Raw genomic sequence first — 461,192 nt, 5'->3', positions numbered from 1 at the left:
GAAACTGGGCTGTGGAAAAGTGAAATCATACTTCCCCAGCTATTTTAGTTCCTGAGCATGCCAACACTTACCACCTTTGGATCCCTATCACCGGCCTGTAACAACTGCTATCACGTTTAGAGTGGTTACTCCGTGCCATTTGCTGGACCGGCTTCACACAACAGGCCTGCAAGGCAGGACTATTGTTATTACTCCCATTTCCCAGATAAGCAAACTGAGCTCAGAAGCAAGGCTGCAGGACTGTACAACTCTAAGAGATTTCATTCACATTGGATTCCACGAGCATGGAGGCTCTACGGTGCTCCCGGGCATTGTGCAACCCTGTGGACCTGGGTGGGGGAGGAGGTGTCAGCAAGCAGAACCCAAACTTGTTTGACTTTGTCATATCTTTTGACTGCCTCTCTCACACTGGGCAGAGGGACATCCATGCATGAGACGCAGTCAGGAAAGAACATGGTGAACCCTTGGTGTCATTCTGGAATATTCCTTCCATGTATCCCCTCTACTTTTCTTTTCCATTCTCCACAAGGCCCTAAGTGGTAGACTAAGGTGGCGTGAGGGGTGGCGGCATGCCAGCTGATAATCAAACAGGAGGGGCTTCCAAGATGGCAACTAGGAAAATCCTGAACGTACCTCTTCCCACGGACACAAGTCGACGGCCACATAGGCAACGATTCCCTCTGCACAACTGAACACTAGCTGAGCAGCTGCTTCACGTGGCAAACGAGAGCCACACTGACCCAGTCGAGGCGAGGGAGGCTGAGCCGCTGTCTCGCCAAAAGCCCCACTCCCCACGCGGCAGCACGCAGGTGGGAAAAACAAAGCCTGGAGGGTCTCCCTGAGGAGGGAGGAGTTTGTGCCCTACAACAGTCGCCACAACTTTCGAGGCCTGCACCTGAGAGATGAGCCCCCGGACGCCTGGCTTTGAAAACCTACAGGGCCCGGTCCCCCAGGGGAGAAGGGCTGCCGCGCGCCAGCTGGCGCCGGCTCTTAAAGGGCCCGGCGCGGAGGAACCTCCTGGAAGGCCCGCGGCCTTTCCCTCTGAGATTCATTGGCTCATCTTCCGGCACGGGCCTGGGGAGGGGGGCGGGCCGGGCGAGGTCCTCTCCAAGGATGCAGTTGCTGGCGGCGCCATTTGTTCGCCCTCCCTCTACCTGACTCAAGGCCCGGGGCCATTTCGTCTTTCCTCGGAGCCTGCAGCCTTCACGCCCAGCAGGCGGGAGCCGCGCCCAGGCTCTCCCTCTCCTGCTCCCGCAGCACCGGTGTCTCCCCGAGGGGAGCTTTTGCACGAGCCCGGTGCCCCCGGGGTTTCACAGCTGCCACCCAGGGCACACCCCTTGACCACCGGGCTCTGGAGGCCAGGGCACTTGCGTTCCCGGGCCCCACGGGCATGTAACAGAGAGACAGCTCTTGGCCGGCTGCCCCGCTCAAGGCACTGTGTACCCCGCAGGCTGAAACCCAGCAGGCTTTCCGAGAAAGGGCCCTCTTGGCTTGTCCCTCGGGCCCAAGGGCCAGGCTTCAGGTCGGCCTTACGGAGGTGCTGGTGGGGAATTTGGGCCAGGGGATGCCACCTCGGCAATTTCCCTCTGCCTCCCTGCAGCTTGCAGGTACCCCCAGAAAGGAGCTTAGACACTGGTCGCGCACCCTGATTTTCCCAACTATCACCTGGTCTAGTGGCCAACAGGACTACATTTGTCCCACGGGATTGTGGATATCTGAACACTTTCACAGCTGCTGTCTGAGGGTCTGGCCTCCAGTCAGCCTGAATCTAGGTGCTGAGATGCTCCTTGGGGACACTGAAAGGTCTGTGTACACCCTCAACTACCTTCCAGACTGGGAGAGGTGGCTGTTTCATCTAATTCATAGAAATGAACTCAGAGAGTCCAGCAAAATGAGGAAACGGAGGAACAGGTTCCAAATAAAAAGAACAAGATAAAACCTCAGGGAAAAACACCTTAATCAAAGAGAGTTAAGAAAATAAAGCAGAAGAGCCAAGAGGGTCTTTTCCCCCCTTTCCCTCCAGTTAACTCTGATTTGACTCATGCACGTCACCAGTTCATCCCACAGAAGCACCCTGAGGCATCCTTCGGGACCCCTCGGTCCCAATAAATATCTTCAGGTGGTCCTATGGTCCCCTTTACTCTTGGTTCCTTGTGGCTTGGGATCCAGTAGGCAGACATCCACTCGGGCAGAACCCAGTTGCTCCTACGGTAGAGGTGGGAGTGGAAGGGTGAGCGGATGACGAGGAGGCATATTCCTCCATAACCTAGAACCCCATCAGTTAGCAAGGTGAGAGAGAGACACTTCCACGTTTCCTCACAACTCGGACAAGAGTGTTTGAAAGCGGAGAAGGTAGATGGAGGTTCTCCCTGGACACCTTGATCCGGGGGGACTTGATCTGCAGTACCTCCGACTGCGTGTTCCAGTGTCTCTCCCGGCTTTTATTTTGTGTCTCTGGACTTTTGCTTGGGTTGCCCTCCTTGCTCACACTATCTTTTCCCCCCTCTCTGACTTGGCTACCTATCCTTCAAGCCTCAGGCATCTTCCACTCAAACAACTCGCTCCATTCCACATTTTCCTTGCCCCCAACATGCTTTTCCTACGAGCTCCCATAGCAACCTATATACTTCTCCTTCTCTGTTCTTGGGTTTGCTTCTCCAACAACTTGAAGGCTAATTCTTCTTTATTTTGCTCCCAGCAGATTGTTTGGCCTTCAGCAGGCAGTCCACCGGCTACCGAATAAACGAGCTGAGTGAAGGTTTCGAGACGCAAGTAAGTCGAAAGCTGACCTTAGGAAACCTTAGTCCAGCCTTGTAATTAGCCAGCGCCAGGCATTCGACTTCTCTCTTCACGGTTTTTGGCTGTGCAGACACGGCACGATCTGCCAGAGGACTGGCACCCGGCTTAGCAATTATTTTGAAAGATTATTTAATGATTTAATAATAGCTAGCACATATTGACAGCTAGGCCCCGGGCTCTGTTTTAAGCGCGTTGCATATATTAATCATTCACGTCTCACAGTTCTGTAAGGTAATCATCCGTCCTCTGTAGGTGAGGACACAGAGACCTGGAGAGGTGAAGTGACACACCAAGGATACACGGCAAGTGGAAGATCAGGCTCCAAACTCCACGCGCTCTGCCGCTGTGCCTCTCGCTGAGAAAGACAGAGATGGCTGAACACTGAGAACCTCAGGTTGCTTCTGAGTTTGAAAGGTGGTCCGAGGTCACAGGAAGGAATACACACCCCTTTTACTCCTTTATCTGTCATCCCAGGATTTAGTCATACTCACCTTTTCCGCCTTGCCTAACTCTACGCGCCGTCATAGCGTACATACACCACGACCGCGACCGCTTCTGCAGCAAGTGTTCTCGCCCTTCTCTGAATGAACAGGGCTCCAGTCGTGAGCCGGCTGCGGCGTGGTTCAGGGCTCCAGCAATGAGGCAGTCCTGAGGGAGTGCAGGGTAGCCTGGGCTCGAAGGGAGGCGGCACATAAATTCCTGCAGCCTGCAAAGGACAGGGCAAAAGCATTGCTGGTCTTTCCACGACCCATCTCTGAAGGGAGGAATGTTTCCTCGAAGCTCTTCAGTTGGTGGGAAAAGTAGATCCTTTAGAGGAAACTTATTTATGATGCTGGAGAAATAGGGTGGTCTCCTAGGATTGGTGAATTGCTGTCGGAGCCACAGAGTGACCCCTGTTGAGACCTGAGCCCAGTGCATAGTGAGGACCAAGTGAAAAGAAAGAAGTTATCAAGAAAGCTTTTCAACTTAGCTTCAGGGGACAAGCCATAATCTTAAATAAGACAATTACCAAGAGGAACCTAGAGACTGTAGATATCTCACAAGACGCTCAGGCTTCCCCAGGGTAGCTACATGAAGACCCAAAGTTTGCAAGGCTTGAAAATCAACCGAGCACATGTATTTTTAAAGAACTGTGTGGGGCTTCTGAACATCTATTTATATTTTCACATACGGATATTTCCATATCCAATGTCAGGGGAAGAGGGAGGATATTTATAGTTATCAGAGCAAGGATTTAGACTGAAATATCAGTATGTTCCTTATTCAAGGGATACAGGATTCTGGACGAGGCTTTGTTGGAGAGAGCGGGGGAAGACAGGTTTTTCTCTTTAGATGCCTTTAGGAATGGAAGATGCATCTCATAATTTCGGAGTTCGGCTTGAAGGTGAGGGGATCGACTAAAATTTTAATAAGCTATATCCATTCTTGAAGATTAGTCTCATAACTTGTTCTTATGATTGTGACCAGAATGGCCAGAAGCAGCCAGAGTCAGGAAGAGTATCCCCAACAAAGGCTCTTTTTAAAACTATGACTTGACTTGCCTACGGAAAATAGAAAGTAGGTATTCAACTGGCCAAGTAATGGAATCTGGGTGAAATTTCTTCCCTTCCTATCGCAGCCCCCTCCTGGTAAGTGTCGCAGTTCTGGGTGAATTTAGTACTCTTTTGTTTTCACTTTTAGTAGCGGGAGATAGGGTTTGTGTGTGAAATATCTACTTTACTATGGTCTTACACAACGTTCAAATTTCAAAATAGTGAGGCGAAAGATATTTTTTGACTCAGAGCAAAACATATACAATTATTCCTGGAGAACAACGTGAAAACATTTCCTGGTTTATTTTCTTACAGAGAGACCCATATTACTCTGAAGGCAGGATGTGCCACTTTTCCCTTGTGAGAAAGGACACACAGTCAGCAAGCTTCACCCAGACGGTGGTTTTTGTCCTTAAAGAACTGCAGGGCAGAGGTCCTCCTCGTGAGTGGTAGTTATTCTTGCTCCCAGGTCCTGTGGAGACAGGGCCAGCTGAGAGACCGGGCACTAATGAAGCCTCACTATTTACATCAAAATGGACTGGCTGGGGCTCTGCCTCTGGGCTGTGGTGAAGAATGACGCTCAACTGTGGTTTGAAAACCAGCCAGCATTAGGACCAAGAAATTGAGTCTGCAAAGCCTGTGGCCCAGGTCCTAAGAGTCCAGACTGTGTCCGTAGCAGACTTGTTGCCCAGTTGGAACAGGTGCCCAGACAGGACATGTTGGTTGCATGGTGACCATAACAGATCACCACCGGGAGTGAGCCCTGAGACTTCCGAAACAGAAACTAGCATGTAAAAGCGAGCCAAGGAAAGGCCTTTCCCACATCTTCCTCTGCTTTTTGGGGTCCTGAGGCCACTCTCCCTAATCTGCTGCTGTGGTTGGGAAAGTTTGCCCATCAAGAATATCACTCTTTCCATCCAGATTGCTGCTTCTAGATCTTAAAAAATGCATTTCCAAAACCAGATGATCCAGTAGAAAATGCAATATGGAATTTTACTCTAGAGTCATAACAACTTTGAAAATATTTCTGCTTATTCAAGTGAATTTCTCCAAAAATCTGAAATTAGGTGTGATAAGTTAACGATTAGACAAACAGAACTGCTTTCAATAATTTAATTGGACTCATGCCCAAAAAATGAACTTGCATGAAATATTAAATATTACTCTTAAAGCAATTTGGACACAGTCACACGAACATCAGGAAAAGAAAAAAAAATTCTCCACAAAATGCCAGTGTTTTGTTTTGTCTGGAAAAATTACGATAACACAATTAGAGGTAAACAATATTTTCTTCAGCTCCATCTCCAGTTTCCCCATCTTGTCTGGTCAGTGTCTGTAGATTTAGCTTTGCTTCTGCCATAAATGTCTGCAGCTGAGAGCCATGTGGATTGGAGTCATGGGGGGTTGGGAACTCAGTCTGAGAGATGTCCAAATCTGCAAAAGACAGCACAGGTCAGGAGAATCAGCTTGAGGCCTGCAGAGCAGGGGATTCTATGACTCATAGCTCTCTAAAAACCTGGGAAATGCAGGGCCCATATAGTCAGCCACAGAGAGAATCATGGAGTCCAATGAGAAAGGAACAAATGTAATTAAATCAAAGAATTTAATCAATATATCATTAAGATGCGTTTGGCAGTGTGTACAAATGTCTCCTATGGCTAAAAATAACCTTTACAAAATAATCCCAGTGAGGTGTCAAATGAATAAAGACCTGTCACCATTTGTGGGCAGGTAAAACATTGCTCCTGCTGAAAAAGGGTGCCGACTTATTTTTAGAAACCGGTTCAAGGTCTTAGAAATAGAGTATATACTGTAGCTATGTGCAGTGAACTATATGCATCTGCACAGCACCTTCCCTCAGAATATCTCAAAGTCAAGGATTGACCTCAAGACCAAATAATATAGCCGGGATTGTATTGATGTGGGCAAGGGGCAGGAAGAATGGAGCTGAAGGATGGAGACCCTCCAGCTTCACCATTATGCAAATCTGTTAAGACTATACAAATCACTTAGCAGGAGTAGCCAGGTTCCTAGGGAAAACTGTTCCAGTATCAACTATGGCTGTTTTTTTTTTTTTTTTTTTTTTTGGTTACCTAGCAACAGCAGGGCATAGTCTATTCTCCCTTTTTCTGGTAAAACCCTCTAATACATGGTTTAAGGGAAGATGAAAAGAGGTTCACATTTGAAGAAAAGAACGGCTTTTGCTGCAAACTATTTTCTTTTCCCTTGTTCTACTGACCACCCTTCCTGAGGCTCAGCTAAATGGAAAAACTACAAACAACTGGGTTCAGTCAGAGCAAAAAGCAGAATATGTGTGGAAACCCAGCTGGGAAAGATGTATATGGCTAGAGCCCACCGGCTCCTTGGTCAGTCATTAACAAGAAGCATGATAATCATTGCCACATTTTATTCAAGGACTCTTATTATTTAGGTGGATACACATAACTGGTAGCATTCTAATGACCAAAAGAATGCTTGTAACTTCTGCTCTCCTGACAAGGATGTTTAGCTGTCAGAGAAGGCAGCAAGCAAGACCTGGCAGGGATGAGGAGTAAAATGTCCTCACATTGCTCCATCTTCGGGCATGTGGCGCCCTTTGCTACATCTTCTTTCATCACTTCTTCCAGTAAGAGGCCGGGCCACTGGGAGGGGGACAGCCAGAGCCACAGAAAGCAAACATAGGTCACCTGGAGGAGCTGACTTGTGCCTCTGGAGCAGAGGAGGGTGCCAGGGGGAAGAGAGAGTGGGAGGAGGTAAGGCTGTACTCCACAGCTCTGCCCAAGCTCTCGATGCCCATGGAGCACAAAGAAGAAATTCATTTACATTTGGGTGACTTGATTTTACTAACCCTGATTCCAAATCCTATACTTCTATTACTGGGAACTCACTAACTACTGAAAATGTAACTACTGAAGATGCTTCTAACTAACATTCTCTGCCTTCTCTGGGCACAAGAACTCTTCTGGGTCTTTTACCACCATCACTCTTTAAGCCTCAAAATGTTGTAACCCACATTTTACAGTTTGGGAAACTGAGGCTCAGCCTACTTAAATTCCTTGCCCAACATCATGCAAATAAGAACTAATCTAGATCTGAACTCAGAGGACCATTGTCACTTGCTCATCTGATCAAGATTCTCAAGATTCCCATTTCTCATGGGGATGGAAAGGGCTTGACCGTCTTTGCTAAATTAAGAGACCTTGAATATTTAATACTTATCCTCCCTAAGTACCACATTTTGAAGAGTCACTTAGCAAAAACGAAATTAGCAAAAGAAAGACATTCCAAGCTCCTAAAAATGGACACAATTATTATAAAATTGCGAGCCTCCCTCATTTAATCAGGTAAACAGGAACCACCACCCCCGGCAATGATTTCTCTGTGAGGGCAAGATAGATCAACCTAAAATGCCCTCTGTTATTTTATCACATTTGGAGACAAAGCATACCTATCTGTGGTCACAACAGACATTCATGTTTTCAACTGTTTTCCCCAGCCATTGAATGAATAAAGCCATTTAACCTCTAACAACAAATGTTCTGTTTCACTACTTGTGTTTAGTATTACACAACCTAAAACACACACACAGCTCAGAACTTCCAACTAGCAGAAGCTGGAAGATTGGAGCACGGTTCATGTGAGCCACTCCAGGACTGCCTCCTAGCCAACAGAAGGTCCAGCCAGGCTGTAAGAAATACCACATGGAGAATGAACAACCATCCATTGAATGAGGTGGTTGAGAGGTGATTGGTGACAAACGTGGCCGTGCCAGGCACGGTGGAAGCCCTTAATCCATGTAAGTTTCCTTCCTCTGGGGGTGTGAAACATGTAACAGAGAACCCAAAATACTGGTGAGTCTAGATCTGGCAAGTCCTCTTAATGGTTTCAAGAGAAGGCATGCTCAAAAAGAGTCAAAGAACTGAGTGTATATCAGAATTCTTTGGATTTTTTTTTTTTAAGATTTTATTTATTTATTTGACAGAGAGCACAAGCAGGGGAAGCTGCAGAGGGCAGGGAAGAAGTAGGCACCCTGCAGGGCAGAAAGCCCGATGCAGGGCTCGATCCCAGGACCCCGGGATCATGACCTGTGCCAAAGGCAGACACTTAACTGACTGAGCCACCCAGGTGCCCCCAGAATTCTTTTATCTTAAGTTAAACTGTAGGCTCTAGTTCAGAAAGATAGAGAACCAAGAATAAATGGGGGGTGTAGTTTTTAATCTTCTCCTGTGTGTAAGGGAGTATAGAGGTTTAATGAGAACTTTTTCAGATAAGAATAAAAATACAGAAGAACATCTCTAGGTGAGAAACAGCTTGTTAGACCCTAAAGTGAGACTCATGTTGTTATCCCAGATGGATGAATGGAGGTTGTTGTGGTTGTATATCACCTGAAGGGGAACTCAATTTCCTTCTTCCGTGTTCTTCCTTGGTTTCCACCTTAACTATTTAGGTAAAGTCAGACAACCTTCTTTGAAATTAGAAACTGTTCCATGACTTCTGATTTTATTATTCCATTTCAACCCTGAAAGAACTCCAGCACAGCAACTATATACTTCTCAAGGTCAGCCACCTTTTTCCACACTTTTTCACACTAGAGAATATGATCATTATATGGAACCCTAAACTGAAAAAAACATTTGTTAAAATAAAACCTCACTGACTCAGAAGGCAGAATTCTTGAGGAATAAAAATCATCCAATTTTGTGATCAAAATCCCTATAAATTGTTGGACATAAATATAGAATACCTCATTTTTTAATAAACAAATAATTTAACAGAAACATAACTTAGTCATAAAGCAAATGCTATTATAACGAAACAAAACTTCAAACTACAAGGAAACTTTCAATCTAGTGTCTGAATACAACTTTTCCTCTTACTTGACCTAAAAGATACAATTTGATCTTTGCCATACTTCAAGGAAACTAAGCAGAAGGAACACTGTTAACCTTAAAATAAAGACAAATAAGTTGAAACACATAGAAAACCCCAAGGCCTGGCTGAACCAAATAGAGAAATAAAGTCTTGGTGCAGGGTTTTCTACTTAACTGAACTTTTTTTTTCACACTCTACAACTTCATCTTTAAGAAGAAATTTCCTTAGACCCACTGTGGGGTCTAAGTCAGTCTGCTAATGAAGTTTTCAAAAATTCTAAGTATCCACGCTTTGACTGGTACTATTCTCTTTCTCCTGTGAGTAGGGGGTAGGAAGCACCCATGCTACCAAGGGACATGCACTGCACCATGCACGGATATCCACAGGCCATACAGTTGCCTAAATTTCCCTGTTTTAAGCCCTTAGTTGCAACCTGTTGGTTGACATTTGCATTTATCATTTTCACAATTTGCTCACCTGCTGTTGGAATTTTAGACTGTCAAGGAAGAGGATCTGGGGTGTAGGGTGGCTTACAATCATAGAAATCAGCTCCTGAAAAGCTTACACTAGCAAGAAGCAAAATCAGCCCTCCCTCCATTGGCTTATCACCATTATAATTATTTTGAGCCAACTGGATAATTGGTTTAAGACCAGACTATAAGCTCAAGGTGTACAGTGCAACCATGTGCCATATTAAAAACGAATGAAGGTCCCCCTAAGCTGAGAAGTGAATGCAATCTGTAAACCACAAGGTAAAATGTAACCTTGGGCAAGTCATTTCTCTGCTTTGTTCATGAAGCTTCAGTTTATGAAGGGTTTAAATGAAATCACCATTCTGGCCTCTTGAACTCTTCTACTGAGAATTTATACATCTGTGTTTTGGCTTAGTGATTCACCAAGTAATAATTTGAGGGAACAACAAATGAATGTATTTTTTAACCGCTTTATGGTCAAGAAATGCAAATTTATTACCTTAAGTTGCATCTAAGATAATGTTTTTAAGGTAATTTCTAGACATATGTCCCACCCCTCTACCTTCATTCTTCCTTAACAACACCTATCCGATTGAGCCCACATCGAGTACTCAAAGGACAGTATTTGGAAAGCTACCTAATGAGAAGATAATGTCCACAGTCAAAACCTGCACTTGATCTTCCCTTCAACGAATAGCAAACTTAAGGGTAACTTGTCATAAAGTTTGTGACAAGTCAAAAAGGGTTGTCTATCATTTTAAAATAATTAATGTAATATTTGCCTTTTCAGGATTTTCTGTATGGAAAGGCATTTTAAATCATGATAAATTTGAAGCTTTATTTAAATTTAAAAGCACCAGTGTAGCTTTCATCTTAATATCAACTGTGGACGTCTAGAATTTAACTCAACAGTATGGCCAGTGGCCAGGCACCAGCAGTCCAGGGCTACAAAAAGCACATTGAGTCTACTGTTGAGATCGTTGATGATGCCTTGCTCAGCCTCCGTGTCTTGTCCCATCCCATTCTCCCAAACAAAACTCACAAAACAGAGCTTCGTGTTTTCTGGGTCTTGGCTCTGTTCTTGTTTATTTTAATGAAGTGTTCTGACTTGTGCTTCTTATTACCGTATCCCTTGTGCATATTCCTAAAATCAAAATTCACACTTCCCTAGAATAACTCCACCTCAAAAATTTTTTTGATTAATGTTCCAAGTCTGCAAAATAAGTTGTATTCCCTATTTAAGGATCGATTTATGCTTATACTGTGAAACATTTAAAAAATCATTTCCTGATGGCATTACTGGCAATCACTAATTTTTCTCAGGAGCCTTAGTGCACAGCATTTTCCTTCTAATGGAAAACACTTATTGTGCAGAGCTTGAGGTATCTTCAGAGCAAAGAAAAATTGGTCTATGTCACAAATTTTGTCCAACTCCACTTTCTATAGTGAGCCACAAACAGGATGTGAGCCTCTGGCATGAAAACAAACCCGGAGTTGGTATCTGAAGCCAATGATCTCAATTACTGTTATGATTCCTTTACTACTCCTCAAGTACCAAAACTGCACCTGAACTAAAATAACAGTGCCCTGGGGGGAGTGTGCATGCACGGTGCGGGGTGCAGGAAGAAATTTGTAACATATAAAAGCAAACTGGTGAAAGTTTTTCAAATTGTGACTGTTACAGCTGGACTTTATTTTCTTATCAGTAATTAACATACTTGGAATCATCTGTGAGTTATATGGGTGACACAAGAAACGAAGCAATTGGAGTGATTGATACAATGAAGAGATTATATTAATATAAGACATGTTATGATACATCAAGCCTGTTACCTGAACTTCGAACTTCGCTTTGCTCTCACTCTCCTTTCTCCCTATAAGGTGGCAACATTAAGGACTCATGCCTTTCACATTAGCAAGCCCCACAGCAGGATGGGGCAAGGGCTTCTACCTTCCCCTCTTCTTTAGGAGGCATTCTTCTTTAGGAGGCATAAACAGGATACTAATAGGTATTAATGATAAAAGAATACAGTGGTCAGGTAAGTTGCAACTCTGGGTAAATCAAGTTTCTTAAGAGATTCCTTAGAACCTTAACAGGCTCCGAGAGGGGATCTTTAAAGAGGAAGTGGCATCCCCCAAACTCAGGGAGACTTCTCTCCCAGGGTGCTCGGCAGTGCCGTGTTCCATGTGATATACTTTGGGAAATGGTACACTGGAGAAAGATAAATATATTATAGACTAAGAAAGAGACAGTCAATGACCACTATCCCAGAATAAATCAGGGGCAGGAAGCTGAAAATAAATGAGATTTTCCAAATTCAGAAACTCCTAACCCTGTGTATAATGTCCGAGGGTGGGCCCAGGCAATAATCATCAATGGCTGCTAAAAGTTAATAGGAGAAAGGCGGATAGGGAACCTTATAATGAATGGATCAAGGTGACAATATCTGAACCCACAGATCAATTGATAATCATAAAAAGAGAAACGGATATGGTAAGCCTCATGATAGGATGCAAGAGGAAACGTATACTTTACAATATAGGAAATCTATCTTTTACATGTCAGAAAAGCCTCTATCTAGTCAAACATCAAACACCTATTCCCAACTATCCAGTTTACAGGAAATACAGGGGTAAAATAATATGTTAAGTAACATTACAGAAAATCAGTCAGCAAAATTCAGAATATAGGACATTTTTTTTAAAAAATATTTTTCCAGGAAAAAAATCTTTTCAAATAAACAGCTTAGTCTTTTCAAAAATTTAAAAACTTTTTTTAAAAGGGGGCAGAGAAACTTCAGATCAAAAGAGATTTAAAGGATATACAAGCCAAATGCAATATATGAAATTATTTGGATCCCAGTTCAAACTAAACCAAGGGAAAAAAACTGAGAGAAATTCAAGTACTAACAGTATGATTTTAAGTAAAAATTGTTACATTTTTAGGTGTAATAATGATATTGTGGTGATGTTTAAAAAAAAACCACTCTTTGTCTTTTAAAGAAAGATAAAGTATTTTGAGATGAAATCATAAGATGTCTTGGATTTGCTTTATGATAACCCAGTGTGAGAGAGAGAAAAGAGCATTGATGAACCAAGAGTGGCTTGTCTGTGTGTTGGCCATCATTAAAGCTGAGAGTTCATCAAACAATTCTACTTTTGTGTACATTTGAAATGTTCCATGATACATTTTTAAAAGTCCATAGCTTAACATATATTTGGACTATAAAATTATAAAGGGTTCTCTGTTATTCCAACAGTGTAGCTTCTGTACATCTGCTATAAAGGGAACAATGTGGCAATAAATTAGAATCTCCTCTGGATGCAGAGTATGTTTTGATCAATTTTAATGCAACCATATGACAGGTCATTGGCAAGTGTGTGTGTGTATAAGTTTATATCTATTCAGAATGATACACAATTTATATGACTCTATTCCATAAAATAGATGAGGTTCATCTGAGTTTATAGCTGCCCATAAAAAATGACACAGATTCAAACATGGTCCTTTGCTTTTGCCTAGAAAATCTTATATTTCCTAAGTGAACTATAATTCAGAATAGATCTTTTATACCCTGGGTTTATTTGTGGATAGCAAGGAAATGATAAGTTTCTCTTGGAATTTAGATTCCTAACCTTTAGCCTTTTGAGTTTACCTAAAACGAAAAAGTACATTTAAGAAATAGAAAATAAATGCATTTAGTATATCAAAGTAAATTTCAGTTTTAATAGTAGGTATAAATATATATTGTCAAAGGAATTAGTGAATATATGATTCAAAAATTTTATCTACTCAAATTACAGTCCTGAGAATCATCAATTTGGAATTCTTATGTGTAGAAAGTAGCTTAAATTTTCCTTTAGTCTAATCCTTGTCTTCTCAGCAGAATCAAACTGAGTGTGTAGTCAAGGTAGAAGTGCATTATAGGGCTCCTCTCCTTAAGCCACCAATATTATTTGACCTTCAGCCAAACATTCACAATTCAACTGTCACACCAATCCACAATGCTAAGTGTATTACGGAACATGAATGGGAGAGCCTAATACAAATACAGACACAAACCTAACTTGAAAACAGAAGTCAGGAACACAGGGGGGCACCTGGGTGGCAACAGTCGGGTAAGTCCCCAACTCTTGCTTTCGACTCAGGTCGTGATCTCAGCACAGAGTCCGCTTTACATTCTTGCTCCTTCTTCCCCTCCCACACCATGCTCGCTCTCTCTCTCTCAAATAAATAAATCTTTAAAAAAACCCCTCAAGAACACAGGAAGCTGAAGAAAACTTCCAAAAGCATAATTCTTATCTTCAAAAAATTACTGAAAAGACTTTCAACTACAAAACAGAAACACGATTCCATAAACCATCAACTTTAAGAGAACAAATTTCTTGAAATTAAGGATGTGCTAGCTGATTAAAAAAAAAAAAATCAAGAGCACCTGGGCGGCTCAGTCAATTGAGCCTCTGACTCTTGTTTTCAGCTGGGGTTGTGATCTCAGGGTTAATGGCATCAAGCCCCCGCATTGGGCTCCATGCTCAGTGGGGGTTCTGCTTGAAGAGTCCCTCCCTCTGCCCCTCTCCCTACTCATTCTCACACTCTCTCAAATTAAATAAATCCTAAAATAAAATTTTAAAAAATCAACGGGCTAGTAGGAGGTTAAGGACAAGAAAATGTCCCAGAAAGTGGAACAAAAACATGAAAAAATGGAAATAGAAAAAGCAGAAATATCAGAGGACCCAAGGGATCCAACTTATAACCAGAAATAGTTCCAGTAAGATAATAGTGAAGAGAAGCAGATTTTTTAAGGAAAATTTCCCAGAATTGAAGGAAATATCTCTAGATTGAAAGATCTTAATGAATAACCAGCAAAAATGGCTTTAACAAAAGACCACCCTAAGGCATATAATACAATTCATCCAAGAACAGATAGAGAGAGAATTCTAAAGGCTTCCAATAATTGAGAACAGGTCACAAAAGATTAGAAATAAAAATGGCATCAGACTTCTCAATAGCAACCCTGAGAAGAAGAATCAAATGCTTCAAAATTCTGAAAGAGAATAATTTTCCACCAAAAATTCTAAGCCTAGATATCTTACAAAAACCAAGTATAAAATAGCAAAAATAAATGGAATGAAAAATACCTTTCAAATTAGTTAACTGGGAAAAGCATGCTTTCACGACACCTTTTCTTAGAAAGTTTGGAGCTCGGCTCCACCAAATAAAGGAGTAGGTCATAAAAGATAAAGAATAGGACTGAGGACATAGGATCCATCACAGGAGGGATGTGAAGGGTGCCCCAGGTGACACCTGCAGAGCAGGCCTGGGCCAAAAAGGACCTCCTGCAACAGGAAGACAGAGGGTCCTGGAAGGGAAATTTCAAGGAAGGAAATTGAAGCTGACAGATATTGGATGTGTTGAGTGTACACTAATATTGGTCAGTTCCTGAGAGGTATCAGAGCTTTGGAGGAAGACAGAGTGGAAGGTAGGAAAAAAGTAAGCAGACGAAAAAGGCAGATGGTTAAAAACTCAGTAAGATAGAACAGAATAGTCAAAACCAACGTTATTTTAAGTAGTTTCTGCACATGAGGTTGATTTTTCTCCATCTTGAAAGAGCTCAGCTCTCACAAATATCCTTTTCCAATCTTAAAGTATCCACATGTAACTGTAAACATGATTTCTCTGAAAACTGTATCTGAAAGTATAAAACATCCTGAACCCATTTGAAAAGAATTAATGTACCTACATAAATGAGACTGAACACTTGAAATTCCAAAATCTGCTGTTAGGAAAAACACCTTTATAAATAGTCGATTCACCAACAAGGAAACCTAAAAGGAAATAAATACAAAAAGATACTAAATCTCACTAGTCTCACTCTAAATCTCACAAAAATCACATTAGGGAAGTACAAACGAAAGAAAGTGAGTTACTATTTCATACCCATGATATTGGCAAAATTTAAGAGACTAACGAGACTGAGTGTTGGGGAAGTTCTGGAAAAACTGGAACTCTCATATATTGCTGCTAAGAATTATGTAACTTTGGAGAGAAAACAGTAATACCCAGCAAAACCAAAGACATCCCTACCACTTTTAGATGTTATCATGTAAATAAACTCTTATTCATTTGCACAAGGAGAATGCATAAAAGGTTGTTTACTGAGAATCATTTCCAAGAGGAAAAAAATTGGCAACATCCTAACTGCTCATTAGTAGGGTAATGAACATGCTGGTATTTATTCCTATAAGAGAATAGTATACAACAGTTTAAAATGAATTATTTGAGCTACCTGTATGAATATGCACTTAGTGAAAAAACCAGCTGCAAAAAGGCATACACATTATGTATTTATATAGAATAACAAAAATATGTTATTTATGCATACATGTATATATATAGTGATAGCATAAAAACATACTATAGAAAGGATATGCACCAATTGTAGGATATTGTTAGCTCTAAATAGGAAAAAAAAGGAAAAATAAAAAGGTACATTATATCTAACATTCTAAAAAAAAAAAGGCGAAGAGATATCTGGAGCAAATATGGCAATGGTTAACATTTGTTACATGCACATTTTTTCCTATACTTTTCTGTAAGTTTGAAATTTTTCATAATTAAAACTTTTATAATAAAAAAATGCATTAAAATACACAGCAACCAATTACAATATGTAGTCTTTATTTGGATTCTGAATCAAAAAAAACAAATTAGAAAAAGCACACATACACGCACACATACACCCACACACGAAACAATTGGGAATTTAAATACTGACTATATGTTGATACTAGGGAATTTTTGTTAATTTTTCCCTTGGTGTGATAATAGTTTTAAAAGGGGAGCCTTATCTTTTAGAGATATATACTGAAATATTACGGATCAATAAATGTTGACACATGATTTTTAGATACCTCTTCAAAATAATACTGGGTGTGTTGGGGGTGAAGCTGCTGGATGAAACATGACTGGCCATATGTTCCTAAGTTGTTCCAGTTGGGTAACAGTCACTGTGTGGTTGTCATACTCTTGTTTCATTATGTACGTGTTTGAAATTGTCCACAATACATTCAAACAGACAAAAAAATGTCAAGCTCAACGTTTAAATCAAAATTAAGATATACAAATTCTGGAGTCCCTGTTAAGAAACAGGAACAACTGTTTAAGAGTGCCCTGAATTAAATGGCATGTAGGTCTCCAGCTCAGGGACACAGCCTGATTTTCATGGCTCTGAAGTCCTCTACAAGATATAAAGACCACAGATTCCTAAGTACCCCATGCCAATTAAGCTGACTTTCTGGAAACTGTCTGCTTCATGACCCTACCCACACTGAAAGAGTTATGCCTCTCATTTTGCTGAGAGAAGTGAATTCATTTTTCTGCCGGGTGAATAATGCAGGAACTCAGGAATTTTAATGCTGCATTTACTTCTTACTGACTCAGGTGAGGGAAAAGCATCTGTTAAAATTCTTGAGCATACAAGATCCAGTGTTTCTTATTAAAACAGAAGAAGGCAGGGCACCTGGGTGGCTCAGATGGTTAAGCGTGTGCCTTCGGCTCAGGTCATGATCCCAGGGTCCTGGGATCGAGTCCCGCATCCGGCTCCCTGCTCCTTGGGAGCCTGCTTCTCCCTCTGCTTCTCTCTCTCTCTCTCTCTCCCCGTCTCTCATGAATAAATAAATAAAATCTTAAAAAAAGATAAAACAGACGAGGCAAGCAATTAAATCAAATACATCTAAGCTAACTAGTTCTAACTACTTCTTAATATAATTGGACTTGAAAAAAATTGGTATCCAATTTTTTAAAGGTCTACAAATGAGTGTATGTTTCTTCTTGATCAACTACAAAATTACACAATGTCACACAACTTACATGCCTTTTCTGTTCTGAGAAATTGGTATTTACAGTTTTCATAGCAACATAAAATTTTTTTCTTTTTAGAAATGAGAAACATTATTTTTGTAATTCTATTTGTTTAAAATAACATTTGCCAAGAAACCAAACTCCAAAATGTATTTTCCAACTGCAGCTTTGAGCTTATGCCACTCAAAAATGATTATAATTTTAAAAGTTCAACATAATATATAGAAAAAATGTTTTGTTCAATGCAGATTTTCACACCCTTGGCATTCTTTTCACATTTATTTGTTATCAGAGTAAAGATAACTATATTACATTTCTGGAAATTAAACTTAAATTTTTTTAGAAATTGTACGGTTAGAGAAGGCAGTTTGCCGAACAGAGACAAAATAAGGATTTTACCAAAACAGCAATCAAAAGAAAACATATGTATCAGAGGATTAACTGCTCTATTCATTGGAGCCATCTCCCTCTAAAGGAAATTATTTTTTAATTGTCTTATGGCTACTAATGTCATATGAAGCTACTCTAGCTGTTAGTATTTGTGCTTGTTGACATATGACCTGTGACTAACACTGGAGCCTAAAGAAAGCAAACTTCCCTTTCATAATCTTCCAGGTGACATGAATCCCCAAGTGTGCACTATATCCTCCTCCTTCTGGATAGAACTCTTTCTTCTCTAAACAACTCTTCTCAAGAAGGAGTCAGAACATTACCATATAAGTTCTCTTTGGTGGAGTGAGCCACCAAGAGCAAGGATCATGAAGAGTAGCCTCAGCTACTCCCTTAGTAACCAGCAGCCCTCATTCCTTACAGACATCTGAGGGCCACTAAGCACACCATCCTGAGAATGCCTATTACCACATAGTTGGAAGACACAGACACAGATAACTATAATAAAGGCAAGGCATACTGCTCAAAGGCTGATGAATACAGTCCACAGCTGAACACCACCTCACGGACCCTCCAGAGAGTGAACTTCCAGGTTTGGTGGCCAGGACTTCAGAGAGGATACAACATCTTCACTGAGCCTTGAAGGCTGACCAGGATGTCAAGAGAGAGAGATGGCCTCACATGGAAGTGTTCCAGATGGAATTTGCAACTCTTGCAAAGGGGAGAAAATGTTAGATGCTATTAAAAAAAAAAAAAAAGGAGAGCTGTCAGGTTTGGCTGAACTCTGAGTTTGTGCAGATGAATCCAGGCAGGGGGATGTGCTGAAAGAGTAGCCTATGGAGGGTCTTGCATGGAAGGGTTAGCAGTTCTTACGTGAGGAGTGAGCATGGCAGCTACAGTCATCCAGACCCTTGTATGGTTCCCCATCAATCTACATACTTGGCTTTACCTACACATACTGCCCCCCCTGCAGTGACACTGTATTCCCCTAGGTTTGCCTACCCGGACTGAAACCACATTTAAGTCAATCAAATTTCCATTCCTTTGATGGACATTTTTTGTCAGTTAGTAGAGAGGGTGTCAGAATGAAAACTGATTTGAGGGGCGCCTGGGTGGCTCAGTCAGTTCAGCATCTGCCTTCAGCTCAGGTCCTGGGATCAAGCCCCACATTGGGCTCCCTGCTCAGCGGGGAGTCTGCTTCTCCTTCTCCTCTGCCTCTGCCCCTCCCTGCTTGTGCTCTTTCTCTCTCTCTCAGATAAATAAAATCTTAAAAAAAAAAAAAGAATGAAAACTGGTTTGAGCTTATTATCCATTTGTTCTTCACTCAGCAAGCACCCAGTGCTTAGTGTGTGCTCTGCACTGGGCCGACCATGAAGGAAAGCAAGTTGAACAAGATCTTGACTCAGCACCCAGGAGGTCTATAGTATGTAGAGCCACTGTGAAAATTTTCAGTTTCTTAGAAGTTAAACAAGTACCTATTCTAGAAACAATTCTACTCCTAGGTATTTATACAAGTAGAATGAAAACATAATTCACCAAAAAAAACCCAAAACCTTGTGAAGGAATGTTCACAGCAGCTTTATTCACAGTAGCCAAAAATGAGAAATAAGCCAGGTGTCCATCAACAGAAGAATAGGGAACTGTGGTAAATTCATCAATGCAAGATGACTCGGTAGTAGAAGGGAACCAACTACAGATTCATGCAATGCCATGGATGAATCTCAAAACCATGCTGAGTAAAAAAAAACTGAACACAAGAAGGTACATAGTGTCTGATTCCATTCCATTCCATTCCATTCCAGAATTAAGCAAATTAACCTACAATGATGGAAAGCAGAGGAGTAGTTGCTTCTGGGGGTAGGGATTGGTTGGAAAGGAGTAGAAGGGAGCTTTCTGGAGTGATGGAAATTTCTGTGCCTTGATATTCTTTTCACCAAACAGATTGAAGAGAGTTAATAGGGGAGCATTTCACTGTATTGTGAATTATAACTCAAACAAAACAAACTATATAAAGCATCCTAGAGTCTAAAGGGAAAACAAATGCAAAATATTGTAGAAAGGAACAAAAGGGTATACTGGACACATAGGATTACACAAGAGAGATTCCTAACCCAGACAAAGAAGGTTTGGAAAGACATCTAGAATTAAGTGACCCTGGAGCTCAGTCTCGAACCAGGAGTAAGAGTTAACCAAGATGGAAGAAAAGGGTAGGAGAGAAGATATTCCTGACAGAGGATGTAGACGTACAAAGGGGGTGGCGGTGTCTGGAGACAGGATGGAGGAGAAGGAAAGGCAGCTAAGAAGTTAAAGGCCAGACCTGGCCCCCAGGCCCAATCACATAACCTCCTGTTCTTCTTCAGGGAGGAACCCTCTCAGCGCATGGCACCTTGGAAAAGGCCCAAGGAAGCGAACCCAGAAAATCTCTAAGAAGACTGGACACAAACCCTTATCCACAGGCCCAAGTGCTGACCTGGGGGGTAAACAAACTCTATCTTAAATTCACGTTGGATTTGGTTTTCAAAAGACAACCCATATGGTGAATCATGTTGGGATATGTCACTTGGATTTCAACCATTCCCAAGGGAGAAAAAATGTATTTGAAGGGTGTGCCATAGGCAACGAATTTATTTCAACATCCACTTACATCAAGTGTTCGCTCCACTATATTTCAAGGAACAGTAGCCCCTGCAAGATGCTGGTCTGGACAGGAGGATGCTGTGGTTAAATACCAGGATTTGGGAAGAGCCACTTTTGGGTACACATGAGCACAATAAAAGTTTTTGAAAAAGGTGGGTAATTGCAAAAGCAGCATTTCCCAATATTGTTATTATGAGACCTGTCCATCATGTAACACCTAGTGACAGCCAGTAGACTTGTGGAACATGTTTTGAGACGGGCCTTCTTAGGTAAAACCCAAATGAGATGTAAGTCTTTCAGGCCACCAGAGCCATTGCCTGGAAGCAGTCCAGGGGCTCAAGTCTTCAAATGCACTTCCTCATGATTTATAGCTTTCTTAACGCAAGGTATAGTAACAAGTGATAACTCTGTCTATGGAGTACCTCCAAAGTTCCAGCTATTTTATGCTTTGTCTTATGTAATCCTCTTACCACCTCTGAAGCGGATACTATCAAAAGTCTAGTTTTATACACAAGGAAGCAAACACACCAAGTAATCTTAAATACGTGCTTAAAATTGCATAGGCAATAAATGACAGAGCTGGAATATGAACCGAGGCATAATTTACAACCCTTCTATCTTAACCACCATGCCAGTCAGCCATCTCCACTGTATATTAACTCAGTGCATTCCTTTGTGCCTTCATTTGTTCGTGTCTCCATGCATGAAAATCCCTCACTTAAAAATGAAGTGCTGATAAATTCATGTCAAGTTCATTACATTGGAAAATACATTTTTAGTCTACGTTTGCTGAAACTGGGTTTAGGAGATGGGAGAAGGTGGATCCTTTATCTTCTCACTTTTGATTATCAGGAGAACACCCTATCACCTACTTTTATCTCAGGAATGTATCTGGTCTTGGTCATTCTGGCCAAAAATGGTATTGCCAAACAGGTTTCAGCCCTAGTGGCTTTTCTGGGTCAGGGTTGATTCAGTCATTGAATTAAGCCCTTCATGAAACACATTTTCTGGAATTTTCGTGAACCATAGATTCTCAAAGCTGGCCAATGGACTCTGTATTAAAAAAGAAAAGAAAAGAAAAGAATTATCTCTAAAAAAAACTAAAAAATCACCACCAATAAACCATCCCCAGATAAACTTGTAGAAGTACTTTAAGAAAATAAGTATTTTACCTTTAAGCCCCCCTTGACTTATAAAAAGAAGAATTTAATTGTGTCCCTATGTGGGGTGGTGGGTGTGAATATCTTAACTAGTAGATAAGAGATTGAATCTGACAAACGTATCTGCAACATCTACATAGCAATAGATCTGTATCTCTTATCTGACAAGTATTTTAATTTACTAGCAGCACGTTGTGCTAAAAACCTCCCATACTCTCACCAGGGGGAAGGACAACTTCTTGTAGTAGGGTAATTTTAATAAGATTTTTCCCAATACTTCCTTCGCTCTCAGGCTCACAGAGTTCAATTTCAGGCTTTCTCCCTCAAGTTCATTAAGGCATCTTGGACAGAGGAAGCTCACAAAAGACAAATTTAAGTTTCTGATCTTTCACAATGCTTTACCCTCAGGCTACTTGATCAGCATTAAATAAAAAAAATTTTTAATGTATAAAGATAGTTCGGTGGAATACCCTAAAAGAAAGCTAACCAGCCACTTCCCCAACCCCTTTCAGTACTGCTGCTTTCTCCTTTCAAGGGGGATGTGATTCCAGTCTGTGGTCCCCAGAGGGACATCAGTGCGCAACTGCACTTTTTCACACTGGAGCCTGAATGCAAAATATGGCCTCATTACTACATGCCGACTAACAGACCATCACATTTTGGCCAAAATGTTTCTTACATTTTCTCCATCTGATCTATGTGCCAATGAAGAGGAGTTTGCATATGCAAAACTCTGTGAGCGTATTTTAGAGCTCATGCTGAACAGAAGCGTCAAGCATCTAAAAATATAGGATGAGCTCTACTTGTGTATAATCTATCATGCCAATCTGGATAATTTAACAAATAATCAAAAATAGTACAGCTTTGGGAGGAATAAATTTGTCAGGAGTCGTAAGTTTAACCTACTCATGGGAAGTAATATAGCTCTGAAAACTTTAGTTTCTTAAAAGAGGGTTCACTTTTAATCAGCTGGGATATACATTAAGCTTCCATATTCTTGTTATAAGAACATCCTCAAAACATAACCATATGGAAGCAAGTAAAGACAACACAATATACATACATCCAAGAGTTTAGGCTTATATAATTTTAAGAATGTTTAATAGTTCCATATTTACCATGCTAAAATAAGAAAAAAAAAAAAAAAAAAACCAGCAGAGCTAAACAGTTAACTGCAAGGGCACATCTGAAATGACAAGAATATAAGCTTAAGATCTTAACATACAGATTCCAGAAGCTTCTGGCAGTCAAGTATGTGAATTCTCTGACTTGTAATATCACACCATCCCATCTCCTGCCATCTGCCTCTAGCAAATGTCAGTGTATTCCCAGGATGGAAACAAAAAGCTTCCTTTCTGAGTCATTCCTACAAAGACTTCAAAAATACGGCCTACTGCAGTTGAGCATTATTGCCTTGAATTCAGGATAAAATACAAAACCATAGCCTCCTTCAGTAATTCAGAAGAATCAAGAATTCCCCCATCTAAATGACTAGTGTCTAAATTGAATGATGCGGGCGCCTGGGTGGCTCAGTTGGTTGGGCGACTGCCTTCGGCTCAGGTCATGATCCTGGAGTCCCAGAATCGAGTCCCGCATCGGGCTCCCTGCTCAGTAGGGAGTCTGCTTCTCCCTCTGACCCTCCCCCTTCTCATGTGCTCTCTCTCTCTCTCTCTCATTCTCGCTCTCTCAAATAAATAAAATCTTTAAAAAAAAATAAAATAAAATAAATTGAATGATGCACTTACAGACTCCTATACTGACAGCCCAGTGAAAGGCCAAACCATTTTTGAGAAATGGGAACTAGAGAACTCAGAAGCTACAAGAAAGTACTAAGGCTTCCAAGGACATTAGAAAACAGAATGTTAAAAACACCTCCCCATTTGGGGTTTTTCATGAAGAGGTCTTCGAGCATGCAATTTCTGTTTTCTGTTGCTGGTGGATTTATGAGACTCTCAGAATGCAATGCCCTTTTTGCAGTGTTACAACATTCTATATGATTAATTGATTGCAAATCACTGCAGAGGGTGCCAAGATCACTGGTAGGAAGCAGGTCATTAAATAAAATTAAAACTCGGCCAATGTTTTGCTTGTAAACATTATTTCCAAAGCCTTACAGCACCATTCCTTACAAAATGGCCTCAATTCACCAGAGAAGCAGAGTGTCCTATATTTTTGGCCGATGGTCCAAATATTCTATACTTAATCCAAACATCCAGCATGTTATATTTTAGGAAGAAAAAAGCTGTAGTGTAATGAAATTTGCAAAGAGAGCTATGGAAAAGAGTCATCATGAAAATAATTAAATTTGCACAGCCTTACTGTGAAATTGTTCTGTGAAAGGCCCAGAGTCCTATCCTGCATAACTGGAAACTTTACAAGATTACATTTTTCCTTAGGTAAATCTTCAAACCAAGCATTAATGTTTCAAATTAAACTGAATTAATATGTCATCCAGAAAGAGAATGGAGACCTTGGCCCCTTATCCAAGGAAACTCAACAGTGATTTATCATGGCAAATTAACATCTCCACAGATTAAAACTTGTGCCCAGTTTTTTGTTTTTTTTTTTTTATTATCTGGCTCAAATCTGTGCAAAGCAACACGGCAAGACTTCTCCCCCTCAGCCAGTTGTGTCTGGGAATTGACCAGCTGAGAATATAAAGGTGCCTTCCAGTTAGTGTAAAGCAAAGGGATATATTTCTTAAGGTGCCACCACACTTAATTTTAAGATTGTTATCATCAATATGTGATCTTTCAGGCAGTATTTTAAGTCTGACAAGTTAGAAAGTCATGCCAGGGAAATTGGTTCACATTCTAGGAATATATTTAACTAAACAAATAGCGTTTGTTTTGCCTGGGGAAATACACTAGACTGTTAAATAGGATTTAGCAAAAGAAAAAGGGTTTAAGAAATTATTTCATTGATGTTGAGCTAACTGCCCATGTTTAATTTACTGGTGTTCGAGCTACTATATGGTTAAAAAAGAAATACCCCAGTGAACAGATAGGTTGGCTAAGTTACTGATAAAATAGATAAATGCTAAGTTGTTTATGTGCCATCTTCCTAAAATGATAGTGATGGGTTCATTTTTACTTGTTTAGAATAAATTAAAACATTTTATGAAGAACACCTTTTAACTTTTTAAAGTTTTCATTTGCCATACAAGGCTATATGGGGCTATACATAATGTTCTAAATGGAAAAATAAATCACACACAGAGATGCTCTCTCGAGTTGTACAAAGAGTACCTGTACCAATCTGTTAAATAGGACTATACATCAGTAAACAAAATTATTTCAACATTAATAAGGAAGAAAAGTTGATAACTGAATCCAGTTACGTATTAAAGGCAAACAATCTTACAGTTACTCTGACATTTTAAGAATGCCATTTAACATATGCCCATCTTACAGGTTTTGGGAAACTCAGTGGATCCAGTGAGCTAGCCTCCTCTAGCCCGCATGCGTTAACCACCATCACACCCCATGTAACTCTGTCTTTTCTCAACCTTTTCCCATGCCTCAGTCAAGTCAAGCATTGTGGCTCAAGCTCACAGGTGCTGTCATTTCTGCTAAAGAGTATGGACCTTGACTCCTTTATTTACGTCATAAATATTTATCAAATGTTCATTTTATGCCAAACAGTGTGCTTGGTGCTTCTGAGAGAGCAATTAACAAAGGAGACACATGCAGCTCCCCACCCCCGTGAAGCCTATTCTGTACTGGGGCAGGCAGACATTACATAAATTGTTACACAGGTAATTAATTCAAATTATGGTAAGTGCTAATAAGAGGTACTTCCTGGCAATTCTGAACCTTGATTTTTATCAGTCTATCCAGTACTAATAAGAACAAATTGATTCGAGTAACCAAACTCAAAAGGAGATTGAGGTCATAAACCAGAGCACAATTTTTAAATTTCAGAGTAAGGAATGGTTCAAACCAAAATACTGTTGGCCATACTCAACATTTTCTTTCTAGTTGAAATCCTACTCAGGGAACTCAAGTACAATTATAAGATTTCCTGGGGATATATTGACATAATGCAACCATTTACATAATGTAACCAGTAAGGGTTGGAAGTTCCATAGGTATGGAAGCTCTATATGCTGAACTGAGATGTTGAGTCTTGTTGCCAGAATATTTCTTACCTTTGGTTCTGGAAACATAGTTGACTGATGTAAATTGTTCCTCTACGGAGAGGAACAAAGGGAAGCTAAAGGCTGTGCTACCGAATGCCATTTAACATGCCTCCCAGGACAGTTGGGGCACAACCAACACCCCCTCTCCGACCAATAAAAAAAGGGAGTTCTGCTTTATATTAGATTTCCATTCTGAGTTAAAAAAATATTTTCCCAATTTAGCTTTTTTTCTAAATCTAAATCTTACCAGCTTTAGTGGCATTCAGGAGACGCTTACATCTTTATCAGTACACCACCCCTGAATCACAATCAGAATTAATTACTTCCAGAAGGTAGGAAGGAAGCAAATATTCCCCGGATCCCAGGACATGCCAGGCACTTTTCCCCCCTTTAGTTCTGTTAACACTTCCTTCCAAATTGTATAGATGGGGAATTAAGGCTTAGGAATCATGCAGCCTTAGAAGCCAGAGTTAGTGTTTGAACTGAGGTTCTCGAACATCAAGCCCAGCACTCCAGGTTGGCAGTACAGGGATACAGGGCAGGCTGGCTGCTTTGGAATCACCTAAGGAGAATGTTCGATACACAAATGTATAGGCTCCAGCCATGTCCTACCAAATGAGAATCTCTGAACAGAGGAGTTCATACTTTCATTGCATTTTTCCAGAAACCCTGAGGTGTAGCCAGCTACAGTAACCAGGGTTCCAGCAACCAATCCCACCCATGACACCTTACGTCTCTTCAGCCTCACCGTTAGACAGTAGCCCTCCATGACACAATCACAGGAGTTTGAATCTGGAGTCGGGGGTGGGGGAGGGTCCCTCCAAGTTTTAAGCCACTGACCTTAAAAACTCCACCCATTCAACGTTATTTTTCTAAATTCATCATTTTGCAGAGACTAAACAAAAAGTAAAAGAGAAAAGTTGCCTTACTTGAAAAACCCAGTGACACTAACTGTCATCTCACAAGATTGCTATAAAGAAAAAATGAGACCATGAATGCAAATGTGTTTTTAAATGGCATGAAGTACCATACACTATTTCATTATTAATTCAACCCAAAGTGAGCTGGGATAAAATTTCCAAACCAGGAGGAATATAACTTTCTCTCAATTTAAGTGGATTAAAAAAAAACAAACAAAAAACAAAAACAAAACAAAAAACACTCGTTTTTACAAATAAACTTTTACCATAACACAGCCAATCTCATTCTTTACACATTGTCTCTGCCTACTTTTGAGGTATAATGGCAGAGCTGACCATACGCGACCAAGACCTGATAGCCTTGGAAAGATGAAAACATTCACTATGTGGTCCTTTAAGAAAAAGTTTGCTACCCACTGAGCAAGATGAACATGTTCTTCTCAGGCAGACATAAATTAACAGTCCTCAGCTGAACACTTCACATTTTATTTTTTTTTAAGATTTTATTTATCTGTGAGAGAGAGAATGAGAGAAAGAGAGCATGAGAGGGAAGAAGGTCAGAGGGAGAAGCAGACTCCCTGCTGAGCAGGGAGCCCAATGTGGGACTTGATCCCGGGACTCCAGGTTCATGACCTGAGCCGAAGGCAGTCACTTAACCAACTGAGCCACCCAGGTGCCCAGAACACTACACATTTTAAGCAAGCCCTACAAAATGGAACCTCCATCGCAGGATGGACATAGGGGTGAGAAAGGAGTCCTAGATTCTGATCTGTGGAAGACGCTTCCTTTCCCAGTTTTGGATCACTGTCTCATGAATCAAGGCGACTGATAGGAACATGCTTTATCTTTCAGGTATGTTTGGTACACAAACAGTTAGAACTTCTCTTTCAAACCCAACCCTTAATCACTTTAAAATTAAAGTCATACGATGGGTGCCCGGGTGGCTCAGTCAGTTAAGCGTCTGTCTTTGGCTCAGGTCATGAGCCTGGAGTCCTGGGATCGAGTCCCGCATCGGGTTCCCTGCTCAGCGGGGAGCCTGCTTCTCCTTCTCCCCCACTTGTACTCTCTAGCTCTCTCTGTATCTCTCCAATAAATAAATAAAATCTTAAAAAAAAAAAAAAGAATAAAGCCACACGATACTAGAAAAGCCAAACATGTAGTTCATAGACCACATACGTATATGTATATTTACATATATATTTACATGAGTGTATATATTTTTTCTTGTTTTAAGCTAAGGACGACCCAAGGCCAGACCTAACCTCTGGAATCATTCATACTGAATGGACTCTCACTTCAGCAGCTTGTTGAAACCAAATTGGAACCCAGGGTGGGAATGAACAGGCAGCCACATGGCTGGCTGCCTGCCTCTGAATCCACCCACCTGCTGGTTTTACTCTCCTGCTGTGTACTGGGCTCTATGCACTAAGGCGGGATGGCCCTGGCCCAGTTGGCTCACACAGCCAACCTGCCCCCAGAGAACTGTGCAATCAGGAAGCTGGCAGTTAGCACCGGGGGCTCACCAGGCCCTACAAGCAAATGGCATGTTTCCCTTTCCTGGTACAAAATCTGCAAAAGGCAAAAGTCAATCATCTATACTTGTCAGTGAGATAGATTAAAATTAAGCCTCTGAGCCCAATTCTTTATAGTCTTGCCATGACGTGGATTACTGAGAGCAAGTAATAACCATGATTTCCTTAAAAATGTTCCCAAAGTGATAGTCAAAATTCCAAAGGAAAAAGAGTTGCCCAGTAACTTCCCAATAGATGTATCTGGACAAAAAGTTGATGTCATAACGAATGTTCTCAACCCTTCAGTTTTTAGTTCACTTAAACAACTCAAAATAAAGGCATCTAATATCCCTCCCATTCAGAGAGAGCTCAAAGTTCCCAAAGCTCCTTCATTAGGGCGTAGGTTTGGAAATATGGTCTAATGAATCTACAGACTCAATATTTTCTGCCCCACGCTCTATGTGTTGACATACAGGATTGATAACATAACAATAAGCAGATATAGATTATTTATCACAATTTTACAAGTTCAACTCACTTCCCTAACCAAGTAAAAAAGACTCGCAATGTAGTTATATTACAGTTCAACTTTAGTATATTAAAAAAAATTTAAAGCTTTCATGATACCTAAAAATACTGCAATGAGAAAAATAATCATTTTATCCTGTGTTAAGGGCTAAACTTTTTCCCCCGCCAAATTCATATAATCAACTCCTAACCCCCATTACCTCGAGATGTATTTGGAGATAAAGCCTTCAAAGAGGTAATTACGTGCGGTCACCAGGATGGACGCTAAACCAATATGAATGGTGTCCTTGTAAGAAGAGGATGTTAGGACACAGACAAGCAGGGGAAGGGGGGGGGCAGTGAGAAGACACAGGGAGAAGACAATCATCTACAAACCAAGGAGAGAGGCCCTCAGCAAAACCAACCCTGCCAATACCTTGATCTCAGACTTTCAGCTTCCAGAACTGTGAGGAAATAATTTTCTGTTGTGTAAGCCTCCCAGTCTGTGGTCCTGTATTATGGCAGCCCCGGGAAACTAACACATCCCTCTTTTCAAATATATTTTGTCCTTGAAGTTTATGGTATCCAATGCCAGTTTGACTTTTGTGAGAAATTGCCGGAGGTCTTTGCCAAGACTTCTTTCCACACAGATTACACAAATAAGACGCCCATTTCTGAATTATGGAATACTTTAAAAACATTAGAAATTATCATATAGTCACTTCCTTAAAACTGTTACTTAAATACTAACTATAGCATGGGTTCTTATTGGGAAATTTTCTATTTTCTTTCCATACGTAAAAAACATGTCAATGAAAGTTTAACACAGATGTCTGTATTTAAAAAAAAAAATTGCCAAGATGAAATATTCTGAATACAATGCTTTGAATTTTGACAATATTTTGATGGGCACCAAATCCTAATATGTACTAAAGGGAAACACTCAACACTCTTTTGGAATCCAAATTTAATAAAATTATTCTTCTGCCAATAGCTACATGATTAACACATAAAACTTGGCTCTTCCTGTAAATTTTATCATATGTATGGCAAAACCATAATGCTTTAACTACACTGAAGAGGAACTTTTTAGGCAACCTTCAAAAACTGAGGTACAGACAAAAATATAGCTGAAAAGGGAGACTAAGAAGATTTCAGACTAATTTCCATACCATAAAGCGTTTTGTCTGATGTTTAAAGAAAAGGTCGCATATACACTAATAGATGCACTGTATAAATAGTCCTAGAATTCCAAAGCTAAGAGGGGGAAAAAAATCACAAAAATAAAGTATTTGTTTTGCCATAAAGAAGAGTAATTAAACTGAGCATTTCACGGGTCCAGTTACATAGTCATTGTCCTACAGGCACTATACAGTGTAAGGAACTTCACATTTTGGGTAGTCTTGTAGTCTTCTTGAAGTCTGTGTCCCTCAGAGGAGTATTGATTACGTTCTTAAAACAACCCCCTCTTCCACTAAAAATAAAATCAAACACCAGTTTGGATTTAATGCTCAAATACCCAAGACGTGTGTTCAGGAAACAACTTCCAAAAGTGGAGAGTAGACTTCTTTAAAGTGCTACTTTAAATAATATTTACAAGTAACATGGCGTGATTATTAGGGGACATTAGAGAAACAAACCCCATTTAAGAAAATGTGCCTATTGGAAAAAAAGTGAAGCTAAAGGGTATTTAGGTTATCTGAAGATGCTCAGTATCCATGTGAGCAATGGCCACCATAGTCCCAAATATTGAGAAATATCTTCCAAATGGTAATACTAAAAAAGACAGGAAGGGGAAGAAAACAACAATGACAACAATAATAACAACTGGCCCTTAATTGTGAACATCCTGCTGGGCATCAAGCAACATTTATTTCACTTCTATGCCAACTTCTACAGAAAGTACAATTCCAAAGAGCTTTCTAGAAATCAACCACATGCAGCGTCCTGGTGAAGAGTGAGGGCTCCGGAGCCAGTCCTCCTAGGCTCCGTCTGTGGCTCTACCACTGACTAGCTGTGGGACCTTGGACAAGTCACTGAACCTCTCCATACCTCAGTTTCCCCACTCAGATGGAGAGAAGAACAGAGCTGTCCCCGTGGATTGTTGCATGAATGCGTTTCTCCCTGGAGAACTACAGCACAGGGCTTGAAATTTGGTGTCCCCTAATTGTCAGCGGTGATGGCCGTGGTAGAGTAAAGCAAAATCCAGTTACAACCCGAGAACAATAAAAATGGCTGGTGAAGTTGGACTGAACAAACCAATGAAAAGTCTACCCTCCGTGACATCCAAACACATTCAAGAATCTAATTTACACACAATTTTTTTCCGTCTAGTGCCTCACAGCACACACTGCATTCTAGAGATTCACATGTCCACTGATCCTATGCCCACAGCACTGGACCAGACAAATAAACGAACCATTCTTGAAGGAGTTGTCCTCACACAGCTGAACCTTAGGGCCTACAGATAAAATCTTCAGCACAGCATTCACTCAACATGGCTAAATGCACATTTCCCAAAAACACCAGCCAAGAACATCAGAGGCAAATTTGGTTGAGTATTTGTGAGAGCCACGGGTCCTCAGGAGTGGTGGCTGAGTGGCCGCTAGCCCAAAGACGCAGCGGCGGACTGTGACAGGGAGCGTGGACACGGCACGGTCCTGAATTCCAGCACCTGGACCGCCACTGTCTCGGCCTGCATGCGCAGGGCCGCCTTCCGCCAGGGCGGCACCCCCCTCCCCCGCCAGCACGAGTTGGGGGCACGGGCGGAGTCTGGCCAAGACCACCAGCAGTAGCTTATTTTGTGCTACTTTCAATGTTAAAAGCTGTGAAAGCATCAGCATGGCTTGAACAGTTGTATCTGGCCCCGGCCACCCTCCTAAGAACGTATATCCAATTTTCATGCCACTTCTCTATCACCTCCTAATCTCCTTCTATTCTCTCCTCCAGAAACTGCTTATTCTGTTTCAAGTAAACAAATATAAACAGGGTTTTCTAACCAGTTGCAAAACTCCAGTGCCTAACAGCACACACTGCATTCTGATCTGATCCCTACTTACACACACCAGGATGTTCCTGAGAGACTCAGGCCAAAGTTAATTTTCTTCTCTTCTGCCAATGTCCTTGGTGTCCTTGGCCTCCACTGGACACACAATAGCTGAAGCATAAGTACATTTTCTCAGCATTTCCCTTGACTAGCTTTAATTCCTTACATGTGGTGAGACTGGTTTTGGATATAATCATTGTTTATTTCCTTAGTACATTTTCTATCTCCTGCAAGTATGCTGCCAAATGTTTAAAAGCTTTATACTTAGAAGCACAAGTCAACAGAAGAAGATGGGAGATACACAAAAAGAGAGAGATGCTCCTTTTAAACAAAAGCTGAATGTGGTTTAACTCAAACTGAGTTTTTGAATTCTACCAAAGCCAGGATGCAAAACCACCCTGACAAAAACATAGAAAACACCATAAATAGCGACTTAATGAATCAACACAGCAAAGCAACATTTACCTAGAAAAAGCCTTCTGCAATGTGGTCTCCATAGCACTAAAGTTGCAAGATAATAAAGGGGCTACATTCTCTAAATTCTACCTGTTTTAAAAAAAATCTTAATGAACCATTCCATTTTTTTTTAATTTAAGGAATATTTGAAATGATGCTTTGAGGAGTGACTTCATTCTCTCCCAGATGCTGACAAGAAATAAGAATGTTACAGCAGTGACTAAGTAATGCAAAGAATTATCCACTACAAAGAATTCACATCTTTTAGATTAGTAATATATCAACTCTCAGGCAGTGTCAGAATTATTACTCTCTGATTCGGAGTAGCTGAGTACCCTCAAAACTTTCTGTTGCTGAAAAATCATCCAACTGACATACGAAGAATATACATGAAGCATGGCAACAAATCTGCGTCAAGTTCTGAAGATCTCTATACTATTGCTTGTTTTATGTTTCTGAAAGATTTTGCTGTCAGTGATTTATTTCACATCCATGTGGCCAGCCATTTGTTTATTCTATTGCATGCCATCTGTTTTTTGGTAGAGAGGTTTCAAGTTCTTCTCATTCCCTACTTCATATCCCACAGAAAACAATTTATAATAGACATAGATTTAAATCACTTGGATTCATGTGGCATTGGTAACTCGAGCTGCCTTTCATTTATACTTGGCAAATGCTTTAATGGGATTAGCAAATTGTGTTATTATGTGGTACTTAGGAAGATACAACACTTTTTTTTTTTTTAACAATGACAAATGATGTTAACGGTTTCATTCTGGGATGTTTAATAGCAGGAGAGATTTTGCTAACATTAAAGGAAATTGCCCTGATAGACAATAAAGTCGTACCACAAACCCTGTCTCTATCTTTTATTTCTGAGAACCAAAGAGTATACATATCGGGATGTGGTAGAGTCTACAGTGACGAATGACTTTCCCTTACAAGTGAAGCATCTTGGTATTTATCACGTAAGCCACAGATCTGAAAACCTGTCTGGTTCTTACATCTTGGTGGCACCCTCACAGCTGTCTAACCATGTTCCAACTTTTCTAGAAGATGGCCCCAGACTTCACCAAAGAGAAGTTTATGCCACAAACTCCAGCTCATCAAAACCAATTCATTCCCCTTCTAGGACTCACTTTGATTTGCTCTGAAGAAGAGCCAACCATTCAGAGAAACAGCTTCTTGTTGAAACCATACAGATGATGTTTAAAGTGTTAATTACCATTTTTACAAGAATCCTTGCTGCTTGGGTGGAGAGGGGGTATCTGATGACAGGACCCAGCGGCTGTCCACAGTTCATGGTTGACATCCAAGGGCTGACAAACGTCCAACTGGAGCTCTACTTGATTTTCACTAGTCCTTACCAAATCAGAATTAGCTATATTCTGGGGATAAGTGGCATCCTGGACACCTGATAGAGTCGAATTGTTGTAAGAGTTAAGCGACATTTGTACTAAAGCTTCATTAACGAAGAATGAGTTTTCATGACACAAACTCTCAGATCGATTAAGTTCCATTACCTGTGTAAGAAAATACAAAAAAATACAATAATTTCTCCAATAATTTGTACACGTTTTATAAAGTATGTCTTTCTAATAGTTTTAGTAATGAAGATGTTTAATAAGAGTCTGATACCCATCCCCTTTTACTGAGCTAGTTCCAAAACTTCAAGTCACTGGGTCTAGCCTACCTTTAAAAACAAAACAAAAGCAAAAAAACCCAAAAAAACCTAGCAGTCGTGCCCTCTACCACTGAAGTGTTTCCACTTTGAGAGCAGCATTTTTATTTTTGCTGAAAAAAATGTTGAAAATATATGCATGAGGTATTTGCTATAAATGTAATTTAGCCAAGTCGAAAGGAAAATCAGATGCAACACAGACCTTTCTTATCATCAAGTTTTACGACTTTATGCACTATCAGTAAAAAGCATTTCTGTGCTCAGAGTGCAGCAAAGTAAACTCCTGGGGGGAAAATGGAACTGGTGAACCTGAGTAGAAGGGGTACCAATCGAACACAATCTTCAGAAAGGTTTTAATATCCCTCCCAGCCACTAATTAGTATACACACATTAACTGTATTACTTAACAGACTAGTATTATACTTGCTAAATTCAGTACCTATAGATTCACATTAAAAGCTAATTGATCTGCTAAAAGGTATACCTATACGAAACTCTGAAGGCTAGATCAAGCAAAGGGGTCCTTCAAGTCCAGAAAAGGCAGCATGCTCCCAGCAAGCAGGGCTCCAGGACAAACTTTGCCTTACTGGAGGACTCCTTTCTGTGTTTCTCCCCTGGGGTAAGAGCACCACAGAGTACAATGAGCCCTCCATCCAACAGGAGCTAGGTCTTCCAAATTTCCCTATTGCGAATCAAGACGCATACGTGTGGCCTCGATAGGTTCCCAGTTTCTGCTACCCACATATTAACTCTTGGGGGCTCTTAACACAGCGGCAAAAGGACAGGCATCTGGTCAGTGTCCCCGGAGTGACCATGACTAAACCCATCTCTGAGAGGCTGCCTTCTACTCGGCTTCCACAAGCATGGAAGATCCGTACCTCTGTGCTTCTTGGAGCAAACGCTGCGGGAAGGCTACTCTGCCGACCGTGTTTCCAACCACACAGCAGGCTCTGCTGGCCCCGCATCCTCTCCCTTTCCCTCTCCACCAGGCGCTGGCCCTCCCTCAGCCGCTCCAGGTTCTGCTGGTACTCCTGGAGCTGCTGGTCCAGCTCCCCGCGGTTCCTGAGCAGCAGCCCCTCCTGTGACTGGCACTCGGCCTCCCGCTCCTGCAGCCGGCCGGCCCTGGCCTCCTGTTCCCGCTGCTGCTGGTCGCACTGGCGGAGCCAGCGCCGCTGGTCCTGCTGCAACTGGTATTGCAGCTTGTGGATGTCGGCCAGCCCCTCCCGCTGCTTCTCCAGGTTGCGGAACTTCTCCTGGTCCTGGAAGGGGCTCCCTCGGAAGGACGCGCCGGCGGAGAGTCTCTCCTGCTGCGGGAGAAGCAGCCTGTGGACCCGGATGTGGCTATCCTGGATGGTCAAGGCGGCCTGTGAGAGCAGGGCAGGGGCAAACAGTCACGGCCTCCACGTGTGTGTTTGTGCTCTGGGTTGCAGCGACCTCTGAACACAAAAAGCACGACCCCATTCTTTCCTCTTAATATTTCTGTCCCTTTTCTAAGTTATCTCCCCAGGCTGACCTTGGCATTGCCAAGAGGCTTATCCCACATTTCCTAGCAGGATGGCTTGGGAATTAATATCCAAAAGAAGAAGAAGAAAAAAAAAGGCACAAAAGCCATACTCATCCCCACTTTTGGAAATGTGGTTTTGTTGCCGGTTGTTGGGTAATATTGAAGCAAGTCTTGTGAATAAGAATTCAGTACGCAAATTCACAAGACTGCATTCCTGTTCTATGTCTCATTCTCCTAGGGCTCTCCACTCAATAATTCATGAGAATTTAAGATTCTATATAAACCTGGTAGTATCCTTTATTTGAGTCCCAAACCAGAAATTACTTAAGCTATATTACATACATGAAAACATAAAAATAAAAGTCAACCACTTGGAGACTTTTGGTAAATAACCTTTTTATAATGTAATGCCCAAGGATAGCCGTTAATTTAATCTTGAGGAGCTACGTAAGTGGTAAAGCTATCTCGTTACTGTTATTTCTTTGTATTATAGCAGGAAGGTCAGACATAAAGTCTTAAGCTGAAATTCATTTGTTTAATAGATTGCTAACAGGAGGCTGGAATGATTAAGGGAACATAGATACTCTAAAGCCCAGAGGATATTACCAACCAGATTAAAAAAACATTTGGAGTTGCAGTATCTGCCTATGAAAAGTTTGGCAGCATCACAGGAAATAATTGCCAAGATTTGGAAGGATTCCACAAAACCAAAAAAAAAAAAAAAGAAAGAAAGAAAAAAAAAATCTCTGTGAATGCCCTTGGAAGCTTTTAATTTTCTAAGCTTCCATTTAAAGCACAAAGAAGCACAAAAGGGACAAATTGAAAATGGCCACACACTGGGTATGTATGTGTGTTTTAACTCGTTATGAGAAATTATTACTCTCCCAGGAATAAATTCACATTTTTCTTTTCTAAGAATTTTCAAAACTGTCCATGTAACAGATGCCGGGAACATGGGGATTTGACTCGTAGTTCTTTGTTAGATCAACAGTTCCCTATACTTCTGAAGGTTAAAGAACTCAAGGAAATTTTAAATTGGTACTTGTCTTGGAATAAGATTCAAAAAATGTATTTGCTGGAGCCTTTCGAAATAAAATTCATGTTTTTAAATTTGAAAACTTACTTCAAAAATTCCAAAACTCACATGAATATTTAAGGTCTTTTAGAAGTTATTAAAAAGAGAACAATTATTATCATTGAAAATAGGCACTAATTATCTTTAAATGTGAAATAATTCGCACATAAATAACTGTTCAGGACTCTGCTGACTTGGCTAGAGCAAATGGTAGGCTGCACATTTATTAATTCTAATACATTTCAAGGGCATCAGTATAGCAAAACAAACAAAAATCCAGCATTTTGTACATCAAAATTACCACGGGAAAAGACAACACTCATGAACAGTTCACAATAGGCTAAGTAAGCGCCACCAGGTAGCATTCTTCATGTCTACCTAACATTTGAGATGAGACCACTCTCTTCTCTCACATAGAGGTGGACTCTGAAGACTGGATATTCATTTTCACACACCTGATACTTAAATTTAGGAAAGACAACAGCACTTGCTTTTCAAATTTAGGAAAATTCCCAATTTGCTCTCTCAACTTTTGTCTTCTTTCCACCTTCCCCATATACCTCATCTCTAACTCTGCTCTCCTAACTGAGGGATCAAATTTCATTTGCATCTGATTTGAAAATGCATATGTAAAAAGTTCAATCATGCATAAGAGATTCAGCTTCAAAAGAGATGAGTACCCCATGAACAGACATCTTCCAGAGCCCACATCCTCAGACCCCCTCAAAAGCCGTGGTTAAGAGAATCCACTGTAGAATTTGATACCTCCCTTCAATCTAATGTGGTGCAAAAATTAGGTCATTTAGGTGAGCTTTTCTGAACCCTGAATCCACAAAGTGTGGCATTCAACATTGAAAAGAAGAGAGATGACCTGTGAATGTTTTCATCAGGCAACACAAGCTAGGATACTCAATGTTTTCATCTCCCAAAAGTTAATGAACTATGCTCAAACTATATTCATTTCTCAGTTAAAATGTAAAAGAAGGAATGTTTTTTCTATGATAAATCAACTCTAAGAACATCTATCCCAGGCCAGCATGTTTAATGCCAGACCCCAAAGGTATTCCGTTAGATCTTGCACAAGGATGCTATTGTCACAATTTCCAGAAGTAAGACAAAGTAAAAGGCAAGAAAATCAAATTGATGTAAGTATTGAAGAATAGCCATAATATCATTACTTTCAAATTTTAGCTTTCTATCTGGCATAGTCCAAAGAATAGAACTGTTAAACAAAAACATCTTCCTTTAATCCTAAAATAAGAGATGACAAACAGCATGTTCTCCAACAAAAGGACTAATTACTGCAAAAGTGACAATTCTCTCCAATTTTGTTCATAAATAGGAAATTTTAATTTATCAGTCCTGGTACACGGGTAAGAAACTTGTCAGAGTGATTCAAATATCTGATGAAAGAATATATGGATAAGTATAGAAATATAGTTAAGAGGAGACTATCACTGTCATATATTCAAATATAATCCAAAACTTTAATTATTAAGATAGGGGTACTAGAGCAATAGGCAGATGATCAATAAGACGTAAAAGAAAGAAGTCTTGATGCAAAGTATAAATAAGAAAACATCAAATGCAGCATGACTCTACATTGTTTTCTGGCAAAAACTTAAAGTCAGACTTAATTTTAATCTTCTTTTAATATTCAACAGGTCTAAGATAAGAAGTATGAATGGCTAATAAACCAGGGGCAGTGGGGAGGAGTTTAGTTTCAACAGTAACCAAAGAAATGAAAATTAAGGTAATCAGATACCTTGATCTATTTTCAAATTGAGGAGGAGAGAGGGATGTTGACCAGTTTGATTATTTGGGTAGTATCTATTAAAAACCTAAAAAAAAATAATTCTAGCCATTTATCCTAAGGAAACACTCAGATATATTTAAGGAGATTAGAGTACAAGAATATCTAACAGACTCAATAGAGAACTGTAGCTATGAAGAATTCCACAGACTTGAATATTATACAGCCACCAAAAATTGTGCTACAGAATAATAGCTGAACACATAGAAAGATACATCTTATAGTAGAGTATATAGAAAATGATTCTAAAAAACTGGAGGGAGGAGCACCCGGGTGGCTCAGGAGGTTAAGCATCCAACTCTTGATTTCAGCTCAGGTCCTGATCTCAGGGTCATGTGATCGAGCCCCACGTCAGGCTCTGCGCTTGGTGTGGAGTCTGCTTGAGAATCTCTCCCTCTCCTTTCGCCCCTCCCCCTACTCAAGCTCTCTCTAAAATAAATAAAATCTTGGGGGAAAAAAAAAAACCGGCGGGATCCATACAAACATGACAATAGTAATTCTCTCTGTATAATCACAAGCCATTTTATTTACTTACATCCTCAAATTTTCAACTAATTTATATTTAACACTAACATTAAAAGGCTTTTAATCCATATATTGAACAATTGGATGTATCTGGCCTCTCTTGTGCACGAACTAAGGGATCATCCAACCCTGTAATCCTAAATGCAAGCACAATTTTTATGCCTGTCTCTCTGTGAAAGACAGTGAGCCATTTGATGGTAGGCTTTGTGGTCCATCTGCCTTTGTATGCTCAGCCCTTAGCACAGTGCCCAGCACAGAGAGAGCACTCAATAAATGTTGGGTGGATGAACACACAAAAGGATGAAGGAACTCATGAATTATTTAACTGCTGCAAAGGCCCAGGTCCACAGGAGAAAGTGAAAGAAGTTTAGGTGCGAATTTAAGTTTTCACCAGAAAATGTGAAGTCATGCTACACTCACCTAAGAGTTTCACTGTAAACTTCAAGCCAGATCATAGTCATCCATATTTTTTAAAGATATGAATTGTTTTATGGTTTCAGAGAAGAACGGTATAAAAAGTAGGAGTGTTGCCCCATGATTACAAAACCAGGTGAAGTTACATGAGAAACCGGGGGAGTTACACTTTGGGAATTAGGCATTCTTTTAAGATCATTCACCACCTCTCAACTGTTCTAATTTTTGATGTCTGGGAATCATCTAATAAAATGAACTGCTTTAAGAGAAACATCCCCAAGGTCAAAGATGAGAGGAGCACAGTTACCTGAAGGCTATAGAGGAGCTGGGTTAAATTCTGTATTGCTTGTATAATCTGGAAGAGAAAATCCTAAGTGTCACATTCTTGAAAAAGCGCTCATTATCCAAAAATAAAGAGAGGATGATAATATATTTCAGGTGTGTAGAGCTCACCTCTGACTGTGAAGAAACCGGGAAGCTTCTGTATTCCACCTAAAATACGTAAAAAATAAGGAAATGAATAATTGCTCTTCTTCTGAAAAGCTGCACTTAGTGTTCCAAAATGTACGTCCTCAGGTAAATCATTTCACTCACTCTAAACTCTTCTATAGTGACCTTCTTTCTTGCCGGAAATCAAAGCCTACAGATTTAAATAACCACTTGATGAGAGCCCCATCTGTGCAAACTCTGCATTTGAGATGCATGGCAACTTTTCACCCAAACATCCCTTTTAAAAACAACAACGGATGACAGTAAGGAAGCTCTGCACTCTCTCAGTAAGTGACAATATTTACCTTGTGGAAACCACACCGTCAACTGAGCTCTCTGTGCCCAGACTGAAGTTGGCCCCCAGGCCAGTCTGGCTCCCTGCATCCTGGAGGCCAGATTTGGAAGCTCGAGAACATCATGCCTGAGTTCTAGCTCCCCGTCTCCATGTTTAAGACTCACAAGGCCAAAATGGCCAGTGGTTGGCAGAGGAAACCCAGACCCAGGGGTGGCCCAAGGGTCAGCACTTAGCTGGCCTGCTCCAGATCCTACTGTGAGTTCACTGGAAGCATCTGTGATTGCCTTAGGAAAAGCACTCTCAGCAGAGGCCTTGAGTGGGGTTGGAGACCATCTGCTCCTGGGGGATGGTGGGGTCTATGTTTCATTCTTTGTCTCCCTAATGCAGACATTAGAGACACATGTGGACAGTGAGGATTTCCAGTTTCCAGAACTGAACTGAACATTTGTCTATTCATTTATTGCCTGTCTTCCTTCCACTAGGATATATAAGCCAACGAGTAGCAGGACTTCTTATGTGTATTCAATGCTGTATTTACAAATTTAACAATGATGCCCAGCTTCTAATGGACGCTCACACTCCATTCTATAAATAAATATCGTGCACCCGTGGAGTGTACTCCACTCCTCGTGCTATGGGAGATCACCAGATTCCCTGCCTTCCTAGAGCCTACAGTCCCCTGAACGTTGCTTGCTCTTATCTGGGCAGCTTTAAATTGAAGCCACGAGAAATGGTCAGCTGTTGTAATGTTCTCAGGTAACTCCGGACTTGTTAAATTCGATGAGTTCAGGCTGGTGAAGCTTTGAGATCTCAAGACAGCAGATCCTTTCTTCCTGTCCCTCTTCCCCATACTGCCCATAAAAGATTTCTTTACTGAACAGAACCTCTAAGACAGGAAGGATGAAGGATGGAAAAAGACATGAAGTTTAGAGTCTTTAGACCTGTGCCCAGAACCACCCCCCTCCCAACCACACTGGGCTAAGAACCCCCATTCTCTAGTGAGTTCTAGAGCTCTCTCTGCTCTTCTGGTTCTGTCCCTGCTGTACAGTCCTTACCTTTGTAATAGGAAAATCCTACGCTACAGAATTTTTATACTCTATACAAATTAGAAACACAGAAATGAGTTGAATTATGCTATATGCAGTTACTTATTCCCAAGAACGGCTAAGTTTGGTACCAGACAGAAATGTTAAAGGTCCTATTTTTCATGGAGCTGGTCTGCCACCTTGTGGTGCATGCCATAATTACAGCTGGTGATTGACACACCAGGTATTTTTCCTTCTGCAGCACTTTTTAAAATTCTTTCAGAAAAAAAAATTTTTTTAACCTTACCTGATTACAGAAGCTAATTTACAAAATATCCATCACACACTTTTTTTAAAGTTTGATTTCAGGTGATCCTACCCTATTTGTCAGTTCATTTTCTCAAATGCCTTATTAAAATTCTTCCAGATAGGTTCACCCAACGAGGGACCTACACAACCTCATTTCACTTACCTGTGACTGAATCATGGAAGGAAAAAACCCCGTAGCGGTGGGAGCCACCACGATTTCCGTTCAAGAAAAAAAAACTCTTACTGACTAACCAGCCCTTCCCTTCTCCCCCTCCCTTCCTCCAGAACAAATGCAGTTAGAAGCAACAGACTGAAAAGTGAAGTCCGCACTGAAAAGGAGGAAAAAAGTAGGAACGTTTTAAGAAGAAATAAGTCAGAAAGCTTACAGAGTAAGCAGAATAAAATATTGCATTCCTGTTTTCATTTTGGCCTATGAAGTTTTTTTTTTAAAAAAATACTAAATCACAGCCATATCTGCTATGGATTTTTAAAAATCTTTGGACCTGGTGTCTCAGTCATATGTAATATATACAAAAATACATAATATATAAATTATTGCATAACTATATGAGGCATGTCATTTTTCCACATTAGCATATACTGGTATCTGGTAATGCACCTAATTTCATTTTAGATGAACTCTTGAGCCCCAGACAACCCCAGGGAGGGCAACTAGCCACCTCCCAGAATCATATTCTTATTCCCAATTTCTGACATCCCAGGTTCATTGGAAGTAAAGAGTAAGTTTCCTGCATTTAGTTTTTCAATGAGTGTCACAACCTACGTGTAAAACTATGTCAAAAAGAAAAAAAAAGGCATTTGGAACCCCTTTGCCCCAAGCAAAAATTGGTCAGGTTGATTAAAAGTCTCACAAAAAAAGTAGGTGATCATGTGGGTGGAGAGGGAAACAATCTGAAATGAGAGGAAGATAAAAGAAAGTGAAAGCAGCAACAGGGGTCCAAGTCATTGGACCCACGTTATTTCTGCCACTTGAGCGCCACCTGGTGGCCCTAGGGACACCACCGGATGCCACGACCGCCTCGTGGCCAAGCGCTAAGTAGAGCTAGTGACAAGCTAGAGCTTTGCAGGGAGGAAAGCAGAAGCGAGACCAGAAGGAAGAGTGCGCAGACACACAAACATTCGAGTTTTAAATCCTTTTAATTAATAACTTTGAAATCGTTTCTTTGTTTACACCTGCATGATATAGGCCGAGCAAGAACATTTTGAGAAAATTTAGGTTAGAGAGGTTAGAGTGTGGAAATTGAGAACAATTGAGGAAAACACTTGCATACCACTCACTGCCACGGACAGACCAGGACCTGAGGTTATGCTACTACACAAAGTAACGGGTGCCATTTACTAACGAATCAGTTCACAATACCTTCTCCCCTGCATCAGAGACCGCCAAGCCGGTTCCCACACCCTGGGTGCCAGGGTCCACATCCCAACAGCCTCTTCCTCCTGTCCCTTCTGTGACTAGTGCTGGAAGCACACCAGTGAGACAGAAACAGAAAGGACATCATCAAACATCAGCCAGCGCACGGGGTTCTCGCGTACACAGCTGACGCGCGTTTCAAAATAAGAAACACAAAAACACACACATTACATACCCTCATTCGAGGGGCCAAAACAGTGCAAAGCACAGAGTCCCTGCCCTCAGGGAGCTTACATGCTAAGAGATACCAAACTGACAAATGGCATCAATTACCACCCATCTCTTAAGTTTTCGTTCTTGCAGAGAGGTGCTCATGTGATGTTGGTGATACCGAGAGGGTGCGTTCTACATCTCACTTGTGCTTACTAGGAAAAAGCCACCACAGAGAAGGAAATTGAAAACTGGCACAGTACAACGAAAGCAGGGGCTGGTCGACCCAGGTCTGAGGAGACAGCTTGGTGATAGGCTCCTTGGTGGCCCATGTAAGAGCAGCAGACCATAAACAAGGTTTACAAGGAGGAATCCAACAATGGGAGGGAGACATCTTTCTAAGCAGGGTCAAGATGGCTAATACTTCATGAGCTCACAGTCGTACAAATAGGAACCTGTCCCTGTCTCCAAATAACTTTTTAAAAACAATTTCCAAGTGTTTTTTTTCTCACAATACTTGCTTATACTCTAGACTCACAACTGTAAATACTGTATATTTAACCTATGAAACAGAAATATTTCTAAATCCAGAAATATTCTTAAGAAACACAGATTTCACTCCATCCATTAAATCTCTGCTGGGGCGATTTTATTTCTTTGCCCCTGTGAACTCAGTTAAAACTTACACTATGCTCACCTTACACTGACTTAAAGTAGACTTTCACACACACAGACTTACACTGGAACCATGTCCAAACGGGGCCCTGGCGAAATACTCACTTTGTGACACACAGTGCCATCTTGAAACTTTATTACTGAGAGAGGAAATACTTTTTCTCCTTCTCTAAATGAAAGTCCTCCAGGACTCCAAAAGCTACCTCTATTACAAAGAATTTTTTGTTTAAGTGGAAACTGCTTCAAATTATATCAGCTAAAAATTAAGTTCATTTTGCCCAAGGCGGTCAAATGCTTTTCACTCATAGTGAAGGGACATTTTATAGAAATTTATCTGCCACTCAAAAAATGGTTTCACTACTGGGCATTATACTTACTTCTTAGAGAGATACCCAAGGCATTACCAAAGAATTAGCCATTCTTTCCCTCTCCCTCTCCCTCCTCCCTACTGCATGGCAATAAGGACCATCAAATGGGCAAGAAGCTGATGGTGAGACAAGTAAGCAGGTTCCTCTGTTCCTTATTCAGTTTCAGATCTCCAGAATTCTCTAAGGAGTAGATTATATTCATCCATCTGATTAGGTATATTGAGGACTAAAAAATAGAAGGCCTTGCTTGGTCTATGACTTCAGATCATCATGGGCTTGACTTAGAAGGACCCAGTCCTGAAAGTTCAACAAAGAACTGACCCAGTCAGTGACAGGTCCTCATTTAGGAATAGTATTTTGCGCCCACCAACCTTATAAAGAGAATCCAATTCTTGTAGCACCAGGCTCCAATCCAGCCCAGAAACAAAGAGGTCTTCGAGGGGGGTACAGAACCCTACCAACCTGCCCCTGTCCCTTCCCTACATGAATCCTGGTATCAGGGCACTGTAAACAGCCTCTCGACGGTTTTCACAGATGCCACGGGTGTCCCTGGGCCCTGTCCCCAGTCATGGGAGATACGGGTACAGACAGGGAAAACCTTCGTTGCCTGATCTCGAGGGAGGGAAGGTGCAGCCTCGTGCTCTGAGCAGCTGCGGGAGCTGCGTGGAGCCTCCCCAGCTGTCCCCAGGGTGAGGCTGAGAGCAAAAGATCGCTCCATGTATTTTTAGATGGAGCTCCCTCAATGGCATAATGAGTTTCTTCTTTTAGAAGGAAATCACCCAGGGCAGTACAACTCCCCTGATGAATCTGGGCTGTGTCAAAATGAAAAACATATGTGCATTTTCTGAAAATAGAAATGCAGGACTGGATCAAGCAAAATTTGAGAGGACAAAATAATTATTAGTGCTGATCTCAAAAAAAGTCCAGAGTTTTAAAACGGTACTGCCTCCATGTATTTTAATTAACCCAGGGATGTTGTTAAAGAAATTCAGAGACAATTTAATCCTCCACAATCTCTAGCTATTAATGGGGGCACATTTTGTCTTGTGCATAATGAGGCCTGGTGGAAATAAGGTTTTCATCACCCAAATACAATGAGAAATACGTTCTTTATATAAGCTCTTAACTCAGACACCTGTAGGGAATGACAGGGAATTCCGCTCACACATATAACAGCATCATTAGGCTCTGAGAAATCACCTAATTCTCTACACATTTTTCTGTATGTAAAATATATTGAAACAGTGCCTTTAATGAATGAATCCTGACCTGAACTGAAGCATACGGTGACAAAGATCAAGGATTTTTTGGCACTTCTGCCCTTAACCATACCACCAAACCGTGTGTCTGTGGGAATGTGTTAGATTCTAGCTTTCTGGGTTACGTTTGCTCAGTGGATGCCTCAGAGATTAAGTCTAAGGACTTGTTCTTCTGTGAACTGCAGGGATCCATTTTCAAAAAAAAAAAACAAAGTTTAAAAGTTATTTCACAACCATATTCCAAATTGTATTCCATAAATCTTATCAAAACTGAGACAGGGTCAGGTTTGGAGAAGGTAACAAAGCTGGCTTGGGTAAGAGACCAACACAACCCACCAACTATTCTTGAAATCCTTGTCCTCGGAACAGCAGTGTCATTATCATATGTAAGTTAGGCTAGCATACTGATTCTCAGATTTTCTCCAATTTAAAAAATACATTGTCTCCTCCAAAGAGGGACAGAGTCATTGCCTTCATTTCATCTGACCACTGTATGTTCCAGAGATTGTGCTCAGGCTCACTGCAGAGGCCTGAACTTTCACTTACAAGCTGGAGACGATCCTGGCTCTTCGGGGGCCCTGTGCATATCCATCAAGGCAGATTCTCCAGAACCTTCCCCGGATGACTGACAGGCATCGCCCATTTGTGAGGCCTTCACTGCAACTTGGAGGCTCTCAGCTTAGAAGAAAGAAGAAAGAATACAAAATTTAAAAACCAAATATACATAGTTTAATCTAGATCAAAGGTTAGTAAACTCTCTCTGGCCTGTGTCCGGTTTTATAAGGCCCAGGAGCTAAAAATGGTTTTTACATTTTAAAGAGTTGTTAAAATATACACACAGGCACCCACACATGCACAAAGAAGAATGTGTCCCAGAAATTGTATGTGGCCTGCAAAGCCTGAAATATTTACTATCTGGCTCTTTAGAGAAAAATGTTTGCCAACCTGCAATCTAGACCAATACTTTAAACATCATTTTATGAAAGAAAATTAATAAAAAGATGTACTGTATAAAAAAAATCTCAAATTTAACTTTCAGTACATTGGTCTGCTGAAAAACTTTCTGTAATTCAATTAATTTAAATATGATTTTAGGCATAAAGATTTTAAAACGTACTGCTCAGAAATATTAGCTATTCTTCGAAAGAGAATTTCCCCAACTGTGCCTTAAAAAATATAGATTCCCAATCCTTACCTACACCTACTAGATCACATTCTCCAAGGGAAAAGACAAGGAATTTGCATTTAAACAAGCACCAAAGGCCACTCTTAGGATCTGGTAAGATTGGTAAACACCACACCAAGAAAGTTGTGTTTTTATTTACAATAAATGCATTCAATGTGGAATGACATAATTTTGAGGGCCCTACAAATATTTCTAAAACATTATGTCCACTGTTTGAATCTAGCCAATACTCATTGAGCACCTACTCTGTTCCAGGGGATCCCTGGGCATCTGTAACTAATCAGGGGAGTCTGCAGACTGGAGGAGGAAAACACAACATACACGTAACTATACACATGGGAGCACGTGATCAGGGTTAAGTTCGGTCCTCCAGTTCTCAGAGCATCATAAAATGCTCCAGCTGTACCATGGAGCAAGACAGTTACATTCGCCAGTGGGACTAGGAAAAAGTTCTTAAAGGAGATGAAAGGTGAGCGGAATCTTGAAGGATGAATGGGATTCAAGACATAGAGACAGAAGAGGAGAAAGGAAAGCAGAAAAGCAGTCCAGTAGAGCAAGGACCCAGGGAGACCATTCAAGGTGCGTTACTCAACTATTTATTTTTTTCCCTAAACATAATGACCTCACCCTGATTAAGAATTCCTGCTAGATCTCTGAGTCCTGATCATCAATGACTCTGGGTGGATCAGGTTGTACCTTAATTGCTCCGTGTTCTCTTGAGCAGCTGGGTCCCCTGCTGGTCCCCAGTACTGACATCACATGATGGGCCAGAGGAATTAAAGCAGAGGGATGTAAACTGGGCACCGATGACAGTTTTGAGGGCGGGGGAGTAGGGTGGGGAGGGAGTGAAAGCCACTGGCTAAAATGGAGAGGGGGGTGACTTACTCAACAGAGATATTATCAAGGCCAGTGAGAAGGTCACTGGTTCTCATCAACCCATTCAGAAGTACTTCTAGCTTTATTTCTAAAATATACCTTGCACCCGTCCACTTCCCTCTACTTCCATTGCCAACATTCCTGGGTCCAGACCAAAGCCCCAACACCCCCATCAGTGTGCGTAACTGCCAACCACCCATCTCCAGGCAAACTGGTCTCCGTCCACTCTGCTCTATTCTCCAGACCTAGGATGGGGCCACACCCATGGTTAACAGCACCCATAACTTTCCATCAATTTTGGAATAAAATCTCTATCTTTTTAACCAGAGCCTGCAAAGACCTCTCTCTGCCCACACACACAGCCTCACCTCACACGCTTCCTTGACTGTTGCCACCCCACCTTCCTTCTTCCCTTGAGCATGCCAGGCTCACTCCACAGACAAGGGCATCGTACTCACTTTCTCCCTGGAATAGTCCCCCCCTGGATCCCCAGACAGCTGGCTTCTTCTCATCTTTCAATTCTCATCTGAAAAACCATCTATCTCCCCAGAGAGGTTTTCCCTGACTTCTCTAAAGCAAAGCCTTCACCTCAGCCCAATCTTATTTTCTTGTGACCTTTGTGAAATTATTTTGTTTCCTTGCGTATTGTCAGTCTTCCTCCACTGTAAGTTTTTATTTCCCTCTTTTTTTTTTCATTTAAGTGCAATTGACACACAATGTTACATTTGTTTCAGGTGTACAAGGTAGTGATTTCACAAGTCTATACATTACGCTGTGCTCACCACGCGTGTGTAGCTACCATCTGTCACCATGCAATGTTATATGGTATCATGAACTATATTCCCTATGCTGTACCTTTTATCCTGGTGACTTATTCATTCCATAACTGGCAGCCTGTACTCCATTACAAGTTATAAAAAGTATTAACTCTTTCCTTAGCACCAACAGCAGAGCACAGGGTAGATGCTCAATTAATACTGAATGAATGAATGAAAATGAATGATTCCACCAGTGGACCCCACGTCAGACATCCTCTATGCCCTTCTTAAGACCTCGGTTTCCTTATCAAATAAAGATCATAGAATGCCATGATTTCTAAACTTTCCTCCAGAGCTGATGTTCCAAGATTCTGAGCCTGAGCTTGGCAAACTTTGTCTACAAGGGCCCAAGATCGTAAATAGTTTAGGCTCTGTGGGTCACCTGGTCTCATTGCAGCTATTCACCCTCACCAGTGTTGCAAGAAAGCAGCCACACATAATAGGTAGACAAGCGGGGGTGGCTGTGTTGCAATAAAACTGTATTCACAAAAACAGGTGGTAGGACACATTTAGTCCATGGTCTGGAATCTACAAAACCTTGTCTGCATTCCCTGCCACTCTCTCAGGTGGTGGCTGTTTTCTCTCTCAAACCCATTGGCCCTACTGTCACTTCGAAACTATTATTCCTACCACCCCAACCCCTCTTTTCCCTTTAATTTCGTGCCATCAGATGACACCACTCACTACCCCTCCTTGTTGCCATCCATCTACAGATTCCTTGAACAACTTAGCATCTGGTGCAAGTTCTCTCCCTTCCCCGAATGCTACTCCTGTCAAATTCTCAGGAATTGCCATTTTTATGAACCTAGTCCTTCCAATACCTTGGCCACGTGTCTACTTGACTTCCTCATTTCCCCAATAATCTTATCCTTCACCCTACCTCAGCCACCAACTCCCAAGGTTGTACCCTAAACTTTATTATTACCAATATTTGCACTTTGCCCCCTTATATAGTCCATTCTCCACACAGCGGTCAGAGGGCTCCTTTTAGAACACACATGATGTCACTCTGCTACTCAAACCCTATAATACTTCCCACAGTGACCCTCAGAATGAAAGCCAAGCTCCTTACTCACCTCAGTCAGGTCCATGTAATGTGAGTGGTAGTTGGCTCTGACTCATCTGCCACTCCACACCCCTCCCTTCACGCTACCTGCAAGGTCCTCCTTGCTATTCCTCGAGCTTGGCATGCACCTGCCTGGGAACCTTTGCATCTTCTGTTCTCTGTGTCTAGAACATTTTTTTTGTTATGTTAATCACCATACATTACATCATTCGTTTTTGATGTAGTGTTCCATGATTCATTGTTTGTGTATAACACCCAGTGCTCCACGCAGAACGTGCCCTCTTTAATACCCATCACCGGGCTCACCCATCCCCCACCCCCCTCCCCTCTAGAACCCTCAGTTTGTTTTTCAGAGTCCATCGTCTCTCATGGTTCGTCTCCCCCTCCGACTTACTCCCCTTCATTCTTCCCCTCCTGCTATCTCCCTTTTTTTTTTTCTTAACGTATGTTGCGTTGTTTCAGAAGTACAGATCTGTGATTCAACAGTCTTGCACAATTCACAGCGCTCACCATAGCACATACCCTCCCCAATGTCTATTACCCAGACACCCCATCCCTCCCACCCCCCACCACTCCAGCAACACTCAGGTTGTTTCCTGAGATTAAGAATCCCTCATATCAGTGAGGTCATGTGGCTGGAACATTCTTTCCCCAGATATCTACTTGGTTTTTTCACTTCCCTGTATCTGCTTACACATCACCTTATCAAAGAGGCCTTTCCTTGTTACCCTAACTCAAATACAACCTCCCCACTCTATCCCTCTCTTCATTCCCTATCCTGTTTATCATTTGTTTTTGGTTTTGTTTTTTAAAGATTTTACAGAGAGAGAGAGAGAGAGAGAGAGAGAGAGAGCGCGCACACACAAGCGTGTGGTGGGGAGGGGTGGAGGGAGAAGGAGAGAATCGCAAGCAGACTCCCTGCTGAGCAGGGAGCCCAACCCGGGGCTCGATCTCAGGACCCTGAGATCATGACCTGAGCCAAAATCAAGAGTCAGATGTTTAACCGACTGAGCCACCCTGGTGCCCCTGTTTCTTTTTTTAAGTAGGGTTCAGACTTTATTAAAATCTTCACTGAAGCAACTGTCCTCCTCTATGGTTTTCCAAATAAAATGTCTTTATTGTTTTTTTTATTGAAATATAATTAACATAGTTATATTAGTTTCAGGCATACAATATAGTGATTCAACAATTCTATGTATTACTCCAGGCTCATCATGATAAGTGTACTCTTAATCCCCATCACCTATTTCACCCAAACCCCCACCCACCTCCCCTCTGGCAACCAACCATTTGTTCTCTGTATTTAAGAGTCCTTTTTGGGTTTTTCTCTTTTTTGATTTGTTCATTTGTTTCCTAAATTCCATATATGAGTGAAATCATATGGTATTTGTCTTTCTCTGTCTGATTTATTTCACTTAGCGTTACACCCTCTAGGTCCATCCATGTTGTTGCAAATGGCCAGATCTCATTCCTTTTTATGGCTGAGTGAGATTCTACTGTATATGTACACCACTTCTTCTTTATCCATTCATCTATTGAGGGACACTTTGTCTTCATAGTACTTGACACAACCTGACACATCTATTTCCTTTTATTTTGCAATTTCTGGAATATGAATTGTAGCACAGTTGGAACACTGTCTTATTTTGCTATATCCTGAGCACTAAAACCACAAGGTATGGCACACAGGAGGTACTCAAACATTTTCTGAACTTGTTAAACCAAACAGTTTTGGAAGCAACTTACCTTCTTTCAGTGCTGCTGCTAGTAATGAGGCTGCCTGGGGAGGCTCTCCTGGGTCAGGTTTAATGAGGAGGTGGGGCTCTAGATGCACATCCTCAAATCCACTCAATTCTCCAAGTTCAGCATAGATATGCAGCTTCTCCTCCAAATATGTGCAAATTTGTTGGTCTTGGTTACTGAGTATTTCTATGAAATAGTATTTACCATGGAAGGTTATCAGATGAATACAGCAACTATATGAAAATCCAAGCTCTAAGATAAAGATGTTCCTCATCAGCAAGCAGTATGGTCTCACAGGTCAAGTACAAGTTATTGGGGGGGCCAGAACCAGGTTCAAATCCTAATTATTCCACTTAGTTACTATAGCCCCAGCAAAGGACTTAACAACTCTGAGCTTCCATTGTCTTTTCTGAACATTTACTGTACTCAGATGTTCGTTTCCTTTCCCATGCCCCTAATTCCAGAAAAACTTGCACAACTATTCGTTGTTCAGGCTGTTTTCTATTAAGACTAAACACTAAGCTCAGGAATGAAAATTGAGGTGGCACTGTTCATGATGACTGATACCCACAAGGGAAAACAATGTAAAAGCCCGAAGCTACTCAGGCTTCAGCCCATCTTGGTTAAAACCAAACCTACTAGTTTATGTTTTTGTTTCTAAACATCCAATTTCTTTGACCAACTTTTCACGCATCATTTTTCTCCGATTCCAACACAACACATGATTCCTCCAGTTTAAAGGGACCTCAACCAGCATCTAATCCAGGGGTTCTCAGTCTGCTCCAGTATCACCTGAAAGAGTTTTAAATACTGACATCCACAACCACCTTCCATAGATTCTGAGTGAAGTGGTTGAGCATAGGGCCCAGGCATCAGAATTTTTACAAAACTCCCAAGTAATTCTGATGTCCAGCCAGAGATGAGACTCACTGAGCTAATCTAATTGCCTTAGTTCAAGGACTTGGAAACTGATGACCAGAGTTAATGGGTTCCTTGTCCAAAGTCACACCACTGCGACCTGACAGGGCCGGGACCCAAAATGACACCACTGGACAATGACTCCAATGCACAGCTACACCACACTGCCCACAGCCCTTGTTTTGTATATATTATGTGCCTATTTTTTTTGAAAATTTGTTATGTATTTTAAATCACTAAGGAGGAAGGTGGGGGGGGCACAACCTCCCACTCATGACACATGGGCTTTCCCAGCATCCAAGGAGAACAGCACAGCCAGGGGATCAGAGATGTCTGCATGGTACCTTGACATTGCTGAATTTTGGCCACTCTTGCTTCAGCTTTCCGCCTCTCTTCATCAGATTCGCTTGTCCTTCCCCCTTCTTCTTCTGGGCAACTTTAAGAGACAATAGTCAAGACAGACAACTGAAACCAAATCCAAATATCTTTAGGTTCATTAGAAAGACACGGGGACTTGGCGGCGGCATTATTCATAGAAGAGAAATTCAGCATAAAGAGAATTGTTCATGCCCTCTAGCCAAGGTATCTGGTTTTCCTGAGTATACAAAGGACATTGCACAATATGACATAGCTCTCAGAGTCAGAAGTACAGCATGACTCAAAAATTCCGACAAACACATATACACAAACATACACTCAAGTACACATGTACCCACACCCCCACACCCGACACTCAACACTAGCATTAGGTCCAACTAAAATACTAAGTTTTGCTCTCTACTACATGTGGGTACTTCTTAATGGGACGGACAGAGGAGAGGGAGTTGGAGGGGTTGGAGGGTTCAGAGGGTAGGGTGCCAGGTTGGGTGTGGTGCAGTAGAGGTGGAAGAATTTTATAAAACATCATTCAAGATCGATCTAATCAAATTACCATGAAGAATGATCACCCTCACCCCGTCTCATTTATAAAAACTTATAAAACCACAAGTAATGAGAAGTAAATTGACTTAGAACACTTAGATCCTCCAATCAAAAAATGTTTATTGAATGATTCTTCAGAATTAGCCACAAAGAGAAACAAAAGGCAAAGCCCCTGCCCTCAAGGAGCTTCCAATCTAATAAACATATATACACAGAAAAGGTAATAGCTACAAGGTGGTTTATGACAAGCACCGAGTCAACGCTTTAGAGAGCAGATGATAAAGAATTTCAGGTAAGGAAGAGACCACTGGAACTGAAGAGGTCTTCGTGAAGGAGGGAAGCCAGGAGCTGCACCAAAGATGAGCAGGAGTCACACAAGTAGAGGGGAGGTAGGGCTTTGCATGCAGGGAGGTGCAGAGAACAAAGCTGCAGGTGAGAGGCTATCAGAGGCGGGTGCAGGGGGCGGGGAGCAGACCCGTCTGGCTGAAGCAAAGTGTTCATGCAGAGGAAACATGGTTAGAATACTCTCCCAGTTGAACAAGTGCATTCCCTAGAGTGTGGACAGAAGGAAATGTTACCTTTCTACTGCCTGTTGGATTCGTCTCATCCAGTTATTTCGTTCCTCCTTGGAGTTGGTATGAATTTCATACATCTCAGGACCAGCAGATGAAGCACTGATTAGAAACATGCCTCTTTCCTCATTAGCAACTTCTCTAGCAATAAGCTTCTGAAGGGAAATAACTGATGGCTTCTGATCCTACATAAAATAGGAAGATGTTCAGGTAAAACAGCATCCTACCAAAACCAAACGTCTCACCAAACACACTGGCTAAGGAACACAAGAGTATTAGGTAAATCATTTCACTTCAACCTCTCAAAAGGACTCTGAAAGTTGCTAAGATCTCCAATGGAAAGGGCACGGTGAAGAGAGGATGGAGAAAAAGGATACAGGAGAATGTTTGTCCTTAAGAATGAGTGGCTTAAAAGGACAACTTTTAAAAAGAACAATCAGAGCAGTAAGAATATCAAAATGCCATAGTCCGGGGCTTGGGGGCTTTTCTAGAAGGGCATGGGATAGAAAATAACATCTCAAACATCACAAGGAGACTGAGAGGGGTGTGAGACCTAAGAGACCATCGGATTTAGCAGGATTTAGGGCAGACTGTGAAAATGACAGAGAGGAGGGGGGGCATGACCTCAGCTTCCCTGAGCGTAACGAGCGTCTTCTGCTACCGTAGGACAGAGCACAGTGACTGAACTTCTGTGGTTCTGCCTGTGAACGCCTCTTCTTCCCACCACATGAGCCTCTGGTGGGCAGGAAGGGCTCTGATTCATCTGTGTATGCCTAGCACATTGCTTTGCATAGAGTAGGCTTTCAATAAATGTCTGTAGAAATGGATTTAGTGTAATTCCATCAGAGCAGACCAGGAAGAAAAGCTAACATCCGGCATACAAGCCCTGACTAAATCGCCTCTTCTACGCACGTTTACTGCCATCTTTCAAGGTCCCATTCTAAGCACTGGGGATTCAATGATGAGTAAGAGAATACTACTAATTTCGGTTGGGATCCATAGTTGAAATCATAACCAAAAGAAGGCCTGCAGGAGATAAACAGTTTGGGGGGCTAAGTATGAAGAATTTTCTTTGGTTTGTGGCTTTCATCACTGTTTAAGAGTCAGTAGCAGTGCGTGGTTTGGCTTCTCCTTCTTGGACTGAGTGATCCCTGGACCCAGAACACGCCACGACATCCCGCATGGCTGACTCCTTAGTGCTAATCTGTCTGCTTGCCCAGCATCACACAGCTATGCCACATCTAAGTTGTGTGCAGGGGTACCTAGAATACCTCTTCAGCCCATTCTTCTCCGAGCAGCAAAAAACAAAAACCAAAAAACGACAAGTTTTTGAATACTGCCCTCTCTAATTAGGGCGAGCCCCTGAGCACTATTAATATCCTTCATTCAGTCATGGATATACTATCCAAGACCTCATTTGCTTTCCTTCCTCAGCTTACAAGGTAAATGGCCTCTGTAATATAAAAGGCAGAGTAGGTTTAAATTGCTTCAGACATTAGCAAGGATGAAATTATCTGAACCAGTTGGCTAGTGCTGCAGAAGGAGGGGAGGTGGTAAGGTCAGATATTTTTTAACTGAAAAAGAGATAAGCAGGTAGAAAGTAGCATTAATTAAATCACCATCAGATGAGGAGACAACAGGGGCATGTCCATCATTATTCATATTAATCACACAAGAACACTAGAGATGATCAAGAGTTTAAATTAAACTTCTAGGAATGGAAGCAACGGGTCTACCTTAGAAACAGATGTTAAAAAGTGGTCATGCCAAGGCCTAACCCAGCCTGCAGGGGTGTTTGCTTGTGCCACAGTATTTTAAAAACAGATTTCTTTTTAACAGTCACCAACATTTAAAAACTGGGGGATTTCTCCTTTAAAAAAAAAAAACAACAACAAACCAGTAGATGTAGGGGTTCTGGGAAAAAGCAGACTGGCAATCCTGGGCCCATGTACTCATGGGAACACCCGGGCTGTCGCTGAGTAATCCCTGCCCTCCAGGGGACAGGCCATGTTCTTACCAGGTCACTATAGTCTCTAGCACTCACTATGGGATCCTGGATCCCGAGCACACTCCCAGTTCCCTCCTATATGTTTCCTGCCAAACCCTTGAGGCAGGCTGACAGCTTCTGCCCCGGGGGAAGAGGAAAAGGAGCTGCTACATTCAGCCCTGTTGTACATTAACCCCGTCTCCATTCGGGATTCCGCGGAGTGGCCGAGTCTTCTAGTAATGCCATTCAAAGTCCTACTGTGATCGCTTCCTGTCTTGAACGTGAACGTGCACATCTCCATGTTCCCTTGTCTTTTTTTATTGTTCATTTAGAAATTACCTTCTCTAATGTTTAAGAGATCCTCCCAGACTCAGTAATCCAGGATTTAATGAATTTATCTATTTTTTTCCTATTCATTTCATAGATTTGGGTCCTACTCCCATTTCTAGCTGAGTCCTCTTTCAAAGCAAAATTCTCTTGTAGGGACTCCATTTTTCTGCGGCTCGTCTTCTGGCCATGTCCAAATTCATCACGTCTTTTGGAACATGTAGCAAGTTAAGCATTTCCTAAAGAGGTTTTTCTTTCTTTCTTTTTTTTTTTTTTTTTTCTAAAGAGGTTTTTCTAACAGCACGAAGAGCAGAGAAACTTACCTGTGGGTATTAGCATCAAGCTAGCTTTCTCCAATGCCAAGGTGAGAACCAGGAAATCCAGACATTTGTATGACCCTAGCTAATACAGCAATTCCCTCAAGCAATTCCCTCGAGCTAATATAGCAATTCCCTCAACAGAGCGTAAATAAGATATTTATGACTGGAGGGCTGTGCTAACTAAATGTCTATGATGCAACTCAAATGCATATGCCTGCACAGTACAGTGCCCTTGAGTCCTTAAGGATAATGCTTTCTATTTTGCTCCCTGACATGGAGAAGGGCTTGGCTGGCTTTTATGAAAGCTGCTGTGTATCAGGCTAGCAACTCCATGAAACAGTATCCACACCATCTTACTGTTGTCCAGAGCCCAACCCCTCCTCCTGAGAGGAGCAAAGCTGCGGCTGCCTTTGTTCTGGCATTTGGTGGACTGCACTCCTAACATCCCACTTAATTGCAAGCGTAGTCTAAGGCAGGCACAGATAACTCTGGAAGAGGTCACATAGGAGGGACAGATCCATATTTCAAGTAGTAACTATAAAGTGAGCATCACACCTTCCTCTCAATCCATATGCTCTGTTGTCCTAGAAAATAAGATAGTTGTCTTTCTGCTGTGTCTAAAATCTTTGACCCATCAGCAGGTCATCTTGGCCTGTATTAACACCCAAGAAGGCACAACTGGTTTCTCTTTCAGCTCTCTGGTTTTGACCAAACGTTTGTTTCTATAAAGGTGTGGTGTGAATTTGTTTTCTCTTCTAGCATGGTCCTCGCCTCCCACAGGACAAACAAAATGGTTCCACCTTCCTACTTACTTTCTCTCTATTCACAGCATCTCAGATAATAGCACAGAGAGACTGCTTGACAAATCAGTGGCTTGTCATGAAATCTGCAATATATAATATATACAATTCAAATGTATCAGAGCCACAGGGCTTGTCTAAGGCCTCTTGCTATCCTCTGGAGCAGCTTTGTGAAGCAATCTCTGACCTTTATACAACCTGGCATCAGTGTGCTGATGAAACCAACATGCTTAACAAGGTGAAGAAGCCTACTGGGCCAACCTGACAAGCACAGGTGGACAGGTGAGGCACTCCACCGACCTCTTCCTCCCCCAAATCCACCCGTGGGCAGGCATGCTTCTCTGTTTTCTCTGAACTGGCGTAACGAAAACTTCATTAAGCTCTGAAGGTGCTAAAACCAGTTGGAATTGATAACATCTACTAGTGGTTCCCAAATGTCCAATCTGCCAATGGATGATAAATAAGAACCATTTCAGAGAGCCACCATTATAATGCCCACATTGGTACTGCATCTTGGATTCTTTCCTTTAACAGGGCCTAATGCTCCATGAGGCTGACGAAGTTAATTGATGACATCTTCCTTCTTTAAGTGAGTCATTTTGGACCGCAAGATGCTGGGTAAAAAATGTTATAAAACACTGGTTTTACTTCTAGTCTAACTCTATGCCAGCCATGAGATTAATGTAACACACTATAAAGATAAATTTTACATGAATAATCTTAGTAATTAGTAGTCATTATAGTAGAAACAAAATCTCCTTTAAACTTTAGATACCACAATGATGTTCTCTTGTTTGGCAGAAGGAATATCATGATAGTTATGAATGGGGCTAGCTACAGGTAGAGCAGGGAAGGACCAATGGAAACAGAACAAGATCCTGGAAAAGACCTGCTGTTCCCAGCATTAAACATTTGAGTGGCTGGGAAGGCATGGTCAGGAAGCGGGTGGGAGAGATCTGGAAGATATACCAAGATGGCCAGAGGACAGCGAGTCACTTGAGGGACTTCGGCAAGCACTGTCCACCAACCAGTCCCAAGGTACTTCAGTATCTTTACATTAACAATTGACAATTAAATTAGCAATTAACAACTGAATTAGCTGACTACCACTCCTGGCTATAGATCAACACTTTTCACACTTGCTAAACCAAATGAGAAGCTTCTTACTGAACACTGCAATCACCAATACTAATGGAAATATAAGGGGTATACTCTTGCCAATGGCTACTTAATTTCACAAGGACTTTCAGGCATTCTTCAAAGATATGTGGGACTCAACTATTTAAAATATGCATCACGTGGCCGTATACTTACAACAGCAGCAAAGATATATTTCTGATCTTTTTCTTGTAAAAAGAGCAGCACGTCAGTTAGAAGTAGAGCCAGGATATCTTCAAAGAAAAGATATTACTAGTATTAATGAAGTAAACCACAGTTCAAACGCCTTTATCAAATATTCTGATTTTATGGTGGAAACTTAAATCAATTTATTAAAAATAAGAAGACTCAGATTTAGTCTAATTATGGAACTTTTATAAAAATGTCTGTATTTATGATAGCCAAAGAGAAACTCTACTCTTAAACACAGATTAGCTGTGTTTAAGCATGCATGTTTGTGTTACTCTAGGTTATCACTAAATCTCCAGCAACATTTAATACTGGAGCTTTCAAAATGGAAAAGAAATATCCAACAAACAAAGGTTCTAATAGAATGGAGCAAACACTTACCTTTAGAAAAAGAACCTTAATCATAACGTTAGAGGGCAGCTTCTGCCTTGAATTATGTACACAAATCTGTTGAATCATTCCATCTAGACCTGAGCAGCGTTTGCGATCCAATACGGCACCCCCAAATTGTTCACAGGAACCCATCTCTACTAGCCAACTAAACATTCTAACAGAGTTAGCAAACTGCTGATGTGATGAAATGGACCAAGGGCAGAGGACTTGTAGCACTGGGGTCTACAGACTGCTTAATAATTTAGCTTGGTTAATGTTCTAACTGCGGTTCATGTTTAATTGCAACATTGCTGATCAACAAATCCCATTTCAGTCATTAGCCGCAAACACCATGAAAGTTACCTTGGAGTTACCTTGGAGTAACTAGTTACCTTGGAGTAACTAAAACAACCTCTCCCTCTCACTTAATCTGAGGAAGTTATTAAGATACATTAAAAACAGGGAGAGCAGACTGGTGGTTCTTAATCCTGGCTGCACAGCAGACTCACGTGGGGGCCTTTAAGCATCCCTATGCTTGGTGTTCATCCCCAGACCAATAAAATCAGAATCTCTGGGAGAAGACTTGAACATCGGTAATTTTTTTAAGCTCCCAAGGTGATTCTATAGTGTGTGATCAGAGCTGAGAAAGCCTGGATCAACCAAGATGCTACCTACCGAATCAGTCCTTTAGAACTGAATAAATGGTTTTAGACTCTTAACTAGATTAACAGAGTCAGTTTAATGCCAGTTAATGCCAAAAAGTAGCACTGAGGAAGAGTTTGTACCACTGCGAGCATGTATATTTCTGCATCTTATTACTCAGTAAGAAATTCAACATTCGGAGCTCATTTCTCCCCTCACGGGTGTGACAGCCCCCAGCTGGCTTGGCACATAGACTCTAGGTGTGTAGGCGTACTGCCTCATTCTCAACACACTACATTTGCCAGAGTGATATTTCCGTGCCAACAATTAGCAGAATTCTCAGCTCCTTTGACTCCAATATCCCAAATTGCAAATTCATAAAATGTATATGAAGGTTTTCACTTGGGGCAGTAAAGATTTGTAGCATTTGCCTATTGAAGTTCACGACTTGATTCTTTCCCACTTCCCCAGGGGTTGTGTGTGTGCCTGCCATCTCCGAACCACTCTTCTTTTGAAAATCTGTCCTGTTAAATGAGTAACGTATGTCAAAGGAGGAGAAATAATACCTTTGAATCGACCCGTAGCAGTTTTCCAGTAAACAAGGCCATCATGTAAGAGAGTCCTTTCTTTACTTATCAGTGCTTGCTTCCTAAACACATGGCCATTTTTGAGCTTTGTGTAGGTTTTGTTTTCGATCTTATTTAGGATCTCAAGCCATTTTTGATTTTTCTCATACTCGCTGACTTTTAAATCCACTGCTGCAATCATGTCTTTAATTAAGCACAGGGCTTTGCACAAGTCTTTATGTTCTTCACTTCTTTCTGCATGGGAAAAAGAAAGAACACTATAGAATAAGCCAGAGTGCTGAGGAAGAATTTTTTTTTTAGGTTTAAATGCAATTAAAGTCATACAAAGAGCAAAAATCACACAACAAAAATGTTGGATTAGGTTCAAATACCTTATTATCACTCTGCGTCCTTTCTCCCCAAAAAGAACTATTACAAGATTTAATTATAAAAGATTTATTTATCAGATATGCTTGAGATGAAATACTATCAGTAACATGTCCAAGTTCTAAAGACAGGTCTGACCTTCCCCAAGAGTAGGGAATATGTTATATACTAACCTAGGCTTTCCTTCCACCTTCTCAGACACAGGTAATCAAGTGATCTCTTCACTGAATTTCTTAGAACTCAGCGAAGCTGCAGGCCGAAATGAGGGTCCTCTCATGAAAGGGAGATGCAGGGGGACTTGGACTCATTTGCCTTCCTGGGTCCCACCCTCCATAAAAAATATTCAAAATGGTATTTCAACATTTTTTCAACCTAAAAAAATGGGACAAGGCACTGTGCCTAGGGGGTCAGCCATACTCATGCCAACAGTAGACAATCATCGATTCCAGTGGTTACTCTAAAACACTGGCCATCTGCGCTATTAAAGAGGGCACGTTCTGCATGGAGCACTGGGTGTTATACGCAAACAATGAATCATGGAACACTACATCAAAAACTAATGATGTACTGTATGGTGATTAACATAATAAAAAAATACAGGAAAACAATCAAAATAAAACACTGGCCATCTGCTCGTATCTTTCAATTATCCTTTTTTTTTAAGATTTTATTTATTTATTTTGAGAGAAAGAGACAGCAGCGAGAGAGGGAACACAAGCAGGGGGAATGGGAGAGGGAGAAGCAGGCTTCCCACGGAGCAGGGAGCCCGATGCGGGGCTTGATCCCAGGACCCTGGGACCATGACCTGAGCCGAAGGCAGACACTTAACGACTGAGCCACCAACGCGCCCCCTCTCTCAATTATCTTAAGAAAAAGCTCTGGAGGAGTTTCTGGAACAACCTCCTAGAACTCCAGATGACACTGAATTTAACTACCGTCTTATTGAATGATAAGGAACACCTAGTTCATGTTTATCGAGGCAAACCAAAGAGAAAGTTTCAAGAGGTCAGAAGGTGCCAGAAGGAGAGAAGAAAAGAAAAACTGGCAGAGAAAACAAACCCTATGGCAGCAGAAATCAACACACAGAAACAGCAGTCAAGTGAGATGAGAACAAGTCCTCAAACAGTCTGAACATTTCCAGGTTCTCAGTGTCCTACATGCAGGGAGGTTGTTCCAGAAAATCAAGGAACAGATCCTGACAGGGATCTTTCACAAGGAAGATACATTCTTTCTCACTGTCTCTGAAAGTATCCTCTTTCCTACACTTACCAACCCGCAAAAGATTCTCCTTTCCAAAGAGCCTATTTCATAAATAGGAAAAGAGGAGTAAAGATAATCAAAGTTGGGTTACAATGTAACTTGGGGTGAGACCAAGAAAAGGCTCAGTCTTTTGACCATCAGGGACAAATTACTGTCTTGTAATGGCAGGCTACCCTAAGTGATGCAACATTGGCCTCACCTGGGAGTCTTGCTAGGGACCTTGGGTTGCACCTCACACCTCAGTGAAGCAGAATCTGCATGGAAGCAAGATCTGCAGGAGAGGAGTATGTCTAACGAAGTTTGAGAAGCACCGCCATAACTGAGTCACATAAACCAATGCTCCCAGGAGCCAGAGAGCAAGAATGGACCACTGGTAAGACCTGACCTAAAGAAGCAGTGTCCATTCACTCAGCCATCATGACAGCTATACCTGGAAAGCCCTAAGTCATGCTGATCATTTCTGACATGCAGTAGTTAATGATCGTTATTCTGCCTACTAGGAATTTGGCATGGGACAATTATTAGAGTAGCAGTAGCTGACTTAACACAATCTGGCAGATTTTAGTCTTTGAGGTATTGTATTTAACTCTACCCTTAAGACAATATGAACATCGTACAAACTGAAAGCCTTAATTTTGTTTTCATTACTTTGCTGAGAACAACATTTATGAGGCTTTTCTCTTCATATTGTGCTGGTATTTTCTTTTATGTTGAATTATAGGGAGCACTAAAAATGCAGGAACAGAGGTTACCATTCCTGCCTGAACTTAGTTCTTAATGTGACTGAAAAAAGGAAACACTAATTCATGCATTTCTACATGCCTAGACCGCTTCCCCCAAAAAAGATGTTAGAGGTTGACTTTTTAGAGGCGGCATTTAAGATCTCATTACCCCTTTCATTACGTCCAAGTCAACTGGTCATAACGAAGGTAATAAAAACAGCTCCCACTTAGTGAGTCCTTTGTTTACACCAGGCTCTGCACTGGGCATTTTATGCAACGATCTCATTTAATCCTCACAACAATTCCCTGAGGATTATTAGTCTCACTTAGTAATGGAGAAAACCGAGGATCCTTTAACGAATGTGCCCAACAAATGAGCTGCAAAACCGAGTATATGCAATGGCAATGCAAGTTCACACGATTCTAAACCCAGGCCCTTGTTAACCAAACACACCACCATCCGACAAATAATTTACTCAAGATCAATAAGCTAGCTGGAGGAACAGGCATTTTTATTCATTCGTTCATTGCACTGGCATGTTCTTATTTACTGATAGACTCTTCTGTACCAGTCACTGCACCAGGCATTCAAGATCCAGTTGTGAACCAGACAGACACGGGCCTTCTCGATCCTTTAAGGAGCTTACGGTTCAGCCATGTGCATTATTAGCTTCCTAAAAGATGCCTAGATGTTACCCCTGGAACTTGATGAACTGACAGAGGGAAAAACAGCTCCCTCAAAAATCATTCTCAATCTAATAATTCACGGCTTGGAAGATGTGACATCTGGTGAGAGGATCCATGGGGTCGGTTTCATCGGACTACTGATAAGCTAACAGGAAGATCGGGAAGCAGAGGTATTAAGAAGATCTGGATACAGGGAAGAGGTAGGTTCTGGAAACTGAAGAAGTGATAGGCAGGTTCAAAGTACGAAGAACGCTGCCTGGCTTAGGCTGCCTGGAGCAATTCAGACTACTGCCCAAGCGACATCATAAAAGGTATCTTCTCAAAAAGGATCCAAATCCTAAGGCTCTAAAAGTTTTTCCCTAATCAACAATCTTCATAAATCACAGGCCACAAGCATTTGTATCTGTTGATGACACCTCAGCTATGTTTAAGATTAATGCAAGAGGCAAATGTTTATCCCAGAAGCTATGACTCACCCTTTGTGTACTGCAAAATCCTTTCCACCAGGACAGGGTATTTTGTGATGCGCTGAGTGACTAGCAGAATGCATTCTGGAATTCCTCGGCGTCGAGCCAGAAGATTACTATTTCGAAGCTTAAAAAAATATATATACATTTTTATGTACACAAACTGTATTTTCTTTTTAGGTCTGAGTTTAATAATACAAAGAATCTGCCATTGTATTGTTCTATTCAGATACAACGTAATATGCATTATCATTAATTAAAACTTGATTCATTGTCGGGGCGCCTGGGTGGCTCAGTCGGTTAAGCGACTGCCTTCGGTTCAGGTCATGATCCTGGAGTCCTGGGATCGAGCCCCACATCAGGCTCCCTGCTTAGCGGAGACCCTGCTTCTCCCTCTCCCTCTACCGGCTGCTCCCCCTGCTTGTGCCCTCTCTCTGTCAAATACATAAAGAAAATCTTTTAAAAAATAAAATAAAATAAAACTTGATTCATTGTCATTAAATTGTACACTTTGTCATTAATCTCTCAATAATCTCACTCTCAAAATTAAGAAGTTTCAAGTTACACTGATATATTTGCAGTTAATTCCAAAAGTAAGCAAGTTTCACTAAGTGTTAAGATTTATGAGAGCAAAAGTTCTGGCAAATATTCACAAATCAAAGTCACATTTTGAGTGTGAGTTTGCAATTAACTGTTGGTTTTTCTAACCAGTCTTCCTCTACATTTGTTATTATTCATCACAGCACTTACAGTTCCCTCTAATCAAGTCAATTTTTTTCCTAAAAATTTCATAGTATTCTTTAAGTTTTCAAGTTCTCAATACTCAGGTATGTGGTGTGGGGGAGGGGGAGTATCTCCTAACATTCTCAAAATAAAAGAAAAAATGTACAATCCAAGGAACTCTAAAGGACAAATTTCTTCAACACATAAGCTGGAACACCAAAAAATAAATAAAGGGATGGGGCACAATCAAATTAAAAGAGATTTAAAAGATACAACTCTGATACACAATATGTAAACTTTAGTCAGATTCTGATTTAAGCAATCCAATTTCCTTTCATTTTTTAGGGAAATCTGAATACTGACCAGCTGTCTGAAGATATTAAAGAATAATTCTTAATTGTGCTAATGTCAATGTAATTTTTAAAAGATGCATTGTTTAGAAATACATATTACATACATGTGAAATTACATGATGTTCTGGATTTGCTTCAAATTAATCCAGGGGGTGGGGTGGATTCTGTGTTTTCACTAAGGTTCTTCTGATTTATTACTTCTCAGGACATAAAACGACAACCCAGGATATTACAAAGGTGCTCAGAAGGTTGGAGGACACTTTACAAATATAAGATACAAAAGGAAATTACTTGGGAGAAATATTTTACCAAGACAGAAAAAGAGATTTTCCATCTTTGCCACAAGCCTATCTCTTTCTTTTCCTTCCTCTGAAAATCAGCACCTCGATGTGAAACTTGTTAAGGTCATGTAACAAGAAAGCATGGACAATTTCCCCGTGCCGGCTTACCACTTTGCGATAGTTTAAAAATACTTACCTTAATAAAATTCTGAAACTTTTTATTTTGCTGGAGTTCTTTAAAGAGGCTAACAGCTTCTTTGTGATGGCTGCAGAATTCTCCATATATTTTCTTCATTTGATTTGCATTTTCTTCTGAAAACTGAGAATGACATTTCAATGATGGTTTATAAATTTAATTAGTTCTAAACCCTGAAGAGAACATGCAATTTTCATATATTTCAATATATTTTTGGCAAATAAAGAATAAACATAAAATTTCTGAACACAATCCCTTCTTTTCCCCAGACACTTTTTAAATTAAACTAAGAAGTTGCCAAGAGGTAAGGGGAAGACATCAACCTATTGGGGTTATACTCTATTGGACTAATTCAATTATCACATAGCCAAATGAAAAACATTTGTTACCTTTTATTCTTTTTTAGGTGTTTGTGCAACTTTATCATTTCAACTTATTGTTTTATTACCTTTCTAGACTGAAGAAAAGCTATGTTGCAACATTTGGGGGTGCTCAAGGTTTGACCTCTCATGGGTTGACATTTACATTTGGTGAACTGACCATGTCCATGGACTCAGTCCTCAATTTGGAATTTGATTTTTGTCAATACATCACAAAAGGAAAGTCAGGTAAAAGGGAAAGATGAATAATCGGAATGCCAATTTATTGACTAATGGACCAAAGTAGAGATATGGGCTGGATATTTCAATAAGCTTGACTTGTGGAAACATCTCTGTAGAAACTTCTAGATGGGAACCAAATCAGATTAATAAGGTGGTATGGAGGACACAAACTGAATTACTTGAATGTCAATGTTTTACCCTCTGCCACATTCAATCTTATCGCAACAGAAACTAAAACACAGCCACCCTGCCCCTGACAAGTACTTCAACTTTACAACCCCATCTCTGATCTTTTCATCTTTGCTTACAGTTTCATCTATGCTGGGGGCAAGTATGTCTCAAGAGCTGATTCTTAAATTACCTCTGATTGCTAAAAACAAGACAAAAACCAAAACAAACAAAAACTTAGATACTAATCTAACAAAGTATACACAGGCCTTCTATGCTGACAACTATATAATGCAGGTGAAAAAAAAAATCAAAGATGTAAATCAAAGGAGAGATATATCACGTTCATAGATTGGAAGACCCAACATGGTAAAGATGTCAATTTTCCCAAACTGATCTACAGGTTTAACGCAATCCTCCTCAGAATCTCAACAAGTTTTTTCTTAAAAATACATACAGACAAGATTATTATACAATTTAGATGGAAAGATAAAAGAATAGCTAAAAAACATTTTGAAAAAAATAAAGTAGAAGGACTCAGTCTACTCAATTTCAAGATTTATTATAAAGCTACAATAATTAAGACTGTGTGAAAGGACAGACACATAGATTAGCGAAACAGAGTAGGAGCCCAAAATGCCCAGTGGATTTTTGACAGAGGAGCAAAAACAATTCAGTGGAGCAAGGATGGTACTTCCGACAAATGGCATTGGGGCATTAGACATCCATAGATCAAAAACAAAAAGTGAATCTTGACATGTGGCTCAGATCTTAAACAAAAATTAACTCAAAATGGATCACAGACTTAAATGTAAAACATAAAACTGTAAAACTTTTACAAAAATACATAGGAGAAAATCTTTTGAGATCTCAGGCTAAACAAAAAGTTGTTAGACTTGAAACCAAAACCATGACCTTTAAAAGGAAAAACTGAAAGAATGGACTTCATCAAACTTAGAGAATAAGAGAACAAGTTACAGACTTAAGAAAATGTTTGCAAATCACATAGCTGACAAAGGACTAGGATCTAGAATATATAAAGAAATTTCACTATTCAACAGTAAGAAAACAAACGATCCAATTAGAAAATGGTCAAAAGACATGAGCCAACCTTTTATCAGAGAGGATATACAGATGGCAAATAAGCACATGAAAGATGCGGGACATCATCAGATATGGGAGAATTATAATTTACATCACAGTGAGTTATCCGTATATGTCTTTCAGAATAGCTAAAATGAAAAATAGTGACAATGCCAAATGCTGGTGAGGATGCAGAGAAACTGGATTACTTGTAACTGTTGATGAGGATGTAAAATCATACAACCACTCTGGAAAATAGTTGGCAGTCTCTCACAAAATTAAGCATGCAACTACCATACAATCCAGAAATTAAGACACCCACATATTTATCCCAGAGAAATGAAATACACACACACACACACACACACACACACACACACACACACCTTTAAGCATATTTGTATCAATGAACTTAACTCCTCCATTTGTAGTAAATAAACCAACAGCTGAACTCTATTATTGTGTGCTACACAGTGAAATGGATTCAAAATCGGTCTTTTGGAGAAGATGGCATTTGGTATTTATCAAGAGGAAGTCAAACTAAGCTAACTAGGGATGCCTCTCCATGCCTTTCTCCAAGTGCTCCAAGGGACTGCAAAACATGGCATTCAAGCAAATTCCCTAGTTTTTTGTTCCTAAGTGACCCATTCATTCAATAAATATTTATGGGACCAAGCACTGTTCTAAGTGAAATTAGTTTGATGAATTATTAAATGAAATTCATTAAATGAAATTCATTAAATTAATGAATACATTAGTAATCAAATCAACAAGAATCCCTGCTTTACTGGGACTTACAAACTAGTGATGATAAAAAGCTTCCCCAGGTGTCACTACAGAGGTCTCAAGAAATCATATGCCTAACTCATTGTTCAGAGAGCAGATTTTGATTCAAACCTCAGTTAGGCTACTTAGGAGATAAGTGAACTTGAGAAAACCATTACCTCCTCCATGGCCCGGTTTCTGTATTCATACAATGGGAAAGATAATATCTACCTCATATAGAGAGTTGTGAAGGGAAAGGAGGTAGTATACATACAAGTACCCTGGAAAGTGCTCGCTCTATGAGGGTCACTGAATACATGTTATTTAACTTCTCTATTAGCATCTATATCACAGAAAACCCCTTGCAAAGGGATCAGAAGGCCAATACGAATTGTCAAAATTTTGTTTTCTCTTTTCTATTAGAAGAGTAGCACAGTCCATTCTCATGATGCTTCAAACATCCCAGGCACCTAAAAAGTGCCTCCTTTCAGTGACATTTACTGTGTTGTCCCCCAGGCAGGAACACTAAGGCTTTAATGATAACAGATCTTCCTCCCTCTTCCTAAGATGAACCAACATCCATCTTGGCGATAGTGGCATGACTACCACGGTTCCACGGGGGGAGCCCTGTTATCACAGAGCCACCACATCAAGAAGTCTACGCAGAATTTTCATAAGAGATTTAGATATGACCGTGACTTCCTGGTGGAGAGAGGGATGGGGATCATCCCACCAGGTCCTGAGACTCAACAGAAGTCAGTCACTGGCTGGTAAAGCTCTCAGCCACCAGGCACACAAAGGGGTATCGAACAGAAGAAAACCAACCAATCCCATCTGGCAGTAATGGTAAAACAATTGCAGTTCTTCATAAGCTTTTAACATTGTAGAGAGTCAGCAAACCTTTAGGTTTTTGAGGTTTGGGCCCTTAAACCTCCCTTACCTGCTGCACTAGAATATCTCCAATTCGGTTGATGATGAAATTCCTGTCATCACCAGCACAGGACTCCTGCCTTCGCTCCTTCATACTATAAAAGAAATGCCTATGGATTTCAAGTAACTCATCTAAGCAGGGGAAGATTTTATCCACGGTGCTGTGATCAAGCTGCAGCTCCTCCTTCATGCCTTTCCTGAAGATCTCAGACATGATGAGCAGGGTCTGGATATGATGCATCTCTGTTTGCATCAGCTCTGAAACAAACATGCAGAAAGAAGCTTGGACAACGAAGTACTCCAGTGACCTACATTAGCGGCTGAACACTGAATGTTATACAAATTAAAAAAAAAAAAAAAAGGAATGTTTATGAACAATGATATTCTTCCGCTATAAAAGTCAGCATTGATTCCAATTTCTCCAGAAGAAAACAAAGTGTGATGATCAAGGGACATTGTGGATAAAGTGAAAAAACAGCCCACAGAATGGGAGAGAGTCAGATCCTTCTTCAAGGCCTCCATGCTTGCTGTTCCAGCTGCCTGAGATGTTTTCTTCCCCAATCCACCTAGCTCCTTCTTATAAAGTCATCCAGGTCTCTTCGAATATTTCTTGTCTCTTAAGTCTCCTCCCCTGTATACCCTAACATTTCATAGCCCTCGTCCCCCTGTTTGATATGTATTTTTCTTTTCAGCACTTACCACCACCTACAACCTATTATGTATTCTACACATATCCTGGACTACACTGTAGGTTGTGTCCTCTGTCTTCCTACAGCAAAGTGAGTTCATGAGAGCAGAAAATCTGTACATTTTGCTCGCTGTTATTTCCCTGGTTTCCAGACTTAATGCCTGGCATACAACAGGTGCTAATATTTGTTGGAAAGTATACAGTATTTTATTTCTCAGAACCAAGATAAGTAGATGTTCTTATCCGTACTTCTAGATGAATAAACTGTGTCAAAAGGTTGTACATAACTTGCTCTAAACCTCAAAGCAAGTAATGAGGCTTCTTTGAAAGAAGAAAGGGAGGAGGGCAGTGGGCCAGCCTAGGGAGAGAGATCAGACTTCTTATGTGGGTAGAGTCAATAGACAGAAACTAGGGGAGAGGAACTTCAGATCTTAGCACAGATTAGTAGATTTAAAATGCAATGTCTATGGAAAGAGTTTCTAGAAAATGGAGGTGTTCAAGAAAAATGTGTATGATCAGGTTGCCGGGCTATGGCACTGATGATTCAAATACTACAAGGAACATGGAATCAGATGTTTTCCAATGACCTTACTTGGTTTTCAAATATCAATTTTTAATAAAGTGTGGCTGCCAATGACGCTAATTACTAAACTTCTATAGAAAAAGTAATGCTGGCATTTCCAGTAAAAGGACTGAAAAAAAATTTTTTAATGCAAGAAAAATATCTCAGAAGGGACTTGCATCCAGAGTATAAAAACAAGTGTTACAACTCAACAGTAAAAAGACAAAATGAACAAAAAAACCCACTTCAATGGGGGAAAAGATTTGAACAGATGTTTCTCCAAAGAGATCTACGAATGACCAATGAGTACATGGAAAGATGCTTAACATCATTAGCCCTCAGGAAAATGCAAATCAAAACGAAAATTCACACACACTAGGCTAACTGGAATAAAACAGGTGGACAATAAAGAAGTGTTGGTAGGGATGTGGAGAAAGCAAAATCCTCAGTATATCACTGGTAGGTGGGTAAAATGGTGCAGCTGCTTTGGAAAACAGTCTGACAGTTCTTCCCATGGGTTGAATATAAAGTTACTATGTGACCCCAAAAGTGGCAATAGTCCAAAATGACCATCCACTGATAAAATGACCATTAAATGATAATTAAATAAAACATAGGATATTTACAGTAAAATAATTTACAGCCATAAAAAAGAATGAAGTATTGATATACAACACAGATGAACCTTGAAAACAATACGCTAAGCGCAAGAAGCCGCCGTATATCGTACAACTCTATTTATGCCAAATACCCAGAGGAGGAAAATCCAGTGGGACAAGCAGATGAATGGCTGCTGGGGCTAGCGGGAGAGAACACAGAGAGTGAATGCTAAGGGCACAGGGTTTCTTTCTGGAGGAATGCAGATGCTCTGGAATTAGATGGTTGATGGTTGTACAACTTCATGAACATACTAAAAACTACTAAACTCTACACTGTGATAGAGTAAATTTTATGGTATATGAATTCTATCTCAATTATAAAAATGCATCAAGAGAGGAAATAATTCATGATTTGTGGGAGAACCATAAGTACAATTCTAGATTAGTATTTTGGACTCAGATATTAGGAAGACTCTAAAATATTAGCCATGGAGGGTAAACAAATCTCAATTTAGCTTTATTATTTTATCATAAACAAAAATCTCTTTGACCCACTAACTTCAAGTTATTCTTTCCTACCATGTTTTTCGCACCTACTCTGTACTAGAAGCACTTATTCATATGATTCATTTAATCCTTTTATCTAATTATCCATTATGACCCAAAACATAGTAATGATTTTTCTCATCCTTTAAAGAAAGACAACGAAGGGGCGCCTGGGTGGCTCAGTTGGTTAAGTATCTGCCTTCGGCTCAGGTCATGATCTCAGGGTCCTGGGATCGAGCCCCATGTGGGGTTCCCTGCTCAGCGGAGAGTCTGCTTCTCTCCCTCTCCCTCTGCCGCTGCCCCTGCTTGTGCTCATTCTGTCAAATAAATAAGATCTTAAAAAAAAAAAATAAAGACAATGAAGAGAAGAGTGAAGAATTTCCTTTGGAATACAAGGCCCTCTAACCCCAAAGGCCATGCTGTGAACTGCACAACATGATAATTCATCCCAAATGGGTTAGATTATTTTTAATATATGAAATCAAGAAGTAAGTGAAGAACAATTACAGTATAATACAAACTACATGAGAAATAAAAGGGACGGCGTCTTCCCACCTATACAGCCCTGGACAGATTTCAAACCAGGCTTGTACATCATCCCATATGACCTGCCTAACCACCAACGTGAGAAGGTGAGAAGGAATCCTTGTCACCATGGACTTTGTGGCCCATACCTGCAAACAAAGAACTAGTAAAAACTAAGAGTGAGTCCCATCTTTCAAGTAGGGTACCTTCTTGGAAGCACTTCTGAGGATCTACTTTGCATTTTAAAATTGTTTCAACTTCATTTTTCTCTAACCAGTTGATAATTTAACTTCCCCTAATTCAGACTGCCTCTCTCCCAATAGTGGGAAATAGTAAAATCTCAGAGTTGAAATTCACACTTAGGAATGCAGAACACAGGCCCACATTGCTCTGATCCAGGTGTTGCCCATCCCACTGCAGTCTACATGAAGGGTACCTGATGGTGCATGCAGGCAAGCTGCAGAGCTATGTACCCAGCAGCGCTGTCTGCCCTACATTAAAATATGTGAAAACTTACAGTGATTCTCAGAAGAAGTATAAGCCATGTGTAAGTAAACTTGAAAAGGATCTGAGAAATAAAATTCGCTTTGTATCACGTACATACAACGCTTCAATTAAGCCTCACATTTTAAACGTGAATATCATTATCCACATTTTAAAGACAGAGAAACTAAGATCCAGGTGAATTAAACCATTTGTCTGAGATCAAGTAACTGGAAAGGACTGAGATTTGAACCCACGTCTGTATGACGGCAAATTCCATGCTCTTTCCCCTATACCACCCTGCTTCAAGCCCAAGAGCATATTTTAAATGCTTACCGAAAATGACATCTTGTCTTTTGATGACATCTTTCTCCTGCTTACTGCAAAATGAGGGATCCACCACCAGACTCCAAGATTCTGCTTCCAACTCCTGGGCGTCACTGCTGAGGTCACTCCACAGAGAAGAATCCACGACATCTAGCGTGCGGGTGGAACACAAAAGCCAGAAGTGGAATAACACAAAACAAAGGCCTTTCCAAGTACCCATGTCTACAGATTCATCACACAAAATAAACCTGCTTTGAACACAAAAACAGCTAAGCCAAAATACTGTTGATGTGGGGCAGAAACATCTAGAAACCAAACTGGTGAAAGGATCCAAATCAAGGCAGCTTGCAAGAAAACAAAGAATCATTAAAAGAGTGATGGTGTGTATGTCTAAAAAAAAAAAAAAAAAAAGACATTTAAAGATTCTTCTGTTTTGGCGTGGTCTATTTTAGTTCTTTTATTTTTGGTAAGTTTTTGAGTCCATAATGTGCTTACAGAATCTTGAACACACACTACCTTTTGCCCCAGGTTACTCTGCACTCTTTACTCAAATCTGAGTTTTGTACTTGTCCACCTGATTTGCTCTTGACTTGGCTCGCTGTCCTTAATATAAACAAGAAAGCAGGGTACAAGGGCTCAAGTCACAGGTGAGTACAGATTTTTTGACAGAATTTGATATCACACACACATACTCCTTCCAGGAAAACTAAATCCTATTTGTCCAAACAGCACTCCTGAGAGAGAGTCCAGCCCAGAGGAGTCAGCATGAGAGGACAATGGATTGAAAGACTCAAGTTTAAAATAAAAGCAATCGATTCCGGGGGAAGAGTCCACCCCTCACCTTACTGCTCTCCTTTTCTCTGGTCCTCCTTCACTTATTGATACAGCTTGGATACAACACGCAGTCCACCAGATTAAATCCTATCCTACAAAATATGCTTTTTAAAAAATGCTTTTATTCCCCTAGAAGTAGGGGGCAACAGATGGGGATAAGTATCTCAGAAATCTAGGCAAGCCCAGTCTTAACTAAGTGAAGTACGTATTTTTAATATATGATCCTTACTCCAATTCATCAGTTCTAAAACCTTATAAACAGTAAAAAGCACACGATGTATCTCATTCTCTTATTTTCATGCCACATGTCTATTTCATATATCATACATCCTTGACCACTACCTGGGAGTATTCACTGAGGCTAAATTTTCATTTATCAAAAGAACCTATACCAAAAAGACACCATGAAACAGAATTCTTTAAAACACACACACACACACACATATAATATGTTTGATCCTTCAGAAAATATTCCTTCTGGCAATTCCTCCCAGAAACAAAAGTGTCTTCTCCTCACCTTCCACTAAGAAGGACTCCGTGGAGGGAGAAGAGCCCATGGACTGTAGCAGCTCATCGGAATGAGACCTGCTTCTCCAGGTGTTCCCGTCACTCTCACACTCCAGGGTTGGCCCCGACCTTCTGAAGCCGGAGGGAAGGAGGGAGACGAGTCAGTTCCAGCAGTGGCTCGGAGACGTGAAGGCTCAGAGTGGTTTCTCATCTTACCTTTCCAAGGCAGTGCCCGGAACACTTCTAGACAAAGGATGGGCCTGTGTGGAAGCTTCTTTTCTCCCGGTGGGCAATCCAATAGGCATGGAGGAAGAAGGGTGCAACCAGGGACCAGGTTGTGGGATGTCTCGCAATGAAGAGTCTAGAAATAAGAGATGGGCACTTCATGCGGTTTTCACAGAGGGCAGTAATTACAAGGAGTCACTCAAAAGCCAAGGAGCGAAACACTGGAATGGCGGCTGCTAATATGTCGCATACCCAGCCTTGACACCAGTCTCCTTGCCGCCTCCTGACATCTGCTTCAAATGTCCCTTCCATTTCACACCCTCCCAATACCCATGCAGCAGGCCTGCTTCAGCACAGCCACTTGGAGACTGTGGGCGGCTGGGATTACACAAACAAGAAGATGGAATGGGGAAACACTGAGAGAGCTTTCCCATAAACCACTGCTTGTACTCCTTCCAGCCAGCTTTAAATAGATGCAAGGTGTTATTAGTACTATTAGTAGAAGGCATATTGTATGTTTCAACAATCATACACACATACACACAGAACCATGTCAGTGGACTGGAATGATGCTGGGGAGTCTGTTCTTTAGGGGGTGAGAACTTCAGGCAAATGAAACCTGCAAGTCAAGCTGAGCTCTTCTCTCTCACATACTGAAAACTAAAGGGTGCTTCAATACCTTTCTGGTTTCTTCCAAACTTCTTCTCAACACTTTCTTCTAAATCGTTACGGGCATATATGCTCTTATACTTGAGGTGTACCATACATGACCCTCAGGAAATGTTTCAATCCTACAGTATCAGAGATAGAGCACACACCTTCTCAAGCAGAAGAGAATCAACACTTACATGGAACCCCGGGATATTACAGAGGATTTTATACATGTATGATTTGGTTTGATTTTCATGACTCCCAGAGAAGGAATTTTATCAATTATAAGGTCCTTTTATTTTCATGCCGAACCTTATGAAATTGACAAGCACCTCCCAACTACAATCAAAGGGACTTCTGTCCAGGCAGGGGTGTAAACGAAGTCACAGTTGTGACTCTCTGCACTAGCTCAACCTGTTCAACATCACACCCAATCGCATAGCACCATGAATCTGCATACTGTATTGTCCTGTGATTCAAGTGGTTTTGGAAACACTGGTCACACTGTTAGAGCATTCAAATGAAAAGTGACCACAAACTTAAAAATGCCTTCCACATGGCAAGCAATGCCACATTTGAGGCAGAACAAATTGCAAAGTCTCTCACAACAAACGGGAGGATTTTGAAACTTAGGAGATGATGGTCCCTGGTTCTTGCATGCAATGTAAACTACTGTCAAAAGCTTCCAATTAGTGCAAAGAAGAATTGTTTCATATGAAGCAATATGTAATTCAAGGAAAAACAGAAGCACCAAGTTTAACAGTAGATGAGAAAAACACCAGGTTGCCTTGAAATATCACTGTCATCCTAAAGGAGCTGATGAGATCACAGCCTCAAGCCCAGCTAATAAGCAGGACCAGGTCACTATGATAATGGACATCAGGGACTGTAGACTCCAAACTTCAGGATTTTGTCCCTAACTCTGATTCTGAAGAAGCATGTGATAGGTATTTGTGTAGTTAAGTATGTGTTAGTGCTGGGAAAACAAAGTTATGGACACTTCATGTCGTGTTCTCTTTTCCCCCAAAGGTTGTTATTAAATCAGTAGTGTATATTACACTAGATCATGTCTTAGAATTGAGGCAATATCCTAACACATCCCCCCTTATAGTCCTCTTAAAATAAAATATCATATAGTACATCTAGCACAAAAGCTATTAGACTGGCATAGAATTTTATACCATTCTTGACCTCCTTGTGTAAGCAAATATTACACTAATCATGTGTTAGGAAAGAAGAAATATTTGGACAAAGGAGAAAACAAAAGGAGTAGGTATTTCACATTGGAAAAAAAGTATGGTATGTATGAAATTGCCATTTCCACGTCACTTACTTCCAAGGATGGTCTGCGGTTTGTTCTTGTTGTATTTCTCTTGGAATTTCTGGTAAAGAACATTAGAAACACGTAAAATGAGATTAAATTCCATCTGACTACAAAAATGTCCACCCAGTTACATAGGATTCTTATCGATATCATTTTTGTTATCTTATTTCAAACAAAGAAATATTTAAAGCAAAAGGCATTAAATGCACTGAAGAGGAAAATGGCATGATAATGAGATGTGCAAGCTGTAAAGAAGGCGTGCCTCATGAACACATATCATGAATATCCCAGCTCTGTTACAAGTCTTTGGGGAACCAGAAATCTCCATCTCATGGGTCCAGACCGCAGCTGAGAGAGGAGCCCCTATCAGCACTGCCTTTCTCCTACTTGTTCTTCCTACTCTTGGCTACCCCTTCTGCCTACCGGCCACAACACCCTGAGGTATTGAAACATCACCCATAACTACGTGACCAGACACAAGATCTGTTTCAATTGGCACAGAAGTTGGAGACTCCAAGGTTCCCTCTGAAGCGTCATCATGCTCACTCGCATACATTTTGGACGTGACTTTAGCGTGGGAAAGAAAGGAAGAGATGTGACCAGATGCATCCATTTTCTCAAGCCCCCTCCCAATCTCAGAGACCATTCCTTTATTCCAGGGGACCTCACAGTGTGGTCCCAGGACAGCAGTACCACCTGGGAACTTGTTAGAAATACAAATTCCTGGACCCCACCCAGATCCTACTGGGTCAGCAAATATGAAAATGGGGCCCAGAAATCTAGTTTTCCCAGGTCCTCCAGGTAATGTTGCTATTTGCTGATGTTTGAGAATTACCACTCTAGGCTTCATATACATACACTTGAGGTCCACACTGGTAAACCAAGCAGTTCTCAGTGGAAAGACTAACCCACTTATACCTTATAACACAGGCGGCCATGTTTGAGCTTTTCCTATTTCCAAAGGTGGATAGTTCAGGAAACAACTATGCACCCTGAACATGTGTGTTTTTTTTTTTTTAATCACTATAATGATCACTTTAAAAACAAATATAGACAGTAATAAAAGAATAAAACCTAAACAGATAACAGAAAGCAACAAAGCTACATATGCATAGGTAAAAACAAATGACAGATTACCTTGGTACACGGAGGGGCGGCGTCCTTACAACCCTTGTGGACGTTTGCATTACAGTCTGAAAGACAAAAATGAGGAAGACAGCACTGTGCTTTTACTGGTCATCATAAAAGTAGCACACAAAAATATTTAGAAAACATAAGGAAAAATATCTAGATCACATGCAGTCCCACCCTTGAGCACAAGCACATGGTTAATATTTTCATTTCCTTGGAGAGATTTTCCCCCTTCTGCACAGAGTCTTACCAATTACGAAACCTGCAATCATGCATGATAGACACTTCTGTGTCTGCCTGAGAACTCATTTACTACTATATGCCCTGCCCTGCAAGGGATTTCTGATATCTGGCTGGTGGCAACTGCCCATTCCCGCACCAGGGAGAATGCCTTGCAAGACGGAAAGAAAGAAAACAAACTCATAACAATGCTGAAAAAAGTCCTGTCAGGCTCCAGGAGGAATTCCTGCTAACTTCAGATAGCCACATTAAAAGAGACAAGTTGGCCGCTTGCTTGTCTTCCTCTACACAACACGTGGCCTCAATTTCACTAAAAGAATGGAAGAGTTTGCCTGCTCCTTTCTGCCCCCGGCTCAGAGATCCAGGCTGTCTTCACAGAAAGCCGCCCCTGTGCGTGGGGACTGCTTTTTGCCGGGCTGTTGTCTTTCTGCCCTCGATCCCCACCAGCCTCCACACCGCCGGCCATGCTGCTCTCGTCTCACCCACCTCCACACAGTAAAGGGGGGAGCCTGCAGCTTATCACAATTTTCATCAGAAAGAATCCTTCCTCGTGGGTAGAAGGTCCCATTTAGGTCGATCCCAGCCGCAGTGGCAAAGTGCCTATAACCCACTGAGAAGCTAACTCAACTTCATCCCGCTGTAGGTCTACAGAGGCATTTTAGCCAATACCTCAATGGCTAATGAGCAGAGGTCAGGATTATCCACGTGCTGGTCCTGCTGGCAAATGTGGAAATCAGACTGCTCTCTCCTCATTGCAGAACAAGTGAATGAAAGGAAAAGGGGAAGAAGTAGAAACTATGAGATAACACAAAGTTAGACAGAAAAGTCACAGGAAAAGAAAGCCACTGATGATTATTAACTCTAGAAACAGAGAGGAAAAACTTAGATATTTGAAATGTATTTTCCTTCAGAGACACAAAATAGACATAAAATAGGACCAAAAGGCCACAAAGGGAGTAGAGGACCTGATATTAGGCCAGCACGATAAGAGGGAGATGGAGCTTTGGGGGACAAGAAAGCAGAACGTGGACCCAACGGAGAAAAATCAATTTAACCAAAATATCAAAGCAGCACTGGGAAATTAAACTTGAAAGATTCCCCCCTGAATGTAGAGAAAAAGGAGGGTATAATTATAAAGTAGAAGATGTCCTACAAAAAAAGGTAACAGAGATCACACTTCTCCAAGGAAGAAATCAGAAAAATTACATCAGAAGCAATAGTCAAAGCTACAATGGACAAAACTTTTATCGAACTAAAAAAGAACTACAAAAGGCAAATCAAAAGGTCTCCCTGTTTTCTAGGAGTTAAACGACACCTATTCTGTAGACATGTTCTGACGGTATCTGTATGACTGAAAAATTTAAAGTTCTCAAGCATCTAGGCAGAACAGGTTACCAACAAAGAAATAAGGTCAGACAAGCCCCCAAACTTTTCTATTGTAATATTCAATGCCCAAAATTCATGGACCAATGTTGACAGGATGTTTGTGGGAAAGATATTGGCCTAGGAATTTATTCAGCCAGATAACTCTTTTTTGTGTGTGAAAGAAGGAAGAAAAGATATACTACCTCCTTAGAGACACAGGTTTCAGAAAACAGATCAGTCCAATAACTCTTTTGGAAAAAATGATTTACCTGAAATCCTACTCAAGACTATTATGAGCAGAATCAAAGTTAAGAGTTCAAGAATCAATCAGCTTTATTTTAAAAAAGAAAAACAAAGAGAAGAAAGCAATAAAACCAGCTAAAGAATCATATCCAAAAAATTTTTGTAAGCAGAGATAGAGAAATGAATACAAATATCAAATTCTTGAAACGGAACACTATTTTTCAAAGATTAAACATACAACATAAAAATAGTAATTTAATAGCTTAGTATACCAATAGATTCTAGGGAAAAAAAGGGTAAATATAGGAGAAATTTAAGAATATTCACGTATAGGGGCACCTGGGTGGCTCAGTTGGTTAAGCGACTGCCTTCGGCTCAGGTCATGATCCTGGAGTCCCGGGATCGAGTCCCACATCGGGCTCCCTGCTCAGCAGGGAGTCTGCTTCTCCCTCTGACCCTCTTCCCTCTTGTGCTATCTCTCATTCTCTCTCTCTCAAATAAATAAATAAATAAAATCTTTAAAAAAAAAAAAGAATATTCACGTATAAGCCTTAAAAGTTACCACTAGTTGATACTACAAGAGCTTATCTTGCCAAGTCCCTGAGAACATAAAAACCAACAACGCATGGTATAAATAGCTAAATCAGACATCAAGGAAAAGAGCAAAGAACTATAAAAGATAGGTGACAGCTGTAAAATTAAATGTAAATAAGAAAAAAAGTCTTGTTATAAAATAGTATCTCTCAGTTACAGATTAACTACAGGTAAATTAAAGACATATGCCCCAAATTAAAAACACAGAAATTAAAAAAAAATAATAAAAACACAGAAATAGGGAAAAATACAAAGAAAAGGAAAGCAAGAGGAATGTTAATTTTAGAGAAGGTAAAAATCAATGCCAAAGGCAATGAATGAAGGGTAATTTTATGTTTACGAAAGCTAAATCTGCAATTAAGCTGTGATTTGTGAACTTCTGTGCACCCAGTAATGTAACATCTAAATATAAGCAGGGAAATCTATCTATAAACAAAAATAATTTTATAGAAATATAGTATTTATAAAAAACTAGAAACTCAGATTTTAACAAAGAAGAATACGAACACCAGAATTTTGAATACCTATATTACGTTTTGTTTTCTATCATGTTAAGATTAGAAATAGTAACCTTCATAATTAAAAACAAAAATACACGCATAAAATAGGATTTACCAGTAACAGCTGAGTTTACATGTCAAAATCTGCCCCATGTAAAAAAGCTTAATAACCAAAGTTTAAACCCGCAACACTCCTCTTCTTAAAAACTATGAATCTTAAAACTTTTTTAAAAACTGTGCGTTAAAGAGGAAACTTTACATATACTCATACCGATGCTAGAATGTAAGACAATAATCTAAGATGTGGACAGTGTTGGGGTGCCTGGGTAGCGCAGTTAATCGTCTGACTGCTGATTTCTGCTCAGATTATGATCTCAGGGTTGTGGGATTGAACCCACACAGCCAAAAAAAAGATGTGGACAGTGTTACATGCAAAAGAATGCCACCGACCACATTATTTGTTGTGGAAAAAAATGAGAAAAAGTTAAACGTACACTAAGTAAGGAGTAATTAAACACATTTCATATCAAATAAAACATGAGCATAAATAGCTAACGAGAATGAACTCCATTAAAATATGAATAGCCATCTTCTCTAGTTAGTAAGATTTGGGATAATTTTAAATTTCTCCTTAAGCCTTTTATCTTTTATGAGTCCTATTGCATTTAAAAAAAATGACTTTTTTTTTAAAGATTTTATTTATTTATTTGTCAGAGAGAGAGCACAAGCAGGGGGAGCGAAGCAACAGGCAGAGCAGAGGGAGAAGCAGGCTCCCCACTGAGCAAGGAGTCTGATGTGGGACTCGATATCAGGACCCCGGGACCACGCCCTGAGCCAAAGGCAGCCGCTTAACCAACTGTCCCAGTAATGACTTTCTTAAAAGCCAAATACATCCTCCATATTTTCAGCCATTTCTGCCTTCCACTCAAACTTCCATGGCCATCCACTTGACCAACTTTTCTGTGAACCAACATGTTCTGTGCTACACTACAGTTTACCTTTCAGTGAGCCCACCTCCCTCCCTGCGAACCCCTGCCCCAGTTTTCTGTCTGTCGTTAACTACACAGAAGTGCCCAAGGGCTGGGCTTTGTGATAGCTGCTGCAGGGGATACAGAAGCATCACTGTATCATTTTAGTCCTTGATTTTAGGGCTCTATTTTAGTAGTTAAATATCAAGAGGTTGTCCATAATCCAGTATGAAATGGAAGAGGATAAAGAGATCATACATGTGGTGCACAAAAATTCTGGACACAGTGGTCAGGGAAGACCTCCCAAGATGAGGTAAGAAATCAAGACAGATGCAGAAGAGTTGGGAGAAATGAAGAGGAGGGAGATCATCAGAAGCAAAGGGTCAGAGACGGGAGAACACACTCAGTGGGAGGGAAGGACAACATGCCTGGCAAGGCCTCTGGCTGTAAACCAAGGCTGAAGAGGGAACCAACTGTAGGACCATTTGGCACAGAGGGCACCTAACGCATCTCTCTGCAAAGTGTGGGCTTAGTCCAGGAAACAGAGAGAGAAAGGTCCTTAAGTGGATGTGGGGAGATGACAGCAGTGTTTGACAAAGACTAACGTGGTACAAGTACTTATTCAGAATAAAGGAAGTGAAGGAGTGAATGGTGCTGAGTCGGGGGGCGGACAACAGGGAAGAGGGATAAGCATGCCCAAGGTGTGAGCTTGCACCATTAACACAGAAGGAAGGACAGCCCTTTGGCATGTGGATGGTGAGGCTGGTTTTTGCCTTGTTGGTCTGGGAGACCAGAAGTCTCTGGGAGATGCTGGCCACAGATAGGGTTGCTCTGAGTCACTGTGTGAGCCAAGCACAGGGTGGTCAGGAGAGGGCTGAGAACGTGTTATCTGAACAGACCTGAAGGAGGGGAGGGGGCCATCAGTCCCCCTGGCTGATCTGAGGGAGGAGCATTGCAGGCAGAAGGAAGAGCCAGGAAAGGCCTTCTGGCGGTAGCATGTCCGACCCATTGAGAGAACAGCAAAGATGCCAGAGCGGCTGGAGCAGGGGGAGGAAGGGGCAGAGGACAGAGGGGGAGACAACAGGGGCTCGCACCCACTCTCGGGGCTTCTGCCGTCCTCGGGGGTTGACAGGAAGCCCTGGAAGATCTGGAACACGGGGATCTGTGCCTTCACAAGCTCACTCGGCTGATATTTTGAGAACAGATGCTTTTAGAACTGTGCCATTTGTGCTAAAAGTACAAGGAAACCAGTTAGAAAGCTATTGAAATGGTGGCTTTAGCCCAGGGTGATAGCAGCAACAGTGTGAAAGGTGGCTGGCTTTTGCACATGTTGGGAAGACTGAGCCAAGGGGAGTTCTGAAGGACTCCACGTGGGATGTGAGAGAGAAAGAGGCGTAAAGAAAGACCCCAAGCTCTTTGCCATGAGTATGTGACTGGCGTGCTTGAGCTGCCATGAACAGAGAGGATCAGCCTGCATGTGGGCACAGGGGTGGGAAAGCAGAGCTCCACTTTGGACATGCAACTTTTGAGAAGCTGTTTAGATGCCCCAGTGGAGACATCAAGTAGGCAGTGAGATATGCAGGTCTGCGGTTCTGGGCGCTGTCACTTATGGACAACAAGCACCGACTCTAACCATCACGGGTCACTGCTCGGTGAGCTGTCAAATCACACATGCAGCGCTACAGTTAGGGTTTGTGTAAAGATGCTTAACAACGGCCCTACTCTCCAGGGGCCTGGGTGGTACAGTCAGTTGAGCATCTGACTCTTAGTTTCGGATCAGGTCATGATTTCAGGGTCATAAGATTGAGCCCCACATCGAGCTCCATGCTCAGCACAGAGTTGGCTTAAGACTCTCCCTCTCCCTCTCCCTCTGTCCCTTACTCCCACTAAAATAAATAAATAAATCTTTAAAAAAGCATAAAACAAAGAACAATGGCCCTACTTTCACAGAGCTTACTGTCTGGGGATGCAAAATGCAAAGACAGCACACGCTGGGCCCAAGAACTTACTGGAACACTGGAATGACTCCTTCCCCAGGAGCGTTTTATCACAAACCGAACACTGTAGAACCCCAGAGAATGTTCCAGGGACAAACTGATGGCGGCTCAGTTTCTCTTTGTCTTTGACATCCTTGCTTTTTGTCTTCAGATACAACAGCAACAGCCAAGTGGGGAGAAATGAGAAAAGACAAATGCTGAGAGCCAAAGTACTTACGGAAGCCATACAGAGTCTCTACATTTTCTGTCTGAAGGTAAGGACTGCACGCGGAGGAGTGCAGGAATGCCAGAAGGAATCATGGGCAGCCTACCGTGTCTCATAACAAATGTAGAGGTCTCCGAGTACGTGTGTACAAAAATCTAAGATCAGTGACTTTAAAGGGCAAGTGGAAACCATACTAACTGCCGAAAAACAGAACCAGCTACATTTTAAACACAGTGGGCACAGAACTTTCATTACCTTAGATTTATTCCGAGGGCTTGTCATCCTATTCATGAGGAAGCTGAAAGTTCGGCTCACTTTGTATTTTTCAGACTCTGACTTGGCAGGTATAATGTATTTATCCCATTCTTCTTCCTGAATTCTACAAAAAAGAATCTGTTACCATGGCTTACCAGGACTTAAAGAGGGAATAAAAAAACAACATATATAATACACACACACACACACACACACACACACATATATATGCACACACACGTGTGTGTATATACACTTTTTTCCTCAGATTTTAATGGTTATTCTAAAGATAAAGATACAAGTTACTAAAAATGTATCTTTTTTTTGAGGAAGAAGGAATTTGTTTATTGAGGGTAAGAGGGTGCAAGCAATATAAAAATCAAAAGCTTATCTGATTTTTCTTTCTCTGCTTCTCAAATGGGGGTTGGATTTTATTTGTACATTTTCTGAGGGTCCCGATCTGCTCATGGAATCCTTTATACAGGGGGAAGCTGTGGGACAGATTCCTAAAGAGACCCTTCGGGAGAACTCTCATTGGGCGGGCGGGAGTGTTGCTCATGTTGCCTACTTCTTTCCCTTCTGCTTCATGTGTATTACAAAATAGTCATTGCATGCGATGGTGAGCCCAGCAATTAGCAAGAAGAAGCTCTGGAAGCCCACTTTGCCGTCTCGGCACTGGTCCAGGTCCTTCATTATTTTGTCCACGGCCAGAGGGTCTTTTTGATTTTCCAAAAATCCAGGGAACTCCTTTTCCATGAGTACTCTCAGGTCCTCCTTTGTTAAGTAGCCTTCATCCCCAGCAAACTTGTGAAACATGAACATCATGGTTTCCATGGCATGTTCCATTTGAGATGGCATTTTGGTGAGGTCTGTTGAAACCTTGGCCTGAGGCGCGGCGGGGACAATTGGCTGGCTGGGACACACGGCCAGTCTACTAAAAATGTATCTTATAGATGGATAACAGATGGATGGATGATAAAGCAACCATCTCACAATGTTATCAATTATAAAGTCTAAGTGGTAGACATGGGTATTCAGCATATAATTCCTTCAACTCTTCTGTAAACTTTAAATTTTTCATAATAAAATACTAGAGAAATAAAGGAAAACTTAGAATTTTACTCTGCAAACACTCATCTCCCTATTTACTATGCCAACAGAAATTTCCAAGGGCACAGAGAAGGAAAATAACCAGTAATAGGAAACTGGATTTTATTTATTTTTGGAACACAGAGATAATACTCAGAAGATACACATTTCCTTTGATAACACAGCCTGAGAAACAGGCTGCCTGGCTCTTGGTTCAGTCTTTCCCACTCAACCAGGCTATTTGCAATCTGAGACTCCCTAGGTTGTAAAAGAGAGAAGGCTGTTGAGACTTCCCCACAATAAAAGGCAAGCTAAAGATAATGGTATCAAATCTGTGAACACACTGAACATTTATTTTCCCCTAAGCCATATAATCATTCTTTAGAAAAAAACAAGTCCTATCTATGACAAGTTCTATTTCCTCTGAAACTTTCTGATAGCCTTATATTTCTAACATTATCACAAAAAGACAGAGAGAGACAAAAAGAAAGAGAGAGAGAATATATTAAAGATCAACCAAATATCATGTAAAACCAAGTAACACTTCTGTGGAACATTCTATAACCAAAGTCTCTTCCACTTCCCAAACTTCTCATTCATCCACATTAGATGAATAACATTCATCTCTGGGATATACTTTTCAAAAGCTATCATATTACTGATAAGCACCAAAATATATGATCACATTTTGTGACAATGAGTCCAATGACAAATCCTAGGACTTCAGTTTTTTTCATCTGATTAATGATAGGTTTAGACTTACAATTATTTCTAAGGCCCCTTCCCACACTTAAATATAATATGTACTTACCCGATACATATAAAATGGAATTTTAATTTAGTTATTTATATTAGATATAGATTATTAATATAATTATTTGTGTAAAATAATCGAGAGTTCAAACCTATGAATGCATTTAGAAAAGATGATAAATGGCTTCAGAAGTGCCTCTTGGTCATGCAGATCTAAAGGCACAGGCAGGACAGTGTATGTCCTGCTAACTCAAATTCAGTATGATAAGTGAAAGTGGGTTTGCTACCTAGGGAAAACAGCTCAAAAAGCCGGAAAGGAAAGAGGACAGATGGAACTGAAGGTACCCTATGACTACTCAGAGTCACAAAAGGAGCTTATATACTTTGTTATTTCCTGTCTAGTTCCACAACCACCTCCTTAGATAACTGACTGGTTAATATATTTATAAATTTCCATACCTCTTGTTTCTTAAGCATCCTAATTTGCAAAACTCATGACGTATTATTCAACAGCCTCGCTTTTGGAATGGAGGGGAAAAACAAATTTGAGACCTTAGAAAGAATGGTCTCTGGAACACCTTCTGTGACCCCACCAAGTGCCTTCTAATGTCTATGTCAAGAACAGTCTGGTGAGGAGACCTCAGTCACAGAATTAAAGAATGCTAAGAAGTCCTCCCCGCTACCTACCTCCCAGCAGAAACACAACTCTACTCTCTTAAAGATCTTTAAAAAAAAAAAAAAAAAAAAGATTTATTTATTTGAGAGAGAGCACTAGTGAGCATGAGCATGAGAGTGCGAGTGGGGGTAGGGGCAAAGGGTGAGGATCTCAAGCTGACGCCCCACTAAGCACAGAAACTGACTGGGGACTCGATCTCATGACCCTGAGGATCATGACCTGAGCCAAAAATCAAGAGTTGAAGCCTTAACCCACTGAGCCACCCAGGTGCCCCTCTACTGTCTTAAATAAAAGAAAATTCTGTTTATCCAACTCTTTTCCCAATCCCCTATGCTACAGAAGACCATATTAAAAACAACGTTTCAGTTTTGATCTAAAACCTTTAAGTGGATCACAATTTTCCTATATCCTATATATTACTACAAAATGATATAAAATCACACCATTTAACTCTTTAAACTTAAAGGCTGAGAAAACCTGAGACATGACCAAGTAAACAAAAAAATACTGAAACACTCAATATTAAAAACTAAGAATGGTCATCCCACATGGTAGAAATGTGAATATTATGGACATGATCCACTGTCACATTACGAAAATGAATAACATAGTATAACCTCTGGGCAAATGTAGAAGGCTGGTTGATTCCATGTTTCAAATCTAACAATACTATATTCATCTATGTTACAATAAGTTACGTTAAGGAAGAACTAAGAAGGGAAAAATTGCCAACTAATTTCACAACAGATTTTAAAAAGCTTTTCAATTTATAAGAATCTGGAAAAAAAATTCATTCTTTTCAAATCCGAGAACAAGATACCTAAACTCTATCATCAATTTGATGACCAATGAAATCATCTTCAAAATAGTTTTACAAACCCCATTCCTCAGAGATTCTCATGGCATTACCTTTTCAGTGAAGATTTTAAGTATCTTAAGAATATGGATCCTTCTCATCTTAATCTTTAAACCTATAATATCTATAACTTATTTTTCAGAGAACTGAATATCTAAGTATTAAAAGGAATTCTCAATATCCAAACTGAAAATAGACAAATGAGACTTTTCTGGACATTCAGATGCTCATTTTTTAAAAAATAAATCAAGTAACAAATGTAATACATTTAAGACAGATAATGTCGATAAAAAACAGTCACGCCATATAATTGTTAAGAAGTTGGTACACCCTGTAAAAAACATTTTTTTAATTTAAAAAAGAAGTTGATACACCCTGAAACCAATACCACAATGTATGTTAACTAGAATTTAAGTGAAAACTTAAAACAAAGAATTATATACTTATAATGAAAGTATTAAACTGTATTTGTCAGCTACTGTATAAACTAACATTTTTGGAGAATTAAATACTACTATATTTTGTACTTAAAAAGAAATGATAGAGATGAAGTGTCTGTTCCTACAGAAAAGATCCTACAAAGTCTGGAGTGATCCCCCTTTTACCTGTCTGCATTCTTTCCCAGAAACTAAGTGATTAATATAAATAAGAGAATTCCAAAGAAGGCAGAGCCCTCAAGTTCAACATGACTAGCGCAAAGCATTAGCAATGGCCAGGGATCCTACTAGAACACCCAATAAGGTATTGTGCACAGACTAAATGAAATGAAAGATCTACTCTACAAGATACACCGGGGATATGACTGAGAAAGTCAGATGCTTTCAGGATGTAGACCAACACAGGCTAAAGAAGAGAAAAAACAGAAGTGACAAAATAAGAAATAAGAAAGGAATACTCCTTACACATACCATCCAAGTTAAAATATTTTGTAGGCTAATATTTAACCAATTACGACACTGGCTTTTTCAGTCTTAAGTCCCTCTCCTAATGGAGAAAAAATATTTTTGATTGAAAAAAAAATCTTTACATTAATCCATTACTTCTCCAATAGTTAAAAAGATAACAGGGAGAAGACTGTTAACCAAAATGATAACCGAGATGATGATCAAATTGCACAACTGAGTAAACTGCCTACATGAGTACCCAATGTACCCAGTGTAAATGTAAAGACACACAATAGGTCAGTTATTGCTGCTTTTGCTATCATCACTGTCCCCATCATGGCCATGTCCTCTTCATCATCATCCTATCAATAAAGGGTATCCTTAGTCTTCCTATTTGTATCACTTGAAAATTTCTATTCTGGTCTCAAACAAAATACGAATGAATGAACAAATGGAGGCTTTTTCTAAGTGATACTTTTTTTTTTTTTAAGGAATTAAAGATTTATTTATTTTTAGAGAGAGAGAGTGGGGAAAGTGGGGGGGAGAGAATCTTAAGCAGACTCCCCACTGAGCACGGAAACTGACCTGGGGCCTGATCCACATGACCCTGAGATCATGACCTGAGTCAAAATCAAAAGTCAGAGGCTTAACCGAATGAGCCACCTGGGCGCCCCTTTTTTTATCTAAAATTTAAAACAAAACAGTCCGTCTTGATATATATTAAAAAGTTCCAAAGTTTTAGCATTATTATGACCCACATTAAAGCCCTTTTCACTCTTTTTCACATTGTCTCCTCAAGCCAAACATTTATGTCATTTCTGGCACTGGTTTTGCTTATAACCCCAGGACTATTTCACAGTGTGACTTATGAGCAGTTACTCAAGACCAGTAGAACTCAACAATCCTGCCTGCTTGCTGGTCAGCTTCCCAAGCCTGACTCCAGCAACAGTTTTGCCTTCTGGGGAAAAGAGAAGCTGAGGTTTCAAGCTTTCAGATCTGCCTGTCAACCAGAAAACTGTGAATGCTTAAAATACTTTCTCTATCACTTATTCTTTCTTTCAAAGTTAACCAAACACTCTAGGCAATATTCCATAAGGAGATATAGCAGAGGTAGTTACGTACTTTCTACATTGGATCAACCGGGGGCCTGTTCCCATAGCAAGTCTTCTTGTCATGGCAGGCAGACGCAGCAAGAACCTAATGCCTTTCTAAAGCAGGTGATCCTCACCCTGTTGCTCTCATTGGTCCAGAACATTGGAGGTGTTTGTCTTTGAAAATAACCCAAAAGAGAATACTCTGTCCCCAGTCCTGAGACCTGCACATCTGGAGACTCACAGAGCAGGCTGTCATACGGATCACAGAGGGAGCAAAGCATTCAGGCAGGCTCATTACACAGAAACCTCTCACAAACTATTGAACAGATCTCAAGATTCATGTGCAAATATTTCCAAAGATGGCAAGCAGACCCTCAGGAAAACTGGAACAGTTAAAATACCTTTTTTCTCTTGGTGGTTCCGGTAAGCTGTAAGCTCTTTGCTCTACAAGACACAGAACAATAAAATGAAAACTGAGGCAGACAAACTAGCAGTCATGTGTTAGTCTAAAATGCACACGCTCAACCGTATTTTATCATTATTCACACCAGCAGTTAGAAAATAATGAGAAAACAAGTCATTTTATGTAAGCAGGGCATTGCTCTGGGTATCTTTATCATCGTCCCTAGTTTGGAGAGAACGGGAGGAGGCCACTATGTGGCAACATTTAATGACTTTATGAAGTTGGCATCAGCAGGAGGCAGCAAACATTTTCAGCATTGCAGAAAATTAGTTCTGTCATTTTGGATATTTCTCATTAGAGCTTTCATCCATTACTTGTAATACTAATTCATTCCCTAACATACAGAATCAATCCATATGTTAGCTGCCTTTTAGAGAAGCTCAAAAGAAAAGTCTTGAAGGCCAGCATAAAGAAGAGTCCATTTTAATATAGCTGCAATGCCTTCATAAAATCCTAGGAGCAGCCACTTCAGAGATGTGCTTTGTGGTAGGAAAGGGAGAATCACTTTCCCTCCTGGACCTGGGGGTAAGGGAGATGGGAGATAGAAGAACAGTCTCAGGCAAGAAGCTGAGCACCATCTTGTTTCCAGAAGTGGAGTGCTCATCAGAGCAGAGACACTGATATAGACAATGAGAGAGAACTGAAGGACACTGTAGAGCACATCATCTACAGAGCAGGGACAATTCCTTTACCACCATAGTCCAGAAGAGTGAAGAGGCAAAACCAGTTTGCAAAGGAAAGTGCATCAGATACATAAGGAGGAAAACTAATTAACACATATCCCCTGAAATGTGTAAATATCAATGTTCAATCTAATACTACCTTGTATGTAACAAAAAATCTGCTTTGAAGAATTTGAAGGATTTTATTGCCATAAATATTAAATATTCCTCAAATTAATTCATGAGCAGAAATCATTATGCTTATTGTAAACATGCTGAGATGCCAAGAGATTAAGCCCCATATCCAAGATAATCAAGCTAATAAACTAATGGAACCAGCCTCAGGCAACTGGACAAAGTCTAATAGGATTCCATCTAACAGTGCACAACGATTTTCAGAAGCACATTCACTTCACTCCTCAAATTCTTAAAAGTAAAACACTTTTGTCCTTCTTGATGAGGTTATAATTATTGAGAATATTCCTGTCTATCTAAACACACAATGTACCAGGGGAAATTACAGGATAGGATTTTGTTTTGTATATACAAGTATTAAATAATGTTGCCACATCATCGCACCCTTGGCACCCCAAAAAAACATGAGAAATGATAATAAGTAACCTCTTGGAAAGGACAAAGATGAGAAAACATCACAAATAAGAATAAAGAGGGATAAAACACTATCCTATTTTGTATATCTACTTTATAGCTCATATATAGGAGCTTCCAACTGGGGTGAAAGGAGACTTGGATTCTGTTCAAATAGAGAAAATTTTTAGCACTATTCCAAACACATCGGGAAGGAACTTAAAGTAATGTAAATGTCAATTTAACTTTGATTAATCTAAATGAACTAAACAATGAAACGTCACATCTTTGAACTAGTCAAGCTTTCACTCTTGTGCTTTGATCACACCTACAAACACACACACAGAGTTAAAACTATTCCCTCTTCTTTAAGAGCTAATTTATTCTTCATATACCTATGGTTTACCCATTGGAATCTTTGTGCATTTATTATGTAGCTTCAACCTACATTGCCTATTTGTGATTCTTACCTTCTGGAGACGGAACTTCATTGAAATAGCCCTATTTTTAAATATACTGTCTAAAGGTAAGATTTTATTAACAGAAAAGCCAAAGGAATTGATGTCAGTTTTTTTATTCTAACTCAAATGCAAAGATTTAAGGATTGTATGTAAAGCAGATATCCTTCCTTATTCATTAAAGAATTCATAAATCAGGGCTTTTTTCCCCATAAACAATCAATTTCCTCTCAGTCATCTGGTCAACAACTTCAAACTTCTGAACTGACTTTATTTTTTTTTTTTTTTGGTCTGAGTTTGTTTGTTTTTTTTTTTATGTTATGTTAATCACCATACAAGACATCATTAGTTTTTGATGTGGTGATCCACAGTCCATTGTTTGCGTATAACACCCAGTGCTCCATGCAGTACGTGCCCTCCTTAATACCCACCACCAGGCTAACCCATCCCCCCTCCCCCCTTCCCTCTAGAACCCTGTTTGTTTCTCAGAGTCCATCGTCTCTCACGGTTCATCTCTGACTTTAAAAACTAGTCACACTACAGATATAATGGCAAGCTACCATTTTGCACACTACAAAGACTTAGAAACATTTTCTAAATAGTTAAATTATGAAGTTAGTTCCCTATCTAGGACCATCAGTGAAAAGATGTCAAGGTGCCATTAAAGGAATCCTAACCTAAACCAAGGTTAAGGAGACCTGGAGATCCCAGAAAGACTCATGATATATCTATATATCTATCTATACATTAAAAAAAAAAAAACCAGGGCGAGTTTAATCCATCTTTTTCCTGTCCTCTCAAGGTGGCTGTATCTTTTCTTTCTCTTAGTCCTTTTCTTCATTCCACGTTCCAAAAATTTAAATCATGTTTACTTGCTTTCTCCTCTTCCAGCAAGGATTCCCAGAAAGAAAAAGGAAAACAACAACAACAACACAAAACCTAGCACTTGTTTTGTGCTCTATGTATCTTCATTCAACAAATAATTACTGAACACCTCCCATATGTAAGTCATTGTTTTAGGATGGCAGTTCCAACCATAAAGATTCTGTTGTCAGTATTGCTTCACATGGCATAAAAATGTCAACAACAATGTAATGAAGAATAAGTAAAAAAAGAAGAGAAAAAAACTTGTGAAATAAATTCTATTTTAAATATTCTATAATAGGAAACCACAAATACTTGGGCACATCTTGCTTTCTGAGTCTTTTAAGACTCTTAAGGATAATAGGCAAGTGAAGCATTAATATATTAACAAACATTTTATTATCATGCTTTATATTACATATGGACATGAATACTACCAAATATGTCTTTAAATATAATTACTACAAAATATATTATGTACAGAAATACCTTTGTTTCAAAATAAAGTAAAAAATTGGAATTGTGGCTGAAAGGAGATACAAGGGCAGCTCTGAGTTGCCCATAATTATTCTGTTTATTAATCTGAATTCAGTTTTGAAAATCTGTCAAGCTGTAGGTTTATGATGTGCACACTTTCTAAAAGTATATAAATTAAACTTCTATTGTATCAAAGTTTTAGTTCTGGTTGTTTACATTGCCCCAAAGAATGCTGAGATACATTTACTGATGTTTCAACTCTTTGCTTTTACTGCAATTCTCTCAAGTCCCTTGCTAAATACAGAAAGGGAACAAATCTATTTTGCTATGCTTTGTTTTAGTTAGATTTCAGCAATTTACACATAGGGCAAAGTAATTTTTTATGATTTCCTGAAAATCCTCTAAAGCTCTCATAATGATGAACCTAGAATAAATTCTCATTTCCACTGTCCTTGAGGAAAACACTTCGTTCAAAAAATAAAGCAACAGAGAGGTATGTACATATGTGTATTTTCATCAAAATGAAATCTATATCTTGACTAATATCCAATGAGAAAAGGATTTTGCTAAGCCTAGAAAAATCAATTATGAAAATGAAATTGAAAATTGCCTGCTACTTTTGTGTATTTTATATACTTTTGCTAACTGAAAATCTGCCCTGGAATAGAATGCTCTCAAGACCAAATGGTAAAGAATGCTTACCTTCACTAGAATTGCACACTGTAAAATCACGCACCAACCGAGCTTTTCCTAAAGAAATTTTGGGTGATGAGCAGGAGTAAGAACGTGAGCGGACTCCAGAAAACAAGGATTCCTAAAAGAAATCATACGAAAGTTTTTTTAAAAAATTCTACAGAGGACTTGAAAGTATATGTTCACCACAAATGTTATTGAAACAGCATCTCTGTAAAAAGAGTTAATGTGAATCTTACTGATGTAACCTCATTTTTTGTTTTTCTTCGCCTACCACAACTTTTAAAATTTTACTGTCTTTTCAATACATTAGTAAACTTGAGCTTCCTGCCCCATATATACTTTAAAATGCAATTATGACATTCTAATCAAGTTGGTTGAAAGTGAAAAATTATGTCAAATGATTTTTTCTCTGCATATTCAACAATGAGTCACTTTTTTTCACCTCTGTTATCAGGCAGGGGTGTTTTTTTTGGGGGGGGGGTTGGTATTTTACACTGTAGTATCCAAGCAAAATTCCATATTAATTGATAGCTTTTTATTTCATAATTATTAGAAGTTAGAAGAATTGCCACTTACAAGAGTTTTTTTAACATCCAAACAGCTATTTAAATTTATAATGTTAGCTGCAGCCTCTCAGGAAGAATGCATCAGGTCAATGTACAATTCCTCCCAGTCTGTGCCCACCTTTCAAAAAGCTTTCCATATAGCACTTCCTGAGATGGTATCTGAATTTCACTGATTTATGTACCTTTAATTTTTTTAAGTGACCTATATTTTTGTTACTGTTTTCACAATTATAGACTGTTTCTATCATTATATTTGCAACATATGTGACAATGTAAGATGGCAAGATAAAACATGGTTATCTGACATGTTCTGGAAAATTTAAATGAGTATGCAACAGAACACCAATAAAGCCATTTATGGTACCCGACTCTCGTCCAATAGGGACCTAGTGGCCTTTCGACTGATCCCATTCATCTGTTTTTAAGATATCACTTAGAGATAAAATAAAGTCATGCAAAATTTGTTACTGAAATTAAGCCATTAGCAACTATCCTTCACAAGCACTGGTAGCTTCTATTCTCCCTAAGTGAAAACATAGTTTCCCTAAGTCCACTGGTTTAGTTAACAAGCCTGGAGGAAAGCTGAAACAGAAGCCTGCCCCCATCACAAAGGGCCTTTGGCCTTGGCTCCTGAATGTCTGATTAAGGAGGGCCCGCTGGTTCTAGACATCAGACAGCTTGAGCTGTCCTATACCCTTAATGGTGACTAGTCACAGAGTGCCAGAGCCAAATGTCACCCCCTGCATTTAAGTCATGTATAGTAATTATTTTTCATAACCATGGAACTTTGAAAATTAGCCAGAATTCTTTGGCAAAAAGTTACACAGGGCAATTACAGAGGCAAGGCAAGATACATTTTATAGGACGGAGTCTTACTGAAAGTGAACAGCATGAACTGATTCACAAAGACTGAATTACTTTTCCTTCCAAGTAATGAGAACTTTTTCACAATTCCATTCAAAATGCAAAGAAGTATCTACATTAACAACCATACCCATTTCTTATCATCCAGAAATACCACATGACATTCAGGTTCAAAATATCATGACTACTCTCCAGGCCTCAGAGCTGAGGGGAAGGATTCAGGAACTGCAGTCAGAAGGCCTGGATTGAGTACTCAATCTATCACCAAGCGGGGGCAACCTGGACGAGACATCTCATCTCTCCAAAACCTCATTTACTCAAAAATTAAAAGTAATACTTATATCCCAGCTAAGAGAAAATTATAAATTTCGTATTATGTCTAACTCATGTTTTAAATACTGCAGAGTACACTACAAAAATAAAGCATTATCATAACCACCAGATATTCACAGTAAGAGAAATTTGGACACAGCACACATTGTTTTATGGGAGTAAACTTAATTTAAAAAGAAAACAAGTGGACAATAGAAATCGAAAAGGAAGAAAACACATGTGCAAACACAAAAAGGCTTTGTCTTCAAGGTTGGAAGAGTTCATTATTTAAAAAAAAAAACAAAAACAAACAAACAAAAAACAACCATAACTAAACTGTAATGTGAAAAACGTATATGAGAGAAAAGTCCTCTCCTATGGAAAAACTGACAAAGTTTATGGTGTCCCACATTAGTTCGTGTAGCCAGAAATGCTCAACAAATATCACCTTTGCCTGTAATATTACTTACCTTATCATCTGAGCCAAGTAAAAATGTACTTGAGCAAACAAGATCTCTCCCTCTGCTGAAGGGATGCTGGCAGAAATCATTATATAAAACAGCAAAATTTTCCAAGTATGTGAAAGATTGTATGTACTGATGGTGAATTAACGAAACATAAACCCACCATTTTAAGGACTATATAAATTAAACAGAGTGGGAGAGATTAAAAAGACAATCAGACAGCTCATGAGTTTCCAAAAAAAAAAAAAAGTTCACACATGTGAATGAAACATAATTTGCCCTTTGGATAGAGGTGGACTGCTTTAGATAACATAGCTTCCTAAGCTTACAATAAACAAAATTAATACTAATAAGAATACCTTCAACTGCAGGTTACTTGATAAAGAAAGGGACTCTGTCCTGGAGATACTAAAATCTGGTTCAGTGGTGGTCTCAAAAGAGTCCAGTTCATCCCCACTAGGAATCCCAGTTCTTGAGGAACTCTGAGACACTGGAGTGTAGCAAATGTGTGACCGCTCAGAATGCCCTTCCCCTTCACTGTCGGCATCCAGGGCATCGAGGCTAGAACTAAAGCACAGAGGAAGTAAATAAATAATCACGTAAGCCAACAGACTGACCGACAGACTTGCTGGTTTCTATTTCTCTCCATTCAAATTCTCTCCTTGGCAGAAGGTGCAACGGATACTCATTTAAAACATTTCTAACAAAATTTCTATCTAAGAGATTTTCAATTTTATCCTCCCCCCACCCAAATCTCCTCCTTTTTAAATAAAATGTTATGTTTCCCCAAACGAACATTTCCACCTAGCAGAAACCATTGCGAGTACTCTAAGAAACAAAACCTGGTGCAAGCTAGTACTATCCTATTTGTTTTATAAATGTAATTACTACAGGCCCTAAGTAGTTACCCTTCGAATATTAAAACTGTGCAAGAAACAGAACCCCACGGTTGTTTGAGAGGCCTCTGGGGGATGGCAAGTGAAACTATGCAGCAGGGGACTAGAAAGCTTGGGCAGTGAGACATGTTCAAGGACAGACTGCAAAGGTCTCACGTCCGAGTTGATGGCAAGACCTGAGTCAACATGAGTCAAGTGGGCTCCCAAATGTGTCATGTTAGATTATCATTTTTAGAGATTTTAGCTGAGCAATCCACCTCAGAAACAGGTAGTACTTCTGCTCAACGACCGCTGTTCTTTCCTAATTTAACTTTAATAACCACTAAATTAAAAGGAAAGAATGTGACCTTCCACATTCCTGGCTCATTCCGTAACATTTACATTTTAAACCACTCAAATTCTAAGGCCAAGAGCGTCCACGGGCATGTGAATGCTGGATGCATTTTTAAATGTATTTTTCTTTCATTGTTGCAGTTCTGGAGTTAAAATTTTAATAACACCACAATGAAACCATCTTGATTATGAAATATGATGCAGAAAGTGAAACTCTGAATTAATCCACTGTGGTTATTTTTCTTAAAAATCCATAAGCTATTTAGTGCCCACTGAATATCCATGTAATAAATTATGACACTTGCCAAAGAGACTATAATACACATGTCTCTAATACCAACACTTAGGTTACTCTTGAATCCTGAACTATTGCATGGGCCTTCTGGGGTACCAGCAAACACAGAAGTGAAGGCCACAACTGGCATCACTGAGGATTTCCAAAGTAGGGTCCTTTCTCCTTTCAGAACCCATTGAAAGACTTAACCTTGGCACTGAGCAGAGAACAAACTAGAGGTGGACCTCACACTTTAATTCAACACATGAATGTTGAAGTCCATAAAAGTATTTCTCATAAAAAAACAAAGCTTAGTGTGAAGAAATACCTTCTGGCAAATGCTGGTGCTCTGAATGTTACAGCAATATAATTAGAGATATACTAAGGTGCTATGTAGTTTCCTTAATTCAACGATAGTCTGAGAGTAGACAGAGCCCTTAGGGGTGGGGGGGGGGTGGTTGTTAAAGGTCTGCTGATGCCTTGTGCCTCTGTAGTTCTCTTTCAGCTTGTGATCTTGTGATGTGTCTTTTAACTTTATTAATACAAATAAATTTTAGTTCAAATGGCTGGCTGCCTGCCATCATATTCTAACTTAACAAAAGTCTTTCCAGTTATATACAGCACTTCTCCATCATTGTGAGTACATGCTAGAAGTATCAGGGATTATTTTATCTTGCACACTATACATTAAAACATTTCTTTAAAAAAAAAAAGATTTTATTTTTAAGTAATCTCTACACCCAAGGTTGGGCTCGAACTCACAAACCTGAGATCAAGAATCACAAGTTCTACCAACTGAGCCAGCGAGACACCCCTAAAACATTTCTTTTTCTACTAATTTAAATTGGGCTACTATTTTTCCTCACTAAGTTATTAAGGTAAGCTATTTGTTATCATAAATCATATTCTTCAGGATTACCTCTCAGTTCTCATTTTACAATACCACTTTTCAAGATCCCATTAGTGAAACATGAAATCCATTGTAGGTTGTGACCATATTTTTCTTTTAAAATAGTGTAGAATAGAAAATATAAGAATTCATTCCACATGTTATTTCATAAAACATTTATTTAAATTTTTTGTGTATTTATGTGATGGGGTGTCATGGTGTGATAAGCATTTCTTACTATGAATGTTGGTAAAACAAAAAAGGTTTTCAAAATATAAGTTTTAGAATGAAATAAACTCTTCTATCATCTCATTTTCTTCTTCTTGTTACGCAGTTTAAAATAAATGTTGCTTTGCTCATATTCCCCTTGTAGCTTCTCAAAACATCAAAGTTTCAGTAACATACGGTTATGTATTGTGCATATTTTACTTTCACCAAAATGTTTTAAACCTTAGAAAATTTAGGGTTTAGGTCTCTGTGTTAACCTCAGTTTTTATTGTGTGCCCCCAAATTTCTCCTTCATGAGAAGTTCCCAGCCTCTCAGCCCCTCAGCCTCTTCATGGTACATTTCACTTTGAGTTCATTATCAATCATGTTACATGCTCTGAGCCTGACACCCACTGAAGGAAGAGTCCTGCTGCCATCCCAGGGCCAAAATGGGGCTTTCTTGGATCATAAGTCCTTTGTCCTCATTCCTACATTTTTTTGGAGGAGACAGAACATCTTTATTAGATAATGCCAAATTATTTTCCAAAGTTATTACACAATTTTCACTCCTATCAACTGTATATAAGTGTTTCTATTGTATACACTTGCACCAAAATATGGTAACTTTAAAATATTTGCCTACCAAGTGTACACTGTTATTTCATCGTGGTTTTCCTCTATTATATCTTACTTTCAAGTCAAGGAATATAGGAATCTGAAAGGGGGCAATATTTTGATGTAGAGATAAAAGTGGTGGGGACAATAAGATATAATAAAATACAATTTCACAAGTCCAGCTACAAGGTTCTTTGATCTTCTACACTTCTCCTCTAGAATATAGCACCTTACCTTCTTTTCTTCAGATGACTTTGTTCCTTTTCAAATCCATGATGACCAAAGGAAAGATTAAAATTGGAAGCATATGAACTAGATGGTGACGGGAAGGACTGCTGAGCTTCAGTATTTGAGGTCACTTCCTTGTTCTCACTTAGTGGGTACTTTCCATGGCTGGTTTCAGCAGCAATGATATGCTTGCAGTTCTGAGGTCCCAGAGTAGAACCCATGGATTCAGGGCAGGCGTTTGTAGTGATTCCTTCTATATTAATGTAGTTAATATCCAAATCACCAACCTGGTAGTTGAACGAAAAATATTTGCTGAGCAAAAGCAGGAGAGATTGGCTGAACTGAGAATAAAATTTTCCCAACTGAACAAGCTTCCACCTTTTTTACCTTGTTTTGTTTGTTCTTGTTTTGTTTTATGTAAGCAGAGAATCCTTTCATGATGTTTTTGGTCACTTGGCTGCTATCCCACCATTCACAAAAGGAAGAAGACCAAGTGAGTGTTTTATAAAGTTGTTCTTTACTATGAAACCAAAAATGGACTATGCTTTTAAGATTGTGTGAGCCACTGACTCAAAGGGGGATATATTTTAAATACTTGAGCAAAAACTAAGGAGTAGGCAGGTTTATTTAGAAAGTAGTTTATAGGAATCTGGATAACCAAGGTAGTGGTGGTCACATAAACCTGACTCTCAAAAAAACAAAACAAACTACAAACTAAAATAAGAATAAAACTACCTAAGATGAATGGACTTAACTAGAAAACCCCAAACGTCTAATTATCTGTAAATAATAAAATTAACACCAAATCTCAGCAAGCAACCTGTTATACTGCTGCCATAAGCCTATGTACAGAATATAAGAGGTCTGGAAAATTCTACACAGCAGAGAAAAGAGGGAGCTAATGGAGGGCCTAAGACCAACCTAAAAGCAGCACTGGAATCTGAATTTCATAGCCTACACCTATGAAAAACAATCCTTGATTTAAGGAAGGGGCTTAAAAATATCAGTGATCTGAGGTGGCAGTCATCAAAGGCATCACTTCTGAGGGAGAAGACAGCAACAAGAAAAAGGATGACACTGTCTGGTGACAGGGTAGCAAAGGGAGAAAGAAGCAAAAGGGGAAAATGTAGAGTCCTAAATCTTCATCATCCTAATAATTTACTATGACAAAAACAATCAAGGAATGCCCAAACCAGTGCATGAGAGTCAGCTGAGTAACAGGAGATGTATAGACACTCAAACTCTCTTCCTGCAAGACGGTTAATACTTTAAAAAGAAGATAGTAATTTTACTGAAAACAAACTTGGTAAATCAAAGATAAGTAATGGGACAAATTATTTTCCTGTGCCTCATGATACAATGCACTGAGAAGGACACAACATCACTTCTGTAATAATCCTGCTTACCAGACATAGCCTGAATCCAATCATGAGGAATTATCAAACAAACCAAAATTGAAGGACATTCTGACAAAAACAAACAAAATCCTGGTCTGTATTCTTCAAAACTATTCACTCCATAAAAGACAAATACTAAGGAACTCTTGCAAATTATAAGAGACTCAAGAGATAGGACAACTAAATTTTCTCTTGCTACAAAGAACATTGGGATGATTGGCTAAAATTGAGCAAGGTCTGCAGACATTTACTACTATATTAATGGTGATTTCCTGATTTGGGTAACTATAGATGCTTAGTAAGAGGATGACCAAGTTTTTTTAGGAAATATACACCATGAAAGACTGAGGGATAAAAAGGCACCAAATTTTCAATTTGCATGAAATGGTTAATATTATATACTGAGTTTCATCATTTGCATGTACAGAAACATACTATTCAGAGTATAGTTAAGCAAAAATGTGATAAAATATTAACATTTGGGGAATTTTTATAAAGAACATACATGTATGCTTTGTACTGAATTATACAGGCTTGAAATGATGTCCAAATAAAATGAATTTTTTTTCAAAGTAGTTTATATGACAGAGTAATTTTCAAAGTAGTTTCTACCACATATATTTCCTCATTAGGTAGGTTGATAACTGAGAATTCATTGGAAACAGCATCACAAACAAGCTACCAATTTTTTTACAGTTCTGTGCCAGGTTGAGGCAGAAGAAGGAAATGAGACAAGAGTCTTCTCAGATACTGATAGCGATTATTTTAAATATGCAGAATTTGGACTCATTATCATCCTTGCTATTCAAATAGACATAGAAAGTAAAAGAAATCCTATAACTATACTACACGGACAGAGTGAACTTCGTGATTTGTATCCATACTTTTAGTTTTATTTCTGTTTTCATTGCACAAATTCAGCAATCCTCTACTACATTTCGGTTTATCAGTTAGGCTGTTTGAGTTCTCTTGAAATGCATGTTTCATGTTATTAAAGCAATACTTATCTCAAGATATTCTGAAACAGAAATTATATTCTAACCTCATCTTTGGTTTGGGAAGTTTTGCAAGTTTAATGTATCTTACAGCACAGTTTTCCCCCATGTAATACTGAAGCATGTACAGTTTTAGCTACTTGAGGTAAGTGAAATATTTGCAGTATTCACTGAGGCTTAGAGCATAGAGATAAGGACTCAAGTAGTTCACTTAAATGCTGAGAAAATAGAGCAACCATTAGAATCAGAATGTGGCTAGAGCACACCAAACACGACTGCCCTGTATCTCCAAAGAATGTCCCCAAAACTCCCTATTTGTCCTAACCTCTGCTTCATCCTAGATTTCTATAAGTAGGGCTGACATTCAGCTACTTTATGCCAAAAAAACTATACCAGGTATTTACAGCTGATGTCCATTCTGACTGCTCCCTCTGTCATCCTGAATATCAGCCCAATCTATACCTTTTATACTATGCATTTGATGTAACAATGTTTGGAACAGAAAAGGAAAAAAAACCAAGATATTTGACTCAAAGGGTGAAATTGAGATCTACTAGACAGAAAAGTTTATATCACAGAAAACATCTCTAAGTGACAGGGTACAATATATGCATAATAACAACAACAAAAAGGGTAAATTTCTTTATTGCTCAGTAAGCATATATATGGTGCATCTTATATGGGGATTAGGTTTGGAAGTCTGTGGAGAAGGCAAAAAATTATGCTTTGTTAAAATTACCCTTGAAAATCTCTAAAATCAACCATAAAATCATATGCAGAGCATAGAAATCTTCAGATCTAAAACTATGTTTTAATTTTTATAAATATTAAAATTTGAGAATTGCTGAGCTAGAGAAAATAAAGGATAAATCCATATATCGACGCACATGCAAACCACAAGCCCCTGTGAGATCTAACTCACAAACCTCTGTCAGAGACTGGGTACAGCATTCTAAAGGGTTCCAACTTCCCTGTAGTATAACAACATTCTCTTTTTTTTTTTAAACATCATTCTCTTTTAATATTAAAGCTCTATAATCTTAGTATATGTTAATAGGTGTGTTACAAGGATTAAAGAAGTAATGTATATGACAGCATTATATGGGGCTGGCATCAAGCTCTTGCTCATAACTGTTTGCTGAATTTGAATACAAATATTACTTAATCAGGTCATATACACAGTTGTGTTTTGTTTTGTTTTGCTGAAAAGCTGTAGAGAAGATACTAGCTTCCCAATTGTCACTTCCTATTTCGGCTCCATGCAAGAGCTCTCACACTCTTCTCACTTGACATTGTCTCAAGACCCCTCCCTACAGTTCTTCTTGGTGGGGTAACAAGTGCTGTGCATGAAAGGAAAACCTAAGTTAAGTGCTCATATGATGAAGCTCCACTGGAGCATCACCAGGGCCACACTTAGGCTGAAATTTTCAGAGCAACACAATGATGACTATAATTCTCATTTACTCAGGTTTTGGAAAGAGAGCAAGATCCCTCTTGTAACGCCCGTCACGCCTTACCTGATCTATCACCATACAGTTAGCATAAACTTCATCACCTCCATTCAGCACACCAGAGAGTCGGCCTGCAGCAAAGAATGTTGGGGGATGCTTGGATTTTTTGAAGACATCAAAAGAGTGATCTAGAGGAAAAATGACAACAGGACAGAAAAAAAGTAAATGTAATTTATTTTACAGTCAAACTTTACCTTTTTTTTTTTTATTTAGATTTTATTTGTTATTTGAGAGAGAGAGAGACAGAGCAAGAGAAAGAAAGAACAAGCAGGGGGCAGAGGGAGAGGGAGAAGCAGACCCCCCACTGAGCAGGGAGACCAACATGGGGCTCCATCCCAGGACCCTGAGAACATGAGCTGAGCTGAAGGCAGACACTTAACCCACTGAGCCACCTAGGCACCCCAAACTTTACCTTCTTAATCAAACAGTTAAAAAAAATGCCTGAATTTTTTAAATGTGTTCACATATTAATATCTATGTGCATGTATTTTCTGTTCTACATTCAAACCTTCTCAGTTATCTAAAACCTAAAGAATAGTTATAGATAGTGTGTGCCCATTTCAAGCACTATTTTTCCAATCATAAGAGATTTTTTATAAAATCATTAGCTTTTTTTTTTTTTTAATTTGAGAGACAGCATGTGAGAGAGAGAGCACAAGCAGGAGGGAAGGGCAGAGGGAGAGGGAGAAGCAGACTCCCCACTGAGCAAGAAGTCCAATGCAGGGCTCGATCCCAGAACCCTGGGATCATGTCCTGAACCGAAGGCAGATGCTTAACCAATTGAGCCACCCAGGCACCCAAAAAATCATTCGATTTCTGCTTTCAATTTCTAATAGATAAAACTAGAGTTCATTTTACTTTATCAATAACTTGGAAGCATTTGTGATTGTACTACAAGTTCATTTTACTTTATCAATAACTCGGAAGCATTTGTGATTGTACTACAAGCCTCAAGGCCACTGCAGTGTTCAGGCTCCATACCCTTTACTAACGGACCAAAGACAGTACGCAGTCTAGGAGTTCTGAATGAATACGCATACTCTTATAGAGATTGTTGCTTCTTTTTTAATTATCGAAATGTTTTTGTTTCCGTGTTCTCGGCTTTGCTACAAATAGATGAGGTTGCTCAAAGTTGAGTTCCAAAGAGTTGAGGTGCTACTGTATTTGTAGGGAACAGGAAGTTGAAGGCAGTAAAACACAGTGGAGCCAGAATGCCTCATTTGCTCAGACTTTGGCTCACTACCTTTACAGAGTTTCCTCATCTATAAAAGCAGATTTTCATGATGCTTTCCCTGTCGTGGGGTATGAGAGTTAAATGAGTTCAAACAGGGAAAGCACTAAATACATGCCTAGCATTTAGCAAGAGCTCAATAAATATTGTCAGTGTTACTACATTTTGTTATTAACAGTTATTTCAGGCATGTTCAATGTGAGGTTACTGATACTAAGAATATGGTGTTACCATCAGTATTATTAATACTATCTTAGTGTTATAGTAATAGTAAATTATCAGTGTCTGTAAATGACTTTAGTAGGGTGGATTCAAAGGTGTACTTGTAGCAGATGTCATCCTCCCTGACATTCCAGCATATGTTCTCAAGGGGACACAAAAGGAATAGTGTTGCCCCTGTGCTATCAAAAATAGCCCTAATCTCACCACCCGTCCTATGTCATAGCATAAAAGCCAGGTAAGCCCATGGGAGTGAATCAGAAAATGAAAAAAGATTAGTAACTGTTGGGCTGATGTACTTCTGCTGGAAGACATTATAAAAGTTACAAAAATATATCAACTGTATGAACCAAATGGCATCAGTTTCAGATTCTGTATTTTAACCTACCTGCTGACCAGAGAACACCAAAATAAGATTTCATCGAGCTTCTCAAGTAAATATACAGTGTAAATGGAAACCATTTTCTTATATCCATAATGTCTTCTTTTATCAATTTATATAGCTAGCACTATGACAAAGTCCACAAATACTTCACAAGTATTACCTTTATGATCAATTACTATACACTTTCATTGTAATTACACAAAGTAAAAGCACGTTCCAAAGATTATAAATCAAGAACCTGACAAAATGCTTTCAACATGTTCTGAAGAAAATACGTGCTTAAATGTCATTTTATAGAATGTTTGAAAAACAGTCATGAATAACTCAACATGGCCCTCTGAAGCATAATTAATCTAGTTTAAGTGCTCTACAATGTTTTTTTTTTAAGATTTTATGTATTTGAGAGAGAGCATGAGCAAAAGAGAGTGCGCACAAGCAGGGGGGAAGGGCAGAGGGAGAGAAAGAAGCAGATGCCCCGCTGAGCAGGGAGCCTGATGTGGGGCTAGATCCCAGGACCCTGGGATCATGACCTGAGCCAAAGGCAGATGCTTAACCGACTGAGCCACCCAGGCACCCAAACTGCTCTATGATGTTTTAAGTTTACACACTATAACATCTGCCATCACAATTGGTAACTTTGGCTAAGCTGGGGTTTAATTTATTTTCTGTGTAATTTGATCACAATGATGTAATTTGTTAACAAAGATGGGTCCTTAATCCCTTATCTCCAATTCTGAAATCTAGAAAGCTCTGAAAATCTCAACTTTTCTTCATAAATTTGGTTCATAAACATATTTGGTGCAAAATTTGACCTGAACCACACGAGGCCATGTCTAGTTTTTATTTACCTCACCTGGTGTGAATATTCATACATTTTGCTGTAGAAATACTACCACACTGGATGATGGCATTGCCAGTCATATCATATTATAAGCACTATCCCAAAAAGATCTGAAAATTCTAAATTCCGAAACAAATCTAGTCCCAATAGTTTCAAGCAAGAGACTGGATATCTATGTTATTACAGCAGATATTAGATCAATATTTCCCAAGATTTTATCATTCCTCTGCCAAATTCACAATTTTGCCATATCTACTTACTACCTGCATTATATTCTCTAGTACTTGTTTTTAGATTGACCCACCCTTTTTTCTTTAAATAAAATGAATTTTAAAAGAAATACCTTATCCTCACTATAAACAGAAAGTCAGTATTCCCTGTCAAAACTGGAAGAGAATTATACAGACTAAACCAATGAAACCACCTTCTGACTGAATATAGTTGCCAATCAAAGCTGAGAGTCTACAAGGGCTGCTTGTTCACTGTCACGAAAGGAGATTTGGAAAGACTGGAGAGATGTTAAAGATGCAGGGGGGTGTGAAATGAACTTTCTCCTTGAATCAACAGAAAGATCAAGAATAAAAAGAAAAGGAAATACCTGCCTTACTGCGCGATTCAATGTCAATGAGCATTAGGTCGGGAAACCAGCTTCAAGATCGACAGTGCCCAGAAGAATTTACCCTACACTTTGGGAAAATTGCCTAGACCATGTCATCATCCTGTCACTTAGGTAATGACTCCACTGAGACAATTCATCTTGTTGGCAGGGGGGACATTACTGTACAAAATCACAAGACAGTGGTGACAATGGAAAAATCTCTGTCTCCTCTCTAGATCTCTCATCCGTAATCTACCACGTAAGATTTTCTGGGTCACTCAGTGCAACAATTTATAAGATTGGTCCAAAAGTCTTTTTCAGTAGAACTCTAGAGCATTCATAGCCTCCTCTTGCCAAAGGATACCAAAGGGTAATCAGATCTGCAAGTGAACACAGATGAACAAACCAGAAGATGACAGCCTTCAAAGACCTCCACTCCTTTATTAACTTCAACACTAGTCATTGCAGTTAATGGGCTTCCAATCAGCAGAATGAGATTTATTACAGGAAGAAAAATAAGTCTTCAAGAATACTTTCAAATAATCACCAGCTACATATATTAAAGTGGTTAATTTATCTTTGTCTCCATCGTTCAAAGAAAAAGAAAAAAGAAATTCAAAGAAAAAGCTACAATGGCTTCTTTTAAAAAAAACTAATCTTATCAAGATTTAAGATATATTTCATTACTTCCACTTTAGTAGCAATTAAGTGAAAAATAATTGCCAAAAAAAAAAGAATCCTTCAGGTCCTTTCTCAATAAGCATATACAGATAACATGCAATAAGAAAATCAGCTCTCTGTCTTAAATGATGCTGTTTTTAAGACAGTTTTCCCTAGCAAAAAGTTAACTTTACAGTTCTGTTGATGACATTTATTTTTAATATGTGGTAGACCCATATTTCAAAGGCAGTACAAAAGGAACCAAAACTCAACTGCCATCCAAATGGCTGAAAATTTTAAATCAGTGAAGAACAATGCATTGCGGTCATTAAGAGCTAGGGCCCTGGGCTGCTTGAATTCTAAGCCCTACTTCACCAGCTATTCGCTGTGTGACCTTGGGCAAGTTACTTAACCTCTCTACACCTCCATTTCCTGATCCATAAAATAGGGAAGATAACATATTTCATAGGATTATCGCAAGGATTAAGCTATTTAATATTTTAAGTGCTTGGACATCATGTGACACAAAGTAAGCCCTACAACACACTTGCTATTATCATACTAGTAAATGAGGCTGTCTAATTTTGATACTTCACCGTAGTTTTGCTGCTTTTATCAAATGATTTCTACCCTGGTTAGAACTTTACATGTTTCAAACCAACCCTAGGAAAGTGGAATGCATAAAACATTCCATGGGCTACATGAAGAGCTTTTAAAATAGAACTCTCTTATTTCAGACCTAGCTCACATTAGGACATTTTATAAAGTCCATCCTGGAAATGGTAACCGAAAAACAAAGTCAAACTGCCCATAAAATTTACCTCCAGCAACTCGAGGATGAGATCTCACGAAATGGGAGCGATTATAACAGAACCAACAAAGAATAAAGTCAGACAATCAGAGACAGTGTTTCCCAAGAACAAAGGGAAGATTTGAGAAACGAGGATGTTCCAACATGATCAAGTGGCCTCGGGCCAGGTTCTCACTGCAGAGTGAGTGCCTAGAGGATAAACAGCAGCTCCAGGGGATCCCCAGATCTCCTCTCTCCCATTATGCTCATTGCTCTGTAATGTGATCTAAGGAACTCTACAGGGACTCCCTGAAGCAGAAATCTGCACTTCTTTGCTATACTAGATGCTTCGGTCTGGTGACAGGAGAGACAACTGAGAGTAAACGTATTTCACCCACAGAAAGAAGGAGAACTAGTGAGGGGGAGAGGGAAAAGCAGCTGCAAGTACCTCCCTTTTTTTCCAACATTCACAACTACCCCCAAATGGGCAGGAAGCAGTTAATAGCACCGCTCAGCCTAGGGCCTCTGCAACCTGAGTTCTGGTGAAATCCAACCCTCCCTCCCAAAGCTAAGGGCCTTGCAGCTTCAGGAAAATGTGGTCTATTTGCTTGGTTATGTAAGAGACCCACATCCAGACATAAACCAACCCGGCTAGGACAGCCTTTTGCAAACCTGCTGCTGACCTGGTTTGGCCCGCTCTGGGTGCCAAGCTCGTGCCTGCCAAAGTCAGGGGAGGGCCTCTCAGTCCACCTATCTCTTTACAATGGCAGGGCAGCTTGGTTTGTTTCTTTCATTCATTCATTCAACTGTGCTTTAAGCCTAGCAGGCTATGAATACAGAAGAAGGATTTATGGAGAATGACTAACCACCACAAGATGGGTCGAGAATATTTTAGAGTTCAGTTCCTGGCACTCCACAGAAATTGTGCCCATCACAACCTAGGGGTCAGTTCTCCCCACTAACTGTATGTGACCTAGGGCAGCATTTGATACTGCAGATGGCTCCCTTTTCCCCTTTGCCTCCAGGACACCTCTCTCTCTCTCTCTCTCTCTCTCTCTCTGTGTCTGGCCTTTCCTTCTCAGTCTCTGTCACCCTCTCAATTTTAATACAGGTTGCAGTGCTCCGGGATCAATCCTCAAATGTCCCTCTTTCTCTCTCCCTCCCTCTCCCCACATTCCCTGGATGTCTAACAGCCCGGTGTCTTGTACCATTGTATGATGATGACTCCCACAGTTTTATATCCAACCCAGACCTCCCCCCTGAATCACAACCATCTCCTTAACATCTCCACAGAGTTGTCTAGCAGCCACGAACGCAAAACACAACTCTTGATTTTCTCCCTTCTGCAGATGCTCCTCCCCGTCAACAGCAACTCTGTCTCTCCCTGGACTGACCTTGACTGTTCTCTTTTACAACCAAACGAATCCACAATCTGACCTTTTCTTACACCTCCACCCACTGCCATGCCAGGGCAAGCCACCACCATCTCCTGCTCAGGCTACGGCAAGACCACTGTCCCCTAACTGACCTCCCTGCTGTCGCTTCTTTGCCCTTGATAACCCATCGTCCACAACATATATAAGGCAATCGTGTTACAAAGAAAATCAAATCACGTCTTGCCTTTGCAAAATTCTCCAGTGGCTGCCCCTCTCATTTTGAGTAAAAGCCAAACTTTACCACAACCTACAGTGTTTTACTAAAATGGTTCTGGGACGCACTTTTAACATGAGTAGTGTGTGTTTGAGGAAGGTGTTTCCCCACACATCCAAGCAATTCTGACACCAACTGGGTGTCCTACAATTCAACTCAATTCTGACACTACCCAGAGATAACATCAGATTCCACAGATTAAGGGTTTAATCCTACAAGACTACCCACCCCCACGTGGATGCCGGTCACAAATCCAGGTCATTACCTGTATTTCTGACCAGTTGGCTATAAATTGGTAGAGACCAATTGCCATGACCCCCTCTCCTTAGGTTTGATTCATTTGCTTGATAGGTTCAGATATTCAGAGTAAGGTTTTACCAATTAAATTACTGATTTATTTTTAGAGGATATAACTCAGAAACAGCTAGATGTAAGAGATCCATAGGACAAGGTATGAGGTGCTTCCATGCTCTCTCAGAGTACAACGCTTTCCTGATACCTCCTCCTGTTCCCCATCCAAAAGCTCTCTGAACCCTGTCCTCTTGGTTTCATTATATACATACGATTGATTAAATCTTCAGCCATTGGTGACTGAACTCAAACTTTAGCCCCTCTCCCCTCCCCAGAAGCGTGGGTGGGTAAGACTGAAAGTTCCAACTCTCTATTCACATGGCCAGTTCTCCTGGCAACCAGCCCCCAATTCTGAAGTCCAAAAGTCACCTCATTAACATAACAAGAGACACCTTTATCATACTCATTACATAGGACCTTCCAAGAGTTTTAGGGAACCCTATACCAGAAACAGGAGAAAGACCAAATATGTATTTCTTATTATAAATCACAATGTCATACTTACATAACCTGCCCCACATCCACCCTCACTCAACCTCTCTGAAGCCTGCCAACTACTCTACTCCAGCCTCACTGGTCTTGCCGTTCTATGCCTCAGGCCATTTGCACTTACAGTTCTCTCCACCAGGATTGTTCTTCCCCTGGACATCCTGATGCTTTGCTTCCTCACTTTCTTCAGCGCTCTACTCAAATGTCATCTTACCAAACAACCTCTCCCACGCCATTAGATATATAAAATAGCACCTTACCTCCAAGACCTGCTTTATTTTCCCTTACGCCATAGATCATCACCTAGCATCATATGTCTTTACTGTATATTGTGTTACCTTCTACTAAAATGTAAACTCCATCAGAACAGCGACTTTGAATACTTTGTCTACTATATCCCCAGGGCCTAGAGCCATGTCAGGTACATAAAAGATTCTCACTAAATACTACCTGAAGGAGTGAATACTTTCTCATCAAGAACAGAAACCTTGTACAGGGTAAAACTGAGACTATTCCCTTCTGGTTTGACAAATTTCCTCAGATTCTGGAAGTTTTCTTGTGAGTTGCCCAGCTGTTCTTGCTCTACTACTGGTTGTGAAGAAAATATTGCTTTCTTATGCAACATATTTCTGTGTTTTGCGTTATTTCTTATTTCTCATTCATCCATTCATTCTCTTTTCCAACATGTACTGTGTGACTACTGACTACCAGCCACCATGCTACTTGCTGGGCCCTGCCCAGGTTCCTCAGCCTCCATCTATGACTCTTAAAAATATCCTTAAGCACAGTCCTTGTAGACCACTTCCCCAGGAGGTCCCCTGACAGGTCTCTAAACAGCCAGCAGGCTGTCCTCTGAGCTCTTCCTGGCTGTTGCCTCCCTGTGTAGTCCTGTGTGATCTACCGCACTCCAGAGACAGAAGTTTCATTTTGTTCCTCCTGGTAGGACAAGTAACTTCCTGGTTGGGGTCTGAGCTAAAAACAGCTTCTTCTGTCCTGCGGAACAACGCGGGTGCCCGGCACTTCTGTGCAACACCACCCAACATGCCCCGGGGCAGAAGGAGCCCAAGAATGCCTCTTTCATCTCCTTATTTAAAAAAACCAAGGGATCACTCTTTTACTAACGGAATAATGAGACAACCAGGCAGATTTGCAAGGTAAAGGTACTGGAAGATCAGGTAAAAATAAAAAATAAAAATAAAAATGGAGAGAAAAAAAATTCTAGGTACTGCAAGAGAGTCAGCATCTAACACCTGTTCCCTATCAGGTCATTCATTATCCGAGGTAACACCACTGTTTGAGCCAACAGTGATACAGTGCTTACTCTGAACCAGACACTACATGATTTCCATTTATTAGCTCATATGATCCTCAGAACAATCTTCTGAGGCAGTACTATTTAGTACTTCCATTTTGCAGAGCAGGAAACTGTGGTGCTATTTAAGTAACTTCCCCAAGGTCCCTTAACTTAGTCAATGGCTTCCCTACAAAAGCACTCTGCTAGCCGGTTCAAAGTATTTATTTTAATAATTGAGCTTACTGAGTATCCCGTTTGAACTAAAGAAAACGGCATCTGAGCAATGTCTGGTATTTTCCCATCAGGAAGTTTCATTATTGTGCTACGCTGTGACTTGTGCCTACTTGTGTTGGTTCACTTCCTGGGCCCATGCTCTCTGCCTGTGGAGATTTGCGGCTGGAATAGGACAGTTGTGAGTCTGGCTGAGAACACATTCATACAACAGTGAAAACATGATCTCGTTTTGTTTAGCCACACAACACACAAGATAACAAAGACGGGACAGAAAAACTGAGATGTTAGCTACTACCTTCCAGGTGATGGAATACAGGTGGTATTTAATTTCAACTCTGTGTTTTCTAGATTTCTAACCACCACCATTTTTACATGTAAAACAAAAGAAGAAACAGGTTGTGTCTTCAAAATGTGCCTCCCATGTGAAAGAACAGCTGTGGAATCTCAGGCAAAATACCAGGTAATCAGTAAATCAACCGTATCAGATAATACCTGTGTAGACGCATTAGCTGGAAATGTTTTATGCAAGAGTATAAAGCCCTACTCTGCAAGCCCTACTCTCCCCAACCACATGAGGCATTATCAGGTCATCTTGCAGACACAAAAGCTGAGGCCCAACGAGAGTGATTAACCCACTGATGTTACTAAGTGTTAGAACCAGAACACAGTGCTGACAGAAACAGCCTTTCTCACTGCAGCACACTATCGCCAAATTCCCAAATTCCAAGGGAACTTTTGCTAAATTCTGAAACTTAAGGATAGTCCTTTCTGCCAATGGTGTTGGTGTGCTCCAGGAGAATGAAAAAAAAAAAAAAAAACCTCACCCTCACAAGTGAAAAGGAACGTTTTCAGGGATAAACTGTCATTTATCTCCTTGCTTATTCTTCCTCTAAGTTTCTCGTACGATTTTCCTGATATTAGTCTTGGCCTGGAACATCTCTTGGCCTCACTCTTCAGAGTTGGACTTGAGGTTATAGAGAAGATCCATCCAAATTCCAAAATTATCCCCAGCCCAGGAATTTCCTGTGGGTCATGTGTAAACTGAAGTTACTCTGAAGATTTAAGTGTACACCAAGACATGTCTGAGAGAATCCAGGGAACCTCTGTCTCCCAAAATAGAATGCTTCTAACATGGACCCAAATGCCTAATTCACCCTCAGAACTTGTCTCACCCTCCTGCGATCCTGTACAAGGAAAAGGAGCCCTGGGGTGAGATCAGGCCTCTCGACCAGTTCTGTTAACAGTAACAGCTGAGGACAGAAGTGAAGGGATTCCAGAAGTGTTGAGGTGAAAGCTGTTTTTCCAGCTCTAACTCTCTCCCTCGGAACAGCAGCTTAAAACCCCTTCTCAATAACAAGTTACAACTTGGTACTCTAAAATCAGATTCTAAAAGAAGCCCTATTCTGCTGTTTTGAAAGACCTAATTATCAAAATTATCCAAGAAGAAAACAAGCCTTTTCCCTCATAATACACCGGAGGCACAGGGGGAGGTGGGGAGAAGGGAGAGAGCAAGGAAACATCGTCCTTGGAGAACGACAGTTTTCTCCCACATCTTCCCAAGTTCTCATTCCTAATTACAGTAGCACAAAGTAGCCTTCGAGACAACACAGGTTTATGTGTGCAAAAGGACTCCCAAATATGTAAGCAAATGTTTCCCTCCTTTGCTTCCCCCAAGCTGTCAAGATGTTTAGTCCTGTGTTGTATATAGAAATGTAGTGATTAGACTTAATTAGCAATTCCTTTCCTTTATTTTTTTTAAGATTTTATTTATTTATTTGAGAGAGACTGAGAGAATGAGTGGGAGGAGGGGCAGAGGGAGAAGCAGGCTCCCTGCTGAGCAGGGAGCCTGACACGGGACTCAATTCCAAGACCCTGGGATCGAGACCTGAGCCGAAGGCAGACGCTTAACCAACTGAGCCACCTAGGCGCCCTCCTTCTTTTCAATTATTTTTTTATTAATATTTTTTAAAGTAATCTCTATGCCCAACGTGGGGCTCAAACTCATGGCTTGGAGATCAAGAGTTGCACGCTCTGACTGAGCCAGCCAGGTGCCCCAGCAATTCCCCTCCTCCTTGATGCCGCTCTCTAAGGCCTCTATCAAATTAGTTTACAGAGGGAAACAATGAGCAAACTGAAGGGGGGAAAATGGCACATTCTACAAACACCAGGATAGAAGTGAAAAATCTCAAAGAAACTGGCGGGACTTTGACATGACCATTTTGGTGACCGTAGACAAAAAAATATATAAACTGGTAAGGAAGATGTTCCTGAAGGTTGTCATCACAAGGAACCCTATGAATAATTCATATCCTGCAGAATCTTCTAGGAAAACACGAGCACATAAAAATGATTGTATCCAGGGTGCCTGGGTGGCTCAGTTGGTTGGGCGACTGCCTTCGGCTCGGGTCATGGTCCCAGAGTCCCGGGATCAAGTCCTGCATCGGGATCCCTGCTCGGCGAGGAGCCTCCTTCTCCCTCTGACCCTCTCCCCTCTCATGTACTCTCTCTCTCATTCTCACTCTCTCAAATAAATAAATCTTTAAAAAAAAAAAAAGTGTATCCAGTTCAAAAGTCACAAGGAGCTCCCATTCTCCAGCACCCATTTGTAGAGCTATGTGTTTTTACCCCCACCCCTTAATATCCTAAAAAGTAACCAGTTCTACTATCGACAAGGAACCGTGAAAGGTTTCATTTTGAGGGATAATTGACATTAGTTTCAGGTGAGCAACAATGATTTGTATATATTGCAAAATGATCACAGTAAGTCTTGTTAACATCCCTCATCCTTGTGATGAGAACTTTTAAGATCTACTCTCTTACCAACTTTCAAATAACTCTCACTTATTTTTTTTGTGTCCTCAACAAGAGCATGTGGAAGGAAGGAAGGAATGATGAAAGCCAAGCAATGCCTGGCGTTCCTCCAAATTGTTCTTGGTTTCTCCTGGTTGGGAAAGTCTCCTGAATCCTGTTCCATTATCCTGAGCAATCCTGGGCACCTGTGTGTAGGTTAGTATGACTGAGAGCTGGATAGGACACCGGTTATAATTCTTAACCAGGGTTTTTATTGGTAGGGACAACAGAGATCAAAGAAATGAGACATGTGGTTTCCCTGCCTGGGGGAAACAATGTGATAGGCCAGAGCTACTCTGAAGGTAGGTGGGCTTTTTGTGATTCCATGTGGGGCTCTGTAGGAGACCACCTAGCAGGCTGTCCCACAGCATCACGAGGAAAAACCACAGGGAACAATTAGTAGGAGAGTAAGTTCAGGCGGCAGGGTGAGAAGGGCCAGCTTCCCAGGGCTGCTCCCAGTTGCTTAAGTGGTGAGAATGGGTCCCTAAGATCCCACAGGCCTGTGAGAAGAGTAATAATGATGGAGCAGAGTACTTGTGGCCTGCCATGGAGCTCACCGTGGCACCAAGGGAAGGACCCTGTAGCAGATATTTTTAGAGAAGCGCCTGAGCCAGCGGTCTGGGACATAGGTTCCGAGTTTTCTATAGTATAAGAAGGGTGAGGCCAAGTCAGTGAAGGAGAAATCACCAGGAGAAATTCAGACGAAGACCAGGGAGAGGATCCATTTGCCAGATGTGGATCACAGATGTCGTAACACCCTAAAACAAAATATTCATGCCTCAGGGAAGAGCCCAGGCCAACAGATCTGCCACAGACACCAGGAGGACCCACAGGACACTCAAAGATGAGGCCCCCTCCTATCCACCACCAACTGCGCCCTACCCTCACTAGAAAATCACATTCCATACCAGCTTGGCCAGAAAGAGGAGGAACACGAAGACACTGAAGAAACTGGATATTTTACTGAAAGAGACTGAACAGTTACCGAAAATAATGGTTTTTATTATTGCATCAGACCAAGCTTAATGCATTAAGACTAAAATAAACCCTTTCCCCTCCCCACTGCCTGGAGTATAGGACTTTGTAAGAAAGAGCGGATCTATTACAGACAAAATAAAAAAATAAAGGCAAAATAAAAACTATATGAGTGTAGTGTGAGTAAATTTGTACCACAATACACTTAACAATATTTACTGCCTGCTTTCTGTTATCCAGGGAGTAGAGGTGTGAAAATAGGTCATCTAGGCTCTGTCCTCAAAGAATTTAGTGTCTTAGGGTAAAACACTCAATATTAGCTGTGATGCACTAACGAGGCCACCATTATAAAAACATGCAAAAGCCAGAGAGGCACAAAGGATAGAATGATGAACTCAGGTGCACACCTCTGTTTACTGCGGTATTTACAACAGCCAAACTATGGAAGCAGCCCAAGTGTCCACTGACTGATGAATGGATAAAGAAGATGTGGTATATTTATACAATGGAGTATTATTTAGCCATAAAATGACTGAAATCTTGCCATTTGAAACATGGATGGAGCTAGAGAGCATAATCCTCAGCTAAATAAGTCTGTCAGAGCAAGACAAATACCATGTGATCTCACTCATATGTGGAATTTAAGAAACAAATGAGCAAAGGAACAAAAAAGAGAGATAAATCAAGAAACAGACTCCTAACTATAGAGAACAAACTGATGGTTAGCAGAGGGTAGGTGTGGGAGGATGGGAGAAATAGGGGATGGGGATTAAAGAGTACATTTATCATGATAAAAAAAATAATTTTTTTTTTTTTTTAAGGAAAAGAATGATGAACTCAGGGCATTCAGGGAAGTCTTGCAGAAAACAAACAAATAAACAAACAAACACCTTCAAGCTTCATCTTACAGGACAAGCTGGAGACTTCTAGTCAAAAGTGGGAGCAATATGCACCTGAATTTGCTAAAATAAAAATAAAAGGGGGAGAGAGAAGACTCACTGAAAGCATGTGAGGACATGTCACAGAACCACAGGAATTTAACACCCAAGCCTTGAGAGGGAGGCACCTGGGCAGCAACAGGACCTCAGGGAACAGATCGAGGGCCCAGAATCTAGCAGGACCCTACCACACAAGTGCTTCTCTCTTTACATGTTTGCAGCATTTCCTCCTACCACAGACTGCTTTCTCCCAGCGAATGGCTTCCCCTCCCACTTTCTGGCACCGCCACTCATGAAGGGAGACATGTCCTTCCAAACTCCAGTCTCAAGAATCCCAAGGCAGGACTCTGATTGGCCAAGGAGGGATGCTGTGATTGGCCCCAGCCGGAGTGGGATGCCCAGCCCACGGTACCCAAGAAGGCAAGGTCGCGTGAGAAGGTGGCAGCATCATTCGGACCTATGGCCAGAGCAGCAGACGGGCCCCCCTCTAAACAATCTGAAAGCTGTTCAGCAAAGGGCAGGAGGATAGTAGGCAGACGACAATAATCATCTAGGCCGATGCAGTATTTGGCATCTCTCTACATTTCCATAACACCGTGAGTCAACAGTCTATGAGCCTGGGCTATTTTCCATCACTTTGATACACTCTGTGTATGTCTAACTCTGCCCATCTGCTTGGAGGGAACCACCTGCCTATTCAAACCCTACCAGTTCACCACAGGCTATTAAAATGACATCTCTTTCAAACTGACATTCCTCGCTTCACCTTGAACTTCAACAGTAATTTTTCCTAACTTCTCCTATGGGATTCATCATTTTCTGGCTTAATATATCTGAATAAACAATTACTGGTTCTTGCCCCAAACTGGAGTGGTAGGGAAGAGCCCCTGAACATGGGATAACTAGAATAGTGCCTTCCTTCCATTACAGGGATTAATGCAGGAATACATCTTGCCCAGGCATTTAAGCTAGCAAAAAAAAAAAAAAAAAAAAAAAATCGGTTTCACATATCTGGCCAAGTATTTGTTGAACTCAAGGAGCCCCAAGGGGTATGTAGCTATGTTGTTTGGCAAGGGCCTTGTAGTCTGCCTCCTTTCCTCTGTGGACCAAGGTAGACTTCCCAGGCAGAGTCAGAAACCAGAACTGCCCTGTTCTCAAAGTAAACACTATCTTCATTGTGAGCCAACAAAATCTTAGCAGGTATGTCACCTTTAAGAAAATGTTTCTCTTCCTCAATAAGGATTTTTGTAGTGGTTTATTCCCCCTACGGTGTTCAGGCATCCTTTGGGGGAATTCTAGAACTGAATACACACATGTACATGGAAGTCTACATATGTGTCCAATGAAACTTCATGAAAGAAAGAAGGGAAACCATGGAAGAGAACAAGTAAGGCCACGAAATAAAAGTAACTCACCTTTGAAAATTATCATTCAACCTTCCGAGATGTCAGCATACTTTAAATACTCACTGTGTCAGGGGATTATTTTTCAGACTATGTACCTGCCCTCCTCAATGAGCTTACAGGAAAGGCCAAAACAGTGGTCTGATGATTCTCATCTCCATTCCCAGCAAACTCAATCCCTCTAACTTGATCTTTCTGAGACAAACCTGTGAACTTTCCAAAACATACTGAAAACTCTCCCATCCCATCCTTTCTCAATTCATCTTGCCTCTTCCTCTCCTCAGCCTACTACCCAGAGAAGCACACATCTGTCCATCTCTTCCTACCCAAGCGATGATGTGTGGCAGGACTATATACTTAGGTATATGGATCTATCAAGACAGAGAAATGGCTCTATCACTTTACTCCTCCAGAATTTTCACCGCCACCTCTTTTCCCAGTCAAAGATTCACAAGAGAGGGAAGAAGCTAGGATGGTGAGACAAAATGGCACCTTTCGAACATAGGTAGCTACCCATGAAGTTCATTATGCCTTCCCTCTACGAAGAGGTGGTGCAACAACCTGGGAAGAACAAAACCTCTCAGGTCAACATCCTGGTTGTAGGACTTGCTCTTCATCTATTGGCCTTTATCTTGGACTACTCATGTCCCTACTCTTGGGCCTCAGAGCCCCCAACTAACAAATGAAGGTGACGACCACATCTATCTAACATACACATCTTTTACAAGCTAACTCATATGAAAAACACCTTATCTGGATGTCACTCGCTTACTCATTCTCCTTCCTTACTCCACCCTGGTAACTGTTCCTTGATTTCCTGGCATGGCCATAGGAGTCACTTTATAACCCGCTGAGCTTCAGTTGCCTTGCTTAGAAGACAGAGGAAGTATCTATCTTACAGAGTTATTTTGAGAATCAGATATCCTATATGTAAAGTGCCTACCACAGCTTGGTAAACAGTGACTATGATGATTAATAAAGCACCACAAAACTCTCATTTTGACTACAGCTACACAAGATGTGGTACTACCTAAGCTCTCCCAGGTTATGAAGTTTTCTGTGAGGCCAAGCCTCCTCCATCAAATACAGACTGGTTTTGCACCAGCACACGGGGGAAAGGCTCTCTTCCACACTCTCATCAGAGAGGCACAGGATGTGAGCTGGAGCAGGCGAGAGCCACAGAAGTTGCCTAAGTGGATGAATGGCACTGGGTCGTGATGATTTATATTAAAGAATGCATTTTGAAGACTGAAGACTAATTATGGTTAATTGAGGTAAGGTCCAACCCCTGCACTTTTGAATCTTTGATTTACAAACATTAATTTTCTTGGTTCAATCTCCTACTGAAACCAACAAAACAAAAGTCCAGGCATTCCTGGAGTCTCTGAAGCAGAACCGTCATGGATGCTAGCCCACCCCAATCATTAACCACAAGGCTCCCAGTACAGCCTGTCCTGAGGCTGCCCATGGAATGACAAGGGGCAACTTTTGAGAATCCCAGGATATTTCTGAGGCAGCTTGGTTTTAAATGCTTTCACCCTCTGCTTATATCACATTCCCTTCTAGACATGGTCACTTCCAAAGGCACTGTTTCTAAGTTAATCCTTTTCTCTTCCATTCTGACAGCACGGGGATAAGAAAGCACTAGATTCACTTTTTAGTTGACGTAAGTATTGGTAGGTTTCTGCTTAATCTAGTTTTCCCCTTTTTGCCAAACCCTCTCTATTTTCACATCTCTTTAAACAAGCCAGCATTGTGTACATGTACATGTGTCTATCAAAGAGCAGTGATGATAAAGACAGGATGGGGTATTAAAAGAGAATACTAACAAGGGGGATCAGGACAAAGAAAGCATATTGTGAATAAAAGAGAGTATTTCCAACAAAATATGAGAGGCAGAAAATCCAAGCCCTCAAAACCTCCTCCCTGACTTCCCGAGCGACCAGAACTTACCAGTACTAATTAGAAGAATGAACGAGAAATACAATCCACCTTAGTTTTAAAGACTGACAAAAATCATTAGATCATCCTACAAGAGACTGGAGATCACAGTTCCGGCACAAACAGGCGACTGGGCTGAAAAAATCCAGTTTCTTGGTGTTTCTTCCACTATATAGAGGTGACATGTCTGGATCTTGTAAGACGTGGGATCCATTCTTAGTGCTAACATCCCTATAAGCAGGGACAGTATCTGTCTGGTTCACCACTTCGCCCCACCTTCCAGGACCATGCCTGCCATCCTGGAAATGCCTGTTGAACACATGACTACTTCTCCATCCACTTCACCTCTTCTGACACATCACACCCATCCGTAAAATGAGGTAGGTGGACCAGGTCATCCCTAAGGCCTACAGTTCTGGGACTCTGTCTAGCCAACAGTGCAGTGTGACCAAACCCACTGTTCACAACTGGCCATCATCGTCTAGTGACAAATGCAAACAGGGAACGCAGAGAATTCCCAACTCTCTGCTACCAACGTTATTTCCACTTGTCGTTTATTAGCTGCAATAATTATTTTCAAATCCCAAGTACTTGCTTTCACTTGAATTGAGTTTAATTTAAGCATAGCTATGTTATGACTTCTGGCTGTAGCTCAAACTGGCTGTGCTCCAATTTTGGATTTCAAAGGAGAGTGGGATTAACACACTCCCTACAACTCCACTGGACTCTCGAGCTCCTCCACTGGTCTCCTAATCATTAATCCCACATCTCCCCAATTTGTTAGGCTATGCAGGACCCCAGCTACATAGGCATCCGGTCAGTCGGCCAGGCACAAAACCATATGAAGGTCATTCCCCAAACTGAAATGAGTTAGAATGAACACAGAGATTTCATAGTCTTACAGAACAGCAAGTTGCCCTCAAGCAGTCCTCACCACACCAGAATATTCACCCCAAAGAATTAATGAAATAGTGTATCTCCCCACTTTAAAAATTTAGAAGTTTTTAAAAATCTTATTTGGAAATAATTTCAAACTTCCAGGAAAGATAGAAGAATGGCACAAAGAACACCAAGACATCATCTTAACATTTTGACTCCATTTTCTGTATGTGTCTGAGCGTGCTTTTACATGCCTATGCTTGAGCTCTCTCTTACATAAAGTTTTTCCTCCTGAACCATTTAATGGTAAAGCTGCATTTATCATGGTCCCTTCCCCCAAAAAAGAAATTAAGTTTAAAACGGCAGCAACAGAAGGATGGCTGGGTGGCTCAGTCAGTTAAGCGTCTTGCCTTCAGCTCAGATTGTGATCCCAGGGTCCTGGGATCTAGTCCAGCATTGGGCTCCCTGCTCATGGGGAGTCTGCTTCTCCCTCTCTTCCCAGCTCGTGCTCTCTCTTTGCTATCTCTCTCTCTCTAAAATAAATAAATAAAATCTTAAAAAAAAATACACACACAACAACAGAAAAGTGGAATGTACAACATTTTTAAGTCCCCAGTAATAGAATTTCAAGGATGGCAGCTGAGCAGCATAGGGAATTTGTTCAGGCTGAGGCTTTCTACCAGCACTGGATGTGTAACCAATCTTATTCCTGGGGGTGGCCTTGATACTAGACAAAGAGCACGCACGCACACACACACACACACACACACACACACACACACACACACACACATTCCTGGGGGTGGCCTTGATACTAGACAAAGAGCACGCGCACACACACACACACACACACACACACACACACACACACACACACACACACACACACACACACACCCCTCTATTTTACTTTAGAAGGAAAAAAGGTCCTTGAGGCAAACCAGGTATGTTGACAACTGCCAGCCTCCATTTTGCTCATCAAAAAGCAGGGGGTAATTCAATAGGTCATTCTGTTCTGGCGAATAGAGAATTCTGCTCTGTAAGGATAAAGCTAGAGACAGCGCACTTTCAGAAACATCCCTTCTGCCTTGAAGCTCATGAAAAGGTTCCCTTCTCCTTCAATTAAAAACATAACCACATACTCCCCACACATGATAAGGGACAGATGGGTCACTAACTTTCTTGTTTTGGTAAACTTCAGAAGGCAACAATGGCCACCTGCTGAGGCCAGCTGAGGAGAGGGCAGTGGAGACTGAGGACACCTCCCCTGTACCCTAACACCAACTCGTCCCTTGATTTCCCTGGATGTCAAGAATGACTTGCAAGGGGGAATGAGTGGCATAACACACTACATTATTAATCATGCTACAAATAAATGACTTTTTCCTTTGGCAGTAAAGTGTTCTGCCTACTTGGTAATTACTAATAAACTTTTTAATATATAACTAGATCCCCTGGAGATACACAGGCTTTCTTGTTTAAATTATTTTCTTAAAATCCCTTCCTTGGAGCAACTATAAAATCAATAGTCCAAAATGGAACATTCTTCTTTGGTAAAGAATTAAAGAAAAAAAAACACCTGCTTGAAAACACAAAAGCAGCAGAGAGGGGGTATCAAATATGTACATAGTTCTTTAAGTCAACAGGACTCTCTATTGTCAAGGTAACTCCAAGGTAACTCTGATCAAGTGAATCTGCAACATTTCCCTTGTACTGAACTCCCCCCCCCCTTTATTTTTTTAAAGAAAACTGCACATGTACAATAAAGCACAAAGGCAGAGTCAAAGTGAAAGGAACCGAAGAACAAGTAGGTTTACCTCCGAAGCCTCTCTGGAAAGAAATTTTAGAGTGAGAGTTTTATACAAACATGTGTAAACTTGCACTTCATCAGAAAACAGTCTGGCAAAGCAACAAGGAAAAGAAAGGTAAGAACACAAGGCTCCCTGGCTTGGAGGGAAATAAAATAAAAGATTCCAGGATCTACCTTGCTTGGATGCCCTCCGTCGAATCTTCATTTTGGGGAAGGAAGGCCATGAGTAGTTAAAAGGGGAGTCCGAGTCAGAATCCATCTTTTTGTTTTGCCTCAATCAACAGATTCAACATGAGAGACTTAGGAAGAACTCGGGCGTCCCCAGCCAGGAGGCAAGTCTCCCGAGTCTCCCCGGGTGATGTCAAAGGAAGGAATGGGGCTGGGTGAAAAGCTCCCGCACACAGGGAGGGAGAGGCCATAAATGTTTTGCTTCCTTCAGGCGTCCAGGCATGTAGACGGAGAAGGAGGCTGTAAATATTAAAGCCAAACTAGGGAAGAGAAAAGAGAGAGAGAGAGAGAGAGGCAGCTGAGAGTTGCACTGGTAGATCACAGTCCAGTTATTCAAAAGGTCACTGAGAGCATATGAATCATTAACTCCCCTCTTCTCGTGGCTGGAAATGGAAACGAAGAAGGAAGGTAACTGTGAACTCAAAGAGAGCTGCCTGGGGTTCAAGAAAAGCCTCCAAACGCGGGCACATATTTTGTTCTGGAACTAGAGGATCGCTCTCAGAAAAGCCACCCTGCACAGTGACATCAAGGCTGAGGTTTCCAAGTCTGGACAACCAGAAAGCTCAGGACACTGGCAAGTAAAAGCCAGCATATGCAGGGCAGGGAGTTTTCCAGAGCAATCCATTTTTATACCACTGACAGTATCGGCAGCTCTTCGGATTCTAGGGTCAAAACAGCTCTTATAATTCCTTTAACAATCTAGTCTCGCCATCCTTTTAAAGCTAAAGTGGTGGGAAGCTTTAAGTGTTAGAGATAATTGTGCTCATTAAATATGTGAAAAGTCATCTACTCCTGTTCAGCACAACTGGGGCATTTTGCTTCAACTGTCACCAAGTTTGGCTGCCAATCATAAGGATTTGGGCATCCTCAGAGCTGCAGTCCCTCTCAACAGAGCTAGTGATGAAGTTACCACAAACCAAGAATCCTTACTTGGTCCCTGGTCCCCGTAAACAACCCTCTGGTAATTAACATTCAGTAGAAGCCCATGACCACCTCCCACTGACCGGGGACACTATTACTTCCCTGCTCTCCACAGGCACAAAGATACATGTGCCCCACAGAAGCTCAAGCACAGCAGTCATGATCTGGGGCAGAAGAAAGCACACCCCAAGTCTCAGAGGGGAGTCTCTTCTAAGCATTTACTTGGTACTATCAATAGCAGGAAACGGTGTGTTTTCTTTTGTGAGGTCATCGGACACCCAAATAAACGAAGGCTGTGGAAACAATATGAAGGTCTGTATGACTCTGCAGATCTGAAGCACAGCAATGTGCCTTAATTAACATTCCTCTTTACTCCAGGGGCGCCTGGGTGGCTCAGTCGGTTAAGCAACTGTCTTTGGCTCAGGCTGTGATCTCTGGGTCCTGGGATCTTCTGGCTCTCTGCTCAGTGGGGAGTCTGCTTCTCCCTGTCCCTCTGCCCCTCCTCCCGCTTGTGCTCGCTTGCTTTCTCTCAAATAAATAAAATATATTTTTAAAGATTTATTTATTTATTTGACAGAAAAAGAGAGCACAAGCAGGGGGAGCAGCAGGGAGAGGGAGAAGCAGGCTCCCGCTGAGCAGAGAGCCTGACGTGGGGCTCCATCCCAGGACCCTAGGATCTTGACCTGAGCCGAAGGCAGATGCTTAACTGACTAAGCCACCCAGGTGCCCCTCAAATAAATAAAATCTTAAAAAAAAATTTCTCTTTACTCCAAGTATTTCCCAAACTGTTGGCTTTATCATGCCACGCTGTGTCAGAAGACATGCGTAACCTGCTCCCTAATAGCCAACCCTGTCTGATTGGGTGGGGAGTGGGTGAGAGGTCCAGATAGAACTGGAGCAAGGGGAGAAACCACTTAATTACAAATTCAAATCAAAATTAGAATTACATGAATCACTCCTGTGTTTTTACATGGTTTGCCACACAAATAAAACATACAAATAACAAAATGCAACTAGGAGACCGTTGTAAGCACTACAGTCAAAATAAACATTAGTATATGTCCTACTTTGTGACCTTTGATTTGAAAAATAATTACATATTTTTCTTAATTAGATGCAATTTTAAGAATAAATTATTCTCAATCCTTACATCAGGTAAGAGAGTTTAAGTGCACCTGGATCTTTCATAAGAAAATAGTCTTGAAGATGAGTGTTTCCATTCATTCTCAGTTTTACAGCTTAAGAAAGGGCCAGAGACACTGTAGGTGTGTGATCAATGAATGAACGATTTACACTTACTAGTCTTAACCTATGGATGGAAAAGCTTTACATGTCATCTGTAAATGTTATTTAACATCCTGATTGAAAATATGTATTTCAAAAAAATTTTTTTAACTCAAGAATAGGTGATACACAATGTTGTATTAGGTTCGGGTGTACAGAGTGATTCAACAACTCTGCATGTTATGCTCAGTAGAGCTATCATCTGTCACCATACAATGTTATTACAGTACCACTGACTATATTCCCTATGTAGCTTTGCAAGAGTTCCTGCAGCTTTGTGTCAAGTGTTTAAAAATATATTTGTATTTTATTCATCACAATAGTAACTTTTTTGAAAAAATAGAAGAGCAGGACTTGTGAGTCAACAAAGCTCACTGTCCTCCAAGGCTCCAGGAAATACTTGGGGTGTACATAGATCCATGGACCCTCGGCTGCCTCAGAGAGGTCTGTAGACTAAAGAAAGGGAACCTCCACCTGTTTAGACAGCCATCAAATTAAAATTTAAGTGTTGAATCAGGAGATAATATTACCGTTCTCATTTTTCGTGTATGTTTAAGTTTTAGAGCCACGTAACCAGGATAAATCCCAGGTGAACAAACTACTAGAGCTATTCCTCTCTTGACCATGAGTGATACATGAGAAGAAAGTCAGGACAATCCCAAGAGAAATGTGAAAAAAAAATCCTTGTAAAACACATCTCTAGTAGTTGGGGTGCCAAGTAGATTCATCTTTATCTAGTTCTCCCCAAATCACAGGCCTTATTGACCAATTATCAATTGATTATTGACATGAAAATTATTGACAACAAAAAAGAACTACCAAAAAAATACAGGTGAGAAGCTCAACAAGACTTTCTATTCTTATTTGCTTTATTTACCAACATATTTTAAAAACGAAATGATTGCCACTGACAGCTATATAGCATTCAGTCAACACATAAAGTGAAGTAGAAAATATTGTTTGCACACCTCTATTTTTAGGACAGCTCATTTTATTGCCCACCAAAGACTTTCCCTAAATGTGGGTCATTTATCTTCCTTGTTTTCTAGAGTAATTCACTTTTCCCCCCATTATACCAGTATGATTGCATTTAAATTAATTCAAGATGTTATTTACATCTCATTCATATTCAATGGATTAATTTCTTTGCTTTCCCTGGCTGATTCCAACTGCAGTTGGCAGAATTCAAGGACATATTCCCAAGGCCACTTTCTCATCAGGATATTCTACAACTATTACAATGCAAGAGTGTGAATGATTTCATCAGCCTTATTGTGCCTCCTTTAATTAGAAAATCCTTAGAAAATTACCTCCAGGGGCGCTGGGGTGGCTCAGTCATTAAGCGTCTGCCTTCGGCTCAGGTCATGATCCCAGGGTCCTGGATCAAGACACACATCGGGCTCCCTGCTCAGTGGGAAGCCTGCTTCTCCCTCTCCCACTCCCCCTACTTGTGTTCCCTCTCTCACTGTGTCTCTCTCTGTCAAATAAATAAAATCTTAAAAAAGAAAGAAAATTACCTCCTTAAGGCTACAATCATTCAGGGCAGATGCTGTTGCCTTGAAGCTTCAGCTGTGGGGAAGACCCACGTGGAAGGGAAGCTTCCCTTGATTCTCCTCATGTCATGACAACACATCACCCACTTTTCAACCTTGGTGAAATTAATCTTTCTTAGAAGGGTATTTATATTTTGATTTGAATTACAGTATTTATAGTTTTCTTATCCTCCAGGGAGACCCAAAATGCCTTGAGTGCAAGAACCGTGTCACACTCATATTTTTATGGAGCCATAAGCTAAAAAGGAAAATTGTGGGGTTTTGGAGTCATATATCTGGGCTTGGAGAGTGGTTTTGTCACTCAATTACTTAGTGTCACTCATACTTTCTGATCCTCAGTTGTCTCACATAAATGGGGTCATAACATCCATACTACAGAGAGTTGTAAGGATCAAATGAGGTCATAAAGGTAAAGAACTTAATGTAAGTTTTCTTTTTTTTAAATTTTATTGTGTTATGTTAGTTCACCATACAATACATCATTAGTTTTTAATGTAAGTTTTCATTAAGTTTTAGCTTAACTATTAAATAAAGACAAAGTTTCCCTTTCACTGTATTCTCTTGTACATTATAGACACTGAAGTAACCCCAGGTTTACCTCAGGAGTAATGGCTTGATTTTCTGAACTGAGACATGGAAATGTGCAAAGAAGTTCCAAGACAATCATACTAAGACTGAAAGAGGTGGAGGATTTGTTTTGTTTCTCTGTTCTATTGTTTAGAAACCAGAGACCACAGATTTTAACACTGCTAGACACCATTCTTGGAAAAAGTCACTAAAAAAACACAGGCAAGAGGAGACAAGACGCCTAAACACCATGACAAGCCTATCCTGACTCACTTCAGCCTGAACAGTGGCAACATAATGTAGCCTTGGGTGAAAATCAGAGATGGTCAGAATCTTCCTCAAAATCCCTTAGGAGGCCCCATGTCATCTCCTGGAGTTCAACACAAGCAGTTCTTCTTTGTTGGAGAACATTGTGACTTTGGTTATGCACCAAGCGAAATGCTCGGCTCTGACTGAGATACCATGCTATACAGAAAATAAGGATTTTTTAAAGCACAGCTCATACCCATGTGCTAAAGGTGTGCTCATTCTGAGAACAGTGGGAACAGCACCTTCACATCTCCACTGTCACACTCACTCAGAGACACGGCGTCGTGAGTACAGTCATCCCGAGGTCTGAATGATTATTTTTCTCCCGACTTCCCCATTCTCTTTTTGCAACAGAGCCCACAGAATTGATCTCACATAAAACGGACATAACTCGGGAACACGGGACAACCACTGCTGTCATGCACCGGACTTTTAGGGGGCCACCATTTCCTAATGCCACCTTCCTTTAATGTCAGAATACTTTTTGTTTCTTATCTACCTTTATTATCTTGGTTTATTTGAATAAAAACCCTACATGCACTTTCAGAGGTTTTTATATTACCCTACTACCTAAGGGGAGAAACTGGATATAGCCTAAACGTCCATCAAAATATTACTTGTATTATGACATATCCACGCGTAGTGTGAGAAGAAAATATCCAAAACACGAAGGACAGGAAAGTAGATTTCCAAACAAAGCAACATATTCAAGAATTACATTGTCAAGGTTTCTACCAGCGATTATAATAGCTACAAGTATCAGTTTCTATTCAGATGATACTCTTAAGAAAAAAAAAGACTCCTCCTGGATCTGTTTTAAACCTTGAAATCCTTGGCATAACCTCAAAGAAAAGTAGAACAAACTGGCTCGATGTTTCTGAACAATGAATTAGGAGAAATTTTGACTCTGTCGGAGAAAGGCAGCTTTGAATACTGAATGTGAGGGGTTCTAGAAATGGGAGAAGAAAGAAGATGAGCCAGGAAGGTGAAAAGAGCAAGGGTGGAGGGACAGTCACATGTCTTGTCATAGCCTTGGGAGAAAGAGATTCTTCTTAGTAGGAAGAGCCACGGCAATTAGGGAGAGCAACATCTACATTTTAGGTTTTTTCTGCTAATGTTCCAATTCCCATTTTCCCAAACCTTTCCAAAAAAGTCTCTTACGTGCCACAAACTTATTTACAAACTTACTTTTTTTTAAATCAATTTGAACATTCAAAGTTCAACTAATTGTTCTATGGGCTTGTATACGGTCATTCACATGCATATAAGTGAACTAGGAGATATAAAATGAGCAAAAAATTTAGTTTTAATGTAAACTCAAATCTATCAATTCCACAGTACTGAAGCTAAAATTCCCACAAAATGTAATGGATAATCTTAGTTTTAAATAAAGGGTGGCTGGGAGCGGAGCAAGATGGCGGAGGAGTAGAAGACCTGGATTTCGTCTGGTCTCAGGAATTCAGCTGAATAGGGATCAAACCATTCTGAACACCTATGAACTCAACAGGAGATCGAAGAGGAGAGTAGCAACAACGCTCTGAACAGAGAAGCGACCACTTACTGGAAGGTAGGACGTGCGGAGAAGTGAATCCGAGGCAATATTCGGGAGGATAGACGGTGGGGGAGGGGGCCTCCGTCAGCCGCTTCTGACAAGTGATAGAGCCGCGGAGCACAAAATCGGAACTTTTAGAAGTCGGCTCCACTGAGGGATGTCGCTGCAGTGGCTAAGTGGGGGGTGGAACCCTCGCGGGACAGTGTGGTCTCAGGACCCTCGGGGTCACAGAAAGACCAGGGGTGCCTGAGTGCGGCAGAGCTCCCAGGTATTGGAGCGGGGAAGCCGGCTGCAGAGACGGAGCCGAGGCGCGGGCTCTCAGGTCGGGGTGGCCATAAACTGTGATCCGCGGCCCAGTCGGGCCACTGCTCCTCCAGCAGGGACCCAACAAGCGGCAGAGCCAGGGAAACTCCCCTTCCTCCCCCCGGAGAAGCGGTGCGGGAGCACACTGCAGGGATCTGCTGGGTTTGGAGACTCCACACGGGGTCGGGTGCCAGAGATAGAAATGCTCGGTCACAGGCCAGGTGAGCACGGAGTGTGGTCGGAGACCGGGGAGACGGGAGTGACTGACTGCTTTTCTCTGGGGGCGCACTGAGGAGCGGAGCCCCGAGTTCTTGCCTCCTCTGGGGCACAGATCGGGAGGCCGCCATTTTCACTGTCGTCCTCCAAAGCCGTAGGGAAAGCTTGCAGGGAACAAAAGCTCCTGAGAGCAAACCTGAGCAGCTTGCTTAGCCCAGACCGACAAGGGCGGGGCAATTCCACCTCCAGCAAAGACATTTGGGAACCATGGCAACAGGCCCCTCCCCCAGAAGATCAGCATGAACAGCCAGCAAGCCAAGACCAAGTTTACCGATCAAGGAGAACGGGAGAACTCCAGCGCTAGGGGAATACTGCACATAGAATTCATGGCTTCTTTTACCATGATTCATTAGTTTTTCAAAGTTAATTTTTTAACTGTTTTTTTCATTTCTCTTTTTCCCTTTTTCAACCACCATCTTATCAATCCCTTTTTTTATTTTTCATTTTTAGAGTCATATTTTATTCCTTCATAGTAGTTACCCTTATTTTTGGCATATATATATAAGTTGTTCTCTCTTTAAAAATTTGAGATACAGTTTCTTCTAAAAGATCAAAATATACCCTAAATCACTAGTGTATGGCTTTGTTCTAGTCTCCTGCCTGATCACATTCTCTCCTTTTTTTTTAAATCTTCTTCTTTCTTTTTTCAAACAACTTCTTATCTTATCAAGTCCTTTTATAAAATCTTTTATAACTTTCATCTTTACAGTCATCTTCCATCCCTTCATTGTATCAACCCTTATTTTGTACATATATAAGTCTTTCTTCCTTTAAAATTTTAGGAGGCACTTTTTTCTAACAGACCAAAATACACCCAAAATCTAGTGTGTGGCACTGATCTATGCACTAGCCTGATCATATTTGATCATATTCGGGTTTTTTTTGTATTGTTCTGTTTTTGTTTTTCATCTTTTTCTTTTTTTTCTTTCTTTCTTTTCTCTTTCTTTTTTCTTTCTTTTCCCCTGGTTTCAGGTCTTTTCTGATTTGTATAGAGTATATTTGCTGGGGACGTGGTTAACCTGTTAGCATTTTGTTCTCTCATTCATCTATTCTCTGGACAAAATGACAAGATGAAAAAAATCACCTCAGCAAAAAGAACAAGAGATAGTACTGTCAGCCAGGGACCTACTCAATGCGGACATTAGTACAATGTCGGACCTATAGTTCAGAATCATGAGGTTAAAGATACTAGCTGGGCTTGAAAAAAGCGTGGAAGTTATTAGAGAAACCCTTCCTGGAGAAATAAAAGAACTAAAATCTAACCAAGTCGAAATCAAAAAGGCTATTAATGAGGTGCAATCAAAAATGGGGGCACTAACTGCTAGGATAAATGAGGCAGGAGAGAGAATCAGCGATATAGAAGACCAAATGATGGAAAATAAAGAGGCTGAGAAAAAGAGAGATAAACAACTACAGGACCACGAGGGCAGAATTCAAGAGATAAGCAATATGATAAGACGAAACAACATTAGAATAATTGGGATCCCAGAAGAAGAAGAAAGAGAGAGAGGGGCAGAAGGTATATTGGAGCAAATAATAGCAGAGAACTTCCCTAATGTGAGGAAGGAAACAGGCATCAAAATCCAGGAGGCACAGAGAACCCCTCTCAAAATCAATAAAAATAGGTCAACACCCCGACATCTAATAGTAAAACTTACGAGTTTCAGAGACAAAGAGAAAATCCTGAAAGCAGCTCGGGAGAAGAGATATGTAACCTACAATGGTAAAAATATTAGATTGGCAACAGACCTATCCACAGAGACCTGGCAGGCCAGAAAGGACTGGCATGATATCTTCAGAGCACTAAACGAGAAAAATATGCACCAAGAATACTATATCCAGCTAGGCTATCATTGAAAATAGAAGGAGAGATAAAAAGCTTCCAGAACAAACAAAAACTAAAGGAATTTGCAAACACAAAACCAGCCCTCCAAGAAATATTGAAAGGGGTCCTCTAAGCAAAGAGAGAGACAAAAAACAGCACAGATCAAAAGGAACAGAGACAATATACAGTTAACAGTCATCTTAGAGGCAATACAATGGCACTAAATTCATACCTTTCAATAGTTACCCTGAATGTAAATGGGCTCAATGCCCCAATCAAAAGACACAGGCTATCAGATTGGATTAAAAAACAAGACCCATCCATATGCTGTCTGCAAGAGACTCATTTTAGACCCAAAGACACCCCCAGATTGAAAGTGAAGGGGTGGAAAACCATTTGCCATGCTAATGGACACCAAAAGAAAGCTGGGGTGGCAATCCTTATATCAGACAAATGAGATTTTAAACCAAAGACTGTAATAAGAGATGAGGAAGGACACTATACCCTACTTAAAGGGTCTATCCAACAAGAAGATCTAACAATTGTAAATATCTATGCTCCGAACATGGGAGCAGCCAATTATATAAGGCAATTAATAACAAAAGCAAAGAAACACATCAACAGCAATACAATAATAGTGGGGGACTTTAACACCCCCCTGACTGAAATGGACAGATCATCTAAGCAAAAGATCAACAAGGAAATAAAGACTTTAAATGACACACTGGACCAAATGGACTTCACAGACATATTCAGAACATTCCATCCCAAAGCAACGGAATACACAGTCTTCTCTATTGCCCATGGAACATTCTCCAGAATTGATCACATCCTAGGTCACAAATCAGGTCTCAACTGGTACCAAAAGATTGGGATCATTCCCTGCATATTTTCAGACCACAATGCTTTGAAACTAGAACTCAATCACAAGAGGAAAGTCGGAAAGAACTCAAATACATGGAGGCTAAAGAGCATCCTACTAAAGAATGAATGGGTCAACCAGGAAATTAAAGAAGAATTAAAAAAATTCATGGAAACCAATGAAAATGAAAACACAACTGTTCAAAATCTTTGGGATACAGCAAAGGCAGTCCTGAGAGGAAAGTCTATAGCAATACAAGCCTTTCTCAAGAAACAAGAAAGGTCTCAAATACACAACCTAACCCTACACTAAAGGAGCTAGAGAAAGAACAGCAAATAAAGCCTAAACCCAGCAGGAGAAGAGAAATAATAAAGATCAGAGCAGAAATCAATGAAATAGAAACCAAAAGAACAGTAGAACAGATCAACGAAACTAGGAGCTGGTTCTTTGAAAGAATTAACAAGATTGATAAACCCCTGGCCAGACTGATCAAAAAGAAAAGAGAAATGACCCAAATCAACAAAATCATGAATGAAAGAGGAGAGATCACAACCGACACCAAAGAAATACAAACAATTATAAGAACATATTATGAGCAACTCTATGCCAGCAAATTAGATAACCTGGAAGCAAATGGGTGCATTCCTAGAGATGTATCAACTACAAAATTGAGCCAGGAAGAAATAGAAAACCTGAACAGACCTATAACCACTAAGGAAATTGAAGCAGTCATCAAAAATCTCCCAAGAAACAAAAGCCCAGGGCCAGATGGCTTCCCAGGGGAATTCTATCAGACATTTAAAGAATTAATACCTATTCTCCTGAAACTGTTCCAAAAATAGAAATGGAAGGAAAACTTCCAAACTCATTTTATGAGGCCACCATTACCTTGATCCCAAAACCAGACAAAGACCCCATCAAAAAGGAGAACTACAGACCAATATCCTTGATGAACATGGATGCAAAAATTCTCACCAAAATACTAGCCAATAGGGTCCAACAGTACATTAAAAGGATTATTCACCATGACCAAGTGGGATTTATCCCTGGGCTACAAGGCTGATTCAACATCCGCAAATCAATCAACGTGATACAATACATTAACAAAAGAACAAGAATCATATGATCCTCTCAATAGATGCAGAAAAAGCATTTGACAAAGTACAGCATCCTTTCTTGATCAAAACTCTTCAGAGTATAGGGATAGAGGGTACATACCTCATAAAAGCCATCTATGAAAAAACCTACAGCGAATATCATTCTCAATGATATTCAGAAACGCGGTCAGAAACGCGGCAGGGATGTCCACTCTCACCACTGCTATTCAACATAGTATTAGAAGTCCTAGCCACAGCAATCAGAAAACAAAAAGAAATCAAAGGCATCCAAATCGGCAAAGAGGAAGTCAAACTCTCACTCTTTGCAGATGATATGATACTGTATATGGAAAACCCAAAAGACTCCACCCCAAAACTGCTAGAACTCATACAGGAATTCAGTCAAGTAGCAGGCTATAAAATCAATGCACAGAAATCAGTGGCATTCCTATACACCAACAACAAGACAGAAGAGAGAGAAATCAAGGAGTCGATCCCATTTACAATTGCACCCAAAACCATAAGATACCTAGGAATAAATTTAACCAAAGAGGCAAAGGATCTGTACTCAGAAAACTATAAAATACTCAGGAAAGAAATTGAAGAAGACACAAAGAAATGGAAAAACGTTCCATGCTCATGGATTGGAAGAACAAACATTGTGAAAATGTCAATGCTACCTAGAGCAATCTACACATTCAATGCAATCCCCATCCAAATACCATCCACTTTTCTCAAAGAAATGGAAAAAGTAATCCTAAAATTTGTATGGAAGCGGAAGAGACCCCAAATAGCCAGAGGAATGTTGAAAAAGAAAAGCAAAGCTGGCGGCATCACAATTCTGGACTTCCAGCTCTATTACAAAGCTGTCATCATCAAGGCAGTATGGTACTGGCACAAAAACACACACATAGATCAACAGAACAGAATAGAGAGCCCAGAAATGGACCCTCAACTCTATGGTCAACTCATCTTTGACTAAGCAGGAAAGAATGTCCAATGGAAAAAAGACAGTCTCTTCAACAAATGGTGTTGGGAAAATTGGACAGCCACATGCAGAAGAATGAAACTGGATCATTTCCTTACACCACACACAAAAATAGACTCCAAATGGTTGAAAGACCTAAACGTGAGACAGGAGTCTATCCAAATCCTAAAGGAGAACACAGGTAGCAACCTCTTCGACCTCAGCCGCAACAACTTCTTCCTAGAAACATCGCCAAAAGCAAGGGAAGGGCAAAAATGAACTATTGGGATTTCATCAAGATAAAAAGCTTTTGCACAGCAAAAGAAACAGTCCACAAAACCAAAAGACAACCGACAGAATGGGAGAAAATATTTGCAAATGACATATCAGATAAAGGACTAGTATCCAAAATCCATAAAGAACTTATCAAACTCAACACCCAAAGAACAAATAATCCAATCAAGAAATGGGCAGAAGACATGAACAGACATTTTTCCAAAGAAGACATCCAAATGGCCAACAGACACTTGAAAAACTCAAGTTTTGAGTTGAGCGATGCTCAACATCGCTCGGAATCAGGGAAATCCAAATCAAAACCTCAATGAGATACCACCTCACACCCGTCAGAATGGCTAAAATTAACAAGTCAGGAAACAACAGATGTTGGCGGGGATGCGGAGGAAGGGGAACCCTCCTACACTGTTGGTGGGAATGCAAGCTGGTGCAACCACTCTGGAAAACAGTACGGAGGTTCTTTAAACAGTTGAAAATAGAGCTACCATACGATCCAGCAATTGCACTACTGGGTATTTACCACAAAGATACAAATGTAGGGATCCGAAGGGGTACATGCACCCCAATGTTTATAGCAGCAATGTCCACAATAGCCAAACTGTGGAAAGAGCCAAGATGTCCATCGACAGATGAATGGATAAAGAAGATGTGGTATATATACACAATGGAATATTATGCAGCCATCAGAAGGAATGAGATCTTGCCATTTGCAACGACGTGGATGGAACTGGAGGGTGTTATGCTGAGTGAAATAAGTCAATCAGAGAAAGACATGTATCATATGACCTCACTGATATGAGGAATTCTTAATCTCAGGAAACAAACTGAGTGTTGCTGAGTGGTGGGGGGTGGGAGGGATGGGGTGGCTGGGTGATAGACATTGGGGAGGGTATGTGCTATGGTGAGCACTGTGAATTGTGCAAGACTGTTGAATCACAGATCTGTACTTCTGAAACAAATAATGCAAGATATGTTAAGAAAAAAGAAAAAGAAGAAGATAGCAGGAGGGGAAGAATGAAAGGGAGTAAGTCGGAGGGGGAGAGGAACCATGAGAGACGATGGACTCTGAAAAACAAACTGAGGGTTCTAGAGGGGAGGGGGGTAGGGGGATGGGTTAGCCTGGTGATGGGTATTAAGGAGGGCACATTCTGCATGGAGCACTGGGTGTTATGCACAAACAATGAATCATGGAACACTACATCAAGAACTAATGATGTAATGTATGGTGATTAACATAACAAAAAGGAAGGAAGGAAGGAAGGAAGGAAGGAAGAAAGGGTAGCTGATCTTGAATATGCTACTAGAGTACTAGCTCTGACAAAGCTAATTAGACATTAAAAGATGATATGCTGGAACTAATTTTAATTTTTCATAAACAAATAGTGTCTCTTTGGAGTTAATAGGTTCCCAAGAGGCAACCCCAGTGAGAGGCTCCCATGTGCACCTGAGGGTAAGCGCGTCTACCCAGTTAGATCACAGAAATCTTATTGGCAGACAAATCTCTAGAGCATGGATGAAACCCAGCTAGCTTACTCAAAGTCTTCTACTCAAGTTCTGGAAAACTTTAACTTTACTCTGTGATTTTTTTTTTGTTATTTTAATTATTATAAAGAACCACATTTACTACTAGATCTCCTGTTCAATTTGCAATGGTACCACTTCTCTATACTTTAGCTCATACACATCCTTCCACAGAATCTCATACTATGAAGAATAAATTCTATTGGCTTTCTTGCTCATGCCTGAAGTAAGGGGCCATATTTCATACCAATGTCTTCTCAATTAGCCACTCTAAAAGTTAAACCAACTTGTCCAAATGAATTGTAAGCTTTCATGCCAGGGAATATAAGCATTAACTGCCCTGAAGTCCCTTCCAAGGGATTAACCACTGGTACTCAAAAAAGAGCAAGCCTAAACTCACATAAGCACACTTGCCCACTGCAATGAAGCCCAGAGCCCAGGGATTCCTCTGTGAGAGCAATTCCTTCATTAAATGTCTGGACACACTGGTATACTCAAGGATTTCAGCACAAGAAAAGGGGAAGAAATCTGTGGCTGGAATTTTAACTTTCCATGTAAAAATTTTAAATATTATTTCCACAACATATTTCCTATTTTTCATTTGTTTCATGTTTTATAAATTAGTAGTTTCCTTAATATTTATTTTTGTTTGAATTTTATAATCATTTGACTTAAACATCAAAATAGAATCTTTAGGGATGGAGCCTATGTGATTTACTCATTCACTAATAAGCTAGTTTATGTGGAGTTGAGGTCTTATTCTGGAGAATGAAAATTTAGAATTCATATATAATGAGGAAATGATGGTCTCTTTAACCAACAGTGTTGGGAAAACTAGACAGCCACATGCAAAGAATGAAACTGGACCACTTTTCTTTCACCATACACATACACAAAAAAAACTCAAAGTGGGTTAAAGACCTAACTATGAGACCTGAAGCCACAAAAACCTGAAAAGAGCACAGGCAGTAATCTCTCTGACATCAGCCATGGCAACAATTTTCTAGATATGTCTCCTGAGGCAAGGGAAATAAAAGCAAACTACTGGGACTACAAAACAAAAAAATTTCTGCACAGTGAAGGAAACCTCAACAAAACTAAAAGGCAACTTATGGAATTAGAGAAGATATTTGCAAATGACATATCCAATAAAGAGTTAGCTAACCTAAAAAATATAAAGAATGGATACAACTTAATACCCAAAAAACAAATAACCCAATTAAAAAATGAGAAGACATGAACAGACATTTCTCCAAAGAAGGCATATGGCCAACAGACACATGAAAAGATGGTCAATATCACTCATCATCAGGGAAATGCAAATCAAAACCACAGTGAGTTATGACCTCACACCCATCAGAATGGCTAAAATCGAAAACACAAGAAACAACAAATGCTGGCGAGGTTGTGGAGAAAAAGGAACCCTTGTTCACTGCTGGCAGAAATGCAACCTGGTGCAGCCGCTCTGGAAAAGTATGCCTGTTCCTCAAAAAATTAAAAATCAAACTACACTACAACTGAGCAATCACACTGGTATTTAACCCCAAAATACAGAAACACTAATTCAAAGGGATACACGCACCCTGATGTTTATAGTAGCATTATCTACACAGCCAAAGTGTGGAAGCAGCCCAAATGTCTATTGATTGATGAACAGATCAAGAAGATGTGGTATGTATATACAATGGAATATTGTCCAGCCATAAAAAAGAATGAAATTTTGCCATTTGCAACAACATGGATGGAGCTAAAGAGTATAATGCTAAACAAAATAAGTCAGAGAAAGACAAATACCATATGATCTCAGTCATATGTGGAATCTAAGAAACAAAAGAAGCAAAAAACAAAACAAACAACCAAAGGAAAAAAGAGAAAGAGAGAAACCAAGAAACAGACTCTTAACTATAGAGAACTGTTGGTTACCAGAGGGGAGGTGGGTGGAGGAATGGGTGAAATAGGGGATGGGGATTAAAGAGTACACTTATCATGATGAAAAAAAAAATTTAAATTCAGAGAAAAAACTACCCTTTTTCTCCTCCCTCAGTTACATTTCAGAAATTAAGTTGGTTTGTTGAATGAAAGCAGAAGGCAGTTTGGCTTGTACCACGGGTACAAATATCAGGCATCCTTGTAAAGCCCTTATGACATTAGTGTAAACCCAGTTCACTTCCTCTCCATCTGTGTCCCTGGAAATGTACAGGTACATTTATGTCATTAAATGACTCTGAAAGCAAGTGACAATCACTGGATTTTCTCTCAGTAGTTTTTTTCCAAAGTTTTTACATTTCCCACGTATCTATGATATTGATGATGATACTCATTCAAAGTCTGCAAACCCAATACAAATTGGCTTCCATTCATTGCTTTTGCCATCTATTGCAATACAAGTAGAACCACATTTCCCCAACTCTAAGAAGATGGAAACCCCAGGAAGTCAGGGGTGATTTCAGCAAAGCAGAGCTCCCTCAAGGAAGTACATCATGGTTCTCAACCTTGGGCCACACTGAGAATCACCTGGGGAACTTTAAGAACTCTAAGTGTGGGCTTCACTCCAGACCAGTTAAATCAGATTTCTCTGGGAATGGACACAGGTTTCAGTATTATTAAAGCTCCAAGGGTAATCCCAATGTGCAGGCTAAGTTTAGAACCATAGGTTGAGTGCCTATACAACTCTTAACCTTAACTCACTTTTATTTTGCGTTTTTTACATTTGTGAGCTAATAATAGGCAAAGCATAAGACTCATGGTTTCATCAGACAGTAGATTTGGGAATCCAGTTTAACACAGTGTTTGTGTATGTGTTTTTTAATCAGAAGAAAAGCAATATAATATTATATACCTCCAGTAAGGCTTTAGTTTCTTCATGTGCTCTAGTTTATAGTATATATTAACCTAAAAATCCCACAATTCTTTAATTCATGGGATAGAATTCTGCCAATAAATATTCTAATTGTCTAATTTAAAGAAAAATGCTTTATTCACATTCCACAAGAAAAATATGTCCAAACAATGAAGCCACAAATAGAACACTTATAGTAAAGGACCCAAACAGAGCTTGTAATATTCAGAATTCCAGTAAGTCAGTAATTTCTTCTACCAAAAACAATGTTTAAAACCTCAACAAGTGTAGTAAGAAAATTTCACTGAAGTCAACAGAAGGAATACGAGTCCATTTTTACAAATAACTTTGCATTTTCAGTGGTCTTGGGTTATGTCTCCATTCCTAGCCCCAGTTCCTTTATTTCAAAATCCAATCACTGATAAGCTTTGGTTTGTGGTAAAGAAATGAAAACTGGCTCCCCCCACCACCACCACCACAAAGGAATCCACAGAAGATTCTGTAGCCTGGGGCATAGAGAAAGATCTGCCAAAAATCAGACTTCAAAACTTCTTTTTTAGAAGGTTGAGAGCTCTGCTAAGTTTCCTTCTCCCTGACACTTTTTTAGATATTCCTTCATGTTTAACATTCTTGATATCTCAACATAGATACACATGTGTTATTAAATAACAGCCAACAGAGGGCCCACTTCCTCTGACATGGGTCCCAGATATTTTTTTTTTTAAGATTTTATTTATTTATTTGTCAGAGAGAGAGAGAGAGAGAGAGCACAAGCAGGGGGAAAGGCAGGCAGATGGAGAAGCAGGCTCCTTGCTCAGGAAAGAACCTGATGCAGGAATCGACCCAGGATCACGGGACCATGACCTGAGCTGAAGGCAGATGCTTAACTGACTGAGCCACCCAGGCATCCCATGGGTCCTAGATCTTAAGATTCCCTGCTGTTTGGAATCATCTCAAAACTGTTCCCACAAACAACTTAAAAGTGCTGTTTTATATGCTTGTATAACTTAGCGTCATTAATTTCATTTCTAAACTTTTAGTTAATATAAGAGAACAAAGATTAACCCGGTTAGCCCTACTTATTTGGTGCTTTATGCCAAACCATCAGGATTCACTACACAGTCTCCATGCACCTTACCACTGAAATCCATGGGCTTGGACCTCTCCCAGATAGACCCACAAATGGGGATCCCAAAAAACAAGTTTGTACTACACCAAACATTCTGCTCTAGAGGGGCTGATCCTCTGGATCTTCCAATGATTTCCATCCAGCTTCCGTTTACTAAAAATATTTTTCCCTAAGCTTCCTATGTAGCACCTTTGTTTCTCCTTCTGGGTCTTTTCTGTAGTCCTGAGAGTCTGTGCTGTCTAGGTTAAGCAATTTGAAACACTTTGTTTCCTACTGAACATTTCTGTCTATTTCTGCTTCCTTCTCATGATTGGTCTGGATCAATTTTTTTGGGTATCAGGTCAGGTTTCTTTCCACACCAGCTTTGGCTTATCTCTCTCCTGGGTACCCACACCTCCCAGCCCCAACACATACTAACTAAAAGATTAAAAGGTTTCCTTTTTCTCATGTTACCTATAAGTAACCAACAGTAATAGCAATGAAGTGACCCAAAATACTGAAGAATAATTGGGATTTGAACCTCAGCATATACTGAAAATCAGGTCACTCTATAAAATCAAACAATACATATTATAAAAAGAAGAGCTTTTCTTCTCACTGATAAATACTGACTGGCAAAATCTAAGACATTTTCCCCTTCTTCTTAGAAAAGTAACCCCTATTTTTTGTAGAAAAATGTACAGAATCATTTTAAGCTACCTACTAACACAGAACTTACTTATGGCATATAATGTTAAATGAATAAAACAGGGCACAAAATTCAATTGTTTACATGATCACAACTATGTTAAAAATAGATGCACCTAAAAATACTGGTAGGAATACAGCTAAGTTTAATAGCAGCTGCTTTGGGTGAGCAAAATATAGGGTTGTTTCTCTCTTTTCCTAAAGGTTCTAAAATTCCCAATTTTTCTACTGTGAGCATTTATTGCTTCCACAATTTAAAAATATTATTTTTGGGGCGCCTGGGTGGCTCAGGTATTGAGCGTCTGCCTTTGGCTCAGGTCATGATCCCAGGGTCTTGGGATCAAGCCCTGCATCGGGCTCCCTGCTCAGCAGGAAGCCTGCTTCTCCTCTCCCTCTCCCCCTGCTTGTGTTCCCTCTCTCGCTGTCTCTCTCTCTCTCTGTCAACTAAATAAAATCTTTAAAAATTTTAAAATTAAAATTAAAAAATTTTTAAAATAAAAATATTATTTTTTCCAAAAGCCTTATTTTGACATGATATTCTATATGAAATCTTCTCTGGTACACTCTCTGCCAGCCAGACCCGGGGTAGTAAATGCAGCCTTCCTTCCTGCCCAGAGCTTTAAGGTACTGGGACTTCTCAAGCATAGAACCATGATGCCAACCAATTCCATCACCACCTCCCCTAATGTCTCTACCTCCCTATCTTGTCCCTTGAGGAAAGTTAAAACATGCTCACATGGTTCTTGTTTTAACCAATCTGTCTCACCAATCCTTCATTTTTTCTATTCAAATAGTTCTACAATGTACAGCTGTAGGTAGATAACTCTCAAGCCATCTTTAGTCCAATGCAGGACATGGCTGATAAATTATTGCAGGAAAAGCAACATCAGTGTGAATGTCACTAAATCTGGTCTGACATACACAACTTCACTCACACTCTGGAGTATCACTTGCTAAGAAAGCAGGAGTGTCACCTTCCAGGAGCTTCTGTAATTCACCTGCCACATTGGCACTCTTGATTTGCAGTCCTCCAGGACAAACTTAACTTTTAACTGAAAATCTTCATTTCTAATGAGGCACACAGTTCTATTTTTTTTCAAATTCAACCCTTTAAAAGTAGAGTTCACAAGACAGCAACGTATCAGCCATTTGCAACTTGGCTGATGCAATGATGGTTTATGCATCTTCATTTGCAGGTGGGATTCCAAGAAGGCAGCTGAAGCTCACCATCCCTCCAAATTCTCACAGCTGTCCCCTTGCTCGTGCTTGATGTTCACTTCCCTTCTCCTTGGCACAGCATTTGCTGGGGCCCACTACTGAGCTTCTATTTCTTAATCCTACTGAGTCCTGCAGACTTGAGCCAAACAGACTCTCTCTCCCTTCTTAATTTCTCTACTGACCCATCTCAACAGAGCCATCACTCCTGAACATCCCCTTACTACTCACTGAGGTGGTTCAGAGGCACTGGCATGGATGAGCTTACCAGCTATTACCCACCCAAGACATCATCTCTGCAATCAACAGTCCTTTTCAGTGTATGAACTAATGGCCAGTAGGATTCTTGATGCTCTGATGATCAACAATACAAAGGGAACTTCTGGGGCAATAAAAACTAAAGTTGTAAGTTAATTCCTCAGCCACACTAGTCATACATCACACACACAATAGAACTATGTGGCTACTATTCATGTTGAATAGTACAGATATAAAACATGTCCATCATCACAGCAAGTTCTACTGTAACAGCACCGATGTAGTTTATGAGAGCATGCTAAACTAACATCATACCATTCTGAATAATACAAATCAGCAAAGAAATAAACCTCAATCCCATATTTATCAGTATGTCCTAGGAGACTGAGCAGAATGTAAGTACATATAAAATAACACAACAGTTTGGAAGTGGCCTTGTGGAAAAGCTGTTTCAATTTCCAGACTCCAGCTTATCATCCAACTATTGCTCACTGCTTCCTGTCCCCTTCTGTCCCAGAAGGTTCTTTTAAAATCTATTACCATTTTCTTTGCATAAAGTCAGGTAAGTTTTTTCAATCCTAAAAGTTTAAATGAAGAAAAAAGCCAATGTTAGCACAAGGAATAATCATTTGTGGCCATTTTCACTGGGGATTAAAGTCATACAAGTTTGTCTCAAATCATTTATTACGATCCTCCTCAGACACAATGATGTTACTGACAAAACACACCGATTAGGTCAGGCTACTATATTCTCCTTACCACGGGGCTTCTTACCCAGCAAATGTACTGGTTTGAGAATGGAGTTTTTAAAAGTGAAAATTAAGATCATCCTATGTAATACTTGTAACAGCCGACATTCCTCCCCCTCCAGCAATTTGTCTTAGTAAACATTCTTCAAAGCTAACATTCCTGGGAGCATGATGTAATTTGTAGATGAGACATCCTGTATGCTCGAGCAGCAGGTATGCTCCTGGGTTTAATGGCCTCCAAGAGTCATTTAAACTGAGATGTTTGCTTCCATTTCCCCTTCCTCTTCCCCTCTTCTGGAAGTACATTATCACCCTTACCTTATATAGCAGAAATATTCAAGGTGTGCGGATTGCTTGGCAGAGTCTAAGTTTCTGTTCCAGTTTCAGTGGTAGTACCCCATCCGAAGAGATCGGACAAACACCACTGGCTTGGAGCCAAGCTACGGGCAGCACAGCCAACGGCCGCTGATGATCGTGCTTTCTCCTCACCGTGCTTTATTCTTCATGACTCGCCCCCCACCGCTGTCACTGTTCTGCCCATACCTGCCAAACGTGCCAACAACACTCCACTGGCCTCCAGCGAGACCCCTGCACCGCGAGGCTCCAGGCCTGGCCCCCTCACTACTGAACTCACCCTGGGCATCATCTCCGTCCTCCCCCTTCCACCTCAGCCTGAGCACTCCTCTACCACTGCTAATACCACCCCACTCCTGGCAACACCTGGCACCTAGCTCTGTGCCGGGGCTTTCCACTTAGCCCCAGAGGTCTGCACAGACCACCCAGGGGCCCATAGGAGACATCAGCTGATGGCCCAGGTTACGTATGTCCTCCAGCCTCCAACAGCTTCCTCAGACTCAAACTCAAAGGGGAACTCTAGGACCCAGATTAGCCCTCAAGAACTAGCAAGCGGCCAGAGAGACCTGGGGACGTGCCCTAGGATGATGTGGACTAGAATCTGTAGGTAGATGAGAATGTCCAGTCGTGGGGAAAAACTACCTTCACTGTGCCATCAGATCTCCTGGTGCCCAGACAACGTCTGGTCCTTCCTCAGGCTCGCTGGCTCAGCTCCAAGGGCCCCGCAACTGGGCATCAAAATGGGACGGTGGTAAGCCTGGGGTTCCAGGGCCAGGCAGAATGGAGTTAGGAGTCTCAGTCCCACCACGGGCTGTCTGCCAGGGGCCTCAGTCACTTCACCTGAAACTGAAGTTGGTGCCTACCTCAGAGAAGTTACGAGGTAACTAACACAGGATCAGTCCTAAGCCAGAGTCTGGCTCAGAGCTCAACTGCTCAGGCAAAGCCTTCATTGCTTTGTCTTGGTTTGTTTTTCAAAAGATTGTAAGTGGAGGCTCAACCCCAGAACTCAAAGTATTGTAACTGCTGCAGCAATAAAAATGTATCTGCATCAGTTTCGAAAACTAGACAAAGCTCCCAGGAAGGAAGGTTTTATTTTAAAATTTATTTTCTTCTGGTCCTCTCTATACCCAGGACTGGCATACTCTTAGGAGTACAGGGGAAAGCGCTATTTTGGAACATACCCGAATCTAGACTGTCCTGGTCTTCATGGTCATTCGGTTGAACCACCAGGTTTTCCACACACTGGAAAAGATAAGGTCAGGCAGGGTTTTGACAAAAATTACTTATGTGCCCCAATTCTGTTGATTTTTATCAACTCAGAAAAAGCCACCTCAGAAACTATCACTGAAGACATGTTACATGTCTCGCCACACATCAACAAAACTAGTCTTGTACTTACTCAGTGTTATTTAGGAGCTACAGAAAGGGAAGGACCCACCCCACGCGGAAGCCCTCCCTAGGTCCTTTCTTCCCAGGACGTCTCCCGAGCATACTCTTGCAGTCACATTGCTGGCAAACATTTGTAGCTACCCATCTTTAAGGAAAAACTTGGTTTTGGAAAATGTATATGTCTTGCATATACAACTGCAACCCAGAAAGACAGCCAGCTTTGGTCATGAAGAGTAGAGACTGAAAATGCAATAAAGCCAACTGAATTTCAAGTTATTCTAAATGTGACATGGGGGACACCCCTGGAGGTTTGTTTTTGGTATTTGGGGGGGGCATAAATTTGTTATTACCACTAGATCTTCACTTCTACTTCAGCTCTGGGGAAAAGTGCAAAAAAGAAAGAGGGGCAGAGAGTCATTACCTTTACATCCTCCTTCTCAGGTGATGATCGGCTGGTCGCCAAATTCTTAATCTCTGCAAAAGGAATGATCCTCATCAGGATCTGCTGATAGGAGCTTTCATTAAAAAAAAAAAAAGAAAGAAAGAAAGAAAGCAAGAAAAACCGAAAAGCAGGCAACAAATATAAACAAATTGCCCCAGGAGCTGTCTGTGCAGAGCTAGCCTAGGTTAGGCTTCTTAAAAATCAACTCTCCACAGAGTATGTGATGGCCCAACTGCTACACTCCGGTAATATTTGTGTGGACCAAGAGGTAAACAAGCCCAGGACCTCTTGCAGGAAATCCTGAGGGAAAAAAAAAAAAAAAATCATTAAATCAACAAATGCCCCTGATTCAGAAGGCAGGCTGCTCACAGAACGAAGGCTCTTCAAAATAGCCAAGATTCGAAGGACATGACTAGTACCTACCTGAGGATATCCCACATGTCTAGCTCCTCAAATACCACAGATTTCATGTTTCAAAAGGGCATAATTCATTCCAGATGAAGTTCTGCCTTTCCTTGGGCATCCTTGAAAGGCTGTAACACCAGCACAACCCTTGGGCTCCTACCACAGATGGTGCCAGGCTGAGCACGGACAGGCCCCAGGCACGCTGGGTACCCTTTTTCTGAATAAACCTTTCCTGGAAATATTAGTGGTTAGGATGTTCTAAGTTAAACAGGAAGGTTCATTTAAGGGGTATTTTCCTCTGGGTCTTGACTGGTTCTCTTCCCACTCAGTTGCCCGTAAACAAGAGCCACTATTGTTAATATATAACCACCAAAAGCAGACTTGGGCCTGGGGAAAATAAGCACTGGACACTCCTAGCAAGGGCAGGTAGTTAAGAAACTTTAGCAACAATGGTAGGAATATACACTATTGTGGGCCCATGGCCTCCTCTGGACCCTCTCAGCTGCCCTGCCTGATGCCAATTCTGGGGAAACCCCACTAGTTTACCTAGACAGTCCCTGCTCCACTTTGCCAGCCCATTAACTGAAGTCACCAGAGGCTTCACACCTCCAGGTGGATTTATTCAAGCTCCTCTTATTGCCAGGCACCGAAGCTAGGAGGTTCATTCATGTTCTTGCTTAGAAAAAGTATAAGGTACTTTCCTGACAAATCAGAGTCAGGCAAGGATAGAGCAGTCAACTCTCTCACCGTCCTGATGGGCTTTTTAAAATGTGCATAATAGAAACTTTGCATTTACTAACAATTAATGAGATATTTATACTCCACAGTAGTTTACTGCTCTTGAATCCATAATCCCTCTTAGCCCCATAGTTTAAAATGAAACGATAATAGCTTCAGTTTCACGTGGTCATGTCAACTGACATCAACAGGGATTAAGGATACGCGGACATCCAGCCTGGGCGGCTTTTGCTCTCTGGCACCCCCCACCTACCTTTAAATGCACACCCCACACAGGGCCTCCAGGTGGCAGCATAGTAACATCTGCTCAACAACAGGGTCAGCACTAGGAATGCCAAAATGAACCGACTTCTCCCTTCAAAAGCTGGCTGCTCAAGTGCCCAAATTCAAAACCCTAACATAAAGCTTTCTGCCCCAGTGCACAGATGCAGAAAGTGATGGGTGTAAAAGTTGGCTAGGTGGGGGAAAGAGCACCATTTGGTGAAGAAAGGGAGGGTAATGAGAACCCAAGTTTCAATAGACACTTCTGCCTAGACATCAAGAGAGTCGCACACATTTTTATTTTGCTATTATTTGCTAATATATTTTGCAATATTTTGCCCTATTTGCTAGGGCAGCTGATGAAAAGGAATAGCACGCATCTTGTTCAAGATCGTGCTAATGCAGAAGGCCACAGCATCTGAGAAAACCCAGCTTGCAGTAACAGAAGCTGGGTCATCATGGTAAGTGTGTTCAGATTCCAGCTTCTTGCCACTCTCAAAATTTCACTGTTTGCATACTGTCAGCCTACAGTTTTCCTTATTATCTACTGCATTTTTCTTTTGTTTTGGGTATAGTCTAATTAATGCCACTACCACAAACTATATTAAGAGAGACAAGTGTTTGTAAAATTTGTACTTCATCAGTTTAAAAATAGCTTTCAAAGTTATAAAATCTTTATGCAAACATTATTAAAAATAGTTGTGACCGTGTATAGATTCAGGATAATAATGTATCTTTAATTAATCTGGGACAATACACAGCTACATCCTAGAGCTTTTAAAGAATTTGGCATTCATTCAACCGGAATTTAATCAAATTGCTCTAGGAGAGTTTCTGCTAAATGACCAGGATGCTTTTACATTCACTCCACTGTAACACCAATGGCATAGTGCAATCAAACCACACATTGCCATAGCAACCTGCAGCAGATAATGGTATCAGTAACTTTTAAACGCCTATTAATCTTGCCTGCATGGCCCACCCAGAAGGATTATCCCCTCTAAATCCGATTTACCAAACTTAATAAACATGTTTTCTTATTGCCAAACTATAATGGAATAATAAATAATCTCTAATATTCATGTTCACCAGCGACACTGTACCAGCAAACAGGGTTTTCAAACAACAGGGTTAGGCAGCTCTAAGATGACTACCAGTGTTTTGTTAAGAAACAAATTAGCCTAATAGATCTCAACTCTGTGTTAAGTCTTACTGCCCCCTTTTGAAAAATGGGACCACAGAGGCTACACTTAAGCAAAGCAAAAGCTTACACTGAAAATACAGGACGATCAGTATTCTCCTTTAACTACCCTTTGCTGTATCATCTGACTCCTCCCAGGAAGGAGGCAAAAAAAAAAAAAATCATGATCAGAGCCAGCCAGACAACTACTGCTGCTTCATTCTTGGTTCAGGTTCAACTGTCCACAATCAAGTTCACAACTGGGTTAGATTGGCAGGGCATCATCACAAGTACAACTGAAAAACGAGGGTCATGCTCTCAGCTCACGCTGCCTCCCCCACAAAGGAGAGTGGTGCAGAGTCTTTGAATGGATCCTTTTCTCTCAACAGACTGAGTTCTGGGAAGGCTGGGTCCAAATTGATTTTGGCCCAACCCTTGAATCCCCAGTGCCAAGCGAGTGCCTGGCATATTAAAGGCATTGAATAAATGCTTCTCTCCTCCACCTCAATCTGGTGGCCCAAAATAGCTGATGAGATGTACTGGATCATTAGGCAAGCTCTAGGTCAGGACAGGGAAGGGAAAGTTGTTCACTTTTTTTGAAATACTAATTGAAACGCTTTGAATACCAGCACTGTTTATCATAACTTTTGAACTGCCAGATTGAGCAGACAGATGAATGCTTTTCCCTTTGCTTCCTCCCACCCCTCTAGCTGAGCCCCAAAACCACCCTTTCCTTTGCAGTTATGCACTGGTGTTTCCCTTCTAACAACTTTGCTTCAATTTATCACTTCAGTGTTTTATCCTAGTGTGTATGCCCAATTCACAAATCCCAGGGAACTAAAATGACAGAGGGAACAAATTTGAGAAACTCTCCTACTCTTAACTCACAGACTATCTTAATACTGTGCCCTTTTGTTTCAGTATCCCAATTACTCCATTTTTTCCTAAAAGTGGGGATACTGGTAAAAACTACCTTTTGGACTTCCCAGTATAAATATGGATTGGGAGAAAAGATAAGGCAATTATCTATAAAAATATGAGCATAAGCCCCATTAGTCTGTGAGCCCCAACAGTCCATTCAAGTGAACAAGCATTGTGGGGTCCCTGCTGAGCCACAGGATCAGCCAGGGAAAAGACGTCAAGGTGAAAGAAGAAATTCCTACCCTAAAGCAACTCCAAATGTATTATTTACAATATAATTTTCATATTTGCGCTCTACATCCTTTCAAAAAGAATTTGAAATCTTTTTTTACATACTTTAAATTACTTGTGACACTTTTTTGAGCCACAAAAAATAATTAAGAAAAAGCAAAAGAAAACCACTGTTAATGTTTTAGAATATACTTCTTCTCTACATGCATGTTTTTAACAGCTTTAAGGTATAATATCATACTAATTACCCATTTTAAGTGTACAATTCAATTATTTTGACAGAGTCAATGTTTTGCAATCATTAGCACAGGTTGAGAACATTTTCATTACCCCCAATAAGAAACCCTGTACCCATTAGCACTCACTACCCATTTCTCCCTAACTACCCCCCCCAACCCCGAAGGCAACCACCAATCTTCATTCTGTCTTAATGGATTTGTCTGTTCTGGATATTTCACATAAATGGCATCGCACAATATATGGTCTTTTGTATGGGGATTCTCTCACAGAATGTAATATTTTTAAGGTTCGTTCATGTTGTAATCTATCAGTAGTACATCCCTTTTTATTGCCAAATGCCATTCCACTATATGGATGGACCACATTTTGTATATCCACTCCTGATGGGCATCTAGGTTGCTCCCGCCTTTTGGCAGGTACGAATAATGCTGCTATGAACACTAGCATACATGTTATTATGGAGATGGAGGTTTTCATTCTATCTAGGAGTGTCATTACTGGGTCATACAGTAACTATGCTTAATATGTTTTTATAATATCATTTTGGGTTTGTTTTGTTTTGTTTACATCTCCAGTATGCATCTGCCCACTCCCCATAAAGTCTCAAACAGTGAAGAACTTACTCATGGGGGAGAAAAAAAGATATGCTCAGCCCAAAACTTTGGTTGCAACTTTCACATAAGCAGAAGCTCTCTATCATGACATCTCACACTGAGGTCATGATGTAATTTGCCTGATTTATTCAACTGCTTAAATAAAATGAGGCAAGTCATACTTGAAAGATATAAACAACATTCAATTTTGTCTTTTGAATACTTTTCTGTCCCTCTGACTTCCCACTTAGATTCTGTTTCAACTCAGGAAAGAAACTCTTTAGCTATATTTTCAACATAAGCTTATTTCAAGTGTATTAGACTCCTGATACAATCAGGCTCCGTTAATGCTAGTCCTTGCCTCTACCCAGCTCATCTGATCCAGCTGGAACCAGTATCCACAGCCCGTCTGAACAGAGTCTGTTACATCTAGGTGAGTTCTGAAGAATCTGAGATTCTTTCCAGCTCAAACTGAGATTCTTCTGATAAACTGGGGAGGCAAGGAGGAGAATTTTTCTTCACGTGTGAGAAAATACCAGTATTATAATAATAAATAAAATGAGTATCATAAATTAACTTGATATCCTATGTTTATCCTTGGCCCTTTGATGATGAAACTCGCTCTCTCCTGTGGGCAGGAGGAGAAAGTAGATTGGCAAAGTCAGCCTCTCAAGGAAGCACAGGAAAAGCTGAGCTGCTCTGTAAGATGAAATGAACAATTACAAATCACTTCCCAGGGCTGGAAAGTACATTCCCTTGGTATGATCTGTATTGTCTCAAAAATGCCAAAATACTTGACATTCAGGTGAACAACGCTGATCAAGTCCTTGGATGGATACTCCATACTGGGGTTAAGATTAGAACTCTGTGCCCAACTCAGTAACCATCCCCACAGAACAGCCTAATTGCTGTCCTGAAATCCCCAACACCTCAAGTCCCAGCCATCCTGGTGTAAATGACCTGAATCTTGACAGACATTGAAACCATATTCAACACTTCTTAAAAAAGCATTCAGTTACAGTATTTAAAATGAAGAATCTTGGAAAGGAAATCTTGCATCGATAAAAGCCCTCTTGTTTTCCCAATAACTCACAGGAGATACTCAAAGAAGGAGAATCCCCCACCCACCCACCCAACTCCCTCTTCACATTTCACTCACCCAGAGCACACAGAGAAGGGCTGCATCCTCATCTAAAGAACGTTCAAACAAAACAATCTGCTCACCTCGTTACTGTGACAGGAAGAGCCTCGTCTTGGTATCCCAACACATGCATGATTACCACTAAATCCAGCCTAGCACATGTTACAACTTGGACTTATAATAAGCTAGCTTTGCTATGATGCTTCCCAATGGCTAAGCATCGAAGGTCAGATACTAGTCCAGAGGCTCTATCTGTATTTTTTCATGTAAGCCTCACTATGAAGTATTAAATGATACGCCCAACTCCACCATTTTGCAAAAAAGGAAACACAGCTGAATAACCTGCCCGATGTTCAGAAGCCAGATCATGGCAGAGCTGAGGTTTTAGCAGAGTCTGCCTATAGCTGCTGTGTGTCATCGAGACACGCCTGTACACGTGGGTCATAAATTTTCCTTGTAAGAACTTTATGAGACAGGTCAGCCATGTGGAAGAAAGCTCATTTCAAGGCAATGATTCCAATTTTGCACTTCACCATCACACAAATGCTGGAGAGGACTCTCCACCAGCAGCCCCAAGACCACATAGCTAAGCGTGCTATTATCGAAGGGTGGTGGGTAGTCTACAGTGTGAGAGGTAAGAGAATGCACCTGCCTGACCTTCTGACTGCCTGGGCAAGCTGCCTCACCTCAGACAAGTTACGTGATCTCTCTGTGCTGCCATAAAATTGGGAAAACACACTCCTGACACCCAGAAGTGTTCCTCTCAGTGACCACTGGCAAGTGCACGCCATGAATGTCCCAACTTTGCTCAGCTCACAATTGCATTCCCAGCATCTAGAATGGTGCCTGGCATCCCACAAATACTGGAGGGCAGTTATAGAACAGTAAATTCCTTGAGATCAGGGTTTTTCCCTTTGCTTTTTTTGTTACAGCTATGTCACCAGTGCTTAGAACCCTGCCTGTCAGCAAGTGAGCACTCAAACATTCACTGAATGGGTGAGTTGATGAACCTGCAGGGTTCTCAACTGCATGCCTAGGCTGTGCCTTGTGCCTGGATCCACAGACTCTCCCACCTTTCTCACGGGGCTCATGAAGAGGAAGCCTCTCTGCCCTGTGGGAAACTCCCACTTCAGCCCTGCAGAAAAGGATTCTGCCCCCTGTCTTGTGTGACTACAAGTCATGCTCCAGAGCCAACTCCCCATTTCCTTGTTAATGAAAATGTGGAACATAATTAATGCAGAGAAACCAAAAAAAAAAATAAGGGACTATTAACACAGAAGCTGAGACAGCAAATCACATAGGGTTTTGGTTTGGTTTGGTTTTTAACTACAGAAGAATATAAAACAAAATGGAGTCATGTAATGGTCAGGGGTATTGCGGTGGTTCTGTTTGTTTTATGGCCCCAGAGACTCTATCTAGGCAGTTGTCAGCCTCCCAAACAACATCATAAAGTGCAGCAGGGTGTGTGGCGAGGCATGGGTGTTCTTAATATTCATGACGACCATAAGGAGTTTTACAAACACCTCCCACGCCCAGCTCCGGTATGAGCATTACACATTCCTGTACTAATGGATGGCGAGGACCCAGGTGATGGTGAAAAGGAAGGAAAGGTCAGGAGCGGTAGAGATGAGGAAGAGCCGCATCCCCCGTGTTCCTTCCCCAGACCACCTCCACGACATGGTCTAAGAACCATTAAAAGGGGATTCTTGCACGAACCATTTAGAGAACTATTACATAATGTGGCACAGGAGTCATGACTGCAAGACTTAACCAGAAGCTGAAAAACATGAAATGTACTCTCAATTTCCACCAGGAATGGGGGTCTCATAGACTGCATTTTTAACTTATTTGGTCAAAGAATCCTTATTTTTCAAAGCATCTCCCAAGATTGGGGTTTTGAACAATGCTCTTCAGGAAATCCTAGAATAGGAAATCAAATAGGAACAAAGAAGGCAAGGGACAAAAGAGTCGGCTGGTGGATTAATACTAATAATTAGCTTATTCATTTGAGCAAATTAAAAATGAGAAGACTTTTTGGCCATTTCGTTCACTTGGAGTAACTTCCCATCATTCTGGGAGTATGATTACAGTTACGAAACTATGGAAACATAATTGGCTCGCAGACAATAATGACACCATTTATCACACTAACGGGGACAGTAAAGCCCATCTCCAGGATAACGCTCTCATCTTTTAATCTATGGCAGCTGCAGATACAAGCTTAGGGCCTCCCACTCCACTCACTGCCCCTGGAGGAACACAAAAACATGATCTCTTAAAAATCTTCTAGTAGGTCACAAAGGGAAAGTTCCCCTTTGGGGTTTAAAGAAGAAGGAGGGGGAAGCAGACTTTGACATTCAAAATGCTTTGTTTTTCCAGTTGAGTTGCCTACAGCTTTATGAATGGACAAAAACGGAGCAGTTCCACTTTAGTTGAATACTGCCCTCTGCTGGAACCTGCGAACAGTTTCTAATATGTGCCCCAAGAATATACAAATCAAAGCATTGCCTAGAAGGTCTATACAGTACATTACACACTAATGATTTGAAGTTAGAGCACTTGAGTTTCTATCTTTTGCTTACTGCTCGCATGACCACAGGTGTATTACCTTGGCTGCTCTTAGACCCATCAAACTCAACCCATCTAAAATGGGGTACAATTTTTGTCATGATCCTGCTTCCTATAAGGTCTAACCCAGTTAGGAACACACAAGGACTGGAGGAATCGCCCTTCTCCCTCACCATTGACACCCACCTGACATCTTCCACCTTCAGGGCAGTACCCATCTGTCCCCACCTCTCCACAATCATTACACTGCTGTGGTGCAAACCGTCTTCTGTATTACTTATAGCAATGCCTCCCCCATCCCCCCCAACCCCCGCTGAACCCTCCAATGCACTCTCCAAATCCTCACAGCGACCTTTTGAAAGTAATAATCTAACCTAATTTGCTTCAAATTAGTTGTCAGGGTGGAGTTCCAATTCCTTGCCTTGTGTACAAGCCAGGTCAATATGCCTCCCTCTCAAGCCTGTGTTACTAACAACACACACATGCCCTCCCCACCCACACACACACACACCCCACACCCCCCTAATCAACAGGACTACAAAATGATCTGCATTTCCCTCAATTCATCATGTGATTCAGAACTCTGAATTGCATACATTTCCTTGTCTGGAATTTCTTTCCCTCCATTTGATCACAGCTCCAGGGTCACCTCTTCCAGGAAGCTTTCCCTGACCACTCCACCACAAGCCATAGATTTCTCACAGCATTATTTGCAGATGACTCCTATTGCACTTATCATAATGTGCTGCGGCAGCTTATTTTTCTGCCCCAACCCCAACTGTAGCCCCTTAAGGGCAAGAATTTAAACACTTATTCAGACCCTACTTTGTTCTAAATTAAAGGTGAATTAGAAGGGAAGAAAATACACAAGTAAAAATTACAAGAAAAAAAGCAAGGATGAGAGCTTCATAAATAAGGGTCACACAAAAATGCAGTTAGCAGTATACTACACATTTCCAGGCCAGAAACTTAGCACCAAGTTTTTGTTTTTGTCAACCAGCTACAAGAAAAATACCTTGTAAGTTATAGGTAGAGCAATAAAAGCGAGCCAAATGTTCAGGAGAAGCCAGTATTCCTGACATGAAACCAGAAAGAGGTTCCTCCTACAGGTCTTCAGGAGAAAGCATAAAGCAACCCACGGCCTCCTTAGGCAGGCAGGACCTGCTGCCCGCTCAGAGCCTCCAGCACATCATCTACAGAACACAGATGTGAAGGCAACTCCACGGGGGCCCAAGCAGGTCCAGCTTGAACAGCAAGCCCAGCTGCTGAGCTTAACCCAGGAGCGTGTGCGCTTAACCCAGGAGCGTGTGCAATATGGATGGGCCTCACAGACTTCCAACAACTTGCTACAAACCTTCCTTATCCAAGACTACTTTTTAACAAACATGGGGGCCAAGAGTTTAAGACTTTACTACCTGACAAATAAGTGAAATGCAACTCAGTCTATGTTGCCAAATACAAGCAGAACCAAAACTATTCACCAGCAGTCAACTTTGGTGGCTTCCGGGCAAGGGTCTTATCCTATCTTTTCTCCCTAACCCCAGCATCCAGCATGGTGGTTCTCAGCCCTATCAGACTACTGTCCCTTTGCACATAACAGATGTTTTGTAATGTCCCTTCACTCTCCTGAAATTGGATAATGTAACCATGCCTTATTATGGATAACCTTATCCTCACGCATAATTTCAAAAAATAAAAAATATTCTAAAATATAAAGGAAAAGGAAAGAATTGATAATCAGATAATATGTATTTCAATATATAAATCGTTTGCCCTACCTTACAAGACATAATGACGAAGTCAGATTCCTACAACTACTAAGATTTGGGATAAAAACGAAAAACAAAACATGAAATCAGAATCTGTTCAAGAAGTCAGGACTATTTAAGAAAAAAGGTAAGAATGCTCCCCAGAATCAAAACTTGTGTCGATCACGAAGACTTGCTAACAGATCGACTTATTTGCATATGGAAAAAGGGGGGGAAAAACCTGAAATGAAATGAAGTAGAAGCATGTATGCCCAGATAAACTGCCACACTGGAGAAAATAAAGAAGAGTATAAGATTCCTGCAGGTGCATTATTTTTTTAAAGATTTTTTTAAATTTACTTATTTGGCAGAGAGAGAGAACACAAGCAGGGGGAGTGGCAGGCAGAGGGAGAAGCAGGCTCCCTGCAGAGCAGGGAGCCTGATGCAGGACTCGATCCCAGGACCCTGGGATCATGCCCTGAGCCGAAGGCAGATGCTTAACCAACTGAGCCACCCAGGTGCCCCTCAATAATGCATTATTAAGAATATACCTCTTGCTGTGGACTCCCACAGGTAGATACATAGGACTGTCAACAGCTGTGCGGGACAACCTGGATTGGGTATGACTGTCTGCACCCTGAGGTGCAGAGATTCCTGTACCCTGAGGAACATCCAGCATCCCCTGCCTTCAGCCCTGCATGCCAGTGGTCATCTCCATCCCCTTTAAGACTGACTAGCCCAGGGCAGAGCAGGGCTCCACAAAGGTGGAACAAGCTGAGAGACCAGGGACTGATGAAGGACAGCCTAGAAGGAACACATCAAACTTGAACATGAGGAGAATACACTGAATCAGGAGAGTACCCTTAAGCTCAGGATGGTGGCAGAAGCTGGCCCAGGGCCTGGCCAAGAGCACTCCGTAAATGCTAATTGAATAAAAAGTGAAAGTGGATTACATTGTTTGACACTGTCAGAGGAACCAGCGTCCTTGTGTCCAACAACCCTGATCCTGTCTGTGAGGCCCTCGGTCCCTGCTACGCTTCACTACCTACTTCAACCACCAGTTAACTTGTTAGTCCTGAGCACTTTCTGGGTTCCTCAGTGCGGGGAAGGAGCTTGGGTACCTTCTTCAGTTTCTGCAGCACTGGATGGCATGTCTTGTCTTTCCTCTGGCCTGGCTTCTTGATCTTCAAGAACCTAAGGGGGAAAAAAAAAATCAATGAAAGCATCGGAGGCTTCAGATATGCAACAAGGAGATGGAAATCACAAACATGGGTCTGGGAGCTGGGACAGGCCAGACAGTCTGGAGAGGTCTGGAAAGACAGGGCAGGTGAAGCTGCTTGGAGTACACTCAGGCAGCACTCCAGGAAGAGGAAGAGACACTGGGGGAACCAAGAGGCATGGGTGGCAAACCTCCCTGCCACGAATCTTCTACTTTCCCACATCACAACCAGAAGGTCCTCAGGAACATAATGCATGAACCAAAAAGGGGACAGAAGAACAGAAAATCTTGAAACTGTAAACAAGAGGCATTGTTTCTGCAGGTGCCCATCCTGAGAAACCCCTCCCCATGCCATGGAACACAGGGGTCCGGGGGGGCAGGACCCCCATCACAGGGAGGACCCAGGATGTGCATGGGCCTTGCTCTGCAAGCCAGCGTATGCTGGTGCAGGCTGCCCTGGCTGAGAGCAAGCTGGGGGCCTCAGAGAAAAAGTACCCTCCTGGAGCTCTCTGCATTTTCTTTTCAAATGGTTACTGCCCGGCCGGTGAACGATGAAGAGCCACAGAATTATATATTGATGTGCCAAACGGTGAAACAGCCCAAGACGGCATCCGCACATGTTCCTAAACAAGCACCTGGGCACACTTGGGCATGCAGCCCAGCAAATGGCCCAGACCCCTGAACCCTCATGGGCATGTTATTAATTAAACTCATTGTATCAAGCGCCTTGCTCTTGACCATTTCAGAACAACATCCTGAGGCCAGATAACAAGTGACAAAAAACCATGAAAGTATACACAGTTAACCAAACCATAAAAAGGGGCAAGAAACAAGAAGTGCCCACTCACCTACCCTCTGTAGCTGTTAACTCCCACCCGCCTTACCCCCAAGAGGAAGTATTGTCTCTTCGAGGACCCATCATGGAATTACAGGATTACAGGGTGGAATAGACCAGGTACGTCCTGGGAGACGCTAAGGAAGATGGGAGCCTGAGTGCCTAGAGTCCTAAGAGGTCTCACCACGCAGGCTTAAGGCCCAACAGAAGCGGCCCACGTGATTACCTGGGGTCAGCAGTAACCCTGACACCCTAGTCTTTTGGGGAGGGTAACTGCCCAGGCTACCTGAAAAGGGCATCAGGGAATGCTGCTTCCTGATTACAAAACAAAAATGAAATAGGAAAATACTTTTTTTTTGTAAATGGGGTGTATTAAAACAATTTTTATTCCTTTTTTTAAAAAAGATTTTACTTATTTATTTGACAGAGAGAGTGAGTGAGAGAGGAAACACAAGCAGGGGGAGTGGGAGAGGGAGAAGCAGGCTCCCCGCGGAGCAGGGAGCCCGACACAGGGCTGGATCCCAGGACCCTGGGATCATGACCTGAGCTGAAGGCAGACGCTTAACCGACTGAGCCACCCAGGCGCCCCAAAACAATTTTTATTCTTTTGAGTAAATTTGGATGCGATTGTAGGACACTTAAATTTCCTAGTTGCCTTATTAATTTTAGCCAAGTTCTAGAACTAAATTCTCAACATTCTGATTAACAGGAAAACCTGTTACGAGGAGAGAACTAAAACAAGATTGAAAAATGTAGCTAAGGGGATGTCTGGGTGGCTCAGTTGGTTAAGCATCTGCCTTCCAGCTCAGGTCATGATCCCGGGGTCCTGGGATCGAGTCCCGTATTGGTTCCTTGCTCTACAGGGAGCCTGCTTCTCCCTCTGTCAGCTCTGCCAGCCACCCCCCCTGCTTGTGCTCTCTCTCTGACAAATAAATAAATAAAATCTTAAAAAAAAAAAAAAGGTGCTATCCTCCAAAACACAGTTCCCAAAATAATGAATTTCCAGTCTGTACTCTCAAGGAGTATGAGTTATTATATACCAGAATGAAGAGACACACACACCTTGAGGAGAAAGGCTCTGTCCCAAAAGTATTTCCTGAAGAGTTTAATATCTGCCTCCAACAAATGCTCGGCTGTGTGGTTCAGCGTTAGGGTCAGTGTCTCTGATGAGTGAATATACTTGAGGAAAGCTTGTTCGCTGAGCTGCACTCGGGAGAAGCCTGGAGAATGTCTGCCCTGGAAACTGAAATGTCACAAATCAAAACCACTGGCAGTTTCGAAGACATCAACCCCAAGATCCCACTACCCTCACTGCCCCCATTATTACCAATCCAACTGGCAAAACGATCCATGAAAGTCATGTACTGACAATAAGTATGTAAGATCATGTAAACAGATGCTAATAAAGCCACCTTCTTCTGCCTAGACAAGATGCCAGTTGAGAAGCTATTCACATACACTACATACTTTACCATTATTTGTAGAACTAATGAAACTACTGACTTTTAAACATAGTATTTTACCTCAATATTTGATTCTCTTTTTAATTCAAAAAGATGCCTCTTGCTTTAACGGGGTCACATGTGGTAGAACAAATTAGCTGGCAGCCAACAGCTTATTAGGTGATTACAGTGGAAAACAGATATGATCTCCAGGGAGCACAGTGAGGTTTGGATGTTACAAACAAGTGGGATATTCATAGCACACTGGTCCACTGTTGTAAATCATTTTGTCATGCAAATTAAAACATGCATACATTTGATCTTGTTGTATTCTTGAAAACATCCATAAACAAAGAAACAACATTCCCAAACTAAATTCTTAAAAATAAACTTACTTTCTGTTCTGTTTTGGCCAACAACAATTGCACGTTTATTAGCTATATGTAGGCTTCACAGTTAGTATAATATTCTGGATGGTTCCCAAGGTCATGCAATTGCAACAGTGAAGGAGCATCAGGAGGAAAATGCTAGTGCTTCCAGAGAGCAGCCCACCTCAGCATGTTGTCTCAACCCCACGACTGCATCCAGATTCTTCACTTCACAGAGCTAGCTCTATGGCTCTTTCCTCTTCTTACATGACCCCATTTGATTAATGAATGTACACTTCACGAATATATAACATACTTTTAGTCAAATAAATGCTATCTCCATTGATTGGAACAATAGAGAGAGATCCTTGTACTCTTAAGATTTGGGGCATCTCCCCACACTCCTGATATTAATTACTAGAATCTTCTAGAAAACAACTCCCCATGCTAACATGCCACTGAAATAAATGGACTCTGAGCCTGAGCCAAAAGACGGTTATTAATTTAGAAAATGGAAGCTTCACCATATACTCAGAATTTAGCTGACAGTCTACTTCTAATACCATCCATGAATAGATCTGTTAGCTGTGCAAACTTTTAAGGCACATATTATCATCTTCCAGTCCTAGTATAAAGGTACTAAGGTACTATGTTTATTACTAAGGTACCAAGCTACCCAAGATGAAGTCAGCCAGGACTTTGATCTAACAATGAACCATCCACAATGACTACGTCAATGAGTAACATCGGCCTTGGCGTTTTGGGCAAAGCAAGTGGGGTCATGTTAGAGCCAAGAAAAAGATAATTCCTTCTGATGGGCTTTTCCCTTGGTTGGTGGTCATGTGACCAAAGTAGAAGAAAAACAGAAAGTTCTAACTTCTACTCCAATATCCATTTATGTACCATAAAACCATAAATTAATTACATTGAGTTTCATGAGTCAAACAAGAAAAACCAGTCCATCAAGACACACCATATAATAATACTCTGATGATATTTAATATTTATGTAGTACTTTGTAATTTTCAAGGTACTTTCTCATTTATTTTTAACACCTGTTAAGTCAAGGAAATCTATATATGAATCACCTTTTCATAAGAATGACGAATCTGAACCATTCTAAGTAATAAACCACACATTCCTCATTCATTAAAAATGCTGATAATCATCATGAACATAGAAACTTTACAGTTCCTTTATTATTTCCTTTACATTATTTCACTAGATCCTAATAACCACATCGTATCTTAGGGTTTGTCTGTTATTGATTCAACAAAAATTTATATTCTTTCAATGAGTGTTATAGGCTGAAACTGTACTAGAAATATTGCAGTAGGTAAACAAATACTTTCAGCCCTCAAGTGATACAGGATGGAGACCTAGGTAACAAATGATGACTATATTTAAAATGATAAATTATGATTGATATTGTGAATTAGTAATTTTAATCACCATATTGTAAATTAATCATAATCATTAAAGACCCTAACATGGATGGCTTTCTGAAGCACTCTTATTTAAGGTGGCACCTGAAATATAAGTAGGGGTTAGGGTAGTATTTCCCAACATTTTTCTTCCCGACAGTCCCCTACGAAGCCCTTCAAGACATTTTTTTCCCTAACTCCCCCTCCACGAAATGCTGATACCAAATATATCTGTATAATCTGCTCATGTACTCTGTACTTTATACATGAAAACTAATGGTAAAACAGAAACCAACATTAACTTGTGGTCTGGTTATTTCAATTCTTCCACAGTACTTGGAACACTTTATAGGAACAGATCAAGAGTGAATCAATCTATCAAGTAGCCAAACTCACTGTGTGATGTCTTCAACCAGCTTGGAGTGTCCGGCTCGTAAAGCTAAATCTAATGGTGTGGCACCTTCTTTGTTGCATAAAGACAAAGCCTGAACTCCCCCAGGGAGGCACAACAGGAAATGAGAGAGCTTAGGTAAGCCCCATCTCATAGCCAGGTGTAGAAGAGACTCTCTGCATAAAGAAACTGAAAATAAAAACAAACTGTATTAATTCCTTCATTTACAAACTTTGTCTTATATGTTTTATCTATAATACCATAGATTTAGAAACAATAAGAATGTCAGAACTGGAAGGAGCCATCAAAAGCATCTAATCCAAACACCTTATTTTAAGTAGGTGTTTAACGTGGGGTTTGAACTCACAACCCCGAGATCAAGACCTGAACTGAGTGAGATCAAGGGACGGACACTCAAATGATGGAGCCACCCAGGTGCCCCTGTTTTACTGCTGTGGACACGCTGAGTGATTTGTCCAAATGTAGGTAGCCAGGAGGTGCTGGAGCCGGGTCTACCCATCGCTGGTACAGTGCTCTTTCTACTCACTACAGCACACATTCACATCGCCTTTCACTTGTGCAGTGAAGCCGGCCCGGAAAAACAAGCACTAGGAGCACACCATCCTTTAGAAACACATCCAGCTGCCCTTGAAGGACATGCTGCTACTTCAGGAGGGCAGTCTCTCAGAGGCCACAATCATAAGCAAGTGCCTGTTTCCCTTCTTTAGCTGCAGAGGTGCTCCTCTCCTGATGAGAAGCTAGGGCAAAAATGGGTTTCCCGGCACCTGGGTGGCTCAGTTGGTTAAGCGACTGCCTTTGGCTCAGGTCATGATCCTGGAGTCCCTGGATCGAGTCCCACATCGGGCTCCCTGCTCAGCGGGGAGTCTGCTTCTCCCTCTGACCTCCCCACCTCATGTGCTCTTTCTCCCTCTCATTCTCTCTCAAATAAATAAATCTAAAAAAAAAAAAAAGTTATTTAAAAAAAAAAGAAAGAAATGGGTTTCCCATGTCCAGAAAACTTGAGACCATGGTCATTCTCCAACTTCACGGAGGTGCTCTAGTGCATCTATTAGATTCCTTGGATTATTTCAGGGCTGGCAAACCCCCTTAGTGCTTTGCTTCAACAACTCAGCTTGGGCCTCTTCACATGGCCCTTGGTTAATCTGTGTATCTGAGTTTTCACAGTGGTGTTTGCAACTTTTACATTATGGACTTTATCATTGTAGAGGCTGAGGGGTTTTATTATTCTCAACACCTAACATTGTATCTGACAAACTGAAGTCATCCAGTATTTGTGGAGTTGAATGGCAACTGTTAAAATATCCATTATTTGTGTATGTTCAAATTGCCTTATTTGCACATAGCTTGTACAACTGTATTTCTAATACAATACTCAGTGCCTGGAACACAGCTGGCTCATGATAAATATTACACTGGAAATATGGAAAAGAATAAATTTGTTTACATTAAAAAAAGGTGGGTCCATGAACTCCCTAGACATCAAGACATACCTTAAAACAAATCTTACCTTCACAAACTAAACCTGAAAATCCTAACACTCAAGATCTGCTGGAATGCATGCAGTGAGAATGTGAATTGCATATACCCTCAAGTTAAATAATGTTATTGGCTGCAGCTGTAATGGGAAAGATGTCTAGAGCACACAATATTGCACTGTAGGAAAAGCCAGAGGGGAGAGACCCCTTCCGTCTTCTACCCCAATATAGTGCCCGGCACATGTATGTGTCTAAAAATACCTGCATATTGAATGAATGAATGAATGAATGAATATATATATATATGACCAAGGGGGCTCTTCCCCTGATAAGTACCCATGAAAGTGAGCTTTAGGGATATGACTGCAGCTGCTATTTGGAGCATCTGTCATTCTTAGTTCCATCTCTGATACCTCGACTAAAATCTGTGAACAAAAGCTACTTACTCTCTCAGAGTTTGGACACTGAGGACAAAAACTAACTACTTCTCCACACAGTTGGCAGTCTGCATTAACTTTACTTTTCCACTGTCTTCATTAACATAACTTCACTACTCCAGGAGACGCTACCCAGGGCAAATGATAGTCTGTTCTTCATTCCTTCAAGACCCATCAATTTTTCTGTAAAAAGCACCCTTTTAAGCCCTAAAACCAATCTTTACTATACCATGATCCTTATCCAATCCTAATCCAACTCCCTGCATTACGCATGACCCATCCTCTGCGTTAGAAGACCATCATTAAACCAACCTTCAGGTTCTCAGTAAATTCCAACCTTGCCCGCTCCAGGAAGAGGCTGCTGAGGCTCCATGGAGGCGGTCTCCCTTACTGGGCTAGGCAGTTAACTCAGCTTTGTCTCACCAGCAGACTGTGGGGATGCTATTTGGGGAGCCAGCATCCAACAACACTCTAATTTGAAACAATCAGAAGGAAATACTCCACTGCACAAACGCAGAAGAAAATTGCTTAGCTTACATTTTTAGTGGTTTATACTATTTTTTTATCCAGATCAAGAACGTGAAGTCTTATATTTCAAATATGTAAATAAGCCCTCTCAGTGAAATACCACCAACTTCACTGTGCATTTGCTCCATCACCTGTCTGTGTGACACAGCACAGACCCCCTGCCCCCCATCACATGACATCTGATAATGCCAAAACATCTAAAAACAAAGCAGTGCACACCTGCCAGGTATCTGTTTAATATACCTGATATCGTCAAAAGGCTATTGAAGAACTTATCTTTATTCTACCCTTTAAGTTTTTGACCTTTAAACTCATTTTATTAGAAGGTAGGGTTTTCATTCTTAACAGGCATGTTTGAGAACATTTCCATTTTCTTTTCCTTCTTAAATAATAACGAGGAAGGGACTGGTTAGGATCAGGTAACAAAACAAACACAAATGCACAAGTACGCTCCTCAACATGTATTTCAGCATGAGATCATAACCAGCCACCCTTGAATGGAATTTCAAAGTCACAGATCCTAATCTCAATCTGGGAAGAAATACTGCATGGTTATATGGGATACAATTCTCCTCCAAGACGAAGACCAAAAGGGAACAGCTAAACATACTGCATTCCCTTTTGAAAGAAAACCATTGGTCAAGGCAAGTAGAGCATCAACAATTCAAATGGAATGCCTTACACTGCTTGGGGCAGTGCCCCACATACCCTTGACTTTGGGTAGGAGTTCACTCTATTCAACCTGGTTGACCGTGGCAGGGAGGGGGGGCAGAAGTTGCTTCCTCTTCTGGAACACTTTCCAGGCCTGTTCTGCTAGTCCAACCCCCCATTCCCTCCTTGGGCTCCAATCTCACATCTAGTTCACAGGAGAGCACAGCAAACTTGCGAGAAAGAACGGCTCACTGCTGAAACTGTCCCTCTTTCCCTCCCTTCCAATCTACCCACCTCCTGGGAAGGTGGGAAGGCAAGGGGAGAAAGGATCTTCTGATGTTTGAAGGAAACAAATAAGACGCTGACCAAGATGTTTTGAGAGAGAGTCTTCTCACTCAGTACGAAAGTTCGGAGCCCAGAATCAGGCAAATAGCCTGAAATAGGAAACACCATGACATATATAAATAATTCTGCTTGTTATAGAGTTTCAGATTCTTAACAGTGGTCAGGAAAACAAGCTGTGAAAAGGGGTTATACAATCTGGCAGAAGTGGGGGGCGGTGTTTAAAATGTATTTTTAACCAAATAAATATGTCTCTTCCTGTGTGGCTAATGCCAGGAGTTATGCAAACTAATGTTACTAAAACAGAATTACTTGTAATTGTCCTAATGGCAAACATTAGAAGGTATGACCTGTCACATCCCGCGAGCAAAATCACCCAGACATGAAGAGGAAGTGAGTAGACTGTGCCAGTCAATCAGCATTTCCCATCATGGCACAGAGGGAGGCTCATCGGACCCAGACAGGGAAGGAGGCTCAAAGCCCATGCCTCTTATTCTGCCACACCTCAGTTTCTGTCCCTGGAAAACAAGGCAGTCACATCAAAGACCCAAGGTCCTGAGAGTATTCATCCCAGCCCTAACTTACTGAGGATCAAGGATCCATGAAATACAGCGCACACCAAGGACCTCCCATAGTGTTCGAGCACAGGACCCGAAACAGCTGGTGCAGCTGTTGCTAAAGGAAAATGATTTTATACACTGTTCAGTCCAAATTCAGGATCATCATAGCTTCACAAGGTCTGGAGATAGCAGAAGATTGAAAAATAAATTATCAAGTCCTCAGGAACTCACAGTCACTGCTACAGGAAATGTAAATCGGCATAACCACTTTGGAAAATACATTGCCATCATCGAATAAATTTGAAAAAACTGAAGTCTTCACTGATTGAGCATTTCCATTCCTACACAGAAATCCTAGTGAGCACTATGCTTTGTATGCTGCAGCAAGCACACATAAAAATGTAAAATTGTCCAAAAACAGAAGTGATCTCAACATCCACCAACAATAGAATAAACTGCAGTATAATCACCTCATATCCTAACAACAATAAAAATTACAGACTTGGGGCGCCTGGGTGGCTCAGTCGTTAAGTGTCTGCCTTCAGCTCAGGTCATGATCCCACGGTCCTGGAATCGAGCCCCACATCGGGCTCCCTGCTCCGCGGGAAGCCTGCTTCTCCCTCTCCCACTCCCCCTGCATGTGTTCCCTCTCTTGCTGTGTCTATCTCTGTCAAATAAATAAATAAAATCTTTTTTAAAAAAATTACAGACTAATATAGAAAAAAACTAAGAAATATAATGTTGTTGCAGAAAAGTCACAAAAGAGTACACGGAATGTTTTGATTAATATGAAATTTTACAAAGTGAACAACTAAGGCATACTATTTAAGAATACATAGGGATTGGCGGAGCAAGATGGCGGAGGAGTAGAAGACCTAGATTTCATCTGGTCTCAGGAATTCAGCTGAATAGGGATGAAACCATTCTGAACACCTACGAACGCAACAGGAGATCAAAGAGGAGAGTAGCAACAACTATCTGAACAGAGAAGCGACCACTTACTGGAAGGTAGGACGTGCGGAGAAGTGAATCCGAGGCGATATTCGGGAGGATAGACGGCGGGGGAGGGGCCTCCGTCGGCCGCTTCTGGCAAGTGCTAGAGCCGCGGAGCACAAAATCGGAACTTTTAGAAGCCAGCTCCGCTGAGGGACGGCGCTCCAGTGGCTAAGCGGGGGTGGAACCCTCGCGGGACAGTGGGGTCTCAGGACCCTTGGGGTCACAGAAAGACCGGGGGTGCCTGAGTGCGGCAGAGCTCCCAGGTATCGGAGCGGGGAAGCCGGCTGCAGAGACGGAGCCGAGGTACGGGCTCTCAGCTCGGGGTGGCCATAAACTGTGATCCGCGGCCCAGTCGGGCCACTGCTCCTCCAGCAGGGACCCAACAAGCGGCAGATCCGGGGAGACTCCCCTTCCTTCCCGGGGAGGAGCGGCGCGGGAACGCACCGCAGGGATCTGCTGGGTTTGGAGACTCCACACGGGGTTGGGTGCCAGAGATACAAACGCTCGGTCACAGGCCGGGTGAGCACGGAGTGCGGCCGGAGACCGGGGACAAGGGAGTGACTGCTTTTCCCTGGGGGCGCACTGAGGAGCGGGGCCCCGAGTTCTCAGCTCCTCCGGGTGGAGATTGGGAGGCCACCATTTTTGCCCTGGTCCTCCAAGGCTGTACGGAGAGCTTGCAGGGAACAAAAGCTCCTGAGATCAAACCCCAGCAGCTTGCTTAGGCCGGACCAACAAGGGCGCGGCAATTCAGCCTCCGGCAAAGACATTTGGAAACCACAGCAACAGGCCCCTCCCCCAGAAGATCAGCATGAACAGCCAGCAAGCCAAGACCAAGTTTATTGATCAAGGAGAACGGGAGAACTCCAGCGCTAGGGGAATACTGCACATAGAATTCATGGCTTTTTTTTACCATGATTCATTAGTTCATCAAAGTTAATTTTTGTTAACTGGTTTTTTTTTTTCTTTTTCCCTTTTTCAACCAACATCTTATCAATCTCTTTTTAAAAAAAAAAAACAAAACATTTTTTATTTTTCATTTTTAGAGTCATATTTTATCCCTTCAGAGTAGTTACCCTTATTTTTGGCATATATATATAAGTTGTTCTCTCTTTAAAAATTTGAGATACAGTTTCTTCTAACAGATAGAAATATACCCTAAATCACTAGTGTATGGTTCTGTTCTAGTCTCCTGCCTGATCACATTCTCTCCCTTTTTTCTTTTTTTTTTAAATCTTCTTTCTTTTTTCAAACAACTTCTTATCAAGTCCTTTTATAAAATCTTTTATAATTTTCATCTTTACAGTCATCTTCTATCCCTTCATTGTATCAACCCTTATTTTGTACATATATGTCTTTCTTCCTTTAAAATTTTAGGAGGCACTTTTTTCTAACAGACCAAAATACGCCCAAAATCTAGTGTGTGGCACTGATCTATGCACTAGCCTGATCATATTTGATCACATTCTGCTTTTTTTGTATTGTTCTGTTTTTGTTTTTATCTTTTTTTTTCTTTTTCTCTTTCTTTTTTCTTTCTTTCCCTTTCTTTTCCCCTGGTTTCAGGTCTCTTCTGATTTGTATACAGTATATTTGCTGAGGACGTTGTAAACCTGTTAGCATTTTGTTCTCTCATTCATCTATTCTCCTCTGGACAAAATGACAAGACGAAAAAAATCGCCTCAGCAAAAAGAACAAGAGGTAGTACCGTCAGCCAGGGACCTACTCAATACGGACATTAGTACGATGTCGGACCTATAGTTCAGAATCATGACGTTAAAGATACTAGCTGGGCTTGAAAAAAGCGTGGAAGTTATTAGAGAAACCCTTTCTGGAGAAATAAAAGAACTAAAATCTAACCAAGTCGAAATCAAAAAGGCTATTGATGAGGTGCAATCAAAAATGGGGGCACTAACTGCTAGGATAAATGAGGCAGGAGAGAGAATCAGTGATATAGAAGACCAAATGATGGAAAATAAAGAGGCTGAGAAAAAGAGGGAGAAACAACTACAGGATCACGAGGGCAGAATTCGAGAGATAAGTGATTCAATAAGACGAAACAACATTAGAATAATTGGGATCCCAGAAGAAGAAGAAAGAGAGAGAGGGGCAGAAGGTATATTGGAGCAAATAATAGCAGAGAACTTCCCTAATGTGAGGAAGGAAACAGGCATCAAAATCCAGGAGGCACAGAGAACCCCTCTCAAAATCAATAAAAATAGGTAAACACCCCGACATCTAATAGTAAAACTTACGAGTCTCAGAGACAAAGAGAAAATCCTGAAAGCAGCTCGGGAGAAGAGATATGTAACCTACAATGGTAAAAATATTAGATTGGCAACAGACCTATAAACAGAGACCTGGCAGGCCAGAAAGGACTGGCAAGATATCTTCAGAGCACTAAACGAGAAAAATATGCAGACAAGAATACTATATCCAGCTAGGCTGTCATTGAAAATAGAAGGAGAGATAAAAAGCTTCCAGAACAAACAAAAACTAAAGGAATTTGCAAACACGAAACCAGCCCTCCAAGAAATATTGAAAGGGGTCCTCTAAGCAAAGAGAGAGCCTAAAAGCAGCAAAGATTGGAAAGGAACACAGACAACATACAGTAACAGTCACCTTACAGGCAATATAATGGCACTAAATTCATACCTTTCAATAGTTACCCTGAATGTAAATGGGCTCAATGCCCCAATCAAAAGACACAGGCTATCAGATTGGATTAAAAAACAAGACCCATCCATATGCTGTCTGCAAGAGACTCACTTTAGACCCAAAGACACCCTCAGATTGAAAGTGAGGGGGTGGAAAACCATTTACCATGCTAATGGACACCAAAAGAAAGCTGGGGTGGCCATCCTTATATCAGACAAATGAGATTTTAAACCAAAGACTGTAATAAGAGATGAGGAAGGACACTATACCCTACTTAAAGGGTCTATCCAACAAGAAGATCTAACAATTGTAAATATCTATGCCCCTAACATGGGAGCAGCCAATTATATAAGGCAATTAATAACAAAAGCAAAGAAACACATTGAAAACAAGACAATAATAGTGGGGGACTTTAACACCCCCCTGACTGAAATGGACAGATCATCTAAGCAAAAGATCAACAAGGAAATAAAGACTTTAAATGACACACTGGACCAAATGGACTTCACAGACATATTCAGAACATTCCATCCCAAAACAACGGAATACACATTCTTCTCTAGTGCCCATGGAACATTCTCCAGAATTGGTCATATCCTAGGTCACAAATCAGGTCTCAACCGGTACCAAAAGACTGGGATCATTCCCTGCATATTTTCAGACCACAATGCTTTGAAACTAGAACTCAATCACAAGAGGAAAGTCGGAAAGAACTCAAATACATGGAGGCTAAAGAGCATCCTACTAAAGAATGAATGGGTCAACCAGGAAATTAAAGAAGAATTAAAAAAATTCATGGAAACCAATGAAAATGAAAACACAACTGTCCAAAATCTTTGGGATACAGCAAAGGCAGTCCTGAGAGGAAAGTATATAGCAATACAAGCCTTTCTCAAGAAACAAGAAAGGTCTCAAATACACAATCTAACCCTACACTAAAGGAGCTGGAGAAAGAACAGCAAATAAAGCCTAAACCCAGCAGGAGAAGAGAAATAATAAAGATCAGAGCAGAAATCAATGAAATAGAAGCCAAAAGAACAGTAGAACAGATCAACGAAACTAGGAGCTGGTTCTTTGAAAGAATTAACAAGATTGATAAACCCCTGGCCAGACTGATCAAAAAGAAAAGAGAAATGACCCAAATCAACAAAATCATGAATGAAAGAGGAGAGATCACAACCAACACCAAAGAAATACAAACAATTCTAAGAACATATTATGAGCAACTCTATGCCAGCAAATCAGATAACCTGGAAGAAATGGGTGCATTCCTAGAGATGTATCAACTACCAAAACTGAACCAGGAAGAAATAGAAAACCTGAACAGACCTATAACCACTAAGGAAATTGAAGCAGTCATCAAAAATCTCCCAAGAAACAAAAGCCCAGGGCCAGATGGCTTCCCAGGGGAATTCTATCAGACATTTAAAGAAGAATTAATACCTATTCTCCTGAAGCTGTTCCAAAAAATAGAAATGGAAGGAAAACTTCCAAATTCATTTTATGAGGCCACCATTACCTTGATCCCAAAACCAGACAAAGATCCCATCAAAAAGGAGAATTACAGACCAATATCCTTGATGAACATGGATGCAAAAATTCTCACCAAAATACTAGCCAATAGGATCCAACAGTACATTAAAAGGATTATTCACCACGACCAAATGGGATTTATCCCTGGGCTGCAAGGCTGGTTCAACATCCGCAAATCAATCAACGTGATACAATACATTAACAAAAGAACAAGAATCATATGATCCTCTCAATAGATGCAGAAAAAGCATTTGACAAAGTACAGCATCCTTTCTTGATCAAAACTCTTCAGAGTATAGGGATAGAGGGTACATACCTCAATATCATAAAAGCCATCTACGAAAAACCTACAGCGAATATCATTCTCAATGGGGAAAAGCTGAGAGCTTTTCCCCTAAGGTCAGGAACGCGGCAGGGATGTCCACTCTCACCACTGCTATTCAACATAGTATTAGAAGTCCTAGCCACAGCAATCAGACAACAAAAAGAAATCAAAGGCATCCAAATCGGCAAAGAGGAAGTCAAACTCTCACTCTTTGCAGATGATATGATACTTTATGTGGAAAACCCAAAAGACTCCACCCCAAAACTGCTAGAACTCATACAGGAATTCAGTCAAGTAGCAGGCTATAAAATCAACGCACAGAAATCAGTGGCATTCCTATACACCAACAACAAGACAGAAGAGAGACAAATCAAGGAGTCGATCCCATTCACAATTGCACCCAAAACCATAAGATACCTAGGAATAAATTTAACCAAAGAGGCAAAGGATCTGTACTCAGAAAACTATAAAATACTCAGGAAAGAAATTAAAGAAGACACAAAGAAATGGAAAAACGTTCCATGCTCATGGATTGGGAGAACCAACACTGTGAAGATGTCAATGCTACCTAGAGCAATCTACACATTCAATGCAATCCCCATCAAAATACCATCCACTTTTTTCAAAGAAATGGAATAAATAATCCTAAAATTTGTATGGAACCAGAAGAGACCCCGAATAGCCAGAGGAATCTTGAAAAAGAAAAGCAAAGCTGGCAGCATCACAATTCCGGACTTCCAGCTCTATTACAAAGCTGTCATCATCAAGACAGTATGGTACTGGCACAAAAACAGACACATAGATCAATGGAACAGAATCGAGAGCCCAGAAATGGACCCTCAACTCTATGGTCAACTTATCTTTGACAAAGCAGGAAAGAATGTCCAGTGGAAAAAAGACAGTCTCTTCAACAAATGGTGTTGGGAAAATTGGACAGCGACATGCAGAAGAATGAAACTGGACCATTTCCTTACACCACACACAAAAATAGACTCCAAATGGTTGAAAGACCTAAACGTGAGACAGGAGTCTATCCAAATCCTAAAGGAGAACACAGGTAGCAACCTCTTCGACCTCAGCCGCAGCAACTTCTCCCTGAAACATCACCAAAGGCACAGGAAGCCAGGGCAAAAATGAACTTTTGGGATTTCATCAAGATAAAAAGCTTTTGCACAGCAAAAGAAACAGTCCACAAAACCAAAAGACAACCGACAGAATGGGAGAAAATATTTGCAAATGACATATCAGATAAAGGGCTAGTATCCAAAATCCATAAAGAACTTATCAAACTCAACACCCAAAGAACAAATAATCCAATCAAGAAATGGGCAGAAGATATGAACAGACATTTTTCCAAAGAAGACATCCAAATGGCCAACAGGCACATGAAAAAGTGCTCAACATCGCTCGGCATCAGGGAAATCCAAATCAAAACCTCAATGAGATACCACCTCACACCCGTCAGAATGGCTAAAATTAACAAGTCAGGGAACGACAGATGTTGGCGGGGATGTGGAGAAAGGGGAACCCTCCTACACTGTTGGTGGGAATGCAAGCTGGTGCAACCCCTCTGGAAAACAGTATGGAGGTTCCTCAAACAGTTGAAATTAGAGCTACGATTCGATCCAGCAATTGCACTACTGGGTATTTACCCCAAAGATACAAATGTAGGGACCCGAAGGGGTACGTGCACCCCAATGTTTATAGCAGCAATGTCCACGATAGCCAAACTGTGGAAAGAGCCAAGATGTCCATTGACAGATGAATGGATAAAGAAGATGTGGTATATATACACAATGGAATAGTATGCAGCCATCAAAAGGAATGAGATCTTGCCATTTGCAATGACGTGGATGGAACTGGAGGGTGTTATGCTGAGTGAAATAAGTCAATCAGAGAAAGACATGTATCATATGACCTCACTGATATGAGGAATTCTTAATCTCAGGAACAAACTGAGGGTTGCTGGAGTGGTCGGGGGTGGGAGGGAGGGGGTGGCTGGGTGATAGACATTGGGGAAGATATGTGCTACGGTGAGCGCTGTGAATTGTGTAAGACTGTTGAATCACAGATCTGAAACAAATAACGCAACATATTTTAAGAAAAAAGAAAAAGAAAAAGATAGCAGGAGAGGAAGAATGAAGGGGAGTAAGTCAGAGGGGGAGACGAACCAGGAGAGATGATGGACTCTGAAAAACAAACTGAGGGTTCTAGAGGGGAGGAGGGTAGGGGGATGGGTTAGCCTCGTGATGGGTATTAAAGAGGGCACATTCTGCATGGAGCACTGGGTGTTATGAAGAAACAATGAATCATGGAACACTACACCAAAACAAATTATGTAATATATGGTGATTAACATAACAATAAAAAATTTAAAAAAAAAAAGAATACATAGGAAAAGCAAGGAAACGGTTACTCTACAAGTCGGCATCATTTCTCTGGGACAAAGAGGAAACCATGAATGGAGGAGACCATAGCTACTTCTGGGGTCCAATGGTGCCTATATGTCTCCCCACCCAACACACACAGGAAGCTGTGTTTAAGGCTCTCCCCAGGACAATTATAAAATTTCCAGGGGTGGGACCAAAGCCTTATTTTTTTCTGAAGATTCCCAAGTGATTCTAATACAACGCCAGGGTTAAGATCTGCTCCTTTCTCTAAGTAAGTGGCTAACAAAATACCTATCTATGCTTCCTTTTTATACCACTGTTTTCCCTATCATCTCTTAAGATCTATTAGCTAAAAATTTCACCAATGAATAACAAAAAAAAGTTTGACTTTTACAAGTTATTTTTAATCTACAATACTTGCTCCCAAACCAAGATATATCCTTAAACACTGTAAGCAAATTATTAAAGATAAATGTGATAGGGACAATAATCTAGAAGCAAATGCTTTTAAATGCAGTTTAATTCAGGAGTACTTCTACTTTGTAGGATTTACTAATGGTTCACAACACCTGAGTGGAGCCATTGAAACGTATTCAACACTGTAAGTTTATGAACAAAATATATTGAACTCACATATATCCAAATCATTAAAATAAGTTGTACCCTCCAAACCACATATATATGGAGGTCTCAATTTTTGCGTCTAAGTCATTCAGTAGACAAACACTAAACGAATCTAGTACTATATGCCAGATCCTATGGATACAAAGATGGACATGGTCCCTTGTCTTTGAATATACCATCCTGCCAGCCCACTTTTGTTTGGAATAAATATCCGACCTGTGAAACCACTGTCTGATGAGTTACATCTCTAGGTGTAGACACAGAGTACAAACAGAAATAACAAACTATTGGACCTACAACCTCCCTCATGTATCACTACTTGAAAATTTACACGTTGATACAATGCCACAGTGATGAGGAAAAAGTAAAGAGAATGAAACAAAATATTGCCAAATATTTTATGAAGCACAGAAGAGAATATTTAGCATGAGCATCACATACAATCTCGTACTTTTTCAGGACTCTCAATGAAATGTATTATGTATCATGTATTATGGCATCTTTCATTTAAGTGGTCTAATCAGGGCTTTGGTGTATAAAGAAAATCACCCTTCCTTCTCCTAAGGTCCTCCATGCTGTTCCTTATGTTTCACAAATAAGTGAAACCATATGATAATTGACTTTCTCTGCTTGACTTATTTTACTTAGCAAAATGAAGCAGGGGAATCAGAGGGGGAGATGAACCGTGAGAGACTATGGACTCCGGGAAACAAACTGAGGGTTTGGGGGGGGGGTGGGGGGATGGGTTACCCGGTGATGGGTATTAAGGAGGGCATGTACTGCATGGAGCACTGGGTGTTATACACAAACAGTGAATCATGGAACACTACATCAAAAACTAATGACGTACTGTATGGTAACTAACATAATAAAAATAAATAAATAAATAAAGTAAAAAAATCACCCCTCCACCCAGAAGATCAGAGGTTGTTCAGTCCAGAACAGGAACTGCAAATATAAACAGGTTCATAAGAAAGATACTGAAACAGAACACCCAAAGGAACACAATACCAACATAGCAGGCATGGCTTTAAAGGGAGTAGAGAAGTGTAACAAGCCTAAGGGTGGGTTTTAGCTTCCTGAAATGTCTTTTCTGCATCAGACATATTTGAGACACTCAGATTACAACCCCTGACTGCAAATCTGGGAAAACACCAATCACTCAGTTTCATTCCATAAAATTCACATTGCGATATAAAATGCTGGAATGCACTTTATGGAGTTTGCATCTCTTTTAGGTTGGTTATACTTTATTTTACCTTGTGGAACTAGTACTAAATCACTTAAAACATTAAAAAGTCCTTATCATAACTCAAAGATGGCAATCCAGTTTCTGGCCTTCACTACTTGGGGACATGTCCAGACTGAACTATACAGTGTGGCCATCAATAGAATATATTAAGACTCCGGTCACAATACTGTATAGTACAAAGGCAGACAGACAAGAGTTGAAAGATCTGGATTTGAACACTTACAGAAATGTAGCTGTGGAAAGACCACTTAATTCTCAAATTTTAAGGTGCTTGATCTGGAGAAGCAGAGTATTATCTTCCCAGCCTACTACCCAGGAGTGTCAGGGGGACATAATGAAAATACCATATGAGACAAGGTTGTCAAGAACATGAAAGCCAGTATTGGGGGGACTTCTCAGTGGTATACATCTGTCTGATGTTTTCCATACAAAAAGTACAACTGTCACTAAATAGAGACATGATATACTCCAAAATGGGTTTCCTCTGGTTGTAATTTAAAAGCATAATTGAAGGCAACCAGATATCTGCTCAGGAGGCACTATAATTGCATCTGTGTAAGATACCAGATGTGCCATTGCGACAAATGTGCTACAGCCCCACGCTGTGGGCAACCGGCAGTCATTAGGTGCCATGAGCAACAGTTAGGTCATACTTACTTCCCAGTCTGTGCACTGGATTTTTTTAAATCATTTGTTAATATTTCTTCAAGCTCTGGTTTGTGTTCACCATTTATTCATTCATTAGATACTTGCTGACAGCCTACGATGCACTGAGCATTCTTTCCCCTCGCACCATAGCATAGCCTATGGAATTGCCAGGCATTCTCCCAACTGAACCTTCAGGAACCCTGTTCTGTTTGGGAGACAAATGAAAATACACTGCAGTCTAATTTTTTTAAGATTTTATTCATTTATTCGACAGAGAGAGCGCACAAGTAGGGGAAGCGGCAGGCAGAGGGAGAAGCAGGCTTCCCACTGTGCAAGGAGCCCTATGTGGGGCTCGATCCCAGGACCCTGGGATCATGACTTGAGCCGAAGGCAGACACTTAACTGACTGAGCCACCCAGGCGCCCCACAGTCTAATCTTATTGAGAGGCAGAAAAGTATAGACTCCACATATCTTGGCAATGGCCTTTTGAAATCTGCACTGAGAGCCTGAACTGAACCCCCACCAGGAAAACGACTTCCCATCTACAGCTGGGCAGGATCCATTCACTGCCCTTACACTGGAAGCCAGAGCCCCAAGTCCAAAGAGCTAGACTGAAAAATATTCAACTCCGTGGTTATGAGTTACAGCTTCAGCGGGAAGTCTCATCCCATCCTTGAGCAAGAGGGGCCTACCTGGCAAGGGGTATTCTGATGAGCACAGAAGAGGAAGGGAGAGGGGATAAAGCAAACAGGAAATAGGCGTTGAAGGTGCTCCCTACCTGGGATGAGGTTGGGGGGGGGAGGTTAAAAGAAGTTCACTAGAAGTCCAGATGGGCAGCTGTCACATATGAATGAATATAAAGAAATGAACCATCACAACGTTTTTATTTAATTCTTATTAGGTGCCAACAACCGTAAGGACTTTATATTCCTTGTTCCCATCTAACATTTATGAAGCAACTTAAATATATTATCTTATTTGATCCTGACAACCATTGCACGAGGTAAGGCCTGTGATTATCCCCATTTCATAGGGGCAAAAACTGAGCTTTGACACCATCATGCAATTGCCCAAGCTCACTCAGGTACCACATGGAGCATCAGGGATCTGAACCCAGACTTTTCCACCTCCAAAACTCAAATTCTTACAGGCAAAGAAATAATTATGTCAAAGATGGCAAAAACAAGAAGGGCAGTAAAGACAGAACTTGAATAAGTCAACAAAATGAGAGTGAGGAAAGCAAACAAAGAACTAAGCCACACCAATCCTAAGGGCCCAGGCTCACTGGACTCTGCACATGTCAGCTTGATAGGTCACCACACACACACACACACACACACACACACACACACACACACACAGAGAGAGACACACACCACTGTCTCATGGCAAACCTGCAAAATAAAAGCTGCAACAACTACAAATGTAGTGCAGAGAAAGCAGCTATGTGAGAATCATTATGAACTAGAACCTAGGGCAGGAATACAAAAGACTGGGGGTTGGGGGTGTTCTACCTATGTCAGGCTCATACTCACATAAAGGCCCAGGTTTTAAAGAGTCAAGACAAGGCCTTTCACAGTTCACTTGGACTCTGTAGAGCAGAGCACTGCCAAAGGATCCCGGCTGGTCATTTCCCCAAGAACATCTTGTCACTTCTATCTGCCTCACTGCCCATCTCCTTCCCAAGACTCTCCTACCTGTCTCTTCAACCATCAGCCTTTTAACCGGCAAGCACGGGTAATTTTAAAGCCAATTATTTATTTTTTAGATAAAGTAATACAAGGACAGCCACCAGCATTCAAATACTCTTACATCTAAGAAAAAAGCAAAAAATCTTAATTTTTTGCCTTATTAACAGACTCCTTGGATACTGTCATTTTAAATTCAATTTTAGTCCCCTGAGTGCAATCAAAAACTGTCATATGCATCCGGCAGCGTTTAAAGGGTTTCCAGAGGAAAGGACAGGGGTGGGACATGGTTACCCAGAGGTAAATTCCAAAACCTTCCACTGTCCTGAATCCTTTGGGAAGCACATTAGGGTAGGGTGTTTGAAAAAAATATGAGCTTCCACTTACTTTGTTTTTCCTTGAAAATTATGAGGGAGGGAGAAAGTAACCTGAATACAACCCTCTGCTCTATCTCTGATGTGAGAATAAATATTTAATTCTCAATTCCAGTCTAAGGGCCATTGGTGCCAGATAAAAGCAGGAAGTTTATTTTTTTAGGGAAAACTTTAAGCTGCCTTCTCATCTTTACAATGTAATACATTAAAAAAGGGGAATATGGTTAATGAGTTTAACTGAAAGATAAATTCAGATTATTTGATAAGGGGTTCCATTTCCTTGAGAGTTCAATTTCATATTAAATTCTTTACTGCCAGAAAACCCACTCCTTAAAAATGAATGGCTAAAAATGGGATGGAAGACAGAGAAAACATTTTTAAATTAAAGATTTAAAACTTCACAAATGATGCATATTTGAGTACATGCTTAAGTAATGTATAACAATGTTACCAATTTAACATGGAACCTATTCTAAAAACATTCTCTCCCCCACTAACATTCATGCACTGGGTTACCTTAGCAACTGAAGGAATAGAATTCCAGCTTAAAATGTCAGAAAAGGAAGCGTGGAGAGGTTTGTTCCATGAGATACTATCAGAAATAACAGAAGGCTAGAAAGTAATAGAGAGTGTGTATATAACTGATTGAAAAATGTCAAGATTTCCAAGAAAAACATTTAAAACCTCAGAGTTAGTTGATACCTGTCATGCACTAATTTCAAAACTCCTCAATCTTTTTAAAACAGAAAACCTGTATTTTGTAATAAATCTGTCCTTTGTGGGTGTCCTGGTAGGACACCAGCTGATGTTATTTCAAACTTGCCATCCAGTACAAAGCTTTGGGTCAGAAGAACAAAGCTGACATTTCACAGTCTGGGGACAGCAAGTCATTCTTATAGTTCAATATGCCATCCCCTGGCTAATAAGACCTAGAACATAAGTTGAGGCCAACCAACAAGTCATGCTCCTGAGCCTTGCTCTATTTTTTTCTATTTATACAGCCAGCAAATTGTACTCAAAGATAAAAACAGCAGCCAAGGGGCGCCTGGGTGGCTCAGTTGGTTGAATGACTGCCTTCAGCTTGGGTCATGGTCCTGGGGTTCTGGGATTGAGTCCCACATCGGGCTCCCCCTGCTCTGGGGAGAGCCCGCTTCTCCCTCTGCCTCTGCCTGCCACTCCCCTTGCTTGTGCTCTCCGTCAAATAAATAAAATCTTAAAAAAAAAAAAAAGCAGCCAAGCTCTATTTCAAGTGTTAAACAAATCTTGCTTCTTACTGGTTACAGTTCTCTTTCCTCTATTCAAAAAGAGCTCAACAGATATTTTCCTTTGTCAGATATTGCTGGCCCACACATTTCCTTCTGCTGTTGCCTAGAAAGAAAGTGAGGATTCTGGGTGTGTGGCCTGAAGCACGATGTAGATGTCACAGAAAACTGGCAGTTCCCACTTAGTCTTTAGTTATGAACTGTTATTTCTCACTTAATGGTTTCTCCTAGGATAAAAAAGCAATATAACTGCTCTTTAAATACCTTAAGGTAACACTAAACAATTAAGACACATTTTTTAAAGATTTTATTTATTTGAAAGAGAGAGAGAGCACAAGCAAGGGGAGCAGCAGAGGGAGAGGGAGAAGCAGACTCCCCGCTGAGCAGGGAGCCCGACACGGGACTCGATCCAAGAACCTCAGGATCATGACCTGAACCAAAGGCAGATGTCAGTCGGTTGACTGAGCCACCCAGGTGCCTCCAATTAAGATACATTTTAACAGTCGCCACTTTTATAAAATTTCTGAAGTTCTTTTGTCCTTCTGCATTTTTTTTCCTTTTCCCCCCATTAGTTGTAAAGTGTAGAAAAGCAAAGATTCTCCTTCAAAGGGAACTAATTTACAAAGACCCTATTAATAAAATAGAGCATCATGCTAACCACCCTTCTTAGTAACAGCATGACCTATCCATTAAATTCATGGTCCCTGACAAGGTTTCTACTTTTCCTCTAAGTCAATATTAATTACAATGAAACTTGTTTTTGCACATACCAATACTACTTAGACTTGCTCTGACAACATGTGGTCTGCAACTAATACATTTCTTTAATTTCTCGATTCTCAAATATTCTCATCTTTGAAATCAGTAATTATATTAATTAAGGCACTTTCAGTGGGTCCTACCAGTTCCACCCATTACTTTTTTGGGGACAGCTCCCTAAATACAGCAGCTGTGTTTAGGTCCAAGACAGTCCTGCAGAAAAGTTTCACAAGCTCAGTTGGCTTACCCTAAAAATTTCTTCCATTCACAGAATCAACTATAAAGGCAAGAGTCAAGTTTAACTCTTTTCGCTTGATAAAGCAATCTGCCAACTAAAATTTTCTTTCTTTAAAAATTATATCATGTATGCCCTGCAGATTCAATTCATGATATCACTTTTCTTAAAAGTTCTTGCCATGAAAAGGAAATGGTACTTAGGTAACAGAATGGAGTTGTTACCTAATGCTATAGCAGTAAACATTTTACAGTATATAAATGTATCAAATCAACACATTGTATACCTTAAACTTACACAACGTTGTATGCCAACTATGTCTCAAAAAGCTGGCAAAGAAGATTGTGTTATGTTTTCATAATTGTTAATAACAGAGTTCCATCTTTTCCATAACTAAAAATTTGTGCCTATAATGAGACCTCTGAATGTATGAACTATCTTATGTAGAAAACTGTAGAAAACTCCAAAGTCACTGTTCATAATAATTTACTTTGGCAAAAAAGGACTTAAATCTGTAAATTATTGCTACATATTGGTTTGTAAATGTAAATATATGCTGAGAGAGGTAGTCTTTTTGAGTTTTTTTTTTTCCTTAATGTAAGTGGGCTCATTTTTCTTCTATCAGAAAGCTTAACCAGGACAACCTCTACTTATTCTATAGGTTGGGATAAGAGCTATTATGTTTCTAAAGGCAATGCTCTCATCCTCTGAGATGGTATTTGTAGTCCCTATGGGCTCTTTACTCAAATGGTAGTCTTCTCGTGGAGATGGGAAGCTTAGTGCTTGCCAGCCATGTTGGGAACACAAGCGAAGTAATTGGGTTGAGCAGGAAGGGAACACTAACTCACAAGTTATGAAACAAAGGAAAGCACCAAGGAAATGAAACAAAATACCTTATCCCAGTTAGTCTAATTGTCAAAATTATGCCAATCTCTGAGAACGAGAGCTCTGTCCAAAAAAAAAACCAAGCAAAGTACCCAAAACAAAAAAAGATAAATTGTGACATTTTATTGGATATATTATTCTACTCCAAGTTTTACTGCAAATATAGGGTCCTGATATCCCTCAAACGTTTTTTATCATGAAAACTATTTCAAAGAACTGGGCTTAATTTTATGAAACAGAAATCCAATTTTATTTATGGCACAAAATTAAATAAAACCAGTGATATTTCCTCCCCTAGAACATATAATAAAGTTGCATTTTGAATAATGATGGGTAAGAAGCAGGGCCAAGAAAAATCTCTGCTTTTCTTGATGAGACACAACACTCTGCTCAGCCTGCCCCTTCTCCAGGATCTCAGGCCTTCCTGATAACATTCAGTGATTGAAGAGGAAAAAAGTGAGGAATTATAAAATGCAAAAGGCAAGGAAACGCAGTCAGGCTTCCCAGTAAGGCTTCCACCAGACTCTTCCAAGACAGAGTCATTACAGATATCAATTAATCCTCATTCAGCACATCCATTTATCCCACAAAAAAAGCATAAATAAATAAACACAAAGAATTTTAAGCGCAAATGGTGAAGCTTTAAATCATTTCTGGATAAGTATTAGGAGAAATAATTAGTAGGAAAGAAACTATTTTCCACTTAGGATGCCACTATCACTTAACACACAATAAACTCCAGCAGGGCATAATGCCACCGTTTCTTAGTCTGTGATTATTTTGCTACCTCGAAGACAAGGAGCACTAATAAAATCGGTTAATTAGGAGAGGATGCATTGAGCATGTACAAGATTCTCAAGTGCTCAGATGAAAACTCCACTAAATTGAAAAAGAGGGACCAGGTTGTTGACACAGAAGACTCCTGAACTCTCCTCCTCCCATGGAAGTGCCAAATGTACAGCAACACCCACAGCAATTCTGAGAGAAATCCAGGAACTAAGTGAATGACTTCTCTCATACACAGGGTAAATGTGGAAGCACCACATCAGAATGGGTACAAAAGGCTGAGACACACTCACCATAAACTCTGTCCCTGGCACAGCTCAATACAATCAGAAGGGAACCCCAACTCCCAGCTCCTCCCTGAGGAATGAAAGGTTTGGATCACATCTAGCACCCCAACTTTGAAAGTCTCCACTGAGCTGAGAAAGCCAGTGGAGTCTGCATCCAAGAGTCCCACAGGACTACAGCAAAGAAGTAGTTCTTAACAGGCAGACAAGCACTCACCATAACCATTCCCTCAGGGTTCAACACAGAGGAAGCAGGTGGAAAGACACATCTCCCAGTCCTTCCCTGGAAGGAATTTGACTGCATACTTTATAAACTGCTGCTTAAGGGTCCACTTTCTCATTGGCATGCATCTAGGAGCTGACTGTGATCCTCCCTGGACCCCAAGGGAGCCAGTGGGCAATCCCCCACCCCTTCTTGGTTTGGTTCATTACAACAATAGACCCAGGCCACCAGCATCTCTCTGGAAGCAGCTTGTACACACATCTGGCACCCCAGGTTTTACAGCTGTCACCTAAGGGACAGCACCCTGAATGCCTAGCTCTGATAGCCAATGTGGCTTGCCTTCATTGAGTCCCACAGGAGTGTACTGGATAAAGAAGTAATTGCTAATGGATGCACACAGAAGCCCTGGCTACAACTATCCCCCTGGGGTTCAGCACATACTGTCCCAGCTTATGCTTGAGCATAGGGTTTCTAATCAACCTGCATCTAGGTGATAACTGAGATCTTCCCCTAGAGGACACTGATGGGTCTTGGCACACCCTCAACTACTGGGTACCACTAAGAACAAACACAGCAACTTGGGCAATCACTAAAGTTTGAGAAGCAACCAGGAACTTGGGCTAGGCTGACCAACAATGGTCATCTACAGGAGACCAGTCTGTCAAGACAGAGAGAAGTGTCTGTTTCATCTAATGTACAGAAACCAACCCAGAGAGTCAAAGAAAATGAAAACAAACAGAAGAATAGGTTCCAAAAAAAAGAACAAGATAAATTTCCAAAAATCAGTCTTAATGGAGGTAAGTGATTTATCCAATACAGACTTCAGAATCACAGTCATAAAGATCCTCTCCGAGGCTGGGAAAGCAGTGTGCGAACAAAGTGATAATTTTAACAAAAAAAGGTAGAAAATATAAACAGCTACCAACCAGAAATCATAGAGCTCAAGAATATAATACATGAAATGAAATTTCAAAAAAAAAAAAAAAAATGATTCAATAGCAGACTAGATCAAATGGAAGAAAGGATCAGCAAACTTGAAGATAAGGTAGTGGAATTCATCCACACAGAGGAGCCAAAAGAAAAAAAGGTGTTAACTCCATCCTTGAACAGTGATGTTGTAGAGAAGTTCCACTATAAGTGTAGGCTTCAGGCAATGTTACCTCCGGCACTCTAAACTGTTCTAAGAGAAAGTCTAGAAAAGCTCCTAGAAATTTTCAATAAATTGTTTACAATACCAAGATTTTATCCTTTGTCTGTAGCCTCATTTGTCCAGACCAAGTACAATTTGCATTCTACATATGTACATACAATATACTCTATATATGGAAATCCATTCACATAATGCACATGAAAGTCAACTTTTACTGAGAACTTAGTATATTCAGAGACTGTTATAGAAGATTCACTATATTTTATCTAATTTAATCATTACAACAAGCTGATGAGATGGGTACTATAATGCTTCATTTCAGAAGTTAAAACTCTATGACATAAGAAGTGAAGTAACTTGCCCAGGATGCCTCATAGCAACAGGGTCAGGATTTGAACCCAGCTCTAAAACATAGATTTTCAATGACTGTGACACTAGAATTGTTCTCCCATAAAATATATCTCACGCAAAGTAAAGAACCTCTTGGTGACATACATTTGCCTACTTTAAGGATATGGATAAACAAGGGTCATGACCAAAGGACGCTTAGAAAACACAAATACATTTCCAAATAGCAATAAAAATGGCAGTTAGGTGGCCCTTGCCAACTTGGCAGTTAGCCTAGTGTTCACCCAACTTACCTGATTATGTATATCTATCAGCATTGACTGTGCGGACATATAGCCCCAACACAGAAAATAGTATGCATGTATTATTGTCAGTCGCTCAGTTGGTTAAGCAGCTGCCTTTGGCTCAGGTAATGATCCTGGAGTCCCAGGATCAAGTCCCGCATAGGGCTCCCCGATCAGTGGGAAGCCTGCTTCTCCCTCTGACCCTCCCCCCTCTTGTGCTCTCTCTCAAACAAAAGAATTAAGATTTCTTAATTCATTCCTAAATTTTAGGATGAAACTATAGCACATGGGTAACATGAATCCCATTTAGAAGGCTCTTAGTTTAAGTTATTCATGTGCAATAACTAAGTCCCATAACCTTCAACAATTTGTCATCTGCAGAGGCACACATTAGCTCACTGCAGACTCTAAGCTGCTATGCCGAGGGAGGTGCTGGGCTAGGGAAGGAGCCCTGCTTCTGACCTGCAACTGCTGCTCCTGGAGGCTTGGGGGCACTTTATTTGTGGCCTTGAGTGCAGTGACTGGTGAAAAAGTATGAAAACTTTATGCCTCTGTCAAAATGAATCTGCCTTCCGAAAAGTAAAACACCCTCCAATATTAGAGGGTTTTTTTTTTTAACTAGGAGGTTTAAGAAAATGAAGTTCCTTAATCAGAAAACACATATATACACAAATCAATATATACGTCAGTACATAAACGTATATCAACATATATGTATATATACATGTATGTGTGGACATACAGGAACATACGCATGTATATGTGTGTATATACGTGTGTGCATACACACGTATATACATTCATATATACATGATAAAGTTCCTTAGCCAGAAAACACGTACATTTTTCATATACATATGAATTATAATAGTGCTATCTAGGATGTGTGACTTCTTTTTGAAGGTCCTAAAATACAACTTCCATTCTTACCACAAATACTTCTTGAATACTTGATATGTTCCAAGCCATTTGGTAGGTCTTGGAGATAATGGTGAGCAGAACAGATATCACCTAGTCCCCATGGTACCCACCCTTCACACATATCAATCAGCTACCATACAGCTCAGTATAGTACACAGGAGTCAGACACAGCTCAACAATGAACTAGGACTGTGACCTGTTTCATCCACGTTCTTCAGGAATAAGAAATATCTTTAATTTCCCAAGAGAGTTTTAATTTAACCCTGACTGAAAGAAACAAATAGAGATCCTCTCTGTTTGTGGCATATGGCCTTAAGATTCTGTTTACAAAAAGCATACACCTTTACCTCGATTAGTGCATTTAATCTTATCCACCAACAAATTTAAACCAGTCTGTAATTAGAATTTATCAGGGGGTGTCTGGGTGGGTCAGTTGGTTAATTGTCTGACTTCCACTCAGGTCATGATCCCAGAGTCCTGGGATCAAGCCCCGCGTCGGGCTCCCTGCTCAGCGGGAAGTCTGCTTCTCCCTCTCCCTCTGCCCCTCCTCCTGCTTGTGCTCTCACTCTTGCTCTCTCTCTCAAATAAATAAATAAAATCTTAAAAAAAGAATGTATCAGGAAGTAGAAACTCTTAAAAATAGCATCATCTCATCACTAGAGTCATACAATAATAGAGAAAGATAGCAAAAGTATATGTGTTCAATAAAACACAAAACAACACCAATTTCTAATAAAGTTGTGTGATTTGTTGCATGGGGCACTGGGTGTTATATGCAAACAATGAATCATGGAACACTACATCAAAAACTAATGATGTACTGTATGGTGACTAACATAATAAAAAAAAATTTGTGATTTGTAATCACCAAAAGAAGTATGCATTGAACAGTTTAGCCTCAAGCCTTGCATGGGCTTACATAAAACATCCACCTTTGTTCACACACAGATCCCACAAGATTGGTGTTGAGTCTATTCAGTCTTCTAATAAACAGGAGCCACCTGGAGGTTTCTCCAAAAGTTAGTACAAATGTTCGAATGCTCTCTGTGACACTGGCATTTTAAAGACATCAACACATTGGTTTTATTCCCTGCATGTCGCATTTGTTCGAAGTGTTCCCACAGAGCTGGCTGCCTGTTCTTCCTGATGGCTGCCTGATGGTTCCACCTACTTGGAGAAATGGCACAGCAAGAAGAGGTACCAATGCAAGGAGTGCCACAGTCCAAAGCAGCTAGCTCAAGAGCTTGCCACCAAGAAACAGTCCTTCCCTCCTTGAGGCAAAGCTCTTCACCACCAGGAATAGAGCCAAATAGCATCACCCAGCCCAGGGATGAGTGACTCAGGATCTCTGGGAAGCCAGTCACGTCAGAATAAGGCTCAGGACAAAAATGGGCAGGAAAATCAACCCATGGAGAGAGACAACAAATTGTAAGGCACATTCTCGACTTCACATCAAGAAAAGACATCTGAATATCCGGGTGAAGACCCACCTTCAAGTGAAGAATTTCCCAAGACAGTCCACTCAAGAGGCAACTCCAGATGGGTCAGAGCCAGCACGAGCTCCTCGTCCAATGCAGGCAGGGCTCCCACCGTTAGGGCAAATGGAGTCAGCAAGGTCTGATGACTATCACTGGTGAGGCGATCAGCTTGAGTGACCAGCAAACGAGCCAGCCGGCAAGCCATGTTGTCCACGTAGGTCACTGAGCCGGAGCCCATGGTCACCGGGGAGTAACCTTCTGAGCAGAGGCACACAGATACCATCACCGTCTCCTGAAGCCCATGGCCTGGACAACAAGACAATAAACAGTTCACCTATAGTCTACAGGAGATGCTCACCCAGTGTCCAAGTCAGGGGTCACCAGTCTCACTGCACTGAGAACGGAGACCACATGCTTCCAGAGAGCAAAGCAAAAGAGAAATGCAGCCGGTTATCTTAAAATGCTGCCATGTTTGTGGGGCCAAATTAAAGCTGATTCCATCTTCTTTCAATGACTCCTGATTTTAAAAGTAACTTTTGGGAGCTCTGAACACTTCAATGTCTATTCTCTTATCATCATCAAACACCGTTATTTGGTGGTGTTTGTACTTCTACCCCAACCCCTGAATTCAAGTTCATCCTCTTAAAGGCCTTTGCCCCTTCCTCCTCGGCCACTTCCTCCTGCATCCTATATTTGTATGTATTTTTTTTAGATGACAGTCTCATAAAGTAGCTCCAAAGACTTCCTTTGAATGTGAGTTAGGGTGGGTGAAGAGAACTCAACAGAAATATTTAACATACGTTGTTCATTGCCCCCACTCCCGCCACTTCTGAGAATGACTTCTGTGTCTTGGAGGTGTTAATATTATCTAATCCTACTACCTGTCCTTCCTACTTATACTCTTCTTTCACTTGGCCAGGGTGGGTGAACTACTACCCAGGTACAATTTTATGATGTACTTGGCAGAATACCCAGGAATTAGTACCACCAAAGTACTGTGATTATTGTAATCACAGCCAGACAGAAGAAGTGTTAACATTCAGCCACCACTCAGTCGGCTGAGTGTCTGCCTTTGGCTCAGGTCATGATCCCAGGGTCCTGAGATAGAGTCCCGCATCGGGCTCCCTGTGGGGAGCCTGCTTCTCCCTCTGCCTCCCTCTCTCTTTCTCTGTCTCTCATGAATGGATAAATAAAATCTTAAAAAAAAAAAAAAAAAAAACATTCAGCCACCACTGGCTCCCAAGCAAATGGCTAATAGGAGCCTTCATAGGAACGAGAGCATCCCAGCTCACTAAGTGATAACTACTGTCATGCTCACATCACCTCTTCAAAAATGACCCAATAGTGCAGGCACATAATGCAGTCCTCCATCCCCAGGCTATACACTTCCAGGACAGACTACAGAAATCTGCTCTACACACTTCTGAAAGGTTACCCTGGCAAAGCTGTAACAGGAGACATTTAAGGTTCAGAAACAGGGACTGTCACCTGTCTGTACAGAATCTGTTAAAAACAAAGGTGAGGGGGTGCCTGGGTGGCTTAGTCAGTTAAATGCCTGCCTTCAGTTCAGGTCATGATTCCGGAGTCCCAGGATCGAGCCCCACATCAGGGTTCCTGCTCAGTGGGGAGTCTGCTTCTCCCTCTCCCACTCGCCCTGCTTGTGCTCTCTCTCTCAAATAAATAAAATCTTAAAAAAAAAAAAAAAAGGTGAGAACCCTCACTTCAAAGTAGGCCACAATATCATCAAACAGATCTTCTTTAACACACAAGGAGTGGGAAAGAGGCTCACCCTTACATCCAAGTAAAGAAAATGAGAAAATTTTAAAATGAGGATTGGCACTTCAGTTACTATTTTCATTCCTCCTCCATAAGAGGCTTTGTAAAAGAAAACCAAGCAAAGAAGGAGAAGCAAAAGGCAGTAAAGACATAAACGGAAATGCCGAAGCCAAAAGGCAGAGGCAAAAGAGAACCGAAGTGACTCTGTGCTATTAATGAGGTTTGACTATTTTTTTCTTATAAGGATGGCAGTTATTAGGTCAGAAAGAAAAGTGCTTAAAATTGTTCAGTTTCTAAATGTTACTGCCTGGGTCTGGTTTTCCACTATCGCTCTCAAATAGTTGTTTAAAGTTGTTCAATTTAGAATTTCAACATAGATGTAATTCAGAAAAATGCTCTTTTTTATTTCCAAATTACTTGGAATGCCTTGGTTTTCATTGCATATTATACTCATTACTCTTTATGGACTGCATTATATTCTGTAAATTCATGTATGACCATGCATTGGATGTATGCCTGGATTACCAATAAAAATACACATACATCTATAGGCATAGCCAAAGAATGGTTGGTTAATATTTATTACTTGGCTACTTGTGTATTCAGAAAGAAAGGCTGGGGCGCCTGCGTGGCTCAGTTGGTTAAGCGTCTGCCTTCGGCTCAGGTCATGATCCCAGGATCCTGGGATCGAGTCCCGTGTAGGACTCCCTGCTCAGCAGAGAGCCTGCTTCTCCCTCTCCCTCTGTCTGCCACTCTCCCTGCTTGTGCACACACGCTCTCTCTCTCTCTGTCAAATAAATAAATAAAATCTTAAAAAAAAAAAAGGAAAGGTTAACAATAATCATGCCCAACTAAATCTGTTAACCTTTATAGAAAGCATTACATCAATTACAGCAGCATGTTAAAAAAAATGTGCAGTCTCGGAAATGGGACAACAGATTGATCTGATGAGCAAGTCCAGGGTTGAAAAGCCTTTGTACTTCTCTGCAATTCTCACTATGTCTGTGTTGTTTGCATGCTTACTGTCTACCTTCTCTCTACATGGAACAGATATACTGCAGAAGCACTTAGAAATATCTTTCCTCTAAAAATGAGGCCAATCCTACCCTTAAAAATACTGAAGGTTCCCTACATGATGCAATATAGAGGGTCTCAAAGTCCCACGATTAAGGAAAACTAATCCATCCAGAAACCAGAACAACAAAACCCTCCCCTCCTGCAAGTAATAACATCTTCATTACGCCTTTGGGCTACAGCTTCATATCTCAGATACATAATCCACAGCCCAATGAAACTACGCAACTGTATCTGAGAACTATTAGCTCTTAAAGAAACATTAACATGAAATATTAATGAGTCATGTGTCACCATGGTAATTGAAGAAGACATGTAGGAGAATGACAAGTTTCTGAACATGAACATTTTGGTGGTGGGAAGAGAAAGTTCTGGGGCCTGAGATCTAGTAAGAAAGAGTCTGGATACACAGAGCACCAAGGAAGGAACCCCAGCCACCAAAAGGAGCAAGCAGGAGAGCGGTGAACAATGGGGCTGCCAGACTGCAGGGGAAGGATGGAGGGAGAACGAAAACCTGTTGCCAGTGTCTCAGTTCTGCCTGAGCCATCCCTGGCCGTAGGCCCTGGAACAACAGGAGGTGATACTAAGACAGAGTGACCCCTTTACTGGACTACACGCAAAGCATAGCCAACTTTGAAAGTTGGGTGCAATCAACAGGATGGGCCTGCCCAGTCTAAGGCAAGGCTGACACCACTGGGAGAACCTCAAAAGCAAGATAACCCAGTGTGAGTGTTCTCGTGGGCTCTGTCCCTTCCCCGCTCCCCACCCCCTCTCCACCTCTCTCTCCACCCATCCCACTTTGGAGCACTGTTTATTTTCTCCTCCTGGTCCTCTTCCCAGCCCAAGTCCCTGGAGGAAAGATGCTTCCAGACAGATTTGCCAGTTGCAGAGTAAAGACTACACCTCACCTGGAATGCTGGATTGGAGAACATTATCCTCAGCGCGTTCGGCAATCATGATGTGTCTCTGATGAGATCCATTGTAAATAAAGTAAAATTCGGCATCTTTAGGAAGATAAACATTTTTGCCAAACTTTGCATAGATGGTCATCTGCCCCTAAAAAGAGTAAGTTAAGGCATCATCACACTTTATTGTTCTGACTCTAAAAAACCACAGTAAAAAGGGCTGGGGTCCAAAGTTGTTTGTCATGTTGATTTCATGTGGTTGACACTCAAAAATCACAAATCCTCCTTTCCAATAGCAAACACTTGGGACGAAAGAGAGATGCTTTCTGACATTTGAAAGTATGGGTGTCAGAGCTGGTTTGTTCTGTTTTTAAAGCTGAATAAGTCCAGAGGATAGGGAAGAAATTTTTTAGGTTTACTAGCTGTATAAATGTGATTGAACTTTGTTATCTTTTATTTCATTTGAATTCCTACCCGATGAACATCACTGATTCCCTATTAATTTTTTTCTGTACCTGACATACCACCATACTACAAAGGTTCAAAACAATTACCTTTAGTAATATTGCCTTACCCTGTCCTGGATCCCAGTAGGTTGTAAGGACTTTAAATATTCACAAACTATGCCAAATACACAGCACCATATGCTCCCACACTCGTTGTGCCATTTCCAGTTGCTATTTGTCTTCTCTGAGGGAATTCCAAGTCCTCTTTTTCATCCGGCCTGGCCTCCCACTTTCTCTTGAGAGCTTCTAGTTGGCACAAACCCTGCCAAGTGCCCTGGTTCCAAGGACAGGAGCCGCCCCTGGGTCACAGGGGAAGGTGAGGTATGTCAAGGAAGCAGGTAGCAGGTGAGGGCTCTCCAGTACATTCTCATCCGGAGGCTGTGTGGAAGGGCTAGATCTACCTTTCTACAACCAAGGGAGAAGCACCGGTAGACAGGCCTTCCAGACCCTCTTGGGACACTGGAAGACTCAAAGGCTTCAGACACTTCCTCCACTCAAAAACAAAAAAGCAACACAAGGCGAGTCCTCCAGGGAGACGGTACATTCCACCCAGCCTGTGGGAGTGGCAGGGAAATGGAAACTAGGAGGTGGAAAGGGTCGCCCGCTTTGGAAGGCCTCCAGAGCTTGGCCCACTGCGGAGAAGCATCTGGGCTTTTGTGTGCTTGCCCAACAAAAACAAACCCTCTCTTGGCAAGTCCCTCCCCCTGTGATAGGGGAGAAAAGGAAACAGAGGAAATTCTACACAGCCTCCTTAACATCTGTTTGCCTTTGATGGCTATCATCAACACTATATTCTGTAGGATATTAAGAAGTAGGCCAATCAGTATCAGAAAATCACTGCAGAACTCCTTTCTCCAATAATCACATGGATATTTCATCTAAATTTTAAAAATAAAAAGGCTATGTTTTCCTAGTGGTTTGAAATCTATCACCCACAAAGCATTACCTTAAATTATGAATAGGTATAAATACAAATTGGGGTTTCCTGGAAAAAAATCACTAGTTTACACAATTTTGGATTGTCCTTTCTCTGCATGTGAGCACATGCAAACATGCACGAATGTCATCAATAGAAAGTAGCATGCCAAGAATAATCCACCATACGATAGCTTCCAAAAAAGTTCAGGAAGAGGATCTGAAAAGCAAAAAACAAAACAAAACAAAAACCAAAAACCAGTAACAAATGTCTGACATGACAGAGAGGAAACTTAGATGAAATTCCATTTTCTAAAAAAGGAAGAATAGCCTGCGTTAGTCATGTTCCTGGTGGCTAAAGGGACTGTTAATTGTCCACGAACAGAATCTGACCTGACTTGTCGTTGTTTTTTTTAAAGAAAACAAACCGTATCAACAGATCAAAGCTTTTCACAGATCAGAAGAATATCTAATCTGTATCTATTCAAAACAACCCTCACGTTCGTATTTTCTTTGGTTGGGTGAACAAGGACCACAGCTTACGAAGGAGTTTAAATGCAAGATTTTCCAAAGCAATACAGCCCCAAGGAGACCAGTTTTACAATTTAGGTGTGCCTTCCTTTTGAGCCCACACCATGCTCTACATTGATAAAAAAGAAGATAAACAAAAACAGGTCAGAAATAAGACCTATCCATTAAAGGGAGATGGCCACAGTCTTAGCGCTAAGAACACTAGTCAGCAATAAAAAGGGGTCTTCTTATTTGCTAATTGCAAAGAGATCAGAAAGACACAGAAGGCATTATGAGGAGGGATGGGGGTGATGCAGAAATTAATCAGTCGCTTAACCAACTGAGCCACCCAGGTGCCCCAACCCCAATGTTTATAGCAGCAATGTCAACAATAGCCTAAGTATGGAAAGAGCCCAGATGCCCACTGACAGATGAATGGATAAATTTGTATTTATCCGTGGATAAATTCAATGGATAAATTCACCTGGGTAGCTCAGTTGGTTAAGCGACTGCCTTCAGCTCAGGTCATGATCCTGGAGTCCCAGGATCGAGTCCCACATTGGGCACCCTGCTAGGTGGGGATAAAAATGGATAAAGAAGAGGGGGTGTGTGTGTGTGTGTGTGTGTGTGTGTGTGTGTGTGTGTGTGTGTGTGTGTGTGTGTGTGTGTGTGTGTGTGTGTGTGTGTGTGTGTGTGTGTGTGTGTGTGTGTGTGTGTGTGTGTGTATCATATATATAATATTACTCAGCCATCCAAAAAATTAAATCTTACCATTTGCAACATGGATAGAACTAGAGGGTATTAGGCTAAGCAAAATAAGTCAATCAGAGAAAGACAATTACCATATGATATCACTCGTATGTGGAATTTAAGAAACAAAACAGAGGAGCATGGGGGAAGGGAGGGAAAAATAAAACAAGATGAAATCAGGGAGGGAGACAAACCATAAGACTTTTTTTTTTTAAGATTTTATTTATTTATTTGACAGAGAGAGACACAGCGAGAGAGAGGGAACACAAGCAGGGGGAGTGGGAGAGGGAGAAGCAGGCTTCCCGCCGAGCAGGGAGCCCGATGCGGGGCTCGATCCCAGGACCCTGGGATCATGACCTAAGCTGAAGGCAGACGCTTAACGACTGAGCCACCCAGGCGCCCCACCATAAGAGACTCTTAACTCTAGGAAACAAACTGAGGGTTGCTGCAGAGATGGTTGGTGGGGGGATCAGGTAACTGGGTGATGGGCATTAAGAGGGACACATGATATAATGAGGACTGGGTGTAATATGCAACCGATGAATCAATGAACTCTACTTCTGAAACTAATAATACACTATATGTTAATTAACTGAATTTAAATTTAAAAAATACACACTCATTTCACTGAAAATTCTGGACACAGAGGCATAATGGGCAAGATTATTTCCCCAAATTAATCTAAAACTTTAATGTGCTCTAGTCAAAACCCAAAATTGATCTTCAAATGAAATCTTTAAAGTGCATCTGGAAGATCAGATTCACAAGACTAAAAACAGTTTGGAGAAAGATAATGCTTGGGCTGTGCAGAGTGGGGTCAGAATTTGCCCTACCACAAAGCAAAGCTTGCAATAAAACCATAATAATTTAAACAGTGCAACATGGGCACAGAGACAGACCACTGAGTAGGGAGCCCAGAAGCAGATGCATGGAAGTTATGTAATAAAGGTGACATTTCAAGCCAGTGGGGAAAGAACAGTCAACTCAGCAAATTGTTTTTGGGAACAATAGCCATCTATTAGGGGCAAAAACAGGCCTCATATCACACATTCAATTTCCAATTAACTCCATATTTAACACAAAAATTCATAAGCACATTAAGTTAGAAGGCTAACATTTCTCAGTATTGAACACAATGATAGGGATTAAAGAAATCTAAATCCCATCTATCCTGACACCCTTCCAATGTACCAAATTGTTTTCGTCCTTTTATTGCCTTCCAGTCTTTGTGCAGTGCACAGCTAATTCTTACAGAGCTACCCTCATGGCGTAAGTACACATAAGGTGCTCCTCTCTCTTCTATCAAAAGTACTTTTCCATCTTCTGATTTTTGGCACCATTCAGTTGCATTCCATCAAATGGGATGCTCTATATTTTCCTCTGCCATCCCTGTATTACTGTACTTGAAAAGTGTTTCTAGCTTAACATTATAAATGATACTACAAGAAACTTTTTCATGTTCATTATTTTATGTTTCACTACTATAGAATAAAATTCCAGAAGTGGGTCCAAACATGTGAAAACTTGTCACAAATCGCCAAACTGCTTTCCAATAATGTTCTATCAAATTTCACGGCCACCAGTGCTGGTCATGAGTATCATTTTCATTGCAACCTTGCCAAAACTTTTATTTCCTAATTTATGGATAGTGAACAGTTCCTCGTTGACTTCATTCATCCTTTTTTCCCTACCCCTCAAATTACTTTTACTAAAGACTACTGCTAAATAGTGTCAACATTGTTAGTGGCCTGTTCAAATTTCAACTTAAAGAATTCTGGTCTTCCCTTCTCTATTCACATCTGCATTCACGTTTGCCTTAAGCAGGTCAAAATTTTCATTTTCTCAAGTGAACCAGTTGAAATGAACATCACAATCAGTCCCCTTCTTCTCTGAATACTGAAGGTGTATCACCTGTTATTTTCTCTTGGCCAGATAAAAAGTTCTCAAATACTCCTATAAAATCTCTGCAGGCCAGTAACACGGAAAATGGGAACAAATACTGAGTAGGAAAGCTGGACTAGAACCATACCGAATACACCCCAATATAAACACACATATACACACACAGTTAATTAAACCAACATTTTTTTACCTAGAAGCATCCTCTTTGAGAAATTCTACTTGTAAAACTGATCAATAATTCTCAAAGACCAAGCCTTCTGTTGAAATGCTGTGACATCTGTAGATTTCTTCTCAAAGAACCAAAAAGGTATTCAATCTTTTTGCCCCATTAAACTATTTATTTCATCCAATTATTTTACCCTTCTTCTGATGACATTTAAGATGGAAATGGTTGGCACTGATGTGCACGTTCTAAATATTTTTTTCCTTAAGCTAGGTCTCTAAATACTTTGATAGCTTGGTGCTTGTATTATCCTAATCACTGAATTTTCTTGTGCTAATGTTCTTCCTACTCTCTTCACTCTCACCCTCTGTAGACAATGTAGCTATGTATAATTATACTTGTTACTAACAATGTCATTTGCTAAACAACCTTAACCATCTAATTTCTAAAATATCTGGCATGAATATGGAATAAATATTGTAGTTTCAAATTATGACAATGAGAACAAAGTGCATCTTTTTATTTATTTTTTTAAGATTTTATTTATTTATTTGACAGAGAGAGACACAGTGAGAGAGGGAACACAAGCAGGGGGAGTGGGAGAGGGAGAAGCAGGCTTCCCCCGGAGCAGGGAGCCCGAGGCAGGGCTTGATTCCAGGACCCTGGGATCATGACCCGAGCCGAAGGTAGAAGCTTAACGACTGAGCCACCCAGGCGCCCCAAAGTGTGCATCTTTTTATAGTGGCGGTTTTTTAATCGGGGTCACAGGAAAAATCCATGAATGGGTTTCAGGAGGTCTGGATACCTTTTAAAATTCTTAGCAAAACCCTCTTCATGTGTGTATGTGTCCATTTTTCTGAAGAAAGGTTTATTGATTTCATCATATTCTCAAAGGTATCCAATTCTAACTTCTATAGAACCAAATAATAGTGGGAACATAATAAATGTCGTTTAATGACAATGGTGACCTTTGCATATGATAGTAAGACATGTACTACTGTTCTTCAAGGTATTCTGCACAGCCTTTACATGGGGTGATTTTTAGGATAGAATCACATTAAAGGTACATTTTTTTTAAATTTTATTATGTTATGTTAGTCACCATACAATACATCATTAGTTTTTGATGTGGTGATCCACGATCCATTGTTTGTGTATAACACCCAGTGCTCAATGCAGTACGTGCCCTCCTTTCTAAGTTTTTTTTAAGATTTTATTTATTTATTTGAGAGAGAGAATGAGATAGAGAGAGAGCATGAGAGGGGGGAGGGTCCGAGGGAAAAGCAGACTCCCTGCTGAGTGGGAAGCCCGATGCGGGACTCGATCCCAGGACTCCAGGATCATGACCTGAGCCAAAGGCAGTTGCTTAACCAACTGAGCCACTCAGGCGCCCAGTACATGCCCTCCTTAATACCCATCACCAGGCTAACCCATCCCCCCTCCCCTCTAAAACCCTGTTTGTTTCTCAGAGTCCATAGTCTCTCATGGTTCATCTCTCCCTCCGATTTCCGCCCCCTTCATTTTTCCCTTCCTTCTCCTAATGTCCTCCATGCTGTTCCTTATGTTCCACAAATAAGTGAAACCATATGATAATTGACTTTCTCTGCTTGACTTGTTTCACGTAGCATAATCTCCTCCAGTCCCATCCAGGTTGATGTAAAAGTTGGGTATTCATCCTTTCTGATGGCTGAGTAATATTCCATTGTATATATGGACCACATCTTCTTTATCCACTCGTCTGTTGAAGGGCATCTCGGCTCTTTCCACAGTTTGGCTATTGTGGACATTGCTGCTATGAACATTGGGGTGCATATGGCCCTTGTTTTCACTACATCTGTATCTTTGGGGTAAATACCCAGGAGTGCAATCACTGGGTTATAGGGTAGCTCTATTTTTAAATTTTTGAGGAACCTCCACACTGTTTTCCAAAGTGGCTGTACCAACTTGCATTCCCACCAACAGTGTAAGAGGGTTCCCCTTTCCCCACAACCTCTCCAACGTTTGTTGTTTCTTTCCCTGTCCATTTTTGCCATTCTAACAGGTGTAAGGTGGTATCTCAATGTGGTTTTGATTTGAATTTCCCTGATGGCTAATGACAATGAACATTTTTTCATGTGTCTGTTAGCCATTTGTATGTCTTCTTCAGAGAAGTGTCTTTTCTTATCTTCTGCCCATTTTTTGACTTGTTTTTTGGGTGTTGAGTTTGAGAAGTTCTTTATAGATCTTGGATACCAGCCCTTTATCTGTAGTGTCATATGCAAATATCTTCTCCCATTCTGTGGGTTGCCTCTTTGTTTTGTTGACTATTTCCTTTGCTGTGCAGAAGCTTTTTATCTTGATGAAGTCCCAAAAGTTCATTTTTGCTTTTGTTTCACTAGCTTTTGGAGATGTATTTAAAGATACATGTTAACTGAGGTGCTAAATATTGTACTGCAAGTTTACTAATACATGCCATGAAAACCATTATGCTAATATAAACATAATGCTCTAAGTGAATTATCAAATTTGATTGTTTTTAACACCTGAAACTTGTCTTTACAACAAAAAATGATTCTACACAGAACCTTCCCTGCAGAGCAGGGTGTTTAATGTTGTGAGATTCTTGAGAATTTTTAAAAGTGTATTATCCCATTTTATAGTTAAGTAAATAAAAGTACAGGAACTAGTCAGTACTAACTATCTCAAGATCCCAGAGCCAGATGGACAGTACTGAGTGTCTTGATTTCTATCCCTACCTGCAAGTTACATACCCTCTTTACCTTCTTCAAGCACAATTCAAAAAATGTGCTATGGGCATTAAGTCTTTTATTCCAAATTACTGTGTTTAAATACTTCTTTAAACCAACATGAAACAATGCAAAACTTATTTCCTGTGTGTACATTTATTATAGATATATGCATATCTATACACACATATTTAGCTCTTATGAGCACAGTATTTCACAATTACAAAGTGCTTTATTGTATATTTTCTCCTCTTATTCCCACAGTAAGACCTAGGAAGTATTATCATGATTCTAATCACATAAGTGAGAACCTAGGTACTATAAGGTCCAGTTAGAAGCAGAGCCACAAATCAAATCCACATCTTCCCGCCCCAGGCCCAGCATACTTTTCTCCCCAACATGTTACTATACAAAGAGCAGTGCTCAGGTGTTTGTTGACTTACTACACCTTTATTGACTTACTTCACCTCAACCTTTATTTTACATACTTATTATAAATATTCTCATCCTGAAATCCACAGGTAGGGGTGGAGTGGAAAGGGGAGGGAAGAGAAATATTCCTTAGTCCCCTCAAGATAAATGCACAGTTTCAGGCATTAGTCTTGGGAGAAAGTGTCTTTTAGTTAAAGATTCTTCTAAGTGTGCAAGAAGCATATGATTCAAAAAGTTTAGGAGCGGGCGCCTGGGTGGCTCAGTTGGTTAAACGACTGCCTTTGGCTCAGGTCATGATCCTGGAGTCCCAGGATCGAGTCCCACATTGGGCTCCCTGCTCAGCAGGGAGTCTGCTTCTCCCTCTGACCCTCCCCCCTCTCATGTGCTCTCTCTCTCTCTCTCTAATAAATAAATAAAATCTTTAAAAAAAAAGTTTAGGAGCCACTGATCGAAAACATGTTTTAACCATCTTTTGCATAGTATAAAATATCAACATCATTCAAATTTCTTGTCCCAAACCAAAACTAAATCAACAAAACACAGGTGAATACAAATTGGTTAAATCCAAGGGGACTATCAGAATCATATTTTTAGGGAGGATACACTAAAATGACTTAAGAGTCTTTTAAGACATTTCTCCAGAAAGACCCTTTCAAGTAGGAATGGTTTCCATTTCCAGACAGGATAAGACAAACCACAGAAGTCCAACATTCCTGCTGGTAACAACTAGAAAATCAAGACAGAAAAAAATGAAAATTTTATTAAAAATTTATTTTAAAATTTTATTAAAAATTTAACAGTCATATCCTTAAAGGCATCAGAGAACTACAGGAAAAAGAACAAAATGCATTTAAGTTCCAGAAAGGGGAGAACCACTCAGAGAAGTTATGGAAGTCGGAAGACAACAGAATGTTATCTTTAACATTTAGGACCTCTGTTATTTTATTTCTTTTATAAATAAAATAACAGAGGTCCTAAAATTCCATGCCTATCAAAAATATCCTTGGGGCACCAAGGTGGCGCAGTCAGTTAAGTGTCAGACTCTTGATTTCAGCTCAGGTCATGATTTCAGGGCTGTCAGGACTGAGCCCTGGGTAGGGCTTCACACTCAGCAGGGAGTCTGCTTGAGATTCTCTCTCTCTCCCTCTGCCCCTTCCCCTCCCTTCTCTTTCCCTCTCAAAAAAAAAAAAAAAAAAAAATCCTTAAAAAAGACGCTGAAATTAAAACGCTTCAGACAAATATAGAGGGAATTCATTGCCAGCAAAACAACACTAAAAGAAACATTAAAGGGAATTATTCAAGCAGAAATAAAATGATCTCTAACATAAACAGACACAGAGGGGAGAATTGAACAGTGGAGTAAATATAATTAATATATAATGTACAAAATAGGAACTATGTCATGGAGTTGAAAATATTTGTAAAACTAAAATGTCTGACAATAGTAATGTAAAAGGCAAATGGGATTCACGTGTCTAGCAGTTTGGGGAAAATGTTAAACATAATAGCTCATTACACTTGTGTCAAATACATAAGTTTTAAGTTGAGGGTAACAGTAGAAAAATGTATGACAAGTTACAGAAGAAAAACCCAATTAGAAAATATTTTATTAATCACAAAGACAGGAGAAACAAAAACATAAAACGTATGTCAAATAGTTATAGGATATAAATCCAAATATACCAGCAATTATTTTAAGTGTAAATGAACTGACCCAAATACAATACCAACACAGTACAGAATTTTTTAATTCAAAAATGAAAGAAAAAAACACAGAAAGCTTAAAAGTAAAAAAATATACCAACCAAAGAAAGCAAGTATGGCCAAAACAGTATCAGAAAAAGTAGATTTTTTTTTAAAGATTTTATTTATTTATTTGACAGAGCGAGAGAGAGGGAGAAAGAGAGAAAGCTCACACAAGCAGGGGGAGCAGCAGGCAGAGGGAGAGGGAGAAGCAGGCTTCCCGCTGAGCAGGGAGCCTGATGTGGGGCTCGGTCCTGGGATTCTGACCTGAGCCCAAGACAGACGCTTAACAACTGAGCCACCCAGGCACCCCTGAAAAAGTAGATTTTAAGCACGTCTTGCTAGTAAAGAAAGAGAAACTTTGCATCATAGTTTAAAAAGAGATTATCATCATATTAAATCTGTATGGACCTAATAACACAGCCTCAAAATATTTTTTAAAAATTAACAAGCCAAAGACCTAGACCAATCCATAATCACAAGTTAGACCTTAACATGCCTCTCTCTGTAGCTGATGGAAGAAGCAGACAAAAAAAGTGACAAGGATATAAAAGATCTGAATCACATAAGTAACACAATTATTTACCAAAGGAGCAATTACCATAATTAAATGTATATGTGACTATTAAAAAGCCACACATTTTTCATATCTCTGCAATAAATTCAGTTATACATAAACACACAAATCAAAAATTCTCCACTTTCACACTGAATGGGATGATCCACCACTACAGAACTGAAATAGCCTTTGTTTCTGTATCAACGCTGGAGTAAAAAAAAAAAAAAATTCAGGACAGAGGTCAGTAAATTACTCCAATTCCTCAAGAAAAACATAAGTAGGCTTTAAAAGTCTCCTTAGAGGCTCGATTATTGCTCACCGAGAAGTCTCCTTAGAGGGGTGCATGGGTGGCTCGGTGGTTAAGCATCTGCCTCAGCTCAGGTCATGATTCCAGGGTCCTGGGATCAAGCCCCGCATCAGGCTCCCTGCTCCGCAGGGAGTCCGATTCTCTTTCTGCCCCTCCCCCTGCTTGTGTTCCTTCTCTCACTTTGTCTCATTCTGTCAAATAAATAAATACAATCTTTAAAAAAAAAAAAGTCTCCTTAGATTACTTCCTTTTAAAATCACTAAAAAAAATAATAAAATCACTAACTTACTCACAGATGTATGAAAACACAGAACTCGTAGAAATTGAAAATATATATGACACTTTAAGCAGATCACTGAAGGAAAGGTACTGGCTTGGGTTTAAGAAAATTCCAGTTATAATCTGTACTCTTAAATCACCCCCAGTAGCTCTTGAGGAAGAAAGGCCCTGTGCGTGGTTCCCAAATAATCAAGTACATAAATAAGGAATGAAGCAAAATGCAGTTTAACAACTGGATGGCAGTTAGGATTTTAGTCAATAATCAACTAAGCATGAGCTGTCACCGACCCAGCTACCCTAAAATGCTAACTCTGGCCTACCCTGCATGGGTGAAAATCTAGTAACTCCATTAAGATTGGGTATGGTCCAGCTCTGCTCTCCACCAGACATACCTGGGCCATGGAAATACTTCAATACACACAAAACTGACAACACGTTCAGCAGAAACAACAAGGATGCCAAAGGGACACAAAAACCATATTGTCATATGAGGAACAATTGAAGGAACTGGGACTGTTTGGCCAAAGCAGCGTAGAATCATGGTTAAATGGTCACTGTTAGAAATATCCGAGGGTCTCTCAGGCCGACAGGGGCTCTGACATGTTCTGCAGGCCCCAAGGGGGAAAGCCCAGAACAATGGAGGGAAGGACAGGGCACAGAGTTCAATTCTACAGTGAGAGCCTTCTAAGAATCAGAGATGGCCAAAGATGACAAAGATTGCTCTACCTTAGAAGGAATAAGCACAACCCGAAGACACTGCTTTTGTTTTATTTTGCTTTGCTTATTTATGTATCATAAAAGAGAATGGGGCTAAATACAGACCTACGTAGTCTTACAAATCTAGAATCTTTGATACCTGGTATATAATCTAGATTAATAGCTTCAATATGAAAAAAAAATATGGAGGTCTAGATAAGTGGTATTTTTGTGTGTATTTAAATTAATCGTTCCTTACTCTTTTGCTTCAATTTCCTAGCTCCTTGAGTTGACGGTTAGTTCATTTTCAGTTTCTGCATTAGTAGTTTTCAAATTGAGATCAGGGGAACTCTGGATTCTAATGGAGCTCACAAGCATTCCATTTAAATTTCATTTTGGAAAATAGGTTTCCAATTTTTTTAAGACTTTATTTATTTATTTGACACACACACAGAGAGAGAGAGAGAGAGCACAAGCAGAGGGAGCAGGAAAGGGAGAAGCAGGCCCCCCACCAAACAGGGAGCCCAATGTGGGGCTCAATCCCAGGCCCCTGGCCCCTGAGCCCAAGGCAGACACTTAACCAACTGAGCCACCCAGGTGCCCCAGTTTCCAATTATTTCTAAATCTAAAAAGACTGCATTCACTTAAATGTATTATTTACCAAGTTTTAATACACTGGTGAGGACCTGAACTGCCAAGCTAAGTCACTGTCTTTGGTGAATTAATAAATGTAATATATTTAAATTTGAAGAACACATTTAACAATAAAGAAGTTTTATCCATTTTATATATTAAAGTTCCCCATATTACTTTGTTTAGGGAAAAAGCGTTTTCCTTTGGGGGAAAGAAAGGTTTTCCTTTGGGAGAAAAAAAGGTTTTCCTTCAGAAAAGAAGTTTCAACGCCACCTACTTGGTGCCTGTAAGGCCCCTCAGACTCTAGGACACCCTCTGCTCATCTGTATTGGAAGCTCAAGTTCACCTCTAGCTCACATCTCAAACAAGCTTTTAATTTCCATTGATGACTGCAATTCATCAACTTCAGATTCAGGTTGAATCCAAGCAGACAATCATCTCGTTGGGTTATTATTTAATGCTTGAGGTCTACAAATGTATGTCAAACTATGTGTCAGATGAAGGTCAGTCTGGGTCCACTGACAGCATTGAATGTGCCAAACTGAAACCAAGACTATCCGGAATACAAAGAACCCTAAGTCTTCATGAATTGGTAGCTCCTGGACAAAGACTGACACAATCACAGTGACACGATCATCTGTATTCTTATTTCAGAGTAGGGCGCAGAGCTCCTGCATTCCACAGAGGTCCCTCTTATGAGGGTACAAAAGAAGGGAACAGTGCCCTTTGTCCTTCTCATCTGGCCAGCATCTGTGCCAGAACACAAATTGAACTCTCTACCGCCGACACACACACAGGCCATTCTTAAACAAGAGCACTGAAGGGCCTACCAAATAATGACCAGTGCAGGATAAAAGAATCAGGAACGCTTGCTCAGAGAAGTAGGGATTTAGAAACTTATAAAACATAGAGCTGTAAGAAGCCTCAGAGTTCATGGGATCAATCCCTGACATCCCAGATGAGGAAAGTGGAAGTCCATACCAAGAGGTGACTTGCTCTGGGTCCGACCATACAGCAGAGCCAGGGCTGGGGCCCAGGTCTTCACCCAGCATCCAATGTTCTTCCCATGCTCCAAGCTGCCAGTTGGAAGATTTACCACCTCACCCCTGTACTCCTACCCCAGGGCCTGGGAAAGAAAGGCCTTTATGGAAACAAGTCAGGAGTAGAGGCAATCAATGCTGTCAAAGCTCCCCAGTATTCACTGCACAACACCCATCTCTCCCCATGCTCTTGTCTCTTCTCTTCCTCAACTCTCATCCCCTCTGTCAAACTACAGCACACTCTCAGGGCCTACTGCTCTTCTCCATCTCCAAATGCAAACAAGCACAGGTAAAAGCCAGCCAAGCCACAGCATGGCAAACACGCAACTGCAGAAACCAGGGGCACAGGGCAACGAGGAAAGAGCACCCAGAGACTCCGCTCAGCCCCAGCTCCAAAAGAGTCTGCGCGCGGTAAGGAAAGAAAAAACAAGGATGAGAGCTCTGTGGGGAGGGAAAGGACAAAACAGGAGCAGCGACGGGCTAGGGAGTGATGGCAGTGACAAGAGGAGAAAGGACTAGAAAAACAAAGCAACTGAGAATTGAGGTGAAGCAGGAAAAGGGCAAGAAAGATGGAAAATAAATGACAATGAGAAGAGAAATATCCACCCTACCGGGAACTGCAATCTGGAAACACCTTTGTAAAAAGGAAGGGGGTGGGGCAGGGAGGAGCTGAATTTTGAGGCTTCGAAAGAATATTTCATCTGACCCAAATCGATCACTATAGTGCACACCTGAAACTAATATAACACTGTATGTTAACTACACTGGAATTAACGTTTTTAAAAATGAGTTATACGAAAACAATGAATCATGGAACACTACATCAAAAACTAATGACGTAATGTATGGTGATTAACATAATAAAATAAAATTTTAAAAAATGAATTCTTGCCATTTGCAACAACATAGATGGATCTAGCGGATACAATGCTAAGTGAAGTCAGTCAGTCAGAGAAAAACAAATACCGTATATTTCATTTATATGTGGAATTTAAGAAACAACTAAACAAATAAAAAAAGAGACAAACAAAAAAACAGACTTTTAAATACAGAGAACTGATGGTCACCAGAGGAGAGGTGAGTTGGGGGATGGGTGAAATAGGCAAAAGGGATTAAGAGCACACTTACCATGAGGAGCACCAAGTAATGTATAGTATTGTTGAATCATTATACTGTATACCTGAAACTAATATAACCTTTTATGTTAAATAAAATTGATTTTTTAAGATTTAAAAAAATGGAAAAATGGGGCACCTGTGTGGCCCAGTCATTAAGCGTCTGCCTTCAGCTCAGGTCATGATCCCAGGGTCCTGGGATCGACCCCTGCATCAGGCTCCCTGCTGGGCGGGAAGCCTGCCTCTCCCTCTCCCACTCTCCCTGCTTGTGTTTCCTCTCTCGCTGTGTCTCTGTCAAATAAATAAAATCTTTTTAAAAAATGGAAAAAAAAAAAAAAAGAATTGAGGGCAAAAAAAGCACCATGGAATGTGTCTTCTTGTGACACATCACAGCGGATGTTTTTCCAAACTCCTCACATCCAACTAATGGCCACACCCCTAGCTAGAAAGTCCCTCTCTCCTGTGTCCTACACAACAGTGTTGGGAGGAGAGGGCACCCTTAGGGATTCCTTTCCCATTCTCAGTCCCACTTTAGAACTGGCAATGACTTTAGAATGCAGGAGCCCATTTTTCTGGCCTTGTCCTCCTTTTCAGCCCCGTACTTAGAACTTTCCTGAATCTTCAGGTCAACTGTTCAGGGCTCTCCGCCAGTGAAAAATATGACCTACATGCAAAGCTGCCCAGTGTTGCCTTCACCAGAGATACCATCTGGCCAAAAGTTAGTTGGAGTCTGTTACTTCTTCTGAATTCAGCACAAAGCCCAGCAGTACAAGAACATCTGTAGCAACCCACACAAAGAAACAATCCCAAAAGCCTAAGTGCATAAATAATCTTGTTAAAGAATAATACCTTCCATTTCCTTAGCACTTCCCTGTTCACAAGGCACTTCTGTGTATGCTGTCCCATTTGGACCTCACAACCCCCAAAGACACAGAGAAGTGAGGGACTGGCCCACAATCCACAGTGGGGGGCAGAACTAACCACTGATTCATTCCAGAGATACACTGTGTATACTATGTGCTAAGGTTACAACAAACTACCTGCCCTATCTTTCTATTGGAAGCAAAGACAGGAAATAATCAAGTGCCTGATATGTGAGGGATTCATAAGACCTCATAAAAATAAGGTGGGGTAAAGAGAGAGATTTCAGACAGGAAAGTAGGAAAACGCCCCTAATGAGCTGATGTTCTATTGTAGACCTGAATAAAGTAACGTTGTGAACCATGTGCATATGAAAGAATCTCATGTTGAGAACTGACAAGTGCAAAGGCCCTCAGGTGAGCATGTGAGACAGGCAACTCTGGTGGATGAAGCAGAAGAGGAGAGAAATGGGAGGCAAGGTCAAGGACAAGTGAAGCTCATCATACAGGCACAGCTGTCAGCTCTGCAGTGGGAAGCCATCGCCGAGCCCTGTGTAAAAGGGTGACAAGATCTAAACTTCACCCTAAAAGGATCCCTCTGACTGCTCTGTTAAGAAGAGATCATGACGGGGCAAAGGTGAGATGAGAGAGGCCCACAGCAAAAACCAGGCAAGAAACGACCAGACATTTTCTGCCATATCACAGAGGCTCTTGGGAGGATTTTCTCTGCCAAGAGGGAGTGAACACAGCAGTTTCCCTGGAGACCACATCTTTATTCAGCTCTGCTTATCCTCTACTGCAGCGCCTCTAGCAACCCCGTGTCACGGAGATGACCGGGGAGCCACAAGAGCAAAAATGGGTGCTCCTCTCCGTGGCTAAGTGGGCAGCTGTTCAGGCTCTTGTGCAAGAGCTGACCTGTAATTCAGGGCCCTTCCTTCCATTTCTTACAGATGCATGGACAAATGATGGATGGACAGATGGATGGATGGATGGGGAGGGAGGGAGAGAGAGAGAGCTTTCGTTCATCTCTCCGCTGGCCTTTATCACCAATTTATATCAAATGATCAAACTGCAGTCGTGGTCATCTGGCTTTTCAATTTGAACATGGAGCGGCACGGATCATCCTCTAACCCCAACTTCTATAACACATAGGCTTCTGTTTATAAGGCCAAACATGTCATGGAACACTACATCAAAAACTAATGATGTACTGTATAGTGACTAACATAATAAAATTAAAAAAAAAAAAAGATGGCAGGGCAAAAAAAAAAAGGTCAAACATGAACCTTCAATCTAAAAATAGAATATGCTTTACAAACCTTATTACGTGCAGATAACTTCACTACTGACAAAGCAAGCCCCCATAGAGACATTACTAGAGGAACCTCAAGAAAAAAAGTCGGAATTTGTTTTAACTCACACTGAATTCAAAATTTCTCACTTCCCAACATGGAAATTCAATGTAAAAGCAATAGTACTTATCAATTTATTAAATGAGGTTGCTTAGTAACCCATAAGGATAAAAATGACCATGAAAGAAACCCTTTGTGTTTTCATTAATAGTACTGTGCATGGGAATGTATCAGGCACCGTGCTAAGTCAATCAGCCCACTAAGTCCTTACAATCACTCTTCAGGGTAGAAACCATCATCCAGAGTTTACAGATGAGTGAACTGAGGCTTTCAGAAGTCAAGGACTCTGACCACAGTGATCTGGAAGTTCAGGGGCAGACGTAGGAATCAAGGCCATCTCTGCGAAGTGGGCTCTGCTTCCCTCCTAACTCCTGCTACATCCTGCCATTGTGCCCAGTGCTCTATCACCTGGAGACAAGGCCTCTGCAGGGGCCGGCCCACTGCACTGAGGGACCCCAACTGTCTCACCAGACCTAGATTAAGGGGGGGGGGGGTCTTCAGTTACTCATCAATATACTGTGAATACTTAGAAGAAAAGATCTGTGTTCAAGGAGCATGAATATTGTGACATTTATTTTCTTCTTTCTTCCCACTGCATTGGACAAACCCCTAATCTGTGCCAGGCACAAATGATAGTAAAAGGACAAGACCTGATCCTACCCTCAGGGAGCTCACAGCCTCACAGGCAGAAAAAAGCTTAGACACCCACTCTTCAGTACAGGGCACCCTGCACAGCTGGAAACAGGAGGATCCAGGTCCACCTTGCAACACTGGGAAAGCCCTCCCCCAGAGGACAAAGGGGACTTTGTCTAGGAAAGGGAATTCCAAGCGAAGCATGAAGGCTGGCTATTGAATGGTTCCTTGGGAAAGGACAATTGATTGCAACCAGGCTGTCAACACTTGAGGTGGTAAGCAAGACCACAGGGAAAGCTGGACGTGAAGGCAGAGGCCAGCTCAGAGAGGGCCTGAGGGACAGGCAATCACTGGGCGGGGGGGTGGGGGTGGATTTTGAGCAGGGGAGTGACACAATCACCTCTGCATTTCTCTAATGGGGTCAGCAGAAAGGATGCTATGGAGGTGGCCTTTCTTGGGATACAGTCTCTCTCACAGTTCTCTACAGCTCAGTCATTTCTAAAGGATACCAAAAATAACCCCAGAAGTTAGGAAAACATGTGTCTGGGTCAATGTGACAGGAAATGCTAGTCTGGCTCTCCACCCACATCCTAAAACATTAGTGGAAGGAACACAAAGGTTGAGCGTGAGGCATCTACAATCAAACTAGATCGGAGCTCCAACCTCAGCAGCCTCAGTTACCTCAACTATAAAATGGTGATAAAAACCGAACCCACCTAGCAGGTAACACAGGTAGGAGTCAACCAAATCAGCACCTGACACGTAAGTGTTTTTTAGCTAGTTGCTCATATCACCCTACTAAAAACACCATTATTAGTATTCTTTGTTCCCTGAAAAAACATTGTTTGAATAGTTTGTGTGTGCCAGGCACATTCTTTTGTTTTATTGAAAACAACTCAAGAGAGATGGGGGGTATGGTATCACTACCCTCATTTTGCAGATGAGGATATTGTGCCCAAAATGCTAAATTCTTTGGCCCAAGTTACATTGACCACCCCCCAGTTCCCCTTTAAGGCAGCAAGAGGATTCATAGAAATATAAGTAGAAAGGTAAAATAAGCACTACACACCCATGAAAAAGATATTACATTTTATCAATAAAAACCTTCTCTACTTCAAAATTTCCTTTTACAGTACAGAAACAATAACTTAAAAAAAAACACAAGTTTTAAAAAGATTTATTTATTTATTTTCAAAAGAGAAAGAGCCACAGCAGGGAGGGGCACAGGGAGAGGGAGAGAGAGAATCCCAAGCAGACTCCATGCCCAGCACACAGCCCGACACAGGGCTCGATCTCACAACCCCGAGATCATGACCTGAGTCAGAATCAAATGGGATGCTCAACCGACTGAGCCACCCAGGCACTCCATAAAAACCAGAAGCATTTTTAATCCTCAAAATAGTTGTTTTTTGTTTTTTTGTTTTTTTGTTTTTTTTGCATTTCACTGTCCCTTATTAGCATCCCTGCAGAGCACCTCTTGCTGGGATGGGGATGCAGTCCCCAGGGGACCCAGAGATGCAGCCTCCAGCCCAGATCTGGCAGCAGAACCCAGATGCTGGTGTTTTGGGTCTCAGCTGTGGGGGGCCTTGAGAACAGCCACAGCCCAGAGAGAGCCCCTGAGGACTTTGTAGCCCACCTCTGCCTGGGGGAGCCGGGGAGGTATGACAGCATGCAAGGTCACTGACGCTCTCCACAGGTAGCAGCAGTCTCCTGGCTCTGCAAGGGTTCGGTGAAACAACTTGTTAAAGCAACTAGGAGCTGGCTGGACCTGGCACCTGTGGGCCACGTGCCAACCCTCCTTCTTGGGCGTGCCGATTCTGCACAGTGTCATGGGCCCACTGGCCTGGGAGCTCGGGGGGGGGGGGGCACAGCTACCTTTGAAAATGCCATAAAAACTTAGTCCCTCTCCAAAGATCAAAGTGCATGTGCACACACACATAATTTGGTGAGCAATGCTGGGGGTGTGTGCCCCCACCCCTGCCACCCGAGTCCTTGATGGAAACTGCTAGAAGATGGTGCTGAGGGCCCAAGGCAGCTGTTCAGTGAAAGGAAGAAACCTCAAGGGCCAGGGGGAAGGGGCAGGGGACCCCAGACCCTAGAAAGCCTGAACAGCCCACCTCTCCCACCTCAAATGTTAACTGGCTACTCAGGGAGGAGAGAAAACTAAACCCTGGGGCCTGGACACCTCCCCTCTGAGTGAGTCCTCTGTGTGCAAGGGAGACCACTGGACCAGCAGGCAGTCCCCAGCACCGGGAACCTGTCCAACAGCATCTTCACTCATTTTGCTGCCAGTTTCATTGCAGGTGGGTGTGCCGCCTTCCTGTGCCAGCCCCCGGATGTACTGAAGACCCACGTAACGAACTCCAAGACAGTTCACTCTACCAGAGTTTGGCATGGCATCAGTGACGGTGTTTTTTAGGACCTGGATGCTACTGTAGTCTGTTAGAGGGTTAAGAGAGTGCTCATTTTCTACGATATTAATCTATCTCGGTTGCGCGTGTGATTTTTTCTGGAATCGGAAGTGGTGCAAACAACAGGCCATGAGAGCACTAAGAAATGTTAACCTATGCTCTGTGCTACATCACTACCCCATCTGTACCTCCATGGAACCTTTTCATAGATACTAGAGTCTCCCTTTCTCTTTTATGTACAGTCTCCCTATCTCTTTTATGCTACATTCTAGTAGCAACTGCCTAGAAGCAGGTTGCGCTCCTCTTTCTGAAGACCGTGAAGTCAAACTCCCAGCATTTCACACCCTCTCGTCACCAGTGAAGACTGCCCCTACCCCTTCTCCCCATCCCGACCCCATGTACTCTGTAAAGCAGCTCTTCCAGGCAGGTCTCCGTGATACCCCCTCGGAACTCAGGGCATCTCATCTTAACCTTTCTTACGGTACTTAGCTCTTCCTGCCTGAGAGTCTTTTTCCTCTGCCTCCATTTCACTAATTGATTTTCCTTCCATCCCTCTGTTTAGCCTGTCGCATAATGAGGGCAGGACAGCGTGGTGGTGAAGCACACAGGTCCTGGGCGGGGGGCGGGGGTTCAGGTGGCCCTGGATCCTGTTCCCACCTCTTTCACTTATCACTGTTTACCTTTAAACAAGTGGCTTAACTTGTCTGTACCTCAACTCCTCTCCTCCTGTGCAAAATGGGATTAACAGCAGACACTCCTTCTTTAGATGTCAGCGAGGATTCAAGCAGGTAATGGATGCTGTGCGCGCCACACGGTAAGAGCTCAGAAAGTGTTAGTAAGTCTTCTTTCTCATTTTTAAGGTACATCCATTTTGTAAGTAATAAGGCATAATGTTCATGAATGATTTCTTCCCAAATGTCCTTCAAATATCTGGCATCTGTGGGACCTAGACATTATCTCAAAGCCAGAAAGGACTCAAAAAGTTAACTCAAATTTCAAATGTTCAATTAAAAGGAAAGAATATTTTTGCAAACCAGAAGAATCACTTTTCATCGGGTGTTTCCACTATGATCTTTAATATACCACTTTTTTCTTATCCAAAGTAAGATAGAGTTTCCTACTTCATTCATCAATTATTTACCAAGCCCTGATTGAGTACATTCCACACACCATCTGAGGAATAAGGGATGTAGCAGTGAACTGAGCAAATCCCAGCTCTCATCATTTTGAGTTCTCTGGGAAGACATAATAAACAAATATCAAACACTGATGGGGCTATATAGAGAATTTAAAATAGAATAATGCCAAGTGCCCAGGGAGTTACTTCAGATTGGGCAAAGAGACCTTGGAAAGGCAGGACATGGAAGATGAGAGCTAAATTTCAAGATCAGCAAGGTTTATTTCATAAAGGAAGAGAAAGGAATGAGAATGGGGTGGATGAGAAGGACACAAAAAAGACTAGGTCAGGAAAGGAGGCAAATCTGTTGGCAAAAACCTTGGAAGGCTTTGTCCCCAAACACAGGGATGAAATGAAGGGAGCTGCTCCACTGCCCTCAGTTTAGTGACAGGCTAGGCAGGAAGGTAACCTGGCTACCATAACAGGGACCTGAAGGCTGGCTGGCGTAACCAAGTAAACGCTCACATCTTGCTCACATGAGAGCCCCATGCAGATATTGCTGCCCGATAGCCTTTCAAGGACCCAGATTCCTGCCACCGTGTGGCTCCACCACCTGCAACACCTGGATCCCAAGTTAGCTTCTCTATTCCAGCCAGAAGGAGAAAAGACTATGGGCAAGCACAGCTGTCCAGGCCTGAGCAGGGCACTGGTCTCTGCGGCTACCATTCTGCTGGCAAGAACTCAGCTAGAAAGAGTAAGTGGGAGACACTGTAGAGCTGTGCGCCCAAGGCAAGGAAGGTACAGCTGGTTCTTGGCTCGGTCTCTGCCACAGGCTCTGGCATAAAAAGTGATTCCCAGAGCAGGGTAAGAGCTAACAGTATCCCTTCCCAAGATCAGGCTAATCAAACTGCAGAATGCTATACTTCAAAAACAAAAACAAAAAACTTAACAAAAGAGTTGATGAATTGAGTTGAAAATGATGATCAAGCAATGTCATCACACACCTTTAGCCAACCATCCTACATCACAACTGTTCCTAACACTAGATAAATGATGGAAAGAGCAGTGACAGAAAACGCGACTTACAGAGCACACTTAACCCAGAATCGCTTGGCAGCTCACTCATGGATCTCATCAGGATTCCCAACAGGATACTCCTCCTCAGCTAGAACATTTGGTACCACATGATCCTTTCTAGGTGTGCACGAATTCTCTGTGGCTAAGAATATTCTTTAGCATTCAGAACAAAAGGGAAAATTAGTAACGTTTCAACTTGTCCTAACTCTACGTGATTACATCAAAGAAGGCTTTGTTTTATTATTTTCCACACTGTTCTCTTTCCAACATTTTATCATTTAAAACCATTTTCTAAAGTTTTCAATAACAGATATATCTATCACACCTGATTTTAAAGAAAAATTGAATTTTCAACTTGCAGAGCTAAGGAGTTGATTCAAGAGCTGTGGAGGCACCAAAAGGGAAGCCACTAATTGTGACCCATGATTCAGTGAGCCACTAGCCCAACCATTCCTTTACTACATTTTGATAAAACAAATAATTAAGAATGAGAAGTCCTTCCAAAAGACAAGGGGGGACTCTATCTTGTTCTACCTGCTTACCAGGTAGACATAGATGACCTTGTCAAATGTACAAATGGCAGGAGCAAAGTTGGATGGGTTATTACAAATCAAGACTTGAAATGAACAGGGCCAACACTAACGATGGATTTCCCAACTATGAATGAAAGTATTGTACTCTGAGAAAACTCAGCAACACAACAGAGGATGGAAGAACACCAGATGAACACCACTGATGTGGAAAGGATCTAGAGATTTCAGAAGGCAGTGACCCTAGGACGGTCGACATTGTGACACAGCTGCCCGTAACAAGCTAAGACTACCTGAGACTGCAGGACAGTGTCCAGAAGAGGAAGAAAATAGTTCCATTGTCCTCTGCTTGAAGCCAAGCCTCGCTGGGGTTTCCTGTTTAATTAGAGCCACCAGGGTGATAACAGCTCTCAAACCTACATCAAGTAAAGAAAGGCTGTTGAATTTGGGAGTTTACTCTGGCAAAGAGAACACTTAATGGAGAGACATAAAAGCTGTTCTCAAACTTTTGAAGAATCATGTACAAGAAAGAGCAGAGTTGCTTCACAATGTCTCAGGGGCAAAACTAAAACTAATGGAGAGAATTACTGGAGACAGATTTTTAGACAATTAGAAATTTGTAATAATTACAACTGTCCAAATATGGACTCTCTTCATGATGCAGTAAAGAATTTTCTCTCTACCGTGGTAATAAGAGCAGATGACCATCTGGTCCTGTTGTCAGAGAGAATTTCTACATGTAAGACTCTACGATAAAAGTGGTTCAAACTTGCATTGAACATACAGGGCTTTTTCCTTTTGCTGATATTCAGAGCATCACAAAAGCACAAAATGGAAGTGGTCACAAAAGATCATTTAACGCACCCCTCCCTGAGTTCTCAGCAGACAGACAGTCAAACTGACCCACAAAGAGTACTTTAAATTTTGCTTTATGTTTCCAAGAAGAGATTTCCCTATCTTCTTAGTATCCCCAGTCTTAGCTTTTCAGGAAGTTCTTCCTGTGTCTCATCTGAATTCTTCCTGCGCTAATTATACCAAATAACATGGATAATAAAATGAGCTCTATCATGATGACAGAATAATATTTGACACAGAACATATAAAGAAACATTTGCAAAGACTAAATATGAAGCAATGAATGTTAAAAGGTTTCCAATCTCTAAATGTCAAATGTCATTCGGAACAGTTCTAAAACCCATTACAAGACTGGTTTGCACGCTTTCATTTTTGAGTGCAAACACAGCCCTCCTTGTGTAAGAGCTCTGCTATTCTTTTCAGACCCAGCTCTCTATCTCTATGCACAAAGAATGGACTGAAACTTCATGTGTTTAGATTCAAATCACTCAGAACAGAGGGGAAACAACACTTGAGCGGCAGGAACACAGGACAGCTTTAAAAGGTTATAGTGACAACACTGAGTACTCAAAAATGCCTGTTTGTTAGAAGATACCAAAATACAAATTCAATAAAACCTGTCATTCTTTCATTTCTTTAGGAACTAGATAAAGCCACCAAATACAAAAGCTGCCTTGAGACAACGCTCAGCACAGAATTCTCGCTGGCCTTATTCCTAGCAGCTTGCACTGTGCTTAGTAAATGTATCACATACTGTGTTGATGTACTCCAGGAACAAACCAATTTGCCTACTAGTCAACTCCTTACTTCCCAATTAACTGGAAAGCATGTACTAGCTTTTTTTTCAATGCTTCCCTAACAGAAATAAAACTAAAGCTAAGCTGTCAATCAACTCTTTTAAGAGAAATTGTTTTTGTTACTGCTGTAGCTGGGTTCTAAGAGAGTATGTCCATAAACAAGACAATGAACTAGTATCTATTTAACTGGAATTTTGTTTACAAGCTTGCTAGCCATATGAAGAGACAGGAAGCTCAGAGCCCAGAAGCTTCAAAGGACTTCCTTTTCATCCTTGAGACTGAACCATGCGTTCCTCTCCTCTGACAGTGAGTTTTCCACTCTATGGAGAGGTACGTACACACGTACACACGTATACACACACACACACACACACACACAATTTCTCCCCCGTTTTTTTGTTTTTTTTGTTTTTTAAAGATTTTATTAATTTATTTGGTGGGGAGAGAGAGAGACAGACAGCGAGAGAGGGAACACAAGCAGCGGGGCGGGAGAGGGAGAAGCAGGCTTCCCGCTGAGCAAGGAGCCCGATGCGGGGCTCGATCCCAGGACTCTGGGACCATGACCTGAGCCGAAGGCAGACGCTTAATGACTGAGCCACCCAGGCGCCCCTCTCCCCTGTTTTCAACCAGGAAGGATTTGGTCTTTACAACCAAGAATGGTCCGGTGTGGGGAATAACTCACATTGCCCAAGTCTGTCACTTTGATTACTAGATTAACAACTGATTCTAGGAGGCTTTTTTTCATGATTTTTTAATTTAATAATATGCATCTTGAAGTTGAGGCCTGGCAGAAAAAAGGGTTGCCAGACACCCAAAATGGAAGCCAAGTCTTTAAACTCTTCTCAAATCCTTTTCATATTCTTCATTATCCAACCAAATGTTGTTAGCTACTCTTAAGAGAACATGACTTGCCTAGGGCTCTGCGAGCCAGGCATGTGAATGAATGCACTTCTCGCCACCAAGAACATCCCTAAGTTTTCCAAAATATCAAGAAAAAAAGCAGACTCATGGACTATCTCAGTACAGAGACCTTACTTCAATCAGTAACGGAGACGGCATTTTTTTCTTTAAGATCTTCTTGATTTTGAGAGAGAGAAAGCGAGCAAGCAGAGGGAGGGGCAGAGGGAGAAAGAGAATCCCAGCCAGACTCCACCCTGAGTGTGGAGCCCAACACGGGACTCAATCGCATGACCCCGAGATCATGACCAGAGCCTTAACTGACTGAGCCACCCAGATGCCCTGGAGGTAGCGTTCTTTAAAAATACAATAAAGATCTTTAGTTATTAGCTTGTTATTTAACCTATGATAGTCTCTAACCTTAATTTCACTTAAGAAAAATAGTGCAAATTCCTTTATGAAAGTGAAGAACAATAACATTCTTACTATTTAAATCATTGCTAATAGTTATTGAGTTCACCCAAGAGAAAAAATTAAACGGGGTGGACCAAAATTCTATTCATACCCATAAGCCTCAAACTTAAAGGTCATATCCAGAGAGAGACAACTGTCATACTGGTTCTAAGTGTTCCTAAATGAATTCATGTAATACAGGGCTGTGTGAATAGGATTAGGTATGTGCAAAGAGCCACACCTGAGGAATTCTAAGTTCCTCTGTGCCAAAACCTCTCCTGTATCAGTGTGCCATGATTTATGATATTCCTATCATCAAGTCTACTTCTTGGGTATTTGTGAAGTCATTCAAAATCATGATAATATGTAAGGATGAGAAAAATGTTTGGGAAGTGAAAAATAGGTCACAAAATAGGTAAATAAACATTTTTGTTCAAGTAATTGCATATACCCAGAATAAAATGAGTGATACAAGAGATTGGGGTTTTGTTGTTGTTGTTGCTGTTTTAACCTTCTTGGTATTCTTCTGTATTTTTCAAGATTTCTACAGTGACCCTGCATCATCATATTTACGAGTAAGAGAAAAATCATAAAATTTCAAGTAAATATAACGATCACCCTTTGATAAACTGGTCATGCGACTATTCCACTCCTAGGTATTGATGCAGGTATTTTTGTGAACTTTTGTTCACACAGAAACTGCACAAATGATTACAGCGGCTCTATTCTCAATCACCAAAAAGTGATAACACCTCAAAATTCCTTCGGTTGAAGAATAAATGGCCTGTAGCATCTCCACACAGTTGAACACTATTCAGCAATACAAAGGAATGAACTATTGAGACATGCAACACATGGATGAATCTCAAATGCATTATGCTGAATGCCAAAAACCAGACTCAAAGGGCTATGTGATTTAGGATTCCGCTTATAGGACATGCTGCGACAGGTAAAAATATAGGGAGGAGGGCCGATCAACAGTTGCCAGAGACTGGGATTAGGAGAGACACTGACTATAACCAAGGGGCAGCACAGGGAATTTGGGGGGGGGGGGTGATAAAAATGTTCTATATCTGGATTGTGGGGCTAGTTACAGGACTGAATGCATTTGTCAAAACTAAGAACTATATACTACGAAGGATGGATTTTACCATAAAAACATTATACTTTAACAAACTTGAAAAAAAAAAAAAACACTTGGAACTGAAAGCCTACTCATATCCAGATTATATTCTGTTCTGGGTGATTCTTTCTCCAAAACACAACACACTCCAAAACACAAACTTTTTAATTATTAATTTTAATTATTTTATTATTTTAATAATTATCACCTAATAGGCATGGAATTCTGAAGGACTGAGACACAGAAATGAGAATTTTTAATAGGGGTGAGGAGATTAAATACTGTTCAGGATACTCAGGCCTGTCTGCAATATCCCTGCAGACCCTGGCAAGGGCACCTTTGTGGACCACTCACTGGACACTATACAAGAGATTCCAGAGCTGGAGAGAAGGTGTTTAAAAGGGAGTGAGGACAGCAGATACAATTTTCTAGTCTAATACTTTCAGGAGGCAACCAAATGCAAACTCTGAAATCCACGCCAGAGAGCTGGGATGTGGTTGTGACCAAAGCACTTCTAACCCTCAAGCCCATGCCAGCACCATTTCTAGACAGATTAAGGCATGACTAAGCAGTCACCAGGCCAGTTTGGTTTGCTCAGTTTAGGGTTTAAAATGCCCTCCACACCTCTGGATATTACAAAAGTGCTTCTGAGAAGGGTCTGAAGAGATTTAGAATGGCTTATCCTCATAAACGGATTTGGGAACAAGGAACTTTCTCTTGAGCTTAGTGAGGGAACTGGTTTTCTGTTTTGTTTGGTCTCTCCCCCCCCCCCCCCCCGCAACTCCCCCTTTAGAAGAGCATACAAATAAGTCTTAACTGATGCTTATCAAGAGCTTAAAAGAGTTTAATTAGAATAGAGATACGAAAACCAGTTTTTATAAAGTAGAGAATTCTTTTTCCTAAGAAATATTCTTTTTCTCTGAAGATAAGAGAGTGACACCTATTCTTTTATCTGTGGAGAAGATAAGGGAGTAAAGTGGCCTAAGACAGGAACAGAAATTATTACTGGACAACAATAACATTAATCTCTTTCCTGAACACTTCAAAAATAATGCAAAACCTTCTTAAATTAAACTATGGAGTGAACTATATCAGGCGCCTGGGTGGCTCAGTCGGTTGAGCGTCTGCCTTGGGCTTGGGTCATGATCCTGGGCTCCTGGGATCAAACCCGCATCAGGGTCCCTGCTCAGTGGGGGTCTGTTTGTCCCTCCCCCTCTTCTGCTGCCTGCCCCTCCCCCCCCATGCTCTGTCCCTGTCTCTCTCTCAAATAAAGAAATCTTAAAAAAAAAAAAAGAAAGAAATCTCCTAATATGTAAAAAACAGACTAGCAAACTAATATTCTTGAAAGAGAATGGGCTAAGACTTCAAAATTAAACTTAGAAAACAAAACAAAAAAAAAAAAAAAGAAAGAGAATGGGCTAATTAGGAGATTATTTTTAAGGCCTTAAAAGGGCTGTCTACATTAAACAAGAGAGATTAACCTAATCTGTTCATTAAACCAGACCACCAAAGAACGGCTACTTTAGAACTCAGTTAGCCCTGTTTATATATAAACATATATACGTACACACACATTAACCATCACGTTCATGGTCTCTGAACAGGGATTTACCATAAAATACCTGTCTGTTTCTTGTCAGGGCTTTTCTGGAAATTGAATTTGTCAGGAGTAGCACTGTCAGGTTTAAATTAGTAACCAAATGTCCAATAATAAATGAAAGCAAGAAAATTCACATCATTTTCACGTCCTACTCAAAGTGGGTCTTCCTAAAAAATAAAGCATTGTACCTTTTGAAAAATACAAGGTGAGAGACGAAATGGTAACATGGCAACTTGCTTGAGCTGCAGGTCAAGAGAGCTGGGCCCCTGTGTTTTATTCATCCCCTCCACATACTTATGGAGTCATTCCAGTCTGATGGTCCCAGGGAATCCATTTAATAGCTGTGCAACTTTGGACACATCATTTATAATCTCTCTGAGCCTTTGAGAGGAAAAAACCTTACTAACCACACTGGGTAAGTCATGGGAATTAGATAAAAGGTTTACAAAACAGCGAGCACAGTGTCTGGTATGTAGTGGATGTTCAAGAATATTAATTATCTCTCGCCCTCTCTCCTTTCTGAAAAGCTTTTGTTATACATTCACAATGAATCTTTTTGCTTAGTCTACGAAACAGTCCAGCAGAGAAGCAAGCTTTTCCATCTCTGAGTCCACATATGCTGGACAGATCCGTAGGTTCCTGCTTAATTATTTCTCAACTAGCAGTGAATAGCTGCAAAAGTCCATAACTGACCGGCTTTCAGATATGACCATTAAACATTGACTAAGTGTCTAGGTCTGCAGAAAATTTTCCAGGTTAGGGTGGGGCCAGCATAGGACACATGACAAAATTGTTTCTAAGCCTTTTACACCGAGGACATCTCAGACAAGGCATATACAAACAGATGGGACCAAGTTTCCTCAATAGTTTCCATGCAAAAGGCTCCCTGGTTTAAAAAAAGAAAAAAAAAAGACACTACTAATAAATATAAATAAAGTCTTTAAAATGGGCATTTCAAAATTAAAAGCCAAATGAAAACTAGCCAGGTAAGCCAAATTCAGGCTCATTTTAAACAAAGGCCCCCACAGCGCTCAAGTAGAAGTACCTTCTGGGGGGAAATAAACCTAAAGTCATTGACCAACAGACCAAACCCACAGGCACTTTGAACATTTTAGATTTGTCCCTCTCTGCACCTTCAACAGGATCTAAGTAATGATTTTACTTCACTTCTCAAGGATTGCATCAACGTTTTCTGGATTCGACAGGACAGGTTGGTGTCAGCAGTGACTCCCTGGGGTTTAGAGAAGGAAGTCTTTGGCCAAGGGGTATCCACAAACCCCTGAAGCTGGTATTATATAGACTCTTCATAGACACTGAGGCAAGGGACTGCATCTCATTTCACACCCCAGGGCCCCCATGTTCCCTTGCACACTGTGAGGGACAGCCCTGTGGCTTTCCTTGCCCTTCACAGCCCAAGGGAGAAAGAAAAAGCAAAGCAGTCCAGATTCAGCAGTTTCCTGCTCTCCAGGTTCTCAAAACAAAGACCTCAGTGAGAATTTAAGTAAAGAAATGTTCTAATATCTATTTTAAAGCTAATGATTAATATGAGTTCAAGCCTCCTGTTTTGGGGAAAATGGAGAACCACCACATTTTATATAAAACTGCTATTTTTTTAAAGATTTTTATTTATTTTTTTGACAGAGAGAGACACAGCGAGAAAGGAAACACAAGCAAGGGGAGTGGGAGAGGGAGAAGCAGGCTTCCCTCCAAGCAGGGAGCCTGATGCGGGGCTCGATCCCATGACCCTGGGATCATGACCTGAGCTGAAGGCAGACGCTTAAGGACTGAGCCACCCAGGCGCCCCTAAAGCTGCTATTTTCAAAGGCATGGGTCTTTCAAATTCCCCCAAAGGTTCTTCAAATCCTAACATGGTCAGCAAAGTGACAATGTTTGCTTAATTTTGGTGTAGGTGGCACTTTCGTTTTCTTGGATGTCCACTTTGAGATATGTATGTGCCATTTGTAAGAAGCTGGTCAGAAGGAAGAACAAGGAATGGGTTGGAAGGTGTGGACCAGAACCTTGGTCCAGCCTGTGGCCCTAATGCACTTTCAAGTCTCAGAGGACAACTCTCTTCAAACTCCACCTATGCGTTCACTCCCAGCTCATCAGGTTTTACCATCCCACCCATCATTCATCTTCCTCCTCTTGCATTCCGACTGGCACTGTAATGAGACCGTAATGAGATTATCAACATGTCCAAGTCCAATGCCATTTTAGGGTCAACTTCTTCCTTCATCTTGTATCCCCTCACTCCTTCCGGTGATCATCAAGTTCTGCCATCCCCATCACCCCTTCTAGGTCACTACAATCCAGCCAACATCCTACCACACGTCCAACTCCTAGATAAAAGCCCCCAGTGACATCGTAACAGCCAAATGCCATCTTATGTGACCTTTCTGCTAACTCTTATGACCCTCATTCCTTGAAGTTCTCCCCTCCCCTCCTTTCCCATCACTTGCTCTGTCCGATTTGAACCACCTTAGCTTTGCAAGCTCTCATCATTGATTCAATCCATCCAAAAGAAGGATGTGCTGCCTCCAGGAACCACCTGTCATGTCTACACATGGAGTCATTTACTCTTACCCGTGAAAGACCATGATTATTAAATGATCTCTATAATCAAAAGGGACAACAGAGAAAGCATATTTGCGTTATTTTCAATATTCCTACTTCATATTTAAGGCAACTGCCAGATTCAAAATAACATACATGAACTCATTCGTCTTTTACAACAACACATTCTTAGTTTAACCCATCTGCCCCTGAGGCATACGGTCCAACAGACAGGATTAATATGAGCACCTACAGCTGTCCATTCTTCTGCTGGTACTTCTTCCCTATTGCCTGGTAGTCTGGGGCTTTCCTTCAATGACACCTGGCAACGAGTCACATCCAGTACTTAGGAATATAATCCCCAGTTAATATTTTGTTCCTATGTAAATATATTTTGCCTAGGGCACCTGGGTGGCTTAGTTGGTTAGGCATCTGCCTTTGGCTCAGGTCATGATCTCAGGGTCCTGGGATGGAGTCCCGCATCAGGCTCCCTGCTCTGAAGGGGAGCCTGCTTCTCCCTCTCCCTCTGTTGCTCCTCCTGCTTGTTCTCTCTCTCTCTGTCAAATAAATAAATAAAATCTTAAAAAAAAAGAATAAAATTTGCCTTTGTTATTGAGGTTTTCATTATAAACGTACAACACAGGGCTTTGTTTCTGGGAACATGTACCCACTATGGATGTGATACCTGTGTTTTTCAACTTGCAAAGGAAGTTACTTAGTGACTGATACCTAGTATGACAAGGGTAATACTTTTGAAAAATAGTGATTCCTCCACCACTCTCAATACATACACACACACACACACACACACACACACACACTCAATTTAAGCATGTCATCTTTCTCATGTCAGCCTGAAGCCTTGGGGCTCTGGAAGGTTATACTGAGGAGAGAGGGCATTTTAGCATTGTTACAGCAGAAAACAAAAGAGAACTATCTGCTTCTGACATTGAAAATATGATTTTATGTCAGGACAATGGGCTGGAAAATTCGGCTTTATCAAGAATAGAACTTGAAAAATACAGATTATGGTGTCTTCTATGAAAGACAAAGCTGCTTCTTATTAAGGCTAGGGATCGCACTTGCTACCCTAGAAGAGAAAGAACCTATGAGAGCAGAAAGCCTAAAATTCACCCCCTCTGGGATCAGGGGGTATAAGGAGAGGTGGGTGGTGACATATGTGAGCCCTCATCTCCCTTCTGATTTTTGGTCCTAGCACAGGAGAGGTGTCAGATAAATTACAGGACACTCCAAGAGTGAAAGTAACATTTGACCTATGGTATAGCCACTTTGAGTTCTGGTATGGTGTGGATGGGACCAGAAGTTCCTGTGCACTCCTAAGGAGGAAGTAGACAGAAGTGAGTTGAGAGGCAATAGGCCTGGCTAGCAAAAAGATAACCCACTGCAGAGATTACAAGAGTGATGTCATAGGCCATGCACTGGATGGAGGGTGTGAAAGATCTGGAGAGGTCCAGAAGAATGTCTGCAGGAGCTGCAAGATGGAGTCTAGGTCAGCTGAGGACCACAAGTCAGGCTTGACATAGCTCAGAGAGACCAAACCACAATCTACATAGCTGCAGATACCAGCCAAACACCCAAAGATAGAAAAGTTCATTGAAAACTGTCATGAAGGCAGGAGACGCCCAATCCCCACTCCCTTCCCCATACGTGCAGAAAGCATCCCAGAAAGGAACTGAGAAAGACACATATCTGAGTAACTGAGAATTTTATATAAATAAGCGAGTGTACAAAACCTAAAGGAACTATTTATACCATTGCATCAGACTACATATACTGGAGTGGACTCATTTTGTGTTCTCCTACTGCCCAGGGGACAGGGAGGCAGGAGAACACCGCTTTCTTAAAATTAAGTGAACAAACTCTATTTCTTCTGGAATATAGCTTGAGGAGATCTAAACTCTTCCTAACTAGTATATAGAAAAATTCCATTTTAATTAACACTATTTCCAATATAACAGTATCATTTCCATGACCCATAACAATAGTTCTTTGCTGCTCTAATTAATACAACAGTAAACTTAAAAATAGCATCCTTTCACATGCTGACACATGATAATTATGGTTTATCTTTCCTTCTACCACATCTCAGCCCAGAAAGCTAAAAGCTCTCTTCTTTTTGAATTTCCAGCACTCAGGGCATTACCTGACATTCAGTTGGCACTCAAACTTCTACTCTCATTACCAAAAGTGGTAACGAATAAACATTCAATGATGAATAAAAACATGACCATGACCACTTTCTACTTTCCAGTGTTGTGGTTATATTGTACACAACCTAAGTTATTGTTGTCATTTCAGTTTTCTCAAATACCAGGTTGATATTCTAATAAAGAGATTTCCCAGAAAGGGAAAGGCAGAAACCCAGAAAGACAGCTATCGGAAAGAGAGCAGGGAGATTAACCACCCTGTGAAGAGGACAAGATTAACGACAACAGGGAAATAAGGAAGTCTGCAATCCAAATGACATAAGCAGCTTAACAGGGCAGATTCCCAGAAAATTTGTCAGGTGACCAAGAAAGGAAGGGAAAAGGGGCAAAGCACCTAAGGCTGAAAAGATGCTCAACACCACTAATAATCAGGGAAATGCAAATCAAAACTACAATGAGATCCATCCCCTCACACCCATCAAAATGACTAAAATCAAAAACACAAAAAAGAACAAGTGTGGGCGAGGATGTGGAAAAATAAAAAAGAACCCTCAAGCACTGCTGGTGGGAAAGCAAACTAGTACAGCCATCGTGGAAGACAGCATGGAGCTTCTTCAAAAACTTAAAAAGAGAATTACCATATGATCCAGTAATCACACTGCAGGGTATTAACGCAAAGAATACAAAAACACTGACTCAAAAAGATATATACACCCCTATGTTTATTGCCATATTATTTACAATAGCCAAAATATGGAAGCAACCCACGTGTCCATCCATAGACGAATGGATAACAAAGATGTGGTGTATATATACAATAAAGTTTACTCAACCCTAAAAGAGAAGGAAATTGATCCTCGGTATAGGGACTACTTAGTGGTGGGCCTCGCAGATTTGATCTTTTCTCCTTCTGGATCTGAGGCCTCTACAACAACCATGTTAAGCCACATCTTGGGGGAGGCCAAGAAGCATCCAAGCTTGATCCCGCTATGCATATTTATTGAAGGAGGAGGTACTGGAGTTGTACTGTATGTCTTGCACCTGACACTGTCCAATCCAGATGTCAGCTGAGGTAGAAAGAATAACCCAGGACCTTGGAACAAACTGGGTCCCAATGGTCAATACAAGATCTACTCAGTGAATGGGGATTTCAGCAAACTGAAGAAAGAAGGTTCAGACTTCTAAACGGAATGTTTCACTACAAAGCTGCTTAGAATGAAGGTCTTCCAGAAGACATCTGCATAGCGTTCCACTTATCCAGGACTTATTTCCCCTTTGAATGCACAAAATCGTGTTGGTATATTGTGTTGGGGGTTTACACTGATTAATAACTATCTGAAACTTGAAAAAAAAGAGTGAAATCTTGCCATTTGCAACAATATGAATGGATCTAAAGGGTATAATGCTAAGTGAATTAAGTGAGTCAGAGAAAGACAAATACTGTATGATCTCACTCATATATGAAATTTAAGAAGCAGAACAAATGAACAAAGGAAAAAGACAAAAAGCAGAGTCTTGAGTATAGAGAACAAAATGGTGGTTACCAGCAGGGAGGTGGGTGGGGGGATGGGTGAAATAGGTGATGGGAATTAAGGAGTGCACTTGTAATGATGAGCTCTGAGTAATGTATAGAACCATCAAATCATTATATTGTACACCTGAAACTAATAAAACACTGTATGTTAATTATACCAGGATTAAATAAATAAAGTAAGGCTTCTCACCCTAAAAGAAAACAAAAAAATTAAAAAAACACCTTCAGCTAGGATCCAGGATGGGGACAAATCAAGCACACCAAATAATCTGTCACATTAATGTGAAAATCGGCCTGCACTTTCAAAGTTGAGTAGAACTACAAACTATGAATATGCAGTCCCTTTATGTTCATTTACATCTGCTTGGGTTAATTTTTCAGTGATTTTTTGTTGTTGTTTTGGGTTTTTTTCTTACACCTCATTCGGTATCCTCTGTCTCAATAAATGTTCTAGATTCACTGACTGTCCAAATAAAGAATATGCTTAAGGTATATGAACAGGTCACTCGTAACAACAACAGTGTGCTTTTTATAGTGGGAAACATTTAGAAATTCTGAGCACAGGAAGTATAGAGTATCTTTTAGTAATAAGTTTTACATCCTCAACATTGGCTTTATAATTATTCATGATTAGAATTCAGATTTTTCCCCTAATATTAAGAAATATTTAATATTTTAAGCTGAATTAACTTAGCTGAAGCAGACTTCTCTAAAGCCATCAAACAGTCCTTCAAATTATGTTCATAATGAAGCCATGATGCAACTATGGACAGGGCTGAAAAACATGCACTCTGGAAAAGTTTCAAGAACATAACCAAGAACCTGCAACGGCTGGGGTTGGCCAGTTAAGAGAGCAATGGTGTTTCCTTAACAAAGAGAACTGAAATAAATGCAGGCACATGATTGCCATCACTGGGAAGGGTGGAAGGGACAGAGAGACGGCCAGCAACACTGGGTGAACAGGACCCTAAGTAGTAGTTGCTAAGTAGTCCAACTCATTACATCAGTAGTAAGTATTACCAACCCCAACTTGGTTCAAACAAAATAAACACAAGCAAAATCCAGACAACAGTTTGGATAACCATGGAGACTCCTACTACAAAAACATGAGAAAGAACAACGCTGGATCTCCAAACAGGCCCTCAGCGCTCAAAATAGTGTACAATGACATAGCCACTATACTCATAATTGTCAGAGAATTCTCAAGACTTGCCACCAAAGCGAAGAAACCAACAACTCTTGACTGAGAGCTATAACTGTTTATGTGAGCACGTTAAGGGATCAAAGGTGCCTGGTTCATCACAGCTTGTCATTAAAAACAAAAACACCCCAAAACAGCCCTCCTCTTAATCGTGTTTAACTTATAAAAGGCAGTGAATTAAATGATGAGCCTTCATTCCAAAATAAGCCTGTAGTTTATATCAGAAGAGATTATCCTCCTCCCTCTTTGTAACAAATGAAGGTGGTAACACCTCATCTTTGTTTGCCCCTCTATTGAGTCCTGGTAGCTGATACCATCCAAACACATCAAGAGGCAACTATGATTAGCACATGTCACCACTCAGTTACAGGACAGGGGAAGATTTCTTTAAATGCCAGCATATTTCTATGCAAGACAAATGACACCTAGACAATTTTACTTGAAAACTCAAGGCATTACTCCTAGGAGAGAAGTATTCAGAGCTCTGTTAATAGTTCCCCCACACAAGTGAATACCATATTGAGATAATAGTGCTCTGTCCTGAAGGTACATGGAATCTGCTACTTAACACCTAATACTTTAGATGTGCTGTGACCTCTAGATAAAATTTCTTTTTGCAGGAAATAAAGGCTTTAAAATAACAGAAGTCAAATTTGAGGTACTGTAGACAGTTTGCCTTTTCGGTTTTGCTCGGTTTCTTTTTTGTCTGAATGACATCCAAACCTCTTCCTCTTTTTAGCAAATCATCCATTATTTGGGTCTTCATGGCAGGCGAGACCCTACCTCACGATATAAAAATGGACATTTCCTACACTGGTCTTTGGCAGTCATATGTCCTAGGGTTAGCTCATCATGTCCCATTTCAGATTCTAAATTTGGGGTGAGTGACATAAAGACCCAGAGGTCAGAAAGATTGTTCATGGCATGAGCAGGGGTGACTGCAAAGGGAATCAGCCACACAGTCCAGCAGCAGCACCAAACCCAGATTCCACTGGCAACAAGACAAGACTTTGACTGTGGTTCCTCGCTCTTTTGAGTTGGGTTTCCAGCCATCTTCCAATTACTTTCTACTTTGCCTAAATCAGAGTACTGTAGCCTGACCCACACAATGGGAGAAGTGTTTTCACAGGAGTGGTAAGAAATGAGTTAACCTTATGAACAAGCATTTACTTTGTATAAGGAGGAAGTTAACTGTTAGTAAATATAATCGGAGAACTCACTCTTTTCTGTCTCAGCTAAACATTTTTTTTAGTTTCCTTTTTTATTAACATATAATGTATTATTTGTTTCAGGGCTACAGGTCTGTGATTCATCAGTCTTACACAATTCACAGCACTCACCATAGCACATACGATCCCCACAATGTCCATCACCCAGCCACCCCATCCCTCCTGCCCCCCACCCCTCCAGCAACCCTCAGTTTGTTTCCTGAGATTAAGAGGCTCTTATGGTTTGTCTCCCTCTCTGGTTTCATCTTGTTTCATTTTTCCCTCCCTTCCCCTATGATCCTCTGTCTTGTTTCTCAAATTCCTCCTATCAGTGAGATCATATGATACTTGTCTTTCTCTGATTGACTTATTTCGCTTAGCATAATACCCTCTAGTTCCATCCATGTCATTGCAAATGGCAAGATTTCATTTTTTGATGGCTGCATAATATTCCATTGTGTATGTATACCACATCTTCTTTATCCATTCATCTGTTGATGGACATCTAGTCTCTTTCCACAGTTTGGCTATTGTTCAGCTAAACATTTTTGTGTCTTGTTTTTATTTTCTCAATACTAACATGTTAGGAAGAAAATATTCAGTTAAAATCTCTTACTTCATGAAGCCAATCTATGATGATAATCCAAACAGCATTTATCTCTGCGGTAGGTAACAACTGGGAGGGGGCACACAAGTGTGCTAGACAGTGTTCTCTACCTTGATTTAGGTGATGATAATAGAAACAGGTTTTTTGTAAAACTTTAGAAATATGCATGTATTGGGGCGCCTGGGTGGCTCAGTTGGCTAAGTGTCCACCTTCGGCTTGGGTCATGATCCCAGGGTCCTGGGATGGAGGCCCACTTTGGGCTACCCGCTTAGTGGGGAGTCTGCTTCTCCCTCTGCCCTTCCCCCTGCTTATGCTCTCTCTCTCTTAAATAAATAAAATCTTAAAAAAAAAAAGGATTTGTGCATGTGACTCCATGTGAATTTATCTAAATGATACAGGTACATAAACACAAAGATAAACGTATGGCCCAGAAGGTGTGCTGATGAAGGTATCATCATACTGATGATAAAGCAAACAAAGAATATCCTCAAAATATGCTTTTGTACATATTATCTCCTTTGATCTTGGACTTCCCTGGCATTTTATTCTGACAACAGAAGAATTATCACTGGACACATTTCAATGCCCAGTGATTTTCCTCAGTGCCTCCTGAAAAAGGACATGTCTAGCTCTGGTGTCATTTCTCTTCACACCTTCAACATGTGAATCAAAAATCTCTGCTGGTTTCCAAGTGAGAAAGCCGACGTCCTGCATTCCTACCTCACTGTATCATAATTCCCAAACTCAGAGGCTGACTTTGTCCTTCTTCAAGCCGTGCCTCCATTTTCTATCTGGTTCAAGAGATGATGATGATGATGATAATTAACTATGTGCTAGTCAATGATGCAGGCATTTTATAAGGCCAAGTACCTAATCCCCTCACTCTATTTATGAGGACCAAGACACAGGGAAGTTAAATTACTTCCTTGACGTTAAAATGCTAACATGGTACAACTGGGTCACCTGTATCTCCCAGTTCATGCCACTTACTAAATCTAAAATCCAGGTTATTCTCAGCTTTGTTCTTTCTTTCATTTTCCCTGGTGAGGAAATAATGACATAAATTTCTCCTTAAGGACATCCATTTGCCATTTCAAATTTTGCACATGTGCACACACACCTACTCAAGGCAAGACAAATAATGCCAAACAGAAGAAGGAATACATCAACCTGGAATGTGCATATATTACTACTCTGTATTCCATCAAGATAAGAACCAAAAATATTTTATTTACCATGAAAATGTCTATGGCCACCCAGTTACAAAAGTCCATCTTACAAATCTAAGAAGTATTCACTATGACCAAACCGTTGGATGACTGTCCCCTCCTTCAAAACACCATCATGGCTCCTCTCTCCAGACTTCTGAGAGTGGTAATGTTCACAACAGGTCAATATCACTTCTCAAATAGTTCTACTAGATGCTTCTGTCTGTTCCAGAATCCAATCAACAGGCCCAGAAAGACACTAGTGACTCAATTTCCTCTTCCTGTGCCCTTGCCCGACCACTCCCTGCCCCCAAATCAACCCTCACTTGTTCCAAAAGGCAAAGGTAAGTCATATCAGCAAGAAACTACAGCATCTACGATTTGATACTTAGCCCTGTGTCAACATGACGTCAACAGCTTGGAGGGGTGGGATGAATGAAAACAAAGAATTTTACAAAGCAATTATGAAGACAGAAAGATAAAAAGACCAAGAGAGGCCCAGGAGAATGGCTAGCTGCATTTGAGAATATGCTTGAAATGATTCCCTAGAATTTGCCTGTGTAATAGTTTCCACCAGTCTGGATCTTGGGAAATAAGTTTTCCATACAGACCTAAAAACAGCCTTTGTGGGGAAGGTAAGAAGTTTTTCACAATAACTGTGCCTCATCAAATACGGCATTTGCATTAAAATTTGTATTTCATATAGTAATTTTGTTTTCTTAGGACTGTGGCATCTCCCCCATTTGCAAGTACAAGTGGAATGAGGTATTTGGGAAAAGCACAATAAACAGTGACTAAAGGAACCCCTCTCAACAAATGCTCACTATATTTATATTTCAGTAATTATACTTCATAAATCAATGTAGTAAACTCCAAATTCAGAACAAAGTTGGTCTTATCCTACAATCGATTTCCTTCCATTTCTCCTCCAAGAGAATGAAAGAAGGGTAATTCATGAACTAGATTAAGAGCCTGGAATGCAAGTAGTGGGAATATGCCTCAGTTCTGCTAGTCTAATGAGGACTTTTCTATTGTTCTGTGTATAATAGAAGCATGCTGATAATTTCAAGGGAAAAGTTCACTGAACTTTGTGCCTGTTCCAAATACTTTTTTCCCCATTTCCCTCCACTCGTTAACATGCATGCAAAATTCTATGCAAATTGAGCCCAGGCTTGCTGGAACCTTTGGCACAGCCTCAGCAACAAGACAGAAACTGGCACTGGCCCTGGAGCACACTGTAGGTATCAAGTCACATATGGAGGGGAGAAGAAAGCATCCATCTCACCAGGAAACAGAGAAAGGTGAACAAGGATCAAGAGATCTTCACTTCCACTTCAGTCAAAAAAGACTTACTTGTAGTTTCACTGTATTTTTTTTTTATCATTTTACTACCTCATTTTATATCAACAAAAAGAAAAAATTCCATATATGGAATCTTTCTTCAGGTGAAAAAGGAATTCCATTACTGCTGAATCCTGACAAAGGCATTATGAGAAAAAAACTACAGACCAGTGTTCCTCATGAACACAGGGAAAAAACCAACAAGTATTAGGAAATTAAGTCCAGCGACACATAAAAAGGTTAACATGGCACAACCAAGTGGAGTTTATCTCAGGAATTTAAGACTGGCTCAACATTCAAATATCAATGTAATTCACCATGTTAACAGACTACAGAAGAATACACTTTTTGTACATCTATTAAGATAAGGTTTAACCAAGTTCAACATCCACTGATAATAAAAACTAGTCAGTGATAAAGAACAGACTACATTGGATAGAAACACTAAAGTCTAGCTGGTAAATTCAGTCTCACAGGAGTACAGATTAACAATTACAAATGCACTAAGAAAAATGAGTAAATGTGTGTAGTTAAAAAGACCCAAGTTTCTCACTGTGAAAGATAAGAGCTACAATTAAAGGGTGAATACTAGAGCTAACTTTGTGGTGCTAGACCGGAGTCAAAGAAGTTCATGTTTCTTTTCATAAATACAGAGAGGGAAACATAAAAACACAGGTAAGTTTGCACAATGGATTAGTGTATATACATACATTTCCAAGTTCTACCCACTCCGAGAGCCTAGGAGCAGTGACACTCCAGTGGCAAGGAGCGCACGCAGCACCCAGATCCTGTTTTCTATATCCCATCGTCCAGTAAAAAGGAAACAAGGATCCTTGGGGGAAATGGCTGAGTCAGGGAAAATACACGAGCAACATGAAGCCTCTTGTGATACCAAAGAAGTTGTTTCCAACAACAAAAGCAGATAGAAGCATTTCAAAGAGACAGAGGAGTCAATCTGAAAGAGCGCTCAATGTCTAAAGCTGAAATAACCTGAGCAAATAAGAGTATGTTGTTATAATGCAAAGAATAAAATAAATATCCAGGAGTCCATATGATATGGACTTCCTTACAGAGGAATTCCAATCAATATAGAAGGAACAAGAGAAAAAGTTGCTATTCAAACACCACAGTAATCATTTCTAGGGGAAGATCCATGAATGAATGCTATAATTAGTGGGCAAGTTAAGGACCAACAGGCTATTGAATAATCTCAGGACCATTCTTTTGGGCATGCAACCTGAGCAGTTGTGCAGTCTTCCATGCTCAGAAGGGCTCACAGTTGGTTTCTTCTCTGCTGCTTCCATCTTGAAATTTTCTAATAATTTTGAACATGGGGCACCACACTTTGTTTTGGGCCTTACAAATTATGTTGTTGATTTTGAAATCATCTAAAATCTTTCCCATAAAATATATATTAATTACTGTACTGATTTTAACATATACCCATAAATTCTGAACTTAATTCGGCTTTCCTTTGAGTGTGGCTGATCTTAGTGATTCACTTCTAACAGATAGAATATAGAATTAGAAAAAAATAGTAACTTTACTGTGGAGAATCCTAGAAGACACTACCCTAACCAAGTGATTTAAATTAACATCACCTGTAATTAGACATATTGTTGTCAGGTACCTCCTGGTACCATGCAATGAGAAGGTACTTCACCTCTGTGATATCCTTCTCAAAAATCTAAAGCCTTAGCCTAATCATGAGAAAACATAAAAAAAAAAAAAAAAAAACTAAACTGAAAGACATTCTCAAAGTATCTGGCCACTATTCCTCACAACTGTCAAGGGTGTAAAAAACAACACTTAGGAACTATCACAGTTTGGTAGACACCAGTTCTTCCCAACTAAATGTAATGTGGTGTCCTGGATGGGGTCCTGGAAGAGAAAATGGACAACAGTGGGAAAACTGAAAATCCAAGTAAGTTCTGCAGCTTAGTTATTGCTATTGTCCCAATCCATTTCAAATTTTTGATATTTGTACCACAGTTATATATGATGTTAACATTACAGAAAGTATGGTGAAGTATATACAAGAACTCAATTCTTCAGTCTAAAAAATATTTCCAAATAAAAAGGTTTTACAAAGTAAAAATGGAAAAAAATTATATGGGGTTCTATTTGGCCTGCTCCATAAATGGCCTATCATATAAAAAGAGAACTTCTAAGACAAAATAACCAGGCCTTTATGTTAAATTTCGTTTTTTAGAATGTTAGTTCCTAAGGCAAGGAAAATAGCAGTCTATGCTGTATAAAGCAGATTGAGAAGAGGAAAGGATTTCCAGTAAGTTCAGAGTTCAATGGTTATCAATGATTTAATAAAAATGAGTGATTTTCATAGATAAGTCAGCTTTCATTAATGAAGTGAGAGTTTAATAGTACATGAACATGGTCACTGCAGCATTATTTACAAAAACTTACAACAATCCAAGATATAGAAACTATGTAAGTGTCTGTCAGATAAACGGATAAAGAAGATATGGTAAATATACAATGGAACATTATTCAGCGATAAGAAAGGAAATCCTGCCATTTGCAAAAACATGGATGGACCTTGAGGGCATTATGCTCAGTGAAATAAGTCAAAGAGACAAATATTGTCTGATCTCACTTACACGCGGAACCTAAAAAAGCCAAACTCGTAGAAACAAAGGGTAGAATGGTGGTTACCCTGGGCTGGAGCATGGGGAAAATGGGAAAATTTTGGGTTAAGGGTACAAACTTTTATTATAAGATGCATAAGTTAGAGGGACCTAATGAACAGTGATTACAGTTAGCAACTTTTGCATATAATACAGTATTAAGACCATATTTTAAATGTTCTCACCACCATAAAGAACTGGTAAGTTTATTATGGTACTGGCACAAAAACAGACACATAGATCAATGGAACAGAATAGAGAGCCCAGAAATGGACCCTCAACTCTATGGTCAACTCATCTTCAACAAAGCAGGAAAGATGGAAAAAAGACAGTCCCTTCAACAAATGGTGTTGGGAAAATTAGACATGCAGAAGAATGAAACTGGACCACACAAAAATAGACTCAAAATGGATGAAAGACCGAAATGTGAGATCGGAATCCATCAAAATCCTTAAGGAGAACACAGGCAGAAACCTCTTTGACCTCGGCTGCAGCAACTTCTTCCTAGACACATCGCCAAAGGCAAGGGAAACAAGGGCAAAAATGAACTATTGGGACTTCATCAAGATAAGAACTTCTGCACAGGAAACAGTCAACAAAACCAAAAGACAACCGACACAATGGGAGAAGATATTTGCAAATGACATATCAGATAAAGGGCTAGTATCCAAAATCTAAAATGAATTTATCAAACTCAACACCCAAAGAACAAATAATCCAGTCAAGAAATGGGCAGAAGACAGGAAGAGACATTTCTGCAAAGAAGACATCCAAATGGCCAACAGACACATGAAAAAGTGCTCAACATCACTCGGCATCAGGGAAATGCAAATCCAAACCTTAATGAGATACCACCTCACACCAGTTAGAATGGCTAAAATTAACAAGTCAGGAAATGACAGATGTTGGCAAGGATGCGGAGAAAGGGGAACACTCCTACACTGTTGATGGGAATGCAAGCTGGTGCAGCCACTCTGGAAAACAGTATGGAGGTTCCTCAAGAAGTTGAAAATAGAGCTACCCTATGACCCAGCAAATGCACTACTGGGTATTTATCCCAAAGATACAAATGTAGTGATCCGAGGGGGCATGTGCACCCCAATGTTTATAGCAGCAATGTCCACAATAGCCAAACTATGGAAAGAGCCTAGATGTCCATCAACAGATGAATGGATAAAGAAGATGTGGTCTACATATACAATGGAATATTATGCAGCCATCAAAAAATATGAAATCTTGCCATTTGCAATGACGTGGATGGAACTAGAGAGTATTAGGCCAAGTGAAACAAGTCAATCAGAGAAAGACAAGTATCATATGATCTCACTGATAGGAGGAATTTGAGAAACAAGACAGAGGATCATAGGGGGAGGGAGGGAAAAATGAAACAAGATGAAACCAGAGAGGGAGACAAACCATAAGAGCCTCTTAATCTCAGGAAACAAACTGAGGGTTGCTGGAGTGGAGGGGGAGATGGGAAGGATGGGGTGGCTGGGTGATGGACACTGGGGAGGGTATGTGCTATGGTGAGTGCTGTGAATTGCATAAGACTGATGAATCACAGACCTGTACCCCTGAAACAATAATACATTATATGTTAATAAAAAAATAAATAAATAAAATAAGAACTGGTAATTTTGTGAGGTGATGGAGCTGTTAACTAACGCCACAGCGGTAACCCATTTCTCAATATTTAAGTGTAGCAAATCAGCACATTGTATACCTTAAACTTACAATGTTACATGTCAATTGAAACAATTTACTCAGATTTTATGTATATTATTTAACATATATTATATAACATTTATTAAGATCTCAATTTATTAAGATTATTATATCTCAATAAAGCTGGAAAATAAATAATACTAGAAGTTCATGATACTTAGAATTACGTTTTAGAACACGTGGTAGATGAAGAACAAAACCAAATAAGTCCCAGAGCTGAGGGAAAGCACAGGACATAGAATTGGATTGCTCTAACGTAAGCACTCATTCCATGACCTGGACAAGACCCACTTCCTGCTAGGAGTTTGAGTCAGCAGACCCTCAGCAAGGTGGTGGGGCCAGATGTTTGTTAGAACCTCAGAACTAGGCAGGATCTCAATGTGGATCTATAAAAGCAATGCTCACAGCTGTTGTTACTAACATTCATAAGCAAAGCATGAGTCAGCATAATGGCTCTATAAAATAAAAACAGCACAACAAAAACATTTTAGCCAATAACCATCGCAGACAATGGAAGTTGCAATAGAAACTCCCAGGCTATTCACAACACATCAGGCAGAATTATCACTTCTAGGGGATTAGGGCAGCTCTTCTCACAAATGCAGTAGGGTCTTCATAGTTATTAAATTTAATTTCCCCAAGGTGAAAGTAGATTGGGTAGCTCTCAATTGTCTTCCAGTCCTGCCATTTTAGTGTTTTAGTTTACTCCCCACCGGTAGGGGAATACTCATCAACTTCTAATATTCCAGAAAGGCACACACCTTTTCATACTAGAAAATATAAAAATTAATGCCTTTGATACAATGTTTGTTTTCTTTCTATTTTGTTTAGAGAATGACAGATAAATTTCTTTGGTTAATGGAGAGTCACTGATGGGAGACATAATAATAAGTTATGTAAGCTTTTCTTTGTTAAACTTTTTTCAAAGGAAGTGAGCCTGCCCCAGCCTACTGCTCAGGGATGATTACACTGAACATATGGCTCTATTCCAGAACATCTATGTTAGTAATTTACATCTATCTATCTGGGTACTTCCCAATTTCTGTTCAGACTCAGTACTGTAAGATACTTTGTAGACTGTCCTTTGGAACTGCCAAGCTAGCCCACTCTGTCAAGCCCTTTTCCTATCCCTGGACTGAAATAGGAATGCCATTTCCTACACCGAGGCAGAAGTAATGTCCCCACCAACACTGGGTGGCCAAAGCAAAACCACTCTATTACCAACTATTACTTTTTTACATAGTTTACATACACTATCACCATTACCTCAAGAATAAATCACCCCCAGACATTCCAACTTCTCAGTTTGCCTCTCTGCTCTGATCCTAGGCAGCTATAGGATGAGACCAAAACAGGCCAAGACTGAGAGGAATGCTTACTCTAAGGTCCAACTCTGGCAGACGTTCCATGGAGAGTAGGGCATGTGATGCTGTACCACTGGACAACAAGGTAAGCAACCACACATTCCAGGGACAGGACCTGGGTCTACAGAGGAGTCAGACCCAGGAAGAACCCGAGGCAGCAGGTTTCAGGTGACCAGGTCAGGATCCAAATTCCAGTATTCCTAGCTCTGCAGAGACCACACATGATAGGGTCAGGGTACCATTCTGAAAACACCTCTATTTGCTTAACAGTCCTTTGACTTAAGGGTCAAAGTCACATACTACTCATACATATCATCAGATAATCCTATTTGTGGACCTTAAGAAGCAGAAGCAGGACAGGAGCAGTAAAGAAAGGGAGAGGTGGGAAAAGACTACTTACCCACCAAATTGTTTGACCCCCCATAGCCCCCTGTACCACCTTGGCTTCCTGTAAGTAGCCATGTCCTATACAGGACCTTCATTCAAAGTTCTCCTTCACCTAGGGAAATAAGTCACACGCTGGCATGTTTTTACTCCCCCCCCACTACATAGTTGACCCAAAATTTCCTTACACAAGTCAAGATTTGTACATTTAAGACTGTCATTTTTCTCTGCATAAGTCTGATTCCTATAATCAGTGTTTACTGAGTACCTCATCCATGCCACACTCAGGACTCAGTACTCAGTGATGAAAAGCAGATGCAAAGTCCCAGCTCTCATAGCTGGCTCTCACAATTCATATTCCAGTAAGTAATCACTAATTGTGACATAACAATTTTAATAGAATCCATAAAATATTTTATGTTTCCCCATGGTACATTTAACCTTGGCAAAGGAATCAAAACCACTTTCAATATTGTTTTGTTGCTTAATGTTTAACAGTCTTCATTTGAGTAGTCTACATCAGAGGCTAAGGACAGCAAACAGAATTTCATCTGCTTCTTTTATGAGCTATTTCTGTCTCTCTGTCCATGGAGCCCTTCTGAAAGAGTGTAGCCTAAGAGTATGCCAACATTCTGACCCTTCACTGCCTCAGCTCCACTCAGAACTTTGATGGCTGCTGGACCTACTGCCTAAGCATCCTGGCATACAGTTTATTCTCCCCAAGTGGACCACCATAAAAAAGCTGCAGCCCCAGAAACACCACCCCCCTCCAGCACTTCTGAAACCTGGGTCTAAGCAGGCTATGGACAGGTGGTCACTGGTGGGTACTCACAGGTCTACTAATAAGTCACTTCATTCACCACCAGCATCATTCCCATCATCGTAGGTCAACATCTGAGATGACAACACAGTCCAGAAAAGTGTATCCTTCAGATACCTAGAATGGTCCAGGAATTCACAAATCCTAGAAACTCTAATGAGAAATTTTATATCCCCTGGCCCACAGCAGGCATGCTAAAACTAAGTCTCCTTCAGGGGGGGCCTCCTGACCCCCGCCCTGCCCCACCCCCTGAAACCAACACAAAATCAAATGGCAAACTCATCTTTCAGAGGTGTGCGTACACAGAATATGGAGAGATAAGTTAACCTAGCTAGGACACTGGCCATTGAGTATCTTATTTTATATAAAAACTAGGAAGGATGCTGGTCACAGTACTGATGATTAGTCAACAAATAATCACTGAGTGCTTACTCTCCAAGTGCCACATGCTTCCTGATGCTCACCTCAAATGTCACAGAGTTAACCCAAAGCTTTAAGTAGACAGGTATTAGGTAGCAAGTGTTAAGTTAGTACTCATCAAAAGAGAAGGTAAGAGCATTAGCTGACTAAAGAAGGTTGTTGGTAGAGCCAGAATAGAGGAGGGAAGGGGTGTAACTCAAAGTAGGAGAGGACACAGTTTATCTTTAAAGGCTTTGTATTTTTATAAGCCTGACCCAATGGTGGCTTACCTTGGTGGCCTCTGTCTCCATGTGTCAATGGCTTTCAATGGATAAGATATCTTCTACCTCTGTTTTAAATGTTTTATGAAGACAAAACAATTCATAAAATTACATGTCACCTAAGAGGATCTGAGTCCTAAGTACAAGCATCGCAGTTGTGAAATTCCAAGTACTTCATTCCCCATAATGTTAAATCCTTCAACACACACAAGAAAGTGTTCCAGCCACCCTTCCCAAATTGTGTACGTGAACCTCCAGTCCCCTTCATCCTCCTTCTATTAAATATTAACCATCAGCAGTGCAAAAACCAAACAACACCACAATACACCAGGATGATGTCCCGGTGAACCAGTGTTCTGACACACTGCTGGAGGGAACAGGCTATTCTAGAAACTCTTCTGCCAGACGCCATGATACTGAAACTGCTGGCTAATCATAAATCCCAACCCAAGATATTTAATAGCTCTGTGATGAGGTGAAATGTGGCCTTGCTGGAAACACAGTGAAGAGTCTTCACTTGGGACAAATTCTAACAGCATACTTAACTGGAGCAAGTGAGAGAGAAAGAAAAAAATGCAAAGAAAAACAAACCAAAATGCCTCCTGTAATCTATCTCCTAATTCAAACCAAAAACATAACAAAAAAAAATCATATGGTCAAGATAAAATGCTACACCCTACATAAAGGGAAATAGAATGGTTGAGGTAAAAATGAAAAAGTAAAAATCACTACCTCCATTGTAATTAAGTTGACTAGGCAAATCCAATTCTAAAAGAAGTTAAGACTGATGTGAAGAACATCCTTCAACAGAATCCTCCTTCCTTTCAGACATCTGAGCCTTGTTCTGCCATAAATTGTTGCTTGAAAAATAACCTAGAATGTGTTTTCCAACCATTCAGAAGCTCTAAAAGGTGCTTTAGTAATCTTCTGGGGGTGCTGGCTCGAAGAATTTGAAATTTGTTCTTATACTCTGATTATGTTTCAAGTTTCTCCCCATTGTTACTCATTTTTACATTGTTTTTTTTTTTTTAAGCCCTTCATTAAAAAAAAAAAAAAAATCCTCTATTGGTTTACAGCCTGGCTTACTAACTCTGGTTGGCTAAGTTTACATTTGGAAAGGCTGTTTGTATTTTTCCATAAGGCAACCTCTGAAGACAAGGACTAAAGCAGTTCCCTTAGGTACTTCCAGGAGATTCACCGACCTACCCTAGGCCAACAGGTGGACCCCTCCCCAGGGTCTTCAACGCCTTGAGGCCAACTTAGTTACATGCAGTTGTCTGCTGGGGAGATGCATAGATGGCCCAACAACTCACGTTAGTCAAGGCCAGAAGTGACCTAAATGTCAGCTCCTATCCCCCCTGGTTCAGTCTGCTCCAACAGCCATAACCACATGCCAATAACTGGGTGGCTTATAAGAAACAGATGTTTCCTTCTCGTAGGTCTGGAGCCAAGATCGTGGCACCAATACATTCGTTGTCTTGTGAAAGCTATCTTTTCACCATAACTTCACACGGTGGAAAGAGGAAGAACTCTCTGGGAGCCCTTTTAAAAGGGGACTAATCTCATCCATGGAGGCTCCACCCTCATGACCTAAGCACCTCCTACAGGCCCCACACCTTAATACCATCACACTGGTCATGAGGATTACAACATATCGATTTGGAGGGGACCATAGCACCTCCCTATATTTCTTCCCACAGAAACTCCCACACTAAGTTACTTTTATCATATTTAAATTCTCTTTTAAACCAAGTTGACTATGGAAAGTATATATGCAGTTTACCTATTTATCTACCTATACTGAAAAAGGACTTCAACTACCTTCACTTTGACTCAAACTTTCTAGTGGATTAATTCTTCTTTCCAGCTTATCTCTTAACTCAGGCCAAAGACCCAGCTGGCAAAGCCTCCCATTCTAGGAACAGAAACTACCCTCTCAAGGAATAAGTATGGCGCTGAGCCAGCAAGACCCTGCCCATGATTGACCCCAAGACAGTGATCAACCTGTCACGTGCCCATTGATCTCTGTCCCACATTTGCCTTCTATAAACCGGGAAGTGTTTTCAGAACTTTGGAGACAGCCTTTGAGACATGAGTCCTCTGTCTTTGGAGTGTTGGCCTCACTAAATTAATTCCTTTCTTGTTTCACCACCACTCATCTGCCTTTGGATTTTGTCAGTAGTGAACTGCAGAACCTGCCCTGTTTGGGACCCTGGAAGCCAGGGACTCTTGCATCCCTGCTCCCCCAGCTACAATTTCGGTAATATTCGTGGTATATATAGACACTCTTTCGGGAATAGATAGATAACAATTTTAAAAGACTTTCCAATCACTGAATTAATGTAGAAAGGTAAAGATGCAAGGTCCTTAACTTTACCAATACCTCAAAGTTCAAGCAGGTAAGCTCATTAAACATTTTTTTTTTTAATTAATGATAACTGAGGACCACCTGCCCTGCTCTCCCTCCCAGGGGCAGATCAGGCCAGAGCCTGAGAACAACTTTAGTACAATCCCTCAAGAAATCATGTTCCACACAGGAACCAGTTAGTCACACCTCCTAAAGGCTTGCCTTCTGGAAATCAAAGAATCAATAAAGTGAGAATCAGAGAATCCCAAACCAAAAAAATCTGGATTTGGAATTCCAAGACATTGTGAAAATTATTCTCTTAAGCATCATTCAGGCAAGTCAACTAAAAGTCACCAATTTAGACATAAAACATGTAGTTGCATAAGTTGACTGATTGACATTTCCCTGTTATGTTGTCCAGGTGACATTTGACTTTAAAATAGAGTACCTTCCCTTCCCCAAGAATCCCCTCTGAATTCTGGCTTTTCAGTTGGATTCACATAACTTTTTAGATAAATCTACTGCTACCTGAGCTCTCTTCCTACACAAATGGATTTAGATAGAGCATTCTTTGCTACCTGAACTCACCATATAAACTCTTGCTATCTCAACTCAAAATCCAAATATGTTCAGATGAGAAATGTAATTTCAGAGAGATGCATAAATCAATTTTAATCTCACCCTGAGACAGAGTAAAGACTGGATGCAATTTGAAAGGCTTGGAGGATCTTAATCAGTAAGCCACACTACAGGGATGGCTACATAAACATTTCAAGTATCTTTATCAAAGTTTATACAAGACCATTTCACACCCATGAGAATAGCAACTATCAAAAACAGAAAATAGCAGATGTTGGTGAGGATGTGGACAAATTGGAATCCCTGTGCATGTGTTAAGAATGTAAAATAATGCAGCCACTGTGCAAAACAGTTGGCGATTCCTCAAGTAGTTATATAGAGAATCACAGTATGATCCAGAAATTCTCCTTCTAGATACACAGCCAAAAAAATTCAAAGGAGAAACTCAGATATTTTTATACCCATGTTCATAGCAGCATTGTTCACAGTAGCAAAAGGTGGAAATCACCCAAATGCCCATCAACAAATAAATGGATCAACGACATGTAGGATATAAGCAGGTATTATTCAGCCTTTAAAAAAATAAAAATAAAATTCTGACATATGATAGGACATAGATGTAAACATTCTAAGTGAAATAAGCCAGACACGAAAGGACAAAAACACTGTATGATTTCACGTATTCGGCAGCAAGAGTATTCAGATGCACAGACAGAACAGAATGGCGGTTGCCACAGGCTGGGGGGGAGAGGGGAAAGAGGAGTTACTGTTTAGTGGGGACAGAGTTTCAGTTGAGGAACACAGAAAATTCTGGAGATGGAGGATGGTGATGGTTGCTCACCAATGTAAATGGACTCAAAGCCACCAAAATGTCCATATAAATGGTTACATGTTAAAATTTATTTCACCAAAATAAAGGGGGGGAAAAATCTATTCTACTACACATCTACTAGAAAACCTAAAATAGTGATTATATTTCTTCTTTTGTTTTTATTTTCTCTATATGAGAAGGTGGATAAAACTATTATGGTCATCATTTCACTATATATGTATCAAACCATCATGCTGTATACCTTAAACTTATCCAGTGATGTAAGTCAATTATTTCACAATAAAACCTAAAAGAAAAACAACAATGCTATATATTGAAAACAGTGCAAGGAAACTGGATCTCCCATATGTTGCTGGTGTGAATGTAACATGGTACAGCCACTCTGCAAGACAGTCTGACAGTTCCTTTAAAAACTAAACATATATTTAGCATATGATCCAGCAATCACACTCCTAGACATTCATCCCAAAGAGATGAAAATCATGCCCACACAAAAACCTATAATTGTCCACATCATATTTATAGTAGCCAACACTTGGAAGCAACCAACATGTCCTACAATATGCGAATGTTGAAGAAAGTGTGATACATCCATTCCACAGAATACTACTCATCAACAAAAAAGAAGGAACTACTGATATACACAACAATTTGAATGGATTTTAAGGACATTACACTGAGTGCGAAGAAGCCAAAATCAAAAGATCACAAGCTGTATCACTCCACTCATGTAACATTTCAAAATGAAATTATAGAGATGGAGAACAGATCAGTGACTTCCAGGAGTTAGGGATAGCAGAGGGAAGAGTGGTTTGTTCAGGGAGTTGAAGGGACTTTCAATTGTCTGCCATCAAAAATGCTTCAAAAATTACTCTTCATTCTTATCAGGACCATACACACTTGAGTTAATGTCCCTCCCAGTCTTTCCAATTTCCACTGAAAGCACAATGGCAGCTACCCACAGAAATTCCACTGACAACTTGTCATACACCAACTTATACCCACCACAAGTTGGCCTATTTTCTTCCCAGTTTTGCCTGGGGGAAAGGTTACTATTAAGTTCAATCAGTGGTATGGACACAATACCCACTATTTTGGTATTTAATCCTCTACCACTTATGTATAAATACCTTCTTAAAATTCAAGAACCCACAAAGATGTATAGGGTGCTGTCACTTCAAACAAATCCAGTATATAAAAATCTGAATGCAAACACGGAATTTAGCGTGATTATCAAGTGTTCATAACTGGGTTTTGTTAAATAGTATCTCTCCTGCTAATATGATTGTTTACGTGTAATTTTCCCAAAATACCTTTACTACTATATTCTTCAGTAAGTAATGAAGATGTAAAGATTCGTAAGAATCACTTTAATAAAAGCAAATAACTGCAAAATTATGAAAGCCAATGTTGTATTTCATACAAAAAAAGTCATACAATTCATGTTTGTACCACTAATCCTTTTGATAGTTACTTTTATTCTAATTCATGCCAATTGTTTTCCATTTCTTATGAAAATATGCACTATTCCTTTCACACAAGATTTTATGATGAGGGGTGCCTGGGTGGCTCAGTCATTAAGCGTCTGTCTTTGGCTCAAGCCATGATCCCTGGGTCCTGGGATCAAGCCCCACATCGGGCTCCCTGCTCAGCGGGAAGCCTGCTTCTCCCTCTTCTACTCTCCCTGCTTGTGTTCCCTCCCTCGCTGTGTCTCTGTCAAATAAATAAATAAAATTAAAAAAAAGATCTTATGATGAGATTAAATGACAACATTTGATTCCTATTTGACCCACAAATATTCTTAATCTAATTTATGAGTGGCCAAGCACAGGTAAACAGATTTATAAAATTGCACATTAAAGCATTAATCTGAACATCTCTACTGAAAATGAGTACTTCATTAATTTCATTTTTTTTCAAAGATTTTATTTATTTGACAGAGAGAGACACAGCGAGAGAAGGAACACAAGCAGGGGGAGAGGGAGAAGCAGGCCTCCCACAGAGCAGGGAGCCCGATGCGGGGCTCGATCCCAGGACCCCGAGATCATGACCTGAGCCGAAGGCAGACATTTAACGACTGAGCCACCCAGGTGCCCCCGTTAATTTCATTTTTAAGTACTTAGCAGTTACTTTTATTTTTTAAATACTTAAATTTCTTAAATCTATACATGCATATATATGTAAAATATATGCAGATATACAAATTTATCTTTTTTAAAATTCTTTAAATTCAATTTAGTTAACATACACTGTATTATTTGTTAGTAGTAGTGATTCATCAGTTACATATAATACCCAGTGTTCATTACATCGAGTGCCCTCATTAATTACCATCACCCAGTTATCCCTTACCCCCCAAACCTCCCCTCCAGCAACCCTCAGTTTGTTTCCTAGAGTTCACCATCTCTTATGCTTTGCCTCCCTCTATTTTCATCTTATTTTTCCTTCCCTTTCCCTATGTTCATCTGTTTTGTTTCTTAAATTCCATGAGCGGAATCATATGGTATTTGTCTTTCTCTAATTTATTTCGCTTAGCATAATTCCCTCTTGTTCCATCCACATCCTTGCAAGTGGCAAGATTTCCTTCTTTTTGATAGCTAATATCCATATACATATATATAATTACAGAGATAGAGAACAGATCAGTGACTTCCAGGAGTTAGGGATAGTTGAGGGAGAATATATATGTTCTTTATCCATTCATCTGTTGATGGACATCTGGGCTCTTTCCATAATTTGGTTATTGTGGACATAGCTGCTATAAACATCAGGGTGCATGTGCCCCTTCAGATCACTATGTTTGTATCCTTTGGATAAATACCTTTTTAGGCCATTCACGTTGAGAGTGATTATTGAAAGATACGATTTTATTGTCATCATGTTGCCTGTGAAGTCCTTATTTCTATAGATTGTCTCTCTAAATTTCTGTTCTATATACAGAACTATATATAGTTCTATAGAACTGTATATACTATAGAACTCTATCACTCTTGGGGTCTTTCTCCTTTTATAGAAACCCCCTTAATATTTCTTGCAGGGATGGCTTAGTGGTCACATATTCTTTCAGTTTCTGCCTGTCCTGGAAGCTCTTTATCTCTCCATCCATTCTGAATAACAGCCTTGCCAGATAAAGTATTCTTGGCTCATTTTGTACCCTGAATATGTCTTGCCAGGCCTTTCTGGCTTGCCAGGTCTCTGTGGATAGGTCTGACGTTATTCTGATGTTCCTCCCTCTGTACGTAAGGAATCTCTTCCCCCTAACTGCCCTTAAGATGGTTTCTTTGGTTCTAGGATTTCCAAGTTTTACTATTACATGCCGGGGTATTGGTCTGTTCTCCCTGATCTTGGGAGGGGTCCTCTCTGCCTCTAGGACATGAATGTTTGTTTCATTCCCCAGATTGGAGTTCTTAGCTATGATTTGCTCAAATATATCTTTTAGTCCTCTCTCTCTCTCCACACCCCCAGGGATCTCAATAATTCTGACACTGGAACGTTTCATGGCATCACTTATTTCTCCAATTGTTTTCATGGATTTTAAGCTGTTTGTTCCAGGCCTACTCCTGTTCCTTCCGATCAGTTTGTCTTCTAGATCACTAATTCATTCTTCTGCCTCGTTTACCCTAGCTGTTAGAGCATCTAGTTTACACTGCATCTCATTTATAGCATTTTTAGGTTCGGCAGTACCTAATAGTGCAATTGCTGGGTCTAGAGTAGCTCTATTTTTAACTTTTTGAGGAACCTCCATACTGTTTTCCAGAGTGGCTGCACCAGTTTGCATTCCCACCAACCAGTGTAAGAGGGTTCCCTTTTCTCTGCATCCTCGCCAACATCTCGTTTCCCGAGTTGTTAATTTTAGCCATTCTGACTGGTGTGAGGTGGTGTCTCATGTGGTTTTTGATTTGGATTTCCCTGATGCCAAGTGATGTTGAGCATTTTTTCATGTGTCTGTGTCTGTTCATGTCCTCTCTAGAGAATTGTATGTTCATGTCTTCTGCCCATTTCTTGACTGGATTGTTCTTTGGGTGTTGAATCTGATAAGTTCTTTATAGATTTTGGATACTAGCCCTTTATCTGATAAGACATTTGCAAATATATTCTCCCATTCTGTAGGCTGCCTTTTAGTTTTGTTGACTGTTTCCTTTGTTGTGCAAAAGTCTTCTATCTTGATGAAGTCCCAATAGTTCACATTCACTTTTGTTTCCCTTGCCTTTGGAGATGTGTCTTGAAAGAAGCTGCTGTGGATGAGGTTGAAGAGGTTGCTGCCTGTGTTCTCCTCAAGGATTTTGATGGACTCCTGTCTCACATTTAGGTCTTTCATCCATTTTGAGTTTATTTTTGTGTATGGTGTAAGAAAGTGGTCCAGTTTCATTCTGAATGTAGCTGTCCAATTTTCTCAACACCATTTGTGCAAGAGACTTTTTTCCAGTGGATCATTAATTTCATTTTTTTGTGGATTCTTTGTTATCTGTTCTCAAGGAAATATAAGAAGCCATGTTTCCTCTTTCAAGAAAGTCACATTTAATAACTACAACCATATTCTAACCAATAAACATTTATATCAGATGCTTAAATATATTTGGCTTTACTGACTTGTATTTTCAAATTCTCTCCCATGCTCCCCATTTCCCACATCCCAGATGACCCCAGACCAGCCCCCATCTATATGCTGCTCCACAACCTGGTCATTTCAAATTCTAAGCTGGCACTGAAGCCTTCAGAAATTTTTAAAGAAGATAAACTTAGTCTTTGACGTGGTCTACTGTGACAACTGTTTCTGAATTGCTTAATGAGCTTTCCCCTACATCTCTCTCTCCAGCAGTTCCTTTCACTGTTAATGATATTCACAAAAGTAAAGGTGAAAGACAAGCCCCCTGGGAAAACATGGAACCGTGGTAGCCATGAACCCCCAAAAGTTTCCACATCTGTGCTACCTGCTCCAGAAAAAGAACTGTCACTGTTACTCTGAAACAGAGCACCAGGGAATGAACTCAGGCTGCTGATTCTGCCTTCAATAGTTCCACCATCGGTCACAAGGTGTAGATATTCTTCTCCTCCGCACTTAGAAGAAAATGTCTGCAAAATTACGTATGAGAATGTGTAACCACCACGTAACGTGATATAGCGAGGCAAAGTCACAAGAGCTGGGTTTCAATGCCCGCATTGCCCTCACTCCAGGCGTGATCTATTCCAGCACCTGCCACCCAAGGCTACCCGGGCCCTCTCTTCCATTCATGGGGCTCCAACAAGCCCATGCGCCCTCTCAGACCATGCCCTCTGCTTGGACCACTCTTGTCCTGCCTGCCTGCTGGCTAAGTCCACTCACCCTTCTAACCCCAGGCCCCATTGGTAAGTGTTCCCTGAGACCCTCCGGTGGTTTCGGGAGCATCCTCAGCTCATCTTTACCCACCATTTCTCACTATTCACTTTCTAGGACTATGCTGCCTCCCTACTAATGAAGGCTTAAGGGCAGGACAGCCTGCTTCTCCCATGTTTGTATACCCTGTGCCCAGCAGCTTTACCATAAAGCTAACAAAGCTTAAGCTTCAAGGCTCCTGCTTTACAAGGCCTCTTCTGAAGCCACAGGAGAGCCCTAAGTGTTATGTTTGGGTTTTTTTCTCAATTTCCAATAGTAATATATTTTAAATGTGATGGTTTAATCTGAAAGCCAGGGATGGTCACCTTGACTATCAGAGGAAAACAACATGAACTATTGGGAAATTAGCTTGTGATTGAGTGTCTATCCAAAGTGTTTTGGGTGAAATGTTACAGAAAAAAAAAGTAATTATATTCTATGCTGGAGTTAAGTGGGAGATGTTTTAACTGCCATTAGTTGAGTATGCTGTCTTTCTGTTCGACTTCCCCTAGGACACACTTCCTTTGCCTGTTGGGTGGCACTAAGGTGTCTGAGGGCATTTTTGGAATTCGGTGAAGAGGAGGCTGGATTGTGAATGCATACAGAATTTCTCGGCTTTTAAAAATTTTGTTATTTCTCATTATAAATATTCACTTTGATGCACTTTTGTTTTTACAATTTTATATTCCTTTTCTGAAAAAGAACCCTTCAAATTCCATAAGCTCAGGCCTCACAAAACCTGGATCTGCCCCTGCCTGTGTCTCACCTAACTTGACACACTGAACTGGTCAAGTGTATGAATGCATGCACAAATGGACCCAGGCAGGTAATTGAACATTTCTCAGTTCACCACCTCCAAGAAATAGCAGTGTATAGGTCTAATGAAATAGCTCGTGTGTAAAAACATTTTGCACAGCACTACAATGCGCCCCAAATGTAAGGTAATAATGCAATGACTTCTTTCCAAAGACCTGGAGCATACTGAGAAATGGGAGATACTAGTAAAGAATGCCAAAGAAGGGGTTTGAGTTCGTGTGACTTCGTTCACAGGTCATCTTTACTGAGTTAGGAAACTCTTTAGGAGTCTTCAGTTGGACAAGATAAGCTTTTAATTCCCTACTATTTTATCAAAACTTCCTCCCTGTTAAATTCTAATTCTTAGCTAGGAATTGTCGACCTCATAAAAACTTTAATTTTGTATGGCATAATAATGAGAGACTGTATATAGTGCCTCCAAAATGTAGTTAAGCTTCAAACTCTGGGGCATGTTCCCCGCAAACCTTGTAACTTTCTGACCATTGTGAGAGCCCCCTCCTCATGTGACCTTGGCTCTGATTCTTGTGCTCCTAGAGTACAAAACAACCTGCCTGTCCCCATCCCAAAATAGGGGTGGTCATATACCTGCTGGGAAAATTGTACAATAGTACAGAAATAAGCAAGCAATAAAACTGAAGAGTATATTAAATGAATCTTGACTACTGGTTGAGTCAAACTAAATTAGAACCATGTATTTATTTAGCAAATATTTCCTGAGCATGGCACTGTCTGGCACTGGAAAGTCAGGGGACAAAAAAATAACATTTTTAATCTCTGCTGCCCTGGTGATGACAAGCTTAATAAAAGAGATGAAACCAAACAATAATAAAACCTCCCCAAAAACCTAAAATGGTAAGTTGGGTGTCCCATTTGAGCTGAAACGTGCACAATGAGTAAGAATTTAATTATACAAAGGGAGAGGAAACAAGAGTGTGCCAACTAGAGGAAACAGCATATACAAGGTCTGGGAACATGAGTAAGGATGACACTCATGAGGCACTGAGAACAGTATGGTTGGAGTTTAGGGGGCAAGGGGTTTATACAATCACAGATGTGACCAATCACCATCTTTAATTATCATTTTTTTCAGCCGGGTCACCTCCCCATTGACCACAGCCATGGTCTAGAATGTTGCTACCATGGGTCAGAGAACAAGCTTACCTTCCCTCGATGGTTTTCCAGAAATGCAGTCAGCCAACATTTACTGAAAGGCTGTAGTACACTGGATACCACACTATGTATTTCGATACAATGAAGGGTAATAATCTGTGTCCACAGGACACGTAGTTGTGGTGTAACAGAGAATGCCCTGGGCTGAAATAGGATCTAGGGTTCAAAGCCAAGTTCTATTGTAATTCAGCTAGGTGGCAATTCCTTGATCACTTCTGAGCCTATCACAGCTCCTGGCCCAGATAAATAAGTGCTGATGAAGAAAAACCAGCCCCACTTCAATGAACCTCAGCTTTCCTTTCTGTAAAGGAAGGCTAATTCCTAGGGTTTTCTATAAATTTGAGAACTCTTTAAGAAGCATACAGTACACCATGTTTGGCATATAACAGATGAAAAACCAAACATTTCTAATATATGTCTTTGGACTCAACGTGTCCATTTTGCTTCAAATAATTTGTCCTACTTAAATGTGAATGTTAGTATTCTTTAGCGGAATTTTCACTTTTTCTTACCTTTTCTAAATCATTTTTTTAAAAGCAGAAAGCTATTATTCTTTTTCAATTATCCTCACCTTTGGAAAGCCCGGACTTTCAGGCCACAGGCTATACCTACGGTACCAAGGGGTAATACATCCTGATTACCGAAATAACCAGGAAGCAGGAGGATCCTTTCCAAAATGGTAACATGACTCATAAATTGCAACCAAGTCTTAGAAAACTTCCAGAAAGATACCAAATGTATAGCTTTCCAGTGTCATAACCTAGATAAAATAATATATCCCATTCCTACCCAAGGGATATCTCTGGTTATGGAGCTAGAGCAACTTGGGCAAAGTTCTGCTGTAAGAAAATAAAGCCCACCAAGGTAGAGCGAGAACCTGTCTGATCAGAACAGATAGGGGATATGGCTACAAAGCAAGAGATGAACCTGCAAGAGATAATATTTGAGGGGGAGAATAAAACATTCACAAAGTCTAAGAAAATGGCAACTCTGAAGAGGTTACAGGCAACAACCGAGCAATTAATTTGCATAATGGTGGAGGAGAGAAAACAGACAACACTGACCATCAGCACATCCTGATGCCTGATCAGCTACAGAGAATAAAGAAATGGAGGAATTAGGGAAACTCAAATGTAAAGTCACCATGCCTGCAAGAATGGTGATATGGGAACAGCAATCAGGAAGTTAGACGGGGGTTAATTTGGAGAAGAACTGAAAGACCGTTTAAAATTTAACAGCCCAGAGGCACCTGGGTGGCTCAGTCGTTAAGCGTCTGCCTTCGGCTCAGGTTATGATCCCAGGATCCTGGGATCGAGCCCCGCATCGGGCTCCCTGCTCGGTGGAAAGCCTGCTTCTTCCTCTCCCACTCCCCCTGCTTGTGTTCCTTCTCTCGCTGTCTTTCTCTCTGTCAAATAAATAAAATCTTTAAAAATAAAATAAAATTTAACAGTCCAGATTTGAAGTCAGTGCTAAGTAATGGAATGGAAATACCAAACAGGCCAGCTCAAAACAGAAGATGTGGCCTGGGCAGAGGTCAGGAGGAGGACCCTCATATGGGAGTCTTCAAGGAGGTGCTGTGGTTCCAACAGGAGAGCTGAGCTTGCCTAGAAAGAGAAAATAAAGGGGCAGGCCCTGGGTACACCCATATAAGCAGAAGGGAAGAAAACACAATAGCCAAGAAAGGACTCAGTAAGAACCAGCAGAGTTCATGAACAGTTAAGAATCACATAGGGCAATTTCCCTACCTTCACTCCCCACCAACTTGTCATTTCATCACCTTGGCATCCAAAACTTTCCATGGCCTGGCTTTGCTTACCTCTCTGGCCAGTCTCCTCTCCTTCTCAATGATCCAGCCACTTGGGCATTTTGCTGTCCCCCAAATACGTGAAGTTCATTATTAGTTCAGGGTCATTTGTGCTTTCTGATCCTCTAACACTATGGGGGATTCTGGCTCTCACCCTACCTCATGACACACACCACTCTCTACAACATCATCATGTTGTAGATGCCCTGATATACCACTAACTGAATGTCTTATGTTTTTAATTGTTTACCTAGTTATTGTCCATCTCTCCACTCTCAAGTAGGCTCTGGGAGAGTAGGGTCTTAGAATCCTGTTTCCCTCTGTGCTACACCCTTACTGCCTAGAATAGTGCACTATACTAAGTGGGGACTTAAACACCTCTGATTAAGCAAGAGCAAAATTGGTAACCTTCATGAGATCAGTTTTGATAGAAATAAGGCTAAAGCCAGAGTGTATCAAATTATGAAATGGGGAATGAGTCGGGAGTTAAAAACACCTATTCAAACCACACACACGCACATCCTCAGGGGTGAGAGGGAAGAGCTGTTGATAAAGCAGAATCACTATCACATCTTCTATAATAGCTCCCATTCTAGAATGTGTTAATAAAACATTTTAACTGCATCACATCTTCTTCTGAGGGTTCTCTGAGACAAAAATCTGACCCCTATGAATCATGCCTAAACTTGTTAAGATGGTAATATATTTTTAAAATCAACTAGAACAAAAATGTCAATTACTTTGCATTCTGTGTTAAAGAACACAAGGCTGCATATTGCCCAAATTGTGGGGGCTGTCACAGAAGTATGGGAAGTGAGACAATCAGGCTTTATGAACATGTGGTACTTATTTATCCAGAGCCCCCAATCTACACCCACAAAGAAATCCCTTCAATGGGGCGCCCGGGTGGCTCAGTTGTTAAGCGTCTGCCTTCAGCTCAGGTCATGATCCCAGGGTCCTGGGATCGAGCCCCGCATCGGGCTCCCTGTTCAGCGGGAAGCCTGCTTCTCCCACTCCCCCTGCTTATATTCCCTTTCTCGCTGTCTCTCTCTCTGTGTCAAATAAATAAATAAATCTTAAAAAAAGAAAATCCCTTCAAAGTTGGGCGCTAGGGCTGATTCTTCCAAAAGTTTCCCTAGTTGTACATTTTACCTTTGGGCCATTGTCAGAAGTATGTTGTATCAGTGGTGACAGGAGGGGTTACCAGCAACTGTCATCGTGCTAAGAGGAAAGGGTACGTACCATTTAAGCATCTGGACAGGGACAAAGCTAATGGAGGGTTTATGTAACATTCTAAGTCATAGGTTTTGCTAATGTCTGAGAAGTGGTTTTCTCCTCTGCTCCTGTCATACCTTTGAGCAATCTCCTGCAGCAGCTAAGGAACTCAGGACTTCCAGGAACTGAATCTTGTGGCTGCTGGCCAAGCAGAATGAAGCAGTTACCATGGTTCTCCTGCACTATGGGTAGAACATGCTGCTTTCGAGTTTGTTTGCCCCGTCACAGGCAAAAGAGGAGAAATGGCAAAAAGGTAAAAGCAGGACCAAACAGGAAAAAGTCAAGTTAGCAGAAAACAAAAGCCATCAGGGAGAGGCGACTTCAATTAGCCCAACCACAACGATGTTGGAAGAAACCAGGCAATAGCTGGCAATTAGCTGAGATGCACATGCTGCTTTAAGTCCAGGAGACTCAATTTGCTAAAAATAAACTTTCACAAAGGCAACACGTGACCTAGAAATTGTTTTCAGGCAAAAGCCCTTCCTGATTCCACTCTCAAAGGCAGAATTAACTGTACTGGTATGTGCTAAAAGACACCTTCACCCATGCCCTCCAACACCTGAGCTAATAAAATGTCTATGAACTTGAGCTGGAGAGCTTGATGGGGCAAATGAAAAACAATTACTGAGCCCAGATTTTTTTTTTAGTAAATTAGTTTTAGAGGGTCAGGGCTGGGCTAGATGTAGTTATTGGCGGGATCCTCTAGCAAGACAAAAAAATTTGAGAAAAGGGAGATGCTTTAATGGAAGACCCAGGAAGTGGCACCATTCTTCATGATTAAAGCTCAAGAGAGACTGCAGGGCTATAAAGAACAAAATGGCACCCTTAGGTAATGGCCAAGGGGGCAATCAAGTCGTGGTGACAGTACAATGGGAAGGTCATTTTAATTAACAAAAGTGGGAAAACCCCAGGCTTATTGTGGTCTCTACCACTTTCTGAGACACAAAATTACATGGCTTCTAATATAGATAGCATTAAAAATTCTGAGTATCAAACTAGCTCAGTTAAATTAGTCAAGTGAGTCACTCCCCCTAAGAACCTTAATTTCCTCATCTCCAAGTGAGGGTGACCAGGCAAAAGTCTCAAAGAAACCCTCCCTTACTAACACTGAGCTAATCGTGGAGAGAAGCCAGTCATGGGCAGCCATCAAGGACGCAGAGTCACAAGCAGAGAAGGAGCAACATCTGGAGGACAGGATTTCCTTCAACAGGAACCAGAAGCCAGAGGGAGTCTGCACAAGTCAGGAAGGAGGCGTCTGCCAGGTGAGCAGAGAACAAAGCCACTAAGTCACTGCCTCAGTAGGAAGCTGCCTCCCTTGCTAGGAAACAGGCCTGGGGACCTGTCCTCCTATTAAGGCTGGGACCAGGAAGAGTACACTCAGCCAAGGACCCAAGGAATTTACTCCAAGCCCCAGAAATACAAGTGCTTGATTAGGGGAGCTCAGCTAGCTACCTAACGAGCTAATCAGAGGCCTAAACATCAGATTACACTTTCAATTAATATATACAATGAGCCCAGCCGCAACCAATATTCTTGGGATGAACACAGCAGGACAGTGTGAACTTGGAAGAATAACAAACATAAAATGCTAAGGGAAGAGGGAAGCAGCTTAGATCCATCTGGCAACAAGCTACTGAAGTGAAAACTGCACTGCCAAACCGTTAAAACATTTGCAGCCTCCAGAGAAAAGAAATGATGATACTCTTCTCAGTCAATTGCTAAGATGAACACGCCTGAAGGGTGGAAGAGAGCAAGAGCCCACACGCAAAGGTTTACAGACACACCCTCTGCAGATGTTATAAACATCTCCAGGGATTAGATGCTCACATGAAACAGAAGTGGGGAAACATATGAAGAACCACAGCAAAAAATTAAAAAAAATCAAGAAATTTTTGAACGTCTGTAAAATATACAAAATTTAACACACTGCCTTTGCACAATGAAAATGAGAACACCTAGTTTCATAATTAATAGTTAATAAAGCTAAAAAAACTGGATATTAAATATATCTGAAATTTATTTAATGAAATGCTGTTACATCTCATTTGCAAAGCAATCCATTAAAATTTGAAATACATACACCTTTCATCCAGCAATTCCACTCCTGGAAATCTATACTACAGAGATAAAAATATCAATATATAAAGACATATAGACAAAAATATCTAGTAAATAATTGTTCGTGGTTGCCAAGAACCAAAACAAAGTGAATACCCATCCACAGACAAAAGACTTGGTGCACACTCACTCATTAAAAAGAATGAGTTTGAGCTATGCCTGATGATTTTTTTTAAAAGATTTTATTTATTTATTTGACAGAGAGAGCAAGAGCAGGAACACAAGCAGGGGGAGTGGGAGAAGGAGAAGCAGGCTTCCCGCAGAGCAGAGAGCCCGATGTGGGGCTTGATCCCAGGACCCTGGGAGCATGACCTGAGCCAAAGACAGACGCTTAACGACTGAGCCACCCAGGCATGCCATGCCTGATGATTTAGAGGAGTTTCTACCAGGTATTGCTTCATTGAAAAAGATACAGAGGTCCAAATATGATCCAGATTTTTTAATATGATTAAAGCTTGTGCCTAAGTTTATGTGTAGGGTTGTAGGAGCACAAAAAAACAAGTAAATATATACAGTAAGTCTAGTTCTCAAACTTCAGTGTGCAACAGAATTACCTGAAAGTTGCTTTAAAATGCAGATTGCTGGGCCCCACCCCCAGAATGTCTGATTCAGTAGGTCTGGAGTAAAGGTCTCAAAATTCTTTTTGCCAGTAAGTTCCAAGGGGAGTCTAATGCTTGCTGCTGAGACAAAGGCACCAATTTTCAACAGTAGTTACCAGGGAAGAATAATTAATGGAATCTGCCCAAGATCCTAACAGATTTTCCATAGGATTGCTTTTATGGAACACTGTGTGTACAAATTTGCAAAAAGTAATTTCTAATATTTCTGCTTACATTTGTTATGATGAGCCAGTGTTAAATAACTTTATTTAAAATAAAGCTGTTTTTATTGAGAAAAAAACTTTTGCCATCAGCAATTTCTCAAGGAAGAGCTCGTCTGCTTTATTCACAGCACTGAACTGATTTGAGGAAGATTAGTGCTAATTACAACTTACATAAAAATCAAAATATAATGTGAAAAGAGGAAGTTCCTAGATTAACAAGTATAACATATATTTGTTTTATGACATTGATTAATCTACAAAAACTTTGAGAAAACTCAATTTAAAAAGTAACCAAAAAACAATGAACAGCAAAAATACTATCTGGCTTGTGAAGGCAAAATCTCTTTCAAAATTCAAGCAAATACCAAGTAAGCAAAAACCTCTCCGTTTAAACTCTACTGGCATCATTTCTGATCTTTTTATGTACTAAGTAGAAAACAAGGGGCTAAAAACAATAAACTAAAAGAATAAAAACTTTGACTTCCAATATAGAACTTTCAAGCTCCCAAGTGGTGTCAATTAAGGAGATTTAAGATAGAGAATAAACATCTCAGATCAGTTACATTAATTATAACTGACACTTTTCCAGGCTTTCACACTTGTCATTAGATTCATCACCACTACTCTTTGCTAGCTTAACACTTCTCCTCCTCCCAAAACCATGTTGTCCCTCAATCTAAAAACTAAGCCTAGGGGCACCTAGAAGTCAGTTAAGTGTCCCACTCTTGTTTTTGGCTCAGGTCATAATCTCAGGGTCCTGAGCTCCAGCCACGTGTAGGGCTCCACCCTCAGCAGAGAGGCTGCTTCAGATGCTCTCTCCCTCTCCTTCTACCTCTCTCTAAAATAAATAAATAAAATCCTTAAAAATAAATTAAAAAACAAACAATAAGCCTAGACCTCAAACCAGATTGCATATGTCTACTATTTTTTCTATCATGAGCGAACAGCCTGGTCTTCCAAAGGGGCTCCTTTAGTGCCCCTTAGAGCACAGATGCAGGAAGCTGCTCAGAGGCTGAAAATTGGATTTGCAAGGCTCACATCCCCATGGTCTACAAATCGATATAAAACTCTTGGCTACCAGTCACCAACCCCTGCTTCTTCTCTAACCTTATTACAGTGCAGTGTTTCTCTTTTCCTGCAATAGCAACTCAGTGGACCTCCATTGTTCATTTTAAAAATGAGAATGAGTCTGTGGCTGAGCTGAGGAATATCCCTGCATCTCCAACACTAAGACTGCCTCCTTCCTAAAGATAAGCAAGCGGAAATATTTGCCAAAAAACTATAAAGTTCTACAGCACACCAGACAGAATCAGAAATTTTAACACCCTCTGAAACAAATTCCTGAGATACAAAAAAAAAAATTTTACATTCTTTCTTTGTGCACACAATAAAATACACAAGATTATGAAACTATATGGGCATAAGAAACAGGTCAAGATTTGAAAATACTACATAGAAACTAAAAATGAAGTAATGAAAACTAAAATTGTCCTGGCAAAAAGATAAAGAGACTCAACAATACAGAAAACTTAAGTAGAAAATAAAAAATATTGGGGGCGCCTGGGTGGCTCAGTTGGTTAGGCGGCCGGCTCTTGATTTTGGCTCCTGTCACGATCTCAGGGTCCTGGGATCGAGCCTGGAACCAGGTTCCATGCTCAGCAGGGAGTCGGCTTGGGGATTCTCTCTCTCCCTAGCCCTCTGCCCCTCCCCCTGCTTGCACAAGCTCGCACACACGTGCGCTCCCTCTAAATAGATTAAAAAACAAACAGAAAAAATGCTTCTAGAATTCAGACCACAAAAAGAACAAAAAACAGTCCTTGAAATGGCAGCTGTTTGGAAAGAGAAAACAATAGTGAAAGACCTAAAAGAATAAAACTTTAAAAAGAAACATGAAAGCCTTCTTCATGGATCCAAACAAAATGCATAAGGAAAAAAAAGAGTACTTACATCCATAGATTTTCTATAGGTATAGAGATATCTTTCCACCATCTTTTTAAAAAATTTTAATTCTAATATAGTTAACATTACAGTGCTGTATTAGTTTTAGATGTACAATATAGTGATTCAACAACTCAATGCATTATGCAGCACTCATCGTGGTAAGTGTACTCATGATCTTCTCTTATCTAACCAATGCCAAGCCTGTGCCCTGCCCCCCCAACTCGTAAACATCAGTTTGTTCTCTGTATTTAAGAATTTGTTTTTTGGCTTGTCTCGTCTTCTTTGTTCATTTGTTTCATTCCTTAAATTCCACATGAGTGAAATCATATGGTATTTGAAAGTACAACATTCATGACAAAAACCCTCAACAAAGTGGGTTTAGAGGAACATCCCTCAACATAATAAAGGCCTCACATGAAAAAGCCACAGCTAACATCATACTCAATGGCAAAAAAGTGATAGTTTTTCTCCTAAGGTCAGGAACAAGACAAGGATGTCCACTCTCACCACTTTTATTCAACATAGTACTGGAAGTCCTAGCCACAGCAATCAGACAGGAAAAAGAAAGTAAGTCATCCAAATTGGTAAGGAAGAAGTAAAAGGTTCACTATTTGCAGATGACAAGATACTATATAAAGAATACCCTAAAGACCACCAAAAACCTGCTGGAACTGATAAATGAACACTCTACCATTTTTAGTAAGGATTCTCTTTAGTGACCAAGAAGCAAAGACCTTCAAATTCTAAAAATGAATTCTGATGCCAAAACAGTTTATAATCAAAGGAACAACAAACTCACCTGAACAAGGTGCCTTTTTGTGGAGGGTGGGTCAAAGTTGGGAATAATTTCTATCAAATTTTTCCTCATAATCATCACTCCATTTATGTGATTTAATTCTCCATGAAATAAATCTTGCAATTAATATTTTTAAAGCCCATCTTAATAAGATTTTTCATTAGCATACAATTATTATTTTGTAATTTGTTATAGGCCCTTTAAAATCTCTAGTTTTATTTGGGTCTTACGTACATTATATACTTGCCAGTTCTAAAAGAACATATCAGCACAATTAAGATTGTTAGTACATTAAAGTATCAAAATAAAGACAACCAATATATTGCAGCTGAGGGGCACCTGGCTGGCTCAGTCAGTAGAGCCCGTGACTCTTGATCTCAGGACCATGAGTTCAAGCCCCGTGTTGGGTGTAGAGATTACTTAAAAAGATAAAATCTTTAAATATATATGTATATACACATAGTAATATATATTTTTATATATATTGCAAAGAAAACATCATCTAAATAAATGCCTTAATAATTAATGCCTTAATGTCAATAAAATTCAACACAAATATAAATACAACTTTGAAAAAACATACAAAAATATCAACAGTGTTTATATTGATGACAGGATTAAACATGGGTTTTTTTCTTGATATTCCCAATTCTTATATGAAACATAAATATGAATTTTAAAAATTAAATATTTACAAACCAGATTTTATAAACTAGAAGCTAAAAGTAAATATTTATCAAACTTCTGAACACAGAAAAGCAGAGAGGAGGCCCGCCCCAAAATACAGAAACAAGTTTTACTATAGTTCTTATGTGTGCTCTATTTACATGTTACTAATTTGGTAGAAATTGGTTTAAGTCCTATTTTCATTATAATGTATCCCCTCTGACCTCTCACCGCATGTGCCCAAGTACACAGATTGGCTGAGATCAGTTTGTAATACTGACATAAAATTTTAAGTGGGGGGGGATCAGGTTACAACATATATATGTGTGTGTGTGCGTGTGTAACCTGATATACACATATGTGTATATATGTGATATATGATATATATATATCACATATATATGATATATATATCGAGTAAGAGTCATATTAAACATAAAATACATAATGCATTTCATCTAAGATCATTTAAAATTTCCACTTTAGGGCGCCTGGGTGGCTCAGTTGGTTAAGCGACTGCCTTCGGCTCAGGTCATGATCCTGGAGTCCCGGGATCAAGTCCCGTATCGGGTTCAAGTCCCGTATCGGGTTCCCTGCTCAGCAGGGAGTCTGCTTCTCCCTCCGACCTTCTTCCCTCTCGTGCTCTCTGTCTCTCATTCTCTCTCTCTCAAATAAATAAAATCTTTAAAAAAAATAAAAATAAAAAATAAAATTTCCACTTTATATTCCACTAAAAAATTTCCAATTATGACACAATTGAATTTTATTTTATACTCATTACAAGACCTGCTAAATTGAGACCGATTTTATCATGTATCATGCTGCTGTTTCCCCGTCTTCCATGTTACTGTGTGTACACAGTAGCTTAGCTTTTTAATGCCAAATCCTGGTAGAAACATCTTGAAGCATTTAATTCATGTATCACCAACAATCACAACTAATTTTGTCACAAGTAATCTTAAGTGACAACCATATGACCATTATAACCAAGGACACACATGCATAGGTAGTAACTACAACATGACATCTGCCAGAATGCACAGCGGATATAGGAACATCTCAATTTCAGAGATGTTAAAATGAGGGAGGGAAAAACTGCACCTTAGAATTGACAAAGAATTATTTTAATATAACATCTACTGGGGATGAGATTCTGAGTAATGTCTTCTTAACACCTTTCATATATCTCATTTTATTCTAGTTAGTATATACTGTTTGACAATTTGAAAAAATATTTTTGCTTATGCTTTTTAAGTCCCTTCTTTCCTTAGGCTATTTGTACTGCCTCCCTAGTCTGATCATAATCGAATAGGTAGGAATCCAAACAGCTATACTACAGGATGTTGATCAACTACAAGATTTATTATCTTGATGAAGTTTGTGGGATTTGAGGTAGGAGAGCAGGACAGAATAAGAAGAGCTGAGGAGGAGGAAGATACCCAAAAGAAAAAAAAAAAAGTCAGGGAGACTTAGGAGCTATTTACAGTTTAGCCTTGGACCATTCTTCATCTTTAATTATGGCTGAGCAGAGCCCAACAGCCTATAGACAGTTTATGACCTGCACATCGTAACCTAGGAAGAGTACTACAGACCACTGGGTAACCCAGGAGGCACCCCTTTCATTATTCTGACATCCATTCATTTTCATTTACTTTTTCTGCAGAGAATAGAGTGGGGGATGTATAAGGTGGGGGGATGGGTAGGGGGAGAGGGAGGGAAGGTGGGCTACCTGTATAGTGAAGTGTGGTAAGGGGAAATGAATACATTTTAACTGAAGATTCTAATTAAGTTTGTTCTAGTTCCTATACTTCATTCTATTAAGGATTAACCTAAATTGAATTCATATTCTTAGTCTAGATGCAGTACTCTGGCTGAACTCCATGCACTGAAGAGTCAAAGGTCACCTGAAACCACAGTTCCCACATACCCATCCACGCCCACCCCGACCCCCACCAACTCAGCCACATTCCAAGGAAAGAGGTTTTGCCCAAACTAAGGAGGGAAGAGGAAGCTATATGCCATTTTACATGTGAAGAGACCATCCATTCACTTTCCTGTTACACCCAGCAATTGTTCTCAAGAACAGAATCCTTCCTCCCTCAATGCAGAAGGCACACCTGACCAAGCATCTCACTGGGCATCTCTGTGACCCCAATCCCCACCTATTCTATGAATGCCCCAGCACTTTGCCCTTTGAACTCCTATTTCATTTTAGCTGACACAACTGTCACTAAACCTTACCCAAAAAAAGACACACAGAGAAGATATTCTTGAATATTATCAGGATATCTTAAAATACAATGTTCAAATATCATTCATATGAATGAAATGGGTATTTCTGAGTCCAGAAGTTATACAGTTTAAATAAAGCTCCTCAGGGAAATATCATTAAAACCCAGACCTTAGAACCAAGAGCCAATCAGTGTCCATGTGAGACAGTAACACTCTATTTTTTTTTTAAAGCCCCAACTCAACAGAGAGCCAAACATCTCTCCCTGGTCACAGAGGTTTTGAGTGTTAGAAAGGGCCACTTAGAGCTGAAGTCCAGTGCGTAGGGACTTACGTAAAGAGGTACTTCGCTGCAGCTCAACTCCATGGCTTCTGCATCTGCAAAGAAAATAATGAATGAGAACTGTTATTACAGGAGGCACTATAACCAACCAGCACTACTGTGTCCTGCCCTGCAGTTATCAACAAGGGAGGAAGAACCACTGATAGGAAAACTGCAGACACAAGATCATGAACGATAGGAAAGACATTCTATCTGTATAAGATACCCTCCCCATTCTTCTTTCACATTAATTTCTACACATAAGGAAAACCTATCAACCCCAGACATTATCCTACTGATGGCTCTCAAAAAAGAAATATTTGAAATATTTCAAGAAGCCAAGGAAGTCAACATAAACCTGTCCGAAGTGTTGCCTTAGTTAACTCCTTGAATAATAGGCTACTCAAGAGTTAGAATCCACCGTGGTCCAAATAAGGCTGGAGACCTCAGTGACAAGACAGTTCTTTGCCTCTCATCCAGAAGGCCAAAGATTTCAGTCTCATGATTACACGGCGAGTAGGTACTCCACTGTTACCAACCTCTCCACCAGTTGGATCCATCCCATCTGCCTCTGGGTATGCCTGCTCCTTTAAAACCCACACCCAGAAACCAGCTTAAAGCTCATGTGGGGAAAAAAAAAAAATAGCTAGCTTCATTCCAAAAGGGATTCACTAACCACCTACAAGGGGCCAACCATTAGACAGAGATGATCAGGAAGTGCTCCAGCCCTCAAAAACCTGAGCTCAACAAGAAATACCTAAAGACAAAGTGAAGAGTAGGCTGCATGAGAATTCTGAAAGGGTCAAACAGAGAGACCCAACCACCACCCAAGTTCTGCCTCTGGGTCCCAGGCCAAACTCCAGCTGTAGTACCCTGGGGACAGCTGGTAGGGCATATAGCAACCTGAATTGTGACATTTAGTACAGTAATAACCAAAGTAGACACTAGGCAAGAAGGAAAATACTCAAAGTTCTATTTTTATAAAAACCTTCAACTTCAGTTTTATTAATACTTCATACACATGCTGCAACTGGCACCCTCCTAGGTCACAAGTTATATTTCCTAAGTCATCCTCAGGGAAGACCAAAGGTCTAACAAGCTCATTTACAACACATTGTACCCTGTGGCAGTTTATGTAGACCGACTTAAATGTGCTTGTGTATTATAATCAATTCTTCATGAAACTAGCCTCATAAACTAGATGAATGGCTTAAGCATTCTAGGAAGGAAACTTCAAATTAAAAATAATACTAATAAGAATATGACAAATGAGACTCTCATTCCTAAATATGAATTATTCATCAACCCCACTACAAAATAAAAATGACTAATCTAAGAACAAATAGCCCTCCCAAAAAATCATCCATCAAGTATGTGTTTAAAATATGAAAGTATACCCAAGAGCTTATACCATGACCTCCTACCCTAAATTTATACTGTGCTTCAAGATATCAGCAATTTTTTTACCTATGTTTACAATCATGCTGTACAATTTCCATCCATCAAAAAAATTTCACTAAACTTGACAAAATTAGATCTTTTTAAAATTTCTACTTAATAGCAAAAGAAGTGTATTCTACGGTAAGTATGGCTTAAGAAGGAATGAAATACACAGAATATAGTAAAACCAAAATGTATTCCTTTATGAGCAAAACTTTGAACACTATTGAATATTCTAATAAATCTTAGAACACACCAAGCTGTGTAACAGGTGTGCCATACACTCATAAAAATACAGATGTTTTCCCTTATTCAGCTTTTTACACCTTGTCTGATGATACATCTAAAAGAAATCACTTTTGATGAGAATACGGACTTAATCTGAAGACTGATTTACTTTATTTATTTATTTATTTATTTATTTATTTATTTATTTATTTATTTATTTATTTTGACAGAGAGACAGCGAGAGAGGGAACACAAGCACGGTGAGCAGGAGAGGGAGAAGCAGGCTTCCCGCCGAGCAGGGAGCCCGATGCGGGGCTTGTTCCCAAGACCCTGAGATCACGACCTGAGCCGAAGGCAGACACTTAACGACTGAGCCACTCAGGCACCTCTGAATTACTTCTTTAATAAAAAGTAATGTTGTAGGGGCTTCTGGGTGGCTCAGGTGGTTAGGCGTCTGACTTCAGCTCAGGTCATGATCCCAGGGTGCTGGGATCAAGCCCCACATCGGGCTCCCTACTCAGCAGGGAGTCTGCTTCTCCCTCTCCCTTTAACCCTCTACCTGCTTGTGTTATCACTGGTGCACACTCTCTCTCTCAAATGAATAAAAAAAAAGTCTTGGGAAAAAAGTAAGGTTCTATGGGAAAAGCATTTAACCACAATCACTGGTAGGGCAGCTGCTTGGATAAGAAGCTTGAAAAGCACCATGAGTGAAATTCATTCACTGTGTCATCCATAGGAAAGATATTGTAATGAACTTGAAACTGAAAGCCCACAGAGTTCCACAGTACATCAATCGTGGTTAATTTTATAGCACTAAGAATTTCAGCTGAATAAAGCCAATTACACCTTCAAATTAAGGGAAAGAAAGAATTTCAAACATGGTCCAATCTTTTCAATTTCTGCCATGAGATGGGAAAGGATCATAAAAATCCATACACCACACTGAGGTGTATTGGTTATACTGTGGCAAAGTACTTTAAAAAGCTGTCAGACTTAAACATGGACTACATAATTTTCTCTTTCCAAAATAGAAGGTTCTAGTTATTCTAAGAAAAGTGGCTATTTATGACACGTCTTTAAAAACATTCATTTTTCCAAATAAATAGCCTGTTCCATCAAGAGAGGGGTGATATTTTAGTAAGTGAAAAATATCTCAAAGGAAATTCAGGTTATAGATAGTATATGCCATCACAACATTTTGAAAAAGAGTATTAGTACATGTTACCATTGCTTGGTGACTTTGCTGCAGTAATTAAAGCTTGCAACCTAGTAAAGCCCTCACATCTGCAGGCTTTAAATTCTTGGAAAATAAAAAAAAGCTTTCAAATCTACATAAATCTTTCAAAACAAATGTTTCATGGGTTTTCTATTTTAAAAATGGGACAAGTTCTAAGTTATAGGAGGACTGAGTGACATCAGGGAAGATGGAAGTTTGCGGTCACTTTTAAACATTAGGAAACTTGCATAATTAGTGGATGGGATTAAAACATAAATCCCCTGATTTTTAAGTGTAACACCGTACTACCATTAAAACGTATGTATCATAAAGAGGTTATCTGATTCAGCTATGACACACATTAAATCCAATTTCAAAGTAAAAGTGCTTTGAACCAGACACCCAAACTGAAGGGTTACAGAGTATTACTAAACAAAATAATGATCCATGTGTCTTATTACTTTCACTGACATTATTATATCAATGTTTTTAGTGAGAACAAAAAGGTTATGAATAACACTTAATCTTCGTAGCTTTTTTTTTTTTTTTAAAGATTTTATTTATTTGTCACAGAGAGAGTATAAGCGGGGGAGCAGCAGGGCAGAGGGAGAAGCAGGCTCCTCGCCGAGCAAGGAGCCCGATGCGGGACTCAATATGACTTGAGCAGAAGGCAGACACAATGGAGTGAGCCATCCAGGTGTCCCTAATCTTCACAGCTTTTTAAATTTGGGGTAGGTTTTAGATAATATACTGTTGCAGTAGTACAATTTACAAATAAACACAATAAGGATACACGGGTTTTGGGGGGCTTTTTTTTTTTTTTTTTTTACTTAGTAAGGGTACAACATTTGGCAGATCTGCTCCTATTAAATAAGCCTTTCTCCCCACTTATCAGGCAGTGGGTAGTCTTCCCAGTGGTTTCCTATGCAGGCTTAGTAGACTAAGGAAGGAGCTGTGGAGTGTGCCCAGGGCACCAGAGCTGGAGTTCTAGGTTTACCTAGCATGAAGGTGCATGGGAATTGTACCGCAGGGCAGAAGGCGGTATCACACCACTTTAAAGCTACAAAGGATCCAAGTTTCTCTACACTTTACCTTCATTATGATGCCAATGACATCAAGTGAGGGCTTCCAATCTGCATCATACTATGATCTCAGCCAAAAGGTAAACATCAAGGGCTAGACAACATGCCCTTTCTACTTCACCTTACATATTGAAGAACTCCAATTTCATTACCCTGCCTACTCTATCTTTTGCCCTTTTTCAGTACAGACATTGAACAACCATTTGAACAGCAACTGTTTAGTTCTTGAAAGAAACTACATTTCACTCCTTTTAAAAATAAACTAAAACTAAAGTCCCCACAACTATCAGCCTTGGTCCCAAACCTTCTAAAAATCGCTCTCAGAATTTCTTGGTTGAGTTGGGGAGAGAATAATTTGTGGCAAGTGTATTATATACTCAATAAAATAATGTAACTTCAAACTGATATAGGTATAAAAAACTATATTCTCATCTGAATTTTTCTAAAACTGATCCCTCACAAGATCTGCACTCACTTGCACAGATGCATGACTAAACCATGCCGTGTCACCTTTTACGTCAAGTTTAATAACAAAACTATTTTGTATTTGCCAGACAAGTATATAACTGCCCACATTCTACACACACTAGCTTTTCACTACACAAATGTTATGCTCTACACTTCATTTCCCAATGCTTGACTTCTCCTTCTGCAATTTCTAAAATTCTCAGACTCAAGTAGTTTTTAAGTTTTTATTTTTCAAAAATGTCTCTTGAAAAGCTTAAGGCCAAAGTATTTCTAGTGTTTCTGGCAGACACCAGAGAATGATTTAGGGTACACAGCCACCACTTTTAAGTTTACTTCCAAAACAGAGGGGGAAAAAATCTTGTGAAAAGAACATCAAGATGCAAAATCTTCAGTATTTCACACATATTAGAAAGAATACCTAATATTCCAGTAACATCATTTGCTAGTTACTTCTAATAAAAATTAAACCATTTAACAGGTGAAGAAAATATTCTGAATTAAAAATAAAAGAAAATATAAAATTCATCTTATACAGAAAATAATCATTCTTGACTTTATGGAATTCTGGGTTTCTCCATATAAAACCCATGACTTTATTCTATCTTTGAACACATCCAAATTCTTGGCTTGTATACCTCTTACAAGACCTATTAACAAATAATAGTCAAATATTTATTAATACCATTAGGAACTACATTTGGAAGGCTAATGCGTTTAGGCACCATGCTAAGTATTTTACAAACATCTTAGAGAATCCTCACAGCAGCCCTGAGAGTAATGTGTAGGAGGTCTTACTCACCTGAATCTTTATTTACAAGGTTACACTGAAGCAAAAGTTACCTAAACCTAAAAGTAATTGTTAAATCAACTGACCCCTTGGAAGATGAGGAGCAACTCCCTCCCACATTCTTTCTTCACTTTCTTCATTTTCAAGAAAGCAGAACCCCAGGCAAATCTTTTTTCCACCACTCTTTCCTATAAGATCTTGGTCCCCATTTTAAAGAGATTCACTGTAGGCACCTCCCTGACACCTGCTCTCCGCCGGTAAGAGGACATCCAGCATTACCAGCTCCACTTTACAGGAGTAAAAAGACAAAAAAAAAAAAAAAAAAAAAGGCTCAGCAAAATCGCACCACTTCGCTGAGATCAAACCGCTGGAAGTGGCCAAACTGGCGTGTGAGTCCAGCCCATCAGATCTGTCCAGCCCAAGCTCTCCTCAGCCTCAGCACAAGGGGGCCTTTTGTAACATAACTATGGTCTCAAAGATAGCAATTTGCTTGGCTGAAAAGCAGCAAACACCTCATAGGAGTAACGTCTCAGGAGCAGGCTGTCCACGAACACCAGCTCTGCCCTCTTCCAAATGTGTGACTCAGGCCCATTATTTCCCCTCCCTGACGCAGTCTCTCATCTGTCAGGAATAATAGTAAGAGTGCCTATCTCCTAAGATTTCTGTGAGGATTGAGATTTGACACTAACCACAGAAAATACTTAGTGCCTGTCACAAGCACTCAAAGGCTAGCTGCAATTATTAAGCTTAGCTAAAGGATTTTTTAAGCATTTGAGTATTTTGAATGACCTCCTAATGTTAGACTGATCAAAATGACTCAGCACTAGCTGGGGCCAGCCACGTCTGAAATGGGTCCACCCAGCTCAGCCTCACCCCAGCCCAGAGGAACCTCCAAGCATCAAGAATTCTGAATGGGATTATACCAGATATACGTGACTTTTACAGAGCTGAATATTGCCCCTACAGTCTGAGAACTCAAAGGAGCCATTACCACTGGGACAACTACTGCCATCTCGGGTTTGAAACCCTCCCTTGGAAATGTCGATTCACGGCTCTGTAAACAAACCTAGGAGCATAGAATTCTGTGTTTCACAACTGTTCTGCTAACTGGAGAAGGAGAAAAGAACACATCAACAACAGGGAGATAAGGCCAAGTCTAAGGAAAAGCCTCAGTCCTGGCACAATGGAAACGAGTAGGAGAGCATATGAGAAATAAGCCTGTTAAATACACAGTGGTGTCTACAGAATGGTCTCAGACTAGTGTCATCAGGTTACCTGAGTTACACAGGGTTGAGCAGCTTCAAGTGGAGGAACAGAGTGCAGCCGAGGAAGAAGGGGAGACAGTCTGAAATGGTGCAGCCTAAATGAGAGAACATCTACGAAGTACAAAGAGGAGTGTGAGCTAGCTGCTAACGAAATGTCCCACCAATGATGAGCACTGGGTGTTATACGCAACTAATGAATCGTTGAATGCTGCATCAAAAACTAATGATGTACTAGTTGCGGGCTAATTGACAATTAAAAAAATAAAAAGTCCCACCAAAACTGTCACACTCACTTGTATTTTGTAGGCTGTATTTGCATACAAAGCCTTTTATAAATCAATTAAAACAACCCCTTAACCATCTCACTTACACTAGTGATCTGTTTAGTGTATCCTTCGTCATCAACGCAAAGCTCTATCACTCGGCATCTTGGGCGAGATACAACCCATCTAGGTGTCAATCCCTCTATCATGTCCACAAGTCAATTTGCTGTCACCCACTTCGTGCCAAGCACCAGGGAGGCTGTCATGCGAAAGATTAAAATATATGACACCCTACCCACCCCTATCACTGACGAACTCACAATCTGGTTTGGATAAGATCTACATCCATGAAAAGCTACAAGTTTTAAGGAGTAATAGCCCTGACCTGACAGAACATAATAGTGTGGGGCAAGCATGAAGCGGTGAGCTCTAAATGGAATGGGGGTGGAGGACTAGTACGAAAAATAAGACCATTATACATAATCCGTCCCTAAAACACGCCGAAACCGTGACAAAAGAGAACAGACTTTCAGGAGCAGAGGGTCCCTTGCCAGAGATTCAGTAACACTAACTGCAGAATTTGGTCAGAATTTAACAAAATATACTCCAGCTTTTCTGACAATGTGCTTTACTTTTGCTTTTTCTGCCTAACAACATACACAAACAAGTTTAGTGAGGATCTCATTGGTACTGAATATTCTCTACTTGGACAAATGACCTGATCAGAGTTATCAGACCCTTGTTTTTTTGCCAGCTTCTCATTTCTATCCTTTAATTTTCCACTCATTTTTATAAAGCAAGGAAATACACTGACCCTTGGACAACATGAGTTTGAATTGCTTGGGTCTATTTATCAATGGATTTTTCTTCGATACATATAGTCAGTGTTCTGAATTTATTTTCTCTGCCTTATTTTTTCAACATTTTCTTTTCTCTAGCTTACTGTGGTGTAGGAATACAATATATAACTACATGATTTCACTTATGTGGAATCTGAAAAAATAAAACAAAAAAAGACTCACAAACACAGAGAACAATAAACTGGTGGTTGTCAGAGGAGTGGAGGAAGAAGCAAAATACATGAAGGGAATGATTAAGAGGTACAAGTTTCCAGCTATAGAACAAGTCATGGAGATGAAAAGTACAGCTCCAAGAATACAGTCAATATTATATTAATTTACGGTGAATACACTTATGGTAGGCACTGCATAATGTACAGAACTGTTCAGTCTCTATGTAGTACACCTGTAACTAGTCTAACATTATGTGCCAACTCAACAATAAAAATTAAGACATTTTTAAGCTGGTATAGCTAAATTAGTAGACCCAATTCTAGACAATAAAACTAGTGGACACGTGTAAAACCTGGAGAAACTCTAGAATGATCATTTAACATTTAGAATTATGACCTTAAAGCAAAGATTAAAGGAAAGGAGGCTTAGCCTTAGAAATAGGACTAGTCTTGGGGCACCTGGGTGGCTCAGTCAGTTGAGCCTCCAACTCTTGATTTCAGCTGTCATAGTCCCAGGGTTGTGACACTGAGCCCAGCATCAGACTCCCTGCTTAGCATGAAGTCAGCTTGGGATTCTCTCCCTCTGCCCCAACTGCTCCACACATGCGCTTCGTCTCAGGGAGGGAGGGAGGGAGGGAGGGAGGGAGGGAGAGAGGGAGGGAGGGAGAAGAAAAAGAAAAAAAAAGAAAAAGGACTAGTCTCTAAATGTTTAATTTAGTTCAGCGCATTTACTCAGAACGTCCTATATGCTTATTACTGGGGGAAGGAAAAAGTGTGTCTCCCTTCAGGTACATACCAATCTGTTTGACAATAAAGGGCTTACCGATATGAAGTCAGTAAATCACCTACAGAAAAGACAATACCAAGGGTCAAATAAAGCTCCCAGGGATCAGGAGGCAGAAATACTCTCATCTGTCAGTAGCTGAGGCATTGGCACGGCTCCCCAAGGAGATGGAGCCTAAGCTGAGCCTTCAATATAGTTTTTCAGTCAGGGGTACTCCTATCACAAAAGGCATTTAGAAATGGGGCAGGGCATCTTTTCAGGTTCTCAAACAATGGGGTTGGTGAGATGGGTAAAAAAAAAAAAAAACGAGAGGGACCTGCTACCGGCATTCAGCACCTGGGAACCACGGATGCTCCATGTCTACAACACCAGGCCAACCCTACATAAAGAGTCATTCCAGCCCAAATGGCACCACAGATCTCTGTTGAGAATCACAGAGGTAGACAATAGACATTCACCAGGTACACGATGAAATGGGAGGACATCTCAAGCGCAAGAAATAATAGGCACGACTGCATTAAGTATAAACGTGTTGCTCAAGGAGGAGCAAACACCTCCAGAGCTTTTGAAAGTTTATGGGGTGGTGGTGGGTCAGAAGGATGCAAACTTGTTCAGTGTCCCAAGGATACACCTTACAAGGGAAGGGATGGGAAGGGAAAGGGAAAGGGAAAGGGGAAGGGGAAGGGGAAGGGGAAGGGAAGGGGAAGGGAAGGGGAAGGGAAGGGGAAGGGAAGGGGAAGGGAAGGAAGGGGAAGGGAAGGGGAAGGGAAGGGGAAGGGAAGGGGAAGGGAAGGGGAAGGGAAGGGAGGGGAAGGGGAAGGGAAGGGGAAGGGAAGGGGAAGGGAAGGGGAAGGGAAGGGGAAGGGAAGGGGAAGGGAAGGGAAGGGGAAGGGAAGGGGAAGGGAAGGGGAAGGGAAGGGGAGGGGAGGGAAGGGGAAGGGAAGGGGAAGGGAAGGGGAAGGGAAGGAGAAGGGAAGGGGAAGGGAAGGGGAAGGGGAAAGGAAGGGGAAGGGGAAGGGAAGGGGAAGGGAAGGGGAAGGGAAGGGGAGGGGAAGGGGAAGGGAAGGGGAAGGGAAGGGGAAGGGAAGGGGAAGGGAAGGGGAAGGGAAGGGGAAGGGAAGGGGAAGGGAAGGGGAAGGGAAGGGGAAGGGAAGGGGAAGGGAAGGGAAGGGAAGGTCGGGTCTGGTTTTTTTGTTTTGTTTTTTTTTTGGTTGCTTTTTTTCCCCTTTCTTCTCAGTTGGGACCTATAGGTGCCTGCAAGGATGAAGGAAAGAAACCAGAGTATGAGAAGTGCCGGGGAGAAGAGATCCTGGCACTGGGTGCCAAGTGGCCAGGAATGTTCGATGTCCTAGAACAAGGACAGTCCTGCGTAACTAAAGAATTGTCCCATGTCCTTCTTGGCCATTTGGACAGATTTTTAATTTTGCTTCTAATGGCCTGGGTGTGCCTTTTCCTCAAAGAAGCTAGCCATCTTCAAAAAGTCTCCTCCAGGAAGGGCATTCCTCACAGGACAGTTCCTACATTCTAGAAAACCATAAACTACATAATACTATCCCTACTGTAATTGCCCGGGAATTAACAAATTTCTTTCTATGTCTACCATTAAAATTCCTAGATATTTTTGTTTAAATTAGAAATTACCCAACTCATACTTTATAATATGTATATTAATATTCTTTTTCAATAGAAATGCTAGGCCTCAGTATTTCAAAATTACTGTGGAAAAAAGTCTTACTATCTAATTCCGCACTGATTCTGTTGGGGTAAAAGGTTTTATTTTTTCTCACTAAGAGAAACCAAAGAAATCAAAAAAATAAAACCTTTCTCACCAGGAGAAACTAAAGAATAAGGCTCTGTGTACATGCCCGCTGTGGTCTGAGTGTTTGCCTCCCCCCTAAAATTCATGTTGAAATCCTAACCCCCAGGGAATGGTATGAGTAGGTGGGAGCTTTGAGAGGTGCTTAGGTTAGGAGGGTGGAACCCCCATAAATGGCATTGGTACCTTATGGAAAAAAAAAAAAAAACAAAAACAAAAACACAGAACTCCCTAGCCCCTTCTGCCATGAGAAGCCTCTGACCCAGAAGAGGGCCCTCATACAGCCCCTACAGGCACCCTGAAATTGGACTTCCAGCCTCTAGACTATGAAGAATAAATTTTTGTTTATAAGCCACCCTGTCTGCGGTATTTTGTTACAGCAGCCCAAACAGACAAAGACAATGCCAAATATATGGTCAGTGCTTAATTGGTACTTCTCACATTAGGACTTCTCATCGACAAGACTACATTTAGTTCATCTCAACTCCAACATACACACCTATGCACACACAAACATGTAACAGACTTACCTCTCATCTGCTAGCTCTCTATGTTCATATTCTCCTCTAGGTGCAAGGTCACTAACTGAGTAATATAATCCAGGTTCATAGGATAACAGACAGACAGTGAGGAGTGTGAAGTCTCGATCCTCCCCACCAGTAGGCCATACCTTGACCCAGAACACTAACTGATGGGAATATGGAAGGAAAGCAGGACACACAGCTTGGGGCAAGTAGGTCTATTAGCCAAATTAGAGGAAATATGCAGTTCCCATCCTGTGTATTACACAGGTACCTGTATACATCACAGTCTTGTCTAGGTGTGTGGCCTATAAATTTAGGTTACATTTATGGGGAAAACTTCATTTTGGCTGAGTTCACAGAGCATTTAGCAGAACACAGATACTATACCAAAAAAAAAAAAAAAACCAGGTATGAAATGAGCCCAGTCAAGTAGTTATTTTTTTTTAAGATTTTACTTATTTATTCATGAGAGACAGAGAGAGAGAGAGAGCACAAGCAGGGGGAGCGGCAGGCAGAGGGAGAAGGAGAAGCATGCTTCCCACTGAGCAGGGAGCATGATGTGGGACTCGATCCCAGGACCCCAGGATCATGACCTGAGCCGAAGGCAGATGCTTAACCAACTGAGCCACCCAGGCACCCTCCAGTCAAGAAGTTATGATTGGCAGTATGACTGACACCAATTCCAGACTACACTCATTGTCCACATCAGTCATGAGCTCACACCCTGGTACACTCTCCTGATTCCACTTCCTCTAACTCTATCAGTTGTTGAAGAACCACTGTAGTTCTTCCCACTTTTCTCCATCTCTAAGATGCTGCTCTGAACAGAAGATATCTTTCCCTATTTTTGAAATCAACTAGCCATAGATGAGGCCTTTAGAATGCTTTCTTTCTGGCCTGCCCATATTACCTGATCCATCTCTCCTGTGATCTGAGCCCCATTAATTCCAGATAGCTAAAGGACTTGGTACCCACAGTAGTTCCCTCTTCACTGATGTGTCCAAATTCTATTTCTATGTCCCCCTCCCTTCTGTCCTATGGTCAGCACTAGTATTCTTTTTTTTTTTTTAAGATTTTATTTATTTATTTGACAGAGAGAGACACAGTGAGAGAGGGAACACAAGCAGGGGGAGTGGGAGAGGGAGAAGCAGGCTTCCCGCAGAGCAGGGAGCCCGATGCAGGGCTCGATCCCAGGACCCTGGGACCATGACCTGAGCCGAAGGCAGACGCTTAACGACTGAGCCACCCAGGCACCCCAGCACTAATATTCTAATGTGAATAAGTCAGGGTCCTTGCCCTAGGGAACTCCTAGTTTACTGGAGAAAGCACACAATGAAACAGCTAATACCATGTCATACCATGTAATGTTACCATGTAACATTAGAGTAAAGAGAAGTATGGGGTGCTGGCAGAACACATGGGAAAGGCATTAATCCTGACAGGAATGAGTAGGGTAAGCTTGTTCTTACAAGTTGACAAAGACTTATTAAATGTTTTTAAATCTAAACTTCCTCTCTGTCTATATGATGGATTAAATAACCCGAGGACTCTATTGTTTAAAATATTAGCTAGACTATTTTTAACAATTAATTCAAATGTGTAGTTGAACTCTCAGTAATGGAGCCTTCCACAGATCCTTTAAGACCCATCAAAAAATCATTGTGATCACCTACTGAGAATATTTACCCTGAAAAGATTTGCTGGTCTCAGACAAGATGACTGGATCCTAATGGCCACTGAGAGCAAGAGATGAAGTTACGGATCCACATGTAGTTGAGTATTGGAACTGAAACTCCTGCATCAGACGTAAAGCAAAGGGCTACACCCTTAGTCAAATAGAATATTATGACATAGCAAAAGGAAAAGAGAAGGAACTTTTCTGTTTCAGTCCAAGCCTTTGCTAAGGAGGGGAAATGATGTTCTTTGGACATCTTCAACTACAAAGTTTACATACAAGATAGTCCCATTTATGGTTATGCTCAGGGTTAACTCTAAATTATAGGACTCCCACAGTTGAAGTGTCATTAGTCATAGGCTTACAATGCAAAATCTTGAGACAGTTGACTAAAGCTACTGATCATGAGAAAGACAATAAAACAGCAAAATTAGACCCTCAGAAATTCAAGTAATAGACTAACCAAACATTCTGCATGTAAATATGTTTAAATAAAGATGCTAAAAAATAACTTATGAGCAGAATATGATTTGTTCCTGGCTGACTTAAGGACCAGGCTGCTTTGACTAAGACCCAAATAGAACTTCAGAAACTAACAGGTTGTTGGGCGCCTGGGTGGCTCAGTCATTAAGAGTCTACCTTCGGCTCAGGTCGTGATCCCGGGATCCTGGGATCGAGCCCCGCATCGGGCTCCCTGCTCGGCGGGAAGCCTGCTTCTCCCTCTCCCACTTCCCCTGCTTGTGTTCCCTCTCTCGCTGTTGTCTCTGTCAAATAAATAAATAAAATCTTAAAAAAAAAAAAAAAAGTAACAGGTTGAGTGTTTGTAAATGCACCGGACAGGTTAAGTAGCAAAGAAAGGAAAGTCAGGAAATAATCAGTGAGCTGGAATTTTGAGCTTAAGAAATTACCCAGAATAGGGCGCCTGGGTGGCTCAGTCGTTAAGCATCTGCCTTCGGCTCAGGTCATGATCCCGGGGTCCTGGGATCAAGTTCCACATCGGGCTCCCTGCTCGGCGGGAAGCCTGCTTCTCCCTCTCCTGCTCCCCCTGCTTGTGTTCCTGCTCTCGCTGTCTCTCTCTCTCTCTCTGTCAAATAAATAAATAAAATCTTTAAAAAAAGAAAAAAATTACCCAGAACACAGCACAGAGTCAGAAAAGGTGAAAAATATGAAAGATGTTAAGAAACATGAAATCTGGAATGATAAAGTCCAGTATACATTTTATAGAAGTTCCACACTAAGAAAAAAACAACAGAGGATAAATAATATAAAGGCTTTTGGAGAATTTCCATCAGTTGATAAAATCTCAGATTCTGAAAATATATGAAGTCCCAAGAATTCTACATCTAGATAGATCAAAGTATAGAAGATCTTAAAAAGGTATTTTACCAAATCACATCTATTGTGTGGTTTCATCTTAATAATGAAAACCATGTATTTTATATGATGACTGAGAAAAATGCAGAGTATAGAGAACTGTTCATATTGGTTATAATGTAGAACTGCAAGGAGTGATAAAAAAAAGGTCTTCAAGTTTTTAAAAATACTCCTCTGACCTATAATAAAATGTATAAATAAGACACGTGGTCATTTTTTTAAATGTTTACGGTTTTAAATTCTAAGTTGTATTTAATTTGAACTTAAATTTAACAGTTTAAGTTTTATGTTTTAAATTTTTTAAATCTGAAAAACAAATTCAACCACAAAAGGAAAATCACTAGCACACCTTGGCTCTACACTTTTAAAGCTGTTTGCTTCAAGGTCTCAGTTTACTTATCAGTAAAACATGGGATGGTAGTTTCTACTTTGCAGAACTGTGTGGAAGATCAGATCAGCTACGAGAGGTGAATCTCCCCATGTTGATACTTGGAATTCCTTATTTTAAAGCAAAATGTGCCTCCCCCAATTTTCATACATTTGTCCTACAACTGATTTCTGAAACTCTACAGAACTAGGGTCAACCCCTTTACCTCACAACCTCTGAAGACTACCTATCAACACTTCTCCACTCCTGTAGGTCTTCTCTAGGAGGAGAACTGCTCCCTCCATGACTTCCCTCACATCACTGTTTCAAGCAATTCTCAATATATGAGGCCCTAACTAGTCTGCCCTTACTATATTACTAGTTGTGTTAAAGATAGTACCACCACTTGGGCTTAAAATCCTAGACCATTTCTGATTTCTCTTCCATCCTCATTCCCCACACTCCTTCATTCACCAAATAGTCACTATTGGCACTCTGTCTCCCTCCCATCTCTTCTTTGTTCTCATTATAATCTAGCAAGCCTTTCCTTTCACCTCTCCCTGCCAGAATATTCCAAAATAGTCTGCTATGTGGTCAGCAGCATAATGTCCTTCCTACTTCCAACTCATTTTGGATATTGATGCCAGGTTAAATAGTCAAAATTATTTCCATCATTTTACTTCCCTGGTAAAGAACAAACCTTACCCTCTGGTGCCTATCAGATGAAGTACAAGCTCCGCAATGGGCATCCAGAACCTTCCACAATATTGTTCATACTCATACAACCCATCAATCACCACTTCAACACACAAATCTCACTTGGACCCAGATTGGCTGCCCCATGGAGCCACAGACACCCAGGCTCTACGAAGATGGCCCTCCCCAAACCTTTTACCTCCATGAATCCCTCCCAAATATTCTAACACTGTTAACATGGGACATTAGAGTTTGAATCTTGGCTCAAACACCTACTAGCTCTGTGACCTTGAGCTACCTACCTGTCTCACAATACCTATCGTAGGATCAAATGGAGTCCAGTAGGGAAAATACTTAGAAGAGTACTGATGTCCAGTATCAAATTCCAGGACCTTCCCTCCTGCCACGTCCCAAACGACCTCCCCTAGATCTTTTATTTATTCTATGATCTAACAATTATATCTTGGTACTTTTTGCTCAATGTTTCATGGGTTTATCTTATCTCCCAGCTAAACCTTTTCCCCTGCATCCTTTGCTGTGCTCTGTGTACATCAAAATATAACTAGGAGACTAAACCCAGTCATTATATTTGACTAGGACTGGAGGGCAAAAGTGTTTTTGTAAATACTGCTTATTCATTAAACAGTATCTGACCATCTGCTGGGCACGAGGATATTATGTGCTGAGGATATATAATTGAACAAGAAACAAAAACCCTAGCCCTTCTGAAGCTTACACTACAGTTTATAGACAACATAGCAAAGTATATTTTATGGTACACTTCAAAATGATATGTATTATTTTTAAAAATGGAGCCAAGGAAGAGAACAGAGTGGAGGGGTGGATAGTGGGGCACCATTTTCAATGTAGTGGTCAGGGCAGGCATAGCTGCGAAGATGATATTTGAGAGAGCAGGGCAGACAGCTGGGCTGAGTCTCAGACAACAGCAGCACAGAGGGAGAAATCTGGAAGCAAAGCATGAACACATGCATTGTGAGTGACACCCAGGAGTCAGTGTGAGGGAAAAGGAGAGTAAAGTATGAGGACAGGGGAAAAACAAAAATCCTGGTCACATAAGGCCTTGTAGGTCATCCCGTGGACCTTCGCTTCTGTGAGTGCGAAGAAGATCCACTTGAAGGTTCTGAGTTGAGGAGTGACATGACAGGACACACACACTAAACAGTATCAGTTAATTACTATGCCACAGGTGGGCTGAGAAGAGCCAAGGGCAGAGCAGGGGGCTGGTTTGCAGGCCCTCGCAATAATATAGCAAGAGATGATGGCCGAGACCAGGGGGTGACAAGGGGGGCTGTGAGCACTAACTGAGTTCTGGACATGTTCTCAAGGTAGAACCGATAGGATTTCCTAGCAAATCAGAATTGGGATGTGAGAGAAAGAGGAGGTCTCCCAAACCAGCAGGCTGAGCTCAGGGTGGTACTGCCGTTAACAGAGATGGATGGCGGTGCAGGTGGCGCGGGTGCAGGGAGGAACCCAGGAACCCCGTTTGGCACACATTAAGTGGAAAATGGCCGCACGGGCAGACCTGTCATGCAGGCGCTGAGATACCCAAGCCTGCAGTTTCTTCTGCCCACCAAGTCCTTTCCTGAGTCACTCCTATGAAAGCACTAGCGGGAAGACGAAAGCAGTTAAAAGAATTAGGAACAGAGGCCATGCCCCTGTCCTTGTGGATTTGGCAGTCGGAGAAGGAAACACAGCAGCTGTTCCTGCTTCTGGCACAGCCGAAGCTGGAACAGCAAATGCCATCCTACCCCAAAACACTTGGAAGGTATCCAAGCAACAAGGTGGGTTACATCCAAAAAATGGTTTTAGATGCAAAACCATGCCATCATGTGGACCAACCAGGTTCCGGCTCCATGCAGGGCGAAAGCAAACCGCCTCTAACTCTTCCCTCTTACAGTTCTGTTCTCCAGGTAGAATTTGGTTTACAAAGCTATCTACCTTGGAGGCGCGCCTGGGTGGCTCAGTCGGTTAAGCATCTGCCTTCGGTCAGGTCATGATCCTGGGGTTCTCGGATTGAGTCCCGCATCGGGCTCCCTGCTCAGCAGGGAGCTTACTTCTCCCTCTCCCTCTGCTGCTCCCCCTGCTTGTGCTCTCTCCCTCTCCCTCTCTCTCAAATAAATAAATAAAATCTTTTAAAAAAAAAAGCTATTTACCTTGGAGATGTTTATTTTCCAAAGAAACAGGAGTTTGGGTTTTGTAACAGTCAAGGAAGAGGACCAGACTAAAAACAGGGCAGCCCGGGGTTGGCCCTGGCTGCCGCCCCAGGCCCCGCCCCGCCTCTGCCTCAGGACTGGGTTTCTCCATGTGTAAATACTGCCACAGCAAAAAAATATTTTCCACTGCCTACACACAGGGCTTTAGGGAGGATTCATGAATTAGTGTGTATAAAACACTATGAGCTATTCAGATAAAGCGACAATGAAACTCCCCTTGTAAGTTTCTGAGGTCCAGACAGAGTGATCTCTTTTCCCCACAAACTCCACAGAAAATCAGACAACCATCTGAAGTTACCCTGTACCTGACTGAAGAGACAAAATGAAGTCATGTGTGAAACCTCTTTGTGAAATACATTTCCAGTATAAGGATTTCTAGAAACAATCTCTCGAAATAAAAATACAGGTTAAAAATCACTTAAAAACCAACAGAAAGAGGTAGCTCTAGGTAAGGCTCCACACAGGAGTTAAATGTGTTGACCTGGGAGCCAGAGTGAAGGCAAACTCCTAGCTGTTGGACAAGCTAGCATCTTAATTCCACTCCAGGAGAAAATATGAACTGCCGCCTAAGGGCCACGGAATTAACAGCATAGTAAGAGCCATCCATGAAAAGAGCTTTGTTGAAGGCGTTTTCCCGTGTTTTCTAAAAGCTGTCCAACTCCACTCAAACGATCACAATTAACACTGACATGAATAGGCCACTGTAGGGATTCTGCTCATAATCCAAAGAGATGGCTTTCCCTGCCCACTGTGATTTTACATCAGTATTCAATCAACCCTTCAGGGTCTTGTTCCTGGCTCAAAAACGTGCCGAAGACCAGAGAAATGCACAGTCTGGAGGTGAAGTCTTTCCTTAACAAAGCAAGGATGTGCTTGGATTACTGTGAGCATCATGGTTTAGCACACCTCAACTCTTCACTTCAGAAACAGAGAAGCGAGGGGTAGCTAGAAAGGGATCGAACACAGAAAGGGGGCAAACAGTCTACCTGCTAAAAATGAAACCACAGTTAAAATGAAATCTAAACCAAAGATTCTGGTGAGCTCATTCTGACAGTGTTTCCCGAGTAGGCTGGCATGTTCACCAAGCTGTGGACACCAGAGGCAAGGGAAGTCTGACGACTCACTCAAGGTCAGTGAGTTCTAATCCCTCGTCTACTGATGACTCATGGTAAATTCCAGATTTCCAGTTCTGTGTTTACTGTACACTGGCACTAATCTCCCAACTGGTCTCTCTCCCTTCAGCTCCAGCTCCCTCCAGTCCTCGTGGCCTAGGACCAAAACATTCAACTTCAAATACTGCTCTGGGTGTCCAGCCCCTTAGCCTACCTCAAACCACTCAGGGGCTCCCCACTGCCTGGGGAGAAAAGGTACCACTTTTGTACCTGCCTTTGAAGGCCACCATGAGCTAGAACCCCTCCCAGTGCTTCATACAACGCTTCCTTCCTTTCTTCTCTAGAGCAGACATTTATAGGGTTCTGACTGTCTAGCACCCTTCCCTTGTTAGCATCTGGCTCTCCCCTCTGAGGAACCCCCATCGTGTACAGCTTTGATAGGAAGTAGGATCTCATCGTCCTTACAGAAGCCAATGGGAATTCACTCTCTCTCTCTGCCCAGTGCAGCCAGGGGTGGGTACATGGATAGGGTGCTTAAGCAGGGGTCTACTCATCGCTCGGCATCAGGGAAATCCAAATCAAAACCTCAATGAGACACCACCTCACACCAGTCAGAATGGCTAAAATTAACAAGTCAGGAAACGACAGATGTTGGCGGGGATGCGGCGAAAGGGGAACGCTCCTACACTGTTGGTGGGAATGCAAGCTGGTGCAGCCACTCTGGAAAACAGTATGGAGGTTCCTCAAACAGTTGAAAATAGAGCTACCATACAATCCAGCAACTGCACTACTGGGTATTTACCACAAAGATACAAATGTAGGGATCCAAAGGGGCACGTGCACCCCAATGTTTATAGCAGCAATGTCCACAATAGCCAAACTATGGAAAGAGCCAAGATGTCCATCGACAGATGAATAAAGAAGATGTGGTGTGTGTGTGTATACACACACACACACACACACACACACACACACACACACACACACACACAATAGAATATTATGCAGCCATCAAAAGGAATGAAATCTTGCCATTTGCAAAGACATGGATGGGACTGGAGGGTATTATGCCGAGAGAAATAAGTCAATTAGAGAAAGACATGTATCATATGACCTCACTGATATGAGGAATTCTTAATCTCAGGAAACAAACTGAGGGTTGCTGGAGTAGTGGGGGGGTGGGAGGGATGGGGTGACCGGGTGATAGACATTGGGGAGGGTATGTGCAATGGTGAGCCCTGTGAATTGTGCAAGACTGTTGAATCACAGACCTGTACCTCTGAAACAAATAATATGTTATATGTTAAAAAAAGAAGATAGTAGGAAGGGAAAAATGAAGGGGGCAAAATCAGAGGGGGAGACGAACCATGGGAGACTATGGACTCTGAGAAACAAACCAAGGGTTCTAGAGGGGAGGGGGTGGGGGGATGGGCTAGCCTGGTGATGGGTATTAAAGAGTGTACGTACTGAAAAGAGCACTGGGTGTTATACACAAACAATGAATCATGGAACACTACATCAAAAACTAATGATGTGATGTATGGTGATTAACATAACATAGTAAAATAAAATAAAATAAATAGAAAAAAAAAGCAGGGGTCTACTCTTCAATAAGACATGACATGAGGGCAATTGGGATATTTATGCACCAAATTGTTTGTTGTTGGCATCCAAGAACTAAGGCTGAGGTAGTCCCCGGCTTCTTTACTACAGCTTCCCTTTACAAACAGGCCATTCTCCCCAGGATGGCTAATTCAGTGTCCCCCTCTCAATACCATGTGTATACTTGCAACCCTATGCCCTGTTCCCAGGAAATACAGGACAGAAGTTCCCGAACAGGGCTAAGCACAAGGCAGGAACAACAAACTTGGTCCAGGAGCTGGGCATGCTGCGTCATAAAGGATGAATACAAGTTAAGCAGACTGAAGGGAGAGCGGAGGGAGCTGGGGAGAAGGGGTGCGTTCTAGCACAGGCACCGAGGACACGGAACATTGCAAACTATGTGTGAGGATTGGAAGTCCTTCTACAGAGCTGTGCACAAGATACTAGGACCAGAGCTGCAACTAGAGACATAAGCCACACTTCGCATACTGTGCCAACAATTTTAGTCTCCATCCTAAAGGTTAAGGGGTGAATTCAAAGTACAAGTACAAAGCCCAAAAGAGATCATAGTTCCATTTTTTTTCCTAATTAGCTCTTTGAATCTCCTAAAGTTTACTCTTAATATACACACTTTCCTCCATAAAATACAATGTAATATTAAGCCAAGAGACCTGCTTTAGCTAGATTCATTCCAAAAATGATTTCATTTTTTATATATATATAGCACCCGGGAAAAAAAATCAACCCATCAAATTCCTGAGCAAAGCAGTAAAGAGAAGTAGGTGCAATTTGTGCAAGGTAGTAAAAAGAATCAAGTCAGGAAAAAGGCACGCACCCCTGGATTAGGGCTCCCATTCTACCTCTCAGTACACGTGTGACTTTGGGCAAGTTATTTAACCTTGTTGAGACTCATTTGTTTATCTGTAAAATGTAGTTAGGACGCCAACAGCTGTAAGAGTGTTAGGGTGAGGAAATCAACCTTACATGAAGCACTGGGTACACATGAGTTACACTCTGATGCTATCCTTTTCTTTCCAAGAAACTTTTCCCCCAACAATGCCCTAAGTTACAACCTGTCCACTATACCCTGATCCGTCACTGGAAACCAAAGAGCCAAGAATAAGGAGATTTGGGTTCCTACATCTGCCATTTTTTTTAACTGTGTGAGTGAAAGTTCAACCACTTGGGAACTCCATTTCCCTATGCGTAAAATGGGGAATGTAGGGGCACGTGGCTGGCTTAGTCAGTAGAGCAGGCCTCTTGATCTCACGGTTGTGAGCTTAAGCCCAACGTTGGGTGTAGAGCTTACTTTAAAAAAAAAAAAATGAATATAATTGCTGCCCATTCCGGGACATGTAAGGATTAAATGAGATTCGTGGAAACTTCAGAACACCAGGTATGTAAAATATTGCAAAGTATTTGCATACTTATAAGTGACCTTCTCAAAGTTATTTCTGACACCACCTTTGAATTTCCAGTTCAACCACTTTCCTCATGTCACTCATGAACCTACAAAGACTCTTTATTGCTTATTATGCCTCTAATTCTGTTTGTCTTCCAACCTTTCTTAATATAGCCCTACCCTACCTATCTAATGCTATTTCCTTCTGCTCCCCCAGATTATCCCACAGTATCTCTCTCATGATCCACAGTGATACCCATTCCTGCGGTTTTGTTCATACAGGTTCTCCTGCCTCAACACCCACCCCTTATGCCCTCCATCTACCCAAGTGGGTGATTTTCTGAAGCCCATCATGCCTTGACTGCTCCATTATACCTGATTACTCCACAAGTAAGAATTCGTTCCTAGCTCTGAACTCCTAACCAGAATCTTCGACTTATTATTTTTACTACATCCTGTAATTTCTCTTTCTGCTTGTATCTCTTCTTCTTGAGGGAAAAGATGTGTTTTATACTCACCCCTAATTCCCTAAAAATTTGGAATAGTAGATGGAGCACAGAAGAAAACATGGACTGGAGGTTCTCAAACCTCTTTGCGCATCAAAACTTCTATCCTCGGCTAATTTCCAGAAACCCTTAACAAGCACCTACTTCTCGGTCAAAAGAACCAAGGTGAGCAGAGCAAGCCCCTCCATCTTACAGGCTCCAAAGACAAAGAGGGTGGCACCAGACTTGAGTACAATGGAGTATGGGAAGCTAGGACAAGCCATGGTTGTAGCACATGATTCTAACCCAGAATTCACACCATAGCTGTAACACAGAATCACCTCTTCCCTTCTAAGAACTGAACATAATAAACAGACAAAGACACACTTCACACATTATAAGATGAGTAATATATGGAAAAGAACCTAAAGGTCCCACTTCAAGAAAAGAATAGTAATAGAGAATTTTACGCAGCCAATGAAAATAATTTTGGAAGGATAATGAATAACAAAAACATTACCAATGTAAAAAGTGAAAAACAAAGGATGTTCCAAGTATATACTATGTGATTTCAATTGAGATATCATGAAACAGGGGCGACTGGGTGGCTCAGTTGGTTGAGTGTCAGCCTTCGGCTTGGGTCATGATCCCAGGGTCCTGGAATCGAGTCCCGTGTCGGCTTCTCTGCTCAACGGGAATCTGCTTCTCCCTCTCCCTGCTGCTCCCCCGGCATGTATTCTCTCCCCCTCTATCAAATAAATAAATAAAACCTTTTAAAAGACAAATAAATAAGTAATAAAAAATAAAAAGTTATCATGAAACAAGTTGTTACTGACTGCACACACTAACTACACACCACACCCTAACTGCTAACATTTTCACATAGTGATAATGACAAGGGCAGGCTGGTTGAGACCTGTAACATCCCCCATCATCTCTACCCGCTTCCTCCAAATGCTGCAACTTCAGTAAAACAATGTGTTCTGTTTCAAGACAAGACTCTGCTCTTCCAGTAGAACTGCTTTTCCCTCCATTCCTACTAAAGAGAAGAGTTTGAGTTGTCTGTTTACATGTGTTACTTATTTATTCTGCACACTAATGTAGAGAGTATCATGTTCATTTCATGGGAGACAAACAGACTGAGGTCCTTAAGGCATTGGCTAAAAAATAATAACCCAAAAGAGCCTTTTCACCTCACATACTGACCTGTGGGTATTGTCCTAAGCATATTTACCTGTGTTCCCTCAGGAAAATCAAAGTTCCTCCTAAACAGTCCAAGAACATACTCCCTCCTGCTACAATCCTAATTGTAGGATTATATAATTCTCCTTCCTCCCCTCCCAGTCAGGGAGTCATGGAGCTGCCACATTCCAACCCAAGTGAGAAACAGGGCCCATGTGAGGGCCACAGCAGGTTGTGGGTAGAGGGATTTGGAGAGTCCACCCTCAGTTGTCCATCTCCCCATCTCCCAACTGCACAGGGCCCTGGAGGACACACCAACAGTCTCCTTCCCTACCATCAGCTACTGTGTTAGCTCATCCTTCACTTTCATTCCCTGGGCAGCTGAAGAACCAGTTTCTCTGGCAGTTTCTCCATTATCCTGCTACTATTCCTCAAGCAAGTATACTTTCCCTTCCATTACTTCCCAGGGACAGTTTATTACTGGTAACAAATAGAAAAACCTAAAATGGAAACAAACAGGGGTTGGTTACAAACTAATGAAAAGCAGCACTAAAACAATGTAGCTCAATAAAATCAACTTGGAACCATCAGAACAAATTCAAGTATGCAATCCTCATTTATTTTACTAAGAGCACATGCCCCAGAAAATAATTTCATGTCTGAGAGCTCCAGTTCCCTGAATAAGAGGGCTGAACTACCTTATAGCTCCATCATTTTAAGTTTTTATTTTAATTCCAGTTAGTTAACATACAGTTCCCTATTAGTTCCAGGTGTACACTTTAGTGATTCAGCACTTCCATACACAGCCAGTGCTCATCCCAACAAGTGCGCTCCTTCATCCCCATCACCTATTTCACCCATTCCACCACCCACCTCCCCTCTGGTAACCATCAGTTCTCTATAGTTAAGAGTCTGTTCCTTGGGGGTGCCTGGGTGGCTCAGGTCATGATCCCAGGGTCCTGGGATCGAGCCCCGCATCGGGCTCCCTGCTCAGCGAGAAGCCTGCTTCTCCCTCTCACACTCCCCCTGCTTGTGTTCCCTCTCTCGCTGTGTCTCTGTCAGATAAATAAAATCTTTAAAAAAAAAAGACTCCAGGGGCACCTGGGTGGCTCAGAGCGTTTAATGCTTGCCTTCAGCTGAGGTCATGATCCCAGGGTCCTGGGATTGAGCCCCGCATCGGGCTCCCTGCTCAGCGGGGAGCCTGCTTCTCCCTCTCCCTCTGCCTCTCTCTCTCTATCTGTGTCTCAAATTAATAAAATCTTAAAAAAAAAAAAAAAGAGTCTGTTTCTTGGTTTGCCTCTTTTTTTTAACCCTCTGCTCATTTGTTTCTTAAATTTCACATATGAATAAAATCATATGGCATCTGTCCTTTTCTGGCTGACTTCACTTGGCAAAACAGTCTCTAGCTCCATCTATGTCCTTGCAAATGGTAATATTTCATTCTTTTTATGGCTGAGTAATATTTCATTATGTATTTTATATATATATACATATATATATATATGTATATATATATATATATATATATATATAAACTCTCACATCTTTATTTAAATTCAATTTATATTATTAGTTTCAGGGGTAGAATCCAGTGATTCGTCAGTTGCATATAACACCCAGTGCTCATTACATCAAGTGCCCTCTTTAATGCACATCACCCAGTTACTCCATCCACCCACCCACCTTCCCTCCAGCAACCCTCAGTTTGTTTCCTAGTGTTAAGATTCTCTTATGGTTTGCCTCCCTCTGTTTTCATCTTATTTTATCTTCCTTTCCCCTATGTTCATCTCTTTTGATTCTTAAATTCCAGATATGAGTGAAATCATATGGTATTTGTTTCTCTATTTCACTTAGCATAATAACCTCCAGTTCCATCCACATCATTGCAAATGGCAAGATTTCATTCTTTCTGATGGCTGAGTAGTATTCCATTGTGTGTGTGTGTGTGTGTGTATGTATATATATATATATATATATATATATATATATATATATATATATATATATACCACATCTTCTTTATCCATTCATCTGTCGATGGACATATGGGCTCTTTTCATACTTTGGCTGTTGTGGACATTGCTGCTATCAACATTGGGTTGCATGTGCCCCTTCGGATCATTATGTTTGTATCCTTGGATAAATACCTAGTAGTGCAATTGTTGAGTTGTGAAGTAGTTCTATTTTTAACTTCTTGAGGAACCGACATACTGTTTTCCAGAAATACCACATCTTCTTTATCCAGGCATCAATTGATGGACACTTGGGCTGTTTCCATAATTAGGCTATTGTAGACAACGCTGCTACAAACATCGGAGAGCATGTATCCCTTTGAATTAGTATTTTGGTATTCCTTGGGTAAATTCCAAGTAGTATGATTGCTGGATTGTAGTATAGATCTATTCTTAACTTTCTGAGGAAACTCCATACTGTTTTCCTGAGGGGCTGTACCAGTTTGCATTCCCACCAACAGTGCAAGAGGGTTCCCCTTTTTCCACATCCTTGCCAATTCTTGTTGTTTCTTGTGTTGTTGATTTTAAGCATTCTGATGGTCATGAGGTGATATCTCATTGTAGTTTTGATTTCCACTTCCCTGATAAATGATGTTGACCATCTTTTCATGTGTCTGTTGGCCATGTGAATATCTTCTTTGGAGAAATGTCTGTTCATGTCTCCTGTTCATTTTTTAATTGGATCATTTGTTTTTTGGGTGTTGAGTTTTACAAGGTCCTTATATATTTTGGATACGTAACTTTACCAGATATGTCATTTACAAATATCTTCCCCATTCCATAGGTTGCCTTTTAGTTTTTTTGATTGTTTCCATCACTGTATAGAAGCCTTTTATTTTTACATAGTCCCCATGTTTACTTCTTCTACTGTTTCCCTTGCCTAAGGAGACATATTCAGAAAGAAGTCAGTATGGTTGATGTCAAAGAGGTTACTGCCTGTGCTCTCTTCTAGGATCTTTATGGTTTCTGGTTACACATTTAGGTATTTAACCCATTTTGATTTTATTTTATGTACATTCTAAGAAAGTGGTCCAGTTTTCCCAATATCATTTATTGAAGATACAGTCTTTTTCCCATCAGATATTCTTTCCTGCTTTGTCAAAGATTAATTGACCCTACAGATGTAGCTTCATTTCTGGGCTTTCTACTCTGTTCTATTGACCTATGTGTCTATTTTTGTGCCAGTACCATACCATTTTGATTACTACAGCTTTGTATATAACTCGAAATCCAGAATTGTGATGCTTCCAGCTTTCTCTTTTTCAGTGTTGTTTTGGCTATTTTGGGTCTTTTGTGGTTCCATACAAATTTTAGAATTGTTTATTCTAGCTCTGTGAAAAATGCTGTTGGTATTTTGATAGGGACTGAATTCCATCTGTAGATTGCTTTGGGTAGTATAAACATTTTAATATTTGTTCTTCAAATCCCTGAGCTTGGAATGTCTTTCCATTTTTTTTTGTGTGTATGTCTGCTTCAAATTCTTTCATCAATGTTTATAGTTTCAGAGTACAGATCTTTAGTTAGGTTTATTCCTAAATATCTTATGGTTTTGGGTGCAATTGTAAATGGGATCAATTCCTTGATTTCTCTTTCTGCTGCTTCATTATTGGTGTATAGAAATGCAACAGATTTCTGCACATTGAATTTGTAACCTGCATCTTTATTGGATTATCAGTTCTAGTTTTTTGGTGGAGTCTTTCAGGTTTCCTACATAGAGTATCGTATCATCTCTAAATAATCAAAGTTTTACTTCTCCCTTGCTGATTTGGACACCATTTATTTCTTTTTCTTGTCTGACTGCTATGGTTAGGATTTCCAGTACTTGTGAATGAAAGTGGTAAGAGTGTGCATCCCAGTCTTGTTCCTGACCATAGAGGAAAAGCTCTGTTTTTCCCCATTATGATAATATTAGCTGTGGATTTTCATTTATGGCCTTTATTATGTTGAGGTATGTTCCCTCTAAACCTACTTCGTTGAGGGTATTTATCATGAGTGGATGTTGTGCTTTGATGAAGGCTTCTTCTGCATCTACTGAAATGATCACATGGTTTTTATCCTTTCTCTTGTTAATCTGATGTATCATGTTGATTGGTTTGTGGATACTGAACCACCCTTGCAACCCAGAAATAAATCACACTTGACTGTGGTGAATGATTTTTTTTAATGTATTGTACAACTCCATCTTAAAGAGGGTCACAATGAAAGTCCTCCCAGTACATAGAATCTGAGTCTGATATTTCTGACTCCTCCTTGCTCTACCAGCAGTAAGTCATCCTTGTTGTATAAAGCCTCATGTAAATTGAAGATCCTACCTCTTCAATTATCTTTCTTTTAGATCAGATACTCCTGGATCCCTCTCCCACCCTATTCCTCTGCCCATCCTCACCATGACCAAAAATGTATGTCTCAAATAGGGTATAAAGGTCATATAAGTTATATTTAGAAGGCAGGACCATATAATGGTTAAAAACCTAAGATTTAGGGTGCCTGGGTGGCTCAGTTGTTTAAGCGACTGCCTTCTGCTCAGGTCATGATCCTGGAGTCCCGGGATCGAGTCCTGCATCAGGCTCCCTGCTCGGCAGGAAGTCTGCTTCTCCCTCTGATCCTCCCCACTCTCATGCTCGCTCTCTTTTTCTCAAATAAAATCTTTAAAAAACAAAAACAAAAACCTAAGATTTAGATTCAGACATGGGTGTAAATCTAGTTTAGCAACTCATTAGCTTCTGACTCCAGCCAAGTTGCTTAGCCTAAGCCTCGGTTTCTTCACCTAAAAAATGGGCATCAAAATAATGCCTATGTCATAAGATCATTCTAAGAAAAAATGAGTAACACACATGAAGCCCTTAGCATGTGCCTGGCATGCACATGCACTATAATACCATGATCATAGTAGTGGTGGCTATTATTACTGCTATAAATATTACTCTGAATCAAACCACAGCCTGATGGAAATGAGAGACTCCAGCAAGAGATGACTAACCTAGGAAATTCATCCCAAGAGTCATTCCTACAGTGGGGAGGAAAAGCTTCTGTCTTGGGGGTGGGAGGAGGTGTGGAGTGATGACAGAGCAAGGGGCAAAGAGAGAGAGGTATTGATTAAAAGTGAGAGGAGACACAGCCCTGTGCATTTACCCTTCCTGCCACTTCCCCCCATTCTCCAGGGAGAAGGGCCACAAATCTCAAGGGCCAGTCCAAAAAAGGCATTTCTGCAGTAACCTACGAGGGATGCAAGACTGGCTTGTGCAAGACAGGAACAGCCTGTAACATCTACAATTTAACTTGTTTAGGGAACATTCAGTTCTGTATTTCATTTAATGAGAAGCTACATTCATGTTCCACTTAATTCTAACAATCATTGATAAGCTGTGCTGAATTGCTGACTTCTGGGAATACTGTGCTTCATGTGTACCAGCAACAGATGTGTAATATTGCCTGGAAATGGCCTATCTCCCCAAGGACTGAACAGGAATTCTCAATGCACGAGGTTCGATGCAAGCATCTCCATCCTGTTCTTCACCAGTACAGAGGCACCCTCGACAGAAGATTCACTATTTCATAGAAAATATGAGTTTTCTGCATGCTGCACCTATTTTCTAAGATGTTATTTGTGGAATCAGAGAACCTGACATTATATCAGAATGTGGATGTCCACACAAATCACCTCTGACTTTGATTTCACAATAAAATCAAAATATATTCATCCCCCTGAGGACAATCTAACTTTTGACACACAAGGAAGTGTTACCCTGTCAATGAATACATTTATAAGCATCTGCCTAAGAATAATGAAAACAGTTGAGCAATTAAATGAAATCCCCACTCAATCACTTTATTCACTTAACATTTATTGAATAATCAATATGTGCCTGGGCACCTGGGTGGCTCAGTCGCTTAAGCATCTGACTTCAGCTCAGGTCATGATCCTGGGGTCCTGGGATCAAGCCCTGCTTCAGGTCCCCACTGAGCAAGGACTCTGCTTCTCCCTCTCTCTCCCCACCCCCTGCCCCTCTCCCTCTTCCCCTCTCCCTGATCATCCTGTCTCTGTCTCTCTTTCTCAATGAATAAAATCTTAAAAAAAGAAAATATGCCAAAGACACCATCACCTCTTAAAAATACTCAATGGGAGGGGCGCCTAGGTGGGTCAGTCGTTAAGTGTCTGCCTTCGGCTCAGGTCATGATCCCAGGGTCCTGGGATCGAGCCCCACATCGGGCTCCCTGCTCCGTGGGAAGCCTGCTTCTCCCTCTCCCAACTCCCCCTGCTTGTGTTCCCTCTCTCGCTGTGTCTCTCTCTGTCAAATAAATAAATAAAATCTTCAAAAAAAATACTCAATGGGAATGACAGAATAAAACATATAAGTATATAGACAATGTGTCACAGACAATGCCTTGTAGTAATATCAAATTGGGATGGAAGGCAGACCCTGGTTAACAAGAAATAGAACCAATTACCAGTTGACCCCAGATACCATTCTCCCCTTAATTTTCATGGTAAGAGCCTTCAACTTTAGCTGCACACATAGCCAGCGGAAGCTGTACCTTGTGACTCTGTAGCCACTATCACATGGAGCCATTGAGCATGTGAAATGTGGTCAATCCTACACACTGAAATGCTATTTTAAACACACTGGGTTAAATATGTTGGGTTAATTTCATCTGTTTCATTTTTTAATATGGTTATTACAAAACTTTATATTACATATGTGGCTCACATTTTAGAAGAAACTGCTAAGCTAAGAACTATTACCCAGCCTTCCCTGAAGTTAGGTGTGGGCATTCCATGAAGTTCAGGCTAATGAGATGTGAGCAGGAGTTAGGTATACAGTGTCAGTCAGGCTCCTCAAAGGAAGAAGTGTGGCCTCCATAACTTCTTTCCCTGTCCTTGGTGGTTGGCAACAGATGACTGGTAGCAAGCTTGCTACAGTCATGTCAGTGAAAATAATGCCCTACGGATGGTGGAGAAGCACGATGGAAGGAACATAGTTCCTGAATAACCTCGGAGTGAGCCACCCATCTGTCCAGCTTAGACTTTTACAGAAAAGAAATTCTCCTCTTATTTAAGCCTCTGTTTGAGTCTCTTTAAAGTTAACTATATTCTAGTTAAAATAGGGAGGCCTAAGAGGCTTCCTAAAGGGACTAATACCCGTAAAGACACCTTCCAGAGCAGGAGTTCACCAGGTAAAGGACAATAATATACTGGTCAGGAGGACCAGGAGCAAGAAAGGTGTTTAGGGCTGAAAAGACAACAGAGTCAAGGTAGAGGTGCAAGGGTCAGCAAGCTGTGCCTGGTGAGCTCTCAAACAAAAGCACCACCTTGGAGAGAGGTGCACTGCATGATGGAGAGGTAGCACTGAAGGGTGAAGCAGGAAAGACTGGTCAAATACTGGAAAGCCTTGAATGGTGGAGTGTGAACCAGAACTTTTTTCACGTAGGAATGGGGAGCTACTGAAGATCCTACCTAAGGAGAGAACATTCAATTCTGCTTTCAAATGGATCATTCTGGTGCCAGTGCAGAAAGCACATTTTTGGGAGACCACATCTAAGGCAGGTAATGTAGTAGCAATTCAGATAAAAATAAGATCTAAACTGCAGCAATAGCAGTGAGGAGAGGATGTGACAGCATTAAGGCTATTTAAAAAGTCAAGTCGCCCTAAGGAATAAAGAAGAGTGAACACTAAGCGCAAGACTCCAGGCTTCTGGGTTAGAGGAAGGGGCCATTTGGGGTGCAGTAGCAAAGAGACAGGCTCAGTCTCAGACACACCAAATCTGAGAGGTCAGCGTTTATGCCAATTCACATCTTTAACAGATGCCCCTTGCCTAGTTCTCAAAGATGGTACCAGAATTAAGGGATGTGGTTGATGTAGATACCCAGTGTCCACAGGGGATGATAAGTGCCAGCAGGAAGGGGGGGACAATCATAAATCACAGGAAGGAAAGACACTACTCAAACTCTCCAAACTCTTTTCAGAAAAATAAGGAAACCAAAGTACACAAGATATTTATGGGGAAATGGAAAATAAAGAAGAATTAAAGCTTTTATAAGAATTTAAAGCATAACTTTTATTCAAAATGTCTCTTAATCTCTATATTATTTGTGAGTCATAACACATCCCAAATGACTTGGAATATATTTTTTCTAATCCATTATTATGTTTTTTGAGGATCACATAAATATATTACAATTCTAAGGTTTGTTCAAAATTAAGTCAAAATGAGATTGGAATTCTTTTTTTTTTTAAGATTTTATTTATTTATTTGAGAGAGCGAGAATGAAAGAGAGAGAGCACATGAGAGGGGGGAGGGTCAGAGGGAGAAGCAGACTTCCTGCTTAGCAGGGAGCCCGATGTGGGACTCGATCCCGGGACTCCAGGATCATGACCTGAGCCGAAGGCAGTCGCCCATCCAACTGAGCCACCCAGGCGCCCGAGACTGGAATTCTTAATAATTCCCTTCTCTTGGGGCGCCTGGGTGCCTCAGTCGTTAAGTGTCTGCCTTCAGCTCAGGTCATGATCCCAGGGTCCTGGGATTGAGCCCCGCATCAGGCTCCCTGCTGGGCAGGAGGCCTGCTTCTCCCTCTCCCACTCCCCCTGCTTGTGTTCCCTCTCGCTCTCTGTCAAATAAATAAAAATCTTTTAAAAAATAATTAAAAAAAAATAAATAATTCCCTTCTCTACTGTAAACCATAGGAGTAGGTTTTCTGCAGAATTTGCATATTCCTTTTTCTCTAGGTTTTAAGCAAACAACGAGAGAAAAAATTCTGTCATTTCTTAGTTTTGACAAATGCTGGTTACTGGGAGTCCTAGCAACAAAAGTTAACTAAATACCTTTAGGAAACATGACCCGGATCAAGTCTCAGCTTCAAAATACAAAACTCTGACCCACCTTTCTACTTTCCAGAAGTGAGAAGTAACTGAAATGTTAATAGGAGCCCTCTATAAACTGTGAAAGCGTACACAAGTTCTATTTTCTTATACAGAATAAACTGCAAGATTACTAAAATCTCTTTCTTAGATAGAGCAGTAAGCTAATGGACAGACAGAAACTATCAGCAATTAACCATGATTTTCATCAAAAGCTTTCCAGGAAAAAAGATCTACACCTCTTGAGTTGGATACAGATTCCCAAGTCCCACCTGCCAGATATTCTAACTCAAGTGGTCTAAGTACACAGGAAATGAGTTCAAAAACTCCCCAGATTTTTTTATGAACATATAATGTATTATTTGTCTCAGGGCTACAGGTCTGCAATTCATCAGTCTTACACAATTCACAGCACTCACCATAGTACCTACCCTCCCCAATGTCCATCACCCAGCCACCCCACCCTCACACCCTCCTCCCCTCCAGCAACCCTCAGTTTGTTTCCTGAGATTGAGAGGCTCTTATGGTTTATCTCCCTCTCTGGTTTCATCTTGTTTCATTTTTCCCTCCCTTCCCCTATGATCCTTTGTCTTCTCAAATTCCTCATATCAGTGAGATCATATGATACTTGTCTTTCTCTGATTGACTTATTTCACTTAGCCTAATACCCTCTAGTTCTATCCACGTCGTTGCTCCCCAGATGGTTCTAATGACCAGACAGATTTGTGGTTCTACATAAACAAGAAAGCACTTCCCCAGATCACAAATCACAATCTCCTTTCCCAGAGACAGACACTGCAATTCAGATGGCTAGAATCTGTGGTTGTCAGTTCATCTCTTCATGCAGTATTAAGAACACCCAGTTTGCAGCGGACACTGACTGGGTGCTGGGAGCCCAAGGTCTAGTGGGAGACACAAAAGACAACACGTGCCAGTGTTGACAACATCAAGCGCTCTGGTGGACGAGATGCAACGATCTCTTGAGCACAAGGGAAGGGGGCAGTGGACCCAGACACTAGGACTCATTAAGAACAGAAGTTATGGGACACACGGCTGGCTCAGTTGGTAGAGCATGCAACTCTTGATCTTGGGGTTGTAAGGCTAAGCCGCACATTGGGTGTAGAGATTACTTAAAAATAAATTATTAAAAAAAAAGAACAGAAGATAGCCAGGTTTTTGCAGGGAGTGGGGGACTGAAGTGGAAAGGGAATGGTTCACAGAGGGAAAAGGGATATACAAAGGCAGAGAAGCAAGCATCAAGGTGTGTTCAAGGAGCTCTCAGGAGAGCTGACAGAATGAAAGGCCAAAGAGGAAACCAAGAGCCAGACCAAGAAGGGTCATGTAGACTGACAATCAGGAGGAGCAAGTGACAGATTCTAAGCAGAGAACAGACATGCTAAGGTTTGTATTTCAGAAAATGTGCCCTGGGAGCAGAGTGGATGGGTGGTAGCAATGGCAAGAGGAGAAAGGATGCAGATAGAGGAAGCTGTTAGAGTAATCCAGGGAAATGGTGAAGGCTGAACCATCACAGGAAACATGCAATCGGCCATACGAAGAATTCCATGTCAACTAACTCAGGGTCCACTAGGTTCCACGCTCATCCACAACCTAGATTCTCACTAACTTTACAATATTGCGTGATGGGAAGATACAAGAGCAGCATTTAGAGTGACCCTAGCCAGATCATAGTTCATGACCTAAAGCAGGTCATTTAAGAGCCCCTCTTCTATAAGACAGTTGTTTTCAGTAATAATCTTTTTTGAAAATGCATAACGTCAAGAAACAGTAGGAAAATCTTTCTTTATTGAACTACAAATATGTAACCATGCCAGTAAAAATAAAGCAAATGTAAACAAAACTTTTAAATGCCTTCCAAGGATCCAATGAAGTCAACTACTAAATTGTGCTAATGTTAACATTTTTCCTACATTCATTTTTCAGTTTCAAAACAATCTAAAAAATGGAATTTCAATTTGAAAATTATTCAAGTTCAATAGTTCAAGTATAACATGTTCACTTTTTTATTATGTTATGTTAATCACCATACATTACATCATTAGTTTTTGATGTAGTTTTCCATGATTCATTGTTTGCATATAACACCCAGTGCTCCATTCAATACGTGCCCTCTTTAATACCCATCACCAGGCTAACCCATCCCCCCACCCCCTCCCCTCTAGAACCCTTAGTTTGTTTTTCAGAGTCCAACAGGATTAAATTCCTTCACTGCTTTACATTTTACATATTCAGACCTTTTAATTCCAGTATAATTAACGCAATGTTATATTAGTTTCAGGCATGCAATATAGTGATTCAACAATTCTATACATTACTCAGTGCTCATCACAATAAGTGTACTCTTTATCCCCATCACCTATTTTACCCATTCTCCCACACCCCTCTCCCTTCTGGTAACCATCATTTTGTTCTCTATACTTAAAAGTCTCCTTTTTGTTTGACTTTTTTCTTTGTTCACTTGTTTTGTTTCTTAAATTCCACATATGCATGCAATCATATGGTATTTGCTGTTCTCCAACTGACTTATTTTATTTAATATTATACCCTCTGGGTCTATCCATGTTGTTGCAAATAGCAAGATTTCATTCTTTTTTATGGCTGAGTAATATTCCTGTGTGTGTGTGTGTGTGTGTGTGTGTATGTGTGTGTGTTTGCGCACACACGCATGGGCGCACATTTTTTTATCCACCTATCTATTGATTGACACTTAGGCTATTATAAGTAATATTGCAATAAACATTGGGGTTTGTGTATCTTTTCAAATTAGTATTTTCATACGCTTTCGGTAAATACCTAGTAGTGGAATTACTGGATAATATGGTAATTCTAGTTCTCCTTTTTTTGAGAAACCTCCCTACTGTTTTCCATGATGGCTCCACCAGTTTGCATTCCCACCAACAGTGCACGAGGGTTACCTTTTCTCCAGTCACTGCTTTACATTTTAAACAAACTCCACTTGGTCTCATAGTAGGACAGAATTCAACTATCTCAAGTTTTGTTGTCTTGGTTTTTACCATCACTGTGCTATCATTGCTTATTTCAAACCCTCTGTTTATATACACTATTAAGTAGTACTACAGATATTGGACGCACAAACTGAAACTGAAGCGAGTATGATTGATGCCGTATCTTTTCTAACCGCTCTCACAATTTGTAAAGCTTGTGTTAGGGACCAGTTGAATAAATGGGAGTCATCATAATTAACTGACATTGTTTTCAATATGAAAATTAAAGGGTAAGTCATTAAAATGTGCTAATTTGAAGTTTATATAGATATCAAAATCCAATTTTAGAACTTAGACCAACAGTATCATATGATCTCACTGATATGAGGAATTCTTAATCTCAGGAAACAAACTGAGGGTTGCTGGAGTTGGGGGGGTGGGAGGGATGGGGTGGCTGGGTGATAGACATTGGGGAGGGTATGTGCAATGGTGAGCGCTGTGAATTGTGTAAGACTATTGAATCACAGACCTGTACCTCTGAAACAAATGATACATTATACGTTAAAAAAAAAAAAAAAGCAGCAGCAGCAGCTAGCAGGAGGGGAAGAATGAAGGGGGGTAAATCGGAGGGGGAGACGAACCATGGGAGACTATGGACTCAGAGGAACAAACTGAGGGTTCTGTGGTGGGGATGTGTTAGCCTGGTGATGGGTATTAAAGAGGGCACGTTCTGCACGGAGCACTGGGTGTTATATGCAAACAATGAATCATGGAACACTACATCAAAAACTAATGATGTAATGTATGGTGATTAACATAACATAATAATAAAAAAATTAATTAAAAAAAAAGAACTTAGACCAACAGAAGAATTTTGGTGGCAAGTAACATTAACAGCTATTGTTCAGAACTGCTGGTACATGGTAATAGCAAAAACCAGACTGACTAAAGCCTTTTCTGACAGTGTTTCCCTGCAGAAAACATGCCCCCTTATTATCTGCACCCTGGCAGGTTGGGGAAAGGGGGTGACCACAGCCCACCCTTGGGAATCCAATGGAAACTGAAGTGGCCCAAGGGGATACAATCAAGGTCAATGAAGACCAAGTGCAGAGTGATCAAGAATAGAAAGTAGAGAAATCCTGGGGAGTGCCTAAATGAGCAGTCACCAAGTTCAAAATTCTTTAAAATGTAAACAGCCTCCTGGAATGCATAAAAATGCTGGGAACAGTACAGGTACTGACGTCAGAATTCTGTGCCTCGTCTGGAGCATTTCCTCTAAAAAAAACAGCCATGAACTTCAAGAGGTCATAACTGACCAACCAGTGACTTATTACACTCTTCATCCTGGAAATATTTAAGATGTCAAGCTATATAAATCAAATCAAACACAGCCAAGTGTCTTACATAGGTTGTAGTAAGTGTAAAAGATGAGGCATTTCATGTCACTATCAAGACAAATTTGAAGATACACAGGCAGTGAGAACTTTCGATCAGTTGATTAGAGCATAACCTATTATTACATGTGAACAAGCTGGATTTCCCCCTCCTCACCTTCTTAGACACCATGGCAAAGTTAAGAGAGAAAGGAGTGCCAGAGACCAGAGATCAATAAGCTACTGGACCTAGAAAGCATTGCCTAAGTTTTCCTTAGTTTCCTCATCTGTAAAACTAATGGTGAGGTTGTTCAAGGAATTAAAACATTCACAAAGCTGTAAGCACAGTGCCAAACAAAGGGAAAGCAATTAATATTTATCATCTTCGTTGTTAATAGCAACTCCAGAATTCCAAACTGAATTACACACCTGACTCCCTGTAGTAGGGCCCTCAAATGCTACAGGAACTGTTCAGATGGTTGGATAAACATCATAAGCCTCGTTTTTCCCAACCGCACAAACACATTTACACAGGGGCTCTATTTCTTATGGGCTATGGCAATCATGGGCTAATTAGGAGAAGTCCCCATCTTATGCAGTAGAAACACTATGTGCACCAAACCCAAGACCTAGAAGTGAGATTTTTAAAAAATATGTTCAAGGAGTCTGCTTCTCCCTCTATCCCTCACCCTGCTCATGATCTCTCTCTAATAAATAAAATATTTTAAAAAAATAAATAAATAAAAAATATGTTCAAGATCCAAATCCTTCCCAGGAAGGCACCACAACTCAAAATTCCAGGATATTCAGCATGTACTTATTCCAAAATCTTCCACGATAGAGTGTCAACTGATAAAATAATTGTTAAAATTGATTATGACTCCCAAATCCAGACAAGATGAGAAAAAAGTTCTTTACCCAGTCTTCATCTTTTCATTTGACCACCAATGCAAAAGAAAAGACTCTTGTCAACTGATTTTGAAGGGACTACCAAATACTAATGCTTGGGGCTCATGAAACTTTATTTAGGGGCACCTGGGTGGCTCAGTTGGTTTAAGCTTCTGCCTTTGGCTCAGGTCATGATACCGGGGTCCTGGGATAAAGCCCCACATGGGGCTCCCTGCTCAGTGTGGAGCCTGCTTCTCCCTCTCCCTCTCCCATTGCTCATGCTCGCTCGCTCTCTCAAATAAATTGTTTAAAAAAAGAAAATTTATTTAATAAAAGTGGCAGCCATTTACAAACGACTTAAATGTATATATTCCCACCAACAAATGAATTACTAACAAAATCTCTTTTGGTGGTAATTTGCTTTTCCTGAAGAGAAGGACAATGTGCTATAACAAAATGCTTCACTAATGTTCTTTTTCAAATGGCTTTATACTCTAGCTCAACAATGGAAGAAAAAAAAGTGGGGTTTAAAGTGGTTTATTTTTTATTGTTTTTTTCCAACCTCAAGTACAGAACAAGGGATTCCTACCAGAACATGGCCATTCATCAGCTCCTTTCTTATAGAATCGGCCTCTTTGATATTTTGCTCCCTAATTTGATTTGGCTCCACATTTTTCTTTCATGTTATTAAATGCACAAGTATTAAATTAACATAAAGACAGAGGAGCTGGCATGGTACCAAATGATCGGTCACTGTTTTTTCACATGTATATTTATAGCATGTACAAGCAATAGTAAATCTAGACAATAGCTCTACCTGCAAAATTATCATTTAGGTTTTCAAAATTTTTAATTACTCAAAAATATAAAACCAAAGTATTTCCATTTATAACTTCATTTGACTGGCAAACTATCCAGTTTTATCCAGAACACTGGCATTATCCCCATTTCATAGATGAGGAAACTAGAAGTACAAAAACACCCATCAAGTTCACCTACCTTTGCACCCAATACTCATTTAATTTTAGGATTAAGTGGGAACTGCATATGAAGCTAAAGTCACCTATTTAGAATTCAGTTTCTCTAAGTTAGTCAGCTAAGGATTTATTCTTCATTCCTATAACTGTTCCGCAGTTTTGTCAAGCATAATACTAAAGAAGTTCAGTTAAACTGAATGCTGGACCATGAGACCTCTGTTGGCAGAAATTCTCTGTCACTACAGAGATCAAAGCTCTGCCTAACTGGGTCGCCTGGGTGGCTCAGTCATTAAGCGTCCGCCTTCGGCTCAGGTCATGATCCCAGGGTGCTGGGATCGAGCCCTGCGTCGGGCTCTCTGCTCTACGGGAAGCGTGCTTCTCCCTCTCCCCCTCCCCCTGCTTGTGTTCCCTCTTTTGCTGTCTCTTCCTCTGCCATATAAATAAATAAAATCTTTTAAAAATTTTTTTAAAAAAAGCTCTGCCTGACAGTTAAATGGCATTCAAACAAGGTACATAAAATAAAAAGGCTGCTTAATTTCCATATGGGCTTTTCACATCCTACATGCATCTATTATAGACTGCTCACAGAATCACAAAAGGGGATGGCTGAGGCAAATGAGGACTGAGGTCTGAGTACTGTTGTGGGCTTGTGACTAAGTACCTACCTGATCTGTGCAGATGAGTGCAGAGAAGAACCCAAGGGATAGAGCTGGGCTGAGGGGCAGGAGCCCAGGTAGAGTGCCCACTCAGCCCCAGCTCACAGTCCCTCTGTCGCTCTGCACACTATAGTGCTGGTGTCCTAGACTTGCCATTTTCAAGAACATTAAATTTTCCCTATATAGGCATCTCACTTTACTAGTTTTCACATTTAACCCCATTAAGGATACAAGAATGGGACAGTGGTTTGCAAATCCATTGTATTTTTTTCCTACACAATTTTTTTTATAAACCTAGAAAAACTATAATAGAAAACTAGTTTTCTAAGCACAGTAAAAAGCTTATACTAATATCTATAGCAGGACTGCCTCTAATTACACGTCAACCCCTACAAGCATGCCTTCAGAAAAATCTAGTCTTCAAAATTACATGTGATAAACTACAAAGTTATACGCCTTTAAATGTCTAGTAATATGAGGCTCACTACCTATATACAATGTAATACTACCAGAAATGTTAAAACTTGTAAAAGAAACCACTGTTTGTTTTTGTAAGAGAAAGAGAGGAGCAAGATGGCGGAGGAGTAGACCTAAATTTCGTCTGGTCCCAGGAATTCAGCTAAATAGGGATCAAACCATTCTGAACACCTACGAACTCAACGGGAGATCGAAGAAAAGAAGAACAGCAGCTCTCTGAACAGAAAAGCAACCACTTTCTAGAAGGTAGGACATGAAGAGAAGTGAATCTGAGGCGATATTCGGGAAGATAGATGGCGGGGGGAGGGTCTCTGTCAGCCGCTACCAGCAAGTAATAGAGCCACGGGGAAAAAAATCGGAACTTTTAGAAGTCGGCTCCGCTGAGGGACTTCGCTCCAGTGGCTAAGCGGGGGGTGGAACCCTCACGGGACAGTGTGGTCTCAGGACCCTCGGGGTCACAGAAAGACCGGGGGTGCCTGAGTGCGGCAGAGCTCCCAGGTATCCGAGCGGAGAACCCAGCTGCAGAGACGGAGCCAAGGCGTGGGCTCTCAGCTCGGGGTGGCCATAAACTGTGATCCACGGCCCAGTCGGGCCACTGCTCCTGCAGCAGGGACCCAACAAGCGGCAGAGACGGGGAGACTCCCCTTCCTCCCCCGGGAGGAGCGGCGCGGGAGGACACCGCAGGGATCTGCTGGATTTGGAGACTCCACACGGGGTCGGGTGCCAGAGATAGAAACACTCAGTCACAGGCCAGGTGAGCACGGAGTGCGGCCGGAGACCAAGGAGACGGGAGTGACTGACTGCTTTTCTCTGGGGGCGCACTGAAGAGCAGGGCCCCGACTTCTTGGCTCCTCCAGGGAGGAGATTGGGAAGCCACCATTTCCACTCTCATCCTCCAAAGCTGTACCGAGAGCTTGCAGGGAACAAAAGCTCCTGAGAGCAAACCCGAACAGATTACCTAGCCCAGACTGGCAAGGGCGGGGCAATTCCGCCTCCGGCAAAGATATTTGAGAACCACGGCAACAGGCCCCTCCCCCAGAAGGTCAGCATGAACAGCCAGCAAGCCAAGACCAAGTTTACCAATCAAGGAGAAGGGGAGAACTCCAGCGCTGGGGGAATACTGCACATAGAATTCATGGCTTTTTTGCCATGATTCTTTAGTCTTTCAAAGTTAATTTTACTTTTTAACTTTTTTTTTTGAATTTTTCTTTTTCCCTTTTTCAACCAACATCTTATCAATCCCTTTTTTAAAATATCTTTTTTATTTTTCATTTTTAGAGTCATATTCTATCCCTTCATAGTAGTTACCCTAATTTTTGGTGTGTGTGTGTGTGTGTGTGTGTGTGTGTGTGTGTGTGTGTGTGTGTGTGTGTGTATATAGAGAGAGAGTTCTCTTTTTAAAATTTTGGAATACAGTTTCTCCTAACAGGACAAAATATACCCTAAATCTCTAGTTTATGGCTTTGTTCTACTCTCCTGCCTGATCATTCTCTCCCTTTTTTTTAAATCTTCTTTCTTTTTTCAACCAACTTCTTATCAATTCCTTTTATAAAATCTTTTATAATTTTCATCTTTACAGTCATATTCCATCCCTGCATATTTACCCTTATTTTTGTACATATATAAGTTTTTCTTTCTTTAAAATTTTGGGAGGCAGTTTCTTCTAACAGACCAAAATACTCCCAAAATCTACTGTGTGGCACTGATCTATGCACCAGCCTGATCATATTTGATCATATTCTGTTTTTTGTTTGTTTGTTTTTATCTTTTTCTTTTTCTTTTTTTTTTTTCTGTTTTCTTGCTTTCCCTTTCTTTTCCCCCAGTTTCGGGTCACTTCTGATTTGTTTAGTGTATATTTTTCTGGTGTTGTTGTTACCCTGTTAGCATTTTGTTCTCTCACTCATCTATTCTCCTCTGGACAAAATGACAAGATGGAGAAAATCACTCAAAAAAAAGAACAAGAGGCAGTACCGACTGCCAGGGACCTAATCAATAGGGACATTAGTAAGATGTTGGAACTAGAGTTCAGAATGATGATTTTAAAGATACTAGCTGGGCTTGAAAAAAGCATGGAAGATATTAGAAAAACGCTTTCTGGAGAAATAAAAGAACTAAAATCTAACCAAGTCGAAATCAAAAAGGCTATTAATGAGATGCAATAAAAAATGGAGGCTCTAACTGCTAGGGTAAATGAGGCAGAAGAGAGAATGAGTGATATAGAAGACCAAATGATGAAAAATAAAGAAGCTGAGAAAAAGAGAGATAAACAACTACTGGATCACGAGGGCAGAATTCAAGAGATAAGTGACACCATAAGATGAAACAATATTAGAATAATTGGGATCCCAGAAGAAGAAGAAAGAGAGGGGGGGTAGAAGGTATACTGGAGCAAATTATAGCAGAGAACTTCCCTAATTTGGGGAAGGAAACAGGCATCAAAATCCAGGAGGCACAGAGAACCCCCCTCAAAATCAATAAAAATAGGTCAACATCCCGACATCTAATAGTAAAACTTACGAGTCTCAGAGACAAAGAGAAAAGGCTGAAAGCAGCACGGGACAAGAGATCTGTAACCTACAATGGTAGAAACATTAGATTGGCAACAGACCTATCCACAGAGACCTGGCAGGCCAGAAAGGACTGGCATGATATGTTCAGAGCACTAAATGAGAAAAATATGCAGCCAAAAATACTATATCCAGCTAGGCTGTCATTGAAAATAGAAGAAGAGATAAAAAGCTTCCAGGACAAAAAAACACTATTTGCAAACACGAAACCAGCCCTACAAGAAATATTGAAAGGGGTCCTCTAAGCAAAGAGAGAGCCTAAAAGTAACATAGACCAGAAAGGAACACAGACATACAGTAACAGTCACCTTACAGGCAATACAACGGCACTAAATTCATATCTTTCAATAGTTACCCTGAATGTAAATGGGCTAAATGCCCCAATCAAAAGACACAAGCTATCAGATTGGATTAAAAAACAAAACCCATCGATATGCTGTCTGCAAGAGACTCATTTTAGACCCAAAGACACCCCCAGATTGAAAGTGAAGGGGTGGAAAACCATTTACCATGCTAATGGACACCAAAAGAAAGCTGGGGTGGCAATCCTTATATCAGACAAATTAGATTTTTAAACCAAAGACTATAATAACAGATGAGGAAGGACACTATATCATACTTAAAGGGTCTATCCAACAAGAAGATCTAACAATTGTAAATATCTATGCCCCTAACATGGGAGCAGCCAATTAATAACAAAAGCGAAGAAACACATTGACAGCAATACAATAATAGTGGGGGACATTAACACCCCCCTCATTGAAATGGACAGATCATCTAAGCAAGAGATCAACAAGGAAATAAAGATTTTAAATGACACAATGGACCAAAGGAACTTCACAGATATATTCAGAACATTCCATCCCAAAGCAACAGAATACAAATTCTTCTCTAGTGCCCATGGAACATTCTCCAGAATAGACCACATCCTAGGTCACAAATCAGGTCTCAACCGGTACCAAAAGACTGGGATCATTCCCTGCGTATTTTCAGACAACAATGCTTTGAAACTAGAACTCAATCACAAGAGGAAAGTCAGAAAGAACTCAAATAGTGGTTTGAGTTGGAGGTTCATGGAGGCTAAAGAGCATCCTACTAAAGAATGAATGGGTCAACCAGGAAATTAAAGAAGAATTAAAAAAATTCATGGAAACCAATGAAAATGAAAACACAACTGTTCAAAATCTTTGGGATGCAGCCAAGGCAGTCCTAAGAGGAAAGTATATAGCAATACAAGCCTTTCTCAAGAAACAAGAAAGTTCTCAAATACACAACCTAACCCTACAACTAAAGGAGCTGGAGAAAGACAGCAAATAAAGCCTAAATCCAGCAGAAGAGAAATAATAAAGATCAGAGCAGAAATCAATGAAATAGAAACCAAAAGAACAGTAGAACAGATCAACGAAACTAGGAGCTGGTTCTTTGAAAGAATTAACAAGATTGATAAACCCCTTGCCAGACTTATCAAAAAGAAAAGAGAAATGACCCAAATAAATAAAATCATGAATGAAAGAGGAAAGATCACAACCAACAAAAAGAAATACAATTATAAGAACATATTATGGGCAACTATATGCCAGCAAATCAGACAATCTGGAAGAAATGGATGCATTGCTAGAGATGTATCAACTACCAAAACTGAACCAGGAAGAAATAGAAAACCTGAACAGACCCATAACCACTAAGGAAATTGAAGCAGTCATCAAAAATCTCCCAACAGGGGCGCCTGGGTGGCTCAGTTGTTAAGCGTCTGCCTTCGGCTCAGGTCATGATCCCAGCTTCCTGGGATCGAGCCCCACATCAGGCTCCCTGCTCGGCAGGAAGCCTGCTTCTCCCTCTTCCACTCCACCTGCTTGTGTTCCCTCTCTGTCAAATAAATAAATAAAATCTTTAAAAAAAAAAAAAAAACTCCCAACAAACAAAAGCCCAGGGCCAGATGGCTTCCCAGGGCAATTCTGCCAAACATTTAAAGAAGAATTAATACCTCTTCTTCTAAAACTGTTCCAAAAAATAGAAATGGAAGGAAAACTTCCAAACTCGTTTTATGAGGCCACCATTACCTTGATCCCCAAACCAGACAAAGACCCCATCAAAAAGGAGAATTACAGACCAATATCCTTGATGAACATGGATGCAAAAATTCTCACCAAAATACTAGCCAATAGGATACAACAGTACATTTAAAGGATTATTCACCACAACCAAGTGGGATTTATCCCTGGGCTTCAAGGTTGGTTCAACATCCACAAATCAATCAACGTGATACAATACATTACTAAAAGAAAGAACAAGAAGCATATGATCCTCTCAATAGATGCAGAAAAGGCATTTGACAAAGTACAGCATCCTTTCTTGATCAAAACTCTTCAGAGTATAGGAATAGAGGGAACATACCTCAATATCATAAAAGCCATCTATGAGAAACCCACAGCGAATATCATTCTCAATGGGGAAAAGCTGAGAGCTTTCCCCCTAAGGTCAGGAACACAGAGGGATCTCCACTATCTCTACTGCTATTCAACATAGTATTAGAAGTCCTAGCCACACCAATCAGACAACAAAAAAAATAAAAAGCATCCAAATCGGCAAAGAAGAAGTCAAACTCTCACTCTTTGCAGAAGATATGATACTTTATGTGGAAAACCCAAAAGACTCCACCCCAAAACTGCTAGAACTCAAACAGGAAATTTAGTCAAGTGGCAGGATATAAAATCAATGCACAGAAATCAGTGGCATTCCCATACACCAACAACAAGACAGAAGAAAGAGAAATTAAGGCGTTGATCCCATTTACAATCGCACCCAAAACCATAAGATACCTAGGAATAAATCTAACCAAAGAGGCAAAGGATCTGTACTCAGAAAACTATAAAATACTCATGAAAGAAATTGAGGAAGACACAAAGAAATGGAAAACATTCCATGCTCATGGATTGGAAGAACAAATATTGTGAAGATGTCAAAGCTACCTAGAGCAATCTACACATTCAATGCAATCCCTATCAAAATACCATTAACTTATTTCAAAGAAATGGAACAAAGAATCCTAAAATTTGTATGGAACCAGAAAAGACCCCGAATAGCCAAAGGAATGTTGAAAAAGCAAAGCAAAGCAGGTGGCATCACAATTCCGGACTTCAAGCTCTATTAGAAAGCTGTCATCATCCAGACAGCATGGTACTGGCACAAAAACAGACACATAGATCAATGGAACAGAATAGAGAACCCAGAAATGGACCCTTAACTTTATGGTCAACTAATCTTCGACAAAGCAGGAAAGAATGTCCAATGGAAAAAAGACAGTCTCTTCAACAAATGGTGTTGGGAAAATTGGACAGCCACATGCAGAAGAATGAAACTCGACCATTTCCTTACACCACACACAAAAATAGACTCAAAATCGTTGAAAGACCTAATGTGAGATGGGAGTCCATCAAAATCCTAAAGGAGAATACAGGCAGTAACCTCTTTGACCTCAGCCGCAGCAACTTCTTCCTAGAAACAATACCAAAGGCAAGGGAAGCAGGGGCAAAAATGAACTATTGGGACTTCATCAAGATAAAAAGCTTTTGCACAGCAAAAGAAACAGTTGACAAAACCAAAAGACAACCGACAGAATGGGAGAAGACATTTGCAAATGACATATCAGATAAAGGGCTAGTATTCAAAATCTATAAAGAACTTATTAAACTCAACACCCAAAGAACAAATGATCCAATCAAGAAATGGGCAGAAGCCATGAACAGACATTTTCCCAAAGAAGACATCCAAATGGCCAACAGACACATGAGAAAGTGTTCAACATCGCTCGGCATCAGGGAAATGCAAATCAAAACCTCAATGAGATACCACCTCACACCAGTTAGAATGGCTAAAATTAACAAGTCAGGAAATGACAGATGGTGGCGGGGATGCGGAGAAAGGGGAACCCTCCTACACTATTGGTGGGAATGCAAGCTGGTGCAGACGCTCTGGAAAACAGTATGGAGGTTCCTCAAAAAGTTGAAAACAGAGCTACCATATGACCCAGCAATTGCACTACTGGGTATTTACCCCAAAGATACAAATGTAGGGATCCGAAGGGGCACATGCAGCCCAATGTTTATAGCAGCAATGTCCACAATAGCCAAACTGTGGAAAGAGCCCAGCTGTCCATCAATAGATGAATGGATAAAGAAGATGTGGTGTGTATACACACACACACACACACATACACACAATGGAATTTATGCAGCCATCAAAAAAATGAAATCTTGCCATTTGCAATGACATGGATGGAACTAGAGGGTATTATGCTAAGCGAAATAAGTCAATCAGAGAAAGAAGTATCATATGATCTCCTTGATATGAGGAATTTGAGAAACAAGACAGAGGATCATAGGGGGAGGGAGGGAAAAATGAAACAAGATGAAACCAGAGAGGGGGACAAACCATAAGAGCCCCTTAATCTCAGGAAACAAACTGAGGGAAGCTGGAGTGGAGGAGAGTGGGAGGGATGGGGTGGCTGGGTGTTGGACACTGGGGATTTTAAGTGCTGTGGTGAGCGCTGTGAATTGTGTAAGACTGATGAATCACAGATCTGTATCCCTGAAACAAATAATACATTATATGTTCATAAAAAAAGAGAGAGAGAGAATCCCAAGCAGGCTCCACAAGTGTGGAGCCCGACATGGGGATTGATCGCAAGACCCTGAGACTATGACCTGAGCCGAAACCAAGAGTCAACCACCTAACTGACTGAGCCACCCAGGCACCCTGAAACCACTGTCATTTTTATTTAAAAGAAGGGAGCATACTATAAACTGTACTTGCCGTGCAATAATTCTATATTCAATAAAGGTAAGGGATATATTTATCCTCCCAAAGAAGGGAAGAGTTGGGAAACCGCTGAATTGAAATCATACAAAAAATATAGGAAGACTATAAAAGGCTGTGGGTTGTAATTCACTGATAAAAATTTTACATGTTTTTATTATAGTAATCAAATGTACATAAACCTCATTATGATATACATACAGATACACTCTCACTCCATATCCAAAGGCAAACACATCCATGTTCTCAGTACAAAATGCACAAGTTACTAAATTAAAGCTTCTTTGCACACATTCATGTAATTTCTTAATTTAGGGAACACATATTTCTGCATCTGCTCCTACCAGAAGGCCAAGAAAGGCTGCTTCATACAATGGCTATTCCTCCCTGCCAGAGTCCCCAGGTCTAAACATATGAGAACACCCATACCACACCCCTCTTAGCAGCCACTACACAAGCTGCCCTGTGAGGGGGGACCTGTATGTCCTCAGTCAGGGGGCTCTACATTCCCACATCTCTCATATTGCCTTGAATAGTATCTGGCTTAAAGTGGATAGCTCCTTATGGGTGCTTGGGTGGTGCAATCTGTTAGGCATCCAACTCTTGGTTTCAGCCCAGGTCTAAATCTCAGGGTAGTGAGATCGAGCCCCACATCGGGCTCCGTGCTCAGTACAGAGTCTGCTTAAGACTTTCTCTCCCACTCTCTCTGCCCCTCCCCCCGCTCTCTTTCTCTAATACAAAAATCTTTTTTAAAAATAGATAAATACCTCCTTATTACTGTTTTATTTGTTTTATTTCAAGGGAGCTCATGCTCATTATAAAAGAACATCATGCTTAATTACATATGTATACAAAACAGAAAATGATAAAAGGCATCCAAATTGGTAAGGAACAAGTAAAACTATCACCATTTGCAAAGGACATGAAAATATGTATAGAAAACTATAAAGATTCCACAAAAAAAAAGTTCTAGAACTGATAAATGAATTGAGTAGAATACTAAATCAATGTACAGAAATCCATTGCATTTCTACACACCAATAATGAAGCAACAGAAATAAATTAAGAAAGCAATCCCATTTACAACTGCACCAAAAATAACAGAAAACCTAGGATACATACTTAACCGAGGAGGTCTGACCTGTACTGTGGAAACTATAAAACACTGATGAAAGAAATTAAAGATGACACAAATGAAAATATTCCATGCTCATGGATTGGAAGAATATTGTTAAAATTTTCATCTTATCCCCCCCCAAAAATGTCCATACTACCCAAAGCAATCTACAGATTTAATGCAATCTCTACCAAAATACCAACAGCTTTTCTCACAGAACTAGAACCAACAATCCTAAAATTTATATAGAACCACAAGACCCCAAATAGCCAAAGAAATCTTGAAAAAGAAAAACAAAGCTGGCAATATCACAATTCTGGACTTCAAGTTATATTACAAAGCTGCAGTAATCAAAACAGTATGGGACTGGCACAAAAACAGACACATAGTTCAATGGAACAGAATAGAAAACCCAGAAATGGACCCACAACTATGCTGTCAACTAATCTTCGACAAAGCAGGAAAGACTATCCAATGGAAAAAAGACAAGTCTCTTCAACAAATAGTGCCAGAAAAACAGGAGAGCTCCATACAAAAAGAATGGAACTGGACCATTATCTTACACCATAGAAAAAATAAACTCAAAATGGATGAAAGACCTAAATGTGAGACCTGAAACCATAAACATCCTAGAAGAGAGTACAGTTAAGTAATTTGTCTGACAACAGTCATAGCAACATTTTTCTAGATATGTCTCCTGAGGCAAGGGAAATAAAATTAAAAATCTACTATTAGGGGCACCAGGGTGGCTCAGTTGTTAAGCACCTGCCTTCGGCTCAGGTCATGATCCCAGGGTCCTGGGATCGAGCCCCACATCAGGCTCCCTGCTCCATGGGAAGCCTGCTTCTCCCTCTCCCACTCCCCTTGCTTGTATTCCTGCTCTCTCTCTCTCTCTCTATCAAATAAATAAAAAACTAAAATCGTTAAAAAAAATCTATTAGGACTACATCAAAATAAGAAGTTACTGAACAGCAAAAGAAACAAACAACAAATCCAAAAGACAATCTGTGGAAAGGGAGAAGGTATTTGCAAATGACATACTGGATAAAGGTTAGTATCCAAAATCTATAAAGAACTTATCAAACTCAACACCCAGAAAAGAAATAATTCAAAAATGGGCAGAGGTGCCTGGGTGGCTGAGGCAGTTAAGCGTCTGCCTTCAGCTCAGGTCATAATCCCAGGGTCCTGGATCGAGCCCTGCATTGGGCTCCCTGCTCTGCTGGGAGCGTGCTTCTTCCTCTCCCTCTGCTGCTCCCCCTGTTTGTGCTCTCTCCCATTCTCTCTCCCCTTTAAATAAATAAAACCTCTAAAAATTTTGTAAAAAAAAAAAAACAGGCAGAAGATATGAACAGACTTTTTTCCAAAAAAGACATCCAGATGGCCAACAGACACATGAAAAGACGCTCAACATCACTCATCATCCAGGAAATGCAAATCAAAAGTACAATGAGATACCACCTCACACAGTCAGAATGGCTAAAATCAACAAAACAAGAAACAACAGTAGTTGGTGAGGATGCAGAGAAGGGGGAACTCTCTGGCACTATTCATGGTAAGGCAAACTGGTGCAGCCGCTCTGGAAAACAGTATGGAGGTTCCTCAAAACTTTAAAAATAGAACTACCCTACAATCCAGTAATTGCATTACTGGGTATTTACCCAAGTAACACTAAAACGCTAATTAAAATTTTAGAAAGATATATGCACCCCTACGTTTATTGCAGCATTACTTACAATAGCCAAATTATGATAGCAGCCAAAGTGTCCATGGATAAATGAATGGATATAAAAGATGTATGTGTACACACACACACACACACACACACCACAGGAATATTATTCAGCCATAAAAAAGACTGAAATCTTGCTATCTGCAACAACATGGATGATCTAAAGAGTATAATGCTAAGAAAACAAGCCAGAGAAAGTAACTATATGATTTCACTTACCTGGAAGTGAAGAAACAAAACAAATTAACAAAGGAAAAAAAAAGAGACAGAGACAAAGCAAGAAACAGACTCTTAACTATTGAGAATAAACTAATAGTTACTAGAAGGGAAGTGGGTGATAGGGATTAAGAGTACACTTATCATGATGAGCAATGTATAGAATCATTGAATCACTATATTATACACCTGAAACTAATACAACACTGTATATTAATGATACTGAAATTAAAATAAAAAACATAAAAAGTAGAAAATGAAAATCTACCCCAATCTCTCCACAGATGGGTAAATACTTCATGTATATCTGGCATTAGACTGGGTCTGTCAATACTTACCTTTTAACACTTTTAAAAAGATCTCCTCACCAGATAAAACCAACCTGGCGGAACATGTCCAAAACAGCTACTCCTTCTCACTTCCCTGTAGTAAGCCTTAAATTCATTACCAACAAAAGTGCACTTGGTATTCCCAACAAGGAAGAACAGTCAAAATGCATCAGTGGGAAAAATCAACCACATATTTGAAATTCTGTGGAAATAGGTTTACAAGAAGAAAACAGGCACCTGGCAGGAAAAAATTTTAAGGAAATTATTGAGACATGATACACTTCCTGTCAAAACAACATGAGGTGGTGATTCATTCCATCAGTATCTTCTAAAGGCTGTACAACTTTAAATGCTCCATAACTTTAGTGACACTTAGTTTTGGCACAGAAGGATTTTCAGTTTTGATTACTAAGCTGTTCAAATGATCCTGTGCCCAAAAGCAAAGAAAAACCAGCACATGCTCACTATATTCACAAGAGTACTGTTCAATGTCACTAAGGCAAGATAAGGCAGGACCGCTTACCTCCCCTAGTTTAATTTTGGCTAACGCTGTGGCCATTGATCTAATTCAAGGTTGTGCAATGCTTAGTCCTAGACTGGAAAATTGTTCCCTAATAGAAACTTTAGAATCAGTTTGATCTTGATACATGAAGCACAACACGAAAATCTTCATCAAAATTTTCAGAATTCTTTAAAATTGCTTCAGTTTTCAATGTCTGTAATTGGAATGTATACAAATCTAGGTTTTAATATGTAAATTCAACATGTAAACTTATTACAAGCATATTGCCAAAACACAGTGGAACATGGAAGTGTTTTCTGACTAACCAACTTTCTAATTTATTTAACCATGGGGGAATAAGTATTCACAATATAAGCCCAAATTAGAAAGGGTGTTTTTTAAAGTAGCACAGTATTTGCTTAATACATAAATTTTACATTTCAAGAGTTTGTGACTGAATTTGCCATCTGATAGTTCACAAATAAAATTGGAGTCCCTAAGTATAGATTTTCATTAAAATGTTTATTTCTTCAATTTGCTTATTTTCATTATCACTGAAACAAATATATATTCACAATATAGATTTAGAACAATGGAACAGCAGGAAAAACTGGACAATACTTTGGTCCCCATCATATAGGTATGGGTCCCAGAAAAATGCCTTCACTTAGGCTGCTGAGAATGCCCTGCCCACACCATCTCACACCACAGTGTATTTATTTGCATTAATGGCTGCTGATTGGGCTGCACCTCAACTTCCCCAAACACTACTTCCGAGCCTCTTAACCTAAGCTTCCAGCACCCAGTATGTGCCTGCCTTATAGTTATTAACAGTTACTCAATACTAAACTCAGCTCAGTGAAGACTCAAAACTCAAGCATAACTCTCCAACACTCCAGAGTGCCAACGCTTTGAAAAGAATTCCTGAAGAGGATTTAGAGCCCCTATATTCACCAAGTAAGATCCCCAACAGAATAATGTCCAATTTCCAAAACACCAACAAGTTATCTTTATCATGAGGTTCACTGAAAATTAGAAGGAATGTCATGCCTTAAAAACATCACTATTTTTGGATGCCTGGATGGCTCAGTTGGTTAAGAGACTGCCTTCAGCTCAGGTCTTGATCCCAGATTCCGGGGATGGAGCCCCACATTAAGCTCCTTGTTCAGCGAGGAGCCTGCTTCTCCCTCTCCCTCTGATCCTCCTTCTTATTTGTGCTCTCTCTCTCTGTGTGTCTCAAATAAATAAATAAATAAATAAATAAATAAATAAATAAATCTTTTTTTAAATGGCATTATCAAAAAAGCCGTGCATTTCAGGACATGTTCTACACCCAGTCTAGACGAACTGATATATAGGGACATTAAGTTCCATCTAACGTCAAATACCCATTTTCAGTCATCTTAGAATTCAACTAAAAATAATTGCTAGATTATTACTGGCTGAGTAAATACTTCCTGAGCAGTGAGGTACAAACAACAACATGGGAAATCTCAGGGTATGAGCAAGCATTTCTCCCTGTAATAGAACACACGAGCAGCATCATCAAACCCAACTTCCTGAACAATTTAGATGTTGCCAACCAAGCGCTATGAAGTGCTCTGGGAACCAAGCATTATGCCAGTATTTGAAGGGATGCTTAAGACACCATCTTCAACCCCACAGAAATGAAGTCTAGGAATGGGATACACCGTGGAGAAGGGCTTGACTCAAACCCGAGTTACAAATGAAGTCACCAGCACCCAAAAAGGCCAGAGGACCCACCTGTATGTCAGTGGCAGTGTTAAGATTTCAACCAAATCCTGGTCTGGCCTGTGTTATGTTCAGATTAAGTCCTTGTAAAAACTTTCTTCTTGGGGCGCCTGGGTGGCTCAGTCATTAAGCATCTGCCTTCAGCTCAGGTCGTGATCCCAGGGTCCCAGGACTGAGCCCTGCATCGGGCTCCCTGCTCGGCAGGAAGCCTGCTTCTCCCTCTCCCACTCCCCCTGCTTGTGTTCCTGCTCTTGCTATCTGTCTCTGTCAAATAAATAATTAAAAAAAAAAAAAAAAAAAAAACCTTTCTTCTTCCCCAGAGTCTACTACCAGGGTTAAAATGAATGGCACAACTCTGGAAAAGAGTATGGAGGTTCTTCAAAAAGTTGAAAATAGAGCTACCGTACGATCCAGCAATTGCACTACTGGGTATTTACCCCAAAGATACAAATGTAGGGATCCGAAGGGGTACATGCACCCCGATGTTTATAGCAGCAATGTCCACAATAGCCAAACTGTGGAAAGAGCCAAGATGTCCATCGACAGATGAATGGATAAAGAAGATGTGGTATATATACAATGGAATATTATGCAGCCATCCAAAGGAATGAAATCTTGCCATTTGCAAAGACGTGGATGGAACTGGAGGGTATTATGCCGAGAGAAATAAGTCAATTAGAGAAAGACATGTATCATATGATCTCACTGATATGAGGAATTCTTAATCTCAGGAAACAAACTGAGGGTTGCTGGAGTGGTGGGGGGTGGGAGGGATGGGGTGGCTGGGTAATAGGCATTGGGGAGGGTATGTGCAATGGTGAGCGCTGTGAATTGTGTAAGACTGTTGAATCACAGACCTGTACCTCTGAAACAAATAATACGTTATATGTTAAAAAAAAAAAAAAAAAGAAGAAGAAGAAGAAGAAGATAGCAGGAGGGGAAGAATGAAGGGGGGTAAACTGGAGGGGGAGACGAACCACGAGAGACGATGGACTCTGAAAAACAAACTGAGGGTTCTAGAGGGGAGGGGGCAGGGGGATGGGTTAGCCTGGTGATGGGTATTAAAGAGGGCACGTTCTGCGTGGAGCACTGGGTGTTATGCACAAACAATGAATCATGGAACACTACATCAAAAACTAATGATGTCATGTATGGTGATTAACATAATAAAAAAATGAATGACACAAACCACCAGCAGCCATGTTCAACTCCCACTAAAAAAAAAATGTTCAATTCATTTAAATCTCAACATTTTCTCTAATTTCTGCTGCTATCAGCAAAGATAGAACAGCCTGTGAAGATAAATTTTCCTACTATCAATGTGAAAAGGCAAAATGCTTATTCGTTATTTTAATACAAAAAGACACACCCTGATTTCCCAGTCATAATCCATCAGGAACTAGAGAATGATAGAGGAATTCAAATATACAAGACAGGCACAGGTCATTCCCTTTTTCAAAATGGTATATTCTGTAACATCCAATTTATGCTTGACATTCTTCAAGATGTGATTTTTCTTCAACTGTTCATGGTAAAGTTGGGTTTTCCCTACTAAAAGTTCCTGTTTTTATAAGACAAGCCAAGTAAAAAGCTATTTTGAGACTTTCTGTAGATAAGAAAACATAGATTATTCATTTTATTGCAAAACAACCTAATTTATGTGTGAAATAGATTATCTGCATCTTATGTAAAATTTTAAAAATTTTAAGATTTTTTTTGTTTGCGAGAGAAAGAATGAGAGAGAGCATGAGAGGGAGGAGGGTCAGAGGAAGAAGCAGACTCCCTGCTGAGCAGGGAGCCCGATGTGGGACTCAATCCCGGGACTCCAGGATCATGACCTGAGCCCAAGGCAGTCGCTTAACCAACTGAGCCACGCAGGCGCCCATAAAAATTTTATAAAGCTAAAAAAAAAAAGGACATGAGACCTTCATCTCATAATAAACTCAGCCCAAGTTGGAAGCTAGCTAACCCTGAAAGAATAATTAGAATTCCCATGGCTAAGATTTTAAAGATTCTTAAAACTTTGATATTCAATGAGGACACTATCAATAGTTCTGGCAATCAAATGAAAGAAACAGGTTTTGCTGAACAACTTAGTGTGACAAAAAAAACATACAATTACTTCTATTCCCCCTTAATAATCCATCAGTTAAAAACCTATTAAAACACTGGGAACAGGTTGTGTGTGTTGTCTCTTGCCTGAAAAATGGGGAGTGGTCAGCAGGTAACCTGCTAAATTGCTAGGGGCTGTGGTAACCAGTATAAAAAGCACTTTGAGAAATCCATCCCTGAGAACTTCTGACAAGTTGCAAACCTGGCAACTACATGAAAGCCTACAATGAAAAGTTAGATGAGCTGATTCTTACAAAAGTGGCTTTTTCTGAATTAAAGGGAGATAGATTACACTTTCTATACAATGATTCATCTGGGCCTAATTTCCCTCACCATTTCATCCCATTCCAAACTCTACCTCCACCCACCTTTATTAACAGTCAATAAAATCACTGCCTAAAGAAATCACAGTTCATAGACATAATCAACTGGAAAAGATTGGTTCCATCCCATTTGGAAAAGATATGCACTCTATGGATATATGTACAGATTTTCACATTCTAGGAGTTCAAGACTAAAGGAAGTCCTCCTGATTTCTAGGTTTCTGTGGTTTTCCACACATACAAAGCTAAGAATGTTTTTTTTTACCTGCTCTCCTGCCTCATTTCCTCAAATAATTAGAGTGTCATGCTCTCAAGAGTTATGTCAGACAAACTAAAGCCCCAAATAACATGAGGTTGGAAAAAAAACTAAGATTTTTATTTGAATTTTTTTTTGCAAACACTTCTATCCTAATAGAAGATGTTAGTTTAAAGAAGGTTTATACATAGTGTAGTTTCAAAAAGTTAAGCATGCAGCTCTTTCCATAGGCTTTTACACATAACTATACCAACACTGCTATCTTAAAGTTGGTAAAGTTGATATAGCAGTGTCAATTTATGTTTAAACAAGAACATCAAAGAAAGAGATGAATAGGTCTGCTTAGGACTGGTGTGAAATGAATGATAAAAAGAACTCTTCTCTATTTAAAATTCATCTCCTCTTTGAGGGAAATGACCTTCCAGTTGAAAAGGAGAGAAAGAATATCTCTAAGTGGAAAGTCCATCATAAGAAAGCATCAAGCTGCTCTAAGTTCCAGGCTTCTAGATGTGCGAAGAAGAATCCTATGCAATTTCCTAATCATAATCCATCAGGGACTGTGGAAAAGGACAGGTTTCACACAGCAGACAGGCACAAGTCATTCCTATTTTCAAAAAGGCAGATGCTACAAGGTATGGATTCAAGGAGTTTCATGTTGACCCTAAACAAGGTCCTAGAGCAGTCATTAGAGCAGACTATTAGGAGGCTAAATGTCTAAGTACCCCAAAGAGGAGACAGTGGCTACCTGGAGCCAGTATGGATTTCTTAAGAGGAAGTCGCTTGAGAATAACCTCATTCCATCATATAATTACTGAACTGCTAACTTCATATACTAGAGATAGGTGTGTTAGACATTGCGTAGATCCAAATTAAAAATCTGATGCTAGTACAAAAGTAATTAGTTGAATTCTACCTGAAATTGGCAAACATCAATTAGAAATTTGTATAGATACACCAAATTACCCTGCCTTCAGGACTAGGAAGTTAGCCTACAGAAGAGTGTTATTTTTTCATGAAAGCATTAAAGAAACCCCTATCAAACCTGTGCAAAACTTGGAACTATAAGGAGTAGTGACTAAGTTTAACAATCTAAAACACTTGGGAAAGTTAGAGCAAAAGGCTAAATGCAGGAAAATAAATTTGAGAAATTCAGTTCTATTCCTAGGACTAAGAAACCAATTGTAAAAGCCTGTAAAAGAGGAGATAGGGCTCAGCAGCAACCTATGTTTAAAAAAAAAAAATCAGACTTGGTAATTTTTTAGATGACTGACCATCAAGGGTCACTAACACTATTTTTTTTAAGATTTTATTTATTTATTTGAGAGAGAGAGAATGAGAGATAGAGAGCACGAGAGGGAAGAGGGTCAGAGGGAGAAGCAGACTCCCCGCCGAGCAGGGAGCCCGATGTGGGACTCAATCCCGGGACTCCAGGATCATGACCTGAGCCGAAGGCAGTCGCTTAACCAACTGAGCCACCCAGGCGCCCTCACTAACACTATTTAGAAGTACCATAGTTCCAGTGCCTTCATTTGAGCAATTATTCTATCCCTGGTCTGTGCTAAGCACTTTCCACAGACTATCTTTTGGAATCCTTCTAACAGTGCTACAAGAAAAAGAGCTAAAATGGTCGGCTAAAGGTTAGGTGTTTATCCAAGACAAGGTAGGAAGTAGCAGAACCATGAGTCTCCTCAAGTCTGATTTGCAGCTGGTCATGCTAACCCTGAGGCTTTACTGCTTCCCTAGAAGACTGGGGCGGGGGGGGGGGGATATTAAGCAGGAGTACAAATGGTTCTATGGAGCTCTGTGCTGTCCAACAGCATCTGAAAGTACTACACTTTAAGAATACAGCAAATTGGAATATGTTCAGTATCCAGGGGTGGTGAGAGGATTCCAAATCCTGTCACTTAACAAAAGATGAAAAGGTTTTTCTTTTCCAAATTAGAAGACTTGAAGGCAGGATATGTAATGTTTTTTAAATCTAAGGGGCTGTCATGAAAGTAAATTGTTCAGAATGGCACCTCATCAGCAAACTATGATAAAAACAATTCTCCCCCTTATTAAGTGTAACAGCTTAACCTTTCCAAAGATACACCTGGGAGGGGGGGGTGATGTCAGCACAATAGAGAACTAGGAGGTAGGTCCTGACATTCACCCCCCCTAACAATGAAACAACAAACACCTACAAACCAATAAAAATAGCCCTAGCAAAGTTGTACACTGCAATGAAAAGCAACAAAAATACTACAGAGCTAGGGGCACCTGGTGGCTCAGTCGGTTAAGCAGCTGCCTTCGGCTCAGGTCATGATCTCAGGGTCCTGGGATGGAGCCCCATATTGGGCTCCTTTCTCAGGGGGAGTCTGCTTCTCCCTCTCCCTCTGCTCCTCCCCCCAGCTTGTGCTTTCTCTCTCTCAAATAAATAAAATATTTTAAAAATAAATACATACATACATACATACTATGGAGCTAAAAAAAATGGAGGATGGTCACATAGCAAGAGCATAGGAAGCATCTTACCTGCATCATTCCACTCTGCCAGTCCAGAGTATCTTGGTGCCAAAAACAATCCCCCAAAGGGATTTAACCATGCAGGGAAAAGGATAGGAGAACCCCAGAAAGTTTCATTAATTCACCAAGAGGGACAACATGAGAGCAATGGAAAAAAGGGATCTATGAAATAATCACAAAGCAATTAAGTAAAAGTAAATAAGTTTTTACCTAGAAATAAGGACTCTACATTACGCTAAATAAAAATGGTTTTAATTAATAGACAAAGAGCAGCTGAATGGACCAAAAAAACAAGACCTAACTATAGCTGCCTGGAAGATTCATTAACCTTGAAGAACACTCATAGGCTAAGAGGGCAAGGATAGGAAAATATTCCATGCAAATGGAAATTAGAGGAGAGCACGGATCACAATACTTATAGACACAAAGTTTAAGTCAAAAGCTATAATGAGAGGCACATAAGGTCATTATGCAATGAGAAAGGTCAATTCATCAAGAAGATTTAACAATTATATGTGTACCTACTTTTAGAAAACCTAAATGTTAAATTAACAGATCTGAAGGCAGAAACAGACAGCAAAGCAGTAATACCAGGGGACTTCAATAACCCATTTCCAACAATGGGTAGATCATCTAGACAGAAAAATCAATAAGGAAATAGTAGACTTGAAGTACACTGCAGGCCAATGGACCTACATATACAAACATTCCATTCAACAGAATAGAACATTTAAAAAAGAAAACTTGTCCTAACAAATATAAGACAATTGAAATATCAAGTATCATTTCCAAACATAGGTACAAATATAGATATCAGTAACAGGAAGAAAGCTGGAGGTGGGGAGAGAAAATCACAATATATATAAATTATAACACACTTCTGAACCACCGGTAGGTCAAAGAAATTAAAAGGGAAATAAAATATTTTGGGAAGCATCGTTAATAAAACATATCAAAACTTATGGAATGCAGCAAAACCATTTCTTTTTTTTTTAACATTTTTTTATTTATTTGAGAGAGCATGGTGGGGTGGAGAAGAGGGAGAGGGAGAACCAGACTCCCTGCTGAGCAGGGAGCCCGATATGGGGTCCGATCGCAGGACCCCAGGACCATGACCTGAGCTGAAGGCAGATGCTTAATGGACTGAGCCACCCAGGCGCCCCAGCAAACAATTTCTAAGAAAAGCACTGTTTCTATAAATAGTGATAAACACATTAAAAAATCAAATGTGATACATTAATAGAAAACCTGTCTCAAAAGATTCAAAGAAAGCATTTGACAAAATTCAGCAAACTTTCATAAAAACTCTCAACAAAGACGATGGACTCTGAAAAACAAACTGAGGGTTCTAGAGGGGAGGTGGGTGGGGGGAATGGGTTAGCCTGGTGATGGGTATTAAAGAGGGCACATTCTGCGTGGAGCACTGGGTGTTATGCACAAACAATGAATCATGGAACACTACATCAAAAACTAATGATGTATGGTGATTAACATAACAATAAAAAATTTTTTAAAAAACTCTCAACAATTTGGATATAGAACGAACATACACCTCAACATAATAAAAGCCATAATGTAACTAACCCACAGCTAACACCATACTCAACAGTCAAACGTTGAAAACTTTTCCCTTCAAAGTCAAGAACAAGACAAGGATGCCCATGCTTTTCACTCCTGTCTGACCTAAGTACTGAAAATCCTATCTACAGCAGTTAGGCAAGAGAAAAAAAGGCATTCAAATAGGAAACGATGAAGTAAAATAGTAAATGTCACAATCTTGTTATAGAAAATCCTAAAGGACTATGCCAAAAAAAACCCCCACACACACAAAATAAAAAACCAAAACCAAAAAAAACTTTAAATTCAGTAAAGTTGCAGAGTACAAAATACAGTCTGTTGCATTTCTATACACTAACAATTAACTACCTGAAGAAAAAAACCCCATACACAATAGCACCAAAAAAGATATATAGGAATAACTTAAATGAGAAAGTGAAATATCTATATGCCAAATATTTTAAGACATTGACAAAAAAAATGAAAACACAAATATGAGATATCCATGTTCACAGACCTGAAAAATTAATATTGTCAATATATTGGTAATGTCCACACTACCCAAAGCCATCTATGGATTCAGCATAATCCCCTCAAAATTCCAATAGCATTTCTCAAAAAACAAAAAAAAGAAAGAAAAAGAAAAAACTATCCTGAAGTTTGTATGAAACCACAAAGACCCTGATAGCCAAAGCAATTTTAAGAACCAGAACGCTGGATGGATCATGCTCTTGACCGCATACTACATTACAGAACTATAGTCATTCGGGGCGCCTGGCTGGCTCAGTCGGTAGAGCATGTGACTCTTAATCTTGGGTTTGTAAATTCAAGCCAGAGATTATTTTAAAATAAAATCTTTAAATAAAAAAAAAGCTAGAGTCATTCAAATAGTATAGTATTGGCACAAAAAGACACAGAGATCAATCACACAGGGATCCCAGAAATAAACCCAAGCTTCTATGGTCCATTTGTTTACAACAAAGGACTCAAGAACATACAATGGGGAAAGGACAGTCTCTTCAATAAATGATGTTGGGAAACCTGGACCACTATCTTAAACCACACATAAAAACTGACACAAAATGAATTTAGAGATTTGAACATAACTGAAGCCGTAAAGCTCCTACAAGAAAATATAGAGGGGAAAGGTCCTTAACTCCTTGATGTAGTTTTTGAATGATTTTTGGTGAGGTTTAGGGAGGGGGGTCCGGAGCTGATGACCACGAAAGAATTCTTGAGACGTCTTTGGTGCAAAATGGTACTTTTATGAAAGCATGGGGACAGGACCCGTGGGCAGACAGAGCTGCTGCCGGGGGCGCCGGGGTGGCTCAGTCGTTGAGCGTCTGCCTTCGGCTCAGGTCATGGTCCCAGGGTCCTGGGATCGAGCCCCGCATCGGGCTCCCTGCTCGGCGGGAAGCCTGCTTCTCCCTCTCCCACTCCCCCTGCTTGTGTTCCCTCTCTCGCTGTGTCTCTGTCAGATAAATAAATAAAATCTTGAAAAAAAAAAAAAACACACAAACCTAATTTCCTAGTAACAGAGTGAAATGGTGGTTGCCAGGGGCTGGGGGAAATGAAGAACTGTAAAGATGGATCTCAAATTTTATAACTTTTGACCTATAACAGTAAGTTCTGAGGATCTAATATCCCACATGGTAACTATAGTTAATACGGTATTGTAGTTAATACAGTATTGCATACTTTAAAGTTACTGAGAGTAGATCTTAAACATTCTCATCATATACACAAAGAACTCAACTGTATGAGATAATGATTTATTATCTTGATCTTGGTAATCATTCCCCAACATATGTATCAAATCATCACATCGGACACTCTAAATACATATTCTTATATTTATCAATCAAGTTGAGAGGCAAAAAAGATAGCTTGGGGTGTCTTTATGGTATTAGCTCCCCATCACTCCAAGCATTCAAGAGTAGTATTCAAGTGGTCAAATATTCATAAGTATGCTACACAGGGGGATTGTGCATCTGCTAGAAACTAAAGGAAAACTTCCAGCTTTCTCTCAATCCCAAGGCTCTGTCTCAAGTCAAGAATTGCATTCATTTCCCAGACTGAACATACAATTTCTAACGGGGCCTGTGGAACTGCCCATTTACATCTGAGAAGGACTAATCATCTAACCTCCTGGGCAATCTTTACCTTTCTTCCCCTGCAAACCAGTATTTTCCAATGCAACCCACACCTGCTACACAGGAAACACTGTCATTAGCCTTTGAGGAACGCTGTGAATTAAAAGGACTTGTTGACATGACCACAAAATTACCAACCAACATATGCATATTCTGATCTGATCACCCTACACAGTAGCCTACATCAGGGTTCCTGCTTCCAGTTAGCTTACAATTAGGCTGGAAGGTCAAGACTAACACATAGGAGCCCATAATGAAATCAGGGGCAGGTGATCAATGATAAATCAGAGGGGCCAGCAATATATTAATGAGTTCAGAAGGGAAAATTGGTCAAAGGTTTCAGAAGTATGCTTGATCTTGCTTTGAAGACTGCAAAAGATTTTAGGTAGAAAAGAAAAGAGACCAAACATGAGGTCACTTGCTGGTTAGCAAGTATACAGCCTAGTCCATAGGCAGTTATGATTTGTAGTGAAGCAGAGGGTCCACAAGCGGCAGCTTGGGACAGATGACATGCCCATAGGGAAAAGGTAGTCCATGAGAAAAACCAAGTGTTACTCTTTCCACAATACTTTCAAATGTAGAATGCCAGACACATCTCAAGATTCCAGGAGCAGTTAGCAAGCCCAGTTGTATCAGCGTTTTTAAAAAGGCCAGGCCCACCTGAGATTCCAAATCCAGGTGATACCACCAAACCACCAAGCTTGGAATCCTGGGTTGGGTCTCAAAGTAAGGAGCCCATAATTTCAATCACTGAGCACCTCTTACCATTTCAAGCCAACACCTGGTCATACAGCACCAGGAGGCTGGAGGAAGTGAAGGAGGGAAACAGACAAGAAAACCAGGAGACAATGCAAACAAACAGTGGGAGGGGACCGCATAAGACAGAAATTTGCGTGGTGGAAACCTCTTGATCTTCACCAATACTTTTAAGTTCTTATGACCTCCTTCGCTCCAAGTCCTTCTAGTTTACAGTATCTCTGTTCAGGCTAATGGTGAGGTGTGGAATCAAGTGTGGAATGTTTATAGTGAAATTCAGAAAACACCAGCCAGCTTGTGTCTTGGCTTCCTAGGACTACACCACACCACCCCTTTTAAACACGGGGACTCCTCAGAACAAGGGAGCAGGGTGGCCTATGACCTGCGTGCATGGGATCTAGGCTTTCATGTATGAAATCTCTCTGGACTAAGTCCAGAAAGATAACTCAGTCATTTCAACCTGATGACTATCTGGTGAGCAAGGTGAGGTAAATTAATGGTCTTAATAGTCCATAATCCCATCAAAATGCTCACTGACCACTGCAAGTACTGTACCACCCCTGTGGACGGTAACTTCCTGGCAGTGTTGCCCAAGATAGGAAGGCCAAGTTGACAAATGCCCACCTCCCAAATTTCCTTAGTTTACAATATGAGGATTGGCGGGCCTTAGAGACCATCCAGCCTACTCTGCTTTACCAGAGGAGAAAATGGAGACCCCGAGGGGTCATACTTGCCCAGGGTCACACAGCTGGGAGATCACAGGCTAACTCCGTCCCTGACTCCTGGTCTAGGGCACTTTCCTACTGACCTCTCATTGCCTTCTGAAACCAGGAAAACCTGCTAAAGCTAAAACTCTAATTGCCTATTTTCCATTTGTTATAAATATTTTCTAGCACTTACTCTCTGCCAGGCACTTCTAGAAGGGCTCTCTGTGAATTAACTCACTGAATCTTCAAAACAACCCAATGGGGCACATTCTAATGATTATCCCTATTTTACCAAAGGAAAGCCTCAGGTAGAGAGGCCACACAGCCAGGACAGAGCCAGGGCTGTCTAAAGTGGACAGTCTGGCTCCAGAGTCCCCACTGTGATTCACTTTGTTATAGTTTTAAAGAATTTCTTTTAAGTTATAAAGCGATGGGGGCGCCTGGGTGGCTCAGTTGGTTAAGCGACTGCCTTCGGCTCAGGTCATGATCCTGGAGTCCCGGGATCAAGTCCCGCATCGGGCTCCCCGCTCAGCGGGGAGTCTGCTTCTCCCTCTGACCCTCCCCCCTCTCATGCTCTCTCTCTCTCAAATAAATAAATAAATAAAATCTTTAAAAAAAAAAGTTATAAAGCGATGGAAGAAAAGGAGCAAGCCTTAAGCCACAAATGGCATGGTAACTTGTGTATGCCAATGAAACTGGGAGCTAGACCATGAATTCATCAACAGGCAATTTATCTCTTGATTAACATATTAAGGGAAGGTCTGTATATTTCAACAGTTAACATTTTAAGTATGTTTTAAGGGTAAAATGGTCACGCACACACCTCTCAAAGTCTGCCACTTGAAATAGGCTGGTTTAGCGGGTCTCTCCTAGACATGATACCAAGAAAAGCAAACATGCCATTGCCCATCTCCACCTATGCTGGCCGTCACTCATACATACAGGTTTTCTTTTCGAGAAACTTTCACAGTAACTTCCTACACAAGTGAAACCTCAAATTGAGGAAAAAATTAAGGAGAAATCACCTCTGAAGATTAAAAATCCATTTGATAAAAGGGTTCAAAACAAAGATCACTGGAACAAACGCCCAATATTCAATTACATGACGTTTTTGCTTTCCCTCATTTAAAAAATCATGTCAAATTTCATTATCTTGGTTATCCAGGAGAAGGAGTCCAGGAGCAGTAATGGTAGAAATAAGCGAATTACTACTGTGCCAAGATCAAATTAAGGAAAAAATTATAGCTGATTAAGATGCACTATCATATAAAGGTACCTGGCGTTTTACCAGTCACATGTCTTAGTGTCAAGTGTGCAAAAGCCCAGACAAAATGCAACAGATCCTGGGGCGCCTGAGTGGCTCAGTCGGTTAAGCCTCCGACTCTTGATTTCGGCTCAGGTCATGATCTCAGGGTCCTGGGATAAGCCCTGTAAGGGCTCTGCCCTCAGTGGGAAATCTGTTTGGGATTCTCTCTCCCTCTCTCCCACCCCACCCCAGTGTGCTCATGTGCATGCTCTCTCTTAAAGAAAGAAAAAAAAAAATGCAGGGGCGCCTGGGTGGCTCAGATGGTTAAGCGTCTGCCTTCGGCTCAGGTCATGATCCCAGGGTCCTGGGATCGAGCCCCACATCGGACTCCCTGCTCAGCGGGGGACCTGCTTCTCCCCCTCCCTCTGCTTCTCCCCCTGCTCATATTCTCTCTCTTTCTGTATCTCGAATGAATAAACCTTTAAAAAAATATGCAACCGATCCTAAAAACTCTAAAACCGGAAAAGTAATGCCTTAGACCTGAAATCAACAGAAATTTAGAACCATAAATAGCAATTACTCAACCTGACCCATCTCTTTGTACCAAAGTCACATGAAAGAATTATCCTCTGTTCGACTAAAGCAATCTAAGTACAAATGTAACTAGACAAAACCTATAGCAACTAGATCCATCCTATCAGTAAATTAAAGCATAATAAAATTACAGTCAGCCTAGGAGTTTGAGAGTAATTTGGGCTCTACCATCCTCTACCAGAGTTATTTGGCAGTATGATCTTAGCCAAGCCCCAATCATAAAGGGTTTTCCAATATTTATAGCATTCATTTTTCTGTGGAGTCTACTTGGTCATAAACTCTGGCCAGGCTTTAAGTTAGAGCTTAAGTACCAAGAGAGTACTCACTTTTGAACATGATGCCTAATATAAGGATTGTATTCCAGGGTTTTAAGATTTTATTTATTGGGGTGCCTGGGTGGCTCAGTCGGCTAAGCATTTGCCTTCGGCTCAGGTCATGATCCCAGGGTCCAGGGATTGAGCCCCACATCGTGCTCTCTGCTCAGTGGGGAGCCTGCTTCTCCCTCTCCCTCTGCCTGCTGCTCTGCCTACTTGTGCTCTCTATTAAATAAGACATTTTAAAAATATTTTATTTATTCATTTGACAGAGAGCACTGAGCTGGGAGGAGAGAGAGAAGCAAGCTCTCCACGAGCAGGGAGCTCAATCGTAGGACCCCAGGATCATGACCTGAGCCGAAGGCAGACACTCAACTGACTGAACCACCCAGGCGCCCCGTAGTCCAGTTTTAATACCTAGAGTACTTTTCCCTTTCCCATATAGCATATACTAAAAGTCACGTATCAGAACTCACCTGCAATTTCTGCCTAATTTGTCTTAGCCACCACAGAACTTTCTTAGAAAAGTATGAGAAAATATTCTAAACTCTTCTGAAGTACTCACATTAAAAAAAAAACGGTGTGAACCCCAAATGAGGCCCCTGATAAAATTTCATTGAACCTCAATTACCATTTTCCTCTTTAAGTGTTTCTAAACTTCTTAAAGGGCAGGACGGGTGCTTCGAAGGAAAGTCTAATGACACCTGTTACATAACCTGTTCTTGGCTGGCCAGGTTATATGGTTGTGATAAGGAAGAAGACAGTCCAAAGCAGAACAAATACTAATTCTCTGTTCTCCATTCTACTATTAGCCAGGACATTCAAGTCACATACTCAGTAGCTAACTGTGTGCCTCAGTTTCCCTAACCACTAAACTTGAGGTCTGAAGTGATCCAAATTCCTATGTAATCAAAGTTAAACGAGCACAATAATCCCACAGAAAGTTCACTGCAGAGTTCATAGTATTGAAATACTTTGTTGTAGAAAGAAATTCCAAAGGTTTTTGCAGTACTCATTTCTTGTCCTCCAAATACTCCAAAGGACTTAGCTCGGTCATTAATCAAGAGGAGGCAAATACAAAGATGTTTTAAGAACATATATGTAGGGGCACCTGGGTGGCTCAGTCATGATCCCAGGGTCCTGGGATCGAGCCCCGCACCGGGGTCCCTGCCCTGCGGGAAGCCTGCTTCCCCCTCTCCCACTCCTCCTGCTTGTGTTCCCTCTCTCGCTGTGTCTTTCTCTGTCAAATAAATAAAATCTTAAAAAAAAAAACATATGTAAAACCCAGGATATATATAGAAGCCTTCCCTGTGATCACTGTGCTTGGACTGTCATGTGCAAAGGACAATCTACAAAACCTAATAAGGACAGGTCTCTGTTTCTGTTGTGAAAACAGGATTTTGCTTTCCCTGACAGCTTCAGGGCCTAAGAACACACGATGACAAAGGTTCAGAAAACTAGAGACCCGACGGGACCATAAATGATGCGGGGTTTTGGTGGTTGTTGTTTTCTGTTTTGTTTTTTGTTCTTTTTTTAAGGTTTGGTTTTTTGTTTTTTTCTTTTCTTACCCAACTGGCGTGGGTCTGGTGGTAAATCCCCGTAATTCCGAGTCTGCAGAGATTTGTCCAGACCCAGGCAGGGGTCAAAGAGAGGAAGCTGCGCACACACAGATGTTGCAGCCTTTCCTCCACCCACCCAGCTGTAACCAATAGCGGGACGCTGTGGGTTCCTAGGGAGGCAGATGGATTCTCCCCTGAAATCTAATTGGCGTCTGGGAAACCAGAGCTAGGTTTCCAAGGCGGCTTCAGTGCCCAGCGTCCAAACAGCCTCGACAGAAAAGGATGTCTCCTTGGCCGAGCACAAGCCCATCATTATGACCCCTAAGGAAACTTTTAGCACGAGAAGATTAGGATACCGTTCACCCACATCCCAGGTATTCAAGAGGCAAATGAATCCGTAAGAATAAGATCCGACGGAATGCCGACCGCCCCCTCCTAATCAAGTAACTACAGATTCCTTTGAAAATACAGCAAATATCTCCACATGAAAGAAGTGATAGCGTTGGTACCACGAGATTGGTCTGCTCTCTGGGGGCCCAGCCCCACCAAGAACCCTCACGCCGGAGGCGACACACCGCTGGGAAACCAGCTTTCGAGACACCCCCCTTCTCCACTGCAAGGGTGCATTTCCCTGGGGGAAATTTCCCTCCAGCCGCCCATCCCGGGACCCAGTAGCGGGGTTGGCGAGGCGGGAACGACAGGAGCCGCCGCCTTCTCTGTGCGCTCCGGGCTGCGCGGCGCAAGTGACCCCACGCTCCGCAGCTGCCGCAGCCGCGCTGAACTGTGCAACCCTTTGCACTTGTTGCTGTGCCCGAGGGACCCGGAGGCGGCGGCCATCCCTCGCGCCACTGAACCCACAGCAGCACCCACCTTTCCACCTCTGCTGTCCCTCGCGTCCCCCAGTACCCTGGAGAGAGTATTTCTGGCATCGAGAACTCAGGCGGAGGGAACAAACTTTTCTGCCCTGAGCTACAGGGCGACGCGGGGAATGGAACCCCAGAGAGCACTTACCTGGAGCTAGGGCCCGCACAGCCTCCGGAACCCCAGCGAGGCGCTGCACCCCGCGCCCTGCCCGAGGGCGTCTAGAACGCGCCCCGACCCCCCACCCCCCCAACGCCGCCGCCCGGAGCCGGGAAGGCTCTCCCACAAGCTGGCAACGCCCGGCGGCCGCGAGGCTGGGGCCAACGCGGAGGGGGCGGAGCCGCGGGCGCGCTCCCGGAGTCGGCTGGCTGCGCCCGCAGCTCGGGCCGCCCCCGCTCCCGCCGCGCCTGCCGGCTGCCACTGGATCCCCGCCTGCCCACCTCCCGGCCCCGGCATCACATGGCCGGGCCCGCCCGCCGCCGCGCCCGCCACCGGCTCCAGGACGAAACCTGAAGCTGCCCGACCGCGCTGTCTCCGCCAGCCCCCCCTCCCGCGCGCTTCGGCTGCCCTCCCCCGTCCCGGGGCGCAGAGACGGGCGGAGGTTGGCGCGGCCCTGCGGGGCGGGAGGAGGGCGAGGTCGCGTCCCGGTTGCGGCGCCCGAGCTCCCCGGGCCCCCACGGGCCTCGCTTTGGCGCCGTCTGAGGAAGGAGCTGGACTGCCCCTTTCCGAAAGGAGGTGGCCATGCCCGAGGAAGGCTCAGGCTGTTCGCAGCTAAAAGCCACCACACCGGTGACAGAACATGGCCCAAGTGTGACTTAAAAATAAGACGCCCTCTTTATGCTTGAGGTACCTCTCCCTCTGTCCCAGAGTTGTGCGAGCTTCCATTCTCTTCGGGCTCATGCATGCAAGTAGCTCCACGGCTAGTCCTCATAACTGAAAAATTGTCATGAAAACCCTAAACTGTTTTTACAAGGAAAAACAGCGTGGGAGGGACTCCTTTACCATGCAGTGCGCTTTTCCGGTCAGACTGATCATAACCCCAAGCAGAGGAGCTTCTCCATCAGCCAGGCCTTCAAAACACAGACTTCGGACCACCTTTAAAGGCGAAATACTAAATTGACTCTTCTCGAGCGTACCCCGAATCTCTTTGTTTTTCCTGCGAAGACTCGCCACCCACAGAACCAGGACAGAGGTGTAGCCCTGTCCCCCAGGGAGCTGGCTGCCAAGACCACCAGCCAGAAAGGAGCACACCTACCCAGCTATCTGCAACACCTCTCCCGCGCCTTGGCCATTTGTGCCTCTCTCCTTGGCCTCACCTTGTCTTACCCACCTCCTGATAGAGCCCCTGAAGAAGATAGCACAACACCGTCCCGCCTCTGAAGTGCTTAGCCCTGTCCCAAGGCAAAGGTCTGGCATTCTGCCTTCATAATTGGGCGCCCCAAATTGGACTGCACTCCTAAACCCAAGCTGCAGTCCTTGTTGCTTCTATTTCACATTGGGGATGAACCCAGGGCCTGGCCTCTGGCACCGGGCACTGCCTTTAATAAAAAAAAAAAAAAAAAGTTCCTGCCCATGCCAAGACTTCAAGGTACTCAAGATAAAAACAATATTATTCTTTTCACAAAAAAAAAAAAGAATTTCCAGCCATAAAATGTCTACTGGAGACTAATTGAATCAACATACCAGACAAAAATGGTTCCCAAATTCTGGTAAGCAAAAACATCGTGGTGTTAGTGGCCTTTGTTCTAGTAGTCTTTTTACATCACGAGGGTGGAATAACTGTATTTTTTTCTTTCTCTTTCCTCCCTTTTTTTTCATTAATTAGGTCAGATATGTAGCAAGAAAAAAGTAAGAAAATGTGGGAGGACGAACAAGTATTACAAGAAGTTACCTAAAACTCCTTCCCCACTAAAAAGAAACAAGCAAAAGTAGTAACCGTAGAACCTTTACCAGCTAAGGACCTATAATCATGCTATCTGCAGTTTTCTTCTCTCCAGCACTGAGCTTGATCAATATTTAAATAAGTACTTGGCTTCCAACTTCTCTAGGTTCAAATATTAAGCAAAGTGTACTCTAGCAACCTTAAAAGAAGCCCGTGAATATATGAGGCAGGAAGGTATCAGGTGTGTAAATAACGCTATGCATTTGATTGATTTTGCTACTTCAGATACAGGTAACTCTGGACACTCAGCACTAAACTTGGCAAGGGCCGCATTTGTTTAGAATTCAAAGACGACATACTGTCCGTCCCCAGACAGGGGACATTCACCGAACAAGAAACCAGGTTGGTAATTCAGTTGGGAAAATTCTCACTTCCTGGTATGAGGCCAATGTCCCTCCCAGCTCAGTTCTGTCTTTTCTATATTCAGTCTCCATTCGTCCTTACAGACCTCCTCCATAAACCCTTTCTTCATTGTCCTGGTTTCTGCCAGCCTCTGAACTTGGACAAAGTTTAATGACCTTACCACAGTGGAGCACATGATTATAGTCACTGTCATATGTCAGACTGTTACAGGTTCTTATCCTCTCTTGTCATCTCAAGGACAAAGACTGTTTCTTAGCCTAGTCATCTCCAGTACTAATACAGGGCCCCTATGGAATACTTAATATTTGTATGGAGACTCTAGCTCTGGAATTTTTTTTTTTTTCAGATTTTATTTATTTATTTGACAGAGAGAAAGAGAGAGAGAGAGAGAGAGTACACAAGCAGGGGGAGCAGCAGAGGGAGAGGGAAAAGCAGTCTCCCCTAGGAGCAGGGAGCCTAATTTGGGGCTGGATCCCAGGACCCTGAAATCATGACCAGAGCCGAAGGCAGACGCCTAACCAACTCAGCCACCCAGGCGCCCCAGCCCTGAAGCATTTAATGTTTGTTTGTTTTTTTAAGTGAACTATCTCATCAGTTATGTAGGAAGGAAAATTTATATCACAATTTTCAAACTTCTCTTAAATGGTTTAGAACTACTCTAAATTCTATTATCTACTTAATTCTTTCCTGCTCTTCATTCTATTGGCCAATAATTCTCAAAGATTGAATAATTGTAAATCTGATGTTTAGCCACATATGTTAGGAACTTAACCAGTGTTTTCTAAATAAAAGCATGATACTAGCCGACCATGGATATAAGGGTGGAGGGGGTGGGGTGCAGATTTTAGCGTGAGAAATACGACGGTCTCGGAAGATCCAACCCTTCTAGCCTCCATTTCCTCATCTGTAAATGGGCATAAAAATACTATTTACTGGGCGCCTGGGTGGCTCAGTCGGTTAAGCATCTGCCTTCCGCTCAGGTCATGATCCCGGGGTCCTGGGATCGAGCCCCACATCGGGCTCCCTGCTCAGTGAAGAGCCTGCTTCTCCCCCTCCCTCTCCCTCTGCCTGCCACTCTGCCTGCTTGTGCTCTCTATCTCTCTGTCAAATAAATAAATTTTTTTTAAGATTTTATTTATTTAATTGACAGAGACAGAGACAGAGAGAGGGGGAACACAAGCAGGGAGAGTGGGAGAGGGAGAAGCAGGCTTCCCCCCGAGCAGGGAGCCCGATGCGGGGCTCGATCCCAGGACCCTGGGATCATGACCTGAGCTGAAGGCAGTCACTTAACCAACTGAGCCACCCAGTCACCCCCAAATAAATAAATTAAAAAAAAATACTATTTACTAACATTGTGAAGATTAAATGACTGAAGATGACGATGGGACACATCATAAGCATGCAGGAAATGGTGGCAAGTAATATTTCAGAATATGGGTATATTAGAACACTTCAGAGCTTTGAGATAATTAATGGAGCATGTCAGACACTGAGGTAAGAAACTAGTTGTGGAATATCCCCTTGGTTGCTTAGGTTGAGAAGGTCAGGGAACACAGAAGAAGCCAGCTTGATCAAAACCAGGGGACAAATCTTGTGGGAAAGTTCTCACAGTTTTCATTCTGGCTACACATTAGAATCACCCAGGAAGTGCTAAAAACAAAAACAAAAACAAAAAAACGACTTAGGTTCCCAAAATCCCACACCAGACCAATTATTTCAGACTCTGTAGGGTTGGAGGGGGCGCATTGGTATTTTTTAAGGATCCCAAATGATCACAATGATTGGGAACAGCTGGGCTAACATAACTGAATTTTTGTCACTGGAGAAGGGTGAGAGCCAGCCCTCAATTATATGAGCTTAGGGAATCAGCTCTTCCCTTTCTCCTAATGGTGAGCTACCCTGTGTAAATCACTGGCTGGTGGTGCTCCAGTGTAAGATGCATGTGAATCACCTGTGGATTTTTCCAAACTGCAAATCCTGACTCAAATCCTGCGATCCTGGCGGATATTGTGCCTTTGTGACAAGCTCCACAGGATGCCAGTGGTGCTGGTCTGAGTAGCAAAATAATAGATCCAAAATGGACCTTAGAAACAAAAGTAGAGAAGTATTCACATTGTTACAAGAGAAGTCCTGACGTCTCTGAATATGTTTAATCAATTAGCATTTATTGTGCACCAACTATGCACAAAATATAATTTGCGGTCTTTTACGAAAGAATAGGCCATTGCCAGTCGGTTTTAAATGTGAGGTCTTCCACAAAGAGAAAGCACAGCCTCTCAAACAGGCCTAACTGCTCCACTAGGTACAGCATCCTCATTGCCCAGAGCCCACAGTACTTTTAGGGGCCAAAGAAAATGTTGTAATTTCTTTTAAAATCAGAAGAAAAAACGCGAACTTTTAGGTCAAATAAAAATTCTTAATGTATAATATTAATATATTTATCTTTATAGCAATGAAATAATTTAATTGTTCTATTTATTTTTTATAGAGGAAGGGACTCATGAAGGCGAGAGTCTGTAAGGGCCCACAAAAGTCATGATGTGGCTGTGTGTTTTAGTCTCAGGTATTTTAAGGAAAGCACACAAAGTTGCTACGACAACACAGATATTAGAACATTTCCATCATCACAGAAAGTTCTTTTGGACAGTGCTCTTTTGGGTAGGTTTTGGTTAAAGAAGAGTCCATTCTTCCAGGACCCTGTGAAATGCAAGGCCAATTTGGGAAGTATGTAGACTCCAGCACAGAACGATTTTTTGTTTGTTTGCTTTCTACAGCTTCACAGATAGTCAGTTACTCTGTTCTTTTCTAAACCTCCCAAACCAAACTTGGTAGGAAACCAACTGTTTGTTGGTAAGGCCCTTCAGGTAAGCCAGGACTTTTGGACTTGTGAAGGGCCAGTAAATCCTACCCTTGATCCACCCGAGGAACTGTAGAGGCTTTCCCCAGGATCTAGAACAGTCTTCATGTCAGAAAGTGATTATTTGCATCACTGGTTTGTTTAGGTGTTTTCCTTGCCAAAATGGCTCCAGCTCTCCCCAATTTGTACCTGACTTCTTAAATTGTAAACTAACTCAAAGGCCCCTTTGTGATCTCCAGGGCATAATTGTCCAAAGCAGGCCAGCTAGGTAACACCCCAAATGCATGTGTCTATAAATCTTCCATCGGTCAGCAAGTTTGTTTCCAAGAACCTTAGTGGAATGCTCCGGTATGGGACGTGGAGTCAAGTAACTCAACAGCTAGCTTTTCTCCAGTCCCCTAACACCCGCTGAACACTCACATGAACATATTAAATCCCAGCCTGGAGCAAGTTTTCACAGTTCTAAAATAAAAGCTCTTAAAAAACAGAGTTGATCATTGAGATAATAACACCTTTTTAATTAGGGAGGTACAGCTCAGCACTGATAATACATGTGGGAACTAATGTGTGTGCAGGTGTCACAGGGGCTGTAATTATGTTGAAGACTTCTGGTGACATGCCAGGAGCAGAGAATTAAGCGTCACAGTGTTCTGCACATGACATCACTTGGAAGCCTCAAAACGCACGTATAGCTTTGGGCAGCTATTACTCATTAAAGAGGATCGAGATCCTGTTTTTCCATTTACAAAGGGCAGGCAGAGGAAAGGAGAAGACAGGAAAATCTATAAATAAAATTGGTATGAATCAGTTAACCTCCCCCAACAACAACAACAAAACCTATATAAAAATATTTTACCTCAGCTTTTTTTTTAAAGATTTTATTTATTTATTTGACACAGAGAGAGAGAGAGAGAGAGCACAAGCAGGAGGAGTGGCAGGCAGAGGGAGAAGCAGGCTCCCTGCTGAGCAAGGAGCCTAATGCGGGGCTCGATCCCAGGACCCTGGGGTCATGACCTGAGCCGAAGGCAGATACCAACTGAGCCACCTGGGCGCCCCTCACCTCAGCTTTTTAAAGTTCATTCAGGGGCGCCTCGGTGGCTCAGTTGGTTAAGCAACTGCCTTTGGCTCAGGTCATGACCCTGGAGTCCTGAGATCAAGCCCCACGTTGGGCTCCCCACTAAGCAGGGAGTCTGCTTCTCCCCCTGACCCTCCCCCTTCTCATGCTCTCTCTCTCTCTCTCTCTCTCTCATTCTCTCTCTCAAATAAAGAAATAAACTTTAAAAAATAATAAAATAAAATAAAATAAAGCTCATTCAGACCCATTTGATTGCTCGTAACATGTAACCCAAAAGCAAAGTTTGGAATCTTGGAAAATCCAAGAATTTCTTTTCAATAGCTGAGTAAACTATCCTGCAATTTCTGAATCCAACTCATAAGAGCGAGATAGTCGATGCTAAGTGCAGTGTGCGGGAACTGTGTTGTCTGTTTTCAGTTCTGAAAAGATCTCAATCCCACAGTCCCCTGAAGTTGGACACTTTGGCAGAGCTCTTTCTCACTCTGAGGAGGTACAGAGGGCAGGTAAGCTCACAGAGGTTCTCATGCTCCAGCTCAGACATAGAGGCTTAAGAATCATCCATGGGGCGCCTGGGTGGCTCAGTCAGTTGGGCGGCTGCCTTGGGCTCAGGTCATGATCCCAGGGTCTAGGATCAAGACCTGTGTCGGGCTCCCCGCTCAGCCGGGAGTCTGCTTCTCCCTCTCCCTCTGCCCCCCCCCCCAGTCATGCACACTCTCTCTCTCTCTCTCATATAAATAAATAAAATCTTAAAAAAAAAAAAAAAACAGCCATGATGTACAGTGGAAAACTAAAAGACTTGGGAAAAATGAAGAGTCTAAAAATAACATCTTTAATTCTTTTTAAAAACTAAAGTGTCCTACCCAGAATCTGCCATAAAAGGCAGTTAATTCTCTTCTATTAAAGAAAAGGTCTTTAAATCATCACACTCTGATATTATTTCATAATGCAAATAATTAGTTGTTTTTCATTTTGAAAAAAATAATTTCAGCCATACGCAGGAGTTGAGCATGAGAAGGAGCCACGACAGAAGCAGAGGACAAGCTCAGAGAACTTAAAAGACAGCCTCGGCCTTCTCCCTCTAGAACAAGAGGAAGCAGACTTTCTGTGAAGGGTCAGATAGTAAATTTTTTAGTCTTGGTGAGCTGTATGGTCTCTGTCACAACCCCTCAACTCTGCTGCTGTAGCACAAAAGCAGTGATTGACAATGGGCAGACAAATAAGCGTTGTCTGTGTTCCAAAAATTTCATTTACAAAAACAGATGGTGGGCTGGATTTTCCCTACAAGCTATAGTTTGCCTACCCACTGCTCTAGACTACTGGAATAATGTGGGGAGCTTTTAAAACCACTTATGCCCAGATACGACCTCAAATATGGACAGTTAGTCATGTGGAAAGCCACAACATGACAAAAACTGTCCAAATTAAGTTTAGCTTTAAACTTTAGAAATTAAGAATCAAGCTATAGAAAATAAAACAGTGCAGGAAAAAAAAGAGAACTTTTGATAAATTCTCATGTATATTACAGAGATAGATATTTTTTAAAAAGTATCAAACAAGAACAAGATGCTATGAAGGCGCCTGGGTAGCGCAGTTGGTTAGGCAACTGCTTTCAGCTTGGGTCATGATCCTGGGGTCCTGGGATTGGGTCCCACATCAGGCTCCTTGCTCAGCGGGGAGCCTGCTTCTCCCTCTGCCTGCTGCTCCCCCTGTTTGTGCTCTCTCTCCCCCTCTCTCTCTCTCAAATAAATAAATAAAATCTTAAAAAAAAAAAAAGAACAAGATGTTATGAAAACGGAACAATCAGACAAGAAAATTGAGGGGCACCTGGGTGGCTCAGTCGGTTAGGTATCTGCCTTCAGCTCAGGTCATGGTGCCGGGGTCCTGGGATCGAGCCCCGCATCGGGCTCCCTGCTCGGCAGGAAGCCTGCTTCTCCCTCTCCCACTCCCCCTGCTTCTGTCCCCTCTCTCGCTGTGTCTCTCTCTGTCAAATAAATAAAATCTTTTAAAAAAAAGTGCAGAGAAAATATAAAATCAAAAATAAAAGTGTTTTAGGATAAATCTCTCATACTCAACATCCCACTAAAAAGAGTTCCAGGAAAAGAGAGGAAGGAAAGAGAAAGAAATTATCAAAGATACAATTCTTTCATTTAACTCAGTAGCAAAAAAAATCTGATTTTAAAAGGGCAGAAGAACTGAATAGACATTTTCCCAAGGAAGTCATCCAGATAGTCAAAGGGACCTGAAAACACACTCAACATCATCAGTCATCACAGAGATAAATGTTGGTGAGGTTGGGGAGATTGGGGAACCCTCATACAGTTGGGGGAAGCGTAAATTGTCTCAGCCACTATGGAGGTTCCTCAGAAAAATTAAAAATAGAACTTTAAAATGATTTAGCAATCCCATTCTTGGGTATTTATCCAAAGGAAATGAAAACAAGATTTTTGAAAAGATACCTGTACTCCCATGTTCACTGCAGTATTATTCACAATAGCCAAGATATGGAAATGATCTGAGTGTCCATCAATGGATGAATGGATAAAGAAGGTGTGAAATATAGAAATAGAGACATAGACACATATGTGCACATGCACACACATGTGCATAAGAGATTATTATTCAGCCATAAGAAAGAAGAGAATCCTGCCACTTACAACAATATGAATGGAACTTGAAGGCATTTTGCTAAGTGAGATAAGTCAGAGGAAGACAAATACTGGTATCATTTATATGTTGAACCTAAAAAGAACTGAACTTATATAGAAACACAAAGTAGAATGTTGATTACCAGGGACTGGAAGGTGAAGAAATTGGAAGAAGTTGGCCAAAGGGTACAAAGTTGCAATTAGAAAGTGAGTACGTTTTGAAGATCTAATGCACAGTGTAGATACAATCAATTGATACATACAATAATACTGTATTAAATACTTCAAATTGCTTAAAGACTAGATCTTAAATGTTCTCAAAACAAAAAAGAAATTATAATTATGTGTTTTGATAGTGTTAGCTCACCCTAGGGTAGTAATCATATTGCAATATACAAATGTATCAAATGGACAGGATGTATACCTTAAACATATCCAATGTTCTTTGTCAATATATTTTTGTGGGGAGGGGAGGAGCAGGAGAGGGAGAGGGAGAATCCCAAGCAGGCTCTAAGCCCAGCACGCAGCCCCACACGGGGCTTGACCTCACGACCCTGAGATCATGCCCTGAGCCGAAATCAAGTTAGACGCTTAACCAACTGAGCCACCCAGGCGCCCCAATCATCTCATTTTTAAAAATAAAAAAAAAAAGGTACAGTTTTTTTTCAAGTTTTTATTTAAATTCCAGTTGGTTAATATACAATGTAATATTGGTTTCAGGTACAGAACTTAGTGGCTCCTCACTTACATAGAACACCCGGTGCTCATCACATCAAGTGCCCTCCTTAACCCATAACCCATTTAACTCATCTTCCCTCCCACACAGAAAGGTACAATATTTTTAAACTCAAGAATTCAGGGACACGTAAGTCTACTTCTCAGAATCTATTCTAAAGAAATATGCAGGAGCATGAACATACACACACAACTATGCTCTGGCAACATTTTGTTATAGCAAAAATTGGAAATAGCCTAATTGTTCATACAGTTATTTGGTTAAATAATTGTGGAACACCTGCACCAGGTAGTTGTTTAAAAAAATAATAATGTGGCTCTGGAGATACTAACATTGAAAGATGTCCAGGGATATACTACTAAGAAAAGCAAATTGCAGAACAGTATGTTTACTAGAAGCCCGTTTTTATTTAAAAACATAAATAATAAAGTGTCTATAGATCAATATATGTTTGCAAATGCATTGTAGCCGGTCAGGAAAACTACCAAAAAGCTGTTCATAGTGATTATCTCTTGGAAGAGGAGAGGGTTTGTGAATAGCCCTTTCACTTTACATTTACATATATCTTATTGTTGCATCAGTTTTTACAGTGTGCATGTGTTTATTCTGTAATTTTTAAAAATCAAAAGTAATAAATAAATTATTTATAATATTATAGAGAGGGGGGAAAAAAGTTTGCCCTTTGCAGTATCTCTGGGAAGAAAGAGCAGAAGATTATCAGGGTCGGGATGAAAAGAAAATGAGGGGCCCCTGATGGCTCAGTCGTTAAGCATCTGCCTTCGGCTCGGGTCATGATCCCAGGGTCCGGGGATCAAGCCCCGCATCGGGCTCCTTGCTCTGCAGGAGGCCTGCTTCTCCCTCTCCCAATCCCCCTGCTTGTGTTCCCTCTCTCGCTGTCAGATAAATAAATAACAATCTTAAGAAAAGAACATGAAATTCCTGATTAGGCGGAGATCACGCACCCAGATAAGGAACACAAGGAAAAGGCAGTGCCTGGCCCTTCAGGAGCTTACATTAGAGTTGGGAAGACAGGCCCACATGGATGGCTAGTAGTGATCAAGGCTCCGGTACAGCCTCCTGCCGAATCGTGCAGTATGTCAAAGCCTGGGAACTCAGAGGACAGAGACCAGTGAAGGCCAGAGTAGCCCAAGTTGCTTCATGGAGGAAGGGAGTCTTGAAGGATGGCAAAAGGCGGAAGGGAGAACCTGAGCCAAACAACCAGTAAGAGTGAAGACATGGATTCTTATAAGCCTGCAGCATTCATGCAAAAGTAAATAAGTAGCCCATCCAGATGACAGAGATCATGCTAGTTAGTATTAGGTTTGGCTGCATAGAACGGCAAACTCAGACCACAGTGGCTTAAACAAGATAGAAATTTAATTTTCTTTCATGTCGAAGGAGTCCAGAATTATACAGTCCTAGGCTGTTTCAATAGCTTCATCCTCCTAGGGGCCTCAGACTCCTCCCTTCTTGCTTCACCATCTTTAGCGTTGGCTTCCATCCTCAGAGTGGCCTCATAATTGCAAGGTGGTTGCTGTAGTACCAGCCATCGTATCCATCCTCCACACAGCAGGAAGGAGGAAGGATCAAGGGGAAAGAGGCATACCTCCCAGGCCAGACAGCCTCTTTTAAAGATTTTCCTTGGCATCCCCACCCACAACTTCTACCTACATCTTATTGAGGACCTCTGTCAGTCATAGGAGGTTGGAAGCATGTAGGTTTTCTAAGCAGGGCACATTGCTGTTCTTATTAATACAAGCTTTCAGGAGTAAAGAAGAAGGACATAACCATTTCTATCAAATAATTAGGTTAGACTATGAAGTTATCTGAAAACAAAGCACACAAAAAAATCTGAAAGGGGGAGAAAGAAATTAGCAAATTATCCACCAGTAATAAAGACATAGGTAGAGAAATAAATAAATTTAAATAGAGTTTGAAAAGCATAGAAAGGAATAAAAGTGAAACATAAATGAGGAAAACACTAATATCTAGTTACTTCTAAAAGGAGTTCATTGGTTGCTCAACAAAATGAATATACTTAATACTACTGAATTGTACATTCAAAAATGGCTCAGGTAGTCAATTTTATTACATATTTTTTAACCACAATTTTTTAAAAACTCTAAATAGTTAATAATTTTTATAGTTAAATACTTAAACTTAAAAAACATGGGGCTCTGCTCCTTCTAGAAACTTTGCACCTTCTATAGTTTTCTAGAGAGACTGAGCAGCGTTCAGCTGTGTGCCCCAATATGACCAATACAGGCTAGCCTTCCATTCTGCTTGTGCACTAAAGGTCAGCCTTTGTCCTTCTCATCCATTTGCCCTCGGTACTTTGAAGATACCACTATAATACTAGTGACCACATTTTGCTATTTCGTTGGTTTATCGTTTTGCTGGTTAAGATGCAGTGTGGTTGAGCAGAAAGAGAAGCATGGACTTTGTCATCACACACACCTGACTCGCCACTTGCTAACTGTGTCCCTCCAGTCTGTTACTTTATCTCCTGAAGACACACTTTCATCACCCTTAAAGTGAAGATCATTACGCTTACAGGCACCTTTAAGATTTGGTGAGGACTGGAGCCTAAGATTCAGCCAGAACTTGGTAAATGGTGGCCTTCAATATTATTTGTGTCTTTCCTGCTGGGCTCTGAGGTCTTTAAGGGCTCTTAATATCTTACTTATCTTTCTGTGCACCCCCCGTATCGACACAGTGCTGGATGCCCTGACCAGAGTCGTTCTAGCACATAGAAGGCCAGCCCATGGTGGTGGAGTGCATGTCACTACCACTTCGGAGCCGGGAGGGAAGCTCTAGGAACTAAATCTCCCCGAAGAAGATGGTAAGTGACATTGTAGAATTCTCCTTGAGGGACATTTGAAATTCTGAGATTCTAGACACCTAACAAGCACTCCTTCTTTCCCTCTTTTACGTTTCATGGTTTAATAAATATGTTGCATATTCACAAAACTTCGTTTACGTGCACTGTGGCCCGTGTGCTTGATCTAGAGTCTACACGGACCCGCCCTTTTCAGTACGGGATGTGGAGAGGCATTCAGGCCTGGCCAGTCCCATCTGTGTCCCCTCCACTAGGGACTTCACCTACATAAATAGCTGCGCTGGGTGCTTGTGATGTCAGAAGCACAAAGGCTCTGCAAAACTTCTCAGACCACCTCTTGGTTTACCCTAAGTCTGGTTCCTAAAGCACAGGGCATTTTGTCCTGACCCCTTTGGTTGCAAAGGTCTTCTCTTGCTCTGTCCTTTCATCATTTGCCTCTCCCTGTCTCTTGACATTTGCACATCCAGTTTCAGGGTGGAAAGGAAGGCCATTTGATTTCTTCTGGGTATTCAAAGAAACTACCCAGTGCCGCATCGTGCCTGGCATGCAGCTCCACCGAATACATTCCTTTGTCACGTTGTTATCCCGAGGTGAGGCAGAGACAGCCGTGCACTTCAGCCCAGAGGCCTGAGTGGACCTCTCACCTGGAAGCCCTTTCCTGTGACTCATGCCTGCGCCTCACCCCTACGCATGATGATTCAGCAGCTCCAGGGTGCATCCTGAACATACGTATTTTGTTTTTTGGTTTTTGATTTTTAAGATTTTATTATTTATTTTTTTGCCGGAGAGAGCACAAGCAGGGGGAGCAGCAGGCAGAGGGAGAAGCAGCCTCCCCGCTGAGCAGGGAGCCCGATGCGGGGCTCGATCCCAGGACCCTGGGATCATGACCCGAGCCAAAGGCAAATGCTTAATGACTGAGCCACCCAGGTGCCCCGAACACGTGTATTTTCAAAATGCTACCTAGGTATTTCTGTTAGGTAACCTGCACTCCCTTCTTTGGAGTTGCGCTTGGCAACGGTTTCTAGAAAGCCACTTTCTCATTGTACATTGGTCTCAGCCAGCAGCCCTGCAAGGGGCTGCACTATGGGTCACCGCCTCAGACTCAGGGTGATGGCAGCTAACACTATGCTTAACATAAACCAAGCACTGTTCTAAGACCGTCACTTCTATGAGCTCATTTATTCCTCACAGCACTAGAGATGCTATCAACTCCCAGGGCTATCCCTCTTTGCCAAGAAAGAAACCAATAAGTGGTAAAGCCCGGGTTTAAACCCAGCCCGTACTTACAAACCCTGCCCTATACAGCCTCACACAGTGAGCTTCAGGAGACCTCAGGAGTCACATTTCTTTATGGTCAAACCAACACTGTCACCACACTGACCGCTCCTGCCCTGGTCCATCTGGCTCCACCACCAACCTCAGCCCTCTCCTCTTCTTAGTCTGCTCAGCCGCATATGTTCTGGAAGCCAGATTGCAGATCTCTGTTTTTCTCCTGATCGCCTACGCCTTCGTTCAGTCTCTCCTACCAGAAAACTCAGCAGCACCCTCCATTCCACGTTGGGCCAGATGCCTTCATCTGCCCTTCCCAACTCTGTGCAGCTCTTGGTCACCGAACTTACTGGATGGCATTTGGATGATCTGTATCTGCTTCTGTCTCCCTCAGCAGAGAGTTCACTGAGGTCAGAAGTATGTTCTAATCATCTTTTTTTTTAACGGTTTTATTTATTCATTTGAGACAGAGAGAGAGAGGGACACAGAGAGAGAGAGAATAAGCAGGGTGGAGGAGACAGAGGGAGAGGGAGAAGCAGACTCCCCGCTGAGCAGGGAGCCTGATGTGGGGCTCGATCCCAGGACCCTGGGATCATGACCTGAGCCGAAGGCAGACGCTTAACAACTGAGCCACCTAGGCGCCCCTGTTTCAATTATCTTTTGATTCTCTGATGCCTCATATAAGATCTGGCAGAAGAAACACAACTATTTGTTGAATGAACAACATTGGCTTCAATGATACCTCCCTCAGCCTTCCAGCAGGGACTTACTAATTCAGGTCTGGAGTCTGAGGCAAGAAGGAACATCTCGTGGGCCCCTATTTAGACTCATTATCTGTTCCTATTTTCTCCTCCAAACCCTGCCCCAATATAATTATGTTTTGTTTTCATTTGTTTTACAGCTAAGAAGCCAGGGCCCAGACTGTCTTACTTAATCTGCAATAGATATGCTCCCGTTCAAATTCCAGCTTTTCTCACAAGAGAGTACTCTTTATCCCAAATTCTCTCTTTTTCACCCTACTTGGACTTAATCATAGGGGACCTACTACAGCATGCAAAATGGGGTCCTGGAGGTTCAAAATGGAGGCTCCAAAAAAAAAATAGACGTATGACATGCTGAAACACTTCATAGTCCTCTACAACATAAAGGTTGCTGATTGAAACTCTCTTGCCTTTATCTTTTAAACGTTGAGGCCTTCAGAATTAGTTGCGCCTTGTGAAGTGCGAGGGGTCACAGAAAAGGAGGTGAGGAGAAACTGCCAGAGGAATCACACAGTGTTCAAGGACGGAAATAAGCCAAATGAGAAGAAACACAGAATGGCACTTGTCTTTCAGTTTCTCTGTAAGACTTCATTTGGTTTTATAGATAAAGATATTCTCCTATAGGGGGGCCTAGGTGGCTCAGTCAGTTAACCGTTTGACTCTGGATTTCAACTCAGGTCATAGTCTCAGGGTCATGAGTTCAAGCCCCACATTGGGCTCTGCAATGAGTGCAGAGTCTGCTTGATAATCTCTCTCTCCCCCCGCCCCCGCTTCTCTCTCAGCCCCTCCCCCCACTCGCTCCCACACACACTTGCACTCTCTCTCTCCCCCCTCTAAATAAATAAATAGATAGGTAAATAAATAAATAAAATCTTGAAAAAAAAAGATATTCTCCTATAATTCCTATTCATCCCCCAGAACACTTATAATCTTTTCCAAGATTATGAAATATATGATCAACAAACCTCATTTGCCATCATTCTCACAATGGTTCCCCTGCCCCAGTTACATTTGCAGAACTCAGTCTGTTTCACCGGTCATTTCAGCACCGTTAAAATGTGCCACTAAAATAACTTTGGTGGCAAATACAAAATAAAACCCTTAAAATATTACTTAGTATAAAACATTGCATTCTTCCTCCACACAATATAAACTGTACTAAGAACCAGGTTAAGATGAAAGTGTTCCAGAGGAGAATGGAAATGGTATTCCTTAAAACTTCAACCTACTGCATTTGACTTTCACCTTTGATACGGTGACTACATGACAAATTGTATAAACCATAATAAGTAAACATCACACTGCAAGATTAAAGCCCCAAGTGGGAAGTATCATTAATCATACCAAACACTTATTTGCTTTTCTGTTGGCATCAAAATGTAATTGTTTCTCTGTGAGTTAAACATACCTCATGGTACAATGCTGATTCAAATCTATGCAGTTGGTAACATAAAAGGGAAACTTATCATCTTTTGTCCATTGTAGGGACATGTTTTTCTCCAACCAAAATGATCAACTTGAATTAAAGTTTGTTCTGTCCTCCTCTATCAACATTGCCAAACCCAGTGGTTCAAGTTTGAGTAAGGAAGAAAGAATGATCTATGTTTGTTCACTAGATTAATGAAAGCAGAAGGCTTCAGGGGGAAAGGGAGTGTGGTCACAAACACATTTGAAAATCTGAAAAAAAGCTCAGATCTTCACCCCAAAATAATACACATTCACTCATATTCACCAATTTTTACACTTACTTTCTAGGGAGTTCTTGTCTACCCCAAAGTCCATTAATGGTCCACAGGTTAAGAACTCACACATTAGAACAAAAACTTCATGAAGTATAGAAATTAAATCACTTCTATTTCTTGATAGCAATAGCATACACAAGTTGAACAGCCACTTAATTCTCATTATTAATGGAATATTGTCTTTTTTATTTAAGTAGCATCATATTACCTAAGATTAAAAACGATAACATTTTGAAGTAGAAGTTAGTAATAAAAGGCTTTTCAGAAAGAAGTTTTACAGATCCTTCTTTAACTGACCCCTTACAAAGAGCTTGTCCATAAAGTTGTGCAAACCCTCTATTTGATAAGCAGTTACTATCTAAAATATATAAGAAACTCATACAACTCAACAGCAAAAAAAACAAATACTCATATTTTAAAAGAGAAAAGACACTTTTCCAAAGAAGGCATACACGGGGCCAACGGGTACAAGAGAAAGTGCTCAACATCACTAATGGTCAGGGAAATGCAAACCAAAACCACAAGTAGTGGGTGAAATTAGTGAATGTTTAAGCTGAAACAGGATATTTGTATAATCTCAAATATTTCTCAAATACAAAGGGAAAAATAACAAAAGTGGAGAAACCTGGCTCACAATGCCTTAACTAAGGGATCAAAGTAACGTCAGCAGCAATAGGGCCTATGGACATCATGTAGACTTGATGTGATACTCTGAGAGAAACACGGTATCGCTTCTGTGGTATTCTAGCCCAAAACACGTAGCCTAATCTCATCATGAGAAAACACCAGACAGCCCACACTGAGACAGATGCTACAAAATAACTGACCAGCATTCATCAAAAGTTTCAAGGTCATGAAAGACAAAGGAACCATCAAAGACCAGAGGATATTAAAGAGACACAACAGCTGTATGTGATGTCGGATCCTGGACTGGATCCGAGAACAGAGAAAGGACATCAGGAAGAAAACTGGATAAACCGGTATATTTTAGTTACTAGCACTGCACCAATGTTAATTTCCTTGTTTTGATACTTGTCCTGTGGTTAGCAACCCAACTTGTTAACATGAGGGGAAGCTGAGGAAAGCCGCACCATTCTTGGAACTTTTCGATAAGTCTAAAACTATTTCAAAATAAAAACAAAATAAACTCTAGGGTTTTAAAGCCTTCTGTCCATGAAGCTTCCATTTTTGTCGAGTTCCCCAGAGACCAAAGACTCACATCCTTGTTTAGTCCCAAGAGAGCAAGCCGCCTCCCTCTCTGGCAGCCCTGGTCACACCCATCTCAAATCTGACATTTGACTCCTCAGAGTTCAGCCTTCAAACGGCAAACACTTGGCACTCCCTGTATGCCAGACTCTGTATGGAAGGCACCTACGGTCCCTGTCCTCTCATAGATTCTGTTACGAATTCAACCTTATGTCAGCCACTACTTAAGTGAGTCACCACTCAAATTCTAAATATTGTTCTCACTGCTGTTTTTCCAGGATGGATCGAGGAGATGCCTACCCTTATCTCCTACACGGTTAAGAAAGAAATCCAGAAATAAACTAGTCTATGTTACTATCCAGACTATTGACATAACAGTTCATATTGGTTGAGCTGAATATTAAATTGGTGTTCCTCTATCAGATGACCTCCATGTCCTGCTTTCTAAGAATATCGATCACTGATCGCATGGGCTGCTTACAGCAATAGCAGAGACAATGTGATATTCACAGGGACAACTGCTTCTTGGGGATGCTTTACAAAAGCCTGATGCATTCATCTTTTAGTGACGTAGAAATCACCACATCCATTATTACTTAAAGGAAAAAGAAAAAAACTGCAACAAACATTAGAGTACTTTTAGTAGAAACTCACTGACTTAGGCAACAGTTGATTTATTTTTAACAAGAAAACATTAGCAAGTCAAGCTGTACCAGGAGCATAGTGATCTGAATCCATACCAGAGTTCCCTGTTAACGATTTCAAATTCTCCACTTGCAGAATAAGAGTAATATCCACTTCCTATGTCCTCATGGGAAGCATTGTACCGTGAAATTTTATAAGGCAATGAGCCCTAGGAACTTTCATTAAATATATTCTTCATCCAGGGGCGCCTGGGTGGCTCAGTCGGTTAAGCGTCTGCCTTCAGCTCAGGTCATGATCTCAGGGTCCTGGGAGGGAGTCCTGCATCGGGCTCCTTGCTCAGCAGGGAGCCTGCTTCTCCTGCCTGCTGATCCCCCTGCTTGTGCGCGCTCTCTCTCTGACAAATAAATAATAAATAAAATCTAAAAAAATAAAATAAATATATTCTTCATCCATATCTCAGCTCTAAGAAGCATTTTCCCACTTGAGGGTATCTTGATACCATGAAGCCTTTGAAGCCTTAACTTTTTTTTTTTATGTATTTGAGAGAGAGAGTGAGAATGGAAGAGGGGAGTAGGGGCAGAGGCAGAGGGAGAAGCAGACTCCCTGCTGAGCAGGGAACCCCCTGCTGCAGGACTCAATCCCAGGACCCTGGGATCATGACCTGAGCTGAAGGAAGCCGCTTAACTGACTGAGCTACCCAGGCGCCCCTTAACTCTTCTTCTTTTTATTTTAAGATTTATTTATTTATTTTAGAGAGAGAGAGAGCACAGAGGGGTAGGGGAGAGGGAGAAAGAAAGAAGCAGACTCCCTTCTGAGCATGGAACCTGAGGCAGGGCTCAAACCCATGACCCATGAGATCAGGACCTGAGCCAAAATCAAGAGTTGGACACCTAAGGACTGAGCCACACAGGCGCCCCCTTAACTCTTTTTTGATACTGACACAGTAGGTTGGGGGAGAGAGGGAACAATGTCACTTACATATTTTACAAACTAATCCATGTTACCTTTTCTTTAGATGGCAACCTACACGCATAAAGTGGGAGGTCTCCAAGTCATCAGTGGGGAACATACCTACCTGTTTAGAGGCTTACTTGGGAGTATATCATTCCCACAATGTATGCCTGAAATACTATTCTTATTAATTGAAGATTTAACATTAATGTTCATAAGCGAATTTTGCTTACAGTTTTCTTTTGTTGGGGAAGAGGAGTTTATCATTCAGGGCAGTCTAGGCTGTGCTATGATAACAAGCAATCCCCAATTCTCAGTAGCTTAGAGTATCGAAGGTTTCATTCTTACTCATTAGAATGAGTACTGCGTCTGCGTACTACTACTGCGTCTCTTCTCCATGGCACATTCCCTCTGGGATGAACTTATCTGGCACGTGGCTGGTTGTCATGGCAAGAGAGAGAGACCAGGTGAGCCATGAACTGGAATTAAGAGCTTCTGCCAGGGGTGCCTGGGTGGCTCAGTCGTGAAGCATCTGCCTTCAGGTCAGGTCATGATCTCACGGTCATGGGATTGAGCCCCGCATCAGGCTCCCTGCTCAGTGGGAAACCTGCTTCTCCCTCTCCCTCTCCCTCTCCCCCTGCTTGTGTTCCCTCTCTCGCTGTGTCTCTCTCTGTCAAATAAATAAATAAAATCTTTAAAAAAAATAAATAAAAGTTTCTGTTATAAGTGGCACAATGTCACTTTTGTCCTTATTTCATAGGCCAAGGCACATTACATGACCACTTCCTGATTTCCACAGTGGGGATGTATCATCCTACCACCAGGAGTGTCTCAAGTCCTAGAGGTAAACCAGATGTACACTCTGTGAAGAACTATAATCTGTCTCCAAGGAAGAACAGCAAATACTTTCAACAACAGTACAACCTACAAAAAGGTTTGTCAATATTTGTGTCATGCTGGCTTCAGAGAGTTATATGGAAAGTTTTCTTCTCTAAGTTCTAGATCAGGGCGCCTGGGTGGCTCAGTTGGTTAAGCAACTGCCTTCGGCTCAGGTCATGATCCTGGAGTCCCGGGATCGAGTCCCACATCGGGCTCCCTGCTCAGCGGGGAGTCTGCTTCTCCCTCTGACCCTCTCCCTTCTCATGCTCTATCTCATTCTCTCTCTCAAATAAATAAATAAATAATCTTAAAAAAAATGTTCTAGATCAGTTTAAATACATTAGAATTTTCTGTTCCTTGGAAGTTTTAAAGAATTCACTAATAAAACATTTGAGTCCAGAGCTTCTCAGATTAAATTCTCAATTAGTTCCCTGGTCAGTGTTCTGTTTCATTTTTCTGTCTCTTTGGAACCTATTTTTTCATTTATATTTTCAAGTATCCATGTCTGTGGAGAAAGGGGAACCCTCCTACACTGTTGGTGGGAATGCAAGCTGTTGCAGCCACTCTGGAAAACAGTATGGAGGTTCCTCAAAAAGTTGAAAATAGAGCTACCCTATGATACAGCAATCACTCTACTAGATATTTACCCAAAGGATAAAAAATATTACTTCAAAGTGATACATGTACCCAGATGTTTATTGCAGCATTATTTACAATAGCCAAACTATGGAGAGAGCCTAAACATCCATCAACTGATGATAAACATATGGTATATATACATATATGTGTGTGTGTGTGTGTGTGTGTGTGTGATGGAATATTACTCAGTCATAAAAAGGATGAAATCCTGCCATTCGCAATGACATAGATGGAGCTAGAGAGTATAATGCTAAACAAAATAAGTCAGAGAAAGACAAATGCCATATGATTCCACTCACATGTGGAATTTAAGAAACAAAACAAAAATGGGGGGAAAAAAGAGACACAAACCAAGAAAGAGACTCTTAACTATAGAGAACAAACTGATGGTTACAGAGCAGGGGGTGGGTTAAATAGGTGATGGGGACTGAGGAGGGCACTTGTAATGAGCATCAGGTATTATATGGAAGTGATGAATCACTATATTGTACACCTGAAACTAATATTACACTGTATGTTAACTAACTGGAATTTACATAAAAACTTTTAAAAAGTATCCATGTAATCCAGCTTTTTTTTTAAGATTTTATTTATTTATTCAACAGAGAGAGACACAGTCAAAGAGGGAACACAAGCAGAGGGTGTGGGAGAGAGAGAAGCAGGCCTCCCGCTGAGGCAGGGAGCCCGATGCAGGGCTTGATCCCAGGACCCTGGGATCATGACCCGAGCCAAAGGCAGACGCTTAACAACTGAGCCACCCAGGCGCCCCTGTGATCCACCTTTTGAAATATATTTATATAAAGTTTTGTTAGATACCGTTCTAAGTTGTTTAAATTTCCTCTATATTGGTGGTTACTTCTTCGTTGTTGTTTTTTTTTCAGGTAGTTCATTCTTTCATTTTTCTTTTCTTTTTTTAAGATTTTATTTATTTATTTGACAGGGAGAGGGAACACAAGCAGGGGGAGCGGCAGGCAGAAGGAGAAGCACGTTCCCCACCAAGTAAGGAGCCCGATGCGGGACTCAATCCCAGGACCCTGGGATCATGACCTGAGTGGAAGCCAGACGCTTAACTGACTGAGCCACCCAGGCGCCCCCATTCTTTCATTATTCTTTCCAGCTTCAGCGAAGTGTAATTGACAAATAAAAATTATATATATTAAGATATACAAAGTGATGATTTGATGTACATATGCAGTGACATGGTTACTACAACCAAACTAATTAACATGTCCATCACCTCACACAGTTACCACCTTGTTTTTAAGTGTGTTTAATTTTTATTAACTTTATATGGTACAGAAATATGTATTTGCAAAAAAAAAGTAATTTTAACGAAAATAGTACATACTCCAGAGTGTGAAAGTTGTGAAGATTAAATAGCCTTATGTTTTTAAAGATTTTTATTTATTTATTTGAGAGAGAGAGAGCATGAGCAGGGAGGAGGGGGAGAGGGAGAAGCAGACTCCCTGCTGAGCGGGGAGCCCGACATGGGACTCAATCCCAGGATCCTGGGATCATGACCTGAACTGAAGGCAGACGCTGAACCGACTGAGTCACCCAGGTGCCCCTATACCCCTCATTTTATAGTTTATGTGATTAATTTATTTAGAAAACATCCTTTGTAACAGTATAAAACAAAACTTCAACTCAACCCTTATCTAAGTGGTCTAAATGATGTTAATAATCAGAGGAACTAAGAAAAAGCTCCCAACTAGTGCAGGAAAGGAAGACTTCCCATAATCACAAACATGTGAAAAACACAGTAAAGCAGGTAAGACATTTTTCATATATCATCACATTTATTCTTGCAACAGTCCTGCAAGGGAGGGGACATTAGTCCCATTTGACAGATATGGAAGCTGAGTCCCAGAGTAGCTGGGACTGGCCCAGGATCATACAGTTTTTGTTCTTTTCATTAGTCTACATTGTTAAAAAGGTTAATCTTTAATTCAAAGAAGGACTTGGGTTAGATATTATTTCTGTATTTCTGGTTAGCATCTAATAATAATTATAGATGGTTTTTGAACTCACTTTGTCAACATAGCGCTAGCCAAATATCTTAGTTTTGTGAGACAACTCCGCTTTCTACGAAGAAACACCAGCCTGATTCAGAGAAAGGACTGTGGAAAAGTGGGTTTCTCTTGGTATTCGAAATAATACTGCCACCTCGTGGACTAATGGTGAGCTAGAGGCAAAATTGAAACTGCATTAGGACAACTTAACCTATTAAGAAACTGAATTAGGACAACCTAGCCTATTAAGTTGTCCTAATGCACAGTTTCAATTTCACCTGATTAAAATTCTCAATGGGCAATAAAGACAGCTTCCAGAAACATTGAGTTGTAGATATCAGAAAAACAATTATAAGCATTGTATCTTGTACCCGTTGATTAAATTGACACCTCTATCTGCACAGTGATATAGGAGGTCAGCATAAAAAGGAATGCAGCAGAACTATATGCACTAAGATGGAGCAATCTCTAATAAATGCAGAAGAGCAAGTATACCGTGCTCCTATTTGTTTAGAAGTGAGGGCATGCATACATGTATGTTTAAATGGGTGTAGAATAGTTGAGGAAGAATACTGTATGGATTGCTTTCCTTACCTGCTGCTCCATCCTTCTAGGTTGCCTTCAGAACTACAGAGCTGCAAATTCAAAAACCATCATTTCCCAGATTCCTTTGCAGATAGTGCTCTGGATGCAAATCTGAGTTCCACCGATTAGATATATTCACACATGATTTGGAAGGCAGGAGTGAGGGGAAGGCCAGCTTCTTGCGTGTTATTGTTAGCAAGCTTCCTCTCGTTTGCCCAGGTGCTACTAATGTTCCCACACCCCTCATACAGCAGCCCTAACAGGTGCGGCAGGTGATCCTCGATGCCGATTATGGATCACTCTCCCTCACCACTCCCCAGAAAGCCTCAGCTTTGACTTTCATGCCATCTGACCGCATACCTAATACTCCACCTTGTTGGTCTCCACTGATCACTGGCCACTCCCCATCATTTCTTGAACATTCTATCTCCTGGCTTGCTGTCACTGTCTCCAACATTCCTCCGGTCATAATTCTTGGCTCTTTCACCAGCACCTTCCATGTGTCTCACTACGTCTACCACACAAACTGTAACTCTTCACACAAACCAAGAGCCCATTGATCCAGCTATGTTTTCACTGTCCTATTTTATTTCCTTACCCAGCTTGGATTCATAGTCCATCATAACCATACCGCATAAATCTCAACAACTACCTTGTCCCTTTCTCGATTATTTTCTTTCACCAATGAAAACTCCAATGCTGGTTAAGTCCATGTCTCAAGGTATCCCACATCTACACCCTCTTAAACAAATGTGAATAGAAAATAAATACACAATCATGCTGATAGGCCTCACTTCAAATCCATGACATTAATTTCAGGTGGGCCCTTAGTGCTGCTGGTAGTCCTACTTCATTATCTAGTTCATCCATTCTCCCCAAAATAGTAACAGCTAACAGAAATATTCTAGATACTTTTACTTCTCACAACCAAACAACGGGATGTTGTCTGATGAACAAAGAAAAGTAAATACAAAATGGTAACGTAACTTGTCCAAAGACACATAGCTAGTGAGTAGCTAAGATTCAAACCCAGGCCGATCAAAGTCTGAGCTCTTGACCTTTCTAGGAGTGTATCATGTCTTCTGTTCTCTCACTTCCAATACCTCTAAACTTCTCCACCAACCTCAGTTTTAGCTGGTTATCTTGTTTCCAAAGAAGGTGGCCAGTAAAGAACTTCCACAAGCCCTAACCATCACATCTACACGCCTCATTACATCTGTGCCTATATACTTTGCCTTCCCTCTTGAACAACGCCCGAACTATTCATTCTCCTATCTAAGCCAACCCTTCCATTTGGGCACTCGACCCCAAATCCCCTCCCAAAAACATTGCCCCAACAACTGGCCTCCCTCTCTCCTATATAACTACAATTTCAGTCTGCAGGATTATCCCCATCAGCATTCTGTTCTGTTATTTTTTTGTTTAAATCTCAAATGAATTGCAAATCTCAAAACATTTATGCTAAGTGAAAGCCAGTCCCTGGGCGCCTGGGTGGCTCAGTCATTAAGCATCTGCCTTAGGCTCAGGTCATGATCCCAGGGTCCTGGGATCGAGCCCCACTTCGGGCTCCCTGCTCCACAGGAGGTCTGCTTCTCCCTCTCCCACTGCTTGTGTTCCCTCTCTTGCTGTGTCTCTGTCGAATACAATCTTTAAAAAAAAAAAAAAAAAAAAGCCAGTCCCCCCAATCCTAAATTACGTATGATTCCATTTGTATAAAACTGTAGCAAATGCAAACCAATCTGCAAATCTATAGTGCACCAAGAGTAGATCAGTGGTTGCCTAAGTGGGTGGGGCCTAGCTAGGGAGGGATTACAGAAGGGCAGGAGGAAATTTTTTCGTGGGATACATACTCTTTATCTTGCTTTCAGTGATGGTCTCATGGGTGCACATGCCAAAACATAAAACTGAACTTTTAAAATGTGCAATTTATAGCATACCAATTATACCTCATTAAAGTTATTTTTTTAGAACACTGTCTTGACCCCATATCCCATCAGCCATTGCCCAGTTTTTTTGCTTCCCTTTATGGTAAAGTTCCCTCAAATAGCTGCCTAAACACACCATCTCATTTCCATCCCATTCCTTCTGACTTTCTTAGACTCTTCTTTTGCTTGCTCTGTGTCAGTTAAACCAGCCACCTTGATATTCAGAACTCACGAGGCATGCTTCTGCCTCGGGGTCTTTCCACCCCATCCCCTAAATATCCATAAGCATCTCTCTTAGTTTCCTTAAGACCTCTGCCCAACTGTAGCCCCAGTGAGGGCCTCCCTCACTTCTCTATTTAAAACTGCAACCTACTCACCCCCAACAAACAGTTTATCTCCCTTCTCTGCCTGATTTTTCTCTGTATCATTTATCACCATCTGGCCCGCAATATATTTTGTTTACTGAACATCTACCTCTCCCAAGAAGAATATGAGTTCCAAGAGAACAGGGATTTTGTCTATACCGTTCATTGCAATATCCCCAATTCCCTGACCTCTAATGTGTATGTCTCAATAAATATCAGGATTAGTGAACTACTGTCTTTGGAGCTATTTGGTTGTGAATAAAGGAAACCACTCACATTCATCTAAGCAAAAAGAATTTATTAGAAGGATTCCAAAGAGTCTCGTGGACCCCAGAGGGAATCCCTAAGGTACAACCAGAAGGGAACAACAGCTGCTGCAAACTATGATGGTTTCTCTCTTCTCTAGCCTCACCTGCTGAGGCAGGATGGCCTTGTCTTGCTTATTTTTTCCCTGGACTTAGGTTTCCTTCTCCTTTCTCTCTGCAGCTTTCTCTATTGATAATCCAGAAAGTATTCTCAGAATCCCACATTTTCCTAGACCAAGCATTTGATAATAATTCCCGATTACATCTCTCGGCTTAGACAGGGCTTGAGCCAGATATGCCACCCCTAGTCTAGTTCACTACAGTCAGTGGAAAGAGGCATGTAGCTTAGTCACCAATGTCTTTTCGTGTCTGAAGGGAACATTTTGTTCATAGGAAAGCCAATTTATAGATATTTGTTAAGCATTTGAAAACTTTCCTTAAGGTTTTAGGTTTAACTTATAAATATTCCAACCATAAAACGAGTATATTTTAATAATCACTTTCAAGGGGGCCTTTAATTCATGTTTGATAGAGTAGATTTAAGTTGAATACACTAAATTTTAAATTTCTTTAAACAAACCCACTTACAACTCAAATTCCATTAAACAGCATTTATATGCTTAAAATATTTTTCTTCTACATAGCACTTCAAATACTTGATCCAACAAGCAAAACCTTCCCAAGTACTTAACTCTTATGCATATAATAAATTAAATGTACACTGAGCTCCTAAATTCTCTAGAACGTCAATATTTTTGCAGGTTTAGTAACATTTTAAAATACTTTTCAACTAAAACTCAGAAGTCTTAAAATCTGTTAGCCATTTTAAATTAGAATCCAAAGACCAATGCCACATGCCACAATACGCCTAATATGCCAGTTGTGTTTAAATACTTTAAATAACAAATACTAGTTTGTCCCAATGAATACAGAAACTATTCCTGAAATTACCATACAGTATCGATGGCTATGGAAGTTGCATAACCTTTTTGAAAATTCATCTTCATTCTTGATTTCATCCAAGAACTGCAGCACTCAATGAAGTCCTGTTAAAGGGAAGTACTAGGTTTGGCCCCAGAGGGCAGGCCAGTCCCAGTGCCAGGATGATGAAGCACTCAAGGTTGGGGAATTCAAGAGTGGGCTAACCACTGTAGCTAATTTAGCCTTAAATGAGAACACACTGGATGGCTGCGATGAGACTCAAATAAAATAATGTATGGGAAAACCCCTGTCACATGTTACACACTTGATGGCAGCTAGTTTTAGATGACATTTTGACTTCTAACTTTTACTAATACAGAAATTACCAGCATACTCATGAAGTTAAATATTTTTAAAAGTTTTTAAATACAAAGTTTATTTAAATAAATTAACACTTCCAACATGAAGACAGTTTCTGACCTTGTCTAATGTCATAATTACTCAGGGAAGCAAACTCCTGGTTCCTTATAAGCCACTGTGCTGTTAGGATTGCATAAATCAATTCACGAAAGGGAAACTAGGCCCTATTTTTGAGCACATGCCCTTTCCAGACCACAGAAATATTTTCTTCTGCCTTAAGAAAAATCTGAATTCACAGAACTAAATTTTAAGAGGAGATTCTCATTACAGAATCTTCCTTTAACTAAGGGTTCTTCTAACACAAGGAATGTTTGCTTACAGAAAATCAACTACTTGAGGTGGAGTAGGAATTGGGAGAAGGTGGGAGAGGTAGCAAATGTGAAATCAGTGACCTAACACTAGCCAGTGATTATCCATCAGGAATTCATATATCTCAGAAAGCCAAGAAGAAAATAAGAATATCTTTATAAAAAATGTGACTTACATTGTCCTTTAAAAAAATAAAACCAAAACTATTTTCCAAAACAAGCTACTCTAGCTTCCAGTTCTAAAACACAAGATGATTGTGGAGATTAGAGAAACAAGATCTAAGTACAGATTACAGAAAATGGTTTTCAGAAGGGTAGGGAGCTATAAGATAAGCTCCAAACATCTGTATACAAGGTTGAAAGGCTATTTATTATGAGAAAAATGGCAAATTTTATCACTCCTCTGACCTGAAGCAAGTTGAAAACTGGGTAGAAAAACTGCATCTTGAGAAGGAAAAACAACGTGGTGCAATAAGGTCTATCTGTAGACCTTGTTCTGATGAGAACGGTCAAGATTAAAGGAATGAAAAAAAAATCTGGAATGGAGAGCACAATTTTTAGGTATCAGGTCTGCCTCATCACACTCTCTGAATACATGTCTAACTAGTTCAGAGTTAAACTGTTCAAAGCTGGCAACTGATTTGTCGTATTTGGAGCAGATGCAGTCCCATTACCAGCGGAGGCAGAACAAGTGACCTAGGATAAATGATAACATCAAGATGAGGGAGGCAAGATCAGCAAGGGCCTGGAAATCCCACAGTGATCAGAGTGAAGAGAACATTTATTTGCTGTTGCCATTTCTTTTGCTGCTGCTGCTGTTGTTTCTCCAGGAGAAAAGTAAAAAATAAAGCCCTGTCCCTTTGGCAGCATTCCCAGCTGAAACCCATTCCAGAGTTCTGAATGTCTACCCAAATGTTGATAAAGAACTTTGCTGTATTAAAATTAGTATCACTTTGTCCAAGGTGGACAATATACTATGACCAAGACAACTGAGATCTTCTAGCTGAAGATACCATGAAATAATTCAAAATATTACATGGAAAACCATGTCTTAAAACAGGTACTTATTTTCCAATTCTAGATATTCCAGTCTCTTCCATAAAATTGCTTCTGTGAATAGTTTTTTGGCTTTTAATGTATCAGAGAGATTCTCTTTCCAATAGTTAATAGACTCAAATCTTTCAAGTTAGTTGTTCTTACAAGTCTCATTAAGCAGACACTATGATTCCACCTTCTTGTTCTCTAGAAAGCCATCAGATGTATGCTGCAACACCGAAGTGCTTTCTTTCCTTGTCATAGTAGCAAAAAGCATATCCATCATCCCCAAGGTTTCTAGGAGTTCTCTTTGGTAATCAATCTCCTTTTCTACAAGTCCTTGGAGTAACAAAAACTTTTTATCAACTACAGGTGACTGACCAATCACAGGAAGATATATATCTAGAAAGAGAGAAAAAACATATTAACTAGAAGTATCTTTCTAAACAGTAAATGAACAGCAGTAGTTACAAAAAGTATAAAATATTAACTATAAACACACTGAAAAATCTGTACTTATTTTACAATTTATGATTTACCAAAAAGAAACAATCCATCTGAATAAATGTATTTCAAAAAGACATAATTACAGAAAGTACAGTGTGCAGTTTGACCTACTTTCATTTTCCCCTTAAAAAATAGTCATGGTCATCGTAGATGTGTAAGCAAAAGTTATTTAATTACAATAACTCTAATTCAGAGTCAAACTACTGTAAATGTTTTACTTCCCTTAAAATACAATGATTTATGTGGTTGTTTTCTTCATGACAATCGTTACTGGAGAATTGATAAAAACAAGGTATTGTGATCTATTTGATTTTATTATTTGACAACTCTATTGTATAAGCATGCTTGAATTTTTCAAGTTTCTTTTTTTTTAAGATTTTGTTTATTTATTTGACAGCGAGAGAGTACAAGAGGAGGAGCGGCAGGGAGAGGGAGAAGCAGGCTCCCGCAGAGCAGAGAGCCCGACGTGGGGCTTGATCCTAGGACCCTGGAATCATGACCCATGCCAAAGGCAGATGCTTAACCGACTGAGCCACCCAGGTGCCCCAGTTTTTTGTTGGTTTTTTTTTTTTAAGATTTCATTTATTTATTTGAGAGAGCAAGCCAGCAAGAGAGCACCAGTGGGGGGGAGGAGGGGCAGAGAGAGAGGGAGAAGCAGACTCCCTGCTGAGCAAGGAGCCTGTCGATCCCAGGACCCCAGGATTATGACCTGGGCTGAAGGTAGATGCTTAACCAACTGAGCCACCCAGGCACCCCGGATTTTTCAAGTTTTAACAACTACTTACCAATAATTATTTCAGCAGCATTGATCAAAACAGGGGCAAATCTTGGCTGAGACAGATTCCTACAAAGCAAAAATTTTACTGAAACTTGCCAACTTTAAAAAAAATCCTTAAAATAGACTTACTAAATTGTTCCATCAGTTCTCTACAAAGGTCAATCTAAAAGTAAATGTCTCTCATTTGAGAAAAAGAAGGAGTTCAGATGCAAAATATGTGTTTCATAGACATAAGACATACCGTATCAAAAAATTAAGAACACGACTGATTTCCTTTTCATCCCGACCTGCAAGGGCATTTGCAAGGACTCCTCTTCGATTTAGCTCCTTTATGATGGAAACTGTAATCTCAGGTGTCTTTACTGTACAACTGGGCTAGAAAAATTTTCAGAGTCAACATGAGCAGATAAGACAGCACAGGAAAAAAATCACAGTCTTGGAACTCACTAACAATTACCAAATTTAAATACATTTATCTCTTTACAGTTTTGATAAACTATACAGTAATGCATAAGGTAAGTAATAAAATGATTCTTCTAAAACTATGCCCTTGTAGGTTCATCAACTGTAACAAATGTAGCACTGTGGTGGGGATGTTGATAAGAGGAGAGGCTATGCATGTGGGGGGTAGGGAGTCTATGGGAAATCTCTGTACCTTCCCCTTAATTTTGCTGTAAAGCTAAAACTGCTCTAAAAAGTTACAGTCTTAATTGAAACACGCACACACACACACAAACTCTCTCACAGAGAGAGCATACTATATATGTATATATGCTCACACACACACACAGACTCAGAGAGCATACTATATATATGTATATATGCTCACACACACACACACACACACACACTCCTACTCAGAGAGAACATACTATATATGTATATATGCTCACACACACACACACACACACACACTCTCTCACTCAGAGGGAGCATACTATATATGTATATATGCTCACACAAACACACACACAGACTCAGAGAGCATACTATATATATGTATATATGCTCACACACACACACACACACTCCTACTCAGAGAGAACATACTATATATGTATATATGCTCACACACACACACACACACACACACACACACACACACACACACTCTCTCTCACTCAGAGGGAGCATACTATATATGTATATATGCTCACACACACACACACACACACTCCTACTCAGAGAGAACATCCTATATATGTATATATGCTCACACACACACACACACACACACACTCTCACTCAGAGGGAGCATACTATATATGTATATATACTCACACACTCACACACACACTCACTCACAAGGGAGCATACTATATATGTATATATGCTCTCACACACACACACACATTCTCTCTCACAGAGAGAGCATACTATATATGTATACATGCTCACACACACACACTCAGAGCATACTATATATGTATATATGCTCACACACACACACTCTCCTACTCAGAGAACATACTCTATATGTATATAATGCTCACACACACACACACACACACACACACACACTCTCAGAGAGCATACTATATATGTATGCTCACACACACACACACTCTCCTACTCAGCATACTATGTATGTATATATGCTCACATACACACACTCTCTCTCACTGAGAGCATACTATATATGTATATATGCTCAGACACACACACTCTCTCTCACAGAGAGCATACTATATATGTATATACGCTCACACACACACACTCACTCACAGAGAGAGCATACTATATATGTATATATGCTCACACACACACACTCTCTCACTCACAGAGAGAGCATATTATATATGTATACATGCTCTCACACACACACACACACACTCTCACTCACGGAGAGAGCGTACTATATATGTATATATGCTCACACATACACAATCTCTCACTCACAGAGAGCGTACTATATATGTATATATGCGCACGCACACACACACACACACACACACACACACTGAGAGCATACTATATATGTATATACGCTCCACACACAATCTCTCACTCACAGAGAGCGTACTATATGTTTATATGCACACACACACTCACAGAGAGAGCATACTATATATGTATATACGCTCACACACACACTCTCACTCACAGAGAGCATACTATATATGTATATATGCTCACAATCTCTCACTCACAGAGAGCGTACTATATATGTATATATGCACACACACACACACACACACTCACTGAGAGAGCGTACTATATATGTATATATGCTCACACACATACACTCTCACTCAGAGAGCATACTATATATGTATACATGCTCTCACACACATGCACACTCTCACTCACAGAGTGTACTATATATGTATATATGCGCTCACACACACACACACTCTCACAGAGAGTGCATACTATATATGTATATATGCTCTCACAGTCTCATTCACTCAGAGAGCATACTATATATGTATATATGCTCACACACACACACACTCTCTCTCACTCACAGAGGGAGCATACTATATATGTATATATGCTCACACACACACACTCTCACTCAGAGAACATACTATATATATATATATATATGCTCACACACTCACACACATACACACACATTCTCTCACTCATAGAGAGAGCATACTATATATGTATATATGGTCCTCACTCACCTCAAGGACTCTATCAAGTGCCTTAGAGATCCGGAAATTTTTCAGATCCCTGTCATATAACTCTAGGTGTTTCTTTGATGGCCTGTTGATCAAAATGTCATCCTGTATGACAAAATAAATTTATAAAAAAAAAAGTCAGTATATGTATAGAGTTTCATTCAAAACGAATTTTTTCATTGTGGATTTTTTTTATACCTGGGTGACCCTGAAGTGTATTATGAATAACGGGCATGTGCCCAGAATGCAGACTAACTGAAAATGGAATAATCTGCTACATCAATGTGTTCTTACTCTCCAATGATTTAACTTAGAACAGGTACACAATACCTCACTCTGGGAAAACATTACTCATTTCAATTCTCTTCACGTGGCAGGCAGGATGACTTAGTAGAAAGAGAAAACAAAGATGGGAGAAACTGATTTAGTCCCAATGACTCTGGTTACCAGTAATAAGATGCTGGATTGACCAGAACTTATTTGCATCTCCATCTTCTCAAATGCCAAACGGGCACATAACTGGCTCTACTACTGTTCAGAGTTGTTTAGGAGATCAAATCAGATAGTGTGTCAAAGACATTGTTTTGAATATGGTAAAATACTGTAACATTGTTATGATTCAGGGTATTAAAGTAGTCCTTATTCCCCATTACTTATTAATAATGTCCCCAAACTAGCAATCTAAGAGAGAATTAATGTAGAGAAAAAGCAAAATAAAGTTAAATCCCATGTGAACTGCACTTTCCAGTAACATGCAGGGATGGCGTTGACTACTCTAACAAACTACGCTTTCTAAAAAAAAAAATTGTAAGAAATATGCAAATACCCGTTGCTTCATGTAATTTTTTCCTTTAATAAAAGTTCGATATGCAGGCCTTCTTCTTCTTGGAAGAGAATCCTTCTTGGCTTCAGATTTCCGATGTTTAACACTCAGTATTCCATTGGTCATTCCTACAACTATTGTCTCATCTTCATGCTAAGAGCAATTAGAAAAATAAGTTAGTCTATTCCTAACCGATCATTTATCTTAGTTTTTCTTCAAAACACCATTTATAACGTGTTTTCTGCTTATCCATACTTTCACCAAGAGTTCCAATGAGATATACTCTGCCTAACAATGATCCATGCAAAAAGTTAGATAAATCATTTTTTCCTCCAGAATACTATTATATTGATGGAACATGTTATACCTGGTGTAAATTATCACTGTATAATAATACAGTTAATGACATCTTAGGAAACTTCCAAAATGTTTTTTTTCCTGCATCCTCTTACTAGAAAAAGGAATGCATGATACCATGACTTTCCACAATCTTGCCAAGAAAATATTTTGTAATAAGCTTTTCCTCTTCTAATTCAGATTTCTTGCCAAGAAAATATTTTGTAATAAGCTTTTCCTCTTCTAATTCAGATTCAAATATCCTCTTCTTCAACGGCTCATGAAACTTGACCGTGGACGTTCCCAGATCCTGCTCTTAGTGTTAACAATGCCTACAGCTGTACTTGGTTTGAACCTACATAACAGTGGGCAAGACCTAAATCTCAATTCATAGTAAATTTTTGGGACAAGTCATATAATAGAAATTGTCTTAACTCAACTATCTAATATGGCAAGAAGCAAGATTTACTCAAATACAAAGATGAACCCTAAAATTCCATTTTAGTTTAACAGACAAGGTTAGTGAAATCTTTAAAAAGAACTAAAAGTACTTACTGCAAGTGCAAGACTCAAAATTGAAGCTGCATAATCAAAACTGTGGACTACTTTATAGGAAGTCGTGCTATATACTTTCACCTTCCTAATAAAAAAGAAAGCTTTGTTACAAATCACCGAGGAAATGAGTATAAAATGCAAATTTCCAATTTTTTAAGAAACTCAATGTATAAATATTAAAATTTACACAGCAATAAAGAAAAATAATGATTAATAATATAATTATAAATTCATCACTGCATCCCTTTTAAAAATGAACTATTAGCAGTAACTGTATTTATATAAAGACTTGACTAGCCACCAGAAGGACAGATCATGAACCACAGACCATGAACCACTGACGATGAAACCTGAGAGTAAAAAGAAAGGTTTCAAAGCACCTGGGAACCAAAATAGCAGGGTTTCTCAACATCAACGTGAGTTACACTATGGGCCAGATACTCCTTTGTTGTGGGGACTATTCGTGCACGGTAGGCTGTTCAGCAACCGCTACTCACTGTACACCAGCGGCACTCCACCAACTTCCAACAACATCCAAAAATGCCTCCAGATGTTGCCACACATCCTCTGAGAGATAAAACCCACTCTGGGTTGACGACTACTGTGAAGAGAGCCAACTCGCACTTGATTTTTGAGAGACACATCTAAAAATGGAGCCCCAAACTGCCTAGTAACAGCACTTCAGAGAGCCTGCTCCGTATTTACATGATAAATTCCTTTCTGTTAAAAATACATTCTAGCTTTTAAAATGGGTATGCTTTTTTTTAAAGATTTTATTTATTTGACAGAGAGAGAGAGCCCAAGCAGGGGGTGCAGGCAGAGGGAGAAGCAGACTCCCCGCTGAGCAGGGAGCCCAATGCGGGACTCGATCCCAGGACCTTGGGTTCATGACCTGAGCCGAAGGCAGATGCTTAATGGACTGGCACCCCAAGGCACCCCATAAAATACGTATACATTTTTATAAACATACTGAAAAACCAAAGCTTTCCATAACAATGGAAACAGGAAATATGGAAATAAAATGACCAAAAACAAATAACTACGAATAAATCCTGGAATTATGCCATAGTTCTAGCCACATGCTACTGAGCACTTGAAATGTGGCCAGTGAAAATGAAGAACCACATTTTTAATTTTACCTGATTTTAATTAACCTAAATTTTAATTTAAAAACTGCGGTAGTGTAAAAAATATTTTTCTGTTAAACACAACTATATTTCACTTTAATCACTATACAATATTATTACTGTATCACAGGGCATGTATCGGATGCTTAACTTGTCTCTAGTTTCTCGGTAATAATTTTTACATCAATTACATATTGAAATAATATTTTAGATACACTGAACTAAATAATATATTAATGAAACCTAGTTCTTTTTGCCTTTTTAATGTGGCTACTAAAACACTTAAAATTACATACGTAGCCCACATAATGTTTCTGTTGGACAACACTGTTCTAGAACATTAACTAATAGAATACTAATACCTACTTAAAATAGTAATATTTGAATCACATAAATGTATAGAAATTTTCACATTGTTTTTTTCAATGTTCCATGTGAACATATTTATTTTTTTATTATGCTATGTTAATCACCATACATTACATCATTAGTTTTTGATGTAGTGTTCCATGATTCATTGTTTGCATATAACACCCAGTGCTCCATGCAGAACGTGCCCTCCTTATTACCCATCGCCAGGCTAACCCATCCCTTTACCTCCCTCCCCTCTAGAACCCTCCGTTTGTTCTTCAGAGTCCATAGTCACATGAAGTTTTAAATTTGAATATAAGCTAGGATATATACATATACTCACTGTAAATATTTTTAAATATACAAATATACAATAAGGATTTTTAAAAAACCACAGAATAACAGACTATTTTAAAAGATCAATGTTCAAATGGTTCAATAAAATTCCTTAAGTATATAAGTTAAAGCACTGTTATGTCAAGTGAGAAAAAAAGTTTGCTGTATGTGAATAAAAGGTCAAAACTATTTTCAGCTGAAAAGATTTTTTTTTCCACAGAAATCATTTGACAGAATATTTACTTTAGCACAAATACTTCAGAAATAACTCATTTCCTCGAGCAGTAAATACTTGTACACTAGTAATAATAAAGAAAATTAAAATGCTAACCTATCCAGTGACCCAGAAAGTAACCTCTGTCCAGAGCTGCTCAGATATAAACACGTCACAGTTTTATGATGATTTTTCAAAGACACTAGCAACTGTCCTCCTTTCAGCATGTCCCAGATTTTAACGTAACGGCCTCCTACAAAAAGAAATAATCTTTAGTTTGAAATTCTGCCTAAACATTCAATATTTTAAAGATCTGAAAAGCATTTTACACTGGAGACTATACAGCATGGAGGTGAAGTGAGGGGTCCCAGAGCAAAACTGCCTGGTTTCAATGCTGGCTCTATCCACTTACTGAGTTTGTAACTGAGAATAATAATAGTTCCTACCTCAAAGAACTGTTTTGGTGATTAGATAACTGCATATTTGTAAAGTTCACAGAACTGCCTAGCACAATAAAAAGTATAACCAAAAACTACTAAGAAAACTGTAATAAAATCATCCTGCAAAAGAAATTTTGTGTCACTATGGAAATGAGTAATATAGTTACTCATTTGAAAAACTTCCCTATAACTTCTACTCTAAGAGTTAGATGGTCCTTAAAGGCAATTTAATCCAATAGTTTAAAAAGAATTCTTTTAATACAGCATCTTTCATTTCATTGATATATTTGGCAAAAGTCTAGAAGGTAAAATAGAAAAACGAGCTGGAGAGGGAGAAGCAAAGGTCTTATCTATCCTGACTGGGAAAGTGGGGCTGTAAGCCAATTCATAGTCCCTGTCTCACCACATATGGCAGCTCATGAGAGCACAATTTAAAATAACTGATCCTATCCAAACTCTCATTTTCAGAGTCTACAGGAGTTGAGTGAAGGGACTGCCCAAGGTCATACAATTAGCTAGTGACACAGTGAAGATTAGTATACAGGTGTCCATTCTCCCTGTTCAACTTGAACTTACTTCCATTTCTCAAAATAACAGCAAGAAAAATGGATACATCTGTCAATGTTATTAATTTATTTTGAAATTAAAGAGGTACTGGGGAAGAAGTACAAAACAGGGTAATTTTTATTTGGATTTTAAAATGAAGGAAAAAAAGGCTACACACAGCCATATATATGCTATATATTACACATACTACCTATGTATTCTAGTGTCAACACATTAATTTTGACTTGATAAATGAAAAAAGCCAATTTACTTCTTCCACTCTAATTTTGAAAATGCTCTATGATCAACATAACAAAAAAAAAATACCTCAGTTCCAACTTGATGAAAAAAATGTATCAAGACCCCTTTTGACTCCATATTATATCCTCTTCCAGAACTACTGGCTATTTGCTGGGTAAAGTCATTTCAATCGAGGGACATAAAAAAAGACAAGCCTGATTCTAGAACGGAAAGAAATGTGTTTTCAAAAGCTGTCACGGATCTCTTAGGTAGGAATGACAGGAATACAACCTGGATTTTTGGTAAATACACAATGCAGGCTCTCAAGTTTTAAGATTTCAGATCTAGGGGCGCCTGGGTGGCTCAGTTGGTTAAGCGACTGCCTTCGGCTCAGGTCATGATCCTGGAGTCCCGGGATCGAGTCCCACATCGGGCTCCCTGCTCTGCAGGGAGTCTGCTTCTCCCTCTGACCCTCTTCCCTCTCATGCTTTCTATCTCTCATTCTCTCTCCCTCTCAAATAAATAAATAAAATCTTTAAAAAAAAAAAAAAAAAAAAGATTTCAGATCTATCACTCTATCTTGGAAAAATTAATTTAATAACTCTTATTTATTTCCTTAGTTGCAAAATAGGGAGAAAACTAATTACCTTCTAGGCTCAATAACGTGTATATAATAGCACAGTATCTGGCTCACATTAAGTACTCAATAAATAGTAACTGCTGGCCTGCCCTACTTATCAGTTGACCAAAACGTAGGTATGCAATTCAAGGGCACAGTGTTAAATTATAAAAAGTAACTGATTAAAAAAACAACTAATTCAAGACCAACAGTATTGGAAAAGTAATTTTTAAAATACCTGCTGATGCCAGAAGACCTCCAGAGGGAAAAAGCAGGACACTTTCCACTGGCTGCCCATGCTCAACAGAGATCACACTCTTGTTTGTTCGTGTATCAAACATCTTCACAGTATGATCATAGGACCCTAAAATGCCAATTTTTGTATTATGTGAGTTTCATTACTCAAAACAACGAAAACTAAGTATGTGTGTGTGTATCCAAATATAAATCTTAGGAGGAGAAAAGACTTAGATGAAATTTTAAAGACACATAGGTACGTTCATGAAGGTGCACAGTACCTCCAAACTCTCTAGTACCACTGATTGTTTCCTAAAAAAGCATTATACTATACTATACTAAACTATGTCATACAGGATCTTAAACTATTCGGATCTTCAAGCTGTTATCGCTACTGAATCACCTGGGAACCTCTGTGAAAGCACCCACAAACACTGCACTGCATTATCTTTATTTCTTGGCTGCTGGAGGCTCTGCGAAAACCAGAGTACTAAAACCATTACAGTTCTGACACTCATGTTTTCAGGGAAGCCTGATGCTTCCAAACACGTCTGGAGGACAGTTAAGAACAATCACCAAAAGAAGAAAAAGAAAATCAAACAACTAGATAAGCTGAAACATATCCCTTTATAAAAAATTTTTAAACTGCTCTATTCCAAAGCAGTATCAATTTACATCACAATTAAATTATCAACTTCAGGAGGGAAAAACAGTTCACCAACCTGTTACAAACAGATCTGGGTTCAGTTTGCTAGCACATCCACACCTCACATAATCAGAATGTTCTTTGAATGTCAGAATTTCTTTGGAGTTTGGAATATCCCACAATTTAACTGTATAATCATCAGCCCCGGAGACCACATGGTATTTGTCTGCTGTAAAATCGACCGTATGAACTGCTCTAAAAGATCAAGAATCAATATATTAAAAAGCAAGAAAAAAATTCTATGTCTGGCATCTTCTAACATAAAATACTCCTTTTCCCCAAATAACAAAAAAAGCAGCTCAGTTTCAGGGAGTAATTGTAGGGGGAAATTATGAGAGAAAATCTTTAAAACAGGTGTTTGTCCCTAAGCCAATTTAAAATTTTAAATACCCCTACTCTATGAAGTTAAGAATAATAGCCTTAAAATTATATTTTCTAGTATGCTAACATTTCTACAAAACTGCTAAATAAATGTTCTAAATGTTGGAGCAAATGTACTTTATTTTTATTTTTTTTAAAGATTTTATTTATTTGACAGAGAGAGACATAGCAAGAGAGGGAACACAAGCAGGGGGAGTGGGAGAGGGAGAAGCAGGCTTCCCCCTGAGCAGGGAGCCCGATGTGGGGCTCAATCCCAGGACCCTGGGACCATGACCTGAGCCGAAGGCAGACACTTAACCACTGAGCCACCCAGGCGCCCTGTACTTTTTTTTAAAGATTTTATTTATTTATTTGTCAGAGAGAGAGAGAGAGAGGGAGAGCACAAGCAGGCTCTCCACTGAGCGAGGAGCCCGACACGGGACTTGATCCCAGGACCTGGGATCATGACCTGAGCTGAAGGCAGACCCTTGACCGATTGAGCCACCCAGGCGTCCCCTAGAGCAAAGGTACTTTTAATTTAAAAAATTTCAAAATGGATAGTTCCTTACAAAATTCTAAGAAGACTTGCCATTAAGTAAGATCATGTGAAGTGAATTTCTGTTATATTTTAAATGTTTCCCTGATGGGGAAAGACCATCCTGATAATATACTATAAAAAACAACTTGAGATTTCAAATCAGTAGCAAACCAGATAATCTTGATACAAAGTTATAATATAAAACTGCCCTGACCATTTAATTTATCATGTGGCAAAACATTAACTTCAAGAAGAAAAAAAATCAACCTTTCAACTTAACTTCAAATGAGAACCTCGAAAGTAGTCCAGCCCATAGAGTTCTCATTTATAGTTGTGAGGTTGCCTTTAGAACTGTGGTTTATAACCTCAACTGGTCACAGAACTCACTGATTAGACGAAAGCTATAGGAAATCTCCCTAAACAAATATACATTTCTTAAATGTCACATATAATTCTAGGCAATTCATGAGCCCCATCAAACTGGACCATAGGACTGGACCAGATTAAGTACTCTGTCGGGGCACCTGGGTGGCTCAGTTGGTTAAGCATATGCCTTTGGTTCAAGTCATGATCCTGGCATCCTGGGATCGAGCCCTACATTGGGCTCTGTGCTTAACGGGGAGCCTGCTTCTCCCTCTCCCTCTGCCTGCCTGTCTGCCTACTTGTGATCTCTCTCTGTCAAATAAATAAATAAAATCTTAAAAAAAAAGATTAGGTACTCTGTCTTAGAACAACCAGGAAAGAAAGTATACACTGGCACATAATCTTCAGAGAACTGCTCTATGTTTTTATTCAAAGTCCAAAAAACAAACATACAAAAAGCTTACAATGACAAAAAAAAAAACAACAACTCTTACTTAGTATGACCTTCAAACTGCCTGAGGGGTGCTCTCCCACTTATATCGAAAAGCTGAACTCCACCATCTTCACTGCCAGCCACAAGCAGTCTACCATCCTGACGAAAAGTAGCACAGTATGCCGTGTCTTTAAATCGGGAAAAGGTTTTTATAGGTTCTTGAGAGTACCGGCCATAAATGTGAATCTACAAGAAGATAAAAAACACAGTATTTAACCAGATGGCTCAAGATCAGTAGTAAATATCAACTACACAAAGCGAAAATAAATTTAATATTATATTTACCCTTGAGGAAGCTGTGACAGCATAATTATACGGAGGCTGTGGAGAAAAATCTACTTTTGACACTGCACCGAACTCCTTGATTTGAACAGGGGTCTTAATAAAAAACAATACAAAGGATTAACAGAGTTACAACTGCTAAGACCTTTTAAGCATTACATAATTTCTTAATGATCATTTCTCTCTGTTCTTAATAACATTTACTAGGATGTATTTAATACAGAAGTATGAAGAAAGCAAAAAAGGTTCAAATGCCATCACCCAGACTATCCTGGTTGCCATTAAAGTACATAAATATATGGCTGGAAAACAATACCCCACTCTTTCTCTTTAGCTGTGGAGTTTTCTGCGATTACTGCTGAGAGGAAAAGAGTTATGTCTGTATCAGAATACATTTAACCATGTATTCTGTAACTAACACAAAGATCATACGATGCAGGCTGTTCTGCACCTTGCTTTTTTTCCACTTAATAACTCATCTTAGCTTTTGATATGATCAATAGATTTGCCATCCATTATAGGATACATCATCATTTACGTTACCAGTCCACTACCAACAGACATAGATTTTTCAAAAATTTCTAGTATTAAAAGTAATACTTTATAATAAACACCCGTAAACATATATCTTAGCAAATTTGGGGGAGTATAATCATTGAGGTAAGTTCCAAAGTGCAGAATTTAAATGGCTAAAAGGTATCTTTATCATGATAATGTCAAATTGCCCTCCAGAAAGTCTGCACCAATTTTCTTCTCTCAAGTAGCAATGATGATCAAAATTTTTCATTTGAGCCACTATAAGAGATGAAAAACAGCAAATTACTGTTTTTTGTTTCTTTAATTATGAGTGAAGCTGCAGCTCTTTGATATATTTACTGGTCATTTAAATTTCTTGTTCCATAAACCTCCCAATCTCAAATCTTTTCCATTTTTCCATTTAATTGTTCATTTTTTTAAAAAAAATTGTCTTTGTAGATAGTCTAGAAGAACTAATTCTGCATCACTTCTTAGTTTTATTTTTTTGTGTGTGCTTTTATGTCTATTATTTCATTGAAGTATAACGGACACACCATATGACATGGGTACAGCAGAGTGGACAGCGCTGTATGTTATGCTGTGCTCACCACAAGTGCAGGCACCATGTGTCACCAAATAATGCTATTACAATACCACTGACTGGATTCCCTATGCTGTGCCTTTTATACCCATGACTGATCCATTCCATAACTGGAGCACTGTGTACCATTAGGAGAACCAATGCAACCAGTAGGTCTTGAAGAGATGATGAAGACCTACTTCTACAGGAAGCAAGCAAGAATGGACCATAGGCTGCATGGCTGGGGTCACAGCCCTGTGAGCCTTTTTTTTTTTTTTTTTTTAATGTTCTGTTAATCACCATACATTACATCATTAGTTTTTGATGTAGTGTTCCATGATTCATTGTTTGCGTATAACACCCAGTGCTCCATTCAGTACATGCCCTCCTTAATACCCATCACGGGGCTAACCCAACCCCCCACCCCCCTCCCCTCTAAAACCCTCAGTTTGTTTCTCAGAGTCCATAGTCTCTCATGGTTTGTCTCCCCCTCCGATTTCCCCTCCTTCTGTCTTAGTTTTAGAAAGGCAAAAAAAAAAAAAACTTGCATATAAGATCCAAATTCAAAAATTTATTTCATTCAGCAGTCATTAATCATCTATTCTTTGCTAGGCACTTGTATGATTAAAATCATTAAGCAGCATGGACTTTTAATTTAAAATTTCCAAGAAAAAAATACCAGATATCAAATTTTCCACCCAAACTGTAAACTGCTGACAGATTCTTCTTAGTTATCAGTTCTCTACCAGAGTATAACATATGCTGGAGAAATAAGCATAAATGCAAACCCCTCATTACCATCTACACTTACCTTATAGTTGTTCCAGTACAGTGTGTCTTGGGTGATTTTTTCACCAAGTACAGGATATGTCTGAATAGCTGCAGGCTTATAACCAGCCATAATTTCATATAATTGGACTGTTATCCAAGGGTAAGTAGTTTGAAATTGATGTTAGAAATAATTATAGTGACTCTGCTTTATGTCTGAAAAAGAAAATATTTTATATAAACATATTATTCTTAAACCTGTACAGTCACCATTTTCATTCTGTGTCTTTTCAAAAGCCTGTGTGCTAGCTTATAAATTAGTGACCAATAAATCATTTAACTCTAACACAGAAGAGACAATCTAAAGGAAGCAGGTAGAATACAGACAGGGCTCCCAAAGTGCACCATCCACTCAGCTATACAGAAGCTGTACACTAATGTTCTCACATCTAACTAACCAATTTACAACACATGGAAATAAATCTGCCTCAGCCATCCAGTAGCCAAAGCAAAAGTCCACTGGCTTAGACTGTTTATTTATTAATAACAGAAAACAGTAAGGTGAAACTGCAAATACAAAAGTTTCCTGAAACTAAATTTAGGACGACATTTAATCTATATGAACATAGACTAGGGTCTTGACTTCCTGAAAGCCTGAGCAATACCAAGAAGGAAAACAAAGCTAATATTCTAACAGAGAAGCTTTCAATTTAAAAGCTTAAAATAAAAGTAAAAGCTAATATTCTGATGCAGAAGTTTAAATTTAAAAGCTTAAAATAAGTTAATATACTGATGTAGAAATTTAAATGTAAAAGCTTAAAAAATTAATTTTAAAAAAGTTTAAACAGTAAGAAAAGAAACAAGAATAAAGCAATTCTGAAATTAAATTCTCAATTTAAATAACAGAATAGGATAAAAATGAATTAAAACTTTTAATTGGGGGCACCTAGGTGGCTCAGTCAGTTAAGCATCTGCCTTCGGCTCAGGTCATGATCCCAGGGTCCTGGGATCGAGCCTCATATCGGGCTCTCTGCTCTGCAAGGAGCCTGCTTCTCGCTCTCCCTCTGCCTGCTTGTGCGCTCTTTCTCTCTCTGTCAAATACATAAATAATCTTTTAAAAAAATAAAATAAAAATAAAACTTTTAACTGACATGAAATGAAGCCAAAATGTCTCTCCAGGACTATTCAATTGCAAAAGAGATTCATTTTATCAGTGGTGCAACTCATCATCTATTCCAAAAAACCTGAAAACAGTACCCCAGTAACACCAAAATAAGTAGGTATGACATATTCTAAAAGTTCTTTTGATGAAACATAGCAATCAACAATTAAAAGGAAGCAAACTTTTCTATTCATTCAAGTACCTACAATGTATAGGACATTGTTCTAGGGTCAGGACATACAATGTTGAATAGAACAGTGCCCTCACACTCTCCAATAGTCTCCATTTTAGCTGTGATCGGCAGAAGCCAGGAATACGGAATCAGCCTTGACTTGTCCTTCCTTTTCACTTTTAACATCCAAATAGTTAACAAGATCTGCTGATTTTACCTCCCTAAACTTCATCATGTCCACTCCACTGCTCTAACTCAGATCTTCTCATCTACAGCAATAGTGCAGTACAAGGGCCCCTTGACTCCCTCATCCATCTTTGAAATAGCCATCAGCAAGACCTAACTACCCAGCAAATCCAGCTTTTGCTACAAAGCACAACACTGCCTGAAAACAAAGGTCCTAGCTCCTTAACACCGCTTGTGATCTGGCCCTTACTTACCTTTCCAGCTCTAACTCTTTGTTATTCCCTTTAACACACCATGCTCTTTCTTCTCTCACTGTCTCTGCTCATTTGTCCTCTTTGCCAGGAATGATCTCTACCCACTTCATTTTTATCTTTCAAAGCTCAACTCAAGGATCATATCCTCCATCCTTCTCTCTACTCCTAACTCCACTTCATTTTGCATATTTCTGTCTGTGTGCATAGTAACACTGAATTTGTAATAATCTCTTTTTCCCACTAAACTAACATTTCGTATCTGGAAGATATTTTTTAAGTGCTTAAAGAAAACTTGGGGAAGGAAAAGAAAGGAAGCACTGTGCTGGGTTCTACGGAAAAACACAAAATTAAAGGCACAAGTGGTGTCTATAATATGAACACTGCTACACATCAAGACATCTTGACATCAAGAGTCAACAAACGTTTTCTGTAAGGGGCCAGATGATAAATATCTTAGGCTTTGCAGGCCAACAGGCAAAATGAACAGTATTATGTAATTACAAGGAAGCAAGCAAGAAAAAAAAAAATCCCAATTTTTTACTAACAAAACCCCCCAAATAATTATGAGTACAATTTTATGTTTATGAATGAAAAGATTGAGAATTTTGAAGGGAAAAACATTTCACTGACTTCGGGTTCAAGGTTAGTGTTTCCTATCATCAGATTGCATATATTCACCTGTAAAAAACATTCTAGGCTCACTGGCTGACCGATGAAAACAGCCACCCGGCCAAATCAAGCGTGCAGGCCTCAGACCCTTACTGTAGTACAGTACATTACTAAAATATCAGCAAAGGAGTACATAACTCTGCCTTGAGAGAAATAGTTTAAAGCTCTAAAAGTTTACAAGTGAGGAGCAGGGACGCCTGGGTGGCTGAGGTCTTGATCCCAGGGTCCTGGGATGGAGACTGCACCGAGCTCCTTGCTAAGCGGGAAGCCTGCTTCTCCCTCTGCCTGCCACTCCCCTCGCATGTGCGCGCACTCGCGCTCTCTCTCTTACACAAATAAATAAATAAAATCTCAAAAAAAAAGCAAGTGAGGAGTAGTAGCAGTGGTTTGCCAGATTAAAGTGAGATACAGCACTGGAGGTGAGGGAGGGGGAACACGACACCATACAAAGGTGTGGAGGCAAGAAATGATGTGAAAATGAGTAAGAAGAAAATGATCAGGGAGAGGTCAGAGCCGGAGAAACTGGGACTAGATTAATAACAGATACTACAATACAATGCAGAATATCAAATATATGCTATAGATAACGTACAGAGTACTAAGAGCTCAAAACAGCTTTTTAATTCTAACCGGGTGGCTCCCAGAAAGATTCAAAGTGTGCATTTCAACTGGGCCTTGACGTCTAATATTAAAACAGACTGACCTCTTAAAATGGGCACAAGCGCGGGGGATAAGGGCAGCATTCGAAATCGAGAGATCATAAGCAAAGACAGAGATGGAAATGTGCCCAATGCCTTGGAGGGATGCGGGTTAATAATGGTGCACAGGAAGAGAGGATGTGATTGTAGAAGAGGCAAATCTACGTCGAAGCTAAATCGCGGGGATCCCGAGAGGCTGGTTAAGGAATTTTAGCCGTTCGGTGAAGACTGGGAAGCCCCAGAGGAGCATGCCAGATACCAAGAAAGGCCCGACTTGAGCCTGAACTACCCCCACTGGGAGCCGCCTTCACCTACGTACCGCCTCACCTGCCCGGCGGGACACTCTGCGTCCAAGGAGAATTTCTTGGATTCCGTCCCCTCCCCAGACTCTTTAGGCTCACTTGCGGAAGATCACGCGCACCTTCCACGGAGCCTCCAGGTCGCAAGACAGGAAGAGTCAGGCCAGTCGCACAAAAGTGACGTAATGACGTAAGTTCACGCACCTTACGCAGCCCGAGAGTCGCAGGGGAGGGTCAGGAGGGCGGGGCGATGGGAGAGGCGGAGATGTGATCCGACGGCCAGACGGGTGTTACCCTAGTGACCCAGAAGGGTCTACTGAAGTGACCCAGTCTCTGTAGTACTCAGGCAATAAAGACCGAGCAGCGGCGGTGAAAAAAACCTGGAAGGCCGGTAGGCTGCAGTGACGCGGAACGTTTTTTTGGCCAGAAACCGAAAGAAGAAATCGGAAGTGACGTCGCGGTCAAAACAAGCCGGGGTTTGGGGGCCTGCAGTGAATCTGTGGCCGCAGATGGAAAGGCCCGACTCGCTGTCGGCTGTCGAAGGTAGTCGCGAGGCCCTGCGCTCCCACCCAGTCGGCCTCCGGCCCCTGTCCCCCTGACCCTCCCGCCGTGGGTGAACCAGAGTTTCCACCCGCAGTATTTGAGCTGTGCTGGGACTTTTCCGGCAGAGCTGGCGGGTGGCGACCGAACGGACTTCCCTTCCTACAAGTGTCCCCTCCAGCGGGCTTCTGTCCTGGGACCCTGGGACACCTGTTGCTTGTGAGGCATCATTCATTTTCATAGCACCTTCCTTTCCTTGTAGGACAATTTCAGGATTAGGAAGAACCAGGGGGCTCCTGTTACTAGGATCCACTGCGGAGTAGCACAGTTGCCCAGTGTGTCTCTCTCTTCATCCCTGGGCTCTGATCGATCGAGGTGATCCTAGCTATCCTTGGCCGTACCTCTTTCTCACCGCCTCCTACTCTCGATCATGTTTCCCCTCTCTTTCTCCTAGTCTTCAGAATCTTAGCTTAACCAATTTGGCTCATCTCTTCTAGAGTAGTGGCAAGACAGCCTTCTGTGTTCACTCCCTCCTCCCCCAGGTTCTCCCCTCAAAGACCTGTAATTCCGTCTATAAACTGATTTATGACATGGAAGATGTTTAGCGCTAGAAAGAGTATTAGAGATGTCTATTTCAACCATCTACATTGTATAGATTAATAAAATGAGTCTCAGAAAACGTATGTGATTTTTCTGTCCAGGGTTGCACAGCTAGTTAGTAGTGATGTTGAGAATGTAAAGCCAAATCTAATTAGCAAGCCTTTGTTGGGCGTCTTGCAGGATCATTTCAGTATAGAAAATAATTTAAAACAATGTTAAAGTTCAGATCAGAAAACATTTCTGGATCACCTGATAGGATCAGGTTCTGCTTTGTGTGCAAAGTTAGTAAGAGTGGTCTCCATCCTAGAGAAGTTTTCAATGTCTTTGGAGTTTAAGTGGAAACTTTCAAGAGAATGATAAATACTAAAAACAGAAATAAATGCAGTGTGCTAAGAGAGCTCAGGGGATTGCATTTAGGCCAGCTCTGGATAGGAGTCTGTGGGAGATGGTTCTTCCCTCAGGAAACACAGTTCTTATCTTCCAATACATTTTTTTAAATTTTATTTTATTAAGTTATGTTAATCACCGTACATTACATCATTAGTTTTTGATGTAGTGTTCCATGATTCATTGTTTGCCTATAACACCCAGTGCTCCATGCAGAACGTGCCCTCTTCAATACCCACCACCAGGCTAACCCATCCCCCCACCCCTCCCCTCTAGAACCCTCAGTTTGTTTCTCAGAGTCTATCGTCTCTCATGGTTCGTCTCCGCCTCCGATTCCCCCCCTTCATTTTTCCCTTCTTCCAATACATTTTTAAAGCCCTCTGCATTGAGCTTCTGTCTCCATTTGAATCACAACTCATTTTCTGTTCTGGTTTCCTTCTTTCCTTTTGCTAAAGTATATTGACTTTGTTACCTGTTACTTTCTTTTTATTATTATTATTACAATTTGTTATTTCTTCACCTCTTGTCTCTTGGAAGTTTGGATTAGTTTAGTGCTGCTGCTTATTTTAGTGGTCAAGGTGATCTATCCAAATAGCTGGATAGGTCCGTCATAATGTATAAGCTCCCTTTTTCTTTCTCTGCATAGGAAATAACAGGTAACTACTGTCACTACTCAAAGGATTGTTATAAGGACCTGTCTTGGAAAATGTTTTAAAACTGAAAATAGTTATCTGTAAATGTGTGGTTTTCCAGCCCCTGCTCCACTGTGATCATAATGCATTTTTCTTTTTAAATTCCAATGTTAAAACACCCTGCATCCTCTCAAAATTGCTAAGAGGCAGTAAACACTAACATGAAAAGATTAACTAGATGTTTTAATTTTCTTCCCCCCATCTCAGGGATTATATGCATCAGGCATTTATAATCTTGGAGTTCTTCATTTTTTTTTAGAAACAATTTTAGGTACAATAATGGAATTCTCTTGAAATTATATTAAGGCTCATAGGGAAGTGCCAGCGATTACCAAAAACTCATTATAAAACAATAGTAATGATTCCATGACAGGTGTGTTTATAATCTATGCTTTGAGAGTTTGCATTTATTGAATTCATGTCTTGATTATCTATATTTGAAAAAAATCAGTTGTTATTTATATTTAATTCTTATTTCTTAATGCTTATTACAAAAATTGAGATCTAGAAATTATAATTGGATCCTAATGCCCTAGAGATGATAAGGCAGAGGAAGCCAGTCTATAGTTTCTGTAGTAACAGTTTTCATAAAAACCTGTATTAAGTTACTAACATTTGAGCCGAACAAAAACTGATAAGTATATCTTCAGTTCATCATAACCAAAACTTTGTAAAGCCTTTGACTATCCAAGAATCACAGGTGTTGTAGATGCTAATAGACATGGGTACAACATGAGTTCTATCTTAAATTCAAACTAAGAGCCACTTACAAACATAGCATGTTAAAAGATGAACTACAGGTAAGAGTTTAAAGTTTTCACATGAAAGGGTTTTTTTTTTTAATGTTTGTCTTGGCACTTTAACATTAGAAGGTGGTTTAAAGAATCTAGCAATCAATGAAAGGATCACTCACTTGAACTATTGAAAACAACAAATTCAAATTTTTGAGAAAAAGATGATATTAGGAATTTTTTTACCATGTTTTGTCCCAATAAGAATTAGCTTCTTTCCGTTTTGATGAAGTGCCTCCAAGTCCTCTGTGGGCTTCTGCTGTAGCAGGAATTTCGGGTAGTTCTGGAGGCTGGGAAGTCTTAAGATCAAGGTGCCAGCGTGGTTGTGTTCTGGTGAGGGCTCTCTCTTCCTGATTCACAGCTGCCATCTTCTTGGGCTATTCTGACTTGGTGAAGGAGCATGAAAGTTTATTTTCATTGTTACCTTGATCTTCTGTTCATTTGGCAATGTTCAGGAATAGGAAAGGGGAGAAAAGAGTAAAATTTGTTGAAACCTAGTGATGAAGGTGAGAATGTTACTATATTTCATTTGTCCTTTACCAAAATCCTGGGAGGTTAATGGTGACACTTCCATTTTACAGGTGAGATTGAGGCTTAGAGAGGTTGAGTAATGTACAGGTTCACACAGCTAATAAGTGGCGAAGCTTGGATTTGTACCCAGGTGTCTGCCTCTGAACATTGTATATGCTTACTATTGTGTGTAGGTGCTTATAAGAGCACTTTTTGCTTATTTTGTGTACTTTAGCTAAGTTGATAATGATATTTTTAACTTTTTTCTTCCAGATTTTTCAATATCTGAATTCCAGGAGCACAGTGGATACCACTCGTATAAAACAAAGAGGAAATCATGAAGGAATGTTTTAATTATTGAAACTGCAGTTGAAATCATGGCTACATCAGCAAATCTGGATATTGGAGCTCAGCTGATAGTGGAAGAGTGTCCTGACAGTTACAGTCTAACTGGCATGCCAGACATTAAAATAGAACATCAGCTGGACTCGAATGCAGAAGAAGGATCAGCTCAGGGTGTTGCCATGGGAATGAAATTCATATTACCTAACCGATTTGATATGAACGTGTGTTCTCGATTTGTGAAGTCCTTAAATGAAGAGGATAGTAAAAATATTCAAGATCAGGTTAACTCTGACCTGGAAGTGGCATCTGTCCTATTTAAAGGTTGAAAGTTATGGTATAAATATCTGCATTTGTTTTCATTTATTTCATTTTTTTTGTTGTTTTTTTTTTTCCTTTCTGATCATGAGATTTTGAATTTGGAAGTCATATTTTAATATGATTTGGAAGAGAGAGTTTGGAAGTCATATTTTAATGTGATTTTCTAGAATCTCACCAAAACCAAAATTAAATAATTTCATGTTATTTGATATCTATAAGTATATGTTGATTTTTTTTAAAAAAATTTTCTTCACCTTTGTTTATTTACAAATTAAAGTTTCTTATTGTACCCTTTATTTATTTATTTATTTTTTTAAAGATTTTAGTTATTTGATAGAGAGAGACAGAGCGAGAGAGGGAACACAAGGAGGGGAAGTGGGAGAGGGAGAAGCAGGCCTCCTGCCGAGCAGGGAGCCCGATGCGGGGCTTGATCCCAGGACCCTGGGATCATGACCTGAGCCAAAGGCAGATGTTCAATGTCTGAGCCACCCAGGCGCCCCTTATTGTACCCTTTAAAATGATAGGTGAAAAAAATTATTTGTGCCTTTTAAGAAATGAATTACCTTACTATTTCCTATTCCATGAATATTTGATTGATATCAGCTCCCTGCTTTAATTCAGTGAAGTTTGTCATTATATTGTAGACTTATTTTTATAACAATCTGTTGAATAAAAAAACTAACCTCAGAATAAAATCACTCAAGATTAATACAGATTTTTTTCTGGAACTTTCACTGTGATAATACAGAATTTTTATAGCAAAGAATAATATCACTTGAGAAATGGTTGAAGATATGCCTCATGTATTTCTTTTTTAATGTAAATATTGACATAGAACTTTGAAATGCTTTGTCATTAAAATGTTAGTTTAATGTGTTTAAATTTATTTTACTTAGCTGAATGCAATATCCATACATCTCCTTCTCCGGGAATTCAAGTAAGACATGTCTACACTCCCTCTACAACAAAGCACTTCTCACCCATAAAACAGTCAACTACTTTGACCAACAAACACAGAGGAAATGAGGTCTCAACCACACCTCTATTAGCAAATTGTAAGTATATCCCACTGATGTATTAAAATATTCTTATTAGTAATACAATGCTTTCAAGAATCTGGCTTTGAAACATTATTTTCTTTAAATCCATATTCTATTTTGGAAAGCTTAAGTGATATCTTGATAGTTTTAGTAATTTAAAATTTTTTTCACACTATTACTGCATAATCAAATATTTCATGTTTAAAAACAAATACAGATTTTTTTTTTAAAAGATTTTACTTATTTATTAAAGAAAGAGAGAGCACACAAGTAGGGGGAGCAGGAGAGGGAGAAGCAGACTCTCTGCTGAACAGGGAGCCCAATGCGGGACTCGATCCCAGGACCCCGCCATCATGACCTGACCTAAAGACAGATGCTTAACCGACTGAACCACACAGGTGCCCCAAGAACAAATACAGATTTTAATACAGACTTTATATAGATGTATACAAGTACAGGTTTATATTTGTTTATACACATACAGATTTTATACAAGTTTTCTTTTTTTTAAGGGAGAGAGGTGGAGAGGGGAGATGCAGAGGGAGAGGGAGAGAGGGAATCTTAAGCAGGTTCCATGCCCAGCACAGAGCTGTCACAGGGCTCCATCTCAGGACCCTGAGATCATGACCTGAGCCAGAATCAAGAGTTGGACACTTAAGAGTCTGAGCCACCCAGGCGCCCCTACAGATTTTCTTTCTTAAAACCTTTATAGTCTTAGTATAACAAACAATTTATCATTCTGAACTTTGTGCAAACTAAGACATTGTGAGTGTTTTTCTGTTCTTAGAGTGCAAGGCTTTACATTTTACTTATAAATTAGATCAGTGATCAGCAAGTGATTTATAGTAAAGCCTGAGTGATTTCTATTGTAATTTTGAATTTGATTATAATAATATGAATATGAAATTAACTCCTTTAAAACCTTGAATCCAGGGGCGCCTGGGTGGCTCAGATGGTTAAGCGTCTGCCTTCGGCTCAGGTCGAAGCAGGGAGCCTGCTTCTCCCTCTCGCACTCCCCCTGCTTGTGTTCCCTGTCTTATTGTCTCTCTCTCTCTGTATCTCTGTCTCTTAAATGAATAAATAAAATCTTAAAAAAAAAAAACCTTGAATCCACAATTTTTTAAAAATGTAGAAGAAATAAAATGAAATTTTTCTATATAAATCAGAAAACATTCTAAATAGTATAGATATGTTAACGAGAGAAAACAGGTAGCAGTTTGATATTAGGAACTATATTTGAGTATATAATGTAAATGCATTTATATTCTAAAGCATGGTAAAATATATGTTTTTACTTTGGAAACACCATATCCATCCTGATTTTGAATCACATGCTGTAATAGTTAAGCCAGGAGGAGTCCATGACTCTTACTTCGCTATTAACCATTTTTGTTCTACTTATTAAATTTGCATGTATTTCATAATTGCTTTCCTTTCTGTTAAGGCTGCTCAGTCATATCGCTGAAGTCAAGGACCAAGTGATACTAATTTTTAAGATGAACCCTCACAGAACAGTGCCTGTTTAGTTTTGTCTTAAAGATGTTGTCCTAAAAAATAAATAAATGAACGAATTGATGGATGGATGAATAAATGAATAAATTAAATACAGATGTTCTCTTAAAAATAGTCCAACCATATTATTTTTGAGCTGAAAAGAAACACCTAGAGATCATGCACTTCATGTCCCTCATGTTATAAACAAAAACGGTTAATCATTTATTCAAGGTCACAGAGCTAACTAGCCACACCTAGGTCTACATTCAAGAATTTACTCTCGAAGTCATTTTTCCATTTACTACCTCACTCCAAAAGTTAAGAAAAACCCATGGAGTCTTGAAATAATGCTATTTGGGATTTCAGAGGATTTAATTAATAAAAAGACAAAAGGTGTGTCTTTGTGTGTTTTAGACCCAACATCCTTTTAAGTTTGGATATTGAGTTAGCATTTTAAAAATTAAATACCTAAGCCATTTGTTTGATTGATAAGATCATTAGCAATTTGCATTGTTAATAGTTGATCATAACAGTTTGCATATTCACTGATAACAATACTTTGCAGATGTCAGAATTGCCTTAAATGTATATTAAATCTCAGATACAGAATGGCTACTTGTAGTGTTAGGATATATTTTAAGTTAAATTTTTTTAAACAATAAAATAGTTTTTGTTTTAGAAAAGAGTTGCTGCACAAATATGAATGACATGATGAAAGTGTACCCTGCAGGTAGAAACACATGAAGCTTTTTGTGGTATCATTTCAGCTTTATCTGTTCACCAGTTGGCTGCTCAGGGAGAGATGCTGTACCTAGCTACTCGGATTGAACAAGGTAATAGCCTGTTTTTTAAACTGTACTTAAAACATATTTAATTGGACTTACTAGATTTAATACAGGAAGGTGTAAAGACCAAAAAAAAATATTTGCGTAATCTCACCAGGCAGATAACTCTGTAGGTAGTAAAAAAAATAAAGTACTACAAAGTATAAAAGTTACAGCCTCCCTTACCACCGTAACCTTTTCCCCAAAAGCAAACATTATAAATTTCTTATGTTTTCAGGAAACTCTTTTAGAAAGCATTTCTGTTTATTTTTGGAGTCATGTGTGGAAATATGTATTTGCTTTTTACTACGTAAACAACAGGGAAAATATTATACACACTGTATTGTACTTTTTCACTTAATATTTTGGAGATCTTTCCAAATGAGCACATAAAGATTTATTTCTTTTTTATTTTTTTTAAACATGTTCTTTATTTTGAGAGAGAAAGAGCACAAGCAGAGGGGGGAGGGTCAGAGGGAAAGGGAGAAGCAGGGACCCCCCCCCTCCGCCAAGGCAGGACTCGATCCCAGGACCCTGGGATTATGACCTGAGCTGAAGGCAGATGCTTAACCAACTGAGCCACCCAGGTGCCCCCTATTTCATTCTTTTTAATAGGTCCCTAATTTTGCACTGTATTGCTGCATACATATATACTATGTTTTTATTTTTTAACTAATCCCCTTGGTGATGGTTGATTTCAGTTTCTCGGTATTAAATAACATTCTTGTTGGCATACTTTTTAAGAATACCTATAGGATAAGTTCCACAAAGTTTATTTGCTGGGTCAAAAGGTATATGGATTTTTCACTTTTATATATATTGTCAGATATTTGTCCTGTCCTCACACCAAAGTTAGAGTTTGTATTTCCCCATACCCTCAGTAACACAAGATATCAGATTTTAATCTTTGCTAATCTCATGGGTGAAAAATGGTATCTCATACTGGGTGTGTTTAGATTTTTTAAATTATGGTCTATTTAAGCTCTTTTGTATGTGAACTGCCTGATACATATTGATTTATATGTCCTCATCTAAATTAAAGAAATTTACTTTTTGTTGTTGATGTTGCATATTTTTTTCCAGTTTGTCATTTTCCTTTGATTCTAATGTTTTCAGCAAAAGTTTAACATTTTGTAATGGTAAATTTATTTTTTTCCTTGTAACTTCTGAGTTTTATATCCTTCGAAAGAATTTTCTACTTCAAGATTATAAATAATGGAGGAACACCTTTGCTTAATTTTTTTTCCAAATGCAACCACATCTTTATTTACAATCTTGTGTTCATTTTCCCTGTAGACACACTCCTGCAAACACCAAACTTTTCTGCTTGTTGTCCCTTTCCTATCACTCTATCTTCCTCCCTAATCTTTTTTTAATTTTATTGTTATGTTAATCACCATACATTACATCATTAGTTTTTGATGTAGTGTTCCATAATTGATTATGTGCGTATAACACCCAGTGCTCCATTCAGTACGTGCCCTCTTTAATACCCATCACCGGGCTACCCCATCCCCCCATCCCCTCCCCTCTAGAACCCTCAGTTTGTTTCTCAGAGTCCATAGTCTCTCATGGTTCGTCTCCCCCTCTGATTCCCCCGCCTTCATTTCTCCCTTCCTACTATCTTTTTTTTTTTTTTAACATATAATGTATCATTTGTTTCAGAGGTACAGGTCTGTGATTCATCAGTCTTACACACTTCACAGCACTCACCATAGCACATACCCTCCCCAATGTCCATCACCCAGCCACCCCATCCCTCCCACCTCCCCACTCCAGCAACCCTCAGTTTGTTTCCTGAGATTAAGAATTCCTCATATCAGTGAGGTCACATGATACATGTCTTTCTCTGATTGACTTATTTCGCTCAGCATAATGCCCTCCAGTTCCATCCACATTGTTGCAAATGGCAAGATTTCATTCCTTTTGATGGCTGCATAATATTCCATTGTGTATATACCACATCTTCTTTATCCATTCATCTGTCGATGGGCATCTTGGCTCTTTCCATAGTTTGACTATTGTACACCTTTGCTTATTAATTAATTAGCTAATTAAACATGTGGAAGAAAAAGTTAATGGTACAAACTCACATAGTAGGACTTCAGCAAATAAGTCAGCAGGAAGTGAGCCTCATTGAGTAGTATAATCCACCTTTTAGAATGCCAGTATTTTCATAATGATATTAATAGATGGTTGTTAAATTAGATGACAAAAATTGTTTTTCTTTTAAACAGAAAATGTTATCAATCACACAGATGAAGAAGGATTTACTCCTCTGATGTGGGCTGCAGCACACGGGCAAATAGCTGTGGTAGAGTTTCTACTTCAGAATGTAAGGAAAATGCTTTGGAAAATGTATATGTATAGTTACTTAAGTCTTGAGTAAAGATTTTCTATCTCCAGCCAACTAGATGTAATGGTAGAGGATCCAAAAAAAATTTGCAAGCTTTTCATATTCCTGGGGAACTTGGATGTAGTTGGGCAAGTAAGACTAAGCATACATGAAACAGCAAGAGAGAACTTCATGCCCAGCTCCCTCAGAGTGCAATGAGAACAAAAGTATGGTCAGCGCTGTAGGAGAAGCTTCACGGGGGAAGCTTCATGTAACTTAAGAGTGAAAGCAGAGTTAGCATTTGAGATGGAGGAAGGAAGGCCCTCCAGACAACCCTGATAATAAAGGCATCCGTGAGTAGTTTACGTTATTAACCCCAGAACAGTACTTGACCTAAGTACTGAACTGTAATTCTTATTGACAGAAATAACGATATTCTTGTTTACATGAATTGAAGTCTGTTATCTCCACTTGCCACTGCAGGGTGCTGATCCCCAGCTTTTAGGAAAAGGTCGAGAAAGTGCACTCTCATTGGCCTGTAGTAAAGGCTACACAGATATTGTCAAAATGCTGCTTGATTGTGGAGTTGATGTAAATGAATATGATTGGGTGAGTCTATGATACTGATTTTTAAAATACTGTAATAAATTCTAGGAATTATTTAGTTTGGAGAGACATAATAAATTTTACTAAACATCTGGAAAAATTATTTAGCAGTTAAACACGGAAGAAAAAGTTAATGGTACAAACTCAGTTATTACTTCTGATTTAAATATTCTTCACAAAATATGAAAATTGCCTTAAACGACTTTTACATACCCAGTTCTTAGTAAAACGTCTCACAGCAACGTTAAATTATTCATCTCTTGCTCACCTTGAAAAACTAAATCACCTTTTCCTTTTGCAGAATGGAGGGACACCTTTGCTTTATGCTGTACATGGAAATCATGTTAAATGTGTAAAAATGCTCTTAGGTAAGCCAATAAAAGTGAAAATATTTGGAAAATACCATGTGAGGACTTTATTTTAATTCCTTACAAGCTGGCCTCCCCTGGTATTACTCAGGAGAATCCTTACCTATTACTAAATACCTTAATCCTGCGAAGCACCTGCTACCACAGAGTTGCCCATGTGATAAGCAGCTCCATCCCGTAGCACACCTGTGCTTGGAACATTTGTCCCTGTTGCTTTCCTCTTGAAGGTTGTGTCTGAATCCATCGTTGTTTTCTCTGTCCTCAATGTCTTCGTGCATAAGTTTTGTCTATAGTTGTTTATGAGTTTCAACTGTTATCGAGGACGCCTGTTTGAGGCATCCTCCCGCTGACGCACCAAAGTGAACTCTGTGCACTTTGTGTGCTCTGTACTTTGTTAGGCCATGCTGCAAATATCCAATTTGCTGAAAATCTGTCCTGCCATTTGCACATGAGCCAGGCACAGACAAACATATCTACATTTTCATTTTATTTATGCAGATCTTTCTGTTTTGGTACAGAAAATGGAGCTGACCCGACCATTGAAACGGACTCTGGGTATAATTCTATGGATTTAGCGGTAGCCTTGGGCTATAGAAGTGGTAAGTATTTTAGAACTCTCAGGTTTTATTTTAGTTGGTAAAGTTCTGTAAACAGTACAGACTAGTGGACTAAACGTTCTCATCACTTGTAGTCATAAAATATGGCATGTTATCCTAACTAGTGACTGTAATTTAACTGTGGGCAAAATCAACAAATTCTTTATAAAGTCTGGAAATGAGTTTGTTACTATTACTTTTCACCAGCCCAAATAATTCGTTGCTAGAGTGCACACCTATTTACATACAAGACTTGTTTAACATTTTTGTAGCAAATTACTTATAAAAGTTGCCCTTTCTCTGTTCTTTAGAACACACCTTGAACAAGAACAGAATCCAGTAACTTGGACAATCACGAAGTCAGTGACAGACTAAATTTAAGTGCACTAAGTATTGCACTGCAATCTTACCATCCTCAGACAATGAATATATATTATTGGGCATATATCCTCAGAATAGGAGGAATACCTTTATTTTAAGGAGAAGTTGATGTTAAGTAGAATTTGATAGTTCTGTGTAAAATTCTGTGATCAACATGCGGTGGTCTTGATCTTGATAACCTGTCTGTTCCAGTTCAACAGGTCATTGAGTCACATTTACTGAAGCTGCTTCAGAATATCAAGGAGTAGACATAGTCGTCAGGAAGTGTTGTCTGCCCTTCCATTTACTTTTCGGCTCTTATAAACGATAGTTTTGTTTACTTATAAATTTTTACCTCAGTTGCAAAATTTACCGGGTTTAGTAAGTTTTAATATTCCTCTGAGTAATCCACTGGTTTATAATAAAATTAATGTTGATGCTTTTTTATAAATGTGTTTTACTGCATATTTAAAATTATAAATTTATGTTTTGTGGCATGTAAATTTTTATGGTACAGATAGTTATCTGTCTTTGTATCAAGTGCTGTAACTTAACACTTTCAAAAATTGTTCTACCCTGTTCGTCTTCACTCTTGTATTAACTCATTGACTTCACACAGGTTTGCTATAAATCTAAAGGAAAAAAATTTGTTATTGTTGAATTTAAAAATGCACAGTGTGATTGTTTACAAAATGATGTTATAAATAAATAAAGTACTTTTGCTGTTAGTTTGCATGGTAGTTTTTTAAAAATTTTATATGATTATTAATGGATTACTTTAGGATTTTTAGTTTAGCCTTCTGTCCTGCCAGGACACTCTGTTAGATCAAACATTATAATTAAAATAAATTGAATGTAAGTCAATCAACAAAGACTTAATTGTCATTTTTAGAAGTATATTTGGAATATTTTTCTCTTGTAAAAAAGTTTTTCAGTAGGAAACATTAGTCCTTCAGTAAAAGTCATATGTTCTTTAATTCCACAAAAGGAGCACTATAAATTTGTGTTACACCAAAATCTAGAAAAGAGAGCCATGGGCTGGAATTTTGCTTGCCCAATGAGTGTGAGACTTGGGTTCAAATAGATGTTACATCAGTTATGATACTTGGGTTGTAAGCCATATACATTTCATCCAACTGAAGCAAAAGGGAATTATGGAAAGACACAGAATGGAGAGCAAAGCTGAAGAAGCCGGCAATACCAAGGAAGGAGACTAGGCCAGGGATCTCAATCAGGAAATCATTGCCAGTTATTTTGGATGCTGTTTTGGTAATGTTTAGCTTAAAACCCCTTATCCTTGTGCTCAAGATTTAAGTTTCTAGGAGTGAGAAAGCTAGCATGGGATATAAATAGACTGCTATGTTGGAGTTGGGGGAGAAGGGGATGACTGGCTAACAATCCACCATTGCCCCCGGACTTCCTGGAATGCAAGAGGCAAAGCCTGCCAGAAAGAAAACCACAGAGAAAGGAGAGAAAAATAATGGATGTTCATCCCGACGGCCATCTAAATAATATGTGAAAACAGCACTTAGTGTTTCACCCATTCTCAGGCATATACTTCAAATCGATTTTCCAGCACTTCTGATGGGCTTACCTAAAACCATTAACCCTTCCATTTGGTTCCCTTTCTTTCTTTCTTTCTTTCTTTTTAAGATTTTATTTATTTGATAGAGACACGACAAGAGAGGTAACACAAGCAGGGGGAGTGGGAGAGGGAGAAGCAGGCTTCCTGCGGAGGTCCTTACCCCAGGACCCTGGGATCGTGACCTGAGCGGAAGGCAGACGCTTTAACAACTGAGCCGCCCAGGCGCCCCTGGTTCCCTTTCTTATTAATGGTACATACCCATGAAGCATTAGTCTCTGTTCATATGGTAAGGTAACAAAATCCAACGATCCATTTGGGCACATCGGTGTATTGCCTACCTGTGCTCTCCATAACTGAAGAGCAACTCAACGACTTAATGCTGGAGTGGAGTCTAAAATAACCAACGAACTCCTACTCTGATTCTTAGATCAACAGATTTCAGAGAATATCTTAAAGAAAATTCCCCTTTCCAATTCTGCCATCTTTTAGCCTCAGGGACCCTGGTAACATTCCTCAGAAAAGTCCCGTAAGAAGTAGACACTAATGCAAGTTAATTAAACAATAGGAATGATCCTTAAGAAGCAGTTATAAAATTCCTCTCTTAAAAATCAAATACCTCGGGCACCTGGGTGGCTCAGTCGTTAAGCGTCAGCCTTCGGCTCAGGTGATGGTCCCAGGGTCCTGGGATCTAGCCCCATATTGGGGTCCCTGCTCAGCAGGGATCCTGCTTCCTCTCCCTCTCCCCCTGCTTGTGTTCCCTCTCTCACTGTATTTCTCTCTGTTAAATAAAATCTTTAAAAAAAAAAATAAATGAAGAACATATGACTGAGCCTGGGTGGCTCAGTCAGTTAAGTGTCTGACCATTGATTTCGGCTCTCGCCACAATCTCGGGTCATGGCTTCAAGCCCGGAGCGGGGGTTCTGTGCTGAGCACAGAGTCGGCTTCAGATTCTCTCTCCCTCTCCCTCCCTCTCTCCTTCCCCCTGTGCTCCTCCTACCTTCTGCTCCTCTCCCTCTCTGCTCTTCCCCTCCCCTGCTCCCTCCTGTGGGCTCTCTCTCTAAAATAAATAAATAAAATATCTAAAAAAAAGAAAAAAAGTTTACCACCTCTCTCTTTGTAGTGGATACTATTGATAAAATGCAAATGGTAACAATAACTTTTAACATTTTTTTAATGCTTAGAAATTTTTAGGGGGCACCTGGGTGGCTCAATCGGTTAAGTGTCTGCCTTCAGCTCAGGTCATGATCCCAGGGTCCTGGGATCAAGCCCCACGTCAGGCTCCCTGCTCAGTGGGGAGTCTGCTTCTCCCTCATTCTCTCTCTCCCTCTGCCCCTTCCTGCGTTCATGTGCTCTCGCTCTCAAAATAAAATAAAATCTTTAAAAAAAAGAAAGAAATTTTTAATATATGTATATTGGTTTTAAAATAAAGGATAAAAAAATAAGATCACACCAAAGATATAAGAAAGGACCATAACATGATTGAAGCCTTTTAGACATGCATTGAGGCAGAAAATACAATCACTTATTAAAAGGAAATACAATCATTCTCTTTGTGCAACACAAAGAGAACTGTGTAAATATTCTTTGGTTCAAATAAACTTCAAAGAATTATTTTGTTTTTTGTATAGATTTTCCTCTCAAGACAAGTAAAGCCTTTTGGAGTGAGACAGAATCCCCAATACCTAGGCATTTAAAAAACTGTTATGTTTATCTTTTCTGAATAAGATAGCCTATGTGATGCTGGCTGTGTGCACAGGAACACAATTCACCTGCATGACCATGTCAGTGACTCAGGGCAGGAAACTTGATTATTGGTGATTTTAAGTTCTATGGAATTGAAATTACAATTGGATACACAATTATTACATTCACAATAAACTGCCCTAGACTCACTGCTTGCTGAGTTCTCCCCGTGAAAAGAAGTGTAGATCACTGTTATGATCCCTTTGCCCCATGTTTTATTTTTTTATTCGTAAATTCAGTGAAATTGCTCTCCATTCAGACATATATTTTCAAAGATTTTATTTATTGATTTGACAGGGAGTGTGCACAAGCAGGGGGAGTGGCAGAAGGAGAGGGAGAAGCAGGCTCCCCGCTGAGCAAGGAGCCCAACTCTGGGCTCCATCCCAGGACCCTGGGATCAAGACCTGAGCTGAAGGCAGACTCAACTGACTGAGCCACTAAGGCACCCCTCCATTCAGAAACATCACTCATGGGTGCCTGGGTGGCTCAGTTGGTTAAGCGACTGCCTTCGGCTCAGGTCATGATCCTGGAGTCCCGGGATCGAGTCCCACATCGGGCTCCCTGCTCAGCAGGGAGTCTGCTTCTCCCTCTGACCCTCTTCCCTCTCGTGCTCTCTGGCTCTCATTCTCTCTCTCTCAAATAAATAAATAAAATCTTTTTTTAGAAAAAGCATTCCAATTAAAAGACAAAGGTTGAGAGACTGGACTAAGGAAACCAAAAAAGAATCTCCTATTGCTATTTTAAAGAAAAAATTTATTGTTTTATTTTATTTATTTATTTATTTATTTTAAAGAGGGAGAGAGAGGGGTGGGGGAAGGGCAGAGGGAGAGAGAGAGAGAAGCTTAAGCAACCTCCACACCCAAAGCAGAGCCCGATGTGGGGCTCGATCTTACAACCCTGAGATCGTGACCTGAACCAAAATCAAGAGTCAGAGCTTAACCGACCGAGCCACCCATGCGTCCCAAGAAACAAACTTCAAATATAAGGATGCAAATAGATTGAGAGTAGAAAGATGGGAAACGACACCATAAACATTGACCAAATGATGTGGGTGTGGCCACATTAATATTGGCATGCGGAGGGGTGCCTGGGTGGTTCAGTCGTTAAGCGTCTGCCTTCGGCTCAGGTCATGATCTCAGAGTCCTGGGATCGAGCCCTGCGTTGGGCTCCCTGCTCAGCGGGAAGCCTGCTTCTCCCTCTCCTCCCAGCTTGTGCTATCTCTCGCTATCTCTGTCTCTCTCGCTCTCAAATAAATAAAATCTTAAGAAAAAAAATATTGGCATGCAGAATTGCAGGTGCCTAAAATAGCCAAAACTTGAAAAAGGACAGTTAGAAGAGTAAAACGGCCAGATAGCAAGACTTACCATATAAAGCTACAGCAGTTAATACAGGTGTTGACAAAGCAAATAAACCAGTGAAACAGAATAGGGGCTAGGGACAGATCTGTGCCGGTATGTCAACGAATTTTTAAAAAGTTACCACTGCGATTCAGGGGAGAAACGATGTTTTTTTCAACACAGCTTTGTAATCTCTAGAAACTTTGTATGCTGCCAGGTAGTCATGGATAACTGTATTCACATGGAGCTTTGTAACTAGAAAATATAATCGGCCATCCTTCTTTCTTAAAAATAACAGTCTTAGAACTCCCTCTTTTTCTCTTTTGTGCATAAAGGTGAGTAAATAAGATGACTAGTTGATTCATGTTAAAATAAAGTGTTCCAATTTCTTTCAGAAGTTGATTTGTCATTTGGATTCTTGCTTTTGGCTTTATGGTACTTTTTTCACAGCATGTACATTTTATTTTTGTGTAGTTAAGTTCACCAATACCTTTGTGCTCCCAAAACAATATCTCAAAATTTTTTTTAGGATTTTATTTACTTAGGTGAGATAGAGAACACAAGCAGGGGGAAGGGCAGAGGGAGAGGGAAAAGCAGACGCCCCCCTTAGCAGGCAGCCCAACTCAAAGCGGGGCTCAATCCCAGGACCCTGAGATCAGGACCTGAGCCGAAGAAGCTGCTTAACCGACTGAGCCACCCAGGCGCCCCTCAAATCACCTCCCTTTAGAGAAGCAGAAAAGTTCAGGTGCTTTCTTTCCTGGCCTCCACTTGCCAGCCTTCCTCCTCCCAGCCTCCCTGGAGGCTAGAATGCAAGTATGTGATGGAGGTTTAACCAAGCAGATGCTCCCACCCCAGATTTTTGACTTGATAGCTACTGACCCAAAGCATTAAGAGCAGTGATGTCCACAAGAGTGACAGCACTGGCCACAACAATATCCAGGTTCTGGGAGCAGTGGATGCTGCGCGAAATATGACAGCCGTGTCGTCACTGGCAAGATTTTGGCTGTGGTCCTGCGGTTACGTGGTCTCCCTTGTCCCTGGCTTTCCTCCAGCCAGCTTCTCACAACTTCCTGGTATTTCTGTAAACCAGCAGCTTTCCAATCGATTCTCTGTTTAACCAGAGTGGGTTTCTAATGCTAAGAATGTTGATAGTTACAATAAATAAGGAGAATAGCCCTCTCCCGTGCCCTGTGTCCCACCTGACCACCTGAGCACCGGGAGTCCTTTATGAAAGCAGGCCCCTTAGTTCAGGTCATGCCTCTCACCCCTCCCTCCCCTCCTCCCTCCCCCTCTTTTCTCCCTCTCTTCTCTCCTCGCCTCCACCCTCCCTTCCCCTCTTCCCCTCCACCATCCCCTCCTTGCCTCCGCTCCCCCCACCTTCTCCTCTCTTCCCCTTCCTTCCTCCCTTCCTTCTCCACTCCCCTCCTCTTTCTCTCCAGGGCTCAGCTGTGATTCCAGATTCCGGAAGGCCAGCATTGGGGCAGATATCAGAGACAGTCACCACCCCGTCTCACCATCCCTCACTGCCTCAGCCTCCTCCACAAACTGTCCCTGAGAAGAGCCTCCACTCAATACAATATACAAGCTCCTATAAATAGACCCCCGGGGCCACCATTCTAATAATTCACCCGTCCTATTCAGACAAGTCCGACTGCCAGGCTAGGACACAACTTGTGCCTAGCTTAGAATCCCCTACTCTGGGGCGCCTGGGTGGCTCAGTCATTAAGCGTCTGCCTTCAGCTCAGGTCATGATCCCAGGGTCCTGGGATCGAGCCCCACCTCGAGCCCCACCTCGAGCCCCACCTCGAGCCCCACCTCGAGCCCCACCTCGAGCCCCACCTCGAGCCCCACCTCGAGCCCCACCTCGAGCCCCACATCGGGCTCCCTGCTCGGTAGGGAGCCTGCTTCTCCCTCTCCCTCTGCCTGCCACTCGCCCTGCTTGTGCTCTCTCTCTGTCTCTCTCTGTCAAATAAATAAAATATTAAAAAAAAAAAAAAAGAACCCCTAACCATAAGTAATTCATGACTTTGGAAAATAAGTTGTCCTTTTTATGAAAATACCCTTCTAGATTATCTTTAGCAGGACTTAATTATCCCTGCTGAGCCTGATACCCACTTCCTAAAGACTTGGACCTGGCCAATTGCCTTCCTGCCCCCGCCCCCTCCTCCCTGTCTTCCCCAAGTATTCCCGGAGCACCTTCTAGGAATGAGGTTAGATGGGGGAGCCTCGGCGCAGTTCTCCCTCAGAGAAGTTTCACTTCACTCAATTGTGTTCTATAACCCAAAGTAAGTCTCTGCATCAGTGTCACCAAGGCTGCTGCCCTTATAGGTGACAGAAGTCTCTTCTCTTTCCATTGCAAAGAAAATACCTTCAGAGCTGAATCATAAAAAAGGTGATACTTCACTTTTTTCCCTAAAATCAGTAAAAGGGCTCTGTCAAACAAGAACCATTTGGCTAGGACCCAGGAGCCAGTCAATAATATCGTCCTTGCTGTCAGCTCATGGCTCAGAGGGTTTCTGGGACTCTGGCTCCTGGGAGGCTTTACCTGGAGGGCAAACGCAGGTAAACTCCCCATGACCATGGTGATGGGGGCAAAATCCTTCAGGACCCCTGGGAACCAAAAGTTATGCACAAGAATGTCTCACAACCACTGACAATCATTTCTGATCATCAGTTTTCCATAAATGTCAATAAGCATATGTTGACATATACATCTATTGACATATACACGTGACATATACACACATATACATAGAGTTTCATTATAAAGGCACATTTTAATAAATTTATTGACATACTTAAACACACAGTCTCCAATTCAAATACGTAGTTAAACTGCTTAAAATTTTTATCCTATAAGTTATAGACTAAGCCATTCACAAAATAATTAAAGCCAGCAGTCTATCTTCATTCCTGCTAAAGATGATTTTCCACAATCATGACCTGAGCAGATTTTCACAGGCCACAGGATCTCAAGGGTCAGATTTTTTGCATCTTCAAGTGCCAGAGTTATGCACTTATAATCCTTCTGTCAGAGATTTAGTTAAGAGCTGGGAAGGATTATTCCAAATTAGGAACTTCAAGAGGATAAGGACAGAGGAATCCACAAGTGTCGACCCTCCAGGAGAGTTCAGAGAAGCCTCTGTCTCCACCTGCTTTGAGTAGACCTAGGTCTCTTCATCACGGAGTCCCCAAAGCACAGGCCCCTCAGCCTCAGGGAGAGCTCATTCTGGAGATGACCAGGGGCCCTGAGGTTTGGCTGCCTAAGTTCTGAGAGGGATTCATGTTCCAGTTGTTGAGGTCCCCACACACCTACCAGGTAAACATGCACCGTGGGAGAAAGTTGAGGTTGTTCCCTTTATCCCAAAGGACCCAACTTGTACACTAAAATTGTGTCCACTTGTGCTCGCTTCGGCAGCACATATACTAAAATTGTGTCCACTCACAGAGTGGGACTTTAACGCCATCACTGGTGGCCTAATGGGAGTCCCATGGGATAACAATCTGTCATTATTTTTAAACCCTAGAAAGAGGCTAAATCCTTCACACTACACAGATTTAGATCCAACCCTTTGATTTTGTTCCAAATTATTGTAAAAGTCAAAGTAATTTAAACTGAAAAGATTTGTTTCTACAACCACAGGCACTTGCAAAACTCTCTAAGTATTTTTTCAGTGATCCTCATCATATATTTGTATAAGGTCTTTCATGGTTACCAGAATGTTTCCCCCCATTGCCCCATTTGTTTCATCATGAAGCCCCTCCGGGTTGAAAGGATGGGTGAGTATATCCACTTGACAGTCAAGGAAACTGACATGCAGGGAGGTGGAAAAACTTATACAACTAGTAAGAAAGGAAAGGAACCAGGCCTCCCAAGCTTGTGCTTTGTACAGCCCAAAATAGAAACACAGTAATACACTTTGGCATTTTCCAGGCTGAAATACAGAGGCACAAAAAACCATTAATCCTCTCTTGTAAGGTCTGCTGTTAGTGTTTTTATTTGAAAGAGAAGATGCTGGGGCACCTGGGTGGCTCAGTCAGTTAAAAGCCTGACTCTTGATTTCGGCTCAGGTCATGATCTTAGGGTGGAACCTGCTTAAGATTCTCTCTCTCTCCCTCTTTCTCTCTGCCCCTTCCCCACAGCGCACACATGCTCTGTCTCTCAAAAAAAAAAAAAAAGAAAGAAAAGAAAGAAGATGCTGACCATAAATAATTTTCTATCTATATTTTCCAAAAGTAAAGAGAGAGGGAGAGGGGAAAAGATAGAGATTGGTTGATTATCAGGACTAAATTATGTATGGATATAAGAGCGTTTATTTCTCAACAGGTAGATGGGCGGCCACAACGTTTATTTCTCAACAGGTAGATGGTGGCGACCTGCAGAGGTGTCACCTACTTTGTGCAATAGTGATACTCCGTCACCACTGGGGTATCCACTAGGATTTCATAAATCAAATTATTAGTTTTTGGTGCAGTGTTCCATGATTCATTGTTTGTTCATAACACCCAGTGCTCCAATTATATTTTAAAGGACCAAAGTCATTATTTGAGGGCCAACTTCAGAAAATTTATGAAAAATGTAAAATTAGTGTCTAATTTTTCTTTTATGTGAATATACCCTGTTTCAACAATTCTAAAGTTGTGCACTTTTTTTCCCCCTCATTTTAACCTCTCTCAAATCAGCAAGCTTCTCTGAAAGCGGGATGCAGTCGATGTGTCATACAATAACTGGCCACCAGGTGGCAGTCATGATGTAGTGTAATGTGAGCTCTTCCATTATTGACCCCCTTCGCATAGGATCCAGAAATCGTCAACCTCAAAAGCATCTTAGATTTGATGAAATACACAATGCCTTGTTTTAAACAAAATATAACTACAGCAAGAGTTGATTTTAAGTGGTGGATCAGATAATAACACCAGGAACTAGGTTCTATTTTAATTCCAGCGTCAGAATTCACCGACAATGAAGCCTTGAGACAAGAGGCACCACCCTCAACCGCATAAAGGCAGAAGGTCTCTCCCTCCCTCCCTCCCTCCCTCCCTCCCTCTCTCTCTCTCTCTCCCTACCCATGACCTGGATCTATGGCCCCAGGTGTGCCTGGTACCCTCCAGGACTTGAGTAATAAACCTTGTGTTTTTTGGTTTGTTTTTTTTTTTAGGTTCCCCCATGGCTGTTGTTGAGGTACAATTTGCAGTCGTACAGAAGCCCCAGGGCAGGTCCAGCTGCAGCACTGGTTGCGGAAATGGCTGTGAGGGTTTGCCACAAGTAGAAAGGGTGCAGGCATTCCTAGCTGATAATATCATTATCAGTCGGCTGAGACTAACAGAAAACAACTATGTTATAATAACTCATACCATTATTTTATGTGTGTGACCTCATAGTTTGTGGCATAATTAGAAACTTACAAGACGCACTTTGCACTAGAAGAGAATTATTTCCTTCTTTCCACTCCAGCCTTCTGTTCATCTGTCCTCACTGCATATTTTGTAAGCATACAAATCAGTATAATTCAAATATCCCTTAAAAAGACAGCCAATCATCTTCAAAGAGGTTAATAAGACATGACCCCCTTCTGCATGAAAAGGGGGGGAGGGGAAGGTGGTTCAAAAACAACCAAAATGTCAACATGGTTTGAAAGAACCCAGTTAGCAGTACAGATAAAAGATGCTACACTTGCGATAAGCTTGATTAACAAAACAATGAAGGCAATTAGAAAAGTTTTAATAAAACATTCTGATGTTGAAAGCTTATCTTTGATGAGTTGGAAAAGCAAAGAAAAATAATCCTGAACCATTTCCCAGTTTAGAAAGATTTTGTTTATCCTTCTTTGTTAGAGTTGGAGCCAACAATTCTGATGGTTTGGATTAGCTCTTAATATTTCTAGCTCTTGGGGTATTCAAATCACTGGTGCATTTTTGGCAATAAGCCGTCTCTCCACAGACAACAGCAACAAGGAAATGAATCTTCTCCACACACAAGTCACAAGATTTCTCTCTCCTTTTACCACTTTGACCGGTGGCCTTTAGTCAGAAATAGGCAAAGGGAAGTCCGTAAGCCCAGGACTCCAACACACCAAGGAGATCTGTGTAATACCCTTTGGTCCTCCTCAGTTTCCAGGCTTTCCAATGTGCTCAGCTGTCCACCAAGTTTTCCAGGCTCCGAGCCAACTAACCTTTCCTGTTAAACATCTCAGTCACATTAAAAAACAACAACAACAAAAAACAACAGAACTATGGTATTGAACCTGGGGCCTTGTAGCAATACCAGGGAGAGAGGCAAAGTTAGTGTGGATAAGAGGCTCATGCAGTTTTTACGGCTTGTCAGAGATGAAAAAAGTCTTTTTATCTGGGAAATTATTTTAGTCTTGAAACAAAGCTCATGTGTTCATTTATTCATTCACTTTGTAAATTCATTCACACTACAGTGAAAGTAATCAGTTTCAGAATCAGATGAACCTGGATTCAGTGCCTGACTTTGACAATGCTTTGCCTGAACCTCAGTTTCTTCACCTGTAAAAATTAAAATGATACTCTAGGGGGCGCCTGGGTGGCTCAGTTGGTTGAGCGGCTGCCTCCGGCTCAGGTCATGATCCTAGAGTCCCAGAATCGAGTCCCACATCGGGCTCCCTGCTCAGCAGGGAGTCTGCTTCTCCCTCTGACTTTCCCCCCTCTCATGTACTCTCTCTCTTTCTCTCTCTCAAACAAATAAATAAAATCTTTTAAAAAAATTAAAATAATACTCTATTTGAGGGTTTTTCTAAGGATTTGAAATAATGTATATACAATTACTGGTGCATGATAATTTCTTAATAAATGAGAGCTTTTAATATAATCTATAATTATTACTATTATATTATTATTAATATTATCTCTATCAGGTAACACAAGCCCCCAGTTCAATCCTCCATATTTACCTAAGGATCGTTCTTCTTAGCCAGCTTCTTTAACCTGACCGAGAAAAATTCCCGTTCCTACTAGCTTTTTATTACCTCATTTCAACCATGAGATATCTCACCCCCTGACAAAGACTTCTTCTTGACCAAACTTCAGTCAGGCTCCTCTGAGCTCTCTTCTTGACTTGACTTTGCCTTTGGCCTACTCCCTTGACCTTGGCCGGCTGAGTCCAGTCTTGCATCCCTTGCCATTGATAGCTGGGCATGTTGGCCTACTTTAGCAAGGGTCCCCCTACCCTTGATGGCTAATCAAGTTCCTCTTAATAACTTTCCATCCACAGACCCCCTCACTCTGCTCATTAGCTATAAATCCTCAATTATTTTTGCTATAGTTGAAACTGAGTTTCCTCTCCCCTACTGCAATAGTCTCAAATGAAGTCTTCCTTAACGTTTTAACAAGTGTCAGAATAATTTTTCTTTTACACCCTTTATATCCACATATCTATTTCTGATTGAATGGTGGTGTCATTACCCATAAGGACAGAAAATGGAACTTGGTCTCCCATAGAGTAAGGACATGTCACCCAGGGAACGCAGTTGATCCCCTGAAGCCCAGCCACTGCTAATCTACATGCCACATTGGACAAAAACCCATCCTCTGAAACGGAACCACAGGGCTGACCCCACTCAAACCCTTGAAGGAAGTGCAGTTGGCCGTCCAGGCCAGACCTCCTCCACAGGTCGAGCCCCTGTCACCCAGAAAAGCTCACTGCTGCTCCTTCACAGTAGTCTCTGTCCCTGGGGCTGCCTGCCCTTGGGGCACCTGGATGGCCCAGTCGGTTGAGCGTCTGAGTCTTGATTTTGGCTCAGGTTATGATCCCAGGGTCCTGGGATCAAGCCCTGTGTCAGACTAGGAGCTCAGTGTGGTGTCTGCTTCTCCCTCGCCCTCAGGCCCTCCCCCTCCTTGTGCACACTCTTTCTCTCTCTCAGACAAATAAAATCTTTATATATAAAAAAGACAACGAAACCACAAAGCCTGTCCTTGTCCTCTGTCAATCAATTCCTCTGATTAAACTCACCCATTTTGTTTCCTTAGTCCCTCAGACTTGCTGACTCAGTCACCGGTGTGACAGACATCCTGTGAGCGGCAAGCTGCCCCGCCTGCCGGGCGCTCCTCTTACAGCCTCGCGGGCCATGTGGTGGGGCTTCTGCGGACTCACAGTTCTGCACGGCTCACACTTCGGCGTTTTCCTGCCGATAGCAACGAGCCGGGGCCCTTGTTAAACACAGATTGCCAGGCAAATCCCCTAGATATTCCAAATCTGGGCTGGAGCCCAGGAATCGGGGTTTTTAAGAAACACGCCAAGGAATTCTTAGATTTAGGGAAGACTGGGAGACGCTGGAATTCTCCTGGTGTCCTGACGGTTTCCTGGAAGGGGACACGGAGGCCCGTCGAAGAGCAAAGGCTCCCCCGGGGGCGCGGACTGCCACGTTAGCAGACCCAAGTCTCGGTTCAGGTTTCCCGCCGTCCGTCTGTCACAGGCCTCTGCTGGAGGAAGCCGGAGGCCAGCGCGCCGGGAGCTGCGGGCGCCATGGTGGCCTGCGGGAGAGTAATGCCGCTCGGCTCGAGGCTTGCTGCAGGCCCGCAGGGCAGCCTCCCTCCCTGGAAACCCGAGAGGAGCAGGCGCGTGGCAGGCAATGACTGCAGCTTCCCTGTGCTCTCTCCGTGGGCCTGTGTCCCTGCCCTACGGACCACGAAGGCCGGCAGCGGCAGGGTCTCCAGTGACCCTGAACTAGAGTCACTTTATCCATCTGGGCCCCAGCGTCTTCATGTGGAAAATAAGGTAACTGGACCAGATTAGGATCTCAAAACTTTTCCCAAGAGAGAGAGTCCCCTGATGGGCCCAGGAGCTAAGAAGGGAGTTAGAGTAAGGGAAGAGTTGGGGCTGATGGTGCAGAAGAAGAAGGGAAGGAAAGGAATCTGTAAGCAGCCCTCGGAGGTGAGCCATCCTGGAGTGGGAAGGGGATGCCGCGCGGAGACAGGACAGCGCCCTCTGCTGTAGGTTCCGCCCCCCCCCCCCGCTCCCCCCCCCCCCGCCCCGGGGGACTGAAGGAACCCCTTCACGCTCTTGGAAAACGATTGCAGGCCCCAACGCCCACCAGGTGACTCTCATTTTAATTTTTATTAAAATGTTATTTCAGTACGTAGAACCATGAAACAATGTATAAACTCCATGTTTATAGATTACTATATAACTGAAGAAAAAATAGAAATCAACTACCATAAAGGTAATAAAATGCAGATCTGCAAATGAATTTAATGTGATAGGTAAGTGGATGGTAGTAGTGCTCTGAATCATAAAAATGTCAGTTTGGGTTAATGGTAGAAAAATGTTAGCTCAGTTTTTGTTTCCATATTGTGAGTTTGAAAATACAACTCCTGGGAATGCCTGTTTGCATACAAAACAGGAGTGTTAATATGTCCCTTTGTTTGTCGTTCAGGAGAAGCAAAAGTTTCACTTAACGAGCACCCTGTAAGCACGCAATGCAGATGTCACTTGAAAACTCCAAGGTTCTCTCTTCATTTGAAGATACTAGTCTGCCTTCAGTGGACAACTAATCCAGTTATTGCTGTACTCCAGAACAGAACCGTTCTTCAGGGCATACTTCCTACTAAAATTTTTTTAATTTAATAACTAAAAGATGATATTATCAAAAAGACTGAGACCTCAGCGCACATCTACTGGAAACCTGGACATGGATGTTATGGCGCAAGTTACTTTTTAGTCTGTCATGCCTGTATTTTGTGGGTCCTGAGATGACTCAATTCTCCCGCCACGTTTCTGTGTTCAGTCTCCTGCAAAAAAATCTCAGTGATAGAGCATACCATGAAGTCCACTGAATTTTGCTTGGTATAAACTCAAAGAGAGGCACAAATTAAAGCATAAAAACAAAGATTCTGCTGCTATATTCCATTCCTCAGTTGTGATCCTCCAGATAATTCAGATTATGCTTATTATGACTGTTGCAGATTATCATCACAATGAAAACAAAAACTTAGATTTTTTTTTTTTTACAGGATATATTTGCAGATTCTTGGGAAACTGTCCATGAACTCTGAGAAAGGCGAGATAAGAAGAAGTTAAACCCTATTAAGCCCAGCTCCGTCACTAACTAGCTTTCCATGGTTGGACAGGTGTTCACATCTCTGGGATCTGTTTCCTCAACTATGAAATGGTCCTGCAAATCCCATTTACCTCAGCAACTCACTCCGAAGTTGATGAGACAGTGTATACGTAGGTGCTTAAACAATCCTCATGCTGCTTACAGATGGGAAACACGATCACAGTGGCAGGGGCGTGTGGCCGCCGATTTACCTCCAAATGCTTTAAAATGTGCTAGCCAGTCATTCCGGAGTAGCACGGGACGGACATGAGTGGCTCCTGGCCCTCGTGGTCCTCCCTGTCCGCGCCACTCCTGAGCAAGTTAGGGTGGTGGCCATCACTCAGTGGGCTGAAAAGATCCTAAAAACAATTAGGGCCTGTTCGTTGCTCTCTGCTGCTCCCTTCAGTTTGGAAGTTGGTCTTGCACCAGATGGAGTCTGAGCTGCAAATGCGGAAACTGGCAGGATGAAAGGTGGTGGGCACCCCAGCTCAACATTCTAGCCCCTGGGCACCTCCGAATCCCACTGTCTGAGGCTTGTCCTGAGCCGCTACAGGCCCTCAGGCTTCCAGGCCTCGTGGAAGCCCCTCTGTTCCTCTCTCAGTCTGCACAATTCCTTCTCCCTCCCGCTTGGGTGTTCTGGCTTCGTTAAGATGCGTTTTAGGGCCCAGAGACCCCATAAAGTTTCCTCGTGTCTGCTGACCTGTGGTCAAATGATTTCCAGCTGCACATTAGCCACTGAGGTAATGAAGGCATGCTCTGTTGCTCTAATTCCATTTTAATGATACAGGTCTATGTTAATTCTAATTCTATTTTAATAATTAGTTTTTGCATTAGCTTTTGAATACCTTTCAGGACTGTCACACTAAATAAGCAATGACTTCTTAAAAGCAGCTTCCTTTCTTGTTTGCCACTCACAGCCTCATTATCCTTTAGAGTAGAGAAATAATTTCCAGATGAACCACATAGGGTGCACAAGAGAATCCAGTGGGGTCAGAGAAAAAAAATTTTAGAACTTTAGAAAATTAGAATTTAATTTCATCCTTCTTAAATTTCAATTTTGGACAGTGTTTTAGTGGGCAAGTACAGGTGTAGATTTATAAATAAGTATTTACATATTGTGGGGGAATGTTAATTTTATTTCATTTATTTTGTTATTGAAGGGATATACAGTCATAAAAGTTTGGAGATCTCTATTCTAGAGGAGTATTGATCATCTTATTCATCCTAGCTGTGTTCACAATCACCAAGGGAGCTTTTCAAAAATTATTATTTTGCCCCAGACCCATCCTGGACTCAGTGAGCCAATCTTCAGGAACGAAGCATGAAATATGTGAATTTTTTAAAAGTACTCCCTAATGATTTTGATGAAAACCCTCCTGCTAAAAATCACATTGTTCTCCAGACTGGAAACTCACCAACAGCAAACTATATCGATCTATCTTGTTCAGTGTTGCATCTACAGAGTCCAGCACACTGCCTGACATAGGTGTTCATAAATATTTGCTGAAGGAATGAATGATAAATGAACCTCTATCCAGAGACAGCCACGGATAACTCTTCCAGCCTTTGTTTTCATCCTCAATATTTTTATTTAATAGTTTTATGCTTTTGAGAACCCATTATATATAAAACTGAGTAGGTTTTAAATCAATTTTAGTAAATAGATATTTAATATTTAAAGTGACTAAAGTGTTTTAGCATTGTTTAGCATTTAGTATTTTCTATTATAAATTACAGTATGTAAAAAAAACCCTACACATAGCTTTATTCTGTATATCCTATTTTTTTATTTTAATTTTATTTATTTGAGAGAGACAGAGAGAGAGAGCACAAGAGGGGGTAGGGTCAGAGGGAGAAGCAGACTCCCTGCTGAGCAGGGAGCCCGATGCGGGACTCGATCCCGGGACTCCAGGATCATGACCTGAGCCTAAGGCAGTCGCTCAACCAACAGCCACCCAGGCACCCTCTGTATAGCCTATTATATGCATAGGGGAGAGTCCTAGAAGTGGGATTTCTAAGTTAAAGATTAAGGACGTATTAAAGGTTGTAGATACTTGGGAAGGACAAATTAACATTGATCTCAAGAGCTGGAGACTCCTGTTTGAGGAGCAAGGGCTGACAGGATTTTTGTGACGCAGCAGAGAGAATTTTCTGGAGCCTTGTTGTGTGGCCAAAAGACTTGGAGGTCTGATTGAGTTCTAGTCTCTGTTTCTAGCATTTAGTGGCTGCGACACTGAGAGTCTTTAAGCTTAAGTTTCTTCACCAATAAAGTGACTGTTCACAGCTACATGACAGGGCTGTTGATTCTGTTAAACTATTAAGTGTTAGAAAATAATTAATATTTGTAGTTGATATAGTTCCAAAGGACAAAAGCCTTAGAGTCTAGGAGTGGCTCCCAAGAAAAGATGCCATCCCATCTGTCTTCTATTAAAATCTACTGTTTGCCCACAAGGGGGTTTGAATGCTGATTTCCCTAGGGTGGGGGTCCAGAAGTGCCACAACCGCAGACTTGGGCCCCTAAAGAAGGTTCAGAGATATTCAGGAACTTGGGCCAGCAGGCTGCCTCAGAAACACCAAGGGTCTCCATGTCTGGGAAGGTAGGGCTGCTGAACTCAGACAAAAATGATCAGGAGCAGACTGAGCACTCTGTTTTTCTCTTCATAGCATGCCAATAAAACCAGTCAGGCCAGTTCTCGTGGTGCCAAGCCACTCAAGGGAAACAGCTCGCCTCTCCTCCTCAAGGACTGCCAACTCCAGAAACCACCAAGCGACAGCCTTTGGAATGTCTGGTTGGAACCCAAGACCAAAGTCTGCATGTCATCTTGGGTATATGGCTCTTGTTCTCAAGCTTTGGTGTGGGTAAGAATAACCCGAGAAGCTCAAACATATGTAGACCCCCTGCCCCACTCACTAGACACTGGGATTCTGCAGGTCTTGGTGTGGGGGCAGGAATCTGCATTTCCTTCAGTGATTCTGATATAGATAGTTTGAAAACCAGGTTTTGGAAAACATTGGCATAGTACAAATAGAACTTGGCAGGGAAAGAGAAGATCTGGGTTTGAGGTGACATCATTCTACTTATACCAGCATAAACCTCAGAAGCTATTTCACCTCACTGGCTCTGTTTCTTCATTTTATTTATTTTTTATGTATTTCTTTTTGTTGTTATATTAGTTTAGTTTATAGTTTAGTTTTGTGTTATACTAGTTTATTTGGTTATATTAGGTGTATGTTGTAGTGATTTAACAATTCCATACATCACTCAGTGCCCATCTGTTTCTTCATCTTAAATCTTCATTTGCACAACTGGGAGAGCAAAACTCACTTGTCAGAGGCTGGTCAAACTTACTTGTCAGAAGATCAGATTAGAGACTGTAGACATCAAAAGCACCACTATAACTCAAAGCATAGATTTAAGGTCCTATCATTTTGGCTACCCTCTTTCACCCTAAGGTAACGATGGACAGCACCTAGCTAGTTAACAAGGCCCTCAACACAAGTCTCTGCCCTGAGATGCAGACTTGTTTTTTGTGCTTGTGTTCTGCTGGAACCGGGCAGTGCTGGCCTCCCATCAGGCAATGTCTCCAGATTTTCTGCATGGCATTCCTTGTGCTCAGAGTTATGGCTGCTGTGACCGGTCTTGGGATCAGTTTTGGGATACCAGTAAAACCTGCAAGTATGTGTGTCCCCTACGTGGCAGATCTGCCAATAATTCCCTCAACAAACAATATATTGATTCCCCATATATTTCCAAAATGGCAGAGTCTCCTGAGATGGGTGATTTGGGGTGAGTCTACTGACAACAGGCAATTGGCATGTGGTATGTACCAACCATTGCTCTGAACATTAAATATATCTCATCTTTATTTCATTCTTTTCAGCCGTCTTGAGAGGTGGCTGTTATCACCATTCTGAAGAGAGACGCAGGGAGTCTTGCCCACGATCATATAGCTGGTAAAACCATAAGTCAAGGTTCCAGTCCAGGTCTGCCCAACTCTGAAGTTTACACAGAACATCGACTCTACCTTCAAGGAGTTTGTGTTGTAATTAGGGAGACTAGGGAAATGGTGAACAATATAGAAGAGTGTATAATTTAGTATTAAATTAGGTGGATGGGGTGTTAAATATCATTAGTGATTTGAGAGAAGTAAGCCACAATCACAATGCCAAGCACCTTGTGGATTAAGGGAATACAAACTGTGGTGTTAATCTGCCTCTTACTTATAAACCTAGTTCCAGCTACAAAACATTCAAGATGCAAAATGCACTTTCACAAAGCCTTCCTCAACTCTACACCTAAATCTAAAGTGAAATTTCCAGCTTGTTTACCACTCCACACACCAAACCAGAATTTTCAGGAGATACATTATTTTAGGTGTAGATATATTTAAGATTTAGGTATTATCAATCTGCTCTTTACATCTTAACTTCAAAATTTTATAATTCAAAAAAATTTTTTAAATACCATCACATTATTCTGACAAACTCCCACTCATTTCTGAGGGAGTAGATCCATTGCATTTAAACAATGATGCCAATTTAACTCAATGTCCTCTTGAAGATGTTGTAGCAAGCTTTCTTGGTTCCCATTCCTAGCTAAGAAAACAGTGGAGGGGGCTACATAGAACCAGTCTGAGGCAAACTCAAGCCAGAGCCCAGCCTTGTTGACTTCTTCTCAGTCACCTTTAATTCCTTCTCAGACAAGAGTGAGTCCACACTTGTTTGCCCAAATGCCAGTTGTATTGTGAGAAATGGAAACTAAGTAAAGCCTAGAGAGTTTGGGAGGATGGAAAAGGAAAAAGAAAGAAAAGGAGGAGAAGAAATAATGGGGGAAAGAACAATGGAAAGAAGCAGAAGAGGAAGGAGGAAACAGGTTATTGTATTATTAAAGCTTGATGTTCATGGTCATGGATGCATATGCCTACATGCAGTACTTGTCTTACAGATCTTCCAGATTTGCCATATGGACAATGTAAAACAGCTTCACAGCAACTTGGCCTCTTGTGTGAAGATCTCACAACTCGCTTGCCACCCTCCCCTGCTTTGTAACAGCAGACTGGACTGTGGTCATGGCGAAGATGAATCTGCTACCTGCTGGGGTGAGGTGGTCAGATAACCAAAATTAAAGAAGTCACCAGCAACTAATAACTAAAATCCAGAATTATACTTAAAACGTTATCATGCAGGAATGTTTTCTATTAGAAATAATGCCTCTATATAATATGGGCCAAATGCTCAGCAAAACTTGATATTCAAGGGTCCCAACCAGAAGACTGGACATACATGGACAAGGTGTGTCACAAAGATCATCAGATGAATCAAGTAAAACTGAAAATACAAGTAATTGCTGTTTTTTTATGGTGATTTATAAATCCAATTTGCCAGATATTATTTATGTGATGAAAATAACTGATGTTTTATATTTATCCAAAATAATATTTTAAGGGGAAAAATGCCTCTCTTTGCATAATTCCATGATTGTGGATGTTCCTACTCTTTACATATATGGTAACTGATGGCGTTTTTGTTTTGCCATAATTTTTTTTTTATTGAAGTATACTTGACACACAATGTTACATTAGTTTCTCGTGTATAACATAATGATTCAGTGACTCTGTATGTTACACTGTGCTCACCACAAGTGTAGCTCCCATCTGTCCCCATACAAGGCTGTTACAATATCATTGACTGTACTCCCTATGCTGTGCCTTTCATCCCCATGACTTCTTCATTCCGTAACTAGAAGCCTGTACCTCCCGCTCTCCTGCACCCAACCCCCTAATCCCCCCTCTCCTCTGGCAACCATCAGTTTGTTCTCTGTATTTATGGATCTGTTTCTGCTTTTTGTTTGTTTATTCATTTGTTTTATTTTTTAGGTTCCACATATAAGTGAAACCATATGGTATTTGTTTTTCTCTGACTTATTTCACTTAGCATAATACCCTCTAGGTCCATCCATGTTGTTACAATGGCAAGATTTCATTCTTTTTTGTGGCTGATATCCCATTGTGTATATATACTGCATCTTCTTTATCCATTCATATGTCTATGGACATGGGCTGCTTCCATACCTTGGCTATTGTAAATAATGCTGCAACAAATAAAAGGGTGTATATATCTTTCTTGAATTAGTGTTTTTGTTTTCTTTGGGTAAATATCCAGTAGTGGAATTACTGGATTGCGTGGTATTTCTTTTTTAATTTTTTTGAGGAACCTCCATACTGTTTTCCACAGTGTGTGCACTAATATACACTTCCACCAACAATGCACAAGAGTTCTGTTTTTCTCCACGTCTTTCCCAATAGTTGTTATTTCTTGTCTTTTTGATACTAGCCATTCCAACAGGTGTAAGGTGATATTGTGGGTTTGATTTGCATTTTCTTGATGATTAGTGATATTGAACATCTTTTCATGTGTCTGTTGGCCATCTGTATGTCTTCTTTGGGAAAATGTCTCTCACATCCTCTGCCTATTTTTTATTTTTTATTTTTTATTTTTTTTAAAGATTTTATTTATTTATTTGAGAGAGAGAATGAGATAGAGAGAGAGAGAGCATGAGAGGGGGGAGGGTCCGAGGGAGAAGCTGACTCACTGCTGAGCAGGGAGCCCGATGTGGGACTCGATCCCGGGACTCCAGGATCATGACCTGAGCCGAAGGCAGTCGCTTAACCAACTGAGCCACCCAGGCGCCCCCTCTGCCTATTTTTTAATTGGATATTAACTTCTTATTGGATATGTCATTTGCTAGTATCTTCTTCCATTCATTAGGTTGCCTTTTTGTTTTATTGATGGTTTCCTTCATTGTGTAAAAGCTTTTCATTTTGGTGTAATTCCAATAGTTTATTTTTGCTTTTGTTTCCCTTGCCTCAGAAGACATATCTAGAAAAATGTTTCTATGCCCCATGTCAAAGAAATTACTGCCCATGTTTTCTTCTAGAAGTCTCATGGTTTCAGGTCTCACATTTGATGGTCTCTAATCTATTTTGAGTTTATTCTTTGTATGATGTAAAAACAAAGTGGTCTATTTTCATTCTTTTGCATGTAGCTGTCTGGTTTTCCCAGCACCATGTGATGAGGAGACTGTCTTCTCTCCATCGTATATTCTTGCCTCCTTTGTTGTAGATTGACCATATGAGTGTGAGTTTGTTTGTGGGCTCTCTATTCTGTTCCATTGATCTATGTGTCTATTTTTGTGTCGGTACCATATTGTTTTGATTACTACAGCTTTGTAGTATATCTTGAAATCAAATTTTGATGCTTCCAGCTTTGTTCTTCTTTCTCAAAATTGCTTTGGCTTAATTGAAGTTTTGGGTTTTTTTTTTTAAAGATATTTATTTATTTATTTTGAGAGAGAGAGAGAGACAGAGAGAGAGTGAGAGTGCAGCTGGAGCGACAGGGGCTGATGGAGAGAGACAATCTCAATCAGACTCCCCGCTGAGAGCAGACCCTGAAGCAGGGCTTGACCTGGGGCTTGATCTCACCACCCTGAGATCATGACCTGAGCCAAAATCAAGAGTCAGGTACTTAAAACTGATTGAACCACCCAGGTGCCCTGCTTAATTGATGTTTTTTTTTTAAGATTTATTTATTCATTAAGAGAGAGAGAGAGCATGTGCATGAGCAGGGGGAGGGGCAGAGGGAGAGGGAGAAGCAGACTCCCCACCGAGGGGAGATACCATGTGGGTCTTGATCCTAAGACCCTGAGATCACGATCGGAGCCAAACCCAAGAATCGGATGCCTGACTGAGGCACCCAGATGCCCGTAATTGACGTTTTAATGAGTTCTTGGAGTAGATACCCTTACATTTCAACTACATAAATTAATTTATACTTAGAAACCTTCCTAAGGATATTTACATTTGGTATTAAGCAATCCTATCATTTCCAGTAGTTTGCATATTTAAAGTAGGTGAGTTCTCTAGCTAAGAAGCAAATACAGTCAGATTTGCAGTTTAACAAAGGAAATAATCTTGGAGGGCAACTCTTGTCTGATACCAGATTTCTTTGGAAATTTTGGTAAAGATCAAAAAAAGTCTTTTGAACACTTTGTCTCTCAAAGATTTTTTTACTTAACCTTTGCTCCTTCTCCACCACTCTCCTCTCGGCCTCCCACAGTGCTCCCTATGGTAGTTTAGCACTGCAGCAAGCACCATCACTTTATAATCTGGCAAGGGTGGATTATTCTAAAATCATGGTGGTAGATACAATTCTAATACCTCATGGCCCCAGTCACTACGTGAAAGACTTATCAGAAATATTGTACACTTGGGGCGCCTGGGTGGCTCAGTTGTTAAGCGTCTGCCTTCGGCTCAGGTCATGATCCCAGGGTCCTGGGATCAAGCCCCGCATCGGGCTCCCTGCTTGGCGGGAAGCCTGCTTCTCCCTCTCCCACTCCCCCTGCTTGTGTTCCGTCTCTCGCTCTGTCTCTGTCAAAAAAATAAAATCTTTAAAAAAAATATTGTACACTTAATGGACCATTTCCTGCCTTTTGTCTGGTCATTATGGAAGGTAGAAAGAGAAAAGCTTCCTAGGAGTTGCATGTTACTTAACGATGCATTGACAACAAAAGGCTAAAAGCATAAACAGATCCTTGTCTTCTTGCTAACTGACAATTAGCAAATACTAATTCTCTTCCCTGCTTATTGAACATGCAAACTCATATGGACCCTCCCTTATTTATGTAGTGTGTCAGTATGTTTATTTTCAGACTGATGGAGAGAGGTAGTACTCTTCTTGGCTTTTCAAAGTACAAATTCTTTCACTCAAACATGTAGAATCTTTAATAGACATCTGCAATTTTCCACTTGGACAGCTTTCACTAATATTTTTAAGATCCAAAGGGCTATTTCTTTTCCAGTAGCATCTTTTCCAGTCCACCTTGACATTTTAAGTTAGGTTTTAAAAATAAACAGCATTGTCTAGTTTTACAGTGCTCAAAGTGTTCAGGCTGGAGATGTGATACTGTTTTCTTTGCCGACTGGGCCTGCATTCCCAGAACTCGCTGCAGAAATGGCATTCAAGACTGTGTTGATTGGAGTGATGAAAATTTATGTGACTAGAAGACTTTTCTAATCACTGTTTTGGAAAAGCTAAAAACTGTTATTAGTTACCATAAGACTTCGCTCCAAAAAACAAAATTAACATATGTATCTTATTGGGGAGAGAGGAGCCTCCTGAAGCATGAATTCAGTGTTATGGAATGGAGAAAAGTCCGATTAGTAGAAACCAGACCCAACCTTTGGGGACCTTCAGGGACCTTCAGCCCATTTCTAAGTGTTTCCAAATTTTAGAATGTAGCTTCCTGTCCTGTGTACCACAGGGTTATTATGGGGGACACATGTGTACTTTAGTTCAATTATTCCAACAAATAAAAGGTATTAATCCTAAGAGTTCTCAGATCAAAATTTGATGTCTATCTCTTCATTAGCATAGCCCTGGTTCAGAATCAGCTGAAAGCTAGTTTGGCCCAGGGCTAGTCTTAAAAGTAGTGGACAACAGCCAGCATGTAGTGACAACATCCAAAAGATCAACCAGATGAGAATCATCTGCCCTTCTAGTCTGCCAGGGCTTGACATTCTTTCTAGTAGTGCCTGAGGTCAAAAGATCAGACCTGGGTTTGAATCTCATACTGCCACACAAGCTTTGTTGACCTGAGACTCACCTCTTGAAGATGGTTTCCTTGTTTGTACAACATGGCTCTTTGGGGGAGAGGGGAATTTTTATAACCAATGAGATTATATAAAACGAGTGGTACAGAGCTTAACATATAATAGCCAGAGGGATTGTGGGCGATTAAAGAAAAATTGTAAGGATATGGTGGGTTGTAGTATTGTTCAAAAGTATTTGCTGTCCTGCTCTGAGGGAGTATTAGATTTCCTCAGTCCTCATAGCCATCAGACTTGACTATGTACGTGACTTTTTCTGGCTGATGAAATTTGATTAATGATGTGCATCAATTCCCAAGTGCGCAGAGCCAGCTGGTTGTTTGCCCTCTTTTCCCTGTCCTGAAACTAGCAATGTTCCGATTAGATGCTACCCTTGGAGTAAAGTGGATCCCAGCCACAGGCAAACCACAAACATCAAGTGTGTCAAACAAATCTTTGTAGCAACTAAAATTTTAAGTCATTTGCATCTGTAGCATAACCCTGCTTATCACGATACTGAAGGTATTATAAGAAAAACCTTATTAATCTATGGCCACTAACACAACAGACCATTTAAAAAAATGAAACAAAAAAACTTTTCTCAAGGTTGTTGGAGAAAAATCTCTGGATTCAGGCGAACAGAATTAGCTAGCTTCTAAAAGAAGTAAGATGCCCTGTGTAGGACAGTCTTAGAAATCTATTGTACTTCTCTAGTCCCATTCCCATACAGATCTTGGGCAAAAACCTGGGAGGATATTCAGAGTGGCATTCTTCACATGCCCAAGTCAGCCTGTCACTTTCACCCCAGTATCTTGGGATGAGTTGAGGAAATCTTTAACTTAAAATCTCATCTCCTCAAAGCATGGTCAGTGGACCTGCAATATCAGAATCACCTGGGACCTTATCAGAAATGCAAACCCGCAGGCCCCACTCCAGGCCTTCCCAATCTTCTGCCTTCCTTTAGCCATTCCACTTAGTTGGTTACATACTAGTGACCTTTGTGACTAACAGCTTTAAAAGCCAGCAAATGACCCACCTTCTTCTCACTCTGCCAGGAAGCAGAGTGTTTCAGGAAGAGGTTGCCAGTCTGGGGGCTAGAGTGATTATGTAGCAGAGCCCAACAAGACCCACAATAGTCTGGAAACATGTACTTTTCCTTTGTAATTTTGTAAACCATTGAGACTGTGAAGTCTGTTACTGTAGCAGTGTACTTTATCAAGACTGATAAACATCCTTTGAAAACAATACAATGTTAAGATGTGCAAATAATATTTATACAAGTATTTCATTTTTGGTAGCTTACTTACAGTGACTTTAGATAAAGCTGCATAGTACCCTCAGACAGTACTTGCAAATTGTTATATAAATTTAAAATGAATTCTTATGGCTACAAGTAGAAACTAAGACAATTTTCTCATTTGCCTCGATGCAGATGACACATTTATTTTAATTGCCATTTGTAAATTTTTACTTCAACATGATTGCTAAGTTTTTTTTTTAAGTAGCCTTATATCTGGGATGATGAAACTGTTCAGTATCCTGATTGGGGTGCAGGGACAAATATGTGTGTTAAATTTCTTACAACTGTATACACGTCAACTTTAAGATTTTTTTAAGAGAAAAAGTAGCCCTCCACCACTTTAAATTTAAGATGAGGTAACATTCCTAATGCAAACACTAGCTTTTCTCAGGTGTCTTACAGAATATCTTACAAGGAAGAGAGTTAAGAGATTACTTCCACTTTTTTTAGGTAACCTTGAGTTACAACTAGAAAATGGAGCTACAAATCCCTACTTCATAGACTGAGGATTAAATGAGAGAAAATTAAGTGCAATATGTTAAAGGCACTTAGTATATACTTACAACATAGACAATATTAAGAGAAAAAAAACCTCTTGCTCACCCACTAAGCAATATTCCATTCTTTATAATTTATACCCATTACATAAATTACTGAAGCCCTGAGGACTGCTGGAGAAAAGTTTAAAACATGAGAACTTGATACCACCTTTGTTATATTATACGGCCATTTAAAATCTTCAATCAAATTTCATCAATTACCAGCTATATTACATGCCATGATTAGCTTTCTATAAACAACTTTGCTTTCTGTGTACAAATCAATGTCAATGAAATAAAAAATAAAACCATATCCTAGGCAAAGAACTTTATTAACCTTGTTTCAAACTTTATTCCCAGGCTTCTTCAGCTTAAATAGCTGCAAAGAATGAATTGTGTATAAGCAAAAACTGAAAAGAGCTGCAGTGTCCAAGGGGCTTGGGCTTAAAAATATTAGAGATCTAGATTTTATCAGATCCATGAACAAAATTTTAAAAAGCAGTCATAATATAAAATAGCAGCTCCCAGTAACTTCTTCAAGTTTTATGTTCTTCAGAAGTTGACTCAATTCAGTTTGCTTCATTCTTAGAAGCTTCATCAAAATTCTCCACAAGATCTAGAAAAAAAGACAAACTTTGAAAAAACCCCAAATCTACAAATCATCAGATTCTAAAGAGATTAAAAATGCTCTCAAAATATATCCTACAGTTAAAATCAAGATACACGTTTAAATACTTTATTTCCAATGAGACTACTACCCATGTGGCACATTTTCAAGTGTACATTTTGGCATGTAATTAAAACAAGGGAAGGAGGAAAATTCATTAATCTGATGACATAAATACTATGCTTAAAAAATATGTACGTGCCCTCCCTAGTGCCATTTCACCCCAAGTATTAAAATTAAGCAATATTAATATATTAGTAAACATAGGCGTCAGAACCAAAGAACACCATCACAAACAATATGAAGTTTTCCTGGATTCCAAAAGGACACCTGCCTATGCAAAGTGAAAATATTTCAGTCCAGTGATTCTCCTGCTCAATAAACATGTTTTGCAACAAAATTATCAAGTAACAGCTAACAGAAAAATCCCTCCTGATTGCCAAGAGTTTTTCTTATTTTAGAATGGTTATACCATATCCCAAGATGCCTGAACTTCTCCATGCCTTCTCATCAATTTATTAATCCCTAACAAGGAAATGGGTCATTAGTGGTCTACCAGTTATTCTATTTACGTGACAACATACATGCTTGCTCAGTATTTGAAGTTTCCAATCAGAAAAAGCCCAGTCTGCAAACATAACTCCTAGTTATAATAACACTGCATTATTTTTTTTCATTCTAAGCGAGGTTCATGTCTTCCTTTCCTGTCCTTTACCTTATTACCAATTCCCCCAAGGGAGGCTTTCCTAAGTATAAAGATTTGTTATTCTTCCTTCTAAGATTCTCTACGTTGGCCATAAGTGAAGGTTCCTACCCGGAACTTCATCATCATCATCCTCTCCGGTAGCAAGTGGTGCTTTTCCATCCACAGCTGTGAAAGGGAAATGTAGAGGTTACACGTTTGTTACGTCTTTAATAAACATTAACCAAAAGAACAGATGAAAGGTCAAGTGTTGTTACAACTTACATTCATATGACAACAGTGACATGAGATTTCATCCCTAAGTACTAATAACATGGTAGCCCAATGTCTACAAATGAACTACAATCCTGTGCACAGCCAACAAAACAAATCCCATCCCCATCTTTTCAATCCCTCTGGCCCATCACAGGCCCTGAGGTGGAATAAAAACAATAGAGTGACCTCAGGGTAGAGGTAAACCCATACACCAAATTATGGGAAGATTTCTTTTGGGAGGCAAAAATTAAGAGACTGTTTTCTAAAATAACGTTGTTTTGTGCATGGTTTATGGGAGGTGCTTAACAAACCTTTACTGAAATGAAAATGATCAAAAAATTAAGTGCCTTTGATTGGTGGTAAGAAAGTGAACTACACTTGGAGTTGAGACCTCACAGTACTAGTCCTATCAGATTTTCAGTATTTCCAAAACCTACTTTAGCTCTGAAGGCCTAAGACTTTCTAGAATAAGATCTTATGCCTCTCACTGTGAAACACACACACACACACACACACTAGGAAAAACCCCCAAAACTGTATGTATATAAAATGTCAAAGCAGAAAGAATGCCTAGAAAAACATGGATGACTAAATGGACCATATAATAAGTTTGTCTTTCTTCTACATTGCCATTCTTCAAAATTTTAATCAGAGGACCACAGCATAAAGTAACTGTCTCTTAATGCACTTACTCAACTACAAGATTTTCTGCCCTGAACAAAATCCTTGTATAATTAAAAACACCTGAATAATGCCAGGCCAATTCTTAAACATTACTGGTAATACCACTTGTAAATACGACTGAAAAAATTTGACAATTTATAACGTATTTTAATTCTAAACTTTCAGTTATCAAAAAAGCCCCAAATTATCATTATCATTTCCAGCTGATAAAGGTAAAAATTTTAAATCACTGGTCCAAAGCAAGATAGAAAACAAATATTCCACTAAATCAAGTATAATGATCACAGTATACTAGTTAACTTACTAAACACACTAAGAACACCTGGTTAAAGGTCACTGTAAAAATTGGCACTTTTTAGAGGAAAACTGCCATTTCTAAATTTAAAGATATTCGTATCTACTTGAGATCTTAGAAATTTCCTGATAAATCAGTAACCCTGGGCAAAACCACTACAAAAAACTCACATTGTTTGGGCAGAGCTTCAGCCAGTCTTCTTAAACTAGTCAGACTGTCTGCACCAAGTTGGTTTAAGATACTGGGTAGCATTTCTGTCAGCTGCTTTGTCTCAGCATGGCCTGTAATGGTGAAAGTGTTCGCTGCCAGTGATGCCTGAACTTTGGGGTTGTTAAAATGGATCACTGTTCCTTGGTTTGTGAACATATTCACCTACAAAGAAAAAAAAGGTAATTAGCAACACCCACCAAAATTCTTTAAAAATCAAACATTCTATTAAGGAAAAGCCCAAGGCTGGCTAACTAATCCACTATTTCACTGTGAAGCACAAATGATATTTTGCCTGGAATGGAAAGTGCAATCTAATCTCTTTCAGACTTAGCACTCCCTAATATTCACTAGTGGAATAGAAATCTGTTTTAGAGGGATATGAAATTCTCTGTTGGGAGAAAAATAAGTAAATAAAAAATGATGCATGCCCACTGAAGCTTTTTCCAACCAAAACTTGTTTTATAAAGAAATAAAATTTGACACTTACTTCTTCAATACCAGAGATATTGTTTACCCCTAACTTCTTTAAGGAGAACTGAAGTTTTTTATCATCTGCTGTAGCCGTTCTATGAACCACCTTCTTCTTTCGGCGAGCAGTTCCCTAGAGTGAGGAGAAAAGAAAACACACACATATATATACACCATAACAACTGACATTTTCAAACGGAAAGTTTCTAATCCCTTTCTGACCTTTGTATCTGTTTAAGAAAATTACCATAAGCACAAACTTTTAGGCAGCAAGTAGGAAATGATGGAAGCAGAAAGAGATTAACAAAGGAATTGTCTATAAATCCTTAATAACTTCTAAGCTTCTGATTGTCATATATAAAAAAATCTCTTCAAAGTCCTTTTTTTTTTAGATTATCTGCTCTAGAAGTGATCAAAGAGGTGGCATGTATCAACCTAAATTAACCCTCATTTAAAAGTTCCATGTCCAGAACTATTAACCTTTTCTGTTTTTAATTAATGAAAAATCAACAGCCATTAATATTCACAGGCAAGACAGTGAGTGTATGGACACACTCAAATGAGTCTATATAGACTTTTATAATACCTAAGAATAAAATCTTGGAAGTTCTTACCTTAACTCACAAGGCCTCTACATGATCTGCCCCAACCCTACTATGCTGTTCTTGACCACCTCTATCACACACACACATTCTCATCTTTAGCCAAATAAACCTCCTCACAGTTCCTTCAACAGGCCAAAAAGAGCCTTTGCACATACTATTCCTTTCTTCCCCTACCATCTGCACTGGTTCCCTCCCTTACTACAGATCTCTATTCCTATGTCACCGTTATCAATGGCCTTTCCCAACCACCCTATGTAAAAAAGCAACTCCTACAGTCATCATCTATCTATTCAAGTTTATTTATTTTTTCATAACAATCATAAATGTATCTTATTGTCTCCCCTCACTAGAATGTAACCTCAAGAGCTTCCATTCTGTTTACTACTATGAACAGTATTGAGAACAGTATCTCGCTCACTGAAGGTACTGAGTAACTTGAATGAATACAAGCTTCAAGAAAACTTGTGGCCTCTTGTATGTATATACCAAGTACAGATATACCCCTTCTCAAATATATCCCATAAACTTTCAAAACTAGGCAAATGTGAGGGCGCCTGGGTGGCTCAGTTGGTTAGGCGACTGCCTTCAGCTCAGGTCATGATCCTGGAGTCCAGGGATCGAGTCCTGCCTCAGGCTCCCTGCTCAGCAGGGAGTCTGCTTCTCCCTCTGACCTTCCCCCCTCTCATGTGCGCTCTCTCTCTCATTCTCTCTCTCAAATAAATAAAATCTTAAAAAAGAAAAAACAAAAAAAACTAGGCAAATGTGACTCATTTTCTGCTTAACACTCTTTAGTAACACTCTCAAGAACTTCTATGTACAGATTAAGCCCTTTACATGATACATAAGGCTCTTTACCTACTTCATTATACCCCAACCTACACACCAATTCCTATTTGTCCTTTAAAACCCTATTCAAAGCATTACCTCTTTTGTGTCTTCCCTAAACTCTGCAAAAAACTGCCAAGCAAAATCATTCCCATCTCTATATTTCAAAAATGCTTCTACTGCACTATGTATATTATACTATGAAAACAGATTAAAAAAAAAATCTCCCCTACTAGTGTTAAAGTCCCCTTAGCGACCATAAATTTCTTAAATTTCATATTCTCAGGCCTGAGCACAGTTAATCTTAAGTAAATGATAGCTGAACTGAATAACATATCAAAAGCTACAAAAAATACTGGCTACCAACTCCCCAAAAAACCTTTAAGAATAAAAATCACTTTGATGTGGACATATAGAGTCTGGTTTTCAAAGAATTCTAAAAGACATTCTAAATGATTACTATAAGATTCTAAAAACAAAACTGACACACCTTCTATAAGTTCTATACAATTCACATCTATAGAGTTCAATTTTTACTGATACAATTTATATCAATGCTCTGATCAGATACTGAATAAAAGCACTTTTATACTACTTACCTGAAAGCACCTAACACAGACTTCTCTAAGGCAAAACTCACTCACTAAATTTCATTCCATAATAAAGTTTTTTAAAAATGAAATTATTTCCTTATTACGATGACATTAGTATTTCCTATATTAACTAAAGTTCAATCCTACATCAGCCTTAAAAATCTAAAAAACCTAGGCTTTCCTTGCCTAGAAATTTGTTTCTAATAGCTAAAGACTAATGATCAGAGTAACAAAAGAAAGCACAGAAGCACGTTATTCAAAGTATTTCTTGTGAAACCGGTACTAAATGATAGTTAAAAACACCAATATAAGAACATCGAAACACTGACCACAAAGGATAATGAGTTTTTCTGGGACCTGAAGGCCACACCTAGCTTTTAACAATTGCTAAGAACAAGAAACACCTATCTGTTAATGAGCAGGTGCAGATCCTGAAGACTACTAGCTTCAGGAAAGAAAAAAGGATCACGATATATTCATTGTTGACAAAGTCCAGTAATTTAACAGATGCACATCTCATTATTTAAGCCTCCATGCAACTTTTGGCTACTTCACAGAAGATTCTACTTGAAGGCAAATGCTTAAAATTGGGAAAAACTAATAGGTAATAAACTTGTCCTAGGGAAGCTTTACAAGTTTTACCAAGTAAAGACATGCTCTGTTCCCACAGGCTACCACACCTTGTTAAATACTAGGAATGTGCTAACACAATGCAAAATATAAAGTAGACCTGTCTAGAGCGGACTTCTGATTTAAATAACTTACTCAGAAAACAATCTAAAACTTCCAAGTTCAAAAAAGAGTACTCTTGAAGATCAGTATCCAGCAGGAAAAAAAAAACCAATTAGCCAAAAACCTAAAAACCTACGATCATTCTCATTCTCTCAGTTTTAGCGTATTAACAAAGTCAAATTGAAAGATATCTGTTTAAGTAACATTTTCAAATCCATAGTCACTGCTCTTAAATTCTGTGATGTACCGCTAACATAGGTATCTTCCAAACAGCCTAGAAAATATACAACTACTCTGAATTGCATTTAAGAAAGCATTACAGAAAGGTCTTAACTTACGAAACACACAAACTTCTAAGTATTAAGTACAACAATTACCCAGAACCTTACATTACATTATAAACTACAGTTCAAAAGACAGGTGGAACTCAAGTTCAGAGTCAGCATAGTTATTAAAAAAAAAAAAAAAAAAGTAAAGCACTGAATGTATACAACTTAGGCCAAACAAGTTAGGAGTATGATGTCCACAATGATTACCTAACCAAAATGGCACATTTTCTTACTACTTAAACCAGGAAACACTTTTGTTCTACTAAAACACTGTAACACTGAAAACATATTTACACAGAAGTAATGTTTATTAAGTTCTCTTTTCATCTACTCACTTTTTTCTTTTAATCTACAACGTGCATGTCCCACTGATACACTCTATTGTACATCATTTAACCCCGCCTCCTCCCCCCACCCCCGCTTTGCTAGCTCTATGAAATGCCCTCTAGAGACAGTGACAAGCCAACAATACAAGAAAAGCAAATCCAAAAACCAAAAAACCACCCCCAACCTTTAAGCTTCCAAAAGCCCAAAAAACTATTAAAACTTACTTTCCCACCAATGCGCACTTGTGCTTGCAGCTTGGCGAGTTTCTCCTGGTTCATGATAGTTTCTTTCATCTAGGAAAACAGGAAACCCTCAGCGAGGAAAGGTCTGGTTCACTCTAGCATTCCACGCTCGTTATTTCCCAAGACACCAGCAAAGATAAAAATATTCTAAACAGGCCGAGGCCTGAATCCCCAATCCACCCCGCAAAGCTCCCAATTTCAGTTTTGAGGGAGCGTAAAAAACACCCATCTTCCTACCCCTCCTCCACAACTGCCTCCCCCCGCCCTTACAGGCCCGAGAAAAGGGCTCTAACCCACGCATGGTCAGCACCCCCCACCCCCGGCCCTGGCCCGGCCTCGGCCTAGCCAGGGCCTGCCCGGCCCGGCCACTCTCCGCAAGCCTCGCGGTACCTGAGGCTCCTGTCCTCGGGTTCCGCCGCGAGGTGGAGGAAGAGACGGCGTCGCCTCGCCCCCAGGGCAGCCGCCCCTGGCTCGACCTCGCCCCCGAGAGTCAGCCTGAGTGGGTGCGCCTGTCCGTCGCATCGCCTTCCTCTCCTCAGCCCTGTCCCTCCCTGTCTCGCTCCTTCCGGGCACTTCCCGCCCCCGTTCCCGTCCTCCTCCCACGCCGGCGTCCAAAGCCTTTTTGTACCTTGTTGGAGCGGAAATGGGACCGCGCGGGGGAATAGGGTTGGCGCTCAGGGGGTCTCGGGCGGACCAGCTGAGATTAGGTGCACACACGCGGGGACGCAAGATGGCAGCTAAAGGGAGGCCGGAAGTGATGCAACGCTGCTTCCTGCAAAAGTCAGGAAACGGACTTTGTCGCGAGCTCAGTGCTTCGCTGCGCACGCGCGGCCTAAGGCCGCCGCGTTTATGACTGTCGCGCAAGCACAATTTTCATCGAGCGCGGGCCCGTTTGGGACCTCACGAGAGACTGTGCTGGCGGCACTGCGTGTAGTCCTGTGAAAGACCCTAGAGGAGTCAGAAAGAACGGTTCTTTGCAGTTAGGGTTGAGTAAGTCGACCCTGAACCCCAAATTCTTTACCCTCGGAAGAAAGGGCAATTTACGTTTGCGGAAACGCTTCGGCGCTCAGCGTGCGCTCATCTTTACTCGCTCTCCCTCGCTGTTTGGTGTAGATAGGAGCAATCATCTGAATGTTTTAGAATTTCCTCTCCGGTCCGAATCAGCCTTTACCAAGACATTTTGTCAAAACTTTGCCGAAGTAAACTAATTTTACCTTCCAGGATGAGGTGGTTTGGTGGGTTGCAGGACCGTGGTTCACAATTTCTGGCGAGCACGTTCAGAATCCCAGAGGCCCACTTCTTAAAAGGGGTTCAGTCCGACTAGGGATGGAACCCGGTAATCTGAATTTCAGCAAGAATAGCAGGTACCACCGCAGACCCCTGTACTTAATTACCTTCTCTTGTTTCTTTAACAGACAAAAAACTGACTCCTTGCTATAAGTTGGCACGAATTTTACAATTTGTGATTCACAGTAGAACAAACTTTGTTCCTTAATTCGGTAATGCAATCAAAGGAGAGTCTGTGCCTGGTGTGTTTAGAGAGGCTAAATTTTCTAAATGGTAGGGCAAGCTTTAAGACAAGCTTTAAATCAATGCTATCTGGTCAGCCTTTTTGTGGTCATAGCTATGAAAAGCCTTTGCAGATTCAAAAATGAGTCCAAAATCTCGAGAAAATACAATTTATATAGCAAGGAAACGTGTAGGTGCAGATTTCTCTCCAGTTAAGATTAATCTTTGTTTTTGAATACTTTTCACGTGTAAATTTGTTAAAATGTGATGTCTAAGAAAATAGTGAGGACAGCTGTATTGCTTTTTAGGGTAATTGTAGCAGTTGATATTTTCTTAAACGATGTTGCTCCTCTTAAATATGAGTCAAATTTAGTACAGAAAAAGATGAACTATTATGCTACTGTAAAGGTCAAAATGACTGCCAACATTCAGTGCTATAGAAATACTACAAAATACATAGAAATACTCCCCTTTTTGACAGTATGTCTTTGTTCAGGAACACATTTCCCCTCCTTCCATGTTATACTGAGGGCTTTTGAAACTTTCTAGTCTTAAAATGTTTTTTGATCATTTACATAAACAGCACTCTTCCACCTACCTGCCACCTGACTGACCTTTTATATGCCTGTTTTCAGGAAATATCCCAGGTTATTTTTTATTTTCCTTGGTTCTCACTTTTCTGTCTTGTTCTAATTTTTAAGACTTGCATTATGTTGAAAATCATGACAGGTGCCCTAATAGTAAGAAAAGAAAATTTTGATTTTTGACTTCTGCTATATTTTGTGAATGGTTAGGAAATTCACATTCTGGGGGCGCCTGGATGGCTCAGTCAGTTAAGTGGCTGCTTTCTTCTCCCGTTATGATCTCTATCCTGGGAATCAGCTCCTTGCTCAGCGGGGAGTCTCCTCCCTCTCCCTCTGCCTGTCGCTCCCCCTGCTTGTGCTCTCTCTGTCAAATAAATAAATAAAATCTTTTTAAAAAAGGAAATTCAGTTTCTGCTAATTTTTACATACCAGTCTTTTAAAAAACTAATTGAAGGGATTTTTTTTGAACTCCAAAAAAAGTTACTAAGTTGCTATCTTAGCTCAGTGATGACAAAAGTGTAATTTATAATATCTATGGCAAATAAGAATTACCAGCTTCCACACTTAACTGCTTGGCTTGAACAAGCCCAAGGATTTAACATGACCTCTGTGTGAGTAGGCAAGAAAGGGGAAATCTGTCTCCTTGGTTTATAGTTTATGGTCTAATCAAAGTCCATGAATTGTTTTCACCTCTCAGTTGGACTTGCGTTGGCTTCAGTGTAAACTAAAATATGTACTTGATATAATGTTTATGAAGAGCTCATTTTGACCCAAAGATGGTATTGGAAATCACTGAGGATAAATGTTCACATGGTTTTAGTTGATTTGTAATCTGGCCCTTAACTGTCAGCCACAATAGACCTTTTGTTTATTTGTTTCTAAACCTCCTTGAACTTCTAATACCCCTACCTTTGTCAAGTTAGTGCCTACAACTCAGGTAGCTTTTAGTTTAAATGTCTCAGAAAAGCCATTTCTGACACCCTCAATTCCATTAAGTTACATCCATCATTGTTATTTTTAGTTGTGGTACTTTATTAAATGCAAAATGATAGCTTGATAATTTTGTTGAGTTGATGGAGAATTGAACTAGGAGTCTTTTGGGGGGGGAGATTTTATTTATTTGACAGAGACACCACAAGAGAGGGAACACAAGCAGGGGAAGTAGAAGAGGGAGAAGTAGGCTTCCCGCGGAGCAGGGAGCCTGATGAGGGGCTCCGTGCGGGGCTCGATTCCAGGACCCTGGGATCATGACCTGAGCCAAAGGCAGACGCTTAACGGCTGAGCCACCCAGGTGCCCCTGAACTAGGAGTCTTAATAACAGTTTCTACTAGGTTGATGTTGAATGTTGGCTTTTTGACAGTTGGATCCTCACAGAATTTTTATGAGGTAGGTTCTTCCCATGTTACTTCTTGTGTTACTGGCCATCTAAAGCATAGAGAGTTAAGCTGTGAAGATTGACACTACCTCATCTACCCTCCATCTATTCTACCATCCCTATATATTTGAATCTATAAATTTTGCCTTTCTTCCTGTTACACACAGAAGAAATAGTCCCTCTACTTGTACTTTTCTGTATTTCATTCAGGACCTTGATTCTTCTGTTACAGCCCTCCTGTATCTGTTTTCCCCTTTCAACTAGGTCATTCTAGCAGTACACTAAGCCTCAGTATCAGGTATCTCAAAAGAGAAGAAAACGAAAAACTTTTTCTGACTTCTGTTCCCATCCAGCCACTACTTAATTTTTGTGTTTCCTTTTATAGTAAAATCTCTGCAAAGAATTGTCTAAACCTCCATCTTGACAAATCCAAAAGGTAAATTCTTAGTTCTCTTTTAGCCTTTAGGTGGCATTTGACACACTTGGCCCCTTCCACATTTTTGAAATATTTTCTTCTCTAGGCTCCAAGAACATCTCACTTCCTGGTTTCCTGGCAACCCAGTCTACTTTGCTTTATCTTATTTGTCTGACTTCTAAATATTAGAGTTGCCTACATTTTAGTCCTATATTCTTTTCTACCTATACTTTTCCTAAGTGTTTTCATCCAGTCCCGTGGCTTTAAATGTCATCTTTATTTTGATGAGTCCCAAAATTATAATGCCAACCCTAACTTTTTCAATACCGACTGAATATCCTTCTTACATTATTGTGGAAAACTTGAAGTGCACAGGAGCACAAATAGTATAATGAACCTCCATAGACCCACTACATAGCATCGACAGTTATTAAATTAATACATAGGTACTCAGCTTTTTTTTCATTCAATCTTGAGAATTTTATTTCAGAAAACTTATATAAGGTCATTCTGGAAGAAAGACACAGAAAGTTGAGTGCTGGGGAATGGAGGAAGAGGAGCAGACAAGGTTTTTTGGTCTGTTTTGTTGAGAACCCTGGTAGAGAAGCAGTTGTATGAAGATGGGGAAAGAAAAGTGTGCTAAAGTATGCTTAAAAGGGGAAGATTAACTGACGTCACAGGGATTATCCAAAGCATCTTATTTTTTTAAAGCTTATTTATTTTTCATAGTAATCTCCATACCCAACGTGAGGCTCAAACTCAAGACCCTGAGACCCAGGGATCAAGAGTTGCATGCTCCTCTGACTGAGCCAGCCAGGTGCCCCAAAAGCATCTTTTAAAATCTCAGTCACCTGGGTGGCTCAGTCGTTAAGCGTCTGCCTTCGGCTCAGGTCGTGATCCCAGAGTCCCGGGATCGAGTCCTGCATCAGGCTCCCTGCTCGACGGGGAGCCTGCTTCTCCCTCTGACCCTCCCCCCCTCTCATGTACTCTCTCGCTCTCTCAAATAAATAAATAAATCTTTAAAAAAATAAAATAAAAAAATAAATAAAATCTCAGTTACCTAATGTACTCTGTATTTCTGAGACCAGAGTGGAATCAAGAAGGTTAACAACTTTTTTATAATTAAAAAAAAAAAGCTTTAAATGTTTAATTGGTGGGGAAAAAACCCACTGCAAATAAGTTGCTCTTAGAATATACATTGTCTGCAGTCAGGGATGATAAATGGTTAGGAAGATCCTGGAGTGTCATGAAAGCAAACCATGGAAGTCTATATTACCCAAATTTTGCTGATCATCTATTTAGCGTGCAGTTTATTATCTTAACCACACTAAAATATATTTTGTTTTTTGTTTTTTGTTTTTGGACTCGATCCCACGACTCCAGGATCACGACCTGAGCCGAAGGCAGTCGCCCAACAAACTGAGCCACCCAGGAGCCCCACACTAAAATATTTTTAAGGGCTTTCATAGCTATGTAATCCTCCCCAATCCTATTGTCTTCATAAAGTCTTTCAAATTGCTTAAGATAATAAACAACATTTACAGAGGCCAATTTTCTTTCATATTATCTTGCCGTGACTGCTATTCTTTATTGAAATTCAGTTTTTCTGTGTTTATATGCTGAGAGTTCACTATGTGCCTTCTCGTAAGCAGGATAAATCAAAGCGAGAATTGTATCTTACACTCTAGTAGAAGCAAGTGCTGCAATGACAGTGGGTCAATATGGCTGATGGTTTGTTGCTCTAGGTTCAGTATTTTTGTATTAAAACTGATAGGGCAACAAGAGGCAGAGGACTGACAAACTGGTAAACTTTAGTTCTTTAGTGCGTTTGTGGAGTTTTATAAGGATAGGAGAGGTCTTGGCATATAAAGAACAGGAATATGAAGAACTTCCAGAAAACTAAATCAGATCCTGCAGAAAAATGTATATACTGGTTTATTTGTATGTCTTTTAAGTGACTGGAAAATACTCTCAAGATAGTAATATAAATTTGATGTCCTTTTTAATATTTGGTAACTTTACCAACACCCAACAGCCTTGTTTGCTTTTCTTGGGAGTCTGAACCTGTATTCTTGGTTTAGAGAATAAGGAAGTTGTAGGAACAAGGAAGGCGATGTAGGAGATTGATACTGTGTACATTTCATATCATTTTGGAGCTGCAAAGATGAATTACAGGTCCAAGTGTTTCAAACTTTGGTTTGAGAAGAGGAAATTGAGAGCCAGAGGAAAATTAAAGCTCTAAAGGTATGTCCTGGGGGTGCCTGGGTGGCTTGGTGGGTTAAGCGTCAGACTCTGGGTTTTGGCTCAGGTCCTGATCTCAGCGTTCTGGGATCGAGCCCTGCATGGGACTCTGTACTCAGTGCAGAGGCAGAGTCTGCTTAAAGATTGTCTATCCTTCTTCTGCCCCTCAGCCCGTGTGTGCACTCTTGTGCACTCTCCCTTTCTCTCAAATAAATAAATCTGAAAAAAAAAAAAAAGTTTAAAGGTATATCCTGGAATGGGTGGGGCTAATGCAAATTTAGCAAGTAAAAATAAATCATTCAACAATTTGAAGCAGCCTTTCTTGTCAGGCAGAGAATGCCAGCAGAGCTTAAATTTTTCTAGTAGATTTTTAAAAATTATCCTTAAAAGTTAGCTGCTATAACAAAGCACTGTACCAAGTTTATAGAGACAAAGGGTCCAGCCCAACGTCCTCTTTCTACTTATAAGCTAAGCAACCTCCAGCAAGACTCTATCTCACAGGGTCCTTAATTCAACCTGATTTTTTTAAATAAAAAAAGTGGTTTTGCCCTTTCTATTTTAGGTTACATTTAATTACCTTTAAAGATGTATTGTGCAGTTTATTGGGGGAAATTTTTTTAAAGCTTTTATTTGCTCAAAGAAAATAATGTGGCTGCAGAAACCAAATCTATAGACATTTTAAAATTTATGGGATAACTTGGTGACTACCAAATTGTAACTGACTCATTTTCTTGTTTCAGTATTTTATCTTTTCCCCAAGCTCAAATCTAGTGCTAGCCAGGACCATTACACACCCCCAGGGGTATTTCATTCCATTGGCTGATGGGCTGTCTTAAAGTCTACATCCTTTAGATTTACTGTCAGGACACTCTGTTCATTTGTCAGATACATTACACTGCTTGTGTATTACTTTTTATTTTTTGTTCTTTTAAACAAAATAAGTTGTCAGGGTAGAAAATAATTTAAAAGACCAACATATAATTAGTAACTTCATTTGGTTAATAAAATTGTCCAGATTTCAAACCTGGAGGGCATTTCATTTTGTATATTCCTGTGTCATTTGTCACTGATATAAAAGATTGAAAAAAAATCCAGAAATAATTATTTCATTGTTTGCATTTGGGTGATAGACTCAATATTCTTCTTCTTCTTCTTTTTTTTTTTTTTTAAGATTTACTTATTTGGGGGCACCCGGGTGGCTCAGATGGTTGGGCATCTGCCTTCAGCTCAGATCATGATCTCCAGGTCCTGGGATCAGGACCCATTTCAGGCTCCTGGCTCAGTGGGGAGTCTGCTTCTCCCACTCTCCCTGCTTGTGCTCTTTCTCTCTCACTCTCAAATGAATAAATAAAATATTTTTTTAAAAAGAGATTTATTTGACAGAGAAAGAACAAGCAGACGGAGTGACAGGCAGAGACAGAGGGAGAGGGAGAAGCACGCTCCCCACTGAGCAGAGAGCCCGACATGAGGCTTGATCCCAGGACCCCAGGATCACAACCCCAGCTGAAGGTAGACACTTAACCAACTGAGCCACCTAGGCCCCCCTAGATTCAATATTCTTTTTTTCCTAAGACTTTTAATTTTTTTATTACTCAAAACTTCATTTTTTTAATTAGCTTTCTGACTCTGCTTGTGCCTTCAACACTTTCACAGCAATTTTCTGCTCCTCGACAAGGAAAGCATGCTTGATCGTGTCACGACCACACTTAGCACACAAGGAACCACCAGAGGCCCTGCTGACGTGTTTTTTCGTTTTAGACAACCTCATAAGAACTTTAGGTCTCACAGCACGAACTCCTTGAAGTCGGCCTGGGCACACGCCACATGCAGATTTTGGTGCTTTCCCAACATTCTTGGTATAAAGGTAAATGATTCTATTACCAGGGGTTTTAGGACAGCCTAGTTTTGTTAGAGGCTGTTCCTGGAAGAGCTAGACTCAGTATTCTTTTTTTTTTTTTAATTTATTTTTTATTTTTTAAATTTTTTTTATTTTTTTAAAGATTTTTTTAATTTATTTATTGAGAGATAAATAAGAGAGAGAATGATAGAGAGCATGAGAGGGAGGAGGGTCAGAGGGAGAAGCAGACTCCCTGCTGAGCAGGGAGCCCGATGCGGGACTCGATCCTGGGACTCCAGGATCATGACCTGAGCTGGAGGCAGGTCAGTTAACCAACTGAGCCACCCAGGCGCCCTAGACTCAGTATTCTTAATATATGGTAGGACGATTACCTTTTTTTCATTTTTAAAGTTGACATATTTGAGACTTCTATTTCATATACGTGTTAGGTTTTGTTAAATTATTTTAAAATTTTGTTGAGATAGTGTAGATTAATGTGGGAAGATTTTATATCTTTACTAATTGTATGAGTCTGCATTCGGTTGCAGTAAATAGATCTGGCTGTTTTAAGGGTATAGGGATTTAATATAAGGAATTGGTGCTTAGAAAATTACTTAATGGGCTGCAAGAGTGGGCTTTACCCTAGGCCATCAGAAGTGAGTCCCAGGATAATAAGCAAAACTAGACTGTTATGGGAGCTGCTACTGCCCATCAAGATGGAGAAACAAGACCCCTCGATTAGAATTATCGATGTTAAGAATAGGCTACTGTAGGGGTGCCTGGGTGGATCAGTTGGTTAAGTGTCCCACTCTTGATTTTGGCTCAGGTCATGATCTTGGGTTTCTGGGATCGAGCCCCACGCTGGGCTGTGCGTTCAGTAAAGAATCTGCTTGATGATTCTGTCTTCCTCTCCCTTTGCCCCTCCTCCCACTGGTGTTCTCTCTGTCTCAAATAAATAAATAAATCTTTCAAAAAAAAAAAGAGTAGACTACTGTAGCTACAATGTAGGAATTAAGAAGATACTGTATTACTCAGCACCCACAAAGCCAATGACTATGCTCTTCAAAGCTGCTGCAGAAAATACTACTACATTCACCCCCATGCTTGCCAGCCAAAAAACAAAGCAGCAGTGAAAAGGCTTTGGCTTTCCACACCAAATCTTACTTTAATGTACCTAATTGGCAGAAATAATTTACCTCTAGAACACTAACTGCAAGGGTATCTGGGAAATGTAATTTAAAAAAATCATTTTTAAGATTTTATTTATTTATTTTTGGGGGGAGGGGATGGAAGGGAAGGAAGAGGGGCAAGCGGACTCTGTGCTGAGCACCAAGTGACCAGCTGGATCTCACAACCCTAGTTCTGACCTGAAGATCTGACCTAAGCCAAAATCAAGATTCGGCTGCTCAACTGACTGAGCCACCCAGGCACCCCGGGAAATGTAGTTTTTTAACTTTTCAAGATTTATACTACAGAGAAGTAAGCTTAAAAAAAGTTTGAATGGATGTTGAGTACCAATCCACCTTATCCAGGAACATAGTGCAACTATTTCAAATATTTTATGTATTTTATTATATATACGTGTATAGATATATATATTTTTTAAAGATTTTAGTTTTAAGCGATCTCTACACCCAACGTGGGGCTCGAACTTAAAACCCCAAGATCAACGGTCCCATGCTCTACTGACTGAACTAGCCAGGAACCTGTATTTTATGTATTTTAATAGAGAAAAACTTTCTGAAGATCTTGCACATGCTTTGTTAGCTGGATGCCCAGATATAGAGTTTTTTTTTTTTAATTTTTATTACATGTAGTTGGTATACAATATTTATAGTCTATTTTTAATCTCTTTTATTTAGATATTGCAAGTATCTTTTCCTGGTATGTCAAATTTGTCTGTACTACCTTTGTTGAATAGAAAAACATTAATTTTTAACCACAGGTGGTCCGGCCATCAATTTACAGAAACTTGAAAGACAGAAAAACATGTTAAGTTATTCCACAGAGTACAGTGGCACCTGGCTGGCTCAGTTTGTTGGGCATCTGGCTCTTGGTTTCTGCTCAGTTCATGATCTCATGGGTCATGAGATGGAGGGCCTTAGCAGGAAGTCGGCTTGGGGATTATCTCCCTCTGCCCCTCCCTGCCTAAAATAAATAAATAAATATTTTTTTTAAAAAGTTAAAAAATTATTCCACATAATACATTCAACAAAATTCAGATTATGGGAAATGACAGGACAGTTAATGTGATACTTCAGCCAATAAATTTCTGGAAAAAGGGAAGAATAAAAGAGAAAGGGGACTCTAGGTAAAAAGATGCCTAAGAAACACATTACAAAAAAAAAAAACGAAAACAGGCAAAACTACAGTGCATAGGGATGTGTGCTTAGGTGATAACACTGAAAAGGAAGTATTTATAAACATCAGGATAATAGTTATTCTTGGGAGTAGAAAGGAGGTTGTAATTGGAAGGAGCACATGGGCCGTTGCTAGGATGGTGAGCAAGGGTCTATCTTGTGATTTTTGCAGTTTTCTGTATTTGCTACACTTAACAATGAAAGTTTTTTTAAAAAGCAACACAGAACAATAAAATATATAATACAAAAATATATGTGTACAATTTAAGGTCATATTTCAACATTAGAGAGGTGTACTATAATTGGAAATAACTATTTGGTCTTTGTCCCAGTTTTCTGGACCATAGCTCCTAAAACCCTTGAAGTGGTAGGAGTGTCTTTTGTATGCTAATGAGATGACTGGTGTGCTGGGGACCACTAGAAAAGCTTCAGGATGGGGCATATTGCCAAAAGACCAAGGCATGATTAGAAGGTTGAGGACTGGAACTTTCAGTTCCACCCCTAAATTTCCAGGGAGTGGAGAAGGCCTAGAAATTGAGTTCAATCACCAGTGGCCAATAATTTAATCAGTAATGCCTAAGTAATGAAACCTACATAACAGAGCTGGAGAGCTTCCAGGTTGGTGATTATATCAAGGTGCTGGGAGGGTAACACAGCCAAAAGAGGGCTTACACGTGACAAAAAATACCCCTTTCTCTATGTTAGGCCCTATGCATCTCTTTGGGGGTTTTTGAGTATCTTCATAATATACTGGCAAACATGTATTTTCCTGAGTTCTGTGAGCCACTCCAAGATACTAAACCTGAGGAAGGGTCATGGGAACTCCCAATTTATAGCCAGTTGGTAAGGGTGGCCTAGGATTTGGGATTGCCATCTGAAGTGGGGACAGTCTTATGGGATTGTGCTCCTTTCACTGGTGGTGGGATCTAATGCCAACTCCAGGTAGATAGGGTGTTCATTGAATTGAATTATTAAACACCTACTTGGTATCTGGAGAATTGGTTGTTGGAAAAAAACCACTGAAGTGTGTACCTTTGTGGGGAGGAAAATGGCAATGAAGATCAGGGAAGAAGGAAAAAGGAGAGGGCCTTGCATGGACTGAAGGTATAACTGTTCTCTCTAGGTATAAATTAAAAATAGGTAAAAAAATTGGTAATTAGGTAATAAAATTAAATTGTAAATATTCTGCAAAGCATTAGAGTACTCCGCAATGAAGCAAAGCATATAGAAGATGGTACCTTTAAAAGAAAAGAAAAATACGAATGTGTTTGTTATTTTTGCAAAAAAGTAAACACTGGAATAAGAAATCAGAGACTTAGAACAGAAACACCTGTATGGTGTGAAATAAAATGGAGAAGTAGAGGCGATAGGAATGGAAGCAAGACTTCTCAGAGTCTACCTTTTCAGTTAGTTTTGACTTTTGAACCTTTTGTGTATTGGAAAATGTCATCAGAGTAAAAAGAAAAAGGTGAACCCTAAAATTGAAAACAAACAACCTACCTATATCAAATTGTGAAAATAGCCATATAGACAAAAGACCTATTTCAAATTATTTTTGAACACCTATGCAGACTGTCCAATCTTAATGGAATATATTTAAAGGAAAAAAGAACTGGAAAAAATGTAAACCTCACGCATTGTTAGTTGTAACATTGGTATTGTAAATTAGAAAATATTTCCTATGTATTATAGGATAAAGCAGTGAGCAAATACTTTAATGCCTATAGAAGCTGAGAATTTTGGTTAAGAAAAAAGATAAAATGTTGTTATTTAATGTTATAGTTAGTACTTTTTTCTGTTTAAGAAATTTGTATTCAGCCCATGAAGATATTCTCCGTTGTTTATCACAGTTTTAACTTTCACATTTAACTCTGTGATCCAGCTCTAATTTTTGGCTGTGATGTCAGGCAGAGGTCAAAGTGTTTTTGTTTTGGTTTGGTTTGGTTTTTGTTCTTTCTCACATGGATTCTAGAAAGACCCTTGATAAAAGAACAGAAAGGAAAGTTTTGAAATGGAGTCTGACCTTAGCTCAGCAAGAACATGTGGTTGAGGTCACTCTGCAAAAAGATATTTTAATGTAAGTTAGAAATATAAAATAGATCATTACATCTACAAGGTTTTACTAAACTTCGTAAAGTATATAAGTGGTAGGTGGGGCATCCATAATTTCCCAGATCCTCTACTGTTGAAGGGTTTTATTTTCATTCATTTGCAAAAATAACATCTTTTTATATTTTTATTATTTTTTTAAGATTTTATTTTTAAGTAATCTCTACACCCAATGTGGAGTTTGAACTTACAACCCTGAGATCAAGAGTTGCATGCTCTACTGACTGAGCCACCCAGGCGCCCCAAAATAACATCTCTCTCTCTTTTTTTTAAGATGTTATTTATTTATTTGAGAGAGAGAGAGAGCTAGAGAGAGAGAGAGAGCATGAGTCGGGGAGGAGGGGCAGAAGGAGAAGGAAAAGCAGACTCCCCGATGAGTAGGGAGACTCAGGGCTCAATCCCAGGACCCGAAGGCAGATGCTTAACTGGCTCAGCCGCCCAGGCGCCCCGCAAAATAACATCTTTAAATCAAAATCTAAACTTAGCACCAAGGTCTAGGCTCTAGCATCTGCTTTCCTAATTAGTCTTTATTGAGTAGTACCTTTGGAATAATAACTTTTTTTTTTGCCTCAACTTTTTTGTATCTCAGGGTTTTTTTTGTTTTGTTTTGTTTTTAGTTATTTTATTGTTATTTTTTTATTTGAGTGTAGTTGACACACCATGTTACATTAGTTTCAGGTGTAAAACTTAGTGATTTGACAAGTTTGTACACTATGCTATGTTTACCACAACTGTAGCCACCATCTGTCCCGTTACATCACTATTACAGTATCACTAACTATATTCCTTATGCTCTGCCTTTTATTCCCGTGACTTACTCATGCTAGACCTGAAGGCCTGTAGCTCTCTCTCCCCTTCACCCATTTTGCCCAACCCCCCGCCCACCTTGCCCTCTGACAGTCATCATTTTGTTCTCTGTATTTAAAGTTCTGATTCTGTTTTTTTAATTTGTTTGTTTGTTTGTTTATTCATTTTTTTAAGATTTTATTTTTATTTATGAGAGGGAGCAGAGGGAGTGGGACAAGCAGACTCTGCTGAGCGGGAGCCTCACACGGGGCTCAATTTCATGACCCCGAGATCATGACCTGAGCCGAAACCGAGTTGGATGCCCATCTGACTGAACCACCCAGGTGCCCCTGTATATTCTCTTTCTTAAAGATTCCATTTATGAGGGAAATCACATGGTATTTGTATTTTTACTTCACTTTATATCATATCCTCTAGATCCATCCATGTTGTCTCAAATGGCACAATTTCATCTTTTTTATGGCTGTGTAATATTCCATTATGTATATGTGGTGTGCATATATATATGCACATTTTCCTTATCCATTTGTCTATTAATGGACACTTAGGTTACTTCCATGTCTTGGCTATTATAAATTATACAACAATAAACATAGGGGTGCATATATCTTTTCAAGTCAGTGTTTTTGTTTTCCCTGGGTAAATACCCAATAGTGGAATTATTGGATCATATGGTAGTTCTATTTTTAATTTTCTGAGGAACCTCCATACTGTTTTCCACAGTGGCTGCACCAGTTTGCACTCCGACCAGCAGTGCACAAGGGTCCTTTATCTCCACATCCTCACCAACACTTGTTCTTTCTTGTCTTTTTTATTTTTGCCATTCTGACTGGTATGAAGTGATATTGTGATTTTGATTTGCATTTCCCTGATGATGAGTGATGTTCCCATCTTTTCATGTGTCTGTTGGCCATCTGTATATCTTCTTTGGGAAAGTGTCTACTCAGGTCCTCTGCCCATCTTTTAATTGGATTGTTTGTTTTTTTGATGTTCACTTGTATAAGTTCTTTATTTTGGATATAACCCTTTATAGGATATGTCATTTGCAAATATCTTCTCCCATTCAGTATAGGTTGTCTTTTTGTTTTATTGATGATTTCCCTTGCAGTGTGAAAGGTTTTGTGTGTGTGTGTGTGTGTGTGTGTGTGTGTGTGTGTGTGTGTGTGTGTGTGTAGTCCCATAGTTTATTTTTGCTTTTGTTTCCCTTGCCTCAGGAGACATATCTAGAAAAATGTTGATATGGCTGATGTCAGAGTAATTACTGAATATGTTTTCTTCTAAGATTTTTCATAGTTTCAAGTCTCATGATTAGGTCTTTAATCTGTTTTGAGCTTGATTTGGGTATGGTATTAGAAAGTAGACCAGTTTCATTCTTTTACATATGGCTGTCCAGTTTTTCCAGCACTATTTATTAAAAAGACTGTTTTTCCCCATTGTATATTCTTGCCTCCTTTATTATAGATTGGACCATATAATTGTAGGTTTATTTCTGGGGTCTCTATTCTGTTCCAATAGTATATATTTTTTGCTATAAAATACAAAGCAGGTGGTAAACAGTAATATTTCTCAGTCTCCTGTAGTTTTACAGAATTGAAAATTTAAATGTTATCCTCCCTCATTATTTTCTTTTAGTATACAGTCTATTTTGAGCTCAGATCTGCTGAACACATGAAGAGAATGACATTTGCATTAAATGTTAAATTGTAACCGTTATTTGTTCCTTTAAGTATTGCAGCTAATTTTTAGATCTTGTCCTTCACTCCTCATTCAAACAAATGAGGAGTAGGTGGTTGTATATATTGATTGTACTGACTAAAACAGAGCCATGGCTTCATATTTCCATTAGAAATAGACTCTTAAGGGGCACCTGAGTGGCTCAGTTGGTTGAACGGCCAATTCTTGATTTCGGCTCAGATCATGATCTTGGGGTCCTGGGATGGAGCCCCGCGTCAGCTCTGTGCTCATTAGGGAGGCTGCTTCTGGATTCTCTCTCTCTCTGCCTCTTCCCCTGCTTGCTCTCTCTCTCTCTCTCTCTCTCTAAAATAAGTAAATAAATCTTTAAAAAAAAGCCTTTTTATACACACTATAAAGACAGAATTGAGTGTTCACTTTGTCAGTACTTACATTAAAATTGGAACAATGCGCCCCTCACAGCCCCGGTGCAGCAGCTCTTTCTGCCCACAGGTCCTGTCCTCATGCTTTACTAAACCCCCATTCTGCACCCCCCCCAAAAAAATTGGAACAACACAGAGAAGATTAGCACGGTCCCTGCATAAGGATGGCATGCAAATTTGTGAAGTGTTCCATATTAAAAAAAAAAATTAAGACTGAATTGGAACACTTCACAAACTATGGCGAATTATTCCAGTTTTATTTCCACTTTAGTTCTTGGACAAATAGATTACCCACTGTGAACCTGTTCACTCACCTGTGAAAGTCCTCAAACTTTATTGTGAGTCACCGTCCCCTAGGGAGTTAAAAAAAAAAAGGCAGATAGAGTCCCAGGCTCACTGAAGTAGGCTGGGGCAGGGGCCTAGGCCTCTATTTTTATCATTTTCCCAGAAATTTGACAACTGTTGTTTTAGTATGCTTCTCTGGATTGATGGATCATTCATACATTTTATTCATTTATGCATGTATATAGAAATAAACATATACTAACTAGGAATTGTCAGACAGTGCTGAGATCATGGAGATGGCAGACCCAGCCCTGCCCTAAAAAAGTTCTCCGTTTAGTGAAGAGGCAGACAAACTGTTTTTTTTTTTAAATATTTTATTTATTTATTTGACAGAGAGAGAGAGCGAGAACAAGCAGGGGGAGCAGCAGAGGGAGAGGGAGAAGCAGGCTCTCTGCCATGCAGGGAGCCCGATGTCGGGCTCTATCCCAGAACTCCGGAACCATAACCCGAGCCGAAGGCAGATGCTCAACTGACTGAGCCACCCAGGTGTCCCCCAAAGCCATTCCTAATGGACTTGTCTATTCATTAAGTCAGTGGAGAGTTCTGAAATGGGTGAGGTTAATCCCTTTAAGGGCCTTCAGCCCCATTTAGCTGATAGCTATAGCTTAGGTTTGAACCAAATGTCTAGTTTAGGAATATAAAGCATGACAATTCTATAGACTTTTAGGTAATATTCCATGCAAAAGTTTTATAAGAAATTTGGAATATAACAAAGTTACTGTTCTCTGATAATAGGTACCAAAAATATGTACCAATAAAAATCAAAATAAAAAGGAGCACTTGTCTGGATCAGTTGGTAGAGCGTGAGACTCTTGATGTCGGGGTTGTAAGTTCAAGCCCCATGTGGATGTAGAGATTACTTAAATATAAAATCTTTTTTTAAATTTTTTAAAAGATTTTGTTTATTTAATTGACAGAGAGAGAGCGAGCGTGAGAGGGAACACAAGCAGGGGGAGTGGGAGAGGGAGAAGCAGGCTTCCCGCTGAGCAGGGAGCCCGATGCGGGACTCGATCCCGGGACTCCAGGATCATGACCTGAGCCGAAGGCAGTCGCCTAACCGACTGAGCCACCCAGGAGCCCTGTACACCCACAGAATTAAAGAAGCCATCTTTTATTGCTTCCAAATTTCTTTCTTTCTTTCCTTCCTTCCTTCCCTCCCTTCCTTCCTTCCTTCCGGAGAAAGCACTGGGAATAGAGTTGTTGAAAATCAAAAAATCATTAAATTTCAAATTATTGAGGAATTCTTAGGCGGAATACTGAACAACTTTAGTTGCTAGCGAATGTACTACTTAGAACTTTTGAAGTTCCAAAATATATTATCCAGTATACTATAGTTCAATTTTTAAGAGTTTATATCGACATGTTTTATAATAAAATTACCAAAATCAGTTTCACCTTCTGTTTATCTGTCATAAATTAACAATAGACATTTTTCATGGAGGTCAGTAGAATTTCATAAATATAGATTCATGTTTGTTGCCTTTCAGTGTGTAATAAAGGTACATACTTGATAAGTGAGCTGATGATAGAACGTTACATAATTTATATATATATATTTACATATAGGACAAACATTTGGGGGTGTCCACAAAAGAAATAAAACACATTCTTTCAAGTAAACAATAATTCACAATTTAAACAAGAAATTCAAAGTGGCACCAAAAATACCACTATAAGATTTGTGTCTCAGATTCAAAACCATACCCAGAAGAATTGTAACAGTCTCCCAGAGAGTGGAATTCTGAGTAGGGGTAGGTGATGGGGTTAAGGCCTCAAATGGGAAAAGTGGACTTGGTTGGGGAACCAAAGAGAGGTTCCTGGACTCTGGACAGAGGGTCATGGAATTAGTGAACTGGGCAATGCTGATTTATGAAGTAAAAACCCTTCTGGTTGCTGGTAACAGAGAGAGAACTCCATTTGGCTTAAGTCACAAAAGACACAAAGAACTTGAGGGGTCTGATACCTTCAGGTATGGCTGGATCTAGGTTCTCAGTGCTATCACTGAATACTGCCTCTCTCCTTTGGTTGTCTGGCTCTGCTTTCTGCTAGGTTGGTTTTATTGTCTGGTAGACTTGCCCCAGGTTATGGCAAAGAGAGCCTTTAGCAGCTCCAGGCTTACAGCCTGGCAAATGTAACTCCTGCAGAATAGGATCTCTTCTCAGTTGCAACAAAAGTCCCAGGATTGACTGTGATGGATCGGACTTACGTGACATGTCCACTACTGGACAAACCTGGGTCATCTACCACCACCCCTGGAGCTATGGAATGGGATCCTGCCCCCAAAAGAAAAGGATGAGTCTGTCCCTAGAAGATATACCACCACCTAGGGTAGAAAAAAAAGCAAGGAAGGAGACATGAGGACAAGAACAGAATATGAATAAACCCATTCTTATTTCAAATTTTGGCAGAGATTCATCCTGGCAAACCAACAGCAAAATGTTTTCATGACAGAAAGCTTAGATGACTTTAGTTCAGGGTTTCTCAACTTTAAAAAATTGTCATTCAAAAAAAAGTGTCATTCCCCCAAAGAGCCTTTTTTAGACATGTTTTTGCCTAATCACCTGCCTGTGAGATTTTAATGCCACAGATGTACTGTGTATGTTTATTTACTATATGTACATCTGTGCTCTATACATGAGAGTAAGTATAAAGCTTACTCTTTATCTAATGCAGGGTTAAGAACAAAATAAAATTTTAAGTTGAAATTTTAGTTAACTTGAAAATCAGGGGCACCTGGCTGGCTCAGTCAGTAGAGCATGTGACTCTTGTGGGGTTGTGAGTTTGAGCCCCATGTTGGGTATAGAGATCAAAGCTATTAACATTTAACTTTATAACTGTATTTGCCAAATAACTTTTAATACAGATCATTTACTTAGAAACTGTAATGTACCAAATATATACATATTAGCAATTTTAGAAGTATATAATAATAGCAATGTAATCAATATAAAAATCATTCAAAATGGTTACTTTTTCAGCAAAAGAGAAACAATGGAAGAAAATTAAATCTCGTAAGTATTAACTTTTAACTTTTGTGTGATATGAGAAAATGGCTTTTAAATGCTAGATATTTTTTTTTAAGATTTTATTTATTCATCTGACAGAGAGAGAGAGAGACAGCAAGAGAGGGAACACAAGCAGGGGGAGTGGGAGAGGGAGAAGCAGGCTTCCCGCCAAGTAAGGAGCCCCATGGGGGGCTCGATCCCAGGACCCCAGGATCATGACCCAAGGTGAAGGCAGATGCTTAATGACTGAGCCACCCAGGCCCCCCTAAATGCTAGATACTTACTCAGATATTGTGACACTTCTTTTCAGCACCTGACATAATAATGATGGGTTAACTTTTTTTTTTTTTAACTTGAGAGAGAGAGAGTTGGGGAGGCAGGGATAGGGGCAGAGGGAAAAGGGAGAGAGAAAACCTCCAGCCAACTCTCTGCTGAGTGTGGAGCCTGAAGCAGGGCTCAATCTCACAACCCAGAAATCATGACCTGAGCCAAAATCAAGAGTCAGACGCTTAACTGACAGCCACCCAGGCGCCCCTAGGTTGACTAACTTTTATAGAATTAAATAGTAAGATACAAGCCGTTTGTATTTACTCTCAAAGCTCCAGTCACACAGTAGCACTGAGGATGGAACATGGACAACATCCTCAAGGCAGCCAATGGCAGGCCACAGCACAGCAGGCTGCTGCGCGCAATATTGAGCAATCAACTCCAAAACAGTCTTCAAATCACAGCCACCTCTTCACCATAGTGTGTAGTACCGATCTAGCATCCGTTTGGGTATCTTCCGTGTTAGTGCCAATGTTGCTCATTTGATGCCCAAGAACGCTCAACAAGAGAAATCAAATACTAAGGAATAAGATTTTGTTGAGTAGGGTGGAACTTTGAAGGGCCTGAAACCATGGTAAGTCCATTCTTCGCACATGGCCCCCTCTAAGAATGAAGCTTTGCCCCCTAGACAGCACTATCACTCCCATGGATATGCTAACAGGTGGCCTAAAGAGCAAATTTCACCCCCCTGACATTGAGGTGAACTCTGTCTTCCAGTGAAGTTTACTTATTGGTTCTAATGTTTCCATTCCAGACAGATCTTTCATCTTTCATATAACAGATCTTTCATATAACAGATCCTCAAATATTTGATAACTGAAATTTTACTCCCTCTATACTGAATGGCTTCTCGAAGCTTTTCCTTTCTGAGGCTAAACTTAACCATAGGATCCTTGAACTAGCTTTCATTTGATTCATTTGATTCAGTTCCCCTACTGCATTAGACATTCTTTAGGGACAGGCCCTGTCTTGTCTCCTTGGCCTGTTTGAATCCATTCCAATTTGTTAAGATTAGGTGTGTATCTGAACAGAGTACCTGAGCCAGAGTCGAAGGCTATTTTCTTCCTCTGTTTTGGACAGTATTCATCTATTAGTGTAGTCACCAGACCAGCCTGAATAGCTTGCTGATGCCTATCCAGTAATAAACTGAAATCTCTAAGTCTTTCTTCATATGTCCTGCTAATAGGTTGGATTCTTCCTCCATCCATTTCTAGTTTTCTGAGACCTAGGTGTGATTTTCATTCACACCTGCTACATTTTATTCTCTTGGACTCTTCCAATTTTTCCATCATGTTGAGACATTTGAAGATGCTGATTCATTTTTCCTGTTCATTCATTCATTCATTCATCCCATCCATTCATTCATTACTTATACTTGCTTTTCTAAGGATATTTTCATAAAAGTGAGAACCAAAACAAAAAGTTCATATGAAGTAAAAAGAAGAAGAAAATGTTCCAGTCCCTAGAGTTAATATGAGTGCTGAGACTGAGCACATGAAGTTTACATCTAAGCTTTGTCCTAAAAGGAGATTGCATTCCTCCTTCATGCATCTCCTGTTGAGGGTGAGAATGGATGTGAAAGGGCCATCTCAGGAGTTCTTATATAATGACTTTTACAAAATAAATTATACTTGGCACTTGAGATCTAATCACATACTTGTGTCAGTGTACATTGGAAATTATAGATGTTATTGGAGTAACAATCTTGTAGAAATGTAAAATATGGTTCTTTTCAAGCCCATAATGAAGTATTTTATCATTTTGGCCATATTAACATATGTCAACAATGTGACATCAAACACTGAGTCAATCAACAGTATAATTTTGGGGGGAAAAATTTGCTAGTAATACTCTATAATGAAGGCAAAAGAGTGTTTCGGACTTGAATTAGTTGGATGTTTAGCCCAATCCTTTACTCAGAGAGAATAGACCTGGCTTATGAGAGTTAATTCATACCATTTGGAGGTTGAAACAGTTATAAAGCTGCTTTGGAATGTCCGAAATTGTACCTAAGAGACCTGTTTTTGACAGATGTGTTCATGTAGTCCAGTCAATTGGCATATGGAATTTTTTTATGTACAAGCTATGCAAAAATTTCAACATGTAACATTTATTAGTGCTTCCACTGACATGGAGAGACAGATGGTATACACATTACTTGCAGAAGCAGGCTTTGCAGTGGCCTTACAAGTCTGACTTTGCTCAGTTACCTAGGTCACCTAAATCCCCTCCCCCCGCCCCTCACCTGCCCAACACACACACATGCATGAGAGGCCAAACCCTCCCCCTCTGACCCTGGAATTTGCTATAGGAATTCTCTCACAATTGCTTGACTTGAAATTTCCCTTCTTTCCTTCCCCTTCCTTGGCCCAGATCCCCACCTCCTCTGTCTTTTCACTCCCTCCAGCTGGTCCAGGGTGAGGTCTGGAGGCTGAGGTAGGAAAGAACACACCCCCACAGCTGTTCTCAGCCCCCACCCATCCCTAATGTTAGTCTTGGCAGCATCCAGCCCGTTTCCCCCACATTAACCCCAAAGTCCTCCTCTCTTTAAGTCTCAGCTGCAGTAATGAAATGCCCAGTTGTGAGAGCTGCAGATTAATCTTCTGTCTCAGTTATTCTTTTTTTTTTTTTTTTTAGAGAGGGAGAGATAGGAAGAGAGGTGGGGGAGGGGCGGAGGGAGAGGAAGAGAGAATCTCAAGCAGGCTCCACACATAGCTCAGAGTCTGACATGCAGCTTGATCTCACATCATGAGATCATGACCTGAGCTGAAATCAAGAGTTGGATGCTTAACCAACTGAGCCACCCAGGCACACCACACCACCTTTTTTTAAAGTAAGTACTATGTGGGCCTTGAACTCGGGACCTCAGGATCAAGAATCACATGCTCTACTGACTGAGCCAGCCGGTTTAAGGAAAAACTGGGGGTGGAGGAAATGTCTTTCTTTCTTTGTAGTATCTACATGAAATAGCACAAAAGGGGAACTCCCAGGAAGAGATTCTCTCTCTCTCTCTCTCTCTCTCTCTGCCCTGCCCCCTAGTCACACACACTCTCTTATGTGCTCTCTCTCAAATAAATAAATCTTAAAAAAAAAAGATAAAAGTCCTTAGTAAATAAAGATTCTTTCATATCAATAAGAACCACTCCCAAAAAGAGGTTGGGTAAAGAAAATGAAAGGGCAATTCACCAAGGAATATTTTTTGAATAGGTGTTCAACCTCAACAGCAATTAAGGACATGCCATTTAAAATGAGATTTTTATTTTTCCTATATTCATGATGAAAACTTTAAAAGAATATGGTGCTCAATACTGGCCAGGCTGTGGGGAAGCAGGCACTCTCCTGTGTTGAACGGATTGTTCACACACAGGTAGAAATGAGGATGGAGTGTGACAGAAGGGGATGGAATAGTCAGCGGTGGAGAGCACAGCACCGGAAGAGGCTGGGTGCAGTATTAGTCCCACCTGGCCTCGCTGGAGAGCTGTTGAAAGTCCTTGTTGGGATAGGAAGGTGGACAGCAGGAGAGCAAGGGAGAAACAGATCCAAGAAGGTACTAGGAAAGAGTGATTTCTGGTGCCATTACAATTACATTTCCCTTCATGAATTCTTTTTTGGTCACGCTTTTGATTTGTACAGAGCATCCCAAGAATCAACCCATTAACCAGCACAGATTTATACTTTTAAAAAAATTGTATTTTTTTTTTTTTTTTTTAGATTTTATTTATTTGACCGAGAGAGAGAGACAGCGAGAGAGGGAACACAAGCAGGGCGAGTTGGAAAGGGAGTAGCAGGCTTCCCGCTGAGCAGGGAGCCAGATGCGGGGCTGGATCCCAGGACCCTGGGATCATGACCTGAGCCGAAGGCAGATGCTTAACGACGGAGCCACCCAGGCATCCCAAAAAGATTGTATGTATTTTTGACATTTTTATCAGGACGTGTAATATAGCGGTAGAAACAAGCTAGGACTGACATTTAAGTGTGGTGCAGGTAGCAAAGGCACCCCCTTTGGGCAGGGTGGGGTAACAGAGAGAGCTCCAATCTCTGTTTACTAGCTGTGGGGTTTCAGGAGCACCATTCAGTCTCTCTGAATTTGTTTCCTCTAGGTTTGTATTTCTGTAAGTGGGAATACTACTACTTAACTTTACAATGTTGTTGGGATCAAGTAAAATCATGTATGTGAAGTCCTGAGAATTGGTATGTGCTAAATAAAAGTAGGTTCCCTTCCTTGTTGAGAATAGCTGCCAAGGGGTTGCTTAGTTGACGGGTGTCACCGCACATTTCTTACACGGTCCGGGTCCATCCCAGGCAGGCCGTGAGGCCTCCCACTGCCTGGGGGTCTTGATGACAAAAAAAGAGCTGCTTCCTATTTTGTCATTGCTCAGGCCGAGAGGAAGGCTGTGACTTCTGGTAAAATACTGCCTGGCTGAGCAGGCTGAGTAGGCTCATGTGTTGTGGCTTGCATAAAACTCAGATTATGTGACCCCATCTGGTGAGGAAATGGAGAGCAGAAGGCAGGCCAACGGGAGCCCCAGAGAGCCTCCGGAAGTTGCTTTAATCAGATTGGAGTGGCAGCCATCTACTAAATGCAGATGGGTCTCCAAGTTTGGGGGTTACCTGGGGCCAGCATACCAAGGACACAAAATCACATGGTAAGGCTGAACAGAAAGGTCAGGGACAGAAGGCCATGACCAGCAGGGGCACGGTGGAGGGGTGACGGTTCCATCTCATGCTGAGACACATGGCATTAAGTCAGGGGCTTCTGGCACAGCTGCTGCCATCGTTACTGTTGTCTTTTGACAGGTAGTATGGTGTGTCAAAAAAATAGATGATTGACATCAGAAATGGAAGATCAAGATCTTAATTTCCCCACTGCTACCTTCCTGGTTAGTGGTGCTTAAACCTTCAAATGCCTCAAAATCACCTGGTGGGCTTGCCGAGACCCAGATTCAAGAGCCCCACCCTCAGGATTTCTGGTGTAGGCCCCGAGAATGTGCATTTCTTTTTTTTTTTTTAAGATTTTTATTTATTTGACAGCACACCAGCAGGGAGAGCAGCAGGCAGAGGGAGAGGGAGAAGCAGGCTCCCTGCAGAGCAGGGAGCCCGATATGGGACTTGATCCCAGGACCCTGGGATCATGACCTGAGCTGAAGGCTGACGCTTAACCGACAAGCCACCCAGGCGCCCGAGAATATGCATTTCTAACAAACTCCCAGGTCCTGCTGTTGTTGCAGGTCCAGGTGGGCCCTGAGAAGTGCCACCCAAGGTAATTTTTTATTTTTTATTTTTTTAAAGATTTTTAATCTATTTATTTGACAGAGAGAGACACAGCGAGAGAGGGAACACAAGCAGGGGGAGTGGGAGAGGGAGAAGCAGGCTTCCCACTGAGCAGGGAGCCCGATGTGGGGCTCGATTCCAGGACCCTGGGATCACGACCTGAGCCGAAGGCAGACGCTTAACGACTGAGCCACCCAGGTGCCCCCCCCAAGGTAATTTTTTAGAGATGGTATGGCCCTGTTGCTAGGGGATCCACCCTGAAGATGAATTTGTTCCCCTGCACCCACCCCTACTCGGATCAGTCTTCTCTAGTTTCAAAAAAATAAAAATCATTATCTCAATTTCCTTTGTTTAGAACAAGAGATTTGAGGGTGCCTGAGCGGTTCAGTCTGTTAAGTGTCTGACTCTTGGTTTCGGCTTGGGTCGTGATCTTTTGGGTTGTGGGATCAAGCCCCAAGTAGGGCTCTGTGCTCAGCGCAGAGTGAGCTTGAGATTCTCTCCCTCCCCCAACTCGCGTGTGCTCGAGCTCTCTCTTTCCAATAAATGATTCTTTTAAAAAAAACCGAGGGATTTATCAACTGCAACAAAAACGACAGTTTATAAAAGGGGTACATTGAAATTCAGATTAGTAATCCCCCACACTGGTTGAACTTTAGAAAAATCTGGAAAACTGGACAGGAGGGGAAGGGGGGAAGGAAGGGATACGAGAATGAGGGCAGCCCGCCCAGGCCTCACACCCAGATACTCTGATTTAATTGGTTCAGGGTAATGTCCTGGCAGGAACCTGGTCTAAAATCTCCCCATACGACTTCAGTTTGCACCCTGGTCTGAGAACTGCTGGTTCTCAAATTTGCCTACACACTGGGAGCACTTGGAAAGTTTAAAACAATACTGATACTTCTGTCCCATTTTCAGATTATGATTTCTAATGGGAGGCAGCTTGGGCAGCCAGAGCTTTTATATCTCCTCAGGTGATTTTACGATGTCTCATATGCAGATCCATCTATTCTAGATTCAACAAGTCAGGTTGACAGCTTGGTCCCCCTCTCCGGACACTCTCTACCACAGTGGTTCTCAAAGTGCGGTCCCTGGACCAGCATCAGCATCACCTGGGAACTTTTTAGAAATGCAGTGTTCAGGCCATGCCTCAGACCCACGGAATCGGTAATTGAGTTCTAACAAGCAGCAATGCGTGTTGTAACAAGCCCCTGACCCCAGTCACTCGGATGCGCCGTTGAGTCAGAGAACCCCTGCTGTATCATCCTGCCTGTTACCTGAGAGTTCTGCTTGCCATCCTCCCAGAGAGCAGCCAGCGTAAGAAGCAAAGACTTCTATCCTCTCACTATTGGGCAATACCAAATCGCCAGTTTCTGGATGAGCAATGCCAAACTTCTTGGTGTGACTGAGTTTTTATACAATCTGTGAAGCTTTTGTTGGCTGGAAACTGATGGCATTTAAATGGGAGGGTCAGTAATGGGCTGCAGCTGCAATCTTGGTCAAAATGACAAGCAAAGAAGAGGTAACAAACAGAAGGCAGGCAACGTAAAGCAAACGTCGATCCCTGTTGTCTGTCTATTTCATGTCAAGGGCATGAAATACGAGGGGAAAGGAGGGAGCAAAGGCATCTGAGCCAGGAGAAACCAGGAGGGCCCTGGTTTGGGAATTTTTTCTTTGAGACAGCCCTTCAAGTTTGTTGGCACAGCAGGTGAAGTCCGTTTTCTTCTTTATAGGACCCTGCTTTCTTGCTGTGGGAAGAAACCTGTGTTAATACTGAAAGAAAATATCTTTGATCATGTCAGAGCCAGGCGAGTAACAAACATACAGCAGCCTGACTGAACACGGCAAAATCAAGCAGTTTGTACAAAGGAGACTTCACCTGCTTGACAAAGGACTCCTTTGCTGACTCCCATAAACCACTTCATTCAGATTCAGCTCAGCCCAGGCTTAGATGCTAAGAATACTAAGGTGGAAACGGCACAGAACCTGCCTTCAAGTAGCTCATACTCTAGCAGGGGAGAGAGGTGAGCAAGTATATTTCTACACTGTGTGCTAATTGCTGTGGGAACACAGTGCAGTCAGAATACAGAGGAGAGAAGCATTAATCCTGGATGGGGGTGGAGGTGAGGTAGTCAGGGAAGGCTTTATGGTAGTAGACACCAGAGCTGGATTTTGGAGGGAAAATAGGTTGTTTGGCAGTCACAGTGGGTGGAGGGATTTCAGCCTGGGCAGGGCCTGAGGTGGAGGGAAGCAACATATTGAGTTGTTGTTTTTTTTTTTTAAGATTTTTATTTATTTGAGATATGGGGGAGGGGTAAAGGGGAAGGGAGAGAAACCCAAGCAGACTGCACTAAGCATAGAGCCTGAGTGGGGGCAGGGGAAGAGGGGAGAGCTCAATCTCATGGCCCTGAGATCATGGCTAGAGCCAAAACCAAGAGTCAGACCCTTAACCGACTGAGCCACCCAGGCGCCCCTTGAGTATTGTTGATAGGTAAATCATGAGCTGGGGAGTGGCAAGGTATTCGACTGTAGAGTCGAGCAGGGCTGATGACTTTTTAGGCTTGAGGAACTTGAATTTGATCACGCTGATCTGTAGTTGGCAGACCTAGCTGATGACCAGAATTACCTGGGGAGCTTGGAGAGATTCTAATTCAGTAGGTCTAGGTGGGCCCTGTGATGTGTGCTGCCCAAGTGGGCAGGAAGAGAGAGGCTGACCAGGTAAAGCAAAGTGGCAAGAGTGGACAATACTGGAAAAGCAATTTGAAGATTAGCCCAGTGGCTTATGGAATAATGTCTACCCACTTTTTTTTCTTTACGATTTTATTTATTTATTTGAGACAGAGACAGAGCATAGGCAAGGGGAGGGGCAGAGGGAGAGGGAGAAGCAGACTCCCCACTGAGCAGGGATTCCGATGTGGGGCTCAGTCCCAGAATCCCAGGATCCTGACCTGAGCCGGAGGCAGAGGCTTTACTGACTGAGCCAACCAGGTGCCCCGGTGTCTACCCACTTTTAAAAGGAATGTTTAAGTTTTTGAGACTGGCTTTTGTGCAATCCTTATTCAGTGGTTGTTGTCGGAGAACGTTTGCTGATGTGCATTGGGCCAATAAGAGTGTTACCCTTGCTGAGGCGCTTGGCTGGCTCAGTCAGTAGAGCATGCAACTCTTGATCTTGGGGTTCTGAGTTCAAGCCCCATGTTGGGTGTAGAGATTACTTAAAAATGAAAAAATCTTGGGCGCCTGGGTGGCTCAGTTGGTTAAGCGACTGCCTTCGGCTCAGGTCATGATCCTGGAGTCCCGGGATCGAGTCCCACATCGGGCTCCCTGCTCAGCGGGGAGTCTGCTTCTCCCTCTGACCCTCCCCGCTCTCATGCTCTCTCTCTCTCATTCTCTCTCTTAAATAAATAAATAAATCTTTAAAAAAAAAAAAGAAAAAATCTTAAAAAAAAAGAATGTTACCAATGCCAATATGGGTTTGGCAGGAGGCCCCACCTAATTTTTTGTGCTGTAAGTCATCTCAAATCTCAAATAGTAATAATAATAGCAACAAATGAGGCATGATAAGATTTATTTTTTTAAAAGATTTTTTTTGTTTATTTGACAGAGAGAGACACAGCGAGAGAGGGAACACAAGCAGGAGGAGTGGGAGAGGGAGAAGCAGGCCTCCTGCCGAGCAGAGAGCCCAATGCGGGGCTTGATCCCAGGACCCTGACATCATGACCCAAGCCAAAGGCAGACGCTTAACAACTGAGCCACCCAGGTGCCCCATAAGATTTATTGTTATAGCAGGTACTTAATAATATGTTTTTCCTAAAACTTGATAAAAATAAGTGTTTAAATTTACTTTGCCTACAAAATAAAATTAATATACACAAATTCCTCTGAGTGAAGACAAGATTGGTCAAGGATGAACTAAAAGCACTAATAGTGAGTGTCTACTACAAATAAGCAAATCAGCAAAGGAGCTTAAAGTAGAGTAAATCCTTGGGCCAGAAATAATAATTTGCTGGAAATTCTGTTGGGAAGCACCAGCTTTTGAAGCACACCCTTTCATTGTCTTGGAAAAGTCAGCCATAGAGTTTCCAGGTGTCTTGTTTGGAACCAACACTTAGTATTTGAGCTCTCTGACCACCATAAAAATATGATACATGTGAAAATAGTTTTCCACCAAAATTATATGTTTTATTATGTGGTGAGCTGACTTACCTGAAATGAATAACATAAGCTATTGTAGAGTCTAATCATTAAACATTTTATATCATGATGTAGTAGATTATATTTTCCAAAGACGGTAGCAATAATATCCCCCCCACACACACTGTCTATGTGGTGACTTTGACATTCTGCCCATTGAGAGTTGGGGGTCTATGTTCTTATTATGAATTAAATTATGTCTCCCTTAAAATTCAAATGTTGAGGATCTAATCTCTAGCACTTCAGAATGTGACCATATTTAGAGACAGAGTCCTTACAGAGGTCATCAATTTAAAGTCACTAGGGTCGGCCCTAATCCAGTATGACTTGTGTCACAAAAGGGGGGAACTTTGGGCACAGAAGCTCACAAAAAGGGATAGCGATGTGATGAGATGCAGGAAGAAGACGGCCATCTACAAACCAAGGAGAGAGGCCTAGAACAGATCCTTCCCTCTCAACCCTGAGAAAGAACCAGCCCTGCTGATACCTGGTGGACATCTAGCTTCCAGAACTATGAGACAATACATTTCTGTTGTTTAAACTACCCAGTCTAGGAGTGCCTGGGTGGCTCAGTCGTTAAGCGCCTGCCTTTGGCTCAGGTCATGATCCCAGGGTCCTGGGATCGAGCCCCGCATCGGGCTCCCTGCTCGGCGGGAAGCCTGCTTTTCCCTCTCCCACTCCCCCTGCTTGTGTTCCCTCTCTCACTGTATCTCTCTCTGTCAAATAAATAAAAAATAAATAAAATAAGTTAAACTACCCAGTCTGTGGTACTTTGTTATGGCAGCCCTAACAAAGGAATACAGTTTCCTGTCCTTGAATCTGGGGGACTTGTGACTACTATGGAAATGATATTATGTAACTTCCTAGGTTAGGTGATAGAAGGCAATAAAGCTTCCATTAGTTCTCCTGGAAGACTGGCCAGCCATGCCATGACAAGCTCAGGCCATTGAAAAGGTCACAGGTTGGTGTTCTAACTGACCAGCCCAGCTGACAGCTAGCATCAACCAGGAAACATGTAAATGTATTTTACATATTTGTAAGGTGTAAATAAATGCACTTCCAAATGCTACATATTCCCAGCCCTGGGTCACCCCAGCCTTCAAATTTTTCTGAGTCCCTAGATATTTAGTGCAGAGACCTTGCAACCCCACTATGCCCCTTGTGAATTTCTGACTCACAGAGGTCACAAGCATAATAAAATGTTGTTTTAAGCCAATGAGTTTTGAGATAATTTGTTACATAGTACCTGGTAACATGGCTTTAAAATTATCTTTGTTCACTAATTTTTACCTTCTATGGCTGGTATTTTTATTGAAACTTTCAGGTACCTTTGATTCTAAATGATGGTCACCACTTCTCTTGGCTCTTCATGACATTAGGCTCAGATGTTAGGGACAGTAGGTGACCCTGCCTTAAGTCAATTTAACAGACCACCAATGAATGGATTTCCGACAAACTGAACAGGACAGACAACAGTGGCTTAGGGGTGAGGGTAGGAATTTCAGAACAACTTCTGAGATGAGTAAGAGTGCTAGCAAGGTTAGTACAGTTTGCCTGGACAGAGAGGGAATCTTGGAACCCCAAAAGGCAATACTTTCCTCATCTGGGGCACAGAATCCAGGAAAAAAATAAAGCAAAAGTGCCAACCTATCAGGGGGCAGAAAGTATTGGCTGTTCCAGAAGAACGAATTGGGATGCAGATTGTGGCAGCATCTGAAATCTCAATGAAACTAGGCAGCGCTGCCTACAAGGTAAGTGTCTGAATGCCTCATAATCAGGGTCCAGAAAGAAGACATGGGCCAATCTGCGCTGAGGAGCTATGTTCATCAGGCTCAAGGTATCAAACCTCAGGAAAATGCAGGTTGTAAATCTCCCCAATTATTTCCTAGCTTGCTCTTCTTTTTAGACTTTTGCTTTGCCTTTCATTGTGTTTGGATAGAATTCATTTTGAGCAATTCTAAATTTTGTCAGGGATTGGGAGAATTAAAAAGCAAACAAACAGCTTTACTGAGGAATAATGGATATCTAATACAATGCACATACTTAAAGTGTACAGCTTGATAAATCTGGACATATGTATATAACTATCACCTTGATCAAGACAGGAGACAAATCCATCACTCCCAAAAGTTTCATGGCCCTTTTAAATCCCTGCCTGTGTCCTTTCATGCCCTGCTAAGGGCTGGGAGCGTTTTAATCCATACACTTCAGCCTTGCTTGGGAGGCATATTGTCCCTAGTGGTACTGGCCACTGGCTTGCTGAAGAAGTCTCCTGGATACAAAGAAAAGTGGAAAGTCACAAGTTCTGTACAATGGTGTGTGTGTGTGTGTGTATGTGTGTGCATGCACGCGCCTGTGCATGCATTATAAGCCCATTTTTTACTACCCTGGAAAGACCTCATGAGGTTGTAGTTCTGTTACCTGAGAACTTTTTTTTTTTTTAAGATTTTATTTATTTGATAGTGCAAGCACAAGCAGGGGAAGGGGCAGGCAGAGGGAGAAGCAGACTCCCCGCTGAGCAAGGAGTCCAACTCAGGGCTCGATTCCAGGACCCTGGGATCATAACCTGAGCCAAAGGCAGCCGCTTAAGCAGCTGAGCCACCCAGGTGTCCCTACCTTCTTGAGTATAGTTTCTCTTTCAAGCACAGGCTTGTCCACACTGAGAGGCATTGTGCTGGAGATGAGAGCGATGAATTCCCAGCTAACTACTGCTATTGAGAAGTGAGAAGGAACTGGGGCACCTGAGTGGCTCAGTTGGTTAAGCAACTGCCTTGGGCTCAGGTCATGATCCCAAGCTCCTGGGATTGAGTCCCGCATCGGGCTCCCTGCTCAGTGGGGAGTCTGCTTCTCCCTCTCCCGCTGCTGCTCCCTCTGCTTGTGTTCTCCTGCTCTTTCTCTGTCAAATAAATAAATAAGATCTTTAAAAAAAAAAAAAAAAGAAGTGAGAAGGAACCACCTTGAACCTGTTAGAAAGACTACTATGAAAACAAAACAAAACAGAAAGTAACAAGTGTTGGCGAGCATGTGGAAAAATTGGAACCCTCATGCGCTGTTGGCAGGAATATAAAATGGTGAATCCACTGTGGAACACAGTATAGCAGTTCCTTAAAAAATTAAACACAGATTTACCATATAATCCCACAATTCCACCTCAGAGTATATTCCCCAAAGAGTTGAAAGCAGAGACTCAAAGATTTATCCGTAGACCCACATTCATAGCAGCATTATTCACAATAGTCAAAAAGTGGAAGCAACCCAAGTGTCCATCCACAGATGAGTGGATAAACAAAATGCGGTCTATACATACAATGGGATATTATTCAGCCTTAAAAAGGAAGGAAATTCTGACACATCCTACAACATGGATGAATCTTGAAGATATGTTGAGTGAAAAAAGCCAGACACAAAAGGACGAATATTGTATAATTCCATTTAATATGAGCTATTTAGAGTAGTCAAATACATAGAGGCAGTAGAACATGGTTACCAGGCGCTGGGGGAGGGAGAATGGGAAGTATTGTTTAATGGGTATGGAGTCTCAGTTTTGCAAGACAGAGAGTTCTGTGGGTGGCTGGTGGCAATGGTGACACAATGTGAATGCACTTAATGGCACTGAATTGCACTCTTGAAATTGGTTAGGATGGTAAATTTTATGTTTATGTGTATTTTACCATAATTTTTTATTTAAAAATGAGAGAAAAGAGAAAATTCCACGTGGAATTTTTGGCCTGATGAGAAGGTTATGGTGAACTTTGCTTTGTATTTTTGTCATTTTTCTTTTATTTTAAAACTAATACATGTAACAGGGGACTTCAGCCATGTTGGTAATATTTAAAAAAAATTTTTTTTTTTTTTTTTTTTTTTTTTTTTTTTTTTTTTTGCACCGTATCATTATTTTTAATGTCCAGCATTTACAACACGAGGGCCAGAGCTTTCTCCCCAACTCAAGTTTATAAATTCTCAATTGGCTTGTGAGGCCAATAGGGATACTTCTTCTTGTCTAATCTGGTTTCTGGGAAGACTTCATTCAGGTCCTCAATGGTCATCTGATCAAATGGAATTATGTTCCTCATCTTCTCCAGCTCTTTTTCATATTCCTCAATCCTGGCCTTTGAGAGAGACAAAAACTCGGCACAACTTTTCACATCTTCTTTTTCTTCAGCATCCACCTGAACAGTATATTTATCCTCTGGCACAGGAACCTTCAGGGCATTAAACTTCTTCTCAAAGTCATCTACCAAACCAGCCTTTGCCACATTGGCCTTGTAGTAAGCCCAGTCGATAGCAGGTGGTTTCTCAGGGAGAGTAGCCAATCTGGAGGTAAGTGTCTCATTCCAGGATTTCAGGGAGTTAGCAATGGCCTTCTGGTTTCGGGGTATGATCTCCCCAAAAGCTACCCAGTCAATGGTTTTTAGAGCAAGTTTTCGCGCAGCCATCTTAAGATCCTTCACCGACCGACCCCGGCGGCCTAGAGTCCACAGCCTAAAAAAAATTTTTTTTTTAAATTTCTAAGCAAACTCTACATCCAACGTGGGGCTGAAACACACAACCCCACAATCCAGAGTCGTAGGCTTTACCAACTGAGCTAGCCAGGCCCCCTTAATATTGGTAATGTTTTCTTTCTTAAATCAAGCAGTGGATAATTAGGTATTTTGTATTTTAAAAAAGTATATCTTTTCTTCTATCTAAAATACTTCATACTAAAATATTTAGAAATTGAAAACGTCTATTCAACAAACATTTTGGGGGTGCTTTCTCTGTGCCTGGCTCTGTTGTATCATTGGGATACAGCTATAAACAAAACTGATACAATCCCTGCCTTCATAGAGCTCACATTCCCAGGGAGGGATTGTTTGGAGGAAGCACTTTTTTTTTTTTTTAAAGATTTTCTTTAATTTTTTGACAGAGAGAGACACAGCGAGAGAGGGAACACAAGCAGGGGGAGCGGGAGAGGGAGAAGCAGGCTTCCCACTGAGCAGGGAGCCCGATGTAGGGATCGATCCCAGGACCCTGGGATCATGACCTGAGCCGAAGGCAGATGCTTAACGACTGAGCCACCCAGGCACCTCGAGGAAGGACTTTTTACATAAATGATTATTTCTTTGGGATGGATCCCTAGAAGTGGAATCACAGGGCAAACAACACTACAAACATTTGGAGGATTCTACTGCATCCTGCCAAATGCCCTCCAAGCCCATGAGTAAGCCTCAGCAGTGCCCATTTCCTCATTCCTTGCCAGCCTTATGTAATTTTTTTGCTCATTTTGGGGAAAAATAGTATCTGCCTAATTTGAGTTTCTTTAATTACTAGCAGTTAAAGTAATTATAAACAAGATGAAACAGTTTTCAAATGTTTTTCTATCTTCTAAAAAAATTAATTCGTAAGGACAATTTTTAATTTTATTAACTCTCGGGGCGCCTGGGTGGCTCAGTTGGTTAAGCGACTGCCTTCGGCTCAGGTCATGATCCCGGAGTCCCGGGATCGAGTCCGGCATCGGGCTCCCAGCTCAGCGGGGAGCCTGCTTCTCCCTCTGACCCTCTCCGCTCTCATGCTGTTTCTCTCTCAAATAAATAAATAAATAAATAATCTTAAAAATTTTTTATTAACTCTCTGCTGGTCATATTTGTTACATTTATTTTCCCCAACTGGTCTTTTCCCTTTGCCTCTGCTTATATATTTGTACACAATTTTTATGTAGCAAAATCTATCCACTTTTTTCCTTACAATCCATTCCATTCTCTGATATCAAAAGTCTTTGCTCATTCCACAATCCAATAAATAACTCCTGTATTTTCCTTCTTTAAAAATGATTTCAACATTTGTATTGACTTTCAGCTAAAATATGGCAGTTGGGGGATGTGGGAGGTATCCTTGCCCTCCTTTCCCTGCTTCTAAAGAACCACTGGTTTTATTTACCTAGAATTTCCTTCGGTATATGGGCTAAAAGTCTAACTTTTCCCCCCCACTCCAGAAAAGTTAATCAAGCTGTCCTATACCATTTACTGAATGAGTCCTTTATTTTCCCTCAAATGGTACCACATTTGAGTTGTATACTAAGCCCATATTCACAGTTTGTGGCTTGTTTGTGGACATTACAGTTTATACCATCACTTTACTCTCATGTGAGATCTCTGTTATTTGGATTATTGCAGCTACTTAGTAATATTGGGTAAGATAATCTCCAATGCTCAACCACTCTTCTTTTCCAAAACTTCCTTGGTTACTTTCACTCATTTTTTCTGTGATATAGTCTGAATGACGTTTTAAAAAGCCATGATAATTTTTTTATTAAAACTACATTAAACTCATAGATGTAGCTAAGAGAAGTTAACATCTTTAAAATAGTCATATTTCCACCTAATTACAGGTTTTTTTTAAAGCAGAGCCATGATTTATCTGTACTTGTTTCATACCAGCAAAGCCTTGCTAAACACAGCATGCCAGGGAACGTGTTAAACACTGTGTGTGGATATGAAGATAGCTACTCTATGTCCTCCAACAGAGGTCACTCGCCCAAGTCAGAACGTGATGATGCAACAGAAGATGCAGAAGAGATGAATTTAAAAGGTACAATTTGGAAAAAAGGTACAATTTGGCATATTTTGGCCTGTCTACATCCATGAAATTGTCACTACAGTCAAGATAGTGAGCATATTCATCACTCCCAAATTTTCCTTGTGTCCCTGGGTAATCTCCACTTCCATTTCCCCACCATCTCTAGGCAACCACTGATACACTTTATGTCATTCTATATTTGTTGGCATTTTTTACAATTTTATATACATGGAGTCATACAGAATATATTCATTTTTGGCTGCTTTCACTTGTCATAATGATTTTGAGGTGCATCCACACTGTTGCATGCATGTATCCTTAGTTCATTCCTTTTTGTTGCTGAGTAGTATTCCACTGTATAGATATGCCACAGTTTGTTTTTTCATTTACCTGTTGATGGACATTCCAGTTTTTGGCTCTTGCTGGTAAAGCTGCTGTGAACATTCATATACAAGTCCTTGAATAGCTGTATACTTTTGTTTCTCTAGGGTACATAGCTAGAAGATACTGAGATACTGCCAAATTGTTTTTCAAAGTAGTTGTACCATTTTACCTTCTCACCAAAAGATGCTAAGGAAATTCAGTGACTATCCTGTCAACAGTGCTGGGACAGTTGGATATACATATGTAAAAAAAATAAAAAATAAGCCTCTAACTGCATGCCATATAAAGCCATTTACTTAAAATGGATCACTGACCTAGATAAATGTAAAGCCTAAAACTGTAAAGCTCTGAGGAGAAACTACTTTAAAATACTGAGATTGGGTAAGGTTCCACCGAGAATGTGGCATTTGAGCCAGGCCATGTAGCAAGTAGGACTGGAAGGACTGGGCAGCAAACTGGACATTATGAAGTGAGGAGGGAGTACATGGTAACCTGACATCTTGCCCAGTTCTCGCTGGCAGAATGGCAAGATGATTAACGTAGAAGTGATCAGGCTTACAGAAGGAATGGTGGTTTCCAGAGTCAGAAAAAAACATTTGAGTTCCTAGCCCAGAGTTTGGTAGACATGTCCAGCAGACATGACCCTGGAGTGCATGAAAAAATGAGGAGGGAGATAGGAATTTTCAAATTACTTGGATAATTAACAGATAATGCTATAAGGGTAGATGATCTCAACAAGGCATAGAATACAGAATGAGGTAGAGCTGGAGACACAATCTTGGGGCTCGATCCCAGAACCCTGAGATCATGATGTGTGCTGAAGGCAGACACTTAACTGACTGAGCCACCCAGGTGCCCTGATACAGGATATTCTTACTAGAGCAATAAAAGGAATCCTTTACAGGATTTAAGGATTTGAGTTCCAATAGGTCACTGCTCTGCTCAACACCTTGCAATATCTCCTTGTTTCATTTAGAGTAAAAATACAAGTCCTAATAATGCTACCTATACAGTCACCTCCTCCCATCCCACAGCCCTTTGATCTCATCTCCTATTCTAGGACTCTGTTCCTTTCTCCCCTTGCTTACTCCACTAGACTGCTCTGGCCTACTTGACACTCCTTAAATTTGACTAAGCATGTTCCTGCGTCAGGGCCTTTGCCCTAATTGTTCCTTCTGCTTGGAATTCTCCTCCCCGAAATATCCAACTGTATCATTATTCCAGTCTTCGTTCACTATTTAAAACTGTAAACTACCTGTCCCTTTCCACACGATACCCATCACTCCCAACCCTTTTACCCCTCTTCTATTTTCCCCCCACAGCATCTGTTATCTTGTAGCATACTATAGAAGTAATTAACTAATGTATTCATTTTTATTTTTTTAAAGATATTATTTATTTATTTATTTGACATACAGATAGAGAGCACAAGTAGGCAGAGCAGCAGGCAGAGGGAGAGGGAGAAGAAGGCTCCCCGCCGACCGGGGAGCCCGATGTAGGGCTCAATCCCAGGACCCTGGGACCATGACCCGAGCTGAAGGCAGCTGCACAACTGACTGAGCCACCCAGGTGCCCCAAATGTATTCATTTTTAAAATATTTATTTATTTATTTTTGAGAGAGAGCGAGCATGCAGGGGGAAGGGTAGAGGGTGAGAGAGACAAGCAGACTTCCCACTGAGCAGGGAGCCCCATGAGGGGCTCCATATCAGGATCCTGAGATCATGACCTGAGCCGAAATCAAGAGTTAACTGACTGAGCCACCAGGTGCCCCCTGTTTTGCTTATTTCTTGTGTTTTGTCTCTCTCCTGCTCAATATATAAAACTTGAACTAGAATTTTTCCTGTTCCAGCTGCTTTTGGGAGACTCCCTCAAATTGATATTGAAACTCAATCCATTCTTCAGCTGTATCCATTCCGCTATTTATTCCATCTGCTTGTCCTTTATTTCATCTATTGCATTCTCCATGCGTAATGCTTCCCCTGGGGTTTTTTGAAAAGCATTTATTTTTCTTGCTTGATCTTACTAATAAGTTCCCGTTTCTACTTAATATATTTATCATGCTTATTTAAAATTCTTAGTGTCGGGGCACCTGGGGGGCTCAGTCGGTTAAGTGTCTGCCTTCAGCTCAGGTCATCATGATCCCAGGGTCCTGGGATCAAGCGCCACATCAGGCTCCCTGCTCAGCGGGTAGTCTGCTTCTCCCTCTGCCCCTCCCCCAGATCATTCTCTCTCTCTCTCAGAAAAATAAATAAGTCTTTTAAAAAATTAAAATTATCAGTGTCCGTTCCAATAATTATGCTTCATATGATATAAACTGTTCAGTTTGTAGTCTTTTACACTAATTGTGCTCCTCAGGTGTCACAACTTAGCAATTTGGAAATTGCACCATGTGAATAATTAGGAAAACAGAAAAGTACAATAGAAATAACAAAATATAAACCACCCACAATCCCACTGCCCAGAAATAACCAACTGACCTTTTTTACTGTGTTACCTTCCAGTCATGCTATTTACATGTACAGTATATTAAAAAATTGTTAAAATACTATGTGTAATTTTCTATCTGGATTTTTCATTTACATTAGTCTTAAGATTTTTTCAAGTTATTAAAATTATTCACAGACCTAATGTTTTTATTGAAGTATAATTAATACACAGTGTTTTATTCATTTCAGGTGTATAATATAATGATTCAGCAACCCTACACATTATTCAGTGCTCATCAGGGTAAGTGTACTTGGCCTTTCGTGCAGTAGCATCCTCCCCATGAAATCATGCCCCTCTCCAAGGACCTCCTCCACTCATCCCCAGAAGAGAAGGAGAGGAAGCACAAAGAACAACACCTGGTGCGTAGCCCCATTTCCTATTTCATGGATGTGAAATGCCCAGGATGCTATAAAATCACCACTGTCTTTAGCCATGCACAAACAGTAGTTTTGCGTGTTGGTTGCTCCACAATCTGTTGCCAGTCTACAGAAGGAAAAGGGTGCTCCTTCAGATGGACGCAGTGCTACACGCACCCAGAATCAAGAGGAGTAGGAAACCATCCCAATAAACACATTTTTAAAAGATTTTATTTTTAAGTCTGTTCTGAGGGTGGGGCTTGAACTCACAATCCCAAAATCAAGAGTCACATGTTCTACCAACTGAGGCAGCCTGGTACCCCCCCCAAATATTCTGGATTAAAAAAAGAAAGGATAAGTGTACTCTTATACCCTTTATCTATTGCACCCATTCTCCCACCCACTTCCCCTTTGGCAACCACCAGTTTATTCTCTGTATTTTTGAATCTGTTTTTTGGTTTTTCTTCTTTGTTCATTTGTTTTGTTTCTTAAATTCTACATATAAGAGAAATCATACGGTATTTATCTTTCTCTGACTGACTTATTTCACTGAACATTATGCACTCTAAGTCCATCCATGTTGTTACAAATGGCAAGATTTCATTCTTTTTTATGGTTGAATAATATTCCATTGTACATATATACCATGTCTTCTTCATCCATTGATCAATGGATAAGACAGGTGGATTGCTTCCATATCTTGGCTATTGTAAATAATGCTGCAGTAGACATAGGGATGCATCTCTCTTTTTGAATTAGTGTCTTCATTTTCTTTGAGTAAATACCTGGTAGTGGAATTACTGGATAATATAGTGTTTCTATTTTTAATGTTTTGAGGAACTTCTACACTGTTTTCCACAGCGGCTGCAATAATTTGCTTTCCCAACAATAGTGCACAAGGGTTCCTTTTTCTCCACATTCTCACCAATCCTTGTTGTTTCTTGTCTTTTTTATTCTAGCCATTCTGGCAGGTTTAAGGTGATATCTCATTCTGGATTTGATTTGCATTTCCCCGATGATGAATGATGTTCAGCATCTTTTCATGTGTCTGTTGGCCATCTCTGTGTCTTCTTTGCGAAAATGTCTATCCAGGTCCTCTAACCATTTTTTAACTGGATTGCATTTGTTTTTGTTTTGTTTTGGTGTTGAGTTGTATGAGTTCTTTATATTTTTTGAATATTAACCTCTTATTGGATATATCATTTGCAAATGTTTTCTCCCATTCAGTAGATTGCTTTTTTGTTTTATTGATGGTTTCCCCCACTGTGCAAAGCTTTTTATTTTTGTGTAGTCTCAATAGTTTAATTTTGCTTTTGTTTCCTTTCCCTGTGGAGACATATCTAGAAAAATGTTTCTATGGCTAATGTCAAAGAAATTACTGCCCATGTTTCCTTCTGTGAGTCTCATGGGTTCAGGTCTCACAATTGATGGTCTCTAATCCATTCTGAGTTTATTCTGTGTATGGTGTAAGAAGGTGGTCTAGTTTCATTCTTTTGCATGTAGCTGTTCAGTTTTCCCAGCACCATGTGTTGTGGAGAATGTCTTCCCTATTGTATATTCTTGGCTCTTTTGTCTTAGATTGATTAATCATATAAGGATGGGTTTAATTCTGGTTTCTCTATTCTGTTCTGTTGATCTGTGTGTCTGTTTTTGTGCCAGTACCATACTGTTTTGATTACCACAGCTTTGTAGTATATCTTGAAACCTGGGATTGTGATACTTCTAGTTTTGTTCTTCTTTTTCAAGATTGCTTTGGCTATTCAGGGTCTTCTGTGGTTCCCTACAAATTTTAGTATTATTTGTCCTATTTCTGTGAAAAATGTTGTTGGCATTTTGATAGGGATTGCATTAAATCTGTAGATGGCTTTGGGTGGTACGGATAGTTTAACAATATCGGTTCTTCTAATTCATGAGGATGGGATAGCTTTCTGTTTGTGTCATCTCCAATTTCTTTCATCAGTGTTTTATGGGTTTTGGAGTATAGGTCTTTCACTTCCTTGGTTAAGTTTATTCCCAGGTATTTTATTATTTTTGGAACAATTGTAAATGGTTTTTTTCCCCGTACTTTCTCTTTCTGCTGCTTCATTATTAGTGTATACAAATGCAACAGATTTCTGTATATTAATTTTGTATCCTGTGACTTTACTGAATTAATTTATTAGTTCTGGTAGTTTTTTGGTAGTCTTTAGGGTTTTCTCTATATAATATCATGTTATCTGCAAAGAGTGAAAATTTTAATTCTTCCTTATTAATTTAGATGCCTTTTATTTCTTTCTCTTATCTGATTGCTATGGCTAGGATTTCCAGTCACAGAGCTAATTTTTAATGATTGCAAATGATTCCATTTTAGAGATATAAAGTAACACGTTTAATTCTTGGGCATTTAGAATGTTTCCAATTTTTTTCCCATTAAAATATCACTGCAACATTTTTTTGTACATAAATCTTTTTTCACATTTCTGGTTATTTTCTTAGGATGCAATCCTAGAATGATTGATTCAAAGAGAATGGACACTTAAGATCCAGTTGCCAAATTGTTTGCAAGAAGGTTTGTATCACTTTACACTTACACAGGAAGTGTATGATTAAGTTCCTTCCACTACATCCATTATGTTCACAAACTTTACTAATTTGATAGAAGAAAGTGGCATTTCACCTTTTTCAAATTTGCATGTCTTTTATTACCAGTAATCACTCATTAATTTTATTTATTCTTCTGTAAATTTTGGGTTCAGGCCCATTCTCAGTTTTTTCTGCTCTAGAAGGCTAGTCAACCAAAGCTTTCTAGCAAAGCAATTTGTTCACACATTCCTCTACTGGAAAATACTGAGACTGCCTTCCACACAGGGCCCGATGTTTATATCCCATTTCAACTAACCTCCCAGATGTCCCCACCAGATTGGTGCCAGATCGTGGTGTCAGGTGAAGGTTGCCCTTGAGGGTGGACATCTTGATGTTTTGCTGTGTTTGCATATGTAGAGCAGAGGGGTGATAGTTCAGTCTTGGTTTAAGCCTGGACAGCAAGCAACAGAGTGTAAATGTGTACACGTGTGCATGTGTGTGTGATGGATAAGGTTGGTCACTGTATACTTTTTTTTGGTCACTGTATACATTTTAAACACAAAAAAATTGCAATTAATGACAAGGCTTTCTCACGGTCTTATAAAGGATCCTTTATATTTTCAATATGTCTGGATAGCTGCACCCCTAAAATCACTTTAGAGAGCCCCATTCTTCCCAAGCAGAGAGATTTCTCTTCACAGACAGCCTGTGGGTGAACTACAATATATATATATATATATATATACTCTTTCTAGATATGGTAATAATATTTTTTTCAATTCTTGTGCTAGAATTAAAAATAATAAGTCTATTTCCAAGAAATTAACTTACTAAACAATGTAAATAAACACTAGAAGATTACAGAACTACAAGCATGTACTCCTGAGATGGAGTGCTGAAGGTGGTTCCTAAATGGAGGAGTTCTCTTTGGAAGGGAGATGTGTGTATTTTGCAGTTAAATTCCTGAGAAATATATTTTTTTGAACTTGTTAAAAAGATTTTATTTATTTTTTGACAGAGAGAGAGATAGCGAGAGCAGGAACACAAGCAGGGGGAGTGGGAGAGGGAGAAGCAGGCTTCCCGCGGAGAAGGGAGCCCGATGTGGGGCTCGATCCCAGGACCCTGGGATCATGACCTGAGCCAAAGGCAGACACTTAATGACTGAGCCACCCAGGCACCCTAGTTTTTGAACTTCTGATTTGGGGGTACAAAATTTAAACATGCGCCACTGCAGACCACTGAGATCAGAGCTAAATAAGTCTCTGTGTTGGTGTGTGTTGGGGCAGGAGGGCGAGTCCAGGTTAACTGTGGTAATGAGAATTCTTGAGTCAGTGTAAATAATTTCACTGTTATAAAACACAGATTTAGACCTTTGCTGACATTCTGAATTCTTGAGGATTTCTGAATCCTGCTCAGAGGCCATGAAATGCTTGTTTAAGGAGGTGTTGCGCAAGCATAGGCTACTTAGTAAGACCCAGAAGGCCACTAAAATATCTTCTTCATGAAAGAAACTCAACTCCCAACTACACTGTCTAAAGACCCACAATTTGAAACTGGATTATGACATTTTATCTACAGAATTCCCAGGTTAAAATGTACCTACTCTTGGGAGAGGTACCAACTACTCTCAGCCAGTAATACCTTGCCTTGAACTTATTTTCAGACCACTTAACTGGCCCTGGAGAAGCAGATTTAGGGGGTGGAAAGAGCCCGGTCCATGGAGTCCTGTGTTGGGAGAGGCTGCTGGAACTGGGACATGACGACAGAAAGCTCCACTCTGCCCCCGCGGCCTCTATAACACACGACAGCAACTATGCAAGCCTGTTTCCTCAGCCATCATATGGGGGTACCCATTTCACTGCTTGTTGTGACCTTGACATTAGCTCAGTGGCATGTGTGAACGAACCCTCATGGCAGGAATATTAAACCACTAGAGAATGCTGACGTGGAGGGACCTGGACAGCCAGAGAAATATTTTAAGGTCATCTCAGGCCTCCGAGGATTTAGGACAGGTAAGGCAGAAAAGAGATATAAAACTATGTGTGTGTGTGTGTGTGTGTGTGTGTGTGTAAAATGTTCACAATTTTGGAACTAATTCTGGTGGAGTCTTAACTCCTATTTTTTTAAAATTGAAGATAATGTGCAGAGTGTGAGTCTGGAAGTCTCAAAATTGTGAGCAAGTTGAGGTTAAAAATCCAGAAGGGTGCAGGAAAACAATGGCTGTGACTTCACTAATATGTGTGCTCTCTTAAGACAATGGGGTTCCTTTGAGGATTTCTGGGGTGAAAAAAGTGTAGGGAAATGACCAACGTTTATTGAGTGCCTACTGCATACAGAGTATTACAAAGAGCTAGGTGCGTGGAAGTTCAGAAAGGAACAGAAAAAGAGCAAACACCCCCAGTGGATGTCCACTGGTGGATGAATGGATACACAAAATGTGGTCTATAC

The 461,192-nt window shown here is 40.7% G+C and overlaps 6 protein-coding genes and 2 pseudogenes across 18 annotated transcripts; 3 read left to right on the top strand and 5 right to left on the bottom strand.

The window, feature by feature from the left end:
• Nucleotides 1–5,430: 5,430 nt before the first annotated feature.
• Nucleotides 5,431–327,021, bottom strand: ARHGEF28 (Rho guanine nucleotide exchange factor 28). Of its 9 annotated transcripts, none has more exons than XM_027606410.1 (36): nucleotides 326,906–327,021; nucleotides 259,581–259,624; nucleotides 189,022–189,169; nucleotides 185,276–185,569; nucleotides 160,157–160,340; nucleotides 157,589–157,769; nucleotides 155,594–155,666; nucleotides 144,426–144,478; nucleotides 143,797–143,857; nucleotides 102,294–102,415; nucleotides 98,391–98,671; nucleotides 95,302–95,509; nucleotides 92,743–92,854; nucleotides 88,930–88,972; nucleotides 83,177–83,300; nucleotides 82,729–82,861; nucleotides 76,816–76,871; nucleotides 75,688–75,736; nucleotides 73,695–73,839; nucleotides 73,489–73,610; nucleotides 72,147–72,287; nucleotides 68,418–68,665; nucleotides 64,860–64,982; nucleotides 63,316–63,433; nucleotides 59,784–60,038; nucleotides 58,171–58,247; nucleotides 53,429–53,607; nucleotides 52,274–52,365; nucleotides 51,015–51,197; nucleotides 45,869–46,000; nucleotides 42,817–42,917; nucleotides 39,771–39,809; nucleotides 39,625–39,672; nucleotides 34,865–35,350; nucleotides 33,531–33,828; nucleotides 5,431–5,765 (listed from the first exon to the last, which is right to left on the bottom strand). In XM_027606410.1, exons 2-36 carry the CDS (start codon nucleotides 259,611–259,613, stop codon nucleotides 5,602–5,604), a joined length of 5,106 nt encoding a protein of 1,701 aa, XP_027462211.1. In that variant the 5' UTR covers nucleotides 259,614–259,624; nucleotides 326,906–327,021; the 3' UTR covers nucleotides 5,431–5,601. The 9 variants fall into 9 exon arrangements, with proteins under 9 accessions (XP_027462211.1, XP_027462210.1, XP_027462212.1 ...); XM_027606409.2 differs by lacking the exon at nucleotides 326,906–327,021 and adding an exon at nucleotides 281,963–282,100; XM_027606411.1 differs by lacking the exon at nucleotides 326,906–327,021 and adding an exon at nucleotides 273,037–273,076.
• On the bottom strand, nucleotides 83,330–84,584 carry LOC113929476 (protein S100-A10-like). Its single transcript, XM_035727560.1, has one exon. It carries the CDS (start codon nucleotides 84,215–84,217, stop codon nucleotides 83,741–83,743), a length of 477 nt encoding a protein of 158 aa, XP_035583453.1. The 5' UTR covers nucleotides 84,218–84,584; the 3' UTR covers nucleotides 83,330–83,740.
• Nucleotides 222,717–222,965, top strand: LOC113929478 (annotated as a pseudogene).
• A 25,451-nt stretch (nucleotides 327,022–352,472) lies between the features above and the next one.
• On the bottom strand, nucleotides 352,473–373,129 carry UTP15 (UTP15 small subunit processome component). 2 transcript variants are annotated; one of them, XM_027606764.2, is made up of 13 exons: nucleotides 372,994–373,129; nucleotides 369,569–369,741; nucleotides 367,665–367,757; nucleotides 367,381–367,565; nucleotides 365,642–365,820; nucleotides 364,921–365,046; nucleotides 362,955–363,090; nucleotides 360,810–360,894; nucleotides 359,922–360,071; nucleotides 359,099–359,200; nucleotides 356,707–356,840; nucleotides 356,473–356,531; nucleotides 352,473–355,582 (listed from the first exon to the last, which is right to left on the bottom strand). In XM_027606764.2, the coding sequence occupies exons 2-13, from the start codon at nucleotides 369,656–369,658 to the stop codon at nucleotides 355,365–355,367; spliced, it is 1,557 nt and encodes a 518-aa protein (XP_027462565.1). In that variant the 5' UTR covers nucleotides 369,659–369,741; nucleotides 372,994–373,129; the 3' UTR covers nucleotides 352,473–355,364. The 2 variants fall into 2 exon arrangements, with proteins under 2 accessions (XP_027462565.1, XP_027462566.1); XM_027606765.2 differs by having other exon boundaries at nucleotides 372,986–373,122.
• A 65-nt stretch (nucleotides 373,130–373,194) lies between these two features.
• Nucleotides 373,195–385,499, top strand: ANKRA2 (ankyrin repeat family A member 2). 4 transcript variants are annotated; one of them, XM_027607042.1, is made up of 9 exons: nucleotides 373,195–373,508; nucleotides 376,759–377,151; nucleotides 378,045–378,203; nucleotides 380,450–380,515; nucleotides 382,744–382,841; nucleotides 383,325–383,450; nucleotides 383,749–383,815; nucleotides 384,334–384,414; nucleotides 384,985–385,499. In XM_027607042.1, the coding sequence occupies exons 2-9, from the start codon at nucleotides 376,863–376,865 to the stop codon at nucleotides 385,038–385,040; spliced, it is 942 nt and encodes a 313-aa protein (XP_027462843.1). In that variant the 5' UTR covers nucleotides 373,195–373,508; nucleotides 376,759–376,862; the 3' UTR covers nucleotides 385,041–385,499. The 4 variants fall into 4 exon arrangements, with proteins under 4 accessions (XP_027462843.1, XP_027462845.1, XP_027462847.1 ...); XM_027607044.1 differs by having other exon boundaries at nucleotides 384,723–385,499; XM_027607043.2 differs by lacking the exon at nucleotides 373,195–373,508 and adding an exon at nucleotides 373,533–373,724.
• A 32,260-nt stretch (nucleotides 385,500–417,759) lies between these two features.
• On the bottom strand, nucleotides 417,760–419,039 carry BTF3 (basic transcription factor 3). The gene is made up of 3 exons (XM_035727521.1): nucleotides 418,957–419,039; nucleotides 418,303–418,765; nucleotides 417,760–417,963 (listed from the first exon to the last, which is right to left on the bottom strand). The coding sequence occupies exons 1-3, from the start codon at nucleotides 419,037–419,039 to the stop codon at nucleotides 417,775–417,777; spliced, it is 735 nt and encodes a 244-aa protein (XP_035583414.1). The 3' UTR covers nucleotides 417,760–417,774.
• A 14,328-nt stretch (nucleotides 419,040–433,367) lies between these two features.
• LOC113930023 lies at nucleotides 433,368–433,462 on the top strand (annotated as a pseudogene).
• Nucleotides 433,463–450,281: 16,819 nt separating this feature from the next.
• Nucleotides 450,282–450,875, bottom strand: LOC118357011 (ATP synthase subunit d, mitochondrial-like). The gene has a single exon (XM_035727736.1). It carries the CDS (start codon nucleotides 450,833–450,835, stop codon nucleotides 450,350–450,352), a length of 486 nt encoding a protein of 161 aa, XP_035583629.1. The 5' UTR covers nucleotides 450,836–450,875; the 3' UTR covers nucleotides 450,282–450,349.
• Nucleotides 450,876–461,192: the final 10,317 nt, after the last annotated feature.

The sequence above is a fragment of the Zalophus californianus genome, chromosome 5, assembly GCF_009762305.2.
Source record: "Zalophus californianus isolate mZalCal1 chromosome 5, mZalCal1.pri.v2, whole genome shotgun sequence".
Classification (NCBI taxonomy): domain Eukaryota; kingdom Metazoa; phylum Chordata; class Mammalia; order Carnivora; family Otariidae; genus Zalophus; species Zalophus californianus.
This window is presented reverse-complemented; position numbering and strand designations above follow the sequence as displayed.

Bases quoted from the DNA above. Each gene is read 5' to 3' on its own strand.
- LOC113929476 (XM_035727560.1), bottom strand. From the start codon at position 84,217: ATGCTGAATACCCATGTCTACCACTTAGACTTTATAATTGATAACATT.
- ARHGEF28 (XM_027606409.2), bottom strand. From the start codon at position 281,987: ATGATATCTCAATTGAAATCACATA. The intron at 143,858-144,425 runs GTAATGACTCTC...TATCTTTTCCAG, and splicing joins CTGAGAAGGAGGATGTAAAG to TGTGTGGAAAACCTGGTGGT. The intron at 60,039-63,315 runs GTGAGTCATAGC...TTTCCCATGCAG, and splicing joins GATTTTGCAGTACACAAAGG to AAAGAAGTGAAGAACATAAA.
- UTP15 (XM_027606764.2), bottom strand. From the start codon at position 369,658: ATGGCTGGTTATAAGCCTGCAGCTATTCAGACATATCCTGTACTTGGT. The intron at 367,566-367,664 runs GTAAATATAATA...ATCTTCTTGTAG, and splicing joins CTGTCACAGCTTCCTCAAGG to ATTCACATTTATGGCCGGTA. The intron at 365,047-365,641 runs GTTGGTGAACTG...TTGGCATTTTAG, and splicing joins CCCAGATCTGTTTGTAACAG to GGTCCTATGATCATACTGTG.
- ANKRA2 (XM_027607042.1), top strand. From the start codon at position 376,863: ATGGCTACATCAGCAAATCTGGATATTGGAGCTCAGCTGATAGTGGAA. The intron at 378,204-380,449 runs GTAAGTATATCC...GTATCATTTCAG, and splicing joins CACACCTCTATTAGCAAATT to CTTTATCTGTTCACCAGTTG. The intron at 383,816-384,333 runs GTAAGCCAATAA...GTTTTGGTACAG, and splicing joins ATGTGTAAAAATGCTCTTAG to AAAATGGAGCTGACCCGACC.
- BTF3 (XM_035727521.1), bottom strand. From the start codon at position 419,039: ATGATTGCTCCTATCTACACCAAACAGCGAGGGAGAGCGAGTAAAGAT. The intron at 418,766-418,956 runs GTAAATTGCCCT...CTTGCGCGACAG, and splicing joins GCCGAAGCGTTTCCGCAAAC to TCATAAACGCGGCGGCCTTA. The intron at 417,964-418,302 runs GTACCGCGAGGC...CTGTTTTCCTAG, and splicing joins CCCGAGGACAGGAGCCTCAG to ATGAAAGAAACTATCATGAA.
- LOC118357011 (XM_035727736.1), bottom strand. From the start codon at position 450,835: ATGGCTGCGCGAAAACTTGCTCTAAAAACCATTGACTGGGTAGCTTTT.